The 467,020-nt window shown below is 52.5% G+C and overlaps 3 protein-coding genes and 1 pseudogene across 36 annotated transcripts; 2 read left to right on the top strand and 2 right to left on the bottom strand.

Moving 5' to 3' along the window:
• Positions 1–425: 425 nt before the first annotated feature.
• On the bottom strand, positions 426–67,657 carry Gtf3c1 (general transcription factor IIIC subunit 1). Of its 5 annotated transcripts, none has more exons than XM_013076307.3 (37): positions 67,346–67,657; positions 64,518–64,727; positions 62,952–63,128; positions 62,581–62,724; positions 60,523–60,619; positions 57,494–57,617; positions 40,910–41,071; positions 38,255–38,370; positions 36,753–37,065; positions 36,104–36,318; positions 33,615–33,751; positions 32,523–32,676; positions 30,143–30,246; positions 29,227–29,411; positions 28,095–28,337; positions 27,697–27,842; positions 26,757–26,854; positions 26,316–26,412; positions 26,051–26,228; positions 23,519–23,657; positions 22,806–22,941; positions 22,383–22,464; positions 22,074–22,259; positions 20,428–20,636; positions 18,781–18,923; positions 17,123–17,204; positions 15,405–15,517; positions 12,889–12,951; positions 12,172–12,265; positions 8,272–8,444; positions 6,822–7,094; positions 6,159–6,418; positions 4,726–5,000; positions 3,253–3,736; positions 2,835–2,886; positions 1,754–1,946; positions 426–1,222 (listed from the first exon to the last, which is right to left on the bottom strand). In XM_013076307.3, exons 1-37 carry the CDS (start codon positions 67,564–67,566, stop codon positions 1,004–1,006), a joined length of 6,297 nt encoding a protein of 2,098 aa, XP_012931761.1. In that variant the 5' UTR covers positions 67,567–67,657; the 3' UTR covers positions 426–1,003. The 5 variants fall into 5 exon arrangements, with proteins under 5 accessions (XP_012931761.1, XP_004856054.1, XP_087064953.1 ...); XM_004855997.4 differs by having other exon boundaries at positions 20,428–20,585; XM_087208827.1 differs by having other exon boundaries at positions 23,543–23,657.
• Positions 67,658–67,724: 67 nt separating this feature from the next.
• Positions 67,725–246,942, top strand: Katnip (katanin interacting protein). Of its 22 annotated transcripts, XM_004855998.4 has the most exons (29): positions 67,776–67,848; positions 88,400–88,455; positions 97,786–97,999; positions 118,972–119,048; positions 127,261–127,430; positions 129,170–129,267; positions 138,197–138,328; positions 167,738–168,005; positions 172,167–172,298; positions 185,147–185,319; positions 186,399–186,464; positions 187,672–187,781; positions 189,207–189,309; positions 192,806–193,021; positions 200,699–200,836; positions 216,488–217,370; positions 225,761–226,486; positions 227,179–227,384; positions 229,083–229,161; positions 232,019–232,196; positions 236,033–236,198; positions 238,624–238,781; positions 240,004–240,068; positions 241,344–241,454; positions 242,954–243,093; positions 244,523–244,624; positions 245,082–245,242; positions 245,347–245,435; positions 245,860–246,942. In XM_004855998.4, exons 3-29 carry the CDS (start codon positions 97,916–97,918, stop codon positions 245,916–245,918), a joined length of 4,890 nt encoding a protein of 1,629 aa, XP_004856055.1. In that variant the 5' UTR covers positions 67,776–67,848; positions 88,400–88,455; positions 97,786–97,915; the 3' UTR covers positions 245,919–246,942. The 22 variants fall into 22 exon arrangements, 19 of the variants coding, with proteins under 19 accessions (XP_004856058.1, XP_004856061.1, XP_021093020.1 ...); XM_004856001.4 differs by lacking the exon at positions 97,786–97,999 and having other exon boundaries at positions 67,725–67,848; XM_021237358.2 differs by lacking the exon at positions 88,400–88,455 and having other exon boundaries at positions 67,747–67,848.
• A 5,545-nt stretch (positions 246,943–252,487) lies between these two features.
• On the bottom strand, positions 252,488–448,914 carry Gsg1l (GSG1 like). Of its 8 annotated transcripts, none has more exons than XM_087209076.1 (7): positions 448,570–448,905; positions 382,987–383,034; positions 324,796–324,948; positions 291,126–291,237; positions 274,035–274,202; positions 260,168–260,235; positions 252,488–253,039 (listed from the first exon to the last, which is right to left on the bottom strand). In XM_087209076.1, exons 1-7 carry the CDS (start codon positions 448,883–448,885, stop codon positions 252,942–252,944), a joined length of 963 nt encoding a protein of 320 aa, XP_087065202.1. In that variant the 5' UTR covers positions 448,886–448,905; the 3' UTR covers positions 252,488–252,941. The 8 variants fall into 8 exon arrangements, with proteins under 8 accessions (XP_087065202.1, XP_087065207.1, XP_087065203.1 ...); XM_087209081.1 differs by lacking the exon at positions 448,570–448,905 and adding an exon at positions 421,327–421,402; XM_087209077.1 differs by lacking the exon at positions 448,570–448,905 and adding an exon at positions 383,532–383,787.
• LOC101709064 (actin-related protein 2/3 complex subunit 1A pseudogene) lies at positions 276,048–281,727 on the top strand (annotated as a pseudogene). Its single transcript, XR_015450444.1, has 2 exons — positions 276,048–276,187; positions 280,126–281,727. The product of XR_015450444.1 is annotated as an actin-related protein 2/3 complex subunit 1A pseudogene (transcript).
• Positions 448,915–467,020: the final 18,106 nt, after the last annotated feature.

Raw genomic sequence — 467,020 nt, 5'->3', positions numbered from 1 at the left:
ACCAGGAGGCTCGTCCCACCCAAGCGAGCAGCTTCTGCTCAGCACCCTGCCTGTCCCACACAGATGGCAAGGCCACTGCCGCTGCAGCTATCTTTCAAGAGAAGCCAGATGTCTAAATTGTTTAAAGGTGAAACCAACACATTTAAAAAAATGTCAGTAACTGAAAACAATTTACACACTGTCAGCCAGAGAGAGCTTTCAAGGGACTGCACCCCTCCCACAGGCTGGTGAGGGTCAGACCTGGGGCCGATGCAGGGGTCCCGGGCCAAGGGGGTGGGCAGGGCTGCCCACGCCTCCATCCTGCAGTGGGGAACACAGAGGCTCAGCTGGCTTCCCTGTCCTGCCTTCCTAGGCACAGCCACTCCCGGCTGTTTCAGCTGAGCAGGGGCCCCAGGGACAACCGTGCAGAAACATGCTAAGCTAAGTGCATTCATTCCACTGTAATTAAAAAATAAATAAATACACGCCAGAGGACTTGTTTGTAAATGAGGAAGGAGGCTGAAAAAACAAAACAAAAGAACCAGGACCTACAGGGACCACCTTTCTGGTGGGCGGGGCGGGGCTTCGGGTGGGCCTCCTGCTATGGTGCGCAAGGCCCTTGGGCACTCGGAGAGCCGGCAGCCTGCAGTGGTGGCAACAGCAGCCACCCCTCCAAGGCTCACTGGAGCTGGGTTCAGAGGCCAGGCAGCTGCAGGGAGTGAGTGAGCGCAGGACATGCCCACAGAAGCGGCTGAGCGGCCAAGGGAGCAGGAGCAGCAGAGGGCGGGGACCCCGCTGGCTGAGGGATGCACAGGCCAAGGGTGGAGAGCCAGGCTCCTGGGCGGCCCAGAGGAGCCGAGGAGCGGGCCAGGGCGCCCTCTGCCCAGCGTCCGGGGGCAGCAGGAACCGCAGGCCCTGGCTCTGGCCAGTGCACTGTCCCCTCACAGGAGCTGGACACAGACCTATCTGCTCCAGGCTCGTCTGATCCTAGGGGTGCCGGGGGACCAGTGTGGCCAGGGCAGGTCTACAGGTGGATCCACTTGTTCCAGTTGACCTTGGGCGGGAAGATGCGGCCCAGGCGGATGGTGCAGTCCAGCGTGGGCTCATAGAAGGCTTCGGTGCTGCCACTCAGCCCCAAGGGCACCTCAGGCCCGGGCCCTGCCACGCCAGGCTCAGAGAACAGCGACACGGTGGGGGATTTCCTCAGCACACGCTTCCGGATGCAGCCGAGAGACTCCAGGCCCTGCAAACACAGCAGGCAGGCCCGAGGCTGCAGGTGTGGCTGGCACTCACCTGCCGGCGGTCACAGGTCACGGGACACACCCTCTGGACAGGGCAGGGGCAGGAGCGGTGACAGCAGGAAGGGCACTGTGCCAACTGGGGCCACCAGCGCACCATGCTTCCTGCAGGGCAGGCACACGGCCGCCAGGTGCAGCAGCTTTCTACGGGAGACAGGGAGTTGGGCCCGCCCTGCCGGACGCTCAGAAGCCTCACGCTGAACTTCTAGTTGCCAACTGGCAAGCAGCCAGGGCCTGGGGCTGTGGGCTGAGGCACACGGGGCAGCCCCACTGGGATGGATGCGGCTGCCCGACCAGGGCCTGGGCACACAGCCCCGCTCTCCCGCTGCCACGTGAGCTGCGTCATGCACCCTCCCCACTCCTGGGGCTGAGCGGTGACCCTGAGACAGCGGCTCTGCTCCTGCAGCTGGAGCTGTGCCAGGGCCGGCTGGGGGACCATCCCGGGGAGCTGGGTGCCCAGCCCGCAGGCCCCGCACCTGGAGCAGGTCAAGCACGGCGACAGGCTGCAGGACGCCCTGGTAGTGCTGCAGCAGGCTGCTCTCAGGGACGCCGGGCTTGCTCATGACGTGGTAGAGCAGGGCCTCCATCATGCCCTTGCACACCGGCATGTTCAGGAGGCCATCCACACCGCGCCACGGGCGGCCGATGAAGCAGATGTCCTCACAGTCCCTGCGGTGAGGGACAGCCCTGTGAGGCTCACAGAGGTTACCGCCCCGGACGGTCTGCCTCCCCCAAGCCCTGCTCCGCTGCTGGGCCATGACGGGGCCCTGCTCACATGCAGCTGGAACCGAGGCCACACAGCCAGGGACCTAGGGCAGTCAGGGGCAGGAGAAGGCCGATCCGGACGCCCGGGCCCGCCAGCTCCCCCTGCACCGGCCGCTGCCTCCCCTCTAGCCAAGCTCATGCTGGCTACACCCCTGGCCTGGCCACTGGGCTGCCACACTGCCCTCTGAGCGCAGGAGTGGGGTGGGCTCGGCACAAGCCAGACACACAGCCGCCAGGTGAGGCCCGGCTCTAGGAGCTGGGAGCTGGGCCATGGGCCACGTGGGTCTTCCCGGAGGCCTGGCCAGGGCGGCTCCTTGGCCCGAAGGGTGCAGCACCCCCGCTCAGTGTGAGCCCGGGCCAGCTCAGCCTGCAGACTGCCGCAGAGGAGGCACAAGTCCCGAGGACGAGGATGGCACCGGACAGAGGTGCGAGCGAGCCGGGTCATCTGCTCACACAGGGCTGGGCTTGGCCAAGGGCAGCTGCACCCGGGCCTCTCCTCATCTGTGCAATGGGGCTGTGAGGAGGCCCAGGGCCGCCGCTGAGGAGATGCCTGGCTCAGGCTGCTGAGCGAGCACCGTGGCCACCCAGACCCCGCCGCGCTGGGCCCTTCAGGTCTCTGTCACTGCAGCCCCCAGAGTCCCGGGGGAGCCGAGGTGCGGGGCAGCCCCAGGCCCACAGCCGGGGCCCTCCTGCCAGTCACACACTGGGCCACCTGTTGGGCACCCGAGGATGAGCCTCCCCGCCCCACCCTCCCCCATCCAGGCCTGAATCTGAGCCTGAACCTGCACTCACTTTTCTGGAGGTGCCTGGGAGAGGCCACCAGCCCCAGTGGCATCGAGGAGCCCTGAGGAGAGGAAGGAAGGGCTTAGCGTGGGAGGCCACCTGTCCTCCCTCATTCAACGAGCGCCCAGTGGGACAGGGTAGGGCAGCAACGGGAAGGACCACAGTCCCAGCCTCTGGCATCCACCGTCCGGGCAGCCAGCAGTGTGCAGGCAGGGCAGGGACCCTGGCGACGGGGAGCCGGGCACCTGTTTCTACCCCGAAGTCCTGGCCACAGGCGGCAGCACACAAAACGCTTGGCCCAAGCAGTCCAAGGGAAATGGAGACACACGGGCTGCCTTCACCGCCTGCTCTCCCAGAAGCCCCAGGCCGCTCTCCACCCCCAGCCCAACCGGAGGACAGAGAATTGGGGTGGGGTGGAGGTCAGTACCTCTGGGGTCTTCCGAGCCCTCTGGAAGCTGGGCCTGAGTGCTCAGCGGCTCTGGGCCCAGGGAGCTGGGCAGGCCTCGCTCTTGGTCCTCCTGCCCGGTGCCCCCTGCACCTGGGTCTTCAAGAGCCAGGGGTGGAGCCCAAGCCAGGGTTTCCACCCCCTCCTCTGCTGCCAGCCTGGGGCCAGGGGCCCAGTGCACGTGCTGGAGCATGAGCCTCTTTGCAGGGGGCTTCCGGGTATACTCAGCATCGGTGTCGGCGTCGGTGTCACTGCTCTGGCTGGCCCAGCGTGGGCGGCGCTTGGTGCTCTGAGAAGGCGGAGCCAGCCTCTCGCTGGCAGGTCCCTCGGGGAGTGTGGCCGGGGCATCCTCCTCTGTGTCCTTCAGCCGCACTGAGTGCAGCAGCCAGGGGCGGGCGAAGGCCATGGCCACCAGGCGGACGGTGTTGCTGCCGACTTCCAGCACCTGGCTCCATGCCAAGAGGTCCTAGGACAAGAAGGAGGCTCAACAGTGCCGGCCAGACGGTGTCCCATGTCGCCACGCCCAGGTCCCCAGTGGGCAGCAAGCCCAGGACAGGGCCTAACCTCCAGCCCTGGAGCTGCCCCGGACACGAGGCCCAGGCAGGCTCTTCCCGTCCTGGAGTGGCGCAGCTGCTCACAGAACAAGCCAGATGTGTGCACCTCACGGGTGGACACAACCCAGTCACCGAGGCTGGAGACTGCGAGTCTCCCCTGCCTGCCACGCTCTACCCCGGGACCTGACACCCAGGCTCTTCCAACAAAGCGGCCACCATTGCCACGCGGGTCTGGGTGGCTGGGCAGGGCGAGGGGCAGTGGAGCCGCCTGGCCCTTCTCCCTCTGACTGTCAGTGAGAGCAGCCCTGGGCTCTGCACCACAGCCTTAGGACCTCCTCATCCCTCTCTGGGCTCGGGTCACCTCCCAGGGCTACGGTGCCCCGAGAGGTTATTAACAATTAGATCCCAGGTGGGCGGAGAGCTGCTCAGATAAACACAAGCGCTGTTCCACTCCGACTCGGAGCAGACATGGTGGGTCTCCTCCAGCAGCCCCGCCTGAACTCGGTCTCCCAGCCCCTGGAGCATGGACGGTCCGAAGCCCTGGCCCACAACAGACCGCAGGTGGCTGGATGTCCCCGTAACATGGCTCTCTCTGAGCCACACCCTACTGCTCAGCTGCTGCGGACTGTGCAGGACATCCAGGCTCAAGGGCCCCTGAGCCTGAGGGACAAGGCAGGTGACATGTAAGGCCAGGGAGGGCTCAGCCCATCCTGGGCAGAAGCAGCTGCTTGGGGCTCATCCAACCCTAACATTCAGGAAAGGCTCGGATTTCAGGTGAAATAGCCTCATCTCTGAACGCTGATGTTACTTCAGCTCTTTTACAGAGACTCACTCCCACAAAGCCCAGACTCAGGCCAGCTGCAGCAGGCGGTGGGCCAGGCTGCCCAGTGGTGGAGCCCACCTGGATATAGTCTTGGAATGTCTTGGAGCCCGCCGTGTTCTCCAAGGCCAAGAACTGACTGCTCAGCTTCTCCTTGTCAATCCCAAAACAGCCGGCGGAGACCACAGCCTGCCAGATCTCCTGGGCGGCAGACAGGTCCTCGGGGCTGTACCCAGACAGCACCCCATGGCGGGCAAACTCCTCCCGGCTGACCATGTTTCCTGGCGGCTCCATCAGCCTGGTGAAGGAGTTGGGGAGGCAGGAGGTCCCCTCCGTCAGCTCTTGCAGAGAGGGGTCTGCGAAGACCAGAGGGAGATCAAATCAGCCCGCCTGAAGCCCTGCCTCAGAGTGAGGCCCTTGACCCGGAGGCAGACCCTCCCTCCAGCACCCACACTGCTCCCTGACAGTCATGAGGCCACCTTTGGGGACACTGCACACCGACTGCAGCTCCGGACTGGAGCCCTGCCCTGCACAGCCTGCTCAGGAACAGCGCAGGCCACAGAGGCACTCTGGGAGCCACGCTGCTCTAGGGGCTCTGTGCCGCCTGCCCCTTGGGCACGGGAGCCCCAGGCCTTGGCAATACACCGGTCTCTCCTTCCTCTGCCTCGTGGCTTCTCTTGCTGCCTACAGGAGACGTCTCTGCTAGGACCACAGGTGCAGGACCACTACATTTCTGCCTGGCCAAACTGCACACAAAGCACGGAACTCAACCGTGGGCACAAGATGGACAGCAAGGACCACAGACATCAGCTATGGGGGAGGACAGGAGGGAGGAGGAGAAGGTGACACTGCGGAGCAGCAAGCCCCTCCGCTGTGGGCTGTGCAGGAGGGCGAGACTCCCTACACGGAGGGGCGGGGAGGAGAGGATTAAGAAACCTAGCTTCACTGGTGATCGACAGAAGAACTGAACAGAACGTCATCTTGGAAGTAAAGGAAGTAGGAGAGCACGAGTGAGCTGGGTTCTCATGCTTCACAGCAAGGGATCTAAGACAACATCTAACAGCTGCATCAACGTCCACAACTCAATCTGTCATCCCAGCACTCTGGGAGGCTGAGGCAGGAGGATCCACAGTGTGAGCTCAGCCTGGACAACTTAGCAAGACTGTCTCAAAATAAGAAAAGACATAAAATCTTGAGGATGTAGCTCAGTGTGAAGGGCCTGGGTTCGATCCCCAGAACCACAAAAATAATTAAGGGAAAAAATATTAATTTTTAAAAAGCATACCAGTCCAGAACTCCTTTGACAGCTACCAAGGCTGACTGAGAACAGGCAGGAAGGGGTGTCAGTGGGGCGCAGGGAGGCCCGGGCCCGGAGGGAGGTGTGGGCAGGCCCCGGACCAGAGCAGGCTGAGTGCGGGTGCAGCACCCCGTGGGGAGGGCCTTCCAGCACTCGGGTCCAAGGGCGGCTCACGGTGTGGCCAGGTGCGCCCTGGCCGGGCCCTGGAGACACTCACCGGCGGGCTTGAGCTGGGTGTCCAGCGGGCTGCAGCGGAGCCGGAACTTCACCTGGCAGGAGTTGACCACCACGCTGTCGTTGGGGTTGAGGTTGCGCGTGCTGATGAGGCCGGGCACACAGCAGCCCCGCATCAGCAGGTACTTCGTGTGGGAGGCCTGGTGCGCCTTCACCTCGACGCCCGCTCGCTTGGCCCCCGTGCCTTCATCCAGGTCTTCCTCCTCGTCCTCCTCGTCCTCCAAGGCCCCATCCTTCCCCAGGCTGAGAAGGGAGCAACACCCGGGGCTGGGGGCGGCCGGGCCGGGCCTCTGCAGCCCCCTGCTAGAGCCCAGCGGGCCTCAGCGCTCCTGCCCGCCCAGCCTCGCCAGGCTCTCTGCACCCTGTCCCCGCAGAGCAGAGCCGCCTCCCCCTGCTGGAAACCTCCCATGTCCCTGGCCAGGCGCCCCCCTCCAGGCTTAGGGATGGGGAAGGCCGGCCCACGAGCTCCACATCCCCGTCCACAGCGCTGCTTCGCACATGCCCAGCACAGCGCCAGACACAAAGCAGCAAAATTCAGCGGATTCACGGAGTGGAAAGGCACCGTCCCAACGGAGAAACAGAGGAAATGGTGGTGCCGGGCCCGCCCCAAAATGGCCCCAGCCACTGCCTCCCGCCTGGCGCCCACCTCTTCATGATCGCGCTGTCCACCACCAGGATGTGCTCTGGGATCCTGACATCCACGGAAACGAGGCCCAGGGACCAGAGGGTCAGGGCGGTCGCACAGTGTCCGCCGGGGCCGTCCAGGGAAAATGCCACCATGCCAGCTGGGGGCTCACTGTTATCCTGGTCTTTGAAGCAAAAAGGATCGGACTGGTCCAGCCTGCCGGCAGCCCGGAGACTGTCAAAGAACTGGAAGGACTCTGTGCAGATGGTGCTGGGAAATCGCCAGTTAAAGAGCCTGCGAGGACAGAAGGGCGTCAGGGCCTGCGCAGGGCCAGCTCCGGGAGGGCATCGAGGGGCCCGGCACAGCTCATCAGGGTCACAGCCGCAGGCGCCCCACCCCCGGGCCGGTCCGGCCCTCGAGGAGGTGCAGTGTCTGCGCCCCGCAGCACCCGTCTTCCTCCTCCCGACCGAGTCCCGCCTCACTCTGCAGCACCCGCTACAAACAGCTGCGGAGTGAGGGATGAGTGTCCTGATGGGACGGTGACCAGCACCCAAAGCCAACCCTGACCTCAGAGGGAGAGGGCACACTGCCACTCACACCTCTGGAGGCTACCGCGGGGCCCGAGGGGGTGAGCCGCTGGCGGGAAGGGGCACCACTGCTCAGGCGCACGGGCGGCCAAGCGGCTGGGAAATGTGCTCAGGGTCGGGGCTACTGGATTCGGGTGGCTGTGTCTCCTGCTGCTGTGCCACCTTCCCAGAAGGTAATGCAGCCTGAGGTCACAAGGGTGAACGTTTGGGAAGCAGCCGTGCTTGGAGGCAGAGGCAGAGGGATGGGGCAGAAGCACCAAGACCCCCACTGCCGTCTGCCTGGTCTGCAGAGGATCCCGGGCCCCAGAGTGGGCCAGGGCAGGCTGGCAAGGCGACACGGCCTGGAAGTCTCACAAGACTTCTCTGCCTGAGACCAGGAGGCTGGTGGCACAGAATACCAAACACCCAGGCATGACCAGCAGTGCCGCTACAGTGGAAGCCCCTCTGGCGGAGGCTCCAGCAGGAGGCTGCTCTAGCACAACCCCCACCTCAGCTCTGCAGGTACAGGCGCTGCAGACGGGCTGGAGGAGCAGCAGGAGGCTTCAGGGGCCTCTGAACCCCAAGACAGAGGACTGACGTCACACAGGGCAGAGGGTGGCTTCTAACTGGCCCCACCGTTGATGTGATGGCTCTTCCCGCCTGGCGGGGGTGGGGGGCCAATGCCTGCTCTGCAGCATACCCTAACACCAACGGCACGGCGCAGGCCTGGCCTGCACAAAGCACCAGCAAAGCCCTCCCAGACCTGCGTCACACACGTACACACACACACACACACACACACACACCAGCAAAGCCCTCCCAGACCTGCGTCTCTCTCACACACACACACACACACACACACACACACACACACACACTCACAGGAGCCAGACAGCGGGACCCACCTATAGTAGGACTGCGACAGCTGGTAGGACATGGGCACGAAGGGCAGGGCCCGGTTCTTCTTGGGGCCTGTTGTGTGGCTGACCCGGCGCCGATTGACCAGGCTCCTCTTCTGACACTCCATGAAGGCCCGCACCAGCACCGGCTCCTTGTACTCACGGTAGAGGCGGAACATCTGTGGACAGCAGGGGCGGTGAGTGCGGACACACGGGAGCCACAGCATGAGGCTCGCGGGAAGGCTGCTGATGGGCCTGCAGGTGGGAGTGGTGGTGCGTGCGTGTGTGCACGTGTGTAACTGGAGGAGCCCGGGGAGCTGACAATCCCAGCCCGCACCCCGTCGCGCCACACTGCCCGAGACCACAGGCAACTGGGGAGAAAGGATGGCGCTCACCCCAAGCCCAGCTCTGGGTGCAGAGACACTGAGAATCAGTGCAGGACGGCCGCTGCTGTCACTGTCCCCTGGCCTCTCAGCCAACCACTGGCAGGGCGGGTTAGCTCAAGCTCCAACTGTTACCGCTCATATCCAGGTATCCCCTAAAGCCTCACACACTCCTAAGTGGGGTTTCTGGGACATGGATTAGCCCCTGGCTGGCTTAGCATAGTTCTGGGTGTGGATGGTGGATTTACCCTGGGTATGGGCAGCACCAACCAAATGGCCTGTAGAGCCTGGATTGAATAAAAAGGGAAAGAAGGAAGTCTGCTGCTCCTGCCTGCCTGCCACGGACTGTTTCCCCTCTGTGATGCCCCTCTGCCATGCGCCCTGCCTTGGAGCCAGCCAACCATGCACTGGAACCTTTACAGACCGTGAGCTAAAATAGACCTTTCCTCCTTTAACCTGTGGGTGTCAGGCATTTTGTCTTAGCGACCAAAAAGTAACAAAAACACCAATGCCATCTACATGGTCACCACCTGGTCCTTGCCAGCCGTTTCTCATCACAGCCTGCAGCCCTGGTCTCCCTGCTTCTCTACGGGTCACCTCCCTGCCAGCCCGACCATTCCCACAGCAGCCAAGCAACCCTTTTACATTGAAACCAGATCATATGCTCTTTTCCCGCTTACAAAACCTTAATGGCTTCCCTCTGGCGCTCGACAACAGCCAACCATTCTGAGGACCCACAGGGACAATGAGCGGGATAGTGTACCACTGTAGCCCGGTCTCCTGATTTCCACCTGGCTCTCCAGCTCCTTGGGCCTGCTGGCTTTTCCTGAAAAAGCTAAGGCCCCCCAGATCTATATGTGGTTGACTCGGCTCACATGCTTCCCCTCAAATCCAAACCCTGCTGGTCCCGCTCCTCTGCAGGAGGTGGCCCTGTATTCCGGTCCTACACTGTCTGTAGGAGTGGCTCTGCCTGAAACACACTGTTTTTTTGTTTTTGGTACCGGGGATCGAACTTGTGACCTTGTGCTTGCAAGGCAGGCACAGGAACCACTGAGCTAAATCTCTGGCTGAAATGCACTCACCCATGTAAAGCTCAGACCCAGTTTTCCCAGCAGATGTGGAGCCTGCCTCAAGCGCACAGGCCCCTATGCCACCATGACACTGATGCGCCAGGCAGCTGAGTCTTGCGGACTTGGACTCCACTAGGGAAGAGCTGCTCACAGGACTGTAGGAGCAGCAAGGTCCCCACCGCCATTTCTGGCGAGGACTGGCTCAAGGGGCCGTGGCCCCTCATACCTAGCACACACCAGCTCCAGGAGAGCCCCTCCCAGACCGCTCAGTGAGGTACACGGGCTTAAAGTGACACTGAGCCACGCTGCCAGCCGGGGAGGCACCAGGGACAGAAGAGCAGCCTCGTCACTGGGGCACATGATCCCCAAACGGCCGCTGCTGTGGAGAGGCATGTGGGCACCGCGGTGACCTGGGGAACGAGAGTCATCCCTCACTTCTGGCGAGGCCGGGCTGTCCCAGGAAGGCCACCCCCACCTCCCGGACTGCGCAGCCCCCCCGCCCTCTTAGGCCGCATCTCCGGGCAGCGCAGGAGTCCTTCCCGTCCCTAAGCCCAGTCCTCGGGCGGCCTCGTGAGCCAGGAAGCCCCTGCATAGGGACTGGAGGAGAAACAGCAGCGGGATAGCCCTGGGCCTGGCTTTTGCCATCGCCTGGTCGTAACCTATTTTCCTTCCTCCTGGGCTGGGCTTTCTTGGTTGAGGCGGGACAGGAGGGATCCTTGGGGTCCTGTCCAGCCCTGCATCACCACTGGGCAGGGGAGCAGAAGTCCCCTCCACAGCTGCCAGCCAAACTCAGAAAGATGGGTTCTTATGTGCAATGTTAGCAATAAATTTAAAAACAGGTTTTTGTTGCTGTTTTTAGTTTTTTGAGATAGGGTCTTGCTGTGTTGTTCAGGCTGGCCTCAAACTTGTGGCAATCCTGTCTCAGCCTCCCAAGTGTTGGGATTACAGGCGTGCGCCACCACATTTGGCTCTGTTGCTGTCTTCTAGTAAACCAGCGGGAGTCCAACAAAAATCCAGGGGCCTGCGGCTGTCCTTTGGGGACTACTGCCCCATCCTATCTATTCCTGCTCAGGCTAACCAGGGCTCCACTCTCTTCGGCTACAAACACCGGACGGCTGTGAGGCGCCCAGCACGGTGGCAGCCTCAGTCTGGGACACGCACTTCGCTGTGCATAAAACCTGCTCGAGAAAACGCAGGGTTTGAGGGCTGCACGAGAGACGGCGAGAGTGGCCGCCGGGCTCTGACTCGGTGTCGAGGCAGCCCTGCTCCCAGGAGGCAGCCACCCCAGAGTGACAGGCTGAAGCAGAGGCGAAGAGTTCGCCGGCTGCCGGGCCACTCCGTCAGGGCAGCCAGCCTGGCCGAGCACTTTCCTCGACCCCCCACCCCGCCCAGCCCTGGGAGGGCACAAGGCGGTCCTGAGGCGAGTGCAGCGCCCTGCTGGCCTGTGCGGGCTCTCTGCGGAGCGCCCTGGCCCCTCGGGATGGGGACTGGGCCCAGCCTGTCTTCCTCACTGCAGTCCCTGGCTGCTCCCAGCGGACTCTGAGGCGCCCCGACACTGGGACCCAACACCCCTCTGTTTGCTTCATGTTCTCCCCTCACCCCAACCTAGGCTGACAGAAGCCAGAGGGGCAGGCCGTGAGGTCTGCAGATTAAATACAGCACAGCCTGGTTGCCAGGCCCTGCCTTCCTCTCATCCTCCTCAGTCCTCAGGAGACAGACGATGCGCAGCCCCCTGAAAGGCAGCCTCCGTCCCAGGACCCGAACCACGACTCAGGAGGTGGCCTGAGACGCCAAAGCTCAGGGGCTCCCAGTTCCTGGTCCATGCCTCATTTCCTCATCTGCTTAATATTCTGCCTCACATCGGAGACTTAAAGCTGCGGCTCTGGGAGGGCTTTGTAGGCTGCTGAACCCTGTCCCCGCACCCCAAGGATGATGGAAAGAGGGGGTGACACTGGTCGAGGGGGTTCTGAGCTCCAGGCAAGCACATGATCAGCTCTGGAGATCCAAGCAGTGTACAGTATGTGGCTGCAGCCAACGACAGGGACTGCGTGTCTGCAATGAGCCATGGCAGAGCCTGAGTTCTCACCGCAGAAAAGAAAAAAGCTAACTCTGTGGCAGGACAGACACATTAACTAGCCTTGTGTGGCTATCATTCCAAAATGTACACCAGATCATCCAGCTGCAGGCCTTGAACATGTACTATAAAAATAAAATAAAACCAAGCAAGACCCCCACGAGGGCCGGGGATTTAGCTCAGTGGTTTCACCGCCTGCTGCGCAAGCACAAGGTCCTGAGTTCGATCCCCGGTACCGAAAAAAAAAATAAAACAAAAAACCCCAATGAGTAAGACACCAGAAGCGAGGGCTGGAGGCCTGGTTTTGGGAGGGAAGGTGGACCCAGGGACAAGCACCCACCGGCCCTGGTCCCCCATGCTGAGGGACACTGGGACTCACCTGGAAGGACTGGCAGGACTTCACCTGGCTGTTGGAGAGGGACAGCGTGCTCTGGATCAGGTTCTGCAGCACCAGGAACTGGATGTCCTCCACGCTGAGAGAGGGGACAGCAGTGAGCTGCTGGCGTGGGCACTGCTCATTTCAGGGGATTCTCAGTTCCATAAGTTCTGTCTCCCAAAGGTGATGTGCACACCAAAGCTACCCCCCCACACACACAAAGTGGTATTTTTATGCCTCAACCAGCTGGTAAGCTCTGTAGGAAAGTATTCTCCCAGTGGGTGAGCTGTGAAGTAACCTGGAACCGTTTACAGGACAACTACATTTTCCCTTCTCTAATTCTCAAAGGGGCTTTCTCCATGGAGAACGGTATCCTACTGAACCAGACTGACTACTGATTACACAAGGCAGGACTGAAACGCGGGGCTTTGGAGAGCTCTGTTTGCCGAGCTCGCGGGCTGAGAGTTGGAACCTTTTTCCTGCAGCACCATAAGGCTCGGCCACGGGTATGCAAGGTTAGAAGGGGGCAGACTTTTCAGAAAGGATCGGACACTGAAGATGTGGTCTTTGGGGGCCTCATGGGCTCTGTTGAAAAGACTGCTGAGCACGGGAGAAGCAGAGACAACACTCCCCCGACGGGCCTGGCTGCCTGCGGCCCCAGGTCACCCCGCGTGCGCCGGAAGCAGCCGAGGGCCAGGCCCTCTGCACGCCAGCACGCACCTGCTGAGCTCGTCCTCTTTCCTCGTCCGGTACTTTTCATCTCCAATTGCCAAAACTCGGTACCTGCGTGAGAAACAGAAGAGTGTTTGTGTGCGCCAGGGCCCACAGCAGAGCCGCTTTCACTCGCTCCCTGACGCCGGCTCCGGCTCCGGCTCCCGGGAGAACGTCAAGCTCACCTAAAGCTGAACACCACATGGACACGTGAGTGCGCACACTGCGTGTCCCGGCCTCCGCACGGCCTGCCTGACAGTGTGGGCTGGGAGGGAGTCACAAAGCCAGCGGGCGGCAGGACTGGCAGGGTCCGCGGCACACTGCTAACGGAGCAGAGGTAAAACTGGGCCGCGACTAAAACACAAGTGCAAGAAAGGAGACGAAGGAAACACCCAAAAGCAATGTAAAGGGCCAGTCGGTCACAGAATGAAGCATAAACAAGTGGCTGTGGGGAGGGGACAGAGCTGACCAGAGGGGACGAACTCAGCCTAGAGGAGAAGGGTCTTGTGGTCTACGCACTGCATGGAACCACGGTTCATAACACACTGTGTATTTCAAAACTGTTAACAGAAGTGATTTATTTTTCTTGGTGTTTTTTTTTGGTACCAGGGATCGAACTCGAGACCTTGCGCTTGCGAGGCAGGCAGTGGAACCACTGAGCTGAATCCTTGGCCCAACAGAAGTGATTTTTAACATTCTCACCACAAAAATGTAAGCTGGTAAGCTGATGGATGTTAATTAATCTAATCTTTCTATAATACAGACATACAACACAACACCCGAGTGTGTCCCATAAATATATACAACTGTCATCTGTCAACTAAAAAATAAATATACAGGGGGCAAGGATGTAGCTCAGTGGTTCTGCTGCCTGCCTCACAAGTGCAAGGTCCCGAGTTCGATCTCTGATACCAAAATAAATAAATAAATACATAAATACATAAATAAATGTCCAACAGAGTAGCTTTATTAAATGGCAGAATGGCAGGCTAGTTTTTCATCTCGAGTTTCACATAATACTGGATCGGATTCAAAACAAGGAGATCATATCACAGAACTAACTTTTTAAAAAAACACAGCCACTTGCAAGATATTCTCGGTTTCTAGCAAGCTGAAGTAAAAATTCATCTTTGCAACAGTAAATTCCTAAAATCTGGTGCCAAGAAAAGCACCTTTTCTGAAAAACGTGTGAACTGCTTTTAGTCAAACAGGAAAAACAGAACCGTTTTCTCTTCTGCCCTGCCTGCCAGAACAGTCAGGATCAAAATTAGTGCTGAGCTGTTACAACCACAACTCGTCCTTCCTAAACAGTTCTTTTTTTTTTCGGTACCGGGGATCGAACTTGGGTCCTTGAGCTTGCACAGCAGGTGGCAAAACCACTGAGCTAAATCCCTGGCCCAAACAAATAACATTTTTTTTTTGGTACTGGGGCTCGAACTCGGAACCTTGTGCCTGCAAGGCAGGCGCCGGAACCCTTCCTAAACAGTTTGTGAGCTCTCCTTTGAAAACCTTTTTAAAACTGTCTTCTTTTATTTATTTATTTTTTCGGTACTGGGAATGGAACTCAGGACCTTGAGCTTGCCAGGCAGGCACAGTGCCACTGAGCTACATCCCGGGAAAAATTGTCTTCTTTTAGAACTAAAAGTTGCCCTAAACTTTACTGATAATATATGGGGACATAAATTACAAATAGGCAAGTGGTCCGCTGAAACACCTCCATGGCGAACATAAATCACTCTGTTTGGGAATTCTGGGCACTGCTCTACTGCAAAAACAAAAACAAAACCTGGAGAACAGCTGAAGGGTTCAACTGCAAAATGACCAGTCACTCACCGGGCCTGATGCGGGGCGGACACTGCACTCACATCGTGCCAAAGGATGGAAGAGCGAGCTCTCCAACAGAAATGCAGGGAGCACAGGCACATGCGGGTCACAGAAGGACCGACCAGCGAACCCCAGCCCACACAGGAAGAAGCTCAGAAATATCGGGCAAGGGTCTTTTTCCATCAGGGCGGCGGGGAGAAGGGAGGGACATTGGGATGAGGCTGAGAACCGAAGACTTTACATTTTCACAGTTGTGTTGAAACCCAAATACGCTGTCCAGAATCTCAGGGGCTGAGCTGGAGGGAGCGGGCTTTGGAGGGAGGCAGGGCGCCCATGGTCACGCCCTGGGCCCGCGCTTGAGTGGAGGCGCAGGCTCCTCCTGGGGCACTGGGCCCGCACAGGACATGGCCCCTGCAGCAGCTGGCAGTGGCCCTGGGTGGGCCCCTCTATTTACAGCTTGGAATGTCCTCATGCAGAATGAGAAAACTCAGCGAAAGGCCGGCTAGCAGACAAAGGCTGACAGGCCGGCAGAGGGACCCAGCGGGAGGAGGATCGCGAGGGGCCGGAAGCCCCATGGGAGACCCGCGGTCCCGGAGAGTCCCGCAGAGCCACATGGGGGCCAGCAAGGCAGGGGTCGCAGTCTTGCCCAGCCGGCCTCGGCCTCCTCCGGAGGGCCTGGAGGAACCGCCCAGGGAACCTACCTCGCGAACAGCTCCTGCATCGTGTCTGGGATGTCGAGGTTGGGATTCCTCAGAGCGGAACTGAACTTCTCTTTGAGCTTCTCCACAAACTCTTTAAACTCCTTGGCGCAAACCTTCCCCAAGAGAGGGAAACACTGAGCCTTTCTTTTCCTGAAGGAGGCTTCTGAAGACGTACTGAGGAACATCTGGTGACAAACGTCCACAGCAGCCACGCCCTAGAAGCCCTAACCCCTGCTTCGGCCTCCCTGTGTCCCCAAGACCAGAGCGGTCACATGTGAGGAAGCCGACACAGGAGGCGGCCCACGTCCATCAGTGCGTCCCGAGTCCGCAGCCCCTGGGCTAACAGCACGCTGTGGCCTGCTCTCCCGGCCCACGGGCTCCCCAGACGCTCCCCGTACCTGCCCGCAGCCCCCTGCTGCCCCTGTCACCGTGCTTCCTGGGTCCAGGTCCTCGGGCAGCCGTGGAAGCTGGGCTCCTTCCCCTCCTCAGGCCCCACTCCCTTGGAGGACGCACACCCGTCCCCTCCTGCACCTGCTGCCTGTCCTGACCCGATCTCAGCGCGGCTCCTACTGGCCTCCCACCCTTGTGCCTCCCAACTGATCCGTAGTGGCCGCTCTCATAAACAGCCTTGTCCACTCGGCTCTGAGACAGGGGCCCAGAGCTGTGCCAGTGCACTGGGCCCTGCTGCATCTGCTCCCAGTGCATCCGCCTTTCTCTCCTTGCAGTGCTGAGCACCTGAGAAGCCTCAGCATGCCTGCTCCGAGTGCGGTCAGCAGACTTGGTCGGGAGACAAGCCCTGGGCCTCCTGGAACCCAGTGGTCAAGCATCTCTGCACCCTCTGTCCCTGCACTGGCATCTGTACCCAGCCATCCAGGGTATGCTGGGAAAGGCGGGCCCCGGGCAGCCCCTCTCCCCACTTCTGCCTGCCCTGAGATTACGTGGCGAACCCTCAGCTCTGGGAGTCGGCCTGCAGTGCAGGGTGACTGATACAGGATGGACCGGTGACCACTAAGGATGGAGAGTGACAGAATGAACTGGGCACCACTGACGTCCCTGCTTTATGCACCGGCCCGTGGGCAGCACTGCCACCTCCCAGCCACTTGGCAGCTGGGGAAACCAAGTCCTAAGTCACCGTGAGGCTGAGGCTTGCGAGGCTTGCACCCAAGAGCATTCCGGATACCCCTGGGTGCCCTCATAGGCCTGTGCCTTCCCCTACGGGAGCTGGCTGCACTGTATGGCAGGAGCCAGCTACTTCTCTGCCTATCCAACTCAGCTCCCTCACAGGGAGGGCGGCAGGCCTGACCCATGCGCAGCAGAGCCGGGCCAGCTCAGGGAGGGATGGCCGAGCAGACTGGGCCGGCAGCAGAGCTTCCTTCCCTGTCAGCCACCATGGGACAGCAAGCTCAGGAAGCAGCTTTCCAGAAGTGTGGCTGCTTGAAACTTCTAAACAGCTGTCTTATTTTCTCAACCAAATGGGCCCGAGAGGCAGCAGCATTTCAAAGTGGCATGTCAGATCCAAAGCCTCTTTAGAAACAGGGGCTTGGAGCCAGATCAGATGAAGTCCAAAGCCAAAGGACTGACATGCAGATTTCCCAAATAAGCAAGATAAGCATCCGTGCTTTGGGGGCTGGCAAAGGCACTAGGAACCCCCAGGACCCAGCCAGGACCTCAACACCAGCTTTCAAAGCATGCTGGGCCTGCTCCTGCATGGGGCCTACCTTCGGGTCCTCATAGTCACATTTTCGGTTCATGAAATCGCCAACCAGTGCTTTGTCCTGGTACACCTCAGCCAGGCAAACCCTGCATAGGAAGACAAAGATGGAGCCGAGGATTCAGACACCAGGAGACCTCAGCCCTAACACGTCTGGCCTTGGCTAACTGTGACTGCGATCTACTTAAGCTCCTGCTGGATGACAGGAGCTTTTGGAAACAACCGACTCGGGGTGAGCCAAACCTGAAAGAAGTCGGGTTGGTCCCTGCTCACACCTTGCCCAGGGCTCCTCGGAGCCTCTGTCTTCCCGGAGAACATCAGCCTTCTCCATTCCCTGGCTTAACAGGGGTTGGGCCAGGACCAAGGGAGGTGTAAGACAGTGTATATGTGTAAGTGGTCAGATACACACAGGAGGGGGTGCCTGCTATCTCCCCAAGTCCTGTCCCAAGCAGCACTGTCACTCCATTTAACAGCTTAGCGGGGTGAAGGGACCTGCTGACTGCTGAGGTCACACACCCCAAGGCCAGGGTGACAGGACAGGTGTGGCTGTTCTGGGCATCACTGCTTCCCCGGTTTGGAGACAGCCTCATCGGGCCCTGAGAATGAAGTTGGGGCCTCTAACGCTAGGGCCCTCTGGGCTACTGCTGGGGAGAGCAAGGGCATCAGCTGGGGACAGGGAGCCTCCATTTCAGACCTCATCTCTGCCAGGTCGCTGTCACCCTGACACTCACACCCTCTCTCCACAGGCTCGTGTGGCCTCGAGAGGGAAGAGAGTGTGGCTCCGGGGCTACTTTCCCAACGGGAAGAGCTCTTTCAGACAGCTGGGAAAGTCGCTATCTGTGCACAGGGAAAGCAGCTCCACCCAGGAAGCCCCTGGCTCTCCTCGGGCAATTCCGCTCTGCAGGGGCTGTCATCGGGACGCAGAGAGGGGCTACCAGCATCTGGTGGGGGCCAAGGTGCTGCCTGACACTGGTGCCAAGGGCGGGACCCTTGCACAGAGCTGGGCTTCTTCCACGGGCCGGGCTGGGCCGGGCCCATCTCTCCCTAGGGTCTGGGTGGCACAGGAGTGTGTGGCCTAGAACCGACACAGGCCAGCCCTCAGCAGTGTGGAAGTGGCGGGCCCCGCCCTCCCCTCACTCCCCCACGTCCTGATTGCATGCTGGCTGCACACTCTCTGCCCTCCCACTCAAGTCCTCCTGGGGAGGGAACTGCAGGACGGTCCGGTGGGGCCAGCAGTGCTTCCCCTGCCTGGCCTGCGAGGGGGAGCCGGTGGGCAGCCTCACGTAGCAGATAGGCTGTGGGACACACACTCCGGCTATGCGGTCACGCGGGGCAGCTCTGCTCTGCGTCTGCCCTCACCACGCACACTCGGATGATGCTCAGGGTCCTGCAGCCAGGGAGCCTGTCCCTTTCTCTACTTCACAAGGTTCTCTAAAGCCCAGTTCGAGGAAGCACGCAGAATCATGCCTGGCCCTTGACTGATCAAGGATGATCCTACTCGCAAACTGCAGCAACCCGACAGCCTGCGGGCAGGCTTGGTGCACTTCGTCCTATTTCACATTAGCAAAGGTGAAAGCCAAGCGCACGTGAAAAAGGAGAAGAGAATGGTCTGGAAGAGCTGGAACAGTCACGCCCTGGAGAGAGCCAGCTGCAAATGTGGCTTACTTGTAGTTCATATAGGCCTGTGGGTTCCTCACAATGTAGCGAGCTCTTCGTCCAACAGAGTGAGATGTTTTATCCAGAGACTCTTCAAAGGTGGCATGCAAGATGTCCCGCACGACCTGCCAGGGGACAAACGGGCCCTTCACCTGCAGAGACAGCAAGGAAAGAAAATCACTATCCATGGGGCCCACATTACAGGGAACTAATGGAAAAAATGTGTCCTACTGAGCCTGTCTCCTCAGAGTACTCAGGGCTGTCCCTCCCCTGTCTGCCGAGCCACGCTAACTGGGCCTGCGCCGTGTCCGGTGGGAAGCGTGTCTTCTGGCCAGTGCCCAGCGGAGGGTCCCTCAGGGGTGAGAGGCACCAACTGGAAGGCCGATAGCTGGGAGGTTACAGGGCACTGACTGCTCAGAGTGCCCTGCCTTTCACAGCCCAGTGCCGCTCTGCCCTGCATGCTCCACGTCACACTGTAGAGAAGGAGCCCAGTTAGCAGACCGAACACCTCAGAAAATCACACACAGGAAGGTGCTTAAGGACAGGAGACTTTCCCTACGGCCCAAGAACAAGATGCACCCACGGGATGCTGTAAACTCCGGAAGGTGGACTGGGGTGCGGAGGCCCCTCCTGAGCGCCACTGTCAGCACTGATGGAAACACCACTGCGAGTGCGGGGGACAGAATCGGGGCGCCATGGTCACCGTGCAGGCTTTCCCCGAGCGAGGGTGGCGACAGGGTGAGAAGGAGGGATAAATGGGCCAGGACGGGAGCTAAAGGCCTGCAGGTGCTGAGCATCATGGGCCACGCCAGAGACCAGGACGCCCGGCTCTCAGAGCCGCCTCTACCTAACCTACTCTGCCTGGCTGCATGACGGCCTGCAGGGCCTGGGACAGGACAGCGGCAGAGCTCACGCGCTGGTGCCCTCTGTGAAGCAGTTTGGTTGGACATCTGGCCATACCCTGCTGCAGACTGAGGCGACCAGGAGAGCACCAAGGGTAGGAACACTGAGCCCAGCAGGCAGTGACACGCTGGGAAGACTCGGTGGGAGATGAACTGGGCTGGGCTGCAGGACCTTCAGGGGCGTCAGGAAGGAAGTGCTTGCTAGACAGAGGGCCAAGGACCGGGACACAGGCGGAAAGGGCAGGGCGAGTGTGGGGCTGTGGTGCGGAAGCCGGGCAAACGCTCCGTCACCGGTCCACACGGATTCAGCCTCTATGGGGCAGGGTGGTGCCTTGGGTCAAGTGTCTCTGCCGTAAGGAACAGCCACTCCAGTGGCCACCAAGCTGCAGAAGCAACAGAGCCCCGCGGGAAGCAAGAGTCCAGGGGTCAGAGGGAGACCAGGCAGCCGCTTCCCCTGGGCAGGCTCAGTGAAGCCTTCCCAGACGCGATGAGCAGCTGCTGAAAGGTACAGCGTGTTGCTCAGGCAGCCAGGGAAGAGGAGAGGAACAAGAAAGGGTTAGGTTCCCAGGGAAGAGACAGGACAGCGCTGGGCTGTTCTGCCTGCAGTGAGGCAGAAACTTCGATGTACTCAGCTGAAGGCTGGGAGAAATGAGCGAGCTGGGAACGGTGTGAGCAGTAGTGGTCTAGGAAATGCCTGATGATGCAGGGAGCAGTCCCAGGGCGGGGGCTCCGGGAGGCGGAGCACAGTGGGTACCTTGGAATTGAGGACGTTGCTAGCGATTCGGCAGAGCACAAGCAGCCCGTCCTCCTGCGTGGACCAGGACACACGCAGCCGCGTCATCCTCCGCAGGGCGCTCTGGTCGGCCTCGTCGTGGTAGCGCGGCCTTTTGATTTTGGCTCCTGGCAGCTCCTCTAGAATCACCAAGGGGAGAGCTGAGGGGTCCTCCAACAGCTGTCCTGGAGCTGTCGCGTGGAGAGTGGAGGCCACAGCTGTCAGCCTGGCCAAGCTCATGGTACCAGGTTCTCACTGCGTCCACCCTCACCCCGAGGGACCGCAGAAGACTCGACCCCACAGGCTTCCTCCTCCTCTGCCGCTGAACTTCAGCTAGACTGTTGGGTGGCAGCTGGGCGGCCTGAGCGCGGGCTCTAGCTATCTGCCAATCTCCAGCAGCCCCCACCAGGATGCTACATCCTTTGAGGGTGCCTTACACAGACACCCAGACACTCGGTGCAGCCGCTGAGCAAGTGAGACCATCGACAGTGGAGCCTCGGGCCTTCTGGGAGGTGATGAGCTCTGTGGCCCAGGGGACCAAGCGTCCCGTGCCCGGCACTGAACGAGTGGGTACAAAATGCCTACCATGGTCTTTGGCACAAAGCAGTGGCCAACTCATAATAGCAGTTGGCAGCACTACAGGTCATTCACTGCCACCGCTGGCTGAGGCTGTATGCACACATGTACATCCACACACAACCAGGGCAATACTCTGGAGCAACCTCACGGGACAGATGTGTCATTATCGCCACTCCATCGCTCATGCAGACCTGGGAGCCGCACCTGAGTCCTCACCTGGAGCTTTCCGGGACCTCTCCACACACCACTACTGACTCCCGCTGGTTTAGTGTTTCCCAACAGAGGGAGATGCCGGTGAGGTAAGGAAATCCGAATTCAAGATGACACCCCCGCCACAGTTTGCCCGGAGACAGATGCCCATCTTTGAGCTAAAGTGGCCTCACACGTATCGGCAGTGGGCTAAATGAAGGAGGCCGCTGCACCGGATGGCACATGAAGTGTTAGCCAGACCAGCCAATAAACCATAAAAGCAGGTTTCTATTTAAGCACTGTTTTCTCTGATGAACTAGCTAGAGCCATTCCATTCTCCAGACACTGACACCCTAACCACCCTGTGCCCTTCTGTTTAAGTACTCCTCAGAAAGCCAAGCATGGTGGGGCATGCCTGTAATCCCAGCACTCGGGAGGCTGAGGCAGGAGGATTTGATGAAACCACAACGGCAAATATAAGCCACAGGTGGGGTTGCATCAGATGTGAAGAGATTCTGCAGGCTTAGATGACTCCCAGCTTCCAAGGTGGAGCTCATGCTAACCTGGCTCTGACTCTGGCCTGATGAGCATCAATGTGATAGCACAGGTGAGCGAAGGGCAGAGCAGCATCTGGCTCACTGTGATGAGGACTTTTCAGCTGGTAAAGTTAGAAATCTGAACAGAAGAACTACTAAAGGAAAGGCCCCGAGAGACAAAAAGGCAGAGAGGACAGGGTCGAGCAGGGAAGCCTGAGGCTGCCACAGGGTCCTGCTCGGGACTGGGGAATGAGGCGACCTGCATCTGAGCACAGAGGGGCCCTGAGCGCAGGCTGGGCCTGGACATCCACGACCCACACGAACCTTTTCTCCTCCGCTTGGTCCTCCTGACAGGGTCCTTCCTCAGCCGCTTCCGCTTCTGGTTTCTGCCGCCCTTCACCCTTCGGCTTCGGCCCAGTGTGGGCTCCCGCTCCATCCCAAACTGCTCCCGGTGGGCAGAGAGCTCACTGCCCGCTTTCGCTTCCCCCCAGAGGGGCAGCCTACTACTGCCTGGGAAGAAGCACATGATGCAGCGTTTCAGGAGAGTCCTGCAGGAGCCAAGCAGGAGGTGCAGGCGTCACTCTGGCCCTGGACCTCACAGCCACCTGCCGGGTGGGTGCCCGGCACACATACCTGCAGCTCCGAGTGGCAAAGGGCGCTTGGACAGAAACGTCTGGAGCCTCACTGTGAGCCCGTTCTCTGCAGTGATGTTCTCCTAAGACAAACAGCCCTGGGTGAGGAGCAGCTTCCACCACCCCAGGAGCCCAAGTGGCTGCATGGAGGAGCCAGCTGCCTCAGCCACTGTCCCCACATGTGGCCCTCTTAGAGGACTCTTCTGTAGGAATACTTGAGTCACAGAATAAGACAGAACCCACAGGGACAGAAATGAGCCAGGGAGACATTTCTGGGGCCTACCTAATGCACCTTCAATAAGAACATAAGCAAACGTTCAGGCCTCTGGTCACCTTTGGTTTTATCAATTCAGATGTCACGTGCCATAAAGGGACAGGATGATGGTGGGCGGTGACAACAGCCCTGTGACACCCCGGAGCCCACCTTTCTGGCTTTATTGATGATGTAGCTGGTCCAGATCCAGTTGCGTTTCAGGTGTGCATAGAAACTGGAATCGAGTCCAGCGGCTCCCAACCCGTCGCCAGGGATGTGGCCTTCATCCATGATCTCCCGGCTGCCCCTGAAAGGTAAACAGACCCCACAGGGTGGGGTGGGGTGTCTACTTCCTGCATAATCAACACCTACTTCCCGGAAAGATACCCAACAAGGAGAAGTGAGGAATTCAGAGTAGTGTTAGCAGGTTGCCACTTCTTTACAAGTTTAAAAGAAAAAAATCCAGATTTTCCCCAACTTCTAAATTTTGACCAAAAAAAAAAAGATGGAATTTTTTAAAACAAAGGGAACCAGGTATGGTGATGCACACCTGTAATCCCAGTACCCTGGGGGCCCGAGGTGGGAGGATTTAAGCTTGAGCCTAGCCCAGGCAACTTAACGAAACCTTGTCTTAAAATAACAAGGGGCTTGGGGGATGTAGCTGAAGCCTTGGGTTCAAGGCCAGTACCAAAAATAAATAAATACACAAATAAAATAAAAGGGCGCTAAGTAAAGCATGTCTAGGGTGAGGTCTGACCTACAGCCACACCTCTGTCCCATGCGGGCCTTTCTGGTCCGACGTCCCCAGCCAGACTGGGGAGCTGGGGGAGCTAGGACCAGCACGGTGGCAGGCCTGTCCTGGGGGGACGCCCTGGGGGACGCACGTGGTGTACTCCTGCATGGCGCACTTGCGCTCCAGGTTGTGCTTGTCAACGGCTTTCTCCTGCTCCTTCCGCAGGCTGCCCTCCTCGTCACTGGCGTGGTCGGCGCTGTTCTTCGGGACGGCTGGGCAGCGCACCACACCTAGAAACCAAAGCAAACCAAGCTCGGGAGAGCAGCAGGGAGCTGGGCCGCTGGGCGCTGGCTGCTGAGAAGAGTGACTGCAGTGTGCAGGAACGCTCCCATCCAGAGAGGGGCTGGACTGCGGGCGACAGTGAGGGCCAGCAGGCAGGCCGCCCAAGGACAGCCGGCCCTCCTGGCTGGACACCCCCGGGAGACCCGTGCAGTTGGCCTGGGCCAGCATGGCAGAAATGATGACACCTGCTGGTGGCGACGGGGCTCAGGGGAGGAAGTGATCTGGACAGACAGCTGAGGGCGCGTCTGCTTCTCTGGCCCCTCTCAGCTCCTGGGGCAGCTCAAGAGGTGCACTGTTATACTAAAGGAGTTACTGTCTGTTACTCCGCTATAAAGGAAATTACATTTCTTGTAAGATAGTATAAAACCCAGCTGCCGAAGGCCTCTCTGGTGAGACAGCACCGAGGCCTGGCCGGTGGGGCTGGGCCCCTCCCCGCTGGAACTGCACCTGACCCCTTGCTCAGGTTCCCTGCAGCACTGTATGGTGATGGTGGCATTTGTGGCTTAGAAACAAAGAAACTAAGGGCAGGGGAGGTCACAAAGAGCTTGCCCAAGGTCACCACCCAACCTGAGTACTTCCATGTATCCATCCCAGATGCACCACGCACAGACTTCGGCCAAACAGCACTGTAACATGCTCCTGGCGTGACTTTTGCGCAAGCTGGTGTGTGAGCAGCACACGCTCTACAACATGAGTATGTCTCACTACACAATGCTCTCCCCCACCCCTTGGGGCAAGAGCACTTCAAATGTGTGGTGGCTGAAGGGCCGGATGATGCCTGATTAACAGAGCAAGAAGCCTTCAACACCTTTGCTCATGAACGCTAAAAGGGGTGGACATTCACCAACTGTCAGGCCTGAAAACTTGGATGCAAATTACATGCTGGTTCACAAATTTTTATCTAGGTATAAAATATGGGGGAATCAGGGCACTTTTAAAATCTAGGATGGTAAAAGCCTGATCACTACTGGATGCCAAAGGGTTCTAAGCAGCACACCACTAAAACTTGTCTGAACCCCTTAACAGTTCTAAACCCAAGGGCTCATTACCCTGTGGGCACTAAATAATTCTCCCAAATAAGTATGTGACAGCTGCTTTGCAAAAACCCGAGTCCAGTCATGATCTTGCGGCTGTGATGGGAGTAACAGAATGCAATTCCTCTTCCAGGTGCAAACCGCATGTGGCATCCTTTTTCTCCTGGTGGAGGTGGCAAGGAAAGACCAGCTGCAGAAGGGAGCAGCTCAGAAGAAATCGGCACTGGAGTGGCAGCCCCAGCGCTTCCCACAAGCCCCTGCGTTCACTCAGTAGCATCTGCAGGGTGTCACCTGCGGACGGCGCACCCCGCGACACCCCGGGAAGTGCTCAAGGAAGCCACAGAACAAAGAAAGATGCCAAGTGGAGTCCCAGACAGGCTTTCCCAGAGATACTGAGTGAAGCAAGAGTGGTCAGCGGAGTGGAGGGAAGCAACGCGAGCTCAGCCGCCGGCGCACAAGGCTCACTGGTCCTCTCCGAACTCCCCAGACCCAGCCCTCACGGCACGCAAGGGCAGACTTCGCAAGGGCCCAGCCCGACTTTGCTCCGACGAGCCACACCCCTCACCGGCCTCCCTGCTTCCGCTCTGCCCCAGTCCTCTCTCCCCGGCAGCCAGGAAGAGCTGAGAGCTGCACCCATGGCTTCTCACTGCTCTTCAAACAGCCCCAGAGTCTTCACTGTGCCCCACAAGGGGCCCCAAGTCTGGCCTCACTCTGCCCAACATGCCCTCAGGGCCTTTGCACGTGCCTTCCCCCCTGCGTGGAGTGCCCTTTCGCATCCCTGCAGGGCTCGGTGCAAAGGAAAGGCTGTCGTGAGCACCCCATTCAACTGCCCTGGAACCAACCTCCCCCGAGTGCCGTCCCACAGCACGCACTGCACACCAGGGCTCTGCTGAGATGTCTCCTCCGCACTCGGACATGAGTGTCATGAGGGCAGGGACAGACTGTATTCTCTTTTTTGGTACTGGGGATCGAACTCGGGTCCTTGTGCTTGCGGGGCGGGCCACGGAACCACTGAGCTAAACCCCTGGCCCCAGACTGCATTCTTATCACTGCACAGCCAGGCACAGGAAAAACACGTAGTAGGTGCGTGATAAATACCTGCTCAACAAGCCTGCAAATGAAGGCAAAGTGCTTGCCCTTAACTGGGCACCCCCACCCCGGAGCCCCTCAACTTCAAAGCCATCGTTCTTCTAAGGGAACCCTAGGCCTAGGGAGCAGTGTGAAAATCCCTCCTCTGCTGCGTGACTTCCAGCCTCCTGATCACACAGCAAGGAGCGGACAGCGGGGGCCCAGCAGGATGACAGTACCTAGCGGGGTGTTGAGGCAGACGCACTGCAGATCGAACCAGTAGCTCTCCACATCCTGCATGGAGTTCAGCACATAGAGCCGCCTCTCGAAGGGCCGGCTGCTGTGGGCCAGGTTGTAATGGGGGTCACAGATGGTAGTATCAATGATGACTGCCTTCTTCTTCAGGAAGACAAAAACCTGCAGGAGACACCGGTGGGGAGAGGAGCACCAGGGGCCAGGGCGGGCCTGGCTGCTGGGACCCCACCCTCCGGCTCCAGGCCTTACCTGGTCCTTGTCCTGGAACTTCTCCGTGGGGCCGAACTGCAGTAGCCCCATGTAGCACAGTCTCTGCAGGCTCTCCATCACCGAGAAGATGTACCGCCTGCAGCAGAGGGGTTCCCACTGTGCCGCTCCCCGGGATGGGGCTGCATCAGGGCCCCGCCCAACCACCACCCAGCAGAGGCGGTGACCCACACTTACAGCTTGTTTTGGAAAGTAAATGTACCAGCAGGAAAAGAGCAAAACCAAAGACAACATGCTCCAATAACTGCAGCCTTGGCAGCAGATTTGACTTGACTTGTTACTCAAAGCCAAGCAATAAAATGTGCCAGTTCATACTTCTCCGGCGGCTAAGTGGGCGACAACCTGGAGGGCTAGTGACCCGGAAGGCAGATGCCCTTTCTTCTTCCCAGAGAGTAAGCATCCGAGCCTGACCACAGGGCTCACCTCTTGTACAGGAGCTGCTGCCGAATGGGCCTGGGGAGGAAGCGGATGAGCGTGTGCTGCTTCAGAGGGTGGTTCAGGTACTCCTCGAGGTTGTCCACCTGCAGGGCGAGGGCAGGTTCCGCTCAGCCAGAGGCCGAGGAATATCAGGAGGCTCCCGGAGTAACTCCCACGACCTCCCAGCCTCTGCCCTGGGCCTCCACACCTGCCTTCTGCCCCTCTGCTGAGGGCAACCCACTGCTAACACTGCCCAGGAGCAAGAGGGGAATGTATTTATTTATAGTAAAAGAAAAAAAGACGAAGGCATTCATTCCCCTTGAAGCCAGCAACTCTGGTTCTACCCTGCCCTAAGGAAACTACGAAAATATTTAATATCAAGTTTTAAAATAACGGTGTGGAAAATGATATATTACTCAGTAGAAAGAACAGATGAGAAAGTAAATATAATCTCAATTCAGTTTTTCAAAAAGGGACATTTTACACACACATAAAACATAGTAATAAAGTTTAAAAGAAAATATACCAAAAATATTAAGTGATTATCACTCTGAGTGATTAGATTATGGATAACTCCTATTTTTTTCCTTTTTCTATGTCTATTAAATTCCTTAAAAAAAAAAAAAAACCTATGTTTTACTATTACACCATAACTGTCTTTCCACCAAGCTCGCCTACATACTAAGCAGTCACTGCCCTCCTTCCCTGCCCGTCCACCTAACGATGACCTGCCTAGAAGAATAAGTGTCTCAGGTTTATACTTTCACCATCCACCCACCCACCCACCTTCCCTTCTTTCCATCCTGTTCCCTCCCTTACCAGTTCTAACCTACTCTGATTTCGCTGAGTCTAAAAGAGTGAATAATCGCTGGGGTATTCTCCCTTGACTGGCCCTCCCGCCCTCCATCCCCTTGGTGAGCGGAGGGCACCCTGGAGTTGCCCGCACCTTGTAGCTGACTTGCACAATCTGGACGAAGATGGAGAGGGGCAGCGAGAGGAGGATGTCACTGACGAGCGCCCAGCCAAAGCCAAAGTCCCTGTGGACCGGGATGGGAGGGATGAAGCGCATCCACGAGGCGTCGTCCACGTACACTAGGAGAACAGCCGGAGTCACTCCCAGCAGAGGCCCCACTCATGCTGAGACCATCTCCCCACGGGAATGCCTCCCCCAAGGCCAACTTGGACAAAACCCTGCTCGCTCATCATCAGCCAGGAGGGCGGAGCAGGAGCCTGGGGTTAGGGCCTTTCCCTCAGGGATCGCGTGGGACGCAGGTGTGCAGGTGCTCCTCTCTGGGGGCCTGTGCCCCTCTGCCCCAGGTGCAGGTGCAGGCCCAGGCATCTCACCTGTCTCTGTGGACAGCTCCACCTCAGTCTCCCAGGTGACACCGTCTGGATTGTCCCTGAGATCCGAGGCATCCCAGTCACCTCTGGGGTGCCTGCCGCCTCTCCTCTCACTGCCAAACAACACTGGCTTCTCCATTACATAGCAGGCAGGGTGCCCGTAGATCAGGTACCAGAGGAACGTGTGCACCACCCGCAGGCGAGGCATCTTGGGCAGGAACCCGAGAGAGCGCCCAAGGCCAGGAACTGAAGCGAGAAGAGGAATCAGCTCAATCCTCCCAAAGGATGGCACAGAGCAGCACTGTGCCCGGGGCAGGACAGGGGCAGCAAATATTCTCACACCTTTCGAACTACTTTCTAGTGGGCAAAGTCAAAAAGTAACACCTGAAATAGCACATCACATGGAGACTGCTGGTGCAGAAAAAGCAAAGCAGGGCTGAGGGTGTGACCCCAGAGGCTGGGACAAGCCACCCTGCCTTGGGCCTGGGAGCTGAGCCCTGCAGACACGTGGGCACGTGTCCAGGACAAAGGCGAGGACCTCTGATGGTCCCTGCCTGGCACGCTGGGAGGCAGGGCAGGAAGCCGAGCGATGGGGGGTGGGGCCAGGAGTGTGGTGGAGAAGGAGGTCACGAGGGCCCCAGGGTGAGGGCTTCTGGCACAACATGGACTGCGCCAAACACCCCAGTCGCAGTTCTCCTAAGAAGTGTATTTCCTTGTTGACACAAACAACTGTACCCTGAATCCCCTCAGTGACAGAGGAAGGTGTGGGGCCCAGTGGACAAGGCAACAGGGCAGGCACAGTGGGCCGACACAGAGCTTGGGACAGTGGCAGGGGCTTGGTGGGGTGGAGACGGGAGAGGATTGCTGGGGCTCACAAGGTGTCCCAGACCCAGGCACTGAGCAGCAGGAGTTCGTCTCTGTAAAGCAGACCTCACCATGGGATTTAGCATCACTTCACCTTTGTTTCTCGATGCCCTGTGAGGTCTGCAGGACAGAGAGGAAAGTGGAGGCCAGCGATTCCGAGCTGCCTGCCTGCCTGCAGCCAGGGCTCGGATGCAGCAGGATTCCCAGGGACTTACACATCGGCATGCAAACAGCAAACTCACACTCCAACACAGGCAGAGTTGCTTCTTACCTACAACAGGGTGGTAATTTTTCATCGGGGTCACGCCCATCTTCTCATCGGTCTTTTTCCCCCGCCCACTCTCTGGTTTAGAGGACGCATTCATGTCACAGTCTCCCGATCTGCTTGGTTCCTCTTGTCCTTGACTTTCTTCTTCTACCTCCTCTGGAGGTGCTGGAGGCTGGGGAACCTTCCCCCTGCAGTCCGAGCACAAAGTGTGACCATGCACTGGGCAAACCCCAGCCTGGGAGCAAAGACAGCGGCACTGGGGCCAGAATGGGGTGGGGGGGTGCAGTGGGTTCAAACTCAGCGGCCCCAGGCTCAGGCAGACCATGCACCGAAGCAAAGTGGGTGTCAGTCAGTAAGCCCTGGGGGTGGTGGGCAGTGTGGGCCAAGGGCCACCCCAGCAGGGCAGCTGCTGCCTGTGAGACCAGGAGCCAGTGCCTTTAGAGATGCCAGAGGTCGGGAACCTTGGGAGAAACTGATTGGCAACTGACCCCAAATCTACATGGCCAATGAAATGCACAGCCGGCCACACAAGCCAGGGCCGCCTCCCATTTAGATCCAGCTGAGAGCTGCCCGCTGCCACCAGCAAGCTGTCTCCTGGCCCATTAGTGGTTTACAAACTAAATTAGACAGGAGCCTGGGAAGCCAAGTGGAATCATTCTGAGACATTATGAGGGTGAGTTCCATACATCACAGGCCTGTGATGGCAACGCTCTTAACATACTCCTCATATAGACTAGAATTAAGAACACAAGGATTTGTTTTGCTTAAAGAATCTAGAAATTAACCCTTGTTTAGATGAGGGGATCATGAACCACACACCCTAAACCAGGAACTGTTTTCCTGCCAGCAGGACAGGGGCTCTGTGAAGATGGCCTCAGCTGGCAGCCTCACCTCGGGCTCTGCGGGCACTGCCACTTGCCTGTTTGCTGTGGTTGAATTAGAGATCCGGAAGCGAACCTGCTCGATGGCACTTCTCACAAGAGGGTCGTTCTGGTCCATGGATGGGTGCACAACCAGATCCACCTGTAGGGAAAGGCGGGGGCACCCCAGAGGTAAAGGGCAGAGCTCAGGGAGCTGCAGCCCCAGAGGCAGGTTCCTAAGTGGAACGTCAGCACTGCCTGTTTTTACTGACATTCTCCAAAGACCACTGGCAGAGCGAAGCAAAACATGTTGCTGTTATAGCTGCTGGCATCACAACCTGCAAGTGACGGAGCGTCGGGCCCTGCACAGACAGCCTTCTGCCCTGCAGTTCCCTAGCTGGGCCATCGCAGCCTGCCGGGCTCCACTGCTACCTGGGGGCTGCTACTCACACCCACCCCACTGTCTGAGCATTCCCACCGCTGCTCTGGAGTCCCGTGGACGTCCACCTGTCCATCACGGAAGTCGAGGGGCTTTCCCATCGGCCACACCTCAACAAACTGGCAAAGGACTGAGAGCTGCTTTGGCCTCTCCCTCCCTGGGAACTGAGGCAGAACCGTTCAGGTGGCTCCTGGCTCATGAGAGCCTGCGATGAACCAAGGAAAGCGGCAGCAGAGAGGGGTGGAGGCGGGGGAGCAGCAGGCTGTGGGTGCTGAGGATGGTGGCGTGGCCGGGTCCCTGGAGAGCCAAGGCTTTTTTCGGCAGAAGACAGCAATGTGGGATTTCCTGGGTGTCAACCCTGGCCAGCAGCTTTGTAGCGAAAATGGGTTTAGACAGGTGTGGCAATAGCACACAAGCAGCAGGGTCTAAAAGGGGCCTCTAAAGGCCTGCTCGGCTCAGTCTCTCCCACTCCCCATCTGTGAGGGGGGACCCCCACAACCACCTCCGCACAGACCAAAATGAGGTAGTTAGGTGACATCCTGGAGTATTTAACAGCAAAGCACAAATAACAGCATTCGTAGCTCCTCACTTTCCCCAGCCCAGTAGACGTCTCAAAGGCTGCATGGTGGGAGCAGGACGCGGGAGCAAGGTGCAGGCTGATGCACCTGCCTGGGCTCCAGCCAGTGGGAGACCACAGGCAGCACCGCCCAGGTGCCAGAGCAAGCCCTGCAAGGAACAGAGCTCCGCTCTAACTCCGAGGCCGGTCAGGGATGCACACTCACTCATGCGGCCTCTCGGCTGGAAGAGCGGGCACCGCAGAGCCGCCCCGTGGCCTGGGGCTCCCTCCCGGGGCGCTTGTGTTCTCAGGTTGTGTGACCCCGGGTGGTGAGCTGCTGGCCTCGTCCCTCGCTCCATCTCTGCCTGCCCCTCTGGCACAGCTGGTGGAACAGCCCCAAAGTTCAGCGGGAGACACAGCTGCACCCCCGAGGCAGCGGCCTCTCCTAGTCCGAGCTTGGGGGAGGATTTGGTGCACTTAAAGTCTCCACTCGAGGAGGCGTGAGTCCCAAGAGCAGCAGAAAGCAGAGGAGTGGCTGCAGATGGGCTAGGCTCCTGCTCAGGACCAGGGCCCACTGCCACTGCACAATGGTGCAGGGTAGGCCGGCTGGGGACGGAGGGCTGGGGCAAGGGGAACTTTACTGTTCTATATTAAAAAGGCTTAAAGCAGATGTAAAAGCAGATGAGCACTGTCAACGTGCAATAGAGCACTGCATTTAAGTCACTTCGTGGATTTTACAAATTTCCAAAGCAATAAGATGAAGTGAGAAAGCAGAAATGACCTTGCCCGCTTATTAAGAAAACAAAGTATCAAAGGAGAGTTCTCTTGAAGGCAGAGATGGAAAATAGCATCAGGAAAAAAGGTTAGGAAATTAAGAGAGTACCACAGCAGCATTTCCTTCTGCCCCAGTGGCAAATGACTCTGAGCCTGGAAAACATATGACACAGAACGTGTGCAAAGCTGCTGCACAACAGCTGCTATGGGAATGGCCACCAACTGTAAATTTTACAGAAACAGACAAAGGGAGGTGCGGGAGATGGAGTGTTCTGAGTCCCCACCATCTTTCCTCCAAGATCTGCTTCCTCCCATCTCCGCAGAAATGAGGTGCTGCTCAGTCCAAACGTTCCACCTTCTAAATGTTCTTTCATTTCTCCCAGCACTGCTTTCCTGAACTTCAGCAGACTCCGCCTTCCCTCCCCTTTCCCCAGCAGGGCTGGATGCCCGCCTCATGATGACCCGCTGCTCTGGGATCCAAGCAAGCTGCTGTTCTTTTCTGCTTCCAGCTTCCCCACAAAGGCGGGGTAACCCTGCTTCCCAAACAGGGAGGCATAACAGGACATTCAGTCACTGATAAAGGACAACTGAGACACAGCAAGGACAAGAGGAGCTAGACAAGGAAACCTCCCACGGCAGGAGGCCGGCTCTGCGGCAGAGAGGGGCTTACCTTCTTCTTGATGCCATCCTGAATAACTGTGGTCCGATACAGCCGCAAGAGGCCTTCCTCAGACAAGTTCCGCACCAGCCGCACAATGGATTTCTTACAGCACTTGGTAGACACGCCCTCCTGCTTCTCCTGATCCATGATCATCTTCTGAATCCTGGGACACCGCAAGACCACACCACAGCTCACGTTCCCCATCTCACCATGGCTTGGTCAACAAGGCAGCAGAGACACGGCGGATGTCGCTGGACAGAACTGCGCTGGGAAGGCTGGAATACTATGGGTCACCCCTTATGGGGAGCTGGCGAGACAAGCCACCTCCACGGCAGCTAAGGTGCCGAGCCTCTCACCAGCAAGCCGAGTGGGCCTGAGAGCTGTGGCGACGGTGGCCTGTCTCCACCACGCCTGCAAGCTAACTGAACACCCAGCCAGGAGCATCCAGGTGAGCAATGCAGCCTCGCCTCTGAAGCTCTTTCTGATTCTTGATACATGGTATCACTCTATTACCAAGTTCCTGTGGTGACATTTCCAGATCACGGATCACAGAATGGCAGAGCCAAGAGGGATATTCAGAGCTCGCAGCCACCCCCAACAAGAGAGGACGGGAGCAAGTGATGACCTGCACGCAGGTGGCCCCTGCCTGCCGCGCAGCCTGCTCAGTGTGCAGACCCTCATCTGGGGCTGGGTCCAGGCCCCTTCCCGGGGAGTGGCTGCCTCGGGGCCTCGATGATGGGAGGGTGGCGGTGAGGGTCAGCAGCACCAACAGCCCTGACACCAGTTCCACTCGCATCCCTTTGGTTTATTTCATCAAAGATTTCGTGTGCATGAAGGGCAAGTTCCAGAGAGAGTTTAGAAGTGGTGCCCACACCTGCCTGCGCTTCTCCCTTTCCCCTCCCAGCAACGAGGTACGGAAAAAGGCCCTGGTGACTTCTCTGGCCTGCTCGGCCCTTTTCTCCCTGTCTAGTGCACAGACTTTCCACCACGTCTGCCCCTCTGAACAGTGAGAACACTCTCTCTGGGCCCCGTGGCCCTTTCTGTGGCAGGTGGTGGCTACTGGGGGAAGAGTGACACACGGGCAGGCGTGTGCCAGCTTACGTGAACAGGCTCTCAATCAGGCGAAGGTTGGTGACAGCTTCTATGATCAGATTCCGGCGTTTCAGCAGGCGGTAAGTCTTGTGGGGCTTCTCCAGGCCTGTGCTATGCTTCCCAGCCTTCTGGGAGCTGCCACTCTCCTGCAGGACGACACGGGGGCTCAGTAGGGCTGGGCAGATGCCCACCTGGAGGACACCTCCTGTCTCCCATCCCTGCACAGGATCCCGTCACGCGCCCCTTCCTTCCGATGCTGACACAGGATGGACTGCACCCGCGGGGGTCCCAGGCAGCCCCGCCGTGCTCCCTCGGCCACTCTGCAGGGTGGGAGGGGCTGTCAGCCTCAGAGGTCTCTGACAGGCTCCGTGATCAAAAGCAAGCGTCTTCTTACTGCTCTCATCTCACACAAGGGGAACCCAGGGCCTGGGGGTGAGGACCCACCCAGCCTCCCTCGGGATAGGGCCTCTGACTCCAAACCGAGGAACCCTGGAAGTCTGTAGGCAACCAGTGACGGGGCAGCGACAGGCTTTGGAGTTCAGAGAAGGTTCCCTGAGTGAACTATGATGACTGGCAGGAAAGCTGGAAGGAAGGGGTGGGGTGTCTGTGCTTCCTCTTGTAGCCCTGCTGAAAGGCCCACGCCACTCTTGACGCCTCCTTTCCATCTTCCTTGAGCTTTACAGTGAACTTGGATCGCCTGCCTTTGGGTCAAGCCACGTTAAAGCCCAAATGTGACCCTCGAGTGGGAAAGAAACCTGAGCTCCAACGCACTCCTTGCAAATCACTAGCACAGATCAGCTCCAGGCAGCTGGAACCCTGGGAAGGTTCCGCCAGTCACCTCCTCACTTAGGTGTCACGCCTGCAGGACTGACACCGAGCCAGGAGGTGCCGGGCAGGTGCTGGCCCAGCTCACGCCCTGCCCACCGCAGCTTCAGGCCAGGACCAGCTCTGCCATGAGGAAGAAGGGCTGGAGGGAACGCTCCATGAGGCAGGAGACTCCCAGGAAGAAGCTGCTCTGCACACTCGCCAGGAGCCTCTCAGACAGCAGCAGACGGGGGCGCGAAGCTGCCGCCACTCTGGGAGTGGGCTTCCATCAGGAAGAGAAGGGGCTAAGGAAGGACAGAGCTCTGGGAATTCTAAGCCCCGGAGGCGGCACACGCTGGGCTCGAGGCAGGCAGGTAAAAGCCCAGGAGGGCAGCAGGGGTCCACTGCTGCAGGCTGGAGACAACACAAGCCATGCCCTGACAGGGAGAAGGCGTCCACCACACAGGGGAGGGCTGGGAGGGCCTAGAAATGTCCACGGTGCCCTGCCCTTCTGCTACAGGGCCTAACTGAAGCCAGCCCCTGCTCCAGGAAAGCATCGAGGGAGGGTAAGGGTAGCCACTAACTCCATCCCCAGGGGCCTGGCTTTCTTGCTCGGGGCCAGGGCAGAGGTTTAGCTTCCAGGGTCATGAGGCTGGAGCCAGAGAGCAGCGAGAGCACCAACGGTTGCCAATCACAAGGCCGCCCCACGCCAGGCGCCTCGCCTCCACTGTCTCCAAAGCCTTGGCAGCATCTGAAGCACCTTTAAGTGACAGAGGACACGGCACTAGGCGAACTGAAACGTGTAATGAGAAGGGCATTCCTCTACCAGCTCTCTTTTAATCCTACTAATTTCACTGACGAAAAAGCATTCATTTGACCTACTGTGTATTTAACACCTTAACATATGCCACTGTTTGGACAGAATGCACTAATACAATTTGGTTTCTTCTATTCTATGATTACCTTACTTTTATGGCAAATGATACTGGCGCTGCACCTAAAGCAGGGCTTCTCAACCCTGGCAGTGTTGACATTCTAAGCTGGATGATTCACTGTTGTGAGAATGTTTAACAGCATCCTGGGGCTGGGGATGCAGCTCACTGGTGCAGCACTCGCCTAGCAGACGAGGCCCTGGGTTTGATCCCCAGCACCATGAGAAAAAAGAAAAATGTGGCACACAGCTAAAATCCCAGCTACTCAGGAGGCAGAGGCAAGAGGATGGCTTGAGGCCAATAGTTCAAGGCCAGCCTCGGCAACAGAAGGCGACCTTGTCTCAAAACTGCTCTGAGAAGCAGAGTCTCGGCTGCTCCCTATTCCGTGTTAGCAGACCCCTCCCTAAGTTGTGACAATCAGGAGTCTCTCCAGACATGGCCTCGCAGCCAAATGTCCCCTATGGGGCAACACTGGCCCAGGACAATCTAAATTAGCCGTACAAATTCTCCCTCTGAAAAGAGCAAGCTATTGGCAATCGGAGGCCTGGGGTAAACAACACAGAAGGGATTTCCGCCCGACCACAGGCAGCATGAAGCGGGCACATGAACAAGTGCGGAGCCACTCCTTGTGGAGCCCTGGCCGCTGCAGGGATGGAGCAGGCACTCAGCGTGTGACCCTCTTACTACCGCAGGCTCCGGCGCCATCCCTGAGATCCCCAAGCAGAGAAGGCTGATGCCCACCTGCCAGAGGCCCCCACTGACCTTGGGGTTGTCCAGCCGCACCTCCTCGATCATGGCTATGTCGCCACTGGCGCTCTCCATGCAGTGGGAGCCGAAGGACACGTTGAAGTCCGAGGAGCCGCTGGTGTCCAGGTTGTCCCTGGCCCCCGAGCTCCGGGAGGCTCGCTCCTCAGCAGCCCCTGGGGAGGAAGGCAGCTGCCTCTTCAAGGGGTGAAGGTTGAGCAGTTTCCACCCGCCTGTGAGGAGCGCAGCAGCGGAGCTGTCAGAGGGAGCGAGGGCCAGCCAAGGGGCCACGGAGGCACAGGGGCCGAGGACCTGCTAGAGCCCTGACAGAGCCGGCTCCAGGCCTGGTGAGCAGCGTGGGGCCCTCCTCTGTCAGGCTGGACACCAGCTCCCTGCCCTCCGTGGGTGTTTTTTAGTATTCTATAGTTAATTTAAAAGCCTGAGGATTTCTGAGTAGGTGGCTGGATGGAAGAGGACAGAGGGAGTTCACAGAATGTCCTCCCCATACCAGTTTGAAACCAAACGCTTGCCAAGAACGGCCTTGCCAGCAGCCAGGAGCCAGACCACATGAGCGTCCCCATCAGCCCTCTGATCACGGGACGCGAATGACCCCGCCGGCCCCGACCGGCCGCACCCAGGGCATCCTCGGAGTCGCCCCGCTTCCTACCCTTGGTCGGGGTGGAGTGCTGAGGCTGCGCACCAGGCCCGAACTCCGCAGACGGCCGCACGTGGGGCTGGGCTCCCCGGGCCCTGCGCTTGCTGACCCTGCTGCCCTCCTCCTCGCTGTCCGACTCGGAGAGAAAGGCGTCCTCGCCTTCAGGCAGCAGCGGCTCCTCGGACATGGAGGCCAGGCTCACGGTGGTCAGCAGCTCGCCCCGGGCCTTCTCCCGCGCGTACTGCCGGCTCAGGTCGCTCTCCTCAGCGAACACGCATGAGATGTACTTGGTGGTCCGCTGCCGGCCTTCGTCCTCCATGAACCCCTGGGGGTCAGATGGCTCAGCGCCCGCAAAGTGGGGCTAGGCCCCCACGACGGACGCTCGCCCTGGCCCTCCCTCCCCGCCTCCTCACCTCGGCCCTGACCCCCCGCAGCCTGAGGGAGGGCTGTCTGAAGTGCAATCCCACAGGCGCCTGCCCCAGAGGCCCGAGCTCCCGAGGCCAGGGCCTCCACTCGTGCCACACCTGGCCCGGGACTTGGCTCACGAAACCCGGCCGGCCGGCAAGCAGCGTGTGTCTGCTACACACCGGCCGTGGCCACAGGGCCCAGGGGCATGGCCACTGCCAGCCCACACTCGTTTCATCTTCGGGGACAGAGGAGGGCTCTTCCTAGAGCCCTGGAGAAGAGAAAGAGCAACGCCTTCCACACACACACCCGTGCCGGGCTGCTGGGCTCTCTGTGTCTTTAGCTCAGCTGTCCTCCTGCCTCTGGCGGTGTCCAAAAGGCAGGCGAGAAGAGGGTCGGGCGCTGGTACGGCTTGGGTGCCCCAGTCCTCGTTACGGGACCGGTGCCTGCGTGGCACTACTGGACACTGCAGAACCTCCAGGAGGTGAGCGGGAGGGAGGCCCTGGCCTCGGGGTGTGCCCACAATGCGGCTGAGGGGTGAGTCACCTCTCCCCGTTCTGGCTCCTGACATAAGCAGCCTGCACTGCCATGTGCCCTCACAGTGATGCACCCTCACCAGAGGCCCGAGGCAGTGCGCTACTTGATCTTCTAGGTGTTCTGGAACCTCTAGAACCATGGGCTGGAATAAACCTTTTGTCTTTAAAAGCCAGTTGCCTCAGGTATTTCATTATAGTTATGCAGTGCTGACTAATGCAAGCATCAAGGTGCTGAGATGCGGGTCCAAATGACAAAAGGAAAGCACCAACATGCAGTTAGCTGACTGGAGGCGAATCACAGAAAAGGGAGGGCAGGTGGACAGACACCAGCCAGCTCTGGCTGCCTGTCCCTGCATAGGAGCGAGCCCCTTGTGGCCCTGCTTCATGAGAACTCCTTCAGTTTTTAAAAAATGGAAGCAAATGGAAGCCACAGTGATGCGGAGACACGACAATGTGACGTCTGCCTCCTGGACACAGATGATGGGGCGTCTGGTCCTCTGACCGCCTGCAACCCGCTTCATAATCACCATGTGTGCGCACCCAAAGGAACTGCAGGGGAGACTTGGGCGTTACCTTGACAACCTTGAACCTTTGAAGAAGCCGGCACAGCATTCTTGCTTCCAGCTTCCCCACGTTCATGGCCACTCGGATTTCAGCTTGGGAAATTCCTTTCGTGCCTCTGCGCTCAACTGGGAGAAAGGGCCTGTGAGCCGCGGCCCCTGCACTCACTGCCACGAGCACAGCACAGGAAGCACAGTGCTGCTGCCCCTCTTCCTCCGAGACTCTGAGCAACACTATTCGGACAAGGACACCCACAGCTTATTTGGGGGTCTGGAGGGAAAGCATTCAGTGGTTGATCTCTTAAGTTCTACAAACACCATCTTTACTCGGCAAGTTAGCACTTTCTCATGAATAAACTTTTTCAGACAAATGAGCATCAAAATAACTTTTTTTTTTTTTTTTGGTACCAGGGATCTAACTTGGGACCTTGCGCCTGCAATGCAGGCAGCAGAACCACTGAGCTAAATCCCTGGCCCCAAAATAACTTTCTAAAATAATTCTTTAATTAGTTTTTTTCAGTACTAGGGTTTGAACCCAGGACCTTCCCACTGAGCTACATCCCAGCCCTTTCTTTATTCTGAGTCAGTCTAAGCACTAAATTGTCCAGGCTGGGTTCAAACTTGGGACCCTGCTGCCTCAGCTTCCTAGAGTGCTGGGGTTACAGGTGTGAGCCCCACCTCCAGCTCTGAGAACTTTTTTAATGTGTGTCCTTCATGCCCCTGTCTTTCTTGGTTGACACAGGGGCACCGTGGACTGTAGCCGCCCTGCAAGCAGGGACAGGAAGGAAACAGCACCACGGAGCCTGACAGTGAAGGCCTCGCTGAGCACGGGGCCCAGTAATTGGCACTGTGTAGCCTGTCAGCTCCCGTCAGCTGCCGCTTCTCAGCGCTGTTATTGTGTCTGCCTCAAAGACACCCTTTTAAGTTCCTTCCTCTAATCTGGGACTGAGAACACTAGGAAGGAGCCTGGCTGGGGTGGGAGGCCACAGGGGTCCCCGAAGTGGGGCAGATGTGATAGCAAAGCTCTTGGACACTTCAGAAATATTTTCTCTCTTATTTCCTGATATATCTGCATAGATGAGGCTGCCAGGAAAAATCAATCAGGATAAAGAGGTTGTTGTGTCATACATGTATAAAAATAAATGGCAGAATAAAAAGGGATGGCTGGGAGGTTCCTATATTCAACCAGCAACATGCCAAAAGCAGAGATGAAAGAGCTCGGGGTGAGCTGTTTCCAAACTGTGCTCTGCGGAACCCCTCACACGCAAACTGTTGAAACTGTCACCGTTCTCTAGAAGAGTGGCTGACTCGCCAGTGGATTATTAGGCCTCCTGTGGCCGCTTCACCACTGCTCTGTCCTCCCCACAGGCTCCTGTGGCCATGTTGCCTGTGGCCCTGGGTCACAGCTGTCCCAGACTTTGGGGGCCTAGGGCAGGGTGAGGAATGGGAGGAACAGTTTCCTGCCCCTTCATATTAGGAGACCCAGCCTCGGTGACTCCGGATGGCCTACAAGGAGGAGTGGCTCTTAAACCTCATGCTGTGGCTGAGACCCTCAGCACAGCGGTATGGTGGGGCCTGGCGGAGGCATCTGGGAGCAGGTGTGGAGCCCTCCTGCACAGAGGAGAGCCCTCTCGCAGGAGCGGTTCCCTGCTCTCTGAGACTGTGTCAGTTACTGTGAGAACAGCGGACTGTGCTAAAGCAAGGTGGCCCTTTGTGTTCCACCCCAGACGCCTCCTGCTTTTCTTTCATGCACAGAGCAGCATAAGGCCCTCACTGGAAGCTGGGCAGATTCCAGCACCCAACCTGAACCCCAGCTTCCTGAACTGTAAGTCAAAATAAACTCTTTTCTTTATAAATTACCCCATCTTGGGTACTCTGTTACAGCACCCGGAAACTTACTAAGACAAACAGCTATTTTATGTGTGTGCTTTCTGTGTGCTACGCACTATTCTAGATATTTTAATCCTACATCATGTACCCTTCAAATGTGCTAGTGTGGGTATCAGCCCCCTGTGATGGTACATTTTAGGTGTCAGCTTGGCTGGATTAAGGGATAGCTGGATAACTGGGGAAGTTACCTCCAGATGCGTCTGTGAGGTCATTTCTGGAGAAGCCTGGGCTGAAAGCCGGTGGGCTGCGTGAGGAAGACCTGGCCTTAATGTGGATAGGTTCAACCTAATCAGCTGGGGGCCAGAGGGAACGGAAAGGCAGCGGAGAGCCACACCTTCCTCTTCTCTCCTGGGGCGGAGGGCCTGCAGGTCTCCAGCTCCCGGTTTGCGCAGGTCCAGGGTGAGACTCTCCAACCTCCATTATCCCATGAACCCACTCCCCCAGTAGATCAGAGCCTCTCTAGATTTTCTTACACAGCCTATAGGGTCTGTCTCTTGGAAGGACCCTGACTACTACATCCTATTTTACAGACCTCGTAGAGTCACACAGAGGAGGGGCAGCAAGGCTTCTAACTGGAATCTGAGCCCAAAACTGAGCCCTCAGGCCAGGGATTTAGCTCAGTGGTTCCGGCGCCGGCCTCGCAAGCGCAAGGACCCGAGTTCGATCCCTGGTACCAAAAAAAGAAAAACAAACCGAGCCCTCTAAGGGACACTCCTGGCAGCAGAGCGCTGCTTCCCTGTGGGTGCTCCCCACTTGGCCCAAGGAGGCCCCAACTCACTGAGGTCATAGGTCTGCGTGAGCATATCCCGCTCGTAAACGATGTCCACGGGAAGCACGGCCTTGGAGATGACTTCCTCATCGTCATCGTCATCGTGGTCATCTTCCACCTTCTTCTTGAACTCCTTCAGCAGCTTGAGGCACCGGACCATGACGTCAGTCCCTGGGAACATGAGCACGTGCTTGTCAGCAGGGAGGGGACGCAGAGCCTGGAAGGTCACAGGAGCCCAAGCAAGGGCATCCCCACCAGTGTTTGCAAAGTTCAAAACTGCGCGTCTCAGGGCACTAGACCAGGAAATGTATTCCATCCATGACTTCTCATCGTTAATAGAATTAACAGAATAGAGAATCTGTGAATAAAGAAATGCAAACGGAAAGACCCTTGAGGTGCCCTGTTAGTCCTACCACCTAAGCGGCCGCCTTTCTTGCTAGGGCCCTGCTCTAGACAAGGGTGCACCTGTCCCTGCATGTTGTCTTCCTAGAGCCCTGTGGGGGCCGCACGCAGGAGACAAGCGAGCGGACTTTGCTGCAAGAACGAAAGGCAACTTCTTCCTCGTCAGCGGATACCCACTGCTGTGGGGTGGCAGCCTGTAGCCTTCTGCGAGGCGGTTCAGCAACTCTGAGTGTGGGAATTCAGACCATGAAAATAACTCAGAAAGAGCAAAGGCCACCAAGACCAACAGGCCCATTCCACCACCCTGGATGGTGCCAAGGAATGATATAAAAGTGACGAGGTCCTGCGAACACAGCAGCAGCGAGGGACCAAGTAGCAGTTTGGCAAGAAGCTGACACACTGCGCAGACCGGCAGATAATCCCACGGGATGGCATTACAGCTTACCAAAGTCTGACACCGGAAAAGAATCACACACCTGTGCCTGTGGTCAAGGACAAGAGACACGGGACAAGTAAGCACGCCCTGCGTTTGACGGGCCCCAGGGTCCGAGCAGGCATCTCCCAGAGGAAGGGCCTGAGAGGCAGAGGGGCCAAACCGCCCGCCCGCAGCTGCCACAGCTGGAATGTGGCAGGCACAGGCACTCGGGGAGGGGCAGGCTGAGCTGTCCTGCGACCCACGGCAGAGCAGGAGGCAGAGCAACAGCTTTGCCAAGGCCCTCGTCTTAATCCCGACACCTGACTGGCGCCTCGACTGCAGGGCCTGCTTGCTGCAGTTGAGGTGTCGATGAGGAGGCCCCTGGACTAACAGGGCGGCCCCACGCAGTGGCCTGAGGTTCTTACAAGAGGCAGGCAGAGGTCAGAGACGGCTGAAGGCGGAGAGGACCACGAGCCAAGGAATTGAGTGGCTTCTGGAAACCGGAAAAGGGCAGGAACAGAGGGGACGCAGGCCAGGAGACAGCCTGACTTTGGCCCCATAGTTCCCACTTTGGCCCACTGTCACCACTCCTGTTCAATACAGCTCTGAAACATCAGCCACAGCAATTAGACAAGAGAAAGAAATAAGGAGCAAGGATAGGAAAGGAAGAAGTTAGATTGCCATTATTTGCTGACTCTATGATACTTTACATGGAAGACCCAAAGAACTCCACCAGAAGACTTCTAGGCTTAATTGACAGATTCAGTAGAGTAGCTGCATACAAGGTCAACACTCAAAAAATAGCCTTCTTATACACAAATAGCAGACTCACTGAGAGAGAAATTAGGGAAACAATTCCTTTTACAATAACATCCAAAAAAATGAAATATCTAGGAATCAATCTAACAAAGGAAGCAAAAGACCTCTACACTGAAAACTACAGCACTCTGCAAAAAGAGATCAAAGAAGATATAAGAAAATGCAAAGACATCCCTTGCTCCTGGGTAGGAAGAACCAATATAATGAAAATGGCCACACTTCCAAAACTGCTGTACAGATTCAATGCAATCCCGATTGAAATCCCAACAGCGTATTTCACAGAACTAGAGAAAACAATCCAAAAGTTCATTTGGAACCAGAAGAAACTTGAAATAGCAAAAGCAATTCTAGGTAAGAGAGAGATGGGTGGGGGTATCACAATCCCCAACTTGAAACTATACTACAACACCACTGTGATAAAAACAGCATGGTACTGGCAAAGAAACAGACCCGAGGATCAGTGGAATAGATTAGAAGATGCAGAAACAACTCCAGACACACTCAGCCACCTCATCTTTGACAAAGGAGCCAACCACCCTCACTGGAGGAAAAATAGCCTCTCTAATAAATGGTGCTGGGAAAACTGGATTTCAATTTGTCAAAGATTAAAACTAGACCCCTATCTTTCACCATGCACTAAACTAAAATTGAAGTGGATAACAGATCTAAATATTAAAACAGAAACACAACTTGCTGGAAGATAAGTTAGGTAGAACTCTTGAAGACAATGGCATAGGAAAGGACTTTATGAACAAATCCTCAATAGCATGGGAACTAGCACAAAGAATCAACAACTGGGATCTCATCTTATTAAAAAACTTCTGCACTAGGGCAGGGGATTTAGCTCAGTGGTTTCATTGCCTGCTGCGTAAGTGCAAGGACCCAAGTTTGATACCCAGTACCAAAAAAAAACAAAACTTCTGCACTGTAAGAGAAATCACCAACAGAGCTAAGAGACAACCTACAACGTGGGAAAACATTTTTACCAGCTGTTCCTCAGACAAAGGTCTACTGTCTAGAATATATAAAGAACTCAAAACAATCAGACCCCCCAAATATAAAGACCCAATTCAAAAATGGGCATCTGAAATGAACAGACATTTTTCAGACAAAGAAGTAGAAATAGCAAATAAACATTTGAAAAAATATTCAACATCATTGGTCATTCGAGAGATGCAGATGAAAACAACACTGAGATTCCACCTCACCCCAGAAAGAATAGCTGCTATCAAGAAATCAACCAATAAGGGCCGGGGATTTAGCTCAGTGGTTCTGCCGCCTGCCTCAAAAGCACAAGGTCCTGAGTTCAATTCCTGGTACTAAAAAAAAAAAAGAAAAAGAAATCAACCAATAACAAACGCTGGCGGGGGTATGGAGAGAAAGGAACCCTTCTCCACTGTTGGTGGGAGTGTAGACTGGTGCAACCATTGTGGAAATCAGTATGGAAATACCTCAAAGAACTAGGACTAGAGGTCCCATTTGACCCAGCTATTCCCCTGCTGGGTATATTCCCAAAAGAATTAAAAGACTCATATCACAGCGATATATGTGCACCCGTGTTTACAGAGGCACAGTTTGTAATAGCTAAAGCTTGGAAACAGCCCAAGTGCCCATCAACTGGAAACTGGATAAAGAAGATGTGGTGTTTTTTTTTTAATAAAATGGAGTACTACTCAGCCATAAAGAATGAGAAACTAGAGACATTTATAGCTGAGTGGATGCATAATGAGGCCATACTCTTAAGTGAAATAAATAGGACACACATGTAAATACCAAATAGTTTCTCTAGTGTGAGAGACTGAAAGTGTAAATAAGGGTTAAAATGATTAAAATGAATAATTGATAATTTGAAATAGGAAAAGGTCCAAAGGTGGAGGGGAAGTGGGAAGGGAAGGGGAAAGGAAAGAAGGGAAAAGAAAAATATGAGAAAAGGAAAAACATGGAAGTCTTTGTAAACAGGGAAGGGAGGGCAGGGGAATGGGGAAAAATTAAGAACCAAGATACATCATGTAAAGGTACAAGATCCCAATGATGAATGTAACTGTACTGTATACCTAAAATGTACCAATCAACTTAATGGAAAAAAAAAAAAAAGACCCATTTTGGATAATAACCTGCGCTGTTTTAAGATGCCAGGTCTGTAGTTGCCGGTTACAGGACAACTAGCAGATGGAGTCCTGGTTGGCAGCTGCAGCAAATGGATGCCCAGAACCCTGGGCAGCTCAGCGAGGGGTGGGTGCTAAAGCTGCCTGAGGTATGACCTGCCATCCCAGAGCACAGAATCACAAGCCCTTCCGGGGCAGAGGATCTTCCAGGCAGAGAGCTTGCAGGTGAAGGTCACACACAATAAAGCATCTCAGGGCACTGAACTCCTCAGAGGCTTTCTCGGGGGAGACCAGCTGGGAGGACGCCCGAGCCTAAGGTCTGCAGAACAGGTGGCCTCTGGGCCGGGCTCCAAGCCTAGCACCATCCCCACATGCTCCAGTGACGGGCAAGCCACCCCCACACAACTTTTCATTAGCATGAGCATAAAGCCCCAGCGGCTGCAGGGCAGACCAGCCTCGGACCCTTCCTGTTAGGTCCATCTGAACTGGCAAAAGCTGCCTGAAGGCTCAGGTCCCTGGAACTGGGTCCCTGCTGCATCCCCGTGGGGCTCTCCTTCCACTGGCACCTTCGGCAGAGTGGCCACCAGACCCAGCATGTATCAGACACTGGCCACCAAGCCAGTCTCCACCAGAGCTCCCTGTGTCCGCCAGTCACGTCCCTCCCAGCACCCCAACCTGCCGGGCTCCTCTCTCCCAAGGCATTCACTCACAACAGCAGCCCACTGCACCCCATAAAACACCAGTGTCCCTTACAGACTGTCCCACATCCTGGATGCTGTCCTGGTTTCCTACACACTTTCTCCAAACCAGGTCTCACCACGGCCTTAGGGGGGAGGTGCTAGCACCCTCACTTCCCTAAAGAGGACACTGAAGAGCTAAGGAACCTGCCCAGACTCCGGTCCCTCTGCTGGGAAGGGGCTGGGACTCACCAGATGGGTTGGTTCCCGAGCTCCTGCCCTACGCCCTGAGTCAAAGATGCCAATGGGATCGTGAGCAGGGGTAGTGCCAGAGACCTGGCACAAGACAGCACTTTGGGGACACCAAGCCAAGATGCACGAAGCCCATATGCTGGCGCCCTCCCTTCCACTCCGCACTCCCTTTAGGGGTAACGAGTCAGGGAACCTCACCCAGCAGTGCTCATGCACCGGTGAGGGGGAGCGGTACAAGCTCTTGCGGGCTCAGGGGCAAAGTGAGGAATCCTCTCTGCCTCCGCAGCTCCCACCTTCTCGCAGCAAGTCAGTTGGTTGTTCTCCCTTCCTGCGGCACCGTGTGATATCGGTGCCTTCACAGCACTCAGCACGCGGCCCCCGGCCTCTGCCATGCCATGCCAGCCGCAGGCATGCTCATTCACAGTGGGGCTGGGGTGGGGTGGGGTGGGTAATCGTGGGCTCCTTGACTTCCTGTTTCTATGGCTGCAGAAACGACCAGTGAAACGGAATGGCAGGCAACATCCCCCACCTCACAGGGCGAATGTGAAGATGACAGAGGTGACACCTGCTCAGAGCCCTGCTGCATCCAGGCACCACGCCACAGTGTTATGCGAGTTAACCCGTAAATCTCAGTCCTGAGGCGGGCAGGTCTGTGAGCTCCACTTCACAGACAGGAAGCCAAGGCACAGGCAGTTAAGTGATAGAGCAGCACACCTACTGGCGCGACCAGTACCCCAGGACAGGTGGAGACGCTGCAGACGTTGGTGGGATTAACTCTTGTCTCAGGCGATGCCCACAGCTGGCCTCTGCTCATGGTCGCCTGGCTTGCGGGGACTCGGGCTGGGCCATTGGGTGGATGGCAGGGAAGTCTGAGGGTGATCCCTGGGGACTGTGAGATGCTCCCCTTCATCAGCCCCAGGACTGACAGGGAGCGTGATGCCCAGAAGAGGGCACCATGGGCCGGACAGCCACAAGCTGCGGTGCTTGCAGAAGGCCTAGAGCACCACAGCCGGGGGGCGCTGGTGAGGCCTGAGGCCAGGGATGTGCGGCTCTCCAACCGCCCCACAGTGCAGAGCAGATTTCTCCATCGTGACTGCAGCTACACCATGCAGCCCAGTCACAAGGGAGACGCGCGCTGCTTCAGCTGCTTCATCTACTCAGGCAGTGTCTGCCTCCTTTCCCATAACAAGAAGCATTTCCCTTTCCCCACGCCATGAGAAGCACACCTTCACTCTGGGAAACCTAGGAGTAGAGGTGGCTCGACCCAGGGGTGCGGAATCTTCCTCTGCTGCTCCACAGCTGGCGCAGGCCCTGCTCTGAACCAGGACCAGGAACCTGCTGAGCCTTCAGGGCTCTGGGGCACCGCGGGAAACCAGGCAGTGAGGACGGACGGGGCAGGCCGTGCCTCACTCCTCTCCCACCATTCTAGCGTTTAACCAGCTTCAGAACTGCAATTTCTAGGGGCTGGGGCTGTACCTCAGTGGTAGAGCACCTTCCTGGCATGCACAGGCCTCTTGCCCAGTGCTGCAAAGAAGAATTTTGGCTTTTATTATTATTATTATTATTGGGTACTGGGGATTGAACTTGGGACCCTGCACTTGCAAGGCAGGTGGCAGAACCACTGAGCTAAATCCCTGGCCCCTGGTTTTCATTATTGAAAGCCCTTCCATGTCTCCCCACCTTTTTAAGAAGCCTGTTCCACACTACAAGTTGGCTGATGTCAAAAGGAAAAGGGCAGGGGGGCCCCAGTAAGGACACCCACACCAGGGTGAGCGGGGGCTGCCTCCCCTTCGCGCAGCTGCCACCTGCAGTGCCCACCCTGGAGGGCCCAGTGACTGCCACAGGGCGTGCTCTGCAGGGACAAAAGGCCAGAGAAGCACGACCAGCCAGGGACGTGCACACGCCCAGCTAGCCAACGACCACACACGTTTGTGCACTTTGAAGATCTGGTGCACCAACGTCAGCAGCCCGCCACAGAGGAATCCCTGACTGGAGATCCTTGGAGGCAGAACTCAGGCACTGGAAGGAGCCAGGAAGGAAGAGGATGAGCACCTGCTGAGCCAGGCCTCAGGGTGGCCATTTTCAGAAGTACTTTCCTTCGCTTTACTTTAAGAAAGAGGATACTAGCCCGGCACTGTCGCAGATGCCTGCCTGTAACCTCAGCTACTTGGGAGGCTGAAGCAGGAGGGTCACACATTAGAGGGCAGCCTGGGGAACTCAGTAAGACTGTCTCAAAAAGCAGTGTAGGGGCCAGGGATTTAGCTCAGTGGTGCCGGCACCTGCCTCACAAGCACAAGGTCCTGAGTCTAATCCCCGGTTCCAGAAGAACAAAACAAATCAGTGCAGTATTCTCCAGGCCCAATCATCAATCAATCAATGACAGAAAGAAAAGAGAAGGAAATGGGAAGAAAAAGGAAGAGAAAAAGAAAAGAAAGGAAATAGGCCCAGCGGGGTCGGGTGATCTAAATGATAGCTCCCGTACCAGGCCACTTGGCATGGGGATTAAAAATGCGACAGGAAGGCTGGGACCAGGCAGTGAGAGGCAGAGGAGGAGTGACATGTGGTAGAACACTGACGAATGTGCAGGGGGGTTGGATCAGGCAGAAGGGGACAGCATAAGCAAAGTTACACAGGGGAAAAGAACAGGCACACTGCAGGGGAGGGGAGGGGCAGGGAAGAGGGGCGAATGAGGAGCAGGAGACACAGGAGATGCAGGCCTTGCTAGGGTGTTTTGTTTTGTTTTGTTTTGTTCTCTGGACCTTGTGCTTGCAAGGCAAGTGGCAGAACCACTGAGCTAAATCCCCGGCCTGGGTGTTTTGTTTTTATTGTGCAGGCATGATGTCTGAGACTGGGACTCGGTGCTATTTCTGTGGTGACTATGGAAGCGGCTTGGAGAGGAGGCGGCCCGCCAGGTAGTCCAAATCTGCAGGTGCTGTGCTCAGGGACCTCACCTGTGTACACTGCCTTTGGCCCAGGCACTTACCTACCTACTCCCTCTCCTCGTGAGTCTGGCCGGTCTCTGGTCATCATTTTCACTGTTCAAATGTTGTTGTTTTTATCTTAATTATTAATTGCGTTAATTTTCATTCTTTAAGCTAGTGTCCTTTATGACTTTGTTGCTTTTAACTTAAAAGAAATCTTGCTGATTTTTAACTGTTTTAATCGTTTCCCCTGCACACACCATTAATTTTCTAGGTTTTAAAAATTTCTGACAATCTTTTCCTTTTATGTTTATGTTCATCTTTTATCTTTTTTTCTGGTCTTCAGTTTTTCAAATTCCAGTTATTTGGTTTTCAAGCTCTTTTGAGCCCTTATATTTATTTTACTGCATTTTAGTCATTCTCAGTATGGCTCATTTCTCTTTTTTTATATGTTGTATACTTGAGTCCTATGAGAACTTTTTAAATGTCCCCTTTTGCCATTTTAATGATTGTAATTTAGTCTGCTGTATCCTGTTATGTTTCTTGGTTTAGATTGTATTTTGTAACTTAAATTTTAATAGCTTCACTGAAATTTAATTCAGGTATCATACAATTCACCCATTTAGTGTGTACAAGTTAATGGCTTTTAAATATAGTCACGGGTCTATGCACCCAACAGCAGCTAATTTTAGACCATTCCCCTCACTGGAACCCTTTAGCGTCCCTCCCCTGCCCCTCACCCATCCATGCCCTAAGGGATTTATTTACTAATCCCTTCTTCTAGATTTGTCTATTCTGGGTTTTTCTCTCAGTGGAATCGAATAGCAGTGGCCTTTTCTGACTGGCTGCTCTTTCCCCGTGGGATAGTCCTGGCATCCGCGAGGGAAATCAGCTGACCACAGCAGCTTGGGGCGTCAGTTCCAGCCCACTGATCTAAGTCTATTCTTGTACCAGTACCACTTCCTGAGGACTGCTGCTTTGTAGTCAGTGTTGAAAGTGGAACTATTAATTCTTCTACTTTATTCTTCTTCAGGACTGTTTAAGCTTTCTGGATCCCTTGCAATTTCTTATGAAATTTAGAATCAGCCTGCCAATTTCCACAAAGAAATCAGCTGGGAATCGGATATGAATGTTGCTGAATCAGATTAGTTTGGGGAGTCTTATCTATTGTCTTACTAATGTTACGCCTTTCAGTCCATGAGCATGAGATGTTTTTCCATTTACTTAGATCTTTTTTTCTTTTTTTTGGTACTGGCGATTGAACTCTGGACCTTGTGCTTGCAAGGCAGGCGGAGGAACCACTGAGCTAAATCCCTGGCCCCATTTACTTAGATCTTAAATGCACGCCTGTAATCCCAGACTTGGGAGGGTTAGGCAAGAGGATCACCCTGAGTTCAGGGCCAGCCTGGACTACACAGTGAGTTCAGGGCCAGCCTGGACTACAAAGGGAGAGCCTGTCTCAATAAACAAAACAAAACAAATGTCTTCTGACAATGTTTTGAGATTTTCAGAGCATACATTTTGCATTCTTCTTGTTAAATTTATTTCTAAATTATACTGATCTTGCGTCCTGGAGTCTTGTAATACTTGTTTATTTTTTAAGAGTCACTAGGCTCTAATCCAATCTACCTGGGAGGTAAGGAAAGAGGATCACAAGTTCTGGGCCGGCCTGAGCACTTGCATGCATGTGGCCCTGGGTTCAATTCCTAGTACCACACACACACACAAAATTACAGGGCAATAGCTGTGGGGAGCATCTACATCATAAATGGGGGAGGACAGGTACCTCTACACCAGCCCCCCAGCGCTGGACTTGCTGCAACACTGAACCTGGAAAACCCACTCAAGGAGCACCTCAGAGTCAGCCCCAGGCACCACATCTTACTCAGCTGCTTCCAACTGTGTGGGAAAGGACTGCCAAGTTCCTTCTTATAGTTCATCCTTTTCTTTCTCTCCACACAGATTTAATAAGCACAGGACGACGGGTAAATACTTGAAGAGAGTAATCCAAATTTGCAAAACAGCAGTTCAGGGTGACTGTTTTTATTAACAAGGTTATTTTGCTTTTTGTAAAACCGATCACTGCAGCCTTAGGTGCAGTGAAATATTTTTGTAAAATATGCTAAGCCCAAACTCTTTGTTTAAAGAATTTTAGAAACAATTTATATATACCCAGGCACACCTGTAAATTTACATGAAGTCATACATCATCTTTATTTATTATTTAAGTCCTTTGTTCCGCAATGCCTGAGGGAAGGTTTTATGTTAATTTTGCAAAAGGGAACAACAAAGCTCCCAGCAGAAAGAAAAAAAAAGAAAACCTGAAAACTGTGCATTTCTCCCTTGCCTCACTCAACAAAAGTAACCAAAATGGCTTTTCATTAAATTAAACCCACTAAACATCCACTTAGCACCTACAGTCCCAGGAAGACTGAGCCGGCACTGAGAATGTAAAGTGTGAAGGGGGTGCGGCTGCCACCCTCAGGGAGCTCACGACCCCACAGTCAGGCGATAAATCGCTGAGGCACCAGGTGTCTTGAGCAGTGAGGGAGGACTGACTGTGTAAGTGCAGGCTCAAGACCCGGGCACAGGAGGCTGGGGGGAGACTGCGGGTGAAGACTGCTGGGGAACGAGGTGAACCTCTTGCAATCGAAACGGGCTCGGCATGCACACAGGTCCATGTGTGACAACTTAAATGCACTGTCATCACTGTGGGTGCCTGCAGAGAGACCTTAAGCCACCCCTGCTTGGGCTCTGAGTCCTGCCCTCCCAGCCCCGGCCTCAAGGTGCCAAAACCAGTCTCTGTGCAACCGGTCCTGTGATGGAGACACCTTCAAGGTCAGGCAGATGACAGACAGGCCAGGAGAAGGCAGGCCTGGGTTAGGCAACAGCAGGCAGGGGATCATGGGTGAATGGCGAAGGGAGGCCCTGTCTGCGCAGCCAGCTGTCATTAAAGAAAAGCACTTCGATGTTGCCTAATTTTACTTTCAACACAGAAGTTGGAAGCCAGACTTCTTAGGTAAAAATTCCTGATTTTTTTTAGCCTGGCTTGGTGGCACACCCCAGCACTTGGGATGCTGAGGCAGGAGGACTGCTGGGAGTTCGAGGCCAACCTGGGCTACAGCGAGTTCAGGGCCAGCCTGAACTACAAAGGGAGACCCTACCTCAAAAAAAAAAAAATTACTGATTTTTAAATGCTACCAATGGTATTTAAATGCTATTCAATGGAAACAAACACTGTGAACCAAACAAAATGCAATGCAGATCTAGCCTACAGGGCACCAGCCTATGGCCCCTGCTCAGTGTGTGGGACTGCATAACCTTTGTTCCTTTTCTCCAGCCCCATCGTGATTAAATGTGAGTTAATGGATAAAGATGCTTGTTAGTTTTGGGACACTAGATAAAAATCTGTAACAGACCTAAAGTCCCAAAGTAAACTACTCAACTCGTTTGCCCGGAACTGATGTTCCGGGCACCACAATTTTTAGAACAAGCTGCAAATGTCTGCTGACCATCAATATGTGACAGTCAACCACTAACCTTTATCCCCTTTTCTTTAATTCTATATGTTAACTTCCCCCTCAACCCCCTATAAAAACAGCCTCGGACTCTGAGCCAGCTGCCTCTCTAAGCTATTTTGCTTTGGGAGTGCCGTCTTGGCCAGACTAATAAAGGTCTGTTTTATTTTCCAACTTGTCCGGTGTGTTCCTTCCCGGGTGTTCTTCGCTGCAGTCAGCTCCTTCGAGCGTTTGGTAAGGCTCTTGGTCTTACATTCTGAAGGTACCGCTGGGATTCCTGGGTGTGCTTCACTATAGTCAGCTCCTCAGAGCGTTTGGTAAGGCCCTCGGTCTTTCAAATGGAATCCTTTCAGACCTGGAACACAGGTGCTACTGGTATCACTTCCACTCAGGTAAGGCAACTGAGGCATAGGTAGGTTAGGGAACTTGCTTAAGGCCACCAGTCAGAAAGTGACACAAGAATCTATCCCAGGGCTGTCTTACTTCAAAGTTCATTCGGTCTCTGTGAGTTTCAATTTTGAGTAACTTCCAGCCTGGGGAAGCCTCCTTCCATGACTGCCTGCCCAGCTGCTCTTGATTTTATTTTATTTATTTTATTTTTTTGGTACCGGGGATCAAACTTGGGTTCTTGCGCTTGCGCAGCAGACGTCGAAACCACTGAGCTAAATCCCTGGCCCTGCTCTTGATTTTAAAGATAAAATTACTTCACTTTGTTTATTTTTAATGCCTTTCTTCCAACAGGTCAGGAAACAAAAATCATTAACAGATCCATAAGCCATGAGTATTTTAAGTATGCAGATCATCAGCCTCCCAGGTCAGACACCAAACCATTCCCAACAGTTCAGCCCCTGGGATGCCTCTCGGTCTGAAAACATTTTCTTCCTCACCACAGGACCCAGCAACCCTTTCTCATCTCCTTTCTACTGAAAAAGACCAACACTGCCTACTCCAATCTCACGCTTATTCAGCAATGAACAGTGTGTTAAGAACTAGGGACTGGAGGATGAGGCTGCACGAGAGGACTTCTCTCCCAGCTGCTGGCTTCTTGGCCTACTTGCCTGTGGTCTCGTGACTGTGTTACCAGCTGCTACACGAGGCTTTTACAGATTCCAGGGTCCCATGAACTAAGCTAGGAAACAGAGGAGAAGCAGGGGTCCGCCAGGCTGGCGGCTGGTATTTTCTCAATAAGCCTGGCTGCCCACCTTCTGTCCGGACAAAGCTGAGGCCCGGGGACGCTGCAGGTCCACCCTCCCTCAGCGTGTGTTCTACTAAGGTGTGCTATTAATGAATCCTGTCTCCTTGGGTTGCCTGCTGTGCCATAAAATCAAGTACACAGGACCTAAGCATTTCTTTCTTGTATACCTTTTCGTTTTTTTTGAAGTTAGTTCATTTTTTCTCATTTGTTTGGTTTTCTATGTGTCTGCCACTAATTCACGCTCAGGTTCTTGGCCAGACATGCAACTGTCCTGAGGTCTGCTTGCACATACTGAGCCTCTGTCGCTGGCGTGGACTTCCATCCTCCCGGGACCTCCTCTCCTGTGTCTATCCAGGCTGCTGCTCCGATTCTGCCTTCCTGCCACTTGGGTCACCACATCCACAGCGCTTTCCTTTGCCTTCCCTGCATCCTTGACCACGTATTTTCCTGTTTTAGTTTTTCTGTTAACAAGAGCTTCCTAAAAGGAAGTAGGAGATGACTTGCGTATGGAAGTATACGGTTGTCCTTGTTCTCATTCCTCACTGAGGCTGAATAAAGGATTCCACATTGAAGGTCCACTTCCTTCAGAATTTTGACGGCTTTGTTTTCATGTCAGCTTTAGTCACTGTAGGTCCACTGTCTGCTCTCCTCGAGTCTCTTTGTCCTCAGATTTCTGAAGTCTCAGGCTGCTGGATTTTAATGTGGATTTATGTTCATTATGCTAGACACCTGACAGGCCCTTTGATCTGGAAGCTTAATGTCCTTCAGATCTGGGAAAACTCCTCAGACCATTTCTGATAATCTCCTCTCCAACCTCCTGCTCTTGCTCAGGTTTCTAAGTTCTCATCTTACCCCACGTTGCCCATGGTTTGACAAAGTGTTCCCCAAAGGCCTACATTTAAAGGCTTGGTCACTGGCCTGTGGTGCTCTTGGGAGATGCTGGAGGCTTAGGCGGCAGGGCCTCGTGGGAGGAAGTTAAACCACTGAGCACGTGTCCTTGAAGGGGATACTGTGTCCCCAGTCACATCTGCTTTGCTTCCTGGCTGCCATGAAGTGAGCAGCCAGCTTCAGCCACAAGTGCCCACCATGTCTTTCGGCTCACCACAGGAATAAGCCTTAGAGACACCATGGACTGAAACCTCCACAACTGTGAGCTGACATAAACTTTTCCTATTTATTTTTTGGTACCAGGGATTAAACTCAGAACCTTGCGCCTGCAAGGCAGGCACGGCACCACTGAGCTAAATCCCTGGCCCTTATTCATTTATTTACTCAAGTTAATTTTATTGGTACACTTTATATATACATAATGGTCACATTCATCATTGGGAATTTGTACCTGTACATAATATATCTGAGTTCTTTTTTCCCCTAACCCCCTCCCAATATTTCTTATTTATTTATTTTTGGTACTGGGAGTCAAACTCAGGGCCTCATACTTGCCAGGCAGGCAGTGCCACCTAGCTACATCCCCAGCCCCCAACCCTTCCTTTTAAAAAGCTGATTAGCTTAGGTATTTTGTTACAGTCATGGAAAGCTGACCAACATACTCCAGAAGCCCTATAATGTTGGACCTTTTAAGCTCACTTATTTTCAACCTGGCACTCTCATTTTCCATCTCTTGAGGTTTTGTTCTTTCTGGGGGGATATTTTTCAACTCTCTTTTACTATCTCTCCTTCCATTAGATTGTCAATTGCAATAGTTATATTTCTTTTATTTCCAGGGACTATTCTTATATTTTCTGCATGTTTCTTCTTCATAGCTTCCTGCTCCAGTTTCATGGACACAAATCTTCTCTTTTCTGAGGATTATTTTAAGCTTTCTTTTACTCCCTGCTGTGTTTGTTTCCTGTTTGTTTGCTTCTGTTAACATGTTTTTCCTCAGGTAATTGGAGAAAGATTAAGAGTGGAAGAGAGGAAGTTGCCATCATTTGGTCTCCAGTTAAGGTGGGCTAGCAGGGGTCACTATTTTCTTGGGAAATCTCCAAATTTCACCATCTGGAGGATCTCTCTCTCGGACTTGTTAGTTTCTCCAGAAGAAAAGCCTCCAGACCCTGGCCTGGGAACTATAAATCTGGCTGTCAGTGTTCTCGAAACCAAATAGCTTGGGGAGCCCACATTTGCGTTCAGACAGCTCCTAGAGGGACTAGAGGTGGAGCTCAGTGCAGAACCCTTGTCTAGCGTGCATGGGGCTCTGGGTTCTGCCTAGGCCCCCTGGACTCTAAGCCAGAACACGTGAGAATTCTCGCCCTAAGTCAGTCTCCTTGGCCCTTGCCTCTGGAATCTGACTGCATAAGTAGCAAAGGTCTAAACTAGTAGAGGATGAACATCGTCAAATGATAAAATAAACCGAGACAGCCAAACCAGGGAGGGCAAGTGTAGGGACTCGCGCCGATGGAGATGCTGCCCACTGTCTGTGCCCAACCTCGCCCCCAGCTCGCTCTCCCATCTGAGTTTAGAAATCCTGGCACAGCCCTCCTGCAGTAACTCAGATCCCTGTCTCTGCGGGAAAGGTCTCCTTACCTGGCTGTGCAGTGGAAGGAGGGAGCAGGTGTTCATGTGCTATTCACAGACTCAACAGAGCTCGTCTCCAGCCTCACCCACACTCATGCTTTCAAAGGTATCTGCAAGCTCCAATTTCCCAGTTTACCTCAAGTTCTGAGGTGTCAGTTCATGCCTATTGCTCCTCATAGCCATTTCTTTAGCTTTCCCGCCCTGCTCAGCCTGTTGCCGTTTGTCTATCTACCTTGAGTGCCAGCTGACAGCTCCCCAAGCCACTTCCTAACTGGTTCTCTTTGTATTTGTGGGCTTCTTTTATAATCCTTATCATCATTATGTAGCATTTGAGCAGAGTGCAGATGAACACATCCATTCTGACTGTTGTATTTTATTGAAGCTCTGATTCCCAGCTTTTAAAATGATTCTGGTTAATCAGAAGAGGTAAACAACATGGGGCAAATATCAGGAATGCGGGAAAAAGGACTAGGTAAAGTTTTTAAAGTTTTATGGTCTATTCTCCTTAGTTTAAGTTTCTCAGAAGGTTCAAGCCCTATATCTATCTATGGTGCAGCAGTTGCTTAACCTTACGTAAGTTACGTAGCATCTCCTCACTTTAAGTTTCTTACACATACAAGCGACAATGCTCCCTACTTTGCAGGGCTGCATGAGATCACGCAGCACAGAGGAGGCACAGGTGTATGCTGCTAATGACACTTTGGTCAATGATGGTTCTGTCACACGGTAATAAAAGATCTGAAAAACTGCTACTGCCTAGGAACAATGTGCTACAGTACAATGTATCTGTGGCAATGCTGGCATAAACACACCTACTGTGGTGCTAGACATATGAAAGTATAGTGTGTAGTTTCACACAGCAGGAGTCCCCACCCCCAGGCCCACAGACCACTTGATGGGTCCATGGCCTATTAGGAACCAGGTGGCGGTTGGGCAAGCAAGCAAAGCTTCACCTGTATTTCCATCTGGTCCCCATCACTCCCATTACCACCTGAGTCCCACTTCTTGTCAAGTCAGCAGCGGTATTGGATTCCCACAGACAGGAACCTTACTAGACACCGTGCATGTGAGGGGTCTGAGTTGCACGCGCCTTTGAGTCATTGGGAAACTACCCTCCACCCACAGAACAGTGGCCAGAACCTGACATAAAGTACCAGATACTTGGATACCAGATGATGGTAATAAACAGCTATACTGCTGGTTTGGGAATTGGCTAAAATTTTTTGGTTATTTTTAGAGAATAATCCTTTCACTTATTAAAAAAGATTAATGTGAACTGCCCTGTCCCACCAGCAGCAGCCTCAGACCTCTTGTGCTTACTGCGTCTCCTGGCTGCATCAAGAGGCGACATGGCTGACTGACACCATCTGGGTTAGTCAATAATGCCATCATGCTCACACAGCAGACGTCTCCAAGGATGCATTTCTCAGAGTGCCACCCCTTGCCAAGTTGGGACACATGGCATACTTTCAAAAGGTTGGCTGAAGAATGTAGAGTGGCTGTGTGTGGGGAGGAAAGGCTGCCCTTACTTCCTACCACCATGGTGAGACGTCAGGGGACACCACACTGAGACATCTGCTGGGAGCCAGAGCTGCTTTAATTCAGCAAGTGCTTGCTGGCACCTTTAGGACAAGGTCCTGAGCCAAGCAGGCAGTAGGCCCTGAAGAGCTGAATAAGGACACGCTATCGTCACACCAGAAGGCACAATGTGACCCAAGAAAAGCCAGGGCCCCCCCGCCCAGCCCAGGGCACAGAAGCCCAGAGTCTGCCTTTACCTTTTTTGGTCTTGCAGGGTCCACATTCAGGGTGAATCTCTTGTAAGGGGAGGGTTATCACCTTGGCCAGCCCCGCGTTCAGCATGTACTGGTACAGACGCTTAAAAGTCCTCTCACACAGCCCCTGCCAAAACACAATGTAAAGCTACTTCTGAGCAAGGCACTGGAAACTGCCAGTCAGGTAAACACACACAAGCTCAGGACCTGAATTAACTGATTATCTTAAATGAGGAAAGACTGCCAAGCTATGTTGTCAAGGTAACAAAACAAAGTTGAGAGCAGTAAAGAAATGATTCTACATTTTGATTACAAGGGGGGAAAGAGATTTGCCTAAAGTGATCTCAAAGGGTAGGAGCGAGACGCTAAGAGCAGGAGGAGACTTCTCCTCTGACACTGTTTCATATTTCTTTGAATTTGTGAACCAAGTGAGAGTATTATTAACACACACACACACGCACACACACACGCACAGTGGAACAAGCATTGCGAGTTTGAGCTCAGCCTGGGCAACTTAGTTGCTTAGTGAGATCCTGTCTCAAAAAAAAAGGGCGAAGGATGTAGCTCAGTTTGAACGTCCTGCGTGCAATCCCCAGTCCTGTCAAAAAACATTTTAATAGAATTGTTTAAAACGTGGTCTCAAGTGAAGACCACGTCCATGCTACTGCTCATCCTTCTGCAAGGCTGCTGCAACACAGGTCCTATGAGTCTCTTTGCCACAGGGTTACTAATGGGCAGCCTCCCGTGCAACCCATGCCTTTTAATCCACATAATATTTTTTTTAAAGCAATTAATTTGCCAACATTGAAAAGTGAGAGCTTTCATATTTAAAGGAAAACCAGACTCGCTTCTCTTAAAAAGCTAAGATTTGCCAATCAATCAGAAGAATGCAGCTCCTCGAGGCAACGGCCTGTGGAGTCAGGGCCAGCACTCTTGGTGGCAAGGGATGTGGTCACCAGGGTGCTGTGGGCCTCATGCTCTTTGCCAGACCCTTGAATGATAAAACCAAAGGCCAGTTACCATCCATCACCATTTTCGTGTTGCTTTACACTATTGGTCCTGAAGAGGAAAGTGAACACCTTAAATCTGTACTAGGAGCAAAACCATTTTCTACGCATGGTCCATCTGGCTCATTCACAGCCTTCCTGGCTGCTGCCGCCATGTGACTATGCAACTGCTGGAGGAGTGAGGCCAGTTACCCTTGCTGTCCGTTCCGAGGGACAGCAGGAGGAGCTCACCACCATGTGCTGCTGGAGAGGAAAGTGTGTCCATGGGCCACCACCACCACACATCTGTAATCAGCTCTCAGACCGGCCAGCACTCTTAGCTGCCGGGCGCCACAATATCCAGCTACCTAAAACATCAGGTAAGTCCCACACGGCTCAGGCAAACATACTGGCTTGTACATAGCATCTATGGTTAATCTAGCCCAGCCCTGGCATGGCAGAAAGACCCCATGGAAACGCCACCATCAAACCCTAGCCTTCCGCATATGGCACCAAGCCCCGGACCATTCTAAGTAAGCAAAGGAGGAGGATGCAGGCCTGCATTTGGGGTGCTGCCATCAAGACTTGCTCAGTGCACCAAGCAAAACTGCAGCACCCGGAGTCTCCCCACCTTCCATATTCATGGCATCCACCTCGTCTACAAGCTGGTTGGTCTGCTCTCTCCAACCCCTACTGCCAGCTGCTGATCAGACATTACCAGGGGAGCAACCCAGAACTTCGCACTTGATGCATCTTAAAGTCATATGTGTCACATGCCTCCCCACACAGTTTGCTCCTTTCTGCACGCTGATACATGGGTGTAACAAATGCTACTGATACTCTGCCTCGGCATCTAAGAGGTGGCAGGAAGTAGGGGGCCATGGGGGGCTGGCCAATGCACAACTAGCTCCAGCTCACTATTTTCATGAGCAACTGCAGGCCCAGGCTCACTAAGGCCTCTGACTTTTCAAGGGAAGCTGGACGCCTAGCTTTCTTCATAAAATCTAAATTTAAAAACAAACCCAGATCAAATTTATTTTTAATAGGCCAAGTCTCCCAAAAGCCTCCAGTTTGTGACCTCTGCTTTGAAGAGGCTGGGCATGCACAAATCTAGCAACAGGGAAGATATTCTCTCCTGTGTGAACAACACTGACACATCACGCAGTGACACATTAGGATGGTCCTGGTGTCTAAAAGCAGGCTGTAGAGCAGTGGTGGCGAACCTATGGCACACGTGCCACAGCTGGCTATATGTTATCACTGAAAGCTCTAAAAGGTTCACCATCACTCCCGTAGACCATGTTCCTTTGGGGACTGACTACTAGCACTCAAGAAACCTGACTTCAAATTTTAAGTTGCAGTTTAACCTATGGGGCAATCTTATTTCCCTATTTCTAAAACTGGCTCTTCCCCGACTTCCACAGAGAACTGTCTGAACCAGCCTGGGAGCAGTGGCCCCTCCACCTCTTCTCTCCCTTACACTCACTTATCCCTGCCTCCTCTTCTGGGCCCAAGCGGAAGCAGGTCAAGAACTGCTTTTCAGCCATGCATGGTGGTGCACGCCTGAAATTGCAGCACTCAGGAGGCTGGGGCAGGAGGATCTGGCAAGTTCAAGGCCAGCCTGGGCTACACAGTGAGTTTAAGGCCAGCCTGGACTATACAGTGAGATCCTGTCTCAAAAAAAACCAAACAATAAAAACAAAAAAAGAACTGTTCTTCACTGTCATCTCTCCTCCTCAGCACAGCCACACTGTCATTTCAGCGTAAAACCACTGGAACAAAATTACCAGTTTCATTATGGAAGGAAATCTAAATGCCAAGATCTACCCTCCCACATGCACTGTGATTGCAAACCACAGAGCAAACCCTGGGAGGCACGGAGTGAGTGGAGGACTGAGCACTCCCTCATCTGTACAGTAAAGGGAAACTTGCTTCAGCCCATGACGGGCGCTGGGTGGCAATGCTTCAATCTGCATGTGACAAAGGCCTCCAAGCTGCGTGAGGACCACAGCCAGCGTGGCTCCCAGGACGGGCCCGCACGCTCACCAGCTCCTCCCGCAGTCTGCCCAGCGTCTCGATCCGGTTACTCCGGGTGCTCAGCATCCCCGAGAGCTTCTCCATGAGGATGTCGTATTTGCTCCTCCTGCAAGAAACACCAGCCAGGGCATCTTGTCAAGCCTACTGCAAAACACCACCTGGTTTTTAGAGGTGACAAAGCAAGTAACAACACAGTGAACTGCAGAACCTTCACCTTAGGGCTCAATGGTCACCCAGCCCAACTCCCACACTTTATAGCTGGACAGCTTGGCTGAGAGCCGTTCATTCACATGGCCAGGGTCACCTAATGAGTGGTGGTGTACAAACAGATTCTAAAATATTAATGAAGTGATTCTCTAAGTGCCTTACATTTTTATAGTACTTCAGTGTTTAGGAAATTACATACTTCCTTAGAAATCACTCGGTAAGAGTGGGGATTATTTCATAAAGAATCTCATTTCCATCTCATTTATTGTGAAGTCAATGTCATGGCAAATGCTCCAGAGCTAATAGTCAACAAAAGAAGCTAGTAAGAAGAGCTGAGTGCTCATGGTGGCATGTGCCTAGAGACCAGGAGGGCTGAAAGGAGGTGCCTTCCTGCCAGTTCAGCTGGACAAGGACAGCTTGGCTTGGGTCACGATCTGAGAAGGGGGAAGCACGTGTATGGGATCCACAGACTACACCCACTTCTCCATGTGTACGCGTCTGAGTGAAGGAGAATCAATGGAGGACATGTGTGTATAGATGTGTGCTGCATACAACTACTACATACATGAAGTTCATGTGTTCACTCAAGAGGAAACAGCGGTTCAAAGAGGCCAAGTGTCTGCTAAAGCAAGGGGCAAAGATGGATACACAGACCTCGACTTAATTCATGTTCTTCCTCCTATGCCAAGCCTGCCACCTCAGTTCTCTAGATCATGAGCCATGCGTCATGAGTTTAGTGAAAGTTATTTAATAGATTGCATGATCAATTAAAATACGAATTCACCAATATTGTATTCTCCAATAAATTAAAGATGTATTAGAAACTTACGTTTTAACAGTGTGCATGTTTGAAGGCCAATCAGAATCAAGAGGACATTTGACAGGAGGTCAGACACGATTCTCACTCCTCCAGGAGTGATTCCACTCCAGGAGTGGATTTCCAACAGTTTACCCAAGTGGGTACTATAAACTTCAACCCTTACACTTAATCCTGAGTTTGCTCCCCTCCTTTTCGGAGAGTGCATCTGGCTCCTGGCGTAAAGGGCAAGGAACTCCTACTGCCTGGCCAGAGGAGAAGCAGTCATTCTCCATGTCCAGCCAAGGGTCTGCTGGCTCACCTCCCAGCTACTGCTATCCCCACTGTGCAGTGGTGGGAGGGCACTGAGGAGCCTGAAGCTCACTCACCCAGCGCACTTCTCTTAGGCCCCACACCACCTTGGCTTCTGCTCTTCCCACAAAGGAGGACATGGAATTGAGGGGTTTAGGTTGGGACCTTTGCAGAGTGGTAAAACACCTCTTTTCCCCATTCCCATGCCAGGTACTAAGTTACCCCGAACTGCAAGGATTACAGAGTCAGAGGTAATCAACTCAGTCCCAGACTCCTTGGTCCTCAGAAGGGGATGTGCATACTCTCTCTGTCAGCTTGCTGACTGTCTGGACTATGATACCCAGCTAGAATAGCAGAATCAGGCACTGTAATCACTTAGCAGGACCTCACCACTGCATCCACATGAGGTGATTATGGCTGCATGTTTCAAAAGTGCCCAATGTGAAACTGACATAATTCAACCCCAACTCTGCACCTAACAAATTAAACTGGACTTACTTTTATTTTTACATCTCTCTGCATTTAAACAGAACGGTAATAGTCTCTATTACCGGGTAATGGAATTTCTGGTATTTCTTTCCCATTTTTTTCTGTATAATTTCCATGTTTTCTAAATAAGCACGACGTATGCACATCAGAAACATACCTTATTTAAAAAGGCAGTCATGTCCTGACTGGGCATTAAGATTTTTTAAAGCATAATACGCACAGCTGCAAAAAGTAACCAAGTTCTTGTTCTCTACAAACCACACCTGTCCACGTGGAAGCGGTTCAGGAGCAGGAGGATGGAGTGCTGCTGGGCTCCTGTGGGCAATCGGATCACATGTGACTGCATCGTAATGAGCCCGTTTTTGTTCAAGATCTTCCGGTGATAATGAAGCTTTCCAGCGTCAACCCTGTGGCACAACAGGAGTGTGGGCTGTATCATTTTGCCTGTACAGGTTTTTCACTTGGACATAAACACCAGGGACACCTCTCACACACACATATCCAGCCAACCTAAGAGAACATCACTGTGAGACAATGACCTTCAAACAGAAAGCCATGCATTTGGGGTGGGAGTGCAAGGCACAACGACCAGCGAGCCCCACCACTGAAAGGAGAGAGACAAACCCTCCCATACTTGAAAGCGGTGGTGTGAAGGTCTCGCTGCAACTCCCCTTGCCACCTGGACCGGCCGAGTCGCTCCAAGATGCAATAGGAGAAGTCGGGGAGCTTCAGGTCAGGGTCCCCCTCTGCGCCTATCAGCGCCCTGTAGCGCATGTCTTGGGAGGCGACAATGATCAGCTTCTTGCCCCACCTGCAAGTCAGAAACAACCATATACAGAAATACGTTCAACTGACTATAAAAAAATCTGAAATACGAAAAAGTAGAAGCTTTCAGAATCATCATTTTCTGCTTCTCCTGAGAAATTCACAATACCCCTAAATTCACCTAGGCAAGTTTTCAGTCTTAGCATGGCACAGGGTACAGGACTGTAGGAGACACCCCTGCCCAGTGCTAGCGGGCTGTAAGTCAGGTGCTTCTTGCCTTCCATAATTCAGCTGTATTGTTTTACATAAGGAGTCAGACCAAAGCCCTACGTGACTCAATGGGCATGTCAGATGGCGGACTGGGCGGGCATAGCCCCTCCCTCAATGGCTGCCACGGAAACCCAGGCCCTGCTCTGTGCAGTGGCAGGGCTCTGCTGAGCTACGTGCAGCTGAGGTCAGCGTGACCCCAATTAAAATCCTTTCCCCTGATTTATGGCTTCTCACTGACCCGCTGGGTTACATGCTAATTGCACCCAGACCCCATACCAGTTTGTTCTATCCAAGCAAGACAAGCAGTGCTGACTCCCTGACAGTGCTGCCTGGTGCCATCATGCCAGGTGATCAGCAGTATCTCACTAGATGCCTTCTAAGCATGCCCTGCTCCCTATTCCTTCCCACGACTGTATTCAATAAATACTGGATGTGCTTGGGGGCCTTTGTCTTTGCTGCCATCAGCAGCACTGACCAGGACCCAAGATCCAGCCTCTCCACTCTACGTCTCATTTCTGTCTGTTCTTGAATTCGCCTTGTACTGTGGTGGCTCACAGGAGGCCAGGACCCACGGCAGAGGTCCTGATACCATCCCCTTACCCATTCCCTACACAGGATGAACAGAACTCAGGGAAGGAAGAAAGGAAGAAGAGACGCATCCAGGCCAGAGCCCGGGTGGGGTTCTGGAGAGAGGAGCGGAAGGACATGTGGAAAAGTCTGCCAGTAGAGGAAGAAGGGGGTGTTAGGAAGGTTCACACTGGCAACTTCTCCCATGCGGCCGAACAGCAGAAGGGAGGTGAGAAGAGGGGTGGGTGCTTGAGAAAAATGACCACTTGCATTGGCCACCTGGGAAAATGGGACCCTACCTGAGAACCCATCAAAGCCCAGCTGGGCAGACTAGGGCCCTTCTAGGAAGAGAGAACAGGTGCCATGTAAACGTGGCTAGGACCTTGCACACAAAGGAAGGGGAAAGACAAGACTCTGACTGCAGCCAGCTGCACAGCAGCAGAGTGAAGAAGGCCAAGGTCTGGCTCGGGGCTCACTGCAGGGCTGTTGAACACAGGCCCTCCCTCTGGAGGGCTGTGAACCTCTCCAGCTCTGGCCATACCCCGCCCGACCTCAGAGCCCCGATTCCCCGGCATTTCTGAGGGTGCAAACCAGTCACCTGTCAAATGCCTCCATCATCGTACAACGAGGCTGCAAAGACTTGCTCCTGATGTTACTCGTAATGTTCTTCCTCTCCTTAAAGAACTGGCACGAGCCCTGGATGCCATCCTTATTCTCTAAGATCATATGAATGGGGTAGACATCCTCCAAAGAGACCGGGTCCCTCCGGGACTCCAATATTCCAGTTTCCAAGTCAATTTCTTCATACCTAAAGGGAAGAGCACAAATACCAAACCCCAACTCAGCTTCGGCAATAATGTACACCTGGAGTATTTGGGGTTTTTTTTTTCCAACCTCCGTTAGAGATCAGAGAGGAGATGAGATTGCTCAGCCTTCCTGCACCTCAAATGCAGACAGTCTTGACAAACAGGTTCCTGCCTTCCTATCCCACAGAGCACAGGCCTTTCCAGGATCCCAACGCTACTCTACTCGGAAACTGCAGCAGCTGTGTGTGTGATCAAACTCACCTTCCCTGCTAAAAGTCACAGCTGGTTTCCTTCCAAAAGGAAGGAAGTCGTCAGGCCACCAAGTTTGGGTTGACCGATTCAAGGCTTTCCTCATCTCATCTGTCATCTTTCCATCTCTCTTTGGCTATCTCTCTAGTCCTCTCGCCCATTTTTATGGTTTTATCACCTGCATGCTCATAATTCTCACCTTTGATCCTCAGTCCTGCCTGTTTCCCCCAAGCACCAAGTCAGTGTCTTCCACTGCTGTCTATCAAACATCTCAAACTTCCTCAGATCAAACAGTGTGACTGCCTCTCCCCACCTCCACACAACTCCCTCCTACATGAGACACTCCCCGCTGCCTCTTAGCAACAATTAAGACATCTTTGACCTAAGTTTCTTCCTTTCTCCAGTCAGCCTTGTCTGCCAAGTTTTCCTTTGGACTCTGGTTCACATTCTGCACTAGACCAGCTGAGGCTAAACCCATACATGCTTTTCAACTTTTTTCTTCCTTGCCCTTTCTGGAACCTCCAACTTCTTAACCCTCCATTTTCAAATCATGTCTGTCTCCTCCCCAGCTCCCAGGCCCCCACTGTCTTTCAGCTCTCCAGTCACACTCTCCTAGTCTTCTTTTGAAGTTTCTGTAGTCTCCACCCAAACTTGAAAGGTAGGTGCAGCTCAGTGCTGTGTCTGAAAGCCTCCAATCGTGATGCATTCTCTCCTAGGGATGATTTTCTTTAGGCAACAGCTTTTATTACCATCTACACAGCATGACTCAGAGGTCTAACCCAGCCCCTCCCCCTGGCCTGCTTTCACTCCCAGAAGCAAATGTTTACTAACAGAACCTTTTCATGGACAACCAAAGGAACCTCAAACTCTTGTGTCTCAAAGCACATTCAGCACTTTCCCCACCTCTCCCAGATTCGACCGCACACTGCGGCTCTTCTGTGTTCCCTACCTCAGTCCAAAGGGGTAGATATTCACACGGGTGCCCCAACAGACAGCTCGGATTAGGAGGTGAGTCCTACCTTTCCCTACATTCCACATCCACTCAAGTATCCAAAGTCCCTCGCGCTTCTGCCATACATGCCTTGATTCCATCTTCTCTTCATTCCCACGTCCCCAGGGACGAGGCAGTCTACCACTGGTTGCTTGTGACTCGATCACTACAAATCTCTCAGCTTCCCTCTGCCCTCAGCCTGACCCTCCTTTCAATGGCTTCCGATTGTCTTTTGGATAAAAGAAAAACTCTTTAAATGGATTAAATGATTGTTAATTAATTTGGCTGAGGGCAGAGTGGAAATAGAAACAGCATTCCCAGGATTGAAATTCTGCAATCTGTTCTTGCTACTCTGACCTTGAGCAACTCATTTAAACTGTGCCTTAATTTTCTCTTCAGAAAAATAGGGATAACAAAACCTTCCTCCCCAGGTTGTTATAAAAAATTAAACAACTTGTGACATCTAAGTGTCCTAGAATAGTCCCAGATCATAATAAACACATATAAGTGTCAACTATTAGTCCTCATTCTCTACTTACAATTCTACACTTTGACGGAACTTCATTTCTCTTCCATCCAGCTTATATACTTGCCGTTCTATCCAGAGTACTCTGACAACTGAAGGGCCTAAATGCAACCCGAAGCCTTGTCTTACCCATGATTACCTCTGGGAACCTTCTCAGATGAGCACAATGTGGTTAACACGGATTCTGAAGACAAGACGCCCAGGGTTCAAATCAGTACTCAGTCACTTAGCACCCCTGCACCTGGGCAGGCTTCTTAACCTCTCTCTGAGACTCAGTTTCCTCCTTTACAAACTTGGAAGATAACAGCACCCACTTCACAGGGTCCCGTGAGGATCAGTTCAATCCTGAAGCTCTCGGGATCTTGGAATGGCACCCGGCTCATAGTAAGCACCCAGTGCACCCTGGCTGTTAGTTAGCATGACTGCTAAGTTCCCTGCTACGCTGACCTCGAGGGCTCTAGCTCTCCAGTTTGATGCCAAATGAATGAATGCTCCATAGAGGTTTGTGGAACTCAACCGTCCCCGGGTTTGATCTGCACAGCCTGCCTAATCCAATCCTATCCTCCACTTTAAAGGGGACTACTCTGAAACCCGAAGAATATCTCCCCCGTGCGCGTCCTGCTCACCACCACCCTCATGCACACGCAGACACAAAGGGACACCACCAGATGCCCTCCCCCACACACAACTTCACCAGAACCCTGGGCCCTGCCAGCCCCGAGGGACCCCAAACTAGCATTGCCAGAGCGCCCGCGCCCCCTCCCCCATTAGATCTCCGGTCCTTCTTCGGCCTCCCTCCTTTCCCGCCCCCTCCCAGCTCCATGAGATCCCGGGCCCCGGGCCTGGCCGCTGACCGGTCCTGCAGCTGGAGGTCGGGGCGCTCCCGAGGCTCCTCATAGAAGCTGATGCCCGGATGCGTGGCAAGAGCGCGCCACAAAAACTCCTGCGTGTAGGGCTCCAACAGCAGCGGGAAGGGAGGCACTCGAGACTCCAGACGGCTCCACAGAGCAGGCAAACACAAGCCATCAAGCCCCTCCAAGGCCACTTCGTCCAACAACGACTCCAGCGCGTCCATTGCTTCCACAGTTAGCAGAGCCCGAGGCGCCTGCGCACCTAGCCGCGAAGGGCCCTGTTCAGCGCGCCTGCGCACAGAGAGCGGCGGCCCAGGGAGGAGGGTCGGACCCAGCCATCCGCGGAGTTGCAGCGCGCCCACGTGACGTCACTTGTGGGGGCGGGCTCAGTGAGCGGAGGTGTACCGCCATTGGTCCGGAACCCTGCAGTAACCAGGAGAACTGAAAACAGTACAAGGGCAACTTCCGGTTCGAGAGACCGGAACCACCGCCTCTAGGTATGGATGGTGAGTGTCCGTGGGCCCCTCCGGGAGGTCGGGCGGTTAGTCGCTCATATTTCTTGAGTCTTCTCTGGGCGGAACACTAGTTCATAGACCCTCTGGACCACCACTGCCTGTCCCAAGATGGTCTCCAACCTGAGGGAAAGAGGGGCTGAGTGGTCCCGGAGGGCGAGGAGAGGCAGGGGGAGCGGTCAGTGGTTCCTCCACGGTGCCAAGCTGAGGTCGTGTTGGAACTCGGGACTGGCCAGGGGCTCGGTGAGGGGATTTATGGCGGGAAAGGCGAGGTAGATGTCTGAGAAGGATCTTGCACGTCTTGGGCGTGGAACTGTAGGATCGGGGAATTGGTGTGGAGCTGAGCGTGATCCTGGGGAGTGCGTTCGTCAGCTGCTGAAAGGGAGTTGGTACGGGGAGTGGGGGAGACCCGGGCAGACTCCCTTTCTTTACTTTGGTGTTAATAAGAGGCCACATTAACAGTATTGTTCAGTGCCAGGAACTCTTTAAGTGCTGTCAGGCAAGCTTCATAACTGTCATTTGAAGTCAGTGTTAACCCCATTCTACAGATGAGAAAACTGAGGTTAAGGGAAGTAACTTCCCCAGCGTCAAACAGCCCACAAGTGGCGGAACAGTGAGGAGCCCAGACACTGTCTCTGGAGCTGAATTATGGAGGTTGGGATTAGAAACGTTTTCAGGGGCCTTTTATCCCAGAGGTTGCCAATGCAGATGTCTGCAGGGCCAAATTGAGTAGGCTGGATTGGGAATGTGAGTAGAAATCCATTACCCATTTAAAGGGGAAGCTGCTCGATCGGCTCCTGCCGATTGCTTCTTGGGACACTTCTCAGAAGATCATGACACCAGTCACCCTGAAGGCCAGGGACAGGCTGTGGGCTCACCATTTAGGAACTCACTCTGGGATGGGAAGACTAACGGCTAGGGAGACTGGTCGGGTCTGTGCTAATGTCCAGATCGTTATTCTTACGTTACTGTCCCGCACTTCTGGGGAACTGCATTCCTTTGCTATCCGCTGAATGCAGTGTGGAAAGAAAAAGTTGTTGGCTTTTGGTTGGTTGGTTTTGGCTTTTTTGAGACAGAGCCTCACGGTGTAGCCCAGACTGGCTTCAAGCTCACAATCCTGCTGCCTCAGCCTCCCACATGCTGGGATTACAGGCATACACAACCACACTCAGCTGAACAATTTTTTAGTTGAACATTCTGTCATGTGCTTAAAAAGGTACCTTTGCCTTTTGTATTTTTGAGTTACTATAAAAATGTCTTTTACTAGCTTACCCTGTGGAAAAGTCAGTGTAGTGTTGCTATACAATAATTCTCAAACCTTTAGACCTCCAGACAGCTTTATTACGGTCTTCCCTCAAGAGTGTTTGTGTGTATAATATCTTTGGTATTTATCATATTAGAAATTAAAACTAAGCTGGGCGTGGTGGTGCAGGCCTGTAATCGCAGCACTCAGGAGGCTGAGTCAGGAGGATCACCACAAGTTCAAGGCTAGCCTGGGGTACAGAGGAAGTTCATGGCCTAACCGGAGACTAACCTAATACGGAGACTCTTGTCTCAGAAACAAAAACAAACAAACAAAAAAAATCTTATAAGATGTGTCAGGGTTTTTTTTAAAATAAGGGGGCCGGGGATTTAGCTCAGTGGTTTCGCCGCCTGCTGCGCAAGCGCAAGGACCCAAGTTCCATCCCCGGTACCAAAAACATAAAAAATAAAAATAAATAAATAAAATAAGAACAATATCTGGGCATGGTGGCACATGCCTATGATCCCAGCACTCAGAAGGCTGAGGCAGGAGGAATTCTGTGAGTTCAAAGACAGTCTGGGATAAACAGTGAGTTCAGGGCCAGCCTGAACTACATAGTGAGACCCTGTCTCAAAAAGATGCCCCCCCCCCAAAAAAATTTTTAAAAAGACCCCCAAAATAAATAAATAAAAATAAGAACAATTGGGCCGGGGATTTAGCTCAATGGTTTTGCTGCCTGTTGTGCAAGTGCAAGGACCAGAGTTCGATCCCTGGTACCAAAACAAAAAAGAACAATAAACTCATTGCTTCCGAATATAAATAATTTTTTGATGTATTAGAGATTGAACGCAGGGAGCTCTGAGCTGTATCTCCAGCCCTTTTTCTTTGTTTGTTTATTGATTTTTTAAAATTTTGAGACAGATTCTTGCTAAATTGACCAGGCTGGCCTCAAACATTTTGTTCATGTGTTTGTTTGTTTGTTTGTTTGAGATGGTCTCACTATGACCCAGCTGGCCTCAAATTTATTCTCTTTCCTTGGCCTTCTGAGTAGCTGGGATGAGAGGTATGTGCCACCATGCCCTGCTCATAAATAATAGCTTTAATGAAAAATAACATTATTATCCCCAAAATATTAATAGGAGAAGTGGCCTCATTTTACATCTTATCAAATCTTCCATGTCTGGCTTAATAGAAAGCAGCTGGACTGTCATCTCTGCTGCAGCATCTGTAACAATTGTACTATTTTGGTTGCCATATATGAAGAAGATCTGGTCTCACCTGTGTGTACAAGTGGAGCAGGGAGGAATATTTTAATAGCCTTTTCAAATAACTATAGATACTCTTGATGCAGCAAAACTTGCCAAGTGGCAGTTTCTTAAAGGTCAGTCACAACATGGTATCTGAAACTGTTAATGAACTTTTATACTGTTACATTAAAATCTATTAGCCTCCCTTGCCCTTTGTTTGGCTATTTTCCCCATGTATGATTTTATAAAATCAGCCGTTGTTCATTTTGAAAATGTTCTGTAGCCAGGGATTTAGCTCAGTGGTTCCACCGCCTGCCTTGAAAGCGCAAGGTCCCGAGTTCAGTCCCCAGTACAAAAAAAAAGGAACATGGGGCTGGGGATTTAGTTCAGTGGTTTAGTCGCCTGCTGCGCAAGTGCAAGGACCTGAGTTTGATCCCTGGTACCAAAAAAAAAAAGGAACACGTTTCCACTGCCTGCCTTGAAGATGTTGTACACATCTTTCAGGAGGTGACATTGGAAATGTCATTATCCAATACTAAAAAAAAATCACATTTGTTAATATCACCACCCATCTCATTTTTTTAAAAAGAGAATTTTAAATATCGGAAAGCTATTGAAATTCAAAGTAATGGAAACATTTTCCACTTGCTTTCAATTGAAAGCTTAAGTGTTACATTGACAACAAATAACTGTCAGTTTCCTTGAAGTCACAGGCTCATTCATTCATATTTGAGAAAATACGTGCCAAATACTGAAGTCTCAATAACCATAACTTGTCTATTCTTGTCCATTCAAATAAAGATGACATTTCATACAAAATGTGGTTAGTTCATCTGGCAACTCAAGTAATTGTGCAAGTGTTTTCTGTGATTAACTGTTGTTCTTGGCTTCTAGCAGAAGTGCTTCATGTGTAAATTCCATTTTCTCACACAGTACAGTATTTAAAAGATGAGTACTCATGGGCTGAAATTTAATGAAATTGTTTTTACTGTTTCGTCAGGACATTCTTCAGGGAAAATGATTTGTTTGCTGATTTTACTGTCTGTGGCGGTAAAGAACATAATAGCTACTAGCACAGTTTGGCACCATGGCCTCAATTGAGGCTGCAGGTGGTTTTGCTGACCTTTGGTTTGCCTTAGCAGTCCAAATATCAACATGGTGAAAAAGTCTTAGACTGACGATGCAAATAGTTTGCCTTTGTAGACCCCTCCTCCTCCCAGGATCTGTGGAACACATTTTGGAACACACTGGCTACTGCCCATTTTAAAGGAGACTGGTTTATTGCTTTTTTTATTTTTCCCCAATACTGGGGATTGAATCCAGGGTCTTCATACTGAGCTATATTCCCAGCCCTTTTTTTTTTTTTTTGGTACCAGGAATTGAACTCAGGTCCTTGTACTTGCACAGCAGGCGGTGGAACCACTGAGCTAAATCCCCGCCAGCCCTTTATGTTTGAGACAGGGTCTTGCCAACTTCCTGCGTTCCTCAGGCTAGGCTGGAACTTGTGAGCCTCCTGCCTCAGCCTTCCAAGGGCTGGGATTAGAGGATATGCCAACACACCTGGCTTTTATCATTTCTAATTATTTATCATCTCTGCACTCTTTTTTTTTTGGCGGTACCGGGGATCAAACTCAGGACCTTGTCCTTGCAAGGCAGGTGCGGTGCCACTGAGCTAAATCCTCGGCCCTCTGCACTCTTAAAGTATTATTATAACCCCATGGAGGAATGTGTCCATTTTCAGAACAGAAACATTTACTCTAAAAGTGTATTTACCCTAAGATTACATTTAACCTTCAAAGAATCCTGTTTCCTTTCCAATTTTTAAAACTTTGATTTACACAGTTTTGTTTTTGTTTTTGTTTGGGGGAAGGGTGGGTTTTTTGAGACAGGGTCTCGCTTTGGAGTTTAGGCTGGCCCTGAATTCACTATGTAGCCCAGGCTGGCCTCAAACTCTCAGCAATCCTCCTGCCTCAGCCTCCCTAGTGCTGGGATTACAGGCGTGCACCCCCCCCACACACACATTGTTCTTATAAGCACGTATCTCTTGGTTAAAATGAATCATGCTTTAATGAATTGTGATCTAGCCAACTAGATAAGATGGCTTATCCTTATTAGGGAGGCATTTATTTCCCAAACTCACGTGCGCTTGAATGTCTAAAGAGTGTCCCCAAGCTCGACCGTAGTTGGGCTTACTCTGCAAATTGTCCTAACTTTCCCATTTCTCGAACCCCGTTGGTTTTGACTTTGAGCAGGTGAGGCAGAGTGTGTAATGCTGTTAGGTTTGGGGTTGCTTACAGCCCTGAACTTGACTCTCAGCTATGTACTTTGACCTTTCTGAGTCTCAGTGAAATGTGATGAAGCCTGCCTTGTTTGTGGATTTAAGGAGAAAGTCCATGGAAGTGGTAATTGGCCTGGCTGCCATACAAGAAAATGTTCCTAGTGGTGGCTGATGGTGTCATTATTTGCAAAAGGGTGAACTTCAAACTGCTGACAGAGAGTTACTTCTGATGAAGCTCTCTAGCAAATAATAATCTCTGTAATTAGCTCATTCTTTGTATAGAAGAAACCCAGTGTTTGACATTTATTATTTACGTGAGGGTAATTGGCAGTGCAGTTGTCCTCCGCCCATGAAAATCTTCCATCTTTGTGTGAAAGTCAAATTTTCCCTAGTGAGGTGGTTTAGAAAAAGTTCTCAGGTTTTGGGGAACATAATAATTAGACAAAAGTTCACATCAGTATAATTAGAAAGGATTTTAAAGTTGTTCATTTGCTTTTGCTCCCCTCAGAGCAAATATTCAACATTTCCCCTGTCTGTACTGTTCATTTGCTTAGCAAACTTTCCCAAAGAATTAATAATACCAAGATGAAATTTAGCCGTACTTGTCCAAATAATACCAAACTACAAAACAGGCAATAGTTGAATTAGTAAGGTTTTGCTGAAAGTACACTGTCAGCATGTCTGATGTCTCCTGTCCTTGTGTAATATTTACCTGGGCTTCTAGTGACTTGTCTGTTTCTCTAACTATTGAAAATAAACCAAGCAAAAGCTAACAAGAAAATAAAAGTCAAACAAAGCACACATTCAGCAGGCAAAATAGATGTGTATGCCCTAGAGCAGTGATGGCGAACCTTTTAGAGCTTTCAGTGGTAATGAACAGCCTGCTGCTGCACATGTGCTGTAGGTTCACCACCACTGCCCTCCAGTCTCTGTGTTTATTCTGCCCCCCCCCCCCCAGGGTCTCACTATGTAGTCTAGGCAGGTATTGAACTCACTGTGTAGCACAGGCTGGCCTCGAACTTGGGTGGTCCTCCTGCCTCAGCCTCTGAAGCACTAGGATTACGGCTGTGGGCCACCACACCTGGCTTGTGGTGTTTTCTTCTTTGCTTCCTTCCTGCTGTCTGATGCATTTCAATTGTTTTCAGCATCCATTCCACCCTGTCACTTTAGCTTAAAGGAGTTTGGCACACTATGTTTTACTTATTTTTCCTTACGGCATTTATTCAGTGATTCAGCCACATTTCACTCCATTCTGTGCACTAGGTCCAGAGGTGCCATAGTAAAAAAATCCAGGTGAAGGGTATACGGGCACACATTGTATCACTCTCAGAACTTTTCTGAGGCTGGCGGTGTATCTCAGTGGTGGAGCACTTGCCCAGCATCTTTAATGCACTGGGTTTCATCCCCAGGATTGGGGGAGAAAACAGCTTTTCTGTAGTTAAGTTTTTTTAAAGAAATAAGTTTAAAATTTTAATTTTAAAAATATGTGGTAGAGGATATGAAAGTTGAATTCTCCACATCAGAGGTTACAAAATAAAGATTTCATGGCTGAATTTGGCCCATAATGTCTTGGTTTTTTTAAATGTTTGAATTAGTTGTCAACATTGAAAAATTGGCAGATTTCTCATAAATATGTAATTGTGGTATATTCTTGAAAATATCAACGAAGTCTGTTAACGCCAAATCAGAATTCTGCTTGGGAATAATTCCCTCACCGTGGGCGGAAGTGCAGGGTGCCCTGCAGAAGGGGGATGCCTTTCCTCTGCCACACAGCTCCTGCTTGGCCAGCTTTCCTCTGTGTCTGTTACCTGGCTGAGCCCTGGGCATCTAAAGTGTTACTTGGGCAGTTTTGAAAATCCCCTTGGACTGCATGACATTTGATGCTGTGCAGTACTTCCTGAAAAAAGGAAGATGCTCTGCCATTAGGGACTTCATGGGTCTGGTAAGAAAGCCAGACAAACAGGAAACAGGTAACCGTACTCCAACATGGGAAGCCAAGAAGACCGCATTGTAAGGCTTGCCCACCTCCGGAGCACTCGGGCCCACTGTCTGCCATAGGAAGTAGAGCTTCACTGAACGCGGCTATGCTTATTCGCATCCATGTAGCGTATGGCTGCTTTCATGCTGTGATGGCAGAGCTGACGAGTGGTGTCAAGGACCATATGGCCCACAAGGCCAAAAATACTTCCTGTCGGGCACTTTCCAAGTAACTGTGCCAACTGCTGCCATGGGAGATGCGAGATAATTCACGAGACAGCTCAATTGGACACGGAGATTGTGCTTATTTTACACCACATGGCTAGACGGTCACCGAGGCGGGACCGAGGCAAATCAAGCCTACGCTCAGTAGTATGTCATCAAAGACACGGCTCAAGCCTGTCACTGCCAGTAGGTGGCCAACTCCTCACACCTGCAGAATGACCTGAAGAAATAGACCCCACTGCAGAGCGAGACAGGCTGTCTACCTGAGTTTAACTTCCTCCTGGGCTCTAACGAGAGTGCTGTGGGCTGGAAGGAAGAGCTTGAAGCTGACTCCTGAGCATTGTGCTTAGGAATAAAGCCTGGCTCCTGCTGTGTGGGGTTTGGACAGCCTGGCCCTTGCAGCCCTAACCGTTTTCCTGCAGGATGGATCAGGGTCCACTGGAGAATTCCCCTGGGGAAGCAGCCCCCACCCCTGCCTGATCGCTAGCCACTTACCCTCCTCCTGCGCACAGTACTGGGCTGTGTTGGGTCTGTAGATATGTTTCCCATATTCACAATGGAGACTTCACAAAAGAGCCCGGATTGTTCAGTCTTCTGATAAAAGGAGTGCTTTGGTGGCCATACCCTGATCCTGGACATGTGCTGATGCTTTGACCACCCCTGGCAGGTGGTACTGGCCACCAAGTGCCTGTGTGCTGCACTGACCATATTGGCCTCCCGAAGGCACTGGAGATTTCGCCCCTGCCCAAGCCACCTCGAATCCCACTGTCCCTTCAGCATGCCATGTTCTTTCCTCCCGCTGCCTTGCCCAGGCTGTGTTCCCTACCAGCTGTGGCCTTTTAACTCTCTTCTGCCCTCTCAATTGCAGAGACAGGCACTGCCTGGAGCATGAACTCCCTGAACAGGATCCCAGGCATCCTGCTGCGTGGCACATTTGGGGCTTCATGCCTTTCTCCCCCTTTGAAGGGAGAAACCCACTCTTGTTCCTTTGTACATCCAAGACTGGGCACATGAGTGTTTGCTGGGTTGACACCGTAACCAGGAAAGAGATAACCAGTTTGTCCTCCAGTGAACTGCTGGCCAGTCTCCAAAAACCAGAGAAAATGCTTCCAGCTAAGCCTCCAGGCCATGCTTCTAGAGACCTGCGCTGGTTCCTTTTTCCCCAGTGGACAGCTGTGGTTCACCCAGATGCCATCCCTTGGAATAGTTGGGCCCAGTCCTGACAGTACCCACCCTAGCTGCCTTTGTGTCCCCTGCAGACTCCCCTTGCTCTTCAGCTGGCCTTCGTGTTCTCCCCCATTCCCTACCCCAGCAAGGTCACTCTCACTCCCAGCCCCCGCCCTTCAGGAGCCCACTGTTGCCTTGACCACCCTTGGCTGATGGACTGTTTGACTTAATATGTCCTTTGGGGATACCTGAGTTATGACCGCACCTGGCAGGAAATTGGAGGACCACAGATGCCTGCTCACCTACAAGGGCCACCACACTTTTTTGTGTTCTAAGTGCCCTTGCAATGCAGTATTTTCTCAACCAAAGAAAATAGAGCACTGGCCATGGTGGCACATCCCTGTAATCCCAGCACTCAGGAGGCTGAGGCAGGAGGATCACTGCAGGTTGGAAGACAGCCTGGGCTACATAGTGAGACCTTGTCTCAAAAAAAAAAAAAAAAAAAAAAAAAAAAAAAGAAAAGCAAACAGAGAGCTCCAAACTAGGTGCATTTTGTGAATCCACCAAAAATCACAGAAGGTTGGGGCTGGAAGGGACTTGACAGATCTAGTCCAGAATCCCATTCTGGGGACCCTGAGATAGCTCAGACCTCTGAGGATGCCATGTGGGATCACAAACGTAGAGGACCACAAGTCCAGGTAATACACATGACTGCTGTGGCCAAGATTTATGTCATTCTGTTGCTCATGGTGACTTCTTTCATCACCTCAATGCTATACACTCTGGAATACTCAATTTCATAAAGAAGTCTGTTGCCTACTAATTTCTTTATGCATGTGGCCTCTCCCATCTCTACATCTGCTACAAAAAAGACATAGTCATTGGATCTCTCTCCTGGATGTGAGAATTACATGCATCACCAGGGGTAAAGCCCTTTGCTCAGGGCTTGGCACATGATCGGTGCATTTAAGTGTACGCTGCCATGACGAGGATGGTGATGGAGGTTCTTCTCGTGTGCTGGACGCAGGGACCTTCACTTTCATCCTCGAGACTTCCTGAAGGAAAAAAAAATGGTACTTTGGACTTGACCTCGGTGGTAGAGACAACCAGGAAAGGTGGGGCTGGGAATCAGGGCACTGTGCCCCCTGGCGGGCTGGAGCCCTCAGCTCCTGACAACATTGCCAGGCAGAAATAGAAGCCCTGTATTGCCAGATCTTCCCATTTTTCACAAGAGTCCAGAACTCAGGATTTTAAAATGTGAAATTTCCCAAGCTTTAACTTGGCTGAAAAAAGAACCTTTTTAAAAAAACCTTATAGAGCCTAGGCAAACATCTGTGGATGTGTTCATCTTCTGGGAGATGTGACCTGACACCGTCATTTACCAGACGTGAGGGCTAAGGTGTAGGGAGTTGGGTGCGGGCTGTTGGGCAGCCCAAGTGTAGGAGCCATGTCCAGATCTGTTGCTTCCAGCACTCCCACCACCCCTCTCCCAGGTATCCTGTCCATGAACCCCTTGCAGGTCAGAAGTCAGAGGTCTGCCTCTTGCGTCCCTTGGGGTAAGGTCTCACTTTAAACCAGATGTGGTGGTGCCGGCTGTAATCCCAGCACTCTTGAGAGGCTGAGGCAGGAGGACTGCAAGTTAGAGCGCAGCCTAGGGAACTTAACAACCTAGGCAACCTGGCAAGCCTCTGTCTCAAAAAAGGCTTGCGATTGTAGCTCAGTGTGACGGCCTTGGGTTCAATCCCCAGGGCTGAAGGGGAAAAAAAGATTTCATTTTTAAACCCGCAGCAGGAAGCCATGAAGAGCCAGGGCACAGGCTCAGCTCTCCTTTTCTGCTCTTTGTGCCATCGCTTACAGTTTACTGTCCTGCTTCCTGGTTCCACCGAGAAGTGGAAGTGGTCAGAGGTGTGGAGTGGGGCTGAGGGGTGCAGATTCTGACTCTTGCAACCTACTGCATGACTTGGGGGACACCACTGCCTCTGTCTCACAGCCTAGTCCCTTCAACTGCAAAACAAATTAGGAAGGAGAACATTCCTGTTGGGCTGCTGTGAAAATCAGATGAAGCCATCCTGGCCCTTAGCAGGTGCTTAGCAGAAATGAGCTATGTAGGGAAGTAACACCTCCCTTTCCTTGAGATGCTCAGGGATCTTGTGCACTATTTCCCATAGTTTTCAAGGCAGTTTGGCAGATCATATTTGGGGCGCAAATACTCAAGGGACTCATTCATTTGGATCTGTACACTCGGTCACAAATGCAGAGTCCTGTGGGGAGCCGGGCTGGGAGAGGAGTAGGAGCAGATCGAGGGGCTTGTGTGATGGATGCAGTGCTAGGCCAAAATCCATTTCAGCCTGGGAAGTGTGTTGTCACATAAGCCACTGATTAGATTACAGAAGTGTGGCATTTACTTATCTTAACTATTTCAAATGGAAAGAAATCAATATTTTCCAATTATCTCCAATGGAGTATCAAACTTAACGGTGTCATATTTTGTTGCATCAGCCCAGAAAGAGCAAGGGAAGGGTAGGAAAGCATGTTGCAAGAGAAGATGAAGTCCTTACTGCTGCTCCCAGTTGTTCCTTCTGCCCCTTCTGGCAGCGCCCATTCAGAAATTCAGTCATTTGCTCTGGTCAAGTCCAGAAATCCCTGCGGATGCCTACCCTCATCCAGGCCCAGTTCCAAGTGTGGGGAATTCGGGGATAGTAAAGCCATCCTACAGCCCTTGATTTTATAGGGCTGTGGTTGGGTGGGGGAGACAGACATTAACAGGAGAAGATCTGAATGTTAAAGTGGGGAAGGCTGCAGGAAGGGTCCCACTGAGCTGAGAGCTTGATCAGCAGGAGCCCGTGTAGGACAGAGACTGGGAGTGCCCAGGAGAGAGAGAAGGGCTTCCGGCAGCTGGCGAGGCTCAGAGCCTGGTGGGATCCGGGAAGCCTGAGGACAATGGGTGAGACCGCCAAAGTGGAGCTGGGGAGGGGAGGAGGGGCCGTGGGTCCAGCGGGCTGTCGGCTGGGGCAGGGGGTTTGCAGCCTCTGCTGGGCATAGAGGCAGACATTAGAGAACCAAGCAGCTGACTGGTGGGGTCTCGTCTTTATTTGGCTGCCAAGGAGAAATCTGAACAAGAGTGGAGGACCGGACACCTATTAGGCTGCAATGAGAAAAGTCCAAGGAGAGAGGCTGGGCTTGGAGAGGGATGACAGAGAGGGGTGGACAGACCCAGGGTACGCCTGGGAGCTTGGGTGCAGTGGAGCTCCCTGAAATCCCAGCATAGTCTCAGCACATCCGGGGGGCAGGAACTGTAACCATCTGTCCTAGCAGGCCTCCCGCCTTCCGCTCATTTCTCAGTTCTGATAATAGACTGGAGTGAAGTGGACACCAACAGGGCTCCTGAATGTGAGCGGCTGAGCCAGACCTGCCCTTGTAGCCACTACAGAGGGCGGTCCCCAGGCTTTCTAATTATGAAGCCAGCCAAGGAGCACCTGGCCAAGCATCTCTGAATCACACAAGTGTGAGTAAAGATGTGCAGGTTATAAATAACCATTTCTAGCTGCCAGCTGCTGTTTGGATTTGGAAGGGAAAAGAGGATCTTAGCATGACTTGTTTATCTCAGGTAATTTGGCAGTAAACTGGGCCCTGGGAATTCAAGTTACACAGAAAATGCAAAGGAAGAGTGACAGGGATATTATTTCAGGCTTTCAGAAGGCAGGATGTAACTTAAGGCCCAGAGCCAGCCTTGAGGCCACAGGCGGAAGGAGGGAAATGTGCTTTGCAGAACTAGCGTGTACCTGGCTCTGAAATTGTCCTGCTTTTGTCTAGTGGATTTTTGTTATTTTCATGGGCTGTTCTTAAAGAAGTTCCTTCAAAAGGGGTCCATGGCATTGAGATAAAGAAATAGAGTTGTCTCAGCTAAGCATGATGGTATGTGTTATAATCCCAGCACTCAAGAAGGCTGAGGCAGGAGGATTGCAATTTCAAGCCCAGCCTACGAAATTTAGTGACTTAGGGAGACCCGGCCTCACACTAAAAAATAAAAAAGCACTAGGGAGCTGGGGATTTAGCTCAGTGGTTCTGCCGCCTACCTTGCAAGCGCAAGGTCCTGAGTTTGATCCCCGGTACCAAAAAAAAAGTACTAGGGAATGTGTGTGTCCCTGGATTCAGTGTGAAGACCCTGGATTCAATCTCCAATACCAGAAAAGAAAGAGAAAAGAAAAAGCTTGGTTCCAGGACCCTGACGCAAACCAAAATCCAAGGTTGCTCTTGTCCCTCATCTGACTCGGTGCGGCATGTGCAAACGCCCTATGCACAGCTTCTGCGCACTGTAGCTCATCTCTAGGTTACTTACAGGGTGGAATATAATGTAGACACTATGTGAATATTTGCTGTACTGTATTATTTAGGGAGCGAGGACTGCCCCCTTCCCTTTCCTGCTCTGTGACTGTGGGCTAATCGGTTTACTTCTCTGAGCCAGCAGCACTGTGGCTGAAGACAGGAAATCCCAAAGGCCGACACCCAGGGAGCCTGGCAGGAAGCTGACCGGGGAGCCTGGCAGGAAGCTGACCGAGGCTGACTGTCAGTGAGCTTGAGTGTAATCCCACCCAGGCAAAGCCACGGCTGCAGACGGCCCATCTGGGCAGGTCTGGACTTGCCTTCCTATTATCTTTTTTCCTTTTCCTTTTTCCCCTCTTATCGTCTGTAGCCATTTTATAAAACCTTTGCCCTCAAATAAATGAGCAGGTCACCCATAGGTTATTGTCTTAGCTGAGAAACTGTTGTTTCAATTTCCAGAAACACTATTTTGTCATGGTTTCATTCTTATCTCTCACACATTACAGATTGATCCCTTACAGGAGGGCATTTGTCCTCTGAAAATATTGTGTTCTCTTTCAGGCAAGCTTCAGGCTTCTGACATTCATGGCTGTATTCCATCTCTCTCTGACAGACTGCCTGCCCCTTTGGGGCCTTGGATGGCCGAGTCTAAGGCATTTCTCAGTGTGTTATGTTTTTAGAAAATTTAAATCAGTGCTAGGAGGCTGAGCCAGGAGGATCCAAGCTCAAGGGGAACTCGAACTGGGGAACTCAATGATTTCACGAGAGTCCATCTCAGAATAAAAACATTTTAAAAGGGTGAGCCGGGGACTCTGGGTCTCTGTGGGCCAGAGCAAGGTTGCTGCCTTGGCCTCCCAGGGCCTGCCGCTAGCCACCGGCCGAAGGGGTCTGGGGAACAGGAAAAAGGTGCAGTCCCGATGCCCCTTCAGCAGTTACTTCCCTCTTGGGATCCTGCAGGCTCCAGAGTCCCCCACCCCACATCTGATATAGTTCAGAAGTGGAGGGCGAAGGAAGGACAGCCCTCCCGGGAGAAACCTGTTCCTGTCTCAGAGCCCACCCTGACGTGCTGCACGTGCTCCTAAATATGGGGTCCATGCAAAACATGCAGCGTCTGTGCATTTTGAAAATCTGCTGAAATTACATGGTGCCATAAACCTTATTTATTACACACACACACAAAATTTAAAAGGGCGAAGATGTAGCTCTGTGCAGAGACCCTGGGTTCAGTCTGCAGTCCCACACATACAAACAGTTGAATCAGCCTTTGACACTAAATGTTTTAAGTTTATTTTTGGTTTTTTGAATGGGAAATAGATCCAAATAAATCACTTGTGTTAGTTACTTTTCTCTCATTCCTATGACAAAATACCCAACACCCAAGTTAAAAGGGAAGGGGTTTATTTAGCTCACAGTTTGCAGAGGTTTCAGTCCATAGTTGGTCCATAGTCCATTCATGGTGCCCACAGGGTAGAAAAGGCCACAGGGGACCTTAACAGCGTCTTTCTGCCCTTTTATCTTATCCAGACTATAGGGATTAGGTTGGTGCCAAACCAGTCAGTGGACTGGCTTAGTAATCACACGCCCTTAATCCCAGCCTCACACACTAGATTCAGCCACCTCTGAAAAATCCACCTCTGACCACGTGAGGCTTTGGGGGGGACACCTAGACCCAAACCATAACATCACTCAAGAATAAAAATATAAAAACCATGTATACAATGAGGAGTCACTCACATGTGCCCCCAGGTAGTTTTTTTATATAAATAGAACCAATATGAGTGTGTATTCTTCTTTTCCCTCCTTTTTTATGGAAAAGGTTACATAATACGTGCACATTCTATCCTGTGATCAACATCCAGGGGTGGAAAGCAAGCTGCCGCTCTGCTGGAAAATGCAGCGCCCAGTGATCCTAAATCCAGCATCAGTAAAGAACTGAGTTTAAAGTAGAAGACTGGGAAGGGAGAAGAGAGAGATGTCAGACAGCTACTCTGTGTGGCAGTCCCCAGCTCCTTTCACTGGGCTCCTCCCTGTGTCGGCTCCTGGAATCCGACTGGCTTCCAGACTGTCCTTGGTCCTCCCCTTGGATTCTTTCTGGCCTTAAGACCTTACCCTGTCCTTTGGTAGTGGATGGGTGAGGGCCTCATGGAAAGGTAGCTTAAGGATTAAATAAAGGGGAAGTGTGCTGTTCTTGGGTTAATCAGGCTACCCTGGGACCTTCCAGGGCCTGATTCCTTCCTCTTTCCCTTTGTCTTTCTAATTGCTCAAGTGTAGCTATAGAGTCAGAAGCCGCCTTAGGAGGGTTCTTTATTAATTTTTAATAAAGCTCAATGAGGCCTTCATCCTCTCTTTTCTCTACCTATGGGGGGCCCCATCCCTGCATGATCTACCCTATCTATGAGCTGCCCAGGCTGGGCTGGAACTTGATCCTCCTGCCTCAGCCTCTCTCAGAGTGCTGGGACTACAGGCATGGGCCACCATGCCTAGCAAAATACTATATGGCCATGTTTTAAGGAGCAGAATATAAGCAGCCTGCTCATTCTGTCTTCCAGTCCATGTGTGGATCCACCATATTATTCAGCTGTTTGCTAACGATGGACACAGTGGTTTTCTCTAACATTTGCTGCTACAAATCCTGATACCACAAGTACCTTGCATAGTTGTTTCTTCCCAGCACATCCCTAATGGTGCTCTTGCTAGCTCAGAGGGATTTGCATTTGTGCTTTTGAGAACTGTTGCCACATCCTGTCCAAGCAAGTCACAGCATTCTGTGCTCTGCCCCGCAGCGAGTCTCCTGGGTCACGCCAAGTATGCATTATTGACCTCTGGATTTTTGCCAGTCCGATAGGTGAGAGGAGGTGGTGTCTCTCTGGGACATTGTCATATGGAGTTAAATTATATAGGCACATAAAATGGGTGTCCTGAGCCCTCACATTTGGTGGCTTTGAGTCACCTGGCGGAAGTCAGCCCCCCAGGCATGTGCCAGGTCCTTGTTCCCCTGGGAGCATCTGCACCGCTGTCTGTACCTTTGGCTTCCCTGGCTCCTTTCCTCCCCAAGGTGCCTAATGCAGCCAGCCCTGATGCATTCAGCATTTTGGGCTCCTTCCCAAAGTCCAGGTCTTCTCAGTAACACCATCTGGCTGGAAGGGATCTCCGTCTTCACTGGGGAATCATTTTCTTCTGATCTCCCTATTAATTGCTCTGGGAGCCCAAGGCACATTAAAAAGCTGCATCACTCAGACTCCCCCGCAGTCTTGCGCTATCTTGCCTCTTAGACTGCGCTGTAAGGACCTGGCCGAGGGACAGTGTGCCCAGTGGTTAGGACAGCAGGCCTCCAGCTGGATGGTGAGGTTCAGGTCAGAGTTCCTCTGTCCGTGGGCTGCGATAGTGGGTGAATCTGGGTTTCAGTGTCTGTTGGGTTTCAGTGTCCTCGTCTGACAAGTAGGGGAGGCCAGCTGTAAGGAGTCAGCGAGGTGACTGTGTACCTGGGCTGGAGCATAGTGACCTGACTGACAGTGAGTTGCCCTGGAAAAGGCGAGGCCATGAGGGCAGCGAAATGACACCGATGGGATGGTGGTGATGATGATAGTGAGGCAGCAACCAGGAACACACTGCACCCAGCACCTTGACATGCTACCTTCTTGTGACCTTAAACAGCCAACCACCTATCTTTGGTTGATTTCTCATTGGTTTCACTGCTTCATACCAATGAGAGTAACACTGCTCATCCAAGAGTTATCTAATCCCTAGCACCAAAAATAAATAAGTGAATAAAAAATAAAAATTTTAAAAGCAAGAGTTAGCAAACTACAGGGCCAAATCTGACCTGCTGCCTGCTTTTGCAAATAAAGCTTTATTGGAACATGGTCATACACAGTCATTTACTTACATACCGTCTATGGCTACTTTGACGTCACAATGGCATAATTGAGTATCTGTACCAGAGACCTTCTGGACTTATGACCTTATGTCCTATGCAGTCAAAAATATTTCCTCTCTGGCCCCTTACAGAAAAACTCTGCTGAGCCTGTCCAAAGGAGGGGTTGTAAGGATTCAGGAGAAGATGTCTGTGCCGGAAGAGGGCTATGGGCAGGTGTCCAGGGCAGGGGAGCTACATAACCGAGCATTTCACTTTCATGAGTAGTTTAATTAGGAATGTCACATATGTTTTTATCAGGTACTGTGCATGTCCACACACACCAACTTTTACACATACACGTTAGTCAGTAGCAGTGAATCTGAAAAGGTATATCCTGTACACTAATTTATGGGTGTGTTATGGTTTAGATAGAACTGTCCCCCAGAAGTGCCTGTATTTAGAGGCGGGGCTTTTGGAAGGTACTGGACTATGGGGGCGCCATAACTGACTTGCTGTTGGGCAGTACGTCGCCCGGGGCGTGACCTGGGAGGGTGGATTCTTGTCCCTGGCTGTTCCTCTCTCTGCTCCCTGGCTGCCATGGCCTGAGCAGCTTTCTCCTACCAGACCCTTCCACCATGTCCTTCCTGTCCTGGGGCCAGCCAAACCCTCTAAAAACCATGAGCCAAAGTAAACCTCTTCCTTTAAGTTGTGGGTGTTGGGTATTGTGTCCCAGGGATGAGAAAGAGACCAAGAAAGAGTGGTTTAAGGCACTTTTTCAAGGGTAATTTGGAAATTGATTTTTCCTTGTCTGATGACATCAGAAACTAACATCCCAGGAAGAAGTGACTCCCCTCTAAATGATAGCAAGCAATGAGTATTAGCTGCATCTAGAGCCAAGTAAAAATCGAAGTGTCAGAACCTTCTGACCATTGAACATAAATCCTAAGTGCAGATAAACCCTTTCTGAAATCATAAGCAGAAAAATAGTATTACATTTACAAAAATTCAGTGCATTTGTTTCTCTTTTCTTTTCCCCAGGCACACATCTGTTCTATACAGCGAAGTACACGCGTGTCATTTACCTCCAGCCTTGTTTATTGCCTCGTAGCTGATGCAGGCAGGTCACCTTGCAACACAGAGCAACACCCCTTTAATTTTGCAAGCAGCATATACAGATATTAATGTCATCTTCTTCCACGTCTCTCCCTGAGTTGTGAGAATAAATGAGATATGGGTAGGGAGATGCTCAGGGATGCTAAGTGCGGGAGACAGGCACAGTGGCACCTGGTACAGCTCTCCTGTCCTTGGCAAGAAGCCACCGTCTCCACGTCAGGTGGCCTAGAAGAAGAGGAGAGAGGCTCCGGGTGTGGGGTCAGGGCCGACTTGTCTTGTGGGGAGGTTAGGTAACAAATACCCATAATTAGAGTGAATTATCTTCATCAGAAAATAAGCAAAATTATTTTCCAATTTAATGAATAAAGACACTTCTAATTAACTCCAGTAGAGAGATTTGCTTTCACATATCAGTACTGAAGCTCTGTGTTCTCTGTATTAATATTCTGTTTTTATGGCCCAGCCTAATGGCTTTTTACTGTGCTTTATTGGTGCGATGGAATTTTAGGAGATGGAAAGCAAACCCAGAAATGATTCTGCGTGACTCTCATTTAAAACAAACGAAAAACTGGAGGCAGGTCATGGCCTAGTGAAGTTCAGTGACTTACCCAAAGTCCCTTTGGCTGGCCAGTTGTCCCCAGGACCCGATCCCCAAGACACTGTGACCAGCAGTGGAAGGGCCCCAGCCAGACTTATGCAGCCGTGTCAGCCCTGGCCTGGCGCTGGCCCCGTGGACCCGCCAGTATTCACCCGCCTGTGCGCTGCTCCTGTTGCTGAGATGCCGTCAGCAGCCCCGGCCTCTAGCCTGTGTGGTCCCCCCCAGTTCTAGTCCATCTTCTGGCCCTGCATGGTGTGGACTGTGTACCCGACACACCGCAGTCTCTGGCCAGCCTCGGGCTGACAGCCAGAGCAGCTGTGGCTGAGGATTTCTCAGAGCAGAGCTCTCTGGCTCATGCCCCAGGGGTCGTGATCAACCTGACCAATGGCCACATCTCCTGGTCCCCAAATCCTGGACTCTGTTTTGTATGTGTGTTTAAATTAATAAACTTTATTTTTAGGGCAGTCTTAAGCTGACAGCAAAACTGAGCAGAAAGTACAAAGTCCCCAAATATCCCCCATGGCCACATAGAACCTTCCACTGTCAGCACCCCACATCACAGTGGCACATTGTCCTGGGCTCTGTTTCACCCCTAAATCTTAGGTTCTCTGTCTTAGGGTGACAGAGAAAACACACATGCTTAGAGAAAGTGGTTCTGAGTGTCTGTGGATCACAAAGACAGGCGGATAGGCAATTTCAGGTCAGGTCCCTCTGTCCTGGAGCCCTGGTATTTCTGTTAGTCTGTCCCAAAGCAGGTGGCTGCTGGCTACTCACCGCATCTCAGCTTGCACATGGGGTTAGCTCTGTCTCTCTTCTCTGTCTCAGACCCAGTTCCATATTCCTGGGCTGGGATTTTGATTGGGTGTAGCTGAAGCAGGGCTTCATTCCCAGTGCAGCATTGAGGATTTGGGCATAGGGTGAGGTGCAGTCATGAGTGCCCTAGGTCCTGCCCTGTGAACGGGGAGGAGAGGAAAACAGTAGGCACGTTAGAGGGTCACTGTGAGCTGGGCTGAGCAGACATGCCGTCAGCTTTCCATTCCTGTATGAACACCTGTGACAGTCAACATAAAACGAGGAAAGGGTTATTTTGGCCCACTGTTGTGGAAGTTTCAGTTTATGGTCAGCCTATTGCTTTGGGGCCTGTGGTGAGGCAGCACATCGTGGGGGGAGCACATGGTGGAGCAAAACCAGTCATCTCATGGCCAGAATAAGAGGAAGAAAAGAGACCAGGGTCTCACGGTCTTCTTTAAGGGCGTGCTCTGCTCCCAGTGACCCATTTTCCTTCCACTACCCGACCTCCTCATGTTCTTTTACCTCCTGACAGCAACATGGGCTGAGGATCAAGCCTTTAACACATGGGCCTTTGAGGGCCATTCAAGATCCAAACTGTAGCAGCAGATAACTAACAAGATACCCACCGTACCATGACACCATACAGGCCACACTCTCCTATAAGTTCTCCAGCCCCCCTCCTTTGCAGTCCTTTTCTGTATTGGCCCCAGAGTTTGCCTGTTGCCAGAGGTTCATCCTTGAGTCCCTCCTCTTGCCCTGTTCCCACTTTCTTGGCAAGAGCATCACCCCTTGGGCCTTATCTCCAGCTGTGAGCTCTCCTTTGCTCCTCACATGTGCAGACCCATCGGAAGTGACCATGTCTTTCCTCTGAAGCGTGGTCCCTGTCTCTTGTCTCTAGCTATTTTGTCACTGGGTCCTTTTGCTCCTGCCTCCTGAGTGCTCCTACCTGTTGGGACATGTGGCTGTGACATTCTCACAGCCACTTGGGAGTGAGATGGGGCAGTTTAGGAGCTTCATGGATAATACGCGGCGACTCCTGCTTTATATTTTAGAACCACAGCAATCTATTAATCTTCCATCAAGGAATTCTTTTATAGTGGACAATTCCATAAAAGTTGTGAAAACTGCATTTGGAACAGCATATTTAAACATGATGTCTCTGTTGGATTTATGCATACTTTCAAATGTTAGTCCTCAGGTTTTCTGAGAGAAGCAACAATTCTCTCTGAAATTGCCCATTATGTGAAATGTGGGTGATTACAGCTAATTCACATCTGCACCGTCACCTGTGCTGCGAGATTGGGGGTTTGGTGCAGTGCTCGGTGCACACTCCACTCATCAGAGTTTATGTGTATGCGCACAGCGGAAGGCATTTTTGTGGAAGGCATTTTATATAATTCCAAACAATTTAATAGAAATGTAATTCGACTGGGAAAACTACAGTCCGTCAGCCCTTTCAGAGTGCAGATAATGTTCCAGATTAAAGGGCTGGAGCTTTTTTCATTATAGTCAGATAACGCAAGTGTATGAATTGCCATTTTCCTTGCCATTGGTCTATTTCAAATGTGTGCCATTTTCCCATTATAATAATAGGCTACATTTTCTTAAAATCATTTGATTATGATTGGTCCTGTCTATTCAGTTTGCAAATAAAAAGCTTTTGCGATGATAAACTCGCTGTTCTAAAACAGCCTTCATCTCTGCTTCTGCTTTTGAACCACTACAGGTCAGACTCTGCGAAAGGCTGAGAGAAGCCAGCCCTGCTCACGGGAGAGGAAGGAGGTAAATGTGTCCCTGGCAGGGGCTGTGAGGAGGTGACTCTATCCGAAAGGCCTGGGGCTCTGAGTGGAGAATAAGGGTTCTGAGACTCCTCCTCCTCCCTTTCCCTCCTCAGTTTCAGGTTGGAATCCTGGATGAAATGCTAACTGGCAGTGAGACGTGTCCACCCAGTGTCATTTATAATAATAGTCTCTTACTCTGCTTCCACTAGCTTTGTGTAACACAAACTCCAGCTTCAGTTCATGAAAGCAGTACCCATGTGTTTAGTGCTGAGTCTGTGGATCAGCAGCTTGGGCCCAGGCTCTGCTCCTCTCCGCTGGGGCTCCCTCGTGTGTGGCACTTGACTGCTTGTCACCTGGCAGCTGGCTGGACGTCAGTTAGGGTGACTGCTCTCCTCCTATTGCCGCCCATCCTCTGGCTGGGCTTGCCCACATGGTGCTTCTGGGTTCAGCACACAAGTACAGGGGCAGGACCTCTCGACTCCCAGGGTGACAACTGGCACAGTGTCCCTTTGGGTGCTTTTTAAAGTGAAAGGATATTTGTCAGGCCCAGTTGTGTCCAGGGGCTTTGAAGCAAGTCACAAGGTCAGCCATTCAAGAGGCGGGGAATTTAAGAAAAAGCAAAAAGAGTTGGGGAAAGAGGCTTGCCTCTTGGGGGAAGAGCTGCTAAAGATTATGACCATTCTGGAACCCACCCCTTGAGCCTGCCTGCCCAGTGCCAGGCACCAGGGAGACTGGCAGAGGGGTGGGACAGTTGCTGTATGCACCATGTGGGAGGAAGAGAGGTACAGCGGGATGGCCCAGTATGGCAGGCTACGGCCCTCACAGAGGGACAGAGAGGATGGAGTTGTAATGGAGAAACCTCGGTGCTTGGCAAGCACAGTGGTGCATACCTGTAATCCCAGCTATTCTAGAAGGATCACGAGCTTGAAGCCAGCCTGGGCAACTCTGCAAGACTTGTCTAAAAAGAAAAAAAAGGGCTAGGGTCATAGCTCAGTGGTAGAGTGCTTGCCTAGCATGTGAGAAGCCCAGGGTTCAATCTCCAGTACCATGGAAAAGAAAAATCCAGTGAACCTAACTCTTCCAGGAGTATCAAGAAGGGCTTTTCAGAAAAGATGTGTAAACTTGCTTTTGAAGGATGAGTACAAGTTTCCAGGAAACAACACGGTCAGAGTCGGAGCGACATGAATGGGAAAGTTGCAAGATCAGACCTTTTAACTGGGGCAGGACGTGGTAGCAAAGACGCATGGTTGTCACCACAGGGCTATTTGAGCAAGACACAGCACATGGGAGTTTAAATTGGTGTCTTATTTAGTGGCATGTGGGTGTACAGGTGCAGGGGAATGAGGGTATGTGGGTCATCAAAAATATCCAGCAGCCCTGAAATTCGTCAACCCTTACATTACAGCTTTTGCTTGCAAGGTGATACGATTTGTCAGGCTAAGCTGGCCCAGGGCTTGCTCTTCTCTTTCTCGTCTCATGTCCCGGCACTGCCTTCCTTTGCTGTGGCTGGCAGCTGGCTCAGGTACAGTGCCGAGCGAGGTTGGGCTGCAAAAGCCTCTCGTGCCTTGCCGTGACCACAAGTGACTCCCTCTCCTGTTGGCTCCCTTCTCAGCTGCTGCCAGAACAGCCAGTGCAGGCTCTCTTTTGTCAGCCCACCTACCTGGGACGAGGCTGGGAGCCAACCGAGGAACTTTGATGCTGAGAGATCTAAATGTCGCCCGAGTGGGGAATCAAGAGGCTGAGCTGGGGTGGATTTTCCTGGCCTTGAGGTGGAGGGCGAAGGATGGGAGTAAGTGTGGGCCTGCAGGCCCCGTGGCTCAGTGCAAAGGTAGAGATAGCACCCAAGCTGGGAATGAACTGCTGCACCTAACCTGGGCCTCTGCTCACAGAACAGTGCACCCCAGGACTCCTGGCAAGAGACTGGCCAGATAATCTCCCTCTCCTCCCTTCTCTCCTCTCTCCTTGGCAACAGGAGGCCCCTAATTGCCACTTCCCCAGCTACTCCCATTGTGCCAATTGCCCGAGTGCATTTCGGATCATTCCTCTCCTAAGAAGTGTTTGACTTGAGAGAAGACAAAAGAGTGAGGCTGTTTATCTCAGTGCCCAGGTTTAACCCTGAAAGACATTTCAGGTGGTTTCAGGCCCTCTAAAAACAGAGGGCGCAGGACTCTGAACAGTGCTTTCATTTGGTTAGAAAAACAGAAGAGGGAAAAACAAACTTAACAGCAAGCTGCCAGGTTTCTCATTCGATACATTGTAACGCGCCTTTCCACCCACTTCTCTGGCTGCTCTCTCATGTGTGCAAGCTGGACTCCCTGGCGCTCTGTGCCTTACACAGGTTGCCAGGTATGGATCAAGCTGTGCCACCCGAAAGGCAAGGAAAAAACAAGCTATCTTTCCCAGAGCTGGTTGGAGGCATGCGGCACGTTCCTTGGGTGCTGAGGTTGATCAGGCGGCTCACTCTCAGGCAGGTGAACATGTGGTCCCCACCCTAAGGCGGGGTGGTCACCGCACCTCTTTTGGTGGTCATGGATTGACACAGTGAAGGGGAGGTGGGAGGCTGCTTTCAGGGCGCTTGCCAGGCCCAAAGATGTGTTGTGTCTGACCCATACACTGTTAAAATCTGTCTGTCTTTCTGTCTTTAATATAGGATCTTGCTGTGTAGTTTAGGCTGGCCTTAAATTCATGATCCTCCTGCCTCAGCCTCCCAAGTGCTGGGATTACAGGAATGCATCACTATGCCCAGCCCTCTTCCAGTTTTTTAAAAAGTAAGAATTCACACTTAAACATTGGAAGATTTTCCATAAAAATGCAGACTGTTGGTTTCTTTGGAAAAATAAGGAAACACTGTCTTCATCCCTGTCAGTGGGCAATGTCTATTGTTAGTGTGGCCTCCCCATTTGTTTTGTCTTTATTCTTAGTGTTTTTGGTGGCCCCCTTTTAGGGGGCCCCCAGTTTGCATCCCTGCTCCCACCTGTTTGATGATAGCAGGTCTGCAGCTGCAGTGGCGGCCCTGTGTGGGTTCCTCATGTCGGATTCACAGACCACTGCCGGTGGGCGTCACCTGGGCACTCAGTCCCCGCTGTCTCAGTGGCTCTCCAGACCAGCTAAGAACCTCTGGGGGCGTGGCCTCACCATCGTGTTTTAATTCTCTGAGCAGGACCTGTGTGCAGCCAATGGATAAGAAGTGGTTCTGTGCTGCAAACAGGCCCTGGCTCTTTTTTTGCTTTTCTTGCTGCTGGAGAGGACCCCTGCTAGGCAGGTGCTCCACCACTGAGCTATAGCCCAGCTCCCATCTATGCTAGTCTGTAGCCTAAAGGAGGTTCTCCTCCGTGCACCGGAGGAGGCCGACTGTGGGATGAAGGCTAACAGTCATTCCATCCTAACGGCATTTGGTAGCCATGTCTCTTCACTTGTCTTTTGGTGGGGATGAAGCCCAGGCCCTCTCGGAATGCTAGGCAGGTGCCATCCTGCAGAGCCACACCCCCAGCCCAGCCCAGCGCCCCGATCTTGGCCCAGGTGCTTCCAGCACAGGCCGCACCTCCAGCCCTCCGCCTGTTTTCCACCCCTCAGGGACACAGGCAGTCACAAAGGGGAATATGGTGATCAACTGGAGGAGCCCCAGGTAAAGGGCCAGGGGTGCCAGAGCAGGGAAGGGCTCCAGAAGAGCCAGCCTGAGCTGAGGCCTTGTAAGAGTTAGTCATTTCTGAAAAATGTCGCTTTGATGGTTTGCTTGAAGTCAGTAAATACTTTCAGTTCAGCTGGTTGAAATATTCTCAACCTCGTCTCTAACAAAGTATTCATGGTTCCTGCCTGTAGAGATTATATAGTGTTTATGGCCCTTGGTCATGAATTATTAATGATTTTGAAATTGTGGTCATTGTAGTTTATTCAAAAATCATTAGGAAGCAAATTTATCATACAGTGCTAAAAAAAGAAAAAAGAAAGAAGATCACAGAGAAGGGAGAAATCTTTGTGTATCATCCAGTTCAACACCCAGTGTCCACCCAGTGTCCACAGTGGAGGTCACAGGCACTGTCCTGGGACATAGCCTGCTGCCGCACACAGCAGCGGAGGAGCCACTCTGGATTAGTACCCATGGGGGCCTGAGAGGGCTATAGAACAAGTCCTAGAGTCAAGCAGGGCAAATCCCAGCAGCAGGGCCCCTTGTAACCACTCTCACCTGAAATATCTTACAATACCGCCAATAGTTCCTGACCCATAGTAAGCATTCCCTAAATGTGTTTTTTGGTTTGTTTTTTTTTTTGGTACTGGGGATTGAACTTGGGTCCTTGTGCTTGCGCAGCAGGCGGCGAAACCACTGAGCTAAATCCCCCGGCCCAGCATTCCTTAAATGTTAGTGTCACATAATTTCGAGTGTCTAGCATTAAAGAGAGATGAACAGGGAGGAGGCAATGTAGGGACAGGGGCCCTGTTGGTAAGGAAAAGATAAGATGAAGGCCTGATTGGGCTTTATTAAATTAATAGAAAATCCTTCTAAGGCAGCTTCTGAGGTCTGCAGCTAGACTGGAGCAGTTAGACAAAGGCAAAGAATGAGGAAGAAATTCAAGACCTGGAAGGTCCCTGGTGGCGCAATTAACATAAGAATCGCAAATTTCCCCTTTACTTAATCCTTAAATCTAAACTACCTTACGATAAACCCACGATAAACCCGCCAGCCCCCCCCCCCCCAAGGACCGGAATTCTGGGCCAGAAAAAAAATCCAAGGTAAGGATGAAAGACAAGCCAGGGGGCCAGCCAGTCAGATCCCAGGAGCCTACTAGGCACAAGGATCTCAATAAAAGGAACCCTCAAGTATGTCATTTCGAATATCCTCCTCATCCAAAGTACCTGTCCACCATGTCTGCCTTCCCCCCATTCCACCTTCAAATAAGTCGCCATCCTTTATTTTAAACTCTGCTTCTTCAGCTCTTTACCAACACTGGGTGTAGGACTGAGGGCGGCGGGGGGGGGGGGGCAGTGTGTTCCAGCACAGCAGTGGATGGCGTGTCGAGGTCTACACCCCTCCCTGGATGTTACAACAGCACATGGCACTTCTGAAGGGGCCTTTGTGGCTCCAGCTAGCCTCTAGGTGGACTCCAGGCTTTCAGGCTGGGTGTCCTCGGGCAAGTGGGTCCGCTACAGGACCCCTCTTAACCACCTTGACAGCCTCCCAGGATAATGGGATGCCAGCAGTTGATGATGCAGTTGATTGGAGATTCAGGAAAATGCGCTTCACAGTGCACTCATCTGCTGAGCTCACGTGTAAGAGATTGCAGAAGTCATTTAATTTACCCACCTAGGAAACGTTAAGTCTTTCCCTTGCATGCATGCACATGTCGCACACACACCCCAGTTCCTGTTTTTAATAGACTTGGTGCAAGAAGAGGCTCCCTGCATTTTTCCCAAGCAAAGGAGACAGGGCCCTGGGAACACAGCAAAGGAGAGAAGGCGAGGGTGTTTCCAGGAACGGGTTATCTGGATTCCCACCCCCACCCCCAGTCACTTCAGAGCGCTCCCAGGCGCCCCCACTCCCCGCTGGGTCGCTGTTATCGGGTAGCTTTCTTCTAAAAAGTGGCTTGCCAACTAAAACTTACCAGGTTTGGGGTTGCTCGCCTCTCCTTCTGGAGTTGAATTCCAGGTTCTCGTCTAGAATAAAGAATTAAATGGAAGGAGCAAAGAGCAGTGGCAAAGTTTATTGGAGAAAGGAAAAGTGGAATAAGGAAGAAACTGGCTCTGCAGAGTGCGCTTGGGCTGAATAAATAGAAAAAGAGGGTAAGACCAAAGATAAAAGTACACACTGCATCTGGGAAAAAATGTGGGCTAGCGTAGCAAGCAGTGATAGCAAAACTTTCATGGCCTTTTATGTGTCCTTTTATACTGTATAAAGCTGAAGGAAACCCGCAACAACTACATCCGGGTCCTGAGAGGCAGGGCTCAGGCTGTCAGTCTAGGCCTCCTACTGAAAACCCGCTGGAGCTCCTGCTGGAAGCAGTGCAGGGCTCTGGGAGCCGTTCTGCGCCCTGTCCAGGATCTTGTAGTTAACAGGCCACGCCCACTTCCCCTGCTTTTGCCACGCCCTACTTTATCATCTGCGCCTCGCTTGGCCCTTCCGCCCTCTCTATTGGCTGCTCCTTCTCTAGAAGCCCAGTTCAAAGGCCAGAGGGAGAATCGGCTCACTCTCAAGAGTGTTTGGGGAAGGGCTGGGGATTTATCTCAGTAGTCCCGCCGCCTGCCCCGCAAGCACAAGGAACTGAGTTCAGTCCCCCGTACCAAAAAGAGTATTTGGGGAGGGAGGCGAGGTTAGATCTCCAGCACTGAAAAAAGAAAGAAGAAGAGCGTTGAAGAGACCCCGTGCTTCTGACGCCAGCTCTCAGCTCCCCTCCCAGAGGCAACCGCAGAAATCACTTTCTTTCGTATTTTTTTGACAGCAGTGGAGATTGAACTGGGAGCCACATGTGTGGTAGACAAGTGCTCTGCCACAGGCAATTCCCCAGCCTTATTTTTGGGGTGAGGGGTGGTTGAGATGGGGCCTTGCTGTGTAGCCCAGGCTGGCCTTGAACTCGGATCCTGCTGCTTCAGCGCCCCCCCCCCCGTACTGGGATTACCAGTATGCACCACCGCACCCCACTCCCAACCCTTTTTCAGATTTATTTTGAGACTAGCCAGGGATGTAGTTCAGTGGTGCTGCCGCCTGCCTCACAAGTGCAAGGTCCTGAGTTTGATTCCCAGTACCAAAACAAAACAAAAAACAGATTTGAGACAAGCTCTCCATAATTGCCCAGGATGGGTTTAACTTTTTAATCCTGCCCCAGCCTCCTTAGTGGCTGAGATTATGGGCATGCACCACCACACCCTGCCACTGTAATCAGTTTCTTGGGTCCTAGAAACACTCTGAAGCCATTCAGCCATACAGAGCATAGTCCTGTCTTTTACACCCACCCGCCCACTTCCCTCCTTGTTTAACACAGTAGCATGTGGCACACACTGTTTTGTTCCTGGATTTTTTTTTTTTTTTTTTACACTTTACAGTGTAGCCTGGAGCACATGCCATAGCAGGACATGCGGGCAGACCACGTTTTTTTCTGACTTCATAGTACTCTGCTGTGGATGCACTAGAATATAATCCTTTATTTGAAACCTCTGGGACCAATGGTTCATTTTCTTAGGTATAGAAAGTAATACCATCCCAGTAGGGCTGGGAGAAATGCCCTGTAATCAAATGCATTAATATATGTATAGCAAAATATGAATATTCATTCTAAGTGGGATAAGGAAGGTTATGCATTTCATGTCAGTTCAGATCAGATTATGCTACTAAATAATTGCATAAATGTACTAATAGTTCCTGGTTAATTAATGTCTCGGCTATGAATAGTCTTTTACTGCTTTAAATACTATGAAGAATACTTTAAAGAATATCCTAGAGCAGACATCTTTGCACATGTGCAAGAGTAGCCAGATGTCAAATTCTTAAAAGTAGAATTATAAATGAAAGGTGATATGCTTTATTTAAATAAATGTTTCCAGTTCATCTTCTAATGGTGGCTAAGAGAGCCAGAGCTTTGGGTCCCACGCCACCTCCTGGAGTGCTGGCCAAGTTCAGGTGTGGATGTCCTGGCAGTGTCCCCATACTGGAGCCTCTCAGTGGCCAGCCCCCATAGTTTGCTAGTCTACTCGTCTTGTAGGGGTGGGAGCAATGCAGTTTACTTGAGAAGGACTTGGGGCATGTCCGACACCTTGATTTCTGAAAGCCCTGGCCCCTTGCCCTGGGCTCGGAGCACCTATGTTGGCTGATCACAGGAGGCCAGTCGGACTGTGACGCTTCCTGTTATGTTTGGATTCGCTAGGGAGCAAAAGCAGGACTTGGTTCCCCTTCTCTCAGTATTCTTGCAGCTTCTGTCTTCTTTTTGTTTTTAATTTTATTATTTTTATTTTTGGTGCCAGAGATTGAACTCAGGACCTTGTGCTTTCAAGGCAGGCGCTGGAACCACTGAGCTAAATCCCCAGCCCTTCCATCTTCTGAGGAACGAAGAGCTGCCCCTTCACATGCTTACAAGATCTCAGTTGCTTTGTTTGAAAATTTGTTTAGGCTGAACATGAACCTCAGTGATAAACAGTGTGCTTAGCATGCTTGAGTCCCAGCACCCCTAAGGGAAAAAAATGTTTAAAAAGGAAGAAAAAAAAGCAAGCTGGTAATACTACATTACAAGACCCCTGTATGACAGCTGACATTCCCAACCTGCACTTTTACCGGAATGAAACCTTTTAGTTCATCTTTCTGGGCAGAGAAGAGCAAAATCCATTTTATTTGTTTCTTTGTTTGTTTTGTAATGGGGATCAAACTCGGAGCCTTGCGCTTTCAAGGCAGGCGGTGGCACCACTGAGCTAAATCCTCAGCCGAGCTAAATCCATTTTAGATCCAGCTGCTTCTTGAGGTCTTGGTCTCTGTAGCTTTGAGAACGTGGAGAGTGGAATGCCTGGTAACCTGGACAACTTCTGATTCATGTAGGGCAAGTAAGTCTAACCCTGGTAGGGTTAGAAGCAGGGCAGCAGAGTACTTGAGCCTGTGAACCCTGGAACCAGGCAGACTGGATCCCTAGGCCAGCTCAGTCACTCAGGCAAGTGACTTACCTGCTCGTTGACTTGGTTTCCTTTGGTAGAATAGGGATAATCAGAACCTGTCCCATAGAGTTTTGGCATAGATTCAGTGGGTTCCTGTGGATAAAGTGCTTAGTACAGTGCCTTGCGCCTACTAGGAGCTCAATAATCTTGAATATTATAATTTAGGACTCACAGGGGCAATGTAGCTTGTCTGAAAAGCTAATTCCTTAAAAGCCAGGTTGGGGGCAGGAGGCAGGGGCAGAGTGAAAGTCTTGCCAAGAAAGAGCAGGGCACAGCTTGGGCCACTGTTCCTCCTGCATTTGGTGTGATCAAAGAATGGCGCATCATCCCTTCCGGTTGGAATTTCACTGCGTCTGAATCCTTAGCCAGCTCTAAGACCCCTGCAAGCAGGTTGGGAGCAGCAGGAGACATGCATTGGCACAGTACCTGAGACCCAAGTTTAACAATGGCAAGGCCAAGGCTGGAGCCTTGAAATGCAAAGAGAATCAATTTCTAATAAAGGCCAGGAAGGAGATTGACATGTCTAAAACCTTCCTGGTATCAGCTTAGCTTCTAGCACAAGATTAAACTCTAGGAAAAAGCCCATCAGAGAGCTGCAGTTTGTGACCAGAAAGAGATAATGTTGACAGCTTCCCTTTCCCGAGCCTGTTTTGGATAAGCAGTGTGCCCTTCAACAGAGCATCATCAAAGTTTTCTCTATCCTCAGATCCTAGGCATGAAATTGCCTTTAAAGTGTCTCCCTTCACCTCCTGCCGCCACTCAGAAAAAGCGCTTTATGGAGTATGGAATATGATTAGAAGAAAGAATGGTATGATCGAAGAAAAGGAGGTGCCTGCATGCTGATCACACAAGCGCTCTCTCCAGGACAGAAGCCCTGTGGGAACTGTCCCCCCACCTGGGGACACCTGTGGAGGACCCGGGTGAGGGCGACAGGGACACCAGACCACACGGGCCCCAGCCCTACTGTCACTGCCGAGCAGGACACCCTCTTTTCTCTCTGGGCCTCAAAGTCCTTTCTGGACCCCTAGGTCTGGCAAGAGCTAGTGGTTCTGACTTCATCTACAGGCCATGTCTCCCAGATTCCACTTAAGTGATAGAAACTGTTCTCAGGCCAAGTTCAACAAAAAGGAAATTTGTTGGCTAATATTGCTGAAAAGTCCGTGGTGGGCAAAATCAGGTGTGGCTGGATGCAGGTGCTCTGACTCATGGCTGCTGGACTCTGTCCTCCTCTGTGGTAACTAGAGAGCAGCTCTCCAAGTGGGACATTCAGTTGAGTCCCCAGATGGAGTCGCACCAGCCAGGGGGACGGGACAGCATCCTGGGGATCAGTCCCATGTTAATAAGGCAGGAGGGGGCACCTTCCCAAAGGATGCTGTTGCCAGAGGAAGGGGAAAGGATGGCGGGCAGGAAAAAAGCAGTTGTCTGCTCCAGGCCACCTTGTGGCAGGAATGGTGAAACTGACGGATGACGCCGTCATTAAAAGTGGATTTCAAACCCAATTTTGTGGTGCACACCTGTAATCCAGCACTGGAAAGCCAGGCAATAGGATCGCTGAGAGTTTGAGGCCAGCCTGAACTGCACAGTGAGACCCTGTCTTAAACCCCCTCCCCGAAAAATGGATTTCATACCAAGCATGGTGGCAAATGCCTGTCATCCCAGCTAGTCCCAGCAGTCTGGGAGGCCGAGGCAGGCAGATCCCAAATTTGAGCCCAGCCTGGGCAACTTAGTGGTTTAGCAAGACCTTGTCTCAAGATAAAAAATTAAAAAGGTGCTGGGGTTGTAACTCAGTGTCTAGGTCCTGAATTCAGCCCCCAGTACTGATAAAAAAGCAAGTGGCTTTCTTGTCCACTGTCTTCTTTGAACCTCAGAGCAGTGAGCAACCTACCCTGTCTGCAGAACTTACCAGACTGAGCCAGTAAGCTGTACTCTGGGCCACCTGGACAAGAACCAAGAGCATGGGTCACTTTGGGAGACAGCTAGGGCTCTTAGGCATGTCCTAAACCTTGCTGACATGTACTTTATCTTTCTGGATTTTTGAGACAGGCATACGCCACCACGCCCGGCCTCTGAGAGGAACTTTATCTGTAACATTGTCTGGAGGACTCAGTGAGCCGTTCGGGGCAGGCATAAGAGCCCAGCTGGCTTTCCTTCGTGACACTTGCTTTCTCTCCTTAGGACCCGGCTGCAGGATCATAGCTAGAAAGGAGCATGGGGCTGGGCAGGAGAATAGGAAGGCAGACACATCAGCAGCCCGATGATGTCAGCATCGGTTTCTTCATCTGACAGGTGGAGGCAGTCTGATCTTCCCCTCCCCCAACTAGATGCGATTAACAATGGGCGGGTTGTGGGGGATGGAAAAGAGGAACTGGAGGCCAGTTGTGGTGGCACACGCTTATAGTCCCAGCACTTGGGAGGCTGAGGCAGGAGGATTGCTGTGAGTTCCACGCCAGCCTGGGCTACATAGTGATTTCAAGGCCAGCCTGAACTACATAGTGAGACCCTGTCTCAAAAAAAAGGAATTGGGATGTGTTGTGTACATGCACCAACTCCACAGGAGGAATGTACACATTAGGTATGACAAACATGGGCTAATAAATTAAAATAAAAGAAAGAAAAACAATAGGTGGATTCCATTAGAGCCCACGGAAGCCACTCTGCTCCCTCCTTCCACCTTTGCTATACAAAGCCTCCCTCTGTCCACAGAGCTTGGTCCCAGGACCCCGACAGATCGTAGCATCCACAGGTGCTCAAGTCTTTTTATAAATGGCATAGTATTGTATTTCACTGCACATATCCTCCTGTATACTCTGGCATTTCTAGATTACTTATACCTGACACAATGGAAACGCTACATAAATAGTTGTTTTATGGTATTGTTTGGGGAATAATGAAGAAGACTGTACAGGTGCAATGGATTTTCCCTCAACCAGTTTCACTCTGTAGTTGGTTGGATCTGCAGGTGCAGAGCCCATGGACATGACCGAAATTCAAATCAAAACCATGAACTAAGTGCAGGGAAATTCAGCCAAGCTCTGGAATGCTTCCCCAGATGACTACCTAACACTTTTTAAGAAACATGTAGAAACCTAAACTCTTTCAACAGAGTCTTTGGGTTCTTCACCGCGTGGCTGGTGTCCTGGGAGATGACTAGCAGTGTGAAAACTTCCGGAGCTGAGGGCCCAGGGCCAGGGCCGGGTCCGACGGGCCAGGTTTGCATTCTGGCTGCACCACTTAATGGCTGTGTGGTCTCTGGGCCTCAGTTTCCTCATCTGCAGAATGGAGCTGGAAATACAGTACCTGCAGCTGTTGGGAGCATCCAAAGAACACAACACGTGAAGTACTCCGAGCCATCCTGCCAGGGTTGCGGAAATGTTTGCTGGCCCTCTCCACTGGGTCCCATCAGCCCCTGGGGTAGCTGAGGTTAGGGCAGGGAAGGCAGGGGAGCTGTAGTTCACACCTGGGGGCACCCCATCCCAGCTGGGCCTGCGTTAGCCATTGTGGGTCTCTTTCTGATTCCAGAGCTAATGCCTACTGATTGTAGAGAAATGAGAAAATACAGAAAGTATTAGTTGTTTTTCTTTTTTTAAATTTTTTTATTTTTTGGTACCGGGGATTGAACTCAGGATCTTGCGCTTGCAAGGCAAGCACCAGAACCACTGAGCCAAATCCCCAGCCCCTAGTTGTTTTTCTATGTTTTCCTGTGTGCCTTAGTTACTTTTCTCATTGCTGAGACAAAATACCCAACACCTAAAGTTAAAGGAGGAGAGGTCTATTTGGCTCACAGTGTGCAGAGGTTTCAGTTCGTAGTTGGCTGGCTGCAAGGCAGGGTGGCCTGGCAGCAAGCAAGTGATGAGAGACAGTTCACACCAGGCAGAAGGTAGCAAAGCAAGGGACCTTGGCAGCTTCTGCCCCATTTATATTCTAACAAGGGCACCAGGATTAGGTCGGTGCCAAAGCAATCAGGGTTCTGGTTTAGTGGTCACACCCTTAATCCTGGCATTATACACTCTAGATCCACCCACCTCTGAAAAAGCCACCTATGACTGCATGAGGCTTTGGCGGGACACCTAGACACAAGCTATAACACTATGCAATTACATATACTTCAGAATCAGGATCATCATTTAAACAGGGACAGTTAAAAAATGCCTACCAGGGCCGGGGATTTAGCTCAGTGGTTCCGTCACCTGCTACGCAAGCGCAAAGACCCGAGTTCGAACTCTGGTACCAAAAAACCAAAAACAAACAAAAATGCCTACCATCCATTACTCTTTTTAAACTTTTTATTTATTGAGGTTTAACTTAGGTGTAATAAAGTGGACAATCTTAAATGCATAGTTTTATGAGTTTTTTGTATGAATACACCTGTATTAGCTCTGCCCCATCAGAATATAGGACGTTCCCTGTGCCCCAGGGGACTTCTGCATGTCCCTTCCCAATTGTGTACCTCTCCCAGAGGAACCACTATCTAGACTCCTCAAAAGGGTAGATTCTGCCTGTATTTGAACTTCTTCATACAAGTGCAATTTTTCTGTCTTTTTCCTCTACTAAATCTATCTGAGAGAGTCATTCATTTTTAAAATGTATTAGTAGTTCATTCTTTATCATTGTGGTACAGACCTTCAGTAATTGCTAAAAAAAGTTAAATTGCAAAGAAAATGTGAGTTTGGGCTGGGGATTTAGCTCAGTGGCACCACGCCTGCCTCGTAAGTGCAAGGTCCTAAGTTCAATCCTGGTACAAAAAAAAAACCAAAGCAAAACAAACAACAAAAAAATTGAGTTCATCAATTAATAATGGCCCATATCAGGGGGGCCCAAATCAACAGTTTTTTTCACTAAAGAACCAGATACAAATATTTTAGTCTTTACAGGCTATACACTCTTTCTCAGAGCTCATTTCTGCCATTAAGCATGAAATCAGCCATAGTTAATGTCTAAATGTGTAAGTGTGGCTGTGTTCCAATAAAGTTTATTTCCAAAAATATGTAGCTTGCCAGATCTGACTTATTATTATAATTTGCTGACCCTTGGCCTAAATAATAGGAATTTGTTTAGCTTATGTGGCTTTTTTTCCCTGTAAATAGTCTGAGAAAAAATTTTTACTTCTACCAAAAATATTTGAGAGAAAAACCTATCTTTCTAAAACTTTGCCAAGAATGAGCTTAAGGGCCATTTATATTTTTGCCAGGCCTCAATGTCCTTATTCCTGGGTGTTAGGGAACACCTCTTCCTAATTGCCCAGATCACTAATTGCCTGTTTGTCTGTGTTTTTAGACTTCCCTTCAGTGTCTTGATTTTTCAAAAAATTTTGATGATTGAGTCTTTTATTTGTGGTTCCAAGGAATTCTTTCTCCTAACGCCGTCCTGTTGCTGGATGCAGTGCCCTCTCTTATCCCTCTGATGATATGTACCCCTTTGAGATGTCTGCTTGCATTGTTACTTCTGCTTCTTTGGTTATTGTGTGTTGTATTTATTAAATTGGCCGCTCTGAAGTCTTTGATGATCTGTGGATGTGTACTCTTCTGTGTACAATGATTGCCTATTTTCTTCTCTGTGGACACTGTTTCTTTTTTATCTCACGTGTTGTCAGTGATTGCTAGCAGAGGGCCAGAATGTGTTGCAAGAAATGTGAGTAATAGTTTGCTTTCTGAGCACAGGGCCTCCCTCTCCTCCTTCTGTGTCCTGCCTTTCTGTCCCAGAGGCCCAAGGTCATTGTGCCGAAGGCTGGTATTCAGCCCACCTCTCTGACCCTGGCCCGGGACCTGCCCCTCTTCCTCCTGGGGCCCCCTTCCCTGGGCAGCATTGCTTCATAGCTTCTGTTTTGGCATGTGCTTTTATCTGCCATTCCAATTTGGTCTGCCACCCATTTCTCGGAGTTTCTCAAAAGTTGTAATCTGCCAGTGGCACCCCTGCTTATTTTCCCAGGCTGTCACAGTCATTAAATGGCATCATTCCTGTGGGCGTGGACATGGAGGTTGGTATGTGTTGGTCTGCCCAGCTGGTCCATTCTCAAGGTGACTTCTTGGTAGTTTTCACTTCCTGGTGGCCTTCATCTGGACATGTTCATTTTTCTCAAAAGCGAGACCTGCACAGAACCAAGCAGAACGCTCCAATATGAACCAATTGGGGCAGGGTGCACTTTCCCAAAAGAGCCAGGTGCAGACACGAATATGCTCCCTTCTCCCCTGTCAGGTCTCCTTGCTGCTGTGGGCCTCAACACCTGCACCTGTAGAGGGGGACAGTGACGATGGCAGTGCCCTAGGATGGGGTCACCGAGAGCCTCCCTTGCAGTGGTGAATGTCACGTGCTCACCCTGGAGCCTGGCACACAGCGCATACTGATGAGTGCTCCCTCTCTTGGTCTGAGCCACATTTCTGACACACCATGTGGGTTTGTGGCTGCAGTGGGTTTCGGCAGCCACGCCTCACGGTTGCATACCAAGCACCAGCCAAGCAGGCCCTGGCTCTTGTCCTGTGAACCTTTCTCACCACCCTTCCCTCCCACTCTCTCTCCTTCGCCGGGACCTGTCCCTTGACCATGACGAATTTTATCAAGCTTTTTGTGGTCCATCTCTAGCCTGTCGAAATTGAACTCAATTCAGATTCCCTCATCCAGTTTTTTTCTATGTCTCTCCTGTCTGAATGTCATCTGCAGACTTAATAAACACTCTTTTAACAGCCATTGATAAAATTATGGCCGGGTATGAGACCAAGGACAAACCCCATGACATGCTACCCTTGCCGGGAAGAGCAGTTTAGAGGACTGGGTATGATGATTAATTTGTCTAGTTCTGTAATACTGTGCGTGCCCGTGTGGCTTCATTATGATAATATTAGCAACTGTGTATTGGTTATTACCGAGGTAAGCATTTTTCATGTGGGCATTTGTATTACTTAGGACTTGGTTAAAAGATAAACCCAGTCTAGCGGCAGCAGAAGGGAGCTCTGTTACTTCATCACGTGTCTAGAGGAGCTGCTTCCCAGGAGTCAAGGGCAAAAGGACGCATCTGGTGTCAAGAAGAGATGACGCGCCTGGGATGTAGCTTACTGGTGCAGCGCCTGCCTAGCAAGCTTGAGGTCCTGAGTTTGATCCCCAGTACCGAAAAACAAGAAAGAATAGACAGAGCCCTGCAGGGTCCCCGGAAGTCCTCTTTGGGTAGCTCCACCCCACGTGCCCACTCTCCAGAACTGTGATTGAACCCCGGGAGTGCTGAGCTGGATTTCCAGCCCTTCTTATTTTTATTCTGAGACAAGGCTGAGTTGCTGAGGCCGGCCTTGAACTTGCTGTCCTCCTACCTCCACCGCTCAGGGTGCTGGGATTACAGGCAGGCATCACCACACCTGTTTATAGCTCTTTACAGCGCCCTGCTTCCACATCATTCTTTTTGCTTTTGCTTGGTTAAACACCAGATTTCTTGCTTTCTCAGCTTATGTGGCAAAAAATAGTCCCCCCAGTGACTCCTAAATTCACTTTCCCCCTTTCAAGAGAGTAGCCAGCTCCTCCCTAAACCTTTTCACGAAAGCTCCCTGAGATTCTTGGCCCCATTTGGGTCAGGCATCTACCCCTGGCCTATCCACCTTGCCTGGCTTCCGGGAACCTCAGTGCTGTAACCTGTGGCTGACAGGAGAGAGCGCTGTCCAGAGTCCAGCTGCACATTTCACAAATGAGAGCAAGGCCCCGAGTCACACAGCTGATAGTGATGCTGAAACGCTGAGGTGTCCCATGGTGACAGAATGCCACCACAGACAGAGGAGGTAGGGCATAAGCAAATTTATGTAAGGGATATAAGGGCAAGGAAGTAAAAGTTACAAAGGCAAAGTAGAGCTCCCACTAGCCAGAAAGGTTCCCCCAAAGGCTCTTGGTCTAGGGGTTATTTAGGGCCTTAGGAGGGAACTCAGCCATTGTGTAAGTAATACAATCTCCACCTATAGGAGACCACATCCTTTATAGGGCAGATGTTTTTGTAAAATCCCTGGAGGGTGGTGACTTAGCCGACTCCATTCTGACCTTCCCCACTGCACTTTGGGGCTGTTGTCCTTACTGCCCCGTAGAACCCTAACTCCTGTCACAACAGGAAAGGAAGTGGACTCAATCTCAGCCTTGTCTCCTGGTGCAGCTCAGGTTAACATCCGGCTCCTTCCCTTGAGCCACACTGTCTCAGACTGGCTTTGGTTGTGTCATTGAGGGCTGACCAGCGTTCTGAGACCCTGGGTGGGTTTGCTTACCTGTTGCTTCGGTGGTCTGGGACACCTCAGCACTGGTTGGAGTCTCCGAACTCAAATCTCGTGAAGGGACCTGATTCTGAAAATGACAAACACAGACTTTGGAGTCCGACAAAGCCAAGTTCACATTTTCGCTCTGACACTGCTTGGGCCTCAGTTTCCTTGACTGTAACATGGATAATAACAACAGCAACTTTATTGGTTGTTGGAGTGATTCAGCGACATAATCCATGCAGCAGATGGCTGGGCACAGCTGATTCTTCAGCACAGAGCAATGCATTCTCCCCGTGGCCACAGTTTGTCCACTGTGTCACAGTGGAAGACAGGTGGGAATCTGGAGGAGCGAGCGCTTGGCTCTGCCAGCAGCACAGGCCGGAGGTGGGTTGCCCAGGTTGTAGGATGGAGCAACAGTGAAGGTTGAATAGTGGATTGGAGGATCAGGGCAAAGGCCCGGCAGATAAGAACAAATTAATTAAAATTTTTTTTGGTTCCGGGGATTGAACTCGGGACCTTGCGCCTTTGAGGCAGGCGGTGGAACCACTGAGCTAAATCCCCGGTCCTGGCAGATGAGAACAAGTACGCTGGGTATGGTGGCTCCCAGCACTCTGGGAGGCAGAAGCAGCAGGATTGCAAGTTCCAGTCTCATCTGGGCAATTCAGTGAGACCTTGTCTCTCCATAAATAAGCGGCTGGGGATACAGCTCAGCCTCTGGGTTCACACAGACACACACAGCAGTCCTGAGGCTGGCCACTGAGACTGGGGCTTGATAGAGAAGACTGCATCTGATTAGCTCATTCACTGCACAGGAATTAAGTACTTGCTGTGTGCCAGCCCTGGCCAGGCCTGGAGATCCCAGGGGACAGAACACACAACACCATACTCTGATGCCGTGTGTCCCCCACAGCTGCTGCTTGCCTCGGCAAGTGAGTAAAACACGAAGGGTGTCGGAAGGCAGGGTGGGGGCTGTGAGTGCAGCAGTCCTGGGGCAGCCTCTCTGGGAAGTGAGCAGAGATGGAAGGGAAGGAGGAAGCCGAGCAGTGCCAATCTCCGGATCTCCGGATCTCCGGGAAGTGAACAGCAAGCGCGAGTGCCTGGGGCAGTTTTAGAGAGAAATGGTCTGTGAGCCTCCAGACCTGCAAGGACAAATTCCTTTCTACTGCAAGGATAAAAAAAGATGAAAAATTTATTAACGTATAAACATGCTTAAGTTTCTAAATAGTGAAGGGGTTTATCTTAGGTTTTAATAGCTGTATGTGTGTTTTATAGTTACTATACAAAGAGACCAGTTCAATACAATTTTTGGCTCAAGTAAATAAATTTTTAAAAAAGAGCTGGGGTCAGGGCCAGGTGTGGCAGAAGCAAACATAAGAAGGCAGGGTTTTGATTCCAGGTCGGATGGGGACTGTGGCCTTGCGTAAGGCCTTGGACTTTTACTCCATGAGAGAAGGAAGTCCTGGGAGCATTCTGAGTGTAAAACTTACAGCTTTGCACAGGCTGAGCCTCCTTCCACAGACAGAACAGGCCACAGGGTGGGGCCCGGGGTGACACGAGGGCGGCTCGGTCTGGAGGGGCTGGTGCTGAGTAGGGGCGGATCCAGGTGCATTTGTTGCTGGACTGGGTGTGGGAGACAAAGGAGGAGCCAGGAAGGGCTGGAGTCTGGGTCTGAGCACCTGAAGGTGGTGAGCGTCGCCTGAGGCGGGAAAGAGGGAGAGTGGTTTTGGGAGGACGTCAGGAAGTGGGAAAGGCCGGTAGGGATTGGAGGAGGCGGATGTGGGGAAGCCATGGAACCTGAGCCTGGAATGTGCCGCTCTCACGGGCTGGGTCTGAGGGTTCTGAGGTGGAAATAAGGAACTTAAGCCCTTTCAAATAAGTTTGCAGGTTCACAGGCTCCTGTCCTAGAAAAAGAATTGCCTGGGGCTGGGGATTTAGCTCAGTGATTCCGCCACCTGCCTCCAAAGCTTAAGGACCAGAGTTTGATCCCTGGTACCAAAAAAAAAAAAAAAGAAAGAAAGAAAAGAAAAGGAATTTCCTGACATCTCAGTAAAAGAGGCCTGAGAAGGATTTATCAGGGGAAGAGGCAGGACGTGCTCCAGAGCCGAGCATGGATGCTCAGAGCAATGAGATACACTACAGCTGGGAACCGGGGCCTTTTATGTCTTGGGAGGTGGAAGTCTATGGAATTCCGTAATCTACAGTCTCAGTCTCCATCTGGGATGGGCCACTCCTGTCTGTTCCTATGGGAAAGGACAAAGGGGTGTCCATTCCCTTTGCAAGTAAAACCAGGCTTGTGTTCTAAACCTGAAGTTTTTCTTTAAAACACAATTTAAAAAAATTTCAATTCCTGCCAGGCGTGTAATTGCTACACACCTGTAATCCCAGCACTCAGGAGGCCGAGGCAGGAGGATCGCCACAAGTTCAAGGCGAGCCTGGGGTACATAGTGAGTTCAAGGCCAGTCTGAACTACATAGCGAGACCCCGTCTCAAAAAAAAAAAGAAAAAAGGAAAGGAAAAAAGTTTTTCGATTTCCTTGTCTCCTGTCTATCTAGCTGTATTTCTTCTATCCTACCTCACAACCTTTTGTGACCTCTGTCCTTTTTGAGGAGGGGATGGGTGAGTTGAGGTGATCAGCTGTGGAAGCAGCAGCACAGGAAACAACCTCCTTACAGATAGAGGGCCTGACCCTCCAGACAAGGCTGAAACCCTTTCCCAGTCCCCATGCTTCTCTGGTCCCAGCCCTTCTGGAAGGAGTCACGCATCCTTCCAGAACTTTCTCTCTGCATAAGTTGACCTTCACAACCCATTCGGCATTTTTGGGGAGCGCTTGGTTTATGTGTTTGCTATGAATGGTGCTTGGTACCCTGTGCCCTGCTGTCCTCCTGACCCTGTCTGCTGTGTCCTCTGGCTCCTCCTCTTCCTTTTGCATCTGCCGTGCAGTTGTCCAGGCGTGGACTGGCTGCAGAGGACTTGAGAGCCTGTCGCCATGTTCTGTGCCTCTCTCCTCCCGCGCCTGAGAGTCCTTCTCTGGGCCGACTCCAGGGGGTGCGGCAGCCAGGCCTGAGTAGATGGAGGCCACGAAGTGTTGTGTTTTTCCTGCCATAGTGGATCCGCTTTGTTCCCCCAGAGTGCGGCTGTCCCCCCACGGCGGGCTCTTAGTGAAGGAGGCCGCAGGGACCCCTGTCATGGGGCAGGCTGTGTTGGAAGGAGTGGGCAGGAGGCCAAGAGGCTGTGGGGTTTGTGGGTGGCTGTGGCCCTGTCACAAGCAGGACACACCCTACCTTGGGGCTGGAGGACTCACCTGTCCCTTCCTCTCCCACAGCGGAGCAGCTCCTCAGGCTGTAGGCCAGACCTCTCTCCTATTAGCTTTCCCTGCTCTGAGAAGGCCTTGCCAGCCCGAAGTCACCCCCTTTGACAAACACACCCCGGCAACTTTGTAAAATACTATTTTGATGGAAGTAGACTAACTCCTCTGCCGTGAGTCCCTTTATTCCCCGAGACGTTCCAGATTCTGGTTCTGCCACCAGCTGATACCGTTCCTTGTCTCCCACCCGTGACAACCAGGTGGTGACTGTCACCAGCCCCGTGCCTGCTCTGAGGGTGTGATAGCAGCCCCTCTGCTGGAGGCAGACACGATCCACATCCAGCTGCTCTCCCCAGAGACAGCGTGGCTCAGCCACTTCCTACACAGGGAAAGGAAAGTTAACAGCTTTTAAAAAAATAAGTCATATCATCGTTTCTTTCCATGGATTTCAGGTGGGTGTTAGCGTTGTGGTATCAAACGGCTTCGGGAACTGAGGCCAACTGTAAATTCCAGTCTCACCATAATTAGAAACAATTAAATGTTTCCAATCAGCATAAACTTAGAGTAGTTGCAAACATTTATGGAGCATGTAGTATTATATGCTAGACAGCATCCCAACCATTGTATCTTTATGTCGTAGATACCCTTTTTTTTGGTACCGGGGATCGAACTCGGGTCCTTGCACTTGCAAGGCAGGGGGTGAAACCACTGAGCAAAATCCCTGGCCCCTAGAATGCTGTCTAATTCCACCGCCACTGTCTAATTCCAGAGCATTTACATCACCCCAGTGAGGACTGTACCTGTGACCTCTCCCTGCTCCCCTGTCCCTTACCTGCAGTAGCCAGTGAGCTGCTGTCTTTCTAGGTTTGCCCATTCTGGATGTTTCCTGGAAGGAGAGGCCCACGGTCTGTGGCCTTCTCCCTGTGGCAGCCTGCGTCCCTGCCCCCTTCCTCCCGGTGCCTGCTGTGGCTGGCCGAGGTTGTATCGTTGTGTTGAGGCTTGGTTTCCTGTTGAGAAGGCGGGGCCTTTAAGAAGCACTGGGACGGATTAAGTAGTTCCTTCAGGAGTGGCTCAGTTACCTCCAGAGCAGGTTGTTACAAGCAAGTTCGGGTTCCTTGGCTTTCCCTCCCTCCCTCTTTCACCAGGAGATCTACACAGGCTGCTTGCTTTTCTGCTTTCCACCAGGAGGCTCTCCCTAGAAGCTAAGCAAAGGCCAGGGTTATTAACTCTGGAACCATGAGCCAAAACAAACCTCTTTGTAAATTACCCCCACCTCAATTATTTTGTTATAGTGACAGAAAATAATACACATCGCAATATGATAAGAAAATTTTTCTGATAATAAAAATCGCTAATTATTTTCTTTCAGATATATATTGAAAATGATTTCTTAGTTAGCTAGGAGAGAAAAAAAATTCTTAAAATACAACATACTACGGGATGGGGTTCTCAAGAAAATCCTAGGCTCGGGGTCTGCGTGGATAGTCTATAAACCCTGAAGCTAAGTGTAAAATCTCAAGGTGTTGTTAGGTAGCAGGAAATAGTGGTGCACAGCAGGGAGGGTGGTAATGATGTAAGTCTAAAATATTGGAAAGGCAACCCTAACTCTCCCTTTGCTTATCCACCCTGTGTGTGTAGAGCCTGTGTTCTAGGTGGTCTACCCACCCCGGGGCTGAGAAACCCAAATATGTGCTGCAGCGTTTGGTTTCCTTCCACCTCTAGGGGGCAGTCTCAACCACTGCTTTAGGTCTTCTTCTCCTGGCTTCTCTTTGCAGTGCAGGCACATTGAATGCAGCGTTTGTTTTTCTTCTTTTGAGGATGGGAGCATGTCCGATAGCGTAGCGAATATAGTGACAAGTAGACTCACAACTGTCCTTTTGCACGAAGCTCATGCACAAAGGACTCAGCACACAACACTGGGGAGCAGCAGAATCACTGGGAAAATGGAGGAGTTGGGTGTGGGTGGGTTTTAAAGGAAGAGTCAGCTTTCTTCCGTAAGGTCCATTGGGGTCATCTTTTGTTATGGGTACAGGGATGTTAAGAACACTCGTTATTATGGGGCCGAGGTTGTAATGCAGTAGTAGAGCGCTTGCCTCACAGGTGGGAGGCCCTGGCTTCCATCCCCAGCCCTGCCAAAACACAACACAACAAAACAGAAGAAATAATGTCCGAGTATCATTTAATCCTCTACCAATGCCTCTCTAAACCCTCAGACACATCACAGAGTTTGCATTCAGACTCAGCCGAGCACCAGCTCCTGCACAGTACTACCCCAGACTCGTATAAATTATACACACACACACACACACTTTAAATTGACTTGAGTAAGAAATGAGTGTATTAGCTCATGTGACTGAGAAGTCCAAGATAGTGCCAGCGTGGCTGGGTAAGGGCATTAACCGTGGTTGTGGTTAAAAGGACCTGACTTCTCTGTCCATCTCTCCCTGTCCTCAGTTCTGCCGCCCCTGCATCCGTGAGGTTCTTGGGCAGATTTCCACATGGAACGCCCAAGGATGATCATAATAGTGAAGTCAGTAAGGTGATTACAGAAGTACTTTTTCCTTTGTGTGTGAAAAAACTGGCCTCTTCCTTTGTCCCCCATAGCACTCGGGACTCATGTCAGCTTGTCCAATCCCAGGGGAAGAGAGATAGGGGCTTTCCTCAGGGACTCTGTCGATCCAGCTCGGGGCACGTCCCTAGCTGTGCACTGTCACCATCTTGGGAGAAGAAGTGCACCAGCCCTGGAAGTTCGGGGGTATTGCTCCCACCCCTCCACACGGGTGCCGTGGAGGAGAGATGGGCTCCCAGAGGAGATCCCAGAAGAGGAGGAACGCATGCCTGCTCTGTCCACTTAGAGACTGCGGCCCTCCAGCAACTTGGTTTCTTCCTTTGTAAAATGGGGATGATGATCCTAAAACCTAGGATTACTGTGGGAATTAGTAAGCATCCACAAAGAGTATAACATGCAGCAGTTAAGGCGCCTGAGTGCTGGGCCCTGTCGCTTGTCACTCATAAACTGTCCTTCGGTTACCATGTGGAGCTGGGGAGGCAGTGGAGGGTGGGTGGTTTGGGCTGTGTGCTGTGGAGACATTCATGATTAACCCGTTCTGAGATACCGTCGTTCGCTGCTGAGACCTGTCGCCTGCAGAGTTAGGGCCCCATCTTCTCCAGCCCTGGGAACCACACTCCTCTCAGCTGCTCATGAATGCAGCACGGCCTTTGGCACTTACTAAATCAGCTATGCTTTGGAGAATTCCAGTATTCTGGCCTCAGAGGAATACATGATCCCTGAACTATGGACTGTGTCAAGCATCTTTAAGTGTAACCGATTCTTGGTGTTTTATTGCAGTTCCATGCCCTGCTCCCTGAGAGAATTAATAATATGAGCATTGAAGGAATTCTGCACCCTCCCTGGGGGCAGCACTGGGGATAAAGTTGATGAAGATAGCAGTACCCAATCTCTGTCTCCCAGTCACATCTACACTCCTCTGCTGCATGTGACTCATACCTCCCTGGCACCTGTCCCCCTAGCTGAACCGAGCCCCTGCCAGCCCGTGAGCATCCCATGCGTTTCCAGGCTCCAGACCTTTGCACACACTGGTCCTGCTGCCTGCAGTGCCCTTCCCTTTCTTCTTGCCAAGGTAGCCTTTTCACTTTCACATGGTAGCTCAGATGTCCCCTTGTGCCATCCTTCACTCGGCCGGTGTTTATGGAGGGCTGTGTTTTATGCCAGGCTCTGTCCTGGGGGCTTGGGACAGACAGTGAACCAGACAAAGCTCTCTGCTTTCGTAGAATTTTCATTCTAGGCTGGGGATTTAGCCCAGTGGTTCTGCCACCTGCCCTGGAAGTGAAAGGGTCTGAGTTCAATCCCCGGTCCCAAAAAAGAATTTTCATTGTAAAGTCCGCCCAAGAAGAAAAAGGCATAATAAATGAGATAAACAAGATGCAGAGTTCGTGGGAATTGGGAGCATGCGGGGGTGTTTGTACATGACTTGAAGGTTTAAATAGGGTGGTCAGGGAGGCCCTTGCTGCAGAAGGAAGAGCTGACCCTTGTCTTGAAGGCGAGCGAGGAGTCGGCATATTCCTGGGAGAAGAGCATCCAGGTGGAAGGAATGACAGGTCAGAAGCCCTGGGGGTGGGGATGGCTCAGTGTTGAGGATGCTGGAGTGAGGAGGAGGAGGAGGACTGGGTGGTGGGAGGCAGGTCAGAGAGGGAAGAGGGGGTTCAGTGTGCGGGGCCTCACGGCTGCCAGGAGCGCCTTATCCTGGGCTCTGAGTGCGACAGCGCCCACACGAGGCCTGAGCAGAGGAGCAGCATGATGGTTCTTTCCTCTCATCACACCCTTGGCTGCAGCAGGGAGAGCAGACTGCAGGGACAGGGCAGGATCAGAGCAGGTAGGGGCCTGGGGCAAAGTGGTCAGACTCAGAGTACAGCAGTCCTCCACTATCCGAGCTTTTCTGTGTTCCAGTTATCTACAGTCAACTGCGGTGCAAAAGTATTAAATGAAAAATCCCAGAAATCAATAGTGAGCTTTAGATTGCCTGGCATTCTGAGCAGCATGAGGAAATTCACACCCTCCACAGTGTCCTGCCTGGGGTGTGAGTTGTCCCCTCACCCAGTGTGCACCACCTGCCTGGCAGGAACGCGGGAGTCCTCTCAGTTATCAGATCCATGGTCACGTGTTGTGTGCTTGTCTGCAGGGAGCCCTTATTTTCCCTAATAAAGGCCACGAAGTACAAGACTTGTGATGGAGACAGTCAGATGTGACAGAGAGAGATGCAAAGTAGTCTGTAAGGTGGGCACTTCACGTGATTCGGGGAGTCCACTGGGGCTGGGACTGGTCCCCTCTGGACAGGGAGGGCCGCTGCGAATGGGAGTTTGAAGGTGGAGCTGGTGGAGTAGATGTGGGGCTGGGGAAGGAGAGAGGCTTTACAAGTGACTCCATGGGGCAGGGCCTGGCTGTGCTCTCTGAGGCCTTCCTGGCCCCACACAGACCCTTTGCACTGATTTGGCAAAGTTTATTAATTTCTCTCCTTTTTTTGGGTCCCACATGCCTTTGGGAGCTGATGAAAATTAAAACCTTCCTTCTAAGAACTGTGGCCTCTCAGACCCCCAGGGGTTCCTGGCCAGGTGTGGCCACTTGACGGGTGGCAGTCTCAGCCGTGTGCCCCCACAGGGGCAATTGGAACCTGAGCACACTCAGGGTCGGAGTTTTCCTTTCGCCCAGGCTGCTGATGCCCAGGGACTGGCGCACAGTGAGCACTGGGTAAATAACCATCCGCAGAGACGGTGAGGATAGGCCCAGTGCCTTACAGGTTTCCTCCCTCTGTTAGCTGGCAGCAGTGTTCATCCTTCATTTCCTAATCAAAGAAATAAACTCCACAGATAAAGAGAGCCGTGCCGGGAGAGGCAGGGCCGGTCTGCGCAGGGCTGTGGGGGCGAGTTAGGCGTAAAGGGGTTCAAATGGGGCCTGGCACCAGACAGCTCAGTCAGCCTAGCAGCTGTGCTCAGGAGCTGGACAGCAGTGAAGGTGGCAGCAGCCCGACCCCTGGCTCCCATGTGGAATCCCTTCTCTTTCCCCATGCCCCAGGTCTACCCTCGGAATCTATAATCCTGGGGATCAACAAGAGAACAAGAAAGAAAAGAATTGTAACTTTCTTCCCTGTTTTGTCATAGTTAATCCTTATAGCAGCCCTGTGAGGTAGCTAAGTAGCTAAAATGCTAAATTCTGTTGGCTGGGCTTGAATTTGCAATCCTCCTGCCTCAGCCCACCAGAGTTGTGGGATTATAGGTCTGTGCCCCAGGCCTGGTGTTTAACACTCCCCACACACTTTGAGACAGGGTCTCACTATGTACTTCAGGCTGGCCTCCCGCCCTCCTGAGTGCTAGGATTGCAGGCATGCGCCACCACACCTGGCCATTACCCCCTTTTTACAGATGAGAAAACTGAGCTCTGAGGAGGCAAATAAGAGTTCAGGGTTCACTCGAAAGTCTCCAAATCCCCAAATAGTTAACGAGCAATGTATGTAGTTAAATGCTAACAACTTAGCACTTAATTACATATTGTTTGGCAGTATATTGTAGGCAATTTAATACTAATTGCAGGGTTTCAGAATGAACTGGAGGGAGTGGGGGGTGTACGGCAAGGGAATGCTTCATGGAGATTCTGGGACTGATCTCGGCCTTGGAGAATCTTGAGTGGAGGCTGGAGGGCCGGGGGTAGTTTCTGGAAAAAGAATTGAATGTTAAGGAAATCAGGTTAGGAGTAAGCACGAGGGATATGGAGACGGGCTGAGACTGTTACTTCAGTTAAGGAATTCTATAAATGTCTGGGTCACTAGTGATCACTGAGAACTCTGAAGTGCTAGGTGCTTTGCTAAGTCCTTTCAACTGTTATGGCACCCAGTCTACGTTTAACCTTGTCTCAGTCTATTTTCTGTCCTACAACAGAGTACCTGAGAGTGGGTAATTTATAAAAAGAGGAAGTTTGTTATGGTCCTGGAGGCTGGGAAGTCCCAGGACATAGAGCAGCTTCTGGCCAGGAACACCCAGACACCATGGAAAGCAGAAAGGCAAGCAAGCACACGTAAAAGAGAGACAAAGTAGCAAGGCGGCGGTGCTTCAGAGCAAGCCACTCTCATGGTAACTCACCCAGTCTCATGAGAATGCCGACTCATTTGTTCCTGCAAGACTTAGCCTGGTCTCTGGAGAGCCACATCAATCCCTCCTGAGGGGGAGCCCTGCTGACCTAAACGCCTCATCCATGTATTGCCCAATGAAATGTCCCGGGCCTCTCAGCTCTTGCCTCACCCTATTTCACAGATAAACCAGTGGCGGTGTCGTAACCTGGAGCCAGGCCGGCCTCCAGAGCTCAGGCGCTTCCCAGCTGGAGCTCAGAGCCGACTGAAGGTGGTGATGGCGTCCTGCACAGAGGGGAGGAAGCTGGCCAGCCTCCACCCTGGCCCCCCACAGGCGTCCTGGGCACTCCCTGAGCTGATCAGAGGTGACCCTCAGACCCTCCCCAGGCCCACCTCCCAGGACCTGCATTTCACTGCAGTCCCCGGATGACTTGTGAGCACATCAGTGTCTGGCTTCGCGGGGCCGGCTAGATGAGCTTGTCTTCAGGCCTTGCGGGGGACGTCTCCCTCCTGGCCAGGAGAGAGGGTGTGCTTCCTTGGAGGCTTTGAGTGAAAGCCCAAGACAGCCCTCACAAACTTAGATCTCTTTGAAGTCCATATTTCTTCTAAAAATGCCATCGAATGTTTCATTCCATACCATAATCTATCAGCGGTCATTTTAATATTTCAGAATGGTTATGTAAATTGCCATGGAGTCGCATCCGTGGTCCGGGACGATGCATGGGATGAATTTCCTTGTATCTTAAATGGGGTAATAATAACCACTTCAAGAGCTGCTGTGAAGATCAAAGGAGAATAATGTATCTGGAAATGCTACATAAATTGTTCGCAGAATACATGTGTTGTTATTCTAGAAGGAACCAAGAGTCCCCTCCCCCAGCCAGTGTTCTGCAAGCCTGCTTTCCTCCAGGAGCGGCTGCTGCGCTTTGCCCACTTGCAGGGAGGCAGGGCTTCATCCTTGCTCCGGAGGCCAGAGAAGTAGGGAAATAGCCATAGCTATTGCTACTTTGTTTTTAAAAAAGTTTTTTGTAGTTTCATAATATCACCCTGTTATTATTGCTCACATCCAGATTGGCCAAGTTAGCTAGCAAGAAACTCCAGTAAAACTCAGAGGCTTGGGCCGGGGATTTAGCTCAGTGGTTCCACCACCTGCCTTGCAAGCTCAAGGACCCGAGTTCGATCCCCAGTACCAAAACAAACAAACAAACAACAACAACAGTAAAACCAGAAGAAAACGCAGAGGCTTCAGGGGCTAGGGGCGTACAACTCAGCGACAGAGTGCTTGTCTGACATGTGCGAGGACCTGGTTCCATCCCCGGCACTGCAAAAATAATAGAGAGACACCGACCATCCACAGATGGCAGCAGAGCAGGAGGACAGCCAGAGAAGGCGCAGCAGAAAGCTGTGCAGGAAGGGGCTCAGACTGCAGAGCCCAAGAGGAACACACAGCGGAAGGGCGGGAGCTGAGCGGCCCTGTGGCCTGAGCACCTGACAAGAATGGAGAGCACAAGAGCAGTTACACAGATGCTCCGTGACGTAGGATGGATGGGCCCACATCCCAGTCTGCCTGTCACAGCTTGAAAACGTTGTAAAGCAAAAATGCCTTTAATGCACCTAATCTTCCATTCCCGAAGGCAGCCTCACCTCTCGTACGCATGCTCAGAACACTCACCTTCATCTGCAGTTGGGCAAAGTCATCTAACATGAAGCACATTTTATAATAAAGCTTTGAATAGCTCTTGGGCCTCTTTGGCTATTGAACTGGGAGTGAAAAACAGAATGGTTGTGTCATCAAATTGAGCCACTGTAATGGGGGCCATTTGTATTTGGTTAAGGTGGCCCTGGGCCACCCTTGAGTAGGGATCTAGTAGAATAATAGGGTTAAAGGCAGATTGGGGAAATTAAGGAAGGAATGATAGCGGTTCTTCTCTTTTCTTGTTTTCTTCTCTCCATGACGATGATCATTGGAGTTCCCTATGAATTGCATTTCTGTTCAGTAAGCCCTGTTGCCATCTGAAGTTACCTCTGGAACTTGCTGTAACTCTTGACCAGCACTGAGGTGAAAATGTATCTTTAATCCATTCCTTGGCAAAAAGTTATTTAAGAAATAGCAAATTGCAAAGCAATGTTTACAGTATGATCCTATTGTTGTTTAAAAGAACAAGTGCATATCTGTGTGTAGACCTGTGTCTGGTATACTATGAACACAGGAAAACATCTCAGGGTCTTCTCAGAGTGGTTTTATTGGTTTGTGCCTGTCACCTTAAATACGTGTAGTTTACTATACATCAATTATCTCACCATAAAGCTGTAATAAATGTAAAACTCGTTGTCTCTGATGGTATATTACTTGGGATTTATCTGGCTGTAGAGGACAGAACATCAGCTGAAGCTTCTAAGGCAACAAATGAATTTTCCAGAGACTTCTTCAGGCATGAGTGGATCCAGAGACGCATGATGTCGTTAGGAATCTGTGTCTCGTTTCTCTCCATCCTTCTCTGTCTCCCTCCCTCTCTTTCTGTACTGGAGAGTGAACCAGGGGAGCACTGAACTATATCCCCTTTTTCTTTTTCTTTCTTTTATTTTGAGACAGGGTCTCTCTATGTAGTTCAGATTGGCCTTGAACTCGTCACAATCCTCCTGCCTCAGCCTCCCAAGTCCTGGGATTAAAGGCATGAGCCACCATGCCTGGCCCCCTTTTGCGTTTGAGATAAGATTTTGCTAAGTTATCCAGGCAGACCTCAAACTTGAGATCCTCCTGCCTCTACCTCCTGACTAGCTGGGATTACAGGTGTGCCCCACTGCACCTGGCTCTGCTTCTTTTTATTGGCTTCATTCTCAGGCAGGTCCGGGCTTGTGTTTCATCTGCTCACCTCCCCAGAGGAAAGAGAGTAGCTTTTTCTCCAGCGTATCAACAAAGTCCCAGGGCTACCACATCGTGGTCACCCCTAAAGCAGGTACTCATGGTGGTTGGGGAAGCACCGTGTACAGAGTGCTTCCATTGAGGCTGAGTGATCCAAGAGGAGCCTGCAGAAGCATCTGAGGGCAATCTTAAGGAAGCTACTGAACTGAAAGAGCAGCTGAATGGTTTCCGGAGAAAGTGCAGGGGCCTGTTGCAGAGAAGGAGGCCGAGTCGCCAGTGGCCACTCAAAGGGACCTCACTCTCAGGACCATGTATATCTGTAGTGACTGTGGTGACCACATGCATTCCTCTTGCAAAGGCAGGGACAACATGAGGTCCCTTTGAAACAGCTGATTTGGCTTGTGTCTAGGTATGACGGTTGAAATAACCGAATAACGAGTGATTTTGCTGGGCATGGTGGCACATGCCTGTGGTCCCAGCAGTCAGGTTTTTAGACAGGAGGATCACAAATTTGAGGCCTGCCCAAATAGCACGGCACACACACACACACACACACACACACACGCACACACACAGAGCTTAACGGCCCAAGTCTTGTCTTCTTGTCTGAGCCCTGGATTCCACAGGGCACGGGAAGAGTGAACAACAGCAAGACTGGGAAGCTGAATTTCTTTTGTGGATTATTAAAGTCATTGTGTCTAAAGCCCATTGGGCCTTCTCTGGAACTTGGGTTGCCAGAGTGATGCATCCAGGGAGCTGGGCCTCACAAGGCTGCTGTGCCTCTCGGCTTCCTGCACCGGTGTGTGTGGCCCTGGCTCAGTGAAGGCTTCCCTGCGTTCCACTGTCACACCACTCTGTTTCTTCATTTCAGGGTTGCACTAAGGACATGGTGACAGACTTTGATGAGAAACATGATGAGTATTTAATATTGCTTCAGCAGAGGAACCGGTAAGATAAAGCCATCCAACGGCAGCCCTTGTTATTAGCCAAATAAAAATCTGTTTAGATTTATTAGCAGTGGGCAGGCCCTGTTCGCAGGAAATGGGGTGTGAAGCCCCCTCCACTCAGAGGCCTGCAATATTACCTGCAATCCCAGCCCCTGATTCTCCACTCTGGTTTAATTGCATCTTTTGATTGAGCTATAGTAGACTCGCCTGCATGGTAGTGCCACCTCTTGGCTCCCTGATTCTGTTCTGGGAGAAGGTGGAATTGTCAGAGAAGGAATTTGGCAGGGCCTATGCAGCAGTCACCTGAATAGCCCAGTCTGTAATCTCACCAGCTGTGACAGTCCCTTGAAATCAGAGCCTGAAATCATATCATTTACATTTGTGTTTGAAGTGGGGGTGTGTGTCATTTAAAGTTAAATTAGGGCTGATTTTTATGTTAGTGCTGGTTCTAAAAAAAGCCTGCCATAGGTGCAGTGTTTAACGATGAAGGTCAAAGCCGCCTGGTGTGGTTTAAGAGGTGAGGCCTTAGTTCCTCCACAGGCTGAGCAAGTTCTTTACCAGGTCACTGTGGCTTGTCTCGAGGCCCGAGCCTGAGCTGGGTTTGCAGACTCAAAGCCTAGGAGGAGCCGTGCAGCAAGTGACAGTGACACAGCAGGCAACGTTGGCACCCAGGACTGTCCTAGCCATGCTGCTCAGTGCAGACCACTTGTTTGTGGGAATGCAGGGCCCAAGGTCCAGAGAGGTGGGAAATCTGGATATGTGTTGTAAAAGCTCCCAAGTTTTTAAATGCTGGTAATGAATTCCAGTTAAAGCACAAGCCAAACAGACAGCAGAACAGTGCAGACCCACAAAACAGATGTGATGGAAGAGGAAGAGGAAGGTGGTGCTAGGCCTGGCCTTGTGCTGTGGGAGTGGGCTGGGGTCTTGTGGGAGACTCCTGGAGGCTTCACCTGAATGTGGCCGGCACCCTCATCTAACCGGCCAGACTGTGAGGTTTGTCACTCTGTGCGGGACAGGTTTTTGTGTACAGGGTGGTCCTATGCATTGTATGGTAGCATCCCTACCCACTGGCCTGGTATAGAATTCTAGCCATTAGGACTCAGCCCTGTATCCATGGCAACAACACCTGCCCGCATTCCCGAACAATCTCTAGTGAGGAGGTGCCGCACTGGCTGGGGGACTTCTGAGTGATCCCTCCAGGACCAGAAGTGCCAGGCAGCGTGCCCCACTGCCCAGCGCTCCTCTCTGCATCCCAGGGGCAACCTCAAGCACAGCACAGCATCCTGTGCTGATGAGCCCACCGTGGGCTTTCATTATCATCACCGCCTGGAGTGGGATGTTTTTATTCCATTTCTGGCAGGCTGGAAGGTGCCACTGAACACCTGGGTGATGGTTTAATCACCTCCATGTGACTTGTCTGGGGACCGGGTGTCACAGTTCCTTATGGGCAGATTGTTTCTCATTAATCGGGGATCAATAAGTGTGCAGTCATAGAGGTGCTGTTTGATAGCATATATGAGAATTTGAGAGACAAGGTTGCAGCACAAAGGCAATTAAAAATATATCAGAACTGAGTTGCCATAAAATCTGGAGGGGCATGTTGTTACTTAAAGGGCTGCCTCAATGGCAGGAAATTAGATCGTAGAGCTGGAAAGGGCCCCTTTGCAGGGAGAACTACAGAGTGGGAATGCCCTTAAGCCATGGCCGGCTGAGCCTTGCTGCCACTATATTTTATCAGCACACAGCCAGGCAGCCAGAGTGACTGTACCCTTTCTACAGAGGAAGGAATAGACACAGAGCAGTGAGCAAGCACCATGGGCAGGGTCTCTCAAATCTAGAAGCAGCAGAGCTGGGTTGTACTTTAGATTTTGTTTGATGTTTTCATAAACCATCAAAGTGAGAGAAGCCTGCCAGGGTTGCCAGTGGCCCTGAGTTTACTAAGAAGGGATTTTGTGGGACTAAACTGTAATTTACTTGGAAGCTTAGTTGTATAACCAGGTAGAAAACCAGTTTGAGCATTAATGCCAGGCCTCAAGGGGGATGCAAACCCCGGCAGCTTAGCTGGGCTGCCCGTAACCTGAGAGGAGAATGTGCGATCATCAGGGATGTGCCTTCCGGAGAGCCGCCCAGAGCACAGCTGCCCTGAGAGGCAGGGTGACATTATTCTTCTATTCATGCGTAGAATTTCACTGGGTACCTTCCAAGTACCTGGCATTATGCTCATACAAAGGAAAACATTGCGATGAGGAAGACAGACTGTATCAGTGTCATGTTCTTTGGTTGTAAGGGACAAAAACTCAAGGTTAAGTAGACTTGTGCCACTAGGAAGCTTATTTGCTCTGAAATTAGGCATCCAGCATGATAACTGGCTTTCGGCATAGCTGGATCCAGGAGCTTAAATTCTGTCACTAGTGTCATTCCTTCTCCGTGTCTCGTCTCCTTTCCCTCACAGTGGGCAAGACAGCAGCGGAAGCCCTGTTTATCCTTCGCAAAAGAAGAGAGCCCCTCTGTCCAGTGCTTGTAGCACGTGCTGAGGGCTCCCACTGGCCTGCCTTGTGCTCTGTTCCCACCTGGAGCCAGGCACTCTCCGTGTCTGATGGGGGCACAGCCCTCGGCCACCCCCAGACTGGGCAGTGGAGTCAGTCCTGGCATGGCCACATGGAAGAACAAATTCCTTTCTTTTTCTTTTTGGTACCGAGGATCGAACTCAGGACCTTGCGCCTGTGAGGCAGGCGGCAGAACCACTGAGCTAAATCCCTAGCCCCTGGCCACATGGAGTAAGAGGAGGGGTGCTGTTCCCCAGGAGACCCAAGAAGCTGTTTGAGGTGGGGAGAGCGGCAGGCCAGATAAAGGACAGGTCCATCTCTCAGCCCTTGGCCTCAAGGAGCTGCCTGGGTGGAGGCTGCTGCTAACTGTGCCAGAAGGAGCAGGACTCTGTCTTGTGCTCCCGGAGGGGAGGACACACCCCTGCCTCTCCGTGCACACACCCTCCCCGCGCCCATCTCCTAAGACTCTCAGCCATTCTGGTCACAGCCTCACTGTGAAGAGGCTGGCGAAGGAGCCAGCATGAGGCTAAACAGCCAGGTGCTGGGCTCCGACTGCCGAGATGAGGGCCTTGTGTGGAAGAGCTGGTGGCAGAGAGGCGAGTCCAGCAACAGTGTTGTCATTCCGTCCTTGAGGAAGGTCATTTGAGGGAAATGGACAAGAAAACAGGCATGTGAGGCAGAGGAGGTAGCCCAGCCCCCAGATTCGGGCAGGAAGAGGGAAGGGGAGCTCAGCTGTACCAGGGCCTTGCCTGGCCGTGTGGTGGCTGCTGCTTCCACTGTGTCATCTTGTCCCGCCTAGCCAGTGCAGGTGCAGCCATTCTTGCTGTCTCTCCACAGAAGAGACAACAGGCGCCCTGGGGCTAGGGACCTGCGGGATCACACACTGGGGAAATGGCAGAGCCCCCCCTCACTGAGCTCCATCCTCCGCTACACTTCCAAGGGGACAGTGTGGAGGACACCCACCAACCCTGGAGGCTCCCCAGGGTCTGCAGAGCAGGGCCCTGATGCTGACACTGCTGCCTCTCGAAGTCCTGCCCGGGAGCCCCAGCTCCCTCTGGATTCCTCTGGTTCAGAGCCCCTGGTGTGGGTGCTGGGGAAACTGCCCAAGGGGTGGGTGGACCGCAGGCGGGTCAAGGGGACACCTGCACCCCGAGGCCCACCAAAGGGAGACAAGGGACTTGATGATGCATGGCAAGCCCACCACCACACCAGTGCTTTCTATCCCCAGCTCCTCTGCGTGCGCGTGCATGTGTGTGTGTTCATACATGTGTGTGTGTAGCACTAGGGTTGAATCCTGGGCCTTTGCATAGAGCTATTTTATTTCTTATTTTGAAATAAGGTCTCCCTAAGTTGCGCAAGCTGTCCTTGAACTGTAGACCCACCTGCCTCAGCCTCTCAGAGTAGTGAGATTAGAGGTGTGTCCCACCATACCCAGCTGGCCAGGTCATCTTCGTGCCATTGTCCCACGAGCAGCAACATTCCTGGTCTTTGTGCTCATTCAGTTCTCATCACCACTGGGGCTCTGCTTTTGGTGGCCCATGAAGAGGGGAGCGTGCACCCCAAGAGGCCCAGTCCCAGGCCTCCCAGGGCCCGGCCACACCCCTCGGGACAGTGAGTGCCTCCACCTCCTCCTGTGTGTGAGGGTTCAAGCCCTGCTGGCCCAGAGGCTGCCGTGCATATGAAATGGCAGGAGGGCTGCAACATGGCTCCTATAAGTGGTCACCGGGACAGGTGCTCATCTGCGTCCCCTGCCAGACCCTGCAGTTCTTGGGGCGCTGAGAGCCTCCTCGACGGTCACACTGGGCAGCACTGCAGCTAGCTGGACCTCGGTTCTGGTGAAGAAACAGACATCTAGCAGATCCACAATCTAATATCACGGTCGATCCTTGTGATGACCAGGAGGAAACAGTCAAGAGAGTAGAGCCCGGCAGGGCGCAGGCAGGCTCGATTTCAGATAGGCCGGCTGCTGAAGCTGAGGTATCTGGATTCCCTGCCCCTAGGACAGCTTTTTATGCAAAACAGACTATCCATTTTTTAAAGTCTTTTTCTCTGATGCCACCTGAATGTTACTGATGTGCGCAGGGGAGTTCCTTTAGCAATTCCTTTCACAGTCTGAATAATTATCTCCTAATTTATCAGTTTCATAAATCCACATTTTCATAAATCATCCTGCTTAAGTAGAGGCGCACGTGCAGTGCCGGCCCGGATGCCGGGTGATAGGATGCCATTCTGCACATGGCACAGGAGCCAGGGTGAAAGGAGAGAGGAGTTGAGGCAGACTCTGCCTGGCTGTCCAGGTCTCCCCACCCCAGGCTGCTCTCTCCTCGGAGACGCTGTCCCCAGGTGACCCTCAGTGATTTGCTCCCAGGAGCACAGCACTTGGCGTGTTTGGAAATCGTCTCTTAGATACTTGTGTTTTCCTTCTGTTTTGTGTTGTTGCCCAACAATCAGACATCTCCCAGGCTTCCAAGGCAGGCAAGAGATAAGCGGTCTGTAATAAATGCTCCTGCCATGATTGTTGAAAAGATGGATGCATCAGCTGTAAAGAAACATTTAAAAAGTAAACAAAGAAATTGCCCGTGGTTGCCACCACCTTACCTCAACAATCAATTTCATTTTTACATTCATCACCTTCCATTCTGGGTTGCAAACTCACTCTCCCACATCTTTGCCTGAAAACGTATGTGCTATTCCCATTCTGTTCTTTCCCAGCACCCCTGCCAGGTCACCAGTGGTCCCCGCCCCGTGTCCCTCTGAGTATCTTTTCCTGCTGCAGAACATCCCAGTTTCTCCTTCCCTGGTGGTGGACACTTGGGTCAGTTTCAGGATTTTTCATGTCTGAATGCTGATCACCTTTTTGCCCAGAGTTTTTGCTCAGGAACAATTTGCTAGAATGTGCTTACTGGGCAAAGACCAAATACAGGGCATCTTCTCAGGTTCCCTTTTTCCTGTTCTGTGAGTTACCAGCAACATCTGTTTGCCAGCTCCTACATCATTTCACTCGCTTTGCTTTGGTGGTGACTCTGGAGCCAGACTGCCCAAATTTTCTTCCTAGCCCCGCCACAGACTGTGTAAACCTGGGCAAGTTACTTACCCTCTCTGTGCCTCAATTTCTTCATCTATTAAATGCAGGGTGCTAATTACTCACAGAGCTGTTGTGCAGTTTAATATCTTAATACAATTTACCCTCTTTGTTCTCAGGATTCGTATTTGCGAATTTGCCTGCTGCTCACTAAACCATATGTGAGCCCAGTAATCAGTCCTCGCTGTGCTTTTGCAGTCACTTACAGACACGTGCAGAGCAGCAAAAAAGTTCTAGTCGCTTGACACGCATGCCCTGGCGCGGACGGAACAGGACAGCGCTCGGCGCTCTTGGTTCAGCTCTCGCTGGTGTCTTCATGCCTGTGTGCTGGGCACCACAGTTTTTTGCTTCTGTTGGCCAGTTTCTCTGTGTGGACTGGCCCAGCATGGTGCTGAAGGGCTGTCCAGGGCTCCCGAGCACCAGAGGCTCTGCGGTGCCTCCTGGGGAAAACACTGTACAGAGTTTGATCCACAAACAGGGTGTGTGTTTAAACTCAAAAATTATTACAGGGCCAGGGATTTAGCTCAGTGGTGCCTCCGCCTGCCTCACAAGCACAAGGTCCTGAGTTCGATCCTCGGTACCAAAAAAAAATTTTTTTTTTACAGTAGAAGACACATCGCCATTAACCCCCTCACTACACTCCCCTTCCCTTTGAGCACACTCACCCCATCGTTCTCACCACTTTCTGAAGCAGCTCTGGAGTCCTCTTTCCCGAGTGTCTATGAGGTGTGATCAGAGATACAGCGCCTGCCCCTGCCGTGCGCCACCCGACGGAAAGCCAGGCTCATTAGAGATGGGGCCATATGTCCTCATCACCTTATTCACTGGATCTGGCACTGTGCAGCTTCGGGCTCTTCCCCAAAGTTGAAATGACCTTGAAAGGTAAATGTTTTGGATCGATTCAGGACATCAAGGCAGCTGCACCAGTGCAACTAAAGATAAGAAAGAGGACTTGCAGAGCTGCTTCAGAAAGTGGCAGGGAATGTGTGGAGGGGAGGTAGTTTGATGGAGACTAATGAAAATGTGCTTTTTTACTGCAATAGTTTTTTAAAAAATTAATTCAGATTCACTGTAGTTTTCTTTCTTTTTTTTTTTTTGGTACTGGTGATCGAACCCGGGTCCATGTGCTTGTGCAGCAGGGGCGAAACCACTGAACTAAATCCCTGGCCCGCACTGTAGTTTTTGATCACATCTCATCATTGTGTTAGGTCAGCTCTGTTGGGGCCTGAGTTCGAGTGCTAAGGGTGTGAGTTCACTGTCAGTGAATCAACAATGCAGCAGGGTGTCTTTAATCAGAACACATAAGACAAGGCGATGTGTTGATTGATTGATGAAAATGTGATTGGAGACTCACAGGAACCTAATCCTATAATTTCCCTGCAAGCAGTGGTTCTGCATCCAGCAATTCGATGTTCATGGTGATGTCCTGAAACAACAACCTCAAATAATGAGAATCAACTGTGTGTTTGTATTTAGAACGGAGCTTGTGTGATAAGTATTATTCTTAAAAATGGAAATTCTGCTGATGTGGTGGGCACTTCCTCAGTTACCTAGGATGCCCACATGCTGGCTGGTTGGTTCTCTGCATAAACCTAGTTGGCCTGGGGAGCTCAGAGGTGGCAGCAAGACCCGGGAGCTTGGTGGCAGTCGGTGGGGCTGTGGGGGCTGACAAGGACCTGTGCACCCCTGGGCCGTGCAGCAGCAGGAGGGGGTGAGAGCCAGGCGTGAAGGACGAGTCAAGGCCACGGCCAAGCCAGCCTCTAGGTCTGGCTTGTGTGCTCCCGCCGAGGGCACGGACAGTCACAGCGTCCATCGCAAAGGAATTTGTGCATGGATGTTGTTCAGCTTCACTGGAATATGACATGGTGGTGTCTGAGATACCTCGGGTGAGCATTTGAGGACACGTATCCTCCAAAGCAAAAGATTAGTTGGCGTAGTGCAGTGAGGCCTGTTTTCTGACTTGTGGGTGCAGTATATGGAATGTCTCCTACAAAGCCTCAGGCCCAAGCCACCGCTTGTTACACATCAAAATGTTGCTGTTCACACAAAATAAAACTGCACACGTGGAACTGCCTCGGAAGACCCAGGGCACGCGCTAGCAGCACAGGCACGCCCCTCTTTTCCTGCCCCAGGCAGGAACGGCAAGTGGTCATTCTTACTCATGTGCCTTTGGGCCTCAGAACAGTGGCAGAGACTTCCCCGCAGGCGGGGACTGTCCCCTCACAGTTTAACCCACTTGTAAGGGCCGCTCAGAGGCCATTTGTAGACGAGCAGCCGGAGCCACGCACCTGCCCTCTTTTTTTTTGGTACTGGGGATCGAACTTGGGACCTTATGCTTGCGAGGCGGGCGACAGCACCACTGAGCTAAATCCTTAGCCCCTATCTGCCTTCTTATTAAGGATGCCTTGCTGTTGCCTTTCCAAAAGCAGCTCACTTCTGCCGTGGGGTGCTGGAGCTCAGATGCCTACACGTCATTTCACTTCCAGGAATTTTTTTTTTTTGGTACCGGGGATCGAACTCGGGACCTTGTGTTTGCAAGGCAGGGGGTGGCACCACTGAGCTAAATCCCCGGCCCTCACTTCCAGGATTTTAAAGCATTTGAAAGCCAAGGACGCGGCGCAGTTGCGACTGGAGCATCTGGAACAGGGCTTCTCCGTCTACGTCAATGGGGCCAACTCGGAGCTGAAGACATCACTTCGGAAAGCCGTGCACGCAGACCCCTCCAGAAGCACCTCCCAGGCTGAGGGGATGCATGGTGAGTGCCAGCCCTCTCCACTAAAAATGCGGGCTGGGGCTTCCGGTTCAGGGACAGAGCACTTCCCTGCCGGTAGCATGCACAAGGCCCTGGGTCCCGTCCCCAGCACACAGAAGAAAGAAAAGTGGAGACGCTGGAACCATATCCTGTGCACATAAACTTACCAGCAAGTAACTAGGTGATGTAACAGGTTAACTACACCCACTTCACCTGGAAGAGATTGTCAGAGCAAGAAAGTAAATCCTTTTTTAATTTAATTTAATTTTTTTTGGTACTGGGGATCAAACTCAGGACCTTGCGCTTGCGAGGCAGGTGCTGGCACCACTGAGCTAAATCCCCGGCCTGTAAATCCTTTGTTTAAAAAGCATTTTATTTTTTTGGTAGCACTGGAGAGAGAACCCCAAGACTTCACACATGCTAAACAAGTGCTCTACCACTGAGCCACACTCCAGCCCAGGAAATTCCTTTCTTTTCCTTTTAAAACTAGTTTCGTCTCTACTCCCAAGTGCAAAGGCAGACTGTGCAATAAATGTCTCACGATTATGTTTCCTGGGGCTCAAGTGTCAGTAATGTAAGGACGTGTCTAGGGTACTTTTGATTATACCTAATCTTCACTTCATATTTCTTCGCTTTAGTACCTAACCTCTGTGTAACGTTTGATTCCACCATTCATTTCTTCATTTCGTCCATCTGTACCGTGCTCTAAATGGACTTCGTGTACCCTGTAAGGAGCACGTGGGATGCCCGTGAGTGTCACGGAAAAGGTCCCTGCTCATGTCTGGTTGGTGCCAAGTGAATGGGATGGCATGGCCTGGGGAGTCTGGTCCCAGTTTGGCTGTGTGACTGAGGGGAAGCTACTTTGTCTCTGTTGTCCCATCTTTAAAACAGGATAAAAGGGTGCCTGTCCCAGGGTGCCAGTGTGCCCTTCAAGGCTGAGAAGCCAGCGTGCTACTGAGCTATAAGAAAATTTGAATGGGACAGAGCTGGATTTGAATAAGCCCTATTCTGATACTTTCCAGTTTTGCGATCTCAAGCAATGTGGGACCTCTGTGGGCCCTCAGTTCCCTCGTCTGTAAAGTGGGAATAATTAGCCCAACTTGCAGTCTAGCCAGGAAGATTTAAACGGCTTAAGAAATGAAAAGTGCCTGGGACACAGTAACCTTGATTTGTGTTATTCTGATTCATTGCTTCATACATATGGTCAGCACCCAAGCCATTAATACACAGGAAAAGTCAAAGCAACAGCCAGAGAATAAGAGGAGAAAGGGATGTCCCAAAATGTTCCCTTGGGAGAGCCACTCCAGGACAAAGAGGACACCAGGGATCTCCCAGCTTTCACGGTGCGGGAGTCGAGTCAGGAGAAACAGACAAGAGGATTATCTGTGCTTGGGGTCCCAAGAGTACATTCGTTCATTCATTCATTCATTCATTCATACACACCACCCTCTCCCTCTTCGCTGCACACAGTCCCCTACTGCACGCTCGGCCTTGTGCCCCACTTCTTCATTTTTGTGCATAAGGATCAGGCTGATTTGCTCGACATTTAGATTTGCTGATTTGCCTGTTCCCTTTTTGCTGGGTATTTGGCTTGTTTTTTAATGTTTTGCTGCTACGGAGAGTGCTGCGGTGACTGTCCTCACAGACAAGACTGGACACACCGACATGCAGTGTCCACACAGTTTCCGGACAGCCTCAGTGTGAGTTTGTTGTCACCCATCTCCTTCCCCATCTCTGTGCAGACTATGGACAAAGAACCCTGCTTCGAGAAGCTGAAGAGGCCCTAAGATGCAGCTCCCGGACCACACCCTGCAGAGTCCAGCGCCGAGGATGGCACCAGGTCTGGAAGGCTTGGCCCCTGCTCACACTGCAGGATGAAGTTGTGGGAACAGAAGTATAATTAGGCATTTAAAACCTCCCGCAGTGGATGGCTGTGCTGGGCACTGTATGCTGGCTTTCCATGTGTATTTGATTTGGGGCTCCTTGTCTGCTGCCTGGTCCATCCTCCTGCAGGGAGGGCCGACTCAGCCCTTCACGATGACTCACCGACCATGTGCTGGGCCAGTCTCAGAGCCGGTGCCTATGGTGAAGGAGACAAAGCCCCCGCGTCATGATGCTGGGATGACAGTTTGGGTTGATATCGTGCTGTGAGGGTAGCAGCCTGCATTTTGAGCACCTAGCCTGGGTAGCAGGCACAGCCTGAGTTCCCACATGACTCCTCCCCTTTGCCCTCACTGGAGACCTAGGGGCAGGGTCTGTTGGCCTTCCTTTTAGAAAGCAGAGGAGACGGATGCTCAGAAAAGCTCAGTGAGCTTTTCAAGGTCAGCAGCTGAGCAGTAACAGAATCGAATCCAGACTCAGACCCACACCTTTGCCCCAAGTTTCCTGTTCTTGCCCATATAGTCCTTGAGGTCTTGCCTGGCAGTCACTTACTCTTTTCATGGGACCAGGGCCCCTACTCAGCCCTGACTGCACATGTGCACATACCAGTTGCCTGGGAAGGTTTTAAAATACAAACGTTTAGGCTGCATCCCTTGGAGATGCCGCTGATGAGGAGGACTAGCAGTAGGGCTGAGTGTTGTCATTGGGCTGTGTTCACCAAGAACAGGAACTGCATTTGACCCTGGACCAGATGTGCAGGGCTCCAGCCAGTGTCCACAGTAACCCTGTGGGTCAGTACAGGTCCGAATTGTGCCTCTGGAGAAACTGAAGCCCACAGAGAGAAGTAAAGTCACTTGCTGTGACATGGCTGCTGAGTGGGGATAGGAGGCTGGGATTGGAAGGCTGGGCCTGTGGGGGTCTGCCTCCCTTGGGGGCATCTTGGAGCCTGTGATTCAGCAGGGAAGGTTGCCCTGGCAGCTTGGTGCTGAAGAGCAGGCCCAGAGGGCAGGGGGCCTGGAGGTTTCCTTCTGTCCCCAGGAATGAATGTTAATTTCTCATTAATGAGGCTGTTCTCCACTTCCCACTCAAGATGGTTCTTCTGGTTGTTTTGAGTGCTTTCTATTATCAGGAGCCATATTTGTGTCTTCGACTGTGACTTAATGGCTTGCCCCAGAGTCTGTGCAATTTAAAAGACTTGGCCTAAGATTAATTAGCATCCCTCCCGGTCTCTCCTGTGGCTCCACACTTCACAAGGCCTAATCATGGCTAATTTTGGGCTGTAATTGTCCTGCTCTGTATCAGTCAGGGGTCAGTCAGTGCCCAGCAGCAGAGACCACTGGGCTATTTGAGGAGAAAGGGTGGCAGTGCTGGGGAGGACACTGATGAGGCCCAGGCTGCCCAGGAGTGGGCTCCGAGCTGGGCCTCTAGGAACAATGATTGCTTTGTGCCAGGAGAGCTGCCTGCTAGGACATGGGCAGCAAGGTGGGGCTTTGCCTGGGGAATGATGCCCACAGCTGGAATCCAGGACTCGGAAGCTGGACTGGAGCCACACAGGAGAGAAAAGCCCTGTCCTCTGGCCTGGCCAGAGGGACATTGTTCAGAATCCCATCCTCTCCACACTGCTCAGTGTGAAAACAGTCACATCTGCCGTCCTCTTCGCCCCTCCCTCTGCTCCTCATCCTGTGAGGCTGTTTGATTGGCCAAGCCCCAGTTGCATCCAGAAGCAGAGTCAGGAGGGAGTCAGGAATCACAGTGTTTGGCCTTGGCCTCTGCAGACAGACAGGCACCTGTGGAGGGCAGAGGTGGCAGCTCCCCGCCACTGCATGAACTCTCTTCACCCACACCGCGGCCTTGGGGGCCATCCCACAGAGGTCTGATGGGCCCAGGGGCGTGGGCATGGCATGAAGGCCATCACCCATCAGAGGGAGAGACGTCCAGTGACGCCTGCCAGAGCCCAGGCACCGTGCACAGTCCTGGGGTTAAACGCCCCGTACGTCTCCTGCCCTGAGACGCCTGCTGTGACCATGGTGAGGCAGGAGAAGATTGTTTGCAAACAGCTGCAGGGCTGGGCTGCTGGCAGCCATAAGTTGGCGACATGAAGTCTGCGGGTCTTCCTTGTCCCCCAACTATATTTTTGGACCTATGGTTTTAAAAAAATTTTTAGACACTTGTCAACACTTAAATTCAAAACATTCTGTAGGTAAAACACCTAGACCCTTATTTCCCTAGAATAATGGCTAGATCTGGCCCCTACTCTTGGCCAAGCAGTTGCTGCCCACTTGGGCTAGTGTGAGCTGCTGTTTGCCACTGCCCCCAGGGGTTGTGCCCACGGCATTTCCACTCCCCTCCCCGGCCCAGCTCACTGGGGTATTTGCACTTGTGGCCTCTGAGTGTGGAAGGCACAGGCCTTGGACTGACTGCTTTCTAGCTTTGTGCCCTGGAGCAGGGGATATAACCCTTCTGAACTTTGTTCTTCACATCTGTCAAGCCTCCCGGGGCTGCTGGGAATGCACGTGTGCAGTGTGGTCAGGTGGGCCTCCAGCAGGGGCCGTCTGGCTCTTCAGCTCGGAGCACCTGGTAGCAGGTGACGCTCAAGTCCAGAGAAGTGGCCAGGAGTGTAGCCCCTGGCCCCCAGCAGCCGGGATGCCACGCCCAGGTGCCCGACTCAGCAGCTGTGCCACCTTGGGTAAGCTGCCCGCCCTCACAGTGTGGAGCCTGTTGTCTGCCCTGAGAGGTGGAGGGGTTGGTGGTTGAGGAGTGGTGGCTGAGCTGCTGTCTGCAGAGGTCGGAGCCACACGTGGCAGACAGATAGTACTGACCACTGTTGGAGTGGACGAAGGGGGAGATGGGAGGGCACCTGGCCTGGAGTCCCCAGGGCGCTTCGCAGCGCTGTGTCTTGCACTCGAACTGTGGCCACTTAACGGAGAACCTGCTGGGTTGGAGCACTGGGAGAGGCAGCCAGGCCCGGCGCTCCTGCAGCTTATGTGGAGTGGGGCCAAGGACAGAGCGAGGTGACAAGTGCTGGGAAGGAGAGAAAGGTGGCAGAGTGGACCGTGGTGGGGAGCATCACTCGAGCAAGAGGAGGGAGCAGAGGCTTCCGGGGCCTCCCAAACAGGGACCCACTGCGTGCTGGAGGCAGCTGGGCAAGACCTGCCAGGGGTGAGGGGACAGCGAAGGGCATAGCCAGGGACATGGGACGCAACCCAGACCCAGCTGAGAGGAGGGAGGGTGGCTGGTGTGAGGTTGCAAGAGCACAGGGGTGGCTGGAGGTCAGGTCGCAGGGAGGAGAAGAGCGATTACCCCGGGTCCACAAGGCTGCCAGGGAGTTTGGATTTCAGCCCCGCAAGGAGTCCGGAAAGGGGGCACAGGAGCTGCCCCCCCCCGCCCCCCGCCCCGCCGTCCCTGCTGCGAGCAGAAAGGCCTGTCTAGGGCTTCAAACTGCAGTGCACACAGAAGCCTCGATGCAGGGCTCCCTGAGCCTAGCAGCTCCTTTCTCCCCCACAGCCCCCCACAGCTGTCCCTGTCCCCCAGCTTCTACTGACTCACAGAACACCCCCAGCACACCTTCTCCATGGCACTCAGTGTCTGTGGATATTCTCCGAGGGACGTGAGTTGGATGTCTCGGCTCGTCCTTGTCACCAGGCCTGTGGGTACCCTCTGCTACCTCGGTGGTCTGCGGTCTTGGCACTGGGGCCAAGCTCTCTGTCCACCACAAACCCTTCTGTCCTGAAGCTGTGTGGAATAGGGCCAGGAGGCTGCCCGGCTTCCACCCCAGGGGCTGGAGCTGGCACAGCAAATGGACCCGGTGCGCCAGCTACACTATCATTACTGTCACGAGGGAGGACAGACTTGTTGTCCTTTGGCCTCAGGAAGTAGAGTTAAGTTGCAAGCTTCTCTGGTGGAAAGTATGGGGAGATAGTTTTTTTTTCCCCATTTTTTTGCTTCTTTCAGTACTGGGGATGAACCAGGGCCTTCGAGCCAGGCAGGCGCTCTGCCACTGGGCTGCATCTCTAGCTCAAGAAAGGTGTTTGGCTCTGCAGGACTGAGCGGAACAGTCTGTCCTCGGGTTCTGCACAGACTTCCCCAGCCTTGGAATCAACAGGGGTGGGCAGCGAGGTCACGCCCTGGCTGGTTCTCAAAAGCCAGCGCATTAGGAAAGGGACCCCAGCCCGGCCCAGAGTGGGGCTGCCCCTACATGGCAGCGCTCTCCAGGAGGCAGTGATGGGGCCGCAGTGTCTCTTCATTTATTCACATTGACCAGGTCAGCAGGGCCGCATGCAGTCGTAGGGCTCCCGTCCTTGCCCACAGCCTCAGCCCTCCTACTCGCCGGGCTTGCTTAAGTCACCCCCGAACCCCTGGAGTCACACGGCCCATTTCCACTGACTGAGCCCAGTACCTTTGCCTCTTCCCATGGAGCTGATTTCCTTCCCTTCCTCTCCAGCAATCAGGAAGCACTTTGGGGGGAGCTACCCAAAGCAAAGGGCTGCCTTGGGCACACAGGCCTGAGGGTCCCCCAGCCAGGGTCACAGAGTCATCCACTCCTGGAGACAGATTTGTGCTCCCCGAGAGACCCTCCCCAAGGCAGCCTATCTCGGTGCTTGGGCCTCCTGGCCACAGCTGTGGCTTCTGAGCTGCTGCTTTCACAGCAGAATGGGTGCCCATGATATATGGGCTCTTGTTCTTACTGTCCTTTCCCCCACTACTTCTGGGCCTTAGATCTTTCTGCTGCTAGCCGTGGATTAAGATTTATGGCTTCCCCAGCCTTGTAATACTTGGGTGGACAGCGGCCTAATCAACAGAGCCGTCGTTTACCAAAATGCTGTCAGATTTGATGAACGTCATCAGCTCTTAGCATTAAATTGGTAGTGAAGGGATTGGCCTTGCAGCAATTTACCGCAGGGTGGGCCTTCCTGAAAGGTCTCCTGCAGGTTCCCGCAGTGATGAAAGCCAGGCTTAGCGCTCCCTCGGCTGCCATATCCAGTTTCTTCTTGTGGCCCGGGCAGCTGGCACCTCTAGGAAAGCTCTTTAGAGAAAGTTTGACCCTGGAGACCTCTGCCTCTGGCACCCTCTAGCTGGGTTCTGAACCCCTGCAGTGAGGACAGTAAATGAAACACCCACAAAGCATCAGCCTTCCCCGTGACCTTGCACACCACAGACCGTCAGCATGTCAAGCGCTGTTATTTATCAGAGATCAGCATATCTGAGAGGAACAGACAGATCAAGGAAGGTTGACGTGTCCCACCACCCTGCCTCTGTGGGCATCGGCAGAGCTCTTCTGCCTCTAGAGGGAGCCATCGACATACTGCACAGCCAGCCGTGCGCTCCGTGCCTGCTCTTTTACAGTACTTGCCAGTGAGCTTTGAAGCACACCTCTTAGAACACTTTACCAAGGAGTGTCGTGGTTATACACAAATAACTCGGCATGAACTAGGCCAAGTGTGGCTCAGATAGAAATGACCTAGGGCATTTAAATCCTCCAGTGTGTCCACTGCCAAGGTCCACCCAGGTCTGGGCATACAAGTAGGCAGGAAAGAGCAGCCACTTGCTGGGGAACACCCACTCCTGGCACAGCCATGTGCCAAGCAAGGGGCCAGTCCGGAGCACAGTCCTCATCCCATGCACAGGTGGGGAGGTGGGAGGCAAGGGTGCAGGTGCCAGGGCTGGGGGCTGCCAGCCTTGGGTGAGGCCATTCTCAGCCTAGGATGGGGGTGGGAGAGCAGGCCAGATGGAGTGCCTATTTATTCCCCTCCTAGGCTCCCACTCAGCTTGAGAAACTCTGGTCCACGCTGACTTTGTCACATGTTGCTGCATAAACACGGCCTTCCATTGGGGTGGCGTGAGCTCCAGAAGGTGGCTGTTAGCTTTCCAGAGCCTGTGTGCAGTCAGTGCTTGGGAAGGGTTTGCCGAGTGACTTAAGGTCCCCTGCAAACCTGTTTGCTCCCAGTGATCTTAGTGAAGCTGCATTTGTGCTGAATGCTGGGAGGGGAGGCTGGGCTCTCCTGCGTGGGTGCTGGGTGCTGCTTGCCCTTGTGGGTGTGCATCCTCCTCCTGATTGGCTCTTTCATCCAGGCAAGGCTTGTCCAGGAGCTCAAGCCTCAGACAGGACTCAGTCTCTGCCTCCCAGCTCTGCCCCGCCCTGTGCCCTTGGGGTACCAACATGGCCACAATGGGGTACCACCCACCCCTACTTACACCCTGTCAACTGCTGTTGCATCTCCCTGGCTTCCCAGCTACGTGACCTTGGGTGGGCCCACACCCTTGTGTCTTAGGTCCCCCTCCCCAGTCCAGGAGAGCTTAGCGAGAAAACACACCCAGCATGCTAGGGATGGCACCCAGTCCACACTAAGCAACACGGCATCCGCATGAAAGCAGCGACAGTGTGATCTGGGGCCAGAAGCAGCTCTGTCCTGAGCAGGGCAGAGTCCTGAGGGCAGTGGGTCCCCAGCATCGGTGTCTTCTTCATTGCTATAAGAGCTGCATTTCCTAACCCCTGGGGAAGTTACTGTTACAGGGGGAGCAGGTCCTCGTGCCAGGACATCAGGGAAACACATGGCCCAGTTACCCTTGAGTCCCTTCCCATATCGGGGCATAGAGTCAGTACACAGGCTCTGTGTCCTCTTCTGTCCCTCAGAAGCAGGGCCAGGGAGAGGCGAGCAAGGCATCTGCAGGGGACATCTAGAAAGGCCTCACGCAGGGCAGTGCCAAAGCCCTGAGGGCTCAGCCTGCATCACTGGGTCAAGGGCATCACGAGTGCCAGAGGTGGGGGGCTACCAGGGTCACACAGGGAGCAAGCATGAGCATTGCGGGGACTGAACCAGTTCGCCGGAGTTTATAGCCAGGCCCTCCCCATGGGTAAGAGGCTGTAGCGTAGACACAGAAGGGCTGTGTGCCAGAGAAGGGTATCAGCCAGCCAGGGCCGCTGTGTTCCACAGGAGAGGGGCCGCAGAGACTTGGCCACAGCAGTGGCTGCTCCTCTCATAGGAAGAAGCATTTGGAGGTGGCCTCCAGGGGAGGTTCCTGTTTTCCACTGTTTCGTGGTCCTCGCTACCAGGCATCCCAGCCACACTCCAGCCAGCAAAGAGCATGGAGAGCCACGGGCAGAGGTCCTGCATCCCCAAGTCTGTTGTGACTACTAGGAGAGCTGGACTCCGCTCAGACGCCTGCCCTGTATCCTTCACACTGCTGCACCTGGAGCCTATGGCCGTGCCAAGCTGCAAGGCCTGCTGGTGCTCGGACCCTCTCCCCAGGGCACATTGCTGCCCCAGGAGAGTCAAGCAGTGGGCAGAGAGCAGTGTCTCCAAAGCCAGGCAGGATTTGGGTTCATGGAGAAGACTGGGGCAAATGGCACTGACATCGGAAGAACAGTGTAAGCAAAGGAACAGAGGAGGGAAGGTTTAAGGCACAAGTGGGGGTCAAGAGTTGGTCACAAATAGCATAAATCCTCTTCACACAGGCTTAAAAACGAAAAAGTTTCAGTGGTCTTGCTTCAGGTGCAGCTGGATCCAGGAGTTCTAAACAAACCCACCAGGACTCTGCTTCTGCCTCCAGCAACCTTTCTCTGTGTGAGCGACAGAATGGGCCCCAGTGGCCCTCACTTTAGCTTGTCCTTGCTGTGGCTCTAACTGGAATCCCAGGTCCTTCTCATTGGCTGCCGTAGGTCTGTTCCCGGCCTGAGTCAGCCGGCCTGACTGTGCTGTGAAGGGCTGGTGGGCCCAGAGGTCAGGCCTGGCTCACATCCCACCCTTGCGCCACGCTCGGTTTGAGAGTGGGGAGGGAAGTGGGTCCCAGAAAGGAATAAGCAAGGTGTGTGTGGGAGAAGGCACATAGATCCTGGGGGCCCTGCGTAGCCCTGTTCAGCCTGTCAGGAGTGACCGTGTTGGGACAGTGGGTCAGACTGACTGGAGAACTCTCTCGGTCTGGCTGCTCTCGAGGATTCTAAGTAACAGTAGCTTGAACACAGGAGGCTGGCACGTGTGTTGCCCCTGCGCAGAGGGGCCTGGCCCTGCCCCAGCGGTCACGTAGGGAGCAGCACCTCCACACTCCCTCGGCAGGAGTGGGAGTTGGGCGAGGGGAGCCTGGTATCTGCCCGCTCCGGGCACCGTGGAGGACGCACTTCTGCCTGTGTGTTCACGCAGTCCGCCCAGTGGCGGAAGGGGGCGTCGTCATGTGCACATCCGGGAACTCAGTGCGGAGGCGGGGCAGTGCTCTGGGGATGGCCTGCAGGCTGTGCGCCCCAAGGGTGACCCAGGGAAAGCAGGAGAGAGAGAGGTCCCTTCACAGAGCCCCCGTCCAATGGGCTTGGGGAGGCTTCCGCATTTTATTTCATTTTAGGACGTTCATGGTATATAGATGAGGGCGCCACGGCTTCCCAAACCTGGAACCAAATGACATCTCAAAGACCCTTTTCAGAAGTTCAACTACTGCTAAAATTCTACTAGTAAATTTCAAACCAAAATGTTATCTTAAAAAAATTCCACTGGGCACACTTCGAAAGTTCAGGTAGGAACCACTGCAGACCTTCAAGCACCCAAGCACAGTGGGACATGCTTGAGATCTCAGCGAGTCTGGAGCCCGAGGCAGGAGGCTCACAGGTTCGAGGCCAGTGTGAGCAACTTAGCAAGACTCTATCTCAACATGTAAAGAAAGCACAGAAGCATGGGGTTGTAGCTCGGGGAAGACCCCTTGTGAGCCTGCGGGAGGTCTGGGTTCAGTCCCCAGCACCATAAAAGAAATAAGGCCTCTGAGCACGACATGAGCACTGCTGCACACCAGCCCCCAGCCCTGACTCTGCTTCCTGCAGCCAGCCCCTCCAGCAGTAGCCCTTGCCCCTGAGGGAGGAGGGATGTTCATTCCATCCTGTCTGAGAAGGTCTGAATTTTTCTGCATAGAAATCGGTGCAGATCAGAACCGAAGCCGGCCCAAGACTGCACATTGAGCCTCCTCCAGACCATTCAGAAGATTTCGAGCCGTGCATGGATGTGCCTGTCAAGGCCCAGGATGGTTCTGGGGCTCCTTCGCAGGTAGGGACTGGCCTTGGCCTTGTGCTTACAGCTTCTGCAGGACAATGGGGCTCGGGGTGCTTTCTGCTGGTGGTGTGTCCATCCTTATTCCCAACTCCTTACTTGTACGGGGGATCAAACTCGGGTCCTTGTGCTTGTGAGGCAGGCATTAGAACCACTGAGCTAAATCCCCGGCCCTTGACTTCCTTCACTCTTGTGTTGCTCACACACACTGTGGTATACACAACAGGGTGGGCACCTGACAGCTGCCACCCAGAGGATGGGGTACAGAGGCATCTGTGGCCGAGGTCAGAGCCGAGCCACAGCATCCAGTTGCCTGCAACCAGAGTGGCCGCAGGGGCAGAGGTGTAGTGTGCAGGAAGGCTTCCTGGGGCTGACGTCTGTGGGTCCTGGTCCTGAGCTCTGGGGGAGAGGATGGGGCAGGGCGAGGGCACCCGGCGAGCTGACCCCGGCCTGTGTGCGCTGTACGCCTTCTGTCACACATTTCGCCATCGGCCCTGACCAGGGCAGCAGAGACCACGTGGTGCGAACACCCGGAGTCCATGTCAGAGGAGTCCGCATTGGAGCGGCAGCCAGTGCAGCTGCTGAGGGGCTTTCATCCCTGCCCGCAGTGGCCATTTCATTTCAGAATCTCTTGAACTGTCCCTTCTCCCTCCGCCAGCGTTTGCCAAACACCGGTCCTGAGCCTCAGAGCCTGTGCTCAGCACCCCAGGTACAGACATGAACAAGGCTGGGAGGTAGCCATTCCTAGGCAAGCTCTATTCCACAGGGGAGACAGGGAAGGAGGAGGAAGCCATCTTGGTGTTGAGGAGTTCTGGGAAGAAATCAGAAGAGGGAGCGGAGCAGAGAGATGTGTGGGCTGGAAGGGGAGGGAGGCCTCTCTCCGGGGTGACATTGCCCTTGACACCTTATGGATAAGGAGGAGCAGATCGGAGAGGGGCAAGGGGAAGAGCATTCCAAGCAGAGGGAACAGCATGCTGGTGCTCCTTCTGGGCTCGTGGAGGCACACAGTGTGGCGTGGGATGAGATGAGGTTGGAGGAAGTGGGAGAGACCTGGGGGTACATGGCAGGCCCGGCCAGCGCGTGGAATGGGCATGGTGGTTGCAGAGATGGCAGGTAGGGGTGGCCGAGCGGGACCCAGCCCCTTTGCCAGGGCAGCGTTGCTCAGCCGGGGCCCCAGCCGCAGACTCCAAGGGCAGAGTCTTGCTTCTACGTGTTGCGTCTGTACCAAAAGTGCTCCCGTGAAGTGAAAAACACCCAGAGCAGAGATGGAAATGTTGTCCAGGAAGCGCTCCTCCAGCTTCCGTTTGCGTGCCTGTGCTTGCTTGTTTACCTCTGAAGGAGGGACAGGTAAGGAATGAGGGATCACCTTGTTTCACATCCTGGTTTCATCAGCTGGGAAGGTTTGTCTTCCTGAATAGAAAGAGGAAACAGTTCCTTTTCTATTCAGTGACCCAATCAGTGACCGTGTTTCCTCATCCAGTCTGTAAAAGTAGGATGAAACAATGGACAAAATTGTGGGCTTTATTGCCTTAAAAACATACCCCCTACCCCCTCACAGACAATTGACTTTTGAGTCCATCAGATAATCCCAGGCTCAGAATCTGTCTGTGGAAAACAAGTCTTCGGTTTCTCTTGGTTTGCTTGGAGGCTGGATTGCAGCCAAGTTCAGCCTGTTACCTGCCCCCCTACCCCCCACCCCAAGCCATGTCTCAGAATCCTGTGCGGCCTTCAAGCCGGAGGCCATGGCCATGTGCCTTCGCCCGGTGGCATCCAATGCATCTTGTTAAGTGAACACATAGTCCTTGCTCCTCCGGCTCCCAGCTCCCTGTACCCAGGGCGGCAATGTGGCCATTAGCATTCCTGTGTGCGCAGGCTCTGGACCGGCACGGCTGTTGCTCCCTCCGCCAGCACTTAATTTTCTCCACTCGGAGTGCTTGATTGCATTTCTTTCTTTCTTTCTTTCCCTTTTCTCCCCATCCTGAGGGGGCACTCCTTAAGGCTTCACAGTCAATTTCCCCGTGGAATTATTTTCCTATCAAAGCAGAGAGTGAGATGGCAGCCAGTTTCCTGCAAAGGCAAAAGCATTAAGAGATGTGATCAGAACAGGGAAGAGGGGGAAAGGCGCCTGGCTAAACATACTCAGCCCCTTGCACTGCTTGCAAGTGCAGCCTGAGATGGAGCAGGAGGAGATGTGTGTCGCAGGGGGCGCATAGGCTCCCCCGACCTTCACTGTGGAAACACCCCAACCTCTCAGCACATCACAGAGCTTCAGCTTCTCGGTGGCTCTGGGCTCGCACAGCCACGTGCTGCAGACGTGTCCTGCTGGCCTCCCCCTACCTTGCACAGTGCCTTGAAGTGTTGAATCACTAGCTGACACTTGAGGATCAGGAGGTTCTATGGGAAAATCTGATCAGCGGCTTCTGTTGAAAAATTGGAAGATTTGGGCTCCACATTCTCACACACCATCAGTGACAGTGGGGAGCAGCTGTCCCCTTGAACAGCCATGAGCACTGCAGGTTGCTACGGTCCTCTCCACAGTCCAGTGCTGAAGATCACTGATGATAAACAAGCATATCCTGTGTCAGGAGGTGTTAGGCTGATGAGGAATCGGGCAGAATAAGGGATAGAGAAAGATAGGCGGGAGCTGTATTATATCTGGGGCCAGTGAACAGGGGCAGCTTTGTGTTGAGGTGGAGTTTGAGGAGCTGTCTCCTGGAAGTGAGGGAGTGAGCCTTGTGGAGCAGAGGTCCGGAGGAGGAAGGGCAGTGCAAGAGCAGAGAGGGCCAGAGAAGAGTCGTGAGTTAGTTAGACTGGGTAAGGCTTGACAGCTGTTGTAAGGAAGTGGGATTTTCCTTACATCAGATAGGAAGTTGTCATATGGTTGGAGCATTTACAACTCTGGTGGAGAGGGTCCCTGTATTAGTCAGCTTTCCGATTGCTGAGGCCCAGGACCCGACACCTGCAACTTAAAGGAGGAGAGGTTTGGTTTGGCTCACAGTGTTGGAAGTTTCAGTCCATGGTTGGCCAGTTCCAAGGCAGAAATGGCATGATAAATGCCTGACAGAGAAAAGCTGCTCATGTCATAAAGCCAGGAAGCAGAGATAGAAGGGAGGAGAGGGGACAAGAATGCATCCTTCCTGGTCACGCCCCCAGGCACCACCTCTTCTGACCAGGCCCCTCCTCCTGGCAGCACAGTCATCCATGAACTCACCAATGGACGAATCCACCATGAGTGTAGCACCCCCATGGTCAGGTCACCTTCCAGGGCTCTGTGTGTGAACCTGAGACTTTTGGAGGACATTCTAGATCTAAACCATAATAAACTCTTTCCAGAGAGTTCCATCAGAGTGCCAGGTTTGTCATGTTTGCTTTTCTTGGGACAAGGGCTTTGTACTGCAATGGGTGATATAATTTCCATTCATAGGATAGTGGCTCCATTTAAGTATCAGAAATGAAAGCAAAGGTACATTTTTTTATTAAGATATCTTATTTTCCAGATAACATATAATAGAGAGTCTACCAGTGCAAAGAAAATAAGAATCCTTTTATAACCCCACTGTCCCACAGTGATAGGAAGGTATATGACCACCCAGATTAAAAATGGCATTCATGCCAAGGATTTAGCTCAGTGGTGCCACCGCTTGCCTCACAACTGCCAGGTCCTGAGTTCAATCCCTGGTACCCCCCCCCCCCCCGCCCATGGCATTTGTCATTATACCGAAGAGAAGGGAGAGCTGGCCCAGAATATCCCAGTCCTGCCCCTTGCCCAGTCAGAGTTGGTTCCATGTTTAGTTATCACGAGGGTCCCTGAAAGCAAGAGAGATGACAGTAGGACTCTGCCACCCTGGCGTCTTCTGGAAGCCCTCCTGAGTTTCTCTCCCCAATGGGTGGATCCTGAGTTGGTGGGGTGAAACCTCCTGCAATCACAATCCTGCATCTTAAAGTCATAGTTTTTCCTGGCACAGAGGGACAGCTAACTGCTGTCGCTGGGAGGACAAGCATCCCCAGGGGAGCCCCTCACCTCACCCAGGCCTTTGTTGATTTCAACAGTAAGACTTAAAAATGGACGATCCCTTTGAGGTGGTTCCATTGCTTGGATACTTCTATTTGGGACCACGACATACACACACACCTCTGAGCAGGTCCCCTTTTTTCTTTGTTTTTTTTTTTTTACTGATGTTTTAACATAAATTGGATTATATCATCTGTTCCAGTTGATTTTCTCACTTTTTTTGCTCAAACATACCATGGCCATCTCTCCATGCTGGTGCTCACCCAGCCCTCATACAGGCCGGTGGCTCAGAGGTTTTGGGAGTTGGTAGCCAACTGAATCCTGGTCCCTTTCCTAGCTGTCGCATGTCCATAGTGGTGCTGACAGAGCAGAGATGGGTGTCATCGGGCCAGCTTGGGAGGGAGAGCACAGGGGACCAAATGAGAAGACACGGAAGGCAGGGGGAACAACAGAGGAGCGGGGCCCTGCGCACCTGGGGCAGGAAGTTGCTGTGACCAGCCCAGTTCTCTGTGCTGAGCCTAGGATTCCAGGTCTCCCACCAGCCGCCACCCTATGACTTAAATTTCTCCCTGCTCAATGCAAATGAAGATCCTGACCTTCCAAACAGTATCAAGAAAGGCCTCGCTAAACGATCCAGGAAGTAATGGTAAGGTTCAGCCTCCAGCTGTGATGGGCCAGGGTCTTTGGCAGAGCCCAGCAGCAGGGCCATAGGATGGGCATGGTGAGCGAGTTTGTGAAAACAATGCACATTCACAACAGGATAAGCCCCTGGCCCATCCACCAGATAAAAGCAACACCGGAGAGATTTGACTTGGTGATATTTTTAAAAATAATAAGAAGAGCTCATGTTAAATGAGCACGTGCTAAATCTGAGCACCAGGTTGAGTCTGTAACACCCATTGCCACATTAACTGCATGAGCTAGGTGCTGGGTATTTTCATCTCCATGCTAGAGTTGGAGGAAACTGAGGCACGGAGAAGCGAGGCTGCTTGGCCCGGCCTTAGAGAAGCCCACGCAGGAAGCCCAGTTCTGTGTCTCCTTGTCCTTTGGAGTAACAGTCACAGGCTGGGAGTCACACAGGCCTGTCTTTGCTTCAGAACGCACCACCGTCTGTGGTGAATATTACTGATGCCAAGCTGGGAGCAGTGTTCAGGGGTGGCCATCCATCAGCAATGCTTAATAGCATTTAAACAACGAGAGAGCCAAACCCTCCATAGCTACCTGTCTCCCCCGTGAACCCATAGCAAAGCACATCCATGAAAAATGTTTTCCCAAAATGAAATCAAACAAGGAAGCCACCAGACAACTCCAAACTGAGGGACAATCTACAGAACACCTGGCTCAGGCCTTCACAAAATGTCAGTGGCTTGAGAGAGACAAAGCAAGGCTGGGTGATTGTCCCAGAAGAAAGGGTGGGTAGGGAAGAGATGGCACAGTTATGAACGTGAGACCCCAGAGGGACGGGGGAGGACTTGCTAAGTTCAGGGATAGTTTGGGCAAAAATGGACTATACCATCACAGTAATTATTTGGGTTGTTAGATTTCCCAATTTTAATGTTGCTGTTGTGGTCGCATAAGAGAAGGTTCTTGTTTGCAGGAGACACCGCCAAAGTGTCGGGAGCCCGGGCTCCGTATCTGTGAGCAGTGGGTCAGCAGGGCAGGGTGGAGCGTGTGTTCACACACAGCCTGGAAGGGAGCAGTGGGAGGAAGCAAGCAAGGAAGCAACTGGTGAGTGTAGGTGGAAGATGTCTAGGTTTCTGTTACACCGTTAGCATATATTTATTTTCTGTGGGATTTGCATTCTTTCAAAATAATAAGTTAAAAAAAAGATGTCCATTAAAGAAGAGATGGACTTCTTCAGCAGAACTAAGCATCAGCAAAGGAAGAAGTAAGAGTAAAAAAAAGTGATCTAGTTGGGGATTTAGCACAGAGGTTGCACCGCCTGCCTCGCAAGCACAAGGACCGGAGTTCAATCCCTGGTACCCGAAAAAAAGCGATCTAGTTTAAAACATGGGAGGATAGTAGCAAGGTCCATTTCCCCACTGTGATGTTGTGCTATTTTTCGGCAGGATGTCACCATTGGGGATGGGAACACGGGACCTCTCTGCATTGTTCCTCACAAATGGCATGTGAAAGCTACAATTAGCTCAAAATACAGAGTGAAAAGGAAACAAAAACACAAATGTCCTCATTCTACAGCCCTGAGGTTCCAATTCTGATCCTAGGCTTGGGCTCAGCCATTGTCCTTTTCTTAAACTCCCGCATGGCTATAATTTGCAGCAGTGTTTGAGAACTGTGGTTATAAGGAAAAGCGAACACTGGGGTTCCAAAACTTGATATGCACACGAAGAATCATTAGTCTACAATGCAGATTTTGGGGCGCTTTTTTTCTAGTACCGAGGAGGACTGATCCCAGGGTGTCTGAACTGAGCTACGTTCCCAGCCATTTTTATTTTGAGGCAGGGTCTCACTAAATTGCCCGGTTGCCCGGGCTGGGCTTAAACTTGAGATCCTCCTGCCTCAGCTTTCCACATTCCTGGGATTACAGGGCTACCATGCCTGGCTCAGACCTAATTCTTAAACTAACAGAATTTGTATATAGAGAATATAGTACATTTCTTTTTTCTTTTTTTTTTTTTGGTACCAGGGATCGAATTCAGGACCTTGCGCTTGCGAGGCACGTGGCAGAACCACTGAGCTAAATCCCCCGGCCCTTATAGTACATTTCTTAACCAAAGAACTCCTGGTGTTTGTAGGCTGAGGCCTAAATATAATGGTATGCCTCAAGGGAAAGGAGCATTTTTGAGGGATTTTGTTACGGGGACTATAAAAAAGCTTAAAATACCAAAGTTGAAAGCGCTTCTACATTATACAAAACTGTTGACCCTTAGGAGAAACTGAGGCACAAATTGATTTGAGAAACAAAAGGGTTTATTTGAGCTGATCAGAGTTGCAACTGGGGAAACACCAAACGGATCAGGTTGAATGTGTGCTCCAAGGTCTTACAGCTTTCAAACAAGTTTTAAAGACAAAACCTCAGTGGGAGGAGGGATTATATCAGTTATTTGCCAGGCATTTAGGTTGGTGCAGGCAGGTTAGCAAGCTGTCTTGTAAGAAAGGGGCTGGGTAGCTTACAGAGCTTTGTGAGTAGGTGGATGTGGTGGTGAACGAATGTAATTCCCGCTACTCAGGAGGCTGAGGCAGGAGGATCACAAGTTTGAGGCCAGCCTGGGCAACTTAGTAAGATGCTGTTTCAAAATAAAAAGAAAACTAAAAGACCCAGGGGTGTAGCTCAGCGAGAGAAAGAACACTTTGCTGATCATGCATGAGTTCCTGGGTTCAATCCCCAGTACTGGGAAAAAAAACTTTTTAAAATATGTAAAGCGATTCTCAGGAAGGGTTAGGGAAGGACAAAAGCAAAGAGATTCCTGGGGAAGGGAGTGAGGGAGTGACCCAGAGGGCTGTGTAGAGAACTGGACTGCTCCACTGTAAGGAAAAGTATGGCTCTGAGCTCAGGAAGCACAGGATACAGCAGGTCTGGCCTGGTGGGGTTTCAGGATCCAAAGTTGATTTGAATGCAGCTTAGGGTTAGAGCTCATGCCTGGCACGAGTGAGGCTCTGTTTAGATCCCTAGCACAAGGAAGGAAGAGGAAGGGAAGGGAGGAAGTGCAGCGTCAGGGAGGGGCGTTCACCACACCTCGGCCTGCCACTGCTCTGCTGGAACACGCTGCTCCAGGAAATCCTAGACCCAGCGCCACTGAAGAGCTAAAGAAACAGAGTTTAAAATAAAAGAAGCCAATTTATTTGAGCGTGGGAGGAAGGGGAGAAGAGAGATGACAGACAGCTACTTTGGACCAGTAGGGAGCATAGGAAAGTGAAATGCCCTGGGGATAGTTGATCCCCAGCTGCTTTTATTGAGGGCCCCCACCCCACCCGCTTAGGCTCCTGGAATCTGATTGGCTCCCTGGCTGTTTTTCATCCTAACCTTGGGTTGCCTCTGGCCCTGACTTTCCCTGTCCTTTGGTGGTGGATAAAGACTGTGAGAGGGCCCTTATGAAAAAGTAGTTTATGCTTAAGGATTAAAAAAAGGGGAAATGTGGGATTCTTATGTTAATTGTGCTAGTTGGGACCTTCCTGGGCCTACTTTCTTCTTTCATTGCCTTTGTCTTTCTAATTGCTCAGAGGCAGAAACTGCCTTTAGTAGAATTCTTTATTAATTTTTAATAAAACTCAATGAGGCCTTCACTCTATTTTTTTCCTACCTGGAGGGACTCCCTGTCCCTATAAAAGGATTGATTGATTTTCATATTCGATTACTTTATTTAGGTTTTTCAGTATTTAAGAGGTGACTTAAAAAAAATTTTTTTAAATAACTTTATTATCAAACACATGCATACAAAAATTAAAACCATTCAAAGAAGAACAATGCAAGGGAAAAAAACTACAATAATATTCAGATACAGTAGAACTCAACCAAAACAAAACTGAAAAGCACTTAAACATTTTTCCATATAACTTAAGAAAGCATCTCAAGCACCAACAAGACACCAGAGGATGTAATGTGTTTCAGAAAGGTCCCCAAAACCAACACTGAACAAATAATGATCTGGAAAAAAACTCCAGTTAGTTAGCAGACTCCACATAAGCCAAGCTTCTCCCTAATTTAAATTTTGATACAGTTATATGACACGCGATGGAAACACAATCCGAGAAATACGTTATTAGGCCATTTCATCCCTGTGTATCCTTATTTACACTTTCAGTTTCTCACACTAGAGAAACTATTCGGTATTTAAACATGTGTCCTATTTATTTCACTTAAGAGGATGGCCTCAATATGCATCAATTTAGCTATAAATGTCTAGTTTCTCATTCTTTATGGCTAAGTAGTACTTCATTTTATTTAAAAAGCACATCTTCTTTATCCAGTTTCCAGTTGATGGTCACTTGGGCTGTTTCCAAGCTTTAGCTATTACGAACTGTGCTGCTATGAACATGGGTGCACATATATCACTGTGGTATGATTCTTTTAATTCTTTGTGGAAGATACACAGCACAGCAGGGGAATAGCTGGGTCAAGTGGGACCTCTAGTCCTAGTTCTTTAAGGTATCTCCATAGTGATTTCCACAGTGGTTGCACCAGTCTGCACTCCCACCAGCAATGGAGAAGGATTCCTTTCTCCCCACAACCCCGCCAGCATTTGTTATTGGTTGATTTCTTGATAGCAGCCATTCCTTCTGGGGTGAGGTGGAATTTCAGTGTTGTTTTCATCAGCATCTCTCGAATAACCAGTGATGTTGAACAATTTTTCATATATTTATTTACTACAAGAGGTGACTTTTTGAGAAATAGAAATTAAATTTTGTGTTGTGATCATATTAAGGAATTACTGTTATGAAAATGAATACCCAACCTTCATATTTAGTTTTTCTCATTCGCAAAGTATGGCTCAAACTTGAGGGAAAACATGCAGAGAAAGCATGTAGGAAAGACTTTCCTGGGCTGCGGGTATAGCTCAGTGGTAAAATGCCTGCTTAGCATGTGGGAGGACCTAGGTTCAACCGTCAGGAATACAAAAAGAAGAAGGGTACTGACCTTGAGTACTGTATGTTGTCCCTGGCCCCTTGCTTTCTGGCACTGCTCCCCTGCTCTACTTCCGGACACCACAAACTAAGCAGCTTTGCCCCACCAGGCCTTCCACCATGATATTTCTGCCTTGAAGCCAGCTGACCATGGACCAAGTCTCCTGAAACCGTGAACCACATTAAACCTTTCCTGCCTTAAGTCAAGAATCATGAAAGCTGCCTAATGCTCACTTCTTTGGAGATCCCTTTTGCTTCTCCGACAAGAAGTCCAATTAACATTGCCTGTTCCTTCCAGCTTTGAAGTTGTGACTCCTAGATCAAGTTTAAAGGAAAACCCTGTTCTCATGTTGCAAAATCCACAGGAATAGCGAATACATAATGGTTCTTAGGTCCCTGCTGTAGGTCACTTGCAAGTTAGATATTCAGGGTCTGAAACACACTCCCTCCTCCCAATGGCCCCGTCTCAGTAACAGAGTTGGGCACCACCTTGTAGCCCACAGAGTCTCTGGTCCCTAGAAAAGTCCCTGGCATAGAGTTTGTTTACAAATAAATCTTTGTTAAGCAAGTGAATCGAATAATCAAGTGACCCAGTCAGTGAGGGAGGGGGGAGGGAGGGGCTAGATGCTGCTGAGGCGCCCAGCCAGCCCACACCAGCTGCTCTGCCATGGCCTCTCCACATTGTAATTATGGCGACAGTGTTTCCCATACTCTGATCCAGGACACAGAATCTGACAAAAAAGAACTGTGCTCTGAGGTAGAGGAATCAGTTTCAGGGATGTGGTCTGGATCCAGAAATACTGAGAAGTCCTGAGTGAGGTGGGGCTGACACAAGGAGTGGACGGGGCTCAGGGTTTGGCCTGGCAGGGAGTGGGGGACCAAAGAGGACAGTCGTAGGCAATCATCACCCTGTGGAAACACACACCGGGGGTGTCAGGCTTTCTAGTGGTTTTTTTGGTACCGGGGATCGAACTGGGGTCCTTGCGCTTGTGCAGCAAGCGGCAAAACCATTGAGTTAAATCCCTGGCCCCAGGCTTTCTAGTTTTAAGAGAAGCCAAGTATCCTGGTTCCTTTGTGTTTAATTTTTCTCAATTATTTATGTTAATAATTAATTTACAGTTTTCTAGGAACAAACAAAATACACCTGCAGGCCAGATTTCCCCTTAGGGTAGCAGCACTCAGCTGCCATGTAGATGGTTTCTCACTGGGGAGGAGGAAGAGACTTTCTCCTTCCCCAGGGCAGTGCATTAGCCTCTGGCACCCAGACCCCTCACAGGCACTGGGGATGCCCACTAGGCCGTTCCGGCCAGAGCGGGGCCAGGTCGGCAGGTGGAGCAGGCGTCGATGACAGCATGAATGTTCCTGTGCAGTGATGCAGAGCAGCGCCAAATGCCCAGGAAATGCAGACCCGTTTGCTGCATGGGTGTCTGCAGATGAAGATGTCAGCTGGAATCTGACTTACCAAAGCAACGTTTTCAGTCTTAACAAAAATAAAGAATGACCTCCGAGTCAGTATTAGAATTAATAACCTTTTTTATTGTTGTATTTATAGCTTACTTAGAACTTCTTAGGTATTTTCACAGAATTTCTTATCATTTTATGTAATGCCTAAGTGCTTTCTTATTTAAAAAGATTCAGAAAAAAACTGAACAAAATATGAAAAGCTCTCTTTACCTATCTAGCCAAACCATCCCCGGCTTTTAGTTTTATGGAGCATGTATACTTTATTTAGTTACCTATTTATTTATTTATTGTTTTCTATTTCCATTTATTTCAGTTCTGTATTTATCTTACTCCTTCCCTAAATTTTTTAGTTTATTTTGTCTTTCTGGCTTTCTTCTACACCTATGTCCATAATGTGGCTTCCTAAATTAACTATTTTCTGTCTTATTTTCTATTCTATCAATTTTAAGGCTATAAATTTCCCTATGAATATAGCTTTGTCTTCATCCCACAAACTTTGCTAGGTAGTGGTTTCATTGTCCTGTATTTCTACTTAGTTTGGAATGTTAGTGAGTTTTTTTATCTACTTTATTTTGTTTTGTAATTAGTACATGTGTGAGATACATAATGATACATTTATCATCGTGGGGAATTGGTTCGTGTGCATATCATGTCTTAACCCTTTTACTTCCCCTTCTTCCATCTCTCCCCTTTCTCTACTTTGAAGAGCTTTTTCCACATTTTCTAAATAAATAATTTTTTCCTTGTCAGTGGTGGTTTTTCACTACCCTTTTGTGTTAATTTTTAATTTTACTAGGTTATGATTAAAAATGGCCTGTTTTTGTTCTTTGAAAGTTCCTGAGGTTCTGTTTGTAGCCTGCCAAGTCATTTTTTGTGAATGCTCTATGGTGTTTTGAAAGAATAATCATTCTCTTTTTGATATAAAGTTCAATATAACTATTAAACTTAGGGTGTTTGTTTTTTTTTGGTACTGGGGATCAAACTCAGGTCCTTGTGCTTGCGAGGCAGGTGGCAGAACCCCTGAGCTAAATCCCCGGCCCTAAACTGAGGTTTTAATTGTGTTATTTAACTTGATGATTCTCAAAGTATGGTTCCAGGCCACCTTATCAGAATCACCTCGGCTGTTAATTAAAAATGTGAGTTCCTGTATCACGCCCCAGATACAAATTGGATCTGGAGAGAGTAAGGCCTACTTAAAATTTGCATTTTTAATAATGTTCCCTGGAAATGCTCCTTAGGAAACCACTACAGTAGGTCCTTTTCATCTTTTTGATCATGTTGATTTCTATGAACTTGCCAGTTTTCCCTTATATTTCTCTAATATGCTTTATATATTTCAAATCTGTGTCATTTTGTGTATAGTGGAGTTAAGATGTTTTTCATAGAGTGGCCTTCATTCGTACAAATATATCAATATTAATATCCTTGTCTTGTTTAAAGACTTGGTGGGTCTTTTCATTCTGAAAGCCTATATCTTTCTTTACCACTGGAAAATATTCACTTAATATTATTATTGCTGTTATTTTCTTTCATTGTTTCTGTTGTACCCTTTGGAGCTTCTCTTGGGCAATTTTTGTTCTTGTTGTTGTTTTTTGTTTTTTTTGAATCAGTGTCTTGCTATTAGTTCAGACTGGCCTTGAACTCACAGCAATCTTCCTGCCTCAGCCTTCCAGGTGCTGGGATTACAGGCATGCGCCACCACACCTGGCTTCTATTGGGCAAATATTGATCCAAAGCTATCCTTTGAGTTTCTTAATTTTTCTTTCACACTTTTCTTTTGTTTTTCCTTTTTTTGCATTATGTTCACTTGGCATGATTTTCTAGCATACGTTATAGGTCACCATTTCATGCTCTCTTATGCTTAATTTGTCTTTCTAAAAATGTCAATGATTGGCCCAGGAATGTAGCTCAGCAGTGCAGTGTCTGCCTGGCAAGTGTAAGTTCTTGAGTTTGATTCCTGGTACCGAGAAAAAAAAATGTCAGTGATTGCCAGGGCTACATGGTAAGACCCTGTCTCAAAAAACCAAAAATAAATAAATAAATAAATGTCAATGATAAAATTCAAAGTTTTAAGATCTCTATTTCTGTTTCTTTTCTTTTCTTGTTTTTGAGACAGTGTCTCACTGTGTAGTTCAGGCTGGCCTTGAATTCACTATGTAGCCCAGGCTGGCCTCGAACTCATGGCGATCCTCCTGCATCAGCCTCCCGAGTGCTGGGATTATAGGCGTGCAACAGCACACCCGGCTCTCTATTTCTTTTTGATGGGTGAAATATCCCCCACCCCCACCCCAGTACCGGGGATCAAGCTCAGGACCTTGTGCTTGCAAGGCAGGCACTGAACTACATTCCCAGCCCATGAAATAGCCTCTTAAGTCTCTCCAAGGATGGGAATTTTCTGTATTCTCAAGTAGTCACCTCCTAATTATCCTATTAACTTTCTTTAAATATGTATAGTTCTTTTGTTAATTAAGCTTGGCGGCTGTCTCTTAGGGTGCTGATTCCCCAAATGAGCCATCACGCTTGGGTGTCTGGTGCCTTCCCCCTGAGACTCCCACTGCCTCTGCCCATCTTACCCAATGTAGCAGACGCTGGTGGTTGTCTGTTGGTCCATACCTGTTTCTGGACAATATGGGCCTTGACTTCCCTTCCCAGTGTGGCAGCTCCCAGCTTCCCTGGTATGGTGGCCTTCTGGGGCGCTGCTCTGCCTTCCTGCCCCAGTGCCCACACAGTGCTTCAGCATGTGATGAGCATCACTGCCATCTGGCTTCCTACAGCTGGGAGAGGGCTGCAGCCCTAGAGCAGCCCACATCAGTGCCTCAGGGTTTCCTCGCTGAGTCTTGACTTTGGACTCAGCCACATGACCACACAGAAATATGCCAGTATTGAAAAAGATATTTTTGAATGTGCATATTTGTGTTAATTTTACAAAATACTCGGTTGCATTGTGGCATGTTCATATGTGCATGCTTTGATCACATCTGTCCTCCCATTGCCCTTCAATGCACACCATCCTCCCTTGTTGCTTTCCTCTTGTCTGATAATAGTCCCCCTTCTACTTTCATGTCATTTTTTAAAATTCCACATATTAGGATAACTGTGATACTTTTCTTTCTCAGTCGGGCTTATTTCACTTAACATGATGATCGTCAGGTCCATCTATTTTCCTGCAAATGACATGACTTCATTCTTTTTTGTGGCTGAATAATATATTTATCACATTTTCTTTATCATTCCTCCATTGATAAGCACCTAGACTGATTCCATATCTTATCTATTGTAAATTGTGCCACAATAAACATGGGTATGCAGATACCTTTATAGTATGCTGACTTTAATTCTGTTGAGTGTATACCAAGGAGTAGTATAGCTGGATCATATGGTAGTTCCATTTTTGGTGTTTTGAGATACTTCCATACTGATTTCCACAGTGGCTATACCAATTTAGATTCCTACCAAGAGTGTAAAAGAGTTCCATTTTCCCTGAATCTTTGCCAGAATTTATTGTTTATTCGTATTCTTGATGATAGCCATTCTGGCTGGGGTGGGTGGAATGTCATTGTAGTTTTGAGTTACAATTCCCTAATGGTTAAAGAATTTGAACATTTAATATGATTGCTAACCATTTGTATTTCCTTTACTGAGACGTGTCTATCCAGTTCATTTGCCTCCCCCCACCCCCAGGACTGGAGGTTGAACCCAGGGCCTTGCACATGCCAGCAAGTGCTATGTCACCTGTGCCCATTTTTATTGGAGTTTTGGTTCTTTTGGAGTTGTTTTTTGAGTTCTTTATGTCATGGCTTCTAATCCTCTGTTGGAAGAGTAGCTGCCAAAGATCACCTCCCGTTCTGTAGACCGTGTCTTCACTATGTTAGTTGTTTACTTTGCCGTGCAGTGGCTTTTTAACTTGATGCCATCCCATTGGTCAGTTCTTGCTATTATTCCCTGAGCCTTTGGAGTCCCACTCAGGAAGTCACTTCCTGTGCTTGCATCTTGGAGTGTCTCCCCATGTTGTTTTCTATCAGTTTCATTTTTTGAGGTCTTATATTTAGGCCTTTGATCTACATTGAATTGTTTTCTGTACAGAACAAGAGATGTGGATCTAGTTTCAGTCTTCTACATATAAGTAAGCAATTTTCCAGAGGCTCTGACCTCCAGTATATGTTTTTATTAAAGAGGCTCTGACCTCCAGTATATGTTTTTGGCCTCTTCATCAAGAGTCAGGTAACTAACTGGGACAGGTGTGGTGGTCCACGCCTGTAATCCCAGCACTTCGGAGGCAGAGGCAGGAGGATTGCTGAGAGTTTGAGGCCAGCCTGGGCTACATAGTAAGTTCAGGATCAGCCTGAACTACAAAGCTGTCTCAAAAAAAAAAAAAAAATCAGGTAGCTGTAGCTGGATGGATTTATTTCTCTATGATTTTTTTCTTTTTTTTTGGTACTGGGGAGCGAACTCAGGACCTTGCGCTTGCAAGGCAGGCAGTGGAACCATTGAGCTAAATCCTGGCCCTTCTCTATTCTGTTTCATTGGTCTACATGTCTGTTTTTATGCCAGTCCCACATTGTTGTTTTACTATGGCTCTGTAGTATATTTTGAAGTCAGGTATTGTGATACCTCCAGTATTGCTCTTTTTACTTAGAATTGCTTTGGCTATTCTGTATCTTTTGTGTTTTCATATAAATTTTCAGGTTTTTTTCTCCTAGTTCTTTGAAGAATGTCATTGGTTTTTTGGTTTTTGTTTTTTGTTTTTTTTGGTACCGGGGATTGAACTTGGGTCCTTGTGCTTGCACAGCAGGTGGTGAAACCACTGAGCTAAATCCCTGGCCCTGTCACTGGTATTTTGATAGAGATTGCATTGAATCTGTAGATCATTTTTGGTAATATGGTGATTTTTAACAATAATTAAATCTGCCAATCTGTGAACATGGGAGGCCTTTGTATCTTCTAGTGACTTCTTAAGCTTCTTGCTTCATTCAGTGTTCTGTAATTGTGATTGTAAGATTCTTTCACCTCCTTAGTTAGGTTGATTTGTATGGGGTTTTTCCATTTGTTTCTTTGTTTTGTTTTGTGAGACTATGTAGCCCAGGCTGGTCTTGAACTTATAGCAATGCTTCTGCCTCAGCCTACTCAGTGTTGGGATATAGGCCTGAGCCACTGTGCCCAGCTGATTTGTAGGGGTTTTTTTTGTAGGTCTTTTTTTAAAGCTATTGCGAATGGAATTATTTTTCTGATTTATTTTTCAGTGAGTTCATTGTAGAAAGATGTTGGTTTTTATGTTGATTTTGTATCCAGCCACTTTGCTATTTGTTTGTCAGATCTAAAAGTCTTTTAGTGGAGTCTTTAGGGTGTTAAACGAGCATGTCATCTGCAAAGAAAGATAATTTGACTTCTTCCTTTCCTATTTATATTCCTTTATTTCTTTATGTTGCCTAATTGCTATGGCTAAAAATTCAAGTGCTTTTTAAAATAGGAGTGGTGAAAGTGGACATCCTTGTCTCATTCCTGATTTTAGAGAAAATGCTTTAAAATTTTTCTTCATTTGGTGTGATGTTGGCTATGGATTTTGTAATATATATAGCCTTTATTATATTGAAGTATGATTCTTCAGTACCTAGTTTCTTTGGGGCTTTTAATATGAGGAGATGCTGAATTTTGTTATAGGCTTTTTCAGCATCAATTGAGATGACTATTTGATTTGTTTTGTTTTGTTTTGGTACCAGGGATTGAACTCAGGACCTTGCACTTGTGAGGCAGGTGTGGTGCCACTGAGCTAAATCCTCAGCCCAGACTGTGTGATTTCTTATCCTTGATTCTATTTATGGTGGTGTGTTATGTTTATTGATTTCTGTGTGTTGAACCATCTTTATATCCCTAGAATGAAGTCAGCTTGATCATGTTTCAATGTCTTGTTGAATTTGTCTTGCAAGTATTTTATTAAGGATTTTTTTGCATTACCAAGGACTGGGGTATCCTTGGTGTGTTTGTGTGTGTCCTTATCTAGTTTTGTATCAGGGTGATATTGGCCTTGTAGAATGAGATTAGAAATGTTCCTTCCCTTCATGGAAGCTGTTGTGTTCCATCCTTTATGGAATACTTTAAGAGCATTGGTGTTAGTTCTTATTTAAAAGTCAGGCAAAATTCATCAGTAAATCCATCTGGTCCTGGGCTTTTATCTGTTGGGAGACTTTAAAATTACTACTTCACTTTCATTGCTTATTATTGATCTGTTTAGGTTTTCTATGTCCTTTGGGTTCAATTTTTGTAGATCATATGGAAATTTATTTGTGTCTTCTAGAATTTACAATTCACTGGAACAGAGATTTGCAAAATAGTTCCTAATGATCCTCTGAATTTCAGTGTTATCTCTTGTAATATCCTCTTTTTTGTCTCTAATTGTATTAATTTGGGTCTTTTCTCTCTTTTGGTTAATTTAGCAAAGGATTTATCAATTTTATTTATCTTTTCAAGAACTAGCTGTTTGTTTCATTGATTTGTTGTATTCTTTTAGTTTCTATTTCATTAATTTCAGCTCTGATCTTTATTTCCTTCCATCTATTGGGTTTGCTTTTGGTTTATTGTTTTTTTAAGGCTTTGAGATGCATCATTAGATTACTTATTTGAGATATCCCTGATTTTTTTTTTGGTACCGGGGATTAAACTCGGGTCCTTGCGCTTGTGAAGCAGGAGGCGGAACCACTGAGCTAAATCCCCGGCCTGATATCCTTGACTTTTATGTAGGCATTCATAGCTATATACTCCCCTCTTAGAACCACCTTCATTGTATCCCAGATTCTGATATGTTGTGTTTCCATTTGCATTCCCCTTGCTTTCTTCAACAACCCACTGATTGTTCAAATATAAACTGTTCAATCTCCATGTGTTTGTATAGTTTCTCTAGTTTTTCTTATTGATTTCTAGTTTCATCCCATTATGCTCTAAGATACAAGGAATTATTTCATTTTAAAAAATTTTCTAAGACATGCTTTGTGGCCTAAAATGATCTGTTTGGAGAAAGTTCCATGAACTGCTGAAAAGAGTGTGTATTCTGCAGATGTTGAATGGAATTTTCTGTAGATATCTGGTTTAAGACTCACTTGATCTATGGTGTAGTTTAACTCAGATATTTCTTTGTTATTTTATGGGGGGGGGCAGTCCAGATGACCTCTATTGGTGAGAGTGGAGTATTGAAGTCAGCCACTATTATTGTATCAGGGCCTATCTGTCCCTTTATTACAAATAGTGTTTGTTATATGAAATTGGCTGCACCAACACTTGGTGTACATATATTTACAACTGTTAATATCTTCTTGGTGACTTGTTCCCTTTACTAATACATGGTGACCTTTGTCTCATCTAACTAATTTTGGCTTAAAGTCTCCTTTGTTATATATGAGTAAAGCTACTCCTGTTCGCTGTCAGATTCCATCTGCATAGAATATTATTTTTTTTTAATTTTTAAAATAACTTTATTATCAAACACGCACACATACAAAAAAATAAAACCATTGAAAGAAGAACAACGCAAGGGGAAAATAAACTACAACAATATTCAAATATAGTAGAACGCAACCAAAACAAAACTGAAAAGCACTTAAACATTTTTCCATATAACTTAAAAAAGCATCTCAAGCACCAACAAGACACCAGAGGATGTGATTTGTTTCAGAAGGGTCCCCCAAACCAACACTGAACAAATAATGATCTGAAAAAAAAACTCCAGTTAGCTGGCAGACTCCACATAAGCCAGACTTGTCCCTAATTTAAATTTTGATAGTCATATAACACACAATGGAAACACAATCCGAGAAATATGGTATTAGGCCATTTTATCCATGTGTATCCTTAAATACACTTTCAGTTTCTCACACTAAAGAAACTATTCGATATTTACACATATGTGTCTCATTTATTTCACTTAAGAGTATGGCCTCAATATGCATCCATTTAGCTATAAATGTCTCTAGTTTCTTGGAATATTATTTTTTTTAATTTTCAGTCTGTGTGTCTTTGCTGGTGAGGTGTGTTTCTTGCAGGCAGCAAAGAATTATGTCTTAATTTTTAATCCAGTCTTATAGTCTGTGTCTTTTAATTGGAAAATTAAGATTATTTACATTCAGGGTTATTGTTCAAAGGTATGTGCTAATTCCTGTCACCTGGTTGTTTTTCTAAAGTCTGATTCTTTCCTAATTTTCATTTGCTTATCTGTATTTCCTCTTCTGTGTATAGGATTCTTTTAAGTATCTTCTGCATTGATGGCATAGTGGTCATGAATTGCTTTAGTTTATGCTTATGTTGGAAGGTCTTTATTTCTCCTTTGATTCCATGCGTTGCTTTGCTCTATATAGTAATCTAGGTTGGCAGGTATTTTCTTTCAGGATTTGATATATATCATTCCATGCCTTCTTGGCCTTTAGATCTTCTGGAAATCTTCAGTTTTCTGGTGCATTTGCCTTTGTTGTTTTTTTTTTTTTTGGTACTGGGGATCGAACTCGGGACCTTGTGCTTGCGAGGCAGGCAGTGGAACCACTGAGCTAAATCCCTGACCCTGGATTTACCTTTATAAGTGACTTGGCATTTCTTTCTTACAGATTTCAGTATCTTTCCTTGTTTTTTACTTGACATTTTAACTATAATATGACATGGGCAGGTTCCTTTTTGATCATGCCTATTTGGGGTTCTAAATCCCCTCTTTATCCGGATGTCCGTATCTTTCCCAAATTTGGGAAATTTTTGCTATCATTTCACTGAATAGATTTTCTATGTCTTTCATCTGTACCTTGACACCATTTTCTTTGCAAAAAAAAAATTTTTTTTTAATTGTTAAATTTGGTCTTTTATTTGTGTCCTAGAGTTTTGGGATATCTTGTTCATAATTTCTTATTTTTCTTTTTACTGTCTGAATGTGATAATTCATGAACCTTGTCTTCAAGCCCTGAAATTCTTTTTTTATTCAGTTTATTGGTAAATCTTTACACTGAGCTTTTTATTTGACTTATTGAGCTTTTTATTTCCAAGATTTCTATTTGGTTCTTTTTCAGAATCTCTCTTTGTTAAATTGCTCTTTTATATTCTGCATTGTCTTCTGTAGTTCATTCAGAATATTTGTGTCTGCTTTAAAGTCATTGATCACTTAAAAAATCAATCTTTTGAATTATTTGTCCAACATTTCATTCATTTCCGTATCTTTGAGTTCACTTACTGCAGAGTTATTAGCCTTTGGAGAAATGCCTTGTTTCTTCATATTTCTTGTGTTTCTACATTGAAACTTGTACACCTATTTAGATGGATATCTCCTTCCATTTTGTATGAGGATTTTAACCAGCAGCCTTGTTCAGAAGGCTTGATCCCCAACGTGGCTCGGAGAGGGGAAAACAAATTCCACTAACAATAACAACACAAAAACAAACTAGATATTAAAGTACAGTAAAAACCAATTAAAATCATCAGCTACACCACCAGTAACAATAGAAAAGCAGCATAAATAATATAAACTAAAAGGCTAAGAATTAAATAAAGTTTAAAAGTAGCAATAATAAAGTATTAATACTAAAAATGGAAGGGTCACACAAGTGAAAAATCAAAGAAGAAACATTTTTTAAAAAGGAAGAGAAGACGAGAAAAGAGGAAAAGAGAGATAAAAGTCCAATTAAAGAATAAAAAATAAAAATGAATAAAAAATAAGTAAACTAGATAGAAGTTAGAGGAAAAGCAATAACAAAAAAATAGGGAGAGAAAAAGAAAAAGAGTCCAAAAAAATTCCTCCATACTGAGGTGTTTGGATTGGTAAGGTTTCCTTCCAGGACCTACAATACTGGAGTCCATCAGGTGTGGAGGAGAGATACTGAGTTGTATTTCTGCCAGGTGTGGAGGAGTTGGGGCCCGTTATATTTCCTCTCCACTCCCACCCAAAAGGCTGATACTCTATGAATCTTGAGCCCTGCCCCACCTTTCCCACTAGGCAGGGCTGTTCATTGGTGTCACCTGCCTCAGGAGCTTCTTCCTGTTTGTGGGTTTCCCTCTGTGCACTATCACCAGCTAGCTGTACACATGTGGGCTGGTGAGTGCCCCACTGGTTCCAGAGCCACCTGTCTATGCACCTGGGGCATAGCACACATCCAAGCACAGACATATTCCTGCACACATCTGAGAGTGGGTGAAACAAACCACTGAGTTCTTTGCTGGAAGGAGGGCAGCCATGGGAACCAAGCAGACCACTTGGCTTGATCCTGTCCCTTCAGATACAGCCGTGGCCCCAGCCCCTTGCTGCTTACACTTCCCAGAAGGCCTGCAACTAACCCTTCCCTCTCCATGATTGTCTCACCCAGTCCCTCCTGCTGGGGGTCCCCAGGAACCCTGAAGTGTGATTGGCCTGTGGCTTGGATTTCCAAAGTACCTCAGTACCTAACAGCTCTCTCTCAAGATGGCTCCTGGTTATCACAGTCCGAGATATGGTGAGCAATGGGTGGATTTCTTCTCCAAAGCTAGCCTGCCTCACAACAGGAGTCACCTTCAGACTCAGTCTTCACACTGGATTCACCAGTAACCCTGGGTTTCTCCTGGGCTTCACAAGGGCTGCTGGCCCTCTTCAGGCTTACCTTGCTTTCTTCCTCCCCAGGGAGCTGGGAGCAGCATTGCATACTGCTTCATACTTTATGTGGCCTTGCCTTTCTGTTTCGTCATGCTTTTTAGCTTTCCAGTCACCCCTTCCTTGATTTCCAGATGCCCTCTTCTGTCCTTGAAATATAGCATCTCCTTTCTAACTCAGACTCTTGTCATTCTCAGAGTCACGTGAGTTATTTTTATTCTGCCATCTTACCCAGAAATCTCTCGAAAATTTTACTGCGCCTCCTTTGGTCTATAGAACTCTCTGCCTTTGGGTCTTCATCTATGTGATTGCTGGTCTGTCTTTCAGGAGCTCCTCAAAATTCCTAGTTAGCTGGTGACATTCTTTGGTGCTTGGTCTCTCTCTGGTCCCTGGCTCTTGAGCTTTCAGCCAGCCCTCTGGCTCTGGGCAGGCTTTGGTGAGGGAGCTGAGACGGGGTGGTGCTGAGGGCTTTGTTTCCTGTTCTGAGTTAATTCAAAACATTTATGGCAATATCTGTCAAATAAAAACATCACCGTGTGTCTTCATCATCTTACTCACTGGATCTGACACTGTGACTTCTGCTTCTTCCTCAAAGTCAAAATAACCGTGGAAGGTAAAGGTTTTGGATGATTCAGTACATTGTGCTGGTGATGATACTGCAACTAAAGACACTCAGGAAAGAGGACATTCAGAGCTGCTTCAGAAAGGGACAAGGATGCTGAGATCAGTGTGTTCAAAGTGGGGGGGGTATTTTGAGGGTGGTTAATCGCAGTATCTTTTACTGTAATAAGTTTTTTCCCCAAATTTAAACATTCACTGTATTTTCAATCGGTCCTCATATTTGAAGCACAATGTAAAATTCAAATTTCCCTAGCCATAGCTATGGAAATTGATGTAGGAGCATGTGATTATTTTTTTTAAATACAAAGTACACCCTAAAGTTAGGGCACAAAACATCTATTACAAGCAATTCTTTATTTTTTTAACAAGCAATTCTTGATCTAGGAGGCACTGGGCTTGAGATATGGCCTGATAGGCCTTCAGTTTGGTTGTTTTTTTTTTGGTACCGGGGATCAAACTCTGGTCCTTGTACTTGCACAGTAGGCACCGAAACCACTGAGCTAAATCCCAGGCCCCAGCCTTGGGTTTGGACTTTGACTGTCATTACACTCGGGCTGTCTTCTGGAGTGTCTATTTTTTGTCGACAGATTATAAATTCTATGAGAATGAGAACACTGCTTGTCCCTTACTCTGTCCCTAGCATTTAGCAGTCACACCTGCTTATTACGGTGGACAAATATTTTTCAACAAAATATTTGTTGGATAAATTAATGAATGAAAAGAAGAACAAATTAATCAACTATGCCTTCAGTGCAGGATAAAAAGCCTTTATGGGACAGGCAGGGTAATATGAATGTGTAAAATGCCTCATAGGAGGCAATAGGATTTAGTGGGAATTATTGCAACCAACCGTGCATGCCAGGCTGAAGGTATTCAAATCTCAGTTTTATACAACTGCTAGCTGAAGGAGAGACATTGCTGGAGGGGTAGGCCCTTGGGGCACTGGGCTCTCTGCCTGCAGTCGGTGACCTCTACCCCAGGGCTGCTGCTTCCTCCTAGGCCTGTCTGAAAGTGTCTGTTCTGTCCTAATGGTCCAACATTGTGCTTCTTGTAGGGAAATTCCATAGACTCTGAAAAATGAAGATGAATATGCTGTCATTACAATTTAAATTTTTCCATGAAAATTGAAACCCTGCTAAAACTGTCAGGAAACACTAATTCCTAGCTGTTATCTCATCATGTCCATTCAGCAAGCTTGTCAGGGTGTCAACGAAAGGTTTACCACATTAGAAGTGGGGCTTGCAGCTCAGCGGCTCATCTGGGCACAGAGGGCAGCAGGGGTCAGGCCCAGGCCCGGGATCCAGACTTGGGTCACTCCCCTTTCTAAGCACAGTTCAAGGCTCCTGTTTCATCCCTAACACTCAACACATACTCTCGCTCTAACACATGCAGCACCTCAAAGGCAGCTTTGGTCCAGAGCTCTTCTGGCCAGGTGTCACCAAGCCCCTGAGACTCGGTGGACAGTCACCTGACTTCATCCCTTTCTAGAGCGCACGTGCTTCCATGGTGGTACCAGGCAGGGAATACATGTGGTTACCTGATTAAGAGTCCAGGCCTTGGAGTCAGCTGGTCATTCACCCAAGCCCCGGCTCTGCCATTACTAGTGAGGTGACCTTGAGTAGACAAGAACACCCACCGCCCTGGGGCAGTGTGGGGCTGGGATGAGATAAGGAACATGGGAGCTGTCCTGGTGCCCGATATGTAGCAACAGCTTAGCGGTGGTAGCTTGTTTTTGTCCTTGGTGATGTCCTAGTTATTGTTACCATTATCGCAAAACATGGGACTTGATGCTTGCCTGGTTTTGCTCTTTTCCTAGCCCAGCAGGAGTAGATCAGGCAGATGAGGCATTTCCTAGTGGCTCTTCCAGCACCTACCTTTAAGTCTTCAGCATATGTCCCCTTGCCACCTCACTGCACTCCAGTGCAGAGGCTAATTTGTGTGCAGTCCCTGTCATCTGCTCTGCACCCTCCCCATCTGCAGCCCAGCTCCAAGAAGCAGGCTTTCTGTAGAAAGGGCTTGAACTTCACATTTTAAACACTGAACACTGAAATGGAATATAACAAGGTTTTAAAGCAAAGCTATAAAGTAAGTTTCACAGAGAAATTTCTGGGTGTTGACTTCAAAGCAGCTGGTAGATCCCACAGCGTGGTACCCTTTTGAAGTTCGAGCAGATTGGCTTTCAAAGGGATGACCCAAGAGGTCCTCCTTTTGCAGATGGAAAGGTTTTGGGCAGCTTTCTCTAGGGACTGGTGCTCCTTAGCCTGTCTGCCCTTTGCCCTTGGAACAGATGGTTTTCTAATATATGAGCACCACAAGGGCTACATTCCTAGCTTCCCTCACCTTGTACAAGAAACGATGTATTCTTTTCCTTTGCCAGGAAGGTACCAACCATACAGAATCAGGATATATACATAATATGTATTATATATGTATATATATTATATATGTATATAATATGTGTATATATATTATATATGTATATAATATGTGTGTATATATATATATATGCCTTGAGTAAAGTATGTCAATGCCTGACACACACACATATATATTTAAATAGGAGAAAAGAAGAAAAGAAACCAAATAGAAACAGGAATAACTATTGACATTCAAACTCCTTATTGTAAGAAATATTATTTCTTAAAAGAGCCATCCACTTAATAAATCATGAAAGAATATGAAGAGGCTGGAACTGCCCCCATTCATTTTCTTACGCATTGCCTGCCTGTCTCCCCCACCCCAGCCAGTGCCCCAGGGAGGGCGGAGGTCTGGCCCCTCACCCCACTGTCACCAGCCTTAGCGCAGCACTTTGGCACACGTGTGCACACGCGTGCATTAGCAGGGTGGTCGCCACGTTTTCCTCCCTGCTGGGTGGGCCGTGACCGAATGCAAGGGAGTCTAGTGTTTTGTTTTAATAATACTGGAGATTGAACACAAGGTCTTTGCCCTGAGCTACATCCCCAGCCCTTTTTTATTTTTTATTTTGAAACAGGGTCTCACTAAGTCTCTAAGTGGCCCAGCCTGGGCTCATCCTTGCCATCCTCCTGGCTCAGCCTCCCAGAGTTCTGGGATTTGCAGGTGTGCGCCACCAAACCCAGCAGGAGAGTCTGCTTCACATGTTAGAAATGCAGGAGGAACCAGGGCCAGTGGCTGAGGGCAAATGTTATAGCTCTGCCATCTCATCAGTGTGAGAGGCTAGATTTGCTGAGAGCCTCTGCTCCATAGTTGCCCAAATTTGGGGGATCCCCAAAATTTATTCAGTTAAATGTGGGGTTGCAGTTTCATAAATGGGGTGAAGTGACCGGAGGACACTGGCTCGTCTGACCTTGGGCCTGTGGGGCCTGATGCCCATCCCTGGCCTCCCTGGAACTGGCTGTGCTCACTGCTGCACCTGCCTTGCACATCACTGGGGCCAGCTCTGGGCCCAAGGCCTGACTGGGACCCCCGGACAGGGCAACTGTCTCCCGGCCAGGAATCTCTGCTGTTGGCTCCCATTTTATCGTTCAGTGCACAGGGACTAGAAGGGTACTGGGATGCAGAGAGAGGGGCTTGCGGTCCCATCGCCCTGCCTGGCCCCACCCCTGCAGAACAGAAGCCTGAGGCAGACCCTGTTTGAGAATGGGGCTGGGCTGAGAGCAGTAGCTGATGAGCTGCTGTTCTGTTGAACCAAATTCTGTTACCACGGGGTTTTGTTCTATCTTAGGGAGTAGTTGTGCCAATCAAACGAGAGAAGGACGTGAACACGTTTTTTGGCATTCAGGTGAGTATCTGCTGTAAAGGATTACTGGACTGGAGGTTGTGTCTGACAGCAGCCTACCGGCGACTCATGTTTCCCTGGTGAAAAATCATAAATCTGTCGACCCTCCACCTGCCCAGCAGAGTCAGGCTTTGAAGCCATGACTCGTGACCTCAGTCCAACTTCCACAGGGGTTGTGTGGACCATCTCGTGTGCTCAGTTAGAAGACCTGTGTTTCCTTTTCAATGCCAGTGGCAACTGCATGCTGGCTCTGATTCAGGGCTGTGGCCTCCGCACAGTGGCAGTGGTGACAGGTCACTCTCTGATGGGGAGGTGGTGCTGTGCATCCTAGAACGTCCAGCTGCATCCCTGGCTCCCACCTACTCCTCTCCATGCCTAGTAGTGACAAAAATGCCTCCAGTCCTTGCCAAACGTCCCCCTGTAGGGAGCAGAATCAGCCCCAGTTCAGACCATCTAATAAACCAAATCTGTGAAGTACGAATTTGTTAACCTATTTTGACAGATGCCAAAGTACAGCTCGGAGTAGTTAAGGAACTCACTAAAAGCCATGTCGCTAATGTCACCGCCAAGGGGTATGGGTATACTCTACCCCTGCACATGGCCACCACCCAGGCATTGACATACTTAGTCATTCCGCAGATATTTATCAAGCACCTACTGCATACCCAGTATTGTAGTTGATCGATAAGTATCACTGATGATTGGTATGGTGTGACCCAGAGAGCTGCATTAGTTTCCACCACTGCTTTAATACCCTACCATAGACTTCGTGACTTACCTAATAGTTCTGGAGGCCTGAAATCCCAGATCACCTGAGAATAACGTGTTGGCAGGCTTTTTCTAGCTTCTAGAGGCCACCTATTTCCTGGCCCCTTCCTCCTCAAGGCCAGCCCAGTGGCATCTTGTCTCCTCAGGACCTCTGCTTCCATCCTTACACCTTTATTTAACACTGATCTTCCTGCCTTCTCATATAAGGACCCTTATGATTACACTGGGCTCCCGTAACCTGGGATAATCCTCCATCTCTGTATCTTTAACTTAATCTCATCTGCAAAGGCCCTTTGCTTTGTAAGGTACCAAAGCATGGGTCCCAGGGGCTAGGATGGGGACATCTTTGGGGGCCACTTATTCAGCCTACGACAGTCCTCCTTCCAGCCTGTAAGTGAAGAACACTCATCCTAATCTAAGATTCCCAGAGATTCAGCCCATTTTGGTTTCAAGTCCAAAATGTCGCCTAACTCTCATCTGCTCAGAGCTCCTAAATCTCATCTAAATCAGCTAAAGTAAGTGAGAGTGAGACTGTGTGTAATTCATCCTGGAGCACGGTTTCTCCATCTGAGAACGTGTGAACCTGGAAAACAAGTTATCTGCTCCCACACACAGTGGTGGTGAGTAAGATTGGCTTGGGGGGAGAGAATGAACGGGAAATAAAGGAGTCATCAAACCTCAGTAATTGCAGCACACAACGGGGCAAGCACCACTGGGCTCCAGACCTGAGAATACTTCGCTGTGCTTCTGGCTCCGTCTGCTCGGCTTGCAGCGCCAGCCTTGGGCTGTCTTCCTTTCCGGGAGGGGCAGCATGTGTTTGTGGAGGTGCAGTTCATCCTCCTGTGTCCTTCCTGCCTGTGGAATTGAGTTTGGCAGCCTTCTTTCATTTTGTGCTTTCATTCTCCTGTTCAGCCCAAACCGGCCATGTTCGCTAGCTTGACATTCTCAAAAGCCACACTGGACTCCTATAGAAGTTTCCAGGATTCGCCCCGCTAGACAAGCGGCTCCTGTATGGGTCTTTCCTGGATAATCCCGTCGCTGATCCCGGCTCCTGCAATGCCCAAGGGAGTCCATGTCTGATTTTCTCAGAGCCCACTCTGACCGAATGTGCTTGGATTCCAGATGCTTCTGAGGTGCTAGCAAAAAGTTACCCAGCCACACCCTCGGTTTTCTCTCCAGGCCCTCTTTCCTGACAGTGAATCTCCTAATTTTAGCATCCTCTGCAATCTGGATAGGCAGACAACTTGCCAAAGTGAGTCCTGGTTCCTCCTGACTTCGCAGTTCTTTCACGGCCTGTCTCTCCTCCTGCATTCCACTCTGAGCAGCAAGAGGAAAGCAGACTGTGTCTTCAACACTTGAGTTGGAAATCTCTGGAGCTAAGTATCCAAGTGCATCGTTTACAGGTTCTGCCTTCCATGTGATGCCAGGCCTCAATTCAGCCAAGACTCCGCTCCTGCACGGTGGCATTTCCCCCCTCTGGTTTCCTACTCAGAAGCCTCATCTTCTGAGCCCTTCCAGCAGCGCCTTTACTGTCTGTATTTCTATCACTGGTCTGTTTAGGAGGACTTCAGTATGATAAAAATTTATCATAGAGTGATCTTTACTTTTCTTGAGCCCTCAGGGGTTCACAGATATCTAGGATTGGGCTGTGGAGATCTTTGAGGAGCCATTATGCAGCCTACCACAGCCATTAGGTTTATTGGGCAATCATCAAACCATCATTGATTACTTTTCATTTCCTCAGAACTGTGTTGGATTTTGAGGGCCAGAGGGCAGCATAACAAAGCTGACCAAAAATGCTGGTTTGACCAAAGAGTCCAGTGTATATTTTCAGTCCTAGTGTAAATGTCAGAGGGTCTCTTGTTCCCTTTAGAAGTGTCCTGGTTTGGGTGATAATGTCTTCTGGTCACTAAATATAGATCTTAATGCTTAGTCATAGAGACAAAATAGATGTGCAAAAAATTATCAGGCTGTTCTAGTTAAGTGCTAAAGTGTAGATCTTGATGCTCGGCCTATCATCTCAGGGAGACAAAAGAAACATGCAAAAGATCACCCAGCAGTTACTATTAAGTGCTAAACGTTGTGACATTTAGATGGTGCTGAACATCTGTAATGTGCGGGACAGCCCTCAACAGCTCTGCTGGATGTGTGATTGTCTGAACTTTCAGGGTCACGGGGAGGCCTTGGGGTTCCTATTCACAGTGTGGTCCCTGGGCCTGCAGCCTCAGAGGACCTCACAGAAATGCAGATCCCCCAGACCCCTCCCAGGCCCAGCGAATCAGAAAACCTGGGGGTTCGGCTCCACAGTCTGTTTTAACCTCTTCATCTCTTACATACTTATGCACACACGCACACACATGTGCACACAATTTTTGTGGCCTCAAGCATGCAAACATCACAGTTACTACTGTGAATAGTGCTCTACCTGTAGCCTTGCTCATTCTTCTGCCCCTTTTCCCCAAATCTTCAAAGCGATGACAACTCATGGGTTGAGATGTTATTATTAAATGCTAGTTTGGTGGGAATGTAGTTCTTTGGTTCACATGATCTATTTTTAAATGAGTTTTTTCTCAGAATACCCTATTTTATTTTTTCATGTCTCTCCTTGGCTGTTGGCAGGAGCTGAGAAAAAGCCTGGAATTTAGTGTAAATCTACAGAGGAAACAAAAGGATTGTTCTAGTGATGAATACGACTCAATTGAGGAAGACATCCTCTCTGAGCTGGGGCCTGAGGACCAGGAGCTGCCAGGCTGTCCCAGAGATGGCCCTGCTCTTTTCAGTGGGGACTCAGGACCAAAGAGCTCTTCTGAGGACCAGGAGCCGGACGCACAGCCTCCCTCGGGCCCAGACACCCTCATGGTGCTGGAATTTAACCAGACTTCCAAAGGTGAGCTCTGTCTTGTGTGATGTTTCTTTGCCTTTGGTATCTCTGGATCTATTCACAGGACTTCAACTTCCAGCAGCATTGTGAATTTAGCTTTGAGTGTCTGTCTCGCAGGCCAGGAAGCTGTGTCTATGAAGATTCTGTTGATTGCAAGAGGCCAAGTCTCCCCGTGGCTCCCAAATGACCCTGAAGCCCCAGGCAGTTGATGTGTGGCAGATAGCTGTACAGGGCTGTCCTGAGCATTGTGGAAAGTTTAGCAGGATTTACCCATCAGCTGGCTAACGCAGAGTAGCTTATACACAAGGAGCTATTTATTGGCTCAGATAGCTGGAAAGACTAGAACTCTAGCAGAACTCATTTCTCCTCCTCTCCCCCCTCCCCTCCCTCCTCTTCTTCCTTTTCTCCCCCCCCCCCGCCCCCGTCTCTTTTGAATGTTTCTCCTTCCTTTACACTATTTCCATTCTCAGGCAGACTTTCCAACATACAGAGGCACTGTTGCCTTCGTATGAGACATTATTAGCTTTGCATCCCTATCAGGAAGTAAATCTTTCTTTCCCAAAGGCTCCAACAGAAGTTCCAGCCATGGCTCTCAGGACCATACTCGGGAGCCTACCTGAGTCATGTGCTACCTGAGCTAATGACAGGCTCTGAGGGCCAGGCCCAGCCAGCAGGGCTAAGGGTGTGCTGCCTCCACCCCACCATATGGATGGACAGTGCAGCAGAGGGGAGTTTGAAGAAGAAGAAAAGGTGCTAGCGGCAGAACTACTGGTTGCCCACACTTTGAACCAAAGCAAGCACAGCTGTTGGTGGGGCAGAAAGGAGAGATGACTCAGGCTGCGGGAGACACCTATTATAACAGGCCTGACCTTTGACCCCAAGCTGTGACACAGGCTTCCTTAGCCTCCGCTTGCTCCTTTCTCTGTATTCCAAGGTCATCCTCAAAGCTGGGTGTCTTTAGTCACTTTCTTGTCACTGGGACACAATAACTAACATCCACAACTTAAATGAAGGGAGGTTTATTTTGTCTCCTGGTTTTAGTCCATGGTTGGCTGGCTCTAGGGCAGAATCAACATGATGGGGGCAGAAGGAGGAAAAGCTGCTTAGCTCATGGCCGCCAGGAAGCGGAGAGCAAAGCCTGGTAGATACGCCCTACCCGGGCACGCCCCCTATGACCCACCTCTTCCACCAGGCCCCACCTCCTAATGGCACATTTCGCTGTGGCAGCCCATGGTCCAGTTACCTTCCACAAGCCCCACTCTGAGCACATGAGGCTTTGGGGGGACATTACATGCAAACCATATCACTGGGTGTACCAGCTAAGAGAAGACTGAGTTTTCTAAACCAGAGTGCATGTCAGGAAAGAGAAATGAGGGACTATTTGAAATGAGGCAGGATATTAGCTTGCTACAGTTGCCATAAGGAAAGTACCACAGGTTGGGGGCTTAAACAACAGAAACTTAATTATGTCACGGTTCTGGAGGCTACAAAGCCAAGACCAAGGGCCAGTTTATTCTGCATCCCTCTCCTTGGCTTGTCCATGGCTGTCTTGCGCTTGTGTGTTCACGTAGTCCTACCCTGTGTCTGGGTCCTGTTCTCAAAAGGACAGCACCCCGGTGACCTCATGAACTTAACTACCTCTTTAAAGATCCTGTCTCCAGGGCTGGGGATGTAGCTCAGTGGTTCCGCCATCTGCCTCTCAAGCGCAAGGTCCCAAGTTCAATCCCTGGTACCAAAAAAAAATCCTGTCTCCAAGTGCAATCGCTAAGGGGAACCGGGGGGAGCACTTCAGCATATAAGTTTGGGGGACTTAGCTAAGCCCCTGAGTGGCAGTCCTGGGAAAGCCACATCCGAGGCAGGTGCCCCCTGTGTTCTTCCTGTCCTCTAGCCCTGGCCCACCTAGATTCCGCAGCCCCGTCCTGCATGCTAAGTCTGACACCTGCTCTGCCTTTCCCTGCTCAGCGGCACCTCCTGCACGGAGCCTTCTCTGTGCTCCCACCAGGGCCACGTAGGTTAGCCCCTGTGCCTGCGATTGCCACCATGGCACCGTCCTGGCCCACCCAAGTCACTTTCCTCCCCAGGCCTGTGCTGCTCTGCTGGGCAGCAGCGCTGTCCTCTGCTGCATCCCAGTGTGCGGCACCCGGCAGCACATTCCAGCCACACTCCTTGAGGACCCAAGGCCTAGAAATTACCCTCACACAGACTTTTTGATGACACAGGTGTCCTTGGGTAGACTGTCTTCACATAGACTTGTTGATGGCTGGAGGGCCATCTCGTAGACAGGAGGGGGCCAGGGCCGTGAGTGTGTGCTTGCCCTGGGATATCTGGGCCAGCCAATGAGAAAACATGTCAGTGCTGAGGGCCTGACCTGGGCCTGGGCCCTGCAGAGGCTCTTACTGTCATCAGTGTGTTCCCAGCCCTTGGGGAGCAGCCAAGTGTCATTTGCCCCTTACCATTCTTTAGGACAATGGTGTAGAGGCAGCCCTCTGTCACGTGATGCTCTCCTTCAGGCCCTGGGTGTCAGATCAGCCAGGGAACAGCCGCTTCAGATGTGTGTCTGTCTGTAAGTCAATAGGGAATGGGTGATAGGAAAGTTATCACAAGTTGGACAGAACCTGCAAGTCCTCACCATCTCCCCTGAGGCCCACAGTGACCCCCCAGACTTCATCTTCTGGGACTCACAGTGCTTGGTACCTTGATGGGCACTTACTGGTTTTGGGGTTTTTTGTGTGTGTTTCCTGGATTTCCTTCTTTCCCAGGCCAGTGGTCCCAACAACAGGGATCAAATGCTTTTCTTGTTTGCAGGGTCTTTATCACCTGCTTTGCCAGTTACGAGCTGTTTTCCTGCCCAGAGGCTTGGAATGAGTCCTTTGGCTAACTGTAAACTTTCACTGGCTCCAAGGCTGGGGGCGCCTCTTGCCCCACGCTTGACCCTTGTGTACAGCATCACAGTGTTTTGCTATCTCACTGTGCTAGTCAGCTTCCCATTGCTGTGATAAAATACCTAGGAAAAACAACTTCAAGTAGGAAGGGTTTACTTTGGCTCATGGTTTCAGAGGGTTCAGTCCCTTGTTGGCTGGCTCCATTGCTTTTGGCCTGTGTCAAGGCAGAAACAGCATGGCATTGCAGTGTGGCCGAACAAAGCTGCAAAGCTGCTCACCTCACGGCAGCCAGGAAGCAGAGAGAGAGAGAAAGAGTAAGAGAGAAAGGGCCATGGATGAGACATTGTCCCTGACGTCACAGCCCCTTGACCAACTCCTTTCAGTGAGCCCTCACCTATTTCTATCATCTCCAAAATGACGCCATCAAAGTATGATCTGTTCCATGGATGAATCCACTGACAAAGTAAGAGCCCTCACAATCCAATCACATTCCAAAAGCCTCACCTCTGAACATATGAGCCTTTGGGGGGACATTTTCCAAACCATGACATCCTCAAATGGCCTGTTGTTTTAGCTGTTATTTCGAACACTCCCTTCCCTCTTTTTCTCTTTCTTTTCTTTCACAATTCCAGGATCGATCTAAGCAAGGATGAAGCCAGGGGTTTGCCATGCTGGCTCCGGCTCTTTCTGCACACGTTATAGCACAGATGTGCAGGAAGGGCCAGGCTGAGGCTCAGTGTAGAGCACAGGCCTAGCATGCATGAGGCCCTGGGCTGCATCCCCAGCACCCTATCTGCACCCAAAACATGCATAGGCACCATCTGCCACCTGGCATCTGGAGTCACCCTGTGCTGCCAGGGGCCCAGACTCCCCCTTTGGAAACACGGACCTGAGAAGAAAGGCAGCTCCCACAGCAGGGCCACCCCACACGCCCCCTCCACACTGCCCAGCTCTCAAAGTCTCGCTATGCACTGGCACGTGCCATTCCCAGGTCTGGGATTCCCAAACCCGCTGTGAGACTTTTCTCCACTCAGAAATGTTAAAATTTGAAAACCCGTGTGTGTCCTGGGCTCTCTTGTGCAGGGTGCACCGTGGCTCTCAGCAAACTTGTCTGCCTGTCTGCATTGCTCTCATAAGCCCCAGCTACCAAGGTGCCTGCTGCAGGACAGTTCAGTAAATATTTGATGAATGAATAAGTGAATGAACAGTAAACAAATGCCCAAGCCAAATGCCCCCACACTGCCTGTGCTCAGCGTCTCACATGTAAACAATCACTTTCCTACAGGTAATAGGCGGGAGAGGAATTTGCCTGCCAAGCAGAAAGACAATGCTGAGGTCTTCATTCCCAGCAAACCTGAGCCGAAGCTGTACTCCCAGCCGCCCGCCGTATTCCCAGGCCAGGAGAGAGTGTGCTCCAGTAAGAGTTGGGGCCCCTGGGTAGGAGTGGGGCTGGAGCTGGGTGTCCCAGTGCGTGGGACACCACGAGAAGAGGCCTGCATTCGTCACTGTCCGTGCTAGGGCTGAGCTGACCTTAGCCAATGGGATAGTTGGGCTTCTGCAAAGAAACAAGACCAAAAGGGTTGTGTCTGTACATAAAGAGATTATAATGAGGAATTTGCTTGTGGGGTTATGGAGGCTGGAAGTCCAGCCTGCAGGGTGGGTCAGCGGGCGGGAGGTGGGAAGAAGTCTGGCTGGTTAACCAAAACCTGAATGTGGGAAAAGATGGGACTCACACAAGACAAAACATTTTAGATAACAGTATAAAAAGAATGCCTTTAGGGGCCAGGGATTTAGCTCAGTGGTTCCAGTATTTGCCTCGGAAGCGCATGGTCCCGGGTTCAATCCCCGGTACCCCCCCCCCCAAAAGAGTGCCTTTAGAGTCAGGCATGGCAGTGTCTTTCTAATCCTAGCTACTCAGTAGGCTAAGACAAGAGAATCAAGGCAAGCCTGAGCAACTTAACGAAACTCTGTCTTTAAAAAAAAAAACCAGCATTAAGTGGAAAAGTATGTCATCCTACATAACTGAGAAGTCCAAAGGTCACGTTACCTTCAGGCACAGCTGGAACCAGGCAATTAGAAGTATGTCAGCAGTCTGCCTCTCTCCCCGCTAAGGACCTGTCTGAGAATGAAGGGTCTAAAGACCAAAGGTGAGCTGCAGGGGTGGGACAGGAGAGCTGGGTCTCAGCAGCAGTGGGGGTAGGGGAGGCTGACTTGTGATGTGGATGGGCCAGGTTCTGAGTGTGCATTACTCTAAAGAGGACTGTTACAGCTGTGTCTAGATGGCCCCCCAAAGCCTCACGCAGTCATAGGTGGGGCTTTTTCAGAGGTGGCTGAATCTAGAGTGTGTGACACTGGGATTGATTCACTGTGCGATGCTAGGCTCAAGAGCACTAGGATTAAGGGTGTGAGTGCTGCCCACCCTAAGTAGTCTGGATAAGATTAAAAAGGCAGAAAGATGCTGTTAAGGTCCTATGTTGCTTCTGCTACCTTCTCCCCACTGTGAACTGTCCTCCATGATGCCTGTTCACCATGCCACCCCGCCTTGGAGCCAGCCGATTATGGACTGAAACCTCTACAGACTGTGAGCTAAATAAACCTTGCCTCCTTTAATGTTGGGTGTCAGGTATTTTATCTCAGCAACAAGAGAAAGTAACTAAGACAGAATTTGGTGCAGAGAAGTGGGCTTGTTGCTGCGACATTACCTCACCTTGTGGCTCAAGAGCCTTTGGAACTGGCTTGTGGGAAGGGGAAGAGTTCGGAAAGGTTCAGAAATGCTGAAAAAGTAGAGCTGGAATGCCTTAGGCTGTACTTGATGGGAGATTCTGGTCAGAGCTCAGAAGACCAGAATGCTGATAGAAATCCTGCCAGTAAAGACCAGGCTTAGGAGGTTTCTGCTGGGAAGAAGGGCTGCATTGGCTGTTGGACTCCAGACAATGTGTGTTATGCCTTGGCAGAAAGATTGTTTGCATTTTGCTGGTGTCCAGAGACTTCGCCTGAGATTGAGGTTAAGGGTGGTAGACTAATTAATAGCAGAAGAAATTTCAAGGCAGTCTAATGTTGAGGTAGTGGCATGGCTACTCTTGGGGGGCTTTTAGCCAGATTTATGTTGAGAATCAAGAGCAAAGAGTCTAGCAGAATGATTTAAAGCCTTTTGAGTTTGGCCAGAAAGGAAGTTCTAGTAAAGCTGTGGACTGCAAAGATAGAGCAGAGGAGATCTTGATTGCTGAGAAGGAATAGGAGAACAGAAAAGATGGCCTGAGGGTATCACAAGAAGCAGCAGGACTCTGTCCTTTGCAGTCTCAAAAGTGAAAGACTTTGCTTTGAGAAGAGAGCCCCAGAGCACCGAGTTCCAGAATGGCGGCAGCCTAGGGAAGTTCTTCCTCGAGATTTGGTTCATAGGCACTGGACCCCTACAGCTAAGGGAGAGGAAAGCCTAGCTACTATTGCTCCCGCTGACAGCAGACCTTGGCATCGCCCACATGGTGCTGGTTTTCAGCCAGTGCAGAATGCAAGAGTTATGGGGTCAGGAAGACTTGCGCCCAGGTTTCAGAAGAAAGCCAAGAAGCCATGGGAGCTACAATCACCAAAAGTGCTGTAGGGGCGTAGCCTCTGAGCCCTTTGGAGCTCAGAACTTGCCACAGTTTGCCGGGGATGCCAGAAGAGGAACTGGGGTTTAATGTTTGCCCTGCTGTGGTTTTGTCTTGCTTTGTTTCCATTCCTTGCCATCATCCCGTTTGTAACTTTTGAAATGGGAATGTCTGTCTTGTGCCATTGAGTGTTGGAAGTGTTTCACTTTCTTTCATTTGTACAGGGGCTTGTACAAGCTAAGAGTTTGCCTTAAAGCTCAGAGGAGACTCGGGACTTGGACTTTTCAGCAATGCTGAAACTGTTAGGTCTTTGGCAACTCTTGGAGACGAACTAAATGCCTTTTGCTTAAAGGGATGTGCATGAGTCTTTGAGTGGCCAGTGCCGGGCGGGATGTTATGACTTGTGCCTAAAATTTCCCCCCAAAGCCTCATGTGCTGTAGACGAGTGAGTTCAGACAGTAGAGATGCGCCACACTCTATGCCAGATTCATGTCCATTTATTATAGCCGGCAGCTGAGGGGGGCTAGTGCCCAGAAAGGCTCCTCGGCAATGGGAAGCAGTTTGATTTCTCCTTTTAAATCAAGCTTTCAGTTGGGGAGGGCTCAGGGGAGAGCAAGCGGAATCTTACAGAAGCAGAATCATGCCAGGTTTGTAGGGGGTACAAGGAGGTTTCGCACACACTAGGTGAGCTACAAAACATCCTGAAACTATAGCGAGTTTACTGCCAAGCAGGGTCTGGGGGTTTGGGGTGCTTTGTTCATGTGCAAGCACTTTGTTCAAGCACAGGTGCAAAATGGAATTGAGGCACAAGATGGAGTTGGGTTGGCTATCACACATGCAGTCATACGTGGGGCTTCTCAGAGTTGGCTGCATCTAGGGTGTGTGACGCTGGGATTGATTCATGGTGCAATCCTGGGATCAAGGGCACTGGGACTAAGGGTGTGAGTGCTGCCTGCCCTAAGTAGCCTGGATAAGATAAAAGGGGCAGAGAGACGCTCTTAAGGTCCTTGTTGCTTTTGCTACCTTCTCCCTGCCTCAAACTGTCCTCTGTGATACCTGTCCACCATGCCACCCAGCACTGGAGCAGCCGATTATGGACTGAAACCTCTACAGACTATGAGCTAAATAAACCTCTCCTCCTTTAATGTTGGGTGTCAGGTATTTCGTAAAGTAACTGAGACAGGAACTCAGGCAGCTTAGGTCCCCACTGCTGGGATCTGTGCATGGACAAGGCACAGAGATCCTAGGCCCGGGCGGGAGGCTGAGGCCTCTGACCTGCATCCTGCTGCATCTGGGAGTGGCCTGGGAATGACAGCCAGGCAGATCGAACTTTCTACCCTGACCCAGAGGCCAGTAGGGCATTTACAAGGGGTGATATACAGAGAATTTTTACATTTAAAAAATTTGTATTGCAATAAAAGACACATTGCCATCAGTCCGCCTCAAAACATTTCCCCTCTCTTTGAATACACTTGTCCCATCATTCTTGCCACTTTCTGAAGCAGTTCTGGAAGTACTCTTTCTTGAGTGTCTTTACGAGGTGTTATCAAAAACATGGTGAATGCTGCTGCCAAGTGGCACCCAGGAGAAAGGCAGGCTTGTAAAAACATTGCAGTGTGGCCACATCTGCCTTATTCACCAGATCTGGCACCATGCAACTTCTGGCTCTTCCCTAAAGTCAAAATGACCATGGAAAGTAAACATTTTGAATTGATTCCTGTCATTGAGGCAGCCATGACAGTGCAACTAAAGACACGGAAAGAGCACTTCCAGAATTGCTTCAAAAAGTGGCAAGAATGGTGGGATAAGTGTGTTCAAAGCCAGGGAGAGTGTTTTGAGGGGGACTATTGGTAGTGTGTCTTACTATGTAAATACATTTTTAAAATATTTAGATACTCTCTCTGTTTTTTTTTTATCACACCACATTGCACCAGGCTGGTTCCTGGGGATTTCCTGGCAAAACCAAGCCTGGAAAGAGGGCTGACTGGAGCCTGAGGAAAGGTAGCCTCTGTGTCCCTGAAGAGAACAGGATCACAGAGGTGTCCTTGGTCAGTAGATGGTGGCAAAATGATCTACAGGGATGAAGAAGAAGGTAGAGCCAGTGAGGTGGCAGAAAGCTCTGGTGAATTCTGGCTCTGTCAGCTTTGGTCACATGAGCTGGGAAAGAGAGAAGGGATGGGACAAGATGAAACACCCGCCCAACTCTGGAGCTCTGATGTGGTTGGGATTCTGAGGGCGGTCTGTGTGGCCCTGGGGTGGGCCCCAGTAGCTGCTCCTTGGGCCTCTACCTCCAGTTTCCTGTGCTAGTGCTGTTTTCCTTCTACATGAACAATGTCAAATGGCATCCAAGAAGTTCCTCCAAAACCAGTCATTAGGAAAATGAGCCCCAGGAAAGTGGGCACCATTCGGGAGACATTCCAGCGTGGAGACCCACAGCAGTGGCTATGAACTGACTGGGACTCCCTCTTTACAGTGTGTCCCACCATCGTCGTTTTTCCATATCTAAGCCATTAATTAAGAGCCCACCCTTAAGAGCACTGAGCTGGCTCCCAGGCTGCACTCAGCACTCAGATGAACTGTCATGTTTAATCGTCCGACAGACCATGCAGTGGGACCTGCAGCTATCAGCACTGTGCACAGAGCTTAAGGAATCTTCCCAAGGTCACCTGCTAGGGATTGGTGAAGCCAGTGTTGGGGAACCCAGGTTACAGAGTCTCTGTTCTTAACCACTCCCCTTAAGGCCCCTCTTGTGCTAACTTAACAATTTCTGCATAATACATACCTATGTTAGCCTACTCCTGCCAGGGACACGCCTAAAATCCAGCTTTCAGTCACTTGTTATATTTTTCTAGTTTCTTTAATATAAATATATTACTATTAGTACTTTTGAGAGATAAATCATACATCAACTAAAATCGCCTTGCATGCTGGACTCATTTCCAGGGCTGTCAGAGCAAAGTGTCACAGTCTGAGTGTCATCTCACAGGCTTACTGTCTCACAGTTCTCAAGGCTGGAAGCTCAAGCCTACAGTGCCAGCAGGCCGTCCTCTGAAGATCCAGGGAGGATCTGTCCCAGAAGTAGCTCTTTGCCTGTGGCAGCAACACTCCGGTCTTCACGTGGCGCTCTGCCTGTGTGTGACTCTGTGTCCATGCACCGTGTCATAAAGATGTCGGCCGTACCTTCACAGCCTCATCTGGACATGATTGTCAGTCACTTTTCTCTTGTTCTGAGATGAAATACCCAACACCCAGTCTGACTTCAAGTCTACTTTGTCAGAGACAGTGCTGCTCTAGCTCTCTTCATTAGTCTTTTTGGGAGATACCTTTTTTTCTATCTTTTTACTCTGAAACTTTCTGCATCTTTATATTACGGTTTGTCTCTTGTAAGCAGCATGCAATTGGTTTTTATTTTTATCCTCCAACAATCTGTGTGTTTTAATGGGAGCATTTAGTCCATTTATGTTTAATGTAAGTGCTGATATATCTAGGTTTAAATCTACTATCTTATTGTTTGTTTTTTATTTGTTCCGCCTGTTTGATGTTCCTCTTTCTCTCCTTTCTTGCCTTCCTTTGAACTAATTGCTTTGTATTATTCCTTTTTCCTCCTCTCTATTAGCTTGTTAGTTATATGCTTTTATTATTCTTTTAGTCATTACCAGCAATTACAACATACATTCTTGACTTATTAGAGTCTACTTTAAATTAGCAAATTTACCACTTTCCATTCTGCAGAGGGACCTTACAACTCTGTAACTCCATTTGCTCCCCTCCTGATTTAAATGCCACTACTGTGCATTTCCATTCCCTCTAGGCTTTGAACCTCACTGAACATTACTATTGTTGTTGTTGTTATTTGTACAGTCAGTAGTAATTTGCCTTCGCTCCTGGTGATTTCCAATCACCCTCACTCTCACTCTCGCTCTCAGACTGTAGCCCCGAGTCTGTTTCAGTCTCCGCTGAGCTCCTCAGCTAATGGCACTGCTCACTGAATCCTCCAGAGGTTGAGCTGAGCGCTCTGGGTTTCTTTCTCCTGCCTGCTCCCACCCCACTTACTCCCCCTGCCTTCAAGCAGATCTATTTTCTCATACAGACTCCTGTAATATTTGCTCCAGGTTTTCTAGTCGTGCTCCGGAGAAAGGGTGATCGGAATTAGCTAGTCTGCCATGCCAGAACATAACCCATCGCCTGCTCTCTTTTAAGATTTATTTTCCCTTGGTGCCTTTTTCTTTGGCCAACACAGTTGAATTTGCATCAATTAAATATGCATATGACGCAACTCCATGACATCTGCGTTCCTCTCCCGCACTGTAATTGTCCCTCACTCTACTGGAAGGGACTTCTGTCCTGTGTTGCTCCAGTCTCCACTCACGAGGCTTCCAAGACACTAGTATAACCGCTGTTCAGAGACCTGTTGTCTTCTGGAGGGCAAAGGAACATTCATCTTTAATGCACAGAGTTTACTGTCCGAGTTTTCAGAGCGCTCTGGGGAGTGATATATCTGAACCACTTTTCCCAGACAAGCTGCCAGCCATAGAAATAAAGTAATACCCTCTTTGTGAGTGAATCAGAAGGTGCTGACAGCCCTGTAGTTATCGTTTCTGTTGGAAATCCTGCAGCAGAAAGACCATTATGTCAAAGTCCAGAGTCTTATGACATATTAGTCCATGTTCATTAATAACAAGTGACAGAAATTCACACTGGCTTAAGTAAGAAAGGAAAATGTATTACCACAGATCTAAAATGTCCAAGACTATAGACAGCCTCAGGCCTGGTGAGATCCAGGTGTTCAGACAGTTTCACTGGGCAGCTGTTTCTTCATCAGTTAGCTCTGTTTTTCTCTACTCCAGTGATTCTCAAACTTGAATTTGAATCAGACTTACTTGCAAAGCCAGTTAAAACACAGGTGGTTGGGTCCTCATCCCAGAGCTGATTCAGTGGGCCTGGGGTACAGCCTAGGCCGGTGGTGGCGAACCTATGGCACACATGCCGCAGCCGGCTATTTGTTAGCACTGAACGCTCTAAAAGGTTCGGCATCACTGGCCTAGGCACTTTGACTCCTGACCAGTTCTCAGGTGACCCCGACATTGCTGGTCCAGGAAACACACTTTGGGGACCACATTTCTGGTCACAGGCAAGCAGGCATTTCTCTTGTGGCCCAAAGATGGCCGCAGACTCTCCAGACGCCCTCTTACCTGCTTTTCCAGCCAAGGGAAACGAGACCACTCCTTCCCTAATCGTTGTCCACCATGAGCCCCAAAGCCAGCTGTCCCCTGAGCCAGTCTCAGCCTCTGTGGTCGGGGGACCTTGGGGTCAGATATGCCTCAGATGAAGAGAAGTGGGCAAGGAAAGGATGCTGTGACAGTCGTGGCGCTGTGAAAGTCACTGTGCCAGAAAGAAAAAGCCACTGCTGTTCATTTCATGTCAGAATCGTGGTTTTTCTAAGGCAGTCACAGCTGTGGTCACGAGCTTCCTGACCACTGGCAAAGAAGCCTGCATGTACGTAAGAAGATGTGCGTCACTGGGTCCGTCTGCTGAGAACCAGGGCACCGCTGTGCCCAGTGTGTGTCCTCAGAGCAGTCTGTACCATCAGTACTTTTAAAGAGGGTGCTGTTCAGGGTAGAGGAGTCCTCATTCTCGAGGCAGGTGTGGAGCAAAGAGTCCTGGCAACTGCGAGGAAAGGCCTGTCCTCTAGTCTGCAGGCTTCGGTTGCCTTCTGTCAGAATCAGTGCGTTCCTGGGCTGGAGGGTGAACGCCAAGGCTACGGGAAACACCAGCCACATAGAGGCCCCAGCCCAATATAGAGACGACAGGAACACAGCCCTGCTGAGCCATGTGCGGCCGCCAGCTATTACCGCCTCACAGCCCACCCAGGCAAGGTGACTGCAGGCCGAAGCACTTTTATCACTGTGCGCTGGCTGGTGAGGCAGCTCTGGAATGCAGGCCAGCAGGAACGGGCTGGATGGCCTGGAGGGGTGGGGACAGCCGGCTGCTCTCCTGCATGGTCTTATTGTCCAGCACGGCCATCGGACAAGCCCCCGGGTGCGAGTGCTTCTGTGTCATGCTCCATCGCGCTGGCCAGCGTCCTGCCAGCCAGATTGTCACCAGGCCAACTCTAGCTGGAGTGACAGATTCCGTTTCGTGGTAGGCCATGCTGGAGAAGCACAGTGCCCCGTGGCCCAAATTCTGGTGATGGTGGCCACATTGGGATGCCAGTCCAGGCTTGCCAGCCATATGGCTTTGCAGGCCAGGCCAGGAATCCCAGTTTCCAGTGCATTTCCTCCTTTCTGAAAGCTTGGTGGAGGGTGAGACAGGAGGGTCATAAGATCAAACCCAGTCTGGGCAGCTTAGCAAGTTAGGGAGACTTTCTCAACATTTAAAGGGGGCGTGGCTCACTGGGAAAGCCATGGGTTCAGTCCCCACTATACCCCCTTCCCCCATGCTTGGCATCTGTTCCTGATTTTCTTAAAAGCATAAAAGTTGTACAGTACATACCCAAAGGCAGGTTTCTGCCAGTGGGCTGCTAGCTAATGATCAGTGCAGTAGCCCTTTGTTCTCAGACTGAGTATTTTCCATCACTGTGGTTTCCCAGGGGACCTCCTTCCAGGCCCCTTGTGTGTAGAAAGCAGTAATTTCGCTGAGACTCTGAACTTGAACTTTTTGAGTCACAGCTGGTGAAGGGGAGCAGGTCACCTGGCCAGGTTTGTGGCCTTGCATCATAGTGACATGTGGTGCATTCGTGGTAATTCTCCCACATTGACGCACCTTTTGTTTCTCTGTAAGAGAGAAGAAAGGCAAGCACCAGGGAGGCAAAGAGAAAGTGGAGTTATGGGAAGAGGGATGATTCTCAACCAGAAAAGAGCAGTTTGGGATACATTAAAATGTGCAATTTGGCTTTTGCTGGTGGTACGGATTTACTGTGTGAATAAATTCACCATTCTCCATCTCTGTGATGAGAATAAATCCACCATCCTGCAGTGTCCAGTCTAGTGTTCACCTACTTGAGTGATGAGGATGTCAAAGAGAGTTAGAAGGTGGCTACCGTGTGCAGCTGCAGGATGGAGAAGAAACACGAGCGGGTCAGCGGGAGTGTGCCACAGTTTCTGGGAAGCCAGGAGCAGGGAAAGCTCTGGAACTGGCACTGCAGAGTTGACCTTCACTTGGAGAAAGGGTGATTTAATTTTTAAACGCGTCTTCTTAGCATAATGTGACTCAAAGGGCACAGGCAGCTCCCGGTGGTCACATTGCAGAGGCGCTTTGTCTCCCTCATGAATGACGCTTGGGGCAAAAGGGTCCACGCAAATGAAACTGGTCCTGGATGGGAGAAAATCCTTCCTGAGGATCTTGCGAGAAGAGGTGAGCGCAGGGCTGGCTGGGCAAGGACAGAGCGCCCCCTGCTGGAGCCAGGCTGTGGGCTCCTGGGTCCCCAGGTGCCAACTGTTCTAGCCCAGCACAGCCCACTGAGCACTAGAGGAAGTCTTGTTCATGCACTGCCAGTAAAGCTTCGGTCGCCATGCAGCTCTTTCGGGGCTGATTTTTTTAAACGTGGTGCGAAAAATGGAGGCACTCACGAGTTTCCGAGTCTGCTTCTCCTGGCACTGCTGACCACTGTCCTCCCCCCCGCCCCAGCTTTGCACTACCAGATGTCTGGGCGCCGGCGAGTTTGTTTAGCTTTGCATGCAACTTTAGTCCCTGTATACGGGGAGCTCTGAAGGGGCCTGGGTTTTCAGCTGTGTGTTAGTGATACTCACGAATACCGAGACTGACAAGCGAGGATTGAGGTAGTGTCTTGTTTCGATCCTGTGGCCTGGCATTCACTCCCATCTCAGTACGTGCCACCATCCTGGGGTGTTTGTTTGCGCCCCGCACCCGGGTACCTGGCAGAAGTGGGCATTCTCTCACATTAGCTTAGCCTTCGAGAAGCGTCCAGAGTCCCCATCAGGACAGTCCCTGCTGACAAGTTTGGTGGCACATACATGGAGTCCCAGCATTCTGGGAGGCTGAAGCAGGAGGATCACAAATTTTTGAGCAACTTCACAATGTAGCAAAACCCTGTCTTAAAATAAAAAGGCTGGGGGTTCTGCTTAGTGTGAAGACCCTGGATTCAATACCCAGGACTGCAAAAGAAAAAACCAGTCCTGCCTATTTTGGGAGCCAACCCAGGAGAGCTTCGGTATACTTCCTGTCCTGGAAACATACAGAAACACACAGAAGCTGCCAGTGTCATTGCCTATGGCATGTGGGTTTATATAATTGACATATATGTATGACTTATGGATTACAGTATGACAATTCAATACAGTGTACAATGCACAGCCATCAAATCGGGGTAATGAGAGCATTTCCGTTTCCTCAAATATTACCATTTCTCTATGTTGAGAACCTTCAGTGTCTCTTTCGTTATACTGAAGTTTATAAGAAATTGTTGTAGACTACTGCTGCTGTGCTATAGAGCACTAAAGCTAACTCTACCATCTAACTGGGTTTATTATTACCAATTTCTGTGTCACCTCCCCCCATTCCCTTCCCAGCCTCTAGTGACCTCTGTTCTACTGTCTACTCCCGTGTGATCAGCTCTTTTTTAGTTTCACAAATGAGTGAGGACATGTGGTGTTTCATGCCTGGCTCATATCACTTGGCATAATGTCTTCTGGTTCCGTCCTCTTGCTGCAAATGCCAGGATCTCTCCCTGTTTGTTGCCAGATAATATTACAGTGTGTATGTAGATCGCTCACGTGACATTGTCCATTCGTGCGTCAGCTGACACCTAAGTTGATTCCGTACCTTGAGTCTCATGAATAGTGCTGCAGTCAACATGGGCGTGCAAGTGTCTCCTTGACACACTGATTCCATTTCCACTGGCTGTGTACCCTGTGGTGGGATTGCAGGATCATGAGTATGGGGCTGTATTTTCAGTGTTCTGAGGAACTCCGTACTGTTTTCTATGATGGCTCTGCTACATCCCCATCAGTATTGTGTAATAGTTCGCCTTTCTCCATCTCCATGCCAGCATTTGTTAATTTGTTGTCTTTTTGCCAGTAGCCATTCTGACTGGGGTGAGATGATATCTTGTTGTGTTTTTGGTTTGCATTCCTTGATGATTAATGATATGAGCATTTTCCCCATTCTTGCTAGCCATTTGTATGTCTTTTGAGAGCTGTCTATTCTGGTCTTTTACTCATTTTAATCAGATTTTGTCCTCTTGTGTTGTTTGTATTCCTTATATAGTCTAGATACTAACCTCTTCTCAGATGGAGAGTGTGCACATATATTCTGTAGGTTGACTCTTTACTGCTAATCGCTTCCTTTTCTGTACAGATACTTCTTAGTTTAATATAACCTCATAGGTTTAGATTTGCTTTTGTTGCCTGTGCTTGAAGGTCTTATCTAAAAATCACAGCCATGGGGCTGGGGATTTAGCTCATTGGTACCACACCTACCTGGCAAGCACAAGATCCTGTCTTTTTTGCATTGTTTGCATGTCTGTCATTTTTTCCAGCACCATTTGTTGAGGTAATTGTCCTTTCTTCAATGTATATTCTTGGCACCTTTGTCAAATGACAGTAGGCTGTAAATACATGAGTTAATGTCTAGGTTTTCTACTCTGTTCCACTGATCTCTGTGTTGGTTTTTATACCAGTACCATGCTGCTTTGGTTACTGTAGTTTCTATGATGTTTTGAGGCCAGGTATTGTGATGCCTCTAGTTTGTTTTTTTGTGCTCAGGATTGTTCCAGCTGTTCAGGGCCTCTTGTGGTTCCATATGAATTTGTGCTTGGTTTTTTGTTTTCAATTTTTGTGAACCATGTCATTGGTATTTTGATGAGAATTTTATTGACTCTGAAGATGGCTTTGGGTAGTGCAGACATTTTATTAATTCTTCCAGTCCCTGAGCATCCAGTGCCATTCTCAGTGTTGCTACTTGAGCTCTCATTCCCGCGAAGCATTCTAACAAGAGGAGAGTGAAGGGGTCCAGCCAGAGTCTTTAACAACAACTATCAACAGCCACGGGTGCGCTACACTGGGTCACAGACATACGGCTGTCCTTGGTATCCAGGAGCACTGGCCCAGGACCTCCTCCGCCAGGCCAGAATGGCTACTTCCATAGCATTGCATTGCGTGAGGTACCACAGGCAGTCTAGAGATGACTTAAAGCATACGGGAGGATGCGTATACCTTGCCTGTGTCCACTACACCATTTTCTGCAAGGGACTTCACATCCTCAGATTCTAGTGTGTTACATATAGTTTTTATTTTACTTGTAAATTCATGCATTTTTAACTATGAGCAAGCAGTAATATCATTGCCCTTTGCCCCCTAAACATTGCAGTGTGTGTCCCCTAAGAAGAAGGGCATCCAGTTTACCTGACCACCGTCCACTTAGGAAATGCAGGCTAGTCAGCATTGACATAAGACTGTTTCCTAAGACGCGGGCTGTATTTGAGTCTCTCCTCTTGCTGCAGTCACATTCTTTATAGCACATTTCTCTACCCAGGCCCAGGGCCCCTCTGCACCTGCTTGACGTGTCTCCTGGGCTGCTGTGATTGGCCCCTGTCCTGCAGGCTCGCTTTATCTCTGTGACCTTGACATTTTTGGAGTATGCTAGCCGGCTGTTTTACAGAGTGCTCCTCCATTGGATCTCACGCGTTTTGAGCAGCCCTCCTCCTGTTTTCTTCCCCCAGGACCTGGCAGCCGCCGAGAAAGACCCCTGTCAGCACCCCGCAAGCCCATGTGCACTGCCGAGGACCGAGAGGAAGACGCATTGGCCGTGCTCCGAGCCATCCAGGTGGAGAATGCTGCCCTGCAGAAGGCGACCCTCTCCAAAAAGGCTGAGCCACCTGCCGGGCCCCTGGAGGTACGTGCCCAGGCAGGCTCAGGCCAAGAAGGAGGCGAGGGCTGTGCAGGGCCCCTGTGGGGCCCGGGCAGTGAGGAGCAGAAGGGCAGACATTGACTCTGACCCTCAGCCTCGCCTGCATTTCCCCTGCTGTGGACAGTTACTGCCCCGCCAAGGCTCCACTTCTGCCGCCTGCTTGCTGCTTTTTGTTTACTTTTGAAAGCCTCAGTTCAGTGCTGATGTGACCCCATTGTGGCTGATTGCTCTGCAACCTTTGACTCGGGCCGTAAATTGCTGGGTCAGTGAAAGAATGGAGCACATAGCAAACCGAGGCTTTGCTGGATCTCAGCCCCCAGAGCAGGAGCCCCGCAGCTGCGGTGGTCCCCCCTGCTCCCTGCTCTCCTGCCCTTGCCTGCTGCACTTGTTCACGAAACCTCTCTGAGCCTAGAGGTGTTCATTTGCACCCTCAGCTTTGGCCTTGAGCAGCAAACAGGAAGACCAGTGATGGGGCAGGGTGGGGCGGGGCTTCAGGAGCTAGAGGCCTTGGACCCTCCCAGTGTGCACCGTGTTCTTCCTCAGAAGCCTGGTTTCTTAACAAAAACATTTTTTGGTACCGGAGATTGAACTCAGGACCTTGCACTTGCCAGGCAGGTGCAGTGCCACTGAGCTAAATCCCCAGCACTTGAACCCTGGTTTCTGACTCACCCGCTGAGACCTCCTCACTTTGGCCAGCTCAGTGCTCACAGTGACTCTGAAGTAGGCAGGGCTGCTGTCACCACCCTGTTTTAGAGATGTGGCCACTGCACCCAGAGGAGCAAGGTGGCCTGCTCAGGTCCTGCCTTTGCACACGGCCAGGGTCTGCCTGGCTGCAATCCCAGGTCCGTCCACACCACCAGGTGTCCCCAGACTCAACTTCAGGCTGCTTTCTGGTGCACTTGGGCAATGCCCATTGTTGCTTCTGGAGCTCTGTTTTGGACCAGTGCTTATGTCTGTGGGTTTTGGAAAAGGTCCCCACCCCTCTCCGTGCCCTCATCTGTGAATGTAGAGTACCCCGTGGTGGCTCTGTTCCTACCTCACATCATGTGATGACATCTTTCCAGGACACAGAGGAACCACCAGCCAAGCCCTGGACCAGTCTGCTCAAGGCCAAGGAGGAAGCCCTGCAGGTCAGTGGAAGGCCGAGCCACACCTAAGCCCCCGTGTGCCCACAGCCCCGCTAATCTCAGGACACGGCTTCCAGGGTTCCAGCAGGTCCCATCTGCACCCTGAGCACCCAGGACCTTGTGCCCATTTCACAGTCAGAGAGTGGCATGCCCAAGGTGACAAGTTGAAGCTAGAAGTCCCCAGACCTGCTCATCAGACTCCTCTGTTTCTGTTTCCTAATGAGGAAACACAGAAATGGATCTTAGGATTGGGAATCAATAGGTGGTATCTATATCTTCCTAGGTCAATTAGGTGGAGCAACAAAGACAGCCCTGGAAAATAAAGACATGAATTATTAAAGCTCCCAGGAAATATCTTTGTTAGATCGTGTGTGGGTCTATGCAGTATGCTCAGAACATGGAGAAACAGAGACAGATAAACCCTGGTCTCAGGGAGCCTCCAGGAACAGCAAATAAAGCTCTAAATAAGCAGAAAGGGAGTCAAATCTGCTGATGGACGGGAGAGTGCTGGGTATGGGCTGGCTCTCAGCTCCCTTGGAAAGCACAGCCCACTTGCGCTGAGCCCTGCCTGTGAGAAGGACCCATAGCGAACAGCGTTCTGGGTGGAAGGGATAGGAAAGCTTCAAGGAAGGAATGGGAGGGTGGAGGGCTGGAACGGGGTGCAGGGTGGGCAGGACACCACTCCAGAAGCCTGAGTGGGTTTTCTTCTGTGTTGCCCCCGCTTGTCCTGTCAGATACTGGTCCTCTTAAACCAGCATAAGCTGGCATTTCAGGTGGTCTCACAACTTCTGCTGGCCTAACCCCTGACCTGCAGGCCCACCCCCAGTTTCTGTGATAAATGAAAGAGAAGGCGAGGGACTCAGGGAGTTTAAAATGAGAGCTCAGGGATGTTCCCGGAGTTGTCTGTGGAGTCCGGTTACTTTGTGCAAACTGAACAGGGCCTCCTTGGGCATGCTGAAGGGTTTGGACGAGAGATATGATCAGTAGCTCATCAGAGCACATGGCTGCGCAGGAGCGCCCAGATTGTGAGAAGCCGAGACTCAGCGAGGGGTTCTGGACCTGAGCAGCCCAGGCCGGCACCGGCTCCCTGCACCCCTGTTCCTATCCCCCATTGAGACAGGCTGGTGAGGCTGTGCCTCCGGCCATGGCCATGCTGTCTTGGGCCAGGAGGGTTCCACGCACCTGTGTCTCATAAGCATTTTGTTTTTAGTTGCTTCCTGCTGCCGCCGCCGTGTCCACGGTGCCTGAGCCGCCCCAGACAGCAGGGGGAGGCCACACCGCCCACCAAGCCCTCAACGGGATTGGCCTCTCGGGAAGCAGGTACTGACCATGGCGCCGGAAAGCCCCCTGCAGTGCAGCCACGCGCACCTTCCTAACTGGGGTCTCTCTCTGCCTTCCGGAGCTCCTGTAGACCATTTTCAACTGTAGGTTTAGGCTGCATCTCCCCTCACCCCATCCAGCCCGAGCGCACAAAAGCAGCTCAAGATCTGGCAGGGAAATGGCCCTGGCTTGTTCAGTCTGGTCACAACCTTCTCCCGGTCTCCTCTGGAGCAGCCCACACTGCGAGGGGCAGTGAACTTGTTCCTCAGCTGACCTGGGGACAAGGGTGGCCCAATGCCACATCCTGGAAACTCCTTTTCTGTCTTAAAGTTTGTTCATGTGCAGCAATCTGCCCATGAACATGCAGCATCAGAGACTGGATTGGTAAGTTTTATTATTAAAATAAAGATCTTATTGTCAAAAATAAATAAATTGATCTTCAGAAGGATGTACTAGCCATAGCCTGTAGGTTCACGTATGTCTTAGCACATAGGGACTCTCCCAGGGCTGTCCTGTAGGGTTGTGCATGTTATAGACTGTGCAAAGTACCTGGCCAAAGTCTGAAATCCAGTCTGCACGCTGGTCACAAAGTAGCCCTGAGCTGAGTCTGCATCAGTCCAGAAAGGGGGCTTTTCCCTCAGGATGAAGGAGGCATTTACTTGCTAAGCCATGAGCCCTCCAGGGCCACCTCCACCCAGAGGCAGCTCCTGTTTATAAATTATCAAAAAACCAAATAGGTTTGAGGCAGAGCCAGCCCTTCCTCTAAGTGTCTGCAGAGCCCAGAAGAAACCACAGCTCCGCACCACCGTGGCCATAAATCAGAGCCCAGGTCCCCTGCACATGGGGGGCTGGCCCACGAGGCTGTGTGCATCCGGCACTGTTCTGGCGGGCACTTCTGTCCTCCTCTCTGACACCCTCCATGTTGAGGGGTGCTTCACCTTACACAGCACATGGCGGGTGCAGCTGGGGCCCCCTGCTAGGTTGTCCTCTGCAGTGAGTAGAGCAGAGCCAGTGCCTAGAGCAGTGTCAGCACATTGCTTCTATAAAGGCCAGCTGGGCTGGCAGCCAGTAGGCATGCCCATCATTTATTTGTTAGTTTTAACATAAAGGCCATCCTTGGGATTTGGCCCGCATGCCTTGGTTTGGCCAGTCCGTGCCCTGGAGTCTGCACCAGCTCTCCTCCAGCCCAGGGAGGTCCGCTCGCTGTCTGCCCCAGTTGCGCTGCTTCAGTGGGCTCTGATTCCATCACTAATTGTGCAGCTAGCCCAGGGAGAAGCCGCCTTCCTGCTGCCTGCGGGGTACAGACCTACTCCCCAAATTGTTCCTTCTCCCTGAGGGGCAAAGCCAGTGTGGTGCCGTCAGCAGGAAAATGTTCTCTTTTGTGTGTCATTTGCTTCTTCCTGTTAAAATAAAATCCCATTTCAGACAACAGCAGAAGCTTCTGGAAGTCCTGCAGACCACTGGAGGTGACCCTGCCCATCCCAGAGAGGTCACTGCACCAAGCGAGGAGCAAGCACTGGACACAGAGGTGAGAACTGGACGTGAAGACCAGCCCAAAAGGCAAGGGTGGAAGGGCCCTTGGAGCAGTCAGGTCTAGGGTTGGAGCAAGGGAAGCAGAGAATAAAGGTGCAGGCCACAGCCTTTTGGAGAGAAATCGCATGTAGGAAAATATCCCACATTGCCAGTGACCAAGAAGTACAGAAGAGCACGGCCTTGGCATTCTCTCTGATACCTGAGTTGGCCAGTTATTTCCCACGGTGGCCTCTAGTCTGGCAGGGTTTCTTCCAAACTGGGCTGCCATGCCATGCTGGCGGCTGGATCCCTGGATGACACGCTCTCCGGAAAAACAATAGGTGGGCTCTCTTGGACTCAGGAAGAGCCTCAGAAACAGCCCAGCGGTCCCACCCTGGGGAAATCACGGAAGCAGCAAGTTATAGGCACAAAGGTGTTTATGGTGGAATTGTTGAACGTAAGAAAAATGAGGAGAAACCCATGGAAATAATCTAAATGCTGCCTCATAATGGAGTTAATCGGAAGCGTGTGATGATATGTCAGCTTTAAAGTACAGAAACTTATCATTATGAGAATTAGAAAATCTAAAGTTCTATAAAGTTAACTGTAGAGATGACGCGAATCTTTGTGAAGTCCCACGAGGTGGCAGTGACTCTACAGAGGCAGGCCCTGAGCTGCAGCAGGGAGCCCTGCATTAGGCAGCAGCCCGGCAGGGGCTCTTCTTCTTTTGTGCCCACAGGTGTGTGTCCCTGCACACCCTCCACGCCCCCAGCTTCACCTGAGAGGGCTTGTGGGTTTTTATTACTGGCCAGCGAGCACTCAGTATGAATCCCACAGCCACGTGCAAACCCACATAACAGGTAAGGCCCTGCGCTGGCCTGGACCAGGGCTCCCGCACTGAACCCGGTGCCACCATTCAGAGGTTCCGTGGCCTCCTGCGGGCCTCGTGGGCTCTGGCCCTGAGCATCTGTGGCTGCCACACCAGCTAAGTCATCCTCACACTGGCCCAGCGAGGACAAAGCGGGAAGAGTAGGAAGGACCTGCCGCTCAGGGCCTGGCACGTGGCAAGGAGGAGCCAGTTGAAAGTTCATGTTTCAGAAGAACCAGTTGCTTTTCTCCCCCCGGGATGGAAGAGCTGCTTTCTCAGCTATGAAGAGTCGAGTGTGGTGTAACCTCAGCCACATTCAAAGGGCCCATACTGATGAAGTTTCTTTGTGCTATAAGAGACAGAAAATGCAGAGCAAACTGACTCACATAACCAAGAGAATAAAAGTGCAGATTCCTGTCGTTAAAAATGCCCCGGCGAAGCCGGGTGGGCCTGGATGCTGCAGCACACTCCATTCTCTCCACTTAATCTCATGTTAACCACAGCCTTTGATCTGTCCCCTCCAATGCCAGTTCCAGCTCTGCTCTCTCCCTGCGGTCCCTAAACTACTGGAGTAGCTCCTCTCCCTCCCATGCCCTGTAAGAGAAGAGCCTGCCACCCACATGAAGCTGACATTGTCCTAAGCTGGAGCCATGCCCAGCACCAAGCCATTCCCGCCTTGTGGCCCAGGGGAAAGCACACACACGCACACACGCACACACCCCGATTGAGAGAGGACCAGTGAGTGCCAGGGATCAGGAACTTCCAGACCCCAAAATCAGGCAACACAGAAGCCAGAGCCCTAGTTGCAACACTGACAAGTGTGACATCCTTAGTTCAGAGACCCCGGGGCTTTTTCCTTTAGAATCTCAGCTTGGGAATTGCACATTCAGGTTGGCATTGGCCAAGAGGTCCAGCAGGGGCCCCACAAGGCAGCCCTCCTACCCGCTGTTCCTCCTGCCACCAGCCCTTCTTCCTGCCTCCAGCAAGCAGAGCAAACAGCCCTGCGCTTCCTGCCTCCCAGGCCACTCACCTGGCCTGGAACGCTGTCACAAACAAGCTCAACGGCCTGCCAATCCCGAGAGGCAGCCAGGCCCATTCCCTTTGGGGCTCAGCCCAGGGCAGCGAGGGCCTGACCAGGCCCCAATATGGTGTGGAAGAGGGTGGGGAGCAGCTGTGGTTCTGATAGCCGAGCTAATCAGAACGGGCTCCGCTGCCTCCCGCTCTCCCAGCCCCATCTCGAGGCAGTCGGCTCATCCAAACCCATGCTGGGAGCAGTAGCACATCTCACTGGCTATTAATTAAAAAAATAAGTGGGGAACAGTTGCTGTTCATTTGCTTGGCTCCCTGCTCACAGACCATTGCAGATTCCAGTGCTAATTAGCAGAGGGCACGAGCACGGGGAAAGCACCGTTTTATGAGTGACTGATCCGTGGGACCAGGGCTGCAGGGCCCCGAGCCTGAGGAAGCCATTCTGCAGGGTGACCGTTTGCGATGGCGCTCACGCACACCCGGACCAGACGGCCCGCCTGGGAAAGAGGCAGGCTTTAAAGTCAGTGGAGGAGAGAATCGGAGCGCAGCAGATGCTTGGAGAGGGCTCCCAGTGCCACAGCCGCCCCCTCGGCATCCGCTGCTCAGCCGCCTGCCGGGCTGTCACTTAGAGGTGGCATCTTGCCTTCCCTGGCCGGGCTGGGGATGTCAGTGATCGGCCCAAGCGACTGGTCCATACCTTGGCTGCCTGCTGTCTTCACCTGCTCGGGCTGCCGTGCTAAACAGCACAGACTGAGGCTGGTGCAGCACAGGTTTATTTTCTCCCAGCGTCAGAGACTACGGGTCAGCATCACGGAGGTGGCAGGCTCAGCTCTCTGAGGCTGCGCTCCCATCCCCAATGTGTCCTCACATGGCCCTTCTCCCATGCACAGCCACCCGGCATCTCTGTGTTCAGATCTTGTCTTCTCTTAAGGACACAGTCAGATTGGATGATGGCCCGCCCCTGACAGCCTCATTTTCATTCAGTCACCTCTTTAAGGTGACTTCAAACATAGTCACAATCTGCAGTCTTAGGGGCTAAGGCTTCAACAGGTGAACTTGGGAGGGGAGCGCAATGCAGCCACCATAGCGCCCCCCCTTCAGTAGGCAGCGTGAACACTGCCTGCTGCAGAGAGAGGATGATATTTAAATGTGTTTATTTATTTGGAAACCCTTAAACATAATGCTAAGGGCTGGGGCACAGCCACTATATTTTATCATTTGTTTGTTTTGAGGTACTGGTCGCTGAACCAGGGCCTTCGCACTGAGCTCCATCCCCAGCCCTCTTTATTTTTTACTTCGAGACAGGGTCTCGTTAAGTTACTAAGTTGCCCAGACTGGGCTCAAACTTTCAATCCTCCTGCCTCACAGTGCTGGAAGTATAGGCACGTACCTTCATGCCTAGCCCATTACTATATTTTGAATGGTTTTCAATTAAGATCTCAGGTAATCTTTACAACAGCCAAAGGTATCAGGTCTCTTCTTAGCTTCACTGTGCAGGTGGAGGAACTGTGACCCTGGGAGGCTAAATAACTTGCAGAAAGGCCACGGCAATGGGTGTGCTGGGTTCCAGCCTGTGGTAGCCTCATCCTAGGTGTTCTTTTTCCCCCCCTTGAAGGATGAGTGGAGACTGAGAGCAGAAGAGATCAAAGATGCTGTGTACGTGACCATGGAAATCACGTCCAACTGGGGCAACCCGTCATGGGTGGGTCTCACAGAAGTTGAGTTCTTTGACCTGAGCAACACGAAGCTCTGCGTGTTGCCCCACGACGTGGACGTCCAGAATACCATCGCGCCCAGGGAGCCAGGCTCCCTGGTCAACAGGAATGCAGCTGTAAGTGGAGGGTGCCCAGCTTGGCTCTTCACTGCCTACTTGGCACGCCTCTCTACCCACGCGTGGTGGTCTGTGCTAAGGGTATAGTCACAGGGAGGGAGTGTGCTGTCAGCTGCCTGTTCTCCGCCTGGCAGATAGGTGGGAGCCTGTGCAGTGCCGAGGCTCTCCTGCATGCTTGCCAGGGCTGGCTGTGAGGGGTGGTCTTGGGAGAGCCAGTTTGCCCCTCTGGGTCCCCCTTGTAGCTTACTAGAGCAGGCACAAGAGCCTGGTATCACTAAGGCAGTGCCCTCATTCTGTGGGTGAGGCTGGGAGGCCTGGACCTGGCCAAGGCCACACAGTGCAGGTGTGGGCCAAGTCCACATCCTGAAGCCCGGCCAAGATCCCAGTCCACATCCCAGGCACGGGGCGCACGCCCAGTGGATGTTCAGTACCCTTTTCCTTTATGTAGCCAATAGACTAACAGGAAAAAAAGCACTGGTATTTTCCTTTCCTGCCACTTTCAAGTTGGACACAAAGACCATGAGAGCCAATAGCCAGCCACACTCTTTACCATGGTCTGCTCCAGCACTACTCGTCACTGTGACTGAGAGGGACCCGAGAACCCGGGCACAGAGCTTGCCTGTGAGTGAGGCTGGTGTGCAGGAGACAGGGAGGGCTGGATGGGTCTCTTCTGCACCTTCTAAACTACCATGTACATATGTATATATGTATATCTATTCTTCCCCCAAAGTATTAATTTTTAAAATGTGACCAAAATGAAAACAGCTACCAAGTGTTCAGTTCTTGCCCTGTGCCAGCCCAGTGCTCAGCGCTTCCTCCTGGGCTGTCATGGAGACCTGGTACATGGATCTCATGTGGATGTAGTGCATGTGATCACATGTAGATCTAAGCACACAGGCTTGAGAAGCGGAAGGCCTGGGTTCCAAGCTCAGCCCTTACCACTTGTGAGTGCAGCGGCTCATTGACTGCTACTGAATTCCCTGTTGACACAGTGGGGTCATGACAGCACTCGCCGTGATGCAAGGCTGGAAGGATCAGCTGTGGACAGGAAGCGCTGAGCACCATGGCTGGCTCTTCCCAAGGCCACACTACACAACAGTGACTGCTTTCCCTCTGGTTCTTATTAACAGCATAAATACTACTAAGAAGTAGATGTTATTATTCTCATTTTAAAGAAGAGGAAATGAGGAAGTCCTTGAAATCCCCAGTCCTAGAGCCCCAGCTTCTCCTGACCATGTGGCCTTGGGTAACTAAGCTGCCTTCATGGAGAGTCTGTTTCTCTGCCCTGTGTAAAATGGAAGATGGGAGGTGGATCATCTGTTGTGATTCTTAGATTGTCTGAAACAGAAACTGAGCCTGACTCATGTTAGCACTGTGTGTGTGTGTGTGTGTGTGTGTGTGTGTGTGTGTGTGTGTGTGGTACTGAGGATTAAACCCAGGGCCTTTGTGCTTAGCTACATCCCTAACCCTTTTAAATAACTTTTATGTTCTTTTTTTTTTTTTTGAAAATAACTTTTATTTTCATACACTATCTCACTAAGTTGCCCAGGCTGGGCTCCAATTTATAATCTTCCTGCTTCAGCCTCCCAGAGTGCTGGGATTATAGGGATGCACTGGTGTGCCTGGCTTTAGCACATTTTTTAAACAAGAAAGTTTGTTTCAAGTCTTTTGGGTACCTAATGTACTCACTGTCACTGAGGGGGAGTGGACAGGCCTCGTGGTCATGTTGGGGTCCCAGGTAGCAGCCCAGATGCTTGAGCACCAAGGGCCTGGTCTTTGGGGGACACGATGAACCACAGGACATGAGGCCCCTCCAGATGGCGGCACAGTGACCTTGACCCTTGACAGGAGCCAGCCTTGAGGGTAGCAGCTGCCTAGGTGGCCGGCCCAGGCCGGCTTCCTGGTTCCAGTCTGTGGGCCCTGATGCTTGCCTTGCCAGCGTCCACATCCCCCTGTGCAGAAAGCAGTGGCTCTTTGGAACCCTGCTGTACAGAACGCAGCACTCCAAAGACGATGCAAAGTATCACTGGATTTGATAGGAGCCAATTCTGATGACTGCTCTCCCTATTTCTCTGCTCCCAGAGGCTGATGGGCTTTGCTATGTGATGACAGAGGACCTGACCCATGGCTTTGGTTGGGTTTTTGGTTTTGTTTTGTTTTTTACTTTATTTATTTGGGGGGCCTGAGGATAAGGCAGGAGGTGTATCACCCTGGCTTCCTGGGTCTCTGTGGGGAGGCGGATTTCCCTGCTGGCCTGAATTAGTCTGTGCTCCAGTCCTGGGGCGACCAGGACACCCCGCCTCCCAGTTTTTCTGGCACATGCCCACCACGGCCTGACACACAGCCACATTTGAGCCTCACATCAGCCTCGCAGTGATGCTCCTCACTTCACAGTGACAAAACCGAGCCTCAGGGGGCAGGTGACTTGTCCCCACCACACTGCTCTGGCCAATAGACCCCACTGATCTCTGGGCAGAGGAACCTGCAAGGGAAGGTGCCTCCAAGGAGTGAGTGCGGCACGTGGCAGATGTGGGTATGCCCCAGCTCCATGGCAAGCCCCTTCCCTGTGTGCCCGCTCCATCTCTCCCTGTGGCTGCACCCTGGCCCATGGTGTCCATGACTCCAAGTTATGCACCCAGCCCTGCCCCGTCTGCCGAGGGCCTGGTGTGAGTGTCAACTTCCTTCTGACATCTCGTCTCAGATAGCTACTGCTGTCTTAGACCACAGAAATCTAAGTTCTGGTCCCCTGCCCACGTCACCACACACTGCCCCTTCCATGACACATGTGTGCAGGAAGTGGAGTTACTGTCCACTCAGCTGTGCCAGCACACCCCAGGTTAGAGATTTCTTCTGAATCTGTAGTTACTTCCAAATAAAAAGCTAACTCAGGTGTGGTGGTACACACCTGCACTCCTGGCCCTCTGGGAGCTGAGGCAGGATGATACAAGTTCAAGCCAGCCTGGGCAATTTAGCAAGACCTGTCTCAAAATAAAAAAGGACTGAGGAGGTCGCCCTATGCAAAGGCCCTGGTTCAGTCCCAGTACCACACAAAAAATCACTTCCAAATAAAAAGTTAGAAGGTGTTTGCACACTTTGATGTCCTGGGACAGTGTGAACAGGACACTGTCCAGCACCTTCCCGCAACCAGCAGGCCTTGCGGTTCCACCTCCCTGTAAGTCCTGACGCCAGCCTCCCCTCCATCTGCACGGCTCCTCCCATGCCCGATGACCTGCTCCACTTGCTGGGAAAATTAACTGGCCTTCCTCTGTCCTCGTCCCATCCACTTCTTTCTCCATTACATATCCAAAGTGATCTCTAAAAAGTATCAACCATCCCCTCCCCTACTTAAAACTCCTGCCGTGTCTTTGTGTCGCACTTAGAAATAAAACCCAGGTGCCTGACTGGCCAGGAGGCTCGGGGTGGACAGGCCTGCTGCCTGCACCGCCCACCCCACACCCAGGGCTCCTCCAGCGGCCCCATGCATGCCCACCACTCTAGGCGTCCTGCTTCCAGATTTTCCAGGGGCTCCTGTGCATTCAGATTTCAGCCTAAACATACTTCCTCAGCAAGGCCTTCCCTACCCAGGAGCCCTGTCCCCTCCCAGCCTAGTCAGGATCATGACAACATTTTCCATTTTCTTCTGAGCACATCCTATAAGAAATTATCCTGTCATGTGTTTAGTATCTGTTTGCCCCAGGTATTTCAGAAGTCTTTGTCCTATTCACACTGTACTTCCAATATTTAAGTGGTGCAATACACATTTTAAATTTTTATTTGGAAATAATTATAGATTGGTTATAGGAAATTATAAAAATAGTACAGAGAATACAAATAAAAATAGAGCCAATCAGTGAAACAAAGGTGGTTCTTTGAAAGGATCAGCAAATTGCCAAACCTTCAGCTAGACTAATGAAAGAAAAAAGAGACCTACTTCAAATTAATAAGGTCAGAATGAAAGAGGAGATATTACTGTTGACCTTACAGAGATAAAAATAACTATAAGGGAATATTATGAACAATTGTATGCCAACAAATTAGACAACCTAAATAAAGTGGACAATTCCAAGAAAGACATAAATGACCAAAACTGACCTAAGAAGAAACAGAAAACCTGAGCAGACCTATAGCAAGCAAAGAGATTGAATTGCTCATCAGACACTTCCAAAGAAAAGTCCAGGACCAGATGGACGGTCCACTGATGAGTCTCACCGAACATCTGAAGAGTTAACAATTAGCAGTTCTTCCAAAATATTTTTTTTTGGGAGGGGGTACCAGGGATCGAACTCATCCAAATACTTTTAAAATACGGCAGTGCCCTGGTATCAAATCAGACAAGGAAACTAGGTGTCATTCGTCATTAGGGAATGATGCGGACGAAGGGCACAATAAGATACCGCTTCATACCCACTGAGATGCCTAGAATAAAAAAAGAGGAAAAGGTAACTGAAAACAAGTCCTAAGGAGCATGTGAAGAAACTAGAACCCTCACACCTGCTGGTGGGAAGGTAGAAGTGACCGAATTCAGCCCCAGTGGACGGCAGTCTGGGGTACGGCTCGGTGAGGAAGAGCTTGCCTCGCATGTGCAAAGCCTGGGTTCCACCCCCAGCATTGAGAAGAAAGCGCTCTCTGCAAGCACCTCTAGTATGTGACCTCTTTGGCATGTTTCGCTTAGTGGAATGCCCTTGACGTGTTTCCAAATCTTTGTGTGTGTCAAGTTCGTTCCTTTTTAATGCAACGCTTAATGAAACTAGAGTTCATTCCAAGGCAGTCAGCGTCTCTCTGTCTGTGGGTGGATCCGTGTTAGCTCGATGCTGGGACAGAAAAGCACCTTTGGATTTGGAGTTAGAAAGTTACCTCCTCAGAGAGGCCTTCTCTGACCATCCGTTCTAAAATAGCCATTCCATTAACCACTAATAGTAGCTCTCTCCAGTTGTCTTTATCGTTTATCCATCCCTGCTTGATTTTTTTTTTTCCTGGAAATTGTGGTTGCTGGCCTTCCACCTGGGACAGAGCTACTGAACCCACAAGGTAGGGGTCGCTGCATACCCCTGCACTAGCTCTGTGTCAGCCCTAGGGGGCGCGGTCGCTGCTCGTGCCCATGCCCTCCCCTCCCACCCACAGCACACTGGCTGTTCGCCCCTGCCGCTGCTCACATCTCCCTCATGGAGCGTTCTTTTCTAGGTCTCCTGGCCCCACCCTGGGGAGCGGCAGTGAGGCGCCGTTCACAGCCCCCAGCCAATTTGAGCCATGAGCTGTCCAGCTCGAGGCACCCAATGAGTGCTCTTGGTCCACCCCTTACGGCTGCCCCCTCCCCTCCTGGCCCTCTCAGGCTCCCTCACTGTCTGCAGAAACTCCTACTCGGTGCCCCTGCCTATGGGCCGTTCACAGCCTCACTGCACCCAGGGGCCGTGAGCACTGCAGCAAGTCAGAGCTCTGCTCAGCTGTGGGCCCCACCTGGGACTGGGAGGCCAGTGCAGCAGCGGCAGCGTGCAGGTGCCCTGCTGCTTGTCCCCCGCCTTCTTCCCACCTGCCATGAGAGAGGGCGCTGCAGGCGTGCTGCCCACCCGCCCGGCCCTGGGGCTCTACCCAGCATGGTGGCCGCCGGCAGCCTTCTCCTGGAGACCTGCCTGTGGATGGGAAGCCTCCGAAGGCCTGCTTGCTAATGAGGCCCGCAGTTTCCGGCAGGTTAACATGTTCTGCCTCTGATCACCACAGTTCCCACACAGCCTCCTGATACTCCTCGTGCTGACAGCACTGTGAAGGGAAATCAATTCCAACCCCGGCGCCTGCACCCAGGCTCGCCTCCAGTTGCTCCCTGTGTCCGGCACCCACAGTGACCCACTTAGGCTGAGCTCAGGGAAGGAGTGACGGATTTGGAGATGGGCTTTCTTGGCACACAACCCCAGCCCCACAGCTGCCCAGAGCACCAGGAGTTCTTGCCCCGCTTGAGGAGCGCGCCAAACTCCTCTCCCCCACTCAACAAAGGCCACCTCCTCCCTCCTGAAAGGGACAATTGTCTCTGAAACAAGCCCCCTTTCTTCTCCCCCCGCAGCTGGAGCCGGGCCTCCCCTCCCTCGGGCCGACAACCCCAGTCAGCCTGTCCTCCCTCCCCACTCGGCCCAGTGGCGGACGCACCCTGTGATGCTCCAAATACAGTGCAGTGCCGCTATAGATGAAAGGGGTCCCCGGGCACTGTCAGACGGTGGTGGGTGCTCCTGGGCAGATAGGACTGCGGGGACTTTTCAGTGTGGGAGCAAGGACCCCAGCCCAGATGTCTGCAGGGCCAGGATCCTGTGAGGGGAAGGGAGGAGGGTGTGGGACAGCAGGGACTGGTGGGGGCTGCAGGGCCAGCTCCAAGCCATGGCACCAGGGACCCAGAGTTGCCACATGTTCCAGATCTGCGGAAAAGCTAGAAATCTGGCTCATTTTTAAGTACTGGCAAAGAATTTTTCTTTTTCTTTTTTTTTAAACATTTCACACACCAGGGCCGGGGATGTAGCTCAGTGGTTTTGCGGCCTGCTGCGGGAGCACAAGGACCTGAGTTCGATCCCCAGTACCAAAAAAAAACCCACCAAAAAACAACATTTCACATACCAAACAAAATACCTCTGCAAGCCAGATCCAGCTTAAAACTAAAGTCCCCATGAGAGGACAGGTGTAAGGGGGCCTGTGTCATTTATCTCCTCATTCAGTCATATAGTCACAAAGAATTGCTGGGCATTTGCCGTGTGCCCAGGAACAGTGCTGAATGCTAAAGTCAGGCACAGGCCCTTCCCCTACCAGGCCACAGACATGAAGCCAATGTGAGACTCGAGGCAGTGCGCATCTTAGGGCTGGCTGGAGGTGGAGGCACCTGTGCCAGGGAGGAGGTGACTATTTTAGCTGCGTTTCTCAGGATGAGCGGGTGCAGAGCATTGTCAGGGAGCAGAGGCCTGGCCCGAGCCAGCACTGAGGTCCAGCCAGCATGGGCAAGATTGGGAGCAGCTTGGGGTGGTTCTGATGGGATGTAGATGAGACGGGGAGGCAGGCAGAGGCAGGCGCTGAGGAAGTCCCCTGAGAGGCTTTCCCATCTGCCCCCAGGGCACTCACGACCTAAAAGTACTGGTGTGCGTGACCACGACAGCAGGGCACTCTGCACCTCTGGCCCACTGGCCTCCCAGGGCGGCCTCAGCTGGCCAGCCAGCAGTGGAAACAGGACTGCAATCCCCAGGGCCTCCACGCTTGGAAACCCCGAAAGGGAACAGAACAAACCCCCAGGTGCAGCGCCATGGCCCTGTCCCAACAAACTCCTCAGCCAGATTCCTCCTTTTCTATTTTACAATTTTAAAAAATTCAACAGGCTTTGACAAAAGAAAATCAAAGGGTCCATTTGCCAGGTTAATTAAACAGCGGGTGTGGGGTCCCTTCCCATCCTTCCTCCTGGTGTCCCTCCCAAGCCCTGCATATTCCTCAAAGCCCACTGCCTTTTCAATCCATCTGGCTGGCAGATCAGAGGGGCCTGCAGCAGCTGTGTATGAGGACAGGGTCTGCAGGGACTGAGATCCTAGTCCTGCAGGGCCCTGGGCAGAGAAGGTGGCTTGGCCTGCTCCCCTGGCCCTCCTCGTTCTCATTAGCCCGGGCCACGGTTGTTTTAATCCGGCAGAAATCCTAATGGCCCCTCTCTCGATGGCCTTTCAGAGCAAGAAGGAGCCCTTGACGTGGACCTGCCCCTTCCACCCACCGCTGCGGCTCTTTTTTGTCATCCGCAACACAGGACGGCTGCATGACCTTGGTCTGGCCACGATCAGGGTCTGGAATTACTGGGCCGCAGATGGGGTGAGTAGCAGGTCTGTTCCTCGGAGGGGACTTGGTTGGTGAAGCACTGAGCCATTTGCCAAGCCTGGTTCCTGAAGCTCTAGGTGGGCTCAGGGTAGCCCTGCCACCCCTTCTCATGGTGCGGCAAGCGGCTGCACACTGCCTCCAAAAGAGCCACCAGGAACTGAGCTTTGGGCTTCTAAAAGCTTTGGGAAGTGACATGACTTTCCCGTCTTGGGGGAACTGGGAAAGTATGAGCTGAAGCTCAGTTGTACAGATGAGAAAGCAGAGGCACAGAGAGGGTCTGTAACTTGCCCGCATTCACACAGCTGGTCAGAGTCTGAGTTAGAAGTGAACCCACGCATTCGGACTCCAGGTCCAGTCTTCAACCGTTGCTTCCAAAACACTACTCTGAGGTGACTCACCAGGGAGCCTTGTTAGGATGCAGGTGTAATACAGCTGCTGCAGGCCGGGCCTAGATTCTCCCTGTCTGAGCACCTCCAGGGCCCGACCTTCCTGCTCCAGGCAGTCTCCCGAACTTACCTGCCTTTATTCCTTCATGGCGCATGTATTGCTGAGCACACGCCAGGGCCCTCAGGCTTCACAGTAAGTTCTGAAGACACCGTGTGAGAGACACTGTTGTGTCCTGGAAGGGCGTCTCATGCAGAAGCCCGAGCGAGGAGTAGATGGAGAATGCAGTAATGCAGGGTGGGGAGCCCAGCGCCTGGCTCTGGCAGGGGACATGGCGAGCAAGGAAGGACAGGCCAGTCGCTCTGTCCTGGTCCCCTCCTGTGATGGACATGGGGCCAGGGGTTGCTGTACCTGTCCCTCAGGCCTGTAAGGAAGCAGAAGGACGAGGACAGGAGGAACTGGTCCTCAGCCTCAGGTCTGGACAGACACCAGAGGCTGCTGGGGACTGCAACCTGCTGGAAGCCCGCGGCCAGGGAAGGAGCCAGTTGGTGGGTAGCCATACCAGCCAGGGCTGCTAGGTCTTCTAGCTTGGAAATCTGATTTCTGAGGTGAGTCTCCGTAAATGTCAGAAGTTCATTTCAGTTTTTCTGAACTACCGTACAGTTCCAGGGCACCTCCTCTCCGGGTTGGAGCGGCCTCCCCAGGTGTGGAGCAGGAGGGATAAGGAAGGGCCTGGCAGAATCCTGCCCTGAGCTCAGGTGCAGGGCCAGCGGAGTGAGTGGCGGAGAGCAGTGAGTGTGTCGGGGTGGACACTGTGTGCGGGTGTGAGGCGTGGAACAGTGAGGGGCCTCCTGCCCCCAGCTGTGGGCCCAGGAGCCCCAGGGAGGACCCATCTCACCCTGACTCAGCAGGTCGAGGTCAGACCTTGAGCATGGCGGCAGAGCCCCCGACCCCTCACGCTGGCTCCGCTTCCCTCCTGTTGGTGCCCCCTGCACGCACAGCCTCTGGACGTCTGTGGGTGCGCTGTCTGGGCCTCTGCTTCCTGGAAACCCGGGCCACTTTCCCGGGGAGCCCGCCCTGCCCTGCCCCTGCGCCCTGGTTAGAACTTGTGACCAGGTCCTTCCTGCACCGGAGTTTACGTGAGCTCCACCACTGCTGTTCAGAGCGGACAAATGGCCGGTGGATGAACGAACGAGCTCCACTTCCCCCTGCTCTGTGAGCACTCATGTTGCCCTTTGTTTTGTTTTTTTTTATTGGGTTTAGTTGGCTGATTGGGTTTCGTTTTTTATTTGTGTGGTACTAAGGCTTGGACCCAGGACCTTTGCACCAAGATACTCCCCAAGTCCTTCTATTCTTTCTTTTTTTTGAGCCAGGGTCTGAGTTCCCAAGTTGCCCAGGCTAGGCTCAAACTTTGAATCCTCCTGCCTCCGCCTCTCGAGTTGAGTGCTGGGCTTGCAGGTGTGCACCTTGGTCTTGTTGCCCTTTCTGATCTTCAGATACAAGCCTGAGGCTCAGAGAGGGCAGGTGGTTGGCACAGGTCACACAGCAAGTTAGAGCGGGGGACTGGAGTGAGCACGGCGACCCTCCGCCTCGGTACCTTCTCTGGCTGCTGTCACACCCACCCACCCACTTAGACCTTCATCCTCGTGAGCTTGGCCTGGGCACCATCTGCGGTGGGGAGCGCAGATCTGGAGCCGATGAGGCAGACGGAGTCCCAGCCGCCTCTGTTCACATGCACCCTGCCCAGAGGAGTAACAGAAAGGTACACCTGAAATTTCAATTTGAGAAAAAGAAATCTGAGCCCGCCGCCCCGGGGAAGCTTCTGGGCCTGGCCCTGTGTTCAGACGCCAGCCTGGGGCCCTGGAGGGGCCCTGGAGTAGCCCTGGCCCACAGCCGCCGCGCCCCGCCAGCATTAGGGCCCTGTATGCCCTGTTCCCGGTCCCGCCCGGCACTTCCTGGCAGGTGAGCAGCAGCACCTTCCTAGGGACGAGTAATGAGGCCCTGCTGGCTGCCCAGCCTGTCTCCTGCCACTCAGCCCTGTCACTGAACATGCATCTCTGGCCAAGAAAAGCACATTTCCTGGGCTAGATCACAAAGCTGATAGCTCTATCCCTTTTGGGCAAGCCAAGCCTTTCTTTTCAACCTGTGCTCAGCCTGCCTTGTGTGTCTGAAATACAGCTATGAAGCAGGGTCCTCAGTGTCCCACAGAGCACCTCGGTGTTTCCTGGGCGTGTGCACTCGGGGCTGCGGGGTTGGAGTACCGTGTCCCCCAGAGGTTCAGGGAAGACAGGGAGGGCAGCAGGGCTGTGGGCGCAGCTTATGTAACACACACCCGTCTGTTGCCAGAATTTACTGGGGGCAGAAAAGCACAAACGAATGCAGCTGCAGGTTGGTCTGATTTAATGTTCCCCAGAGAAGGCCATTACTGTGTGTTTCCGAGGAGATAAAGTGAGGCTTTATAGGAACTACACCCTGGCCCGGTAGACGTGGCTTGTTATACTGTGTTTTGTGCATGAGAATCTTGAAGAAGAGTTAAATGGAGGAGCTAATCCAACCAAGGCTTATTTAGGATGGAAGAAAAGGAGGCAGTAGGAGAAAGGGGAGTCTTTTTATTGGAAAAGGTGCTGCCTGTTACATTCCCAGGCTCCTTTCCCCCTTATTCGGTGGCCTGGTGAATGTGAGCTGCTCTGAGGAGAGGAACTTGGGAGGGGACTCGAGGACAGGAGGCCACAGGAGGCAGCACACAGCCGTCTCCGCCTGACAGCTGCCACATGTCAGGCACACACGGGGCCCCTGTGGGCACCAGACAGACCTGGGAGGGAACCGATGATAAAAAGAGGGCACCGTGTCATGTCACCCTCAGCGGTCGCTCAGGGCAGCAGGGGCCTTCCCATCCTGTAGCTGAAGCTGAGCGCTTAGGACAGAGTGATGGGTGTGGCAGACAGACCGTGTCTCTTTGGCCCACTCTGACTGGAAATGGCTGTGTGGAGTGCCGTCGTGAGAAGGATCTGGAACCTTCCTTTTGGTTCATCAAGGAGAGGAGGTTTCGGGCTCAGGAGGACGGGGTGACGTGTGTCACATTGTGCCACGTTCCCCGGGTGAGGGGTGAGGTCCCCCGGGTTTTCTCAGGCTCTCTGGGGCCCTCTTCTCCTGCACGTGACATCTGCTGGAGGAGGGGTCCACTCATCCCCCTTGTAAGGGGGCCGGAGGTGGGTGTGGCTTGTCCCCCGGGGCTCCTGTGTTAGAAGTCGGGTCCTCGGTGGGGCGAACTGTTGAGAGGTGGTGCAGCCTGATGGGAGCCGCTGGAGCACTGCCCTCAGAAGGGGTCCAGGTTGTCCTCACAGGAGCCTGAGTGAGTTCTTGAGAGAACAGTGGTTATGGGAAGAACAAGTCTGGCCTCTCTTTCTGTCCTTGTGTCTCCCACATACACTCTGCCATGATCCCATCAGCCACGAGGACTTCACCAAAGCTGAGCCAGGCCAGCTAAGTGCCATGCCCTTGAACCTCTGGAGCTGTGAGCTGAATACACCTCTATTCTTTGTAGTTCCCCAGCCTCGGGTGTTTTGGATGGTAACAGAAAACAGACTGACACACTCCAGAACCTGGGCTTCCATTGGTGCCCATGGTCCCCTGGTTCTCCTTCATAACAGTCCCACTGGCTGTCTGCCTACTGAAAACAGGCACAGCACGGCCATCCTTGCCCACAGCGGCACCACAGAAGCTGCCCAGAGCCTGCTCATAACTGCAGGTGTCCAAGCAGGGCAGGCCCTCAGGATGCCTTATACACCGAATAGTGCTCAGCCTATAAATCCTGAGTGAATAAATGAGTGAATGAATGAACCAATGAGTATCCCAGGTCCCAGTGGATTGTCTCTGCGATGTGCCATACAGCCTGGGCTAGTGCTGCAGTGACAGAAATGTGCTGTATGTGCCCTGGCCAGGATGGTAGCTTCTAAACACGGGCGGTGGATGAAAATTTGGAATGTAGCTGGGCAACTGAGAAACTGCACCTTAAAATTTATGTAATTTGAATTAATCTGAATTTTAACTTAAGTGGCCATGTAGCTGGTGACTGTGCTTTAGGCCAGGTGGTCTTGGAGCCGGGGAGACATGGAGGAACAGCCAGGGCCTGCCTGCACAGACCTGTCCCTTCCAGTGGGGAGGGGCACAGAACAAGGCTCTGAGGGAGCGTATGCCATCACTTCCTGCAGAGTGGAGTGCTCTGAAGACAGTAGAGGAGGGCAGTGAGCTAGGGGCCTGGTGGGGAGGAAATGGCTGCTGAGGACCAGGGTTCAGAGTCAGGGGCAGCAGCCGTGGATGTCAGTGGGAAGAGCATCCCCAGCAGGGCCCACAGCAGCGGGAAAGGCCCTGAGGCAGGCACATGCTTAGCCACTTCCAGGAGGGAAGCGGAGTCCAAGGCTGCAGCATGGTGGACAGAGGAGGGTAAGGGGAGGCTCCAGAGGGGGCTGGAGCCAGGTTGTGTGGGCCCTGAAGGTTTGGGCCTTACTTGGAGAGAGCCAAAGAGATGGGGATCGGAGAAAGCTGTCCATCAGCACCAGGCCACTCGGGGCCAATCCTCATGGCTGCAGCTGTGTCGCCAGAGCTCCCTGTGTCTCGGTCCCCCCTATATAATTAACTGGGGTAAATATTGTTCATCGAGCACATGCAGAATGCTCCGAACCATTCCCGTCCACCACGTGTGCCATGCGGGACCCATGTTAGCACTGTTGCTGGAGGCTTCAAGCAGGTGACAGGATCTGCCTCAGGGGCCTCACGTGCACCCCAGCTACGTCTGGAGAGTGCAAGAGAGGGCAGGGAGCCCCGAGGGGAGGCTGTGGGCGCAGGGCAGCTGAGAACGCCTACTGCGGGGTGACCGTGGGAGCACATTCAGACCGGGATGTCCTTTGCATTTCCGCGTGCCTCTTCTGGAGGAAAACTTTCAAACGAATGCAGCGTTGAGGATTAGTTTATAGCCACCCGTGTGTCCGTCAGCAGTTTCAGCGTTGGTCACCATTCTGCCGTTCTTGTTTCCTCTGTCTCCCGCTCATGCCATTCCACACACAGATACCTCAGCGTGCATCTCTGACAGATGAGCCGGTGTGTTTGTTTTTGTATAACCCTGATGCCACTCTGATGGCTGACAATAATTACTGTTTCGCTCTTAATGCCCACTCTATATTTAAATATGTCTAATTGTCTCAAAATTGTTTTTTTACCGTTGGTTTGCCTGGACCAGGATGCAAACCAAGGCCAAACACGGCAATGACTTTGAGGTTGAAGGTGTCCCCTTTGTTTGTTGGTGCAGGCAGGCTGCCTGAGGGCTCTGGGTGCCTCGGGCCAGGGACCCCGGTTATGTCATGGCAGGTGGCTGGTGGGAAGGGGACTGACCCCATTGCATGGGAGCAGAGATGCTGACTCGCAGTCTTGATCCAGCCCAGTAGTGGCGAACCTACGGCACCCATACCCAGTGGGCTGTTTGTATCATTGAAAGCTCTCAAAGATTCACCATCACCAGCCCAAGCCATTGTCATTGGCCATAGGATGCTCTCTGGGGTGGGACAGAGCAGCAGAAATCTCTGGGCAGAATGCATGCTTGGGACCGTGAGAGTCTCAGGGCTCAGGTGTGAAGCAGACCCACAGGAAAGTCCATTGAGTCAGGGCCAGCAGGGAGAGACCCCGAAACATGTTCAGGTGCCAACCGGAGGTGGGGATTCAGAGCTAGGCTCAGCCCCAGCAGGAAGGCAAGCGTAGGTGCATGCCCAGCACAGAGAGGAGGGCTGTGTGCCAGCAGACCAGGGACAGGCTGCCACTGGGGCCTGACAGATGGTGCTGGCTCAGGGCAGCCATAAACCCAGACTTGACTGGGGGGACCCCTGCCCCCTCTTCCCGTCTTAGCGGGGACTGACAACAGCCGAAACTGTTGATGGCAGTGCTCGGGAGCAGGGCTAATGGCCCAGACAGGACTCATAACAGCAGAGGATAGAAAGCCCCATTACATCTGGGTTAGGCACAGAAGGGAATCCTTTGGCTCACGTAACAGAAGAGCCTGGGCTTGCTGGCTTCAGGTGTGGCAGGCTCCCGGAGTTCAAATGTCATCAGGAATCTGCCTGCTTCTGTCATTTGATCCTGCTATCCTTGGGTTCAGGCAGTCTCACCTGATGGCATTAGGCCCACTGTCGATTTCAGTAGTCCCTGCAGAAGGAGACTGAGAAAAGGGCCCGATCTAGTACCGTTAGCCAGGCCTGACTCTCACTTTTCCCTGTGCCAGCTGGGAGGGGTGGAGGGGTACCATGGCTTGGCCGGAGCCCAGCGCTCCCTTCCCACTCCCCTCCTTTTGCTCTCTGTCCCCCTGCCCAGTGGGCTGGGACACCGAGCTTCAGTGTCCTCCCTGACCAGCTGACCAGCATGCTCTACCCCAGCATGAGTGTGGCCAGCCAGGCAGTGTGGTGCCCTCCCCACTGCTGCCACTTCAGACTTTATCGCTGCCTTTGCGGGGAAGGGAGGGGTACCCTGGAGTGGCTAAGATCAGGAAAGGAGGGACCTGGGCCCCTTATTTGCACACCCAGCCTTCTCAGACTGCTTTCAGCCCCGCCTCTCCTGAAACAGGCCTGCAGCTTCTGTGTAAGCAGCGTCGCCAGCCGCTCCTGAGGTTTAGTCCAGGAAGGAGCCCTCCTGAGAACTGACCCTGGGCTGAGTCACAGGGCCCGTTGAAATAAAGATTTCAGCTACTGTTCTCAGGTAGTGTGGGCTCCACATGTCCTGTACATCTATTTGGGACTTTTTGGTCCTGAGTGGTGTGGACAGAGTGGTCCTTCCCAAAGAAAGACCAATAAATACTCAGAGCTGTTAATGCCGAAGCACTCCGGAGACCGGCAGGTGATGAAGAGCAGCAACCTAGAATGTCCGGCACAAGCACCAGACCATGACAGGTGGCAGAGACCGGCACTGGCCATGTCACCCACTGGCACCCAGCATTACCTGATGTCATCAGGGACATCAAGACTGCTAGCAGAGCTGCATTCTGTAATTTCCATCTGAACCGTGCAGAAGGACCCTGGGCTGATTGGCAGCAACATTATCCACATGAAGAGATGGAAAGACTGGATTCCCAGTGGACAACTGAAGGGTAGTCTCCAAACAGGGAAAACACTAGGGAAGGTGGGAAATGACACAAATTAGATCCTGTTTCTCTTTCTCTGAGTGTGTAGCAGTCACACACTACTGCATCTATTAGTTCCCGAACCTAACCTGGCTCAGGACTCCACTTCTGAGCCAAGCTTCTTCGGACCTCTCCCTTGCAGACATTCTTTCCCTGCATTCCTCCCAGGGGATGCTCTGCCCCGCTCAGCCCTGTCCCAACTGCCCACCCCTGCCCCTGCTCCAACCTCTGCACCCCGCTCCCCTCCCTCAGGCCCTACTTCCGGCATCTGCAGGTTCTGTTCCAGCCTGCCTGCTTCCCAACCAGGTCTCCCTTCCTCTCCACCTGAGCCCTGCTGCCCCGGGATCTCTCCCACCTCCCCTGCACATACTCGGGTGCTAGGCCCCTTTGTCTGATCAGCAGAAGCTTCAAAGTTCCCCTGCACCCGGGCACTGCTGGGCAGGGCTCAGACACGCTGTCTGCCCTGCCAGCTCTCACCCAGGATGCCAACAGTGGGCCTGAGGGCCCAAGAGGGCACAGCACAGACCACACACTGCCTAGGGCATCCTGGGAGAGGGCCGGGCCCGCATGTAGCTCCTGACAGGCGTAAGCCGGCTCACATGGTCTTCCCGAAGTTCTTTGAATTAATTGCCAACATTTACAACTTGGAAGGTGTTGCACATAAATTGACTTTCGGATTGTCCCGAGCAACTGGACGATCTGCCGATGTGGGCCGCTGTAGCTCTGGCCCAGGCCAGCCCAGCCCACAGTCCCCACTGCTGCCCCCCGCCCCTGTCTCCCTGACATGGTGGCACAGTGGTCCTCATGTCCCCTCACCTCTCTCGTTCACGGTGCTTGCATTGGTGACTCCTCTCCACTCCCAGACCCCCAAAGATGGCTGTCTGGCTCTTCTGTCCCTTGGTAGCTGTCCTCTCCTGCTGGCCCCATAAAGCTCCCCCTCCTCCTGCCTGAGCTGCTGCCATTTCTATGCCCAGAATGCCCAGCCCATCTGTGACACACCCTGCCCTCCACAAATTCAGGACTCTGCCTAACCCCCCACAGGGTTCTCCCACCCCTGGCCTTCCCCACACCCCTAGAGGACTCTCAGCTCCCCTTCCAGGCTTCCCCAGCATGTTCCTCAGTGCCTCCTGGCAGATTTATTCTGTTTGCCCTCAGTGTTTTATACCTTGTGAGTCATTTGACAACATTTGGAAATTGACTTTTGAAGAGCTGGCATCATTCCCACATGGTGTCCGCCGCTGGAGCCAAGGGGCCTTGCTCTGTGCTCCTGCGCATGCGCACTCCAGCTCGCTGACCCCTCACGGCTGCAGGGCCACCTGCATTGAGTGTACTCCACAGCTGGGCACGAACTGTTCATGGAGAGGACTCACTTGCTTCCTTTGCATTCCTCCTAGGCCAGGATCTGGTGGGCCACTGCCTAGTGTTGTTTGAATTAAATAAAATGGCAAGGACTGCATGCTGAGCTGAGCCCAGATCTAGAAGAAGCTTGACCTAGGTGGGGTATGGAGAAGAATTCTGGGTCCTGACCAGAGTGGGTGAGGTTCCTCCCATGCCTGCTGCCACCCACTGCCAGGAGCAGGAAGGCTGCCCCAGGCTTCAGGGAACAGTGGGCCATGCTAGCCTGACCATCAGCTTATGGTACGAATATCCAGGCAGTCGACTGGGAACATGCTGCGAGTGTAGCTCGTTTGTTATGTGTGTATTTGGTGCAGGTAGCATTCAGAGTACCCTACATGTATGTTCATTCTCCGTAGAAATCCTATTAGATGGGTATTGCCGTTACCAGCTGCACCTTACAGATGGGGAGACTGAGGCATAGGAAGCAGAGCAACTTACTGGTGGTCACATGATGACCAGGCAGTCACGTGCCTACCACAGGTCCCAGCCTTTTGATAGGGAGAGACTGTATCATTGCTGGACTGTGTCAACCCTTCTTCAGCACCCAGATGGCCTGAGATTTCAAGAGAGGCTAGAAATTCAGTGTTGAATAGATCTCCTAATTTTTAAGCATTATCAACTAATTCTGAAATCTGTAAATGCTCTGAGAGCTGAACCACCATGCATTGCACCTTGGGGCCGCCACCTTGTGAACTAATTTGTCTTTCATGTCTGCTGGGCACAGGATGGTCTGCCCAGAGCCTGGCACGTGCAGGTGCTTGTGCAGTGTGACATCATACCATCTTCTCCCTTTCCAAGGACACTGAATCTCCACATCAGGGAAAATGGCTTGTGTTGGTCCTCCTCCCAAGGGACATGTGACAGACCTTTGGGGTCTCCTCCTGACAGAACCAGAACTCTGTAATTTCTCAAGCTCGGGTGTTTGAGAGAGCACGTTCAGTCCCCAGTGCTAGACCTCAAGATAGACAGGAATGGCCCAGTCCCTGTCCCCGAAGCCCTCACACCTGGCAAGGACAGGCGTCCTCATGTGGAAACCTGGGCAACTCTGAGAGCCAGAGGAGAATCAGCTGGGGTCAGGGAGCCAGGGAGGCCAGGGGCTTCCTGGGGCTTCCTGGAGGAGGAGGCCTTTGAGCCAGTCCTGCCGCGTGGTTCGCAGCTCTCTAGGCTGCGGCTGCTCGCCCTGTGCCCTGCCAAGCTGATGGTCAGGGCATGGGCAGGGAGTCCAGGAAGCAAGTCCTAGGGCCCCTTCCTGTTCTGGGGAGCTTCTGACCTTGCAGTGTATCTGGCAGTGTGAGGGACACTGTCACTGTGGCCCCAGTGTTGGGCCTGGGCGATGCATAGCCAGTGCACATCTGGTAGAAGTCAGAGGCCCCACATGCTGTCCTGGACCTGCCTGGCCTGCAGTCCTACGTCTCAGTCAGTGCTTTGCTGCAAATGTCTGTCTTCGGGTTAGGCTGGCTGCAGCAAGGCCGAGGGTGCTGCAGCCACAGCTGTGCTCTGGTGGCTGTCACAGTGGGACCACAGTGCCATTCATCCTCTCTGAGCAGTACGGTGTTCATTGGAGGAGACACTTCAGGGCCAGGGAGGGTACTGGCCTTGCCACGTGTATTAAATTACTTCAATTGAAATAATATTTATATTGTTGTATTAAAATGCATTCTAGTCTCAACATGGTCCTGTGAGCTGTAATAGAGGAGGGCAGAAGAGAAATGGAGTTGGGAAAGGGGCCCTGTGAACCACGGGCACTTTAGAGCATCCTTTGAGAGCTCCTTGCAGAGGGGGTCTGGGGCTGCATCAGCAAAGGTGTCACTTATCTCTGGCCAGACAAGGAGAAAACAGCGTTCACGCAAGGAAAGCAGAAAGGCACATGCGCAGGTGCACACATGGCCCTAAGGGCGAGGTGGTCGCAGGGTGGGGTCTGCCTGGATGGACTTGCTGGGTGCCTCAGAGTAGGAGAGAGCTGGAGGCGAGGCCTGAGACAGGAAGAGGAAGCCGGCTGTGCTTGAGCAGTGAAAGACCCCTCACCCTGGAGGAGTGGCTGACAGTCTCCCAGGGCTGCGGGAGACTGCAGGGGCTTGTGGAACCCCTGCCCAGTCCTTGAGGTTGTGGCTGGCTCTCATCCTCTCCCCAGCGCGGCCCTTGGGTCGAATGTTTATGCCCGATCTCCACGTGAAGACAGTAGTGGCCTTGGTACCTCCATCCTGCGTTCACAAAGTCAGCCGACCACAGGTGGAAAATATTCAGAAAAATAAAATGTCTCTACTGAATATCTTTTTTTATCATTATTCCCTAAATAATACAAAACAACAACAAGTATTTATACAGCATTTACACTGCGTCAGATATTAAAGTGATCTAGAGATGATTTAGTCTACGGGAGGATGTGTGTAGGTTATATGCAAATGAAGTGTGTGCGTTTTATAGAAGAGGCTGGAGCTCTGAGGACGCTGGAATCCACAGGGGTCCTGGAATAAATCTCCCGAGAGTAGGAGAGGCGACTGTGTAGGAGGAAGTGTGGGGGATGAGCATGCCCTGTACTCACTGCAACCGCCCTGGGGAGGGGAATCAGTGTGCAGGCCGGAGAAGTGGGGCCTTTGGGACCAGAGCTGCACTGGGGCAGGTGACTCTGCCCATGGCCACACTGGCACAGGCCAGGACAGCACCAATGTGCCCAAGCGAGAATGCCAGCCAGAGTCACTCACCATAGACCTGCTGGGGGACCTTGGGGAGGGCAGCAGCCTCAGTGTCTCCATCTGTACAATGGAGACCTAGTGCCTACCTTGCAGAGCTGTTCTGAGTGCTGTGTGGTGCAGTGCAGTATTCCACTTGAACTTGGGGTATCAGAGAAGTGAGTAGCAGTTGCTCCCTTCAGAAGATCCGCTCTAGTGAGCCTCAGGCCAAGTCCGCCTGCAGGTATGGCTTCTTGGCCTGCAGCTGCTGGAAACACCTCCAGACCTGGCATCGTCACACAGGGCAGAGGCTCCCGCTTCCTCCCTCCCTCCCCTCCTGCATTCCCCCTGCCCACGCCTCTCTTACCTACGTGTCCTACCTCAGCCTGCTCCCCCGCCCCACCCCCAGGCAGATTTCTTGGGGAGCACTGGGCAGTGGATGAATGCAGGCCAGATGGGGCTCTCGACTTTTCATGGAGGGGAACTGGACAGACGTTGACAGCCAGACTTTCGTTAGGAGGCCGAGATGCCCAGCTCCTGACGTGCCGGTCTGGAAGGCGCCCTGCTGCCCTACCCTCTCTTTAAATGAGTGTTTCTGTCTCGCCAGATGTTTCCATGGTGGTAATTTTGCAGAACTAGTCATTGAAAGCTGCCCGTGCTGTCCTTCTCAAATAGCTGTTTCCTGATTAATTCACAGCACGTGCTTGCTCTGTGCCTCTGCTACACGGAGAGCACATCCGTATAAACATGTAAAAGAGTGCTTTGAGAATCGACTTTTCTGACAGCCAGCAAATAGTAGCCTGCCGTCCTGCAGTTGGATGATTGAAGCTGAGCTCCTGCGCTGCTACCCGGGCTGGGTCCTTCTGATTCACATGGCTCCAGAACCCTCTACCACTGAGCGATGAAGAAGCGTGGCTGGAACGAGCTCACCCCCCAGGCAGGAAGGTGTGGGTGGGGGATAAGTGTGGGTGGGCATCTCTGGGCTCTCAGATCCCAGGCAGCGAATCAGAAGCCAGAGCGAGAGGGAAACCAACGTGCCACCATCTTCCTGGTCACATTACTCTGACAGAGCAGGGCTGGCTTGGGAGAAAAATGCCTCTGATTAATCCAAAGCAGTTGCTGAGTGCCTGGCAAGTGCCAGGCCCTGGACAAGATAGCAGCATCTTTGCTGTCGCAGAGCTTAGCTTCGAGTGGGAGAGACCATAGGTTAGAAAGCTGTTGCGGGAGACCCTTCAGAGATGAAGGGGAAGTGGAACAGCATGGTGGCTGGAGAGAGGCATGCTGGGACTGGGCTGCTGCAGAGCCTGTGGCCAGGGAGGCCCACTGAGGCTGAGAAGGAGCAGTGCTGCAGCAGAATGTTCCGGGCAGAACATTCCAGGCAGTCCAGGAATCAGCTCAGTGCTATCGAGGAGCAGCAGTCAGAGCCGTGGGCCGGGAGCGAGTGAGCCAGAGCTGGGCAGAGATAGCGGGCAGGGCGCCATCGCAGGGGCCCAGGGCTTGACAGGAGCCGGGACTCTCATCAGTGTGGGGGAAGTCGCCTTGCTGGGAAGTGCTCAGCAGGGGCTGCCGCGATGTGATTGAAGCTGTTTTTAAAAAGACTGGCTGCTGCGTAGAAGATGAAATGTGTGCATGCGGGGAAGGGAGGTGGCAGTGTGGAGTGGAGGCAGAGACCAGCTAGGAGGCAGTGGAGGTGTCTTTGGGGAAGACGCTGGTGGTCTGGGCTGGGGCAGGAGCCCCTTCTGGGAGGAGAGGTCAGGTTTGGGGTGCATCTGCAGAATGAGCCAAGGGACGTGTTGACGGTGGGATGAACGAATTAGGGGCACCGAGGGAACTCCTAGGTTTCTGGCAACTGGTTGAATGGTACACCTGCGGTAAGGATGGGAGAAGACTAGTTTTGGGGAAAATTACCAGAGAGTTCTGTTTGGGTCATGTCAAGGTCAAGATGCATGTTAAACACCTAAGAAGAGAGGTTAGAAAGTCACTTGGGGCTCGGTGGAGAAGTCACGGTTGGACAGTCAAATAATTGGGAGTCATCAGCACCAGGGTGGGATTCAGGGGCTTAGATGACTCCCCTGAGAATCAGGGGCCGCCCAGCCAGTGAAGGTCCAGCTGACAGGGGCATCCGGCTGGGGTCCTGGGCAAGGGGCAGCAAGCACGGCAGGAGTGGAAACAAGCAGGTACAGCTGCGGGAGCCCAGGGTCGAGCCTGGGCAGCAGGGGCAGTGGCCAGGCTGCTGTAGGACCTGAGGACCAGGACTCCTCCATTGGCTCTGGCAGACTGCTGGGCCCTCGATTTACTGTCCCCACAGGAGCCCTCAGAATGGGAAGAGGGCTCTCTTAGTGATCACACGGAACAGCAGGTATAAATCAGACTCATCCCTGACAAACAAGGGTGGTCCCTTGCCCCAGTTAGTGTCCCTCGGCATGCTGGGTCCCGTGCAGAGCTTGGGGCAGAAGCCCAGCAGGAGCAAGGTCAAGAGCAAGGGGAGAAGAGGGTGTGCAGTGACAGTTTCTCTAAGCTTCACTGCAGGGAAGGTGAACAAACCATGGGTCGCCCCTGAAGAATAGCATAGTCCTCAGCAATAAACAGAAAGAAAACAACTGATCCACATGACTCAGGTAAATCTTGAAGTGATTATGCTGAGCAGAGGAAGCCAGGTGAAGAAGGAGCACATAATTCCTGATTCCTTTTATATAAAACTTCTAGAAAATGCGGACGATCTATAGTGATGGCGAGCAGGGGCAACAGGGTGGGAGGGAAACTGGGGGTGACGGGCGTGTCCGTGATCTTGAATGTGGAGATGGCCCCTGGCTGAATGGCATGTGCCCGTGTTAGACCTCCTGAGTTAGTTGCCAGGAATATGTCCAGTGTGTGGCATGTGGATGCATGATATTCCTGATATAGCTGGGGAGAGATTTTGCTGGAAGAGAGAGACCGGTGGGCACATGTCAGGAAGGGGGTGGATCTTGTTTCAGGCACGAACAGTGAGGTGTGGAACAGCTGCACGACACAGGCACGTGTGTGGTGGGGGAAGAAAACAGAAAGACAAGACAGGGACCCTTGTGAAGATCAGCCAAGCTGAGCGGTTTAGGATTCATCCCACCGGCATGCATTCTCTACCTTCCTGTGCGAAAGTGTTAGCTGGAAAACGTGTTAGGAGTGCAGAGATTCCCTGACCCACCACCAGGCCATGGCCATGACACCCACTCCACAGCCCCCAGCTGAAGGGCGGGGGTCCCCAGTGTGGTGACAGCTGTCCCTCAGCTGCGCGCTGCAGTGCCCGTCCCCACTACATGGTCAGCGAACACGCTTAGCTCCCCTGCATGTGCGGGCCAGCAGTGCATGAAGGGCTCCGCCCCAGGCTTTGGAGGGACGTCGTGAGGCACCTCCTGTGGCTTCCTTGGAGGCCTCCGCAGGAACGAGACCCCGTAGCTCACTTCAGCTCAAGTACTTCTGAGGGGCTTCTCTTGCCCTCTCCTGTTCTCCATACTTCCTCTCTCCATCAGCTGCCAGATCAGCTGCCTCTCAGACTCTCACGACGCCCAGTTGAGACACTCATGGGGCCCAGGGTTTGTGCACACCAGGCTTTTCTGACATGCCTGGCCCAGGAGCCATACTTTTAAAAATGTTGCTATAGTTAGTAATGAAAAACCATGATGAATTCGCAAAGGGGAGAGACTAGGCAGATTGGCTCCTGCAGAAAATTAAGTCAGGTGGCAATGTGAAGTTGAGGTTGAAGCAACAAGATCCAGGAAGCAGGGAGACCAGTTAGTGGTGACTACAAATGTCCCGACAGGAGGTAGCGATGGTGCAGGCCGCGACCGAGGCCATCTCTTTGTGAAAGCCCTTTGATTTCAGGGTAGAAATGCAGAGACGAGATGGAGTCTTACTTAGCATCCCCGCGGCCAAAGGTTTAGAAAGCTCGTGTTCCTAGCATTTCATAGTTTTCTGCTCTGGTATCTGCTCTTTCCAAATCTGATGCATCCGCCCGCCTGATGCCAAGCATCCTCATTTTGTTAAATTCTGTGTTTCCAGGATCTTGGCATTGGTGCCAGGAATGTGAAGCTTTATGTCGGCAGACACCTCATCTTTGATGGCGTGTTAGACCAAGGAGGCCCAGGGGGCCCGGCGGATCTCACCATCCCGGTTGGCCCACAGAAGGAGAGGAATGCGAGTGCCGAGGGCAGCCCAAGTGCCTGTGGGGGAGAGCACAGACCTGTCCCTGCGGCCACTGGCACGGATGGGGACCTGAAGCTCAGCCACAGCTGCTCGCAGCCAGCTGAAGCTGTAGTGGATGTGAAGCCTTCTTCACGAGGAACTTCACTTGGCAAGAAGATGAATTCAACTAACTGCATGAAAGACAGTTTGTCCACGTTGGAGGAGGATTTAAGGTTGCTGGCAGCCCCGGCCTCCATGGATGAGGTGCCCAGTGCACTTCCCTCCTCCCCACCAAAGCCACGCGCTCCTCTGGACGTGCAGCCCACTCCGGTCCGACAGCTGGATGACCTCACGGGCAGGAAGACCTCTGAGCTGCCAAGGAAAACCCCGTGCTGGTTGCAGCCCTCTCCCACGGCCAAGGACAGGAAGCAGCGGGGGAAGAAGCCCAAGCCCCTCTGGCTTGGCCCTGAGGAGCCGCTGGACTGGAAAGGCAGGCTCCCACCCAGCCAGGCCATGCTTGGGGGTCCTGGGGAGCCTGGGGCCGAGGACAGAAGCTCCTGGCAGGAACAAGGGCGGAGGACCAGCTGGAGTGTCATCGCTGGGGAGAGACCCCAGAGGGCGGCCCCCCAAGTCGGCGGTGATGACTTGGACTTCTTTACCCAGCCCCGTGGCAGAGAGCGCCCTGCTAGCGGGCGGAGGGCCCCGAGGAAGGAGGCTGTCGGCAGTGGCAGTCACGGCGATGCCCAGCCGGCCGGTGGAGGTAAGGTCCGGGCAGAGTGTGATGGGAACTGTGTCGCTCAGCCCTCTGCTGCTGTGACAGAACCCCGGAGAAAACAGTGTGGGGAGGAAAGGGTTGCTTTAGCTCACATTCCGCGGTCAGGGGGCTCTGTTGCATCTGGGCCCGTGGTGAGGTAGAAGCACGACAGCGGGAGGGGGTGGGGGAGGAAAGCCGCTCACCTCATGGCTGCCAGGAAGCGGAGAAGGGCACAGAGCCGAGAGGAAGGGGCCCCACCTGCTGTCTGTCACCTCAGTCGTGCCCCCATGATGACTCCATCGCGGGGCGGATCCACCGAGGAGGTCGGAGCCCATGACCCGGTCCCCTCCCGAAGGCCCCAGCTCTCAGCGCAGGAGTCTCGTGGGGGCTGTTTTAGGCCCAAAGCATAACAGGCACTGACACCCCCATGCCTCTAAGCGGCGCGAAGCCCCTCGGCCGGGACCCCGTTTCCTTGTGTGTGCAGTGGGGTCACCCCAGCGAGGGCCGCCCAAAGTCTGGGCGGAGTGGGGTACAGGTGACATGGCCGAGGCGCCGCTCACAGGAGAAGCTCCTCAGTGTCTGCCCTGCTCCTGAGTCCGTGCTCGGCCCTTTTCCTGTGGTACAAGTTTCCCCGTCTGTGTTACTGTGCCTGTGATAGTTCGTTCAGAAACAGCACAAGCCTGACACACACAGTCGACCCTTGGCTGGGTGTTAGGAAAACCACAGGGAGGTGCAAGGACCGGGACGGGGTGGACGGCACAAGGCCGTCTGGAGGGGCAGCTGCTGTCCACTCGGGCGTCGGTGGGTGCCGGGCTAGTGCGCCCCCGCCCTCCTTCGCTTCTCTTCAAGAGAAGTCAGAAATACGGAGCAGCCTGAGTTTTCAACGTTGTACCACTGTGTGTGTCAAAACAAAACAAAAGACACCCTGGCTCAGTGGCACCTGCCTGTGATCCCATCTAAGGAGGCTGAGGCAGGAGGGTCACAAGTTCAAGGCCACCTGGACAACTTAGCAAGACCTTTCCCTGTTGCTGCAAAGAGAAAAGAGAAAAGAAGACCCCATTTGCTGGCAGGAGTCCCAGTGGCAGCTTTGTGAGCCTTGCAGATTGTCCCCAAGGGCATCCCTGACTGATGCCTTGCTCCTCCTCCTCCTCCTCTTCCTCCTCCTCCTCCTATTCCTTGTCCTCCTCTTCCTCCTTCTCCCTTCCTCCCCACACCCTGCACTCTGACCCCACCTCTTGTTGTGCATCCATTTGCAAAGCCAATGCTCGCATTTTTTAATGAATCAAATCACATGTGTTCTGTCGGTGCCTGGCAGACCCCCAGTCTGTCTCTTAGGGTGCGGAGCTGCCCTGTGGGTCCCCTCTGGCTCCTTACAGGTTTCGCCTGAGACTGGGTGTGAAACAGGAGAGGAGGGTGGAAAAAAGCTGAGGCCTCCCTTCGGTCAGGCACCTGGCTCACAGCGAGCCCTCCCTCCGCAGGGTGGGGCAGTGTTAGAAGGTGCTGTGGCGGCTGGACTCGGGCTGCCTGCAGCTAGCCAGGGCCCATCCAAGTGCTGTATCCACATGCGCCCGATGCCTTGTGGGACCCCACTGTCCAAAGAAAATGTGAGGTTGAAGCAGCTTCCTGGGGTCCCACAGGCAGCGAGGGCCGGAGTAAGACGTGAGATGCGAATCCAGGAGGACCAGCTCTGGCACCTGTGCAGCAGGTGCATCAGGCTGCTGCCCTCTGGTGCCCTGTTGCCATGGCTGTCGTCTGCCACCGCCCTGCCTGGAAGAGGTGGTCCACTTGGAGCTTCCTCGTAAACAGATGTGCCGGAGCCTCTGGGAGTTCCCGGGTGATGGTGTAATTCTAACTTGCCCAGTTCAGAAGACTCTCATGCTAATTTCCTTCCATGCATTTTGCTCCTTGATTCAATGACACATTAAGCACTGGGCCCTTGAGATTTAGTGCTGGTTAAGCAGGTCATGCTACAAAGGAAATTGCTTAGAAATTTTAAAGTACGTATCACCTCGGGCTGAACCCCATGGCCACGGCCTCCGGTAGACACCCAGGCCGAGCCCTCCCTGTGCTGGTAGGGCGACCGTTGCCCTGGGACTGCGATGCATCGGCACTGTAAGACGGCCCGAGACTGCATGGCCAGCAGGGCTCCTGTTGTGATGACGTCTGCATCACAGAGGTGTCCTCCAAGGGGGCAGGTGGCTCCCGGTGCCCGTCTGAGCAGAACTAGGGTAATGTGTGGAGAATGCTCACAGAGCTCCTCGCCAGAAAGGCAGCTGCTCAGTAAATGGGGCAGGAACAGGAGCCGCGAAGGTGTCAGGAACTTTCCCAGCTTCCTCCTGTCTCCCCGAGGCCAAGTGCCTGCCCTTTCCCCATGAGATCAGCCTTCTCTGCTCTTTTCACAGGGAAGCCAGTGGCCTCACCCCACCAGTGCCCTTGTCTCAGCTGTGGCCACAGCAGCCAATCCCAGAGTCTTAGGGAAACAACTTGTCATTCTACTTGGGTCCAGTGTCCACTCCTTGTCCCATTTTATTAGCAGTTAGCACCTACCTCATAGAGGTACAGTCAGTTTTTATAAACTCAAGCTCAGAGCTTCGGAGTTTATATTAGGCTCAACCCACCAGTACTTTGGAATCTTGGCTCTCATTCTGTCCTAATCTGTGGTCCCTCCACACCATGCTGACTGCAGAGCCAAGCAACAGCTTTCTGCTGCCTTGAGGTTTGTGATGGGAATGTGGGCAGTGATGGGACAGAACTGGCCCCAGGCGGTAGGGAGCAGTGTGTTCTCTTGCAGACAGAGACACGCGGGCTCCAGCCAGCTGTCACATCTGAGAGGTCCAGGAGAAAATGTGCACCTCAGGGAAGAGGTCAGCAGCAGACATGGAACACAGGTGGAGTCCTTGCCTGGCTGTCCCCCAGACTAAGTTCCCAACACATGACATGCAGTGCTGGCTCCTCGGTGCACTTGCAAACCAATGCCAGCCATTCATTTCCATCAGAGAAAATCAAATCACATAAAGCAAGGTGGTGGCAATCCATATGGGGAGTTCCTTCCACCAGATGTCTCACCTCGTGGCTGGGAGGAGAGGGCGGGAGACCTTTGGTACTCTTTTTTAATGGCAGATGACAAGAGGGGGAGAGGACAGGTGCAAGAGAACCAACAGGTGGAGAAGGTGTTCCTCAGCCTCCAGACCTGGTCCAGGGCACAGGGTAGGGGCAGAAACATGGTGCCAGCGTTCTTCCCTTTGGCAGCAAACCACGAGCATTTCCCTGAACCAGATCCTATGCTGGGCACTGGGACACAGCAGAGGCAAGGGTATATGGCAGAGAAGGCCTCTGCAAGGAGGTAGGTGGCAAAAAGAGCCAGCCTAGTGAGCATCTAGAGGGAGGGCATTTCTGCCAGAGGGCACAACAAGAGTAAAGGCTCCCAGGCAGGAAGAGGCTTGGCATACCCTTGGGACAGAAGGGCCAGCACAGCTGGAGCAAAGTGATCGTGTGGGGGCCAGGGGAAGTGGCAGAAGCCAGTGGGGGCCATATGCAGGCCCCTGTGGGCATGGTGGGAGGCACATGGAAGTTGAAGTGACAGAGTGGACATGTCTGGGCCTTCCAAGTAGACATTGGAATTGGAAGATGTTGGCTAAGAGGGAGAGGCCAGAATTGACATCTGAAGTTGAGGTGCCTGCTTGGGAGTCAGGGGTCAGATGAGGGCCAAGAGGGGTGACAGTGTTGGGGAGGACCAGACCATGCCGAGCCTGGGGCTTATGACACTCCCAGACTTAGGTGGTGGGTGGAGGGCACTGGTGTGATAGAAAGAGGAGCTGCGGGTGAGGGAAGAGAGAATCAAAGAGGCCAGGGAAAGAGGGGAGATCACATCCAAGAGGTTTGTCTGGAATGTCAAGCAGGAAATGAAGACTGGGAAAAGACTGGGGAGTCAGCATTCACTTGAAGAAAGCCATTTCAGCAGAGGATTCTGGGAACTGTGGGATTCTTATGAATGCAGAGGGCAGAAAGCTGCCAGGGGTTTGGCCTCAGGCATGGCTGGACCCAGGAGCTCAGATAACACAGGTCTTTATCTTCATCTCTCAACTCAGGTTCCCCATGTAGCCTTCATTTTCATGCAGGCCATTATGGCTTATTAGGCTGGGGCTTTGGGAGGTGACTGAATCACGTGATGTTAGAAAGTGAGGCCTGCTTGGACGAGGTGTGGATCGCTGGGGGCATGACCTGGAAAAGCATACCTCTCTCCTGGCTCTTCTCTTCTCTCTGCTTTCTAGCCTCCATGACATGAGCAGCTTTTCCTCCACTGGGCCCCTCTTCCATGCCTTCTTGCCTTGAAGCCAGCTGGCCATGGACTGAAAATGTGAGCCAAACTAAAGCTCTTCTCCTTTATGTCATGGGTGTCAGATATTATGCCCCAGCAGAGAAAAAGTGACCAAGGCAGACTTTGATACTGGAGAAATGGGGTTATTGCCAGTACTATACCTGACCGTGTGGTTCAGAAGGCTTTGGATCTGGCTTGCCAAAGGGAATTTGGAAAAGTTTGGAGACACTGGCTCGAAAAGTAGCCCTACAATGCTGTAAGCGGAGCTTGATGGGAGAGTCTGGTCAGAGCTCAGAAAACCAGAATGTGAATAGAAATGCAGATGATAAAGTGCAGTTTCAGGAGGTTCCAGTTGGGAACAAGGACTCCATTGGTAGTTGGACTCCAGGCCTTATATGTTATTCTCCAGCAGAAAATTTTTCTACGTTTTGCTCATGACCTAAGACTTTTCAGGAGACTGACATTAAGGACAGTGGACTAATCTGGTGGAGAAAACATTAAGATAGCCCATTGTTGAGGCTGTGGCATGGGTACTGCTGGGGGGCTTTTAGCCAGCTCTACACTGAGAATCAAGAGCAAACATCAGGGCTGGGGATTTAGCTCAGTGGTTTTGCCGCCTACTGCGCAAGAGCAAGGACCCGAGTTCGATCCCTGGTACCAAAAAAATAAAAAATAAAAGCAAACAGCACACCTGAGTGATTTTTAAAGATTTGAATTTTACCAGAAAGGAACCACCTATAAACTTGGGGCTTGTAAAATTTTGGCCCAGGACAGCTTGGTTGTTAAAAAGCTGAGCCTTAAAAAGAAGCCAAGTACTTTGCATTGGAACAATAGGAAAGATGCCTGGAGGCCCTGTGAGAAATCCTCAAGACCCCACCTTTCCAGGCTCAAGAGTGCAAAATTATAAAGCTTTCATTTGAGAAAAGAGCTATAAGGCACAGTGCCCTAAAAGGGCCATGTAGGGAATTGGTTTGCTGGAATTCAGTTCACAGTGCTCAGCCATCTAGGCACTCAGAAGTCTCTGCAGGTATGGTCCAGGGGGGTCAGGCTACTGCTCAAGCTGGCAGCAGACCTTGGCATCATCCATGTGGTGCTAGTTTTACAGGCATGCAGGACACAGAGTTGTGGGTTCAGGGAGGCTTCTATCCAGATTTCAGAAGAAGGCCTGGGAGGGCAGGCAGTGGCCCCAAGAGGGCAGGGTGTGAAGCTATGGGAATGAAGCTGAAAGTGCAGTGGAGACCCTAGAAAGTTGGAGAAGCCAGGAGCATGGGATGTCTGAGAAAAGCCATAAGGAGTGAGCAAAGCTGGCCCAAGAGAAAAACCTCAAGGGCTATAAGCACTAGCAGTGCCATGGGAGTGGGGCCACCCGAGCCATGTGGAATTCACATCTTGCCTCAGTTTGCCTAGGTGCTTCACATGGAGCTACAGAGTTGGATTTTGGTATTGCTTTAGTTCCATTCATTTTTATCCCCTGTTCCTTCCTTTGGAGGGGGAATGTTTACCCTGTGTTGTTGTATGTCAGCAGTGTTTAATTTTCTTTTTTATTTTTACAGTGGCTCAGAGCTAAAGTTTCCTGTAAGTCTCAGAGGAGACTTTGGATTTGGGCTTTTCCAGTGCTGTAACTGTTCAGATTTTGGCAACTCTTAGAGGTGGAGTAAATGCATTTTGCATAAAGAGATGCACATGGGCCTTTTGAGAACCAGGGCCAGCACATTATGGTTTATATCTAGATGGGCCCCAAGGCCTGAACACTCATAAGTGGGGCTTTTTTTTTCTGGTACCAGGGGTGGAACTCGGGACCTCGCGCTTGCGAGGCAGATGGCAGAACCACTGAGCTAAACCTCCGGGCCCATAAGTGAGGCTTTTGAAAGTGACTGAATCATGGGGTGCTGTAGCTAAGTGTGATATTAGGAGGTGAGCCTGGTTGGAAGAGGAGGGTCACCTGGAAAGTATACTGTGTCTCCTTTCCTGGGTCTCTCTGCCCCCTGCTTCCTGACCACCATGCCGTGAGCGGCTTCTCCTCCATTGTGCTCCTCGCCATGCCATCCTGCCTCGGACCCAGGCAGCCATGGACTGAAAATGTGAACCAAAAGGAACTTCTGTGCCTTTGAGTTGTGGGCGTCAGGTATTGTGTCCCAGCAAGAAAGTGACCAAGACACAGGTTCTCCCCACAGTGCTGCAGAATGGCCCCTTGCAACCCCAGCCCTCCATCCTCCAGTCTCTCTGCGAGCTTGGCTCGGAAGGGTGGTGTCGGCTCTCATCCAGTCCAGTCCGGATGGCCTGGAGGTGGGGGCATCTCCAAAGAGAAATCAGAGGAGAGGGGAAGCTGGTTGGGGTGGGCAAAACAATAACTCTACAAAGAGACAGCGGGTGGCTGGGGTGAGGGCCGCAGAGCATCTGCGTGCAAGGGAGAAACTAGGACAGCAATTGGAGGAGCCACAGAATCAGGCCAGCTCCCCATGTCTCCTTCTGGGCAGAAGAGATTTATGCAGGTCTGCAAGCAGGCAGAGCAGGGTGGGGAAGGAGTGAGGCAGAGCCTGGAGGGAGGGGGATTGATGGAGCAGGCCCTCCCGACAAGCGGGAAACAGATGAAAGGGGAGACAGAGTCAGTGTCACTGGCTGCTTCGCAGAATGCCACCTCGGAGGGTGCTGGGCCATGATGGCCGCGAGTTGGGATGCTGCCTGCCTGTGCTCACACCAGGGCCTTCAGAGCATCCGTGAGGCTGCTCTGTGTTCACACAAGCTGGGAGACAAGCAGGGGCCGTGGGCCTTGGCCACGGGTACAGGTCGACCCCTTTCTGTGTGATGCCCTTGGCTGGTTTGCTTTCTTAACACTAGCATTTTCTCTTGACTATAAAAGTAATATAAGCAAGGAACCTTAACAAGTAAAGTTACCAAGAGGAAAAGAAAAGTCCTTCCTACCCACCACCCTGTAGTAATCACTGTTAACACCCTAGCATGCATCACCCGTGCATGGATCCACTGCATCTAATGCTGCACGTTGAGCTTTCCCCCTTTTCTATTCTTTCACGAGGCCTTCACCTGCTGTTCAGTGGTTTTGGGGGACACCATTCAAGTTACGTGACTGTGCAGCCTCAAGCACAGCCCCTCATGTTGCTGACTCAGTGCTGCCCCTGTCTTGGGAGCTGCTAAGTGGGGAGTGACTTCTGGCAAAGTTTCTAACGTGACCAAATGGTCTTCCTGCACCTGCTTTCCCTCACTGCTATGAGATACCTGAGAGAACAACTTACAAGGAGGGAGGCTTGGCTGGGGCTCACAGCTTTGGAGGGTTCAGTCTCTGGTTGGCTGGCACTGTTGATTAGGGCTTGTGCTGAGGCACCACATCATGGTGGTAGCTTCCTGTTTGTGGAGGCAGAAGCTGCTCACCTCTGGGGGCCAAAAAGCAAAGAAGGAAGAGGAGGGCCCCAGTGACCCCTCCAAGGCTCTGACCCCAGTGATCTAACCAGGCCCCACCTCACAAAGGTTCCACTGTGGTCTGGGGAACCAAACCTTTAACACACAGGCCTTTGGGGGACCTCAAGATCCAAACTATAGAACTTCCCCTTGGTTTCTTTCTTTTTTTTTTTTCTGAGACAGGGTCTTGCTCTGTAGTTCAGCCTGCCCTTGAACTCACTGTGTAGCCCAGGCTGGCCTCAAACTCACACCAATCCCCCTGCCTCCACCCCTCAAGTGCTGGGATTACAGACATGAGCCACCATGCTCAGCTCCTCTTGGTTTCTATGACAGTTGCATTTTCAAAATAATTGAAAGTCTATCAAAAATACTTTTTTTATAAAACAAACAGGTTCTAGGCTTGGGTGATCATAAGCATTTTTTTGCCAACATGAACATCCAGCAGCGCAGTTGAAAGTTGTGTGGGCTGGGACTGGCCATGTAGGGTAGGATGGTGACACCCCTGGTCCCTCCCTCAAGTGCCAGTGGGCCCTGAGGCAGGGAGAACACCTCCTGGAGGGAGGCACTGCTGGGTGAGAGGCACCCCGTGAGACAGTCCCCAAAGCCCCCTGTTTCTGCACGTACCACTAATGGGGCATCACCCCCACCATGTCCTCTCTTCCAGAAGACACCCGGGCCTCCAAGACACCTTTACGATTGAGGTGGCATAGCAAGCAGGAGCACACACTGCGTGAGTCGTGGGACTCCCTCAGTGCCTTCGACCGCTCACACCGGGGCCGCATCTCCCACCTGGAGCCCCAGGGGGACATCTTGGATGAGTTCCTGCAGCAGCAGAGGAGTGGCCGGCCGAGGGCCCAGCCACCACCCTGCAGGGACGGGGAGCTGGAGCCGTCTAGGGGGCAAGGCGACCTCTCGGAAGAGACTGACGGCAGCGACGACTTCAAAATCCCTGTCTTGCCTCAGGGACAGCACTTGGTCATCGACATCCGGTCCACGTGGGGTGACAGGCACTATGTCGGCCTCAATGGAATAGAAATCTTCAGTTCCAAGGGGGAGCCGGTGCAGATTTCAGCCATCACAGCAGAGCCCCCCGACATCAATGTTCTGCCAGCATATGGGAAAGACCCCCGGGTGGTCACCAACCTCATCGACGGGGTAAACAGGACCCAGGACGATATGCACGTCTGGCTGGCCCCCTTCACGCCAGGCCAGCCCCACTCCATTTCTGTCGACTTCACGCACCCCTGCCAGGTCGCCCTGATCAGGGTTTGGAATTATAACAAATCCAGGATCCATTCCTTCCGAGGTGTGAAGGACATCGCAATGCTGTTGGACGGGCAGTGCATCTTTGACGGAGAGATCGCCAAGGCTTCTGGGACCCTGGCAGGAGGTACGGTGTATCTGGCAGAATGTTCTCGAAGCCCCTGTGTGCTGCTCATTGAGGCTGTGAGGGGCAAAATCGAGCCCCAGGGTAGCACGGCAGGTAGGGCTCCCCTAGACCTGGTCACTCCCTTCACTTCTCACAGCCTGGGTGTGCCCAAGCCGCCTCACTTCTTTTAATCTCCACTTGCGCGGGGATTTGTCCTGGAGTGAGGCATTGGGCAAGTGGTTTTAGGGGAATCTTGGGTCAGAGTCTGAGGGTAGAGTTTCAGGGGAGCCTGGCCTCAGCCATCCCAAGGGAGCCACTTGGGTCTCCTGCCTTCAGGCGAAGCAGTGGGCTTTGGGAGCCCGCCCGCCAGCTCCCCAGGCTGGGGCACAACACTCACACCCTCCCAGACAAGGCACCGTGGAAAGGGCAAGCAGGGGCCTGGGTGGGGCCCCGGAAGCATCAGCTACAGCTCCTCACCCACACCAAAGAAAGGGCCCTTGTTTGGTGGCAGATCACAGTGGCTCCGGTTCTGTGAGGTCCCCTCCTCAGTTCTTAGGCTTTGTGAACTCCACGTGAGATGCGTGAGGGCCAAGACAGCTCACGTGCACAGCCAGTCACATTGGGTGTCACAAGGTTGGCGGTCAGGTTCTGGGTGTCGCATGATCGCAGTGTGAGACGAGCAGAGCCTTCTGTCTTTCCGGTGACGCGCTCAGCCCCGGAGCACTTCGGAGACACCATCCTGTTCACAACTGATGACGACATCCTTGAGGCCATATTCTGTTCGGATGAGACCTTTGGCACTGACGTGGACAGCCTGTGTGACCTGCAGCTGGAGGAGGCGCTGCGGAGGCCCAGCACAGCGGACAGCGAGGCCCAGGAGCGGCCCTTCACCCAGGCGGGCTCCGGCGTGGAGGACTGGGTAGGCCTGCAGCAGCGGGGCCTCTGAGGGCTCCCAGCTCCCAGCAGAGCGGGAGGAATTAAGACAGATATCCTTTAAGTTGCTCAGGCTACTGTTTTGACATTCCCCATTTTTCTCCTTCATTTTCTGCCCTGTATGTCATATTTCATTCTCTAATTATCTCTTATTTTTTATTTAACCGATGTGAAGAAAGCATTCAAATTTTAATCAAAGCCAGGAGAAGGCTGCTGTGTGTCATCTGTGTGATTTAGAGGTTGTCAGTGTAGGGGGAGTCCTTCCTCCGGGTGGTGCTGTGACTCCTCACCGCCGTTTTGGGTGGAAGATTAGATACGCCTTTCACAGGCAGCCTTGGAATTAGAGTGGGGAGCGGTGTGGCCAGGACGCCGGGCGTGGGTTGCCATCCACGTGTGGATGGCATCAGTGCGCTTGGCCCCGAGGTGGCCTCTGAGTGGAAACTCTTCATGTTCCCATTGAGGAGCTGAGGCTCAGGCAGGTTAAATGACCTGCCCAAGGGCACATTGGCTGGAATTTGAATTCATGGGTCCAGAGCGTATGCTTTTCATCAATACATACGTTAAAAATGAAAGATGACCTTCCGAGTAAAGGTCGATCCAAGTCTGCAAGGTCCTGGGGGACTTCTTGCCAACACGAGGGGGAAGGAGATGATTAAGCATGCAGGGGGGAAGCTGGGAGCAGCCAGCAGCCACAGGCGAGCAGGCCACGCCATGGGATAGTGGTGACAAGGCCCAGCAGCTGGGTGGGGCGTGTGGACCCTACTGTGCTCACGTGTGGACCAGGCAGCACTGGGACAAGATGGCGGCAGTGGGTCGGTCGCTGGGCCTCACGTGTCCCTCCTCTGTTTCCAGGTGGCAGTTGCTCACTCACTGGTGCTCGTTCTCCTGATATTTTCAAGAGAAGCTAGAAATCAGTTTTTATGTAAAATCTCACTTTAAAAAGGGCAACTAGTTCAGATGTCTTCAAGCCCTGTGTGGCCACTGAACATCCTCGGTCTGACTCGATCTGTGGTTTCCCACTGGGAGCTGACCTCGAGGTCTCCCATGGCCCGCATGTTCCAGGCAGTGAAGGTTCTCACGGGGCCTCGTGGATGGACCCCGACCCGCATGCTGGAGACAAGCAACTCTGCTGTCTTTCGTGTCTCAGCTCTGCTGGCCGTGAAGTAGTGGAGGTGCTCTGCCCTGACTTAGGGTGCAGAGAAGTAAAGAGCAGTCGGGGCTGGGACCCAAGGACCAGGTGTGGCAGCCGTTGCTGATTTTGTCCTGGCTGCCGTGAGAATCCAGCAGGACTTTGGAAGTGTGGACACGGGGCCGCCCTGAGATGCGGGCCGGGAAGGCCCAGGTTGAAAAGCACTCTCTGGTCTGAACCCTGCCTCTGTTCCTCCCTCCTGCCTCCCCTCCCCCTCGCACAAGGTGAACACTGTCAGGGCTTCTCTGTTAGGAAAAGCCTCAGCATCACGCTGTAGTGTCACACATCTCTGCGGCCAACAGCGGCAGCTGGCAGGGGTCAGCCTGCAGGCCCTGGACTGCCCATCTCCTAGTCAGGGCATCTGCAGGGGCTGACGTGCCAGGAAAGACCAGGGTTTCCTGGGACACGGGCGGGCAGCTGTACCTGGGACTTGGCCAGCTGTGTGAGTGCCACTAAAGCCACCCCTTCTCCTGCTTCTCTCCTGATCACTTGCAGACCCCAGGGCTAGAGCTGCCGCCTAGTGCCCCGGTCCCCGAAGCCACCACGCCGGCACCAGGCATCTACCACGGGATCTGTGAGTACTGCCCCCCACCCGGCGTGGAGTGTGCCCGGCCACTAGGACAGGGCTCCCTCTGTCAGGGAGCCAGTCGCACCCCACACACAGGTGCCAGGCTGTGGGCAAGCGAGGGCTGCAACCGGCACCCACTCAGGGCAGGGCCTGGCAGGGCTGCTCCCCTCAGAGGTGCGGCGCCTCTTTGCAGTTTGCCTTGCCAAGGGTGTAGTGTGCGTCGTGCACATGGACTCCCTGTGTTCACTGTGGGTCCGATGGGGAGGCTGCAGCTGGAGCCCAGCAAGTGTAGAAGAGAGACCCTAAGCACTAGAGGGACCAGGCAGTTGTCCCTGGAGCAGTGGGCACTGCTGGTTCCCACTCAGCCTCAGAGGAGGGGAATACACCAGGCAGCCTGTGTCCCCTCTGCCTCAGTAGCTGGGTGGCAGGAATAAGGCCCTGGGTGCCGGGTCCTCTGGCCTCCGAGAGGTCAGGAATCCAGCCTTTTGTGTGAGCTCTCAGAGTCTTACATGGTGTTTTAAAACACTGCATGAGCCTAATGAGATGCGGTGGCTCCGGGTAAGCCCCATCTGGTCCCCGGCTGTTTTGCAGCCCTTCTCCGGGCCTCCTTGCAGCCAGTTCTGCGTCAGCCCCTACTGCCCGGACTCCGCAGCCCGAGGCCACAGCTGTGAGCTCCTCCCCATGTTCTCTTGGAAGCTCTGCCCATGGGCTCCAGCTAGCTTGGCTTCCAGCTCCTTCTCATCCCCGTGTTCCTGCTACCTCATTCAGTTTATCTCCTGAGAACAGCGCCGTGACACTGTCCCTGCCTTTCCCATGAGGCCCGGGTGCAGCCCCTGCACCTCCTCGGTCCTCCCCAGCTGGCTGGCACTGACCAGAGTCTGAGAGCAGGCTCTGTGTGATGTCACCAGGCCATGCTTGGGACTCACATCTGGGCAGGCGGGAGGCAGGTCGGGGGACGAGGCGGAGGGAGAAGCCAGGCTCCTGCCAGCCCCGCAGGATGCTCCGAGTCCCGGGCCTTTTGGGGTGTCCTAGGAGAGTGAGGGCAGCGGCTGCCCCCAGGAGGGGCAGGGCCCTGTGCAGAGCCTCATGGAGGCCAAGTGGGTGTTCTCCACAGTGAACCGGGACCGGCACACGCAGCCCCTCAGCCTCGGCCCTCACGCCAGAGGTCCCTGCATGTCAGGTTCCCCTGGGAGCGAGAGGGCCTACAGGGCAGCGGGTGTTTCTCATGCAGTTGGCTCTCTTCTCCGTGGGTCAGGATTCTTCTTTATATTTTTTATGAGCAATGGAAATTGAACTCAAGCTGAGTTAAGCAAAAGGGGCTATTTACTGACTTACAAAACTAAGACGCGAGAGGTCACAGCTGCCTGCACAGAGGGACACAGACAAGAAAAGATGTCCCCAGGCCCTGGTGTCCCTCCATCTCTCTGCCCTGTCTTCCTCCCCTGCACCCCGCCATTCCACTGTCCAGCTGGGGCCTCCCGGGAGCTCTGGAGCCTGCCTTCTACCCCACGACCCCAGATAAGAGAGGGCTGTGTATCCAAGAGGCCAGTAGCTGCCCCGAAGTGAAGTCTCCGGGTCTCGCTTGGTCGCATGCCCATCCACAGACCTCTTGGTCTCCATGGTGGGGAGGGAGGAGGTGGGAGGCAAAAAGCATGGAGAGGCCAGGCCTGGAGCCCAGGGAGCGGGGTCCACCACCCGTGCATGGACGGAGCAAAGCTCTGTGCTCCGGTGCGGTCGGAGTGCGGGCCGGGCAGGAGTCGCAGCGCCCCTTCACCTGCGGATCTCTCGGAGGCGCTCTTCCCAAGTGTGTCTCCCACTGGGCCAGCTCCCGCCCTTTTCAGAGATAGTGGCGCAGCGCCCGGGGGAATCCTGCCCTGGAGTGGAGCTCAGACCTGTCTGCTGGCAGGTGGGACTCCGTGCTCATCTTCTCAGCAGCAAGGCCTCTCCTGTGAGCGCCCCCAACATGCGCCAGCCCACACCCCGAATCCTCCACCGCTCCACCCATCTGTGCAAATGGAGAGGCCTTAATAGAGCGGCCCAGGGGATGCGCCGGGGGTGGTAAATATGGCCAAATCCTATTCATGTTTTGAAAGGGAAGATATGACTTGCTAATTTGCAGATGACACTAATTTTGGAAGTTTTGCAAATATTAGCAGTGATGAATAGGAAAGGAGCTGAGAGGGTTGAAACATGGGAGAGGAATAACAAAATTAATTTCCATTTATATAAATACTAATTGATACACCCGAGGAGAATGAATATGGAATGTGGATATTAGCCCAGAAAGGAGCATTATCACTTTCCGAGCTCCCCAGACTAGGCGGAATCACGGCGCATCTTGCTGGCAAACACGCAGGACAGGCTTGGGAGAGTGGGGGGCTGTCCCCTTGTTTCCTCTTGGGGAGGTGGCATTTCTCCCTGGCCCAAGTCCACCCCTCTGCCCGCGGCTCTTCTCCATGGGGGTGCTGCCCACAGCCTCTCTGCTGCCTGGGCAGAAACCTCTTTCCTCCCTTGCCTATCCAGGCCCTCAAGGACCCGGTCTGCAAACGGATGCTCAGTCTGTCCGCTTCTCCCCGTTCTCACCACAACCCCTGTCCAGCACCAAGCTTCCGCCCGGCCGGTCCCCTTCCCTTGCATAGGCCAGCTGCGGAGAGGCCCGGAAAGTGCGGCCGGCCTCCCAGGAGCTGCCCGTGGCGCAGTCAGGGAGATGCAGGCTTCCCGGGATCTAGCCCAGCCTCACCGTCCAATCTCACTTTCATCTGCTCTTCCTCAGCTGCCCAGTTAGGGGTCACATCTGCTCTCCGCTCAGCTCAGGATTTTCCTCCACCTTGGCGCTGATGACCCGCTTCTTTCCCCACCACAGGCCTTCAGCTGAACTTCACAGCCTCCTGGGGGGACCTGCACTACCTGGGCCTCACTGGCCTGGAAGTGGTGGGCAAGGATGGCCAGGCCCTGCCCATCCACCTGCAGCAGATCTCTGCCTGCCCCCGAGACCTGAATGACCTTCCCGAGTACACTGCTGACTCCCGGACCCTGGACAAGTAAGTGTCTGCGGAAGCTTCGCTCCGTGCAGCCCAGCGACTGCATCTCAAACACGTCAGACAGGACCCGCATGTCACCCTTCCCCACAGACCTGCAAGGCCGTGGGGCCTGGCCGCTGCCTGGAGGTGTGAACAAGGAAAGTGGAAGAGAGCCTGGGCAGGGAGTTCAAGTCCTGTCTGTGCCACCTATGAGATTCTTAACCTCTCCAGTAATGGTGGTGATGACAACAACAGTAGTAATTGATGTTATAGAAACCACGTTCTGAACACTTACTAAACAGTAAGCACTGGGGTGTCCTAAGCGGTTACAGGTATTCATTCATTTACCTTCAACTTAGGGTAAGCACTATTATTCTCACCCCTACTTTACCGATGAGGAATTTGAGATGCAGAAGGTTAGAGAGGCCAGAAGTCACTAGACATGTTAAGAGATTTGAGTGCAGGCCCAGGGTGTACCCATACCCAGGCACTTAAGCACTTCGTGAGCTGCTTTGGATTCTCATCAGTAGAAGGGGGCGCATGTCTTCCCTGGCTGGGGGTCCGAAAGGGGATCGTCACTTTGCATCCATGCCCTTTGGCTTGGCCTGTATCGATGAGTGCATGTAGGGCCAGTGATAGGCTCCTGCTTGCTTCCCTTTAAGTGGCTTCTCACTGAGGCCCACATCCCCTGCTGGCATTGACTGTGCATGGGCCACTCTGACCTCTGGATCCTGGCAGTTCACCCAGAGCCCACGGACCTGGCTCCTGGCTGGCTGCAAAGGTGACCCATACCCAGCCAGCTGGTTCACCCTCCCCTGTGCACCACCCCGCTGTCCAGGTATCTTGCAGCGTGTCCCGGGCCTGCTCATAAACGGAGGTCCCAGGCCTCTCTAACATTTCTGTATATATTGCTCATCAATAGGACTTTCAAAGGAAACACAATCTTGGTATCATCATCACACCTAAAAATATTAACCCAGTGGCTCTGTAAACTATCAGATGTCCAGCACAATGGTCTTTCCATCTCTTACAGTTTGCTCACTTGAATTGAGATCCAGATAAGATCCATGGGTGTGATTGGTTGAGCCATCTCTCCAGCTTCCTGCTAGGGCCCCTTCTGTTTCTTTCCTTTTTTTCTTGTAAGTCATCTGTAGAAGGAACCATGCTTTCTTGCCCCATGGAGTCTGGGTTTTACCCGTACATCCCTGTGTTGTTTAACCTATGCCTCTATTCCCTGTATTCTGGGCAAATTGTTACTTAGTTCTGGAGATCTGATCAGGGGGCGGTTTGAATGCTGGGGCAAGACAGCAGTGTAGAGGTTGCTGTGTGGCCGTCAGGGTGTGTGTACTGTGCGGTTGCCACGCCGGTAGTGACAGTGTTGGCCGGTCACGCTCAGGGCCAGGCTCATTCACTCATTCACTTGTCTTCTTCTTCTTATTATTTTTTTGCTTAAATTCTTTTATTGGTACATTTTCGGTATACAATATGTTTACATCTATCATTGGGTGCTTGTACCTATACCTGATGCATCTTGGTTCTTATTTTTTCCCCATTCCCTGTGCATCCTTCACCCCCTCCACCCTTCCCTATTTACACAGACTTCGTTTCCATGTTTTCTCCTCTCGTAATTTTTCCTTTCCCTTCTTTCCTTTCCCCTTCCCCTCCCACCACCTCTACCCGTTTGAACCTTGCTTGTCTTCGTACGCCTTTTTCCATTTATTTACCGAAATGATTGCGATATTTCCCTAAAACTGGTTATTCTGTGGGATAATTCAAATAAGAACAGCAGCCTTGACTCTTGCCTTGATTCTTTCCTTTTCCCCCTCAGTTTTCAGAATAACAATGTTTTCAAATGTTTTTCAGTCTCATTATAGACTTACAATTTAGGTGTGCTGTGCTTGGAGGATTTTAATCCACTGCTCTTTTTGTCTTATTGATGCTCAGATTGCCCCCTCTTGGACGCTGGGAGCTTCTAAGTCTATTTATTTATTTATTTATTTATTGTACTGGGGCTCGAACTCAGGACCTTGCGCTTGCGAGGCAGGTACCAGAACCACTGAGCTAAATCCCCGGCCCTATCTATTTATTATTATGATGCTGGAGATCAAACCCAGGGCCGTGTGCATTCAGGCAAGTCCTTTACTACTGAGCTACAGCCCCACTCTGCCCGAGTTCTTTCAAAATAACCATGTCTGGTTGCCTCCCTGCCTTCGATGTGACAAGATGCCCCAGGCTCATCTTGTGTATGTCTTGGCGCAGACCTTCACTCAGCCTTTTCTCCAAGAAGCTCTGGTGGTGGTGGAGGCCAATGGTATTTAGAGACCACAGCTGAGCCCCAAGGGTGCTCTTGGCTGCTGGGTCGGCCGTGGTGCCTCTGCCTTTGTGAGTAGTTCAGGCCTCCTTTACGGTCACTTCTTGGTGCTTCAGCAGTTCTCTGCTCTCAGAATGAAGCAGCCATGTTGCAGTGGAAGTGGCCCCATTTCTAGGACAGAAAAGTAATTGCTTTGGGAAGGAAATAGAAGGTTCTCTGGTGTTAGCACTCAGTCATCTTAGCTCCACAAACACCCAGTGTCAGAGTGCTGAATTTCCTCAGTGTTAAGATGCCAGTAGTTGTGAGACACACCATCCATCAATTTAATAACAGCTTTTTGGAGGAGAAAAAAATTACATTACCTCCTGGGATGAACACTTAGATTGCAGGACTTATTCCAAACCCAAAACTTTAACATGTGAAAGGAAAAAAATTTTATTTGCAAATTTAGAAAACGTGGCAGCAGCCTGGCTCTCCCAGTACAGTGGGAGTCTGTGGTGTGGGCTGAGGGAGGCTCAGGACATGGGAAGAAGGGGAAGGCCCACAATGGCGGGGTCCTCCTGGGGCTGGGGCCGCGGGGCTGGAGAGCGAGGCAGGGTGGCCAGGAGAGAGACGGCCCTCAGCACCCGCAGAGCCTGGGAAGGGCCCGGGGTGCCGCTCCTCCTGTGACTGGGCTTCCCGGGGTTCCCAGCCCATGGCACTGGCACGGTCGGCCCAGTCCTGCTCTCAGGGTCACCACCTCCTCCTGCCCTTGTCCAGCCAAGGGCCACCTTGTCCCCCGGTGTCCTCCACCTTTCTGCCTCACCCAAGAAAGAAGGGTTTGTGTCTCTCAAAATGCATCATGACGCCAATGCAGAAATCTCAGAAAGTCTCGGAGTCAGAGAAAAAACCCACCTCTCAGCCCTCTGTCCCGTGTTCCTCACTTTGGCTCAGTCTCTCCCAGCCTGGTCCCTGGTGCCCAGGGTCGTAGTCGGTGTCCCCGCCGTCCTGTGGCTCCCCTGTCCTGTGTTATCACAGAGCCTCCTGATTGCTCAGTTCCGATTTACTTAACCATTTCCCTGTTCTGAGATATTTTAGGTGATCCTGAGCATGTGTGTGTGTGTGTGTGTGTTTGTGTGTGTGTGCGCGCGCGCACCCTTGCGTTGCCAGTATGCATAACTCTAATCAATGTCTTTGTGCAGATGACCTTTCCAATGTGCGGAATAAATTCTCCACAGGGGCAAAGAAATCCCAGAAGTGGGAGTGTGGGCTAAAGGGCCCTGAAATATTGCATGTTTCCCTGTTCTTTCTTTAACCCCAGTGGTTGCTTCACTGGGCCTTTATCAGCACTGGCTGTTCTGAGTTCTTTTTCCCTTCTTAACATTTTGTCTAATTTATGGATGAGAGGGCCCTGTCACTGTAGATCGCTTTAGCCACAGCTGTGGCCAAAGCTGCTGCAGCCTCTGCATGGGGCCTGGCGGAGGAGTAAGGGGCGAGCCCCCCCCCCCCCCGCCGCAGTCTCGGCCACACCTCTGCTGCCCCTTCCCCCACCCACCCCTCCTGGCAGGTTGATTGATGGCATCAACATCACCACGGAGGATGAGCACATGTGGCTGATCCCCTTCTGGCCTGGGCTGGACCATGTGGTCACGATCCGCTTCGACAGAGCTGAAAGCCTGGCTGGCCTGCGCTTCTGGAACTACAATAAATCTCCCGAGGACACCTATCGCGGGGTGAGCTGGGGACGTGGCCACACTCAGGCCACTGTCAAGGAAACAGACCTGTGATGAATGGCTAGTGATGCTGCCGGAGAGAAGCGTGAATCCTCGGGACTCTCCAAGTGGAACTGGGGGTGATACGGGGAAGGAGCTCCCATTTCCTTCCACAAGCAGCAAATGCAGACCCAGGAGCCCCGTGTAGCCAGGACCCAAGGCCGGGTCTGCTGGCGTGGGGCCCTCGGGGCCAGGCCTGCGGAAGGGCTCTGTGTGCTCTGCCATTCACTGGGTCTCCATCCCAGCTCTGGGCTACAGGGTCACGGCCCCTTTCTCAGGGGAGTAAGTGGAGGTTCAGAAAGGTCCAACCATGAGCTGAGGTCCCACAGCTAGAATACCCGGGCCTGCCAGACGAGGCCACGCTCCACTTCCACACTGTTCTTTTCTTGCTGGTGTGAAAAGAGCAGGTTTCTAAGGCATGGCCTCTGTGGGAACAGGGAAAGGTCATCAGAAGGGCACTTCCCTGGGCTCGTCTGGCCTCCAGGCCTGGGAGTGGATGGCACTGTGCCTCCCGTCGCATGGGTGCAGCGGCACAGACCCTGCCTCACAGTCCTGAGCAGGTCCCTGGGCACCGTGCGGCTGTTTCCCCTGCGCCCCTCAGCTGAGAGGGACCTGGTGCCACCTCCCTCTGATGGGCTGGCTCCCTCTGCGCAGTGCAATCCACAGGCCAGGACCTGGCCTCGGCTCCTGAGGTCCCAGACCTGGGTCCTCAGTGGCCTGGGTCACTGTGAGCACCACCCAGGCGGGCACTGACAGACAGTGAAGATGCCTGTTCTGCCTGGCGTGTGCTCTCAGCCCTTAAATCCCCTGAGCCGTTCATGTCAGTCTTTCCATTCGAGCTTCTTGGAGGCTGGGGTCTCAACCTGGAGCTCTGGGTTCAGAGTCCCCACCTCGCAGGCCTGGCCCCTCAGTCTCGGGGTCCATGCTGAGGGGCCCTGGAGGGAGGAGGGAGGTGCGGCAGACACGTGGTGTGAGAGGGCAGGGCCCCTGCCTCAGGTCCCCACACCAAGGCCCTGCGATCCCCTTCACTGTGGGTTGGAAGCCGGGGCCTTGGACGCCCGCAGATGGGGCCTCACGCCCTTTGGGGCCCGGGCAAGGTGCTCAGCCCCTCTGCCCTCCAAGCAGATGCTGCTGGACAGGAGTGGGCTCTGGCGGGTGACGGCGTCTCCTGGGCCCCAGTTCTGCTCTGGAGTCGCTTCTGGTGACTGCTCACAGGGGCAGTGCCAGCAGTTCCGGGTTTATGCCCTTCCGGCTCCCAAGTCCGAGAAAAGCAGACTCCCCTTATGAGATGAGGAGCCTCCGTTCCTCCGTTTGGGCCACAGGTCCTGAGGAAAGCAGAGCAGAGAGTGGTAGAGGTGGAGACTGGTCATGCCTGGGTCCGGAGCATCAGGCAGAGGCAGTGCTGGCTCGTAGATGCAGCTGTGCCAGAAGTAGCTGCCCTGCCCTTGTTGGGTTCACAAGGGAGTGCCCAACATAGACGATGAAGGAGTTATCCCTGTGACCCAAGGCAGGGCTCCTCCCGCCCGCACACCTTCCTGCATCTCCCAAAAGGAAGCTCCAGCAGTTTGGTCAGAAAGCTGTGCCCGTGTTGCTCACCGTGATGGTGCAGGTGTTGGGGAGAAGCTGACCCCAGAATCTGTGCTCAGAAAAGGGTCCCGGCCGTGGCTGCCTGCCACCCACACCCGGCCATAGCACAGGCAGTGCTAGACCACCTCAGACCCCGGCGTTAGGACTGAGCTGCTGGTGGGGCACACCTCCGTCGGCCTGCAGAGTTCTGGCTGGGACCGGGAGGTGCCACCCAAGTCCACGGGAACTCGGCAGCTGTCCATGAGCACCCACAGTGTGGCAGAGCGGGAGATGGCGTCACTGGGGTCTGTGCCGCCCAGAGACCTGGACACTGCAGGATGCGCCGTGGGCTCTGAGCAGGCAGCAGGTGGGCCTGCGGTCCCGGCGAAGGCGCAAGGACAGGGTGCTGTGTGACCCGGCGTTTGAAGGAGGCGAGCTGCAGACGGGGGGTGGCACGGGGCACACTGTGCAGGGGTCATCTGGACGTTTCGGAAGTTAGCAGGTGGGAGAAGCGAGGCACAGGGAGGCTCAGCGATGGGCACGCACCGCGCCCGCACCCTGGACCTGTGCGATGTACTGCCGCAGCCACTGCCACTGGTGACGTGGTGGGTCCTGTGCCACCCCTGCAGCTTGTCCCCCACAGTCGGGCTGAGTCCATCTGGGCCTCTGCTCTCGGCCAGCGCAGGGTGCCACACCTGGCAGGAAGTGGGCCGACACTGGGGCGTGGGCTGGGTCTGTGGGCCTGGGGGGCAGAGAGCCAGGCCGGGCCGTGCTCCGGGGACTCCGAAGCCTCTCCCATGAGCTGTGTCTCGCTCACCAGGCCAAGGTCGTGCACGTGTCCCTGGACGGCCTACGCGTCTCTCCTGTGGACGGCTTCCTCATCCGGAAGGGCCCTGGCAACTGCCACTTCGATTTTGCTCAAGAAATCCTCTTTGTGGACTACCTGCAGGCCTGGCCACCGTCCCCACCGGCCAGGAGGTGAGGGCCCCGCACAGCCAGGTGACGCCAGCCCGCACCACTGCCCCAAGCCGCTCTGAAGTGTGGCCCACAGGGTCCTGAAATGGATGATCAAATGCAGTGCTTTTGGGGCAGGCCCTTTCCTGCAGCTCCACAGAGCCTGTGGGCCGCACGCCTGTCTGAGCTGCTTGGGTTTTTCCCAGTCTGGAGTGCTTAAGACTTGAAATGCTTCGCTGTGCTTCCTGCTGGGAAAAGAGGCCGCGGCCCGCCTGGGTTCCAGAAATGCCCACTGGCTGGCTTGGCCCGGGCTTTCCTTCTCTTGTTTCTGTGTTCCTTATTTTAAAAGACTCCAAAGAGCAAAATAGAGCCTCACATCTCATAGGCTCACCGGGGTTTCCGGCCAGTCCTGCCGTGCAGTTCATAAGGGTTTGTAAATGCCACGTTGCGTCTGCTCATTTGAACCCCTCAGTGCCTGAGCACGCCAGGCCGGCCTCCCAGAAGGGAGCGAGCTTCCCTCCCGTGCCCAGGCTTCCTGGGCTGGTCACTTAATTGGCACATTTCCCTTGAGCTTAGAGGAGACCCAGGCTGGGCGGGAGGTGCCTGCTGAAGACCAGGGAGAGCTGGGCAATGGAGGATGGCTCTTCCTCACTGGCTCAGGTCTCTCTGAGGCCCTTCGAGGCACCCTTCCAGCTCCCGCCCTCCCGGGAGGAGGACTCTGCCCATTCCGGTGTGGAGCGGAGGCTGCTGGGGAAGCCACAGCCCAGGGCTGCCCATCTCTGAGCCCGCCCCGCCCCCGCCTGCTCTCCAGCTCTCCTGGCCACTGCTGTCCGCATAGCACCTTTCCCTCCCTTCCCTCAGCCCCTCCCACCTCGGGCCTTTGCTCCGCCACCGCTGTACTTGGCCTCAGACCTCAGTCCTTGCCCAGCCACCCTGTCACCAGTGTGGCCTCTGCCGGCCTGTGGGGGAGTGGGCAGGACCTGGGCTCATCCCAGTCCTAAGGCCCTGAGCCAGCCACTCGGGCCTCTGGGCCCCAGAGCCCCGTCTCCGGGGGCGTTTAAGAGTGGGTCCACATCAGAGGAGCAACTCCTGCCGGTGGCCGCCCTCAGGGTGCTGAGCCTCCTTGTGAAAAGGGTCGGGCACTCAACTGCCACAGTTCTGCAGAGTCCACTGCCCGGGGGCGGCGGCGGGGACAGACCAGTGGCCTCGGGCACTGGGGATCCACAGTGCTGCTCTGTTTCTCCAGGCTGGACACGAGAAGCCTGGAGCACGCAAGCATGGACTATGAGGCCCCGCCCATGCCCTGCGGCTGTATCCTGCTCCCACCACCAGCTAGGCCAGCTGAGGCAGGGGGCCCAGCAGCTAGTATGCCATGCAGGAAAACAAAGGCAAGGGAGGACAGGACTGCCCGACCTCAGGTACACTGGGTGCTGCTGGGGCAGCAGCAGTGATCCTGGATCGGCAGGAGGCAGCGCAGGGGACCCAGCGTGCAGGGTGGGAGCTGCAGAAGCTGAAGCTGGGCCAAGACCAGGCAGGGAGGAGCAGGGACAGGAACAGCAGAGCTCCAGCATCCTGGCCTCTGAGGGCCACATTCTCAGTGCATTGTTTGTAGTAGCACAGTCCCCAAACAGCCCTGGGTATTGGCCGCTGGGTACGGCTAAGGGCGTGGAGAGGACGCCTGACTCGCTCAAGACTGCACCTCTGGGAAGGGTAGACAGAGCTGATAAGCCAGGTAGCTGCCCCCACAGCCCTGTTTCTAGCTGTCCTGCTCTGGAAGGATTGCCTGAGGCCACACTGTCCCTGGGAGCCACTGCCCCTGCCCCTGGGAGCACAGAGTGGGCAGGAAGCTGGCCGTGGAGGGCTCAATCCCTGGCCGGTGCCTGTCACCTGCTGCGCCCAGCCCTCCTACTGCCATGACACTCACGGGCTCCTAACGCCCTGCATGCTTGAGAGGCCTGGGACACCTTCAACTCATGGGAGGAGAGGTCTATTTTGGCTCACAGTTTAGAAATGCATCTGCGCTCAGGCTGAAACAGGACAGGCGCGGCAGGAGGCCTGGACAAAGGAGAGCTGCTCCCAGCCCAGCGACCAGCAGGGCAGGGAGCGAGAGGAGGAAGGAGAGGGGGACGCACCTTACCCGGTGGCCCCATGGCCCCCTCCACAGATCCCACCTGCTAAGGCTGCATTTACCTGCAGCACCCTATGATTCAGTCACCTTGGAAAGTCCCGCCTGAGCTCAGGAGGCAGTGGGGACCCCCACATGTAACCATGACAGGGACTGCGGGCAGCCATGCTGCGATCTGGTCCTTTTACAGCCAGGGAAACTGAGGCATGAGAAGAGCCCTTTGTTCAGCCCCAGTCAGTAAGCCAGCGACACCTTATCTGCTCCTGGGCCCAGAGTGAAGCCACCCTCGCTGTGTGAATGGACGAAAGCGCAATGCACGTGCATTTTGATGAGCTTGCATCTCCCAGAGAGAAGAGCGCCATCCTCTCTCCATCTGTGTGCCCTGAGGTCCCTGCCACCTCTGTCCTAGCTCTCCTTTGTTCCCCAAAACTCAAGTCTCCTTTCCTTAATCATGCATCCAGTCATTTTCCAGTTCCAGCTCCTGACCAGCTGGGGCGACCCCTACTACATTGGCCTCACAGGGCTAGAGCTGTATGACGAGCAGGGGGAGAGGATCCCCCTGTCGGAGAGCAGTATCCTTTCTGGACAGGATGGGCGCGGGAGGCCGGGGGAGTGGGCACCTGGGATGGGCGGGAGATGTCCCTCCAGGAATCTGACCCGGGGTGCAAAGTGCTGCTGGGCTTTGCTTACGGGGGCCTTCAGGAGAGAAAAACGGGAGTTCCCAGGTGCACCTGCTGGGGCGATCCCATAGCCCCGGTCAGTCCGAGAACCACAGGTGCTTTGGCGTTCTAAAGGCTCTGACAAGGTCTGCAGGAGAGCCCTCCAGCATAGCGCTGTCTGGCTGTCTTAATCGTGGGACCCCTTACCTGTGGTATGCCCACACTGGAACTGGCCGACTGCCAGCCCAGTGAGTTCTGGAGCATTTTGCGTTAGTTGCCACTGCTTTTTAAAGAAAAACCTCATCCCTGGCTTCAGGAGAAATTGGCAGTGCAAGGCCAGCGGCCACACAGCAGCAATGGCTGAGCCAAGTGCCACTGCCCTTCCTGCAGGAGAGCCCTCCCATCCACCTCAGCCCCTAAATGCATTGCTCACATTTGCTGTGGGCTCACTGCCGGGCACAGGACCCCATCTGCCCACATGGCAGCCCTGAAGGAAGTTTGTTGGTCTCCCCACTTCGCGGAGGAGCACCTTGGACGCAGAGGTACATGGCTCCCCAAGGTTGCACAGCCCGCCAGCCTGGCTCAGAGCATGGGGCCTAACCACCAAGCTGCCCAGCCACTATGCTACACAACCTGCTGCAGCCCTGTGCCCTTGAGTCCATGGTCTCTGACCCACCACAGCCAGGAAGGGCGGGGCAGGGTGGCCCCAAGGCCAAAGCCAGGCCCCCGTCCATTTTCTGCCTTCTGCTAGCGCCCTGTCCCCAGCCAGCTGGGATGGATGATCCTGATTTGACTTCTTTTATTTTTTTGGTACTGGGGTTGCACCCAGGGCCTGAGCCACATCCCCAGCCCTTTTTTACTTGGAGACAGGGTCTCTCTAAGTCACCAAGTTGCCAGGCTGTGCTCAATCCTGCGATCCTCCTGCCTCAGCCTCCCAGAGTAGTGGGATCGCAGGTGTGCGCGCCCACGCCTGGCTGTGCTGACGGACTTTTTGGTCATCACCAGCAGTTGCTCGGCCATATAAGGCACCAGTGACCACAAGATGAGGGAAGAGGCCTAGTCCTGTCCCCTGAATTCCCCAGGCTTCCGTGGGCCCTAACAGCTGAATGGGTCACAGTGCCACCCCTCCCGCCAGGGCAGGGAGACCTGGCCTGGCCTGGTCACACCAAGCAGAGCCCCACCACCTCCTGGCCCTGTGGAGAGGAGACACTCACGTGTTCTGCGGCAGCACAAGAACCCCCTCTCCCACTGTGCCCTTGATGCCGCTGCCCTCCACACGCCCCGAAACCCTGTCCCCCACTTCCCACAATGGGTCCAGTTTAGCTGTGGCTTCCTGGTTACCCGAGCAGCGGCCCCCAGCCCTGCATCCCCCCTACATGGCTTTGGGTTGCAGCCCCTTAGCTGCTGTGCAGATATCGCCGCCTTCCCGGACAGCGTGAATGTGCTGGAGGGCGTGTGTGGGGACGTGCGGACCCCCAACAAGCTCATCGACCAGGTGAACGACACCAGCGACGGCAGGCACATGTGGCTGGCACCCATCCTGCCAGGCCTGGTGGGTTCCCTGGCAGCCACCCTGGCCCCGGGTGGGTGGGAGACACTGTCCCTTCTCTTCTGGGATGGGGCAGGCTGCTTTGCTGCCGTGCCTGAGGGGTCAGCTCCCCTGACTGGCATTTCTTTCTCTCAGTTTGGGGAGGGGCTTCTAAGAGGGGCTCCAGGAGGATGGGGCTGCATGGGAGTCTGCAGCCAGGGTCCCAGGGGAGCAGGCCGGAGGCATGGGCCCCTGCTGTTCGTGCCTCTGCAGTGCGCTCTGCTCTCTGCCTTCCAGCCGGGCTCCTCCCTTGCTTTCTGCCCCTTCCCTACATCCGGACCACCTGACCCCAACGTGGCTCCCTGTCTTCTTTCTGACCCCAGATCTGCCTGGTCAGCTCTTCTGACTGCTGACTCGGTTTCCCGCCATCAAGCTCTACACACTGTGGTGTTGTCTGTCCTTGGCCCGAGGCCACATGGCGAGCCTAGAGTCGGGCTTCAGTGCTGGGCCTGGGGTGGCAGTGTGATGAGGGGCAGGCTGGGGACGGGTTGGCCGGCACCCCTCATCTCATCCCGGGCCAGGTACCCGAGCCAGGAGCACAGCAGGGAGAGCCGGCCTGCCCTTAGCCTCCCACAGCGTCACAGAAAGGAGCAGCAGCAGCCACTGCGTGACTGGTGTTTGTCAGAGGCCACCCTCACACGGGCCGGGAGTCCCTCGGTGTCCCGAGCTGGTTCGGCCCCTGAGACCCCGTGCCTGTGTCTGCCTGCACCCCAGGAAGAGGGGCTCATGCCTGGCCCCCACTGGCTCCCTGGCACAGCCTGAGGCTGTGTCCCCCGCAGCCCGCCCCTCTGGCTGCAGCCGAGAATCCTGCAGAAAGCTGCTTTCTCTGTTTGGTCTTGCAAGGGGAGGTGGGGCAGAGCGGGGCTGCCTGGGCCACTGCTGCAGCTGGGTCTGCACTGAGCTGGGTGCCTCGCCTGATCCAGGCGGAGCCTCTGAGCCACATGCCGAGAATTACCCAGGGTTCTTCCAGGCCTCTGCTTTGCTTTTCATTTCTGCTTCCAGGGAAGGACGAGTAAGAGTCAGGCCGTGCTGGGTGCCGAGGGCAGTGCTCCTCGGCTCGGGCCCTTTGGCCCACAGAGCAGCACATGATTTCTGGGCCTGATGTGGAGCCAGGGAGGCTGGGGATGTTCCTGTCCCCTAACCAGGTTTAAATGAGAGCCACATCGCCCAGGAAAACAGGCCCTCCAAGAGCCAGCTCAGCGGTTTGCTGCAAATGCAGCCACACGTGACCTGACTGGAGATGGGCTCGGAGGAGATGAAAATCTGCGGGACTCCAGCCGCTGGGCAGCGCTGCCCCAGGCACCTCCGGCCAGGCCCTGCCCTTCCCAGCACCAGCCCTGCAAGCGCCTCTATTTGCAAACCTGCCTGTTTAATTAGCTCTGCTCTCTGGCAGGTGAATCGGGTTTATGTGATTTTCGATCTGCCCACCACCGTGTCAATGATCAAACTATGGAATTACGCGAAAACGCCCCAGCGAGGGGTGAAGGAATTTGGCGTAAGTACTTATTAGCTGAGCTTTGGAGATAATTGTGCTCATTGGTAATTAGGCCACTGGCAATTATCATTTGTCGCAGTTTGATTTACTTCTCTCTGTTGCAACCTCAGATACAAACCCCCAGTGCTCAGATGCATGCAGAATTTCCACCCAACTGTGGATCCAAAACCGCCCTGGGGCGAGGTGGCTGTGCCCTCATGGCCCCTGCAGAGGCGTGGTGGTCTGGGGAGTGTGGGACAGGACAGCAGGGCCCTGGGCCAGAGACTGGTGGCTAAGAGCTTCGAACCCCAGCTTCCTCCTCTGCAGCCTGGTCACAGTGCAGGCCACGCATGCCAGCCCTGCCCCAGAGGAGAGAGCCTTGGCCCTGAGCACTCTGCCCAGAGCTCTGCCCAGGGCCCGTCAGGAGGGAGCGGAGGGGAGGGGAGGGTCCCTCAGCGCCTCCCCGGTGTCTGCCCAGCTCCTAGTGGACGACTTGCTCGTGTACAACGGGGTCCTGGCCATGGTGACACACCTGGCAGGGGGCATCCTGCCCACGTGCGAGCCCACAGTGCCCTACCACACCATCCTCTTCACCGAGGACACGGACATATGTCACCAGGAGAAACACACGGCCATCAGGTGTGTCCTCACCCCACCCACACCTCCCCGCCAGCGCTGACGAGGATGGAGGGCCGGGACACTCGGCCCAGAGCCTGACCCGAGCTGTGCCTCCCTTCCCGCAGCAATCAGGTGGAGGACCAGGACGTCCAGATGATGAATGAGCACCAGGTCATCACCAACTCGAAGAGGAAGCCGAGTGTCGCAGATCCAGGTTGGCTCCTGTCCCTGCCCAGCGCCAACCCAAGCCCACCTGGGACTTTGGTCTGGAGAGGGGTCTGGCGGCCACCCACACCCACTCTGCCCCCGCTGCCTGGTACTCCCTCCAGCCAGGTGCCTGCTGAGGCTGGGGAGGGCAGCGCTGGGGGTGCCGGGGAGTTCAGGGCAGGGAGGGCAGAGGCGCTGTGTCCGAGGGGGCAGCCCTGTGCCAGGGGAGCTGTGCCAAGGACAGAGCATCCCCAAGGAGGTGACTTTTGGATCCCAAAGGATCCCAGTGTGTGCCAGGTGCGCGGGCAAGGCCTGGGGCCCATGTCAGCGCCCACTCCAGGCATGGGAAAGGCCCAGCACGCCCAAGGGGTGGGACTTCCCTGCAGACTTGGGGGTGCTGATTCTGCTCCCTCTGTCCTCTGCCTTGACAGCCCTGCGTCCCAAAACCTGCATAAGTGAGAAGGAGACATCCAGGCGGTGGCGGTGCTGACGGCAGGAGGGAGAGCCGGCCTCCCGCCAGGTGGCTCTGTCACTGTTCCGAGCAGGGCTCGTCCCTTGCCCTGTCTCCAGTGTCGGGGCTGGAAGAGAACCATGGGGTAGAGGGACAAGGGACTTGGGAGGAGCCGCGAGGCACAGGAGCCGAGTGGAGGGGATGGGCTGCACTTCTGGGCGGGGTGCAGCAGTGCCTTCTCCTCACGCCCCTCAGGGAGTTGGTCCCGCAGGGGCGGGGCATCTGTCCCCTTGCCAAGCCCAGGACGGGGTCAGCCGTGCTGTGTGACCTACGGGGGCGGGAAGCGAGAGGCACAGGCAGCAGTGGAGGATGCCCACCCCGCCTTGCCACCAGGACTCGTCCACTCGGGGCTCCTCCCCAGCTGCTTCCCAGTGAATTGGAAACGCGCCTTGCACCGGTCGGAAAGGCCCAGAGCATATCCATTTCCATCTCCGTAACAAGCTTGGATCAGGGGCCTAATTGGCTTCCCAGTGGTGGGTAATTTCTCGTCTCAATATTAATCTGTTGTTTTCCTGGCACCGGGCCCGGACCGCACAGCACTGTCCTCCAAGCGTGTTCCTATGCAACCACAGCGCAGCACATACTTCACAAGCTTCCCGGCCTGGGCCCAGCAGCTATGCACATGCACTTTTCCTTTGGAGCGGGCTGATGTGAAGATAAGAACTGCCTCTCCCAGAGAAGATCCATCTCACCTGTAGCGCCAAAGCTCTGTGCCCAGAGGGGTTGGGCACCCTGTGCTCCTGGGCTTGGCTCTCGGCCCCAGAACCAGTGGTGCCGCTTCAGAGGGAGCCCCGGCCTCCTGTCCCACAGGGCGAGGGCAACAGACTTGCCCGGGAGCCGGGGCGAGCACCACACACGCTGCCCTCAGAGCCAAGCCGACGTTTATAATGGTTGTATGCACCATGCCATGTAGGAGAGAAAAAAGCTGTACAGGCATTAACTCTAAAATAAATTTCTATTTTTTCTCTTGCAAAATCAATAAAAGATGTTATTGGGAATAGAATCTGGTGCGCTGGATTTGGGGTCAGACCGCGAGCCGCCTGAGGCCGGCTGCACAGTTCAGGCTCTGAGTTCCCTCCGCACCTGCAGGCGGGTCGGGTCCCTGGCCAGCCCACTCCGTGGAGTCCCATCGTGCCCTCGGTAGACACATAAGTGGAGCCCGTACGAATATGTGAACCCTCCGGGCAGGCTCTGGCGTTGCCCTCACCACATGAGAGAGGTCGTGTAACTTCCTGGGACACACAGCTTTGGAAGCTGCTGGTCCATGTGCAGATTGTAAGACACCCATCAAGTAGCTGGGGCCGGGCAGGGGTGTGTGTGTGTGCGTCTGAAAATCCTGGGAGTCTTTGGCCTTGGATTCGCCTTCATCACATGTGGATCCTGGGGCACCATCCCCCAAGAGGCCTGATTCCTGGGCTCCTCCCTCCTGCTCCCCTCTTCCCTGCTTCCTTCAGGTAGTGGGGGTGGGCCCTGGGTTCTGGGTGAGGCAGCCCTGGAGCCAGAAAACGATGCAGTTGGCCAGTGGGGGTCCAGGCCGCAGGCAGGAGGGCTCTGCACGTGGCACATCCTGCCTCTGTGCTGGTGGGGAGGGCCCCTGTCTGGAGGGAGCTGTGCCCCTTCCCAGACCCCTCCAAGTGTTGAGGAGGCAGGGCCTGCTGTGCCCTCCCTGGAGTTGGTGGTGCCCCGGGGGCCCTGGGGGCTCAGGAAGGGCCCAGCCAGGGCCTCTGCACCTCAACCCTGGCGAGGCCTTGCTGGGTCCCCATTCCTCAGGGCCGGGCCAGCCGTGTCGGGGAGCAAAGCTGGCCTGCTGGAACCGGGGCGCCAGGACAGCCTCAGCGCCTGCCGTCCCGAGGAGCCACATTCTCGAGGGCATTAGGGAAGCCAGGTGCCCAGCTATTTTTCATGTGAATGCAACGGTGCACCGTTGCCTCAACTCAAGCAAACAGACAGCCAAGCGCCAGCGTCCGCAAGGAGAGGGATAGAACATCAGGGGTGGCCCTTGGGTCGTGGGGTAGCGGTCTGGCTCAGCTGTTCCGGGGAGCTCTCCCTCGGTCCTGCGCTTCCCACCCTGTGCGTACCACCCCGAGTCTGTGACCCCAGGCTGCAGCGTGGCTGGCGGGCTTGGAAAGAGCAGGGAGGGCTCCCAGGAGCGCCAGGCCTGGGCCCCTCGGATGCCCGCTGTCCTGCAGTGGGGAGGACCAGCCCCCCTCGGTCGCAGACTCTCTGTCGCCCCCACGGAAGGCCCAGACCAGAAGGGCCCAGCCTGCAAGTGCGTCCCTCCCCCACCTCACCCCCCAGCAGTGGTGCCTCAGGCCTGGGGTGGGGGGCCCAGCCTGGAGGCTCAGCCTGGGGACTGCGTCTAGACCACCTTTAAATCTTTTCAATTAGTTGCCTTCCCGTCCCATTGGGGTTCAGGCTGCAGTTCAGACTCCCAGCTTCTCTGGGCAGGAACAGAGGCCAGGTGGGGACAGTGCTGCAGGCCCTGGAAATCAGGCCGGGTGGGGCACCCAGAGAGGTCCGGCCCCAGGACTCCACCTCAGGCGTCCAGCCAGCGACACCACTGAGCTGGGCCGGGCGGCAGGGCGAGGCCTGCCTGTGCTGTCTCCAGGCCCCAGAGGTGGCCCTGATGGTGCGGGTGAGTCCCGGTGTTTGCCACAGCATTGCTCACCTGCCCGCCTCTCATTCTGCGACAGTGACAACCGAGCTCTAACAGCCAGCACACAGGACACCCTCAGCCCACAGAGCTCATGGGCCTGTAGCCGAGGACATGGTCCTGGGGCCGCGCGCCCCTGCAGCCAGCTCCCCACGCCCTGGCTGTGGCCTCGTGAGCGGCTTTAGCACCGGCCTGGACTGCCTGGCCCGCTCTGTGGACTGTGGTGGGCGCCGTGCACCTCACCCTGGACTGCACCCCTCAGGCTGTGGGGGTGGGGGGTGCTCCTTGTCTCCCCTCACTGCCCAGACAGTGGTAGCTCTCCTAGGACAAGGTAGCTCTCCCTCCCACTCCCGGCCTCCTGGAAGCTCCCAGGCTCAGCTGATGGCCCGGGAAGGGCACTGGCCTTAAAGCCAGCTTCCCATGGGCTGAGTGCAGGCCACCCCACACCCCTGGGCCTCCCCACCCGGCAGCCTGCACCCTGCCCCCGAAGTTCCCTGGGGGCTAGAGGGTGGGTGTCCTGGCCCCACCCCCTTGGCCCCTCCCAGGCCCTCACTCCCTGCGTCCCCCCAGCCACTCCCCTGCCAGGCCACAGCCAGCGGCTGGGCACCACCTCCTCTAAGGCAGAGGCCCGGCAGCGTCGCCCTAAGTGAAAGGAGGCCCGCAGACGATAGCAGGGACTTGGCGCCGAGCAGGCCTGGGACAGCAGGGCCTGGTGTCTGGCCCTGTCTGGTCCTGGGAGACCCCAGGTGCAGGGGGTGGCTTTTCTTCACAGCTCATGGTCCCTGCCCTGCAGCCGAGCCACTGCCATGCCTGGGTGGCCGCCCACCAGCTCTGCACCCCTTGGTCCCAGCCCTGCCCTCAGATGGGGCCAGCTCAGCCCCGGCCCTGCAGCCGTGCCTCCGGCCCACACGTGCTCGTGTTGGGGGCAGGCACAGCCTGTGCTTGTGGGCCTCAGAGGCTCCAGCCCCTGAGCTCCACGTACCCTTGTGTCCTGCAGGCGCTTCTGTGCAGAAGCCTTCTTCGTCCGGACCCTGGACCGCAGCTGAGGCCCCCAGCCTCTCCCTCCGGGGCTCCTCAGCAGCCCCCTGGCTAGCCCACCACTCCTCGTGTCTGTCTTCCACAGCCAGGAGAGCCCAAGTGCAGCCCGCTGTGCGCAGCCCTGCTGACTCCACTGAGCCCGAGGTGAAGGACACGGCCCTGCCGCCCACGAGGCCCCATGCTCAGACCCAGGCGAGCGCAGCGGCAGCTCTCCTGTCCCCACCCCAGCTCCTGCATGGCGCACGGGGCTTCCTCCCACCCCAGGGCATCACACATGCTGCTCCTCCTGCCCACTCATTCCCTTGCTGCTCCTGCCTCAGCCTTCAGGTGCGGTGCAGTGGCCCTGTGTGGCAGAGGCACCCACTCCCCGCTCTCCTGGGGATGCTCCTCACTGCTCCATCGTTATTTTTTAGGCCCATGAGCACGGCGTCTGTCCACTGCAGTGGAGGAGACCCTGGGGGAAGGCAGATGTTTCTGGTTCCCATGGCAGCTCCTGTGCCCAGCTCAGCTCCTGGCACATGCCAGGCCTGGGTAACTACTTCCTGCAGAAGGAGCCACAGCTGGTCTGTGCTGGGTGCAGGACTCGAACCCAGGCCTGCCTGCACAGCCTGGGTGCTGTCTCGTGTGCTCACCTCCACCCTCTGCGGCTCGTCCCAGGGGCTGAGCCCCTGCCCGCCTCATCCTCAGGCCTGGCTGCTGAAGATAATGCCCATGAATCACGCTGACATTTCCATTACCCAGGGAGATGCCTGTGTGGCCTGGAGCGGGCTCATCACCGGCCCAGCCTGGAAGGAAGCCAGCCCCGTCGCTCAGGACAGCCGGGCAGGCCCAGGGCTTCGAGGTCCTTGGACCCGGGCCCAAGGCGATGCAAGCAGAGGGGGAGTGAGCCAGCACACCCGGCTCCACAGGCGCAGAGGCCCCACTCCTGCTGCACCGGCAGCCTGTGGGGTGTAGCGAGGCAGCCCGGGCTCCCCTGTGCATGGGGACCGGGTGTGCAGCCCAGCCGGGGACAGAGCTGGCCAGGCTGTCTGCGCCCCCTGCACCTGCGGGCCCCGGTGCTCTACCCTCTGCCCCTCTCCTGGCAGTGGCAGGAGGACGGTGGCCACTCAGGCGGCAGCTGGGATGCGCTTGCTGTTGCCTAGCCAGGGCCTCTTGCTGTGTCCAGCCTTCCCAGAAGGAGCCGGGAGCCCAGGCCCACATCCTCTCCCTCGCTCCCTGCTCGTGACAGTGGCCCTGTTCGAGGCGCCCACACCATCATGACAACCACGCGCACGAGTATTTATTTAATGTTTTCTTTACGCCAACTCTCTTTTTACTGAAATGCCTATTTTGGCTTCACCCTAAGCAGTAACGTCTGTGAATTCGGTGAGGTGCCTGTTACACGTTATTTTCTAATACACATTTACATAAACACAACTATTAAAATAGCTTAAAATTTTGCCTGTGTGTCAACTAAAGTCCTCTCCCAGACCTCCTGGGGCCCGTGTCGACTTCAGAAGGACCCTGGGCAGCGGCAAAGAGCTCTGAGAAGCCTGGCGAGGGGCTAGACCCCTACCACATCCTGCCCAGCCCGGGTCCAGGTGGCTCCTACCTGCCAGGGCCAGAGCCCGAGGTGGCCCTTTCAAGGCCTTCGTGACTGGCTCGGTCTCAGCCCCACCCAGACAGTCCTCAGTCCCACTGAGTTAATGAAAAGTGATCCACAAGTCACTCACTGGACCAAACAATGCAGAATGAATGCACGCACACACCGCCCGGTGTCCCCGGGAGCCTGAGACCTAAAACCTCCAAAGTCCCCATCTTTCTACCCTGCACCCAACCCTAACCTGGGGGCTCGGCCACTGTCCCCCTGCCATGCACCCCCTCCCACCGAGCACCAGAATCTGCCCGCCCGCCTGGTCCCCAGGGCCACTGTGCTAAGCCAGATCCCTCTCCTTAGCTTCCCGTGTGGCTGGGGCTCCTGCAAGCCTGGGGCCCCGCTCCCCAGGCCACTGCAGAACACCAGAGAAGCCTGTGTCACTGCCCGCACATCAGCCTGTTCACCTGCACCCCTTTAGGAGGGAGGCAGAGGCACAGTCCTCATGCAGTGGATGGGAAACTGAGGCACGGAGGGGTCTGAAGCAGGGGAGGTGGAATCTGAAGCAGTAGCCCGCCCCTGAGCAGGGCAGGTGGCGCGCTGCATGCAGAACTATAATCGCCTGTCTTATCACCTGGCCCACCCCTGAGTGCTCCTTTGCCCGTCTGTAGTGCCCGCCACAGTGCTGGGACAGAGGGAGCACCACGAATCTCATGATGGGAAGGGTGGGTGGTCAGATAAGAAGGCTGGGTGAAGGGTGGAGGCCTAACACACAGAAGGAGGCACCTGAAGGCTGCAGGATGGAGGAGTGGAGGTGGGTGATGGACAGACGGGCGGGCGGGTGGGTAGATGGATGACGGATGACGGATAAGTGAATGAGAACAGTTCTACTTGGTGGAAAGCTCTAGAAATCCTTCTGGGAAGGAAGGCTGGAGTCAGGCACCCTGGCTGGCACCCAGCTCTGCCCTTTGCCAGTTCTGTCGTCTGAGGCAAGTTTCCCCATCTCTGTTTCCGCTCTCATTTTTAAGATGGGAATCAGTCCAGCTTATGTAAAGGTGGCCTAGACACAGGGCAGTGTTCCCGTGGGGTCCCAGCCCAGGGTGTGGGTTGGGGCCCCTCTCTGCCCACCCTGGATCCAGGGCAGCACTGTCAGCCCGTGTCCATCCTGCCTGTCCCTTAGGCCCGGGCCGTACCACACATGGCTCTCACTTCCAGGGTCCGTGGTGACAGGGAGGACAAGGCAGCCACAGCCCAGAGCGGCCAGCTCCATACACTGCGAGAACACAGGTTCAACAAGCATTTATTGAGGCCCTGCTGTGGCCTCCTGCGGTGCCGGCCAGTGTTCCCTGCTCCTGAAGCCCCTGTCCCCACAGGGCCCTGCCCTTCTGAACACCTTCTCAGCTCCCTGGCTGGCTTGCAGGTGCCCAGCGTTTGGTGACCAGAGGCCAGTGACTTTCCTGGTGCCCCAGCTGCCCCCAGCAGGCCTCCAGTGAGGTGGTGGCCGGAGTTCCGGGCAGTCCCAAGTCCCCTGCGCAGCCCTGTGTGTTCCTCGGGCCTCTGGGCCCCACATGCAGGGCCCTGAGACCCAGGCCTCGTGGCAGGACAGGCCTAGCGTCTCCTCGGCTGACAGCGGAGTCCACCGCACACAGGCCGGCCTCCGGGGCACCAGACTGGTGGTCTTGTGGGAGGGGCTGGTGCCAGCTTCGGCCGGAGCTCTGGGGGCGGGGCTGGGTCTCCGTCACACCCAGTGCCCCAGGACCCAGCACTGGCGGTTCAGCTCCGGCGCCTCCTGGGCCGAAGTCCGGGGCCAGGAATCCGCCATGTGCAGCTGGTGTCCTGCAAGAGACAAGGTGGCCAGTGCTGAAACCCTTCTTCCACCCACAAGAGTGGCCTACAGCGCCCCGAGGCCCCAACCTCTCATCAGCACAGATGTAACAGGTCGCACCTGTGGGTGCCGGCTGCCGTCCATGGACAGACCTGGCTAAGGCCCCAGCACCCGCTCATGCTCCGCCCCTGCAGCCTCAGCCGCTCCGGCCCCTCCACCTCTGCCCGCTGGTGCCCGCTTTGGCGCTGCCCACCCTCCCACTGCCCCCGTGGCACATCCGCAGCCTCCTATACCCCTCCCACCCACCCCTGCTCCAAGCCGCCCCAGCCCAGCACCCCCGCACCCCTACGCCGGGCCCCGGGCCCCCGCCCACCGCAGCTGTCCGGCCGGGCCGCTCCCAACCGCCCTGCCTCCCGCTGCCTGCCCGTCACTGCCCGCTCCGCTCCGCTCCGCGCTAATGCGCCCCTGCTCCCCTTCCGTCCCGGGCCCCCAGCCCAGCCTTCCTGGGCCGTCTCTGCACCAGCCCGCCCGCCCCTGCAGCCAGCCCCTAGCTCCCTCTGGGCCTGGAGGAGCCTGGGGGTCGCCAGGAGCGGGAGCCGGGACGCCCTGCCCACGGTCCGGCTCACTGCAGGCAGCGCCGTGTGCTGAGGCAGGCACGGGCCACTGCCCACGGCTCTCAGAGCGGGCCCAGGGCCAGCTGGAGAGGCTGAGGCTTTGACTGTGCTGCCCGCTCCGCTCCGCTCCGATCCCCCGAAGACCAGTCCTCCACCCTCCACAAGGGTCTCTGAGGGCTCCCTAGCACGCCGGGACCCCACCCACGGGCCCCGCCTAACCCTCAGGAGCCCAGCGGGGGCGGGGGGCGCCTCTTCCCACCCCAGGGGTCTCCCTCATCTCACTCCCTCCCCGGGAGAGGGCGCCGTGGGGAGCGCAGGGCTGGGACAGGAAGCGGGAACTGGGCCCTCGCACTGGGGCTTCCTGTCAGTCCAGGCCTTGCCTACAAGGTGGGGTCTCCCCGTGCTACAGGCGGGAGCCAAGGCCAGCGAGGCGAAGCCGCCGCCGCCTTAGGGTTCGAAGCTGCTGGGGGGCCAGATGGAAGCACTTCTTCCTGATTCCAGCCCTCAGCATTAGAGAATCTGTTCCAGGTCGTTTGTGTTGCGGCTCTGAGTGGTAATGGATGCTCATCTCACAAGGTCAGCCAGGCTCTGGCAGAAAGCCCACTGCGGAGGGAGTTCCCCGGGAGCCCAAGCTTCTGCTCGCACACCTCGAGGGACGGGCAGCTCACTGCTCTTCCTCAGCCCCAAGCAGCCTGGGTGTTGGGAGATTCTCCCCAGCAAGGAGGGCTGGGAGGGGAGCTGAGGCGGAAAACGGCGCTGCCGAAGGCAGAGCACGTGCGGTGCGTGTTGTGACTTTTTCCCTTTGGCTTTTTTCTCCTTTTTAATATTCTTCAATGTTTGTATTTTGCAAATTTCACTGTATTTTTAAGGAGCAGGAATCATTTTGCAGACATTCTGGAATCATTTGGCCTGGCGGGAAGCACTTCTTTTGGCCCGGGCTACTGACACAGTTGCCATCTACGGAAGGGCTGGCTGTCAAGATAAAGGTGCTCGGGATTTTAAAATTGAGAAGCAAATGTTTGGTGCATAGAAAGGTTGGATTGTTTTTCTAAATGAATATTTAGAAGTGATCATAGCTGCTCTTACAGTCGCCAACAGGCAGAATGTGAGGGTTTATTAGAACAGGGAGAAAGCGATTTTTCTGTAGGAAAAAGAAAAGCCAGGATGCCGGTCCTTCCCTGAGTTAAATCAGACTCTGTCCCCCGGACCAGAGACCGGGTCAGTGAGGACTGGGTTTCTCCTCCCCGCTTGGCCTCTCATAAGCGGCTTGGGGCCCAGAGCCATTGACTGAGTCCCCACCTGCCCACCAGGAAGCGGCACTCCCTTCCCTACCCCTCCATTCTACTCTGAGGCCGACCCCAGCCGAAGAGAAGGCCTGTGCTGTGTCCGGGGGTCCCAGCTCCAAGTCCCCTGGGCTGAAGCAAATCGAGTGAAGGGGACAGGGCCAGAGGCCGCTCCTCTGCTCCAGCCAGTGTCACCTCAGGGAGCATGCACTCAGATCTCCCAAAAAGTTCAGCAACACTAAAAATCCAGATTTCAAAATAAAACTCCTGGCCTTCAAATAGTGACAAAGTTTTAAAAATATTCAAAACGGTCCGTGGAGCAGGTAGCTTTTCTCAGGGGAGACTCAGGCCAGTTTGTGACCGCTGGCTGTTTCCCAGCTCCATCTGTCCCTGCCCCTGTCCCAGGACTCGGCACAGCTCCCCTCTGCTGGGGCTGCCCTTTCCTGTGTGTCTCTGGTCTGCTTTAAACGCCCCCTCCTCTGGGAAGGGCACCTGCTTCTTCCTGGAGCCCCAGCCCCAGCTCCCAGCCCAGCCCCAGACAAGTCCTGCGCTGACTTTCCCTTGGCAAATGCTGACGCCGAGGAGGAGGTGGGGGGACTCGCAAGTTCCCGTGACGCTGCCCACCCTGCCCACTCTAACTTCTGTGTGACAAAGCGGTGGCCTCACCCTTGTTGGCACAGGACCAGCTCCATGGAGGACAATTTTCCTATTGATGGGGCATGGGGGAGAGAGGATGGTTTTGGGGTGATTCGAAGGGGTGGGGTTCATGCTCCCCACACCCTGCTCATCTGCCAGGCAGAGGAGCTCGGGCATCATGTGAGCCGCAGGGAGCTGCCAAAGTGTGGTGGGGCTTCACTCACCTGCCCAGTGCTCACTCTGCCCTGCGACCTGGTTCCTACAGCAGGCGAGCCAGTCTGTGGGTGGGGGTTAGGGACCCCTGTGACAAAGGATTTCTTTGCCCACCCTTTCCTCTTTTGGGTGGAAGCTCAGGGGACAAAAACTGTACTTGGACCTGACCATCAGCCTCCATCCAGCCATGTGAATGTGTTTAAACTGTGTGGCTTCTGGCAATCAACTTCACCTCTCTGAGTCTCCAAGCGGATGTGAGATGCAAAGGAATGAGAAGGCTCCCAGGGCCGCTGCTCAGAACCCCCGCTATTAGCCTCAGACACTGGATGGACCTGAGAATAACAAGGCACCTGCACTACAGTGGAGTTGGCATCCACGGCTTCTCTTCCAGCCGGGGAAACTGAGGCTCACAGTTAGGAAAGATTCGTCCAACAGAAACACACCAGGGCCGGGAGGGGACGTCACTGGTCCAAGGCCTCAGTGCTGGGATCTGAATCCAGGCAGCCTTGCTCTCAGGCTGGACTTGTGGCACATGACGCCCTGCCTCACAGGCCCAGGTGCAGCGTGGTGCTCTGTGGGGTTGGCCCCCTCTCCCGCTGGAGGAGCACAAAGGCCCTGCCGTTCCCAGCACCTGCGGACTTCCTCATCCTTCTGGCAGGGCTGGTTTCTCCCAGGGGTGGGAGCGGTAGGTCATTCCAGGCAGAAGGGACAGGGTGTGAAAAGGATTCTTGGCAGGCCGATGAGGGCTTTAGGAGGTGTGAAAAATCCAACAACACTGTACTCGGAGGAAGATGGCCAGAAAACAGGGCACACAGAGCTGGAGGGGAAGGGCTGGAGGGCTGCAGCTGCAAAAATCAAAGGGGGCTCAGCCGGATGTGGTGACTCAGGCCTACGATCCCAGCATTCTGGAGGCTGAGGCAGAAGGATCATAAACCCAAGCCCAGCCTAAGCAACTTAGCAACTTACCGAGACCTTGTCTTAAAAAAATTTTTTTAAATGATAAATAAGGGCTGGGGATATAGCACAGGGCAAAGACTCTGGGTTCTGTCTCCAGTACTACAAAAAAGAAAAAGTTGCTGGGTACTAGGCGTAGCGGCCCAGCAGGCCCCCTAGAGTGTGTGGGTCCATCCTATGCCTGGGCTTTTCTGAGGCAGGTCCCCGACTCGCCCCAAACGGAGGAAAGGGCTCTACAGGGAAATGTGGATTTTAACAACTGCCCCAAGTGTCTCTTAGCAACACCCACGATTGAGGTGCCCCTGCCCTGGACAGGAAATGGGCACAGAGAAGGAAATATCAGCTTAGTGGCAGCTGGGCTGGGACAGGCGCGCAACTCAGCGAAGTGGCTCTGGTTCTCAGCACCTGGCCTGCTCCTGTCAGGTGGAGAGGCTGCTCAGAGCTCCAAGTCACCAGGACAGCGAGTGGGGGACATACCACGAGCTGAGACACGGAGGTGGCCACGAGGTCCCTGTCCTCAGGATATTTCCATCCCAGTGAGGAGCGTCTGGAATAAACACTTAGCAAGGGAGGGCTGGGGGGCGCGGTGACCGGAGCGGCTCTGCAGGGCTATTGGCAGGAAGCTTCTCACGGGCTGCGGCCCGGGAAAGATGCGATCAAGTTTATGTTCAGGAGGATGGGCTGGGGGCTCTATCTAGAAGTCGCTGAGTCACCCGAGCAAGTGACAAAAAGCAGACTCGATCCTGGCAGTGACTTCAGAGGGACACATGCTGGCCGGGGGCCGAGTGCGACTCTTGTCGGGCCTGTGGACAGTATCATCAGCGTGGTGGGGACCTTGTAAGAAATGCAGACCCCCAGGCCCGGCCCAGACCTCCTGGACTGGTGACTTTGGGGGGGCTGGGCAGTCTGTCCTTTCACGAGTCCCCCCGGTGACTCCAATGCCAGCACTGGCTTCGATCTCCTGACCTCCAGTGCCAGGTCACAGACATCTCCACTCCACGTGCCTGTCTGTGCGCCCAGCAAATTGGCATTGATATTTATTTCAGAAATATGGTCTGTTTCCATTTTAATAAGGGAAGAGACTACAGCAATACACTATTGGATTTGATTTTGATCTAATAAAAATGCCAAGCTCTGGGCCCGGAAAAAGTCCTCCTTGAAACTCCCTCTGCTATTCTGAGGGCAGACCCGTCTAGACGGAGCTCCCAGAAGCCACCTCTGTGCCTGGCAGGTGACAGCCCCTTCCTGGGCCCAGCTCACCGACACACCTGGCAAAATCAAAAGCTTCTCGCAGGCATTGAACTTGACAGCTGCAATCAGCTGCAAGCCCCAGTCAGCCCTGAAAGGAAGACGCAGACGCCTGGGCCATATGGCAGTGTCGCCTCCATCAAACATCACATCTGATGCGCTCCTGAGCTAGCTGGTGGCACTGCAAAGCCCCGAAGGCAGGTTTCAAAAGCAAACTCTTTCCTTAGGAAAAAAAATGTGGCAGAACGCGTATCACAGAAGCCCAAGGAAAAGCAACTTTGGGCCAGTTAAGATAACCAAGAGCTTATGTGACTGTTTATGTAAAAGTGCTGCTCAGCGGGGAGGTGGCAGGAGACACTCGGCGGTTCAGAGCCAACAGCTGAGCTCCTACTGTGTGCCTCACGCTGCCCCAGACTCTTGGGAAACAGACATGAACAGAATAGGTGAGTGTGCTGTCTGTTCTCATGGGGCCTGCAGGAAGACCGCAGAGCACAGCCAAGTGCGTGCACACGAAAGACAATTCCAGACAGGGACAAGTCCCGTAAAGGGATGGAGGTGACTGGGTTCTGGGGGAGATAAGAGGGAGCCCTTGAAGGAAGTGCCTTTCAGCTGACACTTGTGGATGGGGCAGAGTGAGCCATGCAGAGATGTAGAGGGAGAGCATCTTGGCAGAGAGAACAGCAGTGCAAAGGCCACAGAAGGGAGAGAGTTCTGCAGGTGCAGCTATGGGCTGGAGCCGCATGAGAGGGGCGAGAGCCGGGGTGAAGTTGGGGACCTGGGGAGAGCAAACCCAGAGTACGCGGGGAGATCCAAAGCCAGGCTCAATTCTGCCAGCGAGTGGACCAGAGACGTCAGCAGCCAGCACTGCGGGCTCCACGGACACGGAGTGACCCCCTCCCGGGCAGGCTCAGCCCAGCAGCCTCACACGTGGCAAGAGTTTGACACCGCGGGCTCCCTGACAGCCTCCTCCCCCGTCCCTCCTGCTGGCAAGCCGGGCCCTCGCAGGAGCCCAGCAGCTGCTCCACGCGGAAATATTGCAAAACTCGCCCCGGCATTTCCAAAATATTTTCCTGCAGAAAACCCATAACCAGCTAAGAGCCCGAGCTCTGGCGATGGTGTCGTCCTCCGGCCCGCCTGACTGGCTGCTTCTGGGCCCTGGGCTCTTTGAGGACTGAGCCCTGGCCTGGCTGTGCCCAGGGCCTCAGTGCCCTCCCCGGCCCGGCAAGTGGAGCCATTGGCCAGTGCCGTGCCCGCAGCTCGTCCTAGTGCCCCAGGGTGGGAACAGCACCTGGACTCCAAGGCCAGCTCTGCTACTTGCTGGCCAAACGATGTTGGCTAAGCCCTAGCCCGGCCTCCCCGGCCTCTGTCTTCCTGTCTGAAGGGTGGGGCTGCATTTAGGGTTAGATGTAGAGTCCTTGGAGCATAGACAGGGAGGCACAGCCAGAGACATTGGCAGACTGAGCTCCTCTTGGGCTCCTCTCAGGCTGGCTCTGCCATTAGCTCCGGAGTTCGGCCTGGAGAGGGGACCACCTCTGGCCAAGACCCCTGCCGCCCGGCCTCCCCACCCCACCGAGCTGGACGAGGCCCCATGTCTGCGCCACAGAGCCTGCGGCATCCTCATTACAGCCCCGGCCACACACCAGGGACCAGGACCCGCCATATGCATCTCTGTTCCCAGGACCTCATCCTGTTTCCCAGAACTCCAAGCCCGTGAGTTCATGAATGAGCAAGTGACTTTGGTTGGCACCAAGGTGGCCTCTGTGGGAGAGTGGGTTCTTCCTCATTGGCTGGTGTAGACATCTGCAGCACCTCTCTGTCCCTGGGGAAATGTGGCCATGCTGGTGACACCCAGGCACCTGGCATCAGGCACATGGGCAGAGGGGCTCAGCTCTTCTTCCCCCAGAAGCCTGGACCTGAAAAACCTGGGGCAACTGACGGCTTTTGCAGCCCCTGCCCCAGAGCTTTGGGGTCTACCTCCTCCTTTCTCAGCATCCTGGTCCTCCTGGGAGGACCAGGCACAGCTGCCCGGTACAAAGACTCAGCACACAGGCCCCAGCCTCAACTTCCCCACATGAGGAGGGGGTCTGCAGGAGGATGCAGGGAGCAGGGGGCTGGCCCAGCCCATGTGGGGTCCTCATCCCCCAGCTGTCCATGAGTTCACAGCAGCAGGTACCTACAAACGGGCACTTACGGGTGGGGTATCTCTCGTGGCGGCAGTCCAAGCGGAAGTCCTCCTCGCTCCCGTCCCCCTTCTCAATCCTGGAAAGAGAGCAAACCAAAAAACTTCCTAAACAGAATCCCAACTGTACAAGAAATAACACCAAGAAGAATCAACACATGGGATCATCTCAAATTAGAAAATTCCGAGGGCCGCCATCCCACCGCTCCCAGCCCACAGGAGGTGAGCCGCGCGGGTGCCAAGAACACCCCCCACCCCACCCTGTTGAAATGAGAAGACACGTAAACAAGTCTCAAAACCAGACTTCCAGATCACCTACAGCAACTCCAAAGGGAAATGAGACGGAACCCTCTGATACTCAACCACCTGGACTCCCTGAACTGACAACAAAAGAGGATCTGGAAAAAATGAAATCAGAAATAATTTCTCTGATAACAGCAGAGATTGTGCCCATAGTATAAGACATGATTAATAAATCTAGAGAGGACACAGATTAAAAAAAATAGAGGAGCTCAAATTAGAAAATTGCTGCACTGCAAAGGAAACAACGAAACAGAATGAAGAGACAACCCACAGCATGGGAAATTAGCAGTTACTCCTTGGGCAGAGGACTAATATCTAGAATATATAAAGAAATTTAAAAAACCCAAACAACAACAACAAAACCCAGACCCCTCCAAATAACAAATCCAATCCAAAAACTGGGCAAGTGAAATGGATAAGCACATCTTAAAAGAAGCACAAATGGCCAATAAGCACATGAAAAAATGCTCAGATCCCTGGGTGCTACAGAAATACAAAACAATGCTGAGATCCCATCTCACTCCAGGAAGAACTGCCATCATCAAGAAATCAAATAATAACAAGTGCTGGTGAAGCTGTGGGGAAAAAGGAACTCTCTACCTTGCTGGTGGGAGTGTAGACTAGGACAGCCACTATGGAAATCTGTATGAAGATTTCTCAAAAACTAATACTAGAAATTCCATTTGACCCAGCTATTCCTCTTCCAGGTATCTTACAGAAAAAGTTAAAAACATCATATTACAGTGATGCATGCATAGCCATGTTTATAGCAGCAAATTCATAATTAAATCTTGGAAGCATCCTATATGGCCACCAACAGATGAATGAATAAAGAAAATGTGTTTACACACAGTGGAATACTACTCTGCCACAAAAAAGGATAAGTGAGTCATTTTGTAGAAAAATTGATGCACCATGAGACCATAATGTTAAGTGAAATAAATCAGACACACAAGCTTACATGATACCCCAAGTAGAGCAAAGTAGAAGATAGATAACAGGAACAAGGAGATCAGTCTCTTGCAAATGGGAAGAGGACCAGGAGATGGAGGGGAGGAAAGGGAGAGAAAAGAGAAATAAAAAGAGCTAAGATGTGTTATGTGCATGCACCAACATGATGGCTGTAATCATTATGTACTGCAAATATGAACTAGGAACCCCCCAAATGCCACACAGAAAAGGGCAGGCGGAAAAAGTGCAGCCCCTTCATTCTGGGGAGCGGTTGGCAGAGTCACCTTCCACTGCACCCCTGGGGATCTCTGTGCCCTGTAAGCAGGCCGCAATGTCTCCATTTCACTGAGGAACAGACTGAGCATGGAGGGTGGGCAAGGCTGGGAAGGGATGCAAAACCACTGTTCTCACAAAAAGGGGATCCTTGATTGTGCACAAATATGTGGGTGTGCAAACAGCTTGCTTTGTTTTCAGAATTATTTGCACAAAAAACACATCTGTCAGGATCCCTGCGAGAGGGGAGGGGACTGAGTCTGGAGCCTGCACTTTGCCTGAATCTGTTTTCTGATTTGGATGCTTTCATTAGCTGCACGTCACTGTTTTTTAGGTTTTTTAGTTTTTTGAGACAGGGTCTCGCTATGTAGCCCAGGCTGGCCTGGACCTCATGGTGATACTCCTGCCTCAGCCTCCCAAGTGCTGGGATGACAAGCATGCAGCCCCATGCCCAGCTCAGCTGTGTGTCACTTCTTAATCACGGTACAACTTCCTAGAGCCAGCTCCATGTACAAACAAGGACCCAGTTGTGTTCCAACCTCTCCTGCGGTGCTTTGCCCCACCAAGGAATGTAGGAGGTTTTTTTCCTTTTTTGTCTTTGTCATACTGGGGTTAGAACTCAGGGACTTCTCACTGAGCTCCATGCCTCTGCCCACCTTTGAAGTTTCGGGACAGGGTTTGCTAAGTTTAACAGAAGTTTGCTAAGACTGAGCTGCCTGGGCTGGGCTCAAACTTGGATCCTCCTGCCTCAGCCTTCAAAAGCTCTGGGATTATAAGCATGGGCTATTTTTTATTTTTATTTTTGTCCTCGAATCGCAACATCTTTCTTATTTTCCTGACAAACCAACAACAATTCCCACACCATAGAAAGAGCAAAAGTCCCCCTCTAGAGACACTTTTGGGTAGCAGTGTGGGGCTTATCTTTCCAGAATTAATATATATTTTTAGATACAAAGAGGCTTGAATTAAATGTACTGTTTTATAATCTGATTTTTTTCATTTACCCAGAGACTTTCAATATTTTTCCAAGTCAGTATGCATACAACTCATTCATCTTTTGGTCCTCATAGCTACCTGTGAGAGTGATTCATATCCAGTACCCTGTTGGGAGAGTTTCTACTCTCCCAACATCGGTGCCTGTGGATCTGGCCAGGTAGGAAGCACCCCATCACCAGAGGTGTTCAAGACTGGAGTGCCTGCAGCCACACAGTGGGGCCTGGCTTCTGACCCTGGCAGGGATAACTGAGCCCCACCCCATCTGCAACACTGCCTGCCTGGCCGTACCCAGCGGGTCTGGGCTGGGGCATGACATGGCTGCCACGCACAAGCCTCCCATATCCTCCTGGGGCTCAGTCCTGAGCCTGAGCCCATTCCTAGGTCAGTCAGGGCCCCCTGAGTCTCCTTGTTTCGAATCCACAGGTTCATGTGCTCCAGACCTTGTGTGGGGACCCTCCTGGGGCTCAGCCCCCAGCCTCCAGCCTGGGAAGAGAGGTGCAATGGCAAAGGGAAACATCTGAGGAGACAGCCATCCCCCCAGTGTGGTACCTACCCTCCCTGGCTACCCTATTGTGTCACCAAGAAGCCCCAAATTGAAGCCAGGTGTGGTGACACATGCCAGTAATCCCAGCACTCTGGGAGGCTGACATAGGAGTAATGCAAGTTCACGCCCAGCCTGGACAACTCAGTGACTTAGCAAGACCCCGTCTCAAAATAAAAAATGAATAAAGAGCCGGGGTTGTAGCTCAGTGCAAAAGCCGTATATATTCAATGCCCAGTAACACACACACATGCACACATGCACACATGCACACATGCACACACGCACACACACATGCACACATGCACACACACACACGCACACACACACACATACACTCAGGTTCGACAGCTAACAGAACAAATGCCACTCGCCAATTAGCAGGCATCTGGAAGGTCAGGCCTGTGCTGGGCTGGGGCCTCAGGACACTTGAGGCCCTCTCCGGGCAAGTGCGCCCTTGTTTACAGGCACAGACTGGTGGCTTCACGGGCCATGCTGGAAGCTGGGAGGCTGCTCAGAAGGTTGGCAGAGCAGATAGCCATGCAGTCCAGGGTTGGCAGACTTCATCTGCACGGGTCCAAATAGTAAATAGTCAAGGCTTCAGGAGTCTTATTGTCTCTGTCACAGCTGCTCAACTCTGTCCCTGTGGCCCAAACTGCAGATGATCTGGGTGTGGCTGTTGGCGGCAGCAGGAGGCAGATGGATTTGGCTCAAGGGAAGTTTGCATTCACCTGTGGCCAAGCCCCATGGCTCTCAACCTGGCTGAAGTCACCAGAGGCAGATTAAAGTCATCCCTCAGCATTGTAATCGGCGTCCAGGGTTGGGGATGACTATGTGGGACCAGCCTCCTCCAGCTGCCTCCTGAGAGCCACACAGCCTGCAAACCTCTCAAAGAGGGATCCGCCTATCTTTCTGCCATGCTGTGGATTCTGGAAAGAGCTGGTTTCCTTGCACAAAGTTGGTCCTCAATCCACGATTCACCCATGAAAACCCAACTCTTTGGGCTCTGCAAGGTCTGGCAGCTCCCGGGGCAAGGGTGAGCTTGGCAGGGGTGTGGGCAAGGGCTGTCGACCCCTCTATGGCCTTCAGACAGGAGGGCTCCAGCAAGGGGCCGGCAGGGCCAAGGGAGGCTTTGGGCCCTGTGAGTTCTTGGGCCCTGGAGTGAGCAGGAGCTGAGATGAAGCCTAGCTCTGTGACTCCGCAGCTCCTGCCCACTCTGTCACCTCTCTTCCTCTTGTATGTGCCACTGGGATGACAGCAGTGGCTGTAGTATTGAAAGTAACAACCACTAACACCATCGCTTTCATGGACTAAACCTAGTTGTCCAAGGACTAAACTCCAGGTCCTGTCACAGACCAAGGTGTCAAAACATGTTCATACCTCCAGTTTTTAAATGTGCTTAACAGCCAGGTGTGGTGGCCTATGCCTCAGCACTTGGGAGGCCGAAGTAGGAGCATCATGAGTTCAAGGACAGCTTGGGCTACATAGCAAGACTCTGTCTCAAAGAACCAGAAAACCACCACCACCACCACCACCACCACAGCATCTTGCTTAATAGTCTATCTTCCCAATTTCTTTCCAACTCAGAAGGATCGAGCTGGTCTCAGTGTTCAGGGTCTGACAGTGCTTGGCACAAAGTATCTCAAGTAACAAAGAGTCTAGAGTGACAAAGTGTCTCAAGTAATGTAACAAAGTATCCAGAGTAACAAAGTATCCAGAGTAACAAAGTATCCAGAGTAACAAAGTATCTGGAGAAACAAAGTATCTGGAGAAACAAAGTGTCTCAAGTAATGTAACAAAATATCTCAAGTAACAAAGTATCCAGAGTAACAAAGTATCCAGAGTAACAAAGTATCCAGAGTAACAAAGTATCTGGAGAAACAAAGTGTCTCAAGTAATGTAACAAAATATCTAGAGCAACAAAGTATCTGTAGCAACAAGGTATCTCAACAAAGTATCTGGTAACAAAGTATCTCAATAGTATAAGAGACTCAGGGAGGAAGTCTGAAGCCACAGCGGCCCACATGGGGAGGCTGCCAAGGGTCCCCAGGGATGCTGAGCTCTGTGCTGAAAAAGGGACAGCTGCAGATGTCATGATCTGATCATTCTCTCTGATTTGAACTAAATTTCCTGCAAAAAATAAGTGCCTTCTGAAGATCTGAAGATAGACTCTCTCTCTCTTTCTCTCTCCTTTCTGAATGGTGATGTGAGAAATTATCCACATAAGGGTTAACCCACCTGAAGGGTTATGAGCATCCCAGCCACAGTGGTGGGTCCACCTCTCACTAGATGATTGAGCCTGGACACATCCCTTACCATCTCCAAGTCTTGATTCCCCCATTTGATGAATGAGCCTCTACTATCCCTATGCTTGGGGTTGTTGTCAGGATGGAACAAATTAATGAGCATAGAGCTTAGTGTATCTCGAGTACTTGGAGTACTGCCCAGCATCACTATGGTCACTGTGCTTGTCCTTGCTGTTACTATGGTGCAGTCAGCACTCTCCCCTCTGGGCCTTTAGGGTCCACAATAAACTTGCTGTGACCTCACATTGAGCACCACCTGGCAGTTCCAGAGGCGGAAGGGCATGACTTTTTTTTTTTGGTACCGGCAGTCAAACTCAGGACCTTGTGCTTGCAAGGCAGGCACAGTGCCACTGAGCTAAATCCCGGGCCCCAGAAGGGCATGACTTTAACATTAACCAGTGTCCCCTCCTTCTACCCCATCATTTAGACCTCTTGGTGTGGTGGCCCGAAGAAAGGGATATTTGAAAAGTAGTAGAGAAAAGGCTTCAGAGCATGCAAGCCCTCTGGATTCAGTGCAGGAGGGCACAGGAGGCCCCAGCACAGCCTCAGGCCTGGAGGATTCGGCACAGGGACAGTCAGAGCAGAAAGGAAGAGTGTACTGGGTCATGGGGTGTTGCCCAGGGAAGGTGACAGGAACCAGACTTCAGTATCATCATCCACACTTCACAGGCGGGAAAACTGAAGCTGAGTTCAGTTTGCAACCTAGAGACCACAGTGTGCTGGTAAATGTTAACACATGGCTCTGTGGTAGGAAGAGAGCCCCAATGCTTGGTGTTTGGGGACATCTGTGGGGAAAATGCCCCCGCACCCTGGGGCTGATGTGACACTACTCCTGAGTTACCCCTGAGTGGGAGTTCTGGTGGAGATGGGCACAATGCAGGCTCATGCAGGTCCCGGTTGGCTCTAGCCTACAGCTGGCTACTGGCAGGGCTGGAATTTGAACTCGTGTCTCTGGGTCCTTGGAGCTCAAACATGTTTCCACAGCAACCTGGGGATGCCCCCACAGGCTGGGATTCTCAATCGGTCCACCTGACACATCTGTGCTGTTGTGAGGCCCACTGCCCCAAGAACCCGCGAGAGTCTGGGATCTGACCGGGGCCCACTGGCTGCTCCTCTTGAGAGCAGAAAAGGGTGCAGCAGTGAGCAAAACCGAGGCACTAAGGTCCCAGGGGCTCTCAGGGGACCAGAACCGATGTCTTCCAGGAAGTCCCAAACAATGTGCCAGGCTGATTCTGGGGCTGAGTGTGGACACAGAAGCTGGGGTTATTGGCAGGGGACCCAGCAGGCTTTGTCGCTGCTGGGTGGGGTGGAGGCCTGTGCCTGGCACGTTCTGTGCCCATCCAAGCCACCCTCAAAGCCAGCCTCCCTCTTCCTGGCCCCAGGCGGCACTGTTTCCCGCTCTCCCCACCACCTTGTAGAAGCAGAAACTCTCTGCCGCAGTTCCAAGCTATCTGTAACAAAGGACTAGGGGTCCCCTACAACTTTTTAAGTACCGTGAAACAACTCTTACAATAAATAGAAATGAACTGGAAAAAAACCCAATGCAAAAGGCAAGCATGGCTGTGCTAGGAATAGTGACTTGCTAAGAAGTGTCTGCTTAGCTCCACTTCTGTCTTTAAATCCCGCAGGAGTCTGCAAGTGGGCACTGGCACACTTCGAGTGGCCCTGGCCCACAGGCCCTTCCTTTTTCTGCTGGCCTCGCTGGTCACACCCACCTCCTGGCCCCTGGACAAAGACTGCATCTCTCTGGCCCCAGCTCAGCATTTTCCAAACTTCAGGGGGCTCAGAGATCGCCCGAGGAGCCATGGCCACGCAGATTCTGTCTGGGTGGCAGACCCGGGGGGGCCTGAGACTCTGATTTCTAATGGGCCCCAGGGTGAGGGCCCTGATGTTGGTCCCCAACTGAAGCTGAGGCTGCAGACATTCGTGAGGCTCTGCTAAGCCTGGGCCTCACGTCTCCCTCTTCCCACTGTGCTGGTTACAGGGGGGCATCCTGCAGGGGCTGGCATGCGTGAGTCTGGGGACCTTGCTCTCCCTCTCATTCTCCCTCCAGCTGGCTGGCACTTAGAGGAGGAAGATGGGAGAGCAGGGAGCTGCCATGCCTTCCAGCTGTGCCTTCCAGATGTTCCTCCTGCCCACCTCGATCCAGTCCAGCTTCCAGGACCAACCTGCGCTTGCTGCCTCCCTTGCACATGGGCAAGGTCAGGAGTCTCATCACAGGAGCCGTGTGAGGCCCTGCCGTCTCCATGGAGGCATCTCCCATTCCAGGCACCACGCTCCTCTCAAGAATGCACTGTGATTTCCAAGGGCCCCAGTGCAAAGGGGCTGAGCACAGGTGCTGCTGAGGAGTAATATTCAAGCCACGAAAACAGACGAGTGAGCTGGAGCCAGAGCTGCGAGCGAGCAGGGCCTGGAGGTTGCATAACCGGGAAACAGTCTCAAAGGACACAGAGCACATTGATTTTAAATGATCAATTTACTGTGGGATGAAGAATGGAATTAAATGGAATTGTGGCAGGTAAATGACCATAGGTAGTAAATTAAGATTCCATAACATCCTATCAAAAGGGCCTTTCCAAGATAGGGGAAAATAAATGGGTTTTTAAAAATATTCCTTTGCCCATTTTTGTGTCATATAATCATAATACAAAGCACTTGGAAAATAACAGAGGAGAAGATCCAGTTATCCGCAGTGTCAGCGCTCGGCCTGATTGTTACAGTTTGCCTCCTGTGTCCGCACTACTGGGTTTGAAAAGGGAGCCCTAGGCTCGCACACCTTGAGGACTGCATGGGTAGAAATTATTCCTTGGAAACACAAACAATCCTTAATGGCAGTGGCACCCCCACCCCAGACCCTTATCCCCGCCTTGATCGGCTTCTAACCGGCTCCTCTGGCCACAAGGAGCGCTCTGCTGTCGTGCAGCCCTCCCCACTGGGTGTCAGATCCCTTCCACAGCTCAGCCCGGAGGGAGTATGGGGAGCAGCCACCCAGGGGAACACCGAGCTTGGCTGGAACCTGGGGCGATGTGGGGAGAACTCAGGCCAGGAAAGCAGGTCAGGCTCTGGAGACAGCAGGACTTGGCTGGGAAACAGAGGGGTGGCTGGGCCCAGGGCAAGGAACTGGCCCTCTGCCCGGGAGGCTGTGGAAGGCACACCAGTGTTCTACACAGGAAGATGGGTTAGAACATCCGATCATGTTAGCACACTAAGAGGTGACTGGCTACTGAGGGCTGGGGTCAGAAGAGCTACGATGATGTCGGAGGTGGCTGAGCCCCCCGCCGGGTGGCAGGATGCAGTAGTGGCCTGGAGATAGTGGATGCAGGCAGGGGAACCCCAGCAGGCCCTCCCCACCTGAGGGAAGACAGTCCAAGACCCCAGTAGATGCCTGAAATTACAGAAAGTACCCAATGTATATACCCTATGTTTTTCTCCTACATGTACAAACCTATGATGTAGTTTAACTTATAACTTAGGCACAGCAAGAAACTAACAGAAGAGCTAAAAATAGTAAAATAAAATAAAATAAAATAAAATAAAATGACGTATTAGTCACCCCTTCCATTGCTGGAGCAAAATACCTGCCACACACAAAGGAAGAAAGGTTTATTTGGGCTCATGGTTTCAGAAGCCTCAGTTCATGGTCAGCTGGCTCCAAGGCAGAAACACCATGGTGGAGGGAGCAAGGAAAGCTGCTCACCTCATGGCAGCTGGGAAACAGAGGACAAGGCAAAGCGAGAGAGAGGGAAAGGGGCGAGGGACAGGAACACACTCTTGCCACCTTCTTCACACAGAGCACGGCTCCCAACAGCCACTCGGCCATGAGCTCCTTGATGGACAGAGCCCGCCAGTGAGGCCAGTGCTCCCTCAGTCGCCTCCCAAAAGCCTCGCCTCTGAACACATAAGCCTTTGGGGGCCCACTTTGATGCAAGCCATAAAGATTACGACAATATAAAAGTTACTTAAAACTTAGGAATTGTGTCTTTCTGGATTTTTCATTTCCTATTTCTGGATCTTAGAAGGGCACGGGTCACTTGAAAACCAGGAAGTGAAGCCACAGGTAGAGACAGGTCGAGCTCCCTGGAGGGAAAGTGCCTGCCTGTGGTGACCGGAACACAGGAGCACAGAGGCGGAGAGGCTTACACAGAGGGTTACCTGGGGGGGAAGCAGAAACAAGCTGGTTTAGGGGGACAAACGTCATGAATGAGCCACGGACGTGTTGATTTGAGGTGCTCTGAGAATTCCAAGTGGGGACCTCAAGGTGAGAAATGTCCCCATTTGGCATTGGCAGCACGGTATGGACTCGGAATGAGGGAGGCCTTGGCCATGCAGCCGCTGTAGGTGACAATGGGGCAGGAGGGCAGAGGAGTTAAAACCTGCCGGGGTGTGGGGGGGGGGATGTAGATCAGTAGCGTGGCGCCTGCCTGGCAAATGCAAGGTCCTGAGCTCGATTCCTGGTACAAACAAACAAAAAACAACAAGAGACCTGACCCAGGGAGAACAGAGGGGCAGGAGGCCTGGACGGGCCCCAGCGCCAGGGGCGGCAGCTCTCGAGAGCCCAGGAAAGAGCAGTCGCGGGGAGTGTGGCACGGCAGGCTGCCGAGAGCGGCGTGGCGGCCTGAGCAGCTGGGAGCCAGGCTGGCGTGGGTGGCGCAGAGGTGAGGACGTGGACACAGCCTTCCAACGTCCCCAAGGCACCGGGAGAGAGGACGGCAGGGTGCCCGCGTGCGCGTGCGTGCGCGTGCATGTGCGTGAGCCTGCCTGGGTGCTGCGCTGCCCCTCGCTGTGTAAAACAACGAGTCTCCTCCACCTTCTGAAGGCCAGGGCCTGTCTGTCTCCGCCTCGCCAGCCCCAGGGCGTGAGGCACCCAGACCCAGGGAGGGGCTCTGGGGTGGTTTTCACTCCGTTCTCTCTCTGCAGAGTCGTCCCAGTAACAGCCAAGGAGCCCCGACTGCGAGCCCCGCCCCAGTGCCCTGCGGGGCAATGAGACCCAGCCGGTGCCACCCGTAGCCGCCTCTGCTCACTTGGCCTGCCCTCCTGGGCCTCGCTCCAGCCATCTCCGTACCCGAGATGCCGCCCCTCGGCCGAGCCATCTGGCGGACACTTCGCGGGTCTTGGAACACTTGGCTCAGGGACCTCCACGGTACAGCCTCTCCTGACTGCTGCCTCCCGAGAGATGGGGCGGCCTCCTGCAGACCACCCCAGGTCGCCCCTGACGCCTCGCTGCGCTCACTGAGCCGTGCACAGGGGCTGCAGACTCGCACGCAGCCCCACACTGCACACAGGAACCCCAGCCCGCTGTGGACAAATCTGCTCCTCCCGAGAGAGAAAAACCCTGATTTTCAAAATGATTTTAAAACTCAGCCAAATTTAAGATTTTAAAGCCATTAGAAGAGCCAAAATCCATCTTCAGTCAGAATTCTCCAAGAGACAGGCGTGAGTTTGCAACCCACCATGTGCCCCTCTCCGCAGGGAGAGTCTGTCTGTCCTCACAGAGGGTGGCCTGGCGTGGTAGGGAGCCCGCACCCTCAGCTTCGTGCCAGAAGTGTGTGCCCTCACTCATGCTCACTCACCCTCAGCCTCCAGGTCCGCCTTTGCCTATTTTCCAGGCAGGAACAATGCCTGCCCAGGGGTGAAGCAACTAGCGTGGGGACGCACAGCTACTAAGTGGCAGAGCTCACTGTCACCTGCTCTGTTTCCTCACACATCCCCCAGGGACTGGAGGCAAGAACGCAGGCTGCGTGACTTTCTCCTGGCTCTCAGGCAAGTGAACGCTGACTGATAACACGGGCACGGCTGAGCCCGGGGTCAGAGTGGGAAGCGGTTAAGACGGGTTCCCTGCTCTCCTGAAGCTCACAGAGGGGCAGATAGAAGCCGGGAGTAAATAAGTATGCAAGTGGCTTCAGACCCACACTGTGGTGGAGGGAGCAGAAGCCAGAGGCCTTGCACACGCACGCACACACATCCCCGGTGCTGCCTCAGCCGAGAGGTGAGCAGCTTTCCCACACACCTGGGCCTCCCGGGTCCGGCCCAACAGGTCTCATTTTCTTCCTCAAACTGTTAAACCCGATCTGAGGACTAATTATTCCAGAAAGCCCCGATCTGCAAATATTTACCCTTCCTTCAACAACTCCCAGCCCTCCCCTTGTGGGGCCTGATTAAGATGCCCTCCTGGGAGACAGCAGCAGGGTGACCCAGGATGGTTTAATCCAGAAGCCTCTCAGAGCTGGGCCGAGCAAGGCTGCTCAGAGACAAGAGCAGGGCCCCCACAAAGCCAGCGCCTGTGTGTGCACTGCCCTCCCCGTGAGAGTGAGCACACACACACACACCAAACCCCTCCGAATCTGCCCAGTTGCTCCCCCAACCCACAGCTCCTGCTTGCAGAGAGGACCCCGCAGGAATAGGCGTTGGGAAGGGACAGTTCAGCACCCTGTCTGTGAGGCCCACAGGGCACCGCCGTGTCCCCAGTGCCCAGGAGGACAGCGTGAGAGGCGGGAGTGGGTGGGTGTCCCCAGGGACATGCGTCCGGAGAACTACTCTGCAGTGCAGCTATGCTGAGAGGAGACTGGACCTGGGAGCTCTGACATCACCCAGAAGACTGCCCCGGTGAGGACTGCATCTGCTGGCATTGCTGGGCAGTGAGGGAGAGAGAGGGCATAGCTGGCTGGGGGGCATGGGCTTGGGGGCTACATCTGGTCCCAGCCCCTTCTTCTTGGGGCCACTGCTTCCTGGCCGCCAAGTCTCACATAAGCAGCTTCCTTCTGCCATGCCCTCTGCCATGCTTTCCTTTTTCTCTTCTCTTCTTTTCTTTTTTCTAGTACTGGGAACTGAATCCAGGGTCTTTACACTGAGCTATATCCCCAACCCTTGTTTTATTTTTTATTTTGAGACAGAGTTTCACCAAGGCACGAGTTGCCCAGGCTGGGCTGGAACTTGTGATCTCCCTGCCTCAGCCTCCTGCCAGCACAGCTGGCTCCACCATGTTTCTGCCTCACCACAGGCCTAATGGAGCCCACTGACCATGGACTGAAACTAGGAGCCAAAATAACCCTTTCCTCCTTTACTCTGATTGTCTCGGGTATTTTGTCACAGCGATGGAACACCTCTCCCTGAGGGAGAGCATGCACCCACCCATAGCATGAACCATCCTAGACTTCTGCTCCGCTCCTGCACTCGGGCCTGCTTCCACCTCCCTGCCCTTGGATCATGAGCCCTGAGCTGCAGTAGCCCTCACCACCATGTGCTGGGAGCCCTGTGTTGGGCAGAGACCAGCGATCAGATCCTACAGGCTGCATGGCACAGTGATTGTGTGGCCTGGGTTAAATCCCTGCTCAAGCACTCGGCAGCCTTGTGCCCTTGGACAATCACTTCACCTCTCTGAGCCTCCACTTCGCATCTGTAGAATGGGACAGCAGTCATGCTGACACCCACAGAGGTGCTGTGGAAGTTATGCGAGTCGCACATGAGGCATGCAGGGGAGTTTCAGCTTCAAGGAGACCCACGGTGGCTGGACTGCCAGCAGCACCTCATGGCACCACCTCAGGCTCCAGCCCAGATGCGGTGAGTGAGCTCGAGCTTTACTCCAGGGTCGACGAGGGCAGGAGCAGCAGAAGGGACAGGAGCTCAGAGCCCTCCGTGTGCCTGGCACTGTGTCTGGCATGCCACGTGTGCATCAAACCAGAGGCTTCCTGAGATTCCAAGGGCTCTGAACTCTCCCACCTCCTGTGGGCAGAGGAAACAGGCACAGAAGGGCTCAGGTCTGGCCCAGGTCGCACAGCAGTGAAGGGACAGAACTGGAAATCTTGCTCGGGGCGGGGGCCCCAAAGTCCTGCTCCTTTCATGGCACCCTGTGCCCCCCAAGGAGCAGGAGACGTCAGGGCGGGGCCTCTGGACCCCTTGCTTTGTGTCCTCACTGTAGCTGCAGGGACACTGGGCACTGCAGACTCCAGCCCTGCTGTGGGGCCCAGCACCCCAGTGCAGAGATCCGTGAGCGCCGAGCTCTTTGGAGGGAAGGCGACAAAAAGGAAAAAATAGAACAGCCCAGCTAAGCTGAAATGTGGAAATGTTCTCCTCTGAGGGGAAGGGAAATAAAATTTGATGAACCTCTGCATAACGTTCACATCGTGAATGTGCAGAGCAATATTCGGCACATATGCTGGCAAGCATTCATCTCAGGCTGGAGCCGCCGGGAGCTGCTGGAACCGGGGCACCGCACAGCCGCTGTCCTCAGTGGGGACAAGCATTCGAGTTTGGTCCCCTTCTGGCTTTCTCACGGTCCAATCACCTAAGACAAAGGCAACCTTGCACCCCACAAACCTTTAGGGCCCCAGAAAGGCCAACACAGTGAGTCAACCCCACCTCCCACTCCCTGCCCCTCTGCCCCGCAGCTCAGCCCCCAGACACCCGCAGGACGTTCCCTCCAGGGTTTTCAAAGGGGCCCTGTGACTTCAGAGGCCAGGCCTTGGGCTTCAGACTCCCAACGGTGGCCAGAGGTGACACCGCATGCACTGACCTCTCCCGGAAGTACTCGATGGCCTCCGGGTCTATGAAGGTCGGCTCCTCCCGGTATCCCTGCTCAAAAACCTTGCGCTTGTGCCGGAACTCAATGACTGTCTTGGTGTAGGAGTTGAGAGTGGTGACAGAAGCTGCCATGCAGCAGGTAAAGGAGCCCCACGCCAGGCTGGGAGAGAGGAGGAGAGAGATGCCACGGTGAGGGCAGTGGAGCCAGGAGATCCCCCAACCACCCAACAGTGACTTGGCCCTGCCCCGCTGCCTGCCTGGGGCCACTGTGAGTACTGCTGCCCTCGAGGACAGAAAGGCTTGGTGGCTGCTCCAGGAACAGATTATCGGGAACAAGGCGCAATCCACACATCGAGACACTGACATGACAGAGGTCATCATGGAGAGGCAAGAAGACAGCAGGTCATTCCAGCTAAGGGGGCTGGCGTCAACAACTGCTCCAGGGTTGGGCCTGGCAGGGGAGGGAAAGTTGGCCAGGGAAGGGCAGCCCAGGAGAACGGGCCAACATGTGCATGGGCGTGTAGACAGAAGGCAGGAGAGAGCACCCACAGACCACGGGAGGGCGGGTGCTGGAGAAAGGATGAGATTAGTTGGTGATAAAGATGGAGAAGCAGACAGGGCAGCTTGTTTTTCATGAGCATTGCCTTTGTTCACGTGTGACCCTGAATGAGGGTCTTAGCTTCTTCGTCCTACTCCCCAGTCCCTCTCCATGGACAAGCAATGGTGCTGCCTCAGGGCCTTTGCACAGATTGAAGGACATAACCTGTTAAACACCTCTTAGAACATCGCTGGCACATTAGAGGCTCTCCAGAAGGGTTTGCTGTCCTTACTATACTGGCATGCTTACTGCCCGCCTCTCCATGACTCTTCTGGGAGATAAAGTTACAGCCATCTGCCTGGCTGTCTACACAACACTTCTCCACCCCCTGCCCGGGTGAGAATGCCTGGCCGCCCTCACATGATGTGCATGCTGGGCCCAGCACACAGCTGGAGACTGTCTTAACCATTCCTGGAAAGAAGGAAGGTTAGGGGTGGAGCCAGGAGACTCAGCTGGCCCCATTTCAGTTCTGGAATGGCCTCCTCCTGAGGCCTGTGGCCAAGGCTGCACATCCATGACTAGTGCCAGGAGTGAGGTGTCCGCTTGGCTCCAGTTACACCTGGCCTGGTCTCCAGGTCCCTGCTCCCCAGGGACTGTCTCAGTGACTGGTTTCCTCCAAGTCAAGGGCTCAGTTTTGCTACCCCAGCCCTGCACTGCTGAGAGCTCCAGGCCTCCACTCCTGCCAGCCGCCCACACCCCTGCATGCCCTGTGGTTGGGGTGGCCACTCCCTTACCACACTGCTGGTCTCAGTGTCAGCCCCACAGGACCCCAGAAAGAAAGCAAGGGGACATCTGAGGTTTCTGCCTTTCTCAAAGGGATCTTTAATAATCATCTATTTCCTCCAGTGCCAAACCCATTAATAAATTCCCTAGACTCTTTCATGATAAACAGCTCATTTAGAATTTCCAGAAGCCCTCCATGTCTGTAGGGGTGTGTGCCTGGTCCCTCTAAGAACTTTCCTGCCACCAATGTCCAGTGTGTGACTCCCCCATAGATGACTGGATAAAGGCTGGGCATCCAACCAAAGCTCTCTCCTGACCAGTGGAGCTGAACATTCCAACTCCATGTGTTATTCCTCTTTGTACTAGTGTGATGGAAACTCAGACCTTGAAGACAGAGAATGGTAGAACAGACTTATTCTGGGATTCCAGAGTATCTTGGCTTTGGCTGATCAGCAACCATTGTTCTTTCCTTCCAGCATCTACTCACCCCAACCTCTAGGGTGATCACATGACCTGGGCCCAGCCAATGAGAGCACTGCCTCCTCTGGCCATGGTCATTGGTTCAGGAATGGTCATGTGACCCAGGTTAGGCCCAGGGGACTCAATCCCAGGGCTCTGGCTGAAGCCATGGGGAACCAGGATTCATCTGTCTTCTAGGTGTTAAGCTGCTGGCCTTTCAACCAGGAGCTGCTGGGGACCATCTTACCACTATTCAGCCTGAGAACACAGCTGACTCAAGAGAAAGCAGGCCATGAAAGGGGCCAAAGTCTTTATCCCTGCACTTGTCAATCATGGGAGCCCAAGTTCCTCGTTTTGGTTCCCCGGTAAGTCAGTTTGAATCCAGTTTCTGTCATGGGTGACAAAAGTTTGTACACAATTACTTTCTATAACTTCCCTTCTTTTGCATTCACTTTTGGAGTGAATTTCTAGTCTTTTCATGCAGAGATTTTAACCATGACCAAGTCTGACTTCCAGTCCAGCCTGGGGATGGAGAAGGAGGTTCTCAGGCACTCAAACTGGAGATCTGAGCAAAGTGAGAAGTCCTGCAGGAGAGAAGGATGAGCCCTGAGCGAATTAGGATGCAGATGCTGGGGGACCAAGGGTGCCGGTGAGGCCAAGCCCATCCTCAAGGAAGCCCAGAACAAGCTTGCTCCTCCATTCTCCCTCTATCACACTGGTGCAGAGAGGATCCTAGAGTGAACAAGAATGTTCAGCTCCAGTGCGCAGGACAGAATATGTGATGGGACCAGATTTGATGTGTGTGGGGAATTTTCTGGGGAGGATGTGGGTCACTAAATCCCAAGGTTCCCAGAAACAGAGGCTGCAGGGATGGAGCAGAGGCAGACAGGCAACTGCCCGTTGTGTCCAAAGGCAGAGAACATGCACTGCCCTCTCACCTGGCATACAGACAAGACCTGGGCTTCAAATCAACTGTTGCCCTGGCCTCCCAGTTCTAGGCACAGGCCTCCTCCTCCCTCCCAAACACCAAGCTCACCCGGCCCTCCTGCTATGCCAGGACCTTTGGACTTTCTGCTTTCCAGGATTCTCCTGGGTCTTCCCTCAATCCCTGGCAACCATTAGTCTGTTCTTCATTTCTATGAATTTGCCACTTGAGGAATTTTACTACAAGTGGAATCATACAGTATATATGCTTGGGCTCAGCTTTTCTGAACTTAGCATAATTCTCTGGAGAATCATGGAGGTTTGGGGTGTGTGTGTGTGTGTGTGTGTGTGTGTGTGTGTGTGTGTGTGTGTATACTAGCAGTTTGTTTCTTTATATTGCTGAATGGTATTCCTGCCAGCAATATATATATTTCTGCATATCCTCACCAGCATTTGGTGATGTCTCTATTTTTTAATTTTAGCTATTCTGATAGATGTGTAAAAATAGCTCCTTGTGGCCTTAGTTTGAATTTCCCTAATGGCCAATGGTTTTAAACAACTTTTTATTTATTGACTTACTAGCTATATGGCTTCTATGGTGAAATGTCTGTTCCTGTCTTTTGTCCACTCTCTGATCAGATGGTTTTGTTCTTGTTGCTGTTTACTGTTGAATTTTGAGAGTTCTTTATATATACTAGATATTAGTCCTTTGTCAGATAGGTGGCTTGCAAGTATTTTCTCCCAGTATCTAGCTTTTCTTTTTAACTTCTTAATAGGGTCCTTCACAGAACAAAAGTATTTAATTTTGATGAAAATGAATTGATCAAATTTTCAGTTTATACTTTTGACTAATTTGAGTCTGAGAAGCCTTTGTCTAGTCTTAGGTCCCAAAGTTTTTCTATTATATTTTCTAAAAGTTTTGTAGATTTACATTGTAGAATCAGGCTGTGACCCATTTTGAATTAATTTTTCCAAAAAATATGTAGTTTAGATTAAAGCTGATTTCTTTTGTCCATGAGTGTCTAGTAATTTCAGCATCATTTGCTAAAAAAATCAATCCCTCTTTCACTGAATAGGTTTATACATTACTCGAAACTCGGTTGGGCATATTTGTACGGGTCTATTTCTGGGACTTTATTCTGTCCCATCATCTATGTCTCCATCCTTACACTAATATCACGCAATCTGGATTGCTGTAGCTATAGAATAAGTCTTGAAGTTGGGTACAATGATTCATCCCTTTTTATTCTTCTTTTACGAATCTGTTTTAGTTATTCTATTTTCTTTGCCTTTCTATATAAATTTTAACCCTGTGGGATTGCTTTAGGTCTGAGACCTAACAAGTGATTATAGATGTATTATACATTAAAGTCTTTTTTCTTTACCTAACTGTAATTGGCAAAGCATGCTATTTTGCCTCCACTTTGTCCTTCAGACCCACTAAGGTCTAACTATCTAACACATAATATAAAACAATTTATTCCTTATTATGTACTTAGTAAAAAAGCTCTCAAAGTGGGCTTTTATTTAATAATGTCTAATAAACAGGGACTTTATTATTACTTCTACTTCACTACTGTAATAAGTTATAGTGATGGCTGTTATCCAGCTGGACTTCTGCAGAATAGAATAACGAAATCGAAATTGGCAGCCTGAAAACCACTCTTCCTCAAGACATCAGCCCTGAGAGAATTCTGGAACAAACCTGAGCTTGATGCAGTCATGACACAGTCAGAGACTACCACTGGAGTGAAGAACAGTCAAATCCCAGGCCCTTCGCTTCTCCTCAGTAAAAGCATTATTTATGCTGGGTGTGGTGCCACATGCCTGTAATCCCAGCACTCAAGAAGCTGAAGCAGGAAGATTGCTGTGAGTTCAAGACCAGCCTAAACTACATGGCAAGACACTGTCTCAAAAAAAGGCATTATTTGTGGATTTTTTTTCCTGGGAAGACAGGGACTTAAAACCCATTTTTTAAAATATAAAACATGTCTCTTCACCTGGGTCTACAGATGCCCAGCCAAGTGACCAAAAACAACAAGGCTAGGCCTTGACTTTGTACCTGCTATTACTGTACATCTGGGTGAGATCGCCTCTCAGCTCTACATGTAGGTATGTTGGTCATTTAGGGAGTACCTCTGTAGAGGCTGGCAGGACAGGACCGACTCACTCTGAATTTACATGATACCATCCACCTTCAAGACTGAGAACATCAAAACTGTATGTTTACAGGGTCATTTGGCTACAACAAAGTCTCTAGCCATTTTCTGAATGTGCAATCAATTAAATCCCAGGGAAATAGAGGCCCACATGATTGAAACCACCACAAACAGAGACAGTCCTTCCATAGGAATGGAATCACCTATCAGCCATGAGAATTCCAGAGCTAGGAAACCAGTACTCAGACCATTATGAACTGGACCCAGCCCACCAGCTGACCTTTAATGCTGGCCTCCCACCTTCACAGGGAGCCTGGTCTGATCCTCCTCAGAGGGTTTCCCCTCCAACAAGCCAGAGTCCTCCACCATTCCCTTCAATTTTCAATAAAGACTATTTCCTGCAAAGAAAAAAATCTTCTCTGTATCTATAAGACATCTTACTGAAATTTATATAGGAATTGTATTGAACCTGTATACAAATTTGAGAATTAGTATCTTTATCGTGCTTTGTATTTTGATCCATGAACATGGTATGTCACTCCATTTATTAAAATCATTGATTTCTTTCACTGATATTTTATGATTTCAAGCATACAGTTGTGCAAATGCTTTGTTAGACTTAAACCTAATTTAGTGGAAATTTAGTTTTAAATTTTGTTATCCAATTTTTCATTACTAGTTCATAGAAATACAATTGATTTTATAGTTCCATCTTACATCCTAAGATTATGCTGAATTCATTTACTAGGTCTAAGCAGGTTTTGGTGTATTCCTTGGATTTTTCTACATATACAATCCTGTTTAGTCCTTTCTAATCTGTGATTTTTACTTCATCCCTTATTGCACTTGCTGGAACTTCCAGTATTATGTCAAATAATAGTGGTGTTCCCAACATTGGAGAGAAAACACTGTCTTTCAATGTTAAGTAGTGTTAGCTATAGGGTATTTCATAGATGCTATTTAGTAAGTTGAGGAAATTCCCTTCTGGATCTAATTTTCAGGAAGCTTTTAAAAAATATGAATAAATGTTATTTCAAGTGCTTTTTCTGCATCAGTTAATACAATGGTGTGATTTTCTTCCTTAACCTGTTAACATAATGAATGACACTGACTGATTTTCAAATATTGAACCAGTCTTCATTTCTGGAATAAACTTGATTTTTCACGCTGTATAATTTTTAAATGTATTGCTGACTCCTATTTCCTATTATTTTATTAAGAATTTTGAGTCTGGCCACCGTCCTCCACCCATGCCCGCCGGAGCCTGTTTGTGTCGACTGACCAGAGTCTGCGAATTCTCCGCTGCGAGCCCCTCCAAACCGACCTCAGCTTCCTGTCCTTTGGCAACACTAAGACTATGTTGCTGCATCAGTTTTTACTAGAGCCAATCACCTATCATGCCTGGAACAGAGACTGTACTCAGATTGCCCTTAGCCCCAATAATCACGAAGTTCACATCTATAAGAAGAATGGGAGCCAGTGGGTAAAAGCTCATGAACTCAAGGAGCACGACGGACACATCATAGGTATTGACTGGGCTCCCAAGAGTGACTGCATTGTCACTTGTGGAGCTGACCGAAATGCCTACATCTGGAGTCAGAAAGATGGCATCTGGAAGCCGACCTTGGTGATCCTGAGGATTAACCGTGCAGCCACTTTTGTGAAGTGGTCCCCTCTAGAGAAATTTGCTGTGGGAAGTGGAGCACAACTCATTTCCATTTGTTACTTCGAGTCTGAAAATGACTGGTGGGTAAGCAAGGACATTAAAAAGCCGATGCGCTCTATGGTCCTCAGCTTGGATTGGCATCCCAACAGTGTTTTGTTGGCAGCGGGATCATGTGACTTCAAATGCAGAGTGTTTTCTGCCTACATTAAAGAAGTGGATGAAAAGCCAGCCAGTACACCCTGGGGCAGCAAGATGCCTTTTGGCCAGCTGATGTCAGAGTTCGGTGGCAGTGGGACTGGTGGCTGGGTCCATGGTGTCAGCTTCTCTGCCAGTGGGAGCCGCTTGGCCTGGGTCAGCCACGACAGTACTGTGTCTGTTGCTGATGCCTCAAAAAGTGTGCAGGTCTCCACTCTGAAAACCAAGTTCCTGCCCCTCCTGAGTGTGTCATTCGTCTCCGAGTACAGTGTTGTGGCTGCTGGCCATGACTGTTGTCCGATGCTTTTTAACTATGATGACCTCAGCTGCTTGACCTTTGTCTCCAAGCTCGACATTCCAAAACAGAGCGTCCAGCACAACACGTCTGCCATGGAACGCTTCCACAAGATGGACAAGAGGGCCACAACTGAGGACTGCAATACAGCCTTGGAGACACTGCACCAGAATAGCATCACTCAAGTGTCCATTTAGGAGGTGGACAAGTAAGATTGTCGCAGATTTTGCACTATTGGCATCAATGGAGCCATGACAATTTGGGATTTCAAGACCTTAGAGTCTTCGATCCAGGGCCTCCAAATAATGTGAAGCTGAGTGACCCTGCCATCCAGCATGAGAACAGCGGCTGAGCACGGCCCTGCCATTCGGATGACAATGAGGAAAGCCAGCCCAGGAAACACTGTAACAACTGCGCAAATACTGTTTGTTTTTGTTTGAATATAATCGGTGAAAGTGTTGTTTTTTTTAAAAAAGCAGCAGTGGTTTGGTTTTGTTTTTGCGATTTCATTCCATTCTTGACCAAAGCTTCTCTTTAAGTAGTTTATTATGGAATTGTCACACTAACTTAAAGGAAAGGGTGGAGGAGGTATGTAAATTGTCTGCTAAAAAATTAAATAAAAATCCTGAATGTTAAAAAAAAAAAGAATTTTGACATTTATATTCATGAGAGCTATTAGTCTATGACTAATTTATATTCATGAGAGCTATTAGTCTTTTGAACTTTGGTTTTCACATCAAGATAACACTAACCTAATAACATGAATTGCAAAATGTTCCATCCTCTTCTATTTTCTGAATGAAAATAGGCGTTGATTCTTATGTAAATGTTTGGTGGGATGTTCCAGTAAAACCATCTGTACCTAGAGATTTCTTTTTTGAGTGCTTTAAAACAATGAATTCAACTTCATTAGCAGTTACAGAAATATTCAAATTATCTATTTCATATTGAGTTTGTTGTACTTGTTTGTGCTTTAGAAGACTTGATCCATTCCACCCAAGTTATCAAGTTTATGTGTGTAGCAGTGTTTGTAGTGTACTCTTATGTTATTGATGTCTTCAGGGTTTGCTCTGATGCCTTGTTTAATTCCTGACATTGCTAGAGCTTTTTCAATCTTATTTATTCTCTGTAAGAACCAGACTTTTTGTTTCATTGACTTTCTCTATGATTTTTGTATGCTTTCAATTATATTGATTTCTATTGTTATCTTTCTTTTGCTTGCTTTTGATTTATTTTGCTCTTCTTTTTTTCTAGACTGTTGGAGTGGGAACTTCTATTCCTGATTTGAATCATTTTCTCTTTTCTAAGTAAGCTTTCAATGCTATGAATTTTCCCTTCAGTAGGGCTTTAATTGTGCCCCAAGTTTTGATATGCTGTATTTTCATTTTCTTCAGTTAAATGCATTTTTAAATTTTCCTTAAGGTTTCCTCTGTGACATTTATATTATTTTGTATATTGTTTAGTATATATAGTATACTATTTAGTATATTTCATATATTGTTTAGTATATTTCATATATTGTTTAGTTTTCAAGTGTTTCCAGATTTTCCTGTCTTCTAGACTCCACTGTAGTCATGGAATATATTCTATATGGTTTCAATTTTTAAAAATTTGTTGAAGCTTGAGTTGTAGTTCACAGTATGTTCTATCTTGGTATATGTCATGAGGGCATTTAAAAAGAAGATGCATCCTGATGGTGGTAGGTGGGGTGTTCCATAAATGTCAATTATAACATTTTGGTTGATAGGGCGTTGAGTTATTCTGTATCTGCTGATTTTCTGTTTAGTTGCTCTAATTGTTGAGTGAGGAATGTTGACAGTTCTAAGTGTTACTGTGTATTTGCTCACTGATCTCTTCAGTTTTATCAGGTTTTCCTTCAGAGTCTGTAGCTCTGTTGTTGGCTGTAGACACATTTAGGATGGACATTTATGATTACTTAATGTCCATTTCTAATAATTTTCTTTGCCTTTTGTCTGCTTTATCTAATATAGAGGGCCCCTGACTTACAATGATTCAGCTTCCAATTTCTCACCTTGATGGTGCTGTGAAAGTGGTGTGTATTCAATAGAAATCATACCTCCAATTTTGAATTCTGCTCTTTTCCTCGGCCAGTGGTAAGTGACATGATCCCTTCTCATGATGCTGGATAGTGGCTGTGTACCATAGCTCCCAATCTGCCATACGATCACAAGGGTAAACAACCAATACTCTATCATGTACCTTGTTGCCAGTTTTTTATACTGTATTTTGTTTTGCATTCCATTATGTCTACAAAATGTCTAGCTCAGTGTATATAGAAGTTTTCAGCACTTTACTATAAGATAGGCTTTGTGTTAGATGATTTTACCCAACTGCAGATTAATATAAGCGTTCTAAGCACATTTAAAGTAGGCTGGGCTAAGCTATGATGATTAAGTACAGGTTTAACTTACAATAGGTTTATCAGGATATAAGCACATTGTAAGTCAAGGCACATCAATATTAACATAGCTAGTTCTGACTCCTTTTACTTAATATTTGCATGCTACATGTAAATACTTTTTTACACTCAACATGTCTAGCTCATTATGTTCAGAGTTTATACAGACAGCATATAGTTAGGTCATATTTTTAAAAATCCATTCTGCTAGTCTTTCACTTTTAACATAATTCTTGGTGTAGCTTAATTCTATCGATTTTTTTTGCCATTATTTTCTTTTTTTTCTGCATTTCCTCCAGTACTGGGGATTGAACACAGGACCTTTGCACTGACCTGCATCCCAGCCCTTTTATGTGTTTTATTTTTTGAGACAAGATCTCACTAAGTTGCTAAGTTGCTCAGGTGGGCTCAAACCTTGCAGTTTCCCTGCCTAGGATTATAGGCATGTACCACTACATCTGGCTTTTTATTGTTGTTGTTCTGCTTATCATTTCTCTTTTTCCTTGCCTTGCCTCCTTATGGGTTACTTGAACATTTTAAAATTCCATTTTGAGTTATCTGTGATGGCTTTGAATGTATCTCTCTGCATAGTTTTTTCAGTGGATGCTCTAAGCCCCACATTGTGTAACGAATCACAGTCCACTGCTGTTGACACTTTACTAACTTGGATGAGCCATAGGAGTCTTGGCTCCTTTTATGTCCCTTTACCCTCTCCCATTTATAATATAATTGTCTTAAGTATTTCCTTTCCAAATACTTAGAACCAGGTCAGATCTTATGATTTTTATTTCAACCATCAAATGAAACTTAGAAACTCAAGAAGAGACCTAAAATTTCTCTTTCCATTTTTCATTCTTCCTTCTTGATGTTCAAAAACGCCTCTTTTTTGCTTTAATTCAAATTAGAGAACTTCTTTTCGGACATTTTTTATGTTTGGTCCACTGGTAACAAATTCTCATAGTTTTCCCTCATCTGAGGATGTCTTGATTTCTCTGTCATCCCTGAACTATATTTTTGCTGCCCATAGAATCCTGAATTGACAGTTCCTTTCTTTCTTTCTTTTTTTTTTTTTTTTTGTACTGGGATCCAACTCAGGACCTTGTGCTTGTGAGGCAGGCCCAACAGTTCCTTTCTTTCAGTGCATGAAGAACACTGTGCCACTTTTGCAGTAGTTTCTGATGTAAAATCCACTGTCACTTGAATTGCTTTTCACTGTAGTTAACATGTTGCTCTTCTTTCACCGCTTTTAAGACTTTCTTTTTGACTTTTTTTTTTTTAAATTTGACTATGATGTGTCTTGGTATGGATTTCTCTGGATTTTACTATTTGGGGATTCATTCGACCCTTGACTCTGTAGATATATATCTTTCATAAGATTCAGGAAATTTTCAGCAAATGTTTGAGTATTTTCAGTCTCCCTCCTTTCTCCTTTCTTCCTGAGACTCCAATGTTAGGTCTGTTATTATAGTCCCCAAAGTCCTTGAGGCTCTGCTCATTTTCTCTCTGATGTTTACAATGGGTACTCTCTATTGTCCTCTTGTTCATTTCACTGCTGGCATTTGCCACTTCCAGTCTGCTGTTGAGTCCAATCATTGAGTTTTCTACTTTGGTCACTGTACTTTTCAGTTCTATAATTTCTATTAGGGTTTATTTTATGTCTTACACTTCTTTTTTTGAGACTTCATATTTTTTTCAAGGGTGTTGGTAACCACTCATCAACATATCAACATATTTTTATGATGATTGCTCTAGAACCTTTATCAGATAATTCTAACACCTCTATCATTTCAGCATTGGAAACTATTGATCATCTTTTTCATTCAAGTTGAGCTCTCTCTGGTCCTTGGAACAATAAGGAGTTATAGTATCAACTTTGACATTTTGGGCATTTTTATGGGACACTGGATTTCATTTAAACCTTCAGTTTTAGCTAGCTTCCCTAACATCATCCTGGCAAGGGAAGGTGGGGCACTGACCTGTTACCTCTGGATAGGGATGTGGGTCTAGGTTTCCCACTAGGCCACCACTGGCATTCAAGGTGGAGAACATGCCAGGCATGAAGAAGACGGCATTCTGGCTCCCCATTAGGCCTCTGCTGACACATCCTGGGGCTAGGGCAGAAGTGCCTCATTACTGCTCCCCAAGTTGCCTACTCTGACATCATGGGAGGGGGATAACCTCACTAGGTAGGGGCAAAAGTCCTAACTCTCAACTAATTCTCCTCTGACACATGCCAGCAGGGAGGGAAAAGGGCACCTTGCTGCTGCCTGGTGAAGGTTGAAGTCCACATTCCCCTTGTGGGCTCCACGGCACTCAAAGGCAGGTGAGCTGGCTACTGTCCAGTGGAGGGGGCTCCTTACACTGGCGCCACCCCAGCAAGGGGAAGATTGGGGTGCCTCCTTAAAGCCCATGAGGTCATAATTTGAGCTCCCATTCCTGGCTGCCACAGGTGGAGGCTGGAGCTACAGGGCTTTCTTCTAGGATGTACGGCTGGAGTAGAGCAGTTATTGCTAAAAGCTTTCTGTCTCAGTAGGCTGACCCTTTCCTGATCCTTCAGCTACAGAAAGCGGGCTTTGTTGGGGCTTTATTTTTTGTTTTCTTGACTATGCCTTGTGGCATTTCTAAGTTGAACTTCTTCAAATCCAAGTCTGGGATGTATAACACAAGAAGAATTCAGTAATGTGGTGTTCCTCAATCCAGCCTGCTGTCTTCTACCTTCCAGGGTCTTGTGTCTGTTTCAGGTATAACTGCCAGGGATTTTAGTTGTACTGAGCAGGAAGAGTAGGGGGACGTGTTCACTCCATCCTCCTAGAAGTAGAAGCTCTTATTGCTTTTGTTCTGGACTAATCTCACACACCAGGCTGTCCATGTTGTGAATCCAGGAGCTGTGTTTTGTTCCCTGCTATATCTCAACACCTTGAACAGTGCCTGGCTGTAGTAGTTGTTCATTAATGAGTGAATGAATGAATGCAGATACAATGAAATAAAACTAGATTAATAGATTGACGAAAACAGCACTCTATCACTGCCGCTGGAAGGCTCAGGCTGTGCCCATGAGCCTTTCTCTTTCTTCCCTCTCATCCTGCAGCCCCCAGGACTCCCATGCAGGCAGTTTTAAAACTCTGGAGTTGGAGCACCTGCTAGTGTTTGCAACATGAGTTTCTGAGCTGGTGCAGTGAGATATGTGGGTGGTTGGCCTGGTTCTCTGAGCCATGAGCAGAGTGGACACGGGAGGAGAGGGAAAGTTGGTGACAGGGGAGGGGTGGTTGTCAACCTACTCTGCCCTCTGGGAGCTATGCAGAGCCAGGGGCCGAGGAATGCTGGGGGCAGATTCGGAGATACACAGACACCTTACAATCTGCCCCACGTCAGTGGGAAGACTGTAACTGATCACGAGGGGAGGGCGCCCCAGCCACTGCAGGCCAGAGGGACACCAGCTCACTGCGAGGGACAGAGCAGGGCACAAATGCCCACTCCAGGCCGCCTTCAGAGCTCAGCAGCCCGACAGCACTGGGAGCTGAATGTCAGTCAGCTCTGAGGCCCCGCTGCTTTCTTCATGGCCCCCTTGGGCAGCCACATCCCTTCCCTTGCTCCAGTTGTAGAGGAAAGGAGGCCAGAGCCACCTGCCTCCAGAGACATGAGCAAGAGCAAGCTTCCTGCTGACCACACAGCTTCTTGCCAGCGATGCCAGCACTCCTCCCAGTGGTGGTGGGAGCCCAGGCTTCTGGGGTCACAGAAGCAGAGCTGCCCCCAAGGAATCAACTGGGCCTGCAGACAGGGCAGGGGCAGCCTGGAGTCCCCAGCAAGGGTCGAGCCAGGCGGGCTGCTCCCAGTGAGTCATGGAGAGTGAGAGTTATGGGCAGCAGCAGTGTGGCCCTGGATTCTGCAGAGATAGAACCAGGGCCAGAGAGGCACTGCCAGGACCAGAGAGAGAGCCTTCTGGGATCCGGCCCAACTTGCTGCTCTTGCTATGGGACCTGGCAAGGTCCAGAGACATCTCTGGGCCTTGTAGCTCTTATCATCTACAATTCCACGATGTCCCACTACCCTCAGTCTGCAGTGATTTTTCGGGGCAGGGTTTTTATTGCATGTCAGGGGAAGAGCACCCTGTTTTGGCTAGATGCAAAACACAAGCAGCAAGTGTTTGTCTAGGACTCGCTTTCCACTCTCACGGTATCACCAGGGCAGCTGACAGGGCCCCATCCAGGCAGGGTCAGGCGGGTGAGCAAGGGAGGAAAGTGTGGGTGAGTGCCAGGCAGTGGGGTAGTGGGGACTGGGGGATATGCAGCACACACACCCATGGAAAGGGGCAGTCAGGTCACGTGGCTGCCTGTGCCCATGGGCCTGGCTGCTTAGGCACAGGCACAGCCAGAGCAAGGGACAGCAAAGGGCTTCCCAAAGTGGCCATTCGGACCCATCAGCCCACCCAACGGTAAGATAACAATATGTACATTTTTACTTTAAGCCACTAGATTTGGGGGGTGATGCAGTAGAGAACTAGATGCTACTCGTGAGCGTCTCATGAGGTGAAAATGGACCACCCCATTTCATATCTGGGGGTACTGGGGCATGGAGGGATAAGTGGCTTGGCCACATTCACAGCTGGCAAGGGCCAGAGCCAATCCCAGAATCCCTTCTACACTCTTCTTACCACCAGGCTTCTACCGCCGGGGCCTTGGACTTCCTGGGATGTGTCCTTCTCAGAAACTGAAGCTCTGGAGCCCCAGCCCTCCTTCTCCGGCTGGGACAGAAGTTGCAGGCTGGTACCATCTCCCCTCAGAGCCAACCTCCTCTCTGGGGCCAGGGTTGTGGCAGATGGCTTCACATATTAAATAAGAGAGGAGGCGTGACATACCCCCCATGAGGCCCCAAATTCGAGGGATGAAAAATGATGCCTCTACGGCAGGGAGAATGGATTGGGCCCCGATTTACATAAGCCCATAGGAATTCAGGCTCTCATGGGGGGCAGAGGGAGCAAAGCTGCAAGGCAGGCAGCTTGGGTTCCTGGGGAAGAAGGGCCTATGGATGCCACCAGCAGGTTCTGTGGGGACTGAGCCCTAGGGGAGTGTGGGGGTGGCAGATCACATTTCTGTCACTCACAGCTGTTTGACCTGAGCTTCCTTACGCAACACGAGACCACTGTGCATGTTCAATCTCCCACTGGTAGCAGTGATGTAAGAAGGGCCAGAGGCAGGAGTGGTGGTGCACACCTGTAATCCTAGCACTTTAGGAGGCTGAGGCAGGAGGATCTGAAGTTTGAGCTCAGCCTGTGAAACTTAGCAACTTAGTGAGACTCTGTCTCAAAACAAGAAATGTAGGGGCCAGGGATTCAGCTCAGTGGTTCCACTGCCCGCCTTGCATGCGCAAGGACCTGAGTTTGATCCCCGGTACCAAAATAACAGGGGCGGGGGACTGGGGATGCAGCTCATTGTGAGGGCCCTGGGCTCAATCTCTAATACCACAAAAGGAAAAAAAAGGAGAGCTGGTGCTTATGGAGCAGTCACTCTGCTTGGGACATTGGGCTCAGCACACCTGTGAGTCGTCTCATTACCCATCATCCCAGATTCACTGAGAACACTGTATTGGAGCCAGACTGCCTGGGTTTGAACACTCCTCTGCCTGCATGTGCTGGATCAGCTCGGGCAGGCTGCTGGGGTTCTCTGTGCTCTGTGAAGTACCCACCTCACAGCTCTATAGCAATCATGACATGTCAGGGCCAGTACACAGTCAACAATCAAAAATGTGAGTTCCCTTCCTTCGTGACCTCCTCCGGGCCAGGCTGGCTGCCTTCCAAGGCCAAGGACTTGCAGGGAACCCCCCTGGGGTAGCAGTGGGATCGGAGCCTGGGCTGGCTCCTGGGCACTGTGCTCCTTGGAGGCATGGGCTGGTGATGACAGGTCAGGATCCCTCAGCCTTTAAAGGGCGGAGCTGTGTGTGGGGGAGAGGCAGAGACGAGACCCTGACTGAGAATCCGGAGGTCCAAGCGCTCTGACCTCCTCCTGCCTCCTCTCTGTCCTGACCTCCACCAGGGTGCTCACCCGCCTCCAGGATTTGCAGTCTGATCGCCTTCTTCCCTGTCTGCCCCACAGAATTCTTCCTGGGACCCCGAAGCTCTCAGTGAGCCGTCTCCATACCCCATGGCACCAGGGTGCAGAGCACGGCTTGGTCACTTGTCTCCAGCCCATGGGACAAGGCTGTCATAGCCCTGGCTGAGCTCCTAGAAGAATGGCTGTCCTGGAGGCAGTGGCCAGTGAATTGCTGAATGACTGAATGGGCCGCCAGGTGCCCAGGCACCAGGCCCGGACCCGGACAGCCTGCGCAGTGGACAACTGTGGTCACTGTGGTCTTCCCGGTGTTCAGTCTCTCGCCTGCTAACAGCCACTGTGCCACTGGGGACTTCTCCTCTCCCTGCCTGAGGGCTTGGCCCTGCCAACGCAGGCTAGACCCTGAGAGCGGGCCTGCCTCCCCCAGGTCTAAATCATGGCTTAGGGATCACAACCAGGATTTTTGCTGGAAATATTGGAAAGATACCCCATCTCTGTGGCTTTGGTCCTTTAGTAAGCTCCAAGCCCAGAACTGTTCATGATGACCACCTTTGCTACCTCGGGGAAGAGCTGCTTGAGAATGAAACTGACACAGAGGCAACGGGGAGAGAATGTCTGAGTTGCAAACGAAATCACTTGGTCAGCTGGATCCAGCTATGCCTGAAGCAGACGTGGTTGCTCACCTTCTATCCCTTCCACCCACTCCCCATTTGAGAGCTTTGACTCATTCCTGCTCCAGAGGAGGGCCTGGCTGGGCCGAGCCAACATTCCCCCAGTTGCAGTGAGGATGCAGGAGAGAGAAAAGGACCTACGCCCAACAGAGAAGCCCCTTTCCCCTCCCTTGCATTCTCTGGGCCTCCATCACCAGGCTCGGGAGAAGCTTCCTCGCCACCAAGAGGGAAGCAGGGCTGGGCCGGACTCACAGAGGAAAAGAATCAGCTCCCAGCCACCACTCCGCTCCCAGGGCCGTGAGCTAATACAGCCCCCTCGAGCCAACACTGACACAGCTGGGGTTCTGTGTTCCGATCTGGAGTGTCCTGGCTGGGCCACTGGGCTTCCAGACATACACCAAATAAGCACTCCTGCTTCACTGGAGCGCGGACCCCACCACTCCTGAAACAGCCCCCCGCTTTGCTGCCTCCCCTGTGCACACAGTGCGGACCCAACCCTCGAGGGGACCCTTCCAGCCTCCAGGGTGCCCCGCCCTTGGTGCCCCTCCAGACTCCAGTCTCGCCAGCTCCCCTCTCCCCCTTCCAGAGCAGGGTCAGCTTTGTCACACCTGCTCAGTGCCGTGTGACAGCAGCTGTAGATAACGTACAAACAATGAGTGGGCTGCTCGCCAAGAAAACTTTATTTATTATGGACAATGAAATTTGAATTTCATGTAATTTTCACATGGCACAAAATACCATCCTGCTTTGGATTTGCTTCCAAGCGTCTGAAAATGTAAAACTCACCATCTTAAGGGCAGAGGGCCAGATGAGGTCCTCGGGCCCTACTTTGCCAACCCCACTGGAGGGCCTCCAGGTGCCTGGGACTCAGGTGCCCTGCCTTCCCGGGGCTCTGAAAGTGCTCTCGCCCTGAGGGTCAGCAGCACTTACCAGAAGGACCACCCGTAGTCCCAGGAATGGGGTCGCCAGTCTTCAGGGCCGAGGCTCACGGTGACCTGGAACACCTGTGTGTACATCATGTGGGCGACCATCCCCAGGAGACCTGCAACAGACACAGGGAGTAAGGAGAGCAGGACCCACCCCCACCCCAGGCCCCGTGCCCGCCTGCCTGCTGGGAACCCTGGGAAGGGAGGTCAGTGAAGACAGGACGCAGCGGGCCAGGGGGCCAGCTTCTAAACTGGCCGAGGAGCCTGAGTTGGGGCCACAGGGCTGAGGGCAGCTTGGGAGAAATGAAAGCAGAGGAGGCACAGTCAGATCAGTGTACAGATCTGCAAAGGCCAGGCAAGTAAAACACCCTAGAGTCTGTGGATGGTGCAGGTTCTGCTGCACTGTGCAGCCCTGCCAGGGTAGCATGAAGGGAGTCAGAGGCATACATAAATGGTTGTGTGTGGCTGTGTTTCAATAAAACTTTATTTACAACAACAGGCAAGGGGCCAGATTTAGGCAACAGTCATGGCTGGCTGGTACCTGTGTTAGAAGGCCATTCACGGGGAACAACCTAGAGAGTGTTTTTCAAACTACAGGTCTTGACTCGCTAGACCAGTGGGTCATGAAATTAACATCCTAGATTTTGGATGCAGACAGTGTGTTGAGGGAGAGGGAAAGAGCGAGAGAGAGACAGAGAGAGAATGAAATGGAATAGAAATACCTGGTACTGTCGAATCTAGCAGGAGTAAACATTACTGTGTGAAATTTTCTGTTCCATGCCTGCGTGTGTGTGTGATTTTCATGGATTTTTTGGCTCAGGAGCACACTGGCTTGGAGAACTCTGATCGCCAGGGATCTGAGTGTGAAGCCTCCTTCTGCATGGCTCTGGGCAGGGGACTTCACCCCTCTGAGCCTCAGGTCCTTCCACGCACTGAGGACGAGGATGATGGCAAGTACTGGGAGTCACCGGCGACTCCGGGTAAGGCTGCTGTGAGGTCTGCGCAGAGTGGGTGCGAACTACACCTGCAACGGGGATTAACCCGAAGCAGACACGCTCCTCTGCGGGGACTGTGGCTCCACAGCCCACCTGGGTGCCACGACGTGTGGCTAGCCGGTGTGGACTCGACCTTACGAAGGAGTGATACAGTACTGCAGAGGAGGAGGAGGGTAGATGGTATGAGGAAGCAAGGAAACCGACCATGCTTGTGTGCATGTTTATACCAATGCTTGCTCAGACGCTTTCACCTTCATTATTATCTCTTGATATTTGTAGCAGCCTTCAGAAACAAGCACCATGATTAGGGCTGTGCTCTGATGCTGGGTTGCTCCCTGCACCTTGCCAAAGCAGCCGTTCACATCGTAGTCCGTGTGCATCGCTCACTGAGACTGAGGCACAGCCGCGCCTGCAGGGCCGTCGATGGCGGCCCCTGACTATGTTATTCCTCTTTCGCAGGGGAAAATATGGGAGCCAAGAGAGGCAAGAGCGTAAGGTCACAGGGGTGTGGCAGGCCCAGCCCCACAGATTCTCAAATCCAGGTTCTCCCCAAGCTGCCCAGCAACCATCTCTCCCTTCCCTTGCTGCCTACCGCCTTCTCCCGCCCCTGAGGCAGAGACAGGAGAAAAAATGGAGAGGAGGAGCGGAAGTAAGAGCGACACAAAGAGGGAGTGAGGCCAAGTCCAGGTCTCAGCCCAGGGACGACACCCTGTGCTTCAGCGGTGGGGAGAGGTCTGGTCACCCTGAACCAAAGGAAATGGGACTGGGCGAAGCCCTGTGCACACCTTTGCCAACTTCTGCAGGGCAAATACTCCTCCATGGCTAGACCGGGCTCCCAAAGCACAGCCCGAAAGCAGAGGGGAGAAGTGGAGCCAGCGCCCCTGCAGGCCTCTGCACCCCCTTCCCGTCCTGTGAGCCCAACTTGAGGACGGGACTCCAGGGTAGCCTGGTGGCCCTGGCTGGGGTCAGCCTTCCAAGGACGCCTGTCACTGCTCTCTGACCACACAGGAAGGCGGCTCTTCAGGGCTGGGGAAGTTCTTGGGCCAGGAAATCATCCAGGGAGGGCAAATGACAGTGACAGGTGCTGGGGTCCTCCAGGAACCTCTCAAGTACTCACCCTAATCCTCACCTGCATATAATATTATAAAGCGTCAAGTATGTTGCCAGTGCATGGTGAAACTTACGCTCCAACATTGTTTTATATTTCCCCTATCACTAGCGAGCTTGGGCATTTTCCACACTTTTATTGACCATTTTTATTTTGTCTTCTATGAATGTGCCTGTCTGTATCTTTTGTCAATTTTCTTTGTGCATATTTTTTTTTTTTTGGTAGCAGGGATCAAACTTGGGACCTTGAGCTTGCAAGGCAGGCGGCGGAACCACTGAGCTAAATCCCCAGGACCATCTTTGTGCATATTTTTAAAAATCTATTTCTTGGGGATGGGGATTTAGCTCAGTGGCACCGTGCCTGCCTCGCAAGTGCAAGGTCCTGAGTTCGATCCCCGGTACAAAAAAAAAATTCTATTTCTTTTATCAGTTGATAGGGATTCTGGATACTAACCCTATCTGTGACATAGATGGCAAACAGTTTACTGTTTGTCTTTTCCCTTGTGTACCAGTTTTTAAATTAATAAACCTTACATTTTTAGTTTTATGTTTCGGGAAACATTGCATGGAAAGTGAAGTCCCCTAACCGCTCACCCCACACCCACAGTGGCCCTGTCATTCACACCTGGCATTCCTACAGCATGTTTGTTACAGTGGAGGGGCTGGTTCTCATATGCCCAGAGCTCACAGTAAGGCTCGTTCTTTTCGCTGCACGTTCTATGGGTTTTGACAAATGTTTGGTAGCATGGTCACCATTACCATGTACTCTAGAATGGAATATTTTGCGCTGAAAATCCCCTATTCATCATTCTCTCCCCACTCCTCCCAAGCGCCTGGCAACCACTGATCATTTTACTGTCTCCATGGCTGAGCCTTTCCCTGAATGTCACATAGCTGGAACCATACTGTACATGGCCCTTTCAGAATGGCTTTTTTGCAGAGAGCAATATGCATTTAAGGGTCTTTCCAGTCTTTTCATGGCTAGATATCTGATTTCTATCACTGGATAATATTCTATGGTCTGGATTTTCCATAATTGTGTATGTTTTTTTAATCCTTCACCAACCAAAGGACATCTTGGTTACTTCCAAGTTTTGGCAATTAAGACTAATGTTGCTTTTGTTATGTTTTTATGTTATATAGACAAATTTATCAATTTTTCTTTTTTAGTTTTTGGTTCCTATGTCTCCTTTAAGAAAACCAACATCACTAACACATTCTCCCGTACTTCTCCTAACATACCTACAGATATTTGTCTTGATCCATCTGGAATTTATTGTGATGAATGGTGTGACATAGGAGCTAACTTAGTCTTTTCAATGATTAGGTAATTGTTTTGAACCCTTTACAGTCCGTTCTTTTACACGAGAGAGAGAGAGAGAGAGAGAGAGAGAGAGAGAGAGGCCTGCTAAGGCAGGCTGGGCTCGAACTTGTGACCTTTCCCTCAGCCTGTCAGAGTGATGGGTTACAGGCATTACCACCACACCCAGCTGCCCCATTGACTTTAAATGACTCCTTGTACAGGTTGAGAGCATCGCTAATCAAAAAACCCAAAATGGGGCCAAGGATTCAGCTCAGTGGTTACACCGCCTGTTTTGAAAGCGCAAGGACCCAAGTTCTATCCCCGGTACCAAAACAAAACAACCCAAAATGCTCCACAATCTGAAACTCCATGAGCACTGACACGATGTCACAAATGGAAAATTCCACATCTGACCTCAGTTGGTGAGTTGCGATCTATACGCAGGTGCACTAAAAATGTATAAAGACACCTTTGGGCTATGTGTAAAAGGTGCAAACGATACCAAAATGAATTTCACCTTTAGCCTTGGGTCCCATATATTCCCAAATCTGAAAAAATCCCAAATCCAAAACATTTCTGGCCCCGAGCATTTCAGATAAAAGACACTCCCGCTGCCCCGCAGCCCAGCCCCCACGTACTGGCTGTGTGGAGCTGTTACCCGGTCTCCTAACTCCTCTGGTCTGCCCCGCTGACCTCTCCCCGCGCTCTGAGTCAGGGCCACACCGTTCCATCATTGTGCTCTGCGCTTTGCGCACAGCCTGCGGCCTGGAGGTCAGGGCTGTCCTGTTCTCACGTCCCAGCAGGGCAGCACCGCCTCCTCAGCCTCTGCCAGGCCCTCTCCTGACCGTGCATCTTGCTCCCCAGCCCCCGTCTCTGGTAGTTCCGCCTGTCTTCCTCACTACCCCGTCCTGATGTTCTCCAGGGTGGCTGACCTCTCCGTGCCTGGGGTTCCTCGTCCATGCAACGGTACAGGGGCCAGGGAACTCAGAGGCCCCTCTGCCCTGGAAGACGAGACCCATTCCTGAGGACGAGCCTGCCTTGTGCTGGGACAGGGGAGGGAAACAGCACATCTTAAATCAAAACCTCCCGCTGCACCCAGAAGCCACACCCAAAGCTGGCAGAGTAATTAATTTTCCAAAGTCTTCCTTTAGAAAAGCATCGATTCCTCAGCTGAATTCCATTTACCCCCAAATAGGGAAGGCCAGGCTTTAAGAAAACTCAATAAATGAAGACTACAATTCACTCACAGATACCCTGGTGAGACTCTGATGGAATTTTAAGGGTTCTGCCCCAGACCTCAGACCCTCGGTCGTGTTTTCAGAAGCGCTCATTGTGTAGCAAGGTCCCGGAGCATCTGTCCCTCAGCAGAAGGGGCGTTTCCAGCTCATCAGAGTTAGCAGATGACTTTCCGCTGAGTTACTGGCCTCCTCAATCAGCGGCAACTCAATGAGTGAGACTTTCCTGGGCCTGCTGCTGACTCCTGCTGTGGCCTCACCCAGGCCACTCACAGCAGGGATCTCTCCACTGGGGTTTTCCGGAATCTCCCAGCTCCAGGACTGAGGCTCTGGGTGGGGTGGTTGTGGCTCCTCCCGGCCTCCAGAGGACCTTGCAGAATCCTAGGGACCGAGGGCCCAGTGCTGGGCCATCAAGGTGACGCCCTGAGCCCTGAGAAGTGGGGACATTGCTCTGGCCCTCGGAGGTCAGACTGATGGAGCCATTTGGTGTTCAAGGGCAGGGGCTGGCTGGGATCCCAACCAAGAGACGATGTGGAGAGCAGAGGTGAGCCCAGGGGAGGCAGGAGTGAAGTCAGTGTGAGAGAGGGATCCAGCTGCCGGGCCTGCTGACTCCCAGCTGTGTGATCTAGAGTAGAGTGTCTTCATGTACCTCAGTTTCCTCACCTATAATGGGGGGTAATAATAGCACCTACCTCATAGATTTGTACAAAGATTAAGTGCCTTACATTTGTACAGCACTTAGAATAGCACTTGGCACACAGTAAGCCTGTGTAAGCATTGAATGCATGGACGGATGGATGAGTGGATGAACACAAGCCTGAGCTCACATAGCGGCCTACTAGTCTGCACACTAGTCCAGACACCAGGCCTGCTTTGCTTTTTACTAGGCCCCAACCCCTAGCCCAGTGCCTGACACACAGTGGGCATTTGGCATGTGTTGTTGAAGGAATAAATGACCACTGACTATGAGACACTTGAGAGTGCTCGGCTGGCCGGTGTAATGCTGTCCTGTCTAAGATGCAGGAACGCATTAGGATAGGACCAGACTCCAAAAGGACAGAGGACACATCTTCTCCATTTAGTCATGATTTATCACTCATTAATTGAGTCAGTCAACAAATATTTATGGAAGGCTTTCCAAGTGCCAGAAACATTCCCGGGTGGGCTGGGGTGGGGGAGGCTGGACGAGGTGGACAGATGCCTGCCTCCAGGGGCCTCTGCTTCGAGCAAAGAGACATTGGCAGTCAGCACATTAAGGAATGTGAAAACATCAGGGAGGGAAAGGCGTCAGGAGGAAAAGGAAACAGGCCAAGTGCTGGGGCCTCTCAGGAGCCTGCTGGGAGGCAGGGAAGCCTGGGGACCAGGGAGTGGCAGGGAAGGAGCTGGACAGGCAGGACCATGCTTTGCTCTTTGAGGGCTGCCGGAAATGGAGGCCAGGTGCTGGCATGTGTTAGGCAGGTGCTCCATCAGGGCGCCACGGCCCCACCCCTAATTCATGGCTTTTAGGACAAATGTCCGGATAACTGTGGAGACAGATTCAGGGCAGGGCCAGGAGACTGAGAAGGGGCCCACAGGGGAGGCTGGAGGGCGGCGTCTTCAGGGCCAGGCCGGCTGTGCTGCCTGGGCTGCAGTTGGCGGCCGGTGGGAGGCTGAGAGGCGTGATTAAGTGTGTCCCCGGAGCCCTGTGTGGGAAACTCCATCCAAATCCACATGCAGTGGTGTCTGCAGGTGGGGTCTTCGGGAGGCCATCAGGGTTAGGTAAGTCAGGGGTGGGCTGGAGACACGGAGCTGGCTCACTACACGAAGCCTCTGCCACGCAGCAAGAAGACCCCGGATGCCAGGCCGGGCCCAGCCGCCAGGCCAGGAGCCAGATAAACTCCCACTCTTTCTAAATCACCCAGTCTTGGGTATCCCCTTACAGCAACAGGAGAAGGACTAAGACCTAAGTCACAGGACTTGCAGACGGGCTGGCCATGGGTGTGAGGGCATCTTAGAATCCGGACGGCCTCGAGGGTTTAGGTTTGAGCAACTACACAGATGATGGTGCTGTTCACAAAGATGAAGAAGCAAAGAAGGAAGAAGCTTGGAGGGGAGCAGGATCCTCCAGGACCGTCCTAGCTGGAAATGCCTATTTTCTCTCCAAGCAGAGGCCTGGAGTAAGCAGCTGAGGGCCCACCTGAGGCTCTGGGCACGGTCTGCACTGGTGATTTCAATGTGAGTCACTGGCTGAGGGGAGATGCAGGACTGTGTGCCGAGGCCACCCAGAGGCAGACTTCGGAGAGAGAGGGTTTCAGGGTGGAGTCCCACGATGAGCTTACTTCTGGTGCATACACAGACGGACATTCGGAGGCAGGAGGCCGAGGAGGTGGGAAGACAAACAGACCAGGTGGCCAGGCCCAGGGGGTGCACATGGCTCAAGGACAGAGTGACCTGTTAGGTCCAAGGTGGGCCTGGAAGTGGCTTTTGGGTCTGCCAACATGGAGGTCACCAGGGACCTCGACAGGTTCCATCTCAGGGCAGCCAGGACAGAGGTGCATCTGGAATAGGCTGGGAACGGGACAAAGGGGAGAGATTCGAAGCCCATCACTGCCTGGGGCACCAGAATAAGGGGGTGATCATGGGAGTGGGCATGGGGCTCTGGAATGGGTTTTTTTTGTTTGGCATTTTTTGGTACCGGGGATTGAACTCGAGTCCTTGCGCTTGCGTAGCAGGCGGTGAAACCACTGAGCTAAATCCCTGGCCCTGGAATGGGTTTTGCAGGTGGCAGACACAACATGTTTCCATGCCTACCCAGATGATCGGGGAAGGAGGGGAAGGCTCAGGGCAGCAAGGGGGCATCCAAAAAAGCAAGGTCCAGAGGAGAGGAGGAGGTTACAGAACACAGGGTCGGCTAGGCTGGGGCCTGGGCACCTCACCCGGGAACAGGGGGGCAGAGTGTGCTGGGGGGAGTTGGGTTCTCAGCCACTTCCCTTCTCTCCTCTCCACCACAAGGGCAAAGCAAAGTTGCCAGGTGAGTCTGCGCCAAGGTCACAGCTGCAAGCGAGGTGGGCAGATGGGGGCACGGGAGGCTTGGGGAGTGAGGAGGAGTGAGGGTTCTTTTCATTTCAGAGTGGAAAAGCACAGCCCGACTGTGGAAGGATGCACAGCCTGCCAGGCAGCGGCACGGGCCCTAGGAGACCTGCACTCGTGAATTCCAAATGAGGCTGGTGGCGGACGCTGTGGGGCTCAGGTGGACAGAGGGGTTGGCCTGGTGACACAGGGCTGGGCCCAAGGGTACATGGATATCTCCTGCCCTGGGAGGGGCAGGCTCCAGGTAGGGCTCCAGGTCTGGTGGGCCAGCGTCCTGGTGGCCCTCTGAGGGCACCCTCTCCAGCTGACATGGAGCGACGACAGTGACCTGGATTCCAGGACTTGGCTTGCAGCTGGTTCAGGTCTCTTTTGCAGGCTTTGAAGGCCTTATGTGAATTCCATGCTCCATTTAATGCAGCTTTCAGGGAGGTAGTGGATTAATTAATTTATAATAGGGTTTATTATTAAAGATGCTAAGTTATTACCGAGAACGCTCAGGGCACATTTGTGTCTACATAAATATTCTTGTGCAGGCTGGACTCTAGTGTGGACTTGCAGCATTCCAAGCGTGTCATGTCAGGGGCCTGCAACTCCAGGTGCTGGCGGGACATGGAGGGGCTTGGACCAGACCCACGAGGGGCGGGTGGTGGCACAGGGAGAAGGCCTGCTGGACACCACTGAGCACACACCAGACGCTAGGTGTTTCTTCTTTCTTCCTTTCTCCTTCCTTCCTTCCTCCCTGAAGTAGGGATTAACCCCAGGGACTTTGCACTGAGCTACATCCCCAACCCATTTTTTATTTTGGACCTGGGCTCAACCTTGCAGTCTTCCTACCTCAGCTTCCCAGAGTGCTAGGATTTCAGGCCTGCACTAACCAGGCCTGCCTCTTTCTTCTTCCTCTTCTTTTATAAAAGGAAATGAACTTTATTCATTGGTGGCCTCAAGTGCAATAGCAGGCAGGGTATCATGAGATCACAGAGCAGAGAGGCCCCAGACCAAATTAAAACTCCTAAGCCACAGCTTTATTGAACCGAGTGCCCAGCACTGTGAGGAGCACGGAGGGGTAGACGAGCGTTCTGAGGGCGAGTGGCAGTGGCTGTCCACTCCCCACCTTAGCACCGCCCTCCCCTCTGAGCGGCACAGCCCCAGCCAGAGTCAGCACAGGGCCCACGGTGCCCACACGCGTTTCTTGGAAGAGGACACACGCAGCTGGACGCCGATGCAGCTGTGGACTAGGAAGACGTGTGATCCGTACTGTAGCACGGCACACGCTCGTTCCGCTTGTCTACACCCAGGCTAACGGCTTGGTCTTCGGAAGTTGGGCAGGTCTCACAAGTGACAAGGGGATCTACTTGGTGTGTCCATCTGCGTTTGTTTCTCCTGTCTGTAGCATGGTCCAGTCCAGTCCATTCTTTCCCTCCCCTTCCCGTCCTTCTCCACCTGTGCCCTGGGCCGGGGTCAGGGCTGCCTATTGCCGTCTAGCCCAAGGACCGGCTCCCTGGACAGAGGGTCAGCATGCTGGGCCCCTGCCCCAGCTCAGCCCACTCCTTCCCTGGTGAGCCAGCGTGGGACAGGCACCTGCGGGAAAATCAGTTAATTTTAACACATCCGTGTCTACCCTTTGACTACTGTTTCCTCCTTTGGTCTGTGCCTTTTTCCACAAGTGAGTCAGCAGTGCTCCCCGGAGGGACACCGCAGGCTTTTCTTCTAGGTTGGGGATGTGGCAGGGGGCAAGTGGCCTGGCCTCCCACAGGTCCCAGCAGGAGGGAGGCACAGCCACAAAGGCGGCTGGACCATAAGTCAGGGCAGCCAAGAGGGGAGGGCCGGGGGCCTGCAGGTGGGCGGTCCCAAGAGGCTTCCTGTAGTCCCAGCTACTCCAGAGGCTGAGGCAGGAGGATTGCTTGAGCTCAGGCATGAAAGCCCAGCTTGGGCAACACAGTGAGATGGGTCTCGAAAGATGGGAAGACTGTGGAGGCGGCGTCCCAGCTGAGCGCTGGAGGGAGGAGGAAGCGTGGCGGCCATGTGGGCTCCTGCAAAGCCACAGGCCGTGCACTGAGGTTGGCTTTAGATGCTGCTGCTGGGGATCGGGTGCCACCCAGGCCGTCTGGGCTTCATCCCGGGGACAATGGGCGGAGCCGATCACTGTATAACCTGCTTCTCTTTCCTTTTGTTTTTGTGGTTGTTTTCCTTGTGCTGCTGGGCATGAACCAGGGCCTCCTGTGGGCTGAGCCCCTGCTCTGCCACTGAGCTTCACCGGGCCCAGACATGCTTTTGGAAGGCGCCTCTGACGGCTGTGTGGAGGACGGCTGCAGAGAGGGAAGCTGGGGTAGATGTCTGGCGCTGCTGAGACACGCGAGTCCCAGCGAATCCTCAGGGCCTGGAGGGGGGCCGAGGACGGGGGGCACAGGGGGCAACCAAGAGAGGCTGCTGCATCTGACCCAGTCACTGTTGGCCCCAGAACAGCCTCCACAGAAGGGAGCATCAGGATCGCACAGGCGGGCACTTCCTGACAGGGCTGGGGAGCTGAGGATAAATCCCTCATCTGCACACATCTCAAACACCCAGCTGCCGGTCACGGCAGACATGAGCTGAGAGCTGACTCTGCTGGTGCCCTGCGGCGGGGGGCTGCCAGCCGCCTGTGCGGGAAGCCATCCCCCAGCGGCGGAGGAGCCTGAGCTATGTTTAAAACCGCCCAGACCTATTTTTAAAGAAGGAGCTATTTTTAGCAACTCTCCCGAGAACCGCAGCCTCCCGGTAGCATATTTCAGAGTTTTAAAGTTCCTCCTTACACGTAGCCTAAATCTTTCCAGCTCCAATTTGAGCTAATTTCTTGCTCTGCCCTCTGAGGACAGCAGTGAGCGGCTGGCGCCTTCTGGAGAGGAGACTTTGGGGAGCACAGCAATTACCGAGGCGCCCTCAGCCCTGCTCCTCGCGGTGATGGCTGCGATTTCTTTGCCCTTTCTCCACAGGTCTCATTTCTCACCGCTTGAGTCATTAGCATCTCTCCTCTGTGGATCCTGCCTTTTAAAGTCAAGTGGCCCCACTCGGAGGTGGCATTTATGGGGCACCTCCTAGTCGTAAGGAATAGGCTTCCCAACTCCCACAGCCCCGTCTGGCCAGCCACCCCCATCCAGGCCCAAGGCAACGAGAGGCTCCTGACCTGCGGCTGGGGGTCCAGGACGGGTCCAACCAAGGCCCCAGGGCCTGGGCTTAGCGGGTCTCGGGTGGGTGGCTGAGGCAAAGGGTGGCGGGTGATTTTAGATCCCAGTGGATATGTTCCACACCCTCAGCATTCTCCGTTGCCTTGGTGCCCTCCTCAAAGCATCCATGACCTCAGGACCCCGATGTAGGAGTAAACAAGAGGCAAGTCCTGGCTTTGGGGATTTCAAAAGCCTACTGGCAAGTGTGCAGAGAAAGAGGCTTGGAAGAACACATGACCAAGCAGCGCCAACCTCCTTTCCCCTCTACCCTGACACCGAGTAAAGTTGCCTCCCTGGAGGGAGGAGAGGCGGAGGCCAGGTCCCCGGAAGGAGCTGGACTGCGCAGCCACAAGAGGGCCCCAAGGTCCCAGCCTGCACTGCAAGCCCCTTCCACGACACGCAGGGCCACAAGGGAGTGAAGCGGGGCCCACAGCGCTGAGGCCCCGGGGCACACTCACCCTCCTCCTCCTGCCTCCTCCACATTTCTACCCCAGAGCCCTGGCCTTTGGTTGCCTCTGGGCGGAGTACCCTCTGCCCACAGCCCACCTTCTTGGGAGCTGGCAGACCTACTGAAGGGCAGAGAGCTGGGAAGCACATGGCTCCTTGCTTGAGCCCCATCCTTCTGAGAGCGAAAGAGGCAGCACCCACTCGCCTGGCACAGCAGGCAGGCAGGCGAGGGCCGATCAGGGCGGGGGAGGGGCACCTCCAGACAGAACAGACACGCCTCTGCCTCTCGGGAGCAGGCAGCCGGAGCCGCCAGGTTACAGGAGGGGCAGTGGGAGGCGGCGGCCCCGGAGCCACATCTGGGCTCCTGGCTTGGGGGCTGGGAAAGCTCCCCTAGCGGGTATTTCAGCCTGAAAGATGAGAGCAACCAGGTCAGAGCTGCCCCGAGCAGGGGTGCGGCAGGTGAGGCAGATAACGCTCAGCCTAGGCACTGCGGGATACTTGGTAGACACCAGGAATAGTCCCACACTTGTGAGCATGGACACACAGTGCGTGTGCACGCACGCGCGCGCGCGCACACACACACACACACACACACACACACACGAGGCATAAAGACTGCAAGTGTCTGAAAATATGGCCAAGTGTCCCGGGTGGGAGGTCAGGGAACAGAATGGCCCCTGGCAGAGCCACCTGCAGGGGCACTTCAGTGATGATGGCTGTGGAGTTGTCTTCCCTTTTCCTGATACTGACTTCATTTCCAGTAGTGATCGGAAGTTTCCTTTCTGAGTGAATTTCAATTAATAAAGTGAGTAATCTGGAGGAAAATACTAAGTCAATGGCACCCATGGCCGCAGGCTTGTGACAGTTGAGGAGGGAGGAAGCACAGGGCTGAGAGGAGGCTGGGTGGGGAGGGGCATGGGGCTCCCCAGGGGCCGGGCAGTGCAGGTGGCAGTGGCACACGGGTGGCCGTGGGCTTTGGAAGCACTGTGGGCATTCGCGACAGGCCAGGCAGGGCCCTCTCCTCTTCCTGGGGGCGCAGGACTCCCAGGACGCTGAGCATATCCCTATTCCCCAGGACTTTTTCTTTGTCACTCCCTTTTGTCCCATTTCCCTTTGTCCTGTCTTTGTCTCTCACTCTTGTTTCTGTTCAGCCTCTCTCTTTACTTTCTCGTTTTCTTGTTTTTTTGCTTGTTTGTAAGTACTGGGATTGAACCCAGGACCTTTGCACTGAGCATTTCCAGCCCCCTCCCACCCGGCTTTTGAGTCAGGGCCTTACTAAGTCTGCAAGTTTCCCAGGATGGCCTCGAACTTGCAGTCCTCCTGCCTCAGTTCCCAAGTGCTGGGATTTCTTGTGCTTGGATTAGATGTACTAGGTCTTTCTCTTTGATTCTCCCTCTGTCTGCCATCTTCCTTCTCTGCCCTACTGCATGTCTCCTTCCTTCCCTCCCCCAGGGCGCCCAGTTATAGCTCCCCAAGCTCCAAGCAGGAATATCACCATGATCACGGGACCTGGTGCTGGGTTCCCTTTCTCCCATTTCCCCCTCGGACCCCTGACCTGCTGGTAGGAACCTGTGCCAGATTTGAGACAGAAGCTTCCGGCCCCCGGGCAGCAGCCTTTGGAGCCCTCCAGTTCCTTCCTCCACCCTCTCAGCCACTGGCTGAGGCACGAACCCTGCTCCTCTGGCATGTGGCTGGTTGGACTCTAAGTGTGCCAAGCTCCTGCAGTGCCCACAGTGATGCCACCCTGTTAGTTTCTCGGCCCAGGAAGCTGCCAGCATGGGAAAAAATGAGGGATGGGCGGGCAACTTGCTGCAGGACCTCTGGAGAACCAGAAACAACAGCATCTGCTTCCTCGGGCACTTCAGGGTTAGAAAGCACTCAACCATCCCCTCCTGTGCAGCCCTGCCTTAGCCCAGGAAGCCTAGGTTTGGTGGCGCTATATTTCCAAGCCAGAGAGCAAGCTCAGAGGGGTAAAGCAACCCACCCAGGGTAACACAACATGAAAGAAGAGGTGTTCTTGACTCTGGGTTTGTCCAACTCGACATCCAGATGTGCTGCCATTCCATCACAGCCTCTTCTATTCGTTCAGTGAGTCCGTCAGTCAACGAGCATTTATGAGGCACTTACTCTATGCCAGGCTGTCTTTGCGGTCTAGGAAATAAAGGAACATGTAACACAGATGAGGCCCCTGCCCTTATGGAGCTGATATTCTTGTGAAGGGAGGCAGAAAATAGACACAGGAACGAATTTAAAATTCAGTTTCGTAAATATTATGGAGGAAGGGGGTGTGGGAGGGAAGGATTGGGTTGGTGGATTAAGAAAGGGAGATGGACTACCTGGGAGGCAGCGGCAGCTGGGTTTCAGGTAAGATCTGGACACTGTGAAGGTCTCGGTGCTGAGAGGCCTGGACGGGACAAGAAGGGCCCACTGTGGGCCCCACTTTCCACCGGAGCCACCAGGAGTTGAGGAGCAGAGGATGCGGGTGCGGCAGCCACAGCCCACCAGCTCCCAGCTCCTCCCAGGGTCTGGCCTTGTCCTGGCTTCGAGGGGCTCCACACAGACGGCTGCAGGGTCTCTGGGCCCCTCTGGTCTGTGACAGGGTCCGAGAAGTGTGGCCCTCGAGACTGAGATGCCTACAGGGAGGTGGGTGCAGAGGCCTGGACCCTCTGCCATGCTCCACCCAGGAGTGAGGCCCTGGGCACCCGGGGCTCTGTGCCCCTGGCATCCCTGGCCCGGAGGCCTGCTCTTCCCATCTGTCACGTGCTTGCAGGCCTCTTCCTCTCCCGACCAGGCCTGGGATGGAGGCCCTCTGGCTGCCAGGAAGTGAGGCCACTGGCTGTGCAGTAACGGGGACATTCTCAGACCCCCAGGCCCAAGGGCCCTGGGTCGTCACATGGGCAGTGAGAGAGGGGGAAGGACCAGGGGACAGCAGCCCCTCTCTGTCCTCAGGCAGATTCTGGCTGCCACCTTACCAGAGACAAATGGCAGGCAACGAAAGCTCACTCACTGTCTCAAAATGGCCACCAGGGAGTTTCCACTCCTGGGAGAAGCACATGGAAATCCTGCCCCTGAGGAGAATTCTCCCTGGGCAGAGTGCCTCCATGACAGGCAGTGTCCTCCAAGGGCCCTCAGGCTCCCTGCATCTGAAGTGGCAGGAAGGAGCTGGGACAGCGGGAGCCAGGGAGCCGTGGCAGCTCTTCAGTGGGGAACAGCAGGACCGGACCCCCGGCCTAGGCAGGGATCCAGGAAGTCAGGGTGCGGAGGCCCTTGGGGCCTTGGGGTGCCACCCTTTTGGAGGTGAGGTTGTTACAGCTGATTATTTGCTTCCTTGTTGATCCAGCAGTCCCACCTCTAGGAACGTACCATCACCATCAGGTATATTCACATGTGTGGACCAAGGCTTACGGACAAAGGTACTCATTACAGCAAAGGGTGGAAAGCACCCTAAAACCCACAAACGGGGCCAATAGATTAAACTTTGACAACGGAAATCCGTGTGTCCCTCGCTGGCCTCAGCCCCTGCCCCTCTTCCTGCTTCGATCCTATCCAGCTGCTCCGACCTCCTTGTGGTCTCTGGAACACTCTGCCTCTGGACCTTTGCACTTGCCATTCGGTTGCACGTGTCATGTTGTCACTGTCTCAGGGCTCGGATTCCAGGCTTTTCCACTATGTGTGTGGCCGTGTCCTCTGCTCGAATCCCAGCTGGGCTGCGGCTGGTCTGTCTTTACCAGCACCATCTACCCCACCGCAAACACACGCACATGCACACACAGAGACACGCGCATCCACACCAGCATATATATACACAATGCAAAACAACACACAGCTTTGAAAACAAAACAAGCTGGGTTGAAGTCTAGGCTCCAGTGTGCTCTATAAGTATGTGCTTGAAAGAACAAAATATGTATTTTTAGGGGTTTATTTGGGAGGCAGAGGACAAAATATAAATAATAATTCAAATGCATTAATTGTATTATTCCAGTTTTCAGTAGCTCAGCTCTTTGTGTGTTTATCAGTTTCTAAAAGAGTGTGTGTGTTTTAAAAATCTCTAAGTACCATGGTGGATTTATCCATTTCTTCCTGAGATTCTGCCAATTAGAGCTTAGTAATTTTTTTTTCAGCACTGGGGATCAACCCAAAGCCCACTGGCTCTCAGCTCCTCCCAGGCTCCGGCCTGGGACAAGTACTTGATGTTTTAAGCTTATGTTGTTAAGTAAACACATGTTTGTGATGGATCAACTTTTTTCTTGCTTTATTATTCTTTTTACATCTATAATTTCCATATTTATCCCTTATGATTTTTGGATCTTCAATTCTATTTGGTCAGTTAACCAAACTGTTAACCCAGATTACGGGGGTTCATATTTTCCAAGTAGTAAGTCCCTGATTTAAAAACATTTGAGTTGCAAACGTCCAAAGATACGCTCATACTTGGTTTTATGAACATTCGTAGATGCGAACAAATTGCAGAAGTAGCTCACAATTGTAGTGCTGTGTGCTTACTGTACAGTGAGACAGTGCACAGCAGTTCAGGCCTTGGTCAGAGCCCGGGATGTCTGGAAGCAGGAGGAAAAGCATGGTGATGTGGAGGGAACTGTTAGAAAGTGCAAAGCAGTACACATTGCATATTTGTGTCCAAGGTGTCTAAGGTGTCTAAGACTCACTGACTTAGGAATGAAACCGACTTAGGAACATTGTCCCGGAATGGAACTCATTCTTAGTTGGGGACTTACCATATATCTTTTTCTATTTATTTCTCTTTTACCTTCCTATGTTTTTTGAAATGTATCTCTTACATTGTTGGATCTGGTTGTTTTTTATTTCTGTGTCTGAAGAGTTCTATCTTTTACTTGGTGAATTTAACCCAGTTACATTTACTATAATCTGGATTTATTTCTATCAACCCAAGCACTTATGAATTCTGCCCCCAACAGCCCAGTGGCACAGTCTGGCAAGACGACAGAGGGGCCTAGGCCAATCAGTTCATCATGGTCTTGAGAAGAAAGAAAACCAACAGCCCGGGGAATTCCTGTGGCCCTAGCCCAGCCGCTCTGGCCTACCCTACACCTTGGTGTCTAAGTCCACCCTACCACATTTGGAGTCTCACAGACACAAGTGGTGGCAACAGAGCTCCAGCTGGATTTAGAAGTGAAGGAATTGTAACTCATGTAACTGAAAAGGCCATGGATCACCTGCCATTTGAATACAGCACGATCCAGGTGCTCGATGACAAGCTGAGGGTTTCTCTTCCTCTCTCACAAATCACCTTCCTCTGTGTTGGCTTCATTTTGGGCTGGGCTCTCTCCACATGATGCACCCATCGACTCTGAGCTTAGCAAAGAGCACCTCTGATGGCCCAGCAGTTCTACAAGCACAGCAGACTTGAAGCTCATGGCCCTCACTTGTGTCCTGGGCCCATCCCTGAACTGATGGGGATGGAATGCTGCAAATGGCCAGGCCTTGGGGATACTTTTAGGGCCGGAATGGGTGAGACTGACATGCTGATGATGGAGAAGGAGGGTTTCCAAAGGGCAGTCACAGTGATCCAAGCTAGAGCAGGGGGAAGGGAAAGCCATAGACACCCACTGCGAACACTATGACATGGGGACAGTCAGAGACTAGGGGCACTTCACTGCCTCCCTCCTAAGACAGAATGTGACTTATCTCTCAGCAAAGTCCACCAAAGCCAAGGGCCTTAACCTTCTCATGGACAGCTCTTCCTCCCCTCTGCTCACCTGCAAGAAAATCCTTGAGAGAAAAAATTACAGAGTGACCTTTAGAAATACACAGCTCTGCCTCAGATAGAGTAAGTCTCAGCTCCCTGGACCACAAGCAAAATGAAGGTCACGGCACTCGGAGAAATCTCCAGAAAGCCCTAAGCCTCAGTCTTCGAAGTGGGGGATGGGGGTCTCTTTCCAGGTCAAGGGCCTTCTGCCAGGGGCATTCTGGCCACAGAAGGAGCCCAGCCCACATGCACGCACGGCCTCACTTAGCTGGACATCTGCTCACCTGACAACATTCACACAGGCTCCCACCGGGTCCTTCTGGCTTCCAGTTGCACAGAACAGAGCAGGACACGGCCCCTGCCATGAGGCTCAGGACGAGCTGAGTGTGAGACCAAGATGGCAGGAGCCCCAGCTACTCTTCTGGGAGCCAGCTTGACTCACCCCACTCACTGGGCTCCTGGCTGCCCCAAGCTCCAGGCCGGCAGCCTCTGGGGATTTTCCTTGCTGCCTGCATTTCTCAATCTCACCATGCCCCACAGCCACCAGGCTCCCCACCCTTTGACTTCCCTCCCCCCACCTGGACTTGGGATGTGATTCTGAAATGGACTCGTCACGACTGAGAACCCTCCGTAGGCTCCTGGTCACCTTGGAAGCGATGCCTACCCCAGTGTCACCTGGGATCCAACCCTTGGCTGTTCTGTGCATCTCACTGGGAGCCCTGCAGGCCGTCCCAGCCCCAGTGGACTCAGGCAACTGCCACATGGCAGGAGAAGAGGCAGCTGTGCTGGATAAACATCAGCAACGGGGCTTGGACCCCTCCCCGACTAGATTCGCCTTCCTGTGTTCCCACTTCCCTTTGTTTTTCTCTGTACCTCTCAGAATCTCTCAGCACTTCTCTCCATCTCTGCATCTGTGTCCTCTCACACAGAGACACCTCCTTCCCACTGTTGGCCTGGCCTGTGTCCCTTCCTCATTATCTGGCCCACACATACGTGAAAGTCCCAGAGTTGCCATGACAATACCAGCTCACAGCAAGCAAGCATGGTCCTTTGTCACCTGCTTAGTCGCTAAGCCCTCCCAACCCTCCCATAATAGCTCTGACCACTGTCCCATTCTGGAGGAGAAACTGAGGCTGAGGGGATGGAGAGCTTAGTTAGAGGCTCACGGCCAGTGGTGGGGTCGGGATCCACACCGGGCACTGGGCCTGCAGCCCTATCCAGTGGAGAGTCTCACTTCTACTTTTGCAGACCTACATGGCACTTGTTAAGCCCCATTTGCACCCTGAGAGCGAGTGCAGAGCATGAACACAGTTTGTGGCAACATCCTGACGGTGTGAGAGACACAGGAATGACCAGGACAGACCAAATCCTGCCCTTGGGCCCATGCGCCAGCGACGACAACAGAAGATACGTGTATCAGGACAGTGGCCTGGAGCTCTTCAGGCCTGTTAGTTAACTTCTCTGGGCTTGCTTTTCACCATCTCTAAACCGGGGTGTGATGCCATGTACAACGCCTGTGGAAACCCTAGGAGGCAGGGGTCTGGCTCCCTCCTGGATCAGTTGCAGCTGTGTAGACCAGTGGGCCCCTCCCTCCAAGCTGCCTAGGAGCTCCTCAGAGCCTGGCCCCCTGCTGCTGGTGGAGGGACTGGAGTTAGACTTACCCAGTATATAAAGGACTCTAGAAGTCCAGCGGTTTGGCCTCAGTTTCCCTGCTTGGTGTCCTACCCAACCCACTCCTCTGCAGCCAGATGCTATCCCTCTACTGTCCCTCTGCTGGACAGAGTCCTGGACCCTCAGAAGGGGGCACAGAAAGCGTGCCGAGGACCTGAGACAGAGCTGGCACTGACTTGGTTACCTCCCGGGGCCACGCCCCTCAGAACCCAGCCTTCCCACTGACCAGTGCCCCGGAGGCCCAGCCTTCTTGCTTGTCCCCAGACACTGAGCCACGGAGCTCCCGGCATTCTCTGCTCCACCCTCCTCTAAGTCCACTGAAGCTGCAGGAAACCTGCAGGTCCACCAACATGGATTTTACTTCCAGTTTTTATTAACTTATTAAAATTCCTACCTCTTCCTTTCCCCCTCAAAGCCCAGTTTTCACCTGGCCCCATGCCTGGGGCAGGCTTATTTGTATGAAAGCCCCTACGGCCTGCACAGTTCCCCGTCTTTACTTCCAGGAGCTGTAAAGGATGCGCCAGAATTTAAATCAGGAATGATCAGCCTCCCAGGTGACAACAGCAGCCAGCCTGCAGCCCCTCCTCTGGAAGACTCCCCGGCTGGCCCCAGCCCGAGGGTCCTGCTTCCCTTCTAGGAATTCAGCCCCTTCTGTAGAACACTGATTTGACTAACACTCCAGCTCATTCATTCATTCAGCTAACATTTAAGAAGCATCCTCTAAATGCCAGGCTTTGGAGCAGCCACTGGGGACAAGGTGCAGCTGGTCCCCCAAGGCTAATGAGAATGACATAAACAGTGAAGTGAAATCAATTATTACAAATACTGAAATAGAAATATGTACAGCCCCGATCGAAACCTGGCTTTCCCCGGGCTGAATCCAACCTGCAGATGTTAGTGAGAGCCGTAAACTCGGTTGGGGTTTTTTGGCCAACATTTAAAAATCTGGAAGGTTTCCATTAAAATATCAGAGTTTTGGCTTCTCCTGTAAAAATCAGAAACCCTGGTAACACTGGCTGTACATTTCCACTTAGCAACTGCTATATAGTCTAAGCGGTTGTGCCCTCCCCATTCACCTGCTGAAATCTACAGTAATTCCCAGTTCAGTGGTACTAGGAGTGGAGCCCTCTCGAAGGCGATTAGTGCCCTTATTCTCCAGAAGAGGCCCCAAAGAGCTGCTTTTCCTTCCACCACATGCGGGCGTGGCTGGAACGCAGTCCATAAACCAGGAGGAGCCCTCAGCACACAGCAAATCTGCTGATGCCTGAATCTTGTATTTCCGAGCTTCCAGAACTGTGATCAGCCGTGGCTGTGGTTTCCAAGCCACCAGCTGATGGTCTTTTTGTTTATGGATGAAGCTGGCCCCTCCTGGTGAGCTGGGCTGTGGCTGCACTGTTTCATGGGGGCCCCTGGGTCCCCATTGGCTCCCTGGCTGATGCCCTTGGCAATATTCCAGCACTCAGTCACCCCTACTTCTTTCCAAGCAGCTGACGCATTTGAATTTCAACCCCTGGAGACTGAAGGAGGGACAGGGCCCTTCTGTGCCCTCTGGGCTTCAAGAAGCTTCTGAGAGAGGAGGTGGCTTAAAGCTGGGAGTGGGGCAATGAGCCTGCTCACCCAGAGGGTGGTGTGGGGAGGGATCGGGGCCTGACAGGTAAGAGCAGGGCTACAGGGAGGGCAAAAGGAGGCCCCTGGGTTGCAGGAGTGGGGAGGCGGCTTCGAGGAGAGTGAGCAGCTCTTCTCCCTTTGCTCAGTTCTTCCTGACCAGGACCTAGGGCATCAGAGAGGCTCAGGAGATGTGGTTCTCTTTGCTGCGGTTCTTTGCCGTCTCCCTCCCTCCTCCTTTCCTGTGCACCCTCTCTGTCCTCTCTCCGCCCCTCCCTCAGGCCCACTGGGTCTGTCCATCATCTCCACTAGAGGTCCTGCCTCCAGCCCACCTGCAGGAGGTGCTGCTACACCTGGCGCTCCTGTCCCCAGCAGAGACCTGCTCTGTTCCTATCACAGGCACTGCCCTGGCACCTGTGTCTGCACACCTCCCAGCAATGCCACTCCACCTCCACCCCGGGACTGGTTCCGCCTCTGCCCAGCCTGGTATTTGAGGCCAGCTGCGGTCTGAGCCCCTTTCCTCTCCCTGACCCCACCCAGTGCAGTCTGGGGAGCACTGTCCACCACAAACTCCAGAGCCGGAGGGGCTTCAGGGCACCCAGAGGGGAGAGGGCAGGGAGGCAGCTAAACATCCTGCCATACACAGGACAGCCAACCACAGAAGAGGTCTGGCCCGAAAGGTCATGTGCCAGATGTGAGACGTCCTGGCCCAGGGAGTCAGGGGTGCAGGAAAGCAAACAAAATGCACAGTCAAGAGCGGATGAGGACTTGTTGGCTTACTGACAGTCACACACGCACGTGATCCTGGAGGGTTATGATGGAGCCGATAGGCTCCTCACCAGGGATGTTGTGGACGTCTCCCATGTGCTCACTGTGACTCTGACATCAGCAAGCCAGCTGAAGTAGGGCACATACGGTTCTGGGCACCATGACACACCTCATGATGGCAGCAAAAGCCGATGTTACTGGTTGGTTTATTCACTATGCATAGCTGCATCATTATTGTAGTGTCCACCCTCTGCTTCTGAACAGTGAGCCAGGTGACACCAGCACCGGCCGCATCCACATCCATCCTGTGTTCTCCGTGTCCCTCGATGGCATCCAGAGGCCACACTGAAGCTGGCTGTGGTGGTGTGTGCCTGACATTTCAGCACAGAGGGAGGCTGAGGCAGGAGGCAGCTCAGGTTCAAGGCCAGCCTAGGCAACTTAGTGACTTTGTGAGACCTTGTCTCAAAAATAAAAAGTAAAAAGAAAAGGAGGGGCTTGGGATATAGCTCAGTGTGAAGGTGTCGGTAGAGGTGAGTGTCCTCCACTGCCTAGGTATGTGTCAGCGTGTGCTGTGCAGAGTTCACACAAGGACGAAACTGCCTGACAGCTCAGCTCTCAGACATACCCATTCTTAAGTGGCGCGTGGCTGTGTGAGTTCTTTTTTCTGCTCAACAAATACGGGTTGAGGGCCTACCACATTTCAAGTGCCGCTGGAAAGTGGGTAAGTGCTATTAAGAAAACAAAGCCCAGGCAGTGGACATCTGTAATTCCAGCTACTTGGGAGGCTGAGGCAGGAGATGGAACGTTCGAGGGCCAACCTGGGCAAGTACGTGAAACTGTTTAAAAAAATAAAAAACCTGTGAAATAAATGGCTGGGGTTGCAGGTCAGTGGTAGAGCACTTGCTTAGTACGTGCGAGGCCCAGGGTTAGCTCACCAGCACCACAAAACAAACACAAAGTGGGAGGGAATGGAAGGGGACTGGGGGAGGAAGATGCCAGGAAGGTGGCGGCTGAGTGTCGAGGACCCGAGCACTTGGGGTGGAGAACGGAAGAAGAAGCCTGGCAGGCCCAGGCTCGGCAGGGCCACACCCAGCAGGGCCCCCGGCTGGCTGGAGGGAGCGCTAAAACGGAAGGCAAAGGCCACATCTTGTGGTTCTGGCAAAGAGCTTGGATTTTATTCTACCAATGGAACATTTGATAAATACCAGCTAGAAATGACAAAGACAGACCTTCTAACAAACCTTCAAAACAGTCAAATCAGGCTGAGTGAAAACAGGCTCCTACATATTTTAAGTCTCTACGGGGCCTGGAACTGTAGTGCCACACAGAGAGCTAGTCGTGCTTTTGATAGATACGGACTTTAGGTCAGTTGGTACTGAGCAAATGGGTCACCCCATCTGTGGATGTGGCTGCAGAATATTACACGGTGTTAGTTTATGGTTTTGCCCTGCACTTTCCCCTTCTTTTCCTTTGTTTAATAGGTAAGAGGCTCTGGACTTCCTTGTCCCCCGGGCACTGCAGGGGAACGCAAAGTTCTCCCCTCCCAGTCTCTAGCTTCAAAAGCCCTTCCTTTACTGGAAATTATTCCGGGGCCTCTGAGGCCCAGAGGAAGAGCCAGTCTTCTCCCCTTCAGGAGGAAAAGCGATTGAGTGGCTTTCCCTTGGCTGAAGCAGGGCAAGTGGCTGAAGACCAGGCCGAGTTTGGTTGGTGGCAGAGGGTTTAAAAACAATTTGAATTAAAAAGTTAAACACGGAGTTACCGTGGGACCCAGCAGTTCTTCTCCCTGGTTTATGCCCAGGTGACAACAGATATCTGCGTGAACACCGGAGCACGAATGTTTGCAGCAGCATCATTCACAACAGCCAGAAGGAGGAACAGCCTAAGTGCACATTAACTGACGAGTGGGTAAAGAAAAGGTGATCTATCCACATAGTGGATTATTATTCAGCCAGGAATCAAAGGAAGCAAATTCTGACTGGAGCTACAACACACATGAATCTTGAAAGCATTATGGTGAGTGAAAGAAGCTACTCATAAAACACCATATATTGTATGATTCCATTTATATAAAATGCCCAGAATAGACAAATCCATGGGGATAGAGAGTCTATTAGTGGTTGCCTGGGGCTGGGGGTGTGGATGGAAAATAGGGAGTAACTGCTCGTGGGTATGAGGTTTATTTTGGGGGTAATGAAAATGTTTTAAAATTAGATTGTGGCACAGCTTACTCAATATCATTGAATTATATTTTCAATGGCCAAAGATTATGATATGTAAATTATACCTTAATAAAGTTGTTTTTTAAAACATTTTGAATTAAAAATCAGGAGGTTTTTTGCCATGAAACCCCAGAGTTTGGCTCTCCTCAAATGCCATGCCCATTTCTCCATGGCAACAATGAGCTGCTGATGGGGTGCGTGTTCCCGGGACTGCCTGCCGTTACTGCACCACGTGGGCCGACAGCTTAGGGTGAGGCCGGCAGTCTCCGTGACAGCCCATTCTGCAGCCCAGGTGCGTCCCCAGGCGCCAAAGCCCTGGTGAGCAGGACACTGGATACTCGGCATGCGCCTGTGTGACAGTGAGGCACAAGAGCTCTGAAGCCAGAATTCCCACTTACTAGCTGTGCGCCTCAGTCTGCTTATCTACCAAATGGGGAGAACACCAGTGCCTGCCATCCTAGGGTCATACCGAGGCCATATGCCCAGCACATAGTAGGCACTCAATAAATGCGATTCTGTAATTTCTTGTGTGCAATTTCCAATTCCCTGAAATTCTGAAATACAGCAATTTTCTCATAACTTACATCGTCAAAATACCTGAGTGTCTCAGCCCCCTCTTGCCCCTCAGTTTTATCTGCGGCTCCAGTCGACCCAGACAAAACAGGTGGGAGCAGGCCAGAGCTCAGCTACCCAGCTGGACCCTCTGCTGGGTAAGAAAGAGCCTCACTCGCCTTCCTGGTTCCCGGGAGGGAAACTGTAAGCGTTCACAGGTCCCTACGTGACGGCTGTGTCTGTTGTTCTTGCGCCCTTGGAGCATCTGAGTCCATTCTGCTGAGATGAGGCCATTCGGGCTGAGGCCTGGTCACCAGACGATGCACCCGTGCTGAGGCTTGGGACTAGGAGCCAGACCGACCCCGGAGGGAATGGGGGAGAGACGGAGATCACCCACACGGCCCGCGGTTCCACTGATCGTGCCTATGTCAAAATCCCACTGAGACGCTGGACACCAGCGCTCCAGGGTTAGCAGCAAAGGTGTGCCGGGACCCCAGCTGTTGTCACAGTACCCCTCTTGGTCTTCGGGAGACGCTGTGCAGCCCCCAGCGCCCCACGTCCCTTTGGCCAAGGCCAGAGGCCACTTCTGGTGATTAGGTGGCTCCTGTGCATGTCGGTGGCCTTTTTCCTTAAACACTGTTCTCTCAGGCAGCAGAGGCTGGAGATTGTGGGGGGCTTTGCCTCAGGAGTGAACCAAGCTACTGGGGGTGGGGCTGGCGAATCCCCATCCCTGCTGAGGCCCAAGGAGCAGTTCTGGATGCCCTCAGCACAGCCCAGCAGGGGGCGCACCACCCAGGGCGCTTACCCTCGCACCCAGCATCCCACTTCCTCTCCTGGCTTCCTTCCTTCCTGTCCTGTCCCGCCCTGCCGCCCAGCTCTCCCGCCATATTTCCCAGGATCACCTCCCAAGAAAACAACTCCCACCCAAATCCTCAATTTAGGGTCTCCTTTGAGGGATCTCAAATGAAGACCCTTACCATTCCTGAGGACTCTGTGCTACCATGGACTCTGGTACCCCCCAATTCCATGATGGATTTGTCCTCAGGGCAGCCAATGCCTGTTACCACCCTGGTTGCCCATGACTAAGCACCCCTCCATGCATGCCAGGGGGCCTGGGTAATCAAACTATTTCATCCTCTGATAATGGCAATTGGTTTGGGGATGAGGTTATGAACTGAGCTGGTCTAATCATAGTCTTCCCTGGAGAAAATTCTGAGCAGGAGTCAGTCATTAGAAAGAAGCTCTGGGATCTTAGCAGAGCCAGAAGACCTTGTGACCACCCTTCTCTCCATGTGGACAAAGCCTCACCAAGAATGATGCGTACACAGAAGAAAGCAGAATGCAGAGATACTAATACATTCCTGCTGATATCATCTCCTAGGTGCAGCGATGCCTGGAGCCCAACCACTGTATACTTTCACTGCTGAATCAGCGGAGTTCTACCACCACTGTTTCTCCCCTTCACCCAATACGATTGGGTTCTTTTCACATGCATCCAAAAGAATCTTTAATAACATTGTAAATACTCATTTCTCTGACTTGGACCCTCTGCATTTTTAGACATAAAAATAAGCGAAAGTACTTGCCCTACAGGGTATGGGCAAGAGACCCAGGCTGCCAGAGCAAGAAGATGGAGCAGGACATCCTGGGGGTGTTCTTTCAGCAGAGGTTAAGGCAGCAGGGTGGCAGGAGGAACTGTGGTCCCAGAAAACCCATTCTAAAATGGTTTGTGGTGGCTTACAGTACGAAGCATCGTCACCATAAACCCACAGGTCTCCGCGACACGAGAATGGTGAAGCCACTGTGAGGCAGCCTTAGGCTGCTCAAACCCAACACCATGATACCTGGACAGTTGATCTGATGACCAAGATGGCTAACTGACCAACAGGTGGGCAGTAAATACTGAGTGGGGTGGGGTCCCTGGGCCGAGGGATGAGTTCCATCCCAGGAGGACGGATTGGGACAGTGTGAGACTCATCCTGCTACTCAGAAGGGCATGCAGTGTACAACTTGGGAATTATTCATTTCTGGAATTTTTTATTTAATATTTTTGGAAACTATGGAAGGCAAAAGTGTAGATAAGGGGAAGACTACTTTAAGAATAGAATCCAAGAAGAATGAAGATTATCTTTCTCATTATGATGAGCATATTACTCTTATCAACTCTGAGAATTTCTCTTTCTATTAAGCTAGACATTAAAGCAATTTGAGAAAGTATAAAACCATGCCACTCACTGATTTTTTTCTAGTTTTGGAAAACTTATTTATTTTTCATGAAAGAATGCTATTAACATGTAGTGGGCTTCTTTCTGTTATGTCACAATGAATGAATAAACACAGAGTCTGCCGAAGGAATATATACACAGTTTAGGAAAAGAAAAATAGTTATGATGATTTTTCAACAGACCGTGTTACTCTCATACGAGGGACCCTAGAGGATGTCGTGTATCACAGAAAACCCACCACACGGCGGCCCTTTGAGAAGAAACTGAAAACACCTGCGCAGCAATCGCAGTGGTGAAGGTCACCTAGGTGGCACTTCGACGTACTAACAAAAGCCTGGAAGCTCAAGGCCACCACTCTGAGCACCTCTTGTCATCGTACAGGACAAAGGTAACTGGTGTGACTCTCATGATGTCTCAGAAAATTCAGTGTTGAAGTACTTACACAAGTCTTTCTTTTCCTGAAACGTGCATACATTTATAATTTTTTTAAAAAAATACCGAAAAGGCCAAGAAATTAAGTGCGAGGTAGGAAGGGGAGGGTCTGTGATTCAACACAGAACTCAGACCCAAGTTCCCTGGTGGCCAGTGAAAGGCAAACTCGGTGGGCCACAGCTTGTGTATGTCCATAAAGGGCCAGACAGGCCGGATGTGGTCCCACAGATGTGCCATCCTGGAAGCCGTGTGCTTTGCTGCTCTGGGGTTGGTCATGAGCTGAGGGGAGCAGCTCTCTGCCTGCTGCACGAGCCAGCTCCTGACGCTGGGCACCTGCAGGGCACTGGGATGTACAGGTCTGGAGCCTCCAGTTCCCCAAGGCCCAGTGCCACGTGCATTGGTGCTGTCACCCACCAGGCCACAGTGGAGTCTGCTGTCTGAGCCATACCTCACTTTTTTTTTTTTTTTTGGTACCAGGGATCGAGCTCGAGTCCTTGCGCATGCGCAGCAGGCGGCGAAACCACTGAGCTAAATCCCCAGCCCATACCCCACTTTTTTTAAAACAGTATTTTGCTAAGTTGCCCGGGCTGGCCTGGAACTTGTGATCCTCCCACCTCAGCCTCTAGTAGCTACGATTGCAGGTGTGCGCCACCGCATCCAGCGTCACACCCTAAATGGTGCCTGAAACTCAGATTCCCAAGAATTACCTTGTCCTTGGTAATTTTTATTTTATCGAAACATTTCCTTTTCTCATTGTATAACAAAATAGCCTCTTGCTGACTTCACACAGCTGATCATTTCCCAGAAATGGATGAGTCTCTCTCGGTGCCACGGGGTCCTTCGTGAAAACCCAGTTAGTGTGCTCTGTGGGGAGCTTTGCGGATGGCTTGCTTGTTTCCTAAGCAGATCAGCCTCAGATTTTGGAGGAGCTGAGGAAACACCGAACTCTTCCCAGTCTGTGTTCCAAGTCCCTCCGGGACTAAGAGCCTGGTCACTGGGGACCGGGTGGCTCACAGACCTTCTTGGCCAGTAGCTCTCTTCCGCAGTCACAAGACAGGGAGTGTGAGGTGCTGGCAGCTGGAGCAGCTCCCCGTCTGGAATTAGTCTTGCTCAGACCTAAGGCCCCAAGAAACTCTATGGCCGCTTTCAAGGTGACATCACGGTTTTCATGGGCCCTGAGCACTTTCACCCCCATGGGCCTGTTCCTCTGTCAAAGAAGCATTTCAAATGGCCTCTCATTGGTGTTCAGTGGTATAAAGACAAATCTAATGCAACCTGGATTCATTCTTCTATTGGTATTATTAGTTTAAAATACTTTAAAATTTACTTACTGTATTTGTATTTATTTTGGAAGTGCTGGGGATGAAATCCAGGGCCCTGCACATGCTAGGAAGTGTCCCCCACTGAGCCACACCCTCATCCAATATTTTTCATTGACACGTATGTATTTATGGGGTGTAATGTGACATTTCAGTACATGTACCCAGTGTAAAATGATCACATCAGGGCTGGCGGCACATCCCTCAGCTCAGGCTCTGATCATTTCTTTGTGCTGAGAACATTCAGAATCCTCTCCACTAGCTATTGTGATATGAAATTAATTAATTGTTGTCAGCCACTGACCTATAGGATATTAAAGTTATTCCTCCTATCTAGCTGAATCCTTTTCATTGTTATGATGTTCATTTGTTTCTTCTGATGTTAAAACAAGTCCACACTGGGGGCTGGGGATTTAGCTCAGTGGTTCTGCTGCCTGCCTCGTAAGCACAAGGACCTGAGTTCGATTCCCAGTACCAAAAAAAAAAAAAAACCACAAGTCCACACTGGAACATTTAGTGAGTGAGCTCAAGGCTCAGACCTGCTGAAAACCCAGCCCCTGGTCAATGGTCCAACATCAGCCTTCTGGGTCTCACCTGCCTCTACAACCTCAAGGCCTGCTGCCTACAGCCACCTGCTCCAGGAGCACCAGGTTGGTAGGACAGCCTGGTGCTGGGGCCTGACACCCTTTTCTCTTCCCTGGAGAATCTACATCCCACCATGGCCCAGCTTCACCAAGAGAGGGCTGGCCCCAGGGCACCACCAGCACCCGAGTTCATTAGGGACATCCAGGAGTAATGATAGTGATGACAGCTGGAAATCCCCGGGCTAAGCCCTGCTCAGAGGACTTCCTCGAGGCAGGCAGCGGGGTTCAACAACTTGTGAGCCACGTGGCGTGGCCCCAGGTAAGTCAGTTTTCCCATTTGCACAAGAGATGATCAAAATATATGGTGAATGTTTAAAATTTAAAAACATACATTGCTATTAATCTCCCTCAAAACACACCTGCTCAATTTGAACACATTTATCCCACTGTTCTTGCCACTTTCTGAAGCACTTCTGGAAGTTCTCTTTCATGAGAACTGATCAAAAATACCCATGAGATAAGATCAGAAATACTGATGAGAAATACATCCAACAGGAGGGCAGCCTCACTAAAAACATGACCGAGGTGTGTCCTCATCCACCTTATTCACTGGACCTGGTACCTTGAAACTTCTGGCTCTTCCTCAAAGTCAAAATGACCATGAAGGACAAATGTTTGGAATGGATTCAGGACATCAAGGCAGCCAGGACAGCACAATTAAAGACAATCACCAAAGAGAACTCTAAAGCTGCTTCAGAAAGTGGCAAGAACAGTGGGAAAAGTGTGTTCAAAGCAAGGGGAGATATTTTTGAGGGGGATTCATGGCAATGTGGTTTTTACTGTAATAAATTTTTTAAGTTTTTAGTTTTTTTTTATTAGTACATGGTTGCAAAACAAAATAAATACATTAATCATGGGGGCGTGGTACATGAATGTCTGATATCTTAGCCCTTTTTACTTCCACTTCCCTCCCTCTCCAGCTCTGGATCCCTTCTGCAAAAGGCCTGGAAACACTCACCATATCTTCTAATCACGCTCACAGAATGGAAGCCGGAGACGAGCCTTCATCACACACAGAGCGGGAGGCGCGTGTGGAAGTGGCAAACTGGCCCAGGGCCAGCTCAGGACGCATTCACTGGGGAGGACAATGGCCAGATGCTTTAGCTAACGGTGGCGAGAGGGACTGCTCAAGAGGGACCACCACAGGTGTTTGATGGAAAGGAGAGAGATGGCGCTCGGCTCTGGAGACAGACGACCCCACCCCCACCCCGACTTCGGCTGGTTCCACTTAGCCCCCTGACTTGAGGATGGGATGAAAGTGAAACAAACAGGGTCAACAGAAACCATGCTTCACACTCTGAATGGGCGGTGATGTGTGTCCAGTCCTCTTTCTGCACCTTGGTCGGGGCCATGCTCTGCAGCTCGGTTGGCCCTTTGATCACGCGGGAGAACCACCCTCGCTATGCAGTGCACTATGTTGCTAAGTGAGGGCGTCTGTAGGTTTGCTGTATTCAGTGCACTTTTTGGTTTTTGGTATTTTCAACTTCTAACTCACTTATAAGGCCGAAAGCCCATCATAAATCAAGGAGCATCCATACAAGGGCAAAGGAGATTTAGGGAAGGGCAGGGTGGGCCAGGGGATGGAGAAGTACTGAGTAGGAACACGGGATGAGGGGGATCGGGCCAAAGTGACTTGGGGGGAATCTTGCTGAAGGCCGGCCAGGGCGAGAGCATCCAGGTGAGGGATGGAGAATCTGCTCAGATATCAAGGGTTTGGGGATCAGCTGTGGGGAATCCCACGGGATTCTTGCTGAAACTCACCTAGGAGGGCGGAGGGAGAGCCCAAGTCAGGGCCTGGCCAGCAAGGGGACTCAGAGGAGCGGGATTCAAACTGGTCAAAGGAGAGAGTCTTTGTCGAATCTCAGCGCTGGCGATTGGATTGGCCACACTTAGTTGGTAACTGCATCAATTAATAAAGTACCCTAATGGCCGGGCTGAGCAAGCTGCCCCTCTGCTTTCCCCTCTGCCCTCGAAGGCGCTGACCTTGGGCTGAGCTGGTCCGGCAGATGGCAGAACCCAATCTCGCCCAGATGGCTCTGGTTGCTGGCTTCTGGCCAGCCCTGCCAGCCCGCTCCTTCCCCGGGCACACACAGCGCCTCCCCCATGGGAGCAACGGAAGCCCTCACCTCCCCAGGCCCCTCTGCACCTCTCGTGCTGACCGGGCAGGTCAGCTACCTGACTCTTTCTGTAACACCCTTGCAGTTCACCTCCTCCACGTAGCCTGGCCATCCATGTCGTCATCTGCCGGGCACCAGTGCCAAATCCCTTCTCTCCACCGTTTGCTACTTTGGTCTCATTACATCATCTGGCCACGATGCACTTTTCAGTTACCATTTTCTACAGACTTTAAAAGGCCCTCCCCCTCCCACCCGGTCGTACCCACAGTTCGATCCTGTGCAGCGTGCATGGGGCTTTGAAGGCAGCTGGAGGCAGCTTCATCCCAGCTCCATAATTGACCAGCTGTGTGACCTTGGGTGACTCAATTAACCTCCCTGGCCCCGCACTGTTTATCCGCTGGAATGATGGAGATGATCTTATTTACTTTAGCAGTAGGAGTCCCCCACTGGGAGGGAACCTGGGCTTTTGGAAGGGTGAAATTTGGATAAGCTCTCTGAGGTGGAGGGAGGAGTCCACACCTTCTACTCCCCAAGCGGCTGCTGCAGTAGAGGGGCTGCCCTGGGCTGACAACTGACTTGTTTTGGAACAGGAGTAAGGAGGTCCCGGGGAGGGCTGGATGCTTGAGGATGATGGGAGGGGCGGAAAGGAGGAGAGAAAGCTCCAGACAGGAGAAGGGCCAGGCCCCGGGTGCCTGCAGAGCTTCAGCTGCCAATGGCTCCCGCTCTCTCCCCATCTTGATGAGGCCACTGTGCAATCTGTTCCAGGCCAGGCCCAGCCTGGGGCAAGGGGGTCACCAGATCAGCGGTCTCTGGCCCTCTGGGGCCATCCCAGAATATTTTCAGCTGCATAGAATACAATTCTTATGATTACGGAGGAAACCACGAAAGGGAAAACCGTGTGCACACCGTGCCGATGCATTGCGCTGCTGAGTTAACATATGAAACGACGCACGCGATTCAAGGGCGTTTAGTAAACACCGCACTTATGAGGCCGTGTGTTTCAGAACATCTGCAAGGGTGGCAATGCCATGTGAGATGTGGGGACTCTCGCCAGAGGCTGTGTCTGCTGAAAGAAACGCTCAGGGACACGTACACGTTCGAGAAATAAAGAGCGAATTCCTCTCCCAGCTCGGTCCACAGACTTGGTGAACACTGTGGAATGCCAAGCCAGCAAGCCTTGACCCTGAGTCTCCTTCCCAGTCCCCGAGCCTGGCGATCTCACTTCTGGCGCGGTGCCTGCACCTCCCTGTCCCCGACCATGTTCCACTGGGGCCTCATGGCTTCTCACCCCACAGGCCACTGCAGCCTCCCTTCCTAAAGACTCCATTCCACCTGTTCTGCCCTGAACTCAGAGAGATCATCCGAAACTGCAAACCGGACCATGTCACCCCTCGCTCTGAATTCCTCAGTGGCTCCTGACTGCCTGCATGGTAAAATCTGAAGACCTTTGCAAAAATATTTTTTAAAAAATCAAGACCCTCCCTCAGCTCTCTTGGTCCATCTGTCAATGTCCCTCTTCTCCCTACTGTCTGCCTTCCTGCCATTCTGAATATGTGAGGGCTTTGGCTATGCTGTCCCATCCACCCCTACGGCCCTGCCCCGAAGCGGTCCACCAAGCAAACCGACTGATTTCCAAGTTCCCCTCAAATGTTGCCTTCTTCGTACCCCACCTCCCCATCTCCACTGCCTGGGCAAATGTGGGCATCCTCCTGCTGTGCCCCTATTCACCCAGGCACAGACATCGACACGCACATTCTACTCACGGGCGAGTCTGTCCCTAGGACATGGCCAGCCCCAGGAGGCCGAGGGGTGAGTCTTTCCTTCACCTCCCCAAACTTCCACAGTGGTGTTGATGGAGAAAATGAATAAAAGATGGGAAAAAAATCAACACGTCCTTAGTCCTGAACAGCTGGGAATGGAGTGAGGTGGGTCAGATTGACACTGTATTATGACAGTCGTCATATTTTTCTCCAGAGTCCCATGTGTTGGGACTGACAGGTCACACGTGGTTTGATCCATGGAATGTGCTGTAACTTCTCAAATCTAAGCTCTCTAATCTCCTAGGGACCCCTCTGTTATATATCCACACCTCAATCAGGGGGCGATTATTCCCTCTACCAAGAGGCTCCCCACTTCACTCTCATTCAGTAGAGAGTTCTTCCGACTCGTGAAGAATGGGATTACTAGATTTATAGAAGTTCAATTTACATAGGGCTCTTCAGGGACACCACTCTCTCCGTCACCCCCCTCACGGCAGGTTTATAGGGGTCTTCTCGTCCCTGCTGGCACCCTCCCTGCTTAACCCCTTACCACCTGGGTCTGCCGCACCACTCTGGGCACGGGAGCACCAGATCCAATGGCCTTTCCTTGGCATCTTCTGTCTCCGCTGCTCTGGGCTGTACAGTGCAGCTGACCATCAGGTTCTTCCTAAAATCCTCACCTCCATAGCTTTGCCCAGTGTCTCTGCCCACCTGGTACTGCACTTGAGTGTCCAGATGTGCTCAGTTACTCCGGGACCCCCTCAGCACCTCTGCAGCTCACAAAGGCAGAGGATCAAGCAGAGGACCGATGTCTCCTCAGCCCAAACAGGCCCCACTGTTATAGCCAGGCATCAAGCCCAGGCCCTCAAGTATGCCAGGCAAGTGCTCTGCCACTGAGCTGCAGCCCCGGCCAGCAGGAAGGACTCCTCTTTTTCAGCTCCATGAATGCCACACCATCATCCATTCTGTAACCACTCCAGCTCCCTCATGCCCCAAATCCACCCGTCATGGAACTGAAGACATCGCAGGTGAATCTCCCCCTGCCCCCACATGTGTGAAATCCCACGAGGCTGGGACTGCCTGCTCATGCTCATTACTGTGACCCTAGGACTCAACACAGAGCCTGGCATGTGAGCGACAGCCGGCAGTTGTGTGCCAAGGTGGGTAGCTGCCACCTTCACAGCTGGCAGACGGGGCTCAGGGAAGGGTGCTCTGGGCCCAAGCCTGTGGCTGGTACCACTGGGCCCCACCCCCGGGGGACTCGGGGCCCCACAGCCTTACCTGAGAGCACTGTGAAGACCGCCGCAAAGGCGTTGAGCTTGAGCCCGTCGATGACGCTGCTGGAGTGGAAGAGCTCGAGACACATGAGGCTGAAGCCCACCACCAGCAGGAGGATGTAGAGCACCTCGGAGACCACCGCCAGCCAGAGCACCCCTGCAACAGAGCGCAGAGGCCCAGTCAGGCCTCTGGGGCTCCCCCTGCGCCCGCCCAGCCCGTGCCCCCAGGCCTCGAATACTTGCAGAATATCCCTGGCTGCTGGAAGGCCACCAGGCAAGCCCCTGTCACTGGGGACTGGCTGAGAACCCAACCGCTGTCAGTTAGGGTGTGACACCCTTGGGTGACCATTACTGGGCATCCTGGGACTGGTAAGCGGCCAGGCAGATTGGAAGAAGACTCATCTATGCTGCAGGGCCAGGGGGCACTGTACTTGCTAAGCAGAGCCATGGAAAAAGGCCCTCACTGGGCCACCAATCCCCAGCTCCAAGGGCCATCCTATTCCAGACTTCAAGACAAATGTCTCCACTGTTAACCCAGCACTCACGAGACTCTGTTACCTGCACCCCCACCTCACATGCACAGCATGCTTGCCCTCCAGGGTACCACACTCTCATCTACCCTGGATCCTATTCTCCTATTTTCTGGAAACGACCATTGCTACTCCCAGGGCTTCAACACTGTGCTTCTCCCAAGGAGCTGCCATGCTCTGGTGGGAGCCTGTCCTCCTGGGCACAGCTGATTGGTCCAATTTGATCACCTGACCTAGAGCTGACCAACCAAAGCCCTTCTCTCAGAATTTGCCAGAAAGCTACTGAGGTACACCAGGAAAGATCCGCTCAGATGAGAGTTCAAGCATTCTGGCCATGAAAGCTGCTGCTTCTGGCTGTCCCTGAAAGTCAGCTGCATCCCCAGCCCTCCCAGAGGCTTTATTCTCTGAACATTTTCTTCCGTAAGACAGCACAACTCCCCATTGCCCCATATCATTTCCAGCCTAATTTAGTGGGCACCTGCTGCCCTCCCGGTCCGCATATTATTCCCTCTTGTTCCTACATGCTTTTTTCTTGGAGTATTCTTCCTACTGGTCTACGTGGGCCAGTGGCAGCTATCCCATGTCTTGACTCAGTATTTGGGCATATGGTCATTCCTAGCCAAGCAGAGCTCCATGTCCCTCAAATTCCAGTTACTGACTCAGGAATAAAGCTCTCTATGCCTCAGTCTCCTCATCTGTAAAATGGGGATAATAATAACACCCGTCTCATGGTTTTGTTGTGCATGAGGAGTCATCTGCACAGCACTGTAGAGTGTTTGTGATCAGCACACGCTGAGGGTTCAAACTGTGCACACAGGGGATCACAGTGGGGTTGTGTTCAGCAGTGACTGGAAGTGGAGCCAAAGGGTTCCTGACTGAGGTCAAAGCTAGAAAGAGTCAAAAGGGAAAAATGAAATTGGGGGTGCACGTGAGACTTCTGAGCAAAGGGGTGGCAAATAGAAGGTGAAACTAGAGACACACCTGTGTACCTTGCCTTCCCAGCCACACGGCCCTGCTTTGGAGCAGGGATGATGAGCAGGGTCAGACATGGTCCCCCAGCCCCACCCACTCAGTCAGAGCTGGCCACAGGGCTTTGACAGGAGCTGCTAGGAAAGAGAAGCCCTTCTCTCCAGCAGGTTTGAGGCTAGAAGGATGAAACTGATCACATCACTGGCAGCAGGTAAAGCCGACACTAAGGACATCAGTCCAGGATGGAGGAAGGCTGTGTCCCGATGACACAGTTTGAGCCTGGAGCCAGTCGTGCCTAATGCAGCCAGTCCTTTGTTCTTTCAGTCCCATGAACCAATTAATCACCATTGTTGCCTAAGCCATGGAGTAGAATTTCTATGGCTTACAAGAGTCCTCCTTTTCAGCTTTTCTGTATTCTGGAGCATCAAACATGTCCTTTCCTACATCTGCTTTTACACAAGTAGTCCCTTCCACTGGGAATGTCTGATAAATACTATTTCCCAATTGTGTTAGTCAGCTTTCCTCCCCTGTGACAAAATGACCGAGACACATGAATTAAAGGAGGGAAGGTTTATCTTGGCTCATGGTTTCAGCAGTTCCCATCCATGGTCACTTGGCCCTGTCTCTCTGGGTCTGAGACAAGGTTGAATGCCACAGTGGGCTGTGTGGTGGAGCAGAGTTGCTCCGCTCATGACAAACAGAAAGCAGGGAGAGACGGGCCACGGGTCCCAGCATCCTTTTCCCAGGCACACCCCCAGTGCCCTGCTTCCTCCAGCTACACTGCCTCCTTAAGTTTCCACTGCTTCCCCCTAGGGCCACCAGCCAGGGACCAAGCCTTCCACAAGCCTTTGGGTCCACTCCACATGCAAACTAGAACACAAATGAAGCCAACAGCAAGCTCTGAGTCCCCACTGCTCCATGAAACCCAGATTCGGAAACACCCATTACCCGAGCAGGGCATTCAGAGTTGGGAAAATTCCTCTCCTCTCCCTGTCTCTCCTACAAACATATCCCATCTCCCTGGGCAATCCCTTAGACTTCTGTAGGCAAATAAAGCATGCTTGGCAGCGTGGGTGTTGTTAAAGCAGCTCCCGGCACCGCACGTTCACGGCCCCCAAGGCAGCAGCGGGGGAGGGAGGCGGGAACTCAGGGAGGGCTGGACCACGCCAGGGGATGGGCACCCCAGGGCTGGCCCCCACCCAGCAGCCTTCTTCCCTTCAGAACTGTTAATGCTTCTCCTGCTTCCTCCGAAGCGGTGCTAGTGCTGGCAGCCACCCCTCCCCACGGATACCGCTGCCTCCCTTTTCTGCCCTCCGCCTGAGATGGCTCATATAGTTCTGTGGACCCTGGGCCAGGCCTCCCCCACCTCCCCTCCAGCAGCTCCTGCTCCCCTTGGGCTGAGATGCCAGCATCTCCAGAATTAACTAAGCTATGGAGAATCGAGCTGGGATCACAGATGTCCGGCTGGATCGAGTCTCTTCTGCCTTACTGAATGCTGGATGCATTTCCTTGTCTTCTCACTGTATTTCTGAGCATCTGTCTGGAACCATCAGCCCACTCAAGCCAAAGAAGTGAATGACAATAATAAGAACAAGTATCATTGTTGTTTGCTAATAGCAGCAGCAATAGTCACAATGAAGGGTGACCTTCTGAGGTGCTCATTCTGTGCCAGTCTTGATGGGCGGTGACAGCATCCCATCCAATCTCCTGGGTCCCTTTGTGCACGTTTCTGTCTTTGGAGGATTGTTCTGGACAACCGGAGCCCATTCCACCCATCTTTGCTCAGAGAGTGACTGAGATCTTCTATGTCCCTCTCTGTGCTGACCAGCAGTTCTGTCCTCCAGCTCTGGCTGGGTCAGCTCTGAGATGTGACCCATGCTGGGAGAGGGGCTTCCCCGAGGAAGACGCAGCCATTGTCCTAACTAACTCCATGTTGTCCCTCACCTGTTCTCTCTCTTTCTCTCTGAGTCATTTCTCCCCGCCCCCCCCCCAGCTTATCTCAGGTTCCAGGAATGGGAACCTGGCAGGCTGACAACTTGTGAGGAGAACCAAAATTGCCCCCTCAAGCAGGACGATGTCCCCGGTGCTACAGGGCCCTGCAGAACCAGACCTGAGATAATGGTCGCCTAGACCACAGTTTGACCAAGGCGGCTTAACTGTGCATGCTCCAGTTCTTCCCTTATTTAATCTTGTAGCTACTGTCAGTACCCGGAGGACAGGGATTAGGACTCCAGACCACCTCCTGCCAACACTGCTGCTCTGCTCACTTGGGCTCCAGAGCTCCAGGCCCAGCTCTGAGCCGAGGGCCCCTGACTCCTGAGTGTGCGATGGGGCCCTGTTCACAGAGGAGGAAGGAGGTCTGGGGAGTGCACTGCTGGCCGGTGGGAGAGCCTGGCTTCAAAGCTGGCCTTTTCCTCGGTTTCCAGGAAGCATCTGGGTAGGGTGCAGACTGCAGGAGGAGTGGCCACTTCCAAGTCCCACTCTGGCTGTCGGGCCAGGACACACAGGGGCGTGAGGTGCGGTGCCCTAGTCCGTTCCCCTATCCCGGCTATTCTCCACTTCCAAGCGAGTCCCTGGTTTTCTGGGTGGACCACCCCGAGTCCCCTAAGTCGAGTGCTGTGGCCCTTTGGTTACTGCAATCCTGAGCCCAGCCAGCCACAGGTGTGACGGGGAGGTGGCCAGACTTAGCAGACTGGACACGCAGAGGCTGACAGGCAGGTACCGACACAATGAGGGTCTCAGCAAGGGGACAGGAGCAACCTGCTGGAGGCTTCAGCCATCTCCATGCCAAATAAAGGTGACCCTGGCCTCGGCTACAGCCTGGGGAGGTAGAGGACAAGTGGGCGAACCTGACGCCCCCAAGGGGCGCCCTCAGCAGGCTGGGGCCCACTCTGCACCAGCAGCGGCTCCCGGCCCTCCCAGGGGTTGCATCTGTGTCTCTGCCTGCGGATCCCCTGTCACCAGCACCCACCCCACCCTCAAGCAGGGAGCCAGCCTCACCCTGAGGCGGTGACCAAGTCCCCGAAGCAGGTGACCCCTTGAGCCTGGTCCACCAGGTCTTGTTTTCTCACAAATGGTTTAAAGTGGTGTTGAGTCCCAGAATCAAATTGAACAAAGAGGAGAGAAGGAGCCATTCACGGTCCCATCTCATTAGCTCCATCACAGGGTCTCTGGGCGGTGCTAATGGGTCCTTAGCACCTTCCTAACACTCATCAGTTTGTAAAGCCGGAGGGTGGGCCTCAGGGCTGGAATCTTCTGCAGTTCCCAGCCAGCCTCTGTACCACTATGACAGGCACTTCCTTTGCTGGTGATTCACCAGGCCTGTTCCCTCCCTCTGTCTCCAAGGTGGCTGCTCTGGGCCCAGGGCACTGCCCTGCCCGACCCCCTGGGTCAGCCCACAGGAGGAGCGAGAAAGCCTGCACCACACTCTCCCCTGCTCCTCCTGGGCACAGCCGCCTCTGGTCTGGCTTTGTCCTCTTGCTCAGACCGCGCCCCTGTGGCTGCCCTCACAGTCCCAGCTCCCTGGCTGCAGAAGCCCATCCCTGCCTCTCCTCCTCCAGCTGGGAAAGGACCAGCTCCCCACTGCTGCCAGCCTGTTAGCCACCTGCCAGGCAGCTCTTTCCTCACAGGGCCTTCTCTGGGCTTCCGGAGAATTCCTGCAGAGGCCCTCACTGACCTAACTTTTATGGTAATGAATACTGGTGTCCACTGGAGTAAGCTCTAAGCCAGCGATCTCCATGCTGCCCTGGCCAACGACATCAGTGTCCTCTGATGCAGATCAGGGCCACGTGGAACAGATTTGCAGACCCCACATGACACCTGCTGAATCAGAAACTCGGGCCTGAAGGCCCATTCTGCGTGTTAATGGGCCCCACCGGTGACACTAACGCACACACAGGTTTAGACCCATTTCACTGAAGCCCCCCTTAAATGTAATATAAAGACTGCATCCATCTAAGGAAAGACTGGGCCAGTGCGAAGGTGGCAGGTGCTGGAGGGTGGCAAATCGAGAGCAGGTCATCCGGGGTAAACACCTGGGAAGCGGGGCAGTGCCTGCCTGGCCTGCAGTGGCTGCTCCTTCCTGCTACTGCCATGGGACTCAGGTTCGAGGACAGGGAAAGTGGGAGTGATGAGAGGCCGGCAGCCTGCACCTTCGAGATGTAGGAGAGGCTCCATAATCACTGAGATGATTGTCCCCAGTCTCTGAGACGTGCCACTAATGGTTCGCTCTGCGACACGGAATGGATGACCTTCAGGGGCAGAAGAAATGAAATGATTTCTCATCAGGCCTGGGGCCCGTGAGGTGACAGCTAATCCTGTTAGCTGCACTTTTTGCCTTTTTAAAAAACAGCTTCTTGAGGCCCACTCTGACCCTCCACTGATGGAGCTGATGGGTTTGCAAGAGTGATTTCTCCTCCGTCCTGTCCAGCCCTGTGGAGAGATGCCAGGGCCAGCTCCGAGGCTGAGGAGAAGACCCTGGCGGGAGCCAAGTCTCGGCCATGTGACCTCCAGTGGGGCCTCACCTCTCTGTCCTCAGGGTCCTCATTTGAAAAATGGGCATCCCAGACAGGCCATGAGCACGAAATGAGACAGTACCTGGAAATCACACAAGCCTGACACTGGAAAGTGTTCCGAAAAGTACAGTACGAGGATTACTTGTGAATAAGTATAATTATTAGCAATTACAGGCAGGTGTTGTTAAAGCTGGGGATGCATTCCAAGAGCTGCGCTGCTGGGCGATCCTGTTGTAGGGACATTACCGTGTGCACTTACACACGCCAGGATGCTGTGGGTCAGTCGTACCACACAGCCTCTTGATGCAACCAAGAGACACCAGAAACACGGGTAGAGGCTGCTGCCACTGCCACAGGCATGTGGCTTTGCAGTAAGCTCTTTTTTCACAAGATGAGAGAGCATAATCTAATAATGCAAAGTATAGTGTAGAGGATACGTCAGCCAGTAGCACAGTTGTTTCCTGTCAAGTGTGTACTCTGCACAGCTGTATTCAAGCAGGCCCGTGGCATCAGCACCATGACCAGCAGGTGACATGCTGTGACGTAGGCCAGCTACGATGTCGCTAGCAGACAGGAGTTTTTCAGCTCCACTAGAACCTTCTGGGACCACTGTTGTACAGCCTGAAGGGGCCCGGCTGGGTCTGTGCGGATCCCTCAGTGTGTGCCCTGTTTTAGGGGCAGCCCCAGACCAGGCGCACGGCTGTCACGGAGTGGGGGACACAGCCCCAGTACTGCTTCGTGATGACTGTAACCCCTTCGCGAGGTGGGAGGCAGAGCAGAGTGGGCATCGTGGGAATCGGCCGGCCCATCTGGGCTGCACTAGAAGAGAGACTGAGAGGGCAACGTGCCCCAGTCAGACCTCAGTCTTCTCACCACGAGTCCACTTCACAGAAGGCCGTGGGGACTGGGAGAGCCCACTGTGAGTCAGGTGCCCCGGCCCGAGGGTCTCCCAGAGCCCTGCTCACGGCGCTGGCTGTTCCTGATACGGCGGAGCTGGGAGGACAGAGAGGCCTGGGACAAATGCTCCTCAGCCGTTAGACAGGCAAAGCCACTCTGAAGATCGGACTGGAGTTGTTGCTGAGTCACATGAAATCCCAAGATATAATGCCATTTCAAGAGAAAGCACTTTTTTCTCTCAAGAAAATCCATCAGTTTAATACACGAGATCAATAAGTCACGGCACAGTGGCCTGGGGCGGTGAGATCAGTGATCCGCCCCTCACACCGAGCATGCGAGCATGCGGCATCTTGCAAAAGCTTCCAGACCTCCAGGCTGGAACCAGCTCCGTGACAGCCGCTGTTTCCGAAATGTCAACACTGGGAGCTTAGAGCCGGGGACCTTGGCCGGGGCTCCAGGAACCATGGGGAGCAGCTCCGGAGCCAGTCACAGAGCGACTGGGGCAGGGCGGGGTGGGAAGCACCTTCCACCCATGGGGCCGTTTTTGTCAGGAAACTGGGGACCAATTGGCTGCACCAGAGGCAAAGGGACCCAGGTTTGGGGGAAGGGATGAGGCAGTGGGACCCAGCCCTCCGCACGTCCGAACCCTAGCTCCAAGCCTGGTGCTGCAGACCTCTGGGAGATCCCTCTGCCACCGCCGGCCTCGGTGCCCTGCACCCCACCCCCTAACTCACACAAGTGGTTCTCAAACAACCACCAACAGGCTGAATCCAGCATGCAGAAGTGTCTCGTTTGGCCCACACAGTATTTTTTTAACTATCTGAATTCATTATCAGCATTTAAAAATAGGAAACTTTACGTAAAAATCCAGATCTCTGAATTCTGTTTGCAAGCCGTGTGGCTGCAGTGGTCTTGGACGTTTGTCCTCACGTAGGGACAGCTGGGAGGCTGAGCCAGGGCCGTCCCTCAGCCAGGGCACACCCTGGGGCCAGCAGAGGTGCTCACAGTCCTGCCTGGCTTTCCTGAGCCTTTGAGTTCACAGCCTCACATACGACAATGTCTGAAGTCACCTGTGTCCCAGTACGACATTTTAAGAGCCTGGATGGTCCCCCGATATCTACATGAGAACAGCCAGCTCTCAGCACCCCAGCTTTCTCTAGGCTGGTGATTCTAGCAAACACCACGGCCTCCCCCGAATGGACGAGGGTGTTGATTCTCAGAGTCAGATGCAAAGGAGGGGCACTCAGCTCATACAGCCAGCGCGGCTTATCCGGGCCGACAGCGTGGGTCCGAGAGCTCTTCCGGGATGTTGTCTTGCACAGTGCACCCCATGGCCTTTCCACCGAGGCCCGAGAGGGTGAGCGACCCCAGGTTACAACGCTCTGAATCCTGCTCTAACGAGGCAGGAGACATTTTAGGCTTTGACTCAAGGTCACAGTGGAGACCATCAGTGTTACTCTGTAGGATGCACGAAAGTGCTGGGTAACAGCTCTTGGGGACACAATGCCACCTCAGTGCCAAACATGCTCTTCAGAAACACAGAGCCTGGGCAGACCTTCTGCATAGCCATCTTTTTGAGAGGACCCTTTTGTGCAGCCTGTGACTCAAAGCAAGAGCCGAACACCAGCCCCTCAGCCTCGCCAGGGGCTGCCGGAGGTTTGGCTCTCCTGGCTCCAAGTCTGCAGGTCACCAGGTCCCTCGTGATTCAGATGCACATCCAAATGTCTTCGTGTGGCACTGAGGGCCTTGCCAAGTGGATCCCAGGCAGCCCTGCTCCCCTCCAGCCTACACCAGCCAGGAGGAAGCAGCTGTGCGTGGGACACTCTCGTACCTCCACACTCCTGCCCCTTGGGGCTCCCTCACAGACGTGCACATCCTCATCCGCAGGCTTCGAACGTGCCACCTTGCTTAGCAGAGGGGACTTAGCCGATATGATTAAGATCTTGAGATGGCGACACCATCCTGGATTATGCAGGATGAGGACAGGAAGGTCAGTGTCGGAAGTGGAAAAGTGACACAGAAGCAGAGGTCAGAGTGATGGGGCCAGGAGCCAAGGCACACAATGGCCTCCAGAACTGGGAAAGGCAAGAGAGCAAGTCCCCCGGAGCACCTGGAAAAGCACACAGACCTGGTGACACTTTGGGCCCCAAGGGACTCGCTTCAGATCCTGCCCCCAGAAGTAAGAATCCATGCTGTGTTAAGCCGTCAGGTTCATGGTCATTTGTCACAGGCACAACAGAGGACAAGGGCCCTTCCCTTCCTTGTTCAAGGTCACCATCTCCAGGAAGCCTCTCCTGACCTCCCCAGGCCCTCGCAGCCCCAGACAGACCCCATACAAAGGAAGCTGGTCTACCCTGCCGTGGTACCTCGCTGTGCTGGGCAGAACCTAGACTGGGGCTCCACAGGTCTGCATTTGACCTTAACCCTTGCCTGAGCTCTCGGGGCCTCTGTCTCAGGCTATAAGTGGAGTCCACACTACTGACCTCACAGGGCTCCAGCAGGTTAAACAAGACAGTGGCTGCAGCCTGCCAGGCCTGTCCTTGGTGCACTGTAGGGCCTTCCTTGGCAGACTCTGGCATATCCAGCTGATGAGCGGCCCTGAGAAGTGAGTCTTTCCCCCTCTTGGGAGACTCACGATTGAACAAACTAGTTTGTCATTGGAACGACTTTTGACAATGCCTTATTGCCCCCCTAGTTCCACAAGGCTCTGGTCTCTGTCAGTTCAGAAACAGCTCTGACAGACATGCCCTTTAGAAATGGCTCTGCTGGAATCTGGGGACAGTCGCTGAGCATGTGAGATGTGTCACAGTGACCTTGGCCTTCAGCATCAGGCAACAGTGATTTTTTTTCCCTTCAGGAACCAGAAACCAACTTCAAAATGAGCTGTGGTGCACAGGGACTGGGCTAGAGGCAAGCAGAGGGAGAGGAGCCCGAGAACATGGAAGTCTGAAGTGGGGTTCACAGGCGACCTGGGGCGGGTCCTCCCCGGGCCCAGGGCCTGCCTGTCCATCTCCACCCCAGGGTTGCTGCACTGGCAAAGGGACGGAGACAGGGCTGTGCAGAAGCTGTCAACCAGCCACTCCCTCCCGGCGGGCAATGCGCTCTGGCTTGCCACAGTCCCTACCCCCCACATCATCCCTGCCCCAAAGCCCGAGGGCCACACCCCAGAGACACCCGGATTACAGGTGAGGTCCTGTTACGACTGTCTAATGTCCCCCCCAGGCCGCACGCAGCCGTAGGTGGGGCTTTTCAGAGGTGGCTGTGCCTGGGGTGTGTGCTGCTGGGGTTGAGGGTGCCCCCCTGGGTGTGGGTGGCACTACCCAAAGGGCGGGTACCTGGAAGGGATAAGCGGGTAGGTAGCAGAGACCGGCCCTTCATCAGGAGAGCGGCAGGCAGCGCTGGGAGGGGAGAGCGAGCCAGGTGTGCAGGCTGAGGACAGATGGCTGGGCCAGGGAGGAGGCCCAGGGCCCTGGGGAAGGCCTGCACCCTCTGTGCCCCCTCACGACCCTCCTGTCACCCCCGACTGCACCTCGAAAACAAGTCCATGCGCATGATGTGGGGGTCCCTGCGCAGGGCGGGAGAGGAGGAAACAGTTTCTGGTTCCCCCCGCCAAGCCCTGTTCCAGACCTGTGTGGCCATGGGTGTCGTCTCAGGGAGCCTCCGCTTCCGCTTCCTGGCCCATCTCAGCGGGGGGTGAGGACCGAGGGGGCTGCAGAGAGGCGCACCATGGGGGACACGGGGTGGACAGGACTGGAAAGCGACCCCTGGAGCCCCCGGGGGAAGTGAGCTGTGAGACACACACAGGCTCCATGCTGCCCCGGGGATGAACAGAAACTCGCCCTCCCTGGCTAGAGGAGAGGAACCAGGCACAGAGGAGTCAGCTAGTGAGAGGTGGGCGAGTGCAGAGCACAGCTAGTGAGGGCCGGAGCCGGGATTGAGAGACCCCAGAGGGCAGGCGGATTCCTGGCAACAAGCATTTGAGCAGGGGCTAGAGAGTCCGTCTTACAGGGGAGGACTGTGGCAGAGGGGGACAGTGACTTGCCTGAGGTCACACAGCATTGGCAGGGGCGGGCGGGCGTGGTACCCGGGCCTGTCTGAGCCTCCCCGCCAGCTCTGCAGGGCAGCTCTCTGCTCCCTGTCCCGGCTCTAGGCCCCTCTGACACCCAGTGAAGCCTCTAGTCCTTTCTGAAATAATGCTTTTAAATGCACACAGCAAACATACAGAAACTGGCAAAGGAAACAGATTAAAGTGAAATGGAGTTATGGGAACATGGTTTAAATGAGATGTGCAATATTAATATTCATTGTTAATGCATGAAATAACAAGATCTAATGTGGGTAATAACTGTTGTCACTTCAAAGTAGTAAGGAAGGAAGCGATATCTCAAGATGTCTGCAAACCCTCTAGGTGACAGGAAAGCCTGTGATTCTGTTGGTGACAAAGGCCCAGGTGCAGGAAGTCTCAGTGAGATTTGTCGCCTCCATGCCTCACAGAGGGAAATGTGAAACGCAAACTGCTAACAAGAGGCTGGTCAGGCTCAAGATGGAGTCTTCTGCCACCCAAGTCCTAGGGTTCCTGGAATTCGGCTCCCTGCCCAGACTCCGGGGCAGAGCCCCCCGCAGGAAATCTGATGCTGCAGGTATGAAAAGGGTCTGGGTTGTACACTGTGAGCGAGTGCCCTGGGAGGGTCTGAGGCACAGCCCTTATCATGAGAAAGAAGCATCCTTTAAAAATATAAATGTGAGCTGGGCATGCTGGTGCATGCTTATAATCCCAGTACTCTGGGAGGCTGAGGCAGAAGGATCGCAAATCTGAGCCCAGCCCAGGCAATTTAGCAATTTATCAAGACCCTGTCTCAAAACAAAGAAATTACAAAGGGTTGTGGATATAGCTCAATGAGAAGGGTCTGGGTTCAACTCCCAGTACAGCAAAAATAAATTGAATATATCCAATCCCGACTGCTGCGACATTCGGGTGTGTTTCACCACACTCAGAACAAACCCAACTTGGCTTTCAGGGCTCTAGCAGCTGCCAGGCCGATGCCTGCTGTTGCCGTCCCCGCTCACCTCCTCTCGGCCACCCAGGCAGCTCCCTGCCACCACAGCCACCTTGGGCCTCTGCACTGGCTGTGCCCTCTGCCCAGAAGGCGCTGGCCCCGGGGCCGCTGCTCACTTCCGACAGCAGACTTCAGCGTCGCCCCGTCACACAGGCACTTTCCTCCTTCCCCACTGCTCCCCTGTCCTCGCTGCGCTGCGTGAAACTGCATGGCGTTTCACGTCTGGCCCGCCCGCTCTGTAAGGACAGTCCCCACAGCCAGACGTCCCCTCTGTCTTGCCCAGCACCGTCCTCAGAGACACTGTCTGGCCCGCTGTAGGAGACATGGGGTAGACACAGCTGTCCCTGGGGTGGGTCCCGGGCCCCCCTTGGTACCAAACCCCACAGATGCTCAGGCCTTTTATAGATGATGTAGGGTGTGCACAGATCCTATGCTCGTTTCCGAATGCTCTAAATCGTCTTCAGGTGGCTTGAAGACCGAAGCCAGGGCAAATGCTTGTGTCCTGTACTATGTAGGGGAGACGGACCAGGAAGTCTGTACATGTTCAGTACAGACGCAGTATAGTATTTCCACCTCCAGGGCTGTCAGGAGGGGTCAGCAATGTCCAGGGGTCGGGGCCCAGGGCCTGGGGCGCTCTGGTGAGCGTAACCCTTCCTTTCCTCTTTGCTGCTGGGTGGGCTGACCTGCCAGGCACCAGGGAGCAGGCTGTGGGGCTGAGAAGGGAGTGGCACGGCCAGGTAGGAGTCTCGAGGGTCCCTGGAGGTGGCATTGCCTCTCACAAGTCTTGGGAGATGAGAGGGGTCCAGGAAAGGGATCGGGGGCCCTGGCTGGACCCAGAGGCCAAACTGAGAGCTGGGACCAGGGACAGGAGGCCATTTGGTCCCAAGGGGACTGACAGGGTCTCATCCAAGAGCTTGCCACACAGAGACAGGGAGGAGAAGCAGGAGTCACCCTGCCTATGGGGGCCACCATGGGGACCATGAAGCCACAGGGTCTCTTGCAGGAGGAAACCAAGGCTAAGGCATCTCCAGGCAAGACGAGTCACACTCCACTGCTGTGTGTCCCCTGAGGACAGTGCCTGGGGAACAAGACTGAACCAGGCCACACAGCTGTGGCAGAGCTTGGGCTCCAGACTCGGCTACCTGATGCTTACCAGCGCACTTTGTTTTGGTTTTGGCATACTAGGGACCGAATCCAGGGCCTTTGCACTGAGCTGTATCCTCAGCACTGGGGGGTCGGGGGCACAACAGGATTTTGCTAAATCCCTAAATTGCCCAGAGTAGGCTTGCATTTGCAACCCTCCTGTCCCAGCTTCTTTCTTGGTACTGGGAATCAAACTCAGGACCTTGAGCTTGCCAGGTGGATGCAGCACCACTGAACTACATCTCCAGCCGCTGCCTCAGCTTCTAAGAGTGCTGCATGACAGGTGTGCACCACCACACATGGCTCAGCAGCTGTTTCTTTAACTCCTACTGGGCCCCAGCTAGAACACACAAAGGAGGAGAGGCTACTCGCATTGATTAGCAGGATGGAAGAAATGTCTGTGGGCAGAACTCTGGGAGGACACAGCGGATTCGACCCTCTGGCTGAGAGGACTCGTCCTGTGAGGGAGGGAAGGCCACGCAGGTCCTGCTGAGGCTCCCTGCGCTCAGGGCCTCCATTCTGTGATGGGGCAGCAGACAGCCTTTCCTTGGCGCCCCTCCCCCACTGTGACCACAGAGATCGTGGCTTTATCAGTCTGGCAGAGGAGCCTAAAAATATCCAGACTCGCCAACTCCGGGGTTTATTCTCTCATCTGGGAGGCACCCACAAAGCTTTTGCCAATATAAATGGCATTTCCTTTGGTATTTTTAAAGATCAGAGAATCCGAGGGAATAAGCAAGCTGGACGGGGGCCTTTGAGATCGCAGCTTCCAAATGCTTCATGTTTCAAGTTTCAAAAAAAAATTATGTTTAAGGAGGCCCAAAAGGTTAGGCTTCCAGACAGTTCACAAAAGAAGGAACCACCTAGGCAAAATCATACAGAAAAATAGATTCCACCTTTCTAGCAATAAAATCTAGATTAAAACACCCATGAGGCAGCTTTTGAAGCTGGCATATTAAGCAAAGATTTTTCAAACAAGAGTGCCTGTAGAAGATGGTGAAGGGAAAGTGGATTTCCCTCAAAGAAGCATTTATTTCTCACTCAGAAGCCTTGAGAATTTCCTAGGCTTCTTTACAGACAAGAAGGGCTGTGCGATTCGTCCTGGTCACCGGGCACTGAGCAGACACACGTGTGGCTTTTAGGCTAGTGCAGGCAAAAGCAGGTGTGTGGCCTCTGGGCCTCCACAGCCTGCTGGGGCACCCCCGCGTGGGAAGGCACCCGGCAAAAGGGAACGCTGAGGCTGGGCGCAGTGCTGCATGCCTGTACTTCCCAGCTTTTGGGAGGAGGCAGGAGGATCCCTAGTTCCAGAGCAGCCTGACTACCAAGTGAGACCCTGTTCCCAAATTAAAAAGTGCGCCCATCAACCTGGGTCCCGAAAGACCGAGTCTGCTTCCGTCTGGGGCCGTCTGCACCTCGCTGTTCCCTCTTAAATGTTCTCTGCTCTTCTCCTCACATGGCTGGTGCCCCTTCTCAGGTCTCCGCTCAAATCGAAGTTCCTCAGGGGAGATGCAGACGGCCTCAGCCTGCCCACCTTCCTATCCCGGGCTCTCCTACTGTGGCGTCTCTTTCCTTGTCTTCCCAACCGCTTTCCTATTTTTGCAATCCTACTTTCGCCTCAGTTTTCCTCATCAGTAAAACTCAACCGGTTATTCCCAAGCCCCCTCCCCTCCCCTCCCCAGGGCGGCTCCGAAGACCCGGGTGGGTGCTGCCACTGTCTCCACCACCGCCGCCAACCCTCCTGGGCCCCGGGCCAGCTTGGGGCTCACTCGCCCTTCCTTCCGAGGCTCGCGTTCTCCTAATCCTTCCAGCTCCGGGGGCGGGGCTGTGGTCCTCCTCTGTGATTGGCTCAGGGGTGGACACGTGACTCCACCTACGCCAATCAGAGCCAGTCCTTGGTCTCTCCTGAAGCTTCGGCAAAGAGGTCTTGCCTTGGGGCTGGGGGATGCTGCTCTCGGGGAGGTGAATGCGTTGCTGGAGCATTTAGACCCAGCTGTGGGTGGACCAGATCTTGAACCCAGAGTCACTGGACCCAATAAATTCCTCCATGGCTTCAAGCTGTTTTCGATGAGTTTTCTTCCTCTTGCAGCTAAAGCAGCTTCCTAGTGAAGGTGTCTGTCCAGCCCAAAATGTTGGCTTATCTTATCTGTTAGTCTCCGTCCAGGGCTGCAGCCCCGCAGGCCTGGGGTAGGTCCCGGGTCCCTCTGCTCTCAGCTGCCCTGCTCAGCCCCAGCCGAGTGACCAGGGAAGGCAGAAAGCTCTGTACCTCAGGGCCCTAATTGGTGAGCTGTTCTGCAACTTCTAGAAGCTTCAGATTGTGTGATCTGAGCAATTAACCTTTCTGCAGAGGCCAGGGCCAGTTACACCCCAGGCCCATCTGCGGCATCTGTGTAACAGGCGCAGTTCCTCAGCCTGACTCTCTTGGTTTCTATAGGTCAAATGTAGTGTCATCCATCTCTGCCATTCCCACTGCCACTGCCCGGTCCAGGCCTGTGGCCTCTCCCCAACTCCTGCTCAAGTCAGCAGCCTCCCCACGCCCCACCCTTTGAATCCCCTGTATCCTCAGTTCTCCCCTCCCGGCCCTGGGGCTTGAATGGATGAAACACCAGGCCAGCACACACCTGTCGTCACCGCAGGTCCCCTGAGGTTGAAGGACCCCAGAGCAGAGCCGGCCCCATTCACCCCAGTCGAGGCAGCCAGAGCAGTGACAGTCTAGCGAGACAGAACCACTGGCCAGCACCCCAGGTGTATGAGCACCAGTCTTGTTCTCTCCTCCCGCTGAGGGCAGTGGGCACTCACGAGCCTGCTGTGACACACCCTACGCGACCCCAGTCACCTGCAGCCTTCGTATGGTGCTCTCTGCCTGGCCCTTCCCAGTCCCACCTTGATCTGTGTCCTGGCCCATTTTGTGTGACTGGAACACAATACCGAGCCTGCATCATTACAAGGACATGCTAGAGGCATTCTCTCTCAGTTCGGGTGTCGAGGAGTCCTAGCTCAAAGGACCAGCACCTGGTGGAGCCCGTCATGCTGCTTCAACCCTCAGTAGAAGGGGCAGGCCTAAGAGTGAGCTCGCTCTGGCCTTCCCTTTTTATAAAGGTGCTGAGCCACTCAGAAAGGGCAGAAGTCTCTCGGCCTAAACACCTCTGAAGGCCCCACCTCCCAGCACTGCTGCACAGGGGATTGTTTCCAGCAGGAAATTTTTGAAAGGGAAAAAACATTCAGACCATAGCAGACTGCCTGGCCGACTCCTATACATCCTTCAATACCCAGCTCAGTGTTTCTTCCCATGGAGGTCTTCAGTAACCCTCTTCCCAGCACAGGGGCACCTAGCTCACTCTTTGTGCCCTTGCAGCACCTCTGGGTGCTCAGGCGGGGTCCAATTGTGTGGTTCAGGTCCTGGCACCATCACCGGTCAGCTCTGGGGACTTTGGGCCCATCACTGCCACTGCCTTGTCTGAACCTCAGTTTCCTTGCCTGAATTGGGGACGGTGATAATATTTCCTACCTCACAGATAGCTGAGAGGGCTCATCTCGGTGCCAGGTGTACCCTGTTGCATGGCCTTTCTTGTCACTCTGTTGCTTGTCTCAGGTGATGCAGTTATTTGCCTCTACTTTAAGGCTTTGGTCCAGGGGCCAGGACCTTTCCCTTGCCTTCTAGGAGAAGGAACTGCCGACGGGTGCTGCCTCGGAACGCAGGGCTCAGGGAAGCAATGTAACTTGGCCACGAGCACAGAGCAATTAAATAATGTGCATCCTCCCTCGCTCCTCCTGGTCTCAGCCATATTTGGGACAAGGACAAATATTGTGATATCCAGGAGAAACAAACAATTCTCTTCAAGAGAAATAATTTAACTAATAAAAGCTACCTCGGCTGCAGTGCCTGGCTCCAGGCTCCTGTGGATACCAATCTGCAGATGGTCCAGTCTCTCAAGGTAGGTGACGCAGTGTTTTATACAACCTACGCACCTCCTCCGGTAGACAGTAAATCATCTCTAGATCACTTATAAAGCCCAGTGCAATGTGAATGCTGTGTAAACAGTCGCCACACTGCACTGTTTAGGGGATCACGACAGGAAAAGAGTCTGTAAGTGTTCAGGACAGATGCGATTTTCTCCAGAACATTTTTGGTCCGCAGTTATGCAGACCCACAGACCCAGGGCCGACTATTTACAGAGCACCTGTGTATGGCCGACACTGTCTGACCGCCTGGCTCATTTCAGCCCATTTAGTCACCACCAAACCACTGCAGGGTATGTCCTGCAGTCACCCCAATTGACAGCAAGAGACTGGGGCCCCAGCTGGCTCATGGGCCTGCTTCAGGTCTCACAGTAGTAGGCGCAGGCTGGGATTTGAACCAGGTCACTTGGGTCCTGAGGCTGAGGAGCTGCACCAGACGAAGGCTGCACAGGGCTGAGAGGGCAGAGCACAGCTCTGGCCAGGGGCTGCCCTTCTGCTCCGGCCCAGCCCACCCCTGCTGGGGCCCCGCTAGCTGTAAACCCTGGGCTAGTCTTATTGTTATTCGTGCAGGCTTCACAATCCCGTCTCCCTATCAGACGCTCCAACACACCCTGGCACGAACACAGCTGAGCACCCCCCTCTACACAGTGGGGAGCCTGCCTCAGTCTCCCCAGGCCCTGCAGTGCCCAGCCTGAGCCCAGGAGAGGACTGAGACTGTGCTCCTCTGAGACACTGCCTGCCTCCTCCCTTGCAGCTGCCATACCCTGCCCCTCACCAGTCTGACACACTCCCTCAGTACATCTTGGCATCGGGAACCCAGGATCCCACTAGGGTAGCAGTCTGGCCACCTTTCTTTTCTCTACCCTCATCTCGTTCTACTCTCTTTCTTTACCCCAGACATTACTGACCTTGCTGCTTGGCTGTGCTTGTGCATTCTCTTGTCACAGGGCCTTTGTACTTGCTGCGCCTTTTGCTCACCCGCTGACATCCTCCTGTTGTTCCTCAACTCCCTTCAGATCCTGCCCAACTGTCAGTTCTCAATGAGGCCCGGTCGGCCCTGCCCCTGGAACAAGCACACCTTCTCAGTCCATGCACTCTACGTCTCACCCAGGCTTTACTTTTCTGCATATTTATCATCATTTAATGGCACCATATGGTTGAGGACTTTCCCCTGAAAGTGTGTTTCTGTCTTTGAGAGCCTAAGCCGCATGGACGTGGGATTTTGTCTCATTTACATGTCTCTGTATCCTACCATCTGAACCATGCCTGGCACATAGAAGGCACACAGTAATATTTGTTGAATACACTAGTAATGATCTCGCCTGCTTTGTTTGGCAGGGTCCAGGCTGGGGCTTGGTCTGTCCCCACAGACTCCATTCGGGTTTGTCTCCCACCACTGTTCCACCCTGCATGTCCCAAGCTCCCAGCATGCCTCAGGGCCAACCTCACTCAAGATGAGGTGACTGGCCTGAAGACCAAAGCCCTGGCTGTTATGTCTTTGCATTCACCAAGCTGTGGGGGGACAATGATGCGCTCAGCCGAGACATGAAGACGAAACATTATGAAGGGCTGAAGGCAGCAAGCTGTGGCACACGTGTCGGGTGCTGAGAGGTCGAGTCCCATGGTGGAAGGGGCATGGACGGCGCACGGTCTGGAGACTGCTTCCTGCTTTGCCCAGTGTAGCCCAGTATGTCCACGTGCTGTGCTTGAGAATCCCAGTCTGGTTTCTACCAGTGAAAGAAACTCTTGCACCATCACAGAGTTTCAAGAATGCTCAGAACAGCACAGTCTGGAACGGGAGAAAACTGGAAATGGCCAAATGATCACAACCGCAGGATGAAGAAATACAATGCTGTGTATTCATGTCACAGTGTACTATGCAGCCATGAAAAGCAATGGGCTATTAACATGGAGGAATCTTAAGGACACGGTGTAATGCAGGTGGGGTGGCGCATGCCTATGATCCCAGCACTCTGGGAGGCAGAGACAGGAGAATCCGAAGTTTGAACCCAGCCTGGCAGTTTAGCAACTTGAAATTCCCATCTCAAAAATTTTGTTTAAAAGTGGAAGGCAGTGCTAGGGATGTATTTAGGTGTGAAGGTCCTATGTTTAACCCCCACTACTGTAAAAAAAAAAAAAAAATTCTCAATGTAAACAAGTTATAGGATAACACAGGTATTTTCCAATCTACCCAAAGTTCAAAACTAAGCAGAACTGTACAATCTGTTCAGAGATACAAACTTGTGGCAAAACTATGAAGAAATAAAAAGGAATTTTAGATGCAGAAGTAAGAAAAGAGGTTCCTTCTGAAGGAAGGGGTTGAGATCTGAGGGTGGAAGATCCAGGAATTCCAAGCCAAGTCAATGTTGCACTGCTCAAATTGGTGATTCGGTACACTTTTGCTACTGATTTTGAACTTATTGGCACAAATGGTCTTTTGTATTACATCATATTTACTAAAGTTCCTTTTTTAAAAAGGAAAACAATGATTCGGGGTAGAGGAGGGCCTGGCAAAGTGTGGTCCATGGACAAATGTGCTAAGAAATAAAGTTTTATTGGAACACAACCACATCCATTCGTTCACACCCTGTCTGTGGCTGCTTCCAACCACAAGGGTGGGGTTGAGTAATTACAGCACAGACAAAGCCCCTAAACCCTTCTGACCTATCCAGATACTCAGTGTCTGGTTTTTTTCGAAAAAAGTTTCCCGATCCTTGCGCTAGAGCAATGAGACAAATGCACACACTGAGCTTCATTATTTTAAAATTTCCCACATTTTTAAAATTTAAGAGTAATCCATGCTCATTATTAAGCACTGGGAAAATATAGAAACATGTTTTTTAAAAAGCAAAACAATTTTCTATATAAACATGTAAACAAACCAAACCCTACTTTCCATATAAAGCCAACATCCAGCAATAATCACTGGTAAAACTGAGGCCATTGTCTGGCAGATTTTTTTCATGCACATGAAAGCCCCCCCTCAATAAGCAGGATCGTGCTGATTATGTGATTTTGCACCCTGTTGCTTCCATTTAATATCATCTCTGAAGCATTTTTATGTGTCACTTAATTACATTCCATTTTTGCTATTATAAGTAATGATACAATTAGTATCCCTGTACACATGTCTTTGTTGACAATATGAAATATTATATAGTTGTCCAAAATGAATTCTTCAAGGAATTTTTAATGATATAAAGACTGTCAGGGCTGCATTATTTATACCAGCAAAACGACCAGAAGCAATATGAATGGCCTGGCAGGAGGGGAATCATTAAATGAACTTGGTCCATCATCGGATAGAATATTCTGTAGCTTTTAAGTGTCAAGAAGAATGGAAAAATGGTCCTCTCTCTGAGCCTTGGTTTCCTGAGGCTGGGAGGATAATGCCTCCCAGAGTTCTTTTAGGACGATTTTTGAAAGCATCTTAGCACAAATGAGCCTGATATGTAGGTTGCAGGTCCTGTGCTAGCTACTCTTATTAAATAATAATGATAGTATGTCAGTGAAGAGGGAAGAGGATATGACCAGGCTGATCCTTCAGTCCTGCATCCTACCAGCTGCTTAATATTTTGAGAGCCTTGATATTTTAAGGGTGACTACCCCACCCTTATGTGGAAATACTAAGTGTCTGAAGGGGCCCTGGATAAGAGGCAGGCAGCTCTCTCCTACCCACTGCCGCATGCTGTGATTATTGTCCCCATGTTACTTGTGTGATTGCTGAAGGGCCACGTCCCTAATGGGCTTTGATAAGAACCCACCTACAACCAAGACAGGAGCAAATGGCACTTGAGACTGCAGACACAATGAGGTTGCTACCAAGCTGGTATCGATCAGAGCCTGAGCAAAGCCCGAGCTGGGAGACGGGCAGTGTTGGAGGTGCTGAGGAGCAGAGGCCCCTCAGAGGACATGTGTGGGCTTGCACACGCACACACGCGCACACACGCACACACCAGGAGGGTTTTGAAACCTCACCCAGAAATAAGGAGGGAGGGGTGTGAACAGCCTAAGGAGTCTGGTGATTTAGGGGGAGTTTGTCAGACTTCCATTTCAGTTATGAAAGAAATATGTGAAGACAAAGAAATTCATGAACAGCACAGAAGGCTTCGTGGGGCCATAAATAAAGAGTGGGCTCCCAGGGCAGGGCTCAGTGCCCACACAGCACAGGGCAAGGATTGCTGCCTCTCTGGCTCCAGGCTCACAGTCCTCGGGACTCGTTCACTCCCCTGATACCTTCTGGGCACCTACCATCTGCAGGGCGCCGGGCACACGGCTATGAATGGACTGAGTGAGTCCACTCTCTGGGGAGGTTGAAAATAAGCAAGCTCTTAAAAGGCAATGGGAGCCGGGTATGGTGGCTCGTATCTGTAATCCCAGCACTGTGGGAGGCTGAGGCAGCAGAACTGCAAGTTCAAGCCCAGCCTGGGTGATTTAGTAAGAACCTGGCTCAAAATTTTAAAAAGATAAGGGGTTAGGATGTAGCTTGGCGTAAGGCCCTGCTGGTTCAATCCTAGTACTCAACAAGAGGTGGGCTCATGTCAGGTAGCAACAGCTGCAGCGGTGGTTGAAGGCACAGACTCTGGAGCCTGAAAGCCTGGGTTTAAACTCTGGCTCTGCTGCCTACTGGGTGGGCAGCAAACACTCCCAGCCCTACTGTAAGCCCTGGCTGCCGTGACCGCCCTACTAAGGCCCACGCTGTCTCCTGCAGAAAAGGTCTTTGGCTGGACTGGAGCCACCTCACCAAGGAGGGATTGAGGCCCGCTGTCACCCTGGTGAAGGGGCGAGCAATGCTGTTGGATACTCTGCAGCTCCCCGGGGACCCATCCACGTCCCTGCTGCACCCTGCCCGCCTCTCCCCTCCCCCAAGAGCAGCTCTTTAAAAGAAAACTGTGGGCTCCAGAATTCCTGCATTGAGCTCCATTTCCAAAGCCTGGCTTGGGCCACTTGGTCCTCACTGGGGAGATGGGGCACTTCCTCACAGGGCTGCCACATGTCTATACATGGTTAGAAAACTAAGTGGCAGATTATTACTAGTGCCCATTATTAATGATGATTTCCATGGTACTTGGACTAAAATCTCAGTAATGGAAGGGAGTCAAAGTAAAGAGCCAGATGAGAAGAAATCCACACATACACAGCAACTGCAAAAGTCACGCGGTAGGGACAAGCTTGCTTTGTGCTTCATTTCTATTTCTACAACAGAAGGTCCAAGTGGCTAGACAGTCAGTTTTCATAAGGGTCTGGCCTCGTTTAGTTTGCATTTGCCTCGGATCATTCTGGCTAGCGAGCTGAGAATGAATGTGTTGGTTTAGCAAGTATTCCTTGGTAGGTGCGCAAGGCGTGGAACATGTATTTAAGGGTCTGAAGATGAACATTAGGTCCCTGGCCCCAGGGACCTCCAACCCATCAGAGGTGATGGGCCTGGGCATTAAGGCCTGAAATGCTAACCTGTGCTGACTCAGAGGCCGGGCTGCAGTGGGAGGGGCTCGGGAAGGAGTAGGCGTGGGGGGCAGGGGCTGGACCTCAGACTTGCCAGGAATGCAGATGTGTTCCGGGTACAGGGGACAGGATGGGCAAGGCACAGAGCAGGAAAGAGGGACACTGAAGGGGGCAGTTAAGAAGCGCAGTGAACTCGGAGCACACGGGATGCTTTAATCTGAGGCTGAAGAGAAAAAGGGAAGCTAAGGGCAGGGGATTTAGCTCAGTGGTGCCCCCACCTGCCTGGCAAGTGCAAGGTCCCGAGTTCGATCCCCGGTACTGAAGGAAAAGCCAGGCTACAGAAAATCCTGCTGCCAAGTGAGACTCGACTTTCTCCCCAAGGCTAATCACAGGATTTTAAAAGCATGAATGTTAACCATCTTTCCTTTTGCCTGCTGTATATAAAATTGGCATCAGACCTCTTAGTCGCAGGGAACAGAAAATGCAAGTGAAAAAGCAGCTCTGACTTGAGGCTCTGCTGGATTCAGGATTTGGCCCTTTCTGTCTGTTGGCTCCATCTTTTCCCTTTGGGGTTTGGTACTCAGGCTCAGCTGGTAAGAAACAGCTGGAAGCCAAGATGGCTCCCAAGAGCAACAATAAATACCTAAATAAATCCCTGATTTATAGCAAATACCCCCACTATGGCAGGTATCAAGCTACCAGCCTGATGCCCTTGAAGGTCAAGTTGAGAAACATGCAAAACTGGCTCTCGAGGTCGTAAGAAACAGCCCTGCTCACTCAGTCTACACCCTACCACCCTCCAACCCCGGCACGGTCCCCTCCTCCTGAGGCTGCAGCAAGCGTCTCATTGCATCTCAAAACCTCCGTCCTGGTCCTGGGTCTTCTCCTAACAGGCCGTCATGGCTTTGATCTCCATAGGCCTGGGTCTCCAGCTTCAGCCTCTGTCCTAAAGCACAAGAATCGCCTGATGCCCAGGGAAAACCCCGAGCATGGTCACTGTGGGAGGCAAACACAACACACTTATACTGGTATCCAATTCTTTTTTTTTTTTTTTTTTTTTTGGTACCGAGGATCAAACTCGGGACCTTACGCTTTCAAGACAGGCGGTGGAACCACGGAGCCAAATCCCCAGCCCAACACGCTTATCCTGTTAAAAAGGTGCGAAGAGGTGGTGAGGGCCTAACAAGAAAATGGACACGAACGTTCTACAGGGTCTGTAACGTGGACATTTTTATTCCTGGTTTGGTGCTCCAGGCTGCTGATCCATGAGACTTAAAGTACCAACCTGATACTACACAAGACACCTCCAGCACGTGTGGTCTGGTGAATCAGTCACCATTTCTTTCTTTCTTTCTTTTTTTTTTTGGTACCAGGGATCGAACTCGGGTCCTTGCGCTTGCGTGGTAGGTGGCAAAACCACTGGGCTAAATCCCCGACCCAATTCATCATTTCTTTTCCTTTACCCGGACTAGACAGTGCTAATAGATAGTAGCACTCTCCCTCCGAGTGGAGAGCCCCTTTACACGCCCTCTCCACACAGCTCTCCAACAGGCATGGTACCAACAATTGAACGCAGAAGCCATGAAGGACTCGATCCTTCCGCTCTCCGTTGAGCTTGGTCCTCATCATCAGGAGCCAGAGAGGGGAGCAGCTTGCTTGAGTCACTGAGCAACCTGTCAGCAGAGCCTGTGGGCACCCCGAGTCTCCCCACTCTCCAGCCAACCTGTTGCTTACCAAGATGACTCCGTCTGGAGGAATGAGTCAGAGTGTGGGGTGCCCACAGAGCCACCGGCTTCCCACTGCCACCAGAATAAACTCCAGATTCCCTATCCTGGCCTTCAATGCTGCCTGCCACCTTCCTCTCTGACTCCATCTCCTACCATCCTCTTTCCCCCCAGCCATTCTGTTTCTCAAAAATGCCAAGCCCAGCCCCACCTCATAGGCTTTGCAGGCTCTCCCCATGGGGCACAGGCTAGCACCCTTCCTGCCTAGCCCCTAGTCCAGGAGCACAGCCTGCCTCTCAGAGAGTGTGGCTAAAACATCCAGTGCACATCACGGCAGCCAGAGGAGGGGAGGTCTGACTGGCTCGGCCCGGGTCCTGTTCCTCGCTCTCCACAGTGGTGGGGGAGCGGGAGCTGCAGGGAGGAGTCGCGTTGCATTGAAAAGGGAGGCGGAGGGGTTCATCATTACAGCCCAGTGGAGGATGGCAAGTCACATTGTTTGATTTTCTGGAGTGTTTAGAAGAACCCAGACTTTTCAATGCTTATTTCCTGGGAGCAAAGGGTGCAGGGTGAGGAATTCTCCATCCAGCCCTGTGGCAAATGGCAGGCTTAGAGGGGCTGAGATGGGAAGAGACTGGGGGCTCCTGGCTGGGAGAAGCGGCTGTGCTTGGACAGAATGTCCTCCTTGGAGACTCAGTAAGCCCCGCACGGCCCGCCTTTCCTGCAGTCACAGCACTTTGAGATGACAGCCACGACGGCCTCTTACCACCCTACCTTAAGTGATCCCCAGCCCCAAAGGGCCACAGTTCACTTCCAGGCTCCTGAACACACAGACTCAGAGGTGCATGATCAATTAGTGGTGGCCAAGGAGCAGGGGCCAGTGGGAGCTTCTGTGTATTTGCTGACCCTTGCCTATGGAATTTTTTGGACTCTAGTGTGGCTGCCTGAGGCCAAATAAGTTCTTCGCCTGAACCTGAGCTGTCAGCACACCAGGCTGACTTAATTAAAGTGAGCAGAAGTACGAAGTCATTACCTGGCCATGGGAAGAGTTTCCGGGAGTCCTCGGGAGGCAGGAAGCACCGCCGGGGACTGCCCTGCTTTCCGCCCGCTGCCCTGTCTGTGAGGCCTGCTCTCTTTCATCATCTGCTCTGCTGCAAGTGTGTTCCCTGTTTGTTATCTGATCTTGCAAAATGGGAATGAGACATGTTTTGCTCAGAAAAATGCAGAGCAGCCAAAGGAGCGTGGGCCAGCCACTGGGTACAGCCGCCGCAGAGGGAAGTCGCCGCTCATCCCCGCATGCTCCTGTCACCCTCCCCGGCGGCAGCCTGCAGGGCCCCGTGACAGGCTGAAAGGCCCTCGGGGAAGCTGGCATTAAATCCCAGAAGGTTGCCAGTTCTCCTGCTGGTAAGGGGAGAAAAGCGGAGGCCCAGCAGGCGTGTCCAGACAGTGACAGCCAGGCAGGGACACAGGCAGCTCTGGCTGCAGGGGACAAGAGCAGGCGACACGGGGAACAGGGGAGATGTTTTGTCACAGGGAACAAGGGGCCAGATGGAAGCAGGTGATTTCTGGCCAGGCCCAGGTGGAGATGGGCTGGGAACTTTTACACCCTGTCAGATGGAGAGAAATAAGCTCAGGTCCTTACTCACTCTAAAACTCTATGACCCATCAATCCGCCCGGGGAGCAAAGGTTCCACAGCACAAATCCAACTGTACCATCCCCTGCTCCGGGGCGGAGACACACCCACACCACTGTTCTGATGGTTCAGACCCTGAAATCCTTCAGTCCTCATCACAGCCATAAGTAGCTGCTGTCTTAAGCATCTCTACTCACCCACCAAAGTCACCCTGCCTCTCCAAGACTCGGTTTGCCTTCCGAGACTTAGTTCAGCACCGTGGCCAGTGTCTGCTCCGCCTCTTGGGCCTGTGTTGTTCGATGTTGAATATCCCCACTGCAAAACCGTGGTCTTTCCTCTGACATATCCTTTTTCGTTTTCTTTTTTCCAGTACTGGAGATTATATCCAGGGCCTTCACACTGAGCCACACTCCAACCCTTTTTAATTTTGTATTTAGAGACAGAGTCTCACTAAGTCACTAAATTGCCCAGGGTGTGCTCGAACATGTAATCCTCCTGCCTCAGTCTCCCAGAGTGCTGAAATTACAGGTGTGCACCATCCATGCCTGGCTCTGGCATGTTCTTTTCAAGCACCACCACTACTAACTTTCCAGCCTCATCTGTCACAACACACTGACCATGAACCCCACAGATACGAATTCCCCGCCATTCCTGAAACAAGACACGGACAGAACACTCTCTCAACCTGGATTCCCTCTCCCTCACCTTTTCTCCAAAGCTCCTGTCCATCCTTCAGTGATGCCCTGGCTGCTGTGGCCAAGGGCAAGAGACACAGGGACCACCCAAAGAACTGGCTTGATAGCTTGGATACTTCCCTCTGTATAAACAGTCCTCTGTCTTGTTTCCAAGCTCTTGTTCTGTTGAGATGTCTTGGGCTGTCGCCCTCTCCCCAGATGAGGACCCTGCCTTGATCGGACCTGTCACTCATCATTATGGGCAGCAGCAACATGGGGAGAGACACTAACGCACCAGGCGGTCACAATTCTCGGCAACACAAGCCAACCCCCAAAGACCACAAGGGGAGGGTTCACTGCCTTCCCAAGTGCAGTCTGTCCTCCAATCAGTGGTGCTGATGAACGAACATAATAAACAAATCCATCAACATTTCATTTATTTGCCCTTGTTCTGACCATGCCCAAATGCATCTCCTATCCATCACCCATCCTTCCTGCCTGAAAATGACTTATTTCTCTTTCCTCTGCACTGCCCGAGCTCCTCCATCTCTCCTGTGACCACAAGAATGTCAAAACTGCAGTTCCCTCCCCTTTATCATGCCTGTGTCTCCAAGTATCTTGCTGCCCAAGATATTTGTCTACTTCCATCGATCCAATATATTCTATTTCTAACAAAAAAACAACCACAAAAATATTCCCCAACATGCATATCAGATCATTGTACTTTTCCCATCACATACCTTTAGTCAAATACATTTCATACACTTTCCCCTTAACCTAAGAAGCATCCTATTCAATTAGGATCGATTGCCCCCATGATCAATAACACCGATTGCCTCTGGGGGAAGATGGGACTGCGATGCAGATGCTGAGCTGGGTTCCCAGGCCAAGTTCCCACCCCTTCCCTGTTCCCTCTGCACTCTTCTTTTTCTCGGCTCTCTGGGTTTCAGCTCCGACCTCCGGGCAGCTCCCCAGGACCCCTGCCCCGACACAGGCAGGTGGGCGGGGGCTTCACCTTCGGTGCTCGTGACCCTGCATCCCTCCCACCCTCCAGAACAGCTCCGACACATACCATCTCACGCCAAGGTCTGCGTACACGGATGTGGCAAACCCAGCCAGCATTTGCTGGCTGCATAAAGCCCCATTCAGAGAGGGTGCGGACGAGATCTCAGGCTTTGCTGTGCTGCCTGCCCTGGTCAGGATCAGGCCGCTCTGTGGCACTGGGCACACTAACACCCTCTGGACGACCGCTGCCGAGCTGCTGCCTCTGCACTGTGCTCCCAGGGTCGCGGGACCCGCACCCCACCCAGGGCCACCCCTCCCACCACGGATACCACGGCCAAAGCCAAGCCCTCCATGCACCCGAGGCTAACGGCACACGGCACACTGCAGTAAGCGCCAGGCAGACCGACCAGACACTGTCTGGAAGCTGCTCTTCAGATATACACAGAGACGGAGCCGTAGTGACTAAGAGTGCACTCGGGGCCCGGGGTTCACACTCTGTTTCTATCATGCACTCGCTCCGTGACTCTGGCCACATCACCTACCCTCTCTGGGCCTCAGTCTCCTCAAAGTTAAATGGAAATAATAACAGCACTTACTCGTGGGGTTTATGAGGATTAATTCAGCTTAACATTCAAATGCCTAATATTTATAAAGTGCTGAAATTAGTAAAAAAAAATTCATAAACACAAATTACATAAACATAGAAGTATAAATACGACATATGATATGGCACTTATTATTTATATTATGATTATATATCATAACAGGGGTTGTCAGAGAGGGAGTTTTCTTATCTTACATGAGAGAAACCTGGGAAGGATAGCGCCTCTTCTCCCCAGGCCAATTAATTTAGCAACCTAACAGTATGATCACAGATCAGCTCTGTCCGTGTCGGTGCTCACTGTCCTGGGTGTGGCTGGTGGCTGCCCGTCACGTGGACCCGTTTGCACTTAAGCAGCTGCCGTGACCCAGGCTTGCATCTCCCCATAGAGTAAGAAAAGCTGCTACTTCTAAACCAGTCCTTGTGGAGGGGCACGACAGCCACACTGACTTAGGCAACTGGGACTCTGTCCTAGGCGGGGGACCTAGGCTCACTTCCCCAAGAGTGGCCCCTGAGCAAAGCCAGCTTCTTTTCAGGAGGAGGAGCCAGCTAACAGTATCTGTCTCGTCCCTAGCGCGGACATTTCTCATTCTGCTTGGAGAAGCAGTGAATTCTGGGCAAAGAAGTTACACTAGGTTAAGGGAGACGACACTCCACCTGGGCTTTCCAGAACACAGATGTCACAGCAGGAGGGAGGGCCAGCATTTCGGGGGAGGAGCGTCCCTGGGGAGCTGGGACCCGGGACTGGACGTAAGGAGGGAGCGAGGAAGTAGGGAAGCTACACTGGGCCAGAACTGGGAGAAGGGGCCAAGTGCTGATGGGAGGAAGCTGTGGGCCATAGGGAGCCCACTGAAGATCTCAGCAAAGAAAAGAAGCACAGAAGAGCTGAGCTCTGGGCAGAGAGGCCCTGGCTGTGGGTCCAGGCTGAAGGCAGAGCAGTCAGGAGCAGGCCGAAGCCATCTGAGCTGGGACCATGGCTCCTGCCAGGCCAGTGGCCGTGCAGGAGGGGAGAAAGGCCCTCACAAAGCAAGCTGGGCCCCACAGCACAGGCAGGGGCTGCATTTTAGGATGGGCAGGGAAGGTGAATGATGGCACCAAGACCAAGGCCCTGCGAGGGGCAGGCATGGAGTCCTGAGTCTCAGGCCAGACACCAGCACTTTACGGTGATAGCAAGGATTGGCCCAGGAGGTTCGACCAAACACGCTGTGTGCCAGGTTCTTAGCTTGGACGAGGCTTCTTCAGGCTTTCCCAGAATGCATTCGTGCTGATCTGCACATGACCCAGCCTGCTCAGGCCTCGGTATGCACCTGAGGGAATCAAAGTCAGCATCCCATGAGACCCTCACTGACACATTTGTCATGGCACAGTTCACAACAGGAAAGTGATAGAGTCAGGCCTAGGTCTACCAGTGGATGAATGGGCAGAGAAGCATGGTATATACACCAACGGTGTACTATTCTGTCATAAAGAAGGACAAGATCGTGTCCTTCCATGGGTGGAACTGAAGATCATCATGTTAGGTAATAAGCCAGGCTCAGAAAGACAAGTATTACATGTTTGCTTTCACAAGAAAGAGGGCATGAAAAGAGAAAGAAGACTGTATGAGGAAGGGAAACAAAGGGAGGAGAGAGGAGGGTAAAAGGTTGACGGATAAATATGATCACGGTATATCGCATGCATGCACGTATGAAAATGCCACAATGAAAGCCATTATTCTGTATAATGAATATGCACTAATTAGTAAATAAATAAAGTCGGGCCTATAATCTCAGCACTCTTGGAGGCTGAGACAGGAGGATCACAAGCCAGAACCCAGTCTGGGCAGTTCAGCGACTTAGCAAGATCCTGTCTGAAAATAAAATATATATACATTTTTAAAGAACTAGGGGTATAGCTCAGTGCAATTCCTAGTGCCACAGCAAACAAACAAATGGAAATCTGTAAAAACATGTTCCCTGAGCCAGAGACTCGGGTGTTTGACTTGGACCAAGCCGGTCTCCTGGCCCCTGCTGTGATGGAAAACAAAGCCCTCTGGAGGAGAGAGAAATCCAAACAAAGCCGAGGCCCAGTTTGTCTCTGCCTCGCAGAGGCAGCGGCCTCTAACTAGATTCCCTTTGGCTGGGCCCCAGCTCCCCGTGACCTGGGGCTGGGGGCCACGGCCAGGCCACGCAGTGAGGGGCTGAGTCACCGGGGAGCCACACAGGTCCAGTCCTGGCGACCTGGGAGCAGGCAGTTTGACCCCAAGTTTAACCCCACTGTGGCCGGAAGCCACACTGCGGAGCACCTGGTCACCCTCCGCGGCCAGACAGCAGCAGAGCTGTTCGGTACAGGTGGAGCGTGCCGTCCCTCTGGTTTCCTCCTTCCCAACAGGGAGACACAACTCTCCCCTCACAGGAGGACGACACACCAAGATGGGCAGGGCTGGGGTCCCAGAGGGCTGTGGTTCTCACGTGCAAACATGGGGATATCAAATAGCATCTGCACGTCCAAATCTCTAGACGAGCTTTTCAACATTAGTCTGGCCCAGTGGAGCAGGCCTGGAATCCCAGCTCTGTGAGGCGAAAGCAGGAGGACTTGTATGAGCCCAGACTGGGCAATGTATTGAACTAGTGAGACCCAGTCTCTAAAAAATAAAAAGCAGCTGATGATGTGGCTCATCATGAAGGCCCTGGGTTCAGTCCCCAGTACCATCATTCATTAAAAAATCTAATTACACAAAGGGTCCACAGATCCTACTCCAGGTTTCTGAGGTTTAAAACGCTCCTTGGTGATTCTAATGGGCAGCCACTCCGTCGACGTGCTGGGGTAAAAGGTCCCTGCAGGTGACAGGGTGGACTCACCCTGCCCATCCCCCATCTGCTTGCAGCTGATGGATTCCCCCAGGGAGTCACCTCTTCCCACCCTGGTCCCTGTGGCTTGGGACAGGCCTCACCCCTAGGCCCAAGGAAGGACCAGAGAGCCAGGCTGTGCCAGTCAGAGTGTGAATCTCTGCTGACTGGGACTGATTCAGGAAGGACAAGCAGCCCAAGCCAGCCCTGGGAGAATCAGCCCAGGGCTTCTGCGGGTGGTGCTGAGGAAGAAAAGCCCTTTGTCCCGAAGGATTGTATATATGGACTCTGCACAGACAGTCCTTCTGCCACCTCTGGGAGACATTCCGCCTGAGAGCAAAGCCCTAACAGAAGAAGTGCTAAGTCGAGAGTTGAAGAGACAGAGTCCAGTAAGAGCACTGGAGTCCTGGATCCAGCCATGCCTAAAGGTGCTTCTCAGCTCCTTGAGCCTTCCTCAGTTACAGCACCTTTTCCTTTCTGCCTGTCCCAGTTGTTTCTGTGGCAGGTGATTTTCAAAGTCCTGATGGATGCAGTGGTTACTGCACATCTGCTCCACAGAGAGCTTGGCAAGCAGAGGCTGTGAGCCAGATTCCATTCCACATGGCCCAGGGAGAGAATGCAGCATCTGCTGCAGGATCCCCGCTCTCGGCCCTTGTCCACCATGCCCCTTCCTCACCACGATCTGCTCCTGCTCCTGGGGTCCCCACAGCTCCACAAGTCATCCCCTCTGTGCAGGACTTTCTGGGGGCCCCTCAATTGTGCTGGAGTCAGGGACTGGGGTGTGAGCCCAGCTCTGCTTCTTAGCCTGGGCTGGGGCTTGCACACCTCTTCGAGGGAGGGTCTCCTTATCTGAGTTCTCTGGAGGGACACTCAGCCACGCCACTGATCAGAGACAGGGACTGTGAGCTTCCTCCTGACTCACTGGGCAAACATCAGGTGGCTGGGTGGGCCAGGCGGGTCAGATGTGGGGTGCTGGGCCTCAAGCAATGCTGCCATTCATTTTGTAAACTCAGCCCAACTCTGAGTTGCAGAATCATGTGTCAGTCAGTGATGGGCCACATATGAACCACAGCGTCCCTTAAGATCACAACTGAGTTGAAAAGTTCCCAGCAACTAGGGACTTCTGGGGCACTGCAGTACAACGCACTCCTCAGGCGTGGAGAAGAGCCACCAGGACGGGGAGGAGCCCTGGATGAGAATATAGGTCACACCCCCTAGGTCATCTCAGTCACACCCATCTAGGCCACACCCCCAGTGACCCACTTCCTCCCACCAGACCCCACCTCCTCACAGCCGGTGCAGCTATGAGCTCACCAAAGAGCTAATCCACTGATGCGTCTGCACCCTGTGGTCCAATCGCCTTCCAAAAGCCCCACTGAACACTGGTGCACTGGGGATGAAGCCCTCATACATCATCTTTGGGGGACACTTCATATTTAAACCATAATGTAAATACACAGACCAGAAACAGCGGCTTACGTACAATTATTCATGTTCCACTTTTACACAACTGGCAGCCCAGTTTCCATTAGCATCTCCTCAAACACAGGACCCCTGCACTCTGATGGCTGTCGCATCAGTAGGATGTCAGGGAATTTTTCAGCTCTTCTATAATTTTATGAAGCTTCCATCACATACATGGCCCATGACCGACAGAAATATCTTTACACAGTGCTTCACTGTGCTTCCCATCCCACCAGCTCTGGGCCTCAGAGTAACCTGCTTTGCCCAGTGGGATCTGCAGAAGCAATGAGCACCATGCCCCAGCCAATGTTTAAGAGACATTGCAGACCTCCACTCACCTCTCCTGCATTTCTGCCATTGTTGTGAGAATATCCTTGGGGTAGATTCTGGTCCCAGAATGACCGGAAACATAGGGCAAGCCAGCCTTGCCCCACCCCAGTCTGGACCCGGCCTCATCTGCGAGCTCACAGCTTGTGGCAGTCACCACTGCCCGGGCCCACAAGCAAGAACACTACTGCTGGGTTTTGTAAGCCGCTCACCGAGTTTGCAGTGACTTATTAGCTAGGCAACTTTATTTTATTTTATTTTATTTATTTTTGGATCTTGCACTTGCCAGGCAGCCTCAGTGCCACTGAGCTACATCCCCGGCCCTTTGCAGTGACATATTACACAGCATATTGCAGAAAGTGCTGACTAATATACATACTATTCATCTACAATGAAAGTAGAGGCCAAAACATGACACATCTGGGAGAACACAAGCAAACACGAATACTTTATGTGGAATTGGATGGTGGCTGGGGTGAAAGGGAGGGGAGTTGGCAGGAACATGGGCAAAGAGCAATGGATCACCCAGTGAGCTGGAGATGCTGCTGCAGGGACAGGTGAGGACCCTGGCCTCGGTCAGAACGCTCATATCGGCTCGTTCTCTTTCCCTGCACTTCAGCTTCACCAGAAACAAGTCCATGAGGGCTGGGGCCCTCAAGCAGTACCAGGGAGGTACAATCAACAACTACTCAGTGAGCCAAGGCCTAAGATGCACAGCTGGACACTATCTTGTCAGAATGTCCCAGTCTGAAGTCGAGGGCCAGGCTGCAGGTGCATCTCCATGAGGTGGGTATGGTGAATGGTGCTTTGGCCTAGGAATTGCCATGAGGTTCTGCTGAAAGAAAGGGGCTTCAGAGCTGCCAACTCAGCCCTAGGAAGAACTTGAGTTAGAAGCCAAACACACTTTTCACAATGGTTCTGCAGTTTGCACTGCAGTTTGCATTCCAACATTTCTCTGGCGCCAGCTCTGCTGGGGGCCAGAGCCTGATTCTCAGTCTGCTCTGCCACTGTGCTCCTCCCTCGAGAGAACGAGAGAACGGGGACATCAAGGTGAGCTGCACTGAATCCTCCTCAGCATCTCCACTGGTTTATCTATAACTGTGGCCCTAAGGGACGCTGATGAGAGCTCCACGGGAGGGAAGGCGGCCTGTGCTTCCCAGGCAGAGAGCGCAGCGCGGTTGTGAGGCTCCCTCCCGGACCACCCTCCGCTCCCTTAGGTGTGTTCGTTTTGTGGCACAGGAGCACTACTCCATGTCCTCCCACCGACCTCCAGCACAGGCCAAGGGCACTCATTCACCTGGAATTCACTCATGTCGTTCCCTTCCCGTGAAACGTCTTTCCCTGCCTTGACCACTAAGCCTGCAAGGTGTGTTTCAGGTGACACCTCCCCGGGCCGATGGCTGACTCCCAATACCATCCTAAGCAGTTAGGCCCTGCTCTGGCAACTGCACCAGAGCCTGACTCTCAGACCCCAGCCCCTCACAAGGAGGCCACAGCCTGCTCAGGATCCCATGGAGTTCTCAGGCCCAGGCCACTTGCAGCCCAGCCAAGGATGGGAAGGGGTGGTTCTAATCTTCACAGAACCCTTACTGGGGGCTTAATCCCGTCACGTTACAGGTAAGGGGACCCAGGTGCAAAGGAGGAAGGCCACCCAGCTGACAAACTGGAGTTGGGATTTGAAGCCAGGTCTTGGTTCCTCTGCTCCAAGTTGTCCTCTTCCTACCAAACCAAACTGGGGCACTCCCCTCCCCGCCCAAGCAGCCATGCCAATCACTGCCTCTCTGCCCCAGCCCTTATGGACACTGACCCCCCCCCCCCGGTGCCCCACTGTGATCCCGCCCCCTGCTCAGCTCATTGGAGCTGAGTGGATTCCAGCACCGGCTGGGCCAATCAGATTCTCTCCCCTCAGATTTTTTGAAAATGGGAATGAGAGACTTAGTTAACTGAGTGACAGGGGACCATGCCGGGCTGCAGGGTGAGGTAGACTTCTGGGAGACTGCTGGAGATGCACAGAGGAGTAGGGGAAACCCGGTCATCAGAGAGCTGAGGGGTCCCCTCTTATGTGCTAAGTCCCCCGAGTCCCCTCACAACCTCCTTTCTACTTTGAGCACCCTTTGGGGCCTTGTGGTCAATCTTTCTCCCTCTCTAGCTCCAGCACCCAGGACTCAGGAAGCACTGGTCCTCGGCTGGTCTGACAGCCCTGCAGTGAACGGCTGCATCTGTAGACACCCTGCCAACAGGGCAGCAATCCCCAGAAGTGGGTGGGGCAAACAGGATGACCTCCAGCTTCCACACACCCACAATTCTAGGCTCCACACAGGTGTTCATGGAGGCAAATGTCCCTTGGCATACTGGCTAGATCCTTGGCGGGGCGGGTGTGTGTGTGTGTGTGTGTGTGTGTGTGTGTGCAGAATTAGGTGCCCTCGGGGAAACAAAGAAGGCAAAGGCCATCTGGGTCCCACGGGGCTGAACAGCCAGAATTGATGGGGAGGACAGAAAGGGCATCTCTCATCCTGCTCAGGACAAAAATAACAAGGCAAAGATAAATAGGCTGCTCAGAGCCAAAGGTACCATGTCAAAGGGTGACAGGAAGTGACCAGATTTCTCCCAATTCTGTCTCGTTTCTGACTGCTCTGTCAAGAAAGATCATTTAACTGGAAAGAGCAGAGGCGGAGCCGGCAAGGCAAAGCCCAAGTTCCAGTGAAACCACATCGGCACCTTCTCCATCTGTCCCAGCCTCCCAGTGCCATCACAGACCCTGGCTTTGGTATCTCCGGGGGATAAGGGACCTCCGGGCATGTACTGGGGACCCCTAGGGAGCTGGTGAGGAACCTGAAAGTGGGTAAATTTCAGGTTCCAATGTGTAATGAATCATGCTAACTTCAAAAAGAGAAAGAGGGCCGGGGATTTAGCTCAGTGATTTCGCCATCTGCTGCACAAGTGCAACGACCTGAGTTCGATCCCCGGTACCAAAAACAAACAAACAAACAAAAAGAGAAAGAAACTAGGGTGGCAGACGCTCCACTGGAACTCTGTGTTAGCTCTGGGGACACGGCCTGAGGGTCCCCAAACCCTCCCAACTCCTGTCCTCCCCCACCCTGTATGTTCTTGGCTGCAGGGGAGGGTGGTCTTGGGGGCAGCAGAGAGACAGCTCCCAGGCCACAAGAACAGGACTTTAGAATCAAGAGTCTGGGCTTTGAAGTTCAAAAGCAACAGTATTCACTGCACATAATATATTGAGAAGAAATGAAGGTCAGAGCAACCTCTCCTCTCCTCTTCCTCCCCCTCCTGAATGTCCTATTAAATAAAGCTCCTCTGGCCCAGGAGACAGGAAAGAGAGTCAAGGATATAACAGAGATTCCCATGCACCACCAAAATCCATTTCTTTTTCCTCGTGGGCACAGGATACAACTACATTTTCCAATGCCCCTTGTGGTTGGGTGCAGTTATATGTGACCAACTTCTGGCCAATGGAATGGGCCTTGTCCAAGCCTGGTCCCTAGGGACTTTCCACTTGCTCTCTTCCCCAACCACTGGCTGGTGGTGGAAACGTAAATGGTGCAGCTACTTTGGGAAACAATATGGCTGTTGCTCCATCACAATCACTACAGCTGTTCTTGTTCTGAGTATTTTCCCACAAAAAGCTGAAGGTAGAGACTCAAATAGATATATATGCACTCATGCTTACAGCAGCACTATTGCCAACAGATGGAGGTAACCCAAATGTCCCTCACCAGATACACACATGAACAAAATGTGCTGTACAGACACGAGGGAATATTCTTGAACCTCAAGGAGGAACTAGACTTTGTGGAGATGAGAAGGAATCTGGGGATGGAGGAGATGAGAAGGGGAAAATAAAAAGGATCAAGGTGAGATACGTATGTGTACCAACACTCCATGATGAATATATTCATTATGTGACACAAGTGTACACTAATAAAACATTTTAAAAAGTAAAAATACAAAAAAAGAATAAAATTCTGACACCCGCCATACCATAGATGAACCTGGAAGACACTGCGCTAAGTGACATAAACCAGACACAAAAAGTCAAATGTTGATGATTCTACTGCTGTACAAGGAACTTAAAATAGTCAGCTTCATAGGGACAGAAAGTCAAATGGTGGTCTCTAGCTGCTAAAGGAAGAGGAACCGGAGAGTCATTGTTTAATGAGCAGTTTCAGTTTGGGAAGACGGAAAGTTCTAGAGATGGACGATGAGGACGATTACACAGAATGTGAATGTATTTAACGCCCCTGATCCGTACAATTTAAAATGGTTAAGATGGTAAATATTCTGCTATGTATATTTTACTACAATAAAAGAAGTAATAACTTCTGCTCATCAAAGGACAGCTGAAGTAAGGCAAGCCACAGAGTGAGAAAGATACTTGCAGTATATATAAGCAACCAAGAATTATAGTGAGGAAAATTCCTATAAATTAATATGGAGACTCTAATAGAAACACAGGTAAAATCTGCAAACAGGTACTTCCTGTAAGATGGAATCCAAATAGTCACAAACATGAAAAGACACTTGGCCTCATTAGTGACTAGGGAAATGCAAATGGAAAACGACCGTGAGATACTATTCTCACCCACAAGATGGGCAAATTTATAAATTTGGTAATGCCAAATGCTATGGTTTGGGTCTAGATGTCCCCCTAAAGCCTCATGCTGATGAGGTGGGGCTTTCTTTTTCAGAGGTATTGAATCTGGAGTGTGTGATGCTGCGGTTAAGGGCATGTGATTATCACTACCTGTGAGTGATTAGTTTGGCACCGCCCTAATCCAGGTCATCTAAATAAGATCAAAGGGGCAGAAAGATGCTGTTAAACTCTCTCTTGTTGCCTTTGCTGCCTTGTGCACACCATGTCGGTTCTCCTCTGCGATGCCTACTTGCCATCCCAGCCTTGGAGCCAGCCAATTATGGACTGAAACCTCTACAAACTGTAAGCCAGATGAACTCCTTCCCTTTGGGTATTGGGTATTTTGTCTCAGCAAGGAGAGAACAGTAACTAACACATCAAATGTTGCCAAGGACAGAGGGATGGGAGTTTCCTTGCCCCGGTAGTGGGACTGTAAATTGGTCCACCCACACTGGGAAACACTGTAGCTGACTCAGTAAAGCTGAAGATCTGCAAAGTCCACCTGGCAATTCCACTTCTGGGTAAACAGTGGGCAGATGGGGTCAAACTGCAGCGGGCATCAAGATCAGCAGGGGGCTTGGTGGACAGAGGTTGTTGGGCTCCAGAGGGTCAGGGTCCTTGTCGACAGAGATGTGAGGATTTATACCCCTAACAAGCTCCCAGGAATGCTGAAGCTGCTGGTCTGGGGCCACACTTGAAGGACCAGCAGCATTATTCATAATAAAAACCCAAACTGACCCAAGTATCCACTATGAGTAGACTGAACCAACACAAAGTGCTAAGTTCTACAGTGGAATATCATGCAGCAAGGAAAATGAACCAACTATAGTTACAAGGTCAACACAATGTTGAGGTAAAGAAACCAGACACAAGAAAGCATACTGATCATATTTATGCAAAACATTCAAAATCAAGGAAATCTACAGTGTTTAGGTGTGCACGCTTGGTAAAACTATAAAGCAGGCTCAGTTAACTTTTCTGGATAGGACCAAAGAGTAAATATTTTCTGTTGTGCAGGCCAGATGGTTCCATCAAAACTGCTCAGCTCTGCTATTGTAGGACAAAAGCAGCCACTGATGACCCATTAAGGAAGAGGCATGGCTGTGTTTCAATAAAACTTTATTTACAAAGACACAACGGGCCATAGTTTGTTGATCACCGCTGTAAAGCTAAACAAGGCAGCAATAACCTCCCCTGGGGGAGGAAGTGAGTAGTGGTCAGAAAGGGGTACGGGGGTACTTCTGGGAATCTGGTAATGATATTTCCTAACCTCAGTGGTAATAAAGATTTTGCTTTACACTAATTTGTTAACCCATATATTTATATGTTTCGTACTTTTTTTGCATTGTACTATATTTCCCAATTTTTAAAAGGTTTAAATGAATAAATAATCGATGAACACAATGTAATCTATCCCAACAGAAAGCTGGTCTTGCAGATGTAGAGCGTGGAAGAGTGGTCTCTGGGGCTGGGGAGTGGCAGGAGGGGAAAGGGAAAGGTGGCTAACCGACGGGGGCCAGGGCGTCCTCAGAAAGACACAAAGGGCTTTTTCAACACAAAAGGAAACTTCCAGCGAGGCCCTAGCAAAGCCAAGCTTGGTGGGGTCAGATTGGCCTCACCGTCAGGAAACAGCAGAGTTATGTAAGGAGGAATTCGTTCTGGTGTTCTGTAGCACAGCAGGGTGCCTATGATCCATGTCAACTGATAATAAACTTCAGAATAACCAGAGAAGAACACCGCGAAGTTTGCCAACATGAGGAAATGATAAGCGTTTGAGGAGATGGACATGCTCATTATCCTGATTTGATAATTACACATCATATATCAAATCATAATGCTTATCCCGTAAGTAAGTGCAAGTATTATGTCTCAATTTTAACAAAGTACTATGTGGCGATAAAAGGAAGTGAAGTACGGATACCTGCCACCGAATCGGTGAACCTCGAAACCACCATGTGAAGTGAGAGAGGCCAGGTGCAAAAACGCTCCTCTTACACGATTCTTTTACGCGTGTCCAGAATTGAGAGCTTTACAGAGACAGAGAGGAGCTCTGTGTTGCAGGGCGGACTTGGGGATGACGAAAGTGCTCTCAAATCGATAGTGGCAACAGCACAACTCTGAAGATACTAAAAACTCTTAAACTGCACACTTTACAGGAGCAAAGTTTATGGGAAGGGGACAAAATTTCAAGAACCTATCATCAGAATAATCTCTTTAATTTAAAACTGGGGCTGGGGTTTGTGTCTTAGTGGTACAGCACCTGCCTAGCATGTGTGAGCCCATAAAACAAAAACCAATGTCCTTGTCACCACGCAAGGAGACCACACAGATAAAAGCCACCTGCCCTACCTCCTGCTCCAGGCCCCTGACCCTTCACATCCGGCCATTTCTCTGCCTTGGACAAAACATGTGCAGAAAATGGGAAGCCCAGGCCAGGTGTGACAGTGCACACCTATAATCTCAGCACTTGGAGGCTGAAGCAAGAAGGTTGAAAGTTCGAGCCAAGCCTGGGAAACTTAAGGACTTAGGAAGACCTGGTCTCAAAATAGAAAATAAAAAAAGAGCTAGGGATGCATATCAGTGCTATATCCCCAGTCTCACACACACATGCACACACACACACACACACACACACACACACACACATCAGAAACCCAAAAGGCCAGAAATTCTGCAAACAAGCAGGGGTCAGGGCATCCCCAACAAGACACACACCTCTCAGACTCAGATGCAACCCCTGGGGAGGGTCACACACCACAGACCCTTACAGGAGTCACCCTGCCGGGCCTTGGGGCCAATTCCTCTGGGAACAGGCCTCTCCTGGGTATCTATGGCAGTGGTGGCAAACTGGTGGCACAGGTGCTGCAGCTGGCTGTTCATTACCACTGCAAGCTCTAGCAGGCTCCCATCACTGGTCTAGGGCCCAATGGCTCTGCAGAGTTGGTAGGGGTCTCAGGGCCCTCTGCTCCCCAGCAGGCTAAAGGCAGCAGGCTCAGGCATTCTGTGCCAGTCCCAGGCTGTGCTGTGCCTGCAGGGAGCCCAGCAGATGGCTGCAGAGGATGAGGCTTCTGGAGCAGAGGTCACTGCAGAGTTCCTCAGCTGCCACCTCCTTCCTGTGCCACATGGGCCCTGCTGACAGCCGTGAGCCACCAGGCCTCCCAGCCAGGGCAGAATCCACAGAAAGCAGCCCGAAGAACTTCTGGAGCCTGGGATGCAGAAGAGGGAGCAGGAGCCCCAGGCAGGGTGGAGGACCTGTGAGGTGGTGATGGTCACACAACACTAAAGATGCTAAAAACAAGCTGAGGACCACGGGATTCATCACTGCGGGTGTGACCACAGGCAGGCAGCTCAACTTCCCTGAGTCCCGACTCACAGTTCTGGGGTAAACCAGAGATAACAGCTCCACTCCAAAAAGCTGTCAGAAGAATTCCATCAAGCAAGGGTGTGAAATTACCTGGCAGTGAATGGAACTCTGTACCTTACTCAGTAAAAGCTAGTTGGGTAGAAATAAACACAAATTGAGTTATGTTCCAAGTTAGCTTTCCAGCCCACGAGGCTGAACCCAAGAGGAGGGGAAACACAACACAATGTTCGAGCTCAAGCCTGTGAGCTCCACCTGCATGTGGATTATCTCATGTGATTCTCAGAAGACTCCCACGACGTGGGTGCTACACTCCCTACTTTACAGATGAGGTATCCGAGGGACAAGAAGATGAGTAGTGTGCTGAAGTCCATGGTTACTAAGGCAGAGATTGAATCTGAACTTTCTTCTTTTATCATTTTGTTGCTGTTGTTATTTGGGATGGAACCCAGGCCCCCTGGCATGCTAGGCTTTCCCAGGCTGGCCCTGAACTTGTGATCCTCTTGTCTCAGCCTCCCAAAGTGCTAGGATTACAGCCATGTGCTACAGTACACAGCTGCATGCTCTTTAACATGGCCCTGGCAGCTCTGTGTTTAAATCTGAGCTCTGCAACTGCCTAGGCAGTGTGTCCCCACCTCTCTGAGCTTAACTTGCTGGCCAGAAAGATGAGAGAATGTGTAGCACCAACTCTATGGTCGGAGAAGATGGTTCAATGGACCCATGGCCTGAAGGCACACAGCAGGTGCTCCCTGAGTGCTCACTGTACACACAGGACTTCACTGCCACTTGTCAGGGGTGGGGATGCAGAGGGAAGACTACTATACTCAGCCACAGCAGCCACAGAGGGCCTTATGTCAGACCTGTTCCTCATCTGTAAAATGCAGCAAGTGAGAGCAGATCCTGAGCCCTTCTGTGTTGGTCAGCTTTCTGTTGCTGGGACAATATACCTAAGATACATCAGCCTGCAGGAGGGAAACTGGCTCCGTTTCAGACGTCTCAGTCCATGGTCACTAGGCCCCACTGCCCTGGGCCTGTGGCGACACAGCAGATCATGGCAAGAGCCTGTGGTGGAGGAAGCACCTCAGCTCACAGTAGCAGGAAGCAAAGGGGGGCTGGGTCCCAGTATCCCCTTCAGCCACGCACCCAGTGACCTAACTTCCACCTACCAGGCTCCACCTTCCAATGATTCCACCACGTCCCAGTGGCACCACAGGCTGATGACCAAGCCTTCAGCAAAGGGGCTTTTGCAAGGTATTTAAGATCCAAACCACAGCACCTTCCCCACCCTGACAACTCGTGTGTGAAGGCTGGACTCCTTGGAACTGGCAGCATGACAAGAGGAAAGCAGAGTGTGATCATTCCTTGTGTTGTGTCAGCTTGAATAGGAACCACCTTGCAGGTTACTAAGTTCTGGATGTGTCTGTGGCTGGTTGACACGAAGGCTGCAAACTGAGGGGGAACACCCACCCTGGATGTGGGTGCCACTAACCAACAGGCTTGTACCCTGGATGGAATAAAAAGGGACAGGAGAAGTCGTCCCTTCCTTTGGAGGAGCTCCAGCCTCCACCACTGCCTTCAGCTGATGCAGACTCGCACCAGTAACTACAATGAGCTTCTGAGTCTCTGGCCTTGGGCTGCTACTGGACCCTCCAACTCTCCAGCATGCAGATGGCCATTCTGGATTCTTCTGCCTCTGATTCCACAGATGGCCACTCTTACTCTTCCGCATCTTATCCTGTGAGCTGACTTAATAAATCCCTTGTATAATCAGACATATATTTCATATTGATTCTGTTCCCCTGTGAGCCCTAACTTATACACCGAGGAAATGCACAAGGTGGGAGGGCATCAGGGAATCACAAGTGTCAGGCCCCTGGCGTGGGGGCTCTTTCTCCTTCCCCAGCACCACCTGGCAAACACATCCTTCCTCCTTCCCTTTCTGCCTCTGCAGCCAGGGTACCCTCAGGGGTTCTTCTCTGTTTTAACAGCTCACACTGAGGTTGTTGGTGAGACGAGGAAGCAGGAGGACTCTGCAGCCCCTGCCCAGGTTCAAACCCACCTCTGCCACTTAGCACCCACATGACCTTGGGCAAGATGGCCTCAGTTTCCCAGCTGAAACACGGCGCATCAACGGTGTAAACCTCTCCAGGTTTGGGGGGAGTCAGGTGGGCCAGGTATGTTGCTAAAACAGAAATCAGTTTCTGTTATTATTATTACTAGTAGAGTAGTGGTTATTTGAAGCATCCTGGAAAAAAAAAAAACTGGCAGATGCTACTGTTCAGGATAAGGGCTAAAACAATTGGCTGTTTAAGTGAATCAATGCTAAGAGAAATAGTAGGGAATAATATGAGGAAAAGGTGCAGGTCACAGCCCTAAGAGGGAAGCCAGTAGGAAATGAAAAGGCAAGGCCTTTGTTGAAAACTTAGCAAAAATGTCAGTACTAAGGCAAGTGTAGCGCCCTTCTCTGCAGGGTCCCTTTGTGACCATACAGGTCGCAGGCTCTGGTTTTGTATCTTAACATGGGCATGGGTCACATGAATGCATGTATTCCTTTAAATACACAGAACTGGACATGTAAAACCTGCACGTTTCACCATTCATAAAGTAGATGAATGAAATTACAACTGCCCCTCCAAACCCACGAGTTCTGTGTCCTCAGATTCAACCAACTGTGGATGGAAAATACTTGAGAAAGGGCCGGGCATTTGGCTCAGTGGTTTCGCCGCCTGCTGCACAAGTGGAAGGATCTGAGTTTGATCCCCAGCACCAAAAAAAAAAAAAAAAAGAAAATACTTGAGAAAAAAACTATCTGTACTGATTGTGTCTATATTTTTTACTCTTGTCACTATTTCCTTAACAATACAGTATAAGAACTATTTACATAACACTTACATTGCATTGGGTATTATAAGTCATCTAGGGATGATGTAAGTCTATACTTTATGTAAGAGCATATGGTATAAAGTGTATGGCATATGTTATGTGCAAACACTATGCTCTTTAATATAAGGGACCTCAGCATCTGTGGGTTTTGGTATGGGGGGGCCCAAGAATAACTCTCCTGAGTACCACGGGACAACTGTATATATCTTTATAAAAAGGAAATATGACTGCTATAGTTTGGACCCTGAATGTCCCCCAGAGTCTGTGCCAAAGGCTTGGTCCCCAGCCTGCTGCCTCTATTGGGAGGAGCTCAGAGGGGGCTGTGGGACCTGTTCCTCCCTCTCTCCTTTGCTCCCTTTGCCGTGAGATTTTGCCCTGCCATGATATGCTGCCTTACTGAGGCCAACCAATCACAGACTGAACTTCTAAATCTGTGAGGCAAAATAAACCTTTTCTTCTTATAAGTTGATTAACTCATACATTTGTTACAGTAACAGAAAGTTGACTATCACATGACAGCACCATCTCAGGTAGTGCGGTTTGGCAATTAGCCACCAGTATGGGCCGAAGGCTGAATGCTGTCTCGCCCCTGTCTGTGTCTCCCTGCCCTTCTCTGGATGTGCACGACCCAACCCCATGCCACTCATACATGAACCCTGTCACAGTCACTTCTCACACCAACGTGTGGTAGGAATGCAAATTACCACTGTTGACACTTAACAGTCTCTCACCATGGAAAAACTGTTTCTAATTATCAAAGATGAAAGCTGGCCACCATTGGAGGTTAACATGACACTCTGTGAGAGACTGAACAGTTGAGACTGCCTGGATATCTAATTACCTGGAAAGATAATCCTGAATAATTGGAATTAGAGCAACTAAAACAATTCTTAGATGTTGTGATCTCCGGGAGGCATCCTCCACCAGGCTGAGGGATATAATACGAGCACATAATTAGAGAGATCCAGAACTTCAGAGGAGAGAGTGCCAGGGCCAGCTCCTCAGTCAAGGAGGTGGGAGGGACGCAGGTGGAAATGAGGCTGGAGCACAGCTGGGAAGGAAGGGTAGATGCCACAGTGACACGGAGGGCAGGTACTGCTTAGACAGGTCCGCGCCCTGGAGGCGGAGCTGACTGACTGAAATGTGCTGTGTGACCCTGAGCAAGACTCTGCTGTCTCCAGGCTCTCCCTTCCTTCCATCTCCCCAGAATTCAGCAGTCATCTCTGAGTAGCCTCAAGGACACCGGCCTCCCCGCTTTGTACAGGCTGTTCATTCTCTGGGTAATGTCCCAGGAGTCCCTTTGCACAGGGAGGTCTTAACTCCTCCTTCAAGGCCCTTCCTCAATGGTACTTGCTTTGCATCTTAAATGGACCCCCCAGGCCATCTTTGAAGGCTTGGTCACCAGCCTGGGGCACCACCACCGGGAGGCAGGGAACTTTTAGGAGGCGGGCCTAGAGGGAGGAAGCAAGGCCATTGAGGGCATGGCCCTGAGGGTAGAGTGGGACCCAGCCTTCCTCTCCTTCTGCTGCCCAGCTGCCATGATGTGAACAGGTTTGCTCCATGGTGGGCTCTCCGCTGTGGTGCTCAGACCTGCCCCAGGTCCAAAGCAACAGAGCCAAGTGGCCATGGACTGAAACCTTTCAAACTATGAGCCAAAAGAAACCATCCTTCCTTTAAGTTCCTTATCTCAGGTTATGCTGTCACAGTGATGGAAAGCCAACCCACAAAGTGCTCCTCTGAACAGCCCCTCACAGCCTCTACGATCCTCACAGACTGGCTCTCTGTCCTCATCTGTCCCCCCAGAGAGAGGGCTCCTCAAGAGCAGAGGCTGAGACCACTGAGCTAAATCCCTGGTCCTGCGTTTTGTTTTTTAGCTACAGTCTCGCTTTGTTGCCCAGCCTCAGTTGGCCTTAAACTTGTGATCTTCCTGTTTCTGGAGTATCTGGGGCTACAGGTGTCTGCCATCATGCCCAGAATACTCCCCTGTGCAAACTGTAGTTAGTCTCTTCCCCTAGCCCCCGGCAACCACTGACGTTTTCTGTTATCTCTTGTTTTTTTAAAAAAAAAATTTAAATAAAACATTTAAAAACTAAAAAAAAAAAAAAAAAAAGAGCAGAGGCTGAGGGTCCTCCTTATGGCTCAGTCTCCTGGCATACAGCCTGGTACCAAGACACACAACTACAGGCCCAGGCAGGCCCTGCCTCAGAGTGGATGGCAACAGGTTAGCTGGAAATGCTGAGTCTTATTTTCCTTTCTGCTGCACTGGGAACTGAACCCAGAGCCTTTGCCCTGAGCTAAATTTTTTATTTAGAGACAGGCTCTCCCAAAGTCACTAAGTTTCCCAGGCTGGGCTTGAACTTGGAATACTCCTCCCTCCACCTCCCAGAGGGCTGGGATTTCAGGTGTGCACCACGTCCAGCACAAGTCTTTTGAGAATGGGCAGAAAATAATGACCAGAGGAAGATCCTGCAGGTGGGTCAGGGCCACTCAGACAGACAACAGCACCTTCTCTGTTCCAGAGGGCTGTGGGTGTCATCTTGGTATGATCAGGAATGGCCGGTGGGAAGGAGTGCACTGGGGGCCGCTCTGGCAAGTCTCTTGCCTCTCTGTCTCCACATGTGTGTCTCATCCTGGAGGAAAGAGTCAGCGCTTGCATTCTGCTGAGCCCTGGGCCCTGGGTGTGTTCCTGGTCACCTGAGAGCACAGAGAGATCTGGGGGCCAGGATGGGCTCATGGAAGCCAGACCCGAGTCTCGGCTCATGATGGCTCATGGGGAGTGAGAAGAAGGTGGGAACTACCACAGAGGCTCTGTGATGCTGGCCACCCCTCACACCCTGGCTATAGCTGGCATCTGATCCCTGCGCAACTCCAAAGTCAATCTGCCCATTTTTAATGTGTGTTTTTGTTTTTGTTTTGAGACAGAGTCTTGTTAATCTGGGCCCAAACTTGTAATTCTCCTGCCTCAGCCTCCCAAGAGGGCCGACATGGTAATGTGTGCCACCATACCTGGCTGTAGCCTGGGCAGCTGGGGAAGTAAGTTCCTCTCTTCCCTCCTGCTCCATGTGTTCTGATCTCTGATCTATGCACATTTCAGTTCTATGGCATAAATCAATAAAATGCACTAAAGAAATTAAGTGAGCAGCAGAGCTGTAAATCGATTTCAGGGAGAGAACAGAGAGGTCAAGGGAACCAACAAGAGGCTATTCTAGGAACTAAAGTGAGCAAACACTCTCAAAAGGCTTGAGGTGCTGACACCAGAGCCAACCATGCTGCTACACATCCCTGAAATATTAAACAAAGGAAACCTACAAGCTTCAGGAGCTGTTTCACAGAAAATGCTGGCTGGTGGCTGACAGAAATCCCAGCTTCCTGGGAGCAGGAAACAGGGATGTCACAAAACACACCTCAGCCCAGCTGGATCAGAGGAAAGCATGGCTTCCAAAACTGCACTGGGACCATCCAGGGTCTCTAACATGCCCCCTGCTCATTCCCTCCTTCCTTTATTCATTCAACAAACTTCTACTGAATTCCTACTCTGTGCCAACCCTGAGTGTGGAAGCCACCAAGAAGGACATGATAAGGTACCTGCCCTCGGGGAGTGTCCAGCCAGGTGGAGAAGATCACCTCGTATAGTGTAACGTGTGCTAATGGAGCTGTCAGTGTAGGCAGGTACCTCCAGCTGTTCAGGGACAGCTTTCTAAAAGGAGTCATGTCTACTCTAGGTTTTGAAAAATGAACAGAGTTTACATACAAAGATCAGAGAAGAAATCAATGAAATTGATGAGCAATTTGTGTTTTTTTCTTTTTTTGGTACCAGGGATTGAACTCTGGACCTTGCGCTTTTGAGGGAGGCAGCAGAACCTCTGAGCTAAATCCCCAGCCTGAAATCAATGAAATTGAAACAGAGAAATTAATAAACTGAAGAGTTGGTTCTTTAAATTAAAAAAAATAATCAAATGGTAAGTCATCTAATCAAAACAAAACGGACAGAAATGACCCAAATCCATGCAATTAGAAATGAAAAAAGTGAAATCACAACAGATACTGCTTAAATCAAAAATATTAACAAGCACGTCACAAACCAGTACCCCAATAATTAGGGAAGTCAGAAAAAATGAATAGACTCCTCAATGTGTATGAATTATCAAAATTGAGACAAGAAGATTTAAAAACCCTGAATAACCCAATAATAGGCCATGAAACTGAAGCAGTAATAAAACCCTACCAACTAAGAAAATCCCAGGTCCAGATGGATTCACTACTGAATTATACAAAAACATCAGGGAAGATCTAACACCAATACTCCTCCTTTGCCTCTTTAATGAAAATGAAAGGAAAGGTGCATTCCCAAAGTCATTGCCTGATTCCAAAACCAGACAAGAATGCAACCAAAAAAGAGACTTACAGGCCCACCTCTTTAATAAATACAGATGCAAAGACCCTCAACAAGAGGATACAAGTCATTAAAAAGATTACACATCATGACCAAGTAGGCTTCATCCCAGGAATACAAGGATGGTTCAACATATGCAAATCAATAAATGTAATACATTATGTAAACAGAAGCAAGGGCAAAAATCTCAGTGGATGCAGAAAAGGCCTTTGACAAAATCTAACATCCTTTCATGATAAAAACCCTAAAGAAAATAGATATAGATGGCCCTTATCTCAATCTGATAAAAGCCATTTATGACAAGCCTATTGCCAACATCATATTAAATGGAGAAAAACTGAAAGCTTTCCCTCTAAAATAAGAAACAAGACAAGGCTGTCCACATCCACTATTACCACTCCTGTTCAACAGTACTTGAAACATGAGCATGAGCAATTTGGCAAGAAAAAGAAATAAAGGGGATATGTATAGAAAAGGAAGAACAACGTTGGAGTATCATTATTTGCAGATGACATGATCATCTACACAGAAGACCCTCCTAGCATTAATAGCCAAATTCAGTAATGTAGCAGGATACAAAATTAACACACAAGAATCAGTAGCATTTTTGTACAATAATAATGAATCCATTGAGAAAGACATTAGGAAAAAACATCATTCCCAATAGTGCCAAGAAAAATTAAATATCTACGAATTAACCTAACTAAGAAAGTGAAGGACCTTTACAGAAAACTACAGTACTCTGAAAATGGAGATAGAAGAAAACATAAGAAAATGGAAAGACATTCCCTGCTCCTGGATAGACAGAACCAATATAGTCAAAATGGCCATACTTTCAAAATTAATATTCATATTGAAAGTAATCTCAATCAAAATATCAACAGCACTCTTCACAGAAACAGAGATATATTCTAAAGAACACAGATAAATTCTAAAATTTATATAGAACCAGAAGAGACTCAGAATAGCAAAAGCAATCCTGGGTAACAGGAGCAAAGTGGGAGGCATCACAATACTGGACCTGGAGTTATATTACAAAGCTACAGTGATTAAAAAAAAAAAAGCAGCATGAAACTGGCAGAAAAACAGACATGAGAATCAATGGAACAGAATAGAGGAAACACTCCAAGCACATTCAAATCTTTGATCTTTGACAAAGGGGCCGAAACATACACTGAAGGAAAGACGGGCTCTTTAATAAATGGTGCTGGGGAAAGTAGTTATTCACATACAGAAGACTGAATCTAGGCCCATATCTCTCACTGTATAGTAAGCCAAATTCAAAATGGATCAAAGAACTAAATGTTAAAACAGAAATACTTAACCTGCTAGAAAACAAAATAGATAAAATTTGAAGTTACAGACATAGTCAGAACCCCATTTGCACAGGAAATAGTACCAAGATTCAACAAATGGGATCATATCAAATTTAAAACCTTCAGGACAGCAAAAGAAATAACCAACACAGTGAAAATCTACAGAATGAGGGCCGGGGATTTAGCTCAGCGGGTCCACTGCCTGCCTTGCAAGCACAAGGTCCCAAGTTCAATAGGAGGGGTGGGGAGGAGAAGGAAAATCTACAGAATGAAAAAAAAAATTTGCCATTATTCCTCAGACAGAGGACTAATATCTAGAATATATAAATAACTTAAAAAATTGGACCCCCCCCAGACCCAATCAAAAACTGGGCAAGTGAAATGAATAGACACTTCACAGAAGAAAATGCATAAATGGCCAATAAATACATGAAGGAATGCTGGACAGCACTGACCATTATAGAAATGCAAATAAAAACAACACTGAGGTTCTACCTTACCCCAGAAAGAATGGCCATCATCAAGAAATCAAGTGTAGGACCATACCATCTGAAGGCACCCAATCTCGTCTGATCTTGGAAGACATCACATAATGACAAATGCTGGCGAGGCTTCAGGGAAAAAGGAAGCCTTCCATATTGTCGATGGGAATGTAAACTAGTACAACCAATAAAGAAATCCATATGGCAATGCCTCAAAAAACTAACACTAGCAATTCCATCTGACCCAGCTATTCCCCTTCTAGGTATTTTCCTGAGAAAGTTAAAAACATTAATATCTTACAGTGACACATGCATTCCCATGTTTATAGAAGCACAACTCATAATAGCTAAATCTTGGAAGCAGACCATCTGTCCACCAACAGATGAATGAAGAAAATGTTGTATTTACACACAATGGAGTAAGTACCACTGTGCCATCAGGAAGAATAAACTTTTGTAAGGAAATGAGTGTACCTTGAGATCATAATGTTAAGTGAAGTAAATCAGACCAGAAGCTTAAATATCACATGGTTTCTCTTATACAAAACCCCCAAAATATTAATAAAGAGCAAAATAAAAGATAATAGGAAGTAAGGACATAGATCTTTTCCAAATGGGAAGGGGTTCAAGAGATAGAGAGAGGAGGGAAGGAGGTTCAGAAAAGGAAATGAGATGTGTTATGTATGTGTACCAACTCCCCACAAGGAACGTAAACATTATGTACTGCAAGCCTGTGCTAATAAAAAAATTTTAAAGAGAAGCTCGCAAAGCAAGAGGTGATAAAGGCAGGTCAAGCAGAAAGACAGAATATATAAAGACACAGAGGCATGAGAGAGGATAGAGTTCCAGGGGAATGTATGCAAACAGGAAGGCAGGGCAGGGCGCAGAGTTCACACCAGGGACTGTCGGGGAGGTGTCCCAGGCAGATGGGAATGAGTAATGTATTCAAATGCCCTAGTATGGCCTGGGGATTTAGCTCAGTGGTTCTGCCACCTGCCTCACAAGCGCAAGTGCAAGATCCCAAGTTCAATCCCTGCTACAAAGGAAAAAAAAAATCTTACCTTTAAATTCCCTAGTGTAACTCTGGGAACAATGAGGGGTTTTAAGCAGGATCCTGATATAACTGGTTTTTTATTTTAGAAAGGTAACTTAGAATTCAGTGTAGGACATATTTTTCTTTCCTTTTTAATGAAGTGTAACACATACACAGAAAAGTGCACAGATCGCAAGTACACAGCTCAAAGGACCTGCATCAAATGAGTGCATGCGGGTAAGTAGGACCCAAATCAGGCACAGAGCCTTTGGCCACCAGGGACCCTGCCAGCTCGCTTGAAATCCCACCTTCTTTCAAGAGCAGCCACTCCCCTGACTTCCCCCAACAGAGGTTGTTTTCCACAGTTCCAGGCTCTCATAAATGGAGTCCTGTGGTAGGAATTCTCTGGAATCTGGCTTCCTTGCTCAGTGCCCATGTTGCTGTAGAGCATCCCACCACGAGTACTGGCAGACCTTGCAGAATGAACTTTGAGGACCACACACTGGGGCCAGGAGGTCACTGCAGAGATTACAGCCACAATCCAGGCTGCAGCAGCAGCAGCGGAGGCAGATGTGGAAGATGCTCAGGAGGCCAAGGAAACTGCACTTGTCCAGGGAAAGCTGAGGGTGACTGTCTGGTCCCGGGCTCGGGGACAGTGCAGCTGGCTGAGAAGACAGGATGGTGGGTAGAGAAAGAGGAGGACTAGCGAGACCACTGTGAGACCTGGGGTGTCCAGGAAGAGGGGTCCAGCAGGCAGGTAGTTCACACTGTGGAGATGGAAGGATTCTTCCTTGAGAAACTGATCAGCCCCAAAACAAAAATCCTGGTAGGAGGTGGCATGCGTCAGCCAAATAGTCTTTTGGGATGAAGGATTTATGGCCCTGATAACTGGGAATCCCGCTGGCTGACACCTTCTCCCCTAGCTGCAAACAGAGCCTTAGAAGAGCATGTCTGCACCTTACTCTTAAATAAGAACTTCAGATATTTGAGGACAACTTATAATATAATAGACAGAGGTCAACATTAAAATAAGCAAAAGAATGTTTGACCAGACATATTGAAGGGTTCAGAAGAAAACTTTTTAAAGATCCCCAGAGAAATAGGAAAAGATAATATTTCTATCCACCAAAGGCAAGATATTATAAAAAAAAAACATTCAGATAATGAGAAAGCTCTTAAATTTAAAAATATAGAAAATTTTTAAATTAGATGAAAGATGAAAATTGAGTAATTATCTCAGGATGAAAATAGAAAAACTTTAAATAAGGACAGAAAATAAGATAATAAAAGCTTCTAAAGAGGAAAAATTAGCCCACACAAAAGAATCAGGATGGCATCGAACTTCTCAACAACACCAGAAGCTAAAAGAAAAGGGGCAGCCAGCACGTCTCAAATTGCATGGGACAGTTATCCCTAAGCGAGAATTTTATACCCACCCAAACAGTCAAGTGTGAAGAGGAACAAAGACAACCTTAGGAAGGCATCAATCAGTCACACCCTCTTTCTCAGGAAGTTAGAAGACATTTTCCCCCAAAAAGAGGAAATGAACCACAGAAAGAACTACCTGGGATCCAGGAAGCAGGAGGTCAACATGAGATGGGGAAGAAATTCCAAAACAGTGTTAAAGCGGGCTCCAGAATAACAGCCACTGAAAATCATTGGTCCAAATCGGGGCTGGAGGTCAAAAGTCTCCACAGAAGTATCAGGGAAGAAGGAAGAAAGCAGGAAGGGCTGGAGAAGGAAGGAAGGAAGAAGGATGGAAAGAAAGAAGAAAGGGATTCAACCAGGTATTCACACGATTTCCAACCTCCTTTCCTCAGCCTACCAAGTACCGGAATAACAGGGGTGTACTGCCATGTGCAGCCTAAAGACATTCTGAACTACAACACTTTCACTGTACAATGGATTTATCATGACGGGGCCCCCTGTGAGTCAAAGAGCACCTGAGTGTAGACATATAGCAGGAGGATGGGCTAAGGGATTTGAAAGGGGTTGCCCTGGAGGAATGGAAACAGGGTACAGGGAGGAGGTGATCCATATAGGGCTTATAGTACTTTATGACTTTTTAAACCATTATACATGGCTACTTTGATTTTTAAAAACTAAAATGACTTTTCCTAAGTCTTGAGAGGCGGTGCTTGTCAGCAGAGTGCGGATAAAACCATCCACGAAGAGGTGGGAGGTTCTGAGTGAGGAAGGAGGTGGGGACAGCATAGGAAGGAAGCCTGGGTGTGTCAAGGTGGGCGCAGGAGATGGGAGCAGAGGAAGAGGCAGGGCTGGGGGGCCTCGAGACCCTCGCATACCATTGGGCACTCCCTGAATGCATTGCCTGGCCAGGGTGGCCCCTTGTTGCAGATGGACCCAGCCAAATGGGGTCTGATGAGAACCCACTGGCTTGGCAGCCAGCCTGGTGCAGTGGGGTTGGTGACTATGAATCATAAGAGGTTTTATTCATTCATTCATTCAGTGAAAACCCAGCTACCTGCAAAAAAAAGCTCTAACCTGAGACATGGGAACTGGGGACTTGCCCATGTCAAACTCTGACCAGCACCTGGGTGTGGTGGCTCATGCCTGTTATCCCAGCACTCTGGGAGGCTGAGGCAGGAGGATCACAAGTTCAAGGCCAGTCTGGGCAACTTGGCAAGACTTTGCCTCAAAATAAAATATAACAAAAGTGTTGGGGATGTAGCTCAATATGAAGGCTCTGTGTTCACCCCAGTACCCCATCAACACCAATAAAACACCCTGAACAACTTGGGACAAATCTTCCTGGGGGCCCTGTTAACACAGCGGAGGGGTGAGCCCACATATCGCTGTGGACTCACCAAGAACCTGAGTGAGCCGTCATGGCTGGAGCTGGAACTGGAGCTGGGGAAAGAACCCTCCCCCTCCCCAGCAGCATGGACACCCTGTGCCCAGCTTGGATCCAGTCCCCCAAGTCTGGTGAGTGCTTGCAGCCCAGGGGCTCAGTCCCCTGCACCCCCGCTGCACAGCCCAATTCTGCCACTCAGCAGGTGCTCGGGACAGGCCTGTCGGCTGGGCCCACAGAGGGGCCCTCCAGCATTTGCCCAGGGAGTGGGCACAACCCCCTGGGGTGACCTTGGGGAAAATTAAGATCTCCACAGTGCCCAGAACAGTCCTCGCCAAGCAGATCAGCGAGACCCGCTCAGAGGTCCAGCCGCCCGGCACCCCGCCCTGAGGCCTGTGCTCCGCCCAGGTGAGGGGTGAGACTCTGAACCTGCGGCTCTCTCCTCGCTGCAGGCCGTGCCCCTGTGTGTGGTGTGCTTCTTGCTGTGAGACCTGCTTTGGCTGATGGATGCTAGGAGGCTGGTGCCACAAATATTTCAGATGCACTTGTGGGGTCGGCCTCCTGCCTTGCAGCTCTGGCACTGCCACGAGACGAGCCCCACCAGGAGCCTGCTGTTCCCTCCACCTGGCCCCAGAACAGACCCATGGGGAGCAAGCCTCAGCCTACTCTACATTCTGGAATCAAGCCAGACTACAGCAGTGAACATCAAGAAAAGCCACAGGCATGAGAGCAAAACAGTAATAATAACTGCTGGAATGCCACTCAGTTGTGGGATAGCTCGTTACACAGCAGTACCGTGACTCTCACTGACCAGTGCACCATCTGGTCACAAGGACTTGGAAGGAGACTCTTGTCCCTGTGAATAAGCAGCTGAGATTTTGAGATTCAGGGAAGCCTGGAACAGGGAAATGGGAAAGTAGGAGAAGTGTTTCCTCTGCATCTTCAGAATCAAGTTCACAGGAGGTGGGTGTCGCTGCTCACCTGCATTTGCACATTCCCTCTTCTGAAGTCACTCAGGCTTAATCAGCTCCTCCTCTGCCTGCAGCTGCTGCTGTGCAGACCTCTGTTAGAGCACTTGGTACACTGGCCGGCGCTGCTCGAGAGCTGGGCAGGGCCCTGGAGGTTCGGGGGTGAGTAAGAGACCTCTGCTGTTCTCGGGGGACCCTGAGCTTGTGACGGGACGTGTGCAAGCCACCATCACTCATCTGTGACACAGGACGCTCAAAGTGCAAGGGGACCTAAGCTAATTGTCCAGCTGTAAAATTAGTTAAATAAATTGCCTGCATGGGAGGAATATTATACCGTTGTTTCAAAAAATGAAGGTGGGGCTGGCCTGTAGCTGGGTAGTGGAATGCACAGGAACAGGAAAGCAAGTCTACGTACTGACAGGAAACACACCCATATTTCATCTATACAATATACACATGTGTATACACATGTTAGATGTATGTACACATATGGGTTCTTTTTATAAGAACTGATAAACCAAACCATTAGTAGAGAATAACTAAAGTAAGGTTATAAGACTCTCGGGCCAGGGATGTAGCTCAGTGGCACTGTGGCTTCCTTGCAAGCAAAAGGTCCTGAGTTTGATCCCTGGTACCCTCCAAAAACAAACAAACAAACAAACAAACAAAGAGTCTCTAATCTCTAGTTTACACACTTCAGGGTTCTTAAAATTGCTCTGACAATAAGGAAGGGGGTCGGGGATTTAGCTCAGTGGTTCCGGCTCCTGCCTTCCAAGCACAAGGTCTCAAGTTCGAGCCCCGGTACCAAAAAAAAAAAAATTTCTCTTGACAAGTAACATGTAATTATGACAGTGTGATATGCAGAATTCTGAAAAAACAGGTCCGTGGAGCAGGAACAGCAGTGCAAAGGCCCTGAGGCACACCGTAGCTTGGCTGGTGCAATGAACAGCAAGTACTCTGGAACTGGAGTGTGGTGAAGGAAAGGAGGTGGCAGACCAGCCTCGGTACAGGGCCGGGTGGCACAGGACCTTTCAGGCCACAGTGAGGACAAAGACTTTACCCTAAGCGAGACGAGAGCTGCAGGAGGCTTTTAAACAATGGTATCTTATGATACGCCCTATGCTTTAAAGAGATCACTCCGACTACCAAGAGAGCCAGGAGGCAAAAGTGGAAGGCGGCAACTGGCTCAGAGGTGGTGGCAGGGATCCCGCGTGGAGACGGCCACGACCTAGGCCAGGGCAGCGTAAGAGCCACAGTCTCTGTGTGATGCACACTAGACGGTCCGGCCAAGCACTGAGCTAAGAGGCCCAGGGGACGGACCCACATTTTGCCTGGGGAAGAGGCAGGTGAGCAGGGGTGGGAAGCTGTGGGGAAATGGGAGCCAGGAGGCCGCATCAGGAGCAGGGAGGACCGCAGTTCAGGCAGGGAGGGAGCCTCTCTCCGAAGTCAGCGCAGAGGTCCCCAAGAGGATGAGGGGCCCCAGGCCACACTGGGGCCCTTATGTGACCTCCCTTGAACTCAGCTCAGGTGCAAATCCCAGCTCCCCTGCCTCCTCCCTGTACGACCCCTCTATGCCTCAGTTTCCTCACCTGTAAAAGGCAGGTGACACAAGTCAGTGTGTGTGAAGGAGACCAGTGCCCAGCGCCTGGTCAGCACTGGGTGAAGGGTCACCTGGCAGAGGACAGGACGCCAGGAGGGAAGTCACAGACTAGACACAGCTGCTCTGCCCTGAGTAGGGTGGGGCTGAACAGGCTGCCCATCTCCCTGCCCCTCCGTGCCTCATCTGTGGAGGGAAGGGGGTTTGTGTATGGGCATCAGGGGCCCAGAGCCCACAGGCAGGGCTGTGCGCACTGCGCTCTCGGGGTGCACGCTCATACCCACCACCAAGCAGACCAGCCACGGAGGGAGTGCTAAGGCACCTGACAGGCCGCCAGTCCACGAAAAGCCTCCTGCAACTCAGTGTGCCCGCAAGCTGCTCAGCCACCTTGTAAACGTTTTATCTACACCACCAGAAGGCCCTCAGAGCACCTGCCAAGCCCTAAAAGTAAAATCACAAGGCCAGTAAAGCCGAAAGACACACATTCCCAGGGCTCCAGAGGTCATAAAGGAGCAGGAAGAAAGGTCTGCAGCGCCTGCACCTGCCACTGTGCCCCAGCACACACACAAGGCTGCACATCCACAAGTGCACCAGGCACGCACACAGTCCACACGCGTGCACCAGGCACATCTGCACACACGTGGGCACATTCTCCTGTGCGGCGTGCACAGCTGTTTGCGAGTGTGCGGCTGGGCTGTTCCTCAGTCGGGTGCCTCAGGGGCAGCCACGTGAGCAGCCGCACAGGACTCGGGCACCAAGATGCCGAGGGTCCCGAGGGGCGGCACCTGCAGCCTCCCCCTGCGGGCGAGTGACAGTGTCCCTCAGGCCCTGAGTCCCACTTGGCTAGAGCTCTCCCAGGAGACGTCGTCTGCAGGCAGGAAGGCTGCAGCCTCCACGACACACAGCCCCTTGTCCCCTCTGCCTCTGCCAACTCCTGCAGGGAACCACAAGCCCAGTCCCACCCGCCGCACATGGCCAGAGTGGCCACGTGTCCTGACTTAAGAATTCCCCCCAGTCAAGCACCCCAACACTCTCTGTGTTGGGACAATTATTATGACCGGGCATCTGCCTCAGTTTCCTCTCCCGACCCCCAGGGCCAGAGTCCTGGCTGAATCTGCAGGCCTTTGAAGAAGCCTGCATACCTGTCTCTCAGTAGCCTTTCTCCTAGGTGGCAGGGGCAGGCAGCCGGGGACGTGACCACCTTCCCCAGTGTCTCTGTAGCAGGTCATCCTACAGTACGGATTCTCTTGTTCTTCTATAATTTAAAAAAATGACTTCTAAATGAGTGCAGCATTGCCAGTATAAAGACCAAGTTTCCCAGCTCCTTTGTAGCTGAGTGTGGCCATGTGATAAGTTCTGGCCGAGGAGATAAATGCAGGTGTTGGGAGGCAAATTCTGGGAACCTTACATTTGCCCCGCAGCCTCCGCCCTTCCCTCAGCATGCTGCCTGAAATGCAGTTGTGATGGCTGGTACTCTGGCCACCATTTTAGACCATAAAGACAAAGGCCATGGAATGAAGGAGCAGGGCAGCAGGAGTCTGGGTCCTGAGGGCTTCATGCAGCACAGCCTCCTGGAAGTGCCTGCTTTCAAGCTTTTATAAACACATTAATAATTTCCTCCATTGAAGCCAGCTATGCAACAGTATTACTTGCAGCTAAGCCTAATCCTGACCGCTGTCTCTACCACCTGAGCTGTGGGATCACTCAGTTACAGCCTTACCACTCTGAACACCACTGCTGTGCTGGACTAAGGGCAGGTAACGACCTAGGACCATCCACAGAGCAGGGCCAGATGCTCCCCCACCCCCTCCCCAAGGAACTCACTGGACAGCAGCACCGCCTGCTTGGGGATGCTGGGAGGAAACACCCACCCCAGAGCTGGGGAAGCCACAGGGTCTCAGCAAGGGCATGGCGGGCATCCTGGGCCAGCCACACTCACCTTTCTCCGACGCTGGGGCCAGGTCAATGAAGCTTCGGCATTCTTCCCCTTTGAAAAGAGAAAAAGGGATTTCAGAATTTGAGGGCAGACGACTTAGGCTTCTGCCTGTTTCTCCCCGGTGTCCTGCAGCGAGCCAGCATCTCTAATCCGACCCTGGGATAGCTTTGGAACCCTTCCTGCCAGCAGCTGGTGCCTGCCATGGGGGTGGCAGGTGGCAGCTGCAGGCCCTTTCCTCCTAGCCAGTCTGACGTCTGCGGCCTCCACTGCCCAGCCCTGCAGCCCAGCCTGACCCTCACTGTCACCCCAGGCCTGTGTTCCAGTCTCACCAGTGCCCTGCCCATACTGCCGACAAGCCTCGGTAAGGAGAAAGTCCCAGTCCCCAGGTGTGGACCCAGGCCCAGCCTCTCCCAGCCCGAGCACACCACTCTTGCCTGCTCCCTGGGCCGGCGTACAGCTCCGTCCCTCCTCCAGGCCCTCCTCTGGAACACACCTCCCCCAGGAGCGCTCAGGAACCCTGGCCTTCCTTCTAGGGCATGTCCAGTCACCTTCACACTCTGCCCTTGCTTGTGAGATTCTTTTTTGTGGTCCTGGGAGTACACCGAATACATCCCTAACCCCTTTCTCGTTTTGAAACAAGACCTCACTAAAGTCATCGAATGACCCAGGCTGGGCCTGAACTTGTGATCTTCCTGCCCCAGCCTTGTGTGGATGCTTATTAATGTCTGTTTCTCCCCAAGCTGCAAACCCTGTCAGGACAAGGGCTAGGCGCCGTCCCTGCTTTCTGTCTCCCTCGCACGACAGCGGAAGCGCGGCCCGTTTCCGGGGCATTGCGGCCCCCACGCCGAAATACGTCGTCCGCCCCACACAGGATGTGAACACCGGAAGCGCATCCCCCGCCAGCGCGGAGTTCCGGTGTTGTCAGAGAAGCAGACCTGGCCCACGCACCGCGCCCCACAGCCTCCCCGCAGGCCCGGCAGACGTGTCCCTCAGTCGGCCCCGACACCTGCCTTCCCCCGGCCTCCCTCAGAGCAGCAGCGGCGGCGGCGGAGACACGGGCTAGGGTCACCCCCGGGTAAAGAGAGCCGCCACCTTAAAGATGTCACTGCAGATCCCGAAGAGGGGACGGAGTCAGCCAACGTGGGACCCATGTGGAGTGGCCTGGAGGGCGGAAGAAAAGACCCGGACGCTTCCCGCAAGTCTCAGCCCAGTGTGTGCTTGGAGCCTCCTTCCCTGCGCAGCCCCGCGCCCGCCCGCCCGTCCGCCCAGATCACAGGCTGAGCGCCGCCCTCTCAGCTCTGTCACCCCTGCCAGAGGACCAGGAGCCCACAGGGGCTGGCAACTCTGCGGTGGCCGCCCCGCGCCAAGCGTGAGACCCGCACCCTGCTCCGTGGATGGAAACCGGAAGTCCCAGAGCTCCTCAGCAGTCAGCCTGGCCTCTCAGCCAGTCTAACCCCAGCAGAAACTGGGGTGCCGACAGCCGGCCACAGGAAAGGGGGCCAAAAGGAAAGACAACAGTTCTGTGCTGAATTTTGAGTGGTTTTTAAAAAGTGTATTTAATGTTGCATAATTTTCTCAAAAGTTCAAGGAAGTAAATTTAAAGGACAGATTGAGGCCAGCACGACGAGCATGCTGGTGGGAGGGGTGAGCACTTTTGCCTTTATGGGCACCCTCCTACATAAAAACTAAAATTACCCTGGGGGCAGTGGTGCCCACTTGTAATCCCAGCTACCTAGGAGGCTGAGGCAATAGAATTGCAAGTTCAGGCCCAGCCTGGGTGATTTAGCAAGATGCTATCTCAAAATTAAAAATACACACTGGGAAGCTTAGCCAGGCGGGTCACAAGTTCAAGTCTAACCTAGGCAATCTAGAAGCAAGACCCTGTCTCAAAATAAAAAATAAAAAACGGCTGGGGAAGTTACTCTGGGTGAAGCCTCTAGGTTCAATCCCCAGTATCAGAGAGACAGGGAGGGAGGGAGGGAGGGAGAGAGGAAGGACAGAAAGGAAGGCTGGAAGTATAGCTCAGTACAAACAAAAACTAAAATTAAAATTTATAACCACACTGGTATAAAGGTGAATATGTTAAGCATTAAATATTTTCCTCATATGAAAGTTTAATTTTTTCTCTCTCCTGATTTTAAAAGAAGTTACACCTCTGTGTGACATGTGGGAGTGCCTGGGCCCCAGTTCTTGTCCCCCAGCCTCAGGCACACAAGACCCCACTCTCCCCTACCAGGCCTGCTCCCACAAAGATGGGGCTCCCTGGGAATATTTAAGATTTATGTGCGAGGCATTTGCCTTCTCTCTTCTTTAACAGTTTGCTGGAGACATAATTCAAATGCCATGTCATTAATCTATGTAAAATGTGCGATTCAGTGATTTTAGAGCATTCATACTATATTCACCAGGCTGGGTGACCATCCTCATAATCAATTTTAGATCGTTTTTATCACCCTAAAAAGAAGCCCCATACTTGTTAGCATCAGTGCTCACTCCCTCCAGCCCTGCCAGCCCTTAGCTACAACTAATCTGTTTTCTACATCTATTGATTGGTCTAGTCTGGGCGTTTCACGTGAATGGAATCATGCACTCTGTGGTCTTTGGAGACTCGCTTCTTTTACTTGGCATAATGTTTTCCAGGGTTATCCGTGGCGTACCCTGCATCAATGCTTCATTTTATCCCATTGTATAGATGTGCAGTAGCCCTCCCTTATCTGTGGTTTTGCTTTTTGCTGTTTCTGTTACCTGTGTTCAACTGAGGTCAGAAAATAGTAAATGGGAAATTGTAGGAATAAAAAAATTCAGAAGTTTTTGATTGTTCACCATTCTGAGTAGCAGATGACGTCTGACACCCTCCCACTTGGCCTGCCCATCCCTCTCTCCAGTTATCCTCACTGTATATGATGCTACCTGCCAGGGAGTCACTTAATGGCCATCTCGGTTGTCAGGTCAACTATCCCAGTGTCACAGGGCTTGTGTCCAGGAACCCTTATTCTACTTAATAATGGTCCTAAGAGCAGGGATGCAAAGGAGGCACCAGAACATAAGACATGGAAGGACAGATGAGCTCTGGTACTATGGGGCACCGCTGCAGGGCAGATAGGGGAAGGAATTGAACAGTGCCATCTAGGATTTCAGCATCCACCAGGCGTCTTGGAACCCCCCTAGATCCCCTGAAGATGAAAGGAGACTACTGTACCACATACATTAGTGGATGGATATTTGGGGTTGTTCCCTCTTTTTGCCTATTTATAAACATTCATGTAACAGAGTATTCTGTGACCAAGTTTTTATTTCTCTTGAGTATTTTGGGGGGAGTAGAATTGCTGGGTCTTGTGGTAACTGTATTTAATCTTTTGAAATGTTAGGCTGATTTCCAAAGGTAGTGCACCATTTTACATCCCCACCAGCAATGAGTGAAGGTTCCTACCTCACTTTTTGCCAACACTTGTTACTGTTTATCTTTTTTCACTAAAAGTATCCTTACAGGTATCTTATTGTAGTTTGATTGGCATTCCATTTCTCTAATGACAAATGATGTTGAGCATCTTTTTTATGTGCTTATAAGCCATTGATATATCTTCTCTGGAAAGATTCAGACTCTGTCCATTTTTAAACTGAGTTATCTTTTTATTATGAATTGTAGATCTTTATATAGTTTACATACAATTCCCTAATCAGATGTCTGATTTGTAAATATGTTCTCCCATTCTGCAGGTTGTCTTTCCCTTGTCTTGATGATATCTGTTAAACTGCAGGAGTTTTATGTTTTAATGAAGTCCAGTTCATCTGATTTTTCCATTTGTTGCTTGTGTGTGTGTGTGTGTTTTGTTTTTTTTGTTTGTACCAGGGATCGAACTCAGGATCTTGTGCTTGTGGGGCAGGTGTGGCACCACTGAGCTAAATCCCCAGCCACCTTGTTGCTTGTGTTTTGGTATCATATCTAAGAAAGCTTTGCTTAACCCAAGATTATGAAGACTTACTCCTTTCTTCTTGGAGTTTTACAATTTTAACTCTTCCAGTTAGGTCTGTTATCCATTTAAAGTTGATTTATTAGTACGACATATAAAAGGGAACCACATTCATTCTTTTGCATATGGATATCTTGTTCTGGCACTGCTTGTTGAAGGACTATTCTTTCTCCACTGAATTTTATTGGTACTCTTAACAAATTAATTGCCTATAAGTGTGTTTGTTTTGTACTTTAAATACCACTCAATTGATATATATGTCTGTCATACATCAGCACTACATTGTCTTGTTAGCGACCTTGATTTTTAAGTTCATTTTGGCGATCTTAGGTCTCTTGTATTTTGCTATGAATTTTAAGATCAACTTCTCAATTTCTACCAAAAAGCAAGTTGGAAAATTGATAGTCATTGCACTAAAACTATACATCAATTGAAGGAGTATGATCATCTTAATACTAAATTTTCCAATCCATGAACATGGAATACCCTTTCATCTACTTAGATCTATTTTAATTCTTTCAACAACGTTTTGTACTTTTCAGATTATAGGTTTTCCACTTCTTTTGTTAAATTTATTCCTATTTTCTTATTTTGATATTATAAATAAAACTATTCTTAATTTGATTTTTGAAATTTCACTGCTAGTGTATAGAAATATAGGTTTCTTAGACCCTGCAATCTTACATTAAAAATTAAGTAGTTTTTAATGGATTCTTAGGATTTGCCAAACAAGAGCATATCATCTTCAAAGATCATTTTACTTCTTCCAATCTTCATCTCTTGTTTCTTTTTCTTGAGCAACTACTTTGGCTAAAACTCACAGTGTAATGTTGACTAGGTGTGGCAAGAGTGAACATCTTTGTCTTGGGGGAAGCACTCTTTCTTATACCATTAAGTTTTTGGTTGGTTGGCTGTGGGCTTTTCACTTATGTCCTTTATCAGGTAATGTCCTATTCCTAGTTTGTTGAGCAGCTTTATCATGAAAGAGCATTCCCTGTCTATTTTAATCTGGTAATGACCTGAAATGTACCTCTAAAACTCCCCATTTAAAATACAAACAACCTGAGGCTCTAAACTTTCAGTGACTTGCCCAATACCACACAGCCAGTAAATGACAGTGCAGGACACAACCCAGGTCCATACCCTCCATGCCCTAAGATACACCTAGCTTTTCATTCCTACTAGAACCAGCTGCTCCCGCTGCGTATAGCAGTTGGCTACTCTAAGGGTTCTCTTGGGAGCAAGCTGTGCAGGTAGGGGCAATCCCCAGGGACTAAGTGAATGGCTCTCACACTTCCTTGTCTGCTACATGGACAAGTCTGAGCAGATGTTCCAGCAGATATGGTCAAATAGCCCACACTGCCTATGCAGGGCAAAGCTGAAACTCAAGGGAAAATCATAGCGATAACAGGAGGAAGATGGCCATGAGTTTAACAGCTGAAATCTAAACACACAAGATTTTTTTCCCTGCAGTTCCTTAGTCTCCATGGTAAACTTTGGCTAAGCATTCATGAGAACAATATTGAACTGCACCATACTGACTTACTGCTTCTAGAAGTGGGCCTTAAACATTAACATCATTGTGTCAGCTATTATTAAGTTGATGCATTTAATTAAGGGGTTCCTTTTGGATTTAAAATTAAGACAAGTGCTCTTTTCTCTCCATCACGCACACACTTAAGCCAGAGGCTGACAATCAGATCACAGCGCTGTGGCACTCTATCGCCACCTGATGGCAGTGTACCTTTCTTGACCCATGGAGTGTGGGAGAGGGGAAGGACCCTAAAGGTCATCAGTATAAGTGGTCTTAGCCTTTAGAAGCTCAGGCCCTACTCCCAGAGACTGATTTAGTTGGTTGGGGCCTAAACCTCAGTAGGGTTTAAAAGTCATCCTAGTGGATGAATCCAATGTGCACCCAGGGTGAGAATCACTCCAATCTGACTTATGAAAACTGCCTTCAACATTAGAAAAGCATTAGATTAGGGACTCACTTCAGGGACAGCCCACACTATTTCTGGATAATTCTTCCAGCAGCAGCTGCTGTGGGGTAGGATAGCACAGTGGTCACAGGTCTGGGTGCAATAAACCTGGCTCCACCACCTACTGTGTGCCATCACTAGCCCTTTGGTGCCCCAATTTCCCTACCTAGAAAAAGCAGAAATCATCAATGGCAGTGTTTCTACAGTGCACAGGACAGGATGGATCAGTAGGGGCTGGTATCAAACACCATGTGGCATGGAGGGACAACTCAGTGGGCAGAGTCCAGAGTACCCAGAGGCAGTAGCGGGGATGCAGGGGAGCCTCAGTGGGCCCCTGCTGGGGCATGGCCCTGTCCCTGCCAGTGTCCCCACACCGTGGACATTGCCTGGGAAATGTACTGATTTTCTCCCTGAAGATGTCCTTTCTCCCTCATCCCTCCCGCCTCTGAGCTTCTAAAATAGGAGTGAATGGGAGGCGTCATCTTCTTCCCCAAGAAGCAGAGTCCCTAAAGAACCACCATATTCCCAGAGGCCCATGGAGGACAACCTCTGGTTCAGGAAGGGGACAGGGAGGGCATTTCTACAGGAGGCAGAAGGCAGCAGACCCCAGGGGAGACAGAGCAGCAGGGCCTCTCTGTCACCCTGAGGTGGCAGGACCTTTAAGGAACAATGGCCTGGGAAAGCAGGACTCTGGGCTCAGCTACCCTCCCATTCTGCTGCCCCACCCTGCAGGTTCCCATTTACCTCCCTGCCTTTCCTGGGCCTTCCTTGGTTCTCTCCTTCCTGAATGTCAGAACCTCTCTCCTCACTTCCTGGTTCAGGTCTTCCCCAGCCTTCAAGGTTGAGTTCAAGTGTCTGCCTGCTGCCCCATCACAAACCTGCCCCACCCCAAGACTACCCCCGCTCCCCACTGCTCTGAATGAGCAGTGTTTTATCGGGGGATCTCTCACTGTATCTTGGCCCACCTCCAGGAAGTCCTGGCAGACTGCAACATGGCCAGGTGGAAGCTGAGTTTGTCATATTGCCCTAGACCCGGGATCCGATGACCCCACGGAGAACATTAGGGTTCAAATAGGAGCCATACCCAGGTATTAAGGCTTGATCCCCAATGCAGCAAAGTCCAAAGGTGAGTCGGACAGGTAACTGGGTCATGAGGGCACTGACCCCATCAGTGGGCAGTCCGTCGATGGCTCACGGCTGGGTGGGCTGCTAGGAGGAAGCCGGTCATGAGGCCGTGCTTGGGAGGAGTACAACCTCCCCCAGACCCCCTCTGTGGCTCATTCGACTTCTCTCTGCTTCCCAGCTGCCACAAGGTGAGCAGCTTCTTCCACCACTCCCTGCCGCCATGTTGTCCCTGCCTCGACACAGGCCCAAAGCAGAGCGGCCAGCTGACCATGGGCTGAAACCTCTGAAACCAACGAGGCAAAGCAAACTTTGCCTCTTCCAAGTTATTTTTCTCAAGTATTTGGTCTCAGGGATGAAAGGTTGAGTCCCCCAGAGAGTCCAAGGCAAGTAGCATGCAAAGGACCTGCCACTCAGCACAAGTCCGAGTGAGGTCAGTGTCCGTGCCCACTTCCCAGAGGAGGAGACTGAGGCTCCCTGAGGCGAAGCCACCTACCCAAGGTCACACAGCTAGTGGGTGGCAGAATGGGGCTCTGGACCTGGGGCTGTCTTTCCATCATCTAGGGGACTGATGTGCCCAGAACGGGGGCAGGGATCCAAGCCATTCTACAGGCAGACCAGGTGGTCAGTGAAATAGCTTTTTGAAACACTGTCCAATGGGAAATCACCATCTTTTACAAAAGTGGAAAGATTAATTTTAAAAGCCTCACGTCCCCACACCCAGCTCCAATAACTGTCGACTCTTGGCCCATCTTCTTACCCAGCCCCGCCCAACAGCACAGGGTTATTCTGAAACAAATGCCAGAAGCTGGATCTGAAGGTCTTTTTGAAGACACTGAAACAGGCAAGTAGAAAGTTATTTCTCCACAGCCTGTAGCATCTCATGAGGCTGTTACCTTTTTGGAGCATGAGAAGCAAACATAGACCCCAAGGGGCCCGGTGCTCCCCCACCCCACCCCGCCCCCGGCTCCTCCAACCTTGCTGCTGCGGCCTGGTCGGGGGGAGGGAAGCCCAGAAATTGCTTTCAGTGCTGCAGCCTCAGCTATCAGCAGGCCCGGCCCCACTCCAGCCAAAGGAAGCCTGGCACGGATCCTTGGCAGAAATGCGGCTTCCAGGAATCCACCACAGAAACGAAGGCCGGAGGGAAGCGGCTCGCTCTGGCTCCACACCCAGGCCCCATTCCAGGAATCTCACCACGCTCCCTCCTGGGGCCTGGTCTAATCGAGAAGGAAGCTCCTGTGTGAAGACAGCGAGGGGAGGCAGGTGAACAGGAGCCCCCAGTTAAAAAGAGGCTTCCTGTGGACCTGAGTTCAAATCCCCTCACTGTCTGCTAGCTGTAAGAAGTTATAAATTTTTTTGGTTGGAGAGGTTTGTGATCAGCAAAGGGTCATTCCAGTCTCCTGGGTTGACATGAGGGTTAAACAAGGAGTGGGTATAAAACAGGATGTCTTCTGATAGATTTAAATCAGACAGCATCAGTTCTGTGCTTTAACAGCCTTACCCCAGTGTCATTTCCGTGGGGCTTGGAACTCCCTCCTTGAAAGGGGGTGCTCTGAGGCAAAAGGTGGTTTGGACTTAGCAGCCACAGAATGAGAGTTCAAATCCTTCTAGCCATGTAACCTCAGAGAGTGGTTTGGCTTCTCTGACCTTTTCCTAACCCTCCAAGTGGAAATAATCCAAGAAACCACAAGGAATACCAATCTCTACATATACTGGTCTTTCCTATACACACATATAGTTTAGTTTTAAAGTTCGTCATGGTAAGAGATCAATAACAACAACTAGTGATGAAATACAACAATTATAACAGTACATTATAATAAAAGTTTATGAATATGGTGTTTGTCCCTTGTACAAGGTACTATGCCAGTCTATCTGATAACTCAGATGGCTACAAAATAACTAGCAGGCAGGTGGCTTATACAGGGTGGGTACCCTGGAAGAAGGGACGATTCACATCCTGGGAGGGGCAGGGTGGGATAGCACAAGATTTCTTCATGCTACTTAGAATAGCTCCTAATTGAAAACTTACAGATTGTTTATTTCTGGAATTTTCCATTTACAAGTTTCAACTCTGCCGGACCTTTGATAACTGAAGTCCCAGAAAGCAAACCCATAGATGAAGAGGGATGACTGTCACCAAAGGGATTAAAACAGGAGAGTGTGACAATGCCTGCCATTGGTAAGAGCTGTTTTTCATTTCTTCACTGGATCCCAGGTAGAAGACACAGGTCACTCCTCCCAGAAAGAGCCTGAGCATCTCCCCAAGTCCGAAGCAGGAGGTGGTGACTCTGTGATCTCAGGCTGAGCAGGTGGAGGGAGCTGGCAGGGCCGGGGAGAATCAAGGGAGGGGGCCAGAGGCAGCCGCCCGGTGCTGGCAGAAGGTATGTGGAGCACTGCCAGTTGGCCAAGTTACCCTTGGCATGAACACACAGGAGCCCAGGTCTCGGTTGGCAATGGGAGCCAGGGTGGGAGAGGGAGGGACGCCGGGCAGCCTGGCATCCTTGGCTGGATCCACACATCCTGGTCGAGCATCGTGACTCAATTCTGTGGCCCAGCAGATGGAGTAGCTGTCTCCTTGTGCAGGGTGGGGAAACGCTGGGGCAGAGGGAGCAGTGACACTCGCCTCAAAGTCAGCCAACAAACAGCCTGTGCTAACAGGGATTGTGAGCGTCCCTTGTGTCAAGCCCTATGCTGGTATTTATTTAATTATTTTGGTTGTGGTACTGAGGATTGAACCCAGAGCCTTACCGCTGAGCTACATCCACAGCCCTTTTTAAATTTTTAAATTTTGAGACGAGGTTTTGCTAAGTCCCCAAGTCCCCAGGCTGGGATCAGACATGCAGTCCTCCTGCCTCAGCTTCCCAGAGTGCTGGAATTATAAGTGTGCGCCACCACGCTCAGCTTGTTCTAAGTGCTTTACACCTATAACTCACCGACACTTACAATAGCCCCGAGAGGCACATGTTCTGACCACCCACCGTGCTACAGATGAAGAAAGTGAGGCACAAGATAACTGAGTCCTTTGCTTCTCTAATATCACACGGCAAGAGGAAGAAGCAGGACTCACACCCCATATGGCCAGAGTTTTGGTTTGGGCCCCTCCTGCACTGCCTCCTAGCCAAGTTGCCCCATTCGAGAGGACCCTGTCCTTGCCCAGGAAGTCCCAGGTGCCTGCACACACGGCAGGAGCAAGCAGCAGCTTCCAGAAGTGGCTGCATTTTGAGAGGCCTGGATAAGAGACAGACCTGGCTGGTTTCGAGGCAGCCCTGCTCCCACATGGCGCCTTGCCTCTCGACACATGCCCAGTTCCCTTCTCTCTAGCCCAGCCGCTTTCCACTTGCTGGGAGGGCACAGAAGAGCTGGGCACTTCCGGACCCCAAGCAGCATGGCTGTGAGAAACGACGACGTTAGCCGGCCGACCAGCAGGGGAAGACTCTCACACCCTTCTCTGGCTTTGCTCAAGAAACTGGGGCTGGGAGCGGGCAGGAGAGAAAAATGCCAACAGAGCTTGGGTGCCGCTTCTCCTGTTGCTCTCCAGGCTGGTGGCGGAGGGTTGGCAAGCGCTTCCTTGGAATCCTCGGGAGGCTTCTGCCAGTTCAACCGACAGGGCAGCAGATGGCACACACTTATCTGCTGATGATATTTTGATTTATTTATCTAGTGCAGATGGTACCAGGCCTTGGTTTCTGGCAGGAGGCCAGGGTGCAGGTCAACTTTCAGGGGAGAATTGTTTCCACAAGTGGAGGAGACACTGAAGACGAAGGTCTGGCCTGGCATCATGACTGGCACCACTATGGTTTCCAGACAGCCCTTGCTCGGGCATTTGGGGTACTGTGGGCAAACCAGAAGCATGAATCTGTTCTAAAGAATCTCAGAGCCAAAAAGCCTAAGTGCTTATCTAAAATTAACGCACAGTGATTAAATGAGAAAGCTGTGTGCTCACAGTCCTCACAGGTTCAAGTCTTGATTCTGTCACTTTCAGCTTTGTGGTCCAGGGCTGCACTCCCTGGGTCTTAGTCTGCAGGTCTATAAAATGGGAATAATTGTCATCCATCCCTCCACACACAGGATGACAGACACAGCTAGCTGTCTACAAAGATGCACTACTTCCTCCATAACGTGGAAGAATGCTCACTAAGGAGAGGCTGCCCGGCAGGATGGAGTATTCCCCAGTGTGCCAGGATCGGGACGGACCATTCGAGGTTCTTACTGAACAAGAGCTTCCCAGGGAGGGCTCTGGAGAGGCTGAGGCTTCTCTTGGCTTTTCCTCTTAGACACTGGGGCCCCAAGGCCCTGGGAAACAGAGTCACAGTGTGGAATTTGCCTGCTCCCCAGTCACAGGGTAATGCCACCCACCAGGGCTCCGTAATTTCTGTGCAGTCTGCGGACATGGAGGAATTGGCTTGTTACAGCAGCTAGTGTTGCCCTACTCATAGGCTGGCTGGGAGCAAACCAGGTCTCCATACCAGACCCCTGGCACATGCTGCGGATTCCATAAGTCCTCATTGTCATTATCATCAGCCACTTCTAAGAAAGCTCAATAAACAATGGAAATTGCGATTTTTTTTTAATGTCATCCCATATATTGGGTTTGGTTAAAGTAAGATAAACATCTTTTCCCAAAACCTTAGTCTTATATTTGCCCTTATTTGTGGCATTAGGAATCATTCACGGCCTGTCCAATCTCCCTGTGTGTTTTGAAAGAGAAATGTAAAAAGGAGTGAGTAGCTCTGGAATAGTTTATGAAGTGTGCTGGGGCTGACGCAGGGTAGTTATTGCATCCTGTTCTTCCTCTGCAGAATTGCCCAGGGCAGCCGGAGATTTAGCTCAGTGGTTCCACGCCTGCCTCGTAAGTGCAAGGTCCCGAGTTTGATCCCTGGTATCAGAAAAAAGAATTGCCTGGGGTGGCTAGGAATGGAAGGAAGGATGTAGAGACCTCAGTTCCCAGATGCAAAAACCAGGAGCCAGTAAGGCCTTGAATGGCTTATGGGATCATGACTCAAATATTACACAGAATTCAGGGCCAAGGCCTCTGCCTTCTGATCCAGAAGAAGCTGTGGGGAGCAAGGGCCCCAAGCCCTGGCTTAGGAAGTACTAACAGCCAGCAGTTAGAGAATTCTCCGCATGCCAGGCACTGATGGAACGTGCAGCTGCCTTCACCGATCTAATTCACATAAAGCCACGGGAAAGAAATGCTATCAGTGTTCGCATTTTATGGATGGAGAAACTGAGGCATGGGGAAGTTAAGGCCCTCACCCAAAGACACGCAGGCTCCCCAACGCCATGGCCCCACCTTCCATCAGGTTTGGAAGGATGGAGCTTGTAAGAAGGGTTCCGTTTAGGCCTTGACCCCAGACACCTGAGGTATGGCCCAGATGCAGCACGGCACTACAGGGGCATTCGACTTGCCCGGAGTGACAGGCAGCCAGAAAGGCCTGGCCCACCGTACGACAAAGGCACAAGATATCCCAGCAGCCAGAGGCAGCTCGGGCTGGGCCAGCATTTCCCTCAAGGGGGGTTGAATTATGCTGAGTTCCTTTGTGGGACCCTGCCGATCCATTCACTTTCTGGAGACAATGTGTGTGCCAGCCTGCCTTTGCCAGCACTCTACTTGCTGATCTCCTAATTTAAAGAGGGAGAAAAGGCGGCCGGCCCCAGGGAATAGAGGTACAGCCCAATGTCCCGAAGAAGGCAGGGATAAAAAGTAAAGAGCGAAAGGCCAAAGGCCAGCTAGCATCTAATAGCATTGTTTTTGTTTTATGTTACACACACACACATATAAGTTTCTTCTATTTTAGGCAAGTTGTACTGGTTTTCCATTTCTAACTGTGATATGAAGCTTTCCTTTTAAATCCATTTATGTGAGGAAAATGTGAGCCAATATAGCACCAAACAACATCATAGTAGAACCAGGAGTGTGTGGCTAGGAATAAATTTATAAAGGTGCTGTAAAATGACTGAAGTCTAAGATACACTGGAATCAAAGAGTTCTATGCTTCTAGGCCCACGCTGGCTGAGCACTTGCAGGGCCCCACGCTGCACAAAACTGGAAGACCCTGCGTGTCATGGTTTATGCGAATGGCATTCCCTGGAGTCGTGCAGTGCACAGCCTGTGGGGATGTACACAGCAGCCATGGATATTTTTAGAGTAGCAAATACCTCAAACATACGAGGGAAGAGAGATAATCTTCTGGCCAGCTGCCCTGAAATTGGCAGCCAAAGTTCCTCACTCGAAATTATGTTATTTTCTGTTCATGATCCTCTGACTGCATCCCCACGCTCAGGGCCACCAGGCAGCCCAAGCAGCAGCACTACACAACTCGTCCTCAGGAGGGAAAAGGGAGGACAGGGGCCAACCTCGGGAGAATCACACACACAGACCCTGCGAGTCTGCAGGAGGGTGCATGGCTGCAGGTTCCGCGTGCAAAGGCAGGAGGCAAAGTCCACCGAGAAGGCCCTTGAAGGATCTATGAGCTGTTCTTGAAGCAGTGACAACAGCGGAGTGCAGCTGACCAGGAAGTCTGAACGCATGGAGAGTAGAGTTCAGAGGAAATCACCCTGGTGAGGGAGCAATCCAGGAAATGCAAGCGAGACGAATCAACGGACTACAGTCTTGTCAGGGTGGCGCCTTGCGGCCATTAAAGTCAATCTCAGGAGGTCAGGGTGATAGAAGGCAGGTCAGGGCTGTGTCCTGGAGGGGTCTGAGACTAGAAACCATCCCAAAGTTAACTGTCAACCCAGGGCCAAAGTGACCAGGCTGGAGCCCTTGGAAACTGAAATCCAGGCCTGACAATCTCTAAAGACAAAGGTGGGCCTCACTTGTCCCTGGGGACCCTGGCCCCAACGGCTCTCCCGCCAGGGCGCCGAGAAGGACCGCTCGTGTCCAGGGCTTCTCTCTTCTGTCTACACTCTCAGGCCCTTTCGTCCTCCCCTGGCCCACAGCCTTGGCCTGGCCCCTGGCCTCCTGGGCTCCATGAGTCAAAGCAGTGCTCCTAGGGCTCAGATCTGAATTGTGCCCAGGAGCCTTCACCCGCCGTTAGTGTCACCGAGTGCCACGTCCTTAGACTTGTGTTTAAATTCAGACTCCTAAAAATGCATGTTTTCTGTGACCGACGATGTTACTTCTTGGGATTCATCTTACGCATGGCAAAATAATACAAGGTCAAGATCATTCATTGTGGCATTATTTTAACAGTGAAGGGCTGGAAACAACCTAAATTTCCATTAACTAAAAGTTTTGGAGACTCTCATTCATTAAAATGAACAAGGCATTTCCCCCCTCAGAACACTAACCCAGAATACTAATATTAATTTGACACTGCATATTAAAGTCACATGGAAAAGTGGATGAAGATACAGATTAAGTCCAGACAGCCTCACCTCCCCTCTCCAGGATTAGCCCTGACATTCTCTAGTAGACACTGTCTTGGTTTCCAGTGCTGCTGTAACAAAATACCGCAAACTTAATGGCTTGAGCAGTACATGGCCTTATCCTGTAATTCTGTAGGTCAGAAACTCAACAACGGTTTCCCCAGGCTTCAATCAAGGCACGGACACAGCATTGCCTTGGGGAGACTCCGGGGAAGTCCACTCCCTGGCCCTTCCCAGCTGCTCAGAGCCACCCACACCCACGCCTGCATCCTCCGTGCTGGAAACCAACCGTCAAATCTCTTCATTCCCAGGCGCCCCTCTCTGAGCATACAAAGAAAGAGTCTACTTCTATGGACGGCTGCGATGGGGTTGGTTTGCCCAAGAGTGGGAAAGCCAGGATGATCCATCTCGAAACCCTTAATGTGATCATGTCTGAAAGCGTCCCTATGCCATGCAGGGAACACACTCACAGGCCACAGAGTTTATGATATGGACATCTGTGGAGGTCAGGGGACACTATTCTGCCCACCACAGACACCCCAGGCCCCAGCTGCCTCACCCCACCAAGCACCAGACCTCGTGACAAAGTGCCCAGGTCTCCACTCAAAATGTTCTTTCTTCCTTGAAAATCTTCCCCCTCTGAGAAGCCCTCCTGCATTCGCCCAGGCAGAACTAGTGAGGCTGGTAGCACTTTGATAAGATTCGTAGATGCTTGTCACTTGGTACTCAAATTATTTGTTTGCCTGTACTTTTCTCGGCCACCTACAAACAATCTAAGAGAAAAACTGATGTCATCAACTGTGCCTCCCTGCCGCCCGTCACGGTGCCTGGAGGCTTGTTAGTCAGCTCCTCGCTGCTGTGGCAAGATACTGAGCAAAACAACTTCCAGAAAAAAGGCTTGTTTTGGCTCACAGCTTCAAGGGTTCCAGTCCATCCTCACTTGGCTCTGGAGCTTTGGGCCTGAGGTGAGGTAGAGCATCGTGGCAGAAGTGGGTAGCTGAGGAGAGCTGCTCACTCATGGCAGCCAGAAGTAGAGAGAAGGAAAGAGAGGAGGGGCCAGGGCCCAGATCAAATTCCCAAGGCTATACCTGCTTCCATCAGTTCTCAACAGCATCACCCAGTTATGACCCTGTGGATTGCTCCACTGAGGATGTCAGAGCTCCACAAACCAATCACCTTCTGAAAGCTCCTCTTCTGAACACATGAGACTCTGGAGGACATTGTAGGTCTAGATCGTAACAGTAGGGTTAGGTAAACATTGAAGGAAGGAATAAATGAGTCCTATCTAATTTTCTCTAGATTGCACTATATAACACGTAATCCAAAATATGGTTTCATGTGTCTGCTGTTGTGATTCCAGACCTGGTCCATGACAGGAGCTCAATGAATATTTGCTCAATAATTAGCACTGATACTGTATTAGTCAGCTTTTCCATTGCTGGGACACAACACGTGACACCCACAACTTTAAGAAGAAGAATTTTAATTTGGTTCGTGGTGCATGGGATTCAGTCCATGATCAGCTGCCTCCAAGGCAGGAATATCATGGCGGAAGGGTGTCATGGCACAGAGCTGCTGAATTCATGGGGAATTCCTGGTGGGCTGGAAGCAGAGTAGAACAGTGCCAGAGAAGAAGGGGTGAGAGACCAGACAGAGACCTCATGGCCCTGCCTCTACGGTCGTGGCCACCAGACACACCTAGAAGATGTTCCACCAACCTCCAGAGTGGACCCCAAAGCCAGCCAAGTGGAAACTCCACCTAACTACCACAGATATCTAACATATATTGAATGTTTCCTTTCTCCCAGGCACTTTGCTGATTTCTTAGATACTCTGCCTACCTCATTTAATTTTCCACAGCAACTCTCAAGTGAATGCTACTGTATTAATCTGGGTAGTTCATACTAGCTATGGTTACAAGCATCTCAAACCATACAGGCTTCTTCCTTGGCTGCCTGTCCTCCATGACTCTCAACCACAGGGGCTCCTTCCATGAAGTAGATACAACACATTTGAGAGGGGGTATGAGAGAGCACACTCTCTACTTAGCCCAGAAATGACACACATCACTTTCACTTCCCCATTGGCCAGATCAGTCATGTGGTCAGCCCCAGTGCAAAGGAGGCTGGGAAATGCAGAGGAGCTCATAGGACTGAGAAGCAATCCCAGCCACAGTTATGATCTTCCTCATCTTACAGCTGGGCAGTGAGCAAGCCTAGGGCTCTCTGCATGGCAGGAGGGTCCCTGGCCTGTGCTGGGACATTTTCTCCACACAGTGCCCCCACAGACAATCTGCAGGGAGAGACAGGAAGCTGGCTGGGTCTCCTGTCTGAGGATCTCTCTGTTCTGCCTTGTCACTGTCCATTTATCATAAGCGTCTAAATGATGACACCAGGCAGATGTTATGTGCCAATTCTCCTCTCCAGACTATTGCAAGAAGGGAAACCAAACCTATTTTTTAAAGCAAGCATCAGATGAAGCTTGAACAAAACCAATAACTTTCAGGGCGAGCAGCTCTCTAAGTTTCCCACAGATGCTCTCAGAGTGTCATTTCTGGGGTTCATTTGGCAGTTGTTTACTGTCTGGAGAGAAAGATTGCTCCTTCCTGTCTATGTTTCTCCCCCGTCCTCCCTGCAATCTTCCCAACAGTGATACCCTTGGCTCTTGTAGTGCAAAATCACAGTAAAAATGTCCTCTACCCCCATCAGCGTCCTCTGCCCGGCACCAACCCAGAAAGAGCGCCCCCTCCAAGCCCCACCATTCCCTCCTGCCTCTTCCTTGTCTTCCAGTGCCAGCATTTCTACATGGAGACAACTGTAATTACAAGTCAGTTCTCAGTTATTCGGGGCTGATTATTCAGGGAGCAAATTAGTCAAGCATTTTGCTCCCCGCTTCCTCTGTAGGCTCTGTACTCCTCCTTTGCACCTCCACCAGCAGCACAAAAGGTAAAGAAAGTTTGCAGAACTCCCACCCATCAGAGCTGGTGGCTGGCTAGCCACCTCTCTCCAGCCAGGGATGCAGCCGGGACCCTGGGAGTCACTTGTGTGTGCTGCATCTTCTGCATCTGCACAGATGATTCCCAGTTCCCCATCATTTTTCCAGGAAGGAGAGGGGCGGTGCAGTCGTGGGTCTTTCCTGCGCAGGGCTGCTCCCCAGCCTGTGACGTCAGTGTGCTTAACAACAGCATGTGTGCGCACGTGCGAGTGTGTGCGTGTGTATGCACGAGACACCCGGTGTTGTCAGCTACAGCATTCAGCTTGATGGCAGAGTTGTCTGGTTACAGCGTGAAGCATGTCGAGGGACCATTGTGTGATGGCACTGGAAATAAATACAACAGATTTCTGAAACCAAAGCAGAGAGAGACAGACAGAGGCAACTCCAGCTCACAGGAAATGCTCTCTTTTGCCCGTTTACCAAGGGATGTGGGGCCTGGGGAATCTGAACCACAGTCCCTGACTGAAGGGCTGGAGGACAAATAAATATGCTCGCGGCATGTCACGGAGCTCACAAAGGAAAGCACAGATGCTGTTGTGTGGATGGAGTCTGTGTCCCAGAAGGGGCCGAGCAGAATGAAGTCACCACTGCTTCACTCACCACCTCCCACAGCCCAGCAGCCTGGTCTCCCCCGCCCTGCATCCCCCACCCGTCCCACCCCCACTGCTTGGCCACCTGTAGAACTGTCATCACAGCCGGGGGTTTAGCTAGTGCTGCTGCTGCCTGCCTCGCAAATGAAAGGTCCCAAGTTCAATCCCTGGTACCAAAAAACAAAAACTGTCATCACAGGCTCACAGCAACCTACGGGCAAGAGTGGAGAGTCCTGTGAGAGGGGCCTGAGCTCCTCCCCAGCAGACCTGCCCAGGTGCCAGGCAGTCTGAGTCTGGGCCCTTTCAGCTCACCTTGGCATTCAATTAACAAGTATTTGTTAAGCATCTGTTTGGTGTTAAGCATTGTGGAAGCACTGAGGACTTGGTGGCATTTAAGATGTGAAGCTTCCGTTCCAGCCACTGAGACAGACAGAAAACAGGTAAACAGATAACAGATGGTGGCATGCGCTCTGAATAAATAAAGCAGGTGCTGGGAGGGAGTGGCCGAGTGGGTGCGACTGCACTGATGCTCATCAGAGCCTTTGTCCCTGAAGAGAGCACCCCGATGGGCACAAGCCCGCACCCCACCCAAGAGGAGAGCAGCCTTGGCAAAGGGCCCACCGTGTCCTAGGGCCCTTGCAGGAATGAGCTTGGAGTGCTGGAGGAGGGGAAGGTGGGCTGCTCAGGCCGGGCAGCTGTGAGGAGCTGGGCTGCGGCTCTGGGGAGCGGCCAACAGGGTCCCGGCAGAAGAGGGCTGTGATCTATTTGCATCTTTAAAAGCGCTATCTGGAGGCTGAGTGACTGCAAAAGATAGAACCCACTCACACAAGCTTGAGCATGGGGACTGGCTAACATGGAAGGAGGCAAGAGCCTCTCGCTGAGCACAGGAGCAGGGACTGCGGGGGGAGGGGAACTGTCTGCAGCCAGGGCAGCCTCACTCTGGCTGTCTTGGCTCCAAGGCCTGTCTGTTTAGCTCTTCTCTGCTTCTCTGAGCACAAGCTCCCCTCGAGTATTCCAGCCCCTTCCCTGTAGAGCCTGGCCAGTCAGTTGCTTAAGGTCCTGCAAATTCCCAGGACAGATAAGCCCACTGGTCAAGCTCAAGTCACATGACAAGGTCTAGTGGCCAATCAACACTTCCACAAAGGAATGGCTGCCAGCAGCGGTCACAGCTAGAGTGCCAGAAGCTCTCAGAGAAGGACTAATATGCTCAGGAGCCTCCAGGTGTCCATTCCCCAGCTGTCCTCCCGAACTCCCTCTGACGCCACCATAACATCCTCCATCGCTGTCCTCATCTCAGCACCCCCACACCACCCAGTGGACCCAGGCTGCCCAGACCGGCTTCTGAGTTCCTTGGAGCTTTGGGAGTGGGGAGCCTCCACGTGGGGCAATGGGCACCCCAAACAGGAGAAACAGAAGGGAAAAGTCCACATCCAAGAAGTTGAGGCTAGGATATAGAGGGCGGGAGGACTGTTCAGAAGACCCCAAGATCCTGGACACATATAAATTGTAAAAGCTGAAACAAGAAGATTCAAAACCCTGAATAATCCAATAGCAGGAAAATGAAATGAAAGCAGTAATAACATATCTACCAACTAAGGAAAGCCCAAGTCCAGGTGGATTTACTGCTGAATTCTACAAAAGCTTCAGAGAAGATCTCACACCGATACTCATCCAGCTCCTCAATGAAAGGGAAAGGGAAGGTGCACTCCCAGAGTCATTCCTAGAAACTGCCATTACTCTGATTCCAAAGCCAGACAAGGATCCAAATAAAAAAGAGAACTACAGGCCAATCTCTTTAACAAGATACTGGCAAACAGAATGTAACAAATCACCACAAAGATCATACATAATGACCAAGAAGGCTTCGTCCCAGGGATGCAAAGATGATTCAATATACACAAGTCATGGGCTAGGGATTTAGCTCAGTGGTTCTGCCCCCTGCCTCACAAGCACAAGGACCCAAGTTCAATCCCCAGTACCAAAAAAAAAAAAAATATATATATATATATATATATATATATACACACACACATATATATATTTATTGACTCGAGAACATATATATATATATATATATATCACATAAACAGAGCAAGGACAAAAATCACATGATCACCTCAACAGATGTAGAAAAACCCTTTGACAAAATCCAACATCCTTTCATGATAAAAACCCTGAAGAAAATAAGTATAGAAGGGCCTTATCTCAATCTAATAAAAGCCATTTATGACAAACCTATTGCCAACCTCATATTAAAGAAAAACTGAAAGCTTTCCCTCTAAAAATAGGAACAAGTCAAAGATATCCACTATCACTATTCCTGTTCAACAGTACTTGAAACATTAGCATGAGCAATTAGACAAGAAAAAGAAATAAAAGGGATATGTACAGGAAACAAATCAATTTTCATTATTTGCAGATGACATAGAGGATCACCTCTATGTAGAAGACCCAAAAAACCCACCAAATGACAGTTAGAATTAATAATCAATTTCAGTAATGTATCAGGATACAAAGTCAACACATAAAAATCAATAGCATTTTGTACACTAATAACAAAAACACTGAGAAAGAAATTAGGAAAAAACACTATTCCCAATAGCATCAAGAAAAATGAAATACTTAGGAATTGCTAACTAAGGACATGAAAGATCTTTACAATGAAAACTACAGTATTCTGAAAAAGGAAATCAAAGAATACATAAGGAAATAGAAAGACATCCCCTGCACCTGGATAGGCAGAACCAATATAGTAAAAATGGTCATACTTGCAAAACTGATATACAGATTGAATGCAATCCCAATCAAAATACCAACAACATTCTTCATAGAAACAGAGAAAATGATCCTAAAGTTTATATAAAACCAGAAGAGACTCAGAATAGCAAAAGCAATCCTTGGTAACAAGAGCAAAGTGAGTGGCATCACAATCCCCAATTTAAAGTTATATTCCAAGGCTACAGTGATAAAAACATCATGGTACTGACACAAAAGCAGATGCAAGGATCAAGGGAACAGAATAGAGGATGCAGAAACAACCCCAAGCACATTCAAATATTTGATCTTTCACAAATGGACCAAAAACAAAAACTGGAGGAGAGAGAGCCTCTTTAATAAATGGTGCTGGGAAAACTGGCCGTCCACATGCAGAAGACTGAATCTAGACCCATATCTCTCACCATGCACTAAACTAAAATCAAAATGGACCAAAGAATTAAATGTTAAAACAGAAGCACTTAACCTGCTAGAAGACAAAATAGAGAAAACACTTCAAGTCTCAGGCATAAGCAAGGACATCCTGAACGAAACCCCAGCTGCACAGGAAATAGTACCAAAAATCAACAAATGAGATCACATCAAATTAAAACCTTCTGCACAGCAAAAGAAACCACAGAGTGAGAAGACAACCTACAGAATGGGGAAAATTTTGCCGTCTATTCCTCAGACAGAGGACTAATATCTAGAATACATAAATAATTCCAAAAACTTAGACCCTCCAAAATAAAAGACCCAATCAAAATGTGAGCAAGACAAATTGACACTTCACTGGAGAAACACAAATGGCCAATAAACACATGAAGAAATGTTTGACATCACAGAGAAATGCAAATTAAAACAACACTGAGATTCCATCTTACACCAGAAAGAATGGCCATCCTCAAAAAATCAAGTGTAATAAATTGCTGGGAAGGCTGTGTGGAAAAGGAACCTTTCAACACTGTTGATGGGAAGGTAAACTAGTACAACCACTATGGAAATCAGTACTGAGATTCCCCAAAATACTCAAAGTAGAAACTCCATTTGACCCAGCTGTTCCCCTTCTAGGTATCTCCCCAAAAGAGTTACAGTCATCACGTTACAGTGATCCATGTACACCCATGCTTAGAGCAGCACAGCTCATAATAGCTAAATCTTTGGAGCAACCTATCTGTCTATCAATAGATAAATGGATAAAGAAAATCTGGCCTGTATGCACAATGGAATATTACTGTACATGAAGAATAGACTTGAGTCATTTGTAGGAAAGTGGATGCACCTTGAGAACATAACGTTCAGTGAAATAAATCAGACACACAAGTTCCAATATCACATGGTTTCTTTTATATGAGAGACCCAAAATATAAGTAAAGAGGAAAGTAAAAGCTAGATAACAAGAAACAGGAAGACAGATCTTTTGCAAATGAGGACAGCAAGACATGGAGAGCAGGGAAGAGAGGAGGGGGAAGCGGAGCATAAAAGCACTAAGATGTGTTATGTATGTGGACCAACTCCCCACAAGGATTGTAAACATGCACTGCACATATGTACTAATAAAAACTTAATTAATCATTTTTAAAAAGAAGACACCAAAGGCCCGGGGATTTAGCTCCGTGGTTCCGCCGCCTGCTGCGCAAGTGCAAGGACCTGAGTTCGATCCCCGGTACCAAAAAAAAAGAAGACACCAAAACTAGGGAGCAGGAGCAGAAAAACTAGCATCTGTGTGGCAGGGTCACACTGGCAAAATATCTGCTGGTGCCCACATCAGGTATCATGGGCCACTCAGGCCCAGGCTCCTGTGTGCAGGGCAGGGCCGAGGCACGGGGCAGCCACAGGCTGGGGCAGGCTGTACGACCCTCCTCCTCCTCCTCCTCCTCCTCGGCTCTGCTGGCAGAGGCCCAAGATGAGCCAGCAGGGCAGCCTGGATGCCGCCCATGGGCTCCACCTGCCAGCAGTTTGCTTCCAAAGGGCTGGGGGCGCTCAGGCAGGGGAGGGAGGAGGGGACAGGAGAGCCCAGGAACGGGGTGGGGGGTGCGAGAGAAAAAAGATGAGGGACAAGAAAACAATCAGGACGGGGTGGGCCAGGGACACAGAGACCAGGAAGGGGAGAGAAGGACACAGGAGCAAAGAGGGACCCACTGGAGACCACAGCAGGAGAAGCGCCTGTGCCACGGGGGGGCAGGACCACGGGCCTTGACTCTCCCAGTTCTGGAGGCCGGGGTCCCAGACCAGAGTTCCTCGGAGTCTGTGGGGGAGCCAGGGTTACCTCCTTGGCTTGCACGTGGCTGATCTTATGTCACATGTTCTTTTCCCTCGGTGTGTTTGTCCTTCTAAATTACTCCCTTCTGTAAAGGCATTAGGACCCACAGGAATGATTTCACTTTAATTGCCTCTGTAAAGATCCCATCTCCAATTAAGGTCACAATTCTACAGGACTAGGGGTGAACGGCGGTTTTCAGAATTCAACCCACTGTGTTATCTAACTAACCGCTCTTTGCCTCAGTTTCTTCATCCATAAAGTGGACAATGGTGAATTCCTCAAAGGGTCCCTCAGGATTCATTGAGCTGCCGCAAAAGACACAGTACATATTCACATCATCATAATCACTCTCATTATTCAGTGTGGTAGAAAAGAACAGCCCCCAAATGCCACGCCTTAGGTTCAGAACCTGTCGAGGCGCTACTTTCCGTGACAAAAGGGCTTTGCAGATGTGATGAGAGCTGCAGGCTCTGGGTGGGAAGGCTGTCCTGGTGACCTACGGGGACACAGTGCAGCCCAAGCCTGAACAGCAGAGCACAGTCACCAGCTGTGGTGAGGAGGAGATGCCAGCAGAAGGGTCAGAAATGCAATGAAATAAGGACTCAACCCAGCACTGCTCCATTGCAAGATGAAAGAGGGGGCTCAGGAGCTGAGAACACCCACAGTCTGCAGCCAGCAAGAAAATGGGGACTCGGTCCCACAACTCCAAGGCAATATTCAGAAACAAAGAGCTGCAGCCTGCAACGGTGTGTCCACCACTTTCCATTCCGATGACAAAATACCTGAGATAAACAACATGAAAGAAGGAGAGATTTATTTTGGCTCGCACTTTCAGAGGCTTTAGTTCGCATAGCTGGTTCCACTGCTGTGGGCTTGGGGGAGGAGGGAGCATCACGCCAGAGGAAGTAGCGAGGGGAAAGTGGGTGCTGGTGGGCTGCTCCAGCCTCCGTTCCACCCCACCCTGCCGGATGTGCCCCCACGCCCATGCTAATGGCCTCCGGAAACCCCACACAGACACACCCGGAAGGTGCTTTATTTCTTGGTAAAGTGCATCCCAGTTTCCTAGGCGCTTCCCCTCCAATCAGGTTAACCACCCTGATTAACCATCACAAACATGCATTTTAGCTGAGGGAGATTACACTGAGCTTCTCACCCACAGATCCATCAGGTCACGCCTCTGTGTGGTTGAAACCACTGAGTTTGTGGTCACTTGTTACAGCGGCCACAGGAAACTAGCACATCCTGACAGTGGCCATCAGGAGGGCATGGTGATCTGTGGGCCGCACCGCACAGCTCACCAGGGAGACACCAGCACCCCCTCGAGCCATGAGCAGCTCTGGCGACCACAGGGAGGTGTGCGGGCCTGGAGGGACTGGAGAGCCCCTGGGAACAGCGCAAGGACAACATCTGCCCTTTGGAGCAGGCACGGCATAAAGGTCGGGAGAGAAGCAAAGGGGTACCCTGCCTAGTGCGGGGGACACCCCAGGGCCCCCAAGGAGAAGAGGGGGTCCCAGGCTGCACTGCAGCCCCTGCACTGCTCGAGGGGGGACCCCGACTGTGGTGGGCTGAAAAATGCTCACCCAAGATGTCCCCATCCTAATCCCCAGAATCTGTGACACGGCGGATGGGACCTCGAAGATGTGATTAAGTTAAGGATCAAGAGTTGGAGAGATCATCCTGGATTATCCAGAGGGGCCCAATGGAATCATAAGAGGCCTTCCCAGATGGAGGCAGGAGGTCAAAGTCGGGGGAGAGAAGGAGAAGCTGACATGCTCAGAACCACGGGTGGCAGGTGCTTTGAAAATGGGGAGGCGACAGGCGCAGAGCCCAGGGCCTCCAGGTGCTGGAGAGAGCAGGGCAGGGGTCTCCCCTAGGGGGCGCTGCCGCCACTTTGATTTAGACTGACCCTCGGAACAGTGAGCACAGGCCCCTGTGCTGCCTTAAGCCATGGAGGTTGTGGTAATTTGAGGACCTTGGCCAAATGGTTTCACTGAGGGTCACTGCTGCTCCTCACCCGGACCACTGCAGACCCCCACAGGCTCCCAGCTGCTCTCTCCTCCCGATCTCCAGGGAGACCTTCGGGAAGGTAGGTCAGACCCCCAGCCCTCCTGCCTCTGGGAGCTGCTGGTCACACACTGGTGTTCAGGGCCCAAGACAGTGGATCACAGCCCCGCTGCACACTGGAGACACCTGCGGCCTTTAACAAAGAACCAGCAGGTGGTTGGCGGGGCAGGCATCAGAACGCCCTTAACTCCGAGTGCTCTTGCTGTGGCCAGGGGCCCTGTACGAGATGTCCCCACCCTGGTCCCCTCCATGGCTTTCTCACAGCCCTGTACACCCCGCCCCAGCCAGGCCTGACACTGCACCATCACCCTGAAGGCAGTCCCTGCACACCCTCCCCTGGCCCTAGGGCATGGGCACAGAGCGCTCGGGGGTACTGCCATCTGTCTCCCCACTCGGCCATGAGCTCCACGAGGCCGGGCTCGCCGTCCCCCTCACAGAGCCCCAGCACCGAGGAGAGAGCCCCACACAGGGCACTGGCTCAAGGACAAAGGAGCGCTCTGCTGTCCTGCCGGGCACACCAGGCGAGCTCGGAAGGTGAGTGTCACACACAGGTTGTAGGCCAGCTGCCCACAGGGGTGAGGGAAGTGGCTCTGCCTGCAGCAGGACAGCTCTGGGACTCCTTGGGAACCCAGGCACAAGGGGAGGGGTGGGACCTGCACTGCTCGGTGGAACCTCCTATAGACCTTGCGTAAAGTCAGCAAAACCCTCAGACACTCTTTAGAGGGATTTGTCACCATGGAAACCCAAGAAGGGACAGCTTCTTATCTTGAAGCTAACCCCACTCAGGAGGGAAGTCGGCCAGGAGAAACCAGGGGTGCAGAGCAGGCAGGGGCAGGGGGACAGTAAAGAGGCCTTGGACCCCAGACACTAGGTGGCCTGGAAGGAATTGTGCCAGACATATTCGGTCCCCAAGGGCATGGATGCTGAGGAAGCCGGACTCGGGAGGAACCAAGTAGACCAGAATGGTTCATGGAAGCCCTTTGTGATCTGTAAAATGCTATTTGACCCTGAGGGGCCACCATCTCAAAGCCATTTTCCACCCCCCAGACCACACCCCTTGGAAGCTGGCCTCTTGCTCTTAAGGACAGAAGCCAAGGATGGGACTAATGCAGAATGGTGGTGGCAAAGGACCGGGGATTTAGCTCAGTGGTTTCGCCGCCTGCTGTGCAAGTACAAGGACCCAAGTTCAATCCCCGGTACAAGAAAGAAAAAAAAAAAAGAATGATAGTGGCAAATGTCCCCACGTGGCACATCTGCACTGGGCCACTGTCCCCAGGCAGGGTGGGAGGATGTCACTTAGAGCTCCCACAGGGCTGACTGAAAACCCACATGCAGCAAAGAGCTCTAAACTGCCTCGGAAGTCAGGATGGCCTCCCAGTGAGGTGGTAGTCCCTCCATGCCAACCACAGCCCTTTCTGGTATGGCGGACGAGGTCTGGGAGCCCTGCAGAGGGCAGGAGATCTGACGGCTCATGAAGACCCGACCAGGTTGGTGGCCCGGCTCCCCACGGGGATGGCCTGTGACATGGAGCTCCCAGGAGAGTGAATGGCCACACAGGCTCAGATGACCCTGAGAAGTGCCTCATCCTGGGAGCTAAGGACTGGGGCAGGGGGCTGCTTGGAAGGAAGGGTGGCTTTCCCCACAAAGCGGGGCAGTGTCTGTCCCAGCACCCTGCCAGGAGCAGACCAGCTCAGCAGCCTGCAGGGCACTGCCCAGTGGGCCCTCAAGCCTGGGGGCCAGGGTGACGGAAAGGAAGGGGCTGGTGTAGAGGACCAACACCTACAGGCCCATGGCCTCGGCTCAGAGACTGAGGGGCAGTGGGGACTGCAGAGAAGGGGAGAACATCAGCCCATCTGGAAGGGACCGTGCTGCTCAGTCTGTCGTGGACACACGTACCCCAGTATTGCCGATTCTTCCTTGGTCCAGGAGAAGCCAGAACCTTGACTCTGAGGTGGACCCTCCTCATTTTTCAAGTTTGACATAAGATAGATCGTGCTTTGGCCCCAAATAGCCAATGACACTCTTCTCTGGGGGCTGGATCCTGGCCACGGTTGTAGCCGTCTTAGGCTACGTGGACAAGGACAGTGCCTTGGGGACAGTGGAGCCACTATCTAGAAGGATGCTGGGACCCGAGTGTGGAGCTGTGGCGCATGACCAGTTCAGAATCTATGTGAGAGAGGAAAAGAGCAGCTAGCTCATTTGAACCACTGTTATTTTGGGAGCTTGGCTCAGCGACTAGACTCAAATCCTAACTGATACAGTTGCTCACAGTTCCACGGTAAGACACGAAGCCAGCCTGGCTAGCTCTGCCACCTGCCTGCAGCCCATAGCAGCCCTGGTTCGGCCCTATCCTCCCGCTCCCATGCAGTCACTATAGCTACTCCAAACTGCCCACGGCTCCTGAGCCTTCCAGGTCACCGCCTCTTCCAGGCAGCCAGCCCTCCCCCGGGCTGAGTCAGCCCTGCCCTCCTCTGCCCTCCCACCATCCCTGAAACAGACCCTATTAATACCCCGGGTGGAACGCATCATATGCTCTGCTAACTGCACTGAGCTCTGGCAGCGAGGCTCTGGAGGCAGCAGGCAGAAGTCTTGGTGCTCAAGCTCACACTGTGTGACCCAAGGTTACTCAAGCTCTCTGCACCTCTATTCCCTCATCTGTGAACTGGAGACAATACAGTGTACAGCCTTCACATGTACAGGACAGAGTGCCTGTCGTGCTCAGCATCCTGCCAGGTGCCGAGCATACAAAGACAGACCTGTCTTCGTGGCACTTACAGTCATGGTAGGGACTGGCTGGAAATAGAATCTAACACAGAAAAGGTCCCTGCTCTGCAGTTCTGATCGCATGTGTGTTGGATGCCTGCCGGAGGAGCAAGTGGTCCTGTTCGGAGTCCGCACCCTCAGATCCAATGGCTCCATGACCATGTGTTGGCTTGGCATTTGCCAGGCCCCAGCATAAGTCACATGCAGCGCTGGATGTGTGGAGGTGTGGAGTTGGACCAGGCCTGGAGCCTGCTCTGGCTACCTTTCCACTCCCACGGCCAGGCTTGGAGTTTGGTGGCTGAATGACCCCCAAAGACCCATGAGTTAAAGTCTTGGTTCCCAAGGTGGCACCAACTGGGAGGTGGTGGGACCTTTAGGAGGTGGGGCCTAGTGGGAGGTCCTTAGGTTATTGGGCGCATGGCCTCAAAGAGGATCCTGGGACTTGGCTCTTCCTCTTCCTCTCTTCTCCTGGCTCTTGGTGTATGCCATTTTGCTCTGCCGTGAAGTGCTGCCTCATCATAGGCCCAAAACAATGAGACCACTCGATCTCAGACCAGAGGCTCAGAAGCATGAGCTGAACTACACCTTTTCTCTCTATTATTGAACTATTTCAGGTATTTTGTTATAGTACCAGAAAGCTGACCAACAGGAAACACAAACATGGGGGCCCCAAACCCCAGGTTAAGCCTTTGAGGTTTGTGGCAAAGATGATCTGCTGTCTCCACAATCTGTTTCCCTTCCTCCGAGCTGAGGAAGATGTCTAGGCCTCCCAGGCAAGGCCTGGCCATGCAGAGCTCTTGCCAATGGCTTGTGAGTGGATGGTCCAGTGCTGACCTCCCTACACTCTCTTCTTGACTCCTGAGTGCCTATATCAACCATGCAGAGAGCAGGTGCCCTCATGGATACAGAGCACTCACTTGGGAGAATCCTGGTCCTGGAGTGACTGCAGTGGCAGGGCTGCCCCACCTACCCAGACGCTCACCTAAGAAGGAAAGAGCTTCTCGGTCATGCACAGCCTTTCCCTGACTGATGTAGGGCCTGAGAAAGGCACGGAGACCTTGGAACTTGGAACAGGAAGTGGCCATTTCATGCTGCAGGCACCAAGAAAGACTTCCAGGAGGAGGGTGTATGCTCTTGGCTGAAAGGAGGTCCGTATTCTGAATAAATGCAGGTGTATTTTGATGGAACTGCTAAACAGCCATGAAAGAGAATACGGCAGACCCACATGTGCAGCTCTGGGAAACACCTGGAACCTGCTGTCGGGAGAGGAAAGGGCAGAGTCACACGCCACGCTGCCACTGCTTTACACAAGTCTGTGGCTGGTTATAGAGGAGAAACCCTGGGAAATTCACACTAGATGGAGGAGTGGAGATAAACACATGGGAAGGGAATAATTGTTTTACTTTTCTTTTTATCCTATGGGGCTGCCATATTTTTGGCAATGAGTAGCTATTATGTTGTAATAAAGCTATTGTTTGTTTGTTTGTTTGTTGTACTGGGGTTTGAACCTGGGGCCTTAATACTGAGCTACATCCCCAGTCTCCCACCCTTTTTATTTATTTTTTTGAGAGCAGATCCTCACTAAGTCATTAAATTGCCCAGGCTGAACTTAAACTTTCCATCCTCCTGCTTCAGCCTCCCCAACGTGCTGGGATTACAGGCATGAGCCACCATATCCCACTGCTGCTGTGACTTTCTAAAGCAAGTTGGGAATTTCTTGACCTGCCCTCTCGGGAAAAAACCTGCTCCAGGTCTTACCTGGACTGCCCTGGCTGGGCTGTAAGCTTTGAGAAGCCCCCTTGGTGTCCAAGGCAGCATTGAGTGCCCTTTGATGACAGAGACCAATACCAGGGTTGTAGGAATCGATTTCCATTTAATTAGGTCAGAGCTCAGTGGTTTCCAGGGACAAAAGCATCAGAGGCAGGGAGTTTGCCAGGCTCCGGGAGATCTGACCCCAGGTCAGGACAACAATAAAACCAAAAAAAAAACAAAACACCCTTGCAAGATCCTATCAAATGCAGGGTAAGTCTTTGTCAAGTGTGGGTGGCACCAGGGATAGATGGAGATTCAGACAGGGGAGCTTCCCTTCCAGGCAGATCTGGTCTGGGCACCACAGAGGAGAGGCGAGGGCAGTGTGGCTGAGGCTCTGCTTTGGAGTGGTTTGAGTGCATACCCCAAAGGTTCCGGGGGTGTGGTTCCCAAAGTGGTGGTATTAAAGTGTGGTGGGGCCTTTAAGAGGCGGGGCCTAGTGGGAGGTAATTCGGTCCCTGGGGCTGTGCACTGGGAAGGGCCCAGCGCTGGAGTCTCAAGCGGCAGTTCTGTTGGAGGAGGAAGCCTGCCCCCCCCCACCCCCGCCCCGCTTGGTCTCGGCTCCCTGTCCTGTGGTCTCTCGTCTTGCATGATCCCACCACGATGCCCACTCCCGGCTGTGACTTCGCCAGGAGGCCAGAGCTGAGGTTGCCTGGTCTTGGACTCACCCTCCACACCAGGGAGCTAAGTGTGCTTTCCTTACAAATTACCCAGCTTGGGTGTTTTGCTATAGCAACAGGAAATAGACGCATGCAGCTGGCAGTGGCTAGCTCTTGCCACCGCCACCGGATGGGATCGGAGAGCCTTTCCACTGGGCCAGCCCAGCTTTACTCCGCGAATACTGGGCAGGAGTAGAGCCGGAGGAACTCGGGCTGCAGAAGGCCAGGGAGGTAGGACATTGACAGTTTTCATACTTCTAGCGCAGGAGTCGGAAATCTTTTCATGTAAAGAGACAAGGTCTTGTGGTCATAGAGTCCCTGTCCCAATTACATGTAAAACACAATTTTGCATAGTAGCAAAAAGCAGCCAGAGATCATACACAAACAAACCGGCATGACCATGTTGCAATAAAACTATTTACAAAACAGGCAGTGGGCAAAAGGGTGCAAATGCACTTAACACTACTGAACTGCAGGCCCAAGAGTGGGTACAGTGGGAATTTGTATGTTATGTGGAATTTTTTAACCACAGTCAAAACTCTAAAACTAAAATGGGCAGCAGGCTGGCTCGGCCCAGTGCTGTGGCCCTCGGCCCATCAGAAGGCACAGTCCACTCTGCGATGAGGCAGGGTCCCTGTGCCAGGCCAACAGGGAGGGTGCCTGCGCACTGGCAACTTGTGTCCGTGCCCAACCTCCCCGGCACATGAACATTTTTAGATAGTCAGGAATGAGCACAATTAAAGAAATGGCCTCAGCGGGGTTTGAAGCACTTAAGGAAGGAAGCAGAAGAGCCTTCCCCTGACACCAGCAGTGGTCTGATTCAAGGCTTAGGGGCCTCTGTGCTGTCTCCAGGCTCTGGCATCAGGGGATATGGCGAGTTGAGGTAAAGAAGCAGCAAAATCCTCCCCACCTCTGTGAAGCAGTGGGCATCCGTGTGGTGAAGCAGGTACTTTCAGTCCTGTGCTCACCGTGGATGAAAATGGTCCTGATTAGAAATAAACGACCCCAAGCCCCATCTCTCAAGGCCACCCTCAGGCACCTGGGGTTGAAAGCCGGACTGTTTGATGGACAGCGTGGCAGGTGCCAGTGTCGCTGAGGGGCAAGCGGAGGAGCTGAGCTGCGACCTTACTAGACCTGTCATTGATTTTGCTGGTGCCCACGTGGCAGGCTTCCCTAGGATCTGAGCCATCTACCCCAACTCTATTTTTCTCCTAAGCCACATTCCTGTTAGCACACGATCTTCCAGATTGTGGGGTTTTATAGGAATGCAATAATGCCTGCAACGTTCCTCAATCCCACCGCCCCACCACACACATCAGATCTGCGCTAGGGAGCTGCTAGCATTTGCAGAGTCCCTGGTGCAGGCCGCGTTGGCTAAATGGCTCACACCCCCACCTTTCCTAGCAGTAACCCGTATTAGCACATTCTGATAGAAGGGGAAATCGAGGATCAGGGAGGTCATGTGATCTGTCCAAGGTCATAATTAGAGGCAGCAGAGGGCCCCTTGATGTCCTCGCCGATCTTCTGGCCTGCCCTGTCATGCCCACAGCATCCTCCAGTTTTAGTCTGAGAACTGCATTTGCCTCCACCCTTGGAGCTGATTATTCAAAATGCGTAGCCCAGAAGAACTGAGGGAGAGAAATTGAACACTGACCTTCAAGAAAAGTTCTCACTATCTTGTGGGCAAATTGAATCAGGCGCAGTTTTGATGACTGAGAATATCAAATTGGCTTTTTCCTCCTATTAGAAACTCCAAAATCAATAGGACCCAAAGAAAAGCCTGGGGTGGGACATGGGCCTTATTTCAGTGCCCAGACTCATTCCAGCACAGTCATTTACACAGGTGTGGGTACTGTGACCGGAAGGCAATGCAGCAGGGATCTCAAAGGTCAGAGATGGGCTTCGGACACAGAGAACAGAACATGCCTAGGACCAAGTGTGGTGAGGCGCGAGCCACACAGGCATCGCCGCAGCCCGTGGGAGTGGGCACTGGCGCAGCCCCTCGGGAAGACGCATTCCCCAAGGAGGGCAGCGTGCCTGCTCTGACTCGGGGCCCACTCTAGGGCAAGACCTCAGACCAGGACAGGAGAGCAGGTTCAGAGCAGCCGTGGGGTCGGGACAAGAACAGGATGGCAAGGGGGCGGGGACAAGAACAGGAAGCCAAGGGGCGGGACAAGAACAGGAAGCCAGTGTCCCCGACCATGGAGTCAGTGTAGGACACGCCCACTAATCTAATTACAAACAGGGCACAGCTATGAAACAGACAGGCCCACTCCCACACACACCAACACGCGCAGGCACGCTCAGAAACACAACGTACACCATGCAGGATGAAAGCAGCGCAGAGTACCCTTCTGTCACACCTCTGAGCCCAAGGGCAGTAAAAGCAGCCTTAGCCTGGGAAGACCTGGCTGGCGGAGCCATAAAGAAAGGCAGAGAGTGATGAGCACAGAGTTGAGGACAGAGTGCGATAGTCCAAAACTTCGGTGGTGAGTGCACAGGTATTTTATCACTATCATTAAGTCTTTCAAATAGGTTTTAAATATGGTTTCGATATTTCATATTTAATTGTTTTAATTGAGAAATTTAGCAAAAGGAAACAAAATGGTTCCAGGGACAGAATAGATGAAGCATAGCCAGATTCATGCCCTTCTGAACACTGAAAGGACACTCCCGGCTCCTCCCCCTACCCTTAGAGAACATGCCCAAACATTACCTGTAACACTAGGAATAAGCTTTTGGTTACCACAGAAACGTAACTAGCAGTTGCTTAATTAGTAAAGGCATTCAATTATCTACCACACCAGAAAGCCGCAATACGTGGCTAAGGGTCATTCAGTAGCTTGGTAAGGTCAGGAATCTAGGTCTGCAATTCTCAGAGGCACAAGATAGCTGCTGCAGCTCCAGACATCACAGCCCCACCCAACCGCTGCCAAATCCAGGAAGCAAATAGTATCCAGGCAGATGAGAAAAACTTTACTCATATACCCATGTCCTTCTGTCACAGGGAAAAGATTTCGCCAAAAGTGCCCCAGTAGAGTTTTGCTTACATCTCACTAGCTAGAACTGGGCCACTTAGTCCCTGCTAGCTGCAAGGGAAGCTGGGAAAGTATGTGCCCATTTCAGGCTCCTTGTCACATGGACAAGGAAGGAGAGGGAAATCACAGTGCAATTACAGGCACCTGCCGCACTGTCATGTCCTCAGCCCTGTCAGGTAGCCCAGGCCCTGTCTCGTGGAAGATGAGCCCAGAGGCCCTGCTGGGTTGTTTCCTCCTTGAGATGCTAGGCAGGCCCTGCTCTGCCTGGGCTCCGACCCTGCTCCATCCTGGGGCTGAGGGATAAGCTCCACTTTGGAAGCAGCAAGGGCTTCAGCCAGTGGCCCTGCTGTCGCGCCCTGCCCAGCTGCCTGTGAGCAGGAAGAGCCGAGCTGCAGGACCAGGCACAAGGCAGCCAGCCCGAGAGCGTGGCCTTCCCTGCAGCGTGGGCCAGCGGCAGCACACGGGGTGGGGGTGGACACAGGCAGGGCTGGCCATGCCCTGACGGTCAGCATGGGGAAAACAGTGGCCCGGGCTGCGGGGCTGTTCTCCTGTGGCCACAGTCCCTACCCCTCTCGCTGTCCCATGCCGAGGCCGGGTCACCGTGTCCTCATGGCCCTCTCCCCTTGGGCACGTCCCAAGTCCGGGTTACCACATGGCCTCCGGGCCCTGGAGTTCTGGCTCCTTGAGCTAAAGCGACCACTGAGGACGCTCCGGTGTCCTGTGCCGTGCGACAGGAACAGGTACACTCACGTCAATGCCACCCTGGGCTCTGAGGCCTGGTGTGCAACTGCTTGCAGTTGGGACTCAGTGGCCTCAGAAGCAAGGCAGCACCACTGTCTGGCTGGGCCCCGAGACCCGGCCGCGGCCATGCAGCAGGCAGCAGGCAGCAGAGACATGCGCGGCGGCTGCCCCAGCTCCCTGCCGCCACTCCACAGTCGGGGAGGGAAATGGGGCAGCTGCGCTGGTCCGCGGGTCTGGAATCATAACGGTGACTCTGTCCTCTGTCCCGTGCAACACAGCGGCCACACCCGAGTACTGCATTTCATCCTCACAGACACCCGGGAGTGCACACTGCTGAGGGACGTGGTAGCCATGCCCGAGAGTCCTCAGGAGCCTCAGCTCCTGGGCCTTGTGCCCTTGCCTGGTCCCCCTTGCTGAACTGGGGACAACAGCGTGCTGCTGGGTGACTTCACAGGCCAGTGCACAATGGCACTGCGGCTTCTGGCTTGCTCTCAGACTGCTCCTTGGGAGAGTTGCCCCGTGCCAGGCGACCCTCCAGCAGCCCCGTGTGAGGCTCATGTGCCGAGGGCCCGCCGGCTGGCAGAGACACTCCAGCCCCCACAGGCTGCTGAGGGACCAGCCCAGAGCCGCCTTCTGCACTCCTGGCCCGCAGGAACAGGGAGAGCGCACTCTCTCCCTCTGTCACACCGCTAAGTTTTGGAGTGATTGGCAAGGAGCAAAACTTAGGAGTTCAGTTGCTTGCTAAGGTCACACAACTGGTGCGTAGGGAAATCAGGGCTTGAACCCAGAGTGCTTGACCACTCCGTATACTGCAACTTTGGCCACTTCTGAGAAGTTTCAGTGTGTGCCTCCCGGTGGTCCTCTCCCTTCCCTCTGGCGGCCTCTTCTGTGCCCAGGACTCACCCCGTTCACTCACTCCACCTCCTGGTTCCTCTGGCAAACAGGGCTTATTTTCTCCAATTTGCTCTACTAAAATTTAATCAGCCAAATAATGCATCAGCACATTTCTCCTTTAGGGAAATTCGATAGCAGGTGAGGCCCTCCGGGCTCCTGGGAACATGTCCCTCCCTGACTGGCCTCTCCCAGACCCTCGTCCTCACCATGTGGGTCCCAGTCCCCCCATCCTAACCATGCGCATTGCTGTTGACCCCCCAAACTCTGCCACAAAGAGCAACCCACAATACCATGCTGAGCAAGGCGGCACTCAACAGGCACTGCGACATCTTGGATGTGAACACACACGCGTGCGCACACGGACACAAAAGGCCAGCCCAAACTGCATTCCACAGCATGCTTGGGTTTAGGTGGCGAGATTATAAAGTGAGTCAAAGAACTGGCATAAGGAGCTTGTGGGGTGGTGGCATTGTTCAATTTTTGACGTCAGTAGCAGTTCTGGGAGGTCCAATTGGCGATCATTGTGGTTTTGCCTAGATGCCCCCCGAGCCTCGTGTGCTCCTAGGTGAGGGCTGGGGAGGGGCTTGGATCACAGGGGTCGGACACCCTGATGAGTTTATAGCTGACTCGCTGTTAGGTCCTCGGAGGTGGGTCAGCATGGCCTGCAGGGGTCTGTCTCTTCCCCACTCCTCCCTTCGCTCCCTCTGCTTCCCGGCCACCGTGCTAAGCAGCGCTTCTCCACCGCGTGCCTCTGCCATGCACCCTGCCTTGGAGCCAGCCAACTGGAAACTGAAACCTCCACATCTGTGAGCCAAAATAAACCTCATCCTTTAATCCACAAGTATTGAGTATTGTGTGCCAGTGATGAGGAATATGTCTGTAAGTAGGCTGGGCATGATGGCACATACCTGTAGCCCCAGCTACTCAGGAGGCTGAGGCAGGAGGCTCTCTAAAGCCCAGGAGTTCAGGGACAGCTTGAAAGACTGTCTCAAAAAGCCATTAGGCAGGGCATCCTCAGTTTCTGTACCTTTCTATGTACATGTCACAATTTTGTAAGATTTTAAGAAAATATATTGTTTTCTTTTTTTAATATCAGTTCATCACTATTTTTCTGTCTTTTTAACACTGCTTCTTTGTATTTGACAGTACTTATCCAGCAGTCCCCTCTAGGCTTACTTCATTCTCTGTAATGTCTTCAGCATGGTCTGTAGACTGACTGTCCCACACCAGGTAGCCCTCCCCCAGTGGCAAACATTTTGTTTGTTTCTCATTTTTCCCTGTTTTGACCAAGGCTGCAGTGACTGTCCTGCACATCTGTGTCCCCAGGTGTACCGTACAATGGCGTTTTCAATAAACATCACAGAAACATTGTCCACTGTGGCTCTACTGCTCCTCCCTCCCATACCTGGGGTCTAGAATCCCGTGTGCCTGAGGCTCAGCCTCCAGCCTAGGGGACCCTTAGGGAGCCAGGCCCAGCAGGAGGAAGGGAGGTTACTGGGAGCATGGCCTTCAAAGGGATCCTAGCACTCCAGCCCCCCACCAATGGGCCACCTTTGCTGTCCACTCCCACCATGACGTACCATGTTACCACAGCCCCAGGGCAACAGTGGTCTGGAACCATGAGCCAAATGAACCTATCCTCTTTTTAAGTCCATTCTCTCAGGCATCTTGTCACAGTGACACCAAGTTGACTAATACCCTCTCTCCCCAAAACTGAACAAAGATTCCTATGTTCCTATACATTTACTAATTTGTGGCCTCAGAAGTGTTTGATTTTCTTGCATCTTGGGGAAGGAAAACAGTATCTCATTATTGTCTACCCCACAGATGCAGAAACAGGATCAGAGAGCCTAAGCAATTTGCCTGAGACCACACAGCAAGAAAGTGGTAACACAAGGACTTGAATTCAGGTCTTTCACCTCCAAACCCAAGCTCTTGCCAAGATCTGAGGTTCTGGCCCCTAAAAAGCAGGTCCTCCTAGATAGGTATGACCGTCCCCTGCCACGGGGCCAAAGGCAGCGCACCATCTCACAGGAGGTGCAGGCATCATGGTGCCGGGGCTGCAGAGGTCCCGGGAAGCGAGCACAGGCTTACCTCCATGGAAGCCATCAGGGAGGAAATTAGCTGGAAATGGAATCGACAAGGTGCTGCCGGGACTCTGATAGTAAATCAGACAAACTTGCATCTGACACGATGCATTTAGAGCAGGCCGCCACTGGGTTCTCTGCTGCTCCCAAGCAACCAGCCACAGGGAGCGAAAAATAAAACAGTCTATGAAGCTACAAAACGAAATAATGAATGACAACAGGCCCCAGAACGGCGTGGGGAGAATTATTGGGAAATCAGCTAAGAGCCATCAGGAGGGTAGCCTACACTGCTGCCGGCAGGAGGTGGCCACAGTGCAGAGAGGCCGCCTCACAGCCAGAGCGGCTCCTGCACTTGCTGCCTGGGGACTTTAAACAAGGTCCTGTGGCTCTTGGAGACTCAGTTTCCTTGTCTGTGAAATTAGAGGAAAAGAAGGGTGTGCCTGCCTCATAGCACCATGTAAGGACTCAATGAGGTGTTGACTACACAGGACCTAGGGGTGCGAGCACAGCTGTTCATGTTGTCCACAAACAAGTGCACTTTGGGGAGGCTGAGCATGGCTGCCGTGGGGCCCACCCTCCATGCCCAAAGAAGAAAGATTTCTCAATGTACCAAAGCCCTCCTGGGCTACAGCAGCCCCAAGAGGCTCCAGCAGAAGTAGGTGCTCAATAAACAGTGGGGTTACAATCACAGCAGTCTGATTGTCCAGCTGGGGTCTCTTGTGGTCATTCTGACCACAACTGTGACAAGAACTCTGCAGAAGCAAAGAGAGGGCCATGCAGGTCCCACAGTATCCTGCAGAAAGAGCCAGGCTTACAGCAGTCTAATGGCAGCAGCTGGGGACGGGAATAGCAAGTGAACAGAATGTCCTGGCCTGCCCAGGAGATGGACACACCAGCCACATCACAGACGGGTGCAGGAAAGCGAGGCAAATGAGCCATGCCTCCCAGCCCCCCAGGGGCACTGACAGGCCTTCAGTGCCTCCTCTGAAGAGGAGTGGACAGAGGAAGACATGCTGGACAGAAGCCAGGCATAGCGGTGCGGGCTTGTGGGAGGGAGGCCGAGGCAGGAAGACTGCGAGTGCAGGCAGGGCACCTTAGGGACTTAGTGAGACCCTGTCTCAAAAATGAAACAATTTTTAAACGAGTGGTGATGTAACTCAGTGCAGAGGTCCTGGGTTCAATTCCCAGCACCACAAAGAACAAAACAAACAAACAATAAAACAACAGGCCATGAGACCTACCTGCAGGGACTGAACTCAACCGCCTGCCCTGACTCTGCTCACGCTGGTCTTTCTGCCCGAAATGCTCTCTGCTGTGTCAGTGTCACCTGTCCTCCAGGCCTGGCTCCAGTGCCGCACCATCTCCAGAAAACTCCCCCTTCAGAAATGTCATGAGCTCTCGAATTCCAGCCCTAGCTGGCTCTTACTGGAGTCAGATCTGGCCACAGTTCAGCCACACCCTGTTGTATGACCTGGGCAGAAGCCCAAAGCTGACTAGAGCAGAACCAGACCAGGCCTAGAAGGGAGAGGACTGGGAATGTATGTGTCAGCTTTTGCTGCTGCAACAAAGAGTCCTAAGATCTCAGTAGCTCTCCACACTAAGCATTTGTTTCTTCTGCCTGCTCCATGAGGGCAGCTGGTTGGATGCTCAGCTGCGCTCAGCTAGTCCCGGCTGCCAAGTCCCTAGCTCACGCGGCTCTCATTCTGCATCCACACAGAAGGACCAGCGAGGTCTGCAGCAGGATGTCCTTGGGCAGAAGCCACACCCTCACGATCCCCACATACGGTAGGTGTCACCCCTGCTTGTGTTTGCATAGTCGAAAAATGACCAGGTCCAAATCAGCAGGGGAGGCTCATGCAGCCTTCTGCGACCCAGCTGTGGTGGGGAGGAAATGAAGATAGTGCTGGCCCTGTCTGTGGGTTCAGCGCCCGTGGGTCCAAGAAATCCTAGATGGAAAACATTTGGGGGAAACATCACTTCTGTGCTGAATGCCCAGGCTTCTTCCTTGCCGTTATTCCCTAAACAGTACGGTCTAACAACTATTTACATAGCATTTGCATTGTATTGAGTACTGTAAGGAATGTAGAGATGATTTGAAGTACACCGGAGGATGTGTGTAGGATACATGCAAACACTACACCACTTTATGCAAGAGACTGGAGAATCCTTAGATGTTGGTATCTATGGGGAAGCCTGGAACCGATTCCCCACTGATCCTGAGAAGTGATTGTAATTGTGAAAAAGTAACATCATCTATCATGATGTATTATTCTTCACTCTCCAGTCTCCCCTCTCCCCATTCTGGAAACTTACTCCTTGTTCCTTGGGCAGCCCTTGGTGCCACTATGGAGGGAAGCACCCTGATTCAGGCCAGCCAATCAGAGGACTTCATTCATACCCAAGGGCCATGGTGATTGGCTCAGGAATACGCACATGATATAAATCAGGCCAATGAGATCCTTTCTTGAGCCTTTTCAGCCAGAGCTATGGGAAAGCAGCACTCTTCCCCCTAGGGTTACAAGGCAGGCGGGGCTTGAGCTCCAGGCTTATGAGGAACCATGCTGATCTCCACAGAGCGCAGCATGGTCCACTGTCCTGTGCTTTCCAACACAACTACACGTGAAATGTGCTGGTGCCAATGAGGAACTAAACTGTAAAGTTTATTTGGGGTTTAATTGATGTTTGGTTTGATTTTCATTACTTACATTTTAATCTAGCAGCCACACGTGGCTAGAGGCTAGTATATTGGATGGAACAGAGACTGTAAGAAATAAAAGAGACTTTTGTGACATTTTGGGGCTGTGCTGGGTTGAACCTGGCACCACCTAGACTTTGTAGCTCATCAAAGGACACAAATTTCTTCTCTTGGCCCCAGCTCATAGGATTTCCATCAGTAGAAGTAGGAGTCTCAGCTAACCAGCAGTCATCTCTGCTTCTTTTCCTGTTCTTGGGCCAGCATTGGGCAGAAAGCTGCACATGAACATTTCAGAATCTTTCCACATATGCCCAGGAGGAGTCCCAGAGCCAGGACACCGAGTTCGAACCCCTCCTTTCCCTGGTACTGGCTGCAGGGCCTTGGGAAGATGCTGTGTTGCTGTTCCAAGGCCTGATCTGCCTGGGGCGTGAAGACCACGTGAGTTAGTCCGACTGAAGTGCCTAAAACCGCACCAGGCATGTAGTGAAAGCTCCCTGGCCACGACTTCATCACCTCTTCCATCCAGTCCTGAGGTTGCAGGCCAGTGAGCTAAGGCTCACAGAGGCCAAGTCACTCACCAAGTGGCAAAGGCAAAAGATGACAAACCTAGGATGGAGCCAGGCCTGTGATTCCAAAGTGTAAACCCTTACCACTCCACTATCCTCTTTGTAGCTTTTAAACTCAGTCCATGGTAACTATAAGAGTAATATTAATAAGGATTAGTACTCGTTGCATAACCAATAACATAAATCCCAGGCAGTTTTGCTTCAGAGCCCAAGCTTTTAGTTTTCAGAGAAAAACAAATGTTCCCTTTTTTAATGCTCCTCCTGTGCTTCTATTACTTCGAAGGAGAAGGTCTCAGCTTGGTGCTGATATGCCTTTAATGCCTCTCTAGCACTTGCTAATCTCTTCTGAACAAAGGGAAGCCAGCCTCAGCTCCCAGCAGACTACACTGTCCAGAGGGGACTTGGTGCTCCTTATGTTACATGCCTCAGGCAGAAGTGGGAACTACTCCCCTTGGAGGCACTGTGGCTCCCTGTAGAGAAAAGGCAGTGGACAGAGGAGAAGCCTAGGCCTCGGGCCTCTGGAGCCTGCAGTGGAAGCCAGCCCAGCTATGTTTAGGAGGGTAGTGGACAGCAGGCACCAGAGCACAAGCCTTGTGTGGTCCCACTGAGTGTCACACAGCCTGCGCCAGCTGATGGACAGATCCTCACCCCGCACGCAGTGATGCTGCAGAAACCGGCCTCTATACAGAGCGAGACGCCAAAGGCCCCATCTGAGTACCTTCCCCGTCACCGCCAAATAAGGGTCCTGTGCCCGCTGGGCCTCGGTTTCCTCATGGGAGCAATGGAGGCGGCAGTAATTGCCCCCAGAGAATGGCATTATGAAACCAATGAGGCCGGGCAAATGTGCTGTGAAAAGAACTGAACAAACACGAACTGTTGCCATTGTCTCTATTGGACTCTAAGTGTTTTATTTGTCAGCGGAATCACCCGCAGGAAACAAATTGCTGACACCAGCGTGAACGACTCGTGTTTTGGGTTCAGTCCGTCTCACTGCATTCTGCTTTCCCGGCAGGGATCGTCTTCCCCCTCTCAGCCACTCAGTCTGTAGCAGTGCCTGGCCCAGCGAGGCATCCACAGATCCTGTGTTCCATGTCGGGACCGTGCATGACAGGTAACAGGAGCTGGGAGTGCGGGGCGAGGAGGGGTGGATGCAGATGGGCAAAGACAGGTGGATGCAGATGGGTGCTGATGGACAGAGGGAGAACGGATTCACCGGGGCCACGCAGACTGTGGGTGAATGGGTGGAGGACAAGTGGGTGATGGAGTCCAAATGCTGTTTAGGGTGCGACTGTTTGTTGAGTCAGAATCTTACTCTGGTACTAGATACCAACTACACAGAACTCGCAAGCCACAAGGACAGCACGTGCACAGGTGTGCATGCGTGCATGGACTGGTTGTGCAGTCCTGAGGGAGAATTTGGCAGAGAATGAAGATTATGGGAGGAATCGTTTGAACAATAATATATTTCTTCTTTTTGGGGGGGGCGGGTACTGGGGATTCAACTCGGGACCTTGCGCTTTCGAGGCAGGTGCTGGAACCACTGAGCTAAATCCCCGGCCCACAATAATATATTTTAAACAGGTATTGAAACATCACAAAGTACCCATTATATTATAACTTTTATGTATTGGTTAAAAATACATTACATAGGGCTGGGGATTTAGCTCAGTGGTTCCGCCGCCTGCCTCGCAAGCGCAAGGACCCAAGTTCGATCCCTGGTACCAAAAAAAAAAAAAAATACATTACATTTTTTAAAAGAATGTACTTTAAAGACAGTTTCAGAGGCCCTCTCCAATCCTCCCTGATCTCCTCCAGCCCAGGGCGAAGAAGGCTGCTCAGGAGGCCCGAATGAGGCCCGCGCAGGGGAACGCTCTCTGCGAGGCACTCAAGGCCACATTCAACCCTGCACAGCCCTGGGGACACTGATCCTCCTCAAGGCTTCAATGATGGTCATGAACAGAGCTCTCTGGCTACCGCCCTACCCCGGAGTTTCTGGTTGCCTGGAGCAGCTTCCCAGTCGGTATTTCCTCAGTCATAAGGACTGACCTCCTCGGAGCGCGTCTCCCAGTGCATGGGCCTCACCGTAGCCTCCCAGGCCCTCCCAGGGCCGGAGACAGAGACAGGGCAGTGATTGCTCCATCCACAGGTAGTAACCTGGTGTGGCCTGATGTGCAGCCCTCTCCCCAGCCTCATTAACAGCAACAGGGAGGAGGACCCAGTAACCATCTCTGAGGGGCCAAGAAAACTGCATCAAGGGAGCAGTGTTTGAGTTAAGGCTGGAAGGATGCAAATGCAGAAGCCACCAGAAGTCCTAGCAACAACCCAGAAGTCATAGGGACCGCCTGGAAGTCTCAGCCTCTCAGAGCATCAGTGTAATGTGTTCTGGGGTGCAAAGCCACCCTTGTACTACCCGTTGTGTCCCCGACATACAAAAACTACACCAGTGTGCAGAGGTGACTTCGAGCTTCTCTGTGAGCTGTGGACACACAGAACGGGGAAGTGGCCAGATGGCAGTCCTCACCCCTGAGAAAAGAAAAGAGCCTCCTCCGGGAGGGACAGGCCGGGCCTTTTCAGAGGGAGCTGCTTATAAAGGCTCAGGGGCAGAAAGAAGCTGCTTGTCTTGCCTTCCAGCACCTCTCCCCTCCTCCCACGCTGCGCCTGGATTCTCCCTCGGGAACCCCTAGCCCAGGCTGTGGGACTGCAGAGGCCCTGGCTGCAGATCCAGAAGGGAACAAGGAGCCAGGCCTCACTGTCTCCACAGTGCATCCCTGCTACCAGGCCTGGCTCATGAGTCCCTTCTGGGACTCGGACAGTTCCTGTGCAAAACTCGGGCTTCAGGCATCTGAAAAATAGAGAAAACAAAAGGGAAAAGTAGCAGTAAGAACGACAAAGGAAAGTTAGGGGAGGGAGAGAGAGTGGGAGAGGAGACTGAGACTTAGCAAGCAGATCCAGCCAAAGCCAAAGCCACACTGCTTTCTCCTCACGTGAGTCAGTAAAAATGCACTTCTTTGCTTACACTGGTCACTTGCAATCAACCAGTTTTCCAGTATTTGTATTCCTCTACCCATACTAGGAACTCGGGACCACGGGAATGAGACAGGATGGGGTTCAGCCTGCCCAGCGCAGAGGTACATCCCTGCCACACTAGACTGAACACTGTTACCTGCACTCACTCACTAGCTTTCCCAAAGCAGGTGTCCAGAGGTCGAGGCCCCCCTACGTCACAGATGGATGTGCCCATTTACCCACTTAGAGAGGGGTGACCGCTGGTGCGTCACAGCTTCCTGCCTACTTTGAAACCCCAGATTCTCTGTGGCAAGCTGGGGTGTAGGCTCAGCACGCAGATGGCGTCCCATAAATATCTGCTGGATGCATCAGTTAATGCTGCCCTGCAGATACATTAACGCAGATGCGCAATTCACTTTCTGGGCACCCATAGCGCTGTTTCTGACAGAGTGAACAGTGTGCAGACAAGTACAGCAGAGCAGCCACTCCGAGAAGACTGCTTTCCCTGATTCCGGGCCCGTCATCACTAGGAGGAGAGACATGTCCTGAGGATGCTTGAACTTCAGCAAGGAATTACAGCCCCACCAGAAAGGGAAATAATCTGAAAATGGAGAAAATTCGGACTTACAATGAAAAAGCAACCGGAATTCATCCCGGCAAGATTGCAAGACAGCTGCGTCTCCTGGGTATTCAGGACACACGAGAGAAGAGAGAGCTCTGACTCCTTCCCAGAAGGTTCCTCTCCACTGAGCACCTCTCAGCTTTCAGAGCAGAATGGCTGGAGAGGCATGGACGCGCCTGCAAAGCCGGGGAGGCCTTTTCCTTCATTTGCTCTCCATCAGACTTTGATTCTCACCTCAGATTAGGTAAAGCCACGGAGACAAGCACAAAAGACCCTAGAATCCAAATACAAGCAGCCCCAACACTTCTTGAAATTCACTACAGACCACGTTTGCTTTTGAAAATTAGAAAAGTACAGGGCCGGGGATTTAGCTCAGTGGTTCCACTGCCCACCTCACAAGTGCAAGGTCCTGAGTTCGATCCCCGGTACCAAAAAAAAGAATGAGAAAATTACAAAATAAACAATGACAATGAATGAGAACACACAGAGCTGGCCTAGTTAGGGCGAAACAAACAGATTCACAGTCGGATGGACGCATTGGCCCCCGGGGCATCTCAGCCCATCCTGCGGCTCCTGGAATCTCTGGCAGCGCGGCCTCTGTTCTCTGGGATGAGGTTTTTGAGCGTCCACCTGTCTAGTTGACCTCTGGGCTGTCACACACATGTGACAAACGTAACAGCCAGGTCTGAAATCAAGATCCCTTGGAATGGGATTAACATGAGGAAATGGAAAAATAGGAACAAAATCTTTGTAAATAGGGAGGAATGGAGGGGTTGAAGGGAGGGCTGGGCAAGGGTGAAAAATAAGAACCAAGAGAGATTATGTAAAGGTGCAGATTTCCAATGATGAATGTCATTATGTTGTATACCTAAAATGTACCAATGATTAGAATGAATAATTGATAATGCAAAATAGGAAGAGAAGGTCCAAAGGGGTAGGGGTAGTGGGAGGGGCAGGGGAAAGGAAAGAAGGGAAAGGAAAAAGGATGAGAAATGGAAAAAATGGAAATAAAGTCTTTGTAAATAGGGAAGGGTGGAGGGCGTGAAGGGAGGGCTAGGAATGGGGAAAAAATAAGAACCAAGATGCATTATGTAAAGGTACAATTCCCAATGAGAAATGTAATTGTGTTGTATACCTACAATGTACCAATAAAAGAATTTAACAACAACAACAACAAAAAGATCCCTTCCCTCCCACTACATTATCAACTGCACAAAAATAAAAGCCTCTCCCCACCTCAGTCTTCTCCATCTCAGTAATGGGCACAAAAATCTAGACACTGGCCTCACTGCCCTCCTCCTCACCCTGCATCCAAGTGTCGGCCACTCCTGCTGGCTCTGCCTTCAGACTACCTCCTGAATCCACCAGTGCCCCCTACCCAAGGCCGGGTCACCAGTGTCTCCCCTGACACCCATCAGTCAGACTGTTCTTTTGGTAAACTCAGATCATAGCCTACACCCTTCCTGTTTAAAAGCCTTCAAAGGCATCCCTGAGTATTTGGAAGAAAATTCAAATTTTATATTGCTGCTGATAAGGTGTTGAAGGACTAGGCCCCTCCCAAGCAATTTGCCCTCTCATTCCCCAACAGCCCCACTGGCCTCTTCAGAGTTCTTCAGAGCTGCCTCCTGATTCTTCCACAGGGCCTTTGCACCTGCTCCCTCTTCCTATGCTATTCTTCCTCCCATCTCACCATGCTGTAGGTAACTCAGGTGTCACCTCCTCAGAAAGGCCTTCTCCTGCCTGCACATCTAAAGGAGCCCTGCTCCCCACCTGCACCCATGATGAGGGCAGAACAGGAGCAGAGTGCAATGCCAATTAATTTTAAATGGATGTAGGTAAATATTTGAAAAATGCTCCCAGGGGTCGCTCCAGGGAAAGGAGGGGGGTAGCTGGGAACATGGAGATTTTGTACTGTGCATTGTTTTGTGCCTTTGAATTTAAAGCCATGTCCATATATTATTATTTCAAATGTTTAAAAGTCAAATAAAATATGGAAAGGCAGGAGGGAGAGAAGGAGGGAGAGGAGGAGGAGGAGGAGAGAGGATGTAGGAAATTGTCCTAAGGAAATAATTCAATGAACAAAATAATCATTACGGTATTAAACTTTATAGAAACAAAATAAAATAAAATGAATGTCCTGTAACGTAGGAATAAGTCAAGAAATGGTGCTTTGTGAATAGAATGGAGTATGATCCCATTAGTAATGATCATTATTAAGGCTACAAAAATGTAAAGAAATGTTTATGAGAATAATCGATGAAAAAGACTATTAGAATATATATAATTACAATATATTCTATTAGAATATAAGAATACACTAAGAAGACAAAGCAGCGAGTAGAGAGCAGAAGACTGTGGAGGAGAGATGTCTGGGGCATCCGGCTCTCTCGAGGGTCCCTGCAGAAGTGCTGGCTGACTCAGCTGTGACCTCCTCCAGTCAGGGACCAGAGACAGGGCTCACAGGGGGCTCGGGGCCGGGAGTAGAGACAAGGGCAGCCGAGAGGCGAGGTCAGTTCTGGTGGACTCTCATGTCTCTGCCTCCTGCTGTGGGGACCATCCCGGGGCTGCCCTGTGCTTTACGGGTGCCCAGCAGCTCTGCTGGTCCCACCCACTGGTGTCAGTCACGGCTCCCCCAGGCAGGACCCGCATCTCCAGACACAGCCAAGGGTCCTGTGGGAAGGGACAGTCTCCCCCAGGTGAGACCCCCCAAACAACCTTCAATGGGGAGGGGGCAAAAAGGCCCCCAGTCGAGAGTGCCACTAAGGTAAGGTACTGACTGCCAGGGTCCCCAGCCGGCCCACAGGTAGGTTCCCCACTGCCTCTGCACTTGCTAGTCACAGCTACATTTGAAGTACATGTATCTTACATGGTTTTGAGAGCACCTTTTAAATAATAAGCAGGTGAGCACCCTCTTCTCGTGGGAACCCCACTGGCAGTACTGTTTACCAGCTTCTCGCCCCTCCGGGGACCAGTCTCAGCCTCCAGCCCACGTGGCCCCTCAAGAGCAAGCGGGAGGGGCTCTAATGGGGCCGCGTTCAATTAACAAAATATTGGGAAGCACTTTGCTACCTAAAACGCTGCATCGTGATAATAGCTCTGCTTCCCACACCGGGGTCTTTGTGGATTAATGGTAGCTCGAATAGTAAATTGCTTTGAAGTCTTAGTCAAAGTTTTCCACAGACTGCAAATGTCAGCTCTCGAGTTGGAGCTGTGCTCGTCCGACCTTGTCGGGTGGAGGCTGAGCCCCATGTGGGGCACAGGCCGGTCTGGAGCTCCAGGCAACATGGGCTCTCCAGGCTGACCACCACCGCCTGGCCTCCGAGCACACGCCCTGGGGAAAACATTGACGGGTGTAGAATCTCATGGGTCAGCAGAAGGGGCACGGGTGACCGAAAGCCAAGCGTCTGAGTGGGCTGCCCCATTTGGAATTAGCCCAAGAGAGAGGCTGGAGTGGGTGGCTTAGGGAAAAAGAAAACAGCTTGAAGAAAGTGATTCTTCCTCACGCCCACCCACTGCAAACTCCCCGATCTTCTGTGGACGACGAGGTCTGGGATTGCATCATCTCTCAAGTGGGCAACTCGGACAACAGGCCCTGGAGTCCCTGCTGCCCCTGCAGACAGCCGGGTGCCAGGCACAGGCCATCAGGCAGGAACGGCGAACATAACTCTGCGGCAGGGGGCTCATCACCACCTCCCAAAGATGCCTGTGTGCCCTCCACTTGCCAGCCCAGAGAGGCCACAGGCTCCTGGCTGTGCACTGCAGCTCCCTCTGGAGCTCTCTCTGGCCCAGCCAGAGCCCGGCCAGCACACCAGCGGGCCAGGAGCAGCAGTTGGCAGGAGCTGCTGGAGGAGCCGGGCCCCAGCTCTCTCGTGCTGGCAGCTCTGAGGCGGCTCCTCTGGGTCCCTTCCCCAATCACTGTGCCCTCCTCCTCAGCACCTCCTGGAATCCCTTCCCAGAAGAACACTCAAATGACCCTAAGGCCCAGTCTAAGGACTGACTCCCGGAGACCCTGGGCCGTGCAGCGCAGCCCCGTCAGCTCGGCTGTGTCCTTCTCCCAGGTCCTCTGGCACATCTCCCTGCAGGGACTCGTGGGACACACAGAGGTCAGGGCCCCTCTCCACTGACGTCCTGGACACATTTCCAGACAGCTCCCGGAAGCCCCAGCCACCCTGCCCTCCCTCCTTTTCCTTGGTTTAGCACACGTCAGCTGCCCCTCCTGTGTGAGGCCCGAGGCTGACTGACTCTCCCAAGAAGAATGTAAGCTCCACAGGAGCAGGATCTGCCCATGTATCTCTCCGTTGTCAGGACAGCGGGCCATTTGCACACTAATAAGACACAGCCTCGTATCCCGATGGATAAATCGCCACTTCAGGTGCCCCTCCGCTATGGCGGGGAACGGAGACATCCACCCTTCCTTCGTGCTATGCGTGATGCTTCTACTGATGTAACCAAGTTCCCCTTCTGGCTTTTGGAAACCATTTTTCATTGTTGATACAAAACAGCAATAGTAAAAACAACCACCACAGTGATGATATAAAAGCACTACCTCTGTTGTGTGCCAGGAGCTGTTCTCATGTCAGATTTTCTGTTGACCACAGCCCGGGCAAGCCCTGCTGAGTCTTACACGCTGCTGGACTCGCCCATCTGACCCTGACTGCTTGATCTTTGGACCCAGGTGCCACGTAGGACACTGTTGTCTAATGCTTCCCTTGCCGGGATGCAGCCACCCACAGCCTCTCCCCAGCTCTGTCTCCAAGCCTTCCGGTGACTACTTGAGGCCCACACATGTGAGCGGCGCCTCTGTTCCCCACTGCCCGTCCTGGACAGGACGTCGGTGTCAGACCAGGGAGAGCTCCTCGCCGCCCACAGGAGCCCCATGGGCAGTAGGTAGTGGCTCAAGCGCCCAGGCTGCCTGCTCCAGCACCAGGGCCCAGCTCTCTGGGTGGTCCTGTTGCCTGGGCTTTGGAAATCACTTTTCATCGTTGACACAAAATAACAGTAACAACAACAACAGCAGTAACAACTATCACAATAACAACATAACTAGATCTTTATTATGTGCCGGGAGCTATTCTCACATTACATTCTCTTAGTAAATACACAAATGAACTACAGTGAAGCCATTCAGGAACCTAAGGTGAGGACACATCACGAAAGTGGGGTCTTGCTTCTTGCTTCATTTTGGTTTTGTTTCCTGGTAACCAAGGCTCTAGGTTACTATAACAATGTAGCAAGTTAGGCCATTCTCACAGAGTGGGAGTTCCTGCAGCTCTTCCCTGCTCGTAGGCCTGACAGCCTCCCAATAACCGGATGGGTGAGGGGATGGGATACTTGATCTCATTTACAGGTGAGGAATCCAGGCTCCTGGAGTCTAAGTGCATTATTTGAGATCACCCTAGGGAAGAGACGGAGCTGGGATTTGAACCCACAGAACTAGAGTCCGGCTTCCACAGAGCAACCTCTCCAGGGTCTCCCCAACTCGCCCATTCCACCCAAGTCAGAAGTTGGGGCAGCAGAGGCCACGGGGCTGAGAGTGCGAGGTGCACACACTCACGCTGGAGTTGGAGTCTGCTTCCTGGGAAGGAGGGCAAGTCTGTCTCCATGGTTACGCTAAACCTGAACAAAGCATCATACACAGATTACCAGAGCCTCGAGCACCAGCACCTCGCCCCCGCCGACAGCCGAGAGCGCCGACTGCCAGGCCTTCCAGCCTCACCCGAGAGCCTTCCTTTTCCATGATTCCCACGATCAAATCTGGCACTTGATAATAGCTAAATGTTTTCTAATTATTTACTCGCTCACCTTCACAGCGCCCCATGAGATAATGATCCCACTGCACATTTCTGTAACATTCTGTCTGCCTCCAAAAACTCAAATCAAGTTACCAAGATCATCCCATCGATCCTCCCACTTCAGCTCTGTCGGATCCACAGAAAGCAATCCCAATCATTCTGTTTATATTTGGGGACACTGCTCTCCAGGATCTGACTGTAGGCCAAGCTGTGACCACAGGACACACTCGGGTTCTTCTTACTCCGGAAAATGGAGAACAAATGAGCTTTGTCTATTTGCCAAACGCAGTCGCGGACAGCAGCTCCTGGTCAGCTGTGCAGAGAAGGGCTCTGAGGCAGAGTCTGAGATTTAGGAAGCAGCAGTGCGGCCGGGTAGGGCTGTCGGCCATGGACAGGAAAGGTGGTGGTGCTGGCCCTCGACGACCACTTCCTACGGCGACAGCAAGTGTCTCTAGGAAAGTTTCACATTTGTTCTCAGCCAGGAGCAATTTCCCTCCCAAGAGGATGCTTGGCACCGCCTGGGGACATTTCCAATTATGACAACAGGTGGGTGCGACTGGCCTCTGAGGGTTAGAGGTGCTGGAAGCTTCTACAAACCCCACCAGGAGCCAGACATGGTGGCACACACTTGTGATCCCAGCACTCAAGAGCCTGAGGCAGGAGCTTAGGGCCAGCCTGGGCTCCACAGCTACACCTGTCTCAAAAACCCAAAAAGAAAAAAATGCCATGCACAAAACAGTGCCCTACAACAAAAAATGATCCATTCCAGAGAGTCGGCGTGCCCGAGCTGAGAAACCCTCAGCGGAATACACACACACACACGCGCGCGCGCGCGCACCCGCACAGCAGCTGGGATGCCTGTGCTTAGTCCTCAGCAGATCCGAAGTCAATGTGAGAATGTGTCCAGAACAAAATTCCCGGTGTTCAGTCCAAACCCAGCCTCCCCGGCCCCATCTCAGTACATGGCCTCACTGCTCGGCAGCTCAGGGCGAACACCCCAGCCTGCTGCCCTCCCCCACGAGTCTCGTCACATCCTGTCCTCTTCTCCCAAGCCTGTCACCCTCCTGCACACCACCACGCGGACTCAGTCGCCACTTTCTCTTGCCTGGGCCACTGCAGTGGCCTCCTAACTGGACCCTGGCCGTACATGCCCCCACCTCCAGCCTTTGGCAGCCGCTGTTCCCTCTGCCTGAGGGGAGGCTCTGCTTCGACATCCCAGTCCCAGAAGAAATGTCACCACCGCAGGGAGTCCTCATCCCTGACCTCTCCAACCAGAGCGGCTCCTCAGTCCCTCCAGCCTCCTCTATCCCTCATCCTAACTGTTGAGCACTCCTGTTTGTTTGCTTGTTTGCTGCCTCTCCGCTCCCTCCAAGTCACAGTTAAGGATTCAGAAGAGTAGAGACCTTGTCTTGCTCACCATTGTATCTTTAGTAGGAAAAAGAAGCCAAGAAACCAGTGCCTGCCACACAGTATGCACTCAAAACATTCTAACAAAGGAAGGAATGAAATGCCGAGAAAAGATGTCCACAAGCCACTAAGAACGGACATCCCCGGAAAGGGCAGTCTCTCGGCCGTCTCTGTGGGCTGCAGCCCCTCCCCACGCAGGGCGGCACTGCTGGCCACCTGGCATCTCTCAGAACCACTGCCGAGGTGTCACACCCCACGTGCCCAGCCATCCCGTGCTGCCCAGCCCTGCATCCAGGTGTCTCACTGGGAGCCCATGGTGGCGCATGTGCACCAGGGCCTGTGTGCTACCCCTGTGCCGATCCCCATGAGGGACCCTGTCCCTGTGCTGGGCCCGCTCAACTCGGGACTTGAGTTGACTCCCTTGTGTTGGTGGATAAAACGCAGCACCATTAGGTGGAGTCACTGGCTCAAGGTCACACAGAGCACAATATGGAAGAATCCGCCTGGGATGAAGGCCTGCTGTCCTGCCTGTTATCCCCAGTAGCCACAGGATAAAGCCCCTGTTTGATATTAACACGTGTGGAGAGCTTCGTTCCGAGTGAGCAAGGGAGGGAGAAGCAAGGCAGAGGGACAGCAGTTCCAGCCTCCTGGATTCTAAGTCTGCTGCAGTAACTGCCACCCTCTCCCCTCCTCTTTCTCAGAATCTACCTTGGTGCTGGGCATGTAGCTCACTGCCAATGTGCTTGCCTAGCCTGCATGAGGCCCTGGGTACAAATAAACCCCAGCACTGCCCTCTCCTTAAAAAACTGCACACTCGTAATCCCAGCACTCTGGGTGGCTGAGGGAGGAGGATGACAAGTCAGAGCCCAGCCTGGGCAACTTAGCAGCTTAGTGAGACCCTGTCTCAAAAGTTTAAAAAAAAAAAAGGCCAGGGATTTGGCTCAGGGATTCCACCGCCCACCTTGCAAGCTCAAGGTCCCAAGTTTGATCCCCAGTACCAAAAAAAAAGTCCTGTGCCAAGGCCCTGGGTTCAGTTCTCACTGCCAAAAAAAATCTACCCTCAACAGAGGTCACAGAGTTTCTGGAATAAGACTGGTGCCAGCCAGGGAGGTGAGATTCGTCCACTTAGCCATCTTTCAGCAAAGTGTTCAATGATGCTTGGAAACCAGTGAGGCAGCTGGAAATTGGACCTGTTGGCAATGACCTCCACTAGAGAAGGAACGTCCACTGCTCAGCTTATCACCGGGTGCCACCAAGGAGGAGGAAGCCATCCCCCTGCACACCCACCTCAGGGACATGGGGTCCCCTAGAAGTGGTGCCCACTGCCCAGCAAGGGGCCATCCCGGTGACTGGGACAGTCTGTCCGAGCCTCCCTTCACTCAGCACCCATGAGGCTGGCTGAGAGGCTCGGTGCGCCGGCCACAGTATGCCTGAGCTGCAATGTCAGACAGCGCAGACGAGAAGAAATGGAGAAGCAGAGCACGTCAGGAACCAGGATGACAGTATCCACTTCTGCTCAAGACGGGGCTACACACTGCTTCAGATCACAGGCAGGTGATGCCTATCTTCTGCATTCAAGCCCCCAGGAGATGAGAGGGAGATCCCTCCTCCAGCGCAAAACATAAGTAAATGTTGAAAAAAACAAACTAGAAGTCTGCTTAGACACACCTGCCAACTGGCAACATCATTAAGATCTTTGAGTGAGACGCTAACAGCAGCCCGGTGACAGGTGAAAACTGCCATCTTACTTCCGAGTAAATGTGAGGCCAGGAGAGTCCCTGCCAGACCTGAAGATAAGGTAATAAAGGGAAAATAGTCACAAACAGGGCACTGGTGACAACTGCACAACCTAGAAGGAGGAATGATTTACTCAAGGAAGAGAACTCAAGCAGGTCTTTGCAATGTACCTATCACAGGAAAGGTAAAATTGTTCATGAAGGGTTGTGTCTGTATCCCTAAGAAAATACAAACTCTACAGCTATGACTTGGCAGACTGGAAGATAAGGCAACAGACTTAGTTCAGGAAAGCCATAGAAAGGCAGTCGAGGGGAAACGGAAGGCAAAAGAGGAAGGGAGGCTGGGAAGGAGCTAAAAATGTAAGCGCAGGACTAAAAGACACACTCCGAGGAGCAGACTCAGCCCTACAGAAGAGGGAATCGGCGACGTGCTGTCAGTGATGCGAAGCTCTAGACACTCACTGTGCCGCCAGAGCGAAGTATTCCATTGGGAGCCAGAGTACCCAGAGGCCCACTCCGGGGCACGAGGGCTTTTCTGTCCTGGGTGTGTCTTCTCTGCTCCAGGACTGGGATGAAGGCCCTTGAGCTCTCTCTGGCTTTGGTGGGGGCGCCAACCTACTCCTCCTTAGGAAACCAGGCAGGGATCAGCCCAGGTATGGTAATGCATGCCTGTCATCCCAGCTGCTCAGGAGGCTGAGACAGGAGGATTGCAAGTTAGAGGCCAGCTTGGACAACTTAGTGAGGCCCTGCATCGAATTAAGAAAAAAAGGACTAGAGATGTAGCTCAGTGGTAGAGCACATGCCCAGCAGTCCCTTGGTTTCATCCTCAATACTAAAGAAAGGAAAAGTGGAGAGAAAGACAGGGAAGGGAAGGGGGAAAAGAAGGGATTAAGAGAGAAAGAGGGAGGAAACGGAGGAAGTGAGGGAGGGAAAGATAGGCAGAAATGACCCAAAGCACAGTGGGGAGAAGCACAGCGGAAGCTCTGAGTCTGGCAGGGACATCTGAAGGTGGCTAGGACCCAGCCCTGCCCAGAGCCAGGGGAGTATGTGAGGCTCAGAGGCGAGTGCGTATGAGTGCATGTGAGGCCGGGAGGAACCTCTCTTGAACAGCAGATACCATTACCTGGAGAGTGAGAGCCTTCTCATTTATTCAGGAATGCAGAAGAATGAGACAAAAGGAACACTGAAATGACACGAGATAAAATAGCAGGCATGGAAGTCAGAGAACAGGAATGAACCCCATATGTAAGTGGGGTCCGGGGAGAGCCTGGCGGGCGGTAGGTACAGGAGGAAGTGGGATAGTGGGAGAAACTTAAAACATAAAGTCCAGGACACTGACACCACCAAACGCTGGCGAGGGTGCAGAGGACAGGAGCTCGGACTCATTGCTGGTGGGACTGAAAAATGGGAGGACGGCTGGTTGAGAACTCAGCAGCCTCTCACAAAACTGAGCACGCTCTTCTGATATGCCCAAAAATCACACTCCTCGGTGTTTACTCCAGAGGTGAAATGTATGTCCACATGAAAACCTGTGCACAGATGTTTCTGGCAGCTTTACTCATAGTTGCCGAGACTTGGAAGCCACCGAGATGCCTTTCCAGGGGCAAACTAATAAACTTTGGGCATATGGACATTGGAATATTACTCAGCACTAAAACAAATGAACTATCAAGCCATGAGAAGTCATGGAGGATGGTTACATGCAGGCGGCCCAGTGAAAAGAGCCAATCTGCCCCAGGCATGGCAATGCACACCTATAATCCCAACTACTCAAGAGGCTGAGGTGGGAGGATGACTAGTTCAAGGCCAGCCTGGAAAACTTAGCGAGACCCTGTCTTAAAATAAACAGGGCTGAGGATATGGCTCAATGGTACAGTATCCAGGGTTCAATCCTCAGTACTGCCTCCCACAGCTACTCTGAATACCATGGTGTGTGATTCTACCTCTGGGACATCCTGGAAAAGGCAAACTGTGGGGACAGTGAGGCAGGGCCATAGGAAGGGATGGATAAACAGCGCATGGGGGGCTGGGGCTGCAGATGGCTCTCCAGGCCGCTGCACAGGTGGGTACAGCACTGGCCCAGAGTGAGCCCAAGAGTGACTCTGGGTGCAGGGCAGCGACAGCATCTCCTCCTCAGCACTGCTGCCCACCAGACATGGAGGGCACGGGTCGAAACTGTGGACTCTCCACCCCGCCACGTGGCCACCCAGAGCCAAAGGCCACCAAGAGGGAGGCGAGAGCAGGCCTGTCCACGCGTGGGTGGACAAGGCGCCCAGCACACTGCTGCCGCCAGACCCTGCACCCCACCTCGCTGCTCCCCAGAGGCCCCTCCCCTTCTCCCCCTCTTCTCGGTCACCAGTTCCCCAGCGAAGCCTTTGCCAGCCCTGGCCCTGCCTGGACACCGTTTCCTCTGATTGTTCAAACTGGCTTCTTCTCACTCTTCCAGCCTCACTTAAATGTCTCCTCAGCCGGGACAATGATGTACGCCTACAGTTCCAGCACCCTGGGAGGCTGAGGCAGGAGGATTGCAGGTTCGAATCTGGCTTGAGCAATTTAGCGATTTAGCGATACCCAGTAGCAAATTAAAAAGTAAAAAGTTCTCAGATGTAGCTCAATCCAAAGGCCCTGGGTTCAATTCCCAATACCAGAAAAAAGCGGGGGATGGGCTTGCTTCCTGTGTATCATTCACACACACACACACAAAGGTGCACACACATGAACACAAAGACACAACCAGGAGTTCCCTAGGGAGGAACCTGGGCACCCCTCACATGGCAGCCAGCACCCACTGTCTGTACCCGATGGCAGCCCACACACAAACAGAAACAGCCCCAGCACCAAGACCTAAAGAGAGAGGAGAAGTCCACTAAAGGGGCAACCAGCAAGGAAAGCAGCTAAGCACGAAATTAAGTCACAACCATTTGGGCCAGAGATTAAGCTCAGCAGTTCTGCTGCCTGCCCTGGAAGCGCAAGGACCTGAGTTCGATCCCTGGTACCAAAAAAAAAAAAAAAAAAAAAAGGAACAGACTTCAGAATCAACTAATTTCCTTATCCTACCTGGATGTTAGGTAGGATTTTTCACTCTTCATAATTATCAGAAAAATGGAAATGCAAATATCAGAAACAGAATTAACAGCAGTATACTGTGTGTGTGTGTGTGTGTGTGTGTGTGTGTGTGTGTACATAGTCCTGGGGATGGAATCTAGAACTCACACGTGCCAGGCAAGGACTTCTCCACTGAGCTACATCCCCAGCCCTTTTTATTTTGAGATAGAGTCTCACAAAGTTGTCCAGGCTGGCCTTGAACTCTGATCCTCCTGCCTCAGCCTCCAGAGTACCTGGGATTACAGGTTCATGCCATCATGCCAGGGAACTCAGTGTACTTTTGAAAATTAATTTTATTGGTACAATTTAAATATACATAACAATCACATTCTTCAAAGGGAATTTGTACCTGTGCATGGTGCATCTTGAGTCCTTTCTTTCTCCCAGTCCCCACCTTTTTGAATCATTAGCAAAGAAAACAAATACTAATCTAAACAGTAAAAGATAAAAAACAAGAAAATGTTTAAATTTGAAACAGAAAAAAATTAAAAACTGAAAGTACTTAACAAAAAATTTAGGCCCAGGGATTTAGCTCAGTGGTTCCGGCGCCTGCCTTGCAAGCACAAGGTCCTGAGTTCGATCCCCGGCACACACACAAAAAAGTGAACATTAACAAAAAAATTTAAAAATGAGACCAACTACATTTGTGATAGAAACAAATGTTATCTGGGTTAGACCCTCAACCTGTACCAAAAGAAAGAAATCTCACTCAGCTGTTCTTACCAGATTTGCACCTACAAAAAGACATGGAGGGAAAAATTAAAATACAAAGACCAATAAGAAAACAAACCAAAGAATGCAGGGTAGCAATACTAGAATATAAAAAGTAGAACTGAAGCAAAAAGGTTTCACTAGGGAGATATCGTCATTTTATTGACAAAATAAATTTCTTCTTGACAAAAGATAAATTTATCTTGGCAAAAGATAAAATCTACAATTCCACCATGAAAATATAACTGTCATGAATCTCTTTGTGATGAATAGCATAGATTCAAACTTTACAGAAACAAAACCTATAGAACTGCAAGTACAAATGGGCAGAACTTTACTGAAGAGAAAAACTGATCTTGTCCAGCTTTAGGAAGATCAAGAGATGAAAGATAAATAAATAGCAATACAAAGTCTTTAAATAATACTATGTATAAAGCATCTTTAAACTAAACTCAGGAAATATACCTGCTTTTTCAAATAAAACATCTTCAAAAATATGAAACCAGAATTGCATGTTCTTCACTGGTCAGTAGATTTAAAATTAATTATAAAAATCTAAACACATAAAGCGCTAGGAAATTTTTAAATGCTCTTCTAAATTACTCTTGGATAAGTAACAAAACTTGCATTTTAGAAAAAATGTAATTGTAGAAAGTTTAGAAAATCATCTTGAAGAATGCACCGTGTTTTAAAACCCCCAGTTCTGGCCAAAGTAGTGCTTGGAAGCAAACTCATAGCATTAACTGCATTCCCTCCTTTAATCATGAGAACAAAGTTTTCAACTTAAAAACTGAAAACATTAACAAAACAAACCTCAGAAAAGTAAGCCCAGAAAAGGATGCATCAGAAAATGTAAACAGACAGAGCTGCTAACCACAGGTCACTGACGGGCAGGGGCAGTGAGAGGCTCAAAACAGCCCAGCTGTCCAGGTGTGGGCAGAGGCAGCAGGACGGCTCGGACTGGCCCTGCAATGGGAGCTTCGAGCTCTCACTGCAGGGTCCAGAAAGCAATTTCCACCCGGGGCTGTGTCGCCCTCAGCAGCCAGACCAATCAGTGGGGAAGAAAGGTACAAACACTTAAAATGAGGAGGGAGGTAAGGAAACTGACAGAGGGAGGCTTTTTCTTTTAATCCTCAGAAAGTGCTATGCTGAACTGCATGCAAATAAGCTTGAAACACTTGGTTTGGGGGCCGGGGAGTACTGGGGATCGAACTCAGGTCCTGCGCTTGCACAGCAGGCGGCAAAATGAGTGAGCTAAATCCCCGCTTGAAAAGCTTGATTTAAAAAATGATTTTTCACCCCTCAGGAGCTTTCCTATCAATAAATATCTTCCTACTTTTAAAAAAATGATTTTTCTAAGAAAACACAAGTCACTACAACTGACTCAAGAAGCAGGAACTGACAGCACAGCCACGGAAGGCGATCTTCCTTGTGCTCCCTCCCGGACTCTCCCTCCTGGTCACTGAGGCCTCAGTTCCAACGTCACTCTGTCAAGGAAGTTTCCAGAACACTCGATCACATCTCCACCCTCCAGAACTAACCATGAAGACCGAACACTGAAGTCCACACGGATCACCAATTCACCCGATTACCGGGTTCAGCAGGTATCCTGGCGCCGGGCTGCTGTGGTCTGGACCTCAGAGTCCCTCAAAGGCTCCTGCGCTAAGGCTCGGCCCAGGCAGCAATGTGAGAGGTGGGGTCTGCAGGCAATTGATCAGGAGCACTCTGACCTCACTGGTGATCAATGCATTCACGGATTCCTAGCCGGGTGGGCTTCAGGGCAGGGCCTCCTGCTGCCATGCTGTGAGCAGCTTACCCTGTCACACTCAGCCTCAGCACTGGCCCCAGACAATGGGCCCACACAAGCACAGACTGAAACCATGAGCCAACGCATCTTTCTTCTTTTTAAGTTGTTCCTCTCAAGCATTTTGTCACAGCAGTGAAAAGCTAACTCACTAGCAGAAGCACTGGTGCAAAGTAGGTGCTCAATTAAAACAATGAATGAATGAAGACTGAAAGAGTCAAAAAAAATCCTCCCAAATAATTTCTTATTACAAAACAAGACAGGGGCCGGGGATTTAGCTCAGTGGTTCCACCACCTACCTCACAAGCGCAAGGTCCCAAGTTTGATCCACGGTACCAAAAGAAACCCCCAAAATACAAAAGAGGACAAGCCTTTAAAAACAAAGATGAGTATGCTGGAAAGTGCTTTAGGGTCAGAACAACATGGCCACCAGGTACAAGTTCATACATGGGAAGATGAGCGTGGTCTCAGAATTCCACTCCACTGCTACCGGGGGAAAATGTAAAAGAACCCTGAAAAGACACAAGGCTGTTCCTGGCTTATGCAGCCAACAGAAAGAAGAGAGAGCAAGAAGAGATAGGGCCAGGGATTTAGCTCAGTGGTTTTGCTGCCTGCTGAGCAAGCGCAAGGACCCAAGTTCGATCCCCGGTACCGGAAAAAAATAAAAAAGAAGAGACGCCAGAAGGAAGGGCAGACTCCGGACGGGACAGGCAGGGTGAGGCCCCATGTGCACCATGTCTGCCCCAACGGCAGGGCTCACGGGAAGAGCAGCCACCCGCTGTTCTCACGAAGACTTCCTGCTGGTGCTGCCCTTACCGGACCGGGATGAGACCGGGTCGGTGAGCCTGGCTGGAGCCCGAGCACCACACTGCCTCCACTGGCCCAGGACGGAGGGGACAGTGCCCCCAGGGCTGCAGCAGGCTGCACGGCCTCCCGGCTCTGCGGGCGTGTGTGTGTGTGTGTGTGTGTGTGTGTGTGTGCGTGCGTGCGCGCACGCGCGCACGCACTCTCTCTCTTTTGTCTCGGTCACCCCTCCTCCGAATCTGCCTCCTCTCTCACCCCCCTTCCTGCCTGTGTCCCCTCGTCTCTGTCTCCTCTCCTTGCCCACAGCCGTCTCGGACCCACTCCCAGCATAGCTGGGACACAGAACAGCTGCCACAGCCACTACCCTGGATCCTGTGCCAACTGCGGGGAAGAGGGCAGTGGGCCTGGGCAGCATCTTCCAGCCGAGTCCCCGGAAAGCAGAAAGCAGCGAGCTTGGGTGGGCTGGGCCAGGCCATCCCCACCCTCGCTGACACCAGGCCCAAGGAGCCGGAGCTCAGCCACTGCTCTCCCCGCTGTGATGCACCAGCCGTGCTTCCTCCACAGCCCAGAGCGCTGGAGGCGCAGGCTACAGCTCCCCTCCCAAAGGGATCCGGGCCTCTGAGGGCCACCGCCTCGGGCCCCCAGGTTCACCAGGGCACAGAGTCCGCACGGCCTCTGCCCGGCTCTCGGGCTGGCCTTTGAAGGGGAGGCGGAGCCACGCAGCAGGCACACAGATGGACGCAGAGAGTAGCCGCGGCTGGAGGCCTGAGGCTCTCGTTTGCCCTGGACAGAGGACGGGTTCCGGGGAAGGGCCAGCACCTGTTGGGCACCGAGCCTGGCATGGGGGACCCTCAGGGAGCCCAGAGCAGCCACGGTGGGCCCAGGAGGGGCTGAGTGACATGCAGTGCCCGCCTCTGCCCAGAAGGTGCTGGGCCAGCGAGCACAGCTCCTGCCACCCTTGGACAACACAGGTGGAGCTGGAAGAGTGTGTGGCCCACCCAGCAAACTGCCTTTTAGCCTTTTCTTCCTCCCACTTCTGGGAATCTAACCCAGGGCCTTCACCCCCAGCCCCTGTATATTTTCACTTGTAGACAGAGTCTCACTAAGTCGCTGAGTTGCTCAGGCTGGACTCAGACTTGTGACCCTCCTGCCTCAGCCTCCCAGAGCGCTGGGATCACAGGTGAGTGCTGCCAGCCCCGGCTCCATTTGAACCCAGAGACCCATCTGTTCCTGTCACCTGGCACCAAGTGAGCGTCCCCACCCTGGCCCCACAGGCAGCAAGGGATGATGATGCAGCAACCTCATGGGAAGGCTCTGGGTCGGCACCCCAGAATTTAAACATGGGGTGGCCATGAGCCCCTGTGGCCCCTCAAATGTCCCCCCAAACACGTCCAGAGCAAACCAAGTGAGCAGGAAGGAAGCAAGATGGTTTCCACACTCGGGGATGAGACACAGAGCAATGGCCAGGCCCAGAACACGAGTGCATCTGGAGGTGTTCACCAGCCCTTGCCCCGGGCTGGCTCGCCTGTCCTGGACACCCAGCAGAGGAGCAACGATGAATGAAGAAGGAATGCAGAGGAGCAGGCAGGGCTGGGCAGTGAGTGCTCTTTAGACAGGGTGGTCCAGGACGACCTTGATCCCTGCCTGGGAGCAAAGGGAGCCCTGTGTATGTTTTGGAGGAGAGTTCTCAGACAGAGAGAAGGGCAAGTGCAAAGGCCCTGAGGCACAAGAGTCGCAGCTTGTACGAGGGCCAGGAAAGAGGCTGAGTTAGCTGAACCAGAGTCTCTGGTGGGGAGAAAAGAAGGCGAGGTCAGAGAGGCCACAGAGCAGGGCCCGAGGGCTTCCATGGCACGGGGGCGCTTGGTCTGCTGTGCTGGGTGAGATGGAAGGTGCTGGGGGCCCAAGAAGAGGGCCGAGGTGACCTGCTTGGATTCAACTGGGCCCGGGGAGGGCACTGCCCCGGGGCTGGGCTGGCGAGGATGGCCCTGTGGCACCTGAGCGCCCGAAGAGGCCGCCTTCTGTGAGCAGTGAGGAGACTGGGGAGCGGGGCTGCCCCAAAGCACAGCAGCCTCTCCCGTCAGAGCCCTGGCCCGCGCAGCCGGATCTGCCAGCTTCTGGGCAAAGCCACCGGTGCTGATGCCCCTTCGAGGCCCTGGGGTCGGACCCCGGCCACTCACTCTGCCCTGCAGCACTGCGCCAGGCACAGTGGCCGTGCGCTTCGGGTGCAGCCTCCGCCCCCGCCCCACGTGTCCTGGGTGCTGTGCAGGGCGGAGCTCCAGCCCAAGCTCTCCACTTCACCCCACGACGCCCCCTCAGGGGACCTAGCCCCCCTCAGTCCCTGCAGAGGACACGGAGAAGACAGAGTCCTGGGAGGCATCGGGGCGAGGGGGGCAGCAGGCGAGGCATCGGAGACTGGAGCCAGGATGGACCCAAGCCTGTGGTCTCCTCCAGGCACGCAGAATGCACCCACAAATGCTGCGTCGCACCAGGAGGAAGGGGCGCCCCTCTCCACGGCTCTCCGCAAGCTGCAAGAGCCTGGACTCAAACCCGGGCTCCACGATGCCCAGTGCTGTGCTCTTCTCAGCTGGGCTACTTGGAAGAGCCCAGGCAGCTGGAGACACCGGGCTGGGGTGCAGGGCAGCACAGCGGCCAAGAGCCAGGCCTGGCCTTCACCCAGCTTTGCCATTGGCCAGCTATGTGACCTCGGGCAAGTCACTGTTCCTCTCTGGGCCTCAGTTTCCTCAGCTCCAAGGTGGGTGTGACCGTGGCATCTGCTGCCGTGGGCATGAGAGGAAACAATGCTTGTTGAGGACTTAGAGCAACAACCAATGCCACTCAGTCCATAGAGATTTATTAAGTGCCTACTGTTTGCCAGTTCTAGGCACTGGAGAGCCAGCGGGAAACTATGAAGCTGACAACCCCACCATCAACGATGACACCAACATGGGCTCAACGGCAGTAAGAGGAGAAAAATTAAGCAGCAGCCACACTGAGAGATCCATTCTGAATGAGGCAGTCAGAGCTGAGCACAGACAGAGAGAAGGTGTGGGAAATGGCCTCAGCTGGAGCTAGAGGAAAAGCATTCCAGACAGAGGGAATGGCCAGTGCAAAGGCCCTGTGGTCAGAGGCACCCGGCATGCTGGAGGCCTGTGTGGCAGGAGTGCAGAGACCAAGGGGAGACAGACGAGGTGATGAGAGGTAGCAGACGAGAAGAGGACCGGAGTGCCTCTGACTGTGAGGAGCTGCAGCTGCTGCTTCTCAGGGGAAGAGCTCGGGAGAATCAGCCAGTGCCTCCGAGGAGGAAGAGAGCACAAAGGCAGGGAGGCAGCGGCTGCAGGGGAGACCGGGCGGCCAGGTGGAGTGGCGGGGCATGGCCAAAGGGCTCACACCCCTGCGACTCCCTGAGCCTGGAGCCCCATGTTGTGGCCTCTGGTCCCCTCCTAAGGGGCAGCCAGGGAGTTCCCACCTGAAGCCACAGCGCCAGTAAAGAGCAGGCCCCGGCCCAGGACGACCTCCCTGCCCCACGTGGGGGCCCCTGACGCGTTTCCCCGGGCCTCTGGGACCTCAAGGCAGGGGTCCCATCTTCTCTCGCCAAAGCCACCCCGCCAGCCCAGCCCTGAGGCCCCGTGCCACCCCTCCTCGTCCCCATGCTGCTGCAACCTCAGGCTCACACCAGAAGTCACGCGTACCCCAGGACCCAGGCCTGAGTGCCGGCCCTGTCCCAGCCCCAGGACCTCAGGACCCCAAGACCCAGGACCCCAGGACCCAGGTCCCCGGACCCCAGGACGCGGCCTCGGCCCACCAAGCTTCCTGGCGCTGCTTGGGAGCCCCGGGAGCTCTACACCGCCCCGCCTCTGACCGCAAGGGAAGCCGCGCTGTCCCAGAGGAGAAAAGCTTTCTTTGTGCGGGGCTGGTGAAAGTGTGTCTGTTTGGGAAGGCAGGCCGCTGCCGGCTGGGAGTGTGGGAAAGGGGCTTCGGACTGCTGAGGCTGCGCGGTGGGCAGAGGCCGCTCCAGGCACAGAGGGGGCCGCAGTTGGGCAGGAGGGCACCTGGCCTCCCAGGGGCCCCTGCCTGGGGTCTCCCAGGATGTGCAAGGAGCACAGCTTCTGGTTTCGCCCACTCTGTTGCAGGCCAGGGAGGAAGAGCGGGGCTAGGTTTCTTTCCAATGTCGTCCGAATGGTTTTTCCTCTCGGAGTAAAAAAACAGAATGGTCACAGCACCCAGAAGGCAGGTTGTCATGGCAACAAAAGTTTGAGGCCAGGTACATCCTGACACCCTTTCCAGGCCCATCCCCGGGGAAGGCAGGATTTGGGGGTGGCGATCAGCCGTGTTGGCTGCAACCTCCCAAATTTCTCACCAGCCAGGACAAGCTGATCGCTGTTTTCCAAGCTCCCAGGGAGGAAAATATGATTTTCTAGGAGAGGCGCTCTCTAGCCCACAGTGACCGCAGAGCACTGCGCTTGTTTTGTTCACAGGTAAACTGGCTGACGGGGCCTGGGGTGGGGTCTCCGGCCCGGCCCCTCCAGGCCGCTTCCCCAACCGGCTGCACCGTTCTCTCTCCAGCTTGTCACTGTTCTTTTCTGCCTCTCGGAAGCCGAATGAGACTCCCTGGCCAAAAACCCTTTGAGGCCCCTTTGAGAAGTGGGTGCCCTCCCGGGGCCTCGACCTTCCAGGGCTCCACAGGTGAGAAGCTGAACAGGGCCTTGTGCAGGGAAAGGGCTCCGCACACACCCGCTGACACTGTTTTGAAATACTTTTCAGTTAAGAATTTTTAAAAAGATGACACTCAGGCTTCAACTCCCACTGCAAGCCCTGGATGAGCCATGGGGAAATGGCTCCGATGACCTTCAGCGAGCGGCCAGGAAAGAACTGAAACAGTTAAGAGGCCTCTGCAGGCAGCATGGCCAGGGCGCTGGAGAGGCGGAGGCAGCCTGTTCTGCAGGTGCGCCTGAGAGGCAAGGCTGGGTCTCCTGACCTGCGGAACAGGACCTCAGGTGTTCTGAGGCCTCTGTGGGTGGAGACAGGGATTTTTAGCCACGATAGCTTTGGGTTTAATTTTTGTTTTTCAAAGTACATGCCACAGTAAAAACTCAAGTCCCAAGGGCACGGCGGAAGTCAGTGTGCTGGGTGAAGGGGCCAGGCAGGATCTACCAGACACCTGTCAGAAAAGTTTGGCCTGGCACCCCCAGAAGCCAGGCAGAGCCCTCAGCACCCCAACAAATCTCCAGCCTGTCACCCCAAGGCCCCGGCCAACATTTATGTCTTGCGCATTACCACTTTCATACTGCACACATTTGTAAAGACCCTGACACATCAGACACTCCCGAAAGGAGGGTAGGCAGGGCTCAGAGCCACATCTGTGGGGACAGAGGGACAATGTGCTAGTGACCCAAGACAGGCCCCAGGAAGTTTCCAGTTGGCCCACGTATGACAAAGGCGATAGAAGCAACGGCAAGGATCGGAGACCTGGGAGCCGGGCCCATGGGGGGCATGCAGGGGGAGGCTCGGACCCAGCTGGCGCCCTCATCTACCCTGAGCCACAGGTGCGAGGTCCACGCCGCAGCTCTGCATGCCGGCAGTCTTGACCTTGAGGGCAGAGGCCCCTGCTCACGGGCCCATCCCGGAGCCCCCGCCCCCGACCCCCAGGGCCAGCACCGCCCACGATGGGGCGCAGCCCCTGTCAGAAGCTGTCCCTGGAGCCCTGTCACGGCCGCCCTGCACCCGGCTGCCTGGGGAGCCGACGGAGGGGTGTGGGGCCGGTTTCTGACAGGAACGCCCGAGCTCTCGGGCTCCGGAGCTGGAGTTGGCAGAACCGCCCCCATTTCCCTCCGAAGGGACCAGGACACCCAGGGCTCCCTGGCTTCTGGCGACACGGGCGCCCGGGAGCCACCACCCACGGGTCGCCTACTCCCCGGCCGCTCCCGAGCCGCTGCGGCGGGGTGGGGGGCGAGGTCCCGGCCTCAGGAGGGCGGGCGGGGGTGTGGAGCCGGAGGAGGAGGAGGAGGAGGAGGAGGAGGAGGAGGAGGAGGAGGGCGGGTGGCGGAGTTCGGGCCAGGGACGCGCGCGCTCGGCCGCAGCTGCGGCGGGCGCCTCCGGGGGGCGCGCGGCCCGACCGGGCCGGCTCCCACGCCCCGCGTCCCATCCTGGCCCCGGCCCCGGCCCCGGCCCCGGCCCCGGCCGAGCGCGCGCGGGAGGGAGCGCGTCCAGGGCTCGGGCCGCCGGGGCCGCGCACTCACCGAGCCCGCCGAGCTGCTCCTCGCATGAGTACCAGATGCCGGTGTGGAAATTCCTGACGAGGAAGCGGTCGTCGCCGGTCTCCCAGCTGTAGAGCGCGCCGCCCGCGGGGATGGCGGGGGCCGCGGTGCCGTGGGCCGTGGCGTTGGCGCCCGACGTGGGGCAGTTGGCGCCCGCGCCCTGGCCGCAGCCCGGCTTGGGCACCCGCCGCGTGCCCCGGCACCAGTGCGTGGTGAGGAAGGCGGTGGTGGCGAAGAGCAGCGCCAGCAGGTTCAGCGCCACGGCCAGGAGCGCCCGGCCGCGGCGGCTCGTCTTCATGCCGCCGCCCGGGCTCCGCGCGCGAAGTTCGCGCCCGGCGTCAGCGGCCGCTGCCCACCGCGCCCCGGGGCTCGGGCGCCCGCGACTGGCGGCGGACTCGGACTCGGCACGGGCCCATGGCCCCCGCCCTGGGGCGGCGCGGGCGGCGCGGGGCAGACCCGGCGCGCCCCGAGCCCGGAGCGCGAGTGCACCTCGGCGAGGAGCCGCCGGCGCCTGGCAGCGGCCGTGGCGCAGGGACGCGCGCCCCTCCGTGGGGAGACACCTGCCGGCGGGCAGCGACACTGTTCCGGCTCCCGCACGGGAGAGGAGGCGCCCCACGCCGGGCGCGGGCGCGGACTGGGGGCGGGAGGCAACCTGGATGCCGGTTCCAAAGGGGCCCCGCGCCCGCCAGTGGACACTGACGACACCGGGTCTCCTGGGCGAGGTGCACCAGAGAGGGGACCCCGCGGGGACTTGGGGAACACCCCCCCAAGGGTGTCGAGAGGCCCTGCCCAGGAGAGAGACAGGGCAGGGCCTGCTGGGGCTCCCCACGGGGGCCTGGGACGGCACGGGACTCCCCCAGGCAGGGCCCCCCCCCCGCCAGACCCAAGGAAGGAGTTGCCCAAAGGGTCTGAGCAGTGGGGACTGCGGGCAGAAGGGACCTGTGACCGCAGGCTGGCAGACAGGGCAGAGGGGCGTCCTGCCGAGAACGGGGGTCCTAGGGTTTAAAGGCTCAACTAGCCCAAGTTCACCTGCCCTGTCTGGGGACAGCCCCCTTCTAGGATGAAGCAGAACTTCAGGAAGGCTGGCAGAGATGCAGGGGTACAGGCTGGGGGACAGACAGGGCTGCCCCACATGGACTGCGGGCTGAGGCCTGGTCCTCAGGCAGCCGTGCCCCGCTGGGCGGCCAGTCTGGAGTCCTCCAGGCGGGGGCGGGGCCCAGTGGCCCAGCGCACGGACTTTGGGGTCAGGCACCCTGGGCTGGACAGCTGTGGGGCTTTGAGTGCGTCACCTGCTCCCTCTGAGCCCGTTTCCGTACCTGTGAAAAAGGGATGCACATCAGAGGCCTGTGCCTGTGAGAAGCATGTGGCCCAGCGGACATTCAACCAATGCTAGCTGCTATTCTTAACATCCGAACCCAGGTGAGGGAACTCAGTCATTTCGGGATCTCTCCTGCAAACCCGGATCTCCAGGCTGTGAGCATCCCCATGTCCACCTCTGCTTCAAGATGCCCAGTCCCTAAACTCCCTCTGGACGGCTCACCATGCCCCGGTGCCCGGGGCAGGCGACAATTAATTGCATGTTGATTGCAGGAGCTAAGGTGAATTCTGCCCAAGCTGAGAATGGCTCCAACCACCCCCAGCTTACGGAGGAGCAGCTTTGCAGAATTCAAGGTTAGCCGATCTTGAATTGCCCTGATCCCGTGGGTGCGCCCGGCTCTCTGTCAGCCACCGCCACCTGCCTGGGGTGGGTTCAAGGAGAGCATGGTGGTGATGTCCCTGGCATGAACCAGCGTGCAGGGCGGGGCCTCCTCACTGGCTGATTAGAGACCTTCGCCGGCCCCAGGCAGCAGGTTCCTGACTACAGCACTGAGAAGGGGGACCTGTGTGTGAGGATGGGGTGCAGGGGCTACTGGTTGACAGAGAAGATGCATCACGGCCAACAGCCTCCAGGAGCACCGCAGCACTTTTAGGCGGCCATGCGGCATTCGTCACACAAGCATCTGCATACCCCTGAGAGCCAGGCCCTCGGATGCGTGCTTGGTAGGGCGCTTCGTCAGCCCTGAGACTGGCTGGTGCCCCCCAAGGCTGAGAACCCATCCTGGGGCTCCAGAGGCAAGAGAGCCCAGAAAAATAGGTCTCAGGGACTTGACTTGGTTAGGAAATCCCCATAAGAGCACAGAGATTCCCGACTCCCACCTCGGGCACTGCTGTCTCGCTGGGCAGCACTGGGGAGAGGGGGAGAGAGCACTGCAGACTGGGCGGGGCTGGGGGCCCGGGAGAAGCTAAAGCAGGGTGGGATGTGTGTGGGAGGAGCTTTGCAAAGACCTCACGAGAAGGTGACTTTGAAGCAAAGACTCGAAGGAGGTGTAGGAGGGAGTGAGGTGTAGGAGGGAGCATACATATTTGCCAGGGAAAGAAAATTCCAGGCAGAGCCAGCCAGTGCAAATGCCCTGAGGCCAGAGCTGCCTGGCTCTGGGGGTAACCACAGAGAGGCAGACCAGAAGGAAGAGGTCAGAGAGCTGATGGCGGAGGGGTCAGTCACGGAGGGAGGTCTGTGTTGGCCAGGAGGAGGACTCTGCACTTACCGAGCGGAATATGAGCCTGCAGGGGGTCTGGGCAGAGGGGAGCCACGTCCCACGTAGGGTGCTGTGTGAAGAAGGTTGGGAGCAGAGACCAGCTGGGGGCTGGCGAGTGACGCCAGGGGCGATGGCCAGGATGGGCAGTGGCCTTGGAGGTTCCAGGCTGTGTTGTCTTTTGCAGTGCTGGGGATAGAACCCAGGGCCTGTGCATTCCAAGCAAGGTCCCTACCACTGAGCTGCACCCCAGTCCTCTGGCTTGGTTTGGAAGGATGAGCCTGGGGTGTGGACAGTGTGGGCTCCAGCACAAATGGACGCAGATCTCAGAGTGCAGGGAGAATTCAAATCTGACTGATTTTGTGCTGGGCACAAGGCCTGGGGGAGCTCTCACCAATGGCAGGAACAGCCGTGTGTCTGCACTCCCTCCTAAAGTGAATTCAGAAGTGCCAGCGATAAATCCCAGATGAGGGGATGGGTGTAGTGACCGAGGTGTGGACAGGCACTGATGGGCATCGGGGTTGGTGTAGGAGCCCAGCAGTTCGGGCTGAAGGCCTTGGCTTCTCTCTCTGGGCCACTGCCATAGGCCAAGGCCTCCTCCCATCACCCTGCTGTTCCCCGAAGCCCGTGTCCCTGCCCTGCCCCTACTGCCACAGAGCCAGACGCAGACACCTCTGCTTAGCCTGTGGATGCCCCCTCACCTGGCCTACAGGCCGGTGGCCAGACGCAGGTCGGCTGCCATCCCCAGCCCCTCTGCCCACCTCCTCCAGGCCTCCCCTCCACATGACAGCAGGCCACGCTGCTGGGACCTGCAGCTGCTCATGCCACCTCGGGTGTCCAGTGTGAGTGAATCGTGCTGAATCTGACATCTGCTTTCGCGCCCATGTCCCCCATAGGCTGGGAACCTTCCCTGAGGCCCAGATTCGGCCCATACACACATTCTGTCCGGCCTGGGTGGAGCTGGCCTCCGAGGTATGTCACATTTACACAAGTAGCCAACATTCAAGAATCATGAGATCTCTCAGAGAAATGTAACTTCAGCTTCTGTCGTGATCGAATTACCAGCCAGCACCGGGCCTGTGTTTTCGACTGGCAAAGACTTGGCAAATGTCCCTTCCGGGGGCCAGGGCCCACGCTCCCGTGGGGCCCCTCCAGAGTCCCAGAACCTGGACTCAAGGCCCAACACATTTTGATAAACCAGTTTCCGATGCTAAAAGTCAGCGTGCTATGTACTTCCCAGATAGTGGCTGGGCGGGGCCTTGGGTCGGCCCCACAGCTGTACATGAATCTTGGAAGCCCATGCAGCTGTACAGCTGGGAATCGTATACGTTTTTACATTCAACAAAATTAACCAGAAAATCGTTGCTATTAGTAATGAAACACATACTTTTCAGGAAACGCAGATATGCTCTGAAGAGAGAGGTCCCAGGTGCACTCTGCTTTTGGCTTTTCCTGGGAGCTGCTGCTGCGGGGACACTCACCTGGGACTTCAGAAGCCATTTCCTGTTCTCCAAAACTTCAAACCCAAGCCTGGGAAAGCAGAGCATCCGGCCTGCAGGCCTCCTACTTACAGTGGGAGATTAGCCAATTTCCAATTATCGGGGAGGCTTTTTAAACACTGACTCCCAAGGTACCTATGCCTAATGCCCACTTCATTCTGTGGTGAAGTTGCCAGCCTGGTGCTGCTTTTCTGGGGGCTGCTTGCTGCTCCGAGCCCAGTCCCCAGGGGAAGGAGGGACCCGGCTCTCTGTGCAATTGCAGGTGTCCCGGGGTGGGGCGGAGATTCTCAGAGGAGAAAGGGATCCACTTCATTAGAAAGTGACGATCTGCAAAGCATCCAGCTGTTCTTCCCCCACCCCAGGGCCTTTGCGCCTGCTAGGCGAGTGCACTGCCACTGACCAACACCCCGGCCCCTCCGCTTGTCCTCTGAAACTATCTGAGCATTTTAGGCTCTTCAACAAGTTTTTCCCAGCTGTCCCCTGGCTCTGCCCAGGCTCTGCCTTCACAGTACTTATGATCAGAAGGGAAGACAGCAATTCGCTCAGAGGCGGCCGAGACATCCCAGAGATGCAGACAGTGCTATGTGCAGGCAGAAGAGGGAAAGGGACACAAGAGGGAGCGATGGAGGCCTCGCCGAGGCAGGACATGGAACTGGGAAGAGGAAAAAGATCCCCAGGTGGCACATGGAAGGGCTGCATCTTAATCCCGGCTCCCCCTGCATCTTGGCCGAAAGTTGTGGTTGGCTCCATCCTGAACCTCCCCAGCCTCCGCTTCCTCATTAGTAAATCAGGGCGGGGAAGGGGCCTCTGCCGGTGCGTGCTGAGCTTCTACCCACTGTCCCCGCCTCCTCACTGTCGGTCCTCAGGGGCTCGCGTCCGCTTCACAGATGAGGAGAGTGAGCGCCCGGAGAGCGGGCAGGCGGAGCTCAGCCCGCGTGGGGTGGTGAGAGGCCCTGCGACCCGACCCGGGCCCAGCCGAGGCTGAGAACAGAGCCCGCACGCACCCCGCATAGCTGCGCAAAGTGCGCCAAGGCGCTGGTGCCACTCCAGCCTGGACTCAGACGTGGGGCTGGCAGGGGTGGTCAGGGGCTGTGGGCAACGGGTCAAGCGCATGGCCGAAGGGGCACACTTGACTCTTGACGGAATTCTGCCAGCTCTCTAGCATTTCCGCGTCTCCACTGGGGAAACTGAGGCTCGAGAAGGAACAGGGGCTGGGCATGATGACACACGCCTGCACTCGCAGCACTCTGGGAGGCTGAGGCAGGAGGATCACGAGTTCCAGTCCAGCCCGGGCAACTTAGTGAGACCCTGTCTCAAAGGAATAGAAAGGGTTGGGCCGGGGGTTTAGCTCAGTGGTTCCGACGCCTGCCTCGCAAGCACGAGGTCCCAAGTTCGACCCCCTGTACCAAAAAAAAAAAAGCTACAGAAATAAAAAGGGTTGGGGTCGTAGCTCAGTGCAAAGGCCTGGATTCACTCTCCACTGGGGCGGGGGGGGGGGGAGCAGGGCAGGAGTTAGAGCCCGGGGCCACCCTGGTCCCGTAGACCTCTGCGGCCCATCTCTGCTGTCTTCAGAGGAAGCCGAGCAGCTCAGAGCGAGCCCTGGGGTCACAGGCTCCGCCCCTTGCTCCCCACTCAGTGCTCAGGCCTCAGTCCCTCCCGGGCCTCCCCGTCCCAGCCCAGCCCTGAGGAGAAGCGAGGCTCGGGGGATCCCGGAGGCCCCTTTGGGCTGGGCTTTCTGAAGGTTTCAGAGCTGCGGTTTGCTTCCCTCTGCTGCCCTCTAGGGGCCACAAGCGGAGGCGCCGGCCAAACCCGCGGGGACGAGGGAGCGGGGGCCCCAGCTGTGACCGGGGAGCCAGGGCCGAGAGGGACCGGCTGGGAGGGGTGAGGACAGCAGAGGAGAGAAGGGTCTGCCCGTGACGGTGACGCACAAGGAGGAGCGGCGCGTAGGGTGTCCAAAAGCCAGGAACTTGTGAAGGAGATCGGGATTACATGAGCCCTTCTTTTCGATGGTTTTAATTCATTTACGAACTCCCGGTCTTTGGCTCAAGCATCTTAATGTCTGGGGCTGCAGCAGCTGTCTCCTCTTTTGACGGAGGGCTGCGTCACTTGCCGTGCGAGCTGGACGGAGGCTTCCAGGCCGGCTCGGAGTAGCTGCCCGTGGTGTGAGGGGACCTCGGGCCGTGAACCTGGGTTCGGTCCCCCGGCTGCAGGGCCCCGACCCCAGCAGCTCCCCTCCTCACCGCCCAGGCCTGGGGTGAGGGCTTGGCTCCGCCACACACCCCTGCCAAGCTGCTCTGCCCCGCCACAGATTCAAAAGCAAAGGGCCAATCTGCCAGGGAAGGAAACCTCTGAAACTGTGGGCCACAACCAGCCTTTCCTCCTTGCAAGCTGATTGCCTTGGGTATTTGTTACAGTACTGGAAAAACCAGCACAATTCGCATTCCCCGTATAATCGCCTTCGATTAGGTGCTCTGTTCTGGGAGAGAGAAGCAGCTGAGAGTCGCAGGAGCGGTCACAGATGTGGGCACTTGCTCTCTCATAAAGGAACAGCCGGAAGCCATCTACTGCCCAAGCAGCTGCCCTGCGTCGCCCGTGGCTGCAGTTGCTCCCCACGTGGTAACAAGGGGTCACCGGAGTCTTCAGTAGTGATGGTATAAATAAGAAATGTAGGGCTGGGGTGCAGCTCGGGGGCAGAGCACATGCTTAGCAAGCACAAGGCCCTGGCTTTGATCCTCAGCACCAACGAAGAAATAATAGTAATAAAATAAAGAGCATAATAGAAGTGCTTGCTCCATGTGTAGGCACCTTCATGGCCTTTAACTCATTACATCCACAAACTAGCCCTGAAGGCAGGAGTGAGTCTAATCCTCTGACAGATGAGATGACAATCACAGAATGGCAGGACTAGAGCCAGGCGTGGTGGTGCACACCTGTGATCCCAGCTCTGGGTGGCTGAGGCAGGAGGATCGAAAGTTGGACCCTGGGTGATTTAGCAATACAGCAAGACCCTGTCTCAATTTTTTTTTTTTTTTTGGTACCGGGGATCGAACTCCGGTCCTTGCACTTGTGCAGCTGGTGGCGAAACCACTGAGCTAAATCCCCAGCCCCTGTCTCAAAATTTTAAAAGGGCTGGGATGCAGCTCGGTGCAAAGGGTCTGGGTTCCAGTACCACAGGAAAGAGAGAGAGGGCAGAAGTGGGAGAGGTCAACTGGAGAGTGACTAGGATATTGCTCTGGCTGTGACAAATGGTGATGGGGCACCCCCTTCGGAGGACGTGGGGACTCCCACGTGGGAGCCTCGGCGTCCTTCAGCAGCCAGGTCTGTGGTTCTGGGGCTCCCAAACCCCAGGCTGAGGCTGGAGGTGAGCAGCCGGCTGCTAGCTCAGGGCAGGGCGGTTCTAGTTTCCACTGGGCACAGCCTCGCCGTCCCCAGGATTTGGACCAAAGCGCCTCTTCTGCAGCCCACCCGGAGGCTGTGTTAGCCGGCACGGGCGCTCACACTGCCGGAGTCTTCTTCCCCTTCTCATCTCCCAGGGAAAACAAAGCACAGAAACATGTGATTTGTTGTCCGGCTACTAAGTGCCGCACACGTGACCTGTTTACTCCTTGCTGCAGCCCTGCGTGCCTCGTGCTCTTGTGTCCTAGGCGCGAACCTGAGGCGCAGGGAGAGGGGAGCTGCCCCGGGTCAGCAGGAGAGCTGGGCCTCACCCGGCCGTGAGACCCCAACCCCAGTGCCCAGGACACCTTACGACGCAGCTGTCACTTCCAGAGGTGTCTCCCCGGACCCCTGCGAGTGCTCAGCCCATTTTGAGTAGGGAGATTTTGACAAGAAAACAAATCGAGCAAGTTAGAAGAGGGTTTCATTCAGATAGGTGAAGTCAGGGTCTCGGGAGACACAAGAGTGAGAAGGGCCGTGCAACCGGTGTGGCGCCCCCTTGTGGTTGAGGACATTACGAAGTTCTGAAGCCGAAATCCGGGCTGGGGTGTGGCTCAGGGGTACCGCCCTGCTTAGAGCACACAGGGCACTCCGGTCCACCCCGGTACTGCAAAAACATGAGTACGTGCTCAGAATCAATGGGTGACTCCGACTCGCTGGGGCCCCTCCTGTCCTCCGGCTGCACGGCTGTGGGAGCGAGGCCGCAGGCCTGCAGGGGCCCGTCCTCTCGTGCGGCCAGGCGCCTGGAGAGTGTTAGGAAGTGTCCCACGCACAGCTCGGAGGAGGGTGGAGAGGCCTGGATCCGGGCTGCACTCAGCCGAGCACCAGTTCACTGATGGGCTTGCAGCTGAAGGAGCTCTTGGAGCTGGGGCCCCACTGGGTGAGGAGGTTGCTTATTTGCTTTTGCAGGGTAAGTGGGTCTGTGACCACCAATCCTGATGTGTCAGCTTCGCTGGGTTAACCACCACTTAGCGGATTAGTACAGCACGCTCCTGCATGTGTCTGGGTGGGTCATGGAGACATGGCCCGGGGTACCCTACGTGGTGCCTCACCCCTTCCTCTCTGGTGCTGCTCCCTGACTCTGCTCAGTCTGCCATGAACTGAGCTGCTTGGCTCTGCCACATCCTTCACCATGCTGTGCCGGCCTTAGAGCCAGCCAGCCATGGACTGAAACTTCTGGAGCCATGAGTCAAAATAAACCTTTGCTCTTTGTTTATAGCAGGTATTTTTGTCCCAGTGATGAAGAGCTAACGCAGAGAGATTCAGAAGGAGGCAAGGGTAGAATCTTGGTCTGCTTTCTGTTGCTATGCCAGAATACCTGACACTGGGAAATTTATCAAGAAAAGAACTAGCTCTTAGTTCCGGAGGAGGGCAAGTCCAGGATCAGGTAGCTGCATCTGGTGAGGGCCCCATGCTCCATCACAACGTGGCAGATGGCATCACGTGACTGGAGTGCCTGTGAAAGCTGAGAGAACAGGGCATGAGGAGAGAAGGAGGGGTTGAAGCCCTAGGTAGCTAACTCGCTCCCATGAGAAAAGCTCTCATCTCTTCACGGAGACTCTGCTGTCTCTCCGCGCCGCCCCCCAGCTCTGCACACTGGGGACTGGAATGGTCGGGATCTACACTGTGTCCCATAGGCCCGTGTGTGCAGAGCTGGGGCTCTCAGAGGCGACTGGGTTGGGGGGCTCTGACACCCTCACTGGATCATCCATCGCTGAGGTCATGACTTGGTGGCATTATTGGGGGGATGGAAACAGGAGGTGGGGCCCAGCTGATGGGAGTGGCTCATGGGACATGAACTCAGGGCTCTGTCTGGCCCCTGGCCTCTTCCTCTGTGGCTTTCCCCTCCTCTCTGCTTCCTGCTGCCATGAGGTGAGCAGCTCTCCTCCACCAGGCCCTTCCACCATGATGTTTCTGCCTTGGAGCCGGCTGACCAGAGACTGAACTCTTGAGCCAAAACAACACTTTCCTCCTCTAAGCTGACTTTCTCAGGTGTTTGGTCACAGTGATGAAAAGCTAGCCCAAGGATGGAGCCTCAGCACGCGCTTCAGTGGAGACAGATCCCACTCAGACTCAGAAGGCAGCGTCACGACAGGAATGGCCGTGCGACGGCGCCAGTGGCCTCCGGCCTCTGCCCCCGCTCGGTCTGTGCCGCCCTTTGTGGGAGTCCACTGTGGCAGGCCCAGCCATAGGGGAGCCATCCTGAAGGTCAGTCCCCAGTCCAGGCCTCGAGGGACCTCACGCTCTGCTGCCATTGCCATGACAAAAGCATGCCAGGCGTTCCGCTGGCCCAGGATGCAGACCTTGATGGAGGCCCCTCTGGGGGACACCACCACTATGTGGCTGAGCCGCCAAGACTGCCAGAGCTGCCTGACAGGCCCTGCTGAGGTCAGCCAGCAAACAGGCAAAAGGTGCTGAGAACAAGTGAGCGCTGCTGGGAGAGGACTCGTGGGGCCGTTTGAGACGGAGCATTGCGGAGCCAAGGCTGGCTGATAAGGGGGTGTCTGTGCTCTAACTTTCCTCTCTCCTGTCCAGTCCCAAAGTCCTCTTCCCCAGACCCATTCGGGGCATTCCTGGAAGAGGAGAGAGCTGGATGGGAATTATGGTGGACCCAGGCAGTCAGCCCAGCAAGACCAGGGACCAAAGACAGGGAGAGGAGAACAAGAGGCAAACCAGAGAAACCCCAAAGCTTTTGTAGTCAAGTATCTTCTGTTACTGTAACAAAATGCCTGAGGTAGGTGATTTATCAAGAAGTGAAGGTTCTTTTGGCTCACAATCTGTCACTCAGCTAGGACCACATGCTGCTCCGTGCATGAAGGAAAAGCAGGAGGACAAGTGGGTGGGTGAGGAAGAGAAGCAGAGAGGCGACAGCAGTGCAGGCTCGTTCTAGGAGGACCCACTCCCACGAGAACTCCCCCGGCCTCCTGAGAAAGACACGGGTCCCGGCCCAGGGGCAGAGGCCCCACGGCGACGGCCCACCTCCTAACGGCCGCACGGGAACCAGATTTTCGCTCGGTCTCGTGGAGAGAAACCACGTCCAAACCACAGCGGCTTCCTTGGAAACAAGGTACACAGGGCCGAGAGAACCGGGAAAGGATGTGCAAGCGTGAGCGGCCCACTTACTCCCCAACCACGTTAGCCAAACCCGAGTCAGAACCTGCGCTTCCCCAGCGCGGTCCCTGCCTCCTGGGCGGCCGGCCCTCACCGAGCACTGCCCGGAAGTGCTGTGCGGAGGGTGCTGAGGAGGAGCTTGAGAATGTGGGGCTCCAGGCGTGGCTCAGAGAGGGGCGCCGGCGCTGTCCCCTGGCGGGAGGGGCCTTGGGCAACACCAGGCCGCTTCCCCAGTCACATGGTTCCCGGCCGGCCTCGGTGTGGACCTCTGGGCGAGTCACGCAGGGCCATCGGGGGCTGCCTCCACCTGCCCGCCAGGCCCACGCGGCCCCAGAGCCACCTGCCTGCCTTCTCCCCTCCTTCCACCTTTCCTTCTCACTTCTTTCCTTTCTGACATTTTTTTCTTCTGAGCATAAAGTATTATGATATAGAAAATGTAGAAGATACCAAAAAGGTACGAATAATTTTAAGTTGCTTGCAACTTCACTATTTAATATTCATTTCACTGGCTAATTCAGTGTTTTCATGAAAAAACTGTATGTGTATTTTGTAGCATTTTAACGACAGCGCATGCCCGGTTCTGTATCTGGGTTTTTATATTGAAAGTCATGCCATGGTCACTGCCTGGTGTCTTAAGACGTGGATCACAGGAACCATCAATGAAACATTTTGGATGCTCCTCGGACCAGGCTTAAGTTTCATACAAAGTCTGGTGAGTGGACGCCATTATTGTAACCATTTGACAGAAAAGGAAACAGGGCTCAGAGAAGCCACATGCCAAGGGTCACGAGGGAAGTAAGTGACACAAGCAAGGCTTCGGGGCTGGGGATGTAGCTCAGTGGCACCGCCCTGCCTCACAAGCGCAAGGTCCTGAGTTCGATCCCCGGTACTGGAAAGAAAATGACTTCAGATCCAGTGATGCCTGTCATACCCCAAGGACTGCAGAGTGTTTCACCCTGTGGATGTTCGAAAATTTACTTTTAATCTCCTGTTGTTGGGTAACTAGGTTATTTCTGGTTTGTTTGTTTTAACAGAGATAGTGCCCTAACATATTTCTTTGTCTACACAGGTCCCAAACTATTTTTTTTTAACTAAACTAAAATGGACCAAGGTATGTCATTTAGGGCTGGTGTGAACCATTTCAGTAGCAGTCAGTGGTTTATATTCTTGGAAAGCTGAGAGGGATGCACATCTCGCTTTGGGGACAGCTTGATCCAGCAGCTCAAAGACATCAAGGGCTCGGGTCCTTTCCAACTTGCTGCTTTGCTTTCTTCCACTGACGCCTGCATCCTTTCCTCTTCTGGCTTCATATGGAAATTCACATGAAACAAAGTGGCTGCCTTGATTCCTGACATCACATTCTCATCCCACACCATCTCTTTTTAAGACAGCAGGGAAGTTTCTCTTTCTCAGAAAATGATTCCTAAAGTCCCACAGTGGACAGAGAGAAAGGGAAGCTCTGATTGGCTTTTACCAGTCTAGACCTGTCCCAGAGTCAGTTCCCCCAAATGTCACAGCTGAGACTGAGGCAGGGTGGCTGTGCCAGTCTATTGCTGCCTAACAAACTTCCAAAACCTAATGGGCTTTGAAAACAACAATTACCCCACCAGGATGCTGTGGCTGTGACACAGGCGGCCAGGCCGGGGCTCAGGGCAGTGACGTCCAGCACTGAGGAAGCCAGCCAGGTCCGCAGTCTGGAAGCCACGGTGACAGCACCCGGGCCCCTGTGGTCAGCACCCAGCCGTGATGTCACAGTGAGTGCCCCGTGGACACTGGGACAGGAGGCCTGGTGGGGTCCAGGCAGTGGTGGTGCTCACTGTGCCGTCGCCAGGCCTGGGGCTGTGGGGGCCCTGGCTGCACTCCGCACCACCAGGCCAAGAGCCGAGAGCCAAGCAGGTGAGCCTGACCTCTCAGGGTGGCCGCCTCAGGCGCTTTGTTATGGTAATGGACAGCTGACTGACTTGAATGTGCCACCAGGTCTCTTCTAAACATCAGCGTTTCCCAGCAGCCAACATGTAGAGCTTCTCAGGTCTTCTCTCGTGGGTGCGTCATGCCCTAGTTGCTCACCAGTCTCTGAAATGGCACTTGTGTGGAGGGGACGGGCGTGGATTCTGAATCTGGACCGGGGACCAGGATGGCTGCAGAAAGATGCAGAGCCGTCGGCGGGCGGGGTGGGGGGGCACGGCCACTTCACAGCTGTGTGCTGCTGACAGGTGACCTGGCCCCTGAACCACCTGCAGGACAGACAAAACAATCCCCACCTTACAGGCGGCAAACTCCCGGCTCGGCTTACTTTCTTTTGTTTTGGGGTTTTGTTTTATTTTTGGTGCAGGGATCAAACCTGGGACCTTGCATTTGCAAGGCAGGTGTCGGAACCACTGAGCTAAATCCCCGGCCCTCTTTCTCTTTATATTTGTGCCAAGATGCTTACTTATTTGTGTGTGTGTGTGTGTGTGTGTGTGTGTGTGTGGTCTGTGAGAGGCTGAGGAGCAAACCCAAAGCCTTGTACATGCTCACCACACACCACCGCTGAACTATACATCCCTGGCCTGCCAACACTTTAAAATCAGACATCGTACAAACAATTGGAGTCTGCAGCTTCTTGGGAACAATCTAAGAATCCGCCCTCATGGGCTCGGGTTCCTAGGAACTGCATAACTGCTGTGGACAGGAGACAATCTCCCCGGCTGACCAAGTACTGTATTACTTCACACCAGCCTTTGGTCTCTGGCCCACATCCGAATCCCTTGGAATATCCTGGCGTCCGTGCTCCGAAAAGGGAAACTTTGAGACCCCAGAGGCCTTCAGGGTGGGGTTGGTTGCCAAGGGAAACGACCTTCCATCAGAGGGTGCAGCTTTCTGTCCCGCCTCTGCACCCCTATGTCCAGCGATGTGATTCTAGAAGCCTACATAATAAGGCCTCCATAAAATCCCCAAAGCTCAGGGTTCGAGAGTTGTGGACATTTGGCAAAAGTGTTGTGCATGAGCTGGTTGTGGTGACACAGGCCCGAATCCCTAACACTCTGGGAGGCTGCAGCAGGAGGATCACAAGTTTGAGTTCTGCCTGTCTTGAGGTTGAAAAAACCAAGCGCTTGGGCCGGGGATGTACCTCAGTGGTTTTGCCACCTGCTGCGCAAGCGAAGGACCTGAGTTCGATCCCTGGTACAAAAAAAAGAAAAAGAAAAAAATCCAAGGGCTGCGGATGCAGCTCAGTGTAAAGCCCCAGGCTCCTGCCCAGTATGTGCCAGGTGGGGCAGGCCCGGCACAGCCCTCCAGCCTGCCCTGCTGCTGCTCCATGTGGCCCAAGGAGCTGGAAGGCCTGTGGGCGGCCTGCATCCAGGGCCGGGGAGTCATGCTGACAGGGAGGGCTGAGACCCAGGCCCAACAAGGCAGCCAGGGCAGGACAGCAGCCCCCAGACCCCGGGGAGAGGGGAATACTCTGTACTCCTGTTGTTTTCCAGTTCCTGTCAAATCGCTCCACGTACAAATTTAAACAATGAAATAAATCTGACCCCTACACATACACAAGCTTTCTGTTCCCAAACACGCCCAGCTGATGCCTGCCCCAGTCCTGTGGCCTGAACAGCTCACCCAGGTCTCAATGCAGGTCGCCTCTGCACAGGCTGCCCGGGCTGCTCCTCTCGGGTGCCGGCTCCCAGTTACTGTGGACGTCTCCCATCACCGCCATGGCCGGATCCCACACTCGGCTGTCCAGCTGTTGATTTCCGGGGTCTCTCCGTGGGCCCGCACGCGTGGTGGGGCAAGGGGCTGAGGTGAGCATTGCCCTGGGGAGGAGTCCGGGCCACCTCAGGGTGGGTGCTTCAGAAGCAGGGCTGGTCTTGGCCCAGTCCCGCTCTGGCTCCACCACGGCTCGGGGCTCTCTCGGGTGTGCGTGGGAGTCTGCACTGTCTCCTCTGGGCACAAGTGGCGAGGGGCGGCCAGGGGCACCATTCCTGGCACTGGGGAGTGAAGATGACAGCCCTGCGAGGGGGACTCTGCGCCATCCACCTCCAGAGCAGCGTCAGTGTGCCAGCCTCCCCGCAGCAGACGCGGGCTCGCCCGCAGACAGCCACAGCCACGGGGACACCAGCCGGGAAAGAGGAATTGCTTCCCAGAGCAAGCCAGCGCCTGCTGGAGGCCACCAAGACTTAAGTCAGGCGGTCAGAATTTAGCTTCAGTCACAGCCTGGTTCTCACGGGAAATTCCCAACTGCCTGCTATTGTTTGTTTTGTTCTGTTTTGTTTGAGACAGGGTCTCGCTGTGTAGTCCAGGCTAACCTCCAACTCAGGTTGATCCTCCTGCCTCAGCCTCCCAAGTGCTGGGATGACAGGCATGTGCCACTTGCCACCATGTCTGGCCACCTGCTATTCTTTAATAAAGTCCCAAGCCAGAAAGAAGCCTGACAGTTAGCACTGAAGGCTGAGAGATTTATTTCTTTTGTAACGGGGATCGAACTTGGGTCCTTGCGCTTGTGGCGAGGCCACTGAGCTAAATCCCCGGCCTGAGAGATTATATTTTTTGACTTATATTTTATATTTCTTTTGTCCTATGCTGAAAACCTGTTTCTATTTTTTATTTTTTTGGTACCAGGGATCAAACTCGGGTCCTTGTGCTTGCGCAGCAGGCAGAGAAACCACTGAGCTAAATCCCCGGCCCCAACCTCACTATTTTTATAGTGTTTCAAAATAATAAAAATGATTTGCCAAAGTATGATTGCAAACAACCCTTTCATATTTTTTCTTTTTGGTACCGGGGATCAAACTCAGGACCTTGCACTTACGAGGCAGGCGCAGTGCCTCTGAACTAAATCCCTGGCCCAACCCTTTCACATTTTTTAGTACTTCTGTCTTTGTTTATCCCGTGTGTTTTGAAGCAACTTGAAGTTTACCTGTGAGTATTGACAAGCTACCACACTGATAGGTCACCAGACTATTTTTCCTTCACTTTACTCTTTTTGGGGGTGGGAGGCAGTGCTGGGGACTGAAGCCAGGGTCTTTACACTGAGCTACACTGCTACGTCCCCAGCCTTTTTTCTTTCTTGCTTGCTTAAATTTTGAGACTGTTTTGCTAAGTTACCAAGACAGGACACAAACTCAATTTTCCTGCCTCAGCCTCCCAGAGTATTGGGATGAATTTTATGAATCCTGAAATTGAATAATGTTTCAAAGCTATGTTACTGGAGTTTTAGGGTAAAAGCCTCGACTTTAGGCCACCTGTCCCAAAATGCCAATAAAAGAGCATGCGCGCGCGTGCACACACACACACACACACACACACAGATAAGTATGTGAGGTAATGGATGTGTCAATTAGCTTAACTTATCTCACCAGGTATTCATAGATCGGAACAGTACACTGTATGCCACATATACAATTTTTGTTAATTATATCTTTTTTTTTCCCCGGCACCAGGGATCAAACTCAGGACCTTGTGCTTGCCAGGCAGGTGTGGTGCCATTGAGCTACATCCCCGGCCCTGTTAATTTGTTTCTTAACAAAGCTGAAAAATCTAAAAATAAAAAAGGAGGGGGCTGAGGGCAAGGCAGAAGGAACTTTATCAGCCGGCCCTGCTGGGAAGCACAGGGGCTCGAGGTCTGCCTTCCAGGGTCAACAGAGCTCTGGGGCTGCACAGAAAGGGGCACAGGGGGTTCTGCACAACTGGCAGCACTGGTGAGCCTGTTCTCTCGGCCTAGTCCTGCTCGCCATGCAGTACCTGCTGCTCGGGGGCTCATGTTAAGGTGGTCTATTCGGCAGGCTCTGGGGTCCAAGGTCAGGCAGACTTGGGACACCCTGCAGATCTCTAGGCATCACTCCAGGGGTCTGGAGCAGCAAGTGTAGAAACTCAATCAGCCGCCGTGCAGATCCTGAAGACAGAGGATGAGCAGGTCAGGGAGTTAGAGCCAACAGAGGTGTGAGCGGCTCTTTGACAGACTGAGTAAGTGATCAGCATGCCCATGTTAAGTGCCACACAGGCTTCTGACTCAAAGTTTGAAGGCAACAGAGGAGACAGATATAAAACAAAGCAGAGTCCAGCTTCACCCTGCATCGCCCACAGGGCACCTGCAGGCCCCGCTTCTAGGTCCCTGTTGGTTATGGACACAGTTACACTGGGGAAAGCCCTACTGTCACCACTATCCTGAAAGTGCTCAATCTCTGCCAAGTGTTTATTCTCCTCTACTTTCATTGATTCTTAAAAATCTGGACAAAATGAGCTCTGTTTAACCAGAAATTTTTATTCAATAAAATATCCTTCCCACCACTGGTTTCTCCAAAGCAGGATGAGATCGGCTACAGAAACAGGTGTGCTCTGTGCCGTCTGAGCCTCCAGGATTCACAGTCCGCATGCACAAGCGTGCACACACACATGCACGTGCATGCACGCAGAGCACAGCCTCGGAAAACACTGGTGTCTACTCAGGAGCCAGAGTAAGGCAGAGCCTAAGTCTCACAGGCTGAGGTGCGAGTCCAAGGTCACCCACGGCCACCTCCAAAGGGAAACCACGGCCTGGCCACAGAAAAGCCCCTCCCACCCTGGAGCAAGCACAGCCAACTAGGCATGCATCCCACTGTGGGCCAGGAAGGGGCCCCAGGAGGCCAAGAGGGGGCAGGGCCTAGGAAGGCAAGGGACTTGGCAGGTGTGGCCAATCTGGGGCACAGAGGGACTTGGACCCCATGCCCACAGCTTGCCAGGCCCCGCTCCAGAGCTCCTGCGGCAGCGCCCTGGCTCTGGCATCCGCTGCCAGGGGAAGGAGCCAGGCAGCACCTGGAGTCTGCCTGGGAACAGAGGGCAGAATCTGTGACCCTCCAGACCAGTGGGAATTCCTGCTTCACATTTTAGCTGCGTGGCTGTGGGCAGGCCCAGTCAGTCCTGGGCCTCGCCGTCCTGGCGACAGATGCCCTGTCTCCTGAGTCATCAGAATCTGAGTCAGCAGAGCTCCTGTACTCCCAGTGGGGCACAGTGGCCTTGGCCTCCAGTGTCTGAGACAGGCCGGGGAGCACAGGCACAGCACAGATAACATGGACTCTAGGACGGACCCCAGCTTTGCCAGCCTGCTGTGTGGCCTTGGGCGAGTCCCTTCCCTTCCTCGGAGCTTCAGTCTTCGTTTGCTCTGCAAGCAGGGAACCCTACAGTGGGGTAGGGGTGCTGCAGAAGGCGATGCCTGCATGGCCGGGCAGTGGCCAGTGTTCGGCACTGGCCCACCTCCGAGCACTGGCTGAAGGCGGCCCCGGCCCCTCCAGCCTGCCTGGGATATTAAGATCCCACACATCCCACTGCAGAGACACATCACTTCTACTCCATGCCCTTCAGAGGCTGGAAGCAAGGTCACCACTCACTGAGCTCAGGAAGCCTCCACCCAGCACAGTGCAGGGATGGGGCAGGGAGAGGAGGTGTGGGCAGGCTGCAGCCTCCCATCCTCAGGCCCCAAGAACTCAGGACAGCGCCAGACCCCGGTACCAGGTTATCCCCCTCGATGGTCCACAGAACCCACTCTACCCACCCAGCCTCAGCTCGTGGCTTCGGAGTGAAACAGCCAGGCGGCCACGGTCTCCAAAGGCCGTGAGGTCCCCGAGGTATGCAGAGAGGCCTCAGGGGCAGCAGGACCCGCGCCAGGCAGGGACCAGGGCTTCTTCCCACAGACCGACATCTGCACGGAAAGCCCAGAAAGGTCCTGCAGGCTCCCACCTAGATGTCACTCAACAGTGGAGGAGACACGTTCTTCTTTATAATTATCTGCAAAGAACATGTGGGTATCATTTCCATGCAAAAACTAGAGTGGGGAGCTAAGAAAATGTACCTGCTGCCAGAAAGCCCATC

The sequence above is a fragment of the Heterocephalus glaber genome, unplaced genomic scaffold, assembly GCF_053883595.1.
Source record: "Heterocephalus glaber isolate CG9 unplaced genomic scaffold, H.glaber_assembly_v1.0 deba00000943, whole genome shotgun sequence".
Classification (NCBI taxonomy): Eukaryota; Metazoa; Chordata; class Mammalia; order Rodentia; family Bathyergidae; genus Heterocephalus; species Heterocephalus glaber.
The sequence above is the reverse complement of the archived record's forward strand: the minus strand, read 5'-3'. Positions and strand labels throughout refer to the sequence as shown.

Bases quoted from the DNA above. Each gene is read 5' to 3' on its own strand.
- Gtf3c1 (XM_013076307.3), bottom strand. From the start codon at position 67,566: ATGGACGCGCTGGAGTCGTTGTTGGACGAAGTGGCCTTGGAGGGGCTT. The intron at 62,725-62,951 runs GTATGGGAGGGT...GTTGTGCCACAG, and splicing joins CTTCACACCACCGCTTTCAA to GGTTGACGCTGGAAAGCTTC. The intron at 22,465-22,805 runs GTGGGCTCCGGG...TGTTTGTCTTAG, and splicing joins TCATCAATAAAGCCAGAAAG to GAGAACATCACTGCAGAGAA.
- Katnip (XM_021237358.2), top strand. From the start codon at position 97,916: ATGCTGATCACACAAGCGCTCTCTCCAGGACAGAAGCCCTGTGGGAAC. The intron at 189,310-192,805 runs GTGAGAACTGGA...CCCCCCTTGAAG, and splicing joins AGCAAGCACTGGACACAGAG to GATGAGTGGAGACTGAGAGC. The intron at 245,436-245,859 runs GTTGGCTCCTGT...CTGCCTTGACAG, and splicing joins GCCGAGTGTCGCAGATCCAG to CCCTGCGTCCCAAAACCTGC.
- Gsg1l (XM_087209076.1), bottom strand. From the start codon at position 448,885: ATGAAGACGAGCCGCCGCGGCCGGGCGCTCCTGGCCGTGGCGCTGAAC. The intron at 274,203-291,125 runs GTAAGTGCTGCT...CCTCTCTCCCAG, and splicing joins GACTACGGGTGGTCCTTCTG to CCTGGCGTGGGGCTCCTTTA. The intron at 260,236-274,034 runs GTCAGTGCATGC...CTCTCTTTCCAG, and splicing joins ATCGAGTACTTCCGGGAGAG to GATTGAGAAGGGGGACGGGA.